General features: G+C 31.7%; 7 protein-coding genes across 12 annotated transcripts; 2 read left to right on the forward strand and 5 right to left on the reverse strand.

The window, feature by feature from the left end:
- Positions 1-280: 280 nt before the first annotated feature.
- LOC130442852 (uncharacterized) lies at positions 281-4,349 on the reverse strand. The gene is made up of 4 exons (XM_056777231.1): positions 4,251-4,349; positions 4,021-4,197; positions 564-678; positions 281-419 (listed from the first exon to the last, which is right to left on the reverse strand). The coding sequence occupies exons 1-4, from the start codon at positions 4,300-4,302 to the stop codon at positions 287-289; spliced, it is 477 nt and encodes a 158-aa protein (XP_056633209.1). The 5' UTR covers positions 4,303-4,349; the 3' UTR covers positions 281-286.
- A 122-nt stretch (positions 4,350-4,471) lies between these two features.
- On the forward strand, positions 4,472-5,244 carry LOC130442821 (28S ribosomal protein S24, mitochondrial). Its single transcript, XM_056777180.1, has 3 exons — positions 4,472-4,564; positions 4,616-4,802; positions 4,903-5,244. The coding sequence occupies exons 1-3, from the start codon at positions 4,547-4,549 to the stop codon at positions 5,190-5,192; spliced, it is 495 nt and encodes a 164-aa protein (XP_056633158.1). The 5' UTR covers positions 4,472-4,546; the 3' UTR covers positions 5,193-5,244.
- Positions 5,245-8,679: 3,435 nt separating this feature from the next.
- LOC130442379 (2-acylglycerol O-acyltransferase 2-like) lies at positions 8,680-17,272 on the forward strand. Of its 3 annotated transcripts, none has more exons than XM_056776433.1 (3): positions 8,680-8,802; positions 12,708-13,569; positions 16,738-17,272. In XM_056776433.1, exons 2-3 carry the CDS (start codon positions 12,708-12,710, stop codon positions 16,893-16,895), a joined length of 1,020 nt encoding a protein of 339 aa, XP_056632411.1. In that variant the 5' UTR covers positions 8,680-8,802; the 3' UTR covers positions 16,896-17,272. The 3 variants fall into 3 exon arrangements, with proteins under 3 accessions (XP_056632411.1, XP_056632413.1, XP_056632412.1); XM_056776435.1 differs by lacking the exon at positions 8,680-8,802 and adding an exon at positions 9,588-9,694; XM_056776434.1 differs by lacking the exon at positions 8,680-8,802 and adding an exon at positions 11,337-11,650.
- A 2,531-nt stretch (positions 17,273-19,803) lies between these two features.
- On the reverse strand, positions 19,804-28,656 carry LOC130442380 (kynurenine 3-monooxygenase). The gene is made up of 9 exons (XM_056776436.1): positions 28,546-28,656; positions 28,421-28,490; positions 27,611-27,801; positions 25,542-25,590; positions 25,395-25,482; positions 24,868-25,071; positions 22,284-22,576; positions 21,845-22,158; positions 19,804-19,903 (listed from the first exon to the last, which is right to left on the reverse strand). Exons 1-9 carry the CDS (start codon positions 28,591-28,593, stop codon positions 19,835-19,837), a joined length of 1,326 nt encoding a protein of 441 aa, XP_056632414.1. The 5' UTR covers positions 28,594-28,656; the 3' UTR covers positions 19,804-19,834.
- A 3,251-nt stretch (positions 28,657-31,907) lies between these two features.
- Positions 31,908-83,927, reverse strand: LOC130442335 (uncharacterized). 4 transcript variants are annotated; one of them, XM_056776354.1, is made up of 20 exons: positions 83,718-83,920; positions 70,272-70,454; positions 69,542-69,682; positions 64,881-64,916; positions 62,441-62,623; positions 62,222-62,365; positions 61,850-62,164; positions 61,471-61,785; positions 61,065-61,379; positions 60,353-60,997; positions 59,175-59,455; positions 56,933-57,155; positions 49,681-49,812; positions 47,384-47,707; positions 46,957-47,283; positions 45,814-45,918; positions 38,490-38,672; positions 37,976-38,431; positions 35,272-35,595; positions 31,908-35,163 (listed from the first exon to the last, which is right to left on the reverse strand). In XM_056776354.1, the coding sequence occupies exons 1-20, from the start codon at positions 83,863-83,865 to the stop codon at positions 34,790-34,792; spliced, it is 5,154 nt and encodes a 1,717-aa protein (XP_056632332.1). In that variant the 5' UTR covers positions 83,866-83,920; the 3' UTR covers positions 31,908-34,789. The 4 variants fall into 4 exon arrangements, with proteins under 4 accessions (XP_056632332.1, XP_056632334.1, XP_056632335.1 ...); XM_056776356.1 differs by lacking the exon at positions 64,881-64,916 and having other exon boundaries at positions 83,718-83,927; XM_056776357.1 differs by lacking the exon at positions 45,814-45,918.
- A 7,483-nt stretch (positions 83,928-91,410) lies between these two features.
- LOC130442345 (protein unc-13 homolog A) lies at positions 91,411-286,228 on the reverse strand. The gene is made up of 25 exons (XM_056776375.1): positions 285,942-286,228; positions 231,367-231,495; positions 220,033-224,893; positions 208,980-209,020; positions 200,119-200,212; positions 185,468-185,542; positions 178,276-178,495; positions 169,560-169,680; positions 164,702-164,808; positions 123,765-123,906; positions 119,237-119,363; positions 114,612-114,731; positions 113,430-113,629; positions 111,853-112,003; positions 111,013-111,465; positions 110,551-110,832; positions 110,232-110,453; positions 109,991-110,157; positions 108,908-109,196; positions 108,458-108,815; positions 105,776-105,910; positions 103,240-103,338; positions 101,935-102,097; positions 100,598-100,724; positions 91,411-99,757 (listed from the first exon to the last, which is right to left on the reverse strand). The coding sequence occupies exons 3-25, from the start codon at positions 224,623-224,625 to the stop codon at positions 99,593-99,595; spliced, it is 8,451 nt and encodes a 2,816-aa protein (XP_056632353.1). The 5' UTR covers positions 224,626-224,893; positions 231,367-231,495; positions 285,942-286,228; the 3' UTR covers positions 91,411-99,592.
- Positions 286,229-353,449: 67,221 nt separating this feature from the next.
- Positions 353,450-414,345, reverse strand: LOC130442346 (uncharacterized). The gene is made up of 18 exons (XM_056776376.1): positions 414,100-414,345; positions 384,220-384,249; positions 381,793-381,895; positions 381,613-381,730; positions 380,852-380,975; positions 380,307-380,429; positions 368,017-368,300; positions 367,279-367,430; positions 365,336-365,448; positions 362,228-362,315; positions 359,553-359,788; positions 358,125-358,481; positions 357,823-358,071; positions 357,315-357,529; positions 356,906-357,197; positions 355,482-355,711; positions 355,181-355,333; positions 353,450-353,776 (listed from the first exon to the last, which is right to left on the reverse strand). Exons 1-18 carry the CDS (start codon positions 414,122-414,124, stop codon positions 353,537-353,539), a joined length of 3,132 nt encoding a protein of 1,043 aa, XP_056632354.1. The 5' UTR covers positions 414,125-414,345; the 3' UTR covers positions 353,450-353,536.
- Between the last annotated feature and the right edge of the window lie 1,467 nt (positions 414,346-415,812).

Consider the following 415,812-nt stretch of genomic DNA (forward strand, 5'->3'; position numbering starts at 1 on the left):
TTGAGATGTAATATGAGTGAATTGGTTGAGTCTGACGAGAGTTAAGCACGGACATTCAACTTCACTTTCAAATTTTTCTGACAAGTGTTGAGCGTGGCGGATTTTTTGAATGTATCCCGATACTTTTTGATTGATTGATTTTACGACGAAGCTATAATTATCCATACAGTCATTGCTGCGGAGCAGCTCGGGTCCTTTCGTTGATTAATAAAAATATTATGGAGAGGAAATAAAGCATACATATTTGAATTTGAATATATAATTTTTTAAATTCAAGAATTTTCCTTTAAAATAAATTGGGCAGTACTTTCAGCATGGAAAACATGAATAGAAAACTTTGGATGGAATTACATTTGTCTTTAATTGAATTGTTGCACCCATCAACATCATCACAACTTTGAACACATCCACGTACATACCTGTAAAAGTTACAAAGGTATTACTTTTGTCTATTGCTCATATTTCATATCCAGCTTCATTGAAATTGAATCATTCAATTTATATCTTACCAGTTCAAATTGCCGTTGCCAAGAATTGTTTACAAAGTAGGATACCAAACTTACCTATTCTCGTAATAAAAGCTACCACAATGAGACATTCTAACAATTTCAGTATCTGTTGTCAATGTACCACTATCTAAAGCACACCCTCTAATTACAATAGTGTCTTCAGTATCATCTATAACCAAAATAAGCTTACATTACTTTCGATATAGATAATTTGCATTATCATAAAAAAGCCGTTTTTTTCTTAACCTCCGATAGACTATAATTAAAAGACAAGTTCATATAAAACAATAATTTGATTAAAAAAAGATTGGTAGACTTATGATTACTTTTCGAACAGATTGAGACAATTGTCATATCTGTGGACAACCTTTCCAATACCTTATTTAAAGAAAGTTGCCGCCAATGTAGCCTAACCGTTCAGTAACAATAAAGTACAAAGCCTTGAAACTTCTGGAAATTCCGCAGACAAAGCAGTAATGGTGAATCTGCGGTTTCCTTTAATCATTCTGTTAAATCGTTGAAGCAGGTCATCTGAAAGGACAAATTTGCGTCCTTGGCTCCCTTCACCATGCACATCATTACGACCTTTAAACTTTCGACACCCCATACACACGACTCATTCTCCGATATATTTCTGCAGCACTATGGCCTTCATTCTGAGGAGAACGAATCATACTTCGCAACTCAACAATTGGGAAGTTTGTAGTACGAGAGCGCCTATAGTATAAACCCGCTTTCTTCTGCCCGCATAGCGTCTGCACGGAGCGATCGGAGGTTGAAAAAAAAATGGCCCTCGTATATTAGAAATTCCAGCGTCAAATTTTTTTATTATGTTTTATACACTTTTATAAGAGGAAATATGATTTGTGAACTATAATGTACCAATATTTGGTGATTTATAAATGGATATTTGATATTCACGTTTGAAGATATTAAGCTTTTAATGTTGTCATTACCGTACCAAGACCGTTAAGCACATATGCCTTCTAATAGGCCCTTCGTTCCACACTTACAATGATCAAAGGCCGATCTGCTTTAAAAATCCTATCAGGCACCTTGGCTTGAACCTTTCAACGTCACTAGGCAAACTGTGAGATTTTCCCATATGTTTGAACCTCGCTCTCTCGCTCATGTGAGTACTGGGCACTCACAGATTACCTGGTCTGCAGTTTCTTCTTCCCCTATACACTGGGCCGCCCACAGGGGGGGGCAGATGGGGCACTTTGCCCCGGGCCCCCCATGCTGAGGGGCCCCCGAATCAAAGGAAAAATTATTATTATTTTTTTTTAGTCAATTTATTGGATGTTTATAATATAAATTTAAATTCTCTATTGTTTAACAGCTGATGATGCATATTTGAAGTTAATATTTAAAATATTACAATACTTTATATGTGGAGTGATAGAAAACTAATATTTTGTTGAATAACATTATATTATGTTCTGTTATAACGTATTTGTTGCTTTCACTCATCGTGACAAACTAGAGAAAATTTCGAAGATAAAGTAAAAAGGCTTAGGAGGTAATCATAACTCGGAAAATGAATGAAAGCATTCTAGGAAAAATGCGAATTATAGGGAAGCGGCCTAGTGCGATTTATTGAAGGTTCTCTCCCCCTCTAATTACGATAAGCATATGAAGTTATTGAAAGTATCAAACACGGCATTTTTTCGATTTACCAAAGCTACCAGATGAAGACATTGATTTATCAAAAATTTCAAATTATCGAAGTTCGAGTTATTGAGAGTCGGCTTTAACATAAAGAGCCTTTGGCTTCGGATTTTCACGGAACTTAGTTTCCGGTTTTCTGCATCCAGCTATCGAGCTCTCAGAATGTTATACAAAAAAATTTATGTTTTGGTCTGTATATGTTTCTTTAAAAATAAGCAGCTTTTAAATATTTACATACCTTAAAATTTTGTGATTGTTTTTCTCTAAGTTGTACTTTGCAATCTTTTTTAATAATTAAATTAAATATTGATTTCTCATTTAGAAGATATATATATATATATCAATAGAGTTGCTTTCTCAATGAAATGAAATAATCCTAGTCAGCGCTCGAGATATATAGAGACAAAAATGTAAATTTCAATAAAAACCTAGTAACTAATAAGGTACAAAAAAATAGGTGCTTATTAATAGCAACCTTTAAGTTAAAACATTATTTGAAATATGTTCGATTTTGATTATGATTCATTGGAGTAATGAAATTTCGATAATTATGCGACTAAAAAATTAAAAAATCAATTGGCAAAAAAATTACTTTTTCGCAGAATGATCCCCACCCCCTTCCCAGCACCATCAGACCCAAATGTAAACAGGGCCCACCGAGAGTCTCGGAGAGCCCGGGGCAAAAGCTGTCTCGGTCCGAGACAGCTTTTGCCCCGGGCCCCAGAAATCCTCCAGACGGGCCTGCCTATACATCGTCCGTGATGCCCATAAAATGGAGATGGAGTCTTAGGCGTGTTCGGTTAAAAGGTTAGTCCCAGTCAAATTTCGCGCCTTTTTGAGTCAGATATTTACGTTTAATTTATATACGCAATGTATATATGTAGTCCAGAAATCTGAGATATAAATTATATAATATTCCTAGAAATCAACTGCAGCGTCGGGCTAGTAGCCACTGCCAAAAGATCTTCACATATAACCAAGGTTCCAAACTAGGGGTCTTCCCCTCAGGTTTTTAGGAATAATTTTAGGGATTTTTATTTATTTTTTTGAATTTCCAATTAAGTAAAATACAAGTGTAATAGTATAGGCCCTGGGAAATAATTCAATGTCAATATGTATTTTTTAAAAAAAACAAAATCTGAAAAAAATAATTTAATACTTGAAGTTCGATAATTTATAAATAAAGAATTTAAAGAAATTATGTTGTTGAATAAACTTATTTATTATTGTTTGATATTTATTATTTGTGCAATGATATTTTTAATGTATTATTCATTTAAAAATTTTCATTTATTTATTTTATAGAAAACAAAAGTGTTTTAGAAGAAATCTATAGTAATTGTGGAGATTTTAGGGGGTTTTGATTGGGGTTTTGGGGAGATGAATTTTTGAGATTTGGCGACACTGCTTATAAAAGAACTATTTTACATCATGAGAAATTTAAGCTTAATAAGTTGATAAATTTTATTTTTTTCTGATTCTATCGAAATTCATTAGAAGGATATTACATCTTAAAGTTAATTTGAAAATAATAACCTAGATATTTAAGTTAATATAAACTTCATATAAAATTACTTAATCTAGTCCTTTAATATAGGTTTTTTTCACATGTTTATCTATTTTTTATCCAATAAGAAATCTTTACTTTAAAATGAAACTATTTTTTTAATTTTAATTACAAAAAATCATCTTCACCAATTTGATCATTTCGACCACTTTCACGTATATAGGCAACTAAAATTACACTTATAAGTGTATATACCTTAAAATGGTCTATAAAATAAATTTGTTCATATAATATAATAAATTATTAATTTAAATTCTATTCTGTAAATCTTACCGAACACTCCAGCAATTTTTATACAGGATGTGGCAGGAAATAGGCCGTTCCTTCCTTTTTTACCTCCCATACAAGGTGATTGATAAATATCATTAGTAAAATTGTGGTGAAAAGGGTCCTCACATGGTATGAAATCGTTATTTATTGATATGCATTTGAAACAGTCAATGGAATGAACTTAAAATAAATAATAATTGTGCTTAAAATATCATTATCATTTGACTACTTACCAAAATTAAGAGGGTTATATAGTGAATAAAAAACTAGAAATAACTTAAACATAGTTTACTGCGGAGGTGCAGTTTTATATTGTTGTTAGCAACTGCATAATATGTAGGTTATAGCTTTAAAGAAATAATCAATATTTTTTAAGGAAAATAGAAGAGGGATGTCCTACATATAAAGTTCAGTTCGCAAATTAGAAGAATTTTTCCTGACTGTTTATCAAAAAAGTATAGGCTCACTAACTAGAAGAATTCGTAAAATAACCTTACAAATAAATTTGTTTTTAAGAACTAGAAATAAAATGAGTTTATTAAGAAAAGTATTTAAATATCGTAAAAAATCGTCAAATAATTAATAGATTTTGTTCTAGGGTTTACTTCAATCTATAAAATCTCAAAGTAATATAGTCCGTGCCTTACAGACTAGTTCAGTTTGTCTTAAAACTCAATCAGGAAAATACAAGATAACAACAAAAAAAGATTTTCCACTTACGTATGAAATGGCAAATCCTCCGTTTCAAATAGCTCACAGAAAATCATGGAATTCCTGGAATACATGTTAGTTAAATATATTTTGTTTGCTATTAAACTGTTGAAAAGTGAAACTGGAAAGTATTTCTTCTTTTAGATCCATATTAAAATGACTTCTACCTTTTAGCAAACGTTGATGGAGGATTAAGACCGTCAGAAACTGCCGTAGAAGACATGTTCATTCGAAAATTTATGGTTGGTACTTGGCAAGGTTTATTTGCTAGCGAAGTCATTATTAAAAGGCAGCATAATATTATTCGTATAGCGGGTATTATAACAAGGAGTATACACCAAAGAAAAATGTACTTTTTAATCGGTTATACAGAAGAATTTCTAAGTTTTTGGTTACAGTGCCCGGTAAAACTAGAATTACAAACAATAGCTGACAAAAAAGAAATTGTTTTTAAATACGTATAAGTACCTTATACTGTTAATTTTCTTTGTTATGATAATAAATGTATGATAAATATTGTATTTTTATTATTATGGTTTTTATAGTAAAAACATATTTTTTAATTATATCTTTTGAAGGGTGGGATGTACCCAGTTCCTAATTAATTTTCTTCTTTTTATCCCCAGTTCCTTCATTGTTCAATCTATTTCTAGATATCTCTTGCAGTTTTAGTGCATTTCTTTGTAAATAGAATTAATTAATTAATTAAATTAATCAAAATGTGATCCCATTGGTCAAATGACTTAGATCGATGTTAATAGACATTTATAGCTTTTCTTTAGCAAATGATTTGATTTTTCCAAATTGATATCAGCTCACCTGTTCTCTCTGTTTTGATATGATGGGTCAAATGGAATGACAAACTGAGACATTCATTAAGTTCATTGTATTCTAACCCAAAATGCATTTATCAATAAATAAGTAAAATAGAAATCTCGAAACTTAATCACCAAGCTTACTAGGTACTAATAAAAAAATAAGTAAATACACCCTCACACTTTTCAATCACTCTCCAACTAACTGAACTGACTTATTTCTGTGAAAAAAGTTGGTGCTGCATCGATAACAGGGGATGTAAATATTCATCTGATTTGAGTAGAATTAAATAGGAAGTAGAATTGAATGAATTCAAATGATCTGAGATTTCATGCAAAAAGGACGCAACTATTGGTCAACGTTAAATGACCAAAGTCGTCAATTGGCTTCAATTCATTTCATTTGAGGTCACTTATTATTCCATAAACCAATTATAATGAGAATTTTCAAGATAAAATGAGGACAAAACTATTAAATAAATTAAATTTTGGATATTTTTCATGTAAAGTTCCTTGTCTAAATTAAGAATTATTTATCAACTCTCTCCTGGAAAAGCATGACCTATCCCACATTTTTTATAACTTCTTAAATAACTCTAATATTTACACTCTTCGCAGTTCTCTGAAGACTACGAATAGAATTTACGGTCCATTCTCAGTGCACGATATGGTCTTTAAATTTCCAAGCAGTAAAAATATAAAATTTGAATCAAAATTGAGTGCTTCAATTATCAAATTATAATCCTAAAATTTGGTCAGTATAAGTAAGTCTACAGTGTAAATAAAAATAAACCTGAACTATAAATAGATAGGACGTCGGATATTCACTAAAAAACAGGCTGAATACCTCTAGCCGCTGAGGTTTTCCCAACCTTAAGAAGAAGAAGAAACCTATTGTCATGAGAATTATAAAGAAATAATGAGAACAAAATTATTAAGTAGGCGAATTTATTGATATTTTTCTAGTTTTATTTTTCATGGAAACTTTTTATAAATTAAAATTTTTGTTAATATTTACTAATTGCCAACAGTAAAAAATGCGTTATTTCTCTCACTTTAAGAGTGCCACAAATTTTTTATACTTGTTTATATTATAGTTAAATAGTGTTTCCAGTTTCTATTTAATCTATCTGATGCTATGTCTACTAATTCATCTGTTTTTTTCTAATATGGATTCTTGTTTTATTTCGCTTTATACCCAAGTTCTCAATCTTTTTCGATATTCTTTCTAGATGCTACTTTACATTGTGTTTAGTTTTGTCTCATGCCTCGTAATTGTCCAATTTACTGCTGTCTAATAATGTTACAGCTATCGCATTTATATTTTCTGTCCCAGTTTTGTTTCATTCAATGTGTTTAAATTTTGTTGTATTTATTTACGCCAAACAGAAATTACAAATAGTTTGAAATACATTATTTGTTTATATACATTTACTTTAGAATGAAATTGATATTTTTTTCATTCAGCTAAAATTTTCAAAACTGAAATTAGATAGTTCCAAAACAGATTCAAGTAATCACAATAATCTATAAATCGAACAATTAAATTCATATATTGCCTCATTATCATGCTTCACTATGTTTTCAATGCAAAAATTATTTGCTAGAAATAAAAGAATTTACATTCAACTTATTGTATTTAAGTTGGTTATAGACTAATGCTGAATAATAAGAATGTCTTTTGTATGATAAACTCATATTGTAAGTTTAAAATCACGATTGACCTCCTACAAATACTAACTATTTTAATTAACATACAAAATCTTGTGAAATGAGACAAGATTGACCAGAATAGTGAAGTCATGTACATAATTTATCAACAAGTCCCAATTTACAATGCCGTTACAGTTGGAAGTGCAATCAATTTTGTTGAAAAACAACTATAAATTGCCAAAATTTCATTCTAAATAACTTTCAAATTAAGGCAAGCGGAGAATAGAAATACTGAACACAGTAGAATCAAGTTCTCATCGTCAGAGACTGAATTTTATCAATATGATTGTTGTGGTAGTATAAGTTCAGTATGAATATCAACAGCGGTTCCAAAAAAATCTATCTAGAATTAGAGTATCTAGAAGTTGTTGAGGAATTTAAAATTCATGAAATATCTATTCATTTGCGAAGTACTAAACAATAGGGCTTTCTGGAAACTACGACCCTGGATTAGATAGATCACTCATCTGCTGATTGCGGCTACTAGAGCACAGAATGAGATTTTGATCACAATTTCCGAACGTCCCATTCAATTTCGGTAGAAATTTCAAACTTACATACCCATAACAAACCTTTTTCGTGGGTTATTTTTCATAATATTTATTAAGTTGTTTAATAGATTCTAGATATTCAATAATTGTTATTATAAATAAGCTATTTTTATATTGAAATGCCCAAAAGTATAAAAACCGCAAGCTTAAGTAACCAATCAATTACGCTGTTTATAAGAACTAATCTTAGGCAACTATTTAAGAAGAATTAATTTTCAAAGTTCATAAAAAACATTGACACCTCGTCACCTGATCGCATTTACCTATTGATCCACCAGGGTAAAAACGGTCCGATCCTATGATTCTGGATTAACTCCAAAGTTCCCCTGGAACTATCTTTAGCTCTAACTAATAGACCTTATAGAAATTAGCTTAATGCTCATTTTCTTATAGTTCTGATTTAAGCTTCGTCGTGAAGGTTATATCTGGATAATATGAAGTACTATAATTCATATCAACTATTTTATATTTGGATATTCATTGTGTTTTAAATGTACCATAAACATTTTTTTTATAAGCTGTATTCTCGTTGTTTAGTTGCTTTTTGTTCCATAAACAAAAATATTCTAAAAGCATTCAACTTTTATGATTTTCAACCTTCCCTCGTAACATAAATTCACCTTTTGTCCTGGAGACCGCTAATCGATGTAAAGCGAGCAACAGCTGACTCTCTTTTCTGAGGCGGAATACAAAATATGACATTCTTCTGTTTTACGTGAGAATGTGATTTTTGGTTAGTTTATTACAATCGTCCACTTGATTGATAGAAAAACATATAGCACTAAATAGGCAAATATTCCACTGACTATCACGTTTGAATAGATTGGCTTGTGTTCTGAATCCCCCACTTTTCGATTTAAAAAACGAAAGCTGTAGGACGCGATGTAAATACAACTTAGATTTGAGTGTTGTTTTTAAATATTGTGATGTGAGAGAATCGTGACGTGATAGTTGCTAAATTGAATTATAAGGTTCAAAACACGTGTGTTTTATAGGTAAAGAAAAACTATTTTCGTGTTGAATGTAAATGTTTTGAAATTGAGCATGGTTTGTGGTCTACTTTTTGTGTAGATTTTTAATAAATACTTGCACATAGATTTGTAAATAACAGTTGTTAAGTGTTTTATATACATAATTACCATTAATATTTCGGATATATAATGTGTTGGACAAACGAAACTGATGCTTTAACAATGCATTTCAATTTGATCAACGTTTTTTGACGATTTAATAATAAAAATACCCAAAATATGTCTATTAAAGTTTCTTTAGTTAATGGTAAATGCAGCTATGCAATTTACAATCTAGCAAATGGATTTCTAATTACTAAACCAATAAAACATGTATACCTAATACTAATAAAAATCCAAATTTTGTTTAACTTGCGTTTTTATAGTCGTTACCTTACATTGTTAGATTAAGTTTGTGTTAAATTACAAACTTGCAGTACTAATTTTGGAACATTGTATTTTTAAATAATAGGGATTCCTAATATTTTAAGTATTTTGTTCATATAATTTCTCAATAATTTCATCTATACATTATTTCATATTCAGTATCATATAGTAATTTGATGTTTGAGTTTACAAATATACGTTACTAATCTAGCATTACTAAAGTCATGAAGTTGTGAAATAGATGATAAAAATTAACCTAAATTTGCATAGATGTCTACAACAATGGTATAAAATCCAATTGTTTGGTTGTTTTTGCTACACGTATTTTTCCATTATACATAAGTCACCGTTTGTTTTCAAAACCTGCATGAATAAAATCTTTGGAATTCACATAATTTCGACAAAAATTATGAAGTAATTCTATTTGATACATACACATACTAATAGTGTTGGTAAACTAAAGTATTGGGAAATATTTTGAAGCGCATAGGTAAATATTTTATTCACCAACTACCTTTGTAAATTTAATCATAATAAACTTATCTGGTCCACTTGATTCACTCTTCTAAGACTGGAAGTTATCATTGGTTTGCGTTGTAGTTAGTTTACTTTATAATAGAGGGCTGTATTATTATTTAAAAAAGAAGAAATTACATATTATACTGTAGGCCAAAAGTTTAAGATTACCTTAATTAAAGTGGGAAAATAAAATGCCAATAAAATATTGTTTTTAATCACACTGTTACATCATCCAATAAAATACCTTTTGACCATCAATATATTTGAAAAGCGTAGAGAAATATAAACAGTCTATGCTAAAAGGCTATAGTTAGCTAATAGATTTTTCATAAAATAATTCAACTTTTTATTCTATCACTTTTTTCACAAGTCTTGGTACAAAGACTACAATTAATGACGTTCCTATCAAGATTTTACCACAAAAGCTCAATAGGATTGGGATCCGGGCTCTGAAGAGGCTAAATCATGTTTAATAACACCCCTTATGCATTTGGAATTTGGAACTGCGTTGAATGTAATTTTTTCGTTTTGAAACGAATAGTTCAAATTTCATTAAAATCGTGTTCAGTCCAATTTCGATGGGCAAGTGCCCATTGTATCCCATTTTTCTTGTTTTGTGGCATTAGCAAAGGTTTTACAATGGCAACTCGACCATACAACTTGGCATCTCTCAGTCGACGTTCTACTGTATTCAATGATAAAGGTTTAACTCTGGTTTTGTTTATTTCATCGCGGTTTTTTGGTGTCGATGTCCACATGCAAGCTTCGTGAAGCAATGGTTAGTGCTACCCAAGTTCTTATAATGTGTCTGCGTCTAGGCCATACGTGACTTATTTGATGCCAAACCTGAAGCTAAATGTGACAACTGCAATTGCAAATTGACCTTAAAACACATAATCGCAGAGTGTCCATCTTTTAACGCAGAAAGATCATCATCAAATCTACCACGAACAATATTTGAAATTTTAGGACTAAATACAATATTACTAACCTCAAAAATTACCTCGATCATAAACTTAATTTAACAAATATCTGTAGATAAAATACTAACATTTAACTTGTATTGTTAAAAAAAATCGATAATAATCAGTATACGGTTGATGCGATTTTATAATAAAAAAAGGCATTTCATTGCTAATTTTGTGTGGTTTAATTTATGAAGGTAACTGTAACTAGCTACAATTAAAAAGTAACCATCCCAACTCTGTTTATAACGAAAATTTTTTTTGCTAACTAATTACACTTATCAATCATGAAGCTAATACGGCAATTTCATTATTAGATTTGTAGAAAAATTAACGATTTAGAAATTCTACTTTCTAAACATCGACAATTTGTTGCTAATTTTCATTATTTCATTCGGTTTATTAGCCCCATTTGGGAAACTGTATTTACACATGTTAATTAAAAAATACCTATTGAATTGAAAACCATTTAACATGTGTAATTTACACTAAAAATATTAATTATAGATATACAGTATTTTTCCATTATCTTTTTTTTAGAAGGAAAATATACATTGAATTTATCAACAGTAATGTGACAATATATGAGATAAATTATAACAAGATTAAACCCATGTCAATAATCTTTAATATAAAAATAGACGCGACTTTCGTAATCGTTTTATCTTGCAGTAACTATCGGAACTTCAGAGAATGAATAAGTCGTGAAGTTAGTTTGCGATTGTCACAATTTTGAAGGTTACAATCTTTCTATAATATATTTCCTAGTCTCTCCAATTAATAACATTTACATCAGATTTACAAAAAAAAATGGTTTGGTGCGAAGAAAGCTTCTTAAATAGTTATCCATATTTAATTATTCATAAAAAATGGCAACATTGTAAAAACTTGTTTGGTTAAATACTGTTTTTTTATTATCAAATAGCCATGCAATCGTTCTACAAGTGTTTGAAGATAAGCAGGTATATAGTATTTTTCTAATTTTAGTCAAACTAAAAATCATTATTTCAACCTGAGATTAGATACACGAAAAATCTAATAAATGCATATAAAATTTAGATATATAATTGATAATCTCCAAGAATTCAATATATAATAGCAAAATTTCAACATTATTTTCTTCCTTCCTCAGATTTCACGATTTATGTTACTAATAATTTGAATTGACCTTCATCTAACTGTTTTTTCCGCTGTCTCTCTCACACGTGTTCAAACTTCTACCTAACATACATATACGAGGGCTATTCCTTTTGTTACGCTCCTGCAAAGAATGGTTTATCTTTTAATATAGTCTCCATTGACGGTTCTTAGTAAAAACTGCGAACCATTGATTTACCGCATTTTCCGAAGAAGAACTTTTCATATCGAAATATTCTTTTAAGTTTTGAAAAAAAGCCTTGTGACAAAATCTGAAAAATGTTTAAACTGAGTTATTGCGGACATGTGACTATGGATGGCTGGGTTTCTTTTGTTACCTCACTTAATTTTGAAAATAAATTGGTATTATTGTGTCACCTATCTGCAGAAAATCATCAATTGAATTGTTAATTCTTTTCTTGATGGATACTTTTTTGGGTCGGCCACTGAATGGCTCTGTACCCACGACCGATTCGGTAGACATTTTTTATTTGTGGTATATTATGGAGCCACTGATTTGGATCAATAATGCCGCGCTGCGTTTCGCCCAGGCTATTCACGTGCTAATGACGCACTGATCATTGTATTGGTTTACTATTGTTCTTCGATAAATAGACCTTAACGTCAAATTTACACTATTAAAGTGATTAAATCAACGTTGTGCTGTTCGGTTATTAACTATTTCCCTTCGATTTTATATATTTTCCTTGCTGCCACGGCTAGGTTGCTTCAAATCGCACTCCAGATTATTTATTATAAAAACATACTGCGTCGTCAATAGCCTAAACATGTTTGAATTGAGGCGTAGGAATTTTCATTTACTTATAAGGCAGCCTTGGTATTTATTGTTTTCTTGACAAAAGTGTTTGTATTATTTTTCAGATGGAACTTCTGGGAATTCGTTTTGCTCCTCTACATGTTCCTTTAGAAAGGAGGCTTCAGACGTTGTCAGCAGCAATATGGTTTATAATAATGGCATTTGGTGGCTTAATAGGACTTCTACTAGCAATTTATTTGGTTCTATTCACTAAATTTTGGTGGTTAACACTATTATATCTAACCTACATTTGGACGATAGATAAGGATGTGAGTGAACGAGGTGGTAGACCGTCAAAATGGGTAAGGTCTTTTTTGATATGGAAGTACACCATGAATTATTTTCCGTTAAAATTGGAAAAAACGTCATCAGAGGAATTGGATCCAAAAAAAAATTATTTGTTTTGTTGCTTTCCTCACGGAATGCTTTGTACGGGGTCCTTTAACTTTGGAAACGAGTATAGTAAGTTTAGAAATCTGTTCCCGAATCACGAGCCTAGAGTAGTAACATTGACTCAACACTACCAAATGCCTTTCTTCAGGGAATTCGCTTTATCCTTAGGAGGAATATCAGCTTCTTTTGAATCTATACATAATGTTTTAAGTAGGCCGGAAGGAGGTTATATTTGTGTTCTTATGGTAGGAGGAGCCGCAGAGGCTTATTTATGCAAGCCTGGTAGCTATAGAGTGTTAGTTAAAAAACGAAAAGGCTTTATCAAATTAGCTTTAAAAAATGGTACTCCATTGGTTCCAGTTTTATCGTTTGGCGAAACTGATTTGTTTGATCAATTAGAAGGGTCGTGGTTAAGAATCATTCAAGAAAGAATACGAAAGTATATCGGAGTGGCACCTATATTACCTATAGGAAGGGGATTTTTCCAATACTCGTTTGGAATTATACCCAGAAGGCATCCAGTAACTACTGTTGGTGAGTATTCCAAATATTCAAAACTTTTATTATATTTTTTCTCCAATTAAATTTATATAGAATACGTGGAAATAAAAGTAGCTGGAAAAATCATGTATGAATTGTATATATGTTGAAAGTTTCAGACCTCTTACATGTTGTACAGGGTGTGTCATAAATTTTTGTAACCAATTTAGCGTAGGATCTGCGTGGAATGAGAGGTTGTGAATATTCTTGCTCAGTTCCTCGTTTATTGGAAATTTCGCGCGTTGTGTTTGAACAATGATTACTCACCGTCTGCTTCTATCGTATTACACAATACCAATCAATGTTCAATTTAATTGAAGTTAAAAACTTTGAAGCAATTGGTATAACTATTGATAAAAAAAGGAGTACATTGGAGCGGTAGGAGCGAAGAGACCGTGGCGCCAGTAAACGAGTCTGTGCGATCTAAGGTTGCAGAAGATTTGGCAACTTTGCGTCAAGATATTGAAGTTGGGCTTGAAACTGCATCTCTTCAAGATAGTTAGTACTAGAATTGAAAAAAAAAAATTAATTATAAGAAACATTTTTGTCTATGTGATGTTTGAACATTTTAAATAAACATGCATGTCAATAAACAAAATTGCAGAGTTTGGAGCAAACAAAAATAAATTAAAACATCACAAACCTTCACATTCTCTTAAAGTGACGATTGGGTTCTAAAGATGATCTAAAATACAAAAAGTAGTGGCTCTTTCCAAATCAACCACCATGTAGTACTGGGAAGGCGGGTTTACATCTCAAAAAATGGGGGGAGGGGGTAGATAATTTATTTGTTTGCATTCAATTAAAAAAAGCAAAATTACTTTCCGAAGCTTCCTCGTATTTATATAGTGGATGAAAATTAATCTATTTTCTCTTTGAATTTTTAAAGTTTCGAAAAACTCCTTTCGCATGATGCAACCGAGAAGCAAATGGTTAAAAAATATTGAAGTATAAGCGATATACAGGGTAACGATTCACTGAAGTGCCATTTTATTATAAATTGAAGGATTTCTTGGGCTCTCCATTTAGCAGCAACGTCCATACTCGTATCGTTTTACATGTCTGCTGTACCTTTTTATTTCTTGGAAAACTTGCTCCTTGTCAAATTCACCATAAATTTGTATCAATTGTTAATTGCTACAGCAAGAGCGTCATCTAAAGCTTCTAGCATAAACTTTGTTTCAGTAATTTGGACAATATTATTGATTTTTTTCATAGCTCCGGATCGTGACGACAAATCTTGCATAAATCGGTATATGCATTCATACATTGACCGACGTATTTCTTCTTGCATTGATAATCCAGTATCATGAGCTGATTCATCCGGCATCGTTCTTTTTATCTTCCTTCTTCTTCGTTTCTCGATGTCATGTCATTCCATTTTTATGCCATAAGTTACAGCATTGTCTACAATCGTGGTTTGTTCGGTCACTAAATATTCATTCAAGGCGTTTAGTTTGGTGATTCCTGTATCCAGGGTCATTTTTGGAAAGTGCAAATATTGTTAAAGTAAATTTACTTCCTTCAGTATAGAAAGCTGGAATTATATATATAGGTTAGAAAGGTAAAATCACAAACAGACGGCAGGAGCAGGCCTGTTCCTGATCTTGTATCCAGATGTACTTTTGTTGGATCTTGAAAATGTTCCAAACTACTCACAATTGTCTCGCGCGGCAATAAACTATTCTCATAAAAAAAAGGCTCTTGAACTTTTTTTCCGTGTTTTTACCCAAGGGGAAAAACACACGAAGGCATAATTTTGGTTTCTTTTCATTGCACCACCCATGAAGTCGTGTAGTTCATCTTAAGTTCTGAGAAGGAGTGAGGCTTGTGGGCCCTTCTATTTATTTTAAAACTTGATGGTACTAAGCACATTTCTAAAATCTTGTTTTTATGATTTGATCAGAGGAACGCGGAGGCATTTGGAGCCCCCCACTGCACCGATCACAAATTATCAATAAAAGAGTACATATACCAAAAATGGCAATCAATCTGGGAAGAAACCGAAACAGATTTAAAACAAATAATGCCCGAAATTAAAACCAAAAAACTGCCACTACCCAAAAAAAGAAAAGACTGAGTAATCCTTAATCGTCTAAGAATTGGATACACGTGCATAATACATCAATATCTTCTAAGAAAAGAAACGGCGTCTTTATGTTGAACATGCTAAACCAGACTCACAGTGAAGCATCTACTAATCGAATGTCCTCAAAATGAAGCACACAGAAGACACTACAAACTAGAAAAATATTTGAAATCAATTCTCTCTTCATTCGGAAACGGAATGCTATGTTATCTTAAAGACACAAATTTATTATAATTATACTACTAGTTTAAATAAACAAAAAAAACAATTTTTAAATGAAGCTTCTACTGCGGATGCTACCAAAGGGAACTCTGGAGGAAATGAAAATTAAGAGTCATAACAGATTCAATTAAAACGATTCAGAGAATCAGTGGTAGAATAGTAATACTATTGGTGATACTTCAAGTCGTAAACAGTTTTGTTTTATGTACTAATAAAAAATATTAAAAAATATATGGGAATATTTTCGCACATGACGAGTCCAAGTTAACCTTGTTTTGTTTTTATTGAATTGAATACAATTACTAATGAAGCATTCTGTTGATTAATGAATTTGCAAGTGAAATTTCGAAAGAATTAATGGCGTTTATTAACAAATAAATAAATATTTATGTAATCGCATATTAGTAATTATTATGCATAAATATTTTTCCCATCATCAGAGAAAGTTCAATTTGACTTCCTAGACTCCTAGGTGATAATATATCGGAGTAAGCAATAGTAGAAGTTCAAAATTCGTGATATATGATCTATATCGAATATGTATGGTGAAATTGTTAAATTACATCATATATACATCATACATATCACATTATAACATACATATCTAGTTCGAAGAAGAAACCAATACATTAGGGATTGTAGTAAATTTTGGACAATGAGACCTCAGGAATCAAAAACAAAACTCGGTACATCTCACTTTGTTCTGATTTTACAACAAAGTTTACTGTTTCCTGTACGAATTCTGTGAATTCAGACTAGAACATTTTCATACAATTTTTTTGAAAGATGTATTTTTAATTGAAAACAGTTGTACTCAATCACACTTTTCTTCTAAAAAATATTTGTTTTAGTTGGTCAACCTTTAGAAGTACCTAAAATTGATAATCCAACGACTGAACAGATAGAAGAGTACCATGAAAAATTCCTTAAACACCTGACTGCAATGTTCGAAGAACAAAAATATAAATACTTGGAAAATCCACAAGAAAAACAACTTATTGCAGAGTGAAAAGTAAAACTTCAAAGTAAACGTCGAATACCATCTTACAAGTGACGAAACTTGTATCCAAAAAATTTTTGGTTTGGATATATTAAATTATTATTAAATTATTTTTTTGTTGTATTAAACCAGAATATGTGCAACTGTGGAAAATTGATTATTAATAATGATTTTGTCATAGAATTCCTTTTAAGCTCAAATTCTTTAGCTCCCTCTTTTTGCATTTTCACTTTTATAGGTATTTACAAATGTAAATATCAACTTTTTTTCTAATTTTTAGGATTTTGGTTGGATATTTATTTTCCACAGTAACATATATACAATATACTGTTAAAGAATGTGATATTGTATAATTCTTTATAAAAAATTATACAGTTGTTTCTAAAGTTAATTTTTTTCCTCTAACTACTAATTCCTAATAATATTCAGTAGGGTTGAGCTTGATTCAAAAATATTAAGATCAATTAATCATTTTTATGAAAACAAAAATTGGTAATAAATAAAATTTTTAAATATTGTTAAGGTACGTGGTTGATCAAATAAATCACTCACAAAAATGCTTTATTACTTGTTAACGTTAACAGGAACAATAAAAAAGAAATATCTGTACAAAAGAACATCTTACATAAAACTGTGGCCTGTCAAGACACACGTCGTGTGCATAAGCTCTTCCACACATACAAGAGATCATGCATTCTGCGCTCAATATTTTTTAAATTATATAGCTCTGCTACCATGTTAAGGTACGTGGTTAATCAAACAAATAACTCGTAATAAAAAAAGGCTTTATTGCCTGTTAATAAGAACAATAAAAGATGTATCGTGTGCATGAGCTCTTCCACACATACAAGTGATCATGCGCTCTTGGCACAACGATACACATGCACACAAATATAAATGTATACTCTCAAATAATACAAATTTATCAACATCAACTCTATATTGAGAATAACTAGATTGACATGCGAGAAAGCAATGTTCTTATTCCACTTTCATCAAGATTTTGGTTGATAATGGAATGTGAAAACAATTCAAATAATCAGAATTTGATTTTATGCGAAAGAATAAACATTATTGATTCATATCCAAAAAAATAAACTATCGGAAAATGAAACATAGACCAAGTTGGTCCGTAATCTATAATCTTAAGACAAGGTCACTATCAGACTATGGAATGGTTTAGAAAGTGTTCAACTACTATAACCGATTTAGTATATTCTAGAAAGTTTTAAAAATTTCTGGAATGATTTGGAGAGTTCCAAAATAATTGCAATTTATTATGATTGATTTAGAATGTTAGAGGAAGTTCTAGAATGATCTAGAGAATTATAAAATGACCTCAATTTAATTATAAGCGAATTAAAATATTCTAGAGAGCTCTAGAATTTTTGGATTGATCTGAAAAGTTCAAAAAGGTGTAAGAGTGTTATTATTGATCTAAAAGAACCAAATCGAAGTGATGTACATCTAACTATTTCACAGTGGTCTGGTACTGAAAATTTTGGTGTCTAATGGTATATAAACCGAAATTCAGTGACTGTCAGTTCAATCTTGTTTACAGTCGAGTAAAGATAAATTGGAATCAATAGTTGGAAAAAAAAATTCATCTGATTTTCACCAGTGGTAAGTAACAAACTACTTGAAGGTTTTGGAATTTTCTAATACTAGGAAATACGGGGAAAAAGACTGAAACTATGTGAATGTTCTAGAGTTTTTTAATACTAGAAATTTCGGTGTGTGATGGTATATAAACCGAAATGCAGTGACTTTTCGTCAGTGTTATCAATAAGTATATATGTAAATAAAACATGAATTTTTCATTTACTAAACTTTTTCTCAAAATTATTCTAGTTCCTTAATTAGTTTACTCTATTAGATATACTCTTTATCATATGTATTGATATCTAGTTAGCCTAGACCAGTTCAATGCAAAAACAAAATATTGTGATCCAGAAACAAAGCAACAATGGATGGAATGACGACACTCTGGTTCTTCAAGACCTAAGAAGTTTCGTGTCCAAAAATCTGTTGGAAAAGTTCTTGCTTCAGTTTTTAGGGATTGCCATGGAGTAATCATGATTGATTTTTTGGATAAGGGTTGAACAATTACTGGAGATTACTATTTGACATAACTGACCACTCTAAGGGAAGTAATTAAATAGAAAACACGCGGAGAGCTATCCAAAGGTGTTTTGTTTTTGCAGGACAACGCCCCTGCATACAAATCTTATGTTGCGATGCAAAAAATTCGTGATTGAGGGTTTGAATTACTGGAACACTCCCCTTATTCACCAAATTTGGCACCGTCCGACTATCATCTCTTTCCTCAACTGAAAAAAGTTTAAAAGGTCATAAATTTTCTAAATGATATGTTATTAGGTAAGAAATAAAAGGTAAAACAAATTATTGACAAAAATCAAATAACATTGTAACAAGTAATTTTCCTCTGTTTCTTAAAACAGTTCAATGTCATTAATAATTTTAATTTTTGTATTAAATTCATTAAAAATATCTGCAGCTATATAAACTTTCTTGAGGTCATTGGTTTTGAGGATATTGGTAGGTACACTTTTTGCAGGGATTTATTTATTGTTGGAACCTATGGTAACCCATTTCCTATTTTTTTTAGTAGCAGATTAATTTATTGAAATATAATAAAGTTTTTCACTTTAACAAGTTTATTGAATTGAATTAATTGAACTCCATAATAGTTTAAATCCTGAATGAAGCTTGACAAATGGGAGGATTATGTATAAAGCAGGAAAACTTGATTAAATTGAAGCATGAAATTTAATTAAGGAACAGAATAATCACTATGTTTAAAACATACTGATTAAAAGAAGAAAGACAATAGATCTTTCAGGTTTCAGTGAATCATTGTATCTAGCATACATACAAAGTATAGAAATAAAAAGCATTATTTCGAGTAAATATATTTTCAAAAAAATTTAATATCTGGAAATCAACAAGGATATTATAATGAACAATCCAGTAATAATAAAAGCAGTTCGTAATACCTGAAAGAAAATGTCTATAAGTCTTATTTCGTAATTTTTGCCAAAGGTATTAGATTTTCATATAGGTTTAAGTAGGTGAATCATTTTTGGAAAGATTTTTGAGTAACCTAATTCATTACTATTTAAAATTAGTTTCATATTAAATAAAGAAGTTTGCCAATAATTAATTTAAGGTTCACGGACAACATTTCAAATATCGTTTTTACTTTTGTTATGAATCTTATTTAGATGTTCAGATTCATTTGTTTAAAACATTTATTCATAAAACTTTTCTTTAACACGTTTTTACTTTGAACATAGTAATACAATAAAAACTACGAGGTGTAAAATTTAAATTCAACGCTATAACCAGATCAGCTGTAATTTGATCTGCTTTTTTTTGAGACAGCTCATAGTATATCAAAATAGTAAAACCACCGCGAGTCCAGTGAATTCGGAACCAAATTTATTATATTTAAAAACAATGCTAAAAATGCGTACTGGTAAGTGGTGGTTAATAAGGCATGTACAAAAATTGTTAAAATGTCAATTGTCTTCTGTGTCTTATCGTTTCTAAAACTTAAGTTTTTTCATATAAAAATAGATTGCAACCCTTTGTACTAAATAACACCACCATTGGCGTCGTTGAATCTTAGTGCTTGTCGTAGACAATTATTTGAAATGGGAGTTACATATTGTCGATTTATCTAAAAAATTACGTTCTGTCTGATTTGCGATAAGATCAATTTCCATGGAACCAAACACATGAATCTCTATAAAAGTTCATTATGCTATAATTGAGTCGCACCTCCGATATGTCCTTCCCTTCTGGGGTAGGTTTGGCGCGCTTCACTTTGAACGAATCTTCAAACTAGAAAAGAGAATTATTAGATATTTCTCAAACTTAACAGCAGAGATTACTGCCTGGACTCCTTTAGAAGATTCAAAATATGAACGTTGCCGTGGCATGAACGTGGCCGAAAGTTTGAATTGCTATCTCATGCACGCTATTCGCCAGATTTAGCCACATCGGATTATTTTCTGTTGCCAGACTTGAAAAATGGCTGGGTAGTCAAATATTTTCCAACAATGAAGGAGTGATGTCGGCAGTTAATGGCTATTTTGAGGAGTTTGACAATTCTTATTATAAAAAAGGTATTGAACTTATTGAAAATGGGAAAAGTATATTAGGAAAGAGAGATTACGTTGAAAAATAAATATATTTTTTTAATTTCTTTCTTGGGCCAGGTACTTCTGGAATCACTTCGCACTAATATTTAATTCCGAGCATGCTACACACTGGTTTATTGTTGTTATTGAGTTTTAATACAAATTATTACCTATTTTAGAATTGCAGTATAATTATTTTTATTATCTGGTTTAATTTTGACAATGTATACATGTAATGTATATTGCATATGTACATGTACATTTTAAAATGTAATTTTTTTATTCAATGCAGTTTTCTTGTGTATACTTTATATTCAGACTTTATTTTATTTGTGTCTTTATTTAGTTATTTGGGTGTTTGGTTCTTAGTTTTTTACAAGCTTTTGTCTACAAATTTTTTGACAATATAGGGTTTATCTGTCCATCTCTTTCTCTCTCTTTCAATTCTAATTTTTATTTGCTTGTAATAACCCATTCAAAATTTCTAAAACTCGAAAAGTTAAGTTAAATATGAAGGAGTGTGATACTTAAACTGAATTTTGATTTACAATATATTAGTTTCAATAGTAACTTTTTGTGTAGTATGAATAGTTGGAAATATAACTTATATAAATTATAAAAAGTTCAATCTAAAGTTTGAAAATTTTAGTTCTATAAATGAAAGAACATATTTTGTATTCAAGAAGAAATCTGGATTCATTAAGTTGTCTTAAAAATGTATTTTTCTTGTAAGTCATTTCTAAGTGAGTGAAAAAAATAAGGGTAGGTGAAGTATAATATTATAAAACATACATTGTCCTGCCATTTTCTGTTTTCAATACACCTCTGGTAATCCATTGTAGAAAAACTGACAGAATTATATAATGGAATCCACAAATTTGGAAATAGTTTGAACAGTTGATTATCCAGTATTTTTCTCAAAGCAAATGAAGTAGTATTAACCAAATTTCTCATTTCAAGATAGTTATACATAGCCAAATCACAAATAGCTTGAGCATTTCTCACTCTTAATTGAGTGTATTCATCCAGTGTAACTACTATGTTATCATTGTTCTTATCGAGTAACTTATTCAATAGAAAACAATCTTCGAATCCAGCGTTCATACCTGCAATAAATTTTGTTCTATATCAAGGAATTATCAACTCACACTGTTATATGTGATTTAAAAAACATTCAATCATTTGGCAACAATATTTATCCTTTTCTATTAACTATCTTTGATATACAAACCTTGACCATAAAATGGAACCATGGCATGTGCTGCATCTCCAATAATTAAGAATTTTGATCCAGCATGATACGGCGAACATTTAACAGATATTAATTGCGAAGGGTGTGTATTCAAAAATACATCTACAATTTGCTCCTTTCCAATCAATTCTACGGCATCTGAAAAATAATCTTGAAAAAAACGTATCACCTCCTCTTTTTTTGTTAGTTGATAGAAAATTTTGAATGGCATAAACAAAGTAACCGTCCAGGAAGAATCTTGATTTGGTAGAGCTATCATCATAAATTCACATCTGAAATTATAGAAGATTGATTAATGCTGAGTCAAGTATCTCTTAAGCAACATCAGAACTGAAATTTAACTGATACAGTTCACCAGAAGTAGTTGATACATGTTAGGTTAATACTCTAATTTGACGGGTATTAATAATGGTAAATCTTTGAGCTTGTAACTTGCTATTCACCTTGATGTTGTCCGTTAAGTATCATTTTTTTAGTTGTTACTGTAGTTCATCATTTTCTCAATTTTCTACGTCAATTCGAATCTTTCTATGGTTCTATCTCTTCACTGCCCGACAAAATTGTAAATTCCATTGGTGGCGTCCAATTTAATATCAATTATCATTCTCATCCCAATATCAGTAGTATATAATTGACAGTTTAAAATCTCAGAAATCCTTCACTAGGATTGAAAAAAACTAATAGGGTCTTTTAAACAAAAATATCATCAGGGTAACTTTCTGCAATATACGAGGTCTTAGCACGAAACGCTGCACACTAACATCTGCAGTTGAAGAAATCTAATATTCTGTCTCTAGCAGAAGCAAAAGTGAAAACAACAACATATCCTGGAAACGAATTACACACTCGATTCAGGTATAACTTTGAACTCGCCGTCTTCGTTAGGAACGACATATCTTGCCAGCACTAAGAGAATCTCGAGACCTTAGAATTCGATGTTATGTGATTTAAAACAACGACTCAAAGAATCCTTTTGCTTCTTGAACAGACCTCCTTGCAATATCCATTACAGATAGTTATTCTTAAACCTTGCCAATCATCGATTAGCTACATTCAAACCATCCTAATTATTATTGCTGGTGGTTTCAATGTTCATTACGTTCGCTAGTTGAATTTTTCCAACAAAAAGAAACGATGAGGGGCTGAAAGCCAACAGTCACGGACTGACCCACTTATAAATGAACCAACCAGAGCCTTCGATCAAGATGGTAACTTTTATAGCCTCTTAGTCCAGTTTCTAAGAACAAACACTAATCTGTACAACGCGACCGTACATGCACCACTTGGAATATTAGATCAAAAACTAATTACAGCAACGAGTGAACTAGAAATCCAAACCCAGGATTCACCTAAACTACGTAAAGTTTGGCATTATAGATAGGCCAAATGGAAGCATCTAAAGGATTTCCTTTTTAACTTTCCTTGGAATGTTGTTTGCTTCAATTCCAATGACCCTTGCATGTATGGAAGCCTACATTTCTTCCTCCATCAAGAGCTCTACAGACAACAATCCATGGTTTGATGAAAACTACATTAGACATAGACACTTGTAAAAGTTCAACAGTTGACTGCGGACTTGTTGAGTCGCATATTCAACTTTTGATTCTCGGGAAAACAACACCCAGTTTTCCAGGAATTGATTCATGGATACCAGGAATAGAATCAATAACATCAATAAAACCATTGGCCCTGATGGAATACAACCAATAGTATTGAAACTCTGTTCCCTATTATGTTTCCTGCATATAACCAAGCATGCTCGATTTGAATAAACAAAAATGAAAAAAAAGACAGAGCTCGCCATAACTACCGTCCGACTGCTTGAGTTCCAGCCATTGCCAAGGTCATGGAAAAAATCGTTATCCAGCAAATCTTCTAATATCTTGAGCCTGCTAATATCAACTAACGTGTTATTGGCGAGGCAAAGAATGCCCAATGGCAAAGGACGACCACCGTTGTATCGAATCTTTGGTTCTTACATTTATATAATCAAAAGTTGATATAAACATCTTGAAACAGTCAAAAAACTTGTCCCCATCATTTCTCAAATCTTCAAAAAGTAAAAAGAGCGCCCCAACCTTTTCTTATGACTGAGTGAATGAATCTAAAGCATTTTGTTTTCTTCACTTTTTCAAACGCCTGTACAGTATCATCAACGCTAAAGCTTATTTCGATCCATCACTCAACGCGAACCTGTCCCGAATGAAGGTCTGGTATCGGTTAGTTGACAACCAACAGACAGCTTTATATGTAAAGATCCAACTTCCGTGTCGGAGTCCAGTCAGTTAGAAGTCATTTAAGCGAAGGTCTGCTAAGTGTGGAATTGGCCTTTGTGTTCATGGAAGAATTATTCCGATGGAAAGGTAAATACAATCACACTTGCTGCAGATACTCAGATAGATACAAGATGTTACTAGAATTTTTGTACTGTCTACCATTCTCTCCATCTTGTTATGGAAATTAAGTATAATTCCTCACGAGCTCATTATTCTCTCATTTCTAATATTTAGTCTCTTATAATCAGTTGTGAATGACCGGAAGTATTAGAGTAATGATAACTTACCTTGGCCATATATGTAGATGATTTGGTTGCATCTTACAACTTTTTTCAGGAGGAATATATAGTTCCAAATAACCATGTTCTATATATGTTTGTGTGTACTGAAATTGAGGCATCTGTTGCATATAAAGACGTAGTTTACTATGTGCTCCATCTGCTCCAATGATTAAGTCAGCTGTTTCCTGAATTTCCTCACAAGTTTTTAAACTATGACAAATATACTTTTTATTGCACAAATTACTGACTTTTTCAACAGAAAATTATATATAATATGCCTTCGTAGAATGATATATTCGAAACAAAATAATATGTTTACAATAAATGTTGCATCCACTGGGGGTGAGAAAACTAATTGTATGTAATAACTATTATTTTGATGAAATAAAAACATAATTTTGATCAATATACGAAGTTTACATTGAATTTTTTTTATCCAAAAACTTTGCGAGCGGCTATTTGGTAAGGAGGGTATACATATTGGAAACAGTTGGAAAATTTTTACTCAAAGCGCAAGGTGCGTGTTTACTTACTTAAGAAAGGTGATAGTTCCTTTGGACAGATCGCATTTGGTCAGCATATGCTCAAAATGGTGTTTAATATTCGAATATTTATTAGTTGCTGTAATAAATATCAAAACTTATTGAAATATATAAATGAAAATTAATATATCTCTTTACCTTCTAATAATTTTTTGTTCAAGTAATTTCTACCCAAGGAGTAGATACACTGAAAATTGTTATCAATTTTTAAAACATTTCTGTATTTACAATACTAACAAAAGAGGAAAACAATGGAAATATAAAGTTTCTACCAGAACAAGGCCAGATTTGAAACGATATGGAATGTGAAGTAAAGCCAGATTTACAAGCTTCGATAAATGATGTAATGGTTACAATATATACTGTTCATTTGCAACAATTTTTTAATAGTATAATACGTACCAAGAGTTGTAAGTAACCCTTCGTGCGTATTCGGCTTACAACTCGTGTAACGTACTATACATTTTATACGCCCATTCACTTAAGAAAACGTGTCAAATTTTTAAAGAAATTGCATAATGTGCTGCCTACATTTAGGGGCATCACTCTTTCAATCCTAAAATATCTCGCTAAAGCTAAAAGTTTTCATGTTTTTAATTGACTATATTTGTGTAAATAGACCAAACAAACGATATTAAATATCAAGTGTAATGCAATGAAACACTACAATGAATTTTTACGATTTATCGAAATGTGTACATCTGCCTTGATAGCCATGCATTTCGAGACCGAATTGTTTATAATTAAAACCTTATTGGGAGAGTAAAAGATATCAGTGTATCAAAAACTATCCCTTGTAAGAATGCGAATTAAGGTAGAGCTTTAGTAGCAAGTGGAAAGATTTAAAACTGCGCCAGACATTATAAGAGTAGGATAGTAAATTAAATTCCCATTTGAAAGTCATAACTATTTTAACAAAACTATTAATATAAAAATTCCTTCAAAAATTGTACGTAAAATATGTAACTGCTAAATTCACGTTATTTCCACTTGCTGCACTACCGATATTTTTGTCTTCGAACAATAATTTAATGTTGACAGATGGACACTTTTTCAACTTTTCTCCCATAAGAGATACTTCTTATATCCACCCTCCAGCCTTTTCAAAACCCATTGATGCTCATTCAAAAATGGTTACTATAGGGGCCAACAAATGGTTTTGGTATAAGTATTATTTGCTTTGTCATTTGTTAGTTTTTAGACCTCAATATTTTCAAATTCTTTTACTAAGAGCCTCCTTAGAGAGTTATTACTTTTCGACAATGCAGTGTTGTGCTTAGTATAGGTGAGTGGTAAATACAATCTTAAAAGCCAGTTTTAACACACGATTTTAAATTTTCTTGATAATCAGACGATAAGCGGTCACAGCTGCTTCCAGTACTCAAACCAATATAAGGCATTACTCTTATTTTGAATTCCAATCGAACCAATATAGTATAAAATATAAGTAACTTTAAAATCAAGTGAATTCTTGGATTTAATTATTCATTATGAGTTAAATTTTTTATTCTATTTAATTTCAATCTCATTGGAATTTGGTAACTTTAGTCATATTTACACAAGAATACACACCTCCCTTAGCGGGGCTCTTAAACTTCAGAACACAGCAATTGGTTGTAGGTTGTAGGTTTGGGTGTAGAAACTAGTTGTTAAAAGCAAGTATGCGACAATGTCTATATCGGTGGAAAATGAGCAGGATTCTGACTAAAGCTCTTTTCATCTAATGTAACAGTAACAGTAACAGTAACCTTACAAAGTGCCCATTTAAGTATGATAAACTCAATATCTTTAGTAGGATGCAACAATGAAAGGTAATGTCAACAAAAAATCAACATAAAAACAATACAATTTTCACTACCACAACATAAAATAAGAGCAGTTAATATGGGTACATAAAAGAAAATAGATTGTTTGCCCTACGGCTGCCATTTTGACGTACATCAAATGTTTTTTGAGGTTATATCATAGACCTGACATGGACTGTTTGTATTTTGTAGAATTCTTATTATTTTTCATCCTCAAACTTTTTTTGTACAATTTAACTTATACAAAATCAAAATTAGTGAAAGTAGATAAAATATTTTCACAATAGTATTAGTAGAGCTATTATTAGATTAGTAGTGTGAAAATATAAGATATCGTATTTTCTAAAGACGAGTAGTTTACAGTTTCACTAGTACTTTTTTTTAAAACTGAGGTTCACTCACATTTTTCAAGATTGGATCATATATAACAGATTTCAAACCCCCATTAATGCCATGCAGAAATCTTCCTTTAAGTGGTATGGCAGTTTTTAAGATATCTTCTTCCAACTCAACGTCTCTTAATGCGTTTCTACCCCGATGGGATAGAGCTAAATTTATTGATTTTCCTCTTACCTCCTTTCCAGTTCTTATATCTTTAACAACAATTTATATATCTATAAGTAGGTAGTAAAAGAAATGGGTTAAAATTGAAGCATAGAGGAAGTTGAGGGAAAATATACGGAAAATAACTTATTGGGAAAATAGGAGGCAATAAAGAATTGTTTAGGTAGAAGGATTTTATTGATAAAATAGATTCATCACAGTAATTTTTTAGTAGACATACCAATTAAAACAATAAGGTAAATATTGTTACGAAATCGTCTACTAGCATAGACCGTGAAGACGCACCTGTTTCAATTATGTTAAACTACGCTAAAACGATGCTAAATGCTGCGGTTATAAAGCGGCATTCGTTTGTATAGTTTTTATAGTCTGTTTACAATTTCTTGTGACTGTTTTTATAGACAATTTGTTAGTATCCAGAGTCAGTAAACAATCTGACGTTGTAGTGATCACATTAGAATAATAAAAAGTAAATGGTGTATTTAAATAAATTAGTATGTTTATAATTAGATAAGTGTTAGTGGGTAATTAATTGAATGGTGAACAGTTTAGTATATGATTAAATTTCTTAAGTAAGATACAATGTGGGTATAAATAAGAAAAACATTGAAATATTGAAAAGTAAATCAATTAGTTGCTGAATCTTACCTTGTCTTCTCTCATAAACGTTGACCTGATATCCTCTTTTTGCCATAAAACAGGCACATAGCGAACCTACCTATTAAAATGATTGGTATCAATTTCCTATTATTGTTATTGACTGAATTATTTACCAAACCAGTTCCAATGATAATCACACTTTTTTTGCTATTTTCGCTCATTTTTTCACACTTTAGTATCAATAACAGCAATATAAACTGTGAAAGTGTACTGGAAAGTTTTCTTATAATCTGCCACTTTTGTATCACTTACAAGTCTTGAGTTTCATGTAGTATATATTACGTTTGGGGTGAATGTAATATCAGGTATAATTTAATTAAGCCATATTCGTTTTCATTGATTTTACAGTAAGATCCTCAAAGTTTTCATTGAGTTTTTCAGAAAATTATCAATGTTACAGGCAATAGGAAAAATAATTCAGGGTAACTCGTCTGGAAAGTGCTGTACCATTAATTAATTGGAGAAGGAATGTTATCTTATTGAGTCAAGCGAAATTATTTGTATTCTGTGAAAAGTTTCATGAATAGCAACCAGTATAGTGTGTCTTAGCCTTGTTTATTATGTAGTTACTTGCTTTTGGACATTCAGGAATTTAGTGTTTCATATTTTATAACTAAAGAATCACTATAGTCTAAAGACTACTTGACTTGGAGCAAGAAAAGCTGCAATGCAAGATGATGGATATCTACATGCACTTTAACAGTTTATTGTATTAATGTTTATATTCTAGAGTAAAATCCAATTACTGTTGGTTGAAAAATTCAAGTAATCACTCCAAGTAACTGAATGATCGGAACACTTTCGTGAAATTAATATTTTCGTATCCTTTGGCAAATCAAAAGATCTTGTTGATTCAGGATTTGATCCGGACATTTATTTGTAGCCTTTTCTTTGTTTATGCCCAAGGAACAATGGACATAGTAACTTGTGGAAAGTTAGTAGCATAAGCGAAAATAGTTAATATGGACACTAAATACTCATAAGACAAGAAAAATCAGTCTCATCTAAATGATAGTGCTTACAAAAGGATACCGACACGACCTGGCGCTCGCAGTTATCGGTGTTTATACGAGGTTGTTGCAGATCTGTGACGATTGGAATAAATACATGTTCATTTACCCGGATTATTCAGAGCTTTGGGTACATTAAAAGACTGAAGGGGGAAATTTTTTAGTTGTTTATTTAGTGGACGCATATAAGACACATTTTATATAACTCTTAAAGTTTTACTACGACATTTCCTTGATAACTAAATTTATTAAAATTCTCTAGAAAGAGCATTTCTAATTGTCATGTTCTACGATATTACTTGAAGTTAAATTTAGATGTTTAAGAATCAGAATCTGCTTTATGCTCTAAAAAAATAGCGACTTCTTTTTTTAATGTATCTTCATCATTGAGCATTATACAGGTAGTACAAATGTAGAATATCAGGAGATATATTGAACACAACTGCATTAATATCTGTTATGCACTTGGCACTTTCATCCTAGTCAAAATATTTCGAAGTAAATAATTTTTTGGAGGCCCTAAAAATTTAATTGAAGTTGGATTTCTCGAATGTTCGGAACAATTTCTTGCCAATGCATAAAAAATTCTCCAATCAATCCTGGTTTAGGTCTTTTGTTAAGGAAAATTAATATTTTTTGCATTTCTATGAAGATAAAACAGAAGCCATCGTTATTTTCCAGCTATTTAAGGAAATCATGGTATTATTCATACATTTTTCCACATATACCTATCATTTTTCCATCGCTGTGTTTTACCTCCAACAACTTATTTACCATAAGTCATTCAACAAACATCTTATCTCTTCAAATTGGATTTGTTTCTCTGTGCCCATGAACATTAAAGTTGTAAGCTGAAGAACGGTCATGAGAAGATGTCGCCAACCATACCCAAACATTCGAGTTGAAAATTTTGTGTCTTTTGAAATACACTTCTGAATTTACTTCCTCGCCTTTCTGACAACAATAAGTCTTATTATTCACTCCCGTTAAAAGTAAAATATGACTCGTCGTCGATAATGATTCCAAAACCGAGCGAAAACTCGTTGTCACTGAGATTTGTGAAATGGAACAAAAATTTGTTCAATTTGTTGCTTCTCAGAATATTTGAGTGCCGATTTTTTTTATTTTTGAGCTACATTCTATTCCTTTAGAATGTTGTTTATATATTTCTTATAAATTTTGAATTTTCTGCCCAATTCTCGCAAACTCACCAGTTTTCCGTCAGACGGTATAATCAAAGCTTCACCCTTCTTTTTTGGCATCTTTTTAGCTTTTCTGCCTGATCCAGATTTTCTTTCAATCGAAATAACTGTCGCCACACGCCGACAGATTTCGTAAAATGTTTGTCTAGATATCAGCATTCTTAGAAGTGATCAACCTTAAACGTTTTCTTCAAATCATGATTTTGTTCACGAAAATTGGCGTCGATCTTTTTCTTTTAGATTTCCCTTACTGGAAACAACTTCTACTGAGACGTTATACTCAGGACATTTGACAACTGCCAAATTACGATAAACATTCTCATTTGTCTTACAATGAACTAATTTTTTGTCCTTACACCCTTAATTAAATTTTGATAAAATATCATTTGTACTGTTTATAAGGTTTGGTAGTTTGTGTACTCTTTCAAAGTTGTGTGGATTATTTCAAGATCTGTCTCTCAGGCAAATTTTTAATCCGAGCACTTACTTTATTGTTTTCTAACGTTCTTTGTGCTATCTCCCAACCAAGCCCTAGTAAAATTCTTAAGCACCACTATGTAACATATACATAATTTTTAATATTAAAATTATTCGATTAAACAACTCAATAGGTTTTCAAAAAAAATCACTAGGAAGTGGTTAATGAAACACATTAAGTAAATTTTCAAAACATATAGTGAAAAACTAAAATTCAAGATTTTAATTTAAAGCAAAATCTTCCTCTACCCCTTCAACTTTCTAAAAAATGATAACATTAAATTAATACGAAATCTAAGACTAAATATGCACGTAGATGTGAAAAAAGATATTCTCAACTCAATTGGTATCGGTCAGCTGACCCGTGATGTTTGAGAATGATCTTACCTTACAACGCCTCTTGTTTGATTTATTTGCGGACCACAGATTCTTTACGAGTCAATGAGTTAAGTCAACTTACCTTCTCCATAAATTGAAGTCCTTTGAGTCAGATGCGAACAACTGTGATGTTTGGCGAGATTGTTAAGCGTTCGGGGGTCCACGCGGAGCCTGCCGTCTGCCGCAGGGAGGTTAACTGGACGAGGCGAAAAACTTAGTTGATATTTTGTTTTTATTGGCCGCAATTATTAAGGAATTTATTTTATCTTATATAGGGTTAAACTCGTGTCAAGTCCATTTTCGAATTGCCCCCTTTTACTATCAAATTGCCTCTCTGTAGGGCAAGCGCTGTACGTTGGGGAGCAAGGAATTACTGTAAGGTTTACAGAATAAAACATTGTAGGTATCACTTACATTTACATATTTATTTACAAGATTTACATTCCTTTATTCACATATTTAAAACTGATTTACCTTTTTTGCCTATTTCGGGAATGATAGTACAATATGTACAGAGTAGACGTTAACATTATATTAAGATTTACAATGAACACTTTCTTAACGTTGAACGATTACGTAACTTATTGGTCCAGGATTCGAAAATCCGTTGAATAATTTTAACTCACGGGTGAAGGGTAACAGCGATTAAATGAATAAATAACTAAATTAAAAAATTAGAATATTCTATACAACATAATATCTACAACAAGTGGAGAAAACTGAACAAAAAAATCATATAGATCCAATTTTATTTTCAATTTATGAGTTACGTAACAAGGTACAAGAAATACTTTCAACAAACATATTCGAAGCTCCTGCCATTAGCTTTGCTCGCGGTAGACAATTTAAACACATTCCGAATATCTTCTGAACATGTCAAATGCACATGCATTGTTTTGAATATACACGAAGGATTTATGAACATCTAAAGTTTAAATTTGAATTCAAAACTAGAATAAAATGTATATAATATTTATTTTAATATATTATTAACTGGCCGAAGGTTTATTCTAGAAAATACCTAGGCTAGAGGTTGGTTCGTGATAAATGTCACAAAAATGAACACCTTCGGGGTATCTACGGCGAAAAAAATTAAGTCTAGTTTGCACTATAAATATGGTATACGTCTTTACTATTGGTATGATATTACAATGTTGCCAGACTATGAAAATAGTATGAAGCTCGGGGAAAAGTAAAATTTTTTCACTATGTAGGCATAACATATTTGTTATGTATATCAATGAATATATTGTGAAAATATTTGAAGTTTAGAAAAAATACGTCCGTTTATGAAATGCGTTTTATTTTGGATGTGTTTCACTTGAAGCACACAACGATGCCGACAATCTGCAAACGAAAGCTATAAGTTGAAAAAGTATCTTGAGCACTGTAGCTTTACGATATAATAGTTCAGGTTATGTACATAGGAGGGCGTTAGACGCCGCGTTGATCGTGCAGTAGGGAAAAGTGATACTGTAAACATACACATCCCACATACATTTCTGTTTTTGAATTCCATAAATAAATAGCTTTACATCATAACCCATGTTCAATTTTGAAAGTGTATTGATAGAAACTTGTTTTCAAAATATACAGCAGAGTATGAAAAGCAAGCGCTTGTCACTGGAAGCGCCATCAAAACGCATCGGTTGTACTGAAAACTACCAGCGTTGCGGTTGGTTAGCGCTTGTCCAAAGCGCGCGTTTGTATATGAATGGCTCCATTTGGTCTCTTTACTTTACTGCCTTTATTCCTTGAAAGCACATTTAAACTGGGTACTACAAAAGGTGTTACTATTGGCGTTAAGTACAAACTATAGAATAAAGCTTGAAAAAACATTTAAAAGCAATGAATTGATAATTATAATTCTAATTAGATTGAACATTGTGAAAGATGTGCTGAGGATATAATGAAAAAAGAAGAAGCTAATATCAGACAATTGAGGAACGATAATAGAGAAAAACGAGAGTGTAAATTCTTTTAATTAGCTAAAGAAGAATAGTGAAAATGGAGAGATAAATATATACAGGTGTAGATATTGAAGGGCTAATAAAGAAGAATATAGAGGGATATTTAATGGGAGAAATGGAATTTCTGATAGGAAACTATTATAATGATCGCAAAATTATTGCAATCAAATAAAATGGAAGATAAATGTCTGTTTCCAATATGTTGGACAATGATTATTACGTCAAAAATTGATAATGCTTGAAGGTCAAATGTTTATTGAAAGATTCTTGTATTTTTCGGTAATTATTACAAATAGATTTGTTTAAAAATCCTATATTTCATTCAAATTTATATATAACAGTTATCGTGATAATAGGCTCATCTTTGGATTAGTACCAACAAACAATTCTCTTGGGGATGCCTCCTTTTGTACCTCCGAAATTCACCAACTCAACAAAAAAATTCAGCTCTTGAAAACTCTGTCTAATTAAATAAGAATTAAATCCCCAAAACTCGTTTCAATAAATTCTTGAATTCGCATGTTTATCCTATGAGCTCTTATGATGCTGAAAGATGCGTTAGAAAACGAGACGATTTCCCTCATCTATCTGGTAACTCGAAAGGGCGAGCAGCCAGATAGAACTGGATAAACTATTATAAACCGATCTCCCAATCAATCAAAAATAGTGACCAGATTCATCTTATGAGCAAATGAGAAGTACGGAGGACAGGTAATCATAAACTTCGATCCCTTATCTTCATGAGGTACTCTCTGTTGTTACTTAGAAAGGATCAATAAAAACAAGGTTAGGTTAGTTAAATGCAATTTACAAGCATTTGAGATAAAATTTACTCGGTTCCTTGGATTTTCTCGGTGCTTATCGCTCTCGTTTCTACATTCATATCATAAAAACCGCTTTTTTATAAATACCTTCGAGCTCGGGGCTCAGAATCCCATTCTCCCGATGATAGAACCAGTTCAGAGCACCAGATCTCATTGTTTTTATATCTGTCTTTCCCCACTCCCCAATTTCTTTAGCATTACCCCATCATTCCATCCCAATACTTCACGGAGTTTTATAGAAATCAGATGTTGGTATTAATTCGAAGTTTGACCTTATATTGATATTGAAATATCAATGATTTTATCCATAAGCAGCACAAATGATAATAAAAAATTGTTCATCTTTTCAACTCAAATGGTGCATGGAAGAGTCCTCAAACAAATCGAGCTACGATCGATTCGACGGTATACGAGCAGCACTACAAGATCAAACCTACTCTAATCAAAAGTTGTTAAATAAAAAAAATGTAACCCTTCAAAGATGAAATAAAAACGTTTAACTTTGCTTCGTATGCACAACGACCGTTGTCGTGGGCGTAACTTTGAAACATTGTAGTAAAAATGCCGTGTAAATAAAAAATGCTACGATTATCGCCATAAGTGCATACATGAAGAGATTCAACTCGGGTTGCCTGAATCTGTTCTTTCGGAGCCATTCGAGGACATCCGCTTCGGAATGTAAATCTCCCCTATATATGCTCGGGAAGCGGCGTCTGAAATACACGATGGCAGGAAGGTTCGTCACCCCCCATTTTCTGGCGTATCGAGCGTCGGCCATCTTAACGAACGTTATGTCAAAATTGTCTGTTTCACTGTCGATGTTTTCCAATTTTTCTAATATTAATTTACTGTCTTCAGAGTTCAGCTCATCTGAAACAAATTAATAAATCTGCTATTCCAGATTGTAGTCAACTTATGTATACGTATTTTCTTAGTAAGCTTCGCTAAAAAACCTTGGCAAAGAAAAAATGTACTTACAAAAAAATACTGTAACGTATTCGTTCTCCTCCAGCAATTTCTCTAGCATCTTTTTATTGACTTCTTCGATTTCATTTTTAATTTCGAATACATCTTGTGATGTTAACCATTCTAATACGCGATCAGCTTGACTTAGATCACCGTCGTATACCATCGGTTTTTTCTTTCTGAAATACATCAATGCAGGAAGCGTATGGAGACCCTGCTCGGCTGCCGCTTGTGCACTGCAGATTTTTACGAAATCTATTCCAAACAGATCAGCTTCGTTATCGATTTCTTCCAAATGTTCCAGAATCATATCGCATTCTGGACAGTCTTCATCATCTGTGAATAAGTAACTTATCTTAATCTCTTAATTAACATCTGTGTCAGGCATTTAGACCGTAAAATAACATAAATTGCTACTTTAGCGAAAAATTGACAGAATCTTGGAGGACTAACCTCAAAGAGATCTTTCACGATTATGCACGTAATGCTTTCATACTGTGGCTCCATCAACCCATATTAAAAAAATAGGTTGAGAAATAAATAAACGAGAAATTCTTAAAATGAAATTAAGGAGCTGTTAAATGATCTCTGGGAGTTAATTTCTCAGAAATAACATAATTTAAATAATGATCTTCTTTACGACGGCAGTAATTCTGATGTAATTGCTACCACTTCACCACGGAAATTTTCTTTCGGCTGAACGATGTTTCTCGGATTATTATTGTAGACTTTATGTTTGAGGTGTTAAATATGGACAACGAGAAGGCCAAGGATCACCTCTTTTCGAAATCAGTCTGCCTGGAAACATCTGTTTCACAACCACCTGGAGTAATTTGATTTACTATTTTTGTAGTTTGTCCGTATTGTCATTCAGTTTGAGTTTGTTATTCTCATTGTTCCAGTAACCACAATTTTCAAGAATCACGTACCCATTGTTATGGAAATGGGTGTCATCAGAGAAAGTAGAGTATTGTCAAAATTGGAAAATCTATAAAGCATTTCATTAGGAAATACGAGCCTTTCTCTTAAGTTACATTCTTTCAATTCTTGTATTAATTGCAACTTGTATGAATGCAGTTTAAGATTAACATTTGAAATTCGTTGCAAACTTCGTCGTTATAACTGACAGATGATGTCGTGTGAGTAGACAATCATGGATCTTCTCTTACAGACTGCGTCACACTCTCAGTCTTATGTTCGGTCCTAAATGTTCTAGGACGACCTGTTATTTGTGGTTTGAACGCTGAACCAGTTTCTTTCCATAATTTAATTAACTTATCATTCGAAGCTTCACTAATTAACCGTAGTCCTTATTCATAATAATATTATTGCCTGGTAACAATGTTATGGATTAGCAATTTTCATAAAAATGTTTTTAGAAAGAACCATCATTCTATTTTAGACATTGCTTTATATCTTACAAGACCAGTAAACAAGTTCATTAAAGGTTGGAAAGAAGATTCAGCGAGCGGTATGAGCTACACATGAATTCAAATAAAACTAAATAAATGCACTTTTCGAGAATGCGAGGTAAGAATGCGTAGTTACAAATTGGAAATAACCACATTGAAAAAGTACAGAAATACAAATATCTAGGGACTTGATTAATTCGAGAAATGACAGCACTGGAGAGATAAAAGAAAGAATTGAAATTGCTCGCAGTTCATTTTATAAAATGAAAAACTTCTTGATGTAAAAACTTGAATAACGAATTGAAAACTAGAATGATGGAATGTTAAATATACACGATTTTTCTGTACGGAATGGAGGCAGTTACTTAAACAAAGCAATAATGAAAAAACTGGAAGCCTTTGAAATGTAGATATCGAGAAGAATACTACGAATATGATGGACAGATAGAATCACAAATGAAGAAGTTTTAAGCAAAATTGCGACATAAAGAAAATTATTGACTATCATAAAAGCCTGCAAATAAGAGTACTTCGGGGACAAGGGGACAACGATACGAATTCCAGAGATTGATTATACAGGGAAAGATATAGAGAAAGAGAGGTTTAGGACGAAGTTGTGAATAAAATACAAATAGTATTGATGGTCGTAAATCTCCGTCCGAAGATGGCACTTCAAGAAGGTCATAACAATATTATTTCTTCAAATTTAAATAAAAATATAAGGAAATTGAAATCTAAAAGAAACTGTATTTGATTATTTTAGAATGCTTTCATTGGCCATATGTGGGTCAAATAAATATAACTTCATAGTTATTGTAATGAAAAAGAACTAGTTTTGAAATTTGTAATTAATAATAAGTGCCTTTGTTCTGCTTCTGCTGAAGATCGTGTTGTTAAACTGCTTTAAGTTATTTAGTCGATTTTTCAAGCATCCTATGACTTTGCCATATATTTTTCATCATACATTGCAACCAGACTTTTTGGTAGCGATACTGAAGGAAGAAAGTATTCCACTGGCAAATTGGTTGGTGTAACTCCGAGCTCTTGAGAGTAGTTAATCAGTCCTACTTCTATTTGTGGTAGCAGTAAAGCACATCAAGGTAGAGATTGCTTTTTTTGTCTTTTTCATATCACTCATATACTTCGATATAAATAACGGAAAGTAACAAAACAAATCGCAATAAAGCAAAACACTCCACAATTTCACCCCGACCCACACCATTTCATATGCAAATTAACCAAAATGTACCGCTCCTAGCTCCTGTCATACGTCGTGTCATAACATGTGAGTTTTATGTACTTACAAAAGAAAACAGCCAGAAATGGAGATGTATTCAATAATCTGATTAGCATCCTCTCATTTACCAACTCGATTTGATCTTCCAGCTCTCTATTGTCATCATCTGTCAACCATTCTAAAACAGACTGTTCGTTTTGAAGATCTCCTTCAAACAATAACGGATTTCCGTTTCTGAAATAAACCAACGCAGGGAATGTTTTGATGCTGTATCTTTTAGCTAATTGGGGATCTTGAATTCTCACTAAATGAATACCGTATATGTCGCATTCGTCATCAATTTGTTCTAACTCTTCAAGGATTTCTTCACAGATATAACAGTTCTGTTTATAGAAATATACAGCTAAGTATTGCGTTTCTTCTACCATTTTTTCAAGCATCACCCTGGTTATTAATTCTATTCTATCTTCCGTCCTTTGTTGTATAAGCCACTGGAGAACTTCTTCTTCTTCCTCCACATCACCTTTAAGTTAAAAAGCTGTGATTATTACTCGCGTTTATTTTTTTTATTTCGTTTATACCTTCAAATACTCCACCGATTCCATTTTCAAAATACATCAAAACCGGATAGTCCGTGGCTCCGTACTGTTCGGCTATTCGAAGATCTTGTGTTTTAACAAACTTTATACCATGACGTTCACAATCATCGTCTATGTTTTCTAATTCTTCGAGAATCTTGTAACATTGTTCACACTCTTCGCTATCTGAGAAAAAATAAACATTAAACAGTAGATCTTATTCAGTTTGAAGCAAAATTCAGTTGAAATATTGTGAATAAACTACGAATATGTTTTCAGTTATTATTAAATTCTTATTAGAATGAATAACTTGCCTGTTTATAGTGATTCAATAAATTTTTATCGTATGTGAAAAATAGATAAAAAGTGATGGCAAACTTTAGGTTACCAGCAGGCGTGAAATATACTTTTGACTTTTATTATATACTCTAAATTGACAAGTTTTCATTATGGTTAGGCTTATACCAACAATATAAAGCACTTAGAAGTTCAGAAGAACCCCACCTTGATCACCAGAGAGCGGTGTATGTAAGAAGTCAATAGAATTTGGTAGCAGTTGCTACAATTAATCAGCCCGATCTTATCGAAGTAGATGACAAAAGTTCGTTGCAGTAATTTTATTGGCGGAGAAAGGGACATCTTTTTAGGATTATAGTTTACTTTAGGAATAACTTTGATATAGAAAAGTTTTCCAATGCAGAGATGGGGTTGGGGGGGTTTTTGGAATGTTTTCTTTTCGTGGACATTCGCTCACTATATGTGCGTTCGCGTTCCTGTAAGAGTAAAATACGACAAAACAAAATGAATCGACTAACCAATAAGCTTTTGAGGTATATTAAGCTAGTGGGTGAGCATAGAGTCGAGGTGGAGTTTAGAAATGGTTTCATCTAATTGCGTTAGGAGAAGTAGGAAAGCTCTTAGTAGACTATAGCTAGTAATAAGGAAAGGGTACGTATAGTAATAATCCAGGAAGGAAGAAGGTTTTTTTGGAAAGGACATTGCTTGATTCGATATTGCGAATCATATACCGGGCTTGTAGGTCATTTGAACTGGTCGAAATTGGCGGTATTGAAGTAAACGGTGTTGCTGGGTCAGAATCGTCATTTGTACTGGCAGAACTTGAGAATTTATTACTCACAAAACAAGACATTTTTGAGTTGGTGTTTGAGTACGGAGCAGTAGGCGTTTGCTCTATATGCAATGATGTATAGTAGATGGATGGGTTCCTTGATGAGACAGACTCGCCTCCGTACTGCATCAAGTAGAAATTACGTAGCAGAAGTGTCATGCTCAGGTTATTGTGATTGGTAAAGACGATGGTTTACGTTTTCCGAATATTGAGAATTGAGACAGGATATTTTGGGATCGTCCGTTTGGTAAAAGTATATCTGGGCGCAAACAATTACCACGGTATCGACAGCATATGATGTTATAAAAATGATATGAAGAAGTGGAGCTAATATGGGGCCTTGTGGAACGTAAATCGGATCAATGAAAGTTGAGATTAGCATATAAGTAGTGGAGATTCTTTGAAATACTGCTACCGTTCTCTGGTTATCAGGGTACTATAAATTTCAGGGATAATGTTCGATATTATAAAATATGAAGGTAACTTCCTTTTAAGCATAATTCATTACTTCAATAAATCTTGTATACTACTTAATACTTAAACTTCCTAATATCTGATTATTGGAATTTACGTTTTTATTAAGAATAACTTTTTTTCGTCTATGAAGCAAGACAATTATTCATTGACATTAATTCGTAGATTATTTTGAAAATAAAACTTTAACGAATTTAATATATTTTATTATATCTACACCAACAAATTGTTGCATGTTTAATTTCCCATAAAACAATTACTTATTTATTTGACGATACCATGATTTGAAAGTCGTGAAAAATATTTTTAAATGAATAAAGTAGTTTCACACTAATGAATGCTGAATTGAATGCTAATTTCATGATTGTTTTCCACGATTTAGTTCTGGAAATTTCGATGTTTAAAATAAAAAAAGTCTCGGTAAAATCGTTCGTTAACGGTTAATGATGAATTTCTTCAAAACTTTGATCTAGTTTGACTTATTTCATCTTGAGACATTGATACCGAACTAAAAGTAAACCATGACCCATTTACATGAAACTGAACACTATAAAATTTGACAGAGTCACTTTTGAAAAAAATTATAAAAAGCGAAGTGCATCACTTGCACTAATAAAAGACGTGAAGGAAATTCTGGAACCAGATCAAAATATCCAATGTAAGCAACTGATGTGATTGAAGGTGACGAAAGAAAACGCTAGTTGTTTGGCTGGAAAGTTTTGATGTATCCACCGTATAGCCGCGCTAAACTTTTTTAATGATGTAAAGAGTTAAATTTATAATCATCCCCCCCGCGAACAATAATTTTGAAAGTGCGCATGCGATCGGTCTCTAAACTGATTCGGGATCAAACCCGCGGACAAATTGTCTATTGTCTGTAATGTATATAAATAAGAAAAAAGTATCCATCGTTGAAGTTTCATTTTTTGCCAAATATAAGTTATTATTTAGTAGAAACTAGAACTATTGTAACTTAGGTTGATAGGGAAAAAGATACCAATATATGATACAGTTCGAATAAAGAAGTATGTCGTGCGAGTCCTACTTCGGTTATAGGTAATTTTTTTAATATAAACATGCGACAGTAATGATGACAAGTGATTTCACAATAATAAATAATCCAAATTTTTAAAGGCAAATATTGATAAACGATCCTTGCAAATACGTCTCTATTGTGGAAATGATTGGAAATCTTTTTAATAAAAAATATTGACTGGATTCGTAAAGATTTGGTAATTGAATATCGTTTGTTGCAATTATTGTTGGGGAAAAGATTAGAATGTCCTATAATTCAAATTTCAAGCACTCCTGACATTAGCAAGTACTTTCGATATTTAGTCATATTAGGTCTTACTTGTGATTTTGAACTAATAAGTATCACAAAATTTCTAATAATAGCTAATTTAAAAAACGTCCGATCACAGGTCAGCGACTTCCCTTTAAAACTTTATTTTCTTATGTTATGGAATATCATTTAAAAATTTCAAATAATACCATCACTAGTGCTTGATGATGATCTACTAAATGACCTTTTAGACGACCTTGAAACATTAACACATATTCTAACTATAACAAACATTTCCAGTACGTAAATTTATCGAAAATAAAAGCAACAGATTAAAAAAATGATATCAATATATTTAGTTATGACTTGTAAAGACAATTCTTAATGAAAAAAATGATAAATTACAATTTTTATGTAACAAGAATTGTTAAGAAGCAAGCATATTATAGATGAGCGGCAAACCCCCAAAAAGACGCTTAGAAACACGAAAAAGTGACCAGATTCGTACTAATAGATGAAAGTGGTATATCTTAATGTTTTTGTGGTTGCTAAATACGAATATGAAGTTTGTCATAACTTTTTGCGTCCAACTTTCAACAAGTTCTCGAAAAATCGATATTTCTTTATGAAAATTTAATAAAGTATTCTCTAACTATTTTGTAAAGTATCAAAAACTGTCCAAAATTTTCAAAACTCTTGCTTCTTATTATTTAAAAATTTATTCATAGACGTGTTATTTGTGTCCGTTACTCACTAAGGTACAATTTTATAACGATTTAAATAATTAGTTATAATAAAGAAATTTTTTACATGGAAAAAATGTTCTTAATCGTATTTGACAACTGCAAATATACAAAAAAAGCTCAAAGTCAAGTATCCTGCGAAGTTGAGTAAGCTTATTTTCTTATTTCTCCAACTAGATCTCGACAAACACGCGCGCTGAGTACTACACGAAACTTGAAAAATCGACATCTTTTTTTCTAATAAAGATTGAGAGATGGAATCTTCTGAAGGACTTCCTTAAGCTATGTAATTTTAGATTGTATATGTAGTGATAGATAATTAAAAACAATTATTCAACTTTTTCATAATACCATGATAAAACTTTTCCAAAATTTCCCACTCGGTCGAAAAAAGGTTTCGTACATCATTTCGTATTTTACAAAATATTTGAAGAATATACTATTAGATTTTCATAAAGAAATGTTAATTTTTCTTGTCGCGAGCTGAACACAAAAAACGATGACTCAATGTTTATCGAAAATTTTTCTTAAAATTCGATTTTGACAAGGTTCCTCCAAATTTAATTAGAAAGAAACTTTATATTCGGATTCAGCGACTTCCAAGACATATAGATTGACTATTATTAACCATTAGGACGAATCTGGTCACTGCTATGCATTTTTGGGGGTTATTGTCGCTCGCATATTATGTAAACGTATTTGCTAATGCCTCACCTCACCAGGTCAATAAATTGAGCTTTATGTTTAATTTCCCAAAAAATGACTAATCGTCTTGCAAAATGACTTGTCAAAGGGATGCACAGAGTAGCCAGTTACAAATCCTTGTAGAAAGTGATACAATAATAGATATACAATTGCTCAAAATTTTTATCTTTCAATTTCTCATCAATTTTGATTTTACACTATTACTTACTACAAGGTGTTTCAGAAACCAATTTTTCTAATAGTTTGTTAAATGAAATGGAATTAACAAAATGCAAATTGTTTAGAAAAATATGACCTAGCCTTTGATACAAAACTATGTACAATTATTGGTATCTAAAAGCAAATTAATGAATCATTTTGGTGTAAAATTAGGTGGGCAGAATTTTTAAAAATTTATATTTGAAAGGGTTAATAATCTACTTGGTAGTCAAATAATATATATTATAGCAAATAATCTCAACCCGATTTTGGACTAAATTGGCTATCATTACGTGCTTAAATGAATAACTTATAGTTTTAAAAAACTAAAAAACACGCTATTGGTAATAATGAAACTAAAAAAGAAAAAAGTATTCTTTCATATGAGTACAATTACTGAGAAACTTATATTATAAAAGCTGGGATGTTTTCTATGACATTATAAAACTAATTCAGTGAATTGTAGTGAGACTAGAAAAAAATTATAACTAGTGACATCTATATCATTATATTGAGCGAGTTAGGTAAATAAGAAAATGGAGCTTTGTTATAAATATATAAATTGTTCAACGTATAAAATCTTGAGTAGCTTTGTCAACTGATTTCTGTTTTTCTTTACATGTTTTTCGGTTCTGTGACTACTCGCCAAATGGAAAATTTGTTTACTCTATTTAATTCTGCAATTCTTATTATGATTGCATTATCAGATTGCTGAATATTTTCCTTTTTTAAATATTCGATAAATATTTAAAATAAATTGTTGTGTTTGTATATCTAAATCTCTATTATTAAATTCATACCTCTCTTTATTCTCACTATACTGTGCAATTTCATTGTCTTCATCGCCTATGGTCTAAAGAACGTCTATTTTTCTATTTATTTAAATAAATTTATTAATTAAATTAATCTTGCCAAGTGACGCCACTGCTTATTGTAGACTGTCTAGCAGGAATACTTCAAATAAATTGTGTACATACTGCTTCGGCCAATAGAAATGCATTTATATTTACGATTCGATATTTTCATTGGTAAACAGAATCCACGTGGACTGACGGTTTGCTAGATATTTACGGAATTCTGAGTAAACATTATTTTTCATTTCTTAATTTGGTATGAGTGCCGTGCGTCTTTATGAAATATTGATAGATCCTCGCATAACCGTCTCCTGGAAGCTATACCAAGATATACTACCGTTCATCTTACCGAAAGAAAGGAATAATGAAAAGGAAAGTCCTCAGTTATGAATTTCCAGAAATGAAAAAAATAATTCGGACTGGGAATTAGAATCATATCTATTGGTTACAAAAAAAAGTTGGTTTAAAAATACCATTCAAAGCACCCAAGACTATTATAGTATAATTTTTTTGATCAGATGTCTATCCACTTAAAAGTCCCCAAGTCTTGGGAATCGAACAAGTTGGCTGGCTCCGATTGGTTCACGTGTTTTTTGAAGAGACACCCAGCTTTGTCAATAAGAACTCCTGAAGCTACTAGCTTGGCTCGATACACGAGCTTTAACCCACATAATGTCAAAAGCTTTTTTGATAATCTAGAATCGGTAATTGAACGGTCTTATATTCAACCACAAGACATATGGAATATGGACGAAACTGGGATAACTACGGTGCAAAAACCGAACAAAGTTGTTGCTAGAAAAGGATTTAAGCAAGTACCTCGGCTGGAAGAGGCACATTAGTCACCTCAGCTACTGCTGTTTCGGCAGTTAGCAATTCAGTTCTACCATTTTTTGTTTTTTCTCGGGTTCATTTCATACGAGACGGAACAATTGGCTGCAAAGGTGGTAGCAATCCCTTAGGCTGGATGACAGAAGAGTTATTTGTTGCTTTTCTGCAACATTATCATAACCACGTAAGGTCAACTAAGGAAAATCCATATCTCTTGCATTGAGACAACCACAGCTCTCCTCTATCCATCGAAGGACTAAACTTTGAAAAAGAAAATGGCATAGTTATGCTATTTTTTCCACCGCATTCTACTCATCGCCTTCAACCCTTGGATAGGTCGGTTTATGGGCTCCTAAAGAAATATATCAATAACACAATAGATCAATGGATGCTATATCATCCAGGATAGAGTATGACAATTTACGATATCCCTGGAATCATTGCTCAGGCTTTCCCATTGGCATTTTAACAATCCAATATTGTCACAAGGTATAAAGCGTTCGGGATTTGTCCATTTAACAGAGACATATTTCAAGACCATTTTATGCCTTCATCCGTCACTGATAGACCACTAGTAACGGTCCCTGACGATGAAATTGTACCTAATGATGCCGTTCAATAAAGCAATAACCCTGTACTTAATCGTCCTTTAACGCCTGAAGCTGAAGATCATAACTTTAGGACCAATGAATCTGCTATGATCCTGACTGTTATTGACAACCCTTCACTGGCTCAAAATGTGTTATCAAAATATGTCAATATTAGTCTCATATGGAAAAACGAGAAGGAACTAAACAGATAGAAGATGAACCACGAAGGCTAAAATAATAAACAAAAGACACAAAATAGGAAATTGTTTTATTTTTCATGTACTAGTCACTATTTAATAATGGGAAAATGTTTTGTATGCTGAATAGTAAGTTCTGGTAAGTGAAAGAGAGGAAATTGCTTCAAAATGAAACCTGTGACCTCCATTTTCATTTATTGAAAATTTTTATTAGTATCATATTTTGTTTCTGATTAATTTATCGGAAACTAGAATTCTGTCCACCTAATTCAATTGAATCTAATGGCTACTCTGTTCGCTAAACTACAGGGTCAATAATACCGTTAATTTTTGACGCTGTTTGATTTTCTGAAGAACTTTTCTTCGAACTCTTCTTAGGCCGCTGTTCCATGGTTTCACCGCATATATCGCAAAGTGTCTTGTTCCCTAAATACACATATTATTTTTGCACTGTTAGGAATCACACCAAAAAACCGAGTGTTATGAGACAAATACGTTGATATTATTTTATCCATCTGTTTTCTTTTCATAGGTTTATATAGATAGATGGGATAGCAAAGTAACACAAGCAAAACCTTCGATCGCTTCGTGGCACAAAGGTTTGCTTTATAAAATGAAAGAGGCAGGATAGTCCAAATATATTATAAAACTCCGGAGTAGTTACCTCAAGGAAAGGAAGTTTCAAGAAAAGTTGGCGATCGATAAATCGGAAATCGAAGAGCGTGTAGGAGTTCCGTAGAGAACAGTATTATCACACTTGCTGTATAATATTTACACAAAGGATAACCCGAAAAAGTAGAACGTCATGATGGTGCTTTACGTTCGCACTGTCTGAGGTAAACAATGTCTGAAGTCGATAAGTTATCAAAAGGCAAGTCGGATGGTCTAAGTGTTGTTGTACTACAGGCCTTTGAGATCCATGACTTATTTCTCTTTTCTCATCGGTCTTCTCTGATTTCACAATTCTTCTTCACAGTTTGCGCTCCAATTCTGTTCTACTTCTCTAATATCCTTCAAAACTGCACCAAACATTTTTTTTGGTCTTTCCCTCCTTCTTGATCCTCCTCCTTCTTCTTCTTCAATGGCCATTTTTGCAAATATTTTTCCCGGCATACTTTTAGTACGTCCCAACTATATTATTCTTTGGTTAGTTTATAATATCAGTTCCAAGTTTTTTGTCAGGTAGTTGTAGTATATTTCAATGCTCAGTGGAGTATGATACAAAAGCCAGTTCAGTTGTTTTTGCTATCCAATTGAACTCTGAATAAATTATATAAACCCTTTTATCATCATATAAGTAGCATATCATCGCATTATTTTCCTAATCAAAATAAACCTTCAAGAAAACAGACGTTTGTAAATAAAATGACTTGAACTAATCGAGAAATTAGAAATTTGAACGATTAACCGCAATAGAAAAGCATAAATTGTAAGCACCTCGACAAAAAATCGAATTCTACTCACAAAAATACACAGCTAACGCTTCTTCATTATCTATCAATGTTAACAGTTCACTTCCATCATAAGCTTCAATAACGTCTCCAGACGGATCTTTTTGTGTTAACATCCATTGTAGAATCTGTTGTTCGTCGAATAAATCTCCTGCATAGATTACTGGTTCCTTAGAACCCATCTTGAAGAACAGAATAGCAGGTAGAGCGAAAACTCCTAATTCTTTCGCCATCTGTTTATCTTCTATTTTAACAAAGTTGATTCCGGCTCCATCGGCTTCATCGTCAATATGTTCGACTTCTGCAAGGACTCTTGGACACTGTTTGCAGTCGCTGCTATCTGAAACAGTTAACTTAAAGAAAGTTTATACTACTAAAGATTTTAATTTATAGCATGAATCTGGAAAAATTATTAACCAACAAAAATGCAAAAATCTTACATAAAAACACTGCTACATAATCTGATCTTTGTCTAATTTTTTCGAACATTTTTCTATTGACTCTCTCAATATGATCAGTCAATTCCATGTTTTCGGGGTCGTTTAACCAATCTAATATTTCTTCTTCATCGTCGATATCTCCATCGTAATTAATTGGTTTGCCTTTTCTGAAGTATGTTATGCCTGGAGGATTTCTGAATCCGTACTTTTTAGCCATAAGCCTGTCTTTCATTTTTACAATTTTTATACCGTACTCAGACGCTTCGTCATCTATTAGTTCGATGTGACGCAAAATTCGTGGACTGTCTGGATCTTCTTCTTTGTCTGAAATCGTACCAGTATGAGAAAAATAGTTCCATTAATAAGCTCTATGGTTCAATAAGAGTTAACTCTATTAGGAACGTTTTATTCATGTGTCATGTAAATCTACAAATTCACTAGTATAATCTCAGTTGTTTTACGGTATTGTTTGTATAAAGGTAAAACTTGGATATCGTATATCAATAAAATTTTTAGTTTTGAGGCAAATTAACGAATGAAAGTGTAAAAGAAACGTTGATCTTCAATTTGAATAGTTGGGTGTTGCGTTTCTAATCCTATATAAGGTCCATCCTTAAAATATTGCCCGCACATCTGGAGCTCAGCACCCAAGCATACCTCTGAGAATGCTTGATTTAATTCAAAAAAGAATAATTGGACAAATTAGAGTATAAAAGAAAGATACTACCACGACAAATGCTAATCCGAGTTGTCTAGCATAATCCACCCTAGAGCAAAATTTGCAAGATCTTCTCGACAGGCAGACGTGGCTCATGAACATCGAGTTCGTCTGTGGACGCAGAGAACGACAAATTATCTGGTATCCATCTTCTGGAGAAGTGCAAATGCACAATATCCACAGGTAATTCCACATTGCAGCTACCACTCGATGATTTACCCTCTTGTGTTTTCTTTTTCCATAGAAATCAGCAGAAAGATAAACTATCACTTTTAAAGTGGTCATATGATCCATATGGAGGATATTCAAAAAAAGATTAACTTGGAAAATATAGAAAATGTGCATGTAACATTTGGACCGTTTTAGAAATGATTGGAAGTATTTTGTTTGTTGTTTTATAACTGTAGATGACACTCGGAACTACGACCATGTTCCTGAATCAAAACCAGAAGTTTAGGAGTAATCATTTGAAAGAAATAGATGTGGAATATCAACAGATTTCGCCAAACTTGGCTCCCCAGAATTTCTGGCTGTTTATATCTCAAAAAATATATGCGCGTGAAGCGATTTCAATGAACGAAGAACCATGAATTGAATTTTCACTTTTGTTATGGAATCCACAAAGAAGAACATCACTAGAATGAATTTATTGAAGTTCAGGACGAATTTATTGAATAATAAAATCTATTTTTGACTATAGAGTCGTGTTTTTCTTTTCGTATGATGAATTATTAAACAACCAAAATAAGTTATGAAAAGTAATCTGGAATGATAAATATTACATCATAATAAGTCGTGTCACTTATATACAGATGGCGCTTCCATTGTCCAATCCATATGACGTTTATGAAGTACCAACTCAAAAGACTTAGTTATCCGTACTCTGCTGCTGAATTTAAACGTGGTCGTACAGACATCGATGGTCGTCCAATTGAATAAAAAAGTCTACAAATTGGTTATATCTATCGTAAATTTAAATTGCGTGAGATAGCTGAGGCCGTAAACATATCAGAAGGCAGTGTGTTTACAATTATCCATGAACATTTGACCATAAGAAAGCTCAGTATTTTGGGATGCGCTTGGACGACTAACTCCAAAAGGGATTTAGTTGTTGGATTGTTTGAATGCAAAAATGAAGAAAAAACGGCCTTATATGTCGAAAAAAGCACTGTTCTATCAATACAATGCACCGATTCACATGTTGATGGCAACGATGATTAATTTGAACGAATTACACTTCGAATTGCTTCTTCATCTACTGAATAGTCTAGATCTGGCCCCTCAGTGACTACTGGCTATTCGCTGATCTCAAAAAGATGCTCCCCGGTAAGAAATTCAGCTCAAATGAAGAAGGAATTGCTGAAACTGAAACCAATTTTGAGACAAAAGACGAATCCTTCTACAAGTACGGCATTGAGATGTTAGAGAAGCGTTGGAATGGTTGTATTGTTCTTGAAGGATTGATAAGCAAAATAGATTTTTGACAAAAAAAGGTAATTGTTAGTAAGTCCCACGAATTATTGAGTGAGGTTTACTACTCCTTAATATACTTTTATTATCACGTAATAAAAATACTTACAAAATATTACCGCTAGGAATTCCTTGGTGTCTATGTAGTTGAATAATTTTTCTCTGTTTATTTCTTCAATACTTTGATCATTTTTTTGATCTGTCATCCATTCAAGAACTTCTGTTTCGTCCAATAAATTTCCTATAGATATTGGAATTATTTTAACAATTACGAAAAGTTGAATGGTATTAAATACTTACACAGGAAAAACATTATTTTTAGTTAGTTTATGAAAAACAGTTAACCGAAGGAAATCTTTTTGAATATTTTAAACAATATTTCATTTAGTGCGCATCGTCAGTTGATATACAAATTAGGGTTTGGATTCGAGCAATCCGTTAAAGCTATTGTATTTACACGTATTCAGATAAAACGATTCCCGTTAAGCGATTTTTGATTCTAATTTATATTTTTTGAGGTTTAGTCATGTTTGACAAAATGCTAATTTTTAACATAATTTAAATTGTTTAGTGCAAATAATTTTAATTATAATAATAAATCACACATATTACCACTGGCTAAGCACTAATTAGTGATAATTAGATAAGTTGAAACCTCGGATTTAATGCTAGGCTCCCATATCTGCGCATTTTTTGGAATAGTCCCAAAGCTGCCTGTATTTGTTAATATACCTCTTTCGAATAATTTAATAGATTTTTCTTTTGTCTCATTATATGAAAACAGTGGAATAAACCAATATTTGTAGAATTGAATATGTGTTAAACTTATATTTAGCCACAGATAAACTGAAATTATGGATTCATTTATTATAATAGTACAAATAATGTTTGAAACTTATCAATGTTTGAGAATGATTCTGTTATGAAGCAAGTATTCACGGAAACAAATCACAATAAAATTATTAAAAATCATTTTTGAACCTATAGTATGTTTTGTACAAAATTTAGTACATTAATTGGTTTTTCATATCGCAGAATTTACGGTTATCTAGTTATAGTTGGGGCCGAAACTATTTGCGGTAGATCTAAACAAAAACAAAATAAAATATGTTATAGGAATTTTTTTTAAGATGGAAAGAAATGGTTGAAATTATTCTTAGATTAGAAATTAGTTCAATGTTGAGTAGGATATACCTATAAAACAATAAAAGATAAATTTCCTCAGTGATTTTTGATTTTTGTTAATATGATACGAATAGTAAAAATCTAGGAACTTTTTTAACACTCATTTTTATGCTTATCAAGTTGTTTCTGACTAAGTCTAGTAATGACTATTTTTAAATGTAGACATCCTCATAAAATTATTGTTTTTTAAGTAATTCAATATTCAGCCGATCAAAGTATAAATATAACCAACTATAATGGCTGACGCGAAGGCATTGTTATTCAAATTAATGTTAAGAACCCGGAAAGATAATCAAATAGGTTTGATTATTGTTTTATCCAAAAAACATTTTTGTTTTCCTCTGTGATAAACGGCTCATTAGAAAAACAAAAAATTATCCAGCGAATTGGAAATTTAGAGTTTTAGTGTCGACAGCGTAAACATATTTTATTCTATTTAAATTTTAATTTCAAGAAGTAGTTACTAATCACAATGTTAGATCGAGGTTGATCACTAGTTGGAAACATGTTTGGTATCAATCCGAAACCGACTAAGTTTTAACGTTAGCTTGCAAATTGTCATAGACTAGTGGGAACAACATTTTACTTTTATATAAAACTAAATTGCGTCTGAGTATCACAAAGTACCTCAGATAATTTTTCTGGCATTACATTGATTTCACTTCACGATTTACGGTTTAGAAAATGGATAGTAATAACCAGTTCACTGGTCTGGGTCAACTGGGTCTGCTCTTGGAAGAAATTTCTTTTTATGCTTCCGTTAATTCAATGAATTATTAGAAGAACCGTTTATTTTTATCATTACCAGTTGAATGTACTCAACGTTTCAACAAAATAAATCCATTTTATTTTAAAATAAATATTGTACATACCTGAATTTCGAGAAAAAAGTTTTGGAACTTCTTTTTCGTAGTGTATAATCCCTAATCTTACAGATGTCCTGAATATGCAGTATGAAATTAAACTATTTGAAAGAAATACTAACAACATGGATAAAAGGTAACAATAATTTATTTATAACCCAAAAAAAAACAAAAATGTACAAGTTGTGTTGTTTGAACATGCGAGGTGTGCGGCAGTGTTATCTCCCGAATGCAACTGAATCTGATAAAACATTTTTGATCTCAATATATTGTTTACTTGCAAACACGTAAAGCCATCTTTGATTTAGGAGAACTCGGGATTCATGATTAAGCCCAGATGAATTTTATTTACACGATTTTGTACATGTTTTACGCGGTGAGACAATTTTTTATATAGATGTATATCTAGAACAGTGCACAATATTTTATATCTATTGAAAGATATATCAACCTACACACAGTTTCACGATATTTATAATCAAAAAAGGACGAAAATTATAATTTCTACTAGACAAACATCGATGAGAAGGCCATCATATAGGGAAAAGAAGTTAATCTTTATAGAAATTGAATAAGCTTCGAGCGTAAATTACGTTATGGAGAAGGCTGCCAGACAAGGACGGTTGTGAATCAAGCAGAAGCAAAACAATTTACGCAAATAGCCATACAGACTTCTCTGAATTCGTTAAACTAAACTGAAATTTTGGTGGCTTCTTGGATACTATGAAATAAAAGTAAACTCTAGAACAGAGGCTTGCAAAAATGGAACGAGGGAGAGGACGCGGAAGAGACAGTTACAGTGCTACTACCGATTGAATTGTTGAAAGAGTCAAGCATCAGAATATATGGTCAAACAGAAGTTATTGAATAATATCTAAAGATAAGAAAATTCACGATAAACTCAATCTAGGAGACCATTGGAGTGATCCCTAGACATTCTGTTGTTAGCAAAAGACTCCAGAAATGGCGAGTTATAATGGACAAGACTTGCAAAGGATATAATGAAGAAGAAGAGATAATCGAGCATCTGCTTTACCGGTGCCCTCTCTTGACAAAAAAATGAGTTTGAATGCTGGGAGATAACCGATATACTGTGGAAAGAGTGGAAATGGAAATAAAAATCAACTCAACTCTGTGTTAAGAATGCTTGAAAATAAGCTGTAAAAGAAAAAAGATGGGAGGGTTGTTAGGTAGTTATCTGAATTTCCGTATTATGAAAAGGGTCTCAGGCCTCAGAGGGAATCTAGGTCTGTAACCTAGCTTAATCAATTTGTAGTGAAATATTCTTATATGACTTTCGTAATAAGAACAGAAGCTCGTTTAACTGAAATTAACAAAAATTGCAGCATACCAAACTTCCTCTAAGTTATATCTATTTCATAATTTTCATCCAAAAATGAATTATAGTTAAAAACAAACAAAATAAAATTAACAAAAGCAATAATGTCAAATATTAGTTTTTGCACTAACTAAATGTACAAAAAGTAATGCTTAATTGTCTCACCGAGTATATCGTTTAAAAAATTTAACAATGTAATAAACATTATGTACAAATTTAATAATCTAAAACAATAAAAAAGCTAAAAACCTAATTTGAAATCGAGCTTTCAAAATCAATCACGTTTGTCCACAAATTTTATAATAATTTTGAGCATGTGTTAAAAACAATCGTGATTGTTTTTTTCAAAGCATACAATTAACAGTTGAGTGCACTAAAAATTGGAAAGTCTTAAAACTGTTGCAAGAGATAATCTTGATGGATTCAGAATTTTTAAACACGTGTCTTCAGTGAGAACGAATACGAGCCGCCGTGGATACACCCGGCGAGCGTGACTGATAACGCTCGAGCAAAATGTAGGTTGCCTTATCCATAGAAAAATTATGATTACGTTTTAGAATCAATTAGAGACAAATTTTTCGAATATTGACAGCTTTTAATGAACTAACGATAACAAATAGAAGTAAGTTCAAGAATCACTTTCAGGTAAGAAACTGGTTTTTTAGAACTTGTATCATGATAAATTCGGTACGATAATAAACTTGATGGTAAAACTATTGATGATGAAGATGCATCAGAGATTGTAACTGCGATGCAGCAACTGAACCACGTTGTCTGAAAAAAGGCAAACGACTACGAAAAAATGTTTATCATTATAATCATCCAGTTGGTTAAGCAGATTTAGCTTTTGAATTTCTTATTATATCAAATTTTGAAATTTGTTATCTGGAAAAAGTTTTCTAGACGACGCTTTCTTTCATTTCTTCTATTTTTAACTGTACGTAAATCTGAAGACTGAAGACACAGTGCTATTAATGTGTTTAATAAATGTAATTTACTCACTTGGGATAAATTCTATTCTAATTCAAGTTTGGTTCATTTGAAATTTTTCGAAATTCGGAATGCGTGTAACCTATTTACATATTGCTTCCTATCTAAAAGATAGGAAAAGAATTTGGTTTTGTACTAGGATACCTTCAAGATTTTCTGTTGAAACAAGAAAAAAACTTGCCATACCAAAACTCTGCAGTCAAAAATATTTTTGTAAAAATCAATATTGAATGAAACCTAAATGAAAAAAAAGTTTATGTATGCCGTTCTTAAACCATAGCAACAGCTGTTTGGAGTCGTAGACTGGTCATTCGAAGATCATCTTCAACCAACGAGATCAATCTTGTCATGGAAAAGTTGACGATTAGTGTGATACCTACCACCACCAGATATATTTACCAGTGCCAAAAAATCCCTTCTTGGCTTTTCCCTTGCCTTCTTTTCCTCCATTCTTACTTCTTTCGTCTTTCAATTTTATGGGATGATTCGCTTTTGAAATTGGCTTCAATGGAGGCGAGTCTAGTTTCTCTCCTTTTTTGGACGGAGTTGATTTAGAAGCTACCTGCATAGGTTTCATGTCATATTGATTGACAAATAATTCTTAGGTATTTGAATTGAAAATTGATTATATATTGATAATTCAGTGTATCGTATAAGTGTCTACTAATAGATCGAAGAATAAATAAAAAGGTTCTTGATATAAAAACTAAAATAAATTTAGAAAAATTGGTTACTGTATCGAGTTGCACGAAATAGAAACCTAAGGGATTTAGCTCTGGTGATCCAGGATGCTAAACTTTCTACGATTGATAAGTTGCAATGTAAGATCGTTTAGCTTCAACCTAATTTTCACTATGAAATATCTAAACTCTGGAACTCACCTGCTTCGATGATGATTTGGAAGTCGTTTTTGCTTGCAATTTTGGTACCTTGCTTGGTTTTGTTGGAGGTTTCGGACAGCATTGGTACGGTTGGTACTGTGTAGGATTGGCGAAAGCAGTTTTACCACCCATGCCGATGTAGAAGCATCCATCTCCTGCAGCATGTAACAAACATAATGTCAGAATCCACTTCAATAAATAAATGATAAATAATTATAACAAATATAGCGTTACTGTTAGTAAAATCGTCAAACTTGGTAAGAATAGTGAGAGTCTGACACTACGCCTATTTCATGCAATGCGCGGAAAATTGCATGCATTTTCACAGGCAGGGCTCGCTAATCCAAAAGCTGGGTACTACCGTCCAGGACTGCCGGACTCTCGATTGAACTCAGGAATTTGATGGGAAGCACCGGAACTTTTATTGTGTCACTTTCGGAGACATTGCAATCAAATAATTTTATCGCAATATCATTTATATTTGGAATTTAGGATAACAGCAATACCATGGATACAGAGTCACGATCAATTTTCAGTTGAAAAATCATTCTTTTTTTAAAGTGAGAGTTAAATAAAACTACATTTAGTACTATGTTATTTTCGATTTATTGATATCTCCAAAAAAATCATTGGATAATTATAGAATCTTGAGATGTCTGTTTATAATTTCTAAAAGTCGTTCAAAGCTCCAATACCAGTATGTTATTTGAAATATTTGATACATATATTTAGTTTTTATATAATATAACAATGTTTGAGAAATCTCTGGCTGTGGAACATCACAACAATCAATACTTTTCTTATAATTTTATGCTTTATCTGATTCCAACTATTCCGAAAGTAACCTTAACGTAGGTGAACCTTATGAGTTCACTTTTACCTGTAGAAGATCCTTTCAAGATCTTTAGATTCGAGCTGTTATTATTATCATCATCGTCATCGTCGTCATCGTTATCATCATCACTATCATTGTCATCGTCATCATCTTCATTTTCCTTTGTAGAATCATCATCATCATCATCATCATCATCGTTATCGTCGTCGTCATCCTCGTTGTCACCTATAGAATTACAGCAACATGCAGCCGACACATGCAACACACCTCACTTTCCTCGCATGTTTAAATAAAGCTAATATCTTTTCAACATATTCAATTTTCAAGTGATTCTATTCTTAGAGTGAATTTTATTAATCGTGAAATGATAACTTTGCAAAGAAAGATTATTGAAATGTTTATATTCTTACTTTGTTGTTCTATCATCCATTCCAAAACTTTGTCCTCGTTCTTAAGGTTTCCTATAACATTTTTAAAATGTAAGTAGATTCATAACGTGGGCTTAGTTTAAAATGTAGACCTATATATCGAAAATTTATTTATTCTAATAATGTCTTCTATTCCGTACAAAGTTTTTACTACTATTTATTAATTTATTAGTTTGCTTTGGCATACTCTATTATTATTGCACGGTGTTTAAAAATCACAACTTAACGCTAATATTTCGATTTTTGTTAACACAACGAGAAGGTGAATAAAAGTTTTCAACAATTCAGTCGACTAGAAATGTACTCCAGTTACTCCACAATAGCTTATTAACGTATTTTTAAGCAGTTTCCACTAATAATTAATAGAAAACTATCACTTTTCAGCTTCAATTATTTTCAGCCATTTGAATATAACCTCAAAAATAATTCTTTGTCTAAATTTTTCAACGAGATACGCACTTGACTGAATTATTACAAATTGTGAGGAAAATAGGATTTGAATTCTTAATCGAAAACAAAAGTAGTAACTAAAACACCAGTTTAAATACATTATCTTTGATTGCTCAATTTATCTCACGTTTGATTGTAAATAGTATAAGCTTCACGCATATAAAGTCCATCGTTTTAATAATTATTTAAATTACAATAACAACAAATAAGTAATGTTCCATTTAGATTTAGTTCACATCTTCGAAATAATATTAACAATGTGAAATAACATTCTCATTTTTTCCGATGAGTGATGATTATTTGTAGCATCTCCAATTTTTCTAGCATCAATGTTTTTTAAAAGGAAGAGCATCTTTAGTTATATTACGTTAAAATGACAACCCTACTTACCATCATACATAATCGGAACTCCGGTTTCATAATACACAAGAGCAGGAAAACTGAAAATACCAATTTCTGCGGCTAATTTGGCATCCGTGGATTTAACAAACTGTATTCCGTGTTTGTCAGCGTCATCGTCGATATTTTCTAATTCTTCTAAGATTTCGCTACACTCTTCACAGACATCGTTATAGAAAAGAACGGCTAAATGTTCAATGTCGTTTATTAGTACCTAAAACGATGCAATTGATATCAATAAAATACTTATGATTGTCAAAACTGTAGTATCTACTACCTAATAACTATTTTTCATAAACAGAGCATTTCAATATTCCGGTTCTATAGGTTCATATTTTCAAAATTAACGATAATATTGACATGAGGATACTTTTATACTAAGGTATAACTCATAAGTTTTTGACATACTATTTACAGTTGCTCAATATGGCACTGCAAATGTCTACTCTAGCTGATACTCAAATCCGTTTCACACCTTGGTTAGCATATTTTGAGTAATGAATTCGGTGGTTGTTCTAATACCGTTTAATTAATATTGTTGAAGGGGAGGGTCTTCGGCAAACTCCCACAAAAAAATCGCAAACAGTAAGGTGCGGCGATCTTGGAGGCTAGTGATGTAACGCATATGTTCAGTACGATAATTTTATAGCATATCGAGTTATGTTAGCCTGTGACAAGGTTTAAGGAAACTCATTAAATTGCTTATACCATCTTCTTATGTTCTGGGCAAATTAACACTTTATGTGGTATGAAATTCACGTTGTAAGGAAATGATAGACTCGCATCTAACCATGGAAGAATCAAAGGAGGAAACGAGTACTTGAACCGTAGAGAAAAACTTGAAGTAAGGTTGACTTATGGTGTTGATGAAGTTTTTGTACAGATCTCTTGTGAAAAGACATATAACGTTCAGTTTCCGACTAAGAAAATGTTTAGTACATTTTTACTTAATTTGAGCAATTTTCTCCAACTTATGCTGATAACAATTGCTATAATAACGATTTTAATATTAGATTCAAAAAAGTATTATATGATAAACTTTATATTTTTCGTGTTAAGGTAAGCATATTTGGAATATATTTCAAATATTAAAAATACAAGTTGATATCTTGCCAGTATACCATAATTGAATGTACAGAAAATGCGAAGCTATCATCAGAGATTCTCAATTCGGTTTTAGAGGTGGAATGAAGACTAGATAAACTCTTATCGGTATCTGTGTGCTAGTCCAGAACTGCTAAGACGTACAAAAAATGTCTATCCGTTGTGTTGATTATTTTTGACAAAGCTCTGCATCACAAATTTATCAAAGTATTAAGAACAATGGATAAAGATGAATGGTATAGAAGTATGCAAAATTTGTACTGGCACCAAACTGCTCAGGTGACAACACTTAAATTGATAACATATGTCCAGGATGTATCCTATTTCAACTATCATATAGCCTCTATTCTAAAGCCATCTTTAATGAAGAACTTGAAAATGAAGATAGAGGAGCGAAAGTAAACGTAAATATAAAGAATATTAGATACTCAGATCTAATAGCAGACACTTATGAGGATTTACAGCACATGATCGACCTACTAAATTGTGCTGGTGTAAAGTCCGGATTAAAGATAAACAGTAGAAAGATAGAGTATACGATAATTAGCAGACTAAAGTGCCGTATACACATATGCAACTCTTTGTAGATGGTGCAGCATTGAAGCGGGTAAAACGGTACAAACACCTCGGAAGCTGGAGAGATATGATGGAAAAATATTGAAAATTTTAATCAAAAATTCTAGATCACACAAAAATATTGTAGGTGTTGAAATTGATATTAACTTCCATTATATTGAAAAACAAAGCAATTTTTAAGAAACAAAAAGACAGTTGTATAATAGAGAAAATCTTTTTAAAGGACAATGGAATTTGACAAGTTTATTTATTCAAATATATCAATATTTGTTTTCGATGGGAGGGAGGCGCTGATACCCCTATAAGTTCACTTATCCACGTTCCCTACATTTTCTATGACAATTACGGAGCTGGGCGTTTACATAATTTTATAATTGTTGAATCACGTTGGATTCATAAATTAATAGTTACTTTTCCTAAATAGAATGATTCTTTTTGAAACACCCTGTATCTAAAGCCCAATTTATGAAAAATATATAGAATGAATTGTAAAATTTCATCCTAATCCAAATTCTACATTAATAAGAAAATGAATTAACCAATACCTACCTACCTGTAAAGTTTTTCTATCTACGTTCTCAATAACATCAGGAGCTGAATCTCTTAATGTCAATATCCAGTCTAGTATCGCTTCTTCGTGCATTAAATCACCTGTATAGATTTCTCTAAATCTATTTCTGTAGAAAACGACAGCCGGTAGTGAGGGAAGATCGTATTCCTTTTGGATACCTTCATCGGATATTTTAACGAAATCTATATCTTTATCTTCGCATTCATCGTCGATATTTTCAAGTTCTTGTAGGATTTTATGAGATCGTTTATCTCCCTCTTTATCTAAAAACATTCCGATGTGGTAGAATAAGAATAAACATAGAATTGGTACGATTAGATAAATAAGACATCAAAATATTGTTGAAAGATATCAGGCTATATCAGAATTGCACCAGTCGTTGGATCTATTGTTTCCAACTGAGAAAAGATACAAACTACTTTCATATTCAATTATATTATTCAATTGTCAATAAATTTGAGCGATTGGAATGCCTTAAAGGCTAGATAAGACTCAAACATACAATTAACACCGAGTTCATTGACTGTTGCTTCAAGGAAATGAACAATAAGGCTTGTTAAATAGTCTGGAAATCGAATGCTCAAGGCGAGAAAAAATACCGAGACAGAAAGAATGAAAATAATATATCTTGAGTTAGAAAAAGTGGAAATTTTCAAACTTCACTTGACAATTTCAGCGCTTGAACTTCACGTTTTGTTGAAATTTTGCTAAAGGATCTTTTTTACGAAAATTCCTCTATTATGTTATGATTAAGAGATTTCTGCAGCACTCGAGTATATTTCTCGTGATATTGAAATTGGTACATGTTCACTTGAAGGCAATCTCTATACGGAAATTTCAGCTAAATTGTGACAGATTTGAAGTATAATTACAGACTTGTTTAAGCTGTATTGGTCCGAAGGAATGTCCTACGGACCGGAAACTGGCATTTTTGGAAAGTCCCTCTATGAATATAAAATATATATGGAGAGAAACTTCACACTTTATTAGGAAAGAGATTTTCATGGATGATGATAGCTAAACATTCTAGAAAAGCCATTTTCCCGGTATCCCGTAATTTTTTTGTGGTAGATATACGCAGTTTCGAAATAATTATTTTTGAAAATAGTTTTACAAAATAGATTTTGAACATTATAAAAACTCAATAAATATTTGCTTACAGAAATATACGACTACATGTTCGTTTTCACCAAGAATCTTGTCCAACATTTTGCTATTAACTTCTTCAATTCTGTCAGGAATTTCCAAAGTATTTTCATCTGTTAACCAAGCTAGAACTTCATCTTCGTCTTCAATATCTCCAGTATATACCAACGGTTCTTTGTTTCGGAAGAACACTAGTTTAGGGAAATTTTTGATGTTATATTTTTTAGCTATAACTATATCTTCGGTTGTAACAAATATGATACCATTTTCATCTAGTTCGTCATCGATATTTTCTAATTCTTTGAGAATATTATCGCATTCTTGACCTTCTTCACAGTTACCAGTGAAATAAACCACAACATACTCGTGTTCTTGAATGAGATCTTCCAATATTTCATCTGTTACTTCTTCAATAGTTGCTGTTTGTTTTTGTTCAATAAGCCATTTCAATACTTCATCTTCGTTCATTAGCTCTCCTTCGTAAATTGATGGTATTTTATCTTCGAAATACACTAACGTTGGTAAATGGTCGATACCATATTCTTTAGCTTCAGCGTCGTTATCTATCCTAACGATAACTATTCCCTCTCTCTCTAGATCATCATCGATGTTTTCCAGTTCGTTTAATACTCGTATATCTTGTTTGTCATCTTTATCATCTGAAACATGTATCAATACATTGGTAACTACTGAAATTCAATAATTTTATTATGTATATGGACTTACAAAACAAAACTGCCAAATACTTCTCAGAATTTATAAGTAGCTCCATCATTTCGTCGGTAACATCAGGTATCTCACTGTGTCTCTTCTGATGTAGCAACCAATCTAATAGTTCTTCTTCCTTTGTTAAATCTCCCTCATATAAATGAGGGATGCGTTTTTCAAACAGTACCAAACTGGGTATAACATCAATGCCGTACTCTTTGGCTTCTTCGGGGTTATCGATTTTTACAAAAGCAATGTTATTCTGATCACACTCGTCATCGATATTTTCTAGTTCTGTCAAGACTTTTTGGCTTTTCTTTTGGTTTTTGTCGTCTAATTCAGACGTAAAACAAAACAAAAATCAATACAATAAAAATAAAAACAGACATTAGAAAAGGTTTTCAAAATTAAGAAAAAAACTTACAAAAAAGTACGGCAACATGGGACTTTTTACTTATTAGAATATCCAACATTTCGTCAGTGACATCTTCAATTTCATCATGTTTAACTTGATGATCTAACCATTTCAACACTTTTTCTTCATCCTCTAGGTTACCTTCGTACAGAGTCGGTACTCCTCCTTCGAAGTAAACAAGGGAAGGTAGTTTTTCGATACCGTATTCCTTGGCTTCGTCATCGTTATCAATTTTTACAAAAACGATGCCGAGCTGGTCGCATTCGTCGTCGATGTTTTCTAATTCGTTGAGAACTTTTTGAGATTTTCTATCGTCATCGTCATCTGATAGATTACAAAATTATATTCAACTCACATCTTTTAATTTCAAAAGAAAACAAGTACTTACAGAATAGCACGGCCAAATATTTACTCTCTTGTATCAATTTGTCCAACATTTCATCGGTGACATCTTCTATTTCATCTTTTTCGAGTTGTTCTACTAACCATTGCAATATTTCTTCTTCTTGTTCTAAATCTCCGTCATAAACATTTGGAATTCCTTTCTCAAAATATACCACAGCCGGTAAGGAATCTAAACCGTATTCTTTCACCGCGTTGGCATCATCTATCTTCACAAACTGAATACCGTACTTATCACAATCGTCATCAATGTGCTCTAAATCATCCAGGACATCATTAGACTCATCTGAACCGTGATCATCTAAGAAGAAATTTATTTAGAATTTATTTAACTATCGATTTTTATTCTAATACTTACAAAAAAGTACAGCTAAGTGGTCTACACTGGTTACTAGAGTAGTGAGTGTTTTTAATGTAACATCTTCGATTGTATCATCTTCGTCTCCAGTACTTTTATGCTGAACTAACCATTCTAGCACATCTTCCTCCTTGGTTAATTCACCTAGAAGATGATATCATTGAACAAATCACGTTTGTGAAACTATGTAGGTCATCTATTTATATATCGGATAATTACCTTCATAAATAATGGGAGTCTGATGTCTATAATAAACAAGAGCAGGCAAGGTTCCCAAATTATATTCTTCGGCCAGATTTTCATCGTTAATTTTCACGAAACCAATACCCAGTTGATCAGCTTCGTCGTCAATATTTTCAAGTTCCATCAAAACTTTGGAGCATTTTTTACATTCTGGTTTATCTGTAAAAATAAGTTTATTTCCAGTTACGAAAATTAATCTTTCTATAGACTTTATTCACTTAGATAAATTTGTTATATTATTAAATACTGTATGAGGAAGCGCTATGGCAAGGCAAAAAGATTTATGCCAATTACTACTCAACCACAACTGAAAACTTCACTAATTACCTGCCAAGCTTGAAGGTTTTTGATTTAAAAATTTTTCATTTATAGTTGATACGGGAAAAGAAGGCAATAGTTTAGTTTTTAAGAGCCCCAAAGGTTTAGGAGAAATAAGTGGAAAAGTTATATGAAGCAGAGATGATGATAAAAGAGAAGAGAGGAAGGGCAACTGAGATTAATAGAACGAGAAATAATTAGTATAATTTTAGTGCCAATATAAGTTAATAAAAATGAATACAGGGCACGTCCATACTATGAAGAAGGTACAAATTATAATAAAAGGAATAAATTACATGTATGAAGAATAGAAAAGTGCATGGAATCGCTCTATGGATAGATAAACTAAAAAAAGTTATGAAGATTAAAATTGAATTAAATCTAGAAATTATTTAAGACAGCGCTATCCCACAGCTGGTCACTATATATTAATACTTGAAAATATGGTAGAGAGCGAAAGGATACAGGACATTTAAGCAGGGTAGGATTAAGATTTATAAGGCCCGGGGCTGAAGTAATGACGGGGCCCCCTTAAGGAATTCGGAAACCCGGAAAAATTCACCAAATAATATCAATACGTTAGATTTGTGGTATCAACACATCAAAAAATACAGAATGATTTCCAAATGATGGGGCCCTCTTGGACCTGGGGCCCGGGGTATAGCCCCCCAAGCCCCTAATTTAATCCGGCACTGCATTTAAGAAAAGCCAAGCCTATGGTTAAAATTGCGTTATATAAACATAAGAAAGAGAAAAATTTAATACCTCAAAGTGCAACTCTTAACTATGTAATATAAACACAATAAACGAATAAAGAGATAAAGAAATATTGGAAAGACTTGCTGGCGAAAACATTATAAGATTACAATGAATAGGACATATATGAGAAGAGCTGGTAAGTGAAATTACAGAGTGGATTGCAATCTGACTGAGACATAAAGATATACCAAGAAAAGATAGATTTATGCAATAGATATATAAGAAAATGAAGATAGAAAACTGGGATCTAAACAGTTGCTAAAGGTAACGAGATTAGGACTTACATCATATTGTGGAAAAATTGACTTGATGAAGAAATGAATGTATTAGCATCAATATTAAAATTAATTGGGATTGAACGAATTGTACTACGTGCTGTTAACAAAATTGAAGTAGTTCTGTTTGGTGGCAGTGATGCTTCTAGTAAAAACCACTTTCTGTTCGTTTGTACACTTTTTCCAATGTACTTTGCACATCTTCTGAAAGAATATTTTTGTTTTTAATTATAAAATTCCAGTTATCTCTGATAAAACGCAAGATTTGTTCTCCGGACTGTGTGATGTAGATCAGTTTATCATATAAATAAAATTATTATTTTCTTCTATATATACAAGGGTGGTATGAAAAGTTTTTGATCTCAACTTACAGACGTCAGCACTAAAATCATTTGCGCATGCTTTGAGAGATTTTCACTACAATTTCAGGGGAAGGTTAGTTTCTGTTCATCAATTGTATAAGTGAGTCATCATGAGGATTTTCTTAAAAATGGATAAAATTAATATTGTCATTTCAAATTTGCTTTTGAAAGAGAAGTGAGAGTACCTACATAGATTTTGCAGCGGCATTCACGACCGTAAAATTTTGGGCATTGGGAATTCAAACGTATAAGATTGAAAGCTCATCATATGGTATCGGTTTATCGTCGGATTGAGATTAGAGATATATGCAATATATTGGCAAAGACTTTTTCGAAAAAGTGACGGCGATCGTTTTTTGTGATAGTCATATTCAATAAAACAAGGTAAGTAAATATCAAGCATCATTGCTTGAAAATGTAAAGGAAAAATTACAAAAAACGACCGTATTTAAAAGACGAATATTTTGAAAAATAAACATGTCTTGTTTCTTTGCTAATTCGCCAACATTTGAGACAACCCTCGTATATATAGAATATTTGACTATATCGTCGAATTTTTAAATCAGAAACCTTCAATCGGTACAAAAATAAAATACTCTCAGCATATTAGTTGTGAATGTGTATGTCTACTTTTTATATACGTAACAAAAAATGTGACATGTTGATGTCAAAACTGATGTAAGATCAAGAGTGTTTACTTACTGCTTCCCGATTTTGTGCACGTGTCGGCGTCTGGACCTGTATATAGTAAGTGAGTGGTTAAATGTATTACGGACAAAATTAGAACATCGGTTTTAAGAATTGAAAATGCGTGTTTCGTTTTGTATCTCGAAGGGGTTTAAAATATTCTCGGAAAAAAACCAGTATCTGGCATATATACATTTGGATAGGTGAAGATGTATTATGTAAATAGAGTATTGAGGAATGTAGCCAATGATCCGAATATCCGCTTGTTAGTTTTATAAACACAAATATAGTTATTTGTATATTTATATAGTTAATAGTTGAAATTTTGTTTTAAGAAACGAAGATAAGGAAGAGCGGGTTAGTCAAACAAATATTTACACATCAATAACACTGGTAAACACCGAGTTTGTCACACGAACTTTGTGATGATTTTTATTTTTTTTATGTACCCTCGTCAAAAAAACTATTATTTTCTTTCAGTAACTTTCAGTTTTTTTGTGACACCTATATATTCTTTTCTTACCTCATTTACGTGTTTTTGTTTGAATAACTCAATTTAGGCGATATAACGATTGCATATAACTTAGTTACGTTTGTTATATTGTAAATATGCCCGACAGTTGTTGTTATGTGTGTGGAGAATTAACTTTTACATTTCAGCGTCGAACATTGACGCAATTAATTCAAAAGTGATAATTAGACTATTTTCGTTTTCCTTTGCGCCACCAAGATAAATCCTAGATTCGACATATATGTTGTGTGACGTCTGGACATTTGTCTTTTGGTGTACCAATGATTTGGACGGAACCAAAAGATCATGTAAGTGATTTTTATTTTTGTTTGATTCCAACAAAAAGCGTCGCAACCAAATCCTTACACAGTCGAGTACCCAAGCTTTCATCGGCCACAGACCAATCCTATATAGAGCCGAACTGCTTGTGCCAAAGTCTTCAAATCAAGTAGAAACTCACGATTCTGTTTCTAGTCCGAAATTTGTTCTTAGTCAACCCGATAAGGTATCTCAAGAGAGTCACCCAGGTTATGAACCGTCAATTTCAAAAGATCGCATTTATTGATACAAAGTAATTTAAACGATTTAGTATGTGATTTGATTTGTCTGTGAAAACAACCTGGGCTTTTGCGATCTAGATTAAACCACTGGAATTTACTTACTCCTGGTACGAAAATTTCTTATTTCTGACATGACGATGAAATGATATCTTACTTTTCTAAAGCACAAGATTTAGTCTATTGTAATAACATTCTTGTAGTGATGAATTTATTGAATATGATCCAAGTCACAACGATTGTTTATTGATTCCTCAAAAACTAGTGTTCCTATATAACGGAAACAAAGAGCCGGTTGCCAATGGTTCTGATATTAAAAAGACTTACGAAAACATGAAGTTCCTTCTTGAAAAAACTAAATACAATGAACATGTTTGAAAAATTGTGGAGATTTATAAGTATTTGGCTTGGGCTACAGCTTGGTTACAAAATACACTTGCAGAAATTATGGTCCAAGCGTGGATTACTTACTCCAGGGCAAAAGAATGTTTTCTTTAGGGAACCCTGACGACATATTTTTACCACGGTTGCATATAAAGCTCAGCCTGATGAAAATTTTTGTAAAAGCTATGCTTAACAATGGCAGTGGATTCTTATACCTGAAAGAGAAATGTCCAAAACTGAGCGAGGCAAAAATTGAAGACAGAATATATATCGATCCATAAATATGGGAATTAATTAAGTGTACAAACTTTGAAGGAAAGCTGAGTGATCTGGAAAAAGTCGCTTGGAAATGTTTTGTGAATGTTGCCCAAACTTCCTAGGAAACCATGAAGCGGAAAAGACTTGGTCATTGAGCTTATTATTGCATACAAAGCTTTGGGATGTAATATGTTTTCAAAAATACATATCCTGTATTATCATCTAGATTTCTTTCCCAAGAATTTGGATGCTGTGAGTGACGAGCAAGGCGAAAGATTTCATCAGGACATTTACTCAATAGAAAAACGCTATCAAGAGAAAATGTCCAGAAACGCTAGCAGATTACTGTAGGAAACTTAAAAGGGACCTACCAGAAGCCAAACATACATGAAAATCAGCTATATCTTGATGTCACAAAGAAGCCTGGTGTGTCAATTTTTTTCCATTGATATATTGTTGTTTGGTGACCATAGTACATTCAAAAGTTCAAAAAATTCTCCTTAATGAAGGGTTGTAATCAACATATCATTTATGAGTGGTAATAATTTACGCCATATAAATCGTGTATCTCATTGTATATACATATTGCAGTAATGTAGTTTCTACTACAATCATCCACTACAAGTTTAGTACACTAGGACATATCTATGTTTTCCTTTATGAAAAGTGAAAGTACGCCGAAAGCACGGTTTTTAAAACTGTAGCAGCAGTCTTTGTCTGACATCACGATTCGAAAACAAGGTGGCTTAAGACAGTGTTTCATCACCAAAAGTCGAAGTCACTTGATTGGCACAATCCAAGTCGAAAATCATCGCATGAAAATGTTCGCAGCTTAGTTCCATTTTACATATTCACATCAGTGTTGCAATATTTCAAAACTTAAGTAAAAATCCTCGAATGAAGCTTCTGTCTCTTAAGTTCTGATGAAACTTTAATTAAACGCGAATGTAAATGCAAATGCAATGGCGAATATTCACTACAGCCTGGTAAAAGTTTTGATAAAAGTAGGATTTTTAATTCTTTTTGAATTTAGTTTTCTAAGTCTTGAACTTTGTTAGCTTGTCTGCTAATTCAGAAGTTCAAAAATCACCTTTCCAGAATGATATATGATATAAACCCCAAATTTCAAAGTAAGAGCCATCGGCTTCAGTTACATAACATATAATTTTATTTTCTATCTTTGCGATTGGTCCTGAAAATACTATCTGAACATCATACATCTTTGCCATAGCACCACGAATTCGTCTAATAATGGCTTTTTCCAGTAAAAAAAATGCGAATATACATTTATGTACACTATTATTTTCATAAATTGTCCACACACGATCCTGTATAATGACATTGACTCCATAGTTCATAAGAGAAAATAAATATTTTTATATTCACAGTCTACACACATATAGTTGTGATATGTTTTTGAAAACTTAATATAGATGACCCATTTAAATAAGGTGTGCGCTATAATTGTGTCTGATATAAATTTGTGGTATTTTTGTACAATATAAACTGACGAAAATTACATAAAAACGATATTAAATAATTCAATAATTCTTAGAAATTCAAATCACTTTAACTATGAAAGAAAATGAAAATTGGAAAACAGTTTGTTAATTGAAAGCTCAAAACAACATAACACGGAAAGCTTGAGAATTTGCTTCTAAATAAAAGATAATCTAATTCGATAAATGCATGTGACTACTTATATTGAAAATAAAGATGTTAAAAAAATTTTTTTCTATGTCCGTTATAATATTCACTTTCTTTTTTCGTTCATTTTCATTCATAAGGAATAAGTTGCACACCAGACGATGTTGTTGAATCGGCAACTAAGAATCTTCTCCATGAGAATCCATAGTATTTGAAGGAATATAATTCTTTTATGGAGTGGCGTACTAAAAAAGGCATAAACAGCTTCACAGAAGTTTCTGTTGAAAGCTCTTGACGATCCTTATCTCATGCATAATGTATGACAGCAAAACATTTTAATGTAAGCTTAGATATAATTTGTAACATCTTTCAAGTTGCTTTAATATTCGGAATCGCAGGAGCTCTGCGGAGGGAGGAATTATATAAAATAAAGGGTAACGATATCAATAATACCGGAAATGTTTCAATTATCATAATAGTTGGTACAACAACTTAAGTTCAACGTCGATTTACTGTTATTTGTTAGATATCTGGCAATAGAATAAACTTGGTGATCATTTATAAAGAATATAAAAACCATCTACCCACAAATGTCAAAACAGATCAGTTCTTTCTGCAGTATAAGAATGGAAAATACAAAAACCAAGTTGTTTCAAAAATTCCCTCCCATATCGCAACATATTTAAATTTACCTAATTGAGAAAACTACGCTGGGCATACATTTTGACGCTCTTCGACGTGGATTCCGGTGACGATGTAATTCAACTAAAGAAGCACGGTGGGTCACGTAGACGATTCAATAAATAACAAATTGGATTCCGCAGTGACAATTTTAACGGAAACATCTAGTTAGACTTCAAGCAATATTATAAATGTTTACGATCCTACCAACAATTCTATAAGATGTTATCTATTTGAACTCGTTAAATGTTGCCAATTCAACTACCAATAGTAATGTCACTTCTTCTTCACTTGAAATTAATAAAATAATAAAAATAATAACTTTTAATATTACTATTACAAAATAACAATTGATAAAAGTTTTCTTAAGTCTGCGGACATAGAAAAAAGTTTGTATGAAAGTCGTGAGTAAAGTAACTTTTTTTCACTCGTAGAAATTGCCGTCCTATTCGTGAAAAAAGTATTACATTACTCACACGTTGCACAAATAACTAATCTATTCTTATTATAATTATCAAGCAACATTTAGCATTTCTAAATACGATTATTTTCAACGTATATACAATAATTGTAATTCTTAAGCTTCATTAATAAATATAGCAATTTAATATAATAAAAAAGCACTGAAATTAACTTACAGAACAAAACAGCAACGTAGTCGGTACTTTCAACTATTTTTTCCAAAATTTTCGCATTCACTTCTTCAATTCGGTCAGGTAAATCCACAGCTTCTAAGCTGGTGAGGAAATCTAACACTTGTTCTTCATCCATTAAGTCACCTGTTACAAATATTGAATGTTTGCAATATATATATATATATATATATATATATATATATATATATATATATATATATATAATTTGTTGGAAAATCAGTAGAAATACGATACTCTAAATTGTGATTCAATTAATTAATTAATGAGAATCTCAAAAAGGAGGAGCAACTTTTAATATCAAATCCCTTGAAGTCCAATAGCAACAGTTTTGTTTCCGCATGGAATCTTTAACGTGAAAATGATCTCAATTCAATATCTGTTTCATTAAACTTTAGCTCTAATTGATTTGATAAAAATACAGAATTCCGAAGTTCGTTGTAAAGTAAATCTAGAGTAGACGAACTTTTCATGAGCTCAAATTTTAAGATCCTTGCTTACAAATTCCGTATAAATACTTATGCGACAAAGAATCATTTTTATGGTAATAAGGTAATGAGGTAAAAAGCTCTCGAAATAGAACGTGCAGTACTATTAATTTGGTGTTATGACATCTTTTTAAGACGTTCAATTGTTGGTGGGACTATCGATTCATGGTTACCAAAACTATTACCCTTTAATTAAATTACCAATTAAAATCTATGAATATTCTTACCTTCGTATATAATCGGCTCTTTTTCTCTAAAGTACGTGAGAGCAGGGAACTTTGTGATGCCATATTGTTTGGCAAGTCGTTTATCGTTAATTTTGACAAAATCCACTCCAAACGAGTCGGTATCATCGTCGATTTGTTCTAATTCAAGCAGTACTTTATCGCATGTGGTGCAACTTCGGGCATCTAAAATTAAAATAATAACAAATTATGTTTCAAATTATTATACGTAATAACAAAAATCTCAATCAAAGATTATACATTTTATATGGAGAATCAAAATGTAGTTATTTCTTTGTTATTAATTCTTTTCCTCACCGGTTACCCGATCCCATTTTGCTACTAGATCAATGAATATATATATACTTACTTTAAAACTGATTCTAAATAATCAATAGATGGTATGAAAAAGTATATAAGTTCTATCATTTTTAAAAACAGCAATAACGAGGATCAAAACCAAATTTTACAATTCTTATTATGGTACATGTAAGATAGTACCAAGATATATAGTACCAAGCAAACATTGTTGCGGAATACATCTAAACAACTGTTATAAAACTTGTTTCCGTCTACAAGACATCAATCTACCTAGTTTCTGTAGGAGTTTGTCCAGTGATCGTATCAGCCAGCGTGAGCTTTCGTAGAAGACATTCCACTCAAGAGGTGTGCATTCTTATTTATAAAAATATCATAAAGAGGCCGTAGAGAGCGAAAGCGATGGCAAAGATATACTAACAATTTTCGCAAGATTTAAAAATGGAAGACAATATGAACTTCAACAATTATTAAGGATATAACTTCAACAATTATTGAGTACCAATATGTTTTAAGAAAATTTGATAATGAAACTTTTTTAGGGCAAGAAAAACTAATTTTAAATCAAAAGAGATCTAAAATCAAGAACATTTAGAAGCATATATATTATTATATTTTTTTCATATAATCATCAAGTTTATACATTTTCCTTCCAAGTTTCTGACAAAAACACTCATTACCAATATGGCGGTGTACTGACGTCAGAATATAGTAAGCTATAGTAAACAATGAATAGAATTCTTCAGTGTTCTTTGTTTTTGTGTTGCTTTCAAAGTTTAAAATTTATTAGTGATGTACACTAATGCTTTCTTGAAAACAAATGAAACACCATTTATTCACGTATCTAGACTAATGAAGGGACGAAAAAAAGAGGTTAAAGCTTGATGGAATAGGTCCAGGAACTTTATACTCTACAACTTAATTCTTTACCACTATCAAATTTCCCATTACCAAGCCCAGGTTAAGATGTTTTCTTTAGTTACGATAATACTTGTAGATGAGAACATTGGGGTCAAAGTAAAGAAAAACGTTGGGCAAAATAAAAAAAGATGCGAATATTATTTCATACACAATTGATATTGGCATAGTTGTAAAGTATTTGGAAATTCCGATATCGTGGATTTGCGAATTCTAAGTTACGTTTGAATCTTCAGTACAATTCATAAAATTATTTATTTTTATAGTTGTAAATAACAATTTGATGTTTGCCAAGTTCTGAATCAGCAACCAATTAATATGTTCAAAAATAGAAAACAAAGATTATAAGTTGTTGGCAATAGAATTTTATTTTATTGTGGAGCATATTTGAGAAAAATTGCAAATGTTATTTATATAATTAGCAGTTCCCAATATCATTAGATAATATTTAAATTAATTCAAAACTATGTGAATTGAACTTAGGAATACACCATTTTTAGTGTACTTTATTTTCGATTCACACTGATTATAAATAACTATTTCTTTACAACAATTTTCATACAATTTGGAATTTGGAAAATAGATGAGAAGAAAATTTGTGACAGTACGAAAATCAAGCAAGCGGAAAGAAATTTCAATTTTTTCACCACAGTTGGTGTTTAGTATGAATCCGTTTCATTAGAAAAACGAAAAGAGGATTTGTTTTAAGACTTTATAATAATACCTATTCATACATAAATTCACTAACAAAGTCTTTTAAAATAAGATGTAATAGGATGTAATATGATTTCAAATACTTTTCATGGTTACTCAAAAATGTAATTCTAAGTAAAGAATAGATTTAGAGCTCGTTCATTATTAATAAGTCTTATCTAAGAAACTCATTGTCCATTGAAAGCTTATGAGACGTTACTATAAACGGTTTGAAAAGACGACTCGGCATTCATCCTGGGTTAATAAAAATTGCACCTGAAATTGGTAAAATCACCCTCCTTATTATTACTAGAGTTCCACATGATTGCATAATAACCCCTTATATATACATAATTTATACGTGTGATCCTCTACCACCTCCACATCCCTTAGAAACGGTCTAATTATATGCGGATGAAAGCGTACTCATTGCTTCCACCTCAACAAACACTTACTCAACGTGCCATCCCAAAATTTTCTGATTTAATTAGCGGATTGGTGCAGGAGATTCGATTCTCAAAAAACCCAAGCTATCGTCTCTAACAATCCCAACACCCTGAGCGTAAGGCTTCTAGTACATAATGTCTGTTTAATGTTATGGGAAGAGCGTCTTTAAATCTGCAGCTAAGCTTCTTATTTGGAAGTGCGATCTAATCAAAATCTCAATTGGATAGAGTATGGAGGCTCTAAGAGACAAATTCAGATGAACTTATCCTTCTAATTTATTTTATAAATATGAAACGCAGCTTCGATCCATTATCGAATATGGGGCAAACTTCTACTGCACCCTACTCAACCATCTTTTCAAGAGGCTCTCGTTTTGCGAGTTGTTCATTGTTAGGTACTGATCATACAAGTGGTGTTTTAGCCCCAGCAACAGCGTTTATGTCAATAAAGACATAACCTCAAGACCAAGCGCTATATGTGACGCACTATTGAATCAAGCAACGCCTTTACGAAAACTTCACTCTACACTCTCTGGATTACTTCTAGACAACCCCTCTCTTAAAAACCGAAGGGAAATTTTCCTATTTCTCCTTTCGACCAATAGCGACAACCTGTGAAGAACTTTACCTAGCCATCCATGAAAATTTCTCCATTATCATCCTTCACCATGTAGTTCTTCGGTGTTACAGGTTTTTTTGAGGTTTCCCTATAATTTGGAGGTGAATTCGTTCATCAGCCAATTGGCCGACGATGGGGAATAATACAACCGCAGCTGTACCCGGACTTAAAAAAAATATTTATAACTCTCCAATGCTATAATGGCTTGTCAAGCCATTTCGATTTGACTAGAACACGGAATGTAACCTCTTAAAAAATTAAATTAAAAAATTAAAATAATCCATTGTACAATTCCAATTGTACAAGTCTCTTGTACAAGAGAAAGATCACGTTTAAAATCAGATATAACACAATGTAAAAATACCAAGGTACATGGACATACATTTTACTTTGAGTTTTTGTCGCTTTTTATACTTCTCCCTGAATGAAGGAAATAATACTAACGACGACAACACTGTTGGAACTCGTAGGTGTCGCGGTTACATTCACCGTGACAATTTTAGCGCAGCTCGACTCCCAAATTTTCTATTAACGGTTAGATAATACAAATAACAAATCATTTCGACTTGATATGATTTCATGCTTTCACTTTTAGATTAAATTTCGAAATCTGTTTTCCAAATTGTTTGTGTGTACGTTAATAAAAGAACAAATTCCATGGTGTAGATTTGAAAAAAAAAAAAAATAGAATTTGGGAATAGATAAAAATAAACCATTTTTGTTCATTGGTTTCACTTTTGTTTACTATTTTTCTTAGAAGTGTGCAATATTTGACTATTATTTTCGTCATCAGACATACATATATTATACAGTATGGTATAAATGAGAGGAATACATTAGTCATTTCGTAAGCGGGGACTGTAAGGAAAGATCCCGAGACCCGACGATTTTTATTTTTAATCAGGCTATTAATAAGGATACCTTTTTATTTTTGACGTCATCTATGAGAGTTTGATGACGTCATCGTGAAAATTTTTAAATAGGAATGTGGGTTTTGTAATACATTACGTGAAAGGTCTTAAAACAACTATACAGCCAAATCAATATGTGCAATCTCAATACTTATCCTTTCTTTCCTTTCTGAGGTCTATTTTGGTACCCTTTTCTTTTAAAATATCCCCATAAATAGAAATCAAGAGGAGTCTACAGCATAGTGTGTAGGTGCATGATCTTGTTGCATCCATAAATCATTCATTTTTCTAAAAAAAACGGCTTAAATCTGGAACAAGAGGTTTTACGAAAATTCTAAATATTGAGAACCCGTTAAGGTTTATTAGGAAAATTATGGTCCGATAATACTATTATTCCCGCCCAATTGTTAACTTTTTCTGGGTATTGAATGTGTAAATTTTCCGTAGCTCAGTACCGATAAGTTTGACGATTGACATAACTGTTAAGTACAAAATGTAGCTTCATCATTTTAAAAATCGGATCTCTGTTATTTTGTTCAATTATAATTTCACGGAATTCAATTCGTCTTTCAAAATCCTCTTCCATAAGCTCTTGTACTTAACTTAATTTGTAGGGATGCCCTTTTTCTTCTTTAACTTTCTAAGAACTATTGATTGGTCCATGTCATTATCTATACTAATTGTTGTAAACTGCTATTGAAATTATCATAAAAGGCTAATAGAACTTCTTTTTCATATATTAGTTTTCTACTACCTTGAGGGAGGTCTTTGACATGAAACGTTTCTCTTATTCCTTACATCTTACAAACACTATACTACATTTTATCCAGAAATCTGTTCAAATTTCATTAATAATATTTGTGACAATACGCAAATCAATAACTGTACATATTGATATGGCTGCATAGGTATTTAAAAAACGTTTCAAATAATGTGTTACTACACATTATTTGAAGTGATTTTAGTGGTGACGTCAACACGCTCATATAGATGACATCAAAAATAGAAAGGTATCCTTATTAATAGTCTATTTAAAAACGAAAATCATTTGCACCATACTGTATATCCACCCACATTGACAACTATGTGGTGCCCATAAGTTTATCATGTTGATATTTAATGCTGACTTAGGATATTCAATAAATACATAATAACATTTTTGAATGGCATATATAACATTTTTAAATAGACGTGTTTATTCCATTTAGTTGTTCTATACTTGATGTGGCCAATAAATACGTTCTAAATTTATCACAAAGATAAATTTAATAATGGTTGCTAGATGAAACATAAATAAATTAATCATTCATTGAATTTGGGTATAATCTAATGCTTAAATAATGGGATTACCTATAAATTTAGTGAACTCAAATGATAAGTACTTTATAATCCCTATATAGAGTGATTTTCCAAGTTAATTTTCATATTCATATAGTATCACCATCAATTACATAAGTTTAAAAATGGATAAAGAGACGAATATGTTAAATAATTAAAATGGTCATCACAGAAATTTGGCTATAAAACTGACACTATTAATGTGATGATTGTTCAAAAAGTTTCCAAACTCTCCCTTAGCACATCTATGTAATTTGGGAAATATTTTTGCGTATGCATTGAAATATTCTCATTAAAATTTCAGCCATTGGAACGTTTAGTTTCTGTTGGACAAACATATAAGTTGTTGTGAAGATTTTTCTGAAAATGTATTGGATTGAGTATAGAACTATCATTAAATATTTGTCTTGTAAATACAGTATGCCCATGCAAATGAAAGAGGAATTGGACACGATATTATCGAAAAGGTTTACCAAATGATATTGGATTAAGTTTAGAGAAATAGAAGAGACAATCGGTATACTAAAAGAATGCATTTGCAGCGTATTGGAATGAGCATTATCATGGTTTTATTGACACGGTTTAAGAAAAAGGGGTCGATAAATATAGATGAATAGTTCTCAATAATTTATAGTTAGTTGCAAACATCCATAGACAATAATTCTTTTGGCAAAATACAAGGTTTACAAGGTCTGGCTATTATATAACAAGACTGGTTACGAAAAAGGGTTTTATTATAAAAATTATTTTACATTCGAATGCTCCCCTTCAATATACTCTCCTTCCCTCGCCACACACCTTCCATACGTTTTTTCCATTGATCGAAGCAGTGCTAGAAGTGTTCTTTGGTGATGGCCTTTAGGAGCTTTGCCGTTTTTTGCTTTACCGCTTCCATCGACTCAAATTGGGTCCCTTTCCAAGCAGATTTTATCTTTATCTTACAAAAAAGAGTCGCACGATGCCAAATCTGGTAAGTACGGCAGGTGTTTGAGCATAGATAGCGAGTTATGGGCAGGTGCAAAATCCACGAGTTTTTATTCCACAACTCGGGCCGTTTTTTACGAACTTGTTCTCGCAGTTTTGCCTGACAAATAGTAAGTCTGGTTGATAGTTTGACCATCTGGAGACCATTCAGTTATCGCGAATTTTGATTTGCTCTCTCGGCCCTCACTAAAGCCCTTAAACCACTCATAAATATGGGTTCGAGATAGATAATTGTCCTCATAGGCCTCTTGCAACCATTTGTAGCATTCAGTTCCAAACCGCTCCTGCACAAATACTATAATAGTGACGAAAACGTATTTTGGGACGTGCATAGACAAGATATCTAGATATCTAACGCACTACTCGTTGTCTAGGGCGCCCTCTAGGCGCATAGTCTCGTTATTTAATAGCCAGACCTCGTATATCAACTATCAAAATTTCAAGTAAGTGAAAAATAAAAAAAGGGCGAAGCTGCATCTTTCCTAATTAAAAACAAATCTGAAACATCCTTTTATCTCATACGGGTAAATCAAAAGGAATAACCGAGTTTCCACTGTAACTACATCTCAGTCTATTCTTATATATTTTTGTGTTAGTAAGTTTGATTTTTGCCGAATTATTTTGGATCAGAACTGTCAAAAAATGAGTTCGCTCAAAGATATGTATAACTTTATTGTAGAGATTTGATTAGTTTCATAATTTTTTAGTACTTAATCAAATTGTAGTAACTTTGAAGCAGGCTGAGGAGCAATCGAAGCTCTATCTGTGAAAATCCTTTTAGGGATATCTGCTTGGATCAAGGAAAAGCTTTGGCAAAATTTCAGCAAAATCGAATTAATCTTTTTGGAACTTTATCTGTACTTTTGATATACGATGATGATTTTTGTAACAATTTATTTAGTATTTTGATGAAAGTTCATTTTTTTTAATATAAAAATTGGGTTAGTTTTCACACTTGACTTTCGTATTCACCACTTAAAATCATTTGGAAATTTCAATTTGTTTTTCATTAAATTATAAAAGGTCTTTTTGTACCAGAAACTAGTATAAAAGCCTACAATTATTCTCGAATCTAGTGACCTTTCAATTCAAAAGACGTGAAGACTTGAATAAGATATTTTATAAACATACTTATGATTGGGTCTACTAGAAATTTCATCAATTATAAGATATTCCACAGACCAAATATGATAAATTTATGCCATGTTGAAAGCAAATAGATAAAAAAGTAACAATCCCACGAATCGAATAAAGTCACGAAGTTGACGCAAACCATATTTTTATGACGTTCATTTGAATTACTATATTTCATAATCAGCTAATGTTCTTAAACTGTTTGCTAGAATTTGAAGCGAACAGCATCTGGATTTATTTTATACAAGAGTGAATGCTTAATTATTGTTCATTCATCATAAAAAAATACCGTTGATTCCATGCGTAGCTGACATTCACTGAAAGATCCGGAGCGGGACTAATGTACTCATTATGTGTTTGTTGAAATCCAAATATTTTCATTCAAATATATTAATCCGAGAATCTTTTTCAACAGGAAGCTAGGTTTCTGTTTACGTTATTTGATAAAGCTTGTGTTTCTACAGAAAAAGAAAACAGTTCTGCGGACTTATACGAGTAATTTGATGTCTAATTCATCTAAATTTCATAGGCTAACATAGACTTTATATTTCCTCACAGAAGCGATCAAGAGGACAAGATCAGATGATCTAGATGGTTATTCAGAAACCTTCTATCCTTAAGAACATAAGATGGTGGTGCAACATCTTATTAGAACCAAATACTGGGATACAAGTTCAATTGGAGGTCTTCCAAAATATGCGTTAAATACCGCACATGCTTCTTAGTGACTTAAAATCTATCGTTGTAGCCTACCATTATTAGAATTTCTATTATGTTTCGGTTAAAAGGGACTGACGCTAACATAAAGTTTTTTATTCAGAACAATAGAAAAAGTTATAAAAATATAAACAGATGTTCTTACTAGAAAATTCAAGATTTAATTCTTTTGATCAGGTAAAGATCAAGTTTTTCATGAATTCCCTCAGTTTTTTCGCTCTTACATATATTTACCATTCTTAAGAAGCAGCAACCCTTATTAGCGGACAGATTTAATTAAGCAGCCGTATATTACAATAAACTAAACAAAATTAGCTCCAATTTGATAAATAATAAACGAACGTTATGAACATGTAAATGTATGGAAGTCAAATCTGTAAAAAAGACGATATTCTATGCATAAAAAATTGTTTGTAATTTTTGTCCGAATAATCAATTAACATTAATTTAATTACAAATTTAAATACAATTGGTAGGCAAGTTGTGGCCGGTGCTACAGAAGAGGAAGACAATAGAACTGTTAGGAAGGTTCATAGCAGTGATTACCGGTCACTGCACAGTAGGCTCTAGACTCAGAAAAATGGGTATAAGAACCAACGATTTCTGTGCAGAATGCAGTGAAGAGGAAGAAACAATAAAACACCTAATGTGTCACTGCACAGCATTGGCGTCGAAACGACTACAATGCATGGGGAGTGAAACATTGGAATGTCTGGAAGAAGCAGAGGTGCTGGGTGTTAAGGACCTGAATCACTCCATTGCAAACTGGAAAAGCTTGGAAAGGGGGCAAGGACCTGGCAACGGAAGAGATAGGGATCTCGAGTGGATCTCGGCTGAAAAGTGGAGATCACTCTGATAACCTAACCTAATAGGCAACTTGGTAGATATCTATTCTCCTAATTATAAATATGAGCGTTGGGTGCATTAATTCTGCAACCGGATCTAAAGCTTGGTTTATGCAGCCTTAATTAAAACTCAATTAAAATTAACGCTAGATGATAAACTGGTAGGTGGTAATTTTTTTATTTATGCCTTGCATAGAAGTTACTTGTAAACCAATAGAAACTGGTGCTTTTTGTCATATAAATATGTAAAGCTCATGACTCCATCTTTCAGTGTTCCATCATCTGAAGGACATTGCTGACTTCCAGACATTGATTTTTCCTATTTGTCTGATATTAGTTTTAGAAATAAAGCACCATGGCGGAAATCGGCGCAATAACGCAAATAATATTTTCATAGTTAAAGAACGAGGATGTTGTAAACAAAACAATACCACGTAACGTGCTCATCACCTAAAAAAATTTTGATTTGAATTCACTGATAATTTTCTGCATGAGCTCCAAGTACCATGTTAGTGTCTTTGAACTTTTAATTAAATTTGTTAGTTTAATGTTTAATTTTGGCTACATTAACCAAGCTTTATACTATACGGAATTAACGAATAATATGTGATTGGTATATAAAATAGCTAGTGGGTATATTTTTTTGATAAAAATGCCATCATTAAAGTGAAGTTCTTTTAAGTTCAACGGAAAATTCCAAATGTCTTCTACTGACATTGGCAACTGCTTCTCAAAACGACATTGAAATATATACAAAAGCAAGGTATTTTTAGAAAACTCGTTATAGTTTATGTTTTAATTTGATATCAGTCTCCATTATTCACAATTTTCAAACGTGTCTACAAGGTAATCAGATTTTTTTTTTTTGATAATTCATTTTAAACAGATGAGGTTTCGATGCCGAGCAATTAATTATTAATTTTTGTATACAGTTACTGAGAGCGATGATACTGAAACTCACCTACATACTTTTATCTTTGGTTATAAATAAAAAATGTAAAATAAGAATGTCCAGCCTTGGCAGTGGGTGTAAGTTTCACGCGTGAAAAATTATTCACACGAGTGAGTTAATATATCGCTAGTTTTTTGAGTTCAATTTCGATATACAGGATGATTCACAAATTAAAACTGATGTAAAAATGGGCCTGTATTAATATGAGACTACGCAAGAAGTTCGCAATAAGCTGGAATTAATTAATTTACAATCCTGAGAAACTGTTCTGGTTTTGAATTTGAATTAAGCAAAGAATCATTTTTATTTATTCAGAAAATTTGTAGCTGTATTGTATTTTAATTTATAATTTTGGAGGTCGAAGGATATTTAACAATTTTGAATATGCAAACACATTCTTTCTTTCATTTCCTCATAAATAGGATCTCTATATCACAATAAAATTAGTATTGAATGTTTTTGCACTAACCATATTATCATCTGTGTTTTGCGTTAATCCATTTCTAATCAGTAAGCTATTATTGGTCAATTGTCAATGAAAAAATACGTTTTAAACAGTTGTAAAATTTAAAAATAGATGATGTGGGTATTGTGTTTAAATAAACTTCAAACAATTGCGGTAGCTAAGCTAGAATTTATGGTACCGTCAGTGATGTTCCTATTAAACACATTGTTTACTACTACTACACCTACACTCATACTTATTTACAATGTTTGATGTCAATCGCTAGCCTTCAGTATCTGAAGACTATAATTTGCGTCAAACTTTGTATTGATGTAAGAAGAAGCAATATTAATAAATTTCATTCACCAGGCTAAAAATATAGTTATGATTAAGTGGTGAGTTCCAAACTGACTTTTGTTTGTTTTCAACTACCCTTCCTTAAATACTTGATATTTCTTCATAGTACAATTGGAGAAATAATTTAGGCATATTTCATGAAGCAAGTATCTATAAAACACGAAAACTTAATTGACAAAAAATGATCACATCTGTTCTAAAGTTCTTCTTCGACATTTCTCTTTTTCTGCTTGAAGGTATTGGAGGCCTAACTGTAATTATTATTATTCAAATCTACCCTCTAGTGGTAGACATACAAACCATAATTTGCAAATTTCTCTCAAGGTCATTTTGGTGAGAAATTTTCCCTATAAATATATATGAATTAGAACGATTTTCATTGAAACTTCTGGTACAAATAACAAATACAAATTCTTACTATTTGTTTTCAGAATGAGTTTGAAAACATAGATTTTGATGGATTTTTTAGATCTGTCTGATTAAATTAACCTTCAATGTTAAAAATAATTAAAACAAGTTACTTGTTTAGTTTTGTGGTAGTTTTAGCCATCGAAAAAAGCAAAGAAACATCTTAAATCACAGTTAACGATTTGAATAATGACGATAGCAACGTATCTGGGAAAACATTTGCATTAAAATGTATGTGAATATTGTGAAGAATATTTAGTTACATATGAACAATGAGTTCCGGAGTCGATTAAGATCTGCAAAAACAAATTATCTGATTTGACAGATTGAATGACAGGTTGAATTCGATCAAAAAAGTATGAAAGAAATGCACTTGGATAGAAATACTTAAATAACATCCACGTTCTAAAAATGTTGAATTACAAGGTATTAATTACAAAAGTATGTAAATATTAATCAATTACTGCATAAAAAGAGAAGAGGTGACTTCATAGCCCCAACCAAAATAAAGAGAAATCAATCTAAAAGCTCTAAACTCGTAAACGAGCACCTTACAAATTGTTTCAAAATGTTATGAAGTAAAACAAAAGAAATACCTAAGTTGAAACATTACATGTTTATTTGGATTAGAAATTGTGGCCTGTTTATTCGAAAGGATGATAGAAGTTATGTGAAGAGACATTTTTCTGAAAGTGATTTCAATAAATTGTAATTATCTTTCAAGTTTCTTTAACCCATTTAATTTTAAGCGACCACGACGTTATATGCTTAACAGAGAATTGGCTAAAAAATGCAATTGCTTCGTTTTGAATGTTTTCTTTCGTTCTAGATGCGCTTTGGATGATCTAGTTCTAGAGGAGACAGAGAAGGAATCCTAGTTGGAATCTTAATAACTTTGACAGTGGCTAAATATTCCTTTCCAAATTTATTAAACTTAATATTTCTGTGTATATATTCCATCACTAAGAAAAATAGTGGAGTTGATGAGACTCGATAGAATAAAGAACGCTATAATTAGATGCGAATTAAACGTAGTGAGTGCAATCCAAATAACTGAACAACAATTGAGATGGTTTGAACAAATAGTGAGAATGAAGGAGGATAGGGCAATTAAAGTTATATGGGAAACCGAAACAAACAAAAAGAAGAGAAAATGCATGCCCATAAAGAAATAGAATGTAGAAATAGCAAAAAATCTGGAAGAAAGAGGAATGAACTGGAGACGAGCTAAACAGGAAGCGAAAGATAGAAGTAAACGGAGAAGAAATATAAATATGAATGAAAGTTTTGATATGTAATATATTTGAGATTACTGCAATTGGGTTATTCCCGTTTCTATTCCCTTTTATAATCAAAAATAATACATACTGACAGCTTTAGATACTATTGTCCACAATTCTGAACCTCCTTGTATAAATAATGGGATTCTAAGATGATATGCACGATCTTTCACTTCGATAATGCTATTAAAAAATTTCATACAATTTTCTTTTCTTTGTTATTCGATCTTTCATAACTGTTGTTATGTTATGTTAAGTGGAATGTTGATCGACGAGAAGCTCCGCTCAATCATAAAATGAAATCCACACATTAACTAACGATTTTCTTAAACAAATATCTGCTTTTAAAAATAAACCATTTGACAATACAATAAAAGCAACTTAGCTGTGATATCGCATACTTTTGAAATTTGGCAGAAGCGTTTGAAAACCAAAAATAAGTTTGTTAATCTGATTTATTGGTTTATTAATAAATAGTCTACATTGACAGTTTTTGTTCTGTATGCTGATAAATTCTAAATGTTCACAAATCTATTAAATAAAAAGAAAAAATGTGGTAATAAAAACTAAAAATAAATTGAAAATTGAGATTGTAACTTAAAGAAACCCGTACTGCAATATTAATAGAAAACGGGTTCGGTACTAGTTCACTTTCTATTTTCGATTAAAAAAAAATAGTTAAACTAATGCTGTCGTAAAACGAATAGCAAGACTAGGAGCCAATTATTTTTAAAACTTTGTCTTAAATCGTCCAGCAAAGGTCAGTAATAGCAAGATAAGACTTTAAAAACTATTTTTAAAGTCAAGAAGAGTGTTGCGAAGCGTACACATTTGATCTATTTTCGCTACTCAATATAAATGAACGCTCAGATTGAAATACGTTCATGGAATGCGATATGTTTTTAAGTTATGGTTGGTATGAGGGGTATGTTTTTATTCTTGTCAACAGATAAAGCAGTTGCATCACACTGCAGGTTTGTGTGCGGGAGTATTATTAAGCGAGCCAAATCTGGCTATGAGACACATAATACACTCACTAGCAACGTCGCGCACATCACACTCGTATAGTTTAACTGTTACTTACACCAGAAGACGGCGACGTAGTCCTTTTCTGAGAGGATGCGTTCTAGTTGCTTGGCAGTGACTTCTTCGATAACCGGTTCTTGAGTGGTCGTTGGCCGTTTTGCTTCGGCCGTCACTACGGTGACTAAGAGGAGCAGCCACCACCACATGCTGCTCTTCACTAAGTGAAGGAACCGGCGTCGAGACGCTCTCCCACCACCCCCACCACTCGACAATCGGCGTCGAGATAGTTTGTAGCACATTAACCGTCAGGTGGCTCCCGCATGATATGTTGACAGCGCTAGTTCATGACGTTCCCGTATTTTCTGGTTATATACATTTTAAAGAATATTGTGTTCTCTTTAATTATAGATTGATTTTCGTGTATATGACGAGGACTTATGTCGATTTTCTTAGGTATATTGATATTGAAACATATAAAACTTTTGAAGAATCAATTTGTTTTTCTGTAAAGTAGGGTGGAAACACTTTGGCAGTTTTGATAATTATCAATTTCTTATGTTAATGATTTTAGAAATTTGAATATATACTACAGTTAGTAGTGAATAATAACAATTTAATAATAATTTTAATATGTTTTTCCTAAGAATTAGATTAATAATAACCAGTCCGATTGTTCCAACTCTCGTCTATTGAAGGAAGACATTGGAAAAGTGACGGGAAGGTTTATCATGAAGAAAACCATCAGGAGACGAGTATAAGAGGATGGTTCCAGAAGTACCTGGTCCAATAAGAAAACACAGAAGTTTTTTGGGAAAAACTATAATTATTTTTCATCGTAAACTCCTTTTGGCTCCATTCACTTTCCTCAGCGATGTTCAATAAGTTCGGTACTCTTTTTATAAAAACAATCGTCAAGCTCCTCACTTAGTCATTAACTGCCGACATACTTCTTCATTGTTGGAAAATATTCGACCACCGAACCGTAATATGTGATGTACCGCATTTTTTGAAATGTCTACTGTGTCTGCTAGCTTGCGCAGTTTCAATCGGCGATCATCTGTATCGCTTAGTGGATTTTCTTCAACATTTCTGTCACCTCATTTGTCGACCACTGCGATGCTGGTCTTCGCAGGTTGTACGGCTTCGTTTAAACTCGGCTACTTAATAGTATTTCACTGTTGATAACGAAGAAGCAGTCTCGTCCACAGTAGAATCTAGCTCAGCATTTTTATTGGCTGGAGGCGCCTTTCAAATAAAAGAATTGCATAACGACCAATTTTTTCCATGATTACAAATTCACTATTGATGACTGCCAAACAAATAACGTGGCGTCTTCAAATTTGAAACATATGCTATACGACGAGTTAAAACTATCCGTATATGGCAAAAAATCATGAAAATTTTTACGTTTGGGTTTTCGGATACGATCTTTTTAACTTAAAATATTTTCACAGATGGCCGACTTTCAGTTCTACCGGAGGTCGACTATAACTTTGTTATTTTAAATAGATTGTTGAAATCTACGTAGAATTTAAGTATACTTTTTTCGAAAAATGCATAATTTCTGACATTAATTTTTTTGTAAAAATTTTGACCATTACAGACCCGTATAAATTATTTTTTTACAAGGATACCATCAAAGATACGAAAATGGTTTCTGTTCAGTTGCTTTAACAAGGTCAAACGTATTTGAATCTATGTTGAAAAATTTTCCATTTTATACAGGGTATGTATAAAAAGTGTTCAAAATTTAACTTAATAAATATCAAATTTCTTAATTTTTTCAAATAGAACCACCACTTTGTCACACCATGTATTAAAAGCAAATCTATATAATCTTTATTAAATTGAGAACGAGCCACTTTAACGATTTTCAAAAGTATCAAAAATTGACTAATGGATAATAAGATTAGTAAATACAATTTGATTTGATTATTTTTACACACCTTGACAAGATAAAGAAAAATACTTTTTCATTTCTTAGTGCTTGTATCAGCGGATCAAAATAAAATTTAGGCCACACCTGCATCTCTAAAAATTTACAGAAAACATTTTATATTTGGATAACGGTAAGGTTTAGGTATATGAAAGTATACATGAATTTTTCTTATTTTTCACCTCTGAATGCATTAAAATAGAAAAAAAACCGGATGGTTATATTAAAAAAAAATAAGGAAATATGACATTTATGAAGTTAAAATTTGAACACTTTTTATACACTCGCTGTATAGAAAGAAAAATTTTTCAACATAAATTCAAATACGTCTGACTTTGCTTAAAGCAATCGAATAGAAACCACTTACATATCTTTAAGGGTATCTTCGTAAAAAAATTATTTATAAGGGTCTGCAATGGTCAAATTTTTTACAAAAAGAATAATAATTCAGAAAGTATGCATTTTTCGAAAAAAGTTCTTAGTATACTAATATTTTACGTAGATATCAGAAATGAATTAATATATAGGTTGTTCTATTTAAAATAACAAAGTTACAGACCAGTTCTACCGGAAGTCGGCCAACTTTGAAAATTTTTTAGTTAGAAAACCCAAACTTAGACATTTTTATTATTTTATTATATTTATTTTGCCATACACAGATACTTAACTCGTCGTGGGACATCCTGTATAGATTGTGAACTTTTCAATACAGTGGTATTTTTCAAGCAATTGCCAGGTACTTCTGGGACCATCCTCGAATGGTTCATTTTAATGTTTTAATGAAGACACTTTTGATTAGTGTACAGTAAGTGTGCTAATATTAACGTTAAAAATAATATCTTTAGAACTTTATCAAGTTTCAATGATAGGACGAGAAAGTTCAAATAAAAATCTGCAAATTGCACAAAGGCTTGGTCATTCTTATTTACACTGAATCGATTTAAAATCACATGAGGTTTCAAAAAATTTACTCTATAGCCATTGTGAAACTTTCTAAGCACTTTGGCCATATGATTTCGGAACAGCTTTTTCGTAAACCTTGACTATAAGATAGTTTCCTTCAGAATCATGTTTCGAATTTGAAAAATTTGTTTTGCTCTTCTTAGCATATTTTTTATATTACAGATGCTACAACTCCTATTGACAGCTCGATTATACCCTGGATGTTCTTAAAAAGTCCAAGTATGTGGTTGAGTTTTACGCATCCCTATTTTCTACACTCTAACAAATTTCCAGGAGTTTCGCATGTGCGTTTTACTTGAAAAGTCTAGTTATCAATCTGCTAACAGGGATCTAACAAGGATTTTGAAATGAAAGCACTACATTAGCATAGGCTATAGTAGATAAGTTTCTCATCTGATTATCATAATAGCAGATTGTCTGATATGAACACTGATGGAAATTTTCCATATAATACCTAGAGGTAGGGCTTCTAAAAGATGTATGTCTATTTTGGGCAATCAAGAAGTTTTGAAGTAGTTTCTGCACGAAAGGTAAACAAAAACATATTTTCTTTGGTCAATTTTTATTATTCGTCAGTTCCCAAAGGCATCCAGTAATCTACAATTTACAGTTTAACAGATAACAGTTCATACTTTGTAATATTAGATCTTAGAAGAGAGCACTAAAATTAATATTCACATATTGATGAATATTTTACATCATTTGATATTAAAAAAGTAAAAGGGAATTTATTAACATCGAATTTTTTTGTATTTTGTTTGCATTATACTGAAGGGAAGTTACATTTAAAAGATGAATTGATACATCCATGAAATTCATTTAAATATACATATGGGAAAGTCGATCGTTACATAGAAAGTTTCTCACAAAAAATGTCTGTATACTGGGTGTTTATATTATAATTACAAAAACAGTTATAGCACCATTTAAGTAAACATTTAAACGCGGTATTAATACTAATAAACAAACGAAAATTGTTGTTAATAAACTTCATTACCTTATATAGAAAATAGAAAAATGGTTTTGAACTCTGTTCATTCAGAATCGTTCATTTTATTTTTATTGTTGAGTAACATATTTATATAATATGGATTAAGTTAATTTTGAAATCGAAGAATCTGCTTTTAAGAAAAAAAAAAACGAGAGGAAAATGATTAAAGGTGATAATGTTAAATGGACATGGAAGTGGATACGAAGTTAAGGAGTAAGTATAAAAAATTGTTGAAAAGTTTGATGCACAAAGCAAAATCAGTAATGATTAAAAATAGAAAATAGCAGAGAACTTTATCATTTGAAGCTCTTAAAAGGCTGTCATCTGTTTTGTCGTCCGTCCATACCAATTTTCAATACTATTATATGAAATTTAACTTTCTTCCGATTTATTCTATATAAAATGAGAGATGACGATTTTAGTTAAACAGATTTCAATGCACTTACATATATATTTATTTTCTTACAATAATGATAAGCTTATCACAAAAAATTCCAATCAATGTTTTTTAATAATAAAAAATCTAGTAATCGCTTATTAAAATAAAAATTTCTTTTATATCAGTAGCTAATGGATAGTTATCATTTTGTACAGTTTTAATGATAATAGCAAGAAATAGTGATATGTTTTCAGATCATGTAACTTTGAGTGAAGATGTAAAAAATTAGAATATCAAAATACAAAAATAATCTTTATTTTCATCTTATAATTATTGAATATTGGAAGTCAAATAAAAAAAACCGTTTTGACCATCATTCTGTGAATGCTATGATACAGTTGAAAGTTGAAAACTTCGAAACTAGGGAAGAGCGTTTAAAATCAACTCATTCAATTTTGTAATTGACTGCATAATTCAACAACAAGCGTACATTGCAGAATAATTTTAATTTTCTAGAACCAAAGTTTTTGTTTTTGTTTCCTATGAAGAACTAAAAGAAAAATGTAACAGACTTTGTCTGAGATACCCGAAGATTATCTCGGTTTGTTTTATAAACCAGTTTGTACAAATGGCAAACTTGATTAAGCCCGAAATTACGAAAAAATATGTTGGTTTGCAGCCTATTCTAAATGCCAATAGACAAGTATGGATTTATGGAAAGCGATTTTGTAGAAGTCTATACGGTATTTCTTCTCTTTTTTACCTTACCAGTAACGGTGGTTAATATTGAAAGAACGTTTAGTAAGTTGAAGATAATAAAACATTATTTAAGGGCAAATACAGGTAAAGAACGACTTTGCAGCCTGTCACTAGATTTAAAGGACATCAAAAATAGTTTTGCGAACTCAAAGGCTAAGAGGACACTTTTTTATTTAGTTTTTTTAGTTTATATATTTTTTAGAAAGTGATATTATTTGTTCCTATTTGCACATTAAGTTTATAAAGAGATTTGAAACGTAATAAATTTATTATTTTATTTTATTTCAATAATTTTTCCTAGAAGAATCATTTGGTATTTTTAAAACAATAATTAGATTATACTTTGACACTTACAGATGGGGCCCGAGAGGATCTCTGCACAAGGGTTCAAAATTTTTAGCTACGCCGTTGAGTTGAACACAATTTTTTTCACAGTGTAGTACAGATAAAAAGTATTTCGAGAAATCAGGATAGAAAACCACACATTAATTTGAAGTAAAAAGTTAGGGAACAATTAAAACACTGCGAGGAACATAAGTACAAAATGGAAATAACAGAAAACGGAAAGGAGATAACAGAAAAAGAGAGATAATGGGAGTCAGACACACATGAAGGGCTTTATCATACTAGCAGATTGCGAGCGTCTTCAAAGCGTATTGTGCGCTACAAACACGCGACGAAAACGTTGCATTTCTGCCACGCGGTCGTGACGTCCTCGCAGCGTAAGCGCGGCGTGTTCGCAACGCATTCGTTGCGCGCCCGATTTGCCTCGCAACCGCTCGCATGATAAGACTGTAAATCCTTAACTTAGATGCTCGAGTTAATTCGAGTGCCCTAAACTGGCCAATTGATTTTTTGCGCCTGTTTTTTCAGTAAAACTATACGTTAAGAGGTTAATCGATGACATCATCCCTAAACAACTAATCTGGTATAATATTGAATTTATTTTGAAACAAAAGTTTCAACTTAAATACATATACACCTTGAAAACAATGTACTAAAAATATCTATATTCTCTTCTAAATGACTTTCGTTTTGTTTGGATTCAGGGTATAACATTTTAAAATCATCATGTGAATTCACCACTAATGCGGCAAATAACAGAAAAAAAGATTTATCTTCATACGTGCACATTTGAAGATAGGAAATTGGACTAGAACTGCTTCAGATTTTTGAAGCATATAAATTATGACAAAATGAAATACTGGCTTGAAAATGTTCCAGTTATAACATTTTTGTTGTATCGCTTAACACAATATAGATAGCACATGTATTGCTTTCTATATTTTTCTATAGAGGGAGTACTCAAAGAGTGGGCTGATTCTCAGCTTGCGACTAGGATACAAATATTAGTTACATGACCTGAAAACTGAATATATGATATGTACATTCTGAAGTTTTAGCAAACAAATGAATGAATATTCAACTTTAATGATATAATAATAACATAGTTAATATATTTTACAAGGGGTTTACTAACAAAATGAAGGCTGGCCCCATTTCAACACGATATTTACAAAAAGTTTCCAAATAAACACACACTTAATTTTCTTTTATTGAATTTGGTGGAGATTTTACATTTTCAAATGACAGTTTCCAAATTTTAAACTTCCAATTGCAATATTAATAAGGTCATGTTTATGGTGACGATTGGTTGTTTTTAGAGTAAAACAATGCTACAGGAAAAAAATTGAACATATGAAGAAGTAATCGCTAGAATAGAAGTATATTTTGAATATAAATTATATAAAATCCTCAAACTGATTGTATCTCACATAAAACTATGAATATTTGTCTATAAAATAGGTTTTTGTTTACTAGAACGAGAGCTTTTTGATCAATATTTGTTTGAGCTGAGCATTTTATTTTTATGTTCAATTATATCAATATAACGTGGAAAAAAGATAGGTAGCACAAAATGGTAGATAGTCCATTCAATTAGGTCATAGATGGTATAAAAGTAGCTTTTTAATACTTACTACCATATAAAAAGATAACGAAAATGAATGTCCATGATATTATTATTTATAAACTCGGAAGTGACTGAAAAGCTGAGAATCTATTTTGTATAGTTTTGAAAGAATTATTTTTAGATCTTAAAATAGAAAACAAACTAACGATTGAATTACAAATTTAAAAGTTAAGTAACTGACCAGATTATTTGACAAGAAAATGTACCTCGACAAATAGTAACGAAGAAAGGAAATTTCCACTCCATAGTTGTTACGTGACAAATCACAATGTAACTACTGTCCATTCTTAGATTACGTTGGTGGTACCATTACAAAACGTTTTGGTGGGACAAACAGGCCTTAATCGGAATTATTTGATGGTTGTAGGTTGTTTTACACTTTTCGTCTTCAGAAAATATATGAAATAAAGGAACATAATATCAAAGTGTAGTTTCTCCACCAGATTCTTCCACTTTCAATAAAATTAATAACAACTACATTAACAATAGTTCATTTAGAGTAAAATAATATTAAAAAAAAAAACATTTTTTAGCTACAGCGTCTTTCAAAAATGTTATAGTAGAGTTTTGAAGAATTTTTCAAATTTACATTATGTCGAGTTAGACATTTAGCTACGTGATCCCATTGGTGTATTTGAGTAGTGGATATTAAAAAAGTTAAGGAGAAAAATGGATTTTCGATGCGAGGATATGAAGTATAAACTGTTACTTCGTACTAGAACGAATATAACATCAATCAAAGACGGCAACGGAGAAGTATCCTTCAATAAGGATCTTTTTACGCTAACTTAACTGATATAAGTTTTTATGACCACATGAACCCTAAGTTATAACTGAGAGATTTCATATTTTAATTACTGACAGTTTTAATATATTAATAAAGACTTGAAAAGTCGAAACGTCAAAATTTATCTTTCCTTTAAAAATTATCAAAAAAAAATAATTTTAAAACAGAAAAGACCTGAATTCCAGAACATTTAGATGCATTAATCAAATCTTTTATCAATAAATTTTTTTCAATATTTCAAGACAACGTACCTCTACGTTTTCTTCAATTAGTTTTCTTACGAGTACATTATGGTGAGTACCTATATTGGTACTATAACTTGAACTCTTATTCTTGGCTGCACCTCTAAGCGAAAGTCTCTTTCGATGATGGAATTGGGTATGTAACATAGTACAATACTTCTAAGAGCTTTATTCTGAAACATTTGGAGGATTTTAATATTATGACTTATTTAAGTTAGATTTGAATTTCTACTTGTTCAGGTTTCATTTAAACTCTCCTATAAATTTTTCCATGGGGTTTGAGGATTTGAATGCCTTGTAAGAATTGCTGTGCTATCCGCAAAAGTTGCTATTTCTGTTTTACTCCCGGCTTGCGTAACAAAAGTATAAATTAGAACGAGTATAGGTCCAAGTATAGTTCCTTGTGGTACCCTTGAGCTGACTGAGTGTGATCCCGTATGTTTATCTTGACATTTAACAAAAAAGTGTATATCCTTCAGATCTTATTATAATATGTAATAGGTGAAAGGGACATGGAAGTTCCAACCAAATGATTAATGTACCACTTTATTTATCAAACATACCCATGGGATAAGCTATAATGTAGACTATTCTAAAAAGAAAAGTATTGTCTTAAATCAATGGGACAAGTATGAAAAATATTACAATGTGAATACATTTTCAAGATTATACAATAAAATTGGTGACAGGAACTATGAATCAGAGAACAGTACTTTTCCATACATAAATTTTTTATACAATATTTACATAATTTATAATAAAAGAAAAGTTAAATCCATCAATAAATTAATTCGTTAAACAGGGTCAGGTATAATGGACGGAGCAACGGATTTGTGGATCAATTATAACTTTAATGAAAAACTGCATAAAAATGAATTTTTTCGAATATTTTTGTGTATGTAGATTTAGTAAAATGAAATACTTAATACAAAACTTATAATAAACGAGAGAAAATTCGACATTTATTTACAATGTTTGTTCAAAGTGAAAACCTTCAGCTGCCACACAGTATCCTAATCTGTCAACAAATGACCATAACAAATTTTGAAATATTTCACGCGCTATATTTTGTATCTTGATTTTGATTACTAGAGATTTTGGGGTAAATCTTCAATCTAAATTGAATTCAAATAGCTTTAAAGAAAAAATTACAGTGGAAATAGATCTAGTGATATTTACGGCTACACAATATAACCATCTCGTCCAACCCATATCTGCGGAAATACAGTTGTCACGTATTGTATAACTCTAGCAGCATAATGGAGTGGAGCAATATAGTTTTGAAACCAAATTTTTTTAAAACTGTAAATATACGGTTAGGAATGAATCCTGAATTTGTACAATTATTATTTTAACTAACCTAACTATTTCACACAAAACCATCAGTTTTTCTGAGTATTATATATGACCTTCTTTTTTATACTGTCAGTTGGACGAAATACAGTAGAAATTCGATTATCCCGCCCTCAGTTATACGGATTCGCGATTAACCGGACTATCAACCGAAATACAGTAGAAATTCGACTATCCGGCCCTCACTTATACGGATTCGACGTTATCCGGACTATCAACCGAAATACAGTAGAGATTCGATTATCCGGCCCTCAGTTATACGGATTCGCGATTATACGGACTATCAACTGCGACCAATTAAATAATTTAGTAATATTGAGATAAGTTACAAAATATAAGATATCAAACAGTGGGTCACTTGTGACAATAATGATCAAGGCTTTCAGATTTTGTCGGATGACGAAATCGTAGAAAACATATTGCAGATCAATGAACAGCAGGAAATACAAGATGAAACAGAAGAAAATCTAGACGTGGAAAATGATGTAGAACAAACAGAGAGTGATACTGATAGTTTACTACAGCTCAAACGAATTTGTGATATAGCAGCAATAAAGAGAATAAGTTGCTTACGTCAAATACCAATTACCAAATATTTTAAGCCAACTTAAACTTATTATCAAATTATTATTACTTTTGATTGATTATATTATTATTTATTATTGAGTATTACTATTATTAAACTTATTTTATTCCACAAAACCAGCTTTCCTCCATATATTCGATTATCCGGACTTTCGATTATCTGAATCCTTAACGACAACAATTAGTTCGGTTAATCGAGTTTCCACTGTATCCTTAAAAGTCGTTGTACGATACAGTGGCGTTGCGTGGATTTTTGCTTTAGGCACGCACTAAGGGGTAATAATAATATAGAAAAGCGCGAGCAAGCAGGAGGCGGACTTTTATTTCGACAGGGGGTGCAATTTTCGCCTAAAAATCGTTTAAAATTGATAAAAACAAACAGCCCTCTCTATAAAAATATTATTTATTTAAAATTAAAATCCACTCTTTCAGTTTTTTTCACAAAACTTAGCAATAACATGGTTATAAAACTCTTTCTTTTGTTTCAGTTAGAATAGTATGCTTTTTTCAATTGACATTAGTGTTAGTTCGGAAATCTCATTAGATTTGAAGATTTTAGTTTTATATACTACATTTAATTCTGACTTAAGGCAGACAAAATCAAAATGCTTTGGATAAACTAATTTCAGACCGTTTAGCAGATTGTCATGAAAACAATTACCAAAATTTTCAAATTTTGATAGTTCAAGAAGTTGTGAGAAATTTAATACCTTTAGGTATTGAAACTTGTCGTTTCAAGATCTAAAAAACTACCATTAAAAAACCTATTAGCTGTATCTGTTGTGATTGAATGCACATATACTCATGCTTGCAGTAATTTGAAATTAAGTATTTCCGTATTTTGATACCGATTATAGGATTATGTGGCGCATATGACCTATATGAATAGAAAATATTGATAATAAATAAATAGTAGATTTTTAACGTAATACATGTTATTCTTACTTATGCAGTGAATGCGTTGCATTTATGAAGAATTCGTCACTGGTACTAGAGACTTGGAAAAATGAGAAATTCTGTCAGAATTCGTATTATTTAAAAAAATCGCGGTTTCTTTGTGTCCTCAAATTCAACATTCTTCATTCTCTTACGTTCAGTAGATTTAGTATCACCATATTCAGTCAGAAAAAACTATAGATACAAAGTGATACATTTAAAATATTATTTGATAACGTATACAAAAATTTTTATTTGAGACAATTTTTCACAATTAAGCCACAAATTCGCTGCTGCGCTCATGTTTTCTGGCCATTTATGTGAATTTCCATTAATTTCGGAGACTATTAATTCCTATATTAAATATCGAATAATTTCAAACGAAAAAGTACTGTTCATATACTTGTATTCGACTATAGAAAAAGCTGTCATATCGCCGAATTATTTTTTTTTAATTATAATATAAGTACAACACAGATGACATGATATACACTGTACTACTATCACAGTGAAAATGCAACAGATATAGTTTTTCACCATTATTAGTAAAAGCGAAGATTTTTTTGTAAGAAATACGAATGGATAAGTATATAAGGCTCGATTTTAGATAAGTATTATTAAGACATATTAATGTGTAAATATATAATTTGTTAATGAATAAGATTCAGTAAAGAAGACATGAAAAGTTTTTTATACAATGGATTTTTTAATACGTACAGAAGCAGTTATAGTAGGAAACCAAATTAGTAGGTTGTTACAAAATCACTTTGATTTATAACAAATTTACAAAAAAATTCTTTTGTATTTTCCACAAGTTAACAGGTCTTTTTTTAAAATTTTTATATATCTTAGAAGCAATTAAGAGTTCAGAGCACTATGGAATACAGATAAATCAACACTGTCGTCAGTGGTTAAAGGGCAATTTTATGAGTAACGTTTAAGCCCTATCGACTTTTTTACATTTTATAGATGGCGTTTATCGAAAAATTTCGCTTTAAACATTATCAACGTTCTGGGGGTAATTTGAACTTTATTCTAGACACTGAAAATTCCAAACTAGTTATTTAGAGCAAATGAGAACATTCTGTGTAAATGAAGAGTCTCCATCGAAATATATCGTTATATAAGGGTGGCGCCATATTAGCATTCGGAGTAAATTTGAAAGGAAGCGCCAATTATTATTAATGAGAAAATACGAAATAAAATCATTGGTTCAAGTTTTCTCATAATTATTTTAGTTCATTCTAGTCAACTTATCAAAACATTCATCTACAATTGCTACATACATATCAAACCCTTTTTATACACTACCGCGAGTTTTTGAGCTGTTATTGATGTAATACACTAGAAATTTTCTAGTTTTTAATAAGAGATACTTCTTCTTCTCTTTACAGTCCATACCTTGATTAAATGATTTTGGTTTTGCTAACATGACTGAAGATGTTCACTTCATATTTCATAATGATGATGAAGAAATTGTCAACATTGTCGAACTTAATGACACTGTAGTATATGGAAATATAAAGTTTGAGATATATTTCGGCGAGGGTAAAAAACATGTGGGTTTAACTATGACCTGCATTGTTTAATTTTGGTTTAAACAAGAGTATAATCCAGAGTTTGAATTTTAGTTTAAACGCCTGTTTTACCGTAAGTTGTAGAGTTATGCCTAAAACGTCGTTATTAGCAGTAACGCCATTGATAAGAAGGGTCAAATCTTAGGCGTGATTATTGGTATTTTATAAAACAAAGACCAGAATTGTTTCTAATATGAGTGAGTGAAGAAAACGTTACAATTAAAATACCAGTAGAAAAAAAATTATCAAAAATGTGTTTGAGAAACGTTTCTAAAGCTAGTGTGTTCAGACTAATTATAATAATAGACGAGAAAAATGATATTAATACTTCGGAAATTGCTACAAGAGAAAGTTATAACCAAAAAGGTAATTCATCGTGCATTGCGTGAGCCATATTTTCCAATTTAAATAAATATATACACTTTATTATTTGAGAAAATAGCAAAGATGGTAAAACAATGTATTATTACTTCCATTTGTTGGTCCCAATTCTCTATTTCAGACGAGATTTACTTCGAATATTCTTTTATTTCGTCATGATTTGGAGTAGCAGATAACGGGGTTGAAGTGTTATTCAATGATAGAAGATTTACTGAATGTGAATTTCATGAAATAATTCATTTGTCTTCTTTACCAATATAGTTGTGAGAACAAAAAATACATTTATACTATTTCTGTGCATGAGAGCAAGATATTTGAATAGAGATGATAGAAATCAACTCAACATGCATGTGTTCGTGATAACCCATATTTTACTAAATGCATAAAAATATCTATGATGTAAACATACCTAACTATTTTTTCTTATACTATATTTGAATCACATTTCAAGTTTATACAGTGTCTCCAATCAAGTCAGAAATCTTTTATTTTTTGTTTTATGACAAAAAAAAATTTTTATTAAAACCTCTACACGGTCTAAAACTTGAAAACAATATTTTATATAAACAAGATTTGTGAATAATTACATTTTCCTCAGGAGTGAAGTATATTTTTGTGAATATTGATAAGTATTATTGTAGCTACTTATGCGATTAGGACCACTGCTTACTGTTGCACTGAAGGATATTCAATGTGCACAGGTGATCGATTAAGCCCACTTCTTTTAGGAAGTTCAGAATGTGAGATAGATATAGCTGCTTAACATCTATATTTAATATTTCATACGCCCCCAGGTGTAATACTAGCTTCGTATTCTTTCGTATTTTGAGAGAATGTGCACAAAGATCCATTGCAATGCTCCAAAAACACTACTGTTAGTATTTCTAAATTATTTTTACTCAGATCTTTTTTGCTTACAGTTTTCCAGTTTTTATGTACATCCTTTTCAAAAGGGATTAGGTCCTACGAAGGGTTTATCCTCACCTACTTTGGCAAGTTTGTCTGCGTTTTCATTTCTCTCCAGTCTAGTGTGTCCGAAAACCTATTGGACGGTAACATTTTTTTCTATCTCATTTAACTTGTCTATGTATTTTCAAAAAAGCTTATGACATCGGACTTGGAGCTCTACTAGCTGGTTTGCTACCAAATAAGATAATAATCTTCTTTTCGCCCTTTCTACGGTAAACTAAAAACAAGTGTTATTACAAATAATGATCATAAGAAAAACACTACTGTCAGATATCCAGTATTATCCATTTGCTATGGAAAAATAATGTATTAGTAAAGTTTCCGATAAACGATAAAAAATCGTCAATATTCTCAAAAATGAAGAGTTAAATTCAAATTTTTGAAAAATCTTATATACGCTATATATTTCAAATTTTAGACCATGCACCATTTTTAAAAACAATGACATTTTTATAAAAACTAAGAATTTAAAAAATTACTTAATTGGACACAGTGTATATATAAGTATATATTTGTAAGATGAATTGTTCACCAATAATCAACAGTATTATATAGAAATCAATATCAGTAAAAATAGGATTCAGCTCAAGCGATAACCTCTTCATCGACACGACATTTCTCTCCAACAAGTATCCTTTTGATGTCCAAGAAGAGAAACATGTTACGGGAGGTGAGATCTGTAGAATACAGTGGATCCGAAAGCAATTCGAAGCCCAATTCATAAAATGTTTGCCGTGATTTTTATAGATTGGTGACACGATGCATTCTCTTGTTGACTTTCTTCTTTATTTATGGTTTTTCTCTTTTTGAAATAATCACTTGCAGTCAACTGGGCTGACGTCGATTGGAGTATAATGTGAAATTAATCAGTTCCAAAAACTGTTTAGAATCATCAATTAGTTATTGATTTGGTCGATAGTGAGCTCGCGCGGCATCCAATTTTGAGCTTTCGCAAACCCAAATATTAATAATTCTCGATTTGTTTCTTGGATATCTTTAAGGTCCTAGCTATCTCAAACATCTTCAATTTACGGGTACCTGACATTGTTTTGTGAATTTTTTGGATGTTTTCGTTGGTGGCATTCTTTTATAGGCGTGCATCGTCCTCGGTGGTCATTTCGCTTCGAAAGTCATATGGATTTAATATCACGTGTCAACCGAACTTTTCAATCAAAATCAAAATTAAGCACATTGGAAATATATCAGGGATTAAGTTATCTTGAACATGCTAAAAAAATAGAAATTACTCAGCAGTTTTAAATAGTATAAGTTTTATACTTTTGAAAATATCTAATCTTAAAAATTATATATGGTTGTTTCTATTCAAATACACTAATATCCGATTTTCAACTGCTGAACTGTTGATTATTGATGACGATTCTTTAATGAGAAAAATGTCGAAATTATGCTCCTTATTGCGAACTTTTTACAATTTCTTAGTATGATAATGAAATAGGATGATACACGTTTATGTACTGGCTTAGATAAAGTTTGTTTTAATTATTGTTGAATGTACAAGTTGGGAGGCACATTGAATATTGTTAAATTAGAATGTAATTATAAGCATTTTCCAGTTTAGGCTTTTCGCACATACACGAATGTTATTAATAAGGATACTTTTTATACAAACCATTTTGTTTTTATATAACCACTGAAAAGTGTACAATGTTTTATTTTGTTTCGTGATAGAGTAATAAAAGAAAAATAAAATATGTTCACTTGAAAAAAATATTTTAATGAAGGGCACAACAGAGGCAATTGATTCTTCAAATCTATTTACGTTTAGACTTCTTCATATGATTTCCTATTTTAAAACTTGTGAATGCAGGAGAATTTTGGAACATTATGTGAATATTGCTTCAATTTATCCTTCAGCATTCAACCAGATGGATTGACTAGAAAAAGAAAATTTGATCCTCAAATTGTTTTTAATGGTTATTTTATAAAATATATCCTTATAAAACATCTAGAAATATCTGGAAAATAGCCTACACTGCGTGGAGTTCACTTAAGGACGGTCCATATATATTTCTATACACTTTTGGGTATGAACACACTGTTTTTAAACAAACACAGTTTTATCGGTGTTACTAAATTTTCAGTTTACTGGTTTGGAAGAGGATTTTCTTGTCGAATGTCTGATTTAAGTTTGACAAATTCTTTAGCTACTTCGTCGTTTGTGCGTTGAGATAAAATTCTTAAAATAGTCCAGCCGGTTTCATCCATTTGGATTCTTTTTCCCAATGACAGCCAACACGCACACGAGCCCTACAAAACCCAAACACTCGTTAAAACGTTTCTTTTAAGATAAAAATAATATTGAGATACGAAAATGTAAGTCCCTGGTCTAGAAACGAAAAAATGTTTTCAAGAAAATTTTGTTCAATTTATCAAAATTGTTTTCTTCTAGGCTATTCACATCCAAAGTTCTATGTGGGGACTAAATTTGGAGAAAATGGTGGGTGAGGACGCAATTCCAAGTTCAATTTATTAAATTTTATCATTTAGGACTGCGTTTGTTTCATTATATGTGGAAACGCCATTTGGATAGAAGTAAGAACTTCATATGATGTATTCTTGCTGCATACCATGACCCTCAGTTTCACTTTGTTCTCCATAACGATTTCCAGCACTTTTTTTTATGTTTTCTGGTTTCACGGCCTCATTTGGATGTCCTTATCATGGGAATTTGTACACTCATAATGAAACTCCACTCACCATAACATTTTTCAATCCATGCCTTTGCCCCAACGATCATTTTTCCGATAAAAAAACAATGCCTACTCAAACCATGAATTTTTTTCATTGTTCCAAAATTTACTATTTACTTGAAAAAATTTAACTTAATTATTGAAGAGGCTACAAATTCGAAAGCTGTTATTTGAAAGAAAAAGAAAAAGTTATTCGTGGTGACTCGTATCGTCAGACCGGGGACTTACTGCTATATTGTTACAAACAAAAAAAATTATTTTGCTTCATTGCTATAGGCAAAACATTCATTATGCTCTTATTGATATGAAGTTGAAATTTTAGTTATACAATGTGTCATAAATCTTGAATAATCTCGCACCAACTCTTTTTTATATCATTATTTGGAAGTATACATACTTTTTCTACAATGTCTTTGAGTTGCATAACAGCCACACCAACCAGTCTATCCTCTCTTGCGAAATAGTAGTCTTTAACACAAATATGCAATTCGAAGCAGTCCAACTGTTCTTCATTTCCAATGATACTAAGCAACAAATAAAATCAATCATCAAAGAAAAACTGGAATTAATATATTTTCAATTTTATCTGAGTAATTCCAATAAATTAAAGTGTGTTTAAATATTAATAGCCTAGTATTATAAGCATATAGTTAGAGCATTTGTGGATTCTAACATTCAATGTTGGTGATGGGAAACTCACAATAAAGTTGTATTGAAAAATGGTGGGATCATATTGTCAACACATAAAAGAAAGGTGGCCTTAAATAGAAGTGATTAATGAAACGATTCAAACAATTGACATATTACATCACTCAATAAGTCGTGTGACTGAAACACAGATGACTCTGCTATTGACAAATACCTTTGGCGTTTATGAAGTAACAACTTTCAAATGCTTTTGTTATTTTCAAAACAATGGATTCAAAACAATTTTGTGTTTTAATTTATCATTGCTTCTTGATGAAAAAAAAAATAGTGTACAGGCTCAGCAATGATTTCAAAAGTGTTATCCGTACTCTCACTCCATCGCAGGAGCCATTTGTTATTGATTTGTCATTTTAACGTATTTTTTGCATCTATTTGTGACAATGGATGAAACATGGATCTATCACGTCACTTTGCAATCAAAACGATCATCAACTGAGTGTACTGCAGTCGGTGAATCTCGTCGGAAGCGTCCAAAAGTATAACAGTCAGCTGGGAAGATTACGGCTTCAGTATTGTGAGATATTACTCATCGACAATCTCTAAAAGGGGTGATTCAATCAATAGTGAACACTACATAGAGTTGTTGGATCGTTTGATTTGATATATAGAATTGCATTTCAAATTGCTTCTTCATCTACTGTCCAGATCTGGCTCCCAGTGACCACCGGCTATTCGCGGATTTCGAAAAGTTGCTCACCGGTAAGAAATTCAGCTCATATGAAGAAACAATTGCTGAAACTGAAGCCTATTTTGAGGCAAAAGACAAATAGTTCTACAAGCACGGCGAGAAGTTAGATAAGCGTTGGAATTATTATATTGCTCTCGAAGGAGATTACATTAATGAATAAAATCGATTTCTGACAAAAATATGTATTTTTATTAGTAAGTCACACGACTTTTTCAATTATGTGTTACTTAAAATAAAACCAAACCAAAAATATGTTTTTCTTAGCTAGTCACACAGCTTATTCAATCATGTTTTATTCAAAATAAAACCTTGGAATGAAGGTCCGAATATTCACTTACAAATGGAAGGTTTCATTATATTTGGGTGACCAATTGTTAGCTTTAGATTTAGTCGCGTGTTTCCTCTTCTTGTCAGCTAAGTGTGGTCCTATAAGATTAATTTCGACAAACGGTCGGAACATACCAGATACAAGGTTCCATTTCAGATCGTTAGCAGCCACAACTGAAACAACAATAATAATAATTTTCACAACAGTATTGACTTTTTCCAAATATAATATGTGAAGAAATCTTGAAATTTTTTTTCTCATGAAATTTGATAAAAACTTTTTATGTTGCAAACACACTTATTCATTTGAAATGAATTATTAACTTTTTCGTTTAATTTTGAATTGATAACGAGAAACCACCCTAATTTGCAATCGATTCTTCCGTCAAAATATAAGCTTTTTCTAAAAAGTCTGTGAATTTTTTTTGTCGTTGAAAGAAAGGTAAAAAAAGCTCGCATCCAAAATTTTATCTTTAATTATTTATCTAATTTATTTATTTATAATTTATTTATCTAATACTGGAAAAACTTGAAATTCCATGTTACATCAAGAAACATAAGTAATAGAGGGTTTGAAATTTTGATAAATATCTTAAAATTGTACATAATGACAGAAGAAAAATTTCGGACTAAAGCTTTTTTTGGTTTCTTTGCCTCTTCTGAATAAATTTACCATATATTTTTACATCATCGGAGATTTCAACGAACAAAAGGCCCACTGACGTTTGAAAAAAGTCGAGAAAAAAATTTTTTCTCTAAAAGTTAAAAATGGAGCATCAAAAACATGGTTTTTTCAATTCTTCACATAAATTTTGAGGTTATATGAAAAAAGTGTAACTACAAAAGTTGTAGATCTTTTTATTACATACAACTTACTCATTCAATTTTTTTTCACAGGACTTTTAGTTTTCCTGGAAATCGAGAAAAACCGTTTGTTACCCCCTTCAACTTCCCGATCTCAGATTGTCCTAAATTGACCTAAATTATTTTCCGTTTGATTTTCATTATATTCTCTCTCTTTACCGGTGTGTTTCGTCATATATTTTTTTCACTTTTTACCAACTTTAAAAGCTTCAGCTGTGATCTATTAAGCTCATGTAAATTATAAAGATAGATAATAAATCTGTTTTAAATAACTTTATTTGAAGGTTAGTTTCTTATAAGCGATTTACTTGCTAACGGGTTTCTCTACCTGACAACATTATTAAATAGATATAATTCAAATAAACGATAATAAGCTTTCAAATATTTATTAATTTTTTTCAGACATTTCTTTCCACCCTATTGGCAATAGAATGTAGCTTTTTGTGACTTACCTTTAACTGTAACTTTATGCTCTCCAGTTCCAGGATGTGTGAAAAGATCCACTTGAATCGAAACTTCACCAACACTACTTTCTATACCATCGATATTATCTGTAAAATATTTGTTTTTGAAATATCAGTAAAATCATTTTTTGGTTGAAATTAAGCTGTAAAAATTGTAAAAATGCATGCTTACTAAAATTGTAAAGCAGAACTAAATTAACTTTGAATAATATCTTTTAAAGTAGTGTGCCCATAGAATAATGTTCAATAATGAATTCTACTAGTGCCGAAAGTTTGGAAAATGTGCTATCATAGAATTGTTGAGACTGCCAGAAATCTTATTTTTGGAGTTTCAATGTAATGTAATGTAATTATGGTGTTCGAACCACACATTTTTGAGGTTATTAGTAATGACAAGTAATTAATTGTGTAAGGCATTCGTGGTCGTCGTTTATCTTTTGAATGTTTCTTGGGCTATTACGTGAAAAGGTTTGGCCACATCCTGCGGTTAACATCGTCAGAAGTTGGTCACTACTTCAATTGATTCTGACTGTCAGTCATGCCAACCGCATGAATTAGCAAAACGTTATATAGTAATAGTTACTTTCGACGATGGCGTAATAGCCTTAAAAACATTCAAGAGCTGAAAATTTTGGTTATAAAAATAAGACAATATTTTAAATCAAATTAGGGTGGTTAACAAAATATTATGAACCTATTTTTTTTAATTCATAGTTTAAGTTAATAAATCAAAAAATATATAGTGTGATTCATTATGTATTTCCATTCTAGATGAATTACACTGTGAACGGACATATTTGATGGCGATTTCGATGTATTGAAAGTACTCCATCTAAATCGTTATCATTTGTTCCAATACGTAAATATTTTATACGAATTGAAATTTTGAAAAAAAAACTAGAAGAAATAAAACCACCATAATTTAACATTGTACTGCAATAATGGATAAAAAATCTAATTTTGAACTATCAGCTGATTTTTGAAACTTTCAAATTAAACAACCGATGTAAATAAACTATAATAAAAGTTGAACCAAATTTATGTACGAGTGCTGTTTTGTTTTCAACCTCCGAAAGACAATAAATAAAAGACAAGTTCATATAAAATAATAATTTTATTACCAAAATGTTGGTACACTTACGGTTACTTTTTGACATAATCACCGAATAGATTGAGACATTTGTCATATCTGTGGCCAACTTTTCAATACTCTCTTCAAAGAAAGTTACCGCCAATGAAGCCTAACCATTCAATAGAGGACAAAACAGACCTTGAAACTTCTGGAAATTCCGTAGACAAAGCAATAATGATGAATCTTTAACCAGGATTTTTAATCGTTGAACCAGGTCATCTGAAAGGACAGATTTGCGTCCTTGGCCATCTTTGAGCTTTCGACACCATTCACGCATATCATGACTTATGAAGTAGCACAACGCCGACTGACGCCTGAATGTCAACAAAGGCGGAGTGTGAAGTGCGAAAGCTCTGCGTCGCCTACAGCGCATGCCCGCTTTTTCTGTCAGCGTAAAATCTACACGGAGTGAGCGTAGGTTGAAAAAACAAACGGCCCTCGTACATTTATACTGTCCAAATTAAAATGTAGTTTTGTGATAACCATATGGGACTACACTTATTTGTTACATAGTAAAACCTACATTGTTATTTTAAAAAACCACAATTGTAAGAAATCATCAATTAATTGCATTAAATATCAAGCATATTAAAAAATGTACGTAAAAAGTGCTTTTCTATTATAATTAAGAAGTATGTCCTATGTATACAACACAATGTCTTTTTTTTTTCTAGATGGTTATAATTTTACCTATAAATGTCTAGTGAAGAGAATCTGAAACGATCTCATTATTATTATAATAATGATAATGAAAATAGAATAGTTTACCTTTTATTCACCTAATAATTAAATAAAATTTTTGCAGCAAGTAATTGTAAGAAAGGAAAAAAATAATAAAGAGAAAGCCAAATCAAGTAGGTGATAAAGGGTATCAAAAAGCAATATTTCAATAAGAAACAAAAATAAAATAAGTTACAATGGAAAAATATTAATATTATTAAATAATATGGTATGAATAGGACAATATTATATTTTCACTCTGTATATGTTCTTCAATTGGTTTATATACCACCCCAAATGCGAACCACGATATTTTAAAAACATTGATAAAACTATATGGAGAACAATTTCTAATTCTATTCACTACGAGCTAGTCCTTAGTGTGTTTCAATAAGCAAGCTATCCAATTTTAAAATTTCGCTACTGTTCAAATGTACAAAATGACAAAAACTTTTATCATAATTAGCTGTTTGCCTATTATTTCAATTTGCTTGTAGATTCTCATCTTCAATGCTGACAAATATTTTTATGACTTATATAAACCTAACACTAATAACGTTGGAACGTATTTATATATTGTAAACATTCAAGATGAATAATATCTAAAAAGTTGTTTGGCAAAAATGTTCGAAACTAGCAATTTGCTTAAATTTGTTTGCGTCAAACTTCTACCTTGCTGGTTTTCGCTTCCCTTTCTCTTTTTAGCTTTCAAAGGTTCCTCTAGTGCTTCTAGTCCAGATTCTGTTTCAGACTCGTCTCGTAAAGAGAGTTGTCTTTGCAGCATCGTGTGTTTATTGTTTAGCGGCACTTTGGTAAGGAAGGAAGAGTTAAGTATTTAGGTTAGACATAAAAAACACGATGAAAGCTGCTTATTTTTTATGATACTATTTTGTAAAATTGACACTAAAACTTCACTTAATTATTATTTCATCCTATGGATTGAGTTAATGTGTATATAGTGTGAAGGTATATAATAATTATAACAAATGCTTCAAACCCAGAAGACAGTTTGATTGGTTAGATAGACAACAGTATCATAAAATATATTGTTGTTAGTATAATGAATTTGAACATCAGTCCTTCTGTTTTGCGTAGAATACAATACTATAGGACAAATCTCAAAAATAGTTGATTTCATAGTCGTTCAAAATGGTTTCCTGCAAGTCAACATAGTGACCTCGACAGTCAAATTAGTAGCCCAATAAAAGACTCTATATCAAAAATTCCATACAAAATATACTCTGTAATTGTAAATGTAATCATAAAAATGTACAGAAATAGTTTTGATAACGATTTGTTCGTTTTTCGTCTGTGTACGCCGTACGGTTAGGTTAGGTTAGTACCTTATGTATCACCTTTGTTGATGATTATAGATAGTTTTTTTCTGGCCACTACAAGCGGAGCATTTGAGGACTTTCCTAATTCTTTTATTTTTCAAATTATTTCAAATGGTAACTTTCTTCTCATAGATTCAACTTTAGCTCCTATTAATTTCTTCTTTTCAGTCATTATCCTTTTTTTTAAATCTTTTTTCGTTCTTCCAAATTTAATTCATAGGCATTGTGTTCGTTGTGGAATCAATTGATTAAATCTGTGATAATGAGTACATTCCAACCGCTATTGTCATACTTGTATCGAAATCTTACGTATAAGTATCTGGCCCAACAAAGAAAACACAAAAAATGTGGAAAAAAATATATTTATTTTTCAACGTAATCTCCTTTTAGCTCTATACACTTTTCTCAGCGATCTACAATAAGTTTTATAATAAGAATCATCAAGTCAAGTTAAGTTCCTCAAAATAGCCAATAACTGTCTACATCACCTCTTCATTGTTGAAAATCTTGCAAGTCTGGGAGCCGAAAATGATCCGAGAGGGCCAAATCTGGCGAATGGGGTGTATGAGACAGCAATTCAAGCTTCAACACATTAATTTTGGCCATAGTAATAACGGATGTGTTAGCTGTTGTATTGTCTTGATAAAATAACACTTTCTTCTTGCCTCGCCTGCAGATGGAACGGTCATTGCCTTCTTTGGAGCCGGTTTTCCCTATTCAATCCACTGTTTTGATTGTTCTTTTGTTTCGAATGTAAAGTTATGGACCCACGTTTCATCCATAGTTACAAAAGGGCGCAAAATTCGGCTTTATTTTTGTCAAACCCTCGATTGAAACATCTTCATAACGCTGTTTTTGTTCCATTGTGAGCAAACGCGGCACCCATCTTTCGCACAGCTTTCTCATGTTCAAATTTTCAGTTAATATGCGGTGTACTGCACTCTACGATCACCCAGTACCGCTTTAAGGTCTTCGCAGTTGGTAAGACCTCATTTAAACTCTGCTACCCAATATTTTAATGTTGATAACGAAGGAGCAGTCTCACCCAGAGTAGAATCAAGCTCAGTTTTTATATAGGTTGAACGGATGCCTTTCAAATAAATGTATTGTATCACATAACGACGACCTATTTTTTTTTCATGTTTACAAATTCACTCATAACATTCACTATTGATGGCTGCTAAACAAATACTAAACAACGTGGCGTTGTGTACGTCTTAATACAGTGATATTTTTCAGGCATCTACCGTCATCCCTGTGAGTATTTGAGCAGGGGTAGAATTTCCTCATGTAACTAATTCTTTCTTCATAAGTATTTGTATGCTGCAACATAATGTTGCTTCCTCTGGAATTTGATTAGCTTTCTCATTCAACATAGGGGACGTTTTGATAAAAAATAGTCGCCGGTTTCATGAAAAGAGAAGCTTTCCAGTCACTTCAACATGAAAATAGTCGGTATAGTCGTCTGGTATCGATTTTATTAGTGTATATAACTTTTTTTAGTCGCCGCTGAGAATTCCTTAATCCTATTGAGTGAATCGCAAAACTTAAAAATACATAGAAAGTTTGAATTGATATTTTGTTTATAAAATCTATATTCGTTTATAATCCAATAGAACTTGGAGAATTTTTTGGGTAAGATGCTAGTAAAAACAATATCAATTTCTTTGATTCATTTTCTCTTGTACCCAATATAAATGTAATGGATAAAAATCTATATCAAGTAGATTTTTATCACATAGAAAGAAAGAATTTAAATTCAATATTAATATTTTAAATTTGATTCCTTTGTGAGAATGGTCGGTGTTTATTATTCATATAGAAATAATACCTCTTTTACTTTCTTTTCAAAACAATGAATATTTCATTTGTAATGATATAAAAACAAAGAAGAGAGTAATTGAAATTTTCTTTTCCGCTATACAACTAACTTTCATCGAGTTTTTTTTTAGTTGGAGTGTTCAAGTGATGGAAAATGTAATTCGTGATAGTGCAATTAATGCAGAACAGAACTCACCTTCATTAATTTGCGTAGTGACAAAGGTCTTGATAAGCGTATCAGTTGTTTGCGTATACAACGACAAAGCATACCGGAGACTTTGTAGCTCCGGACTCTTGTCTAAGAAGGCTTTTTTCAGTCCATTTCCACCAGCATGGAAGTATTGCTTAATAGTATCCAAGGCTACGTCAAGTACAGCACATTGCTTTGGAGATAAATTCTTTTCTACTTCTTTTGATATGTCCATGACTCCGCTGAGAGCATTTTTGACATCTTGCTTTCCAGTCATATGATTCTTGAAAAGTTTGGACATATCTTCGATCTTCGTGTTCGCCGCCAAATTCTTGGCATTGTCTGTTAAACTTTTGAACATCATCTAGAATACCAAACAGAAAATAGTCAAATTGAAAAATTATTACTATTTTTTGTACTAATTAAAATAACTATAATAAAAATATTTATACCTACCGTCTTATCCGTCATTGGAGGTAACACCACAGTCTTCTCCAATATTCTCATAACAATTTTCCACAACTCCTTCAGCAGCCTCTTAAGAACAGTTTTTTCACAGGATTGAGCGTATAATGATAGAGAACCATCTAATAAATCCATGAGAGGCCTCAAAACCTCGTCTGCTTCAACAGCAACTGCGTTTCTTTGTGCTGGTTGATTTAACTGACCAGGTTGTCCTCCACCTTTGATAGCGAGTAGAAGATCAGCCAGTTCCTTAACGCTTACTGTTATTCTGTGCTCTAAACTGAAAAAAATATAAACAATATTTTTCTACATTGTCCAAATATATTTGTCTTGTGTCTTAAATTTATTGAAGAAGTCAATAACAAAATTTTAGATATAATGATCATACTAGGGAAGAATGCTATGATGTCTAGTTTTTTTTATTCTATTTTTTGAGTACCTCTGCAGTCGCTAGACTACTATAAAGCTAGAGGTGGTAGTTGAGAGCTATGACCACTCAGCCATCTACAGAAAACTACCATTATCGTATCCCTAGCATACAGAAGTCTACAATTGAAAAACTACTGTTATGGTTTATTTTTTGATCGAGTATAAAAATGACGAGGCATTCGTAATCCACTTCTTTTAGTAGATAGTTAAAATATGAAGCTGTAACTTGAGTAGTTTCGTATGAAATAATATTTGTATAAATATTATGAATAAATCGGGTGTAGACTTATATTTGAAATTTTAGTTCTCCTGGAGCTTTACGTGATGTTAAAAACTGGTGGTGTCGTACTTCATATTAATTTTTCGCCCTATCTGAGTATCAATCCTATATACCACATCCTAAAGTTATTTACCACATCTTGAGATAGTGGTAGTATTCAGCTCCTTTCTATATGAAATTTGTGCAATTTACAATAAGTAAATAGTAATATGAAAATCAACTTGTGGGAAATCTTAGGAATAACGATATTGGGTACACACCATGGAGAATTTACAAAAATTCTAAGTACTTTTGCTTGAATTATTTCTAAAATTGCCTTGTTAAAGGCAATGCCCCATAGTTGACTACCAATGAAAATAACATACCTGCAAGCAAATTGTTGTGCTAATTCATCCAGACTCCCATTCAAAGTTTGCTGCAGCTCTTTAAGTATATTAGCAGCATCTTCTTCTAGTTTGTCACCACCCATAGATTCAAACATTTTTTCTAATTGTACCCTCAATTGTTGAATATTGTTCATTAAAATGCATGCCTAGAATGAGATATATTTTATAAAAATTATTCATTATTATTTAATAAATATGAATTATTCAGGTATATACTCACTATTCTTTCTTCTTTTAAATGTTCAGGGAACTCTTTCTTCACTATATCTGCGTACGCTATTAATACTTTTACTATTGTTTTCGCAAATCTCTTCATGTATCTCTTCCATATTTCCGGATCTGGACATTCTAATTTAGATACGACGTCGAAGCACTGTGTAAGTTGTGTGAAAACGTCTACTACCGAGTTTGAGAAGAGCGCATGTTCACTACTCTTCTGAAACTGAAAACGCAAGTTATTTTTAGATATTGTATGAACTAGGAAACATTTATACGAGGTAAAAATCAACTTTGTTCATTTGGTTCATTTGATAACTTACACAATCTTTTTTGTCTCTATTGAAGGCACCATGTAAATACTCTAAAGATACATCATCATTCTCATTTAACCACTGCATGACGAATGGTTCGAACCAAGCTGGATACTCCGGTACAGCACCTTTGTATGGCGGCACATCTTTCACATAATTTGAATACAACCATTTCACTTTGAAATGCAGATTCATATATGCTGAAGATTTACATAATCTATGTTGCTCGTGTTCTTCCAAAGCATATTTCATATCAACAGCGAAAAGACTCCACATTGTTGCGGCAGATAACTGGAAATAGAATTATTTCTTCACTTATACATAAACAATTTGTGATATAGAATAATATATAAATGATAATTGAGACCAACGAGAATAAAGAAAAAGCTCGTAAAAAAATCCTACTCAACAAAAAATATATTTTGTTATGGTGATTAAGAAATTTTACTTGAAATTTTAATAATATTTTACCTGTCCAATATTTAATTCTTGTGGAAACTGATTGAGCACAGGTCCATAACTATTTTTATCTTCTTCAATCACCGATACAATTAGTGCTATAAGCTTATGCCAAAAATCAACGCTTTCAAGTCGAGGTCCGTGATCATCTGGATCTCTTTTCGGTTCATTTGGATCTGCTTGGAATTCTCTATTGTATAGCTCATAAGTATTTTCAAATAAAAATTGATACGTCGATCGTAAACACGCTTTCACACAATCTTTTACTACTGTTGAAGCACGTGGTGGACAAGCTAATTCTTGTACTTTCATACGAAAAAATGTGATGCTGGTGAGAAGATCTACAGTTGATTTTAAATCTTTCAATTTGTCGACACTGGAAGCTGGGAAGTTGTTTCGGTACATCGAGAGATCTATACGTAACGAGTTGTGCAGTTGATCGAGCAATTTGACAAATTTTTCTTTCTGTAAGAAAACCGTACTTTTTGTAATATATTTCAGATATCCGATGATATAATAATACAAGAGATAACAAACAAAGTGAAGTATACCTAAGTTTTGATAATTTGTAAAGAGCCAAATCACTGTTTCTTAAATTATTCAAAATTAAAGAAGAAATTGAAAAATTTATATTCAAAACAATCATTATAGCAATATAGCGTTATTCCATAGATGTGGGTTTGTGTTGAGTTGAGGTACCTAATTTATGTTTAAAACAATTAAAGAACCATATTGTTGTCAGAACTTTCAACCTTCCACTTTAATTAACGTGGAATATTTTGTTCCATTAGTTAACTGAGAACAAATGGTAAGTGGAAATCACAGAAATGAAAAATAAAAAAAGAAACTTACGCCAAAATTGGATGCAGCGAACCTATCACTGGCTGATACAGCTGATAATGCTGTAGTGTGTGCGTAGTATGCATTGATATTTGCTAGTAAGGTACTCATGACAGCTGGTACTCCTGGGCATAAATATTTAGTAGAAAGGCAGTGGAAATGACTGAAAAAAATTAAATCATATTAAATATTATATAAATTTTTCTGATTTACTTCATATTTCTATAATAGTGTAAAGATAAAAACTAAAAAACTAATTAAGAGCACTCAACAGAACAAAATACTTCTCTTGCCTTAAATCTATTAAAATTTTTGAACGAAATTTCTCGAATTTGTCATTTTGTCACTATAATTTGTGAAACCCAATGAGAAAACATTTGCAAAGTAGGTAGGTAAGGGTAAAACCAATTACTGGAACAATCTACAGGGGTTTAGACAGACACAGATACTCCTGGGAAATTTAACCAATGACTACGAAAAATAACAGGAGTCTTGCCAGGTCACTGCCGTCTCAATGGACGCTGGGTTAAGTAGAGGATGCAACGTGCAGATTATGTTATGTAGAAGTCGAAGCCTCTATCGACAGACTCTTGAAGTGTAAGAGACTGCTAAACTTCAGAAAATTACATCTAGAAGCGTTTGAATTAGAGGACTACGAAGTCTAGCAACTGAAGCCATATAGTATACTGAACTTTCTAAAAGGAGTGAGATTAATTATCAGTTATAGATACTGAGGATCACCAGTGCCACATCAAGAAAAGGAGACCTTTGGGTCACAGTGTAAATGACACCCTGAACTACGTACATACCTTCAAGATGAAATCATTAGAAGAAATATATGAAATTTTATTTAATGATCACAATCTATGCAAGTTTTATAAATATTGGTGTCGAAACGCCAGCGACAAAAAATTAATTGACAACATGGTAGATTCTTTTAATAACGTCTCATACAAACGTTACACACAAACAAAAAAAAGAGGCCCAGAACTGGAGAGCTAGTTAGAAAATTTTACCCAAATTTCCGGATATATAATAATGTGAAAATATGTACTTTTTAGTAAATTTCGAAGTGTTATGTTTCCTAAATCTCGCCTAACACTGTCCTAAACCACCACAGGGTGGATAGTGTTCAGACACTTCACATACTGGAGAAAAATATCTCGAAATACTTTTATTTTTTAATTCAGAAATTTTTTAAAAGTACAATTATGAAGTGAAAGAATGGGTTTATCAATTGACATCATTTCCAAGATTACTGTCAAAACAAAAAAAATGATGAAGCAAAACATCCCTATCCAACATATTTGTTGAATGTACTTATTATATACTTGTATTATTTATTATACTTGACTAAATAATGGTTAATTTTCTATAAAATAATCAATGTTTATATACATTTTCATTATTTTCTTAAACTTCTTAATTCTTAGACCTATATAAAGTGACCTAAATTGAAGATAAATCATCACGAAAAACATTTCCATTCTTTGAGATATATGAAAATGTATCAAATTTAATAAAAACGTCTAATTCAATTATCGAGAACTCAGAAAATCTTAAAAACTAATATCTATAAAGGTACTCACGTCATAGCTTGATAAATTAGCTCTATTCCATATCGCATCGCGAACTCGTCGACAATTTCCTCGGCCGCATCGTGAAAATAAACTTTCCAAGCATCGTCTCCTTTATTTTCTGGCAAAGTGACTACTCCATTATTCTGTTCACACAAATAATGAAAGAGGTTTTCGTGAAGACAGGTGTACTGAACGTGATAAGGCGCCACCTACAATAGAAATATATTATTATTACATATGTAAATAGACAAGGTGTCGACAAATTGTAATGTCTTATTTGGGATTCATGAAATGCAGAATCGGTGCACGCAAATTTGATGTTAACGATTTAAAGCGTGTTTGGTCTTACTTTATCGCATTAGAATACATAACATAACTTTAAGGAGGAAAATTATTATTTTAATATAATTCCAAGATTACATGGCAATTTCAATCGACTAAATAGAGAAAATATATTACACCTTCGCTTACTTGAGAAATTTCAGTTCGACTGTAACAATTTTTTCTATCAGTATTTATCTAATGTTTTACTCATGGTATAACACTTATACGACCTTCGTTTTATGTCCAACTTTTGTCTTAGCTCCACATATCCATCAATAAAATGTAGGAGCCACCAGACTTGAACGATGGGGCTTAGCTTGGACCAACGCTGGGAAATCCGTCCTTGGCAAACCAATAATGGTCTAAGCCTGGTTCAAGTTTGGGTAACTTAGCTCCGGCTATTCTATAGTCAGCCGAGCCTGGCTTAGCTCTATGTAACCTCACCTCGGCCATCCCATATTCACCCAAGTCTGGCTGAGCTCTGGATAACCCGACCTCGGCCATCCTATAGTAAGCCAGGCTTGGTAGAATTCTGTGTAACCCGACCACGGCTATTCTATAGGCACCCAAGCCGTGATGGACTCTGGGTAACCCGGCTTCGGCTATCTTATAGTCAGCCAGGCTTTCTAGAATTCTGAGTAATGCGACCACGGCCATCCTTTAGTCAGCCAGGTTTGGTAGGTATTGCATAGTATTGCAAAGCAAGCAAGGAACATTGTTATCACTTTAGAGTCCCATCAAGTCTGGGCCAATAATGGCTTGCAAGCTATGGCCAGAGTTATACATACTTGGCCCAAATCTGGACCTATACTGGGCCCATCATAAAATGCTATATGGAAAGTTATAAAAATTTGATATAAAACCTACCTTTTCTTCTCCTTTTATCTCTACAGATATGTGAAGGCGAATAGCACCAGATACAGCCGATTTATCTGTTCGTTTCTCTAAATTGTACCATACATCCATTTCACCTGATAATGTGCGTACCTACAAAGTTATATACATCAATAATATCTTTCTCAAAAAGTACTTTTATACAGGGTTTTATAGTAGGCATAATGGCAGCATTGAATAATCAGAAACTAAATGTTCTTAGAGGAAAATATTTTTTCAATATTCATCTGCAATCTCTAATAATTCTTATGATGGGAAAATTGTGTAATAATAAAATTCATTTGGCATAATCTACATGAATCCAGTTAGATATAATTAATAAATAGATCAATTGGTTTGGTTTATTGGGATTACGCGATCATTTCTTTTAAGTCTACGCTGAGCTTTTGGTTGTAGTATGGGGTTAGATCCCACTCTATGTGGATGATATTCTAATATGTTTTTATAGCTTAAATTAAAATTTGGCACAATCCATGGAGCATCTACAACAATTTTTAAGACTTCCGATTGAAATTGTTTCAGAATTTTAATATTAGCATTGATCCTCACAGTGGGATATCTTATGTCGAAATTTGCTTGTGCCTTATTTATTCTAAAGCTGTAGTTTTATTTAATGCTACAATAAAATATTTTTCGTTGCTAATATGGCAGAATGTCTGCAAATATGGCTGCTAATACGTCATTGCTATAGCATGTTAGATCAGCCGCGAAGAAGAGATAAAGTAGCAGTCCCAAAACACTGCCTTGAAGAACGTCGGCGTTCATTTTGAACAGTGGTGTTTGTTCATCAGGGCTATAATTAGAAAATAGCGATCTTTAAGGTAGAAATGAAGGATTGGATATTAATAATTGATAGGTGAGGATGTTTTGATTTCAATTAAAAAGCGATTTTGTGAAACCTTGCCAGAGAAAAATATATGTTACAAGTATTCTAAAAAATTATCTAGTTTCGGCATAAAATTTGAGGTTGAGAACAAAACAGTGTATATTTTTGTTGCGATTATCTATTTCTAATTCATTCGATAAGTTTGAGCAATAGTCAGGGCCGATCCTAGCATATTAGCAGCTCATGTATCATCATGCAGTTTATCGATCGAGCAAAACGGCAATAGTTAATTGTTTTTCTTGTTTTTTTGCTTATCAAGGACATTGACGTCGATCTTGTCATGACAGGAGGCAACTATCGAATTCTTGTAAAAAATGTGTGGTAATGGACTTTTCCTTCAAGTCATAAGTATATTATTTATCATGAGATTAAAAGTTTATTCTTTTAATTTAATATAATGTTCACTAACTCGTATGTTCCTGTTTTAAATTCTAGTAAAAAGATTCACTTTATTATTTGAGCGCTATTCAATATTCTGCTTCTTCTACGAGTTTCATAATATTTCTAATAATAATTTTATGGAAGCCTGCTTAGCCTCAGATAAGGTACAGGTAGAAAAAAGTTAAAAAAGTTTCGTAAAAGATTAGGACTGATTTATATACTCTTTTTTGGGAGATTAAACTCAAAGTTCTTATTAAATTGTATACTGTGGTGTATTTCTAATTAAAGAATATCTATTTTTATTTCCAAAAGATTAAAAAGTAGTCTTTCGGTAAACAAATTTTTATTATTGTTCCACTTTGGGTTTTTAGAAGGGTAGTTGAGTTCATGTCATCATTAAGTATTAGAGAAAATATGAAACATTCTCAGGACGGCGGCAGATTAGGTTTTTACACGCGTGCGGCTAACTCCATAGTGTCTACCATATCTCTAATGTTCCGAAATTTCATTTCAGGAACTACATCATCAAGAACTTGAAGTTGGAATGAGAAAAGGAACATCTTAAACGTCTACTAACTCAAATCAAGTTTAATGTTCAAATATAATTCTACGAAATTAAACAGCCTGCCAGCTATTACACCTATACATTGTTCTAAACACTTTATGAAGTCACAGGATTTCACTAAACTTCTATGTTATTTCTGGTCCATAACCAGGTGAAACATAATTTACTGAAACTTATGGTGTACAATAAACAAGATACTATCATGTTGGATTTTACCACAAAAGAGCTCAATTCAATGCTTTTGAAGGCTTTTGTAAAGCTTCATATAATCTATTATATGGCTTCCTTTCTTATATGTATGCGTGAAAGTTATGTATGCGGTTTCTTCTTGGAAACGTGGCAAACAGTGGACTAACTTTAATATATTTTCCGATCTTTCGAATACTTATGTATTTAACGTCTGGGAAAAAATTAAGATTTTCAGTGGTTAGGTTGAATTGTATTAATTCTTGTAAAAAATTTTGAAATCATAGAATTCAAAATTCAATATTCAAAGTCACGTTGATAGAAATATTGATGAATTGAAATTAGAAGTTATTTTCTCCTTTAAAGAACGGCAAGTCAACATTTCAAATCATGAAATCATGAGTTTTTATCTGTTTTTGGAAAATTATTGAAAAAAATATAATTTCAAATCAAAAGAGAAGTAAAATTAAGACGGTTTAGATTGAAACATATCAAGAAGCATATCAAAAAATCTAAGAAATGAACAATTGAAGGAATTTATCTCAAAAAACCGATGCATATGTTTCTAAATGTAAATTTTTCAAAAAAATTATGAAAGAATCAAATTCTAAATCAGAAGAGACCTAATATATAATATATAATATTCCCAGCAAACGGCAGAATATATTTTCGAAATATTAAATTTCGAAATTATGTTATATGTTAGGAATCGTTCATTTTGATATATTTTACACACCCTATTTACCATCGGAATCTATATTATCAACTACTACGTTAAATGTCTCTCTGACCATTGGTCCGCAGTTGGAAGTGAGGATAGCGCCACTTAGCGTTCACTGAAGAATGTTTAACTACATGAACCAAAAATCGACGCTCTTTGAGGTTGTCTTCAGTTTGGGTCTCAAGCCTGAACGATGGTTGTTAAACCACTCTGATGAAACGTAATAACGTCGAAACTAGTCATTGGTTACAAAACTCTCCTTGCATCTGCACGCCATTTAGGATATTAATATCGACAAAAAGGTCGATTAACATCACGCTCTTTAGAGGAGATGTAATTCAATATTCGTCGAGGCATTAGCAAAGAATCAAATTATTTAAGTAGTATTTTTGAGAAGTACCAATACAAGAAAATGGATCTTCCAACATCAAGCTACAGTCAAATGATTATGTATATGTTACAGAAAAAGTTTAAGAAGTAAATATAACTGAATTATTGCTTTTTTTCAAATATTCATCTTAAAAAAATTATACTGGATATTAATTAGTTACCATTATCACAATAATTAATTTTGAATGGAGATAAAGGATGCAAATTCAGCTTTGACAATTTAATCTTATCTACCAATTTAATATTGGTTCAATTAGTTTTAATTCTGAGTATTCCAAGTATTTGTTGAACTCTTCAAGATGATACCAAATTGCAAAAACACTTCACTTAGGAACTTGGAGTTACCTTGTAAGAACATCACATTTTTATGAATTTCCTCAATTGCTTCAAGAAAACAATAATTTGTCAGTGTCAGTCTTAAATTAGTGTCAACGTAAACATCAAACTTATATTGATATACATATGTGACCAAATGAAAAATACAGAATTTTATCGAGCTCATTTTTGGTGGTTTGATAAATTCTCGGATTCTGCACCAAGACGTTGCAAATGAGAAGATGTCACTAACGAAATGCCAAGATCTTAATTTGAATCCAACAAAATTAGACGTTTATCCAAAAACCGATAGGACAACGGTATACCCAACATATTTAAGAATACTATGGATACTAAAACCCGTCGTAGATGTGTTGTTTGTTTGTGCAAAAACTGATGGACAGCATGTGCTAACCAAGGCACTCTAGTCGTTATTTAGAATACTTCAAAAACTATTGAGTCTATTTGTATTGTTACTTGTTTTTGAACGAGAAAGAATGTATTTTAATTTTGTAGAATTTTCATGAATATAAATAAATAATACTATCATCGTGTTTGTATTCCTCTGTGGAATATCAATTACTCATCATTCTCAGACCATGAGAATCGACACTCCATTTACTCAAGCACTGGTCAATTCTGGTGTCTGGTTCACACAGCCTTGTATTTTGAAGAAGTTGAGAAGCAAACGCTGATGTCCTATTTGGCTTTTAAAAGTTAACCTGCATAAGAATCAACTGTTGTTTCTCGTGGCTTTTATGCTGATTTTTCCAGGCAACACGTGACGATTCTAATAGCAGTCAACGTGTTAATTGTATAAATTTTTATATTTGTGTTGACGTGAATTATTGAAACTTGGTTATTCGAACTCGATGGCTTTGTCGTTTCATTTATTGTGTTTTCACAACTACTCTAGATAAAAGTATATGAACGATTCAGATTAAAAGTTGACAGAAGTCTTGAGCAATATACAAAAGACAAGTTAACAAATATAATTATGGTTATAATAAAATAATAAAGTGTAGGTAGAATGGCGATAAATGTTTCAATAAATTTTGTACAATGATAATTTTACTGAACTTAAATAAATACCGAATTCATAACTGTGAAGAATATTGATTATTTCAAGGACTAAATGATGGTTGTATACTTACTTCGATAATGGTTTGACCTAAGAAATCATCCGATTCTCTTGTTAGTTTTTGTCTTAACTTACTCTTCAAATCATTATCTTCATCCCAAACTCTGACTTTGATTCTATCAGAAGAATTGTGGCATTCACTGAAAAAAAAAATATAAATATGTATCTCGAATTTGTATTGAGAACACCAATAAAACATATTATAAATAGAGAAAATTCAAACAAAATTATTCAAAATATGTCTTCATATGTTTGAAGATGGTCGAATTATTAATAATAGTATTTAAGTAGTTTTATACTTTCAGTTTCTGGTATTTTAATGTTACCAAAACATAAACTTCAGGAATCTCAAGCAAAAAAATTAATCTTAACACATGAGAAATAATTTTTTATCTAAATTCAATTGTATGAATGTTTTATAATATAATATAAGAAAAATTGTTTACGATTTGAAATTTATAAATCTATTAAAAAATCATCTATACTAAATTCAATAAATGATGAACAATAAACATTTCAAATTATTAGAAGACATATCAGATATCAATAATTTTATCCCTTGTAGAATTTTCTTCTATAAAGTTTATCTCTCTTGTAGTTTGGATCCCAGAAGGTTTATATCTCGAGTAAATTGAATTAGTGTTATGTTTCTGTCTAATTGTTAATAGGGGCCCAATGCATTTCCATATCCTGGCATTATGTTGAGGTGTTTCACCGGGATACTTGACTTCAAAACAAAATTCCGAACTTGATCGATTTGTGATTTATTGTTCTATCAATTCCTCAGAGCGTTGGGATCATTTTCAGTGTAGGGCAAAATGGCGCATTCGTTTGCAAAATTTAATTTAATTTTAACAACGAAAAACTAGAAAAAATGCATTTTTTGCAAGCAATTGATTTTTTTCATAATCTATACAATATTTCGATAAAAAATATCCTTACACTCACTATTGTATATCGAACTCATTAATTGTTTTGATTTTTTATAAATTTAAGGTAGCCGAAAATTCTAATTTTCTTTAATTAAACAATATACCTAAAAATGCTTTGATTTTGAATTTTTTATAGAATATTTCAACTATATTAAGTTATATGAAATTAAAGTAATTAAAAGAATTTACTACTTTTGTTGCCTACTCCGCTATAAAATAGAAATCAGGTAAGCCAGTTACATAGAACCCACTTTATGTAGGTAGAAATTTCTCATAAATCTCAATAGGTATATTTGTTTTCTTTCATCTCATTGAAAAATGAATTAGAAAGGTTTATTTTCAAGAGAGATCCCGATAATGATTTATTTTAAGACATAATATTACTGTTAACTTCAATTACCGAAAACGTATTATTGCTGAAAAACAGCAAATAATTTTTTGAGCGCGTCATCGGCCTTTCTCATACTCGTCTTATACATCATATATGTAATATGAACAGGTTAAACGGGGAGGAATATCCCATTATTAAGGAACCGACAATATACTCGTTCCAGATACCTCGTTCAGGTTGCGCATCTTTGAGAATGCGTAGAACCAAGCTGGAACCTCGTAGGATGGAGAAAGCGTTATCATTCTGTCTTCCTTAGTCGGAATAGCTTCCACTAGAAAGGTTCCATATACAGGGTGTTTCTATATTCGTCCACAGAGAGATCTCAATAAATGATTCATTTTGATATGGGAATACGAACCCTTACGGGGCCTAGTTGCTGAGATATGTACAAAAATTTGCCATAAATCAAGAACGCCTTTTTTTCAAATTTGGTGACCAATATGCTCCTTAATAAAGTAATATTTTAACATAAACAAACTTTGGAAATATACAACTAATGGCGCGCTGTCTGGGTTAGTTGTCACTTTTATCCTTCTATTTTCCTCGCCACTTGAGCAAATTCTTTTTTAATTTTGTTTTAAATTGCCTGATTATTTTTAGTTAAAAAACTAATAAACTTTTATGGAGCTAAAATGAACGGTGTTGTAGAAATTTGTCTAAAAAAAAGTCTGCAAGCACGTAAGTAATTTACAAATTAATTAATTATTCATTTAATTTCAAATAATAATTAAGGGTAAGTAGTTCAAAACAAATAAAAATTATTCATAATTTAAATTTCACGTTTTTCAATGACAACTAACTTTGTCAATTTTGTTATTGTTGTGATACAGTGTTGTTTACATTTAATTTGTGCTATTATTATTTTTATTTTCATTGTTATTATTGTAACACATTTTTGGTTCAAACTGAGATCATTGAATTGAATGAATATTGAAATTGAATGAATAATTAATTAATTTGTAAATTACTTACGTGCTTACAGACTTTTGTTAAGAGGCATATTTCTAAAACACCGTTCATTTTAGCTCCATAAAAGGTTTGTGATTTTTAGTTAGAAACAATCAGGCAATTTAAAAACAAAATTAAAAAAAATCTGCTCCAGTAGCGTAAAAAATAGGGGGCCAGAAATGATAACTAACCCTGACAGCGCGTCATTGGTTCGATATTTCCAAAGTTTGTTTAAGTCAAAATATTACTTTATTAAGGAGCATATTGGTCACCAAATTTGAAAAAAAATTTTTAAGGCATTCTTAATTTATGGCAAATTTTTGTTTTAAATTTTGAACATCTTATATCTCAGCAACTAGGCCCCGTAAGGGTTCGTATTCCTATATCAAAACGAATCGTTTATTGAGATCTCTCTGTGGTAGAGCGTTGTCGGTCGAATATACAAACACCCTGTAGGAGTATTACATATATGTTCAGCATAGAGATGGGAGTGAGATAGAAAACATATTGTTATAATGTGAATAAAACATATAAAAAAACAAAAATTTTCAAATTTATTTAGGTTATTTTGCTTAATATTGTCGAAATATTCTATAAAGAATTCAAAATTATAGTATTTCGATTTTATAGGTATACTATTTAATTCAAGAAAATTAGGATTTTCGGCGATTTTCAATTTCCAAAAATACATAACAATTAATTGGTTGGAGATACGATAGTGAGTGTGAGGACTTTTTTTATTCAAAATATTGTATAGATTATGAAAAAAATCAATTTCTTGCAAAAAATGCATTTTTTCTGGTTTATTTAGTTTTATCAAGTGTCATATTACACTTTTATAATCGGGAACACCTCCCGGAATTTAAAAAAAAAATTACGAATAAACAATTTTGCAAACGAATAGCTCTGGTCTATTTGTAATATCATTCGATACGATAAGTAAACCACTAATCGGTTATCAATAACATGAGATAATGAGTAGACAATTTACAAAAAGTGGAACTCATATTTTTTTCAAATTAGATTTCTGACGTAACATGTATGTAAGAATGAAATAAGGAAGCTTAAAAATTGAGAGATATGTAGTCTCCAGCTTCATAAAAACAATAAAAATTGCTGTGCATAGAATCAATTCTGGTTAATATTTTTCAAGTTCTTATCAATGTGCAGATCTAGAAACTTGTTATATAGTCTAACGTAGTTTGTTATATTGTGTCAGTTGTAGACTAGAAAATGGTACGATGAGTCTACCCGCATCTCTAGTGCTATAATTGTGAACATCAGAATGAGTTGACTTATCTCGTACACCTCTATGAATACACAGAAGTTATTCAATTATATACATACAAGTCAATGATAGGATCTCATATTCCATAAAGAGTTCGCGGTAATGTACTCGAATCCTTGCATTGTGAATAATAGACAAAGCAGTGTTCTGGAGAGTGAAAATCCATTGCTAGACTTGCCCTATAGAGAGATACCATAAACCAGATTATTGTGGATCAAAGCAGAGTAAGTACAATCACTGCCAATGTAGGAGCGTAAAAAGCTATGATGAATTTTTGAGCATAGTGAATCTAAATGCTCTTCCAAATTGATACCGGGATCTAATGTGATTCCCAATAATTTCACAGATTCCCCTCTGGTATCGTTTTACACAGCTAAAAGTTATTTTTCCAGTTTTTGCTTCGTTTAAATTCAAATTGTTTGAATCAAACCAAGATTTAGTTACCTTTATATTCTTAATGCTGCCGCTTCCATTCCCTTTTGTGAGGAATGTAACATCGTCGGCGAATAAAATGATCGACATTTAAGAGATGCCGGTAAATTGTTTATATATAGCAGAAACAATAATGTTCTAAGTTTCGCTCTAATTTCTGAGTTCGCGAAGTCAAAGGGTTAAATACATAATGGATGCTATCAATAGAGTTTTAGATTGCCTGAATGGTGGATTTGTGCTTCTGAAACTCACATTGACATTCAATTTTCAAAGTTATTTTATTTTAAATAGGAGGTAAGTCTAATTTTTATCAGTATTTAAAATATTTTAGAGATCACATCTATGGGCCTATGGGTGTTGACGAGATGAAGTCGCCACTTTTCAACACTGGAATTATCTTTGATATCTCCAGTACCTGAGGCCAGTTTACCTTGTATTATTTATAACATAGAAAATTGGTTTCATTCCAGTAAGAAATTAGTCAGAAATAGAACATTATTACAGAAGTACAAATCTATATCAAAAATAATAAACTAAAATCAATACTTACAAATAAAACTTTTCATCCCAAACAGGATTTAGCTCTTGAGGCATAGTTCTTGTGCGTTTTTTCACTTTTCCTACTTGAACTGTGACGTATGGATCCGAAGTTCCACTTTTGTCTTTAGCTATCAACCCTTGTGCTGATTTAACTAAACCCCAAAATTAAATAGTTAATATTTCGGCATTAAATCAAAAGCTAAAGCGGTTCTCGTTAGAAAATCTTCGATTAAACCAGCACCAGATCATCTAAATAGATTTACTCGAGAAACGCCTTAGTTTCTCTCTGTAGACGTTATTAGTAGAAATACGTTACAGAGAAATTAATTTTGCGATAATATTGATATATACATTAATGCAACACATCACAACATTCAAGATACAACACTTTGACAGACGATTAGAAATCTTCTTTCATGCAATATGCTGGCAGAAGGCGAGAGATATAGAGAATACACAACAAAGCTAAATTGCTTCGTGTATTTCCTATTAGTATGTATGTTAAATAACAATATTCATAGTGTGTTTTCAGAGTGTGTTTATTGCTGTTTTACCTGCGTGTTGTCTGGCCATACTGTTCGATGAACCCTGTAAAAATTTAGGCAAACAGTTTTTAAGTATCAGACTCCCATTTAATCACTTCATTTGTATATATTTTGAATTGAGAATAATTAAAATTTTTTACAATCATTTCATGTAATGATAAAATATTACCTTGTCATACACTATATATCTAATACTGGGTAAGCGTTTTAGGATGGAAATTCAGAGGGTGTCTCATAAGTAATGTCGATTGTAATATGTGAAAATTTCGTAATATATCAAGATTGGTTTTTAATTCTATAAAGAATACATTGCTTCACGTTCTTTTGATTAAGACTTGTCGTCTTTAAACATACTTTGATTGAAAGAGGGGTTCATTGGTTTTTTTTTGGATAGGTTGAGGACATTTCTTATGTTAAGGAAGGGATTTATTGGGTTTGGCACTGATATAGTAATTACTCCTCTGTAGGGTTGAAGTTGTGGTGAATGTTGTGTGATCTGTGCTGAATTAGGCTGAAAAACAAGAAAAAAAAGCAACAATGGAAACGATGAGTGAAAAATAAAGAAACGCCCGATAAAAACAGATAAAACAGATATTGGAGATATATTTGTTTGAGCAGCCATGGCATCAAATTAAAGGAAAAAATACAGCTAATGAGCAAACGACATGGCGTTAGTTAAATCTCCCCTGGACCCTCTAAAAATACGACACATCGCCATTTGAAATTAGGTAATATATATGATATTTTCCAAGCGAGATTCAAGCGACACATCAAGTGTGTAAACAGCTCTCTGCTCTGTCAAAAGATGATCCTTTTATTAACTGCATTGTCACTTGCAATGAACCAGAACAATCCAAACATGGAGTGGTTGGACAAAGGAAAATTACCAGAGCCCGTTGAAAAGTGAGGTTGATTGAGTCGATTCTTGTTGCGTATCTGGTGTACTTTAAAATCCTTCCAGATGGTCAAGCTAAGCTTATAGTACACAACTGATACGAATCTGTGCGGTTTTATTGGAGAAATATCCAGGTTTATTTAACCCAAAGCGACTTCTCTCACAACAAGACAATGGTAAACCGCTTACTGCGAAGTTGCTCAGAATAAGATCGAAGAAATTGCTAGGATTGAACTCTACCATTGCCAGCATTTAGTCTGGACCCTGCACTATCAGATTAATATTTATTCAATTCATGGCGAATTTCTTATGTGGGAAGAATTTGAATCCAAAGGAGATAATGAAAATAGAGTGCGGCAATTTTTTGCATCTAAAGTGAATGAATGGTTTTATTAAGTTCTCAAAGAGGTTGCTGAACGTTGCGTTAAAGTCATAGAATACGATGGACTGTACTTTAAATATTGAGGCTTTCTTTGTATGATTATTTAGTAAGCAAAATGAACATTAGAAATCGATACAATTTATGAGACATCCTCCATATTTATAAATGCTGAGTTATAAGTTTTTCTCGTATCCTAACTAAGACAAAAATATAAACTTAAAATAATAACATTGCATAAATGAAATATTGGGATTTGAAAACAGAAGTAGTTATTTTAAAGTTATAAATTTCCACAAAATCTACTTAATTGCTCTTATGGTATTAGTTAAAATGTAATTTGAATAAATTATTGCGAAACTAGAAAATAGGGTTTATGTGCTAACCATTTAATGAAATGCAGTTCGTGATCATTCAGTTTTCTTAACGAAATTGAATAATTAGCTGAAATAATTTAGATTATCCTGCTCATATATTTTGAAATAATAAAAATAAATATTAGTTCCGAACCAAAATACGTGGAATGGCGAATATAAAAAGATAAAAATTTATAGCTACAATGTGTATTTCAATTGATTACATAATAGTTACATTTTTATAGCATCTTGGAAGTTTGTCATGGTAATTTTATAACGCTAACGATCAGTAGATTGCTTTTTATATAGAAAAGAAAACATTTATGACCTAGTGTATCATATAAAATTTCTACTATTAAAATGATTTACACATTTTTATAGCAGCAATTATGTTTCTAGATGAATAGTCACAGTGCTAAATTTACCGAAGAAGCTCCTAAAGCATTGAAGACGGTTTAGAAATCGTATGAGTAATTTGAAAGTCAAAATGAGTCAGTTAAGGACAAGGAGTTGTCTTTACATCACTAAAAACGAATAAATGCAAAAAGTTAATCCAATCATATTAGCGGGAGGAATCGGGATTGTAACCCAAAGATCCTACTGTAGATGTACATGGCAATTGTTAGACCAATCATCACATCGCAACAGCTACACTAGAAGTTTTTCTGAATCTCCCACCTCTGAGAATCTCAAATATCACTTAGAATGTTCAGATACGGAATCATCAAAGAAAAACCGTCCTTAAAAAATCTTGAACATGCTCCAGGATGAACTACTAAAAAAGTAAAAAAGTTTCACTTTGAGAGAAGTGAAAGGGATGATAACACCATAAAAAAAATAAACAGAAATGCAGCAGACTGAACTGAAAGCCTGGGCAACAGAATAAACATTTTTCAAGCAATTTATTAGTTGGGAATATCTGGGCAAGTTAAACGAGTTAGTCAAATAAATATAGTTACTCTGCAATGAATTTCTTGGAGGAGGGACACGAAGTAGCTGACATATTCGTTAAAGCAGGGATAGACAAACCCTTCAAAGGATCTGAACTCTTCTGTGGTATCAAGTACAGAGCAATAAAAAAAGCATGGGAAAACAATGTAGATAGGGGCAAAACCAATTACTGGGGCAAATTATAGAGGCCGAGAGAGATAAAGAATCTCATGGGAAACCAGAGAAGATTTGCTGCAAGTATCAGCCTAAGTGAGGACAACTTACGAATACTAAAAAACTAATGCTAGACTTAGCAGATAATGCAGCATGCAGATTCTGATGCGCAGAGGACGAAACTTCTATTCACACTCTGTCGAAGAGTGAAACATTACGGACCTTCCCAGCACTATACCTTGGAGTTTATGGCATAGAAGACGAGGATCTCTGGAACTTTCTAAGAGGAAAAGGATGAATAGATTAGCTGTAAACACTAGGATCCCCTGTATTGCAGTAAGAAAGGGGGACACAATAGGTTGTGGTGTATATGATATCCCAATATCTACATATAAACAACCCAAAGACCCAGGTATAAAGACCCAAGTGGTAGATGCTTGCAGCTAATTTAACATTTTTTATTGAGTTTTTTTCGTACAACGCTTATATAGAGCATTTTTATGTATATCTATTCAAAACAATGTTAACGAGAGTTTAATTTATAGTGAATAACCCGGTACTAGTTGTGCGAGAATTGTTTTAGTTCAGTAATTAAATTTCGTTATACAAGAAATTACTCCAACACAATTAATTAATCTTGATTCTTCTATATGCAGCCAGAAATTATAGATTATATACAGATGATATTGGAAGATTTTACACGCCAATACTTGAAATAACTTGTGGTAATTTGAATTTTTCTACTGCTTCTAATTTGCTATTATCTGATTAAAATTCTCTGTGTAATAATGAACCTCGTTGACCGAGCCCATTTCAAATTAATGACAGACTTCCCTTACCATAATTCCACGCCATCATAATCTGCAAAAGCGTAGTGCTGCCCTTACACTTTGCTTCTATTTTTATTCTAATCCTCTTCTTTTTCAGCCTCAATGCGTTTAATTGAAATAACAATGAAATGTTCTGTGTATACATATATATCTCAATTCAACTTGAAACGCTTTACTTAATCCAGTGTGCAAAAAGGCGCTTCCTCTCAATATAAAAGATTCATTCGCGGTCAGAATACAATAGATCCAATCCAACAGACGTTTTTTACCTTTCTGTGTTAATACGAGTGGAATTATTTTCTGTTTAGATGAATGTTTATTTAATATTTATAACAGTTTAGTCAACCACTTTTTCATAGTACCATCAATTCATAACTCTGTTGACAGTGAGTCAACTTTCTTCCACAATTTTCGTGTTGAAGACCATAATCTTCATGGTCAGAATAACTAAGTGAGTGGTACCTTTACATGACAAGGAAAAGTACTGAGGAATATCTATACATTTAAAAAAATAAAATCCAAATGTTTGCACGTGTTGATTAAGGCTATTGTTTTAAATTTCCAGATTTAGTATTTCCTACATGTTGTGGATTCAAGCACGTTAGATGTTGGCTTCTACAGATTTTTTGTTTGAAATGCTTCCAGCGGAGAACCACATTTAAAGTGGATGAACTAGACATTTTTCCCTCCTTTTCCGTTTACTCTTTCTTCATAGTTTATTCTCGGCACCTTCTAGAGTCAATCTCATAATCACGCAGCACTGTAAGACCTGTAAGGAAGCTGGTAAAAAGATATAGTTTGATTAAGAAGAGAAAGTCATATAATCTGGGGCAGCACCTTCAGAGTATTAGTTTTCCGATTTCCTTCTTGAACATGTCCTACAAAAAAAACATTTCGTGTTTGGGGTATCCTATATCTGATAGTGGATGAAAGAAAGAGAAGAGAAGAGAAAGTATGACGTCCGTCGATATAAACACTAGTCACTAGGTATTCATTTAAAAACGTACCACTCTCTACCTTAATTCTAGTGTTTGATCACTGAATATGATATACCTGATTTAAAGATGTAATAGTTTAAGTTATTTATATTTTTCTAATCATTTATTCTGTATTATTTATTGAAATATCACCTAAAACTTCTGTTCTCAGCTAACGGACTATGATATTGAGAAGTTAAAGGCATCAGTAAACCCCCCTTTCAAGATTTCAAGGTTAGAGGGTTGACATGATTTAGTTGAAAACCGTATCCCATTTACATGAGTGTGATGTGATGCGGAAAAGTTCTTTAAAAGGATCGAAATATAGTGGGTGGCACGTTTTCACGTAAAAAAACAAGAATTAAAACAATAATAGAAATATTTGAATATTAACTATGCTCTGGAATGAACAGATAATGAAAGCTCCGTTAAATTTTCTCATAAGTCTAGAAAAATGTGGAAAAAAGTCTCTAAATAGGTACAAACACCTGAGGACAAAAGCTGTTTGTCTTTTTTGGATTCAAAGAATGAGAAAACAGAAAAACTTCTGCTTTTGTGTTTCGACTGTAATATATCCTGAAATGTTTTCAGGCGATCAAACAATGGAAGCCGACAAACTTTTGGTTAGTTTAGTGATTTCAAAAATATGTAACCCTGAATGGTAGTATTTACTTTCATTGTTTTTTTGTGTATAAAGTCAGGAAAAAAACAAAAATATTGTTAAAAACGACAAACATAATCAAATACTTGATTAAAATATTCAGAAATTTTAGAAAAATTATAATTTTTCACTCTTCTCAAATATGCAGTGCTTAACAATTGCTTAAGATCATGAATATTTTGAAAATTTCTGTGTTTTACTTTCGTTCTATTGTAATAGGCTGATCATCTATTTCTACAGAATAGGTACAACTGAAATACGATTACATATTATGTGATAAAAGTTAAGTACTGTATGTTAAGTACTTATTATATAATTAGTTATCTTGTTGACCTATCCTTAGTACGAATGACACTTTTTACCCAATTATGCGTACTCTGGATCAAAAGAATTCATAACATTTTGAGATAAACTGTTAACTAATAGAGAGAATTAGTAGGGTCCTCGGGGATATTCAATTTTCCAGACATTGGAACCTAGAAATTATTTAAGCAGTTCAAGACTGCGGACCGGGCAGACCACTATATTCTGCTTGTAAATAGGAAAATAATTGCAACTCAAACTTTAATAGAATCTTCATCAAAAGCATTTATCGGTTCTCGGCTCATTGACGTCTCAATAACATATGATCTCTAGTGGATGCGCACTTCTTATCTTTAAATCAAACACATGTAACCGATTTGTGGCGTTTGAAATTATTGAGCCACTGGGGTTAAACAATGCCCTATTGATACGAGAAGTATAGTATGTTGGGTCCCCTCCACCTTGCATATATGGGGTTGCACTTTTCGTCATATAACAATTCCATGCTGAGTTTTTCAACGATGCGTTAGGACTTCGGTGATCCACAGTATAATTATAAAAACTGCAAGCTTCCAAGCTTGTTTCCAGTGTCTAGATACCTCAGTGTTTTAATGAGTGATAATACGTCCTTTATATGTTCTAAATTTTTCTTAATCTTTTCTCAAATAATTATTGTATGTTTTCTCATCTAATTGTATAGTCAAATTTATGTTTCGCCGTGAACTACCGTGAATTAGACCACCATCGCCTGGGTGCTATTTTCTGTCCAGCACACTCCAGAAGCAACGTAGCAGCAGATATAATCATTGTCAATACTCCACTGACCACTTTTTTCTTGTAATTGTAGTTTTGTTACTACCATATTTAAATACAAAATTTGTGATTAGGAATTTGTTTACTATTACATTTGAAGTTTTGATTAGTGGCAGCCATGAGCAAGAGACTTGTACAATGTCAAGTAACCTGAAATAGTCATCTATGCAAGTTATAGAAACAAAAAAAGGTTTATCATCATGTACAACTCACAAAAACGCTAACATACAACCATATAATGGAATTGACTTTGATCCCTATCAATTGTTGAGCAGTGTATATTGTGTGTATATTTTATTACAATTTTATGTTATAAAAATACCATTCGTATATTAATATCTTCATTATATCACATCCATTCCATAATGTAACGACTACAACAGCATTTCTTACAAAGTTCTTAAACACATAAATTCAATTTCTCATACTGGCAAAAATAATAAGTAAGGTTAAAGTGAGTGAAATAATTTCGAAATCAGTTTGAGAAATTGTCAAATATATCAATATTTCTGAACTACCTTTTATTGTTGACCTGAAAAAGAGATGTGTTGTATGTTAAGATATAGTTTTGAATGACGAGAAGTGTTGCATTTGTGAAATTAGTTTCGAAATCAACAAAGTAAGCGGTTTTAATAATAATGCAAGTTTTTAATTATTATCTACCTAGGCAGGCCTGTAGCTACATTTTACGGGCAAGCATAACGAAGAATAATTGAAGGACGCGACAGAGAAAGAGTAAAGTTCATTCTTCAACAAGTTATTTGATTTTGCATAAAAACTGCATAGATATATCAATTTCAAACGATAGATTGAAAAATGACAACACCTAGATGTGAATAATATTATAACCCTATTTGCATCTCAAACCAATAATTATTGTCGAGAGCATGAAACAACAATCAATTTTTAAATATATTGTATTCTTTAGACGATTGACGGATATCATGGTTGATCTTTTATTCATTCACGTATAGTGGAGAATGGAGACTCTTCACATTCTGAACTTCTTGAGAATCATTCACAAAAAATATAATCATAAATTCAATTCTAGATCTAAAGGCCATTGTCGAAGTTTGTTTTATGACTATTAGATACTGATACCTAGTAACTCATCCTTTAAATCTAATTATAAACCTTTCCATAGTGGAGAATAGATATTCTCCTCATTCCGTTCTTCTTATTTGAGAATCATTCACAAAAAAAATGTTCCGGTATTCATGATTACGGCCAAATTCAAATCTAGATCTAAGGGTCATTGTCAAAGTTTTTTATATGACTCTTAAATACTGATACCTATTAACTCTTCCCATAATTCTAATTATAAATTCTTCTATAGTGGAGAATTAAGACTCTTCACATTCTGAACTTCTTATTTCAGAATTATTCACAGAAAACATGATCCGATATTCATAATTAGGGCCAAATTCAATTCTAGATCTAAGGGCCATTTTTAAAGTTTGTTATATGAGTCTTGGATACTGATACCAATTAATTCTTCCTTTAATTTTAATTATGAACTCTTCTATTGACAATAAACTAATACCCCAAATCCTGTTGTACCAACTAAATAACATTTGATACAATAACTACTCCAATTTCCAATCATTGTTTCTGACTCAATTGTAATCTTTGAAGTAGATTGAGCTAATCTATAACCTCATTTCCCAAATCTCGTTACAAACTTTCAATTATCTCCCTGTAAAATGGTTGTCTTGTAGATAGAGATAAGTTGGTTCTATTGACAGCAATATTTCACTCCAAATGTGACAATATTAGAATCAATAATATGACTCATTCAAGAAACCATAGTTGTTTAAAAAATGAACAACAAATTATTCAATATTTGGTACATTGATAGTTATTGATTCCATGCATATTTTATTTTGCAGAACACATTCTCATTCCAAAACTGTTAATGCATGCTATATGCTTTCATAGGAATCGGTACCAGATCTACAAACTGATCAACTTTGGAGAGAAACTGACGAATTTGTTGGAAATAGATGTCTGACTAGTAGCTAGTATTTGATTGTTAATATTGTTCAAATGAAATATTTTGAGCCATATAAATATTTGGATACTGAGTCAGAATAGTACTCCTTTCTGATGTTTTTTGGCAGAAGCACAAACTGGATGTTGTCACTTATTCACTATCTACGTTCAGATTTTTTGCAAACATGCTTTTTCCTCGTGTCATTTTTGTGCAAGACAAGATCTGTAAGCTTCGACACTTTGCAGAAAAATTGTGTTTTTCAGTGGTAAAAGTGCATTAAGCAAAATTAAGAATTTGAAATTTGTAGATAGACAGTTTGAGAAAAGAGTTGTTTCTTTTATGGTTAGTAGAAATTTTGAAAAAAAGGAGTATTACAATAGATTGTATATTATCACTATATATCGGTAATGTACTGAACGATCACTAATGTTTTTTATATTCCAATGAATATTTGTATTTTGATCTCCATGGTTTTGAAATTACATTTTCCAAGATAGATTTTTTTATCATCGTGTGCACAAACTATAAAACCATTTTCCAAAAAGTATACTTACAGAATTATATAAGGCAGTTTGTCTTAGTTAAGGACCTTTCACATGCCTAGCTCATATTTCTTAGTTGAAAATAAGCCAATTTAAATAAATACGAAATCAGTCGCTTATTTTGGGTGTTGTGCGGTTAAAATTTTGATGCGATTTCAGTAAGATTTGTCAGGGTCGGTAATTATTATTGTAAGAATGTTTGGAGGAAATTTCAAAAGAATACTAATACCGAAACTGAATGAAACGCGTATGACTAATTTGAACATTAGTAAAAACATTTGTTTTTGTAGTAGAGAAATAATTTTTATGAATTTGGCGTTTGAAAACAAATTTTTCTCTATTATTAGGCTGAATTTTAATAGCGTCATATCTGAAATAACCAAGTTTTTAAGTGAATTTATCGTAATCATGGACTCGAAACACAATTCAAATGACACAATCTAATGATTATGGTATGCATCGTAAGGGTTACTGAAGTTGACGAAGAAATTTTAGAATGTGTTGAAAAAGATACAGAAATAAATTTGTAACAATGAGTGGGATACGTTATTCCGAAATGCACCTCTATTATTGTCGCTTTTTTAATGAGAAATGGAGAGGCAGATTTAAACTTTAGTAACACTATTCTGTTTATAGATAAATCTTGCGTTTTTAAGTAGATGCTCATCTTTGGACCATATCTATGATTTATACGAAAAAAAAAAAACTACACTAGTTTTAATGAAGACTAAAATTTATAATACAACTTATTCTCCTCATAACCAAGTAGTATTGTATATTTTTAATATTTAAAGCTAACGTTGAAAGGACATGAACTTCATTTTATATTTCAAAGAATAAATTGTTTTTTACTCAATTTTATGTTTAGACAGTATATTTTAGAAGTTGTTGATGTCTGTAGTAGTAATTTTTAACGGTCGAAAATAGATGTTATTATTATTTTTTTTTTGAAAATGTGAGTGAATAAAAGTTTCGAACAAGCCTTGTGTTAAACTGAAACTTTTATATATAATTTTGGCAATATATTGATATTATGGTTACTATTAGATTACGTGTCTTGAATTGTATTCGATATTGAAAATATTCTATAAAGGGTGAGTAGAAAGTTGAAAAAAAGGAATATTAATTAGAAATAGACAGGAAATACAAATGGAAATTGAAAGACATGGTTGTGTATTTATAATGTTTCTGTCTATTGATTAAGAGCACAGATGAGTGCGGGATGAGTGCTTATTCAGCTATTGATGCAGAAAATATTCACTAGATATCAAATAGGGGACATAATTGGAGTGACTCCAGTATTTTCACATGAACCATCGCAATAATTCTCGCGTTACTTCACCCTGACTTTTTCATGCAGTAAGATTACCCTTTCACTTAACATTGCATCGAAAAACCTTTTCATAATGGCAAAATAATAAACTGTGTTGATAATTTATCAGAATAATACGAAGCTCCAAATAAATATATCAAAATAATGAGTATCTAAATATGGTTGCTATAACTTTATCGACAGAGGATGTAGATGAAGTGCTGGTCGCTAGAAGTATAACAATGAAGAAATGTTGAATTACACAATTGTGAGGTTTTTTGACTATCTAAGCAGACACCCTGGCATATCCCAATACATCAGAAATGATGTCTTGTAAACGCATTTACCCAAGTCAGACAGAAATATTGACCTGAAAAGGTTTATGTTATTCAAGAGAAAATCTATGTATTTAAAACATATACAGGGTATTTTACAAAAAGGTGATCCCCCGTCTGGGATAGATAGAATACTGAAAAATATTTCAGGTTTGCTCAGTAAAAAAATTTCGTAACGCCATCCATATTCAAGATTTTTTACGATGTTGCCGCTGGCAACTTTATATTTATTTCTATACGAATAGGTTTTGGAAGTTAATAGAGGACGCTATTACCAAGTAGTATTGATCATAACTTTTTCAATATTAGATTTATTAAGCAAAATTTCAGGTAAATTTAAGCATCACTCAATTTTACACCAAAAAGGAACTCTTAATAAAACTCGATACTGTGTACGTTTTCATAATATGTTGATTTGAAAATCACAAGATGAAAATTTAAAAAAATGATAATAACACAAAATAGAATTCAATTAGAGTAGGTGTTCAAAATGTCTTCCGTTCTCACAAATAAACATGTCTATCCTTTTTTCCAAAGAATCCATTAATCTTCTAAACGGTTGGGAATCAGCTATGTCATTAAAGTGACGTTAAATTCTGTCTTTCAAGTCTTGAGATGACATTTACCTCTGTAGCATACACTTTTTGTATAAGACACAACCAAAGTGTGTAGTCCAAAGGAGTAAAATCGCATGACGCAGGAGTTCAATGAATAGGAGCTACTGCACTACCAATCCTTCGATTCGGAAAATGGTCACTCAAGCAATTACGACATTCTCTATCAACGTGCGGTGGAGCTCCATCGAGCATAAAAACGAATAAGTGATTAATTGAAAAATCAGGTACAAAACACTATTTAAATTTCCAGGTAGAATGTATGTGACAACCTATTAATTTCTTACCTAATGTTGCTGCCCAAATATTAACTCTACTCTAACCGGTAGATATACTGGTAAGAACTTTTGGACTTCTCTGTAATGATAAGAATGTAGCTGTTGCTCTTCAAGTACTTGAAGAAGACGTATTTTTTTGTCTTGCCACATTCCTTACGCTGTTGGATTTTGATAAACAAAAACAAAATTTAAATTTAAACTCATATTCTCTTTATTAATGGTTCTTGTTTTTATTGGCTTAACCAGAATTTATGTTTTTAGGTCTCACATTCCCAGTTTCTCGACAACGTTGTTCAATAGTTGTATTTTTAAACACTCAAACAACAGTTTGAGTCCCAGAACCGCAATACATAATCATCAAATTGTTGATTGTTTCATACTTAGGCCTACAATAGCTCAGTGCCCTTATTTATTTAACTTTGAAAAACAGGATCGTATACTAAAGAGACTGGATTTTACGCAACAGAAATTCTCAATTCACATAATGCTTACGAATCAATAATAACCTGAAATTTTGCTTAATAAATCTAATTTAGAAAAAGTTATGCTCAATACTATTTGGTACGAACCGTGTAACTAGCGTCTTCTACGAGAGTGAGGCATAAAAACAAATTCATTGGATCAATTGGATGTATCAGCTTCCAAAATCGTAAAAAATCTTAAATACGGATGGTGTTACAAAAATTTTTTATTAGGCAAACCCCAAATATTTTTTAGTTTTTTGTCTATCCTAGAGATTTTTTCGAATCACCCTCTATATTATTTCGGAATGTGATCTGAAATCGTGCTCAAAAATAAGTAGCGACATCAAGGATGATTGCTCGTCACCAAACCTATTGAAGATATAGCTGCGACAACCCCTAACGAATGACAGAAAACATGCTTTGAAAAGGGGAATAAAGGTTCTATAAAATTCTCTTTGCCGAATATCATTTTATACTTTATACGATGAAGACGACATCGTTACGTGATGAGAAAACTATTAGGGGCATTGGAAAACATCTATAAGTGAATGTTAACAAAACTGAATGCATTTCATAGAGATATTTGAAAAAGAGAATGTAAATAATAGAACGTGCTAAAAAATATAAATACTCATAAATTTTTACCGCATTATCACTCTGATTACTTAAATTAACAATCATTCTCTTATTGATCACCATAAAATTTAAGCTGTATTTGATTTTTAACTTGTATTTGAGGCTATAGAAAACATGATATAAGACGTAATAACACGTTAATAATTAGAGAGTGTTACAGTTCCTAATTTGAGAAATTTATAGACATCAATAATCGTTAATCTATATCATATTTATCGACCACACCTCTATCAAACCAGTGTAAATATGATAAAGTAGCAGGTTTTACTATAATTTGAGCGAACTAAGAAAAAGTATCATATCAAAGTTATACAAAAATAATTTCACGAAACGAAATATAAAACGACTGGACAGTACATTTACTTCGATATAGTTTTCACGAATTTTTCGTTAGTTTTCATTTTCTTGATCTCAAATATAACTTCACTGAATAAGTCGTGTAGATGATACACAGATCGCGCTGCCACTGTCAAATCCATATAACGTTTATGAAGTACCAACTTTCAAAAGACTATGTCTAAAATTTTATGACATTCCGATTGGTCAGAAAAAAGTGACAGCCATTTAAGTGAAGCTACTATTGTTATTTTCAAAACAATTTCGTATGTTAATTCATCATTGGTTCTTGATGAAAAAAAGTACTGTACCAGCTCAGGACTATCCAGGCTTTGTTCCATCGAAAATAACCATTTGTTATTGGTTTGCTGAATTTAAACGTGGTCGTATAATCACCGATTATGGGGAACATTCAGGTCGTCTAATTGAGGTTGTTACTCCAGAAAACATCAAAAAATTCCACAAATTGGTTACATCTAATCGTAAATTGGAATAGCGTAAGATATCAAAAGACAGTGTGTTTACAATTATGCATGAAAATTTGATTATGAGAAAGCTTTTTTCAGTGGATGCCGCATTTACTCACAGTCGATCAAAAACAACCACAAGTTGATGATTCAGAGCAGTGGTTTGCCATGTTTACAAGTAATAATCAAATTTTTTTCTTCGATATGTAACCGCGGAATCAAAACATCATCATCTGAGTGGACTACGCTCGGTGAACCACGTCCAAAGCGTCCAAAGACACAACAGTCAGCTGGGAATGTTACGGCTTATTATTATGGGATACACATGGAATATTGTTCATTGACCATCTCCAAAAGGGAGAGACAACCAATAGTGATAACAACATAGAGCTGTTGGATTGTTTGAATGCAATAATCGAGTAAAACGGTCCTTATATGTCGCAGAAATAACTACTGTTTCTCCAAAACAATGCACCGATTCACAAGTTGATGGCAACGATGGTTAAATTAAACGAATTACACGTCGAATTGCTTCCTTATCCACCGTATAGTACAGATCTCGCAGATCTTCTACAAGCATGGCATCGAGAAGTTAGAGAAGCATTGGAATGAAGATGTTTTGCTCTTAAAGGAGATTACATTGAATAATAAAATCGATTTTTGGCAAAAACTGTGCTTTTCTTATTTAGTCACACGACTTATTGAGTGATATCTTGTATTTGACCACCTGGCAAGCTTATTTAGTAGCTTGTACGAAGTCTAAAATCTATATATAAAACACGTGTGACAAGTGACTAGCAATGAAAACAAGAAAGTTATAAGACGATATATATATTGCATTGCATCTAGTTCTTTCATGTCCAAATAAGATTTAATGTTCAAATAGAAAAGTTTCGCGAAAACGTAACGTTCTTGAAATATAAAATTAAAAATTTGATTTTATTTTGAAGGCAAGTTAGTAAGTTGTAATGATGAGGACAATATGTTATTAGAATGCAACCATACAATTGATATTGGAAAAGAACCAGTATAGACCATACAAAATTACACATCTCCTCTCAGAAGACTAAAAGCGGAAACGCTTATGAATATGTAAGCATATGCTGTAAAAACTGGAAAACGTGAAGGGACGAATAATAATTTTTGTAAAGAGAAACGATATAAATTTTTAGGAAAGTGAAATTATTTATATAAAAAAATCTGTAAGAACAGCTGCCTTGGAAGTAAATCTCTAGCAACCACCGTCTAGGCGTTTGTTTCTGATTTTACTACCAATTTAAGTTTGAGGAGAATATAATCTGCTTATGTACATAACCAAATCCGCTGTACTCTCATTTATTCAGGATAACGATAGAGAATTTAAATGAGAAGGGTGTGAAATCTCAGCGAGACTTATTGCGTGGAATTGTAGCTAATAGAAAAAATACTGCCAGAGGTGGTTCAGTTTATGAAAAAATTGTTTCTGATAAAGAAATTGAGCAAATAATTTGAATATAGGGTTGAGTACCCTCGCGTTTTGAATATTTAAGTGACCAATGTGATAATTATTCTTACTTCTTTCATAGTCAATGATTTGATATCCTTGCGGCAAAATACTTACCAACATATTTAATCGATTATTGTTAAATGTTATGTATGTATATTCGGAATTAGGTGTGAGAGAACAGCCAAAAAAAGAGGGTCTCAAATGAGAAAATTAATTAGTTCGGTTTATATTACTTTTTATGAAACAAATTTAAAGAAATTCAGTTAATTTCAGGGAATCAATTTATAGCGACAGCTCCAGTACATTTTCTGTGAACCGATTGTAAATAGTAAACCTTTAATTTGATAGAATGTATACTAATCTATTGCAAATACTCCTTGAATTTGTTAAAAAAGAGTTTCTTCTAACTACGTAACAGAATTTTGTTCAGGATTACCATATATATTTCTAATTTGGTGACCAATAGAAATAAGGTCAACAGACGAGTGTAGCTAACTAAATTCATAAGACCATACCAAATATTTTATAACTTTTTCAGGAAAATAAGTTTTTTAATGGGCAGCTTATTATATTTCTGGACATAAAAAGTTTACACTCAATGGAAAAATTATGAAGAGTCGGATAAAAGTTTTTTTCTATAAATTTTTGTTTGTGAAACTTTCTGTTCGAAGATTTGAAAATGGGTTTACAAATATGAAAAGAATAATATGAAAAGATATAAAATTTGGAGGCAATCGCATACAGAAACAATCTTATAAGCAAAAAAAACAAAGTTCGGAACTTGAATTTAGAACCAATGTGAAAATGAATGAATGTAGATACTCAATAAAGTATACCGTATCAAACATTTTCTATAAATAGAAAAAACATTCAGTTCAGTCGTCTATAGTATAAATACATAGAAGGAAGTGCCTACAAAACGTATTAAGATGTCCGGAACAAGAAGCCAAGAGTGTATAGCCAACAGGCTAATCTCTTAACAAAAAGATAAGACATCCCAGAATCTCCCATAGAACTCAGGGGAGAGTCTACGCGAGAAACTGCTACGTGAATGAGGCTGAGGACCTGTCGAAATGACAGGAGGTTGGTGGAATGTCCTTCTTCGCACCCACTCGCGGATTTATGCGCGCGTGGATGCTTATAGGGCGCACGTGTGTCTGTGTGTGTCTACAAAACGTAAAAAATTATCAAAAATGATAATGGAAAGATTGTAAGCAAAAGTCCTAACCATAGTTAATATAACATTCGACGGAGTAATAAAAGAGGCTGCAAGGACCTTTGGTGAAGCACCCGTGTAATTAGTGGCTTATGCAGACGCTACAGCACTAGCTAGCGAAAATAAATGAAAATGTACTTCAAGAAGAAACACTCATATGAGAAGCAATAGAAAATTAGAAATAAATGACAGAAAGATCACATACATAATCTTATATTGAACCACCCCCCCAAAAAAAAATTAAGTTTTGAAAAAGTGGAGAGACACCATAGTAAATAAGTAAATAAAAGAAGAGATGAAGGCTTACACTGCAGAAACTAAGTATCTCACGAAAGAGAAAATCTTAGAATATTAGGGACAAATAAAAACTATGAAAATTAATATAGAAGGCTAGAGAATAAAGAATTGGCATAGATAATCCAAGAAGTTGCAATGTTAGACAGGAAAATCCATATTAAAAAATGAAGCCCATAGTTAATTCAGTCAATCTTGACACCATGGAAATTTTTCTATAGATATATAACTTAGTTGAGTCAAACATACCTATCATGACCAATAAAAAGTACTGTACCACTTCAAATAATGTTAAAAATATACTGTTCAATTGCCACATTTAGCTAGTGGTGGAATCTGAAAATAAACTATTAGTTCTTTCAGGTCACACTATGCGGTTCTCTTTATATGAAAATATGAGCACGGGAAGCAACAACACATGAAAAAAGTTGAAGATCCCTAATGATGTAATTGCAAGAATCAACGATGTCACACCAATCACATAATTTGAAACAAATTATAATTAAACACAAAGAAAATATTCAGTTTACACCTGACGTCACATATATACCTACAATATGGTCCCGCCACAATAAGACTTGCTAGAACCGGGTCCAAAGACATATTTAAAAACTGAACCAATGCAGAATGTTTAGTTGTTTCCTTTTTTCGCCCAAAAGACACTGCGATAACGTAGATTATATAAAAAGCCAAATGTCACCTAATTCAAGGAGTTGTATTTTTAATTTTTTCCTGCTTTAACGTTAAAGCATTGACTTCAAGCATATATAAGTTAGCTACCCTGCGCATACACAAATTAGAAATATTTTTTGAAGAGACATTCCTAAAAACTGGGTAGTTTATATAGATGTGAAAGAAATGTTAGAAGAATTTTTTTTCCGGAAATTTCAAAGTGCGACCCGATAGAATGCAGCTGCCAATACCTGTGATCGCAATCTTGCATGACCATTTCGATGTGCCTTCTATTGTCATTTGTTCCGCTTGCTCAATTGAATCAATGTGTGTGTCTGGGTCCACTGAAAATGTAGTTCTGCGATTGTCCATACCGGAAACAAAACATTTTCAAATACTATTAAACCAACAAAAATAAAATTAAACCCTTGAGTAGATTGGCCTATGATAATAAAATCTGTTAAACCATGTGTGATTAATTAAATTTGGTTCTAGTTTTCATAATAAATCGGGTGCTTTCAAATATACCTTCAATGACGCTGCATTTTCTACTTTATCACAGCGAGAGTAAATTTTTAATATATTTCGATTATGAGACTTATATCATTTGTAGAAACTTTTTTGGTTAGGTTAGCTAATACTGCTTTTATAGTATATAAATTTTCTTCAACAATCCTCAGTTTCCAAGCTACGAAGATTAAACTTCGCTATTATTAGTTGTTGAGATTTTCCTTTAGAAGTGATAACTTTTCAACTCTAAGTTTATTGAAAGAAAACAAAATGGCATGATGAGAAATGGAGTTTTGATGATCACACAACGTAATTAATTGCTATTGATAATGACCAGGGCGAATATCTTCATTAATCATTCTCAAGAAATTTTATATTATGCAAAGTTTATTTTGAATTAGAAGCATTTTGCTTACAATTTTATTTGGATGTTCTTTGGTTTTTTTATTCAATTTTCAAGACAAACTATGATATTTTCTGTAGTCAAAAATATGAAATTATTTGTAATATAAATAATTACGTTACTGGCTTTAGAATAGATTCTAAATATCTATCACCATCAAGTTAGAAATATTAGTAGGACTGATAAACATGAAAAGTAATGCAGTGATTAAATTAGGGATGTAGTGGTTTTGTTTTCAAAAATAATCAATCAAATGAAAATAAAAACAAACATAAGTGTACATATCTCGATTGAGAGGAATTAGAATATTCTCACACGACAACAAAACTAAACCACAATTGTAAAAATCTCATCATACAACAGTAGATGCTCTAGGTAATTGTGGGACGGAAGTGACGTATACGTCGTTGTATCTTTATCGTCATGTCGAACCGTAGATTGCGATAACCGCAATTAACGGTGTGTGTTAAAAAAAAGGCGATAATGACAAATTGATAAAGTGTGTTAAAAATAGTGGTAATGGTAAGCAGAATCAACTGTGTTTAGGTATTTTTTTAAATTTTACTTACTTTCAATACTATTTTTTCATTCTAAGCAGAATAGAATCGTCATAAATAAACACACAAACAACAAGATACAACCATTATATTTTAGTTGATTACTTTTCCTTTTGCAGGGACTGACTATTATGACAATGCAAGAGAAAAAGCCCATTATCAATTTTTTATTCATATTCGAGCGAGGAAAATTATAGCACCAAAGACAACGCCGCTCGAATTAACCCTATGTGGATAGTTTAGTTCCTATTATTCCACTTTATAGTCTTACACTAATTTTTAGCCATGATACTTTATAAAATAACAACTATACGTATACAGGGTGTCCCACGACGAGTTAAAACTATCTGTATATGGCAAAATACTTATAGTAAAATCATGACAATTTTTTTACGTCTTGGCTTTCAGATACGATCTTTTTAACTGAAATATTCTCAAAGATGGACAGGTAACTAGACAAATTACCGCAGGGGGTCGCGCAAGGATCTATACTGGGACCGGATCGATGGAGTAGTATATATGATAGTTTGCTTAGACTGGATTCGCCTATTGGTATGCTCTCGTTTCTTACGCCGATGATGTGATATTTGTGATCACCGAAAAATCTGCAGAATGAGCGCCATTTGAATTGAACCAGACAATGAGACGATCAGGGGTATGGATGACAGATCACGGACTTCAACTTGCTACGGAAAAAACTGAGCTGAGATTTTAATCAATACAGACAAGACTGCCCCTTGAGATCAGGAAATCGAGTCAAGATGCGAATTAAAGTATTTGGGAGTGACCTAAGATTCGAAGATGTCTTTCTGGCCCCATATCCGGAAGACTGCTCAAAAGGCGGCCCAGAGAAAAGCAGTTTTAAGCCGCTTAATGGCGAATATTAACGGACTGATGGCAACACTGTACAGGGCGGAGGTCTAATCAGACGCCCTGAGAATAAAGAAATACTGCAAAACGATTATCACAGTAGAGAAACAAGGTGCACTACTACTACATTACCCAGCTTTTGATGAGACATGACTACTTCCGACAGTATTTTCACAAAATGAAAAACATACGGATACTTGAGTGTACGTATTGTGAACACGACTCAGATGATTCCGAACACACGTTCTTCGTGTATAATTACTGGAGGGGTTTGAAAAAGGAAGTAGAGAAGACTGTCGGCAGCATCCCTTATCCCCTTATCGTCTAGGTGTTGCTGCACAAGGTACAATAGTGGCAACTGGTTACTACCTATACAGAATGAATTCTTAGGCAAAAGAATGTAGACGGCTGCCGATGACGATATCATAGAAACGTAACAATCGGAACAACATACGTGGAGAGACCCACCAATCAGGAGTCATATCACAATAGTTCCTGATTGGACGGAGATGGAAGAAGATGGCGGTTTAGTGGATATGCAACGGTAGTTCGACATATCTATCAGCATTCCTAGTGGAATTTATTACTTGGATGCTGCATCTTCTTTGAAAAAACATTGGTTGGAAATATTAGGTTTTATTATTTACTCAATTGCTAATAAATGTAATTCGGTTATTAAATATTGTTCTTACTCTAAATATTTTTTCATCGGTGATAATTTATTGTAAGAATTATTGAAAAATGAAGTATCATATTACTGATATACATTATTTTTGGACTTGTTGTTTATAATTTTTCTGGAATTTCAGTGACACTTTCTCAGTACAATTTTAAATGCAGTTACAAAGTTTTCATTACAAATAATTTAATATTTTTGACATCGTTGTATACATTGAAAATTGGAACAAATATTAGAAATGTTATGTTATTGCTTGCGCGTGTTCCTAATATTAATAAATCACGCTATATACCATGAAATTAGAAATAAACATTCAGTATATCATACCTTGTACTAAAAAAAGCACCAAAATGTGTTGTAGTTTTGAAATTCTATAATAAAATGTAGTCTTAACGTTACTGTCTGCAATAACACCATCGATATATTGTGAGTGTAAAATTCTCATATATTTACAAGATATTTGGCATCTACCTATCGTCTGAGAATATATTGTTGGTAAATGTGAAAACACCCAAATAGCAGGATTTCAGTGACAATAATTCAGAAAATGTATGGTACAAAGAATAGTAGGTAACATAAAACGTCACTGTTTTAGCTTCCATGTTTGATCTTACGAAAATCTTGATGATTTCGTATGGTTTTTGATCCGGAAATATTTTCTCGAATGAATTTTTTGATATTCTCCTTAAATCTTAGGTTTCATTTGCGAGGATCCATATTTCAATTCTAAATATTATATTTTATGCAAATTATTTATGACATTCCAACCTTACTTTGGTCTTTAACCTCATATTGAGAACTATATGAATTAATAGATCACCTACCACATGAAATAATTATGAAAAAGTATAAATGGAATATTTATATTTTATATTATCAAAATTTCTTCAAACAGAATCAAATACGAAGAAGAGAATTTTTAGAAATTGTTTCTCTTATGGGATAAAAATGTAAGACTTCCAGTACGACACTGGTGTAGACAAAGGGTATGCAAGCAGTTTATTTTTGAAAATTTGAACCACTGTAAAACATAATGTAATGAATATAAACTAAAAGTAATTCAACCTGATGCCCTGGCGCCAGGTATTTAACGCATTACGTCGTACATTTTCCGTATACACAGAGTATTCTCCCTCTACCCTCCATATTACATATAAATTAAAAATGTATCGATGACAGAGAAGACGTAAACAGTTTGAGCAAAAAATACCATTATATGAAACTGTAAGTTCCACTGAGTATGTCCCGATCAGCAAGTATGAAGTTTGGAATGTGGTTACTTATATAAGTAACAGTTAATACAGGTATCTAAAATACTACCTCAAATTAGTTAAGGTGAAGGGTTCAACTGTTTTAAATATTCTTAAAAACTTCGTACAATTGCAGCGTTCTTCCAGACACCAGAATAAAAAATGTCTGAACTGAACTGAAAGCAAAACTCAACGCAAAGTTTTTATAATTGAAAAAATATTTTAACGGATTTACAACTATCTGGCGTAACTAATTTGAAAGATATATGCGGCATAGCAGAACTCCTTTAGAATTGCTGAATATTGTGTTAAAGAAAGGTATGCCTGCAATAGAATCAAGAAGAGTTCTTTAAATTAATATAAAACAACTGACGCCTCAAGAAGAAGATACAAAAACCGTTTTTATTCCTATTTTTCCAATAGAAAGATATATAGATAACGTTATTCTTGATTTATTATTATTTCTATTGCAAATAACGATAATTATGATATAAACATCATTAGAATTATGACATTTCAAACTACCAATACTTTTCCATTTTCCCAGAAAAAATTTATGTCGTTAATCTAGGAATAATAATCACAATATATAGATTTTTGTTTTTCTATAGTTATCATCTAATGACAAATGATGTTATCTATAATCTTTGTACCTCATTTTAAAAGTTTCAACGTTTTAAAGTAACTCATCATAAAACTTCGTATGTAACTTTCTTCTTGGTTGGCCAGTCCAGTTTGCTCCTGCGGTTTCTTGAGGTTTTGTGTTATTAGTGCATGTAAATGGAGTATAAAATCAAAACTAAGAATAAAATTGTTATGGATGGTATATTTCACACATCTATGAGTGATTTGACGAGATAATTTTCATTGTTTATTATTTATTATTATTGTTTTCACAAACATGCATTTGTTGATCTGATTTGATTAAAATTTTGCATCATTGAAAGATCTAAATATGTGTAATATGAAGCCCATATTGCTTATTCATAACTATACTTTAATTTGAAATTAACCTATATAATTGATGGATACACGAGGTCGTAATTTGGAATAAATTCTTGAGTATTTTGTTGCCGTATTCCTAAGCAGGTTGATAGGTAGGGAGGCACCTGTTAAATGGTTCCCAAGAACCCTAGATATCAATTCTATGGACTCTTTGAAGGAGGGTATTTGATAAGCTAAGTTTTCATAAATCCCGAGTAAATTGGAACATCCTGTATACATTATTTTTGTATATCGCGATTGAATCTAAACGGTGGAGAGTTGAGCATTTAGAAAAATGTTAGTATAGAATTTATTCCAAACTAAAGACTTTGTGCAATAATTTCATCAACTTCTCTTTCGAATTCAATTTTTGTAACTAGCATATGCTGTTCAGCATCAAATTGTTTGACTCTTATTTTATTGTCATAATTCTAATTATTTTTAGATCTTAACAATTTAATGTATTCCTAGATTTTTTAGCACCAAATCCATACAGAATACAGAAATACAGAAAGATTAATACCTAAGCGAATTTTGTGAAAATCAATTCAGCTTCAAAAAATACCTGATAGGCAATAAATGTTTGCGACATTTCGATTTCAATTTAATTAATCATTTCATCAAAAGTTAATAAGTTAGTTAATAAATAATTTTTACCATCCATCAATTGAACTTATTGATTATAACAGAATAGAGGCCGAGAAAGCTATTCTAGGGTTGGCAAAATGTGGTTTTGCCAATTTAGCAGTCCTCGATCTAGGACAGGAAAGCCGATGTTCATACCTGGGGTGTTAATTCAAACGGCGGTTTACCTCCTCTGCCGTGTTTTGTTTCAAATTATCAAATTGTATTTACCTACTGTTTTCTAGGTATTTAATTCTTCTTGATCAACAAAGGTGGAGTCAATAATGAATAATTACAGTTGCATTAATAAATATGCCACAACTCATCGCTGTTACTAAATATTTTATTGTACATTGCGTTGCATTCTACAGGATTTTCTATTTAGAAAAAACTCTCTTTTACAGAGTGAGTTTTATGTATGGAACGCCTCAATTATCTCGAAAATGGCTTTTGCGATTTTTATAAATTTTTGTACGGCCGATATTATGATGGTATCTACATTGTTGCCAGATTTCAAATGGATCACCCTGTATATTTTCCACTTATTGAAATACTTAAGAAATACTTATTTTTTTTATCTAATGTTCCCTATACCCAAATGCCTAAATTTCGGAGTTATATAACTATATTTGACGTTTCAATAAAATATATAAAATATTTTTGTTGAAGTTTATTGAAAGTCACAAAGGATCTTTTATCTGAAAAAGAACGAACAACAAGTATACGTGTAATATCTTTAATAATTTATATCCTAACCGAAATCCCATAACAAGATCTACTGTCAGGAAATTAGTAAAAAAGTTTAAAGAAACTGGTTCAGTAAACGATTTATCCAAATCAGGCCGCAGAAAGACTGCATCAACTGAAAACAAATCTTTAGATGTTTGTGCCCTGTTAGAAGACGATCCATATTTCAGTACTAGACAAATATCCAGGAATCTTGATATTTTGCAAACATCCGTAATGAAAATTTTACGTGATAATAAATTCCATCCATACAAAGTAACGTTGGTTCAAGAGTTGTCAGAGGACGATTTTGATAGATGAGTTCGCAGATGTAATCATGGAAAAATGTTTTGCGATAAGTCAATTTTTGTATTAATGGAAACGTAAATTGGCATAATTGTAAATAATGGTCACGTAACAATCCTCATTGGATGTGTGAATCTCACACCCAATATCCCGAATAATTGAATATATGGGCTAGAATAATACGTGACAAAATAATTGGTCCCTTTTTCATTGAGGGTAACTTAAATGGTCCGGCGTATTTAGATTTATTGGACTATACCTGAGTTGGTTCGGACATTTCTAAATTTGAGTAAGTATTCTCAATTACATTCAAAAAAAATTTCATTATTAGAAATTTCGAGACAATAAGAATATCCCAATATTTGGCTACAACAAGATGGTGCCACATCTCACTACATGTGTGGCAAGGCAATACCTAAATAATGTGTTTCCTAGAAGAGGGATTGGAAGGCCTGTTTTTATCAAATGGTCCCCGCGATCACCCGACATGAATCCTTTAGACTATTTCCAGTGGGTCACTTAAGAAGGATCGTTTATAAAACAAAACACGTGAATATTCAGGCTTTAAAAAATTACTACAGAGATAAGAAGAATTGGGCAGTCAGGGATGTTGCAAAATGTATTGCAAAGTTTTAAAAATCGCATGGCTTGTTGTATTGAAGTAAATGAACAAAATTCTGCTGTAATCGCCTTTATTGTATGTTTTCTAAAATTTGTAATTTTTCCACTTCATAAATGTGGATCTACTTCTAACATGACACGGACATTTAAAGATTTGTTTTCAGTTAAAGCAGTTTTTCTGCGTCATGTTTTGGATAAATATTTTACTGCACCAGGTTCGTTAAACTTTTTACTAACTTAGTGACACTAGACCTTGTTACGAGATTTGTATTAGCACATAAATTATTGAATAATATTCAAATAAAACGAGTTTATTCAATCGTAATCCCTAAATGTACAATATTTATTGTAATTTTTCTGTAAATCTACTGTAAAGTATTAGATCACTTATGAAGTCAAAATACGTGTCAATAAAAACAAAAATAAGAATAAATATAACGGTAGTAAGACCCACCGCATCATATGCATATGAGACATTGATATTAAAAAAGGCAGATGAAGCCATGTTGGAAAGATTGGAGAGGAAGATACTAAGAGGAATCTATGGAGGAGTACACAGAAGAGGGCTGGAGGAGAGGAACTAATAAAGAATTGGAAGAACTTAATGGAGAAGATACAATATGCTTGTTTATTAAGGGACAGAGAGTGAGATGGTCGGGACATGTTGAGAGACTACATAGAGGTCGGCTGCTGAAATTAGTGCTGCAAAGAAGACCAATAGGGAAAAAGAGAAAGGGGGGACCAAGGAAGAGATGGTATGATTGTGTAATGGAGGACCTAAAAAATAATGTGCAGAATTGGAAAGAAAAAGCTGTGAACAGGAAGGAATGGAGAAATATTGTCTGGAAAATGCAAAATAGAGAACTTTTATATACTTAATATATAAAACTATGTAATATTGTCATTCTTGCCCTAGGCCTTCAAGGCCTGTAGAGCAAATTAATATACTGTAAATGTACCTATTACTCCGAAATTATGGCATTTAGATATAGAGAATATTAAATGAAAAAAAATCAATATTTCCTAAGGATTTCTAAAAACACAAAGTATATACATTCGAAACATTCATTATTTATTCATTCATTATTTTTCCGGAAAAGGGAAAGATCCGACAACAATGTAGATATGACTATAACACCGGAAGTATCACAAGATCCTTGCTCACAAAAATTTATGAAAATCTTACAAGCCGTTTTTGAGATAATTGAGGCGTTCCATCAGAACTCTGTATATTGTCCAGCGGAACTCTGTTCTTTATTTAAAAATATAAGCAAATACTGGTGTTCATTTGTTGCAAGATGCGGTGTTGACTCATTGCTAGGTCAAAAGAAAATAGAGAACTTGTTCAGATCTAAAAATAAATTATTCTATTTATATTTTCATCAATTACGAATTTATACGAAGCATACTGTATATTCATATATTACTTGCAATTGGAATTTTGTATATTTGAAATTTTCATGTATATTTTCCAAAATATCAACTGATTACAAATATATAAGAAATTGTGTTAAATATACCAGGTGCCTTAACTTTAAGAGCAGAAATCAAATCACCACATTTATCAAAAATTTCTTGGCAAGGAATTTATTATTCATAAATTGTTTTGTCTAATTTGATTTTAACTGAACTTAATAGCAAATTTTGTTTCAAGAATGAATTCAAAACTATATAGCTGCAAGGATAACGAACACCAAGATACGATTTAAAAAAAGAGTCATATTCGTCGCGGCGAATATAGGTTCATATTAAAGCCTTGAGTCGATAGATTTATAAATTATCCAGAACGGTTTTAGAGATAGAAAATAAATAAAGATTCCACCTCTTTTAACACTTATAGTTTTAGTAAGTGTAGGAGCTATTCCTTCAAAAATAAACATAGAAGCTTCTGGAAGCTATTGGAATTAATTTGAGTAAGATAGAAGCTGCTTATAATTAGACTAAGTAATAGTAGTAACTTGAACTGAAATGTGCTACAAACTAGTGTAATTGATTATAACAATTTTATTGCTGATTCGATTTCTGCTAAAGTTGTATTCAAATACCATTTTCAACTTGCAGACGTGTCACTTTTTATGTGTTTTAATTTTAATATCAAGACTCAATTATCATTATTTTATTTTCTTCAGAAAAAGAATACAAAGGGTTACTAATAAATTTAAAGCAATAATCAGAGTTGACAGGAAATAAAAACGTAGTTATATTATAACAATACAATACGTTTTTTTCCATCCATCATCTTCCAAATGGGGATTTCATTCCTTTTGTTCGTCCAGTTGAGTTATATGAAACATTTCTTTCAGATGTTGACAGTGAATCATTTCCTAATGACAAATATTATAGAATAATGTGCTTTGTTTTTACTTTATATCATAATCTTTGTCAATTATACTAAATTATTAAGCAATATTTCTTATTTGTTATTAACACAAAGTTGTAATGTCTGTTTCCGTGCTATTTTAGTTCCACACCACAAGTGCTTTAATAACCGCATACAGAAACCAACCAGTTGCACATATGCACATATTTGGCAAGCTTTCAAATTGTCAACGAGGTTAAACTATCATCAAGTTAGTTTCTACGGTTTTCTTCAGAATTTTGATCTAACAGACTTAAATTAGTTGAGAAAGTTACATTTGTACTGAACATGATATACCGTGATTTACTATTAATTCTTTGTATTTTATAGCATTCACCTATTATTAACAAAGGCAAGATTATTAGCATTTCGTGTGAGTTTGGAACAATGGAGTATCGCTTTCAAAACAGCTTGAAACTTAGTTTGTTCCTTCAACTGGAGATTAGAGGTGTATTATACTCAGTGTGATCCAAAAATATGAAAACTGTTTGCTGTATCTATTTCAACTACAATGTACCGTACATTTATGTAGTAAGAAAAATAGAAACCAGTTTAAGCTCGTCAGCCTACTACTACGAAGGTCGTCGGAAACGTTTCCAATCTTAACATAGAGTTTAGCCTTATCAAATAAGATGATAAAAATATTAAAGCATATATACCTATGGAACGTTGTGAAGATTTTTTTGCAAAATTGAGTATCAAGCTGTAATTTAATATTTGTTTTGGAAATGCAGTACACCTACGCAAATAATAGAGGAATTGGACATGTGTATACGGAGCATCTGAGCTATCAATTGCGATTGTGAAATTTAGGGGGGCCGGATTCGAGGGTGACTGACTGACTGACAAGGAAGGCTCGCGATGATCAAAGACTGCGACAATCATCAAAAAATTCACCAAATGGGAGTAGACTGCCGCCGAATTGAGATTACAGGGATAGAAGAGTCTATAAGCATACGAAAAGAACGCTTTTGCTATATAACGACAAAAAATTGTATGTGTAAGTTTCTACGCGTTTGATGACAATTTTTCTTACTAGATCCAGTGCGCATTTTCCAGGCCTAATTGACGCTGTTTGAGCACAATGTTTGCGTGAATTCATAACGCTAAATAGAATTTATCTATCACTACACTGCTGAAATGAAAATACTGACAAGACAGTGGATTACTTAGACGGGAAAAGTGATGGCGATCGGTTTTTGTGGTAGTATGGGATTCGAATATCTTTAAAAGGGTGAAACAATAAAGTAAAGATAGAAATTACAAAAAAGTTACAGCATCTGAAGAAAAGATTTTGTCATTTTGTCATTTTGTCACACTTCGGTTATTCGCCGTGGCTAATATTTGCATGATTTGCACATCGAATTTGTTGTCCACCCACCGTAATTTCACGATTTGGCTTTCAGAGACATTTTCTTTATTTTGACCTCAAATTAACGATTGCAGGAGACAGATATTCATTAGACGAGGACGTTTTCACATACGTGAATGCTTATTCGGAAGAGAAAGACGGTATCTAATATCTAAGGGCTAAAAAGTCTAGAGTATCGCAATTGTTGTTAGGCCCAGATAATAGATTATTTTAATTCGAGTTAAAAAGGTTTCCATCATTTTGAGGACACAGTTCATTTCAAAAGAAACAATTGTCAACTTATTCTATAAGTTGGTATTGGAACGACAAAGAGAGAAGCCTGAAAAATATGCCAACGGCTTCTCCATAAGAAAAACGCAGCTTGACACAATTTGTTTTTGCTTTTCGAGTTTTGGGCCTCTCGAATTCATTCTGTTTTTGTACATCCGAGTTATTTACAAGAATCAGCATCTTCTGGTTCTTTCCGAGAATAAAAAAAAATGTAGGTAACATTTTGGCCTATATTTTTGATATTGGAAATTTCATAATGTAACAAAAGAAAACTATTCTGAAAGGATCTCTCCAGAAAAACAGAAAATTCTGGTTTAAATGGTAGTATAAGTGCATTACTAGATTCTATAACAACGCTATCGTCTTCAGTGACTAAAGGTAGGCTATTAACCTTAGACCTATTAACTTGATCTACCCATTCGTACCCGATCTGCTGGAAAAAGTTCATTAAAGGGAAATTGTATAGATCAAATTAATAGGTTTTAGTTTACTTTCAGTCTCTGAAGACGATGACTTGGTTATCGAAACGCGCGTCAGACAATATAATTATTGATGTTATAGTGGTAGTGTAAACAATGTGTTCAGTACTTTTCTACTTTGTTAAATTATTAAGCGGGAGCGTTTGCATAAAGGTAAATTTTCTTGAGAAATATAGGAGTTTTTGAGTTACTCGTTATTGGTAGGAGAAACTGTGATAAAATTATTAGAAACTTATAGCGAAGAGATATTTGGAAGTTGCGAATAGGGAAATTGAAGCAAGTCTGTATAATGGGATAAATTTTGTAGCCGAGTTCAAGTATAATGAAGTTTCGAGAATCGACCTCAAGCGAAAGAAATTCTGAATTTGTATGGAAAGATGTTGAGCAATTATCTATTTTCTCTGGCAATAAACTGTACTTCTGTTTATATAAATAAAGATAATATTTTGAATCGCATATAAATGAATTTGTTTGTTATTTTAATATGCTTCTAGCTATTCAATATAATTAGAACCGTCTTTCTTTTAAGAGTTTCAGTTCCAATTGTAATAATCCCAAAGCTAATTTCATTTAATTAAATTCAAAAATAGCAATTTCAAGCTTATTTTTGAATATTTCTAAATTTCTTGTCAAGAATTTGAAGTATTATATTATGTCCTCATTCCAGTTTTTATGTCTAGCGGATGCCAAATTTCTTTCAATAAAAAACAATGTTGTTCAACATATCTGTGTAAATATGGACAAACAGAAATTCGTGTAGCACTATCAAATGAGTGTTTTCTTTGTGTATTTATAAATCAAAAATTAGAGTTTCCACGTGATAGATTTCTGCTAAATTAATTTCAAGACGTTATCATTTGTTTTTAATTGACATTGCCATGGAAATTTGAATTTACGAGGGTGGTCTATGAAGAAAAACAAACACTTTTACCTTTTTCAGAGCAGGTTTTCAATTAATTATGTTTATTGTTTTTTCGTTTTAAGAGATGTATTTGTGGGTCCAGGATTCATCTAAAGTTATAAAGCAATACAAAAAATCCGACTCATTTTGCTTAAACCTAGTCAATCAGGCCTGGGAAACGCGGCTCCAAACGGGTGGATAGATTAGGCATGTCTAATTTTCCATTCAGTTTATTACAAATATTTTTAACAAGTGAATTAGAAGGAAAATGTCCTGAAAATGAATTTTTTTCATATATTACTCTTGTCTTCACCAAATTACTTTCATATTTATTGTGGATATATAAAACTTCCAAATGCGAGTTTTCAACATTTTTTCAAGCGAGCAAATGGTCAATAGCAATGTATAAATTATCTTTTGGGAAGATTGCCTAGAGACAATTTCCTTTCACTTAAAAAAATATAGTTTGGTTGAGGACTAAAATCTGTCAGGATAATCTCACGGAAAATAACTTCGCTGGGTGAGAGGTCTCATTAGAGGTTGAACCAATGCGTTGGGATGAATTTCAGTGCGTGAGCATACTTCTTGAGATATTTCTTTTTTAACTGATTTAATTTGAAGGTCACATGCAATTACGTCGTTGGGTACATATCATGGAACATTTAAAAGAATTCTATACACTTGTTACTGAAATCTAGAATTCCTACAATTGGGTTGGATGCAGTAACCCATAGTTGAATACCATCTTGATCAGTATGTGTGTTGTCCAGGTTAGTCGTCGGTTCAGATAAATTCCAAGGTATTTTGCACATTATTTTTGCTGTAGACCTTTTCTATCTCCCTAATTTCATTTCGATGGCCGACGCAGTTTTTGGCCAAGCCGAACGCTCGTTGTCAGTCAGTCAAGTAATATGGTTACGTTTGAGTTTCGAAATCCAAATTTTATGATTATAAATGATGTTGCAGAGTGGCAGTACTTCCCTTTTATTTGCGTAGGTGAATTAACAATTTTCACTAACTTATACGATTATCATCTCTGTATTTTCATCAATGTTCATATTTCTATTGTAGAATAAACTATATTCGTGTTATCCAATTACATAAACAAAATATTGAGTGGAATAAAATAGTCTTTACATCAATAGCAAAGGGGCTTCTTAATATTAAAATTCGTTTAGGTACTAAACAAAATTGTCTTCGCATGGTAGTAAGTTGAAATGGTATTTGAGTAACAAGTTAGCGTGTTTTGTGTTAGCAAAAGCATATATATTGTGAAACATCCAACAAACAATATTATGAGAAATGACAATGAGATTTAGCAAATAATATTTTTCAGATGTTGAAATTATAACAAAAAGATTTTTGTATTTTACAAATAATAATAAGAAAGAAACCTTCGAGGATATGAACACAAGAAACATTGTAAATGCATAATAATATGTATACCCTGATTTTGATCAAATATTTAGTATTTATTTGATGATTAATTTTATAACAAAATTGAAAATGATAATAACTCTCCAGTTCCCCTAATGAAATTGTAATATTAAGTAAAATTTGTTTTTCACTATTTTTTTCTTAAATACCTTCGAGGTATTTGCTAGCAAAACTAGCTAGCAAATCAGTTTCCATTAATCCTTTTTAAAATGTGAAGAAAATTTGTATGTTTCATCAAATCACAAAATAATCGATAGTGGAACCTGATGATTTATATAGGCGCTGAACCGAAACGAGACTGTTTACAGAAGTTCGGTTGCTTTGAGACTAAGCTAGACTACTTTTGTCAGCCTGGATAATTTTTCTAATGATATCAAAAACAGAGACGACAATCATAATAATCAATTTATTGGAATAATAGTTTTACTGAAAAAGACCTTCTTTAACACAGAACTACAAAATGTCGGAATCAAAGAAGGAAGATGATTTTACAAGAAAAAAGTCTTGTAAAATGTATGCTTAGTGCTTTAGATGAGGGTGATTTAAAAACGAAAGCAAAGGATACATGAAAATGAAAACTACGAAGATATGGAAATAAAAGAAATGAGCTATCATAGTATTGTTGTGGTAATATAGTGCATAAACTTTGTAATGGTTTATGTTGTTGTACACAACTAGTTTAAATCTAATATATATATATATATATATATATATATATATATATATATATATATATAATATAATATATAATATATAATTATATTATATATATTATATTTATATAAATAAAATATGAGAATATATTATATTCTCATATTTTATTTATCTACCGTTATCTTCTTCCTATACAGAAGACGCTGAAAGTCATCCGTATAACATTTTTAATTATCGATCTCTCATTTTGCTACCCGCGTTAACCTTGTTGACGTTTTCTATGATTCTGTCTATCCCAGTATAAGCTGCACTTCTTTGATTATATTAATAACCAGCTGACCAGGCGAACTCGATTCTCTATTTTTTCATTTTTTTTTAATACTAATTCTGCTATTCGGGACTAATAAGATAAAAAAAGAAAGTTAATAAGTCAACAATTACATTATGTCAAAGGATAAAAATTATAACACATCTAAATTAGTCAATAAAATATTACAATTTTTATTGAAGTACTTAATAATACATGATATTTTTTGTTTGTTTGCCGGGCGAGTAAACAAACAGAGCCGATGGTTTTACAAGACGGGAACGGGCAACATACAATTGACCATGCGAGAAACATGGATTAATACCACAAACACTTAATCACTGCTCTTGGGATTTGTTTATAGTCATAGCGAATACTGAATACACTGTTTACTGCAACCACTACATCAACACTCACAATTACATTGTCTGACGCGCGTTTCGATACCCCAGTATCGTCTTCAGAGACTGAAGGTAAACTAAAAACGCCAACGGTTCCAAAAATTCCAACTTAGTCATAGCGAAGCAAGTCGTACTGGAAACTGCAGTCGTTTAAACTCAAATGGTAGGTACGTCAGTCGGAATCATTGGGATGCGGGGTATCAAAACATCTTCTCCATTATACTTTCCTTTCAATAGATTGCTTCTATAACGTTATTAAGTAATTTTTCGCTAATCGTGTGCCGTTAGGGTTGGTTAGGCTCTTCTGCCAAAATTTGTCCGCCGCCTTATACGAGGCATGTCGATTTCTCAAATTTTCCTTTCCGTAAGAACTATCCTCATACTTCAAGAAATATAAAAGAAGAATTAACCAAATCCGTTCGGCTGTTTTTGAGAGTTGCCCTTAGCAACACATTCATCGATATCTACACGTTATTACCACATTAAAATTTAAGACACGAACTGTATGTTGCTGTAATATTGTAGAGAATTCAATTCTCCATAACTTTTGTATTAATATTTTTTTATACCCGGACTGTTTTCGAGATAGAGAGCATAAAGCGCGCGGTCAGGAATTATCTGAGGTCAACTGGTAGTCCCGATCAAAAACTCGTTTTATTGAGGTTACATTGCTAAATGTTTAATTATCGTTTTTTTCAACTTTTAGATTGAATTCTTTTTTTTTTCGATAATTATCTATTTTTAATTAAGTGACAATTTATTTAATAGTACTTACCCGGCCATGTTATTAAGAAATTGTTGAGAAAATACTCAAATTGTATTTTAATAATTGTGATCTTATTTATTCTAATGACTTTCTATATAAATAAAGAAGAGAAGAAATAAAAGTTTTTTAAACGTGTCATTTTATAGATTTATTATTGTTAAAAATTGATAAAAATTTCGAGAACAAGTTCTCTGCTGCAGAATTTCAAATTTCCTCTTCATTGCCGTCTTCAACGACATTTGTCTCGAAGTAATTCATGATTTCTGGGTCAAAGTTTCGATAATAATTAATATTAGTCTGATATAGTACAGTATTCAGACAAGCCTGTCTATTACACTGGATGAAAGCTAAAGAGCACTGTAACCCCGCTTTCTCGCATCCACATCTTGAGTCACAGCCAATTTTGCAGTTACAGAATATTGTATTGAGTAATTCATCTGGTGCTGTTGCTAAAATAGTCATGATAGGTACCAGTAATTCGTTACGCATTGTCCAACCCTTTTCCAAGGATTCTAAATCTTGCCGTAACCAAGTTTGGGTTTGATAATACACGCTATTGAAATGTTGGTGAGCGGTTCTACTCGTTGGTGGAATATTTGATAACTGCACAGGCTTATTCGACTTTGACGACTAGAAGTATAGCGCATAAGGATATGATCGATAATATCCACAGATTTCGAAGCATTATAAATTGCTAATAAGGTTTGCATTCCACTCTCAAATAATCTCTGAACCGGACAGTTTTCTTCCTCAAATGCTGCAGCAAGTTCACGGATTTTAAATGAGATCTACTTAATTATTTTCTACTTCAAATGCTATCAGTGTAAATGAGAATATAATTACAATGTAATTAAAATATGTCCCTTAGTAATTTTTCATTTACCGAAAGAGATTATGAGTGCTATTGAAATTCAAAATTATTAGAACGAAAGATTGAATTTAATCTAAAAGATAATGAAAAATGATAATTATACATTAAGCAATAAATAACCTTAATATTACGAGTTTTTAATCGGGACTACCAGTTGACTTCAGATAATTTTCTGACTGCGCGCTCTACGTCCTCTATCGCGAAAATAGTTCAAGGTATAAAAAATTGTTAAATACAAAAGTTGTAGAGAATGAAAGTCTCTAAAATATTGATAATCAATATAAATAGCGTAAACCCCACATAAAACGAGATATTTGAAAAAAATTAAAAAAAAATTGATTTTTGTAAGCTTTGATCCCTAACTCAAAACTTTTGAGAATAATTTTATAAAGCCTAAATCCAAATTTTGACGTGGTAATATACTGGGTTTGTTGATTATCCTAGGTCAACCCCCTATAATAACAGGACTATATTATAATTAATAATTTATTTCTTGTGCACCTATATAAAACCACATAATCATAAATTATTTCAAAGAGTCGAGGTTTTTCCTTTAGTATTCTCTAACTTTACATTTCGTTTTAATATTTTATTGACAGTTTTATTCACATTTCACATTTTTGCAACACTCCATACTCCAAAAACTTTTTAACGGTCATGAAAATATCTGTTCACTATTCTCAACTTAAAATTCGATCCTGAAAGCTGAAACTACAAATATATAGCCTCATTTGTATTCTATACAAAGAGATGTTCGATACAGACCATCTGAAAAATATCCTGATTTTAACTTAAGCACGTGAAATATTCATACCTAATACGGCTTCAGAAAAATATAGGCAAAACTTTCTAATAAGTAAGATATTTATGACTTTTCACAATTTTAATGTAGATACTAACACATATCAAAATTCTTATAAATTACACAGTATTGCTTTCTTCTCTGAGACCAAAGTCTTGCAAATACTTAAACCAGCACTTATCCATTTCGATACAAAATATCTCTATGATCTGCTTTCAATTATAACAGAAACTGTTGAAATTGGCCATGAGATAATTAATTTTTTGTGATATCCAATATGTCTTTTCCAGTTGGACAGAATAACACTTCTTTGTGGATAATGCAAATGAAGAGTAAAAAAATATCGTATCCTATCTCTTCCAGTTTATTTTTACTCCTGCATGTTGCTACTATTACTATTCATTTCCACGGTATGTAGGTCATAGCAAATTTATCTGTAAAATCTTATCACAGACGTTGAAGTTTTTATCAACACCTCTGACAAATATGAAAAGCTGAGCAGTATCTGACACGTCCTCATTTTCATTAAGCGCAGAAGAGTACCACCAAAATTTACGTCTTTTGGAGACGTTAGTGCGCTGTGTATATAAGTTTCCTTTTTTGGTCTGGACACAACATTGGACATTTTTTCACAATCTTATTATTTCCTCTACTCTTACGTTGGGACGGGTACTCGATTCTTTTTTCTAAATAAAAACATCTCACACACGGCGTACCTCCGTGATAAGTTAATAATTTTATCTTTCTACGTTCATGGAATAGTGCAATAAACATTTATTGCATTCAACTATCATTTAGTGCTTTTTCGGTGAGATTGTGCTATTTTTCAAAGAATTGCGGATTTTATTTTATTATCAATGATATTTATTATGTACTAGATCTCGAAATTACTAGAAAATGGATTTTTCTCTAAAATAAAATATGATTACAATTTATAAACACAAACGTAAATGTCTCAAACATACGCGATCACAACTATCATGATTTGGATACTGCAGCTTTGCAGTTCTAGGAATGTGACTCAAAAATTATTTTTTTCTTCATGGACGTGGAAAAAATATTGGATGCAACTCGTGCAGATAGTGTTTATTGCACCGACGAGTCGTCAAACTCTGCCTGGCGGCCTCTTTAGACAAATTCACGTCGCGTGCACTTTTTACACTTGTTGCATAAACAATAATTATTAGGTGTATAGATATGTTGTGTAGGTAAATGTATAAATATATGTGATTTTTGAAATATATAGACAATTGTTGTGCTTCAAATAAATTTTTATTTTCAAATTTAATCATAAAACTTCCATTTACAAACCTGTCGCCGTTTGTACGAAGATTTGTCTAAATCTAAATCTAAAAACGGAATTTCTTGAAATTCGGAGCAAAGCCGAAGCAATAAAAATGAGTCATGTGACATCTTGTTACACTTCAAACTAAATAGCTGTATTATACTTAATGTTCAATTAACCCAACCGTTCATAAATAAATTATTGCCCTACAAAATCGCGTTCTTAAATGTAATTGAAACAGTAATAAAACTCTCGGAATTTTGAATTATGTTTATCCCTGGTTTAAACGTACCATCTTAATTAGAAGTTCCTTCTACAAAATATTATGTTCGATAAGATGTTACAAGGGCGGAACCAAGGGTCATAACAAAACGGATAGAATAATCCCTTGAGTAATGAAGGTAACACCGTCGTGAACAATAAAAAGAACGGAAAATCTCTTGAGTAACGCAAAACTATGAAATTCATTTTTAACATGAAATTCGTAGCTTATTTTCATTATAAATCACTGCATTATGTCAAAATTGTACGTACTATATATCAATCAACTTATTTTATGCAAGTTGACTGAATATAATCGATAGAAGGAAATTAAGTTGTATCAAGATTTTAATTTGACTTAAAATAGTGTGCTCAATCTGTGGATCAATTTTGTGAAGAGAAGTCTAAATAATCTACCATAAATTATAACAAATATAGTAAATAAACACTGTTCAAAAGCAATTAACATTCACAGATTTTTTTTGAAAAGCTTGCAATCGACTAAAAAAGAACTTGCTCTTTTCTCACTTCGATGTCTAAAAAGAGCACACACATTATAGATATTTTTCCTACTCATTTTCTTCTCCAAGACAACATGAAAATCCATAGAAAACGAGGGCCGTTCTAATTTCAATCTCCGATAGGATATAAATAAAAGTTCACATAAAACAATAATTTTATTACCAAAAGATTGGTACACTTATGATTAATTTTTGACATAATCGCCGAAAAGACAGATATTTGTTGCCAATGTAGCCTATCGCTTCTGTAACAATAGAATACAAAACAGACCTTGAAACTTCTGAAATTTCTGTAGATAAAGCAGTAATGGTGAATCTGCGGTTTTCTTTAACCGTTTTTTCAACTCGTTTAACCAGGTCATCCGAAACGACAGATTTGCGTCCTTGGCCCCATTCATCATGCACACCATTACGGCCATCTTTAAACTTTCGACACCATTCACGCACAACACCATCATTCATGAAGTTTTCCCCATACACACGACTTCTCCGTTGGATACCTTCAGCACTTAGGCTTTCAGCCTGTAGAAAACGAATACATTTCGCAATTCACACTTGGCGAGAGCATCAATAATGGCGGACATGTTTACCTAGTATAACGCCGACTGACGCCTAAATGTTAAAAATGTCGACCACAGCGCATGCCTGCTTTCTGCTGCCCGCATAGCGTCTACATGGAGCGTTCGGGGTAAAAAAAAAACTGCCTTCGTAGAACTTTGATATCTATACAGTGGAAGCTAAACTTCATGTTGGGACAAAAAGTTTAAATTCCTATATTATTCTGATGAAAATAGTAATGTTTCGAAGGAAATATAATGTTATAAGTTTACAGTCAAGATGAACTTTCTACAGAATGTTTATATATTCATCGAATAAAGAAATATAGTAAATATATGATGAGAAAACAAATAAAACACGAAAAAGAAAAAAAGACACATTTTTTACTAACAACGAAGGCAGTTCATCCTCAATAAGAATATAAATCTAATTATCAAAAGGTGTTTCCACGATACGTATCAAGTATGTTAAGGACTTGATTTGGATTCTACTTAGTATGGAATCTCTTTAGAGTAAATGTTGAACATTAACAGGCCCAAATGGCAACCTTGAGGAACTCCTGACACAACCTTATTAGGTTTTGTAAGTTTTTAATCGTTATATTGTGATCAATTATGACAGAAGCCTTGATAAAGTTAATATCCAAAAGGCAAGCTGTAATTGACTTATAAAATGTTTTAAAATATACATGGTATATCCAAACACGTTTGTATCAGTCGATCTTCTAATGAAATGATGTTGTGAATATCTAATATTGATATCATCCAATATAAAGAAAAATCTTTTGAACACTTTCGATTGTATACATGTTTCCTGTCCTTAAGACCTTCTTTCATGTTTGTGGAAAAATATTATTGGGCAATGATTTATTTTTTCTTTCTAGTTAATTAGTGTTTTTTGTGTGTTAAATTTTTAAAAAAATTTCCAATATTCATAGGATTTTGGATGAAGTCTCTCTGATAATTAAGATTATTATCATCATACAGATGGGTAAAAATCGCTATTGTGAACAGTTTTTGCAGCGATGGACAGAGAATAAAGAAGACTCTATAGCTCAGCTTCCAGGCATAATCTTTCAAGCAAAGATATTTGCAAATTGAGCCTGTGCTGAGCATTGAATGAACAGAAAGCACAAGAACAAATACATTTATATCTGTTGTTATAACCGACGAGCTCTTAAGGCACTCGACGCGATGGATATCATCTCTAAAGTGATATAATACTATAGCGATCAGCGTCAAAAGCTGTCAACGGAGAAGTGAGTGAAACTTTTGTAGATACCTGTATATTCTGGTGTTGAGAAGAATTGAAAGAGGAGACAGGTTAGTGAAAAGTACTACTAGCTTCCTCAATTCCATTATTCGAATCTATCATCCAAATCTAATGAACAAAAAAGCTAGGATGAGTTTTCTGAACTAGTGATTGGGAACCACCAGCATTCGACATACACAAATCCTTCTTCGACGGCCATCCAAGGTATTGGGGGACACCAATATTTAGCTCGAAACAGATCAAGAGGCTGATTGCTGGACACGGCAGATGTGTATCAGGGAAGCTGCTCAATGTGCAAGATAGAAATGCACTCCACGTGTTTCTCTACTGAGATTACTGGCAGTGTAATGAGGAAAATCATCTCAAGATGTTGGGCATTACACCATGATGGATAATATCGAAGATGCAAAGAAAGCAGGAAACTCCACTACACGTATTGTCCAAATGCGCTACTCTTCGCAATGATCCGGGAAACACGTCAAAATTAAGGAGACATGTATAGGTTTCTTTGCTTAGCACCCGTAAATTGTCTCCATAATCTGTACGTCAGCCCATGGATTTGTTATCATAGGCTTGGGCCCAATGACTGAATTGCTGAGCCCCCGGTCCTACTTAAAATTTGAATGTTAAGTAATCAATGGGGTTTTTGTATTTTTTCATATTTTATTATATTTATTCTTTTTCTGTACATGAAATGACGTGCAATTCGTCTTTATTAACTGGCGACATATAAGAATTATGACACTATCTATTGAAATTTTGAAAATAACGTGAAAAAATTGTCATTCAATAAATTTATACCTAAATAATTACTAGGATTTTAAGACTTAGTTAAATCTTCTATTGACCATTTGATATAAGCCAAATTGAACGTCAAGGTTATTGGTAATGTTAGTCAAATGTTTTCGGTGTCTAAGATCCAACAAATTTCAAAAAAATACTCATAACAAATACGTGTTAGTCTATGAGAAAATGAGAAGTAGGATTCAATGATACCTATAAGTTAATGGCATTATTGATTTAATGATAATAATAGTATGAGACTGTTTATATTGTGCGCTAATCATCAATACTCTAATTGAAAAAATATATATATAAATATCAGTTTACGAGTCCCGTAAATGATTTATTCCATTTTCATTGCTAATGTCTTGTGAACATATTTGAATGTAAATGGATATACAAAATATTGATTCAGTAGTTTTATCCTCAAAGGTTTCTAATATATTTTTGTAGCTACAAAATTCATTCCACATACGAAGAATGCAGAAACAGTAAAATTCAAACAGGATGTTTGAATATCGTGCAAATATTAAAAGAAGATGAGAATTTCACGTGAGTCAAACGATCCTGTAGAATTTTGATACAGATATTCGTTCCCTTTCCAACAAACCTGTAATGTTAATTTTTGCAGACCATTTTGACGTTCCATCCAAAACTGATTGATTGACGGCCTTCATGTGACCTGCGTGATTCTTTTCTTCCACACCAAATACGTCCCTATATAGTTATTTTAAAAATGTCATAGAAAAAAAATTTAATAACTACGATTAGGTCTTCTAAAAAAGCGATCTATAATTATTTCGTCTCCTCAGTGTATATGTAACTTATAAAGGAAGGTTACCGGCGATATTGAACTGAAATTCGGATAACAAGCGTAGGTAACAATGTATTTTAGATAGATAGATTTTAGATAGTTTATGTGTGAAAAAACCTTTTTTTAGTTAAATTTCTAAAATAAAAGATACAAACTTTGATCAATTGAAGTTACTACCTACTTGGTTTTTGTCAAATTCTTATTAACACTAGGATGAAAATCTTGAGATTTGACCTGGTGGAAGAATGTTCCATTAAAGCTAGGAACTCCCGACTCCGATTTAAGAGCTAGTATGAAATCGACTGCAAAGGAACTTCCTACGCAATTAGGATTCTTAATTTTAGAATTAAGATCATTTTGGTTTAACTAGGAATCAACTTACAACGGCAAATAAATTTCTGTACTTCATTTATCAAAAGGTATTTAATACACAATATATATATATATATATGTATATATATATATATATATATATATATATATATATATATATATATATATATAAGGGAAAGTAATTTGTTGTTTAAAGCAAATTTACTTTGGGAATGATCTAACATATTAATGGATTATGGATGGTATTTGAGCGTCTCCAAAATTAATTGTGGTGTTGAGAATCTAATAATATTTTGTGCTTTATCATTTTACTCCACAACATTGGGTCCAAAGGTCCAAAATCAATTTGATAGAGTACCTGACAAATCTATATGAAACACGAAGAAATTCTGCGATAAAATCTGATATTTTATATTCTATCGATGCAAAACACATAATTGAAAGAAACAAATTAACACAAAATATAATAATTTAATCAAAAGTAATTAGCCATTTTTCATACTGTATCCTAATATTCTAGAGAATGTAGTCGGGGTTCCTAAAAAATGTTTACCAAAGCAAATGATGAAGAAGTTATAAACATTGACGATACAAATTATTTTTCCGAAACTTCGTAAAATATAATAGTAACAAGTATAAAAAAAGCATCGTACGATACACTGAAGGTGAAATGTCATTGAAGGAATCATCTAGAAACTCTAAAATCAGCTCCTCGTCTAGGCAACTACTTATATCTATTCCGACTTAAAACTAGTATTTTTCAAATAAGAAGACAAATAATGAAATCCGACAGTTTTGATAGCTTATCAGGATACAGGGAAAGATAAAAAACAACGATATGCTGCTGATGAACAACCTCAGTACATATATCGTAATTACAAGTTTCTCAGGCTTATAGAAGAAGAAAATAAGTTCGCATACACAATCAGTGTATATCGCCGGTAATTATCTCATTATTAACATCCGGTACAATTTAAATAATTTTTTGTATGTAACAAATTTCTTATTGAAGATTTTATCACAAGATTCAATGCCATTATGACACATCGACATTTTTTATTCATGTAATAAATTAATGAGCAAATTGGTTGAAATTAAAAAAAAATATCTGTCTAATGACAATATTATTCGAATGTAATCAGAAGTTATTAATGATGAGTACAACAACCATATATGTCTATCATATCCCTATTTTCATCGTCTTTGTTTTCTACATTACAAGACTGGGCGCTGAATGGAGTTGAGTATGCAAAATGTGAATTTTGATTGTAATGTCAGGAGTCGTATTATTCCATCGATTTACGCCATTCCTTAGACATCTAGTAAATGTATTGAACATGCCTTGGTATCATCATAACGATTGTTTTAGTGAGAATATTTAATTTATTTTTATCGTTAAAGAGCTAGCCATTGTTTTACAATTTACACCTTGCTTTCATAGCCTAAAAAGGCGTAATCAATAGTTGAGCTTCGTCAGCATTCGCCTATACATATAATACTACTCAATAAGTCCTGTGACTGACACACAGATGGCACTACCATTGTCAAGTCCACATGACTTTTATGAAGTACCAACTTTTAAAAGACCATGTGTAAAATTTGACATTTGACATTTCGATTAGTAAAAAACACGTGACAGCCATTTGAGTGAAGCTTCTATTGTTTTTTGTTACAAAACAATTTTGTGTTAAATTATCATTGCTTCTTTATAAAAAAAATAGTGTACAAGCTCAGCACTTATTGAAAAAAGTGTTATGGTCGTCCACAAATTACTAATACCTAATCGTAAATTGAAGTTGCGTGAGATAGTTGACGCCGTAGAGATATTATGGTTGCTGTTTCTCACATTTTGCACTCTCAACTCCATCCAGTGCCTGGACTATACAAGAAAGTTCAATTTAGATCACAAGTGAACAAATATGTACACTTTTCATCGTTGATTTGAATAATTATGCTCTAGATACTGCAAATAGTAATAGTTTATGTATGTAATATAATTGAATCACTTAGAGAATCTAATTTAATCACTGGAGTCTCTATATTATTATGACTCGCTTAAGTTGAACCATAGTGTGAAAATTATATACTGAAAATGACAGTAGTATCAAAATTTCTGTGGAAATATAATTGAACGAATAATTAGAATGTTGGAACTATGAACGATATATATGTGCCTGTTGTGGAAATAAAGTCGAATTAACACTAATTGCTTTTTGGAAGTTATGATTATTGAATGATGAAAAATATATACCTTTTTTATTGAACGTAAGCTGATCTTTACTGAAAACAATATGTATAAAATCCTAATGTCTGTAGTTTAAATGTGTGTTTGATTCTATTTAATATTAGTTTAACTTGCTTTTTTTAATAGTAATAAACCAAATACAGCCATTTTAAAATAATGTTATTCACTTAATATTTGTAGAATTTGCATTTTTTCTAGTTGAATCAATATCAAATATTAAATATGGATGAAAAAAGTGGAACAGATCTTCATTTTATGAAATTAATAATAAAATAGAGTATAGAATGATTCCAATTGATTCCAAACAATGATCGACGTGATTAATATTTAAAATTTTCAGTTATACAGGGTGATGGAACCAACTGCTTTTCAAAATTTACACTTGGTGTAGTACGAGTTGAAAAATTGGAAATATTCTTGATGCTTTAAATATTATTGTAACTTTTTTCATGGATTATTTTGATCTTTACATGAAAGAATGCAAAGCTGCTTTGGATTTGCTATTTACCGTTATTCTGCAAAAATTATAATAAAACTTGAGTAATCTTTATATCATTATGATTCCAATGATGATTTTGAGTAATTTTGAAAAAAGTATTAAAAAATGTAATATAAATACTTGATTGCCTCTATATTCGAACTTTTCGCGATTATTGAGCTTGGTTTTATTTAGCATACCTCAAAAATATGAATCGTAAAGTATAAAGAGGGGTTTGTTACCTTTTTCTTCATTTATTTCGAATATTCTTTGTTCATGCATTGTGGCTCAGTATTAATTTATTATCGATCTCCCACTTCATTCGAGAAATTCAATAAAACCTCGGAATGTATTCGAAAACGTCCTCTACCTATCTAAACTCAAGTGTTTGGACCAAAGTAAATTTTAGTGAATTTTTGGTGACATTTTTCTCTATATTCGCTGTTCTACAGCTGCCAGGTTGAGAGTTTCAACCACAACTAACGATCCAACCAGTGCATCACAAGCAATAAATTCAACAACTCCAACATCTGGGAATCCAGTTGAAGGACGCAACCATCCCGAATTTCCATAGATAAGTCAGAGTCTTATCTTTAATATATATAAATCTCATTTGTTTTTAATTTATTACTGCTCTTTTGGATACGTAGTTGATGCGAATTTATTGTTGCTAAAACTTTTTTTATTGTTCACAGCAATAAATATTAATATGGATAATTGTGACCGAGAATAGTTTTATTTTGTTTGATTTTTATTATTTATTAAATTCATAAGCTGTTTCCATCTTGTCCACTTTTTTATTCACTTTTGACGTGGTTCATTACAAAGCTGTTGGTATCCATTTTAATATTAATTGTATCAGCTGTTTATATACTTCAACTGAGGCCGAATAAAATTTCCTAAGGAAGTGAGGTTATAAATGTATGTAAGAACTTTATAGGGTTTATATCAATTTATTTTATGGTGAACGAAATATCTGGTCAATATGAAGTTGAAATGATAGAAGAAAGATAATTTCGTGCATACACCAAAACAATATTCCCTTTGGATAACGGAAAATATCTAAAATTGGTCCCTATTAATCAACTCTGTAATAAACCAAGTATACATTGCAGATTTTAGTTGATTATGTTTAAAAACCCCTGTATCACTGTATCTTTATTTTAAATGATAGGACATACAATAAATAAACTTGCTGTTAAAGTTAATCATTAGACTGATATTCAGATGCCAATCTATATTTGTTTTGTTTGCTCATTTCTGTTAATAATTTGAAGAAAGAATTTCATAAATACCTTCTAATTGTTCTATGACAAGAACATGTCTGGGTCAAGGGATGAAAGAAATATGGAAGAGATTTAAGTAGAAGTGTTGCTTTGTTATTAACATGCAATAGTTGGAAAGTGACATGCTAAAAAACCGGTTAAGTAAAATATGTGTAATACCTGTGTTCTTGTATGAAATTGTTGATATTGTAGTTTTATTCAAAAAATAAATTATAATTTCATTGATTAGGTTGTTAACATCTACTTCTTTAGTGGTTTAGTAATGAATCGATGTTTTGCTTAGCTAATAGATTAAAATATTACAAAACATACCGAATCAGCTCGAAAATTTCTGGTTTTTCTCTCTCCCGCTGTTTCATTCTGTCTTTCATGGCTGTGATAATGCTGTTGGCTTTATCTTCCGCTCCGTGTTTCGAACTTTTCTCAGCGGCTCCTGAAACAGAAGAAAAATATTTAATTCAATTATATATCCCAAAAAATCAAAAAATTATTTCATATGCATATGTAAAAGGAAGAAACGATCGATCCTTTGAAAGACAAAACACTGGAAGGATCATAGAATTGAAAATGTTTTATTCATAATGATATGATATAGAGCACAAAAAGATACTAACTCATATTAATTTCAATGTTTATTCAAGTAAACTGGACTTTTGAGAAATCCCCATAAAAACGGCTAGAGACAGGTCAGGGTTGTGAGGACACCATGGAATATCTCCTTTGCGCCAGATTAATTTCATTAACCTATCCATGCTTTATTGTTTCAAATTTTAACATAATGTAGCTTGGGCAGCGAAAATCTCGTGGTTTATCATCTATTTTACAGAATTAACAGTTACTGAATGATCGCGTGAATTTTTTAAAAAAAGTATGGTTCAATTATGCCTTTAGAAGAACGTGACGATCTTTGGTATTTCAATTTAAGGTTTCATCTCCTCCAAAATCTTCAATTTCATTTGCCGGAATGCTCATTTAAGAAGAAAAAATGCCATTGAAGTTGGAAAACTTCTCGAGCAACGTATCGACAAAGATTTTTCTAGAAATAAATAATTTTCTTTCAATTCTTGCACAAACTGTATTGTCAAGAGATGTAATTCCAAATTCAACTTCAATATATGATGGGATATCGCTAAAACATCTTAACGCTTGTAAACAACCCAACAAACCGAGTATGTGCACAGACTCGTTTGCTTACGCCACGGTCTCTTCGTTTTTCCTGCTTTGCGACTGATCTGTTTGTCCTGCCATAATTTGATTAAATCAACACTAAGACGATAAATAATATTGTGTAATTGCTAAAATCGAAATTGAGGGTAAGAAATGTAGAAATTGTTTTTGTGAAATTGTGACTAAATTCTCAAAAAAAAACGGGATTAGCCGTGCTTCCTGGCCAGGCGCTGCTCTTATCTTATCAATGGATCTTCTATCAAAAGGAAATTAATTGAATTATGTTATTTACTATTAGTGTATTAATTCAAGTCATCTACTGATTTACTGCAAGTTTCTTTCAATGATAATAAGAAACAGATTGTGTCTTAGACATCTTGGAACTAACTAAAATTCTAATATAATCAAAAATTGAGACGATTAAGATCTGCAATTAATCGCAACGTTGATTCAGTTGTCAGTACTTATGGAAAGTATATTTCAATATGACTTCTATCTCTGCGATTATAGCCTCCTCAATTCCAGTGATAGTGACCAAACGTTTCCATTTTGCAATTTTTTTTATTTTTGGGAGAAGCTAAATATAATGTTGTCTGAATCTGATGAGTATGGCAGATGTGTAATAACCATAAGACATATATAGAAAATATGAACATCATCGCTATTGACCCATTTTTCAGACCTCTATCTTTGTATATCGTTTCGCAGACGTTCCAGCGAAATATTGAGTTCACAGTTATTCCTATTTTATTTCCCTATACCATTACACACATTTTTCATCGAAAATTATAAATAACTATAAATATTTGTCTTGAAGTCATATAGTCGATTGCAGTTAATTGTTCAATGCAAAGTGGATGGTAGTAAGAGCAAACCAGAGGGAAGACTGCATTCATGGTTGCACAACCTACGCCAGTTGTTTGGAGTGTCACTTGTTGATCTCTTTAGAAACACACTAAATAAGATAATAGCCTTGTTGATAGTCAACTTTCGCAACGGATAAAGCAATGGAAGAAGAAAGTTTTACAATAATCGTAAATTTCATCCTTGATAACAACAAAATCCTGATTTACATGAAAACAATCTATCAATTCCATTACAATGGATTGTTGCTATAAAAATTTGCTCGTGTTTTTTTATTACTTCTCGTATGCACGTAAACGGTGTATTGTTGATGCTTTAATTCATTTTGATTTATCGATGTTGTTATTCGGTGTATCAAATGGATGAACGAATTTTTTCACAGATTTGTCACTATTCCCTTTACGACAATTTACGTTTTCATCAGGTAGATTAGTCTTGCTATAGGGCACTGTGTTGCTATATCAACTATTATTATGTCCGAATTAACAAAAGGCACTCTGCAGGAATTCTGCAGATTTTCCAGATCGTGTACAAAAATTGAAGACTGAATACAATTCATATCAACATTCATGTCACACATTAATATTTCGGAGAACAGTATCGGATAAACTCTTATTTTTTCAAATACACAGGAAGCAATTTATTCGGAACCTCTGGTATCAATCGCTTCGTACTTAGTATCAATGGACGCACTACAGTTCCGAATGGTTAAATTATATATATATATATATATATATATATATATATATATATATATATATATATATATATATATATATATATATATATATATATATGTAATTCAAATACAAGTAAACTTGTGGTATGATCTTCTTTAGCCTCTGCTTTGTCTCCCCTTTTACTCTCGTAAGCTTCATGTGGCCTCTCCTACCTTTGTACCTAGTGATTACATACGACATAACATATTTTATTTTGCCAACTTTGGAAAAATACAATTTTAAAATATCTTATTATAGCTTCAAGGAATATCTCTTTATAGAAAATAGTGGGACAAATCTTTTTTCGCCATCTTACTACACAATTATAAATCATGACAACGTAATTTGAACAATGAGTGTTTCATTTGGCTGATTGAATGGAAAACTACAAATTGGAGTTTCCTAAATTGTATCAAATTTCATTTAAATACATAACAATGATTGGCACATCTATTCCATCTGAGAAATTACTGTATTTTACTATTAATGTATTTTTCAGTGAATAATTTTTACTACGATTTTACTATGAGATTATTATTATTACTAAGAATAGTTGATGCCTTTTAGATTCTGATTTCCTGCGTAACGCCTTTACCCCTTTGGTAGCCTTCTCGATAGCCCATCAACCTTCCCAAATTTGGAGCATCCTCCGGGCGTCATTCAATGGACATAAGACTATTCCACTTGGTTTAATCCTTCGAGTTCTAATAAAAGCATAATAGCTCCAAAGGATATGTTTCCTCCTCTACTTATAGCACTGGAATTTAGTCTTATCGGCACTCTCTTTCCCAGAGTTATAGAGTTTACAGTGTTTTCTATTTCGGAAATGAGGAGTTCCCATTGCGGGCCCTGTCAGCGGTTGAGTATTTCCAATTTCAGTAGACAATTTCATTACGTATGCGACCCTTATGTCAGATGTCATAGATGATATCGAAGTATTTTGTAAATGTTCATTACTATTAGTATATCAATGTCTATTTCTAAATGATTTACTTTCCATACCAGATTTCCCATATATTGTTATTAGTAAGTTTCAATACATTCATCAATTGAATTCCTCCATTAATTTTTGGAACACGTCTCTGAGGTGAATAGATCTCATATCACATATTTTCTAAATGAAACAATTACATCAAAACTATAACCCGCTATGACTAAAAATGTTAAAGATCTAAATTTACCATTTTTCAAATAACCATGTTATGAGCAAATATCTACATCTATATAAAATTCAACTGATGCAGAGCTGGAGGCCAAGTGACATTCATATACATAGGTTTTTCGATTCACGTATCCCAGATTAGACTCCGTGGCGCAACGCCATATTACTGGTTTAGTTGACACCTTGAAGCACAAGATTGTTCGAGTTACTCTTGGCATACTACCAGCAATGTTTTAAAAAGTGACCAAAAAATTCATCGTCCAAAATTCGCTTCATTCATCAGCTCGAAATCGTTCTCAAATACAAATGAATTAGGACATTTTTAGTTAAAATTCGATTTAAATCGTTATTTTCAAAAATTTAGTTTTATAGGGAATAAAAAACACATAATAGACTAATCAGTAAATTTATGAAAATGACCTGGTAATTGTTGCTCATGTTTTTCTACTTTCCAGAAACATCTTGTGTAAGTCCAACGGATGTCATCGACGTTTAATATTCAATTAGGTCGATTACCCAATCGGTAAACATTCTAGTTTCTCTATAATTACAAAATCAAACGCTCTGTATTCAGTACGTGTGTCATCCTCATTAATCTCTAATTTCCTTTTCTATACAGTCGACTGCATAAGCGTTCGATATGAGAGAATTACAACTTAATGAAGCTTTGGCAGTTTTTTTATGTTGATATATGTCAAGTGGTTTTAACTGAGCTAATTGTTTGTTGTTTTAATCTTGATAAATCAGGAGCTTAAACTGGAAATATTATTTGATATTTACTCTACGACACATCTTTATTTAGCCTTCATGTTCGTGTTTTGAGCACTATTCGCCATGGTTTCCAGTTTTTGAAAATCACATTTTCTATTCATTGAAATCCTATTCTTCTGAATGATTCGTCTTAATTATTCTACCCTTTTCGAGGTTTTCTACACTTTTAGTCATGTATTTAGTAGCATCTATGTCATTTGTACATATAATCCTTTACCCTTACATTACATTTCCCTTTCCATATCCATGATATAAAGATGTTTCAAAATAATTATTAACGCTGTAGGAGACTGCCACAACTTCGATGGTATTAGATTTAACTTTTCTGAAACAGTATTTCCTTAGACGATCTCATAGAAGGATATAAATTTTATATTGATGTGACTGGCATGTGATTGATTATACATCGTTATAATACTAAAGTTTAGTAATTGAAACAGAATCGTAAACTCTCTGGATCGATAAATACAAAATTTTATGCCATATTCACTGCTGATCTCTCTTCTCATTCAATTCTGTTAAAAACAACCTACTTTTTAGAAGTTTTTAAATAGTAGATGTGGTCGTTATAGCGTGTTACGTAGCTTTATCAACAGTTTTATGTCCTGTAAAAAGCAAATTAAATATGTATCTGCCTTCTACAATCGAGTATTTTCATAAAACCACGCGATTCAATTTCACTCCGACATTGAAAAAATAAAATTTGCTATGAATGCATTTGTCGCAACTATAATTAGAGTTTATTCACAAGTTCTAGTAAATAAAATATCTAACTAATTGTAACGGATCGATGAAATTTTGAGGTAAATGGAAATAGTAATGTGATTTGTTAAAGAATAAAAGAAAATGAATGTGTTTCACTTTCCAGAGAGAACTTTTTAATTTCATGTAATATGCAATTCATCATACGTCAGCTCGTAATATTGGTTGCAGATAATCAAAACCTCAATTGTTCTAATTATAGTGGGTAGAGGTAAGAACCATCTCGGTGTATCGAAACGAGTCTGTTGAAAGGAGGCAAATTAAGGTGGCGTTATAGTAGCAAGAGAATTTTAAAAAGAGCGCCACAATCTATTAGAGTAACATTGTTAATGAAATTCTTTTTTGAAAGTCATAACTAGTTCAAAGAAACTATTAATATACAAAATAAAATAAAGAACTGGACAATTTTTCAACTAATCCTCCATACAAGACGGTTCTTCTTACCTCTACAATCCATAGTTCTAATTTAAAAATATGTTGATGTCTAATGAAATGAGGAACTTAACAGTGCCATCTCTTTTTGTATGACACAACTCATCTAACGGCCTATTAATTTGCAGGAGCGAGGCAATAATTAAAACGGTACAGTTCTAGTTAACAAATGAAGTGACTAAACTCGGACAGAATTGTTAAAAAGCCGAAACATTTATATCGAAGCCGTAGAGAACTCGTTTTCAAATTTTTTTCATTACCACATTCTATATTGCTTCGTTAATTATTCCATTGTTCATTAGCTTAAAAAATCGACGGTTACATCGGAAAATAATGAAGCCGATGGTGAATGTATAGTTTAGTTAGGATTTGTATAGTGGACAATTAATTTTATTTTCCCATGAAATCCTGGTCTGCAAATTCATGCTAATCCCATGTGAATGAAAATCTACACGCTGCAATGTACAGTGTTTATCGTCGCAAATGAATTTGATAATTACTATGTTTGTAGTATTAATCAATCGGTCATTATTATGTTTGTTTAAAGTAGAGAATGCTAGAGTTTTGAGAGATTTTATAAGATTACTTGTTGTATTAAAAAAGACTCGCTGATACTTCGAGTGAATGATGGCGACAACGGTACGGAACAAATGATAGAGAATCATCCAAACTACAACTACAATAGGGGTTAAATAGTGAGCTGAATGGACACAGTATCAGTTTCAATAGTGATAAATGGTGCGATAAAAAAGATAAATAGAATAAGTAGCTTTCGAGTCAAAAGAAGGAAATAGACTATTGAAAATGAGTAACATAGTTATAGAGTATATGTGGAAAAACGAATTCAAAGGAACATGAAAATAAATAGAGAAAGAAATTATTATGAATATAGTGTTTTTTAAATAAACAGAACTGCGCTAATTATTCCTATATTTTATAATTTAGCTTATTAAATATTACTGAATCATTTATCAATCAGCGTTTACGATAATTTTGGAGAAATCAAGATATTTGGAACAATGAATAAGGAGTAACTTCTTCCCCTTTCAATAGGACCAGTTCCTGTTCAATCTTGTTCGTTTGGCTCTCTTCTTGGATCTTCTTCAGAAGATGAACTCCAGCTCTCGTACCACCTCTTTGGTGGTCTACCTACAGGTCTGCGTTTGTTCGGTCTCTGAGTTTTAGCCCACTTTGCACATCTGTCTTCTGGCATTCTCTCTACGTGATCCTTCCAGAATGTTTCGTAGGAGTTTTTGTAGGAGTAACTTGATTTATTTTATTTTCTAACTTTTCTAGATACTTGTCTTACCTCACGCAGCTGTTTCTTTTTCTTCTCAAATCTTTCAAATCTTGGAATTATAAACCAAATATCCTAGATGACACCCTAGGATGGAATATAGAGGCACTAAGTAAGTAGATTGTGGATTAATTACCCCACTACAAAGAAATTAAACATTTATGTGTTACTTTGGGAAAAGTTACGTGGTAAGGATCTCTATCATTGAAATTCAATAATAATGATCAATATTTTATAGTTAAACTACCTATTACTAGGGTACAATAATATTTTTTCCAAGAATACCAATCCCAAACGTTTACATTATATGTACTTATATATTTCAATATTTATCGCTTCAATAGGAACAATTTGACTTATGATTCAAGAAATATCATACACTCGTTGTGAAAATTTGCAATTGAAGCAACTGTTTTGATTTCGTTATTGTTTCATTAGACATTGCTACGTAGCATGCCACACTGGGAAGAGATTTGGAGATCTCTGGAACAAAATTGTATAAAATTTCTACATGCGTCGCTTCATCCAAAATATGGCGGTTATTCTGTTAATTTTTGTTTGTTAACAACGGATCCAGATCCATTAAAGTGACCAACCAAGTTTAGAGATTATGTCCACCTCCGCTGGAGGGTTGACATAATGTAGTCCAATCTACAAACTCGAAAATAAGTGGGACGTAGCTTTGTATTTCTTGAAATTTTTATAGAGGGTAGAATACAGAGGGTTATGCGTTCGAAAAGTGTATATTTTGAATTGAAAGTATCACATTTGATCGTTTTTTCAAATACCTAAGGAAATAAGAGTGGATATTCATAAAATATTATACCCCTACAAACATATGGCTTCGGAACATGAACGTCTACATCAAAAGATACAAATGAAGGAGAACCAAATAGCCAAAACAATAAGAAGCAGTTGTAGAGAAAGACCAAGAGAGATCTGGATGGACAAAATTAATAACCTACTAAGAATAAAGGAAAGAAACTATACTACTACTAATAAAGAACCGACGGAAATGCAGAGAATTTTGGAGAAAAAAGAATCGCAACCCCGCGGCTTGTCAATTTGAGACATAAGTAAATCTCTTTTAAAGAACTGGTTTTGTAATCCTTACTAATATTAAAATGTGAATGTAAGTTTGTTTGTTACGCATTCAAGCGGAAACTATGTAACCGATCATCATGAAACTTTGTACGCATATTCTTGCAGGTATTAGAAATAATATAAGATACTTTTAATGAAAACAAATATTCTTTTCACAAAAAAACTCTACTTCTTCGACACCATCTAGCATTCCAGTAAATCCAATTAACTCTAGTACTCTAGTTACCGTTTTTTGTATTTTTTCTATATTTATTGTTATTTGTTATTATCTGTCATTACATATATACTATAAAACTATTTGAATGTTTGAGGTAATTTGAGTGTCATTTTTGTGGTTAGATGTTATCCATGATGATTCCAATTATTCCCACAGACCTTCCATTTCAATTCAGGGTTCAGTTTCCCGTCAAGCTTAGTTTTGCTGTTAATATAAACAAAGCATTCTACAAAAGTATCCTAGATCAATATTCTGTATTTATATTTTTCTAAATTATTAAAATTCAAAATGATTTATTTAGTTAACAGAGAAACACATTTCAAATTTTGTTGTTGTAATAAAGTATATTTTAAGTTTCTGAAAGTACATAGTATGTAGTAATTTTTAAAAATTGATAATCCCGGTGAAGCAATAAAATATACTTATTATATTGATTCATTCCTGTTGTAACAATATCTGAGTGAAGCCGCGGGTAAAAGCTAGTGCTGAACTATTTATCTCATTGATCGTTTCCATCTAAAAATATCACTTACTTTGAAGGCAATCGGCATTTAATAAATCTTTGCATTTTTCGTGACATTTGACACCGCACTCCGTACATCTGACGCCTTGTCGCGCGATACCCCATAGAAGTCCTTCGCATTCGTAACAATAGGTCGGTGACGTCGCCGTCCATGGAACGAAATTATGGGGTGTCGTGCTGCTAATGGGGTAGATAAGAGCCTGGAGAGTTTTCTTGTAAACGTGCATTTTCTGAAATAATCAAATACAAAATAAGTTTTTTATTTAATAAAATATTATATCAACTTCATACATTGATAAAAATTTCCTTGGACATTTCTTTAGGATACAATGATAAGGCACTCATGTAAATTATTTCACCGATATATTTCATTGAATAATTACTAAGAACACGCACTTTAGGGTAATACAAAATGTATTCGCTTGACCATGAAAACGCTAAATGTAGGATTATACTGATAAATTAGAATAAAATTAAAGATAAAAACGAAAGTTAACTTTATGGATAATAATATGTGCTTCGAAGCAGCTTGTAACTAAAATAATAATTAAAAAAGTGACCAGGTTTTGTTTCTTTTTTTATCCGAAAACTCAAATGTTAATGTTGACAACCATCTTCATACACTAAAGATAACCTCTTGGACATTCATTGAGTATATATACTGAAAAACTAAAAGACAATGAACGTACAAACAAGTCAAAAAGTTTTTTGTTAGAAAAGAAAATTGATCTAACGACTTTAAACAATTCCTAATAGCATAATTCTCTTGATTATTTTTATCGTCCATATTTTTTGAATTTGCCTGTATAAACCCACTTAAAGTAATTTTTTTTTACCACGTAACCCTCAACTTTGATAATATCTGATAAACTGAACAATTAAATACTCATAAGCTCATAGGTTTTTTTCATACCTCTAAACTTTATTAACTACTATTATAGGTCATTTCGAGTAGTGTGAGTTGAGGCGTAAGCTATATAAATTGTTTTTTATAAAAAGTAATACCTTCTCTAGGATAGAAAGGAAATTGAAAAATAATTGATGTTTGTTTAGCAGTAAATTATCTTAACGCCATCCGTTTTCTAAATAATGGGTGTTGCATAAAAAACATCTATACACATTCTTATGATTTTGCCGAAACTACTGGCAACATGACATTTTATACAAATATGTCTTGGAAGCTGAGACATTCCATGAATTTGTTTTTATATGTGACTCTTATATTTTTTTAGTTAGATTTATCAATCAATATCTCAAATAAAATTAAACATCATGCAATTTTATACCAAAAATTTACAAACTTTTATCTCAAATACAAATGGCGAAAATTTTTTAGTAAGCAAACTCCAATTACTGAGCTACCTTTTGTGAAAAATCAGAAGAATTTCTTCATATATCTCATAAATCATATAAAATGTATAGGGTGGAAGTTCAATGACTACTACTAATATTTTAGAGATTAGAGATCCAACTTTATTTATTATTTCTGACGCTTCCTGCGTAATTTTACTCCGGATTAGTTTAAGCATATGTGGCACCCAACGAGTAATAATTTTTCTCACATGAAAATAATCATGTAAAATTATAGATCCAACACTAAGAGTTGCCTCAGTCGCTTTATAGTTGCATCTTGGTGGGAAAAGACATTTATTTTCGTTGCAAGTGAAATTTTTCTTATTTTTTAACAAAACATATTTATATATGAATCGTTTAGGTCTTCCTTTTAATAGACTTTACGAGAGGCGTTTTTTTCTTCTATTGATTAATCTGCGGTCTGGGTCCTCTTCTGTATATTTCAATGAAATTTATATAACGACATACTTTAAATTAACTCACCATACATAGCTTATTTCGAGCTTGTTCAAATATTCTTAAAATTTCCAGTGCATATTTATAAATTTATCTAAAATGCCCCGTTTCTCATTAATTTAACACTGCCCGTTCCCTTTTCCTGTTGAAAACCCATCAACTCGTTAGCATATTATATGGCAAAAACCATAATCAGCGACGGTAGTTTAAATCAGTACATCCATTAATAATTTCGCTTTAACGGTGCAGCAAAAACACACAAATTCAGCTTTCTCACTCTCATAGTCGCTGTCATCACCTTATTATAATGAAATCTTCATAATTTCCAATTTTCACGTGCTGTAGAACATTCGACTAAATAGGACAACCCTTCGTCTACTATCATAATAATGGAAAATGTTTAGGAATGTGAAAATTCCATTTTCTCTTCAAAACGTAATCAAATTTCATATTCTGTGTTTTGCATAATGACATTTCAGAATTAACTATATTAGTTATTCACAAATAATTTATAAATGAATGAAATAAAGTTGAGATTAGATAGTTTTAAAGTATTATTAGTTAACGAGGTTGGTCCAAGAAGTACCTGACCTGACCCAGAGATGACGTTAGTTGCTTAAAAATACATTTGTATCAGAAAGTACTCAATCTATTCTGCATATGTTTCAAGTTTGAAGACGCCACGTTGTTTAGTATTTGGTTGGTTAGTCTTCGCCCAACCAATATAAGAGCTGAACTAGATTCTACTTTGGGTGAGACTGCTCTTTCGTTATTAATAGTAAAATATGGGGTAGCAGAGTTTAAGCGAGGCCATAAGACCTGCGAAGACCAGCATCGCAATGGTCGACAAAATGAGGCGAGGACTCCAAAAATGTTGACGAGAATCCACAAAGCGGTACTGGATGATCGTCGTCTCAAAGTGCGACAGCTAGTAGACATAGTAGGCACTTAAAAATTTTGGATATTGCGTTTGCTCACAATGAAACTTCTTGAAAAAGATTTAATCGAGTGTTTGGCAATGTTTGGTTGAAAAAAAGCCGAATTTTCGTGCCGTTCCATTAACCATGACTTCATTCCGAAACCTTCCGAAACCAAAGAACAATCAAAAGAATAGAAAGAAACAGGCTTCAAAGAAGGCAAAGACCGTTCAATCTGTAGACAAGGGCATAGCGTCGATTTTTGGGATATGCGTGGGATAATTTTCATCGACTATCTTGAAAAAGGAGAAACTATCAACGCCGAGTATTATGAAAACTTATTGCAACGTTTTATCGAAGTAATCAAACAAAAATGGCCGCATTTGGCTTAAGAAATTGTTTTTTTATCAATGCACCAGATCATACATCCGTTTTTGTAATGGTCAAAATTAATGAATATGATAAAGTTTGAATTGCTATCTCACGCACCTTATTCGCCAGATTTGGCCCTCTCGGATTATTTTCTGTTCCTAAACATGAGAAAATGGCTTGGTGTTCAAAGATTTTCCAACAATGAAGAAGTGATGTCGGCAGTTAATGGCTATTATGTGGAGCTTGACGATTCTTATTATAAAAAGGGTATCGAACTTAATGAACATGTCTGGGAAAAGTGTATGGAGCAAAAAGGAGATTACGTTGGAAAATTGATATATTTTTCTGCAAAATTTGTAATGTTGATATCTCAATTGTTCCTCCTGCAGAATATTGTGGAATTGACTAGGAAAATTTAAACGAAGACGACCTCCAAGCCAAGAGTCACTTTCCAGTGATATTTCTGGCGGAGTTGGAGTTCGATAGCTACAGAAACCTAAGGATTCAGAGTACTAGAACAGTAGAAATCCAAGTCAAAATGGATGGATCAAAACGAAAATATGAATTTGAATGCTATTACGGGCACTATACTCAAAAGCGAGTTAGAAGTACGGTTGAGGTTTTTGAGAAAAATTTTTATGACGATGTTGTTAATGTAATTGAGGAAAGATCGAATCCCTAACAACAGACATAGAAGAACGATCATAATTTTCGTGTGTTTATGATTGATACCTGCAAATCTATACAAACGACAGGACAATCGCTATTCAGATTGTTTTTTATAGAATAAAGTTTTGACATGTAATATAATTGAAACAATATATCGTAGGCGTTAATCTTAAAGTTCTTGAGTATATCGATATTGCTTCGAAGTTTTCTAGTTAATATCAACAAACTCAAAAACTGCCACATCAGAATAACAAATAATCTCTTAAGTAAATTTCTATTTTGATTTAGTAAACTAATATTCCAATGGAGTACGCGTTATTAGATTGGATTTACAGGATAAATATCGTTGGGAAGGTGAATGATGGAAGCTAACAACAAAATCGCTTCCGCGAACCTCATCTTGCTATTATTTAGGATTATAAAATCGTGTTATGGAACACATCACCCACTAACTCTACAGCTCCACGAAGTATTTTCCACTTAAGTGAATAATTTTCGTTATACATTGTAATTCAGACTGTATGCACTATATACGAAAAACTATTTCACTATCCATTGGAAAGAAAATTATATTCTTGATAAAAAGTTATGCGAGAAGACGTACCTAAACAATCAAATTTCTTGAATTTTCAACAGAGGAGAATATAAAATGTCTGATTTACTGATACAACATATTTGAATAACATTGACCGATATTTTGAAATGTTCTTGGAGCATTCAGCTTTTCCTTAAAGTATCCTCATAGAAAGTAAGGGGTGCAGCAAATCTTACTAAAGATATCTTGAAGAGCCAATAAAATAACAATTTGTCATATATATCATCATCATATTATCATTTTTAGTGTTACTTTGAAGGTCATATGATTTTACGTAAATTATGGAATTGTGTACAAACCATGAAATTTGTGGTGATGGAAGAAGGACATGTAGAAACAATGACATGTCTGTTTTGGCGCAGTAGTTCAATATGTACATACATTAGGCTTCACTAACTAACTTACAGATTGTTATTTTCCAATTATTTTCCAATCTTTTGATCTATAATTATAGTTATTATCCATTTAACGATTATATTTAAACCAAACCCACTTTAACCCATTTCCATCAAACATTGTCTTCAAAGTACAACTAATTTATTTAATTTTTATTATATAGCGTAGACTGGGCCAATAAGAAGACGACTATATTTTTAATGATATTTTTAAAATATCTATTTACTTTTTAACAGTAATCGCATTTTTTATTTAAAATTCGTCAATTATAAGTGTAAAAAATTTTAACGATACGTATTCTTCTACAAAATTAAATTTCGTAAAAAAAGCTCTCTTAGTAAATTAATGTAAAAAAGCCGTTTCTTTGTAATCGTGCCTTGAACATTAATTTATTTATTCAATTATGTGTTTCGATTTTGAATTTTTGTAACTACCAGAAATATTAATAATTTCACAATTCAAAATTTGTAAAAGGAAACTTAATTCTCTACAGAAAAAGTTTATAAACATTTTCAATTAAATTCACTCCTCACAAAGTGATTCGACTTTGAAGTTAAATTCAAAAGTAATTTATTTAATTTCTTTGTCAAGGATGTTGCAGAACGTGGTGTATCAGTAATTGAGGATTACAAGTGTCTCACTATTTGTTTTTAGCTGTTAGAGAAAATCGGAAAAAATACCCAAATTGAATAATTATTTTCTATTTGATGATTTTTCATGATTTGTTAATATATAATTATAAGCTTTTATTTTGTAAAATGTAAATTATAAGTGAAGATAAAATTTCTTTTATTTCTTCTGTTTGTTTTGACTTATTATTCAATATTTTTCTGATGTCACTAGTCAAGTAAATAACTTATGATTAAGAAACCGAATTTTGTTTACTATTGGAGTTAGTTAAAAACAGTGAAAATGAATTTATGGCTATAAATAATACTTAAAAAGTAAAATATTACATTGATAAATTATTTTATGAAAAAATTCAGTTGTTCAGCTAAAAAAAGTTTTCGAATAACTTTAAAAGGAGTGAATCTAATTAAAAATGTTAAGAAACCTTTTTTGTAAAGTATTAAATTTACTTTGAAAATAAGAATCCTAAACCGTAAGAATATTGATATTTTTGCTGGTTACAAAAATTCAAAATCGAAACGTAAAATTGAAAAAAATCAATGTTTAACGCACGATTACAAGGAAACGGCTTTTTTTATATTAATTTACTTTTTTCTAGGAAATTTTATTTGTTATAAGAATACTCATGGCTAGAATTTTTTAGATTGAATTGAATAAAAAATGCCATTACCCCCAGAAAATCAATAGTCCTAACGATACACCCCTTAATATTATTATTAATCATCATCATTAATCATCATTCAAACTTTCACTATAATTGTTTGAATGTTTGAATGATATTTTCAAAGAATCGTTAAAAAATAGTCGTTTTCTTATTTTTCCAGCCTACGCTTTACAATAAACATTAAATAAATCAGTTGTACTTTGTAGACTATGTTTGATGGAAATGGGTTAAAGTGTGTTTGGTATAAATACAATCGTTGGATGAATAATAACTGTAATTACAGATCAATAGATTGGAAAATAATTCAAAAATAACAATCTGTAAGTTTGTAAAGTCTAATGTACATATTGAACTACTTCACTAAAACAGATACATCATTGTTTCTATATGTCCTTCTTCCTTCACCACAAATTTCATTGATTGTACTCAACAATTCCATAATTTACGTAAAATAATATGACCTTCAAAGTAACGCTAGTTACATATCTTTAGTGAAATAAATATTATTAAAAAATTAATATCACGAGGATATCTATAGATTTAGATTCTGCGCTTGGTATAAAGACCAACACACTTGGAACAAACGTCTGGTGTCAAATTTTCAAGATATCTTTAGTAAGATTCACTGAACACCTCACTTTCTATGAGGGTACTTTAAGGAAAAGCTGTATGCTCCAAGAACATTTCACAATGTTGGTAAATGTTATTCAAAAAAGTTGCATCAGTATATCAGATATTTTATTTTCACCTCTGTACACTGTTAAAAATTCACGAATTTTGATTGTTTAAGCACCATCATTTCGCATCAATTCTTTTTTGACCCAGTCTAAAAGAGAGTGTTGTTTAACTTTACATAAACTATTTTTTATTTCTTGATAATATCCAGATGAAATTCAGAATCTGAATTTCGATACAAGTTGAAACTTTTAGCACAAAAATTTTCTCATAACGAATTATCGTCCTACCGCTTCGGTAAGGAAACTTCAAATTTAGGAATTGAGTTTTAAACTTTGCGAATCTTAAAAAATTTAAATTAAATAATATGAAGCGAAACTTCCATAAATTCTGTATCGAAATTAAGATCAGAGTGCTAATGTGTGATATTATTTCAATGGATTTCTAAGCTATTCGATTACTTAAAAAAACTCACCAGTTCTTCGTCGTTCAAAGTAGCCCTCGGCACTGCAGACGTCAGTCCGGCGTTTCTTTTTGTAGCAGCCATAGTCTAAGGAAAAAGATCGAAAATGGAATTATCACTTCTGTATCAAATTAAAAGCACTCTTTGCAGCGAAGCTTTGAATGCGGCAAGCTTTTATAAATCACTTGTGTTGAAAATCTTACCTCATGTGAAATAACGATTATTTCTCATAATAGTGACGTACTAAGATAACATTCAAAGCAATAAAACAGAATATGAAATCAACTATGCACCATTTGAATTGAAAATAACTATTATTTCATTAATGATGATATTTAGTATACGTTTCTAGTGCTAATGAGAACCCGTGAAGTGGATTACAAAGGACATCGAAGAACTTGTTATTGCCGAATGGTTTGGTCTCTTATCTTTATTCGAATAATTCGTCCTACATCCATTCCGTATAATATATATTGTAACATTGTTCAGAAACTTTTGTCTCAGTTCATTGATCTAAGTATTAGATCACATGCTTTTATTTAACTGAAGATTTTTTTGTAACTAGTATTTAACAGCAAGAATGAAGTCGCAGTATTTTGTTATGGTACAAGAATTTTATATCAAATATATACAACTTTATCACCATTAAATTATGGTAGAAACTTCAATTAAAAATTGAAGCTTTTATAATTTATTTAATTCATCAAATTCAATTATCCTAGCTATAAAGAGAAGTCCAAAATATTTCACTGTAAGTAATTTTAAGAAAGTAAACTCAATGTTTCGTTTGGCTTTAGTAAAATTAAGATCTTCAGAGATTTCGTTTCTCTCGAGAAAATATTGATAAATGCCGTTCATAATACTTTGGAAGATTGGAAACAAAAGGGAGAAAGCGAGAATTCGAAAGTTATTATGCAAATTGAGCTTGGAGAGTTTATGGACAGGAAGTTGAGAAATTATGGACGAAATGGATGTTATTTGTTTGATCGCAAAGCTTTGGGAACAAGATAGTAGCAACTTTGTTTTAATTTTTCACTTTTGCAATTTTTATTAATCTAGGGATTGATCAAAATACGAAAAAAAAAATTTTGTTTAAAAACGTGCAGCTCAAAAAATTTTAAAAATCGCAGGGAGAAGTGACTGAAATACTTATATGGGTCCAGTGCAAGACCATTAAGGCAAATGAGAAGCAGAGGTTAATAATGAAATGAAGGCGAACATTTCTGCGTGTTAATGTTTGAGTTCAATATATAATAGTTGTGTGAAAAGTTTTCAACATCAGACTGAAGATATCAGCATTGATATATCAGCCATTTTGAACGCTTACTTTCTGTTTGAAACGAGTGAGTCGTAATGGAGATCATTCTGAAAATGAAGGAACTGAGTTTCGAGCTATCAGCTTTGTTCTTAAAAGGCAATATACCTACATAAATGAAAAACGAGTTAGACAATGAGAACGGAGACTCTAACACTTTGGGTTACTGAATTCAAACGTAGCTGTATTATCTTGATGGATGACTACCGTTCGGAGAAACGTTTCTGAAATAGTAGTGGTCGACCGTTGGATACTGACTGAATAATTATGCACCTGTGAGCTATCCTTTTATTATGTGCCACGTTTGCTCACTTTGGACGATAAACGCATTCGAATGAATATTTCCTATGCGTCTTTGGCGCTATTTAGGTAAAATAAGTCCTAAAATGGAAAATCATTATGAAACAAAACGTTTTTTTAGGTCGGAAGTTTTCCAATCAACCATCGTATATCCTGAATGAATATTAAACGCCGACACATTCCGTAGTGTGTTTTAGTAGTTTTAGCAATATTTCTCACGCAAACTCTTCTTTTCATGCCTAATTATTTGACTTTTACTCTTTTCGTTTATATTTCACAATTTTTATTAATGAATTTCCAGCCTAAGCGTTCAATCCGTCTATTAAGATATTCCTTATTTAAATATCATCTTCCTTCACTATAATATTGCGGAGAAGCATTATATTGTTAAAATATTATTCTCAAATTACTCAATTCGTTAGGATTATTTTTTAAAATTTCAAAATTTACACCTCCTAAGTAGGTATTTGAAAAACAAGACCCACTGATGTGTTTTACGAGGATTCCTTAATTTTTCTAGGTCACTGTGTATGTTTTCACTAAAAATGTGAGGATCTAGAACCCTCCAAATTTGTTTAGATCGTACTTTTGTCGCTGATGTTAATGACTTAAATAATGTTCCAAATTTTGATAGAAATCTTCGTTTATGAATTCATTTTAACGGGCGGAATATCTATTATTCAACACCCAATGTACAGTACTTCAATTTACTTCACTAGTAGATGTAACTTCAGTTAGGGAAGTAGCAGTAGTTAGACCTTTTATTTTTTTACAACTACTCAGAAATGGACTTTGAATTTTGAATTTGTTAAAAGTGTATTCGACTTTGACTATTTACTGATTTAATCTATCAAGCAAGTGTCGCTTGTAGCGGAATCTTATCAAAATTTATTGTTCACAATTTTTTTTTATAATCACACTTTTGTTGTCTGAACAATTTTTCTAATCTTAATTTCTCAAACTACCCAAAATCGTTGAAGAAACATTATTTTGAACGAATTTTGTGCAAACCTTTGTACAAGGATAAGAAAGAAGAATTGGAGCTTAATATTCAGTTTACCCCTACCATGCAAACTATTTTCTACTTCAAAATTTTAATATTTCACAACATAAAGTTAAACTGAAATCATCAGACTCAACGCATGCAAATAAGTTTCAGTTGATAAAATGAGAAAGGCACTTCATGCCGTTACTAAAAATTGAAAATAATTGTAAATACGTACGATGTTTGGATCTTTAAGAATAAGGGGTTGAAAAATGGTTAACAACAGATAAAAGAAAAGTGAATTTCTGCAAAATATAATGAAAATCATCAAATATCGGTATTAATTGTTTTTTGTGGCTCACTAAGTGTTTCAAAGAAGTCCAATTATATTTCCCCATGACCGCAAGACTGGACAAAATAAGAAGGTTTGTTACAACATGTTTTAGTGATGAGAAAGGTACTAACTCTAGATATGGAAGTCCAATATATTCGATTGAAATTTGATAAACTGCTAGAGAAGATGTGGGTACACATTCAAAAACAAAATACCAATGAGAAATCTTTGTTGGGAGCAATTATCTAACCGTCCCTGGTTTTGTTTTTTGTTGATAAATATCTTAAGCATCGGCCTAAAGGTCAATCCTTTCTTCTACAGAGGGTTCGAAGCACACCATGTGAAGACTGAAGTGTTGGATAAACGTAGAGCGAGAAAAGCCTGGTCCTGGCAAGTAGAGAACACTCAAGCGAATACACTAACACTTGGGCTCCTGGTCGGACATTGTATGGCATCACCAAGCCTTTCAGTATATTTCTAGTTTTCCTGAATCCGGTCAATACCCGGACCAGGTATTCGCCCAAACCATAGCTCTCCGTCGAAACATTGAAAATATAATATACCCTTAAATCCCACGTGATACTACACTAAATTGATATTAGATCTTAAATACAAGTAAATTTTTTTTATTCGAAGTTGTTTTCCTATTCAACGATTATCTTCAATGTAGTACCATCCATTTCAAATTCCCATAATTCACCCTACAATTTCTGTCAATAATTTAAATTAATCGAATTATGGACGCTAGTCTTGGTGCCAAGGAGGATAGTGAAGAGGTGGCACAATAAACGAACTTCGTTAACTTAAACGTACTAAATATACATCAACAGAACAATATACTTTGCTAGGATCTTGGCGTTCGAGTTTTGATCGCTTGGCTGTCGCAAGAGTAAATGAATTTCTCCTTGGTTCCAAAGGTCTCGCCTGAGTAAGTATGGAACCATGAGCAGGTAGTTATATTGGTTTTTCTTAAAAAGTGTATCAGGTATATTGTAAAGGATGTATAACTTTGTACGAGGCAAACTCGTCGCTCGCTCTGTATACCGAAGTTCCTGCTGCTGATGTTATTGAGCTGGTGCATTGTTCATTCCCGAGAAGTCCGTCTGCTGTGGTTGGTTATTGTTAGGCTGCTGTTTCGGATTTTGGGCTGCCACTGTTGCCTGTTGACTTCATAGTTCGATAGTCACGATATTGTCGTCTGATAGTGTCTCCTTCAACGTGTTGGATAATGAAAGTTTTCTCCCCTCGTTCAATCACTTCGTAAGGTATGCGCAATAAGTTCTTTACACCGCTGTGGCATAGAAAAGCCTGTGGCCACATCTTGAAAGACGAACGGTGTATGTGTGTCATATCGCTTGATAGGTATTGGTTCATTATTAGGGCTCGCCGGCTCGAAGAATTCCTCGGATAAACGCATGGGCTATTCGAATAGCATTTCGAAAGGTGAAATACCTATGTCTTCGCATTCTGTCGCTCGGATGCCCATGTCGACCGATAATATTGGTCATTTTTAAGGCAAAGTATCGCTGTTTTGAACCTCTTGTGGAATCGCTCTACCATTCCGGGTCCGTAAATCGGTTGAATGATCGCAGTAAATCCGATTCGAATTACTTTCCCTGATCCATTAACGTCAACGGCGCCCCATAGCTGCTGATCCAGCCTTTTCAGAAGGCGCGAGTAATCTTCTCGCCTTCCTGATTCATCATTGGAATAGCTACTGGCCAGCGATGAAAACGATCTACGCAGGACAAGCAGTATCCTTCTGACAGAGGCATGATGATAATATCGATGTGCACGTGCTCGAGTCTTGCTGAACGTGGGACAAAACTCACCTACTTACCAAAACCTAGAGGTATTGCAGCGATATTGAAGAGGATCAATCATGTTTTTCAGAGGACCTATATTTTTAAATGCAAGGGCACTTAGCGTACTCGCCACAGAGTCATTAGTTTCTTCTCTATCTACTATGGAATGAAATTTGTATAATTACAGATGAATAACAACATGATGAATGAACTTGAAAGTGTGATACTACAATCTCATAAATTAATTATTCATGAGGAAGATTATGATTAGCGGCTGGGGAATCTTAATTGCAAATCCATTAACAGTCAATTAGCTTTATAATTCCTAACAGACTTCGTTGCAATGCATAATAATATTAGAGAAAAATAGGGAATTGGGTGAGAAATGGTTACTTCTTACAGATGATCTACTTTTATTATTTATGGACATTCAAAACAACACCACATATCACAGAGATTCATATTAATATTATGAATGTGTTGTCATCATCAGCAATTTGTCTTAAATTCAACCCTACTGAAAATTATGTGGTATTATATTAAACAAGAAATATTAGTTCGTCATTTGACAATTACGATGAATTTCTGGAAAATATTCTATCACTTTGCTTTCCACGAAATAGAAAAAAGAAATTTAACAGAAAACTGTTGATTACTGACGAAGCAAGTTTTGTCAGGAATCGTATAATCAAGTCGTATAAATTACATTTGTGGGACCAAGCTAATCCGCATCGTATAATTCAGGAAAGGATCATTGTATATATTTGGGTTGGGATAATTGGTAACCAGTTATTTGGTCCCTTTATAAATAATTGATTGTCGTTTAAAAGGGCAGCCGTGCTTGGAGATTAAAGTTAATCCAGAGCATTTGTCTTTTGGTTAGATATTTAAGACAATCAATATCCGTATAAATAAATAATCATGTATTGTGGGAAATTTCCTAAGAAAAACTTAGCTTACCATGCTTATAGCAATAATCATTTGATGATACTATATTCAAAGAAAGAGATAGATCAACTCTGGATCACAAATTCAAATTCCAAATTCTTCACCTTGTCAATATACAGAAACTATGAATTAAGTTCAGCTGGAAAGATATATGCGAAGGAATCATAGATCTACAGTTTAGTGATTAAATTTTCGATTAAAATAAGTACAATGGAATTTCTTCTAGCTTGACTCGAAATATTTGTGCTGATTTAATTTTGATATGTAATAGAAATTCTGATAGTAATAACAAAGCTAGCAAATATACAACTTGGATTTAGTAAATATAGAATTGTATGTATGAACAAAAAACGATTTGGTGATGAGTACTTGATGACATACAATGTATTGCAACAATAAAACAAGCCAGTCGTTATTCATACAGCACAAACAAAAAAACTTCAACTACCAAATACAAGAGAAAAATTGAAAGAGTTTCCAGAAAAAAATTTTCAATACCACTATACAAAAATATTTTTCGACATTGTTCAATAAACGAAAATATATTCAGAAGATATGAACGAGCCACACCATAATAACTAATCACAATTCTGTACATGCCAAATCTGCCAATTGGTATCCAGCATTTTTGTAAAAATGAATTCATAATTTGAAAAATTTTTTCCATGGAAACGAAATAATTACTGACATTTATAAAGCAATAGCCTAAAACTACAAATTGCTAAATCCCGAATAAGACATAGCCCAAAAAAACAAATATATTGTTCGTCAAATAAAGAAAATATTACACGAATTCTTTTATAGAATAAATCCTCTTACATGTGACTTAAAACAGAAACAGAAGTGTTACTAATTGCCACCCAAGATCCCGTTAGTAATAGGAGAAACCATAAAAAACAAATTATACATAATCAAACATTGAAAATGATAACGAACAATCTGCTCATTTGAACAAATGGATGAAAAAGAATTTTGTACGTTTATAGAGTATTGCTTCTAGGAAAAAATACTATTAAAGCAATCGTCTGGTTTAATAAACATTACTTGGTCTTTGCTTTAGCAAAATCAACCGTTGAAAAGTGCTTTGCTAAATGTAAACGAGGCGAAATAAGCACTGAGGTCGGTGCACGAAATAGACGTCATGTTTAAAAGACGAAAAACGGCCTAAATTGACAAAAGAAAAAGTGCTGTTCCTTCAAGACAATGTATCGTATCCAAAATTGATAAAAACGATGACAAAATTACATAAAATGGGATTTGATTTGCTTCATTGTCTAGATCTGATCCCCCAGCGATTTTCTCCTGTTTTCAAATTTCAAGTGGATACTCGCTGGTTGTATTGATGAAGAGGCAATCGCCGATACCGAAGTCTATTTTGAGGCTAATGACAAATCATACTATAACAATTGTATCCAATAATTGTAGGAGCACTATAAAGGTTATGTCGCCCTTGAACACAACTGTATCAGATTATGGAATCGAAAAACCGTTATTTTTTCAAACAAACTTTTCAGTTCACCAACAATTCATTGCAAAAGATCAGACAAATTACTAGATGGTACTAGAATTTCTTACTTCAAAGTACCGAACAACGTGAACAAAGTAATATCTGAAAAAATAAGTGAATATTCTAACTTGAAAGACGAAATAGCCTGGGAACGAAACATATATTGCCACATGAACCAACGTAGTAGTCTCCAAGCTCATGGATTTGAATAAATAAATATTCATGACCCTATTGAAATATTACCACGAAATAACTACACAATAACCTTCATCACACTTGGCACAGGTTTTAGTAATGGCCAAAAGTCGAAGAAATCAAAAGAGAAAATTAGTAATATTAATTGGTTTTCTGACAATTACATTACAATCTCTCCCTGTACGTTGAAAAGAGCAACACTTTTTTTTGGAGAATTTTGCCTCTCGTTATTTTTCTATTACGAGTATGCTGAGTCCTTTGTGACTACCACGTCATTTTGATGTGGTAACTTTCAATTTACAGTTTATCGAATATTTTAATTGATTTAAAAAGCACCACGAAATAGCATTACCTATTAGCATGCTCAAGCTACGTATTACTTGCAAACACAAGCTAGTGAGAAGTCGATATTTAAGTTTATACAATTATCAGCCGTGTGTAGGAACATCTCTGTTTGAATAATGTTTATGCTGAATGCTCTCAATGATAATCCAGGCTTGAGAGTATCTCAGGCGAATACAAAACAATTTCACAATTTATTTCCATATAGCTTGATATCCATGAAAAGCGAAACTTAAAAATGATACTATCTAGGTTTACAATGACGTGCATTTAACGTAGCCATCGATAACAAAAAGACTAATCATCTACATCATCAAAATAAACAATATTTTTTTTATTACCATGTAGTCTAATGAGTTGATGGAAATAAATTGCTACTAAAACTTGATTTAATCAAATTATTACTTCACTCAATAAGTCGTGTGACTGACACACAGATCGCGCTGCCATTGTCAAATCCGTTTATGAAGTACCTACTTTCAAAAGACTATGTGTGAATGACATGACATTTAGATTAATTAGAAAAAAGTGACAGCGATCTAAGTGAAGCTACTTTCGTTATTTTCAAAATAATTTTGTGTGTTAATTTTTCATTGCTTCTTGATGAAAAAAAAATGTATACAAGCTCAGCAATGACTGTGTTATCCGGACTCTATTACATTCAAAAGAACCATTTGTTATTGGTTTACTTGGTTTAAGCGTGGTCGAATAGACATCTACTATGGTGAACGTTCTGGTCGTCCAAGGTGGTTACTTCAGAAAACACCAAAAAAGTCCACAAATTGATTATATCTAATCGTACATTGAAATTGCGTAAGACAGCTGAGGCCATAAAGATATCAGAAGGCAGTGTGTTTACAATTATGCATGAACATTTGACTATGTTTACAGGTAATAAATCATATTTGAAAATTAATGTGAGAATTAATCCATCCGGAATCAATTCGATCATCATCTGAGTGAATTGCAGCCGGTGAACCACGTCCGAAGCATCCAAAGGCACAGCAGTCAACTGGTAAGGTTGTGGCTTCAGTATTTTGGGATACATAATATTGTTCATCGACTATCTCCAAAAGGGAGAGACAATCAATAGCGAATACTACTTAGATCTGTTGGATCGTTTGTATGCAAATATCAAGGAAAAACGGTCTCATGTCGATGGCAACGATAGTTGAATTGAACGAATTACAGTTGGAATTGCTTTACATCCACCATATAGTCCAAATTTGGCCTCCAGTAACTACTGGGTATTCGCTGATCTCAAACAAATGCTAGCCGGTAAGAAATTTAGCTCAAATGAAAAAGCAATTGCTGATCCTTAAGCTTATTTTGAGACAAAAGACAAATTCTTCTACAAGTAGGGCATCGAATGAATGTATTGCTGTTGAAGAAGATTATACTGATGAATAAAATCGATTTTTGGCAAAACATATGTTTTCTTTTAACTAGTCACACGATTTATTCAGTGATGTTATAGTATTTAGTTTAGTTTTCCGTAATTCAATCATTTACACAATTATTTGGTATTAATAATAAAATGTAAGCGAAATTATTGCGAAAACATTCTTCTACGAGAGAATTGGACCAATACCTTGAGCACCTGGAGGATTCAAGCGGCGCAGGCGTGGGACACAACCATCAAAACAGAAAACAAACAACACAAAACAAGAGATTAGTCATAGTAGGAGAAACAATAGGAATAAGTATATTTTACAGAAAGTAACACATATAACAATTATTACAAATGGTAAGTTAATTATAGGGTAGCCACAGGATAGATTGAATGATAATCATGTTTTGAATTTCAAATTACCACTCAAAAAGCGAGCATAATCTCGCATGTGTTATCAATGTCATAGATATAAGCTTTTTTATTTCTAAAAAATGTAGTTTTTTCGAAAAAAGTTGAAGGAACAACCTACCTACATATGTATACATTTCCCCCCTAAAAAAGGGAACATTATGTGAAAAATTGGAAAACTCATATTTTCTGATAGGTAGGATCGTTAAGCTAGCTTCAAGCCTAAAAGGGTCTGTTTGGTATACAGATGGATCTAAGACACAATGATAGCAGGAGTAGTTTATGTAGCAACGAGCCAAAGAACCGCTCTCTTGGGCTCTGCTTCTTAGTCACAATCTATCAAGCAGATATATATGCAATTTGTGTCTATACTAGAAGCATAATCAATCAGAAACAGAAGAACAAACATAACTCTATCTACTGCGACAACTGACAAGCTCTCAATAGCCTCGAAGTAGTGGTTAATATTTCTAAGGAGGCAAAAAACTGTGTAGTGCAGTTTGAGAAGCTATCGATAAATAACAATGACAAATACGTATGGGTCTTTAGACCCGAAGGGCTTGAAAAGGTTGGAGAAAAGTGCTGTCAATTCTTGCATTTGATGGTTACAGTTATCAATTTAAAGCTGAGTATTGACTACGGCATAGCTCTTCAATATCATAGGTATCATAAAATATGTTGAATGTCCATTATGCAAATGCGCTTTTCGTTTTTTACCATTGCGTTCCCCTCCGGGGTATTCAAGAAACAATCCTGCAAATGAGCGCGGAAAAACACATCAATATCTAGCTTCTTTTCTTAACACATTAAACAGATCTCCACCGCATGAATTGTCGTGGGACAACATTTTAAAACTTAAATTTTTCAATAGTAACTTAGAATCAAATTCTATTTAAAAGTGAAACCTTGCCTTTCGAGTGGTAATTTGAATCATTTAATTATACTAGTTAAACATATATTATCTTAATGAAAAGTAGACACCCAATGTATAAATAATCCCTGATGCTACCACATTAATTAGGGAAACAACAATTGGTTAAGTGAAAGGTTCAACAAAGGTTTTTTACTTATAAATTTTCATTAAATATACACAAAAACTAGGACCACATAAATAAACAGAGGCAGTGAATTATTAATAGAAATTAGTTTTCTATTTTATTAGATTTCTTAGTTCGTGATATCAGTTGTGCTAGAGTAGCGTTTTTATTTTGTATAACATGCCAGTACCAGTTCTGTTTTTTATCGGTATCCATTCTATTGGGGCAGATTATGTTCTTCTTAATCTATAAATTCATTTATTGATTCACGTTTTTTAACTTAAAGAATGAGATTGTTTGAATTTTGAAATCACAAATAAGCTGGAATTTGTGAATCCGTTGAAAATGTTCATAACTTCTCGCGAAAAACAATTTCAATGTGAAAAAGTCACTTTATTCCTCAGCTTATAATCTAATGAATGAGCTGTGAGGAACAGGTCTTGGAACGTTCTTGGTAATACCTGATTCCTGGATACATATGAAATTGTTTAAAAATAAATAATACATTGATGGGTGCAGTTGGAATCAATAAGATTGTTAAATGTGAGAAAATATTAAATAGGAACAAAGAAGTTCATTGTTGGACGAATGTATGAAAAGGTAGGTAAAGTTGATAAGTGTTTATTTGTCTTAAGTTTCTGAGGACAATAACTTGGTTATCGAAACGCACACCAGCTAGTAGAGTGTTGGTGTAGTACAAACAGTGTTGTCAGTTTGAAATTACAGTAAAAAAACCAATCTGGGTAACAAAATATTTTAGATGCTTTACTTCATGGGTGATTTGATTTGGTTGTGTTAATATTTTTGTACTCAATTGAAAATCATACATGGATGTGAATGTCCGATTTAGAATATAAGAAAATTGTGGGTAAAAAAGTTTGATAATGAAAGATAGGATAAAATCTGTTCAACTGGACTATTCTACTATCTTTGAAATGTGGAAATTTCTCTATAAAACAACATGAATTGATTGAATTTCTTAATAGAAGGCATGGTTTGATTTTTACCAAAACTGATGTGTATATGATGTAATAATAATAATATTCTGACCATCTCATAGTTTATATAAAATTATTCCATATCATTCAATCATAAGTTATCTTTATAATCAACAGTATAGTTAACATGAAATTTTGTATTTTATGTTCACTGCCCCTATTTTAAGGTTGGTAAACGAACAATATACACATTGGGATAGGATAGGCGGCAAGGAAAAGAGAGAATGTTTGTATGAATTTACTCATATTTTTTCTATTCGCATCACGATTTAATCTTCATGCGTATTGAAAATACAACAAGGTGAGTTTGAATTCCCTATAGATTCTATCGTCACTTCTATAATGAGGAAAAGTGCGCAGTACATGTTTAATGACATTATTGTGTTTACATTCACCTACACATAAATGAAAACGAAACAACAAAACAAAGGGTAGTAGTTTCATGAATTCAGTTGATAATAGCTCTATTATTGTTATTTTTTTTTTATAAAATAATGAATAATTTCATTCCAATGCTGCAAAATGGATACAACTGAGACTTAGTATTTAATTGAAACAAGCAAATCTCTGTAAGAAACAGGCTCAAAGCGCCAATTGCAAAACCTTAACTAAAAAATTGTCTTCAAAGTTAATCTGGTTTTCTAGAGTACGAACCAAATAAAAAGATGATATCATATAACTAAATATCATTGGAATAGAGTCACCTCTTATCAATAAGATCGGTAAAAAAGCTTAAGTAGTCAAATTAAACAGCACACAGCTTGGAATGCTTTGAACTGGGTTAGAATTTTTGTCTACAGGAACCGAAAACTAATTTTGTATCTACTGCGTCAAGTTAACAGAAATCTGACAAGCCTAGAAAACAAATTTGGTAGTAGCTCTAGAATATACTCTTGAAGAATTTTGAAGTTTAGATAACAATCACACTTTTTAAAGTGATGGCGGATACTTTGTAGAATCTGTGAAATCGGCTAAAGGGCAATAAAGAAAGAGCATTACATGAAATAGAAGATTAAGTTCTTTGGCACCTAGACCTGTTCTACATTCTGAAGTTTCTGAAAGTTGTGAGATCAATATATTAGCTGTGAACACTGATCATCCACAGCAAGAAAAGGGAACACAATATATTATTTGTGTATTAATTTTATTTCATGTTCTAGTTGAAAAACATTATTTTGAATGAAATTTTCTGTAACGCTATCATACATACGAAAAATTTTGCGTAAATATCTTTTCGATTTAATTTATACATTGATACACGTGATTGGAAATTCATACAAGCATTTTTTAGACGTACCTACATAAATATGAATTGTATACTAATTGTCACACTGAAATATTCAGTTGAATGTGGATAATTTAATTTTATTAACCAAATTTTCATAGATTTTTTGTGGTAATATAAAAATTAGATTTTCTAGTTTCAATACGGTTTCAATTATAAGAGATCTTTGTATCAAAATGATATTAGGTCCATGAATAAAATTGGGAATCGAGACGATTCCTTGTTTTATATTTAAAACCATGGAAAGTCTCTTGGTATTATTTCATTTTCTCAGTTTTAAGTAAAAAAAATACTTTAAATTTAATATTTTCACATAAAATTCTCGATTGTTCCCACGCGTGCTTTCAACAAATATGACAATAAAGGTTTAGATGTATCTTGAAGCTGTTTTTCATGGATATAAACTATTTCATCGTGAATTTTATCATAAAACTCTTTACGATTGAGAAAGTGCAATGTATCAAATTATTGTGGAATTAAGTAGGAAGTCTGTTCGTTTATCTCAATAAACTTTTTTTATAATAATAATGTGAACTATAAAAATGCTCCTTATGTACTTTCAAGTATAACAAATGCCCAACAAATTTATCCTTAAATGACTACTTTTTATGAATTTAATTTGGAAGCACAGGAAATTGTTTTCAATATAATTAATATTCATGGTGGACCTATTCAACTAATGATATTTTTTGTTCAGATTCAAAGTAGCAAAAGAAAACTAAATGATCACTTCTTCCAGTATATCTAACATTTCTTCTATTATATAATACGGATCTGGAGCTCTTTGTATTCCTATTTTATACATATCTGATAAACTGATCAAATGTTCATGTTTTTGTAAACTATTTTAAATATTATTGAGTAACGATATTCGATGAGTATCATTAATTGTTTTTTCAAAACCATCAACATCTAAACCATTTAGTGATATTTTATAAAGAAGTAATGTAAAATGTTGATTCGTGGAATATTATGATAAAAAATTCAATAAACAAAGCAATTTTAATAATTTATTGTTTACACTTTTAGAAGTTATAAGCTCAAAGTTATGTTAAATAACCACATTGTGCAGTTGAGAACTCTTTGAATCACTTCCAAGGAAGTTTAATTGCAATTCTAATATTCAATTCATCATATTTCACATGTTTCGATGAAAATTGTGTCGACCAAGAACCTGAAGAATTATTCTCAGATTTCATATTATTTATATTGTTCATATTACACGTTTGAATGTAAAACAAATTATAGAACACGCTGCTATGAGTGAGAAATTTGGGTTGTATAAAAAAGTAATTTTACGTCTACATAAATCTACATCAAATCAATTCTCGTATGTTTCTCATGAAATTCCCTTTCGTTTCGCACATATTGCTAATTTTTGATTTATTGATTATATCAATTAATCAAAAATTAGGGATAACTTGTGTTATATTTCAAGATTTGAAATTATTTAGTAGAAATAAATGATTTGCCCACGCTCACTACTAAACTATTATTTCACCTGGAAATCAATATGGTAGAGTTGAAAACAATAAACTTAGTTCCGTTTCCGTCTTTTATATTTACATCTTTGAAATTTGAAATAATGATTGCGTTAGCTATTAATTTAAGTTTAAATAGTATAACTGTCAAAACTTATATTGCTTTATAAAGTTTAATCATCGTATGTTCTAGTATTAAGTCTAAATTTATATTATGGGATAAAACCGTATTTGAACTTTGAAACGACAATTAGTATACTTGATCACCGACATAAAATTAATATTCAGTTATTTATGAAAAAATTTTACGTTTCATACTGAATCACTTACCAAATCAGATACCAAGGGAATGGACTTTCTCCGAATTGGTCGAATGTCCGGCATACTGTCAATGTTGCTGTAAAACGGATTGTCACCAGGATGTCTGGAAATAAAAAAGACGGTTTTCGTTTTCATTGTAAATGAACAAATTAGTTATTATTGAGATTTTTCAAACTTCTCGTTTTTGTTACTTTCGTATGAACAAGAGCTTACAGCAAAAACTTCTCTCACGAATTATCTCACCACTCCTGATGGGAACCATTTAAGATCTTCTTATTTTATGCCCCATTTACCTAATTTTCAGTCTTATATTACTGTGACTGTGAAGAATAATAAATCTACCTACTTATTATTGTATTAGTTTTGTATTGTAAAATTTATTGTAGACTGACCGTTCTCAATGTATTCATAAGCGTTTCCACATGTGCCTTAGACACTTGAAGTTCCATTAACTTACCAAATCACTTTTTCTTAATATAACGTGACGACAATAAATATAATCAATTGTAGCCTTTCTATAGAAAAGAATCAGTATTTAAGAGGGAATAAACTGGCTTGCAGGGCCAGATATAATAGAAACATCCATCGAGAACGGTAGTCAAATTATTTGAAACCACTTTGTTTATTTATATTTTTTGTTAATAAATAGTTTTTCCAAAGTTGTGTATTAAGTTAAACAACTCACGTAACAACTCTTTTTGGACTATTCAGCAAATCATATAATCCGACCAAATTTGATATTTTAATTTCTGTACAACGTATTTACAATTAAAATTTATTTGTGGTTCATTTTTGACCATTTAAAATTAATTGTAGTAGTTATAGCCCGACTACAGGAGTCAATTCAAGTCAATTAATTTGAAAAATGGTGTTTGGAATGTTTATATTAAGACTTCAGTGGTTCACTCACTTAATGAGTGGCTTACGTTAATTTCTACAGGTTATTTTTTTAGACGACGCTATCTGAAAATTATTCGTTCTGTATTAATTTACATACCGAAATTTGTGTTTTTAGTGTTCCATGTAGTGAAAGTGACAGTTCCGTACTGCAAAACACTTTCGGGAGTCAATAACAAACAAGCTTGAAATTGCTAAGAGACAGAATACTTTCTTCCACTACAAATATGAAGCAATCAACAAATTTTATCGAAGACACAAACACATCTACAAATTGTATAGAAATCACAAACACATCTACAGAGATACCATCAACATCTAGTAGAAATATACATATTCCATCTGCATACAATTCAATAAATATTAATAATTGTCCTGGAGGTACAATCAACATTACTTTTTGAAAATAATTAATAAATTAATATTGACATTGCAAATATTATTAAGTACATTATATTGTTCAATAAATAAAATGTTTCAGTTCTTGGCATACAAATAACTATTCTTTCTCGCTTCTTCTGCAATTTATTATCGGAGGCGGGAGATACAAACTAAGACATCTGAACAGTCCTAAGAAAACCTTCTATGCGCTATGTGAGGTAGATATACTTTTTATAGATCAGTATTGTGAATATTAATATAGTTCTGGAATGCCAACGGTTTTCTCTGAATTCTGTGGAAACATGATTGAGATAAAGCTGGGTGTTTTTAAAACACTCTCAGGATTACAGAAACGTCCCATTTATCACTGGATTTCAGTTTGACGTAAACTGCTTATTGTTTTTTCTATTCCATTGTAAATTACAGACTTTCAGTCTTTAGCTATATTTATTTCATGACAATAAAAGTAAATCAAAGTGAGAAGATTTCATTTACATCAATCATTTGAATCTTCCAATTTTAGAGACAGTCTTAACACTGAAACCCTTGTGTAAGTTTTTAATTCTTGTCGAATCTTTACTGGCATTTTTTTGTTAACGCAAAGTTTGAAGAATAAACCTCTTCAGCTTCAGACTAGTTAAGATTTGTGATTGTGCCAACTTTCTTGAGCTTTATTTGCACTTTTTTCAACAACAACAAACATGATCTCACTAAGATGGTTATAGTAGCAGACCTATAAGCTAGAAAGGGTTCAAACTATTTACTGACTTTGTAACCGAAATTTAAAATAAGAAGAAGAAACTGAAACAACAGAAGAGATAGAAGACAGTCTAACGCAAGAGATAGAAAAAAAACATCACATAGAACAAGAAATATGAATGTGGAATATATGAAAAGTCGATAAGAAAACTCAAAAGTGGTTTGAAAATCTACGAATTGATGGTAGAAATGGAATAAAAAGAGCTGAATAACGCCATAAATAGGAATACAAATGTTGTTGAAAGGAAGTATAAGAAAACCTATTTTTATCAAATGACAATGACACCATAAAGAACTACTAAATATGTGAAATAATTTTCATTCATCCTTCACCTTCTCTTATTCAACTGTTTTGATATGATTTTTGGGGCGGTTAAATACGTTTATCTCAGTTTCGCTTGTGCGATCCATTTAAGACGAGTTCCTAACAAAGCGTTCGCTTCCAGATCCAAAATAAGATCTTATATCAATTCTCTATAATTCGCAAAACACCCTTTCACTTTCTTGCCAGATGCGTGTGAATTTATTCATTAAAATCTGCTTTAGTTCTTAGGTTTATAATTGGGGATGGATACGATAGACGAAGGTGACGATATATATTTTGAGATACAAGAAAAACTAAAAGTCTTTTCAGAATATTCATTTTATTTACGTACAAAGTAGTCACAATTTACATCAATGTAGTTTTGTAACCAAAGAATCCATAATAAAATGATGAATTGCTATCTCCGCTGTGAAACGTCGACCACGTAAATGTTTCTTTAGGTTAAAGAGCAACCTGAATATAGCATTGCCAAATGAGGCGAATAGGGTGGGTTTCCAATAACTGTTACATAAATTTTCCTAGCTGTGTAATATGTAATGATCGCCGCTCGATTATTGACTAATTCAAGAATTCCTGGTGAACATTTTGTGGTCTTCACCGCCAGGGCCATATAATCGCTAGTGGAATGTATTACCTTAAAACTGTTTTCTATTTCTTTTGTTTGCTTTAGATTTGAGATGGGGAAGATTTGCAAAAACTTGCGCAAGCATTGGTCTCAAGACCAACTTGAACAAGCAGTAGCAGCTGTCAGAAGTGGAGAATTTCAAAGAAATGTATGTTCTCGATTCGAGGTACCAAGACGCACGTTACGGCGATATTTAGTTCAAGGCTTGTTAGAAAAGAAACTGAGTCGTTCAAGCATATTAAATCAGGAACAGGAGAGAAATTTTGTGCAACGGATTAAGCGATACTCTCAAATTGGATTGCCTCTCACTCCCAAACTTGTGCGACATCAAATGTTTCGATATTGTGATATCAACCACATCCCCAATAAGTTTAATAAAGAAAAACAGCTTGCTGAAAAAGACTGGATTGCTTTGTTTTTAAAAAGAAACGGCGATTTGTCCGTTCGCAAAGTACAGCCTATGAATTCTGCCTTTGCTCAGAAACTTAACAAGGCAGTCGTGAGCGACTTCTTCACCAAGATAACCGAACTTATGACAACATTTAATATTAAGGATAAACTCCAAAATATATACAACATAGACGAGAAAGGCTGCCGCCTCACCATACACCATCAACAGTGCGTTCTGTCCGAGAGAGGAGTATGGCGGGTTCATATGATTGCGTCTGAACACGCCGAAAATGTAACAATCGTACTCTGGTAAAAATGGCACCTATAGGTTTTATGACGAAACAACTTTCTAAGACAATTTGCTCAGTATAAATCGAACGGGTCTACACTGCTTGTGTTTGATGGAGCTACAAGCCATTTAGATTTTACCATTGCTGAAACAGCAGAGTCTCTTGGTATCACTTTATTCTGTTTGCTTTCAAATACAACGCACGAGCTCAAGCCATTGGATAAGGCTGTATTTCGCTCTTTTGAAGCAAACTGGAATCAGGAACTTTTGAGGTACTGGGATACCCACAAAGAAGCCTGAACAAGAGTAGGTTCAACATAATATTTTCCCGTGTTTGGCCCAAGTGTATGAAGCAGGAAAATATTGTGAGCGGATTTGGAGCTACAGGATTGTTTCCTCTAAATCCTGACGCAATACCTGATGCCGCATTCGCACCTTCTTTATAAACACAAAGACCCTTGCCCCATGAAATAAATGAAAGTCTTTCGAGTTCAGACGATGAAAGTGTCCAACTGGCGACTTTAATTAGAAGAAGCAAACCAATTCCTCAACAATCTTCTCCAACTAAGACAATGTTGGAGAGACTAGGGTTTGGCGACAGGCGTTAAATTATAAAGCGCAGCAAGTAACAAAAAGCCTCTTCATGGAGGGACTTGTCCAAGCAACTAGACAATATCCAGCTTCGAAACTTTCAGTTCCGTCAACTTCCAAACAACGAAGTTCGATCCCACAGTCCACATGTAATCAAGCTACACAGGAGTCATGGTTATGTGCAGCTTGTGAAACAGAAGACCAACTTGATATGTGTTCAAAATATTTTACTTGGTATCACAAGAAATGCGTTGGTCTTGAGCTTAACGACAATGAAGAGTTCCAATGCTGTTGAATGTTTCCTTTCTATATTTTTATGAATTAGAATTAGTTTAATATGTTGTAATCTCATCTTAAATATATTAAAACGACATCAATATTTTTAAGATTTTTACTGTGGGCCATATAATCCGACCAGATGTGTAATATGGCCCAAGTGTAATACAATGAAGTATTGCATATAACTCTACTGTGAATCATTTCTTACCATTATATATATATATATATATATATATATATATATATATATATATATATTTATATCTACATACTGACATATTATATTGATAAAAATTGTCCGACCAAACATCATAGTTTTAATAAAAAAAATATATATTAAGGTGGGCCATATTTGCCTCCACTACCTCACATGTTCTCTTAACAAATTCAAGTCTCGCACATATAACATCAATCAATAAGTCGTGTAACCGACACTCAGATGACGCTGCCAGTGTCAAATGAAGTACTTTCAAAAGACTTTGTGTAAAATTTCATGACATTTGGATTAGTTCAGGAAAAATGACAGCCATTTAAGTAAAGCTACTTTTGTTTTTCTCAAAACAACGGATTTGAAACAATTTCGTGTGTTAATTTATCATTGCTTCTTGATGAAAAAAACTGTACAAGCTCATCAATGACTTCAAAAGTGTTATCTGGACTCTGTTCCATTAAAAAGACTCATTTGCTATTGGTTTACTGAATTTAAACGTGGTCGTAAAGATACCAATGATGGTGAACGTTCTGGTCGTCCAATTGAGGTGGTTACTCCAGAAAACATCAAGAAATTCCACAAATTGATTATATCTAATCGTAAATTGAAATTGCGTAAGACAGCTGAGGCCATAAAGATATCACAAGGCAGTGTGTTTACAATTATGCATGAACATTTGACAATGACAAAGCTTTTTTTAAAGTGGGTGCCGCGTTTACTCACAGCGGATCAAAAACAACAACGTGTTGATGATTCAGAGCAGTTTTTGACCATGTTTACACGTAAGAAATCAGATTTGAAAATTAATATGAAAATGAATCCATCACTTCACTCCGAAATCAATACGATCATCATCTGAGTGTACTGAAGCCGGTGAACCAAGTTCGAAGCGTCCAAAGGCACAACAGTCAACTGGGTAGGTTGTGGCTTCAGTATTTTGGGATACACATTGAATATTGTTCTCCGACTATCTCCAAACGGGAGAGACAATCAATAGCGAATACTACATAGAGCTGTTGGATCGTTTGTATGCAAATGTAAATATAAATTGAAAATTGTTGTCGTTGGTGGTCATATCGATGATCACATATGGCATTCAATCTAGGCCGACGTATTGCAGAAACAGGAATCACGAAAGTAGCTTCGGTTTATCGGTTGAGTGCCCTAAGAGTTACCAGCGCATTCCGCGCCGTGTTCGAGGACGCAATATGTCATTGCAAGAATGCTGACCATTGGACTGTTAGCAGAAGAAAGAAGATCCATTTATCGACAGAAAAGATCGACCATACTGAGCTCGACAAAGCTCAGGAGAAATGAGCGGAGAAATAGCATTGATTTCTGGCTAATCTTATGGGAAGCATCGATCAAGTCCAACCAACTTATCCCGCGGTTAGATATCTAGAATTCCACATGAGATGTGAAGAAATTTTGTAAATTTTTTGGATCCAAGTACCTCTCAATTAAAAACAAAATTTTTTAGAAAAAGTGATAGTTTATGGAAAGCAGAGCTGATATTTGCCATCCTCACTATTATTTCTGCCCAATTCAATATTTTGGGAAAATTATTTCGTCATTAGCTGATTATTACTGTAATCCGTCCGATTTCTGTTATAACTTTATCACATCTAAAATATTACATAAAACAGTTGCCATAACATTTTGTCTTATCCCAAATGCAACCTCCAGCTATTCGTTCTCCCCCTTTGATCATTCTATTTCTACGTTTTGGCTTCAGATCTTATTACTCCGACTCTCAATTGGAAAACATTATTACGCAATTAAGACGAAGTTCAAGTAGATTTATTGCTTCTGAATATATTCAAGTCTTACATTATTGAAATATTTGATTTATGTATTCTATTTGACTAGATAAAACCATACGAACGTAAAATATGCTGACAAAAGTTTTTATTTTATTGAGAAAAGAGCCTTCTTGTGTCAATTTTGGTAAAATAATAACTTTTTGTTTATTTTACCGAGCGTAGAAAATAGAAATTTTGTAAATAGTTTTGGATAACATTGTATGAATAAAACGTTCAAATGTTTGTGAGATTTGTGAGGTTTAAATTCAAAACCAAAATTTGTAATCAAAATTATTGTTAAAATTCCTATTTAAACAAGCGAAGTTATTCAATAAGTTTTCTGTATATTATAAATTTAATTTCATGATAATATCAAATTGCTTCATGGCATCGTTTGCATATAATGAGAATAAAGCACAAATTCAGGGAATGTAAGTTAGCTACATATTTTGAACAAACACAGTATGTGAAGTGAGCATCGAGAATTAAGTAATTCCAGAGATCCTGTTAACTTAAAATCGTACTCTACGTTAACTGTTGTGATGCTTCTATTACTGCATTTCTGAAATTACGTGAACGTATAAAGCAAACATTTCAAATAATTTCTGCGCTATTTTCAAGAAGCTTAGAAATGTTTGCCCATTTAAGTGATTATTGGCAATTATCACGTGATTCTTGACGATCTCAACGAACACATTTATGGTTCAACGATTTTGACTTGCTTGCTTGATTCCAGTTTCATAATAAAAGTTATAATTACTAAAATTCTAATTTGAAAACATTTCTTCCTCTGAGACTCGATCAAGGGCCCATGAGTAGCCTATTCTGTCGTCGCTGTTTACATACATTTGTATCTCTATATAATAAAGATGCATTAATTTATACCTGTATTCTGGCAGTTTTTCAGGTGCTTTACTCGGATTCTCAACTACTGACCTAACCTAACCTCAATTATTGACTGTCTTCGACGGTGGTATCTGTCATTGAATTCTTTTACTCCGTAGAAGCAGCACTAGATGTAGCATAAAGAGTTACAACACCGTTTCAAAGGTTATCGGATGATCTTCTTCAGGACATTTTTATGTAAAAAGAATATTGTTCCCTCTTTTAGAATGTCACTACGAAGTATTATCGTTAAAATAAAATTAATGACAGGTTTAAAGTAGCAAATCTCCAAATGATTGACAACAACAGACTTGATAAACACACTAATATTACAATACATTATTGTTAATCGACTGCAGAAAAACTCAATACGGTTAGAGATAGTATAGACAGCATATATACTTTGATGGAAATTTATTAGTGCTATTAAATCCATTTAAAATATACATGGTGTTTTATTTGAAGTAACCAAATAATTGATATTCGAATTTTGCCAAACTTACCTATTATAAAATAACGGAACTACAAACATCATGATTGATAATCCAAGGTATCTTATATCACTGTTATTAACTTCACTTGTTTAAATTTAATGGAATAATTAGGTTAAAAATGGGAAATGGATTATTAAAAGAGCGGCAAAACCTTCCTTTCAAAAAATTGTATGTTCTATTTGCTTAACTATTTTTGGAACATCATTCATGATTGTATGGTAGTCTCAATAATTTACAAAGGTAATTATATCTTACTCTAAAAATATATATCGGTTGAAATTCAAATTCTTAATTATCACCATTTCTACTTGGGACTATACCTACAGGATACAAAGTGTAAAAATTTATAGATATCTCGCCTGCAATTGCTACTACATACCTAAATATTATATGCCATCAAACTTCTGATGAACAACAAAATAAGTACGAAACAGATTAAGATATTTGTACTACGTATGTGATAAATATGTGTTTTATCATTATCGTTTTGTTTCAAGTTTTGGATATCATGTTTCAACTCAATGCATTCGTATGATATTGAATGAAAAAAGGTAAATTGGTCATTCCTTGTGGTAAATATCCCCTATATAATTCTGTTGATGCTTCAATTTAGAGTAAGAGAACAGTTAGAGAAGTTTGAGAAATCTTTGGATTGTCCATGCGTCGCTGTCTAAAGTGTTGATTTGTAACGGAAAAATCATTTTGGTTATACCTTAAGCACAAAATAATAATGCATAAAAAAATAACGCAAAAAGAATTCGTATTGTTACATTAACTGCAGAATTTTCTGCTCAAAGCATTTTTATTTTTCTACATTATTTACACGTCTCAGTATCAATGAATTTTTGATTCGATACTTCAAAGATGAAGAGCATGAAAAGCGTTTTATATCTAAAGGATCATAGTCACGTAATCAATTTATTATGTCTTATAAAAACTTACCCATTTGCACGCGATTGATCTCCTCTGATTCCAGACTCCTTCTGAAAATTAAATTAACAATTTAATATATAAAGTTTTAGACCTCAAAAGTAGATTTATAAGAAATTATGTAAATGATGATAATTCAGAGGTTATTAGCTTGTCATTTGAATAAAAATTGTAACGAATTTCATTCATTGTTAGATCTACCTTTACAACTGAAAATGACGAGTTTATATGTTTTATCACAATAGACTGTGAAAGTTTTTTATCGAGGCGAGTTCATTATCTCTGGAAAAAAAATGGAGGATTCTGAACAAGATTTCAGTAGAATCAAATTTTGGATTTTCTCTTGGATCTATTGAACATCAAACAATATTTAATGAATACGATATTATTTTGTCAATAAAAGAGAAATTAAATGTTTTTCTGCGGAAAAATATTTATCTCTATTATCAATATAAAAATTTGTTATGTATGTTTATCTATGATTGGTGAAATTCTACTATATAATTGAATGTTTGAATACTGAAATCTTATACAGCGTGCGCCCTGAATTTCAGTATTACTAGAAAACGTATTGAATTTGAACAATTATATAATAATCGGGTGTATCTCCCTTTTCTTGACAAATGTCTTTTAATTATGCTTTGTTCAATCACGTAGACTAGACTGTTAATAAAGAAAAAATACGGTAAGTTTGGGCTGCGGAGAAGCTATGTATTATCACTTCTGGGAGATATCAATTTGTTTGAAGCATATCTTTAACCATCGGTGATCTATGTGAAGTGAAGTGAAGAACATCGGTGAAGTATGATATCTCTCTGTACCCATGTTCTACTGTTGTGATTTTCAGAATCATTTAACTGTGTGTGTTGTGAAAAATATCTTAGTATTATAACATATTCGGCAGAGTTTATTCTTCCATATTAAGTAATAATAAAAATCAGGTAAAAATTATGTAGTCATGAGACTAATAGAATTTTAATCTCACAACATTATTTGAATAGAAAAATATTTTTTATTAAATTGAAATATCCACAATTCATTTTTACAAATGTCTTGTCAAAAAAATCATCTATTAATATTATTGTTTTTATCTGCAAGAAAAATGATCTAAACTTCATCTTCGCCTTTATTCTAAGCCGTTTCAGGCACTAGCACAAATTATGTCACGAAATATATTATACCAAAAAACCACATAAGTAATGATAATAAACTGCCAGATATGAAGTGAAAAATTTAAATTGCCATGTCTCTACCATTTATAAAACGTCTAAAAATGTATGAGAATTGAGAAAAAATCGCAGATTTAGAGTATTGTTGATAATATTTGAATTACGAACCTTATGTATTCAATTACTGTAATTTTGTTTTTAAATTGAACTAAGTATTTAAATTATAAGTAATTTAGAAAACTCCTGTTGGTTCGTCCTCTGACTGAGCAATAGTGAATACCTTACATAAATTTAACAATGGAATGTAGATTTGGATAAAATTATTTCAGGGATTGTTCATGAGATAATCAGATTCAAATACTTCACTTAATATAAGACGAGGAAATATTTATAATTTTATCTACATTTGAAAATATTTTCAAAGAATGATATTGTCCTGAAGAAGGTGTGATGAGTATAGTTGATACAGAAAAATTTGTCTTCTTCCAACAAGAGACGAAGAATATAAGTAAACAAAAATTTGAATATAAATTCTAGCTTCATTGTAATAACATTTATTCTACCAGAAATTATGAAAATAATGATTTTCTATCAAACTGTCGATTCCCAATCTAATATGAAATATTATGACGAATTAAAAATGGAACTAGGTCAGTTAAACGTGAAATGATCGGAGCGTCTTTCGACATAAAAAAAAACATGAAAATGTGCGAGTATTGGCCATTGGAATCAGCATCTCGTGAAATTTGGATCTTTCTGAAAATGAAAAATTTGCTTTAAAGGGAAAGTTTGAAACCATTCTCAATATTGAAATAAATGAAAGACATTCTGGAAAACATTCCAATAAAGGTTCCAGTCAATTATAAACTTTATAACAAGTACACCAACATCCAAAAGCAATACCTTGGAGGATATTAACTCAAATTGCATGTCATTTTTTTATTAAATATTTAACAGTATTCTTCTATTACACCTTATATTCTAAGTAGAAATTGTTACTATTCAGTTATACGGATTATATTATAATTACGCAAATCTTTGCAGAGAAGTGGTAAACATTATGAAAAGTCTTTCAATTTAATCAGCATTTCTCGTCAATTTTGGTAACTTTCCACTTTTTTCATTATCTCCGAATGTGAATTGTAGCCTCAACTCGACAAATGCTAACTAAAATTCATAATCTGATTAGACACGACAAATGAAGTATTTCTAATGAGAAAAGAGACGCAAAAGTTCCAAGAATTTAATTGGAGTATTGTGTTAATTAGTGAAAACGGAGTTTTTAAGTCAAACTGTGTAATTCTTATCTTATTTCATTAGAAAAAATAATGAGTTGTCTATCATTTCCAAGCTTCTATAATAAGATTACAAATATAGTAATTTAATTGTTGAATGATAAATTTGTAACTGTGATCATTGACAGATCTGATAAATTGTTGTCAAGTGCTTATGCAGAAATGTTTGAGTCCTACTTCAATCTACATGTGATTCGTTCACGATACCTTCTTACTTAATTCTGCAAAATTTTATTTTCAAACAGAATATAAGTTGTTATCATTACCTTGTATTTGTTCCATTTATCAACTGGCAATTCTGTTACTATTATAAAATAGAGCCTACAAAACGTAACTGCATAAATCGAAGGGGATTTGATTTATTAAATTTTAATAATTATTATTTCCCAATTAATTAAAATATGAAATTTATTCTTGTTATTCTTTTTTTTGAAGCTGTATTATCATACTCTGTTCTGTTTTCATCAAATTGTAAAGTTGATATTGTAAAGTTTCGCAGCTGAGTCGCGTCAAGTTAATAAACTAACATTTGAATCATTATTCTAACAGAATTATCACACTAATGATAACACTATCAACAATTTCGTTTCAAAAAATATACTTTATACCTCATGAATTGTCTCCTATCGCTGGCCACGTATATCTGATATTCAATCCAAATTCTGTGATCTCCTGCTTCATATTTACCTTTGGATATTCCAGAACATGGTAGAAGTATAGAAGTACCTTGCAAAGAATATAGTAATAGCCAATTGCTTCCAGAAACATCTCTTTCACTGTGCCATTTGTAGTTATTGGAATATTGAAGATCAATTATTGTTAATATTAATTACGTTGACGACATATTCACCGCTTTGTTGTAATCAACCAAATAGGTATTTTTAAATAGGCAAATAATCAAAATTCAAGATACACAAACTGGAAGAGAATAGAAGTGCTAGCATTGTTAATAATAGAAACAGTATAGTAATCAACAAGAAGAATTATTCCAAAATCTAAAAAAGACGTTGTTGCGATTTTCTTCCAACCAAACCACATTTATAGTAGAACCAAATAAGGCTCATAAAGGTTTTGTTTGTCCCGTTTCCTCAAAAAAATCAGGAATGTAAGGAGTGATGGTTGTCTCAATACTATAAAAAGTATAAACAAAAAAATTGTTCTAACAGCCCCATAAGGGTCAAATATTAAACACTATGAACCAATGTACGAGAAGAATCATTGAAAATACTCTTTATTGAAACTAATACATTTGGTTGACATCTTCTGTTCGAATAAGTTATTCGCTGTCTTGTCATTTTCAGCCAAAAACTGTTAAACGGAGATGGCTGTGCTAAGATGGAACAACCTGTCTTCTGTCTGCCACAATTTGGGTGTGTGTATTTATCAATAAATTGTCAATTGTATGTGGGCACAATATCTCGAGCTTTTTTAACTTTAACTTTTTTAACTCAAATTCAAAAGTTACACTGGAATACATTTATATCCAATATATCCAGAAGCTGGATTAAAAACTAAAGTGTCATTTTTTTATAATACTCTGTTCACTAATGTATAACAACTTTACTGTGTTACCAAGAAAATATTTTTGGCCTAAAATCAATATTGTATTATTTAGAATATTGAAGAGTTCATTTGTGTGTGAACCTGAAAATAAGATAAAAATAAATATAGAAACATCTTTTGGAAGTAAGAATGGACGAGAAAGGAGTGAAATGAATGAAAATTTACCCGCTTTTATTCGAAGAGAATAATGATACGTTTATTATGACAACGTTTGAATTAACTGTATCAAACATGCAACCTTCTTAGAAATCGATAAAATTTGAGGGAGAACTCGATAATTTAGCGTGAACCCAAAGCTATTATGTTTACGTTATAACTTTATGTTACTATTTTAGAAATTTGCTTACTATTAAATTATTAAATCTGCGTTTAGAAGAACAATAAAGCTACATTTTTGATAAGCACATAATTAACAGTATATTAATACTGCTGAAATTATGGAATTTAGAGAACGATGGTATTACGGTTAAAACGATGACGATTAGATAGTATACGAGTGTCACCCAAATGTCTTAAAATTGTTGTCGCCTAGTTTCTGTTTGACAATCGTCTAAGTCAATTGTTGGAAATATTTCACTGAAAATGAGAAAAATGAGTATTTAGCTGTTATTAAATATTTGTTTTTGACAATAAAAGAAGAGTTATGCATTGTATATGAGGACTCTGGAACATTTTTTCCTACCGTTAGATTTAAAACAACCAGAAACTTCGACAACCTACGATATTATCGAAAAAGATCACCAAAACCGTCAAATTCAAGTTAAAGAGATATTTTATTCATCCATTATCTTCAAAAAAGTAAAACAAAGACAGGAGAGCATCATTTCTTAATAAAATAAAAGGAAGAATTGCGAAAAACTGACCACATTTGAGAAAAAATATATAACTTCATGTAATGATCAGGACAACTGAACTTCAAATTGATTGACTACATATCCAGATCAGCGGGTAAAAGGTTATAGCATTAGTGAAGTGTTTAACCTTAAAAGGAGACTATGCTGAATAAAAATGATCGTGGAAGGTAGGAAGCTTTTCATATTGGTCGACCTACATCAATCAACAGTATCTAATAAATAATTGCCATTCAAAACTATTGAAGATGTTTACTGTCATCACTTTAGCAGACGACTATATTGTGTAAATATAACTATAATTATCATCTAATAATCTATAATATGAAATATTACAAAACTTACACTACCTTAAATCAATCGAGTAGTTTCACCAAATTTTCATATTATATAATCGTCAAGTTTGTCTCCAATTGGAATTCTCAAAGAATTACTATGTATTTCTTTCTAAACATACTACTGTATACAAACTCTTAATATTCAATGATAGAAAGTTTCCTTCCAAAAACCACCATCCATAAATCTTTGTTGCTATACATGTAAGAAAGACATCAACGATATGAATACCAACTGTGTTTTGATACGCATGAGATTGTTAACAATGGGTTTGTCAATCTCTAACGTTCCGAGTTTAGTCAGGGTTTCACATTTATCTCCTCATATATATCATTAGTCATTCTGTATAGCCAGACTCCTTAAAACGTCGAACTGATGATGAGTAAACAGAGATTAAAAAAGAAACGGGCAGAACAACAGGACACTAAGACGATTTATTAGACAAGGTGTAAAGTGTGGAGACCTCAGAACAGAAGGACTTGCTCAAAAATCTAATTAAAGAAATGCGTAATGGTAAGTGTTATGTCAATGTAAACAACTTAAGATTGACAGAAAAGTTTGGAAATTATATTTGAATTTATTTATTAATAGGATATTGAAAAATTGCTTTCCGTGAAATTTTAATAATGATGTTCTTGTGATAGCTGTAAAATTATGAATGATACTCTAATAATTAGAACCATTGTACTCGCAATTTTCTTGTTAATATCGATCGTACTCAAAAATATTTGTGGCTGTAGCTTCTTATTTGTATATACGAACTTTGTTTTCATAATTTCATTTTCCAACGTTTTTAAAGATATATCTGTTGAATCTAACAAGGTCGAAATAGTATCGTAAGTCTCTAGAGATTGTTTATTTATGTTTGGAATGATTATTTTGTATAGTTAGATAGATAAATGAGGTCAAAAACTTGTTAAAAGGAGGTGACTAATTGAGAAATAAACTCTGATTTCCGTTTTTTTATTAGGTTTTTGAATATCGTGTTGATTGTAAAAGAAAAGGTTTGATTTGCAGGGGTAAAATACATTGAAAATAAAGGATGAATTTTTTCAGGGCGATTTGACGGAAGTGACTTTTTAATGGAAAAAACAAGGTTTTTAGTTTCTTGAAGCAACGTTGCTCGGATAAAGTCCATTATGTCAACTGTATTTTTATTTCTGGAGAATAATAGTGCATCCAAGTTTTATCTATTTCGGTCGAAAAATTTACTTTGATATTTTTTGTCAATCACTAAAGACTTGTCATATGTAATCTCTCATGCAAAATATACCCCATCAGTTGCAATATTTACTTCATTAGCCATAGAAAGGCCGGATAAAGTGATTCTAATATTTGGTAATCTTGGGGATATGTATTTTTATAAGTAGAAGATTGATTACACATCGTAAGAATATTGGTAATTTTTCTAGTATTACTAATTTTTGAAAGTTTGTTAATAATGGTGTCACGTTCCGGCTCTGGCGACACCGCTAAAATCACAAGTCACTGACAAAAAAACTGATCACAAAATTGTATTTTTCTTAGTAAAATATTAAAGCTTGTTTCTTGCTCTAACAGTCCAACGATATGTTATGACCGGTAACCATCCTTTTATGGTTGTTTACAATAGTGTTAATTAGGGGTAACTATCCCCTTTAAAAAGTTATCTACTTGACCCATTACTATCAGTTAGCCATCAATGGATACACATCTCCGTTAACAACAAAGAAGAGGAAGAATTCTATCTGAAAATAGACACAAGTGATAATGATGCACAAGCGGTGACCCTATGACGACAAGGCCAGAGTCAGCGAGAAGTGGCCAGTACGGCGAATATGAGTCAGTATATGGTTTTCAGAGTTCACGGTCCTTACAAGGAGACTGGTAACTTTCATTGAAGGCGCGGTTCAGGAAGAAAAAGTTTCACATCCGAATGAGATGATCAAATAATTGTCAGCAAATCGCTGAGAAAACAGGCTCAGAGAAACGCGAGTAGTGGCTGTGAGTAGCTGGACAATCGATAGGAAACTTAATGTAGCTAGCCTTTAGATGTAATGATCAGCTTCTGGCTCCAAATTTACCTTAGCTCACCGAGTAACCCGTCTTCAATTTGCTAGAGAATACGTTAATTATACTGACCAACAATAGGGCTCCATTCTGTTTTCAGACGAAAGCATACATGGTAGCTACATAGAAGGACGAGTCTACAGAGGATCTGGAAAAATATTCGCACAGTGTTGTATAAAAGAAAACGTGGCTTTTGGGGGAAATTCCCAGAAGCCAAAACCGGTTGCTTGGTTTTTATTGGAATATATAATAAATTTTAAGGGGTCACGTTGTTTCGTACGTTCGTTTCATCGGCGATAACATCATCCTGATGTAGAATTATGTCTGTCCAGATACCGCAGGTTCCGTCTGCAGTATTTACAGGATGCTGATATAGCCGTTATGGATTGGCCAACTCGTAGCTCGGCGTTAAATCCTATCCAGCATTTATGGGAAAAACTTTAGAGAATAGTCCAGGCTAGAAATCTTGCACCAGCAATGAAATCGGACCTCAAAACTGCGCTCACTAAAGAATAGGATAGCATCGAAGACGATCGAGTGAAAAATTTTTTTCGATCCATGGTAAACTGATTGGAAGCTGTTTTTAGGGCCAGGGAGAACAATAAATATTGATAGGGAACTTGTAATTTTTAAGATTCCTTTTTTAATAACATTGATCAATTCACATTTTATTTGCATATCAATTATTAAAGGTAACTGACGATGGTATTTTAAGAATAATTAATGAACACTTATTTGAGCTAGTTATAGTATATATATATATATATATATATATATATATATATATATATATATATATATATATATATATATATATATAGTATTGCCTGGCCATTCCCTATCTGACGTACTTTCATTTTACAATTTTGAAATTCAACGTTGAGAATTTTATGGACCATTTCTGAATTAATTACAGTAAATGACAGTTCCGGACATTCGGTGTATCGATATTCCTTCAACCAATTATAAAAGTAGAGACCACTTACTCCCTATTCTATATTTACCGGAAAACGGAAGCAGTGACCATTATATGAGTATTAAATCTAATTGTCAGATTTATGTAACGCCTTCGATTACTCGTTTATATTTTTTGTTAATCTTTAACATGTCGGCATGTTTTTCCTCAAACATTATAAGTATTCTTTTGTTCACGTATTGTGGCACAGTAGTCACTTCTGATTTATTTATTTCAAAATTCGAGTTTTTGATGAAATTAATTTGTTATCGTCCTCACAATCCATCGAATAATACAATAAAACTCCAGTTTCGTCCTCTATATACGAAGATGTATTGACATCTAGTTAGCCTAGACTAGTTCCATGCATAAACAAAATATTGCGTTACAATAGCAACAAACAATAACTTATTAGAAGTGTGAGTGTTAAGTTTGACGTCAAAAAAGTGAACCAGAGCTACGCAATAAATTAAAAGAAGAGTTGTCCACCGAAATTGTGAAAATCGAAAAATTGGAGTATCGAGCAGATTTACGAAGATATGCTTAATACCCTTAATGATCAATGTCCTTCGTATGCGACCGCGAAAAATTGGACTGCAAGCTTCAAAAGAGGTAAATTTTTCATTGAAGATGATTACCGATCGGGAAGGCCAGTTTCTGTGTCAGTCCCCAAAAATATCGATGCAGTTCATGACATGATTTGGGTTCATGATATCGAATTGGGCTAAAACGGATATCTGAAGCACTGAATATCTCATACGAACACGTTCATCATATAGCCACGTCAATTTGGACATGAGGAAAATTGCTGCAAAATGGATCCCAGAATGTTTGAATGTTAACCAAAAGCATGCAAGGGTAGAAGCGTTCAATATGTCCTCGATTTTAAAACGATGTAGACTCAAACCGAATTGTTACTATGTATGAGACTTGGGTAAATTCCTACGATCCAGAAAGGAAGCAACAATCGATTGATTGGCGACACTCTGGCTCTCCAAGACCTAAGAAGTTTCGTGTCCAAAAATCTGCTGGAAAAGTTCTTGCTTCAGTTTTTTGGGATTGCTATGGAGTAATCATGATTGATTGTTTGGATAACTGGATTAGTATTCGACATTACTGACCACGTCTACGGGAAAAAATTAGAGAGAAAAGGCGCGGAAAGCTGTTTTGTTTTTTCAGGACTACGCCACTGCACACAAATCTCATGTTACCATACAAAAAATTCGTAATTTAGGGTTTGAATTACTGGAACATCCCCCTTATTCACCAGATTTGGTTCCATCCGACTATAATCTCTTTCCTCAACTGAAAAAAGCTTAAAAGTTCTAGAGACGTTGTAGCTTCGCTGTGATAAATGTATCCAATTAAGAGGAGAATATGTTGAGTCCAATTCTATTTATTAATTTCATTTTTTTTCAAACAAATTTTATATAATAGTTTCCGTGTAAATTCCTTTTTTCTATTTATTTGGGGACCAGAACGAATAGAATGCGACAGATTCCTGTTTGGTTATATTCTAGAAAAATATAAATTCAGTTTTATATGTTAGAACTCCTTCTTATTTAAATCTGTTCTATCTACTCGTTCCTTCTTTAGTAATTCCTATTTGTATTCCCGTTCCCTTTCTTATGTTTTTCCGCAGTTCTACAGCTGCCAGGTTTGAGTTCAACCTCACAAAGGACTCAACCGGTACACCACCATCTCATTAAATTCAACTCTAACAACTGGAAAGTTGAGAGCTGCAACAATCCTTACTTTCCAAAGATAAGTCCCAGTCTTATATTTAATATATAGAAATGTAAGTTGTTTTTAATTTATAACTTCTTTTATTAGTTGTGTTCTTTTGGATACACAATTGATGCGAATTTATTATATATGTTTTTTAATAAATCTATTTGTAGCTGGAACTTCTTTTATTGTTCACAGAAATAAATATTAATTTGAAGAATCGTATTCAGAGGGATAGTTTGCTTAGTTTTTATTAATTCAATTCATAAGGTGTTTCCACTTTTTTCTATTATTTTAACTTCATTCGTTATAAAGCTGGTTGCGTCCAATTTAATATTAATTATTCACCCCATCTAAATACCAGTTATTTATATACTTTAACTGATGCCGAATATCACTTCCTGAGGAAGAGTCTTCAGCCAGGGAAGTAAGGTTACAAATTATAGAAATTTACAGTCCTTTCAAAGCTAAAAAGGAATCTAAATAAGTTTGCATAGACTTTCCTAGACTGAGATAAAACAAAAAGTTTTACTCAAAATTGGGTTTTAACCAAATATTTCAAAATTTATTTGAATAAAATGATATGTGAATATAGCAAACAATAATCAACGAACCTACACAAATCGAATTGTTTAGCTTAACATACAATGATAAATACACAAATTGTTACAATGAATTTGAAGTGATGAAATGACTGACCCGATTGAAATCCAATGCTAAATGAACACTAAACATGGAATTGTTTTAATCATAGGAAAATGTAGCCTATGCTGAGACTTCGATTATTATGATGATAAAATTCTTTTGGAAATCCAAAATAACATACGAGCTTAACTATTATCAAACCACAAGACGAATACTATAAATTAGATAGCAAACAGCATTAAAGCTCAAAATACCTTCCAAATTTATTCTATTTTCACCCTACACCTTTGAATTCTCTAGAGTCAACAAGGCAAATTTGTCGGAATGCTCGCGACACTAGCAGGTTTTCAAGAAATAGTTGTACAAATTGTAGAGATGGGAGAAATAACATCGCCGTTATTTGATTTCAATATTGTGATTGTTACTTACGTTATATAGTTTTTATACATATCCATGAAAATAAAATTAACTTACTTTGATTTCAACTGAGGGTTGTGTTGGAGACTTGCCTTGATGATTCTTTTCCTCCGCTTTTCTTTCTTTTAACGTCTTCAATAGTTTCCATCTGCTTCCCATTTGGACACCTTCTTTATCTTCCTTAGCAGGAGTGCAGCTGTCCAATTTAATCGAAGGTACAGCAGTTGAGTCTTCTTTAAGTTGTTCACTTCCAATTAATTCCAATTTTTTATTTTCATCTTCTTGTTTCTCTTTGTTGACATGGCACAAAGCAAATTCGTCATTAATAGCCATCTCTGCTTCATCATACTCGTCGGTGCTATGAGGACTATCAGGTCCGGAGGTAGCACCAGAGGAATGATCGTCTTTTTCATGTGGGCTTTGTACTTCTAATCTGTCCAATTTTCTCTCAATACGAAGTTCTTCCTCTTCGTGATGGTAGTTTTTAATTTTTTCGAATAAAGATGCAGCATTGTCTAGTTGGAAAGAAGATCGTTTTTCTTGATTTTCTTTCTTTTTGAACTTTTGTAAAGTGAGTAAATTATTCTCTTTTTCATTCAATACACCTTCTGCTACTTTTGCCGTCATTCGCAGCTCTCTCAGTACAAAGTTCATTTTCTCTTTGACTTCTTCATCTGGTTCTAATTGATCATCATCACTTGGTTCCGGTTCTTCGATCAATGTAGTACCCATTTCGATTTCTAAATGATTCTGTCGTTCAAGTTCTTCTAGTTTTCGTAGTTCATAGCAGTACCATTCATCTTCACTGTCTATACTATCTTCAGTGCTTTGTCTCCGTGAGGATACTCTAGATGTGCTTCTCCACGAATGCGTACTTTTCGCGTCGTCATCGTCTCTGCAGCCTGGTATCTCGAGACTTTGTGGTTGCTTCGGTAAAAAACGATTAGTATGAGATTTAATACTGATCGTTGATGGACTATCTTCTGATACAGGTTCTTCTGACAAATCAATAACGGTCGGTTTATTATTATCTGAACTTGTTTGACTATCTGTCGATTTCTGCTCCGGAAGTATTTTATCCATTTGAGGAATGGATTCCGATTGATTATCAGTCTCTTCAGTTATATCTTCAATAATAATTTCATCTTCTTCATTGATCACGGGATCATCAGAAAATGAATTCGACTGTCTCTGTCTATATCTTCCTAGAGCCCTAGAAACTGCAAATTCCATAGAAGCGGTGCCTCCTCCTACTACAACAATCATCTTGCTTTCTTTTACAATGAGATCTTCATTTTCAGCGGATGTAGAATTATTTCTGGGCACATATGACACGGAAGTGTTGTTATTAAAATTACCTTCATTATCTTCTGCGATATTTTTCATCTTACTGTCGTCACTTCCGGGAGTATCAGTTTCAAATAAAGGCTGTAGGGTGAATTCTACGGAATGTTGATTGTATTTCCTCGATTTACCATTTTCATTGCTATTGGGAAAATCATTGTCAGTATCAACATTACTATCATTGAAAACACTAGCACCATCTTCACTTTTTTCATCCTCCGAACATAGGGATCTTGATTTATCTGTGGACCATTCATTCTCCGACTGTTCACTATCTGAATAGGAAGAATATTGTTGTGATAAACTACTCCTACGTTTTGCCTTTTGGATGATATCAGAAACAGTCGACACGATCCCGCTTTTCTTTTTCTTTTTGTTCAAAGAGGTTCTAATGGTATCTCGTTTTATACCAGGTAGGGAATGGGATCTACTCCGTTTGCTAACGTTCAGATTTGGTAACCATTGGGTAACTGAGCTCATTGCAGACTTGAATGTGTTCGCTCTTTTAACTTTTTTGGTAGTCTCTGTCACATGTGGTCTTGTATCTGTGCCGGAAGAAATTGTAATGTATCCTGATTGTGTCATAATTATCCCACTGGTATCGTAGAACAAATTTTGTCCGTGTTGTGTTTGAACTACGTATTCAGGTAAATTTTTATTTCTTAGATCTAAATCCAGGAAAGGTATTTCTTGTCTCTGATTCCACTGTTTCTGCTGTTCGCGTAGTTGAAGCTCATAGGCTGTAGGTTGAGATTGATATGAGCGATTTCTATCTAAATTCGGAGAATGTGTAGTATCGGTAGTATCTCGTATATCATTTTGATCATATCCCATCCATACTTCCTGATCTTCATATTGGTTATCTGTTCTTGATGATGTTGGGTAGTAAGATAAGGCATCTGTAATATTACCAGAAGGAAACATAGTTCTGTACATAGCGGTTTTATATCCCTCATGATTTGAGAAATCCTCAGTGTCTCTCCCCGTAGATGATTTATGTCTTGGTGAATTAACATTAGCTTCAGAATAAGGCATATACGATACTGGAGGATGATAATTTTTTGTGGGATTGAAAAATTCGTTGTTTTCATAAGGCTCGACCAGATCTGGATAGTTTGTTTGGCAACTGTAATCACCACTATTACCTGTATATACAGAAGTATACGAGTCACGATTACTACCAGCCACGGAATAAATAGCAGGTTGATCATATCGATACATAGAGACGGTGGAAACTCTTTCTTCGCTAGTTATAGCGCACACTTTATCTTTTTTCCTATTGGGGCTTACATTTATATCCGAAGCAGGAGCCGGAGCTGGAACGAAGTTTCCATAACCATCTGCGCTATCTAGACCTGAAGGTGACTTAACAGTAGTGAATGCAGAGAGATGATGACCTCCAGGTAAAAAATTCGAAGAATCTGGCAATTTACTATCCAAGGATGATTCGGTGTAGTGCTTAGAACCACTAGGTATTGGACCATATTGATTATAAACAGGAGAAATCATTCTACAATTACCATGTTTTCCTTCGGCGTAAGAATTAGATCTCGAATTTTTTGGTGATCCAGGTGATTTCTCCAAACTAGACCAACCACTCATTGATGATAATCCTGAATCAGATTTCGCAGCAGCTAGTGAATGTGATTTATTCCTTCTAGGTGAAGATTTTGTAGATTTTGGGGAGTGAGGAGGTTTTGGACTGAGTCTCTCATTTGGATTAATCAGGGCAGTAGATGCTTCAAGAAAAACGTTTGAAGAGCTTGCTGCTTTCTTCAAATTTAGAAAATCTTCCGTGACGTCCGGTGCTGGAGGAGGTGGGGGACTGTGATTTTGAGTAACAGTAGAAGACTCATTTGGTTCTACGTAACCGTCTTGTCTTGTCCTGATGCTACATACGGAAAGTGTGGGAGATGTAGTTTTTTCCGATCTGACATTATACACATTCGGTGTTGATGATACAGTTTCATATGTTGCAGGCAACAATGAATTCAAGGCTGGGCTCATACAACAAAATGGATTCTTGGGATTTTGAGCTGCTATAGCGGCAGCTACTGCTGCTTCTATTTGTTCTGCATGTTGCACAGCAGCACTGTACGCTAATCTCCCAGTAACTGTAATGAAAGGATCGCTAGTTGTGCTGGCATCTAATTGCCTCCTTCTGGGTGACGTGGGACTTCTTGATTCAGTTCCCAATGTTTCAGCTACCTCCTTATCGGCATCTGATAAAGAAAACCTTGAACTAGATTTAGATGGGTATGAAACGTTTGCGAGTAGAGTGGGTAAGTCAGATTTTGCTAGCAAAAGAAACTCATTTTTATCTTTCGCTCCACTTGAGAAACTCCATTGATCATCCGGATACATTTGCTGAAGTGCTTCATCAATATTGGATAAATCCTCTGCTTCTTTAACATCGATTTGTTCTTCTTCAATTTCATTAATTGAAATTGGTGATTCCATTAGCTTTTTTCTCAATTGTTTAATATTAACAGAATCTTGATGTAACTTACTGCTAAGGCGATCCAATTCATCTAATTTTTCAATAGCCAGATGATCTATTGAGTCTATTTTAGTTAATTGAGCTAGGTCCTGTTCACTTATGCAAGGAGAATTGCCTCTGTAGTCTTTATAATCCAGTGCCGAATAAATTTCTTCATTCTCATCTAGCCTGTTTGAGGTATTTATTGGTTTCCTGTCACCATTTTCACTGCTATCTTCTCTTTCTTCCCAAATCATTCCCAATTGACTGATTCTATAAGTGGGGTCGTCACCTACCAAATCTTCCCGATAGGCTTGGTTGAGGCTTTTATAAAAAGCTTCGTCAGGTACGTGCATTTCGTCTATTCCAGTATCCATATCCATATCCGATTGTTGACCGTGAGATCTTGTAACATCAAGTCCTTCTTCTAATCCATCTTCTACAGCACCGTTACCCAAAATTTCACGAATTACCTCTAATTCTCCTAGTTTTCCTTCTAAAGATGCGGCAGCTGTCTGAACTGTTGAAATTCCACCCGAAGTATAAAAATCTAATAACTGTGATATGACGCTTTGTTGTTCATAAAGTAAACTTTCCAATTTTTCTAAACGTTCCCACATTTTCAAATACTCCTGTGATAGAAGATCTAGAGCTCTCCAAGCATATTTTAGCTCAGTTTCTAGAATATTAAGACGAGTTCCTAGTCTTTCCATATATTCGTTGATAACATAATCTACATTAGCATCATATTTTTGTGGAATTACGGCAGGAGCCATCGCATCAGGATTATTGCTCATGACTCCACAAGCTTCCTCCATATTTTCCATCGGTCACATGCCAGATTCGATTCACTGAGAGAATGTTTTTCCATTGATAACTGTAATAGAGAGTTTTCGTTGTGTAAATATAGTATCTCGGAATTGATAGCCATGTCGAAGAATCGTTTTGACGGAAGTCATTGCTGATTTATTACATATATAAAATTGAGAAGTGAAAACAGCGGTAGCATGAGGATTTTGCACTAAACTTAGTGTTCACTCGGATGGAGATGAGGTTATGATATATTTTCATTTCTGTTCCTGTTCCATGAAGCATCTGAAAAAAAAAAAAATAAACTGAAAGAAAATATTTTAAATCGATGTTACTTAAAATATGTATATTCCTATTGCTTTATGACAAAATATTCGCAAACATGGCTGCAGTCATTCTATAGTTAACGTTTTCGAGGTACGATAAAAACAGAATCACGAAGCGTGATAAAATAATTACAAAACTAAATTCACCATGAAGTGATGAAAAATCCAAATGTTTTTCTGTTTTTCATAAAATTAGTTTTCTCTAAAAAGAAGCGTCTCTGTCTTTTAAAAATTTGTATTGAAAAATGGATACTGAAAGGTTGTGCAGCAAGCGTAGAGAAAGTCATTAAAGAGTACAGAGAAATATGTGATATGATTCGTGAAGCTGATAGTGCAAGTTTAACAAGAGAATGAACACACGTTTTGAAATGAGGTACCAATTCAATAGAAAATAAAACTCCAACTGAGAAACAATTAGTCTACTATATCATTAGGAACCTAACCTAACCAATGATAAATAATTTGAAAATTATTCTCCAAAGATTTATCAATAGATTAGACTGTATAGAGATTTAGGCTGGCTTTGATGAAGTCACATCTTGGCTTCTATTGTATGTTAACTTTCCTTAATGAAAAGTTCCAGTGAAAAGTCTTTCTGCTTCTTTCATGATAAGTATATCATCGTCCTCATTATCCATGACTCCTAAGTAACCGGGACCCAAACTAAAAAGATTAGTATTGCCTTGAGTTTCTTACTGTACTCAGCTTTATATCGATGACGTGGAAATTCATGTTTTGTTCCCAGCGAGTTTGGATCAAATTTTTTGAAGTCCTTCCTTATTTTTGCAAGTATCTTCATGACAAGAATTAATACCTGAATGGCGCTCATATAGAAGAGGTAGTGACCATCTTGTGCCAGTCGGAATACTGTACAGCTTGAACTTTCTGTATACCATTTGATCATATTTTTCTTGAAATTTGTAGTGGTGGTTTTCCATAACATCGTCAGAAAGCCTCGTCCATATTGACTCACCAATTAGTAATATGTTAATTATCATCTCTACTGTCTTGAATCGTTCTCATATATCCAGTGATACACACACAAAGAAAAAATTTTGTCATATTGTACACCCAGCGCAATATTTAGAATTACTGCCTCTATAATCTTGTACTAGTTAAGTTTCAGCACGTTATCAATGTATTTGGTTCATTAGGAGTAATTTTTTTTCAGAAAAGCTTATTGTATATTCCCAGATATTGGACCGATATAAGTGAGTCGTTTTTTGAAAATGGGGAAAATTAAGTATCGAGCTGTTATAAATATTTGTCGGCAATGAAAGAGGAGTTAGCCTCTGAATTCAAATGTGAGTAAAAAGGTGAGAGCGTCGGTGGACTAAGCTTATATAGTTAGGAGACTATGTTAAACTAGTGAGTAAATAGAAAAATTAATGAAACTTCAAAGTTTCAATTGTAATTGAATTAAATGTTTGAAGTAGTTTCCACAATTTCCTCTAACAAAGCTTTATAACGAAGTCAACTTCACATTCCTAAAACAATTCCAGCTTACTGAAACTATGTTTTCAATTTGATTATTGTGTTTTCCACTGTAATCCTCAGTAAAATTCTCGACCATACCTGTGGTATCTTTACCACATAAACTAACAAACAAGTTTACAAGTTCACCATGGGACATCGTATCTTTAGGACGAATCAAAATAAAAGGGATAATGTTGAAACAGAATATTCATTTTTGAATATTTCAAGACAATTTACAAAAAATGCGTTTATATTTTTAACCTTGGGAATACTCACTACCTCTCACTAATATTTCCGGAGTAAACTTCACATTCACATATTATTACGAGTGTGGCAACAGTGACTATGGAGCATCGTAAAATCATCAATTCTAAATGACATTTTTTCACGAGAATTCATTAGAGAAATTGGGAAAACAGATCGCTTCGTAAATAAGTGAATATTTAACCTACCCCAGTTGTTGGTTTACGCACCATACACCTCTTCTTTGGCTTTATCTTTGCTCAGCATAAAAAATTATCAATGATAAATGACAGAAGAATCCTTGTTCCGTTCAAAACGCATATTTTGGAGTTAAATTGAAGGAAAAAATATTCGGTAAATTGATTAGAACATTATAGAAATTAGTAAAATTCGTTTCAGTGAGCTTGTTGCTGTTTTTTTACATTGGGCAGAAAGCTGATCTGACCCATGAACCCTCCTCCTTTTACCGGGTTTGAGAACGGTTGCGCAACAATGTATCAAAAAAGCTAAGGCTTATCTAAAATACATGACAACAAAAACGCCAGAAGACTGCTGTGACTATAAAAGGGTAAGAAATGACACCAATACATTAGTAAGGCAAAAAAGAACAGTATTTAGAAGCATTTAAAAAAAATTGAAAATGACTTTTATGGCCTCTAAAAACAGATGTGGAGATTCATCAGAACTCAGAGAAAAGAAGCAAGTAAATATATTAGCTCTAACTGCATAACAAAGGAAACTTGGTTCCAATATTTTGAAGAATTGTATAAAAAAGAAGATACAGTAAGCATACCGTACACTCCAGAATTCACAACTAACGAAGTAGCTAAAATAGAAGAAAGATATATAAAAACCGCATTAATGAACAGAAAAAGTCCAGGCCCAGACGGTATTCCAAATGAACTTCTTAAATAAGGCGGGAGAGGCCTGAAATAACATGTAACAGCTTTAACTTGCAAAATCCTATTACATCAAAAAATGTTATTGTTCAAAAAAGGAGAAAAAAAGATACCCGCAAACTACCGAGGCATAAACCTTCTAAATATAACCTTGAAGCTAGTATCAAAGATCATGACAAACAAAATAAATGAACTCACGACATTGAGCGATGAACAGCAAGAATTCAGATCAGGACGATCTTGTAAAGATACGATATTTGTCCTGCCATAAATAACTGAACAATCCATCGAGTATAACAAACCGGCGGCGATGTGTTTTCTAGACCTGGAAAAAGGGTTTGACCGAATACAACTGGAGGACGTGGTACACCTTCTATACAACAGGCAAATCCCATATAACATCATAAAAATCATAGAAAACATTTACCAGAGAAATAAAATACTTGTCAAAATCAATGGCATGACTCCCGAAGAAATTCCTGTAAACAATGGTTTTCTACAAGGAGATTTTCTTAGCTCCGTATTGTTCAGCATCGTTATGGACGAAGTAATAAAAAGCACTCATAACCTGAAAGGGTATAAAATGGGGAATAAAGACGTCAAGATCCTATGCCAATCTGATGATGCTGTTCTGATTGCAGAAACCGAAGATGACCTACAGAGATTACTATTCAAATTCAACAAAACGGCAAAGAGTTCAAAAATGAAGACATTTGCAGCAAAAACGAAATGCATGACCATCTCAAAATACCTATTGGATGCAAACTGGTTGTAGATGATGAAATTATACAACAAAAGTTGACATTTAAATATGTAGGCCTAGAAGTACCAGGATATTGAAGCGGAGGTAAGAAACCAAGCGGCAAAAGCAGCACGAACCTCAGTTTATCTCAACGATACAATCTTCCGAAACAAATATATCGGAATAGAGGACATTATAAGAACATGTAAGATTGACAACCTAAATGAAAGGATATTGGGAAGAAAGAGAGAGTGGAACAAACACATATATCGAATAAATGATGACAGAATGGTCAAAATAGCTAGAGACAAGTCGCACTTGAGTCGCCGAAGCATTGGAAGATCACGCAAGAAATGGAGCAACAACCTCTCTAATTAGACGGCAGAGGATACGAGGAAAAACAAGCATTTTACTTACATTAAATAAAGAAGAAGAAGAAGATTAAAGAAAGTGATATGAAGCTAACATATGAAAATTAAGGTACGTTTCTTTACAATAGTCATTGTATATAACCTACAAAATTTAGTAAGCCAAAATATTGATAAAATACTCAAGATTTCGCTGCTAACTGATCCATATTCTCGATACAGCAATGGAAATTCATAATTTTTTCAGAAATTATAAACAAATTTCATTTCATTCTCACTGTTATTAATTTAAAGAATAAGGTACATTTTCATGTTCCTATTGAAGTGTATCTGTTGAATTTTCTTTTTCTCCTTTTGTTTCTCCATATTTAATAATATTCTTCGTCGGTTTATTTTCTGTGATAATTTTTCTTCAAATAACAGCTGCAATCTTCCATTTTTTATTACGTCTTATAGAATTTGAAAATAGGCATGATTCATATCTAGAGGAAAAAACTAGAAAAACAATTATGTCACATTTTGCTATCGGTTTTTGAAATATCGGCATTAACTGAACACTGTTTTGGGTGTATCATATAATGTTTACTTGAATTGAGTACGAAATTCTGCAACCTTATATTTTTTATAGAGCTCGCTAGCTATAAATTTAAGGTCGATAAGAGAATACGCCAGAATTAAGGAGCTTATATCGATTTATGTTGAGCTTATTTCAAAATTTCTACAAAAAAATGAAAAGAAACATATATTTACTTGGAGGATAGTTTAAAAAAATCTGAAAATACTTTACGTTACTTATGTAATTAGCAAAAATAATTCGACAAACCTTGTTCCTGGCTTAATAATTTCTAATATTTCCGAGATTTGTGTTGCTGCCTGTTACTGTTAAGTTGAATACTACGTCGAGTAGAATCTTTAAAGGTATTACACGAAAATGTCAACACCGTAAAACATTCCACTTGGGAAAATGTATTATACGATGTCATAGGTGCTTTACGCAGAAACATGCTGTTACTATCGGGTTTTTTTCCGATCCTTCTTGGAAAATTGTATTATCATCTTTTGAGTTAACTGATTTTATTCTAAAAAGATTACTATCAAAAACAGTAATTTATTTATATCTATTTTCAATGAATGTTCATTATTTGGACGAAGAAAATATTACTTCGGAATAGTATTGATTATATCTCGTTTTATTGCTATTATTTATTTTCGATTATATCTTGTATCAATGAAGGTAATGGTTCTAATTCTAATTTATCCTTCTGTCAACTATAATAACTATTAGTCAAACATCGAAAGAAAAACCATTAAGACAACGATGAACTCAAATTGTTCATCATGATTAAATTATGTTTCTGATGAAATCAACATTAATTCTATTTCACCTAATAGTAGAATTTTTCACAAAAAGTGAGGAAAGAATAATGGATTCAGAAAAAATGTTCAAGTCATAGAAAGTCAATACAAAAAACAGAAATCATTTTTCTTATTAAATAATGTTGAAATATTTTGTCATAACATACTAATAAAGTTCAACTATTGCAAAAGGTACGCAAATAATAATTATTTGTTTTATTGTTGTTTTACAAAATTATTGATAATACATGATTTGATGATGAATTAAATGTAATGAATAAATATCGAATTCTAATTTGGTTGTTTATTAATCGTCGATTAAATAATACAGTTTCGAAATTTCACAGGAAATATTGTTGAGTTGGAAAAACATTCAAATTGATTGGGAAAATAGGAAAATTTGTTACAGTCTAGATGGACTCCACAAAGTGGCATATACAAATCAATTCTTAGAAAGGTATCCCACACAAACTAGGCGACAAATAATAATAATAATAATATTTTTTCGGATTGGTACAAATGCCACTAATATATGTTCATGATATTTGGAATGTCGGTGTATCAATTGGACCGTTTTTCGTTTTTTTTTAGGTGCATCGAAATAAATTTAACAAAAATTCATACAAGTAAGCTTCAAGTTCAATAATAGTTACGATCATTAAATCTACTTTTGTTCAATTTTGAAGTTTTGCAATTAAAAAGTGAGATACTGAGTGGACTACAAAAATAAATTAAATAAGAAACAAAACATATACTATCAATATTTTACAGAGCCATTTCGTAAGTATTGATTTTAGTTTTGAATCTCCGTTTATCTGGTTTTTCCACTCTTACTGGTGGTCCCTAGTTACTTCATTTACCATGTTGTCTCTCTCTCTCTCTACCTCATTTCTATACTAGTTGTCCTAGTTCCTGAGTTTCTTCGGGTCTTCCTCTCTTCTTTTCTTATGTCTCTTTGCTTCTATCAATTTATGTGATCTACTTTTTGTATGTCCATACCAATTTAAACATTTCTTAACAACTTTTCCATTGGCTTATTTTCTATAATTATCTCTTATCTTGTCGTATCTACACACATTTTTCCAACTTATTCATCTTATTCAGAACATAGTATATTTAAATGACTTTTCTTACTCGCAAATAGTTCCTTATCAATTTTGGAACCACCGGAATGTGTGATAAAACAGTAGAAAAAATTTGTGGAATTGGATGTATATCAGGTGAGGTGAAAAAATGATAAGATCATTAAAAAATCTGTCAAATAGAAATTTTGTATCAAATTTTTAACTTTTGCGTAACTTTGCAATAATTTTAATAATTAAATAGAAAAGCTGATTAGTCTACTTACCCATGTCAATATATTGAGCTGCAGTCAATATGAGAAAGTAATCCATTTAATCCACGTCCATTTGGCCGGCGTTAATATCACTTCACATGTTTTTAATGTCGATGTTATTCACTCGTTGTTTTAAGGTCTCTGTCGATAACCAAAAATGAGAAATTCGCATACAACGCGCTTAGAGTGTGAATATCAATAATTTGAGTAACTTTCAATAAACTGTTCGTAAAATATATTAGGTGATAATTGAAATTAAATGGAACTTTGATAGATTTATATTCAATCGAATACCAGGACCCGATTCTATAACATGGTTGAAGTGTGTATAAAGAACAATTTCCATTTTCTTCACAGTCGTATTTAAATTGAGATTTCAATTATCTATCATCTACATTAAATCCTATTTTTAAAAACTATTGAATAACTTCTAGTCTCCTGTTTATTGAAAGTCATTATTTTAAAATTTTACAAAAGTAACTCAAATTGTTGATACATAGATGTTAATTATCATGCAGTTAGTATAAAGTCTGTTCTTCTAAGAGACTAACTGGTATAAATTTTAACTAATTGCTTAACCAAACTGTTAATTTGGCGATGATTTTCAAGATGCATGCAATTTTTTGTTGATTTAGGTTGATAATAGAGTAGACGAAATAGGTGAAGAGAATTGCATGCAGTGATGTTCGTAGAAAAGGGTGAAAGTTTGTAATTAGTGAATATTAAGTGCATGTAATAGAGTATATGGTTGACGTCTAGAAAAATCATATCTACCGACTCTTTTGATCGAACATAGATAATTAAAACAAAATTTCAACGGTTTTCACAATGAAAAAACCACCACTATACTTTTTGGTTTGTCACAGTCTGAAGTAATTTCTTTGATTAACAATTGATTTCATCCTCCAGGATTGTTTATTTTGGTGGATATCCTTTTTGTTAAGTCTGAATAGTTAACTTGAATGTTTTAGAAGATTTAGTACAATATAATCTCAGATTATGAAATATCTTTTAGGAAACTATGATCGGTTTGGTACGTTAGAAAACTGATCGGGTCGTAGTCATATTATATGATTCTTTATACCCTCGTAGATTAGTGGGTGAATGCGATAAGCTGTTGTGTCATTTATCTACTTTTTCTTTAAACTTAAATTATTATTTCCTTTTAAATGGCCTTACACATGTCATCATGAAAATAGAAAATACTGAACTTTAGTGTAAAATATCATATGAAAGTTAAAACACAAAAAAGTAACAGATATCAAAAGTTCTTGTGGATCATGTTTAAAATAAGAAATTATTACCGAAAATTGAACACGATGTTCGGAAACTGTGATCAAAATCTTGTTCGGATCCACAATCAGCTGATAGATGATCTACTAGACCTCAGATCACAGTTTCCGAAAAGTCCTACCAAAATGTGCGACTTTCATATAAGTTTTATAGAAAAATATAGAGTAAACTTTTAGTTTGGTATGTGGTTTCGGAAACATATGTATCAACGGCTGAAGCAGATTGCAGACTCACACTCGAAGATGCTTATTGGAGATTATTTATTGAGTACCTTTTTGGCAAAATAAAGTGATATACGTTTTAAAATATATTTTAATCCAATCAAAACGCGTTTGTATTTCTCATATTGCTAATTCTCTTCAAAAACAACAAGATATATACCATGAACATTGCGAAAACCTGTTATTCTACTTTAATAAGTTTTTATACCAATAGGTCCCTAGTGTGAGATTGAAAAATTTTTTTCTCAGTTGTGTGTGGTAACACGATTTCAAGGTTCATTTATTTGATGGATTAGTTCGTTTATGGTACCCTTTAGAGTCCAATTCTCATCTTTAAATTTATTATTATTGGACGAAGTAAAATAAAGTTCCTAAACAAAACCCTGAATGTATTTCATTTTGATGTAAGAGGGCTATTATTGTAACTTATCTAAAAAATGACGCTTTATAGTCATTAGAGAGTTTTTATTCCCTTTATTTTCACATGTACGTTAGCTTATTCTACATATGCGCAATATTAGAAGTTGGAGACCTTAACCTCAATAAGGATAACGGACTGCACTAAAAAAAAGGTTGAAACATCAATTTTTATCTATTTTAAAAACTATTTTTCAATAAGAATAGTCCTAAAATCAACACTATTTAACAAAAAAAACACAAAATCATAAAATATGGAATTGCTTTTGAAATTTTTTAAGAACTGTCTATTTTATTTATGTACTGTCAGGATTATTAGTCACATTAAGGTAAGTAACTACAAATGATGATGCTACATCCTCTAAAAGTGGAAATTATATCTTAAGTCTCTTAACTACTTAACAAAGTTGATCGCACAGTTTCAAACTCAAAAAATAAGAAAGAATATCAATATTGAAGTTTATAATTGACGTTGTTTGTATATTGGGATATAATTAATGTACAAGTCAAACTCAATTCGAATGAAAAATTGATTATTATCCGCTCGTAAGCGAATAAAACCGTTTAAACTTTCTCTATAAACAGAATAAAGAAACAGAAGTTTCAATAAACATACTAAACTTGTTAATTGAATTTTATCCCACAAGTTGGGTGATCAATTTAAAGATTGAAAAATAAATTACGAAACTCGCCGGAAGCAAATTTTATTCACTACATCTTGATTTTTTTTATATTACTTTAGTAGTCACTGCAGGCACACTTTTCCTATCTATCCTGATATCACTACCTAGACTCTTTATAATGATTTTTTCTGAATCGATTTTGATTTCAACTATATTCTCTGTGTATCTCTCATAGCGACATTTCTGTTATTACCTTCATTCAAACAAGTGGTTTCAAAACAGGAAAATACGGGGAGAATTTCTTATGAAAAGCGTTTTTGTTGATTCGCCGACAACTGACAATCTCTTGTTCTTTTTGAATTAGAATACTTTTTTCTACCTTCACAAATACTTTTAATAGTAGTTTTACTACTATACTATAGATTTGTTACAAGAGGAATAAATTTGAATAAACCAATTATGGTTTACACGATTTCTTTTAGATTTTTTAATTTACCAAGTTCAATACTATAGTAATAACATATTATCATACTGAAATGTCGACTATAATAAATCAATTTCCAATAAGAAGAACAGAAATTGAAATATTTTTCATAGTATTCTGTATATTCATAATTTGAGATTTGAATTTTCATATAATTAGATTTCCTAGTTGATATAATACAAATAACAATGATTGTGAAACATGTGTTAATTATATGAAATCTCGTATATATGCCGCAAATACAGCAAACCGAAATTATTGAATGCTCAGGTTTATAGGCGAGAAAATTGAAAACAAATATATAAAAAACCGATTAATTTATTGTTTGATTGATCAGTTGTTATTGATAATAGTATTCAACAGTGGTATTAAAAATAAACTTCGTTCAATAGATCAATTTTCATATAGATATCAAAAAGATATGTCATCTTAACCTGACTAATATTTTTCAAATTAATTTTCACGTTTCGATACATTTTTTCAACGTGCTGTAAATTTAACATTTCCTTCGAGTTGAATTTAGTCAAATTCTCATCTTGCAATTTCAGCAACTCCTGAATGTTGATTCTTTCCGAATCTACCTCTTTTTATTCAATTCGCGAATTATTTTTGTTTGCAGCTAAAGTTTGATTTTGCACACATTTTCTGTAGTCAGAGAAGGCCACCGTTCCTCGTAGAATTATTTCAATTTGGATTCAGTTCTTCCAATGATTCTTCCAACTGTTTACGATTCATTTTACCTCATCAAATTTGTTCCAGCTTTCCTTAACATTCATACCAAGATCACACTCCACAGTATTCAATTTTTTTCTCTTATTCAATAGAGCTTCAAGATCTGAATAATTTTTTTGTCTATAGGTTGAAGCAAAGCCGTCATAAAAATGTCACTTTAATTGTATGACTAGACCATACACTGCTTTGAACCTTTGTTTCAATACGCCATTGTAAACCTCGCTTTCTTATTATTCACCAAAACACAGTCATTTCGTCCATGTTTTTATTTTTTGGTCCACAATGATCCAAATATCCGTTAAGCATCCGTAGCAGTGTATCGTTATTCTTATCTCGTCATGATCAAATTTCCTTCAGAAGCGATATCGGTTACAAAGGTAATGGGATGAAGCGAAATAAAACAGCTGACAAGCGTATAAGCCCTTCACAAGACCAAAACGTTTTCATGGAATCGACTACAAGACATCGATTGTTTTGATGACTCTGGTTCATTTCGCCAATCATTCTTAATTTTGGCGAGAGAAAGATATTGAATAGACTACCTGATGGTACGTCTCCCGGCACTCAAAAAACCTCTACTTCAAATGGATTGACTTCAGGAAAGATATTTATTGTTTAGACTCACCCCCGATAAAAAAATTTCTTCTATGGGACAATCGTGAGAGCCATAATTAAAATCGAGCTTTAAAATTACGTTAATAAGAGCAACTTCGTAGTTTTGCGTATTCTTAGTAAAAAATATTTGTTCATACAAGAGTCATAGTTTAGGGAGATTAAACACCAAGAAGGGAAGGGTGTAAATATGTTTGATTTACTTTTGCTACCACATAACAAAGGGTTAGATACATTTGTCTCTGAAATAAATCTAGTTTTCCAAGTTTGTATCAACAGTGGTTATAGAGAATGTTCCCAGAGCAATTCTACAGGCATAGTATCGAATAAGGTACGACCCTTTTTCAATTAGAAATAAACTTCATTCTTCGATTATTCTTTGTATCAATGTATCGATGTATCAATTTGATGGAAATGTACTAATCCACTAACAATTAATGAGAGAGTAATTCCAAGACAAACAAAAATAATAAAACTTTTCTATGAATTAGCAGCAATTCCGAAATCCTTTTGTTGAAAAAGGAAAAAGATCAGTGCAGATAATTGGGTCAGTAAATTTCCTCTGGCGTTTCAAACATCAAGAGAACATTAGAAGAGAATCGAAGATTGAACACGTAATTGAAATTTTTTCGTGAAAGCACTAGCATTTTCGTAGTTCATTAAAAGAAAAAAATACATTGGCAATTAATCACAAAGAATTGATTTCCTATTATGCCAAACTAAGATAAACTAAATTTAACACAAAGTAAATGAATTAGATCTACGAGAGTTGTCTGAAAAGATTCCCACCTCAAACTTAAGATGTCACTACTCATTAGTAAAGTTAAAGTCCCTGTATAACAGAATCTGGACACCAGCTATAATGCCCATGGGTATAGGAGATAACTCTTCTTCTGCTCTCTTTCCCAGAAATTAATGGCGCCCGCACTTGCGCGCAGCGCGCTTCCTCCTGTCATGTGGTCTCACCAATTCGTAATATAACAACAATATATTGATCAATTACTTAAACATTGTCATTTGACTCGTCTCTTTTTATAATTTCTTCACTTATGTCTATAAATGTTATTTCCTTCGTGAAACTTTTGTTTTTTTTTTAAATATATCCCAATATACGAGGGCCGTTTTTTTTCAACCTTCGATAGGTTATAAATAAAAGATTGGTACACTTACTTTTCGACATAATCACCGGAGCGATTGAGACATAATTACGGACATCTATAAACTTTCGACACCATTCACGCACAATACTATCACTCATGAAGTTTTCCCCGTACCCACGACTCATTCCCCGATGGATTTCTACAGCACTATGACCTTCAGACTGTAGAAAACGAATCATACTTGGCAGGAGCATCAATAATGGCGGACATGTTTACGGCTTTAGCACAACGCCGACTGACGCCTAAATGTCAAACATGGCGGAGTGTGTAGGGCGAAAGCTTCGTAGTTGCCTACAGTGCATGCTCGATTTTTTCTGCCCGCGTAACGTCCACATGGAGGTTGAAAACAAAAATTACTCATTTGAACAGACCTCTGTTTTGCGCGCTTCTCTTATTGGAGACGCCATTGATTTCGTAGTACGAGACCAATCAATCCTATACTGAAACTTCAATATAAGTTATGAAGGTGAAGCTAGACATTATGTTTAGAAACTTTGTTCCATCATTTACTACCTTCAATCTTTGGGGAGCTGAATTAAAACGTATCAGCTTGATTAACGACGAGTGTATGGAATGGAAAAGATTAAGAAAATCATTGATAGAGTCGAAAACGTTAACTAAATGGTATTAGACGACCGTCAGATGTAAGTTAGAGAGATAGAAATGGATATCGTCATATCCAAAGAGCGCAATTGCCTTATACTGACTGAAGAATTATGTAAACGTAAGCTATCCGCTCGTTGGGTGCCGTGTTTGCTCAGAGGCATATTTTCCAGTCCAGAATGAGTCGTATATATAACCGTAGATAAAACCTGAATTCACAATTACAATAAATAAATAAAATAGGTCGAAAAATGTTCAGGCGCGAATCCTACTGAACGCAAATATATTTTCTTGGAAGTTATTGAAAAATTATCATAATATTATATTTTGCATCGTCACGAAATTACATAATCATGAAAGCCTCAAATTTGTAATAGAGCATTAAGAATATCAAAATTTCAACAAGTGCGTTGGTTTTCCAAGTAAACTATTAAACTATGGACAAGGTCATAAATACAAATCAGTGAAGGAATAATGAAGAGTATTCGAAAAGTGTCGAGAAATGAAAAAGTATACGAAATTATAAATTGGGTAATTTTGTAATTTCATTGAAGTTTGTAAATTGATTATCAATAAGAAATCATCATCACATCGATTTGTTGGTTGTAGTGTATAATGAATACATCTATTGAGTAAGTAGGTCTCCTAAATGTAACGGAACTCCTAGCGGGCAGAATAGAGGAACATATCAATAGACAGACAGAAAATAGCACTGGAAACTGATGACTTCAATCCATTAACATTTTATTTAAAGATACTTCCACTTTAATCTCATCAATTACTAATATGTACGAAAAGATTTCATCTGTGAAGTACGATATTTCTTCCAATATGAACAAGTTTTATACCGATATCTCATCAATATGAAATGATATTGCCGCTGTTGCCGACAATGAAATTTAGATTCTAAAATTGTATAATAAGAATTGTGATGGAAATCAGATAAATGAGAAAATCAAGGAGATAAATATGCAGATTTTAAAAGACATTCAAATAGCAAAAAAAAATATTGAGTAAATCTCAAAATCTCCGAGGGGCAGCGAGACTATCTGATAAAATTTAAAGTGAAAAAAACTAGCTATGTCCAAGATAGAGAGCATCCAGTTCGATAGGCTACATATTGCCATGCAGCTGGTCTTCTTATTCTTAGTACGTGATGTAAACAGTACCTTGTTACTTCTATTCAATAGAAAAGTGTAGGAATAGAGCCATTTGCCACTATAAACATGAATTATTGACTTCACAGGAGTCTCATAAGAAACTTTATATTGAAAAGAAAACAAGAAAGATCTTCCTGAGAAGGAAGATTCTGTATAAGCTTTATTGTGCCAGATGATTCCGGAACTGGACCACTTGGATGAATTTATTCCGATTTCTAATGTCATGTCAGCTTAGCAATATCTGGCTCTTAGCATAAATATGCTACAGCTCCACACTGGCTATCTCAAAGGACTATGCGCGCTCAGGATGTACCTAATGAAACTGGATCTAACAGAAATTGTGTGCAAAAGAGGAAGAAACAGAGAAGATGCTTTATACAAGCAATTTGTGAGAAAGAAAATTCAACTTTCTTGAACTGGTGATGAAGATGTAAATAAACTGCTCTGATGGCGCAGGCTTTTGTAAGTAAGCCGAATGTTTTAGATTGAACTTCACACTATAAATACTGAAAGTTGGAGAGTTGACATTCATTATAGTCATCACAATAAGATTGAACTAATCAAACGGAAAAAATGAGAGCTCGGATCGCCGGCCATAATATAGTTTAGTAAATAGTATGTTCATAACATGGATTAGGTAATTTAAGTTTTAATTGGGCCGTGTAAATCAACCAGACATAAAGAATATTCTTCGTGTTTTAAGTTTATGCTTAGATGAGCTATAAATCAGAAAACTTCACAATACCATAACAAAAAGTTATATTGCACACCTGCCTCTATTATCATCTCAATTGTTCTTTTACTTATATCTACAAATATGAGAAGCATATAAATCATAATCAATTCCACGGTGCTATTTTCATTTTATATTTGTTTCCAATATAAATTTGTAATAATAAAAATCCCTCAGGTAGTCCTTTAGATTCTACTATTCTCTGTAAATTACAAGCTTGCGTTCTTTTCAAAATTCAGGTCGCTTGGCACTCCTAGGATATGAAATTTGAATAAAAACAATTCCGGTTTTAGATTACGATAAACCAAAGGAAAATTGATAGTCCAATAAAAACACTTGTTGAAAATAAGGTTATCATCTATTTTTTCAAGCCAAAAACCAAAGCAGTTTATTTTTCGTGAACTGCGTGGAGTACTGAGAAAAGAATTTTATCGTTCAAGCAGTAGTAGTGACATTTATGAATGTTTCAAAGTTAAGTATGAATAACCAAGAAGAAGCGAATATGTAAGGTTAGATATTTTATAGAAGAAAACCCTCACGCAACTATATAGAAAGTGCCTTACAACAAAATGTTAGTTAGCCTCTTGCAGTAAAATTTTTGAAGAAATAACATTTGCACCCATAAGACGTTCAACTTGTTAATAATATCTCAGGAGATGATCTGTACAGACGTGTGAAATGAGAAAAAATTTTAATTTTCCTAATAGTGTAATATTTTTAGACGAACAATGTTTCGTTGAAGTGGTACAGTAAATCGATACAATTGTCGCTACTGGGCTCGGGAGAATGCTCACTGGACATAGACAAAACACACCCAGCACCCCTAAAAAATTAATATTCGAGTAGAGATCGTTAGGGGAAGATTTATTAGTCTTTATTCATTTCGCGGGAATTCTACAGCTCAGGGATATTTGGAACATCTTTGTATGGCAGTGCTTTCGGTCCCAATTGTGGTATTTCTGGATCCGAATAAGTGAAACTATGATCCTAGTATTTGGTTCCAACAAGATGGTATACTACCATTTTATGGTAAGAATGTTTGAGAGTTTCTGGATAACCAGTTCGTAGGAAGGTAGATAGGAAGAGGTGAATAAATTGAGTGGCCACTTAGGTCACCTAATCATACTCTCCTAACAGATTTAGAATAGAATTGATAATATTTAAACAAACAAATTAGATATGAAATGACTCGTATAACACTGCAGATGATAAAAACAGATCAGTTCTACCATCATCTAGTCCCATATCAGATAGTGAACGTGAACGGGACATAATTTGAAAAATGTGAGATATAATTTTGTTTCAATATAATTCAATAAATCCCTCGCCTTTATTTCTCAAATGACCCATTTTTAAATCATTGTTTTACTATCAAATAATGTAAAAAACCTAGCATTCTATTAGAACAAATAGTTATCAAGTCATATTTTGCCACATTTGAAGTCAAAAGACGCGGAATAATACTATCTATAACTTATTCCATAGGCAAATAATATATTGGTTAATTTTTCTAATCGCGAATTAATACAAGCAATAATAATATATACTGATTGTCTCACTTTAGAGATATAATTACATTTGACAACGGCCAGCATTATTATTTTGATTACTATTTGTAGAAAATGTGGAAGTTTGTTCTAAACTGTCCCGTATCAAATTCTGATCAGTTACAATATAATAAATAATAACAAGAAACAAGTAAACGAATCACACTCATTTCTTATTTGTTTGTCTTTTCAACATTTGTCGGTTTAGTCTAAGAAATTTTGCTTTTCGATGACCTGAAGATGAAGAAGTCCAAAATAGTAAGATCTGGAAATCTATTCATACAATCCAGATTTATTAGAGATGGTGAAAAATGTCTTGAGCTATGACCTTGAAAATAGATGCCCAGAACTAAACGATGCAAGTAACTATTAAAGTCCGCTTGATGGTACCATAAAATGGGTTTACATCTTATAACCGAGGAGGAGTAGGTAAAAAATTACATTGTAATTTTATTGAAAAATTGAATTTAAAACATTGATTTATTAACCAAGAAGCATTAAAACCTTATTACATTACATTAAGTAAAGGAGAACGCGATTCAAATTAAAGTGCCTTAAATTGTTAAGATAGGTAGTAGGATCTCAAACGAATAATTGTGTTTTCCGTTTAGTAGAACTCTACTCGATTTCCAATACCTATAAATATTATTGTATGCCAGAAATCACGTTTAAAGATCTAATCGAAGAGCCCAAGTACTTTTCAAAAAAAAATTAGTGAACTATTCCATGTATTCCAAAACACATACTCATTTTGTATATACGTGATAATATTCTAATCTCGTTCATTTCGTCGAATATTAGAAACTTCGATTGCAGAGCTGTAACCCAAGTTCTATCCTATTTCATAATCCAGGCAATAAATTACGTAAACAGTTCCAGAAATACGCACGATTTATCTTCATAATCTCAGTAATTACATCAAACCTCTAATCAACCAACACATGTCGTCTGAATACCGAATTTTAATGGTGCAAATTTTGATCGATGCTCATAGATCATTTAATTGCACTCAGAAAACGTTTCATTTCTATTCAATTCGAATAGTTTCTAAATAGTTTTTGGTTTTCGAACAATTATAATCATCATACAATCGTTGAAAATGATGCTTTATTCTAGGCGCCTTATTTTTCAAACAGCTCTGAATAGGTAATTGCTGAAATACACGCTAGCATAACGCAACAGGATAATGATGGATTTCATATTGAAACTATGAACGCGGATTTTTTAAAACCTTATTTGCTGAAAGAGCAGATCAGGTAATCATAGATTTCATTCAACGTCGAACAATGAATCAAGATACTAAGTACAAGTTGGCTATGTGGGTTTGAGCTTAAAGTAGCTGCAGAGTAAATCATAGTAGGTATGCAACGCGTGCACCGCACGCGGGCGACCAGAACAATGGTTAGCTACAGAATATAATTTTATCGATCAAGTAAATTTTTTATTTGCAACCATATATGCATTGCTGGTCATTACTATCCATTGAAGTTTAGTACACACCTCTACTTATCGCCCTCATTTCCCGACCTCTAAAATATTGAGATCGTTAAAATTTTTCTCATCTATTCTAGATGAATATTTTTTTATATATAAAAATATATCACATTGACAAACTATTTAATGGCATTTTGATAATTGTTTTCTTCCTCTTTCACTGTTATTTGTAACTCAAATAGAGTAGTGTGTAATTTAATAATTAAACTTCTATTATTCTGACAGTGGGCCTAAATTATTGGGAATAACAGGGAAAAATCACGCAGTTCCTAGATCCTGTGGCTTAGGTAGTGTGAGAATCACAAAGTATAAAATCGAAATCAGCGCTTTCGGAAATCCAATTTTTTCCACCGTGCGCACTGCTGATGCGGAATATCTTCCCTCTCTACTAGCCCTCTTTCACCAATTGCGAAAACATTCGGTAGCAGTTGTTAAATAATTGGACTAACATTAGTATCTAAAATAAAAAATTTTTAGACATTATCACATAAATAAATTTTGATGGAGTTTCCACACCGTTTCCAATATTCGACAACAATGTACCAAATGTAGTAAGGGCTGAATAATATCGTCGGAGACAGAAACCGGACGTATTAAAACATAATAAAATACAGCTGTAGAAATCCAATGGAAATGTATCATCATTACAAACGCTTTTCAATCACGTTTCCTTCTAGTACGTGTCGCCGGCAGCCTACTTGTGATTGATTAGTATAACCACACCCACCAAAAGAGCCACTTAAAGTACAGAGACGGATTGAGTACCAGAGGGCATAACTCGACAAATAATATAAACGACAAAAACACATAGTAATATCATGACATTACTTACATACTTTTTAGGTAAGGTATCATGCTGTACAAATTTGCTACAGGAATGGAAGAAAAATGTATTTCACTTGTTTCCTGATATTATACACTCAGAATAATTCAGTGAAGGAGCCCATATTATAAGTGGCTTTGAGATCGATCGTTTTTGATAAAATATTTCTGAACCGGTCCTGGATTAAATGCGGACGTAATTTAAGAGTAATTATATAGAAAACAAGGGAGAAAATGGAAAAGTACTTCAATACAGCTAATTACTTTTATTATCATCCATTGAAATAAAGTCCAATGAATTTATTAATGAAAGTATCACAAACAAAACTGTTAATGATGTTGTTCATAGATATTATCGATAAATAGAGCGATAAATACTGTTATACTGATCATAATACATCGAGACAAGAGAAATTAATTGTTCTTGAGATTTTGTTCAACATCATTGTGTGAAGTTTTATTTTTAGCAAACCTAGAATATTACCTACAGTTTTTTAATCTAACTTATTTCACGAATTGCATTACTAACGACGACACAAACAGGAATCCTGTTCGAAATCTATTTCAAACTTATAAAGTTCTACACTCGATTTGAATAAACTTGCAAAATCCGATTCGTAATTGTCAAAATACTACTTCAGAAAGTAAGAATCCCAACTTCAATTTGGATTATGAATGGATGCTATACTAAAACCATTATAGTAATGAAAAAATATTTGTAGGAATTCATTCTATCTTCGAATTTATACGCTAATTTTGCCTTCACTTGAATATGAATAAATTTGAAAAGAGATTTCACAAATTTTATTTTAATTTAAAGTGTAATTACATTCATTCGAAGTGAGCATTGATCAATGCCAAAGAGTACACTAGCCTCTAATCTGAAAACTATTATATTGTTTTTTAAATGTATCAAGTTTTCTTTATTACAGCCCACAATTATATTTTCTTTAGATCGTTCAGAATATGCCAGTTTTTCAGAAGTGAGATTCATCTAACAGTGAAAATGATTTGAAAAAGTGTATGCCTGGGAAAAATGAGAAACCATTGGATATCGTTATAAAATCAGTATTTTTCAGAAATTCGAAAACAAAAACATGTTTTGATTACAAATATTCTTGTTCTATAGCCATTCTCCGAGGTAATTGGTTTGGTTGCGTTATCTGTGATCTTTTTTACAACATCCTCACTATTGTGTTCGTCAGTTATTTATTGATTCGTTCTTATCCTGTATCCCCCTTCACTATTACCGGACCAATTAGTAACTGATTATTTTTCTTTCCGTTCTTCTTAATATTTGTCTATCGTTTCTTGTTACTGTCATTATTTCAGCTGAGTAAACCATAAATTTATTCTCGCCAACGTCAACCTTTCCACTTCTTTCGTTAATAATGAACTCACCAGATTCTCCTTTAGGATCTTATTTCGCTCATAGACACCTCGATTAATCTTCGCTATTTTTCATCTACACTTTCTTCTTTTAGTGCTGTTGTTAGGTAGTTTCTTTTGATTGAGTCAAAGGCCTGCTGAAAATCGATGAAGAGCATTTCTGTATCTATTTGGTGCTCATGGCTGTTTCCATTTTGTTTGATTGTATGTACTTGACCTACCTCGTGGTAAGCCGCATTGCTATTGTCCTAATATATCTTGAGTGCTATTGAACACCTATAGTTACTTCATTGGTGTTGATTACCTTCCTTTTGCATAGTAATAATTTGTCCAATTTCCCATTCTTCTGGCATCCTTTCCTCAAACCATATTTTCGAATCCTGCATAATTTATCAACTCTATACTCATTTCATATTTACCGGGTGATTTTTCATTTCTTATTTTATTTATGATTTCCTTAATTTCTTCTATTGTTATTTCTTTTGATAATGTCCCTTGGTCATTCTCCTCCTGTTTCTGGTTCTCTTCTTCATCCTTTATTTCCTTGACATTACTTCTGTTTGTTTTAATATATGTAAAATGTATTACCAGGTTTTGATTCCATCAAACATGAGTTAAATGGAAAGCGCAACACCAAATTCAAAGATACTTTTGAACGTAAGTAAGCTAAACCCAAGACAAGCAGCACAGAATTGGATTGTTAATGGCCTAACTATATAACAACGTGACTTCAACCTCAAAAACTATCATTTCGTTTATCAACAGTATTTTTTTATATTAAAATCCACATTTGTATTTTGGTTGTACTGACACAATGAAATGTAAATAAATAATTGAAATCATCCAATCAAACATTGTTAAAATACAAGATTTTTATAATAAAATTCCATTTTAAATTCACAATATAGTTTTTGTTAATTAAACAGAAGAGAAGAACTTTTTTTGTAACTTTAACATCCGTAAAATAGTCAGGCGTCTCAGTAGAGCTTTCAACGGCTCGTTGAGAAATGCCGTTGAATTTGTAATTAAAAAATTTGCACATTCGTATTCAGGTCAAAATTGAAGTATGAACCGACAGTGGGGCGCCAATAAAAGATGAAAAGGGAATGATGTTGTTTATAGCTTAAATGAAGGAACGTGGAAGAATCTGTTGACCCAGTTTTTTTAGTTTTATGTTTAATGAAGAATTTATTTGACGTAAGCTTCTGAGAATTATAAGTAGATAATAATAATTCAAACCCTTGAGCAACCATTTTCATTAGTATTGGATATTTTCCTTCCAAAATTTAGTTTAATTGTCTGTACTCAATACGAATTATTTCAATTTAAGAGCTGACCACCCTCAATACCTTTAAATATATGAAAAATCAATCATTTTTTTTTCATGGGACATAAATTAAATAATTACTATAGTTCTTCCAATATTAATTGTTGAAGAGAGTTATGCGAGGAACAATCAATATTTCATAAACACGCACGGCACTCATATCAAATTAAGAAATGAAAAGTAATGTTCACTTCTCGTATAAAATTCGGTAAACATTTAACAAACCGTCAATGGACGTGGACTCAACATCGAATCGTAAATATAAATGCATTTATATTGGCCAAAGATCTCGGAAGGCGTATGTAGACAATTTCTTTGTAATCTAGACAGTCTGGGATAAGCAGTGATGTGGCTTGGTGAGATTTATTTAATTCATAAAGTTCTTTGAATAACTAGAAATATGGCGTTCTTTAGACTGAGGGCAAATGAAGGCAATGAAATTGCACATTTATCGAGCAGTTATGGAAGAGGTTGCTGTGGATCATTCACAGAGCCGAAAAACGTGTAAAGAAAAACTGATATCAGACAACAAAGCTACTCAAGGTTTTATACGTAGGACAATTTATAATTTATGTAAGGAGACCAGAGTTGCGACATTAGAAGTAACACAGCTAAAGGTATCAAATTATCCAAAATACAATTATACCAGTTTATAAACATTGCATCAAGCTTTGTCAGCATGTGGCTTTAAACGCAAAAAACTGAATAAACGGATGGCAATAACCGAATCGTCGGATTGTTTGATGGAGACAAGATAAAAGACTACCAAAGTTCTAATAGACGATTGGAGTACAAAAAAGGGCTCAGTTCCCGTCTGGTACCCTATTTAAACCAAACTCCCTTACAGGCAGGTACATTTTACTCGTCTATTTACGTTTTATAATTTAATATTTAGTTGTACCAACTTAAGGAAGTAAAATAATATTTTTTTTCAAGTAAGATTACAATTAAGTACATTTGTCTAGATAACGGCGTATAATGCCGTCCAATTTATACGATTCGATTGCCCGTTAACGAATACTTTCCCGCATAAGATATACATATTTTTAGAAGTATTTATAGAAATAATAAATTAATAAAATGAGGTATCTATGCCTATGGTAGATCAAACAAAATTGTCGGCAAGGGTTTTTATAAACTGCAAATGATATTAGAAGAACTATAATAGCATGCGTTGTTTAATTTTCTATGAGTTCTATTATCAATTATGCCCTAAAATTCTTGATAAGAAATTTTCAACGTTCTAAATTGAAGTGTCAAGACACAGTATTGTATTGGCTCTTTGAATAGAAAAGGTTAAAAAAATAGGTAGCGAATCGACCAACTCTGTACTATCTTTCAACAATTTTGTTGAATTGAATAGACTTTTTGTATTCTGTTTTTATCGTTGTTTAGGCTGAGCTAATTTTTTTGTTATTATCACTTATGATTTCAAACGTGGTTTTCCTTTCTATTATCCTCTTTATTCGTGCACTGTTTTACCATTGATACAGAATAGTGCTCCGACTGGATCATCATTCAGAAAAAATTTGAAAAGGGACTTTCCGGCACGCTGTAACTTATTTTAGGGTTAAATATAAAGATATAAATGCGCGTTTGACTATAATGGAAACACCACGGATTGTTGTTCAATTCGGTATAAGAGAGAAGAGGATTTCAAGGCCCGTAATCTAAAGGTAAGCTTATAATAATAGTGATTGCAGGTAGAGGCAATGTTCCGGATGCGAAGATGGTGATGAAAAATTACTTATTCGATTACAATGAGGAGGTTACTGCTCAATTATTTAAGAAGTGGTTCTCTTATCAACTCCTACATAATGTACATACTAATTCAGTCGTTGTTATGGATAATGCATAATAATAACCAACCAAAAAGGCTTCAAGACTTTCAAAAATTCAGATATATGTCCAAAAGCGACAAAATTGAATAATTTAGTTTCAAAAACGATATATAGGGAAAAATAAAGCACACAGTTCATATTTACTCTTGAACAAAATATATAATAGGAACATGTCAAACAGTTTATTTAATTCCCCGTGTTTTAACGTATAAATAGTAAATTATAACGTCCTCAACATAGTTTTTTGTTATAAATTGAAAATCACGTATTTTATTTTGTTGTTTAATAAGTTTTTTTTATGTGACGTAAATTTTTTTTCAAAAAGAACGTTGAACATTTTATGAATTTCGTGCGTTAAACTTCATAATAACTGTGTATAATAAGTTTTGAGTATCATAATTTGTATCATAATCACCATGTTTGCATTTTTTCTTGAGCAATCAATCCTGAGATACTAATACAATTTCGTAAAGTGACGGTTTTATCTCATTTTTATTATCTTATTTACATATTTTAGTAATTTGTAATATGCATTTTTACTGCACTATAAGACATCAAATATATTTTTCAATAGAGGTTAAAGTTGAGCCATTTGAGCACACATTTGAGAGCATAAAAATTGTAATAGTATTGACAGAAGTCCAAAATTGTTGAATCAAAATAGATTCATAGTAATAAGGAACTAATTCGGATAAAATTTCTAGATTTTTTTGTAGTAGATAACATGAATTAATACAACTAAAAGGATGATTGATGTCACAAACAATATCGTCAATAATCTATAAATAAATTCAAACGTCTGAATCTCATTTATATCATCGATAACTGCATTAGAGATTTAGTAAACTAAAAAGTTAAAATCGGCCAATAGCCTATCGATCGCGTCGTTATAATCGGGGCAAATTTTAAATAATTGATACTATTCTCGACCGGCATGATCACATTCTGATCACACCAACAGCCATGAAGTGGTTTCCAATTGCTTTTTCCACTTTCAACGAATTCCTCTATATTTCGAGGGTTTTTCTCTTGACGAGATTTTTCCGTAGACATAGCCGTGGGTCTGAAAAATTATTCAATAAACATGTTTTCAAAATATGATAAACAGAAAATTAATAATGGAAGAAAAATCAAAAGTGGTAAAATTCGTTATTTGAGAAATAATATGAAGAAACATAGTTATAATGCTAGTGGTTAGAGTTATTATATTTTTATCATTAGGAACATATATTGCTTAGATGGATAAAACAGTAGAATAAAACGTATATGCACTTTTGTAAAGTCGTTTAGGTTGAATAATTATCAGGTAAAAATAAATAGAAACAAGCTTTGAAGATACTATCTTCTTTTATGTACGACGTAACTCAACAAGAAGATTACGATGGGAAAGACCATTTTTAATCTTCTCTATTTTTAAAATTAATATAAAATCTATGGTATATGATAATAAATTTTCCAATTGATTTATTTCTTAACAAAAAGATATTCTTTATTTAACTTTTTAAAATTTATGGCATAGGAGATATCTAGATTTTTAGATCGTTGTACAAGCCGTTCGCAATGAGTGTATTAAAACACAATCAAACATTTCTAGGAGTGTTAATGAAGAAATAAATAAACATTTGTACTATATACAATCGAAGATCATATTAATGGCATAAGGACAAACTTAAAAGAGATGATAATTAAAATATAAAAAAAAATTTTCCTAATAGGTGGATTGGTCGAGGAGGTCCATTGGTATGGAGACCACGTTCACCCGAATTAGTACAATGGAATCCTTTTTTTGGAGATATCTTAAAAGGTTTTTATATGCAGCACTGGTGAATACATGATCGATAGAATAATATTTAATTGTGACATTATAAGGCAGAGTTTTGGATTGCTCTTCCAATTTCAAAGAAATATCCTCCATAGACTCCAGAAGTATGTAGAAGTAACAGGTGCCCACTTCGATTATTTTTTAAAGTTTTTTTGTTTGTATTTGAGTTGTAGGCTAACCAAATATATTTTTCTACATTTTTTTCTTATGTGAGTAGCACGTTGCTCGACAGTCTGCAATTCAATTAGAAAAATGATGATATAAAAACGTAAATATCTCCTATACCATGAATTTTCTCGAGTTAAACAAAGAGTAATTTTTTGTTAAGAAATCAATTGAAAAATTCATTTATGCTATCTTTAGTTTGTACAGATTGTCCCTGACTTTCAGATAGTAGTATACAATTATTTATTTCGTCAAACACACTAACACGGACATATGTAATTATCCATAAAAAATTCATAATGTTCGAATGTATAATTTAGGATATATACTTAAATATGAGTTCTGATTTTGCACCTTTAAAGGCCATAACTCAGAAACGGTTAGTAATAGCATTGTTATTACTTACTTCCGAAGTTTTTACATCATGTCCCGGAACACCCTATATATTATAGAACGATGACCTTTATGTGAAAGTTGTCTGCTCTTTCGAGCTTTGAGGAGCCTTTTCCGGGGAAGACTCAATCCCAATCTTCTTACACTTTTAGCTTATTTTACTACTCCATTTCTACCTATCCATAACCAAGTGATTCTAGTTTTTATCTACAAATCTTTGCAAATCCATCTGAACCGACCATCTCGATTTGTCTTTATATATGCCACCAGAGTCTATGAATAGAATCACTACTTTTTAGCTTTATCGATTCTAAAATCCTTAGGCGAATCGTTAGATTTCCCGTTTTCAATTTTCCTGTATGGCTAGCCTGTAGACACCACTAAACGCCTATTTTTTCACCATAAGTTGAAGTTTAGTAGCGTCGCAGTGAAACAAGTTGATACGGTCGTTGTTATATCCCTTGATTATTGTTTAGTTTACTGTAAAAAGTAACAAATACTTCTCTTGCAAATATCAATCAAATATATATTCGCTACATGCTTTACTAAATAACCAATGAATATAATGCTTAGTTTCCCTGAAAACATAAAAATTTTATTGAAACCTTCACATTACGGGTTACCCTTCGAGTCGTAACTTTGTGGTATTTAAGCAAGACGAATCGGAGGGTAGTTTTTAACCACTGTCACGGACAGTAGAACGTGAATTTTATAGCCAAGCGACTAGGAAACAATCGACATTTATCTGTTTTCTATGTTCCATCCATCTGTAAAATAAAGTTTTCAGTATAATTTTACACAAATTGAATGAGAATTATTCATTTTTGAATGGATTTATTTCATTTCTTATCGATTCGCTTACTTTTGAATTGATTTTTTATGTTCAAAGAAAGTAATTCTTAAGAAGAATTTCATATTGATGATGCTAAAAAATTCTAGTAAAAAAGTAACTAGATCCTTAATAAAAATTTTTAGTGGCAGTAATATCTGGAAAAACAAAGATTGTTCTAGATAGCAGTAACAGGAGAAACATTAAGATGAAACAAAAGGACTGAAGAAACTGAGAAAATTGATACATCAGAAATGACAAATTAGTAATAGATGGATGTATGTCACTAAAAAGAATAGAATTTTTGCAAAACGAAGTTGGAAATAAAAGGAAGGTAAACGAATGCAAAAAACTTGGAGAGAAGATATAGAAAGATACAGAGAGATCAAAGAGAATTGATTCAAATACATCAATGAAGAAGCCAAATAATTTTTGGAAGATTTATTAAAGAACGAATAAAGGAACTGTTGACTAAAAGAGAAAAAAACACTTTGGGGGAATTGAAGAAGATAGTAAAAGAAACAAGACAGCTCACAAAAAGCATCATTCGTCTCAAAAGGTATAAGAAATAAAAAGATCAAAAAGAAATTAGGACAAGGAGCTCTTTCAAAGTCGTACATTCACCAAATTGCAGATTTCACTACTAACTACTAAGCATTATTTAAATAATATTATTTCGAATAAATCAAAGTAAAATTCAATAGTATATGGTTATGAACTCGTCCCCGATATGAAGCCGGTTCTGTCCGGTTAAAACAGAATTCTAGAATTCTGCAAAGACGCGGCATGTTTGATGTTTTATCTATGTTTTGATCAGAGCGGGCGTTGTTTTCATTCATCTCCTGAACTAATTTCTAGGAAAGTCTCTTTATTTGTTTGTTCTGTTTCTTCATTTTTCATAATTTTTTAGAACTTCTATATAAATCGAACATTTTTAGCAGAGTTTATAATATATAGACATAGTGAAGGAAACGGAATAGAAAATTAACTGTAGAATTAGAATGATTTAGTTAAATATGATTGATAAGATAATTTTTATATAAGTAAGTTAAGTTTAGTGTGAAGTGTTTAAATTAATTAAGTGAGTAAAGGACAGTGTTTATAAATTCACCCCAACGATAGTAATAGTGTAATTAAATAAGAAAAATATCACAACATATTCAAATTCAACAATTTAGTTTATTGATAGAAAAGTTTTGTATTCATTCAATTCATACTTTTTCCTCTCACGGATAAATTGTACATCATGGTACGTTTTAAGCCCGAGGCTTAACTCGAAAATCACATAATTTAGAGTATCCTTATTCCGTTCCTAAATTTAATTAACTATTATTTATGTTAATACGGGTTAGGTGGAGTAATGACAAATAATTGAGTAAAACAAAGGACTGAATTTTTCATTGACAGGTATCATCGGAATACTTGAATTTTCAGTACCTGCGAATGGATTCAAGGTTTACAATATCTTGAACACAGTGATGCATTTACGCCTAGGCACGCGAGCCCGATCCTAGGGCGGCATGATTTAAGGGGCGGTAAAATTTTTGACACGTCAAAATTTTAGAGACGTGGAGTATACCACGAGCATCAAAAAGACAATTCGTCATGATTTTAATGCCCAAAAATCTACTTTCCCGCTGATTCATCCCAAGTAACCCAAATGTTTTTACTGCTATTGGGTCTCTGACATGTTGTGGTGAATCCACGTTTTGTCTACGATGCAAAAATTATCTACATTGATGATGATGAGAGAATTTGAGGTTGTTACTGTTTGTTTCTGCCCCACAAACGTGAGCTCACCGTTTAATATATAAAATTGTTAAAAATGTTTTAAGATTGCATTTTCTTAAGCCCCAAACCAAGTAAATATCACAAATTTTGATAAAATTTCATCTTGAAGTGGTGTTCAAGCTATTAACAAATGAACTTATAACAATTTTTCATAGATGTTTTTAGCTAAGTAACTTTAACTAGACTAAGGAACGGAAAAAGTTATTGGGCCTAGGGGCGTCAAAATGATAAATCCGGCACTGCTAGAACAGATTTATGAATTAATATTAATTTGACTTTAGTCAAACGCTAAAAATAGAATTTTTCGAACGAATTGATCATTCGGGAAGTTTACTGAAAAATTCTGATGGAAATATTTAATTCATTGTCCTAAATATACCTGGAAATGAAAGAATTGAACTGAATTTCAATGGTATCAATAAAACCGCTAAAAGGAAAAGGTGCTATTTCCATTCTGTAACACCAGGAACAAAAACGAGGACTTCAATCAATAGCTTTTACAAAGAAATATTGCAGCTATTAAAGATATTGTAACCCATAATATGGAAATTAAATGATGGATTACAACTCAATTCTAATTTTCGTCAACTAACTGATTATATCTACTAATATTTCATAAATGACGTGAGGTTAAAAATTGAAAAAATCAACCGATCATCTTATTCATTCATCAAATCAGCTTCACTTTTATGAAAGTATCGATTTAAAGTAATATTTGGCCTCGATTTTTGAGCAGTTCACCTATTCAATTGGACTAATTACGGAAAATTGATTTTTATAGAATTTTGTACAAGTATTCTTGTCACTTCACATCCCTTCAAATGATTTGAACATTTCTTTCAGGAGACGTGACCTGATAAACGAGTCTACTATCTCGTTAGAGTATATAAAATGAATATTTATGCCAAAAGATAGATGATAAATTAATAAGAAACATTTATCGATTAAGAATTGTTATTATGAGTTAGACATAGCCGTCCATAAGACGCCAGACTGTTAATCATCAAAAAGTGATAATAATGAAAATAATGTATTTCAAAGAGAAATCAAGATCATCATTTTGATCATCAAATTGAGATGAGCAGAATGTGAGGCAACTAGGCAATCATCCTAGTATTATGGAGCCAATCAAAAATCTAACTAATTCATTTTCCTATTTTCTAACGTGATTTACAGAATTCCTTGATACCAACCGAATGGATTCATCTATTGCAGCTGTAAGCAAACACTCCACGTGAACAATTTCGAATATTTTTTGACTCTCACATAAGTGATTGATTATAGATGTAGATAGTTAACTACTTGTTGTAGTATCATTATATTTAGTAACCTTTTTATGGATGATGGTGAATCTTATAATTCAATTGAATAATTACGAGTTTGAATTGTTTTCGGTTTAGTTTAAAAAACAAATCATTCATTGTGACAGACATTTTTGAGAGAAAATGGAATGACTCTCATTATTCATTTAATGATTCTAAAATAACCAATATCCCTGAAATTTGAAGGAGCAGCTCGAAATAGTTATATTTGTGTTGTTTTAATAGCATTTGCGCCAAGAACGCAGGTCGAGGCTAACAATTCTTTCGAATGTCCCATGAAAACACGAATTTTATACACGAAGTACAAACAAGATTTTTTGTACAATGTGATTATTTTAAAAATAAAAAATTCCAATATGTCTTGACGTGGTCTTTCGTAACGAGAATTTATCGCTTTTAAACGACTGTTTGGATATTACCCCAATTCAAAAGAGAGTAATTTTTCAGAATAAACTCTGATAAGGTAAATTAAGCTCTTCCCAAAGGTCAATAGATTTTGTTTTAGAAAAATCAGATTGCGTAAACAATGAGATTAACATCTTGGTTACAGTTTTGGAATGAGTCAAACGTAAACAAAAGGGAAATAAATAGAGGTTATACGAAAATCGCATTAGAGAAAAGGGTTAATGTTAACAAATTACCGAGAGGAAATGAAATCTTGTCCGCTGCTAGCTGTTCACACAACTGAACTATCAGAAAAATTTATATGCTTATTAACTTTGGTTTGGAAATTGAATTATCTAAGAAACCAAATCTAATATATTCTATGATATCAACGAAAAAAAATAAGAAAGAAATTAAATTAGTCAATATTCATTGTATTGAGAGGATTAGATAAACATGTTGGAAAGAATAATCTTCAATCAAAAATCTTTCGGTGGGATAGTAACAAATAATTTTCTCAAAACTTGAATTGAACCATAATAAAACTTCGAATGGCGTTCCTTTCATTGGTTTTGAAATTTCCTTTGTACTTTTCACGTTTTAATCATCTCATCGGCACCAACATTATTCTGGATTTGAATATCCTTTTTCTTATATTATTCATTATAATTGAAGTAAAAGCACAGTTGTTTGTTTATAAACATAATCCTCAGCAACGTCGACCTCAAACAGACTCATTACAGTTACGCTTCACTTCAAGGAAAAGACCTAAGGCAAGAAGAGATAAAAATCTCTCAGTGATGACATTTGAAAAAGTATTTTATTATTTTACATAAGTAGGTCAGGCAAATTAATAAAATTGACCAATATCAAACAAGAGTTTACTGTTTGGTGGAATGCGATTCTATTCTTTCTTTCTCCAAGGAATGCAATAAAAGGCACGAATGTCAAGGGAAGAATATTGATAAAATTTAACGAGGGGCTTCCAGTTTCACTAAATGAATTCGAAATTTTTGGGTGTTTGTAGTAATATCTGAAATAAACTGTGCTTTGTGAGAAGAACACAAATTTACAGCCAATATTTCTATTCTTTCTATGTGTTCTTATCTCTTTAATGAATAAATGTGCGAACGTGGCTTGAAAATGACTACGTTTGACTATTAGCGGTACTTTTATTGGCTTTACTACCGTTGTTGTTTGCCATAACGTTGCTTATTTGTAGAAATTTTGTCTATAGAATGGTTAGAAATAGTGCACCTGAAGCCTTGCAGACAGGAATAGTTGACTCAAATAAAAGTCGATATATGACGGAATGTGTTGTAAACTGCTGCAAGTTGGACCTCAAATCGGTATATAGAGACGGAATCTGCAGCGTAGATATACAGGGAAGGCAAGAAAGAGCCACAATTTATGTTCAAGATCGTTAAATAGTCTTGACTGCGAGAAGAACCAGAATGTATACTGCGACAATGGTTGATAACATTTTCAGGTAAGCTAGTGCTAGTCAAACTTTCAGAAGACAGGTTTACTATTTTATCGATCCAAGATAATAGCAGCTTTCCCGTTATAATTTAGAGTGTAATGCAACAATTACAGATGCCTCAATAAACCTTCACCAAAAAACGATTCAAAACAATAATAATCATCGTCATATAGGTGTTTCAGCAGCTGTATTAAAACGAAAAATTATCTGCCGTCATGCGCCGTTTCGTGGGTTCCGCCCAATTTTGTTGTCGATAGCACTTCATTTCCTTCTGCTTTTGGCTATGTCTGCAGCCTGTTCACATGATAAACAAAACTATTCTGCCTTTTTTTCTTTTGTTTGCTGTATGATAGCTTAATGCTTGTCTAATTATGTAAAAAAATTGCTCCACTCGTAGGAAACTGTTGATAAACGAATTTTTTGTTCGGATCCATATAACAAAGAAAGTTCTATGTTGGTCGCAAATAGTATTAGTTTCGTTGCTTTTGAAATACTTATTGTGGAACATATTTTATCCAGTGACAGTAAGAAATAAGATCTTAAATCTGATCCCACAAATCAGGAAAGTATTTATTCGATTCATTAATGTCCAAATTGTCCCCTATAGATAAAAAAGAGCTTGATTCAAGTTGCAAAATATGTATGTTCACCTCTCTTGAGCAGTTTTTAGTCACTTTTTGCCAAAAACAATTTAAAATTCTGTGGGCGATACAATTATCTTATTCAGAAATTATATGCAGTGAAGCAAAATCAACGATCTAGAATAAATAACAACTTCCTTTTAAAACGAATACGAAATTAGATTTTGTTTGTTTATTCAGTGAATAAACTCACCCTCTTATCATAAAAATATGAGAATCTGAAAAGAAACTGCCAACAGACTTCAAGACTACTGGAAAAATTAGTCGAGAAAAGAAAATGTATGTTTTATGAAAATTTGTGAAGTATTATCCTTCGCATCACCATCATTACTCAAAATTATATCCACATTTTTCACAAATACTCCAGTAACAAAAGATACTGTTGGGTAGATCGAATATAAGTTTCCCACAAGCATGAACTCATCTTTCAAGAACTCTGTTAAGATGTTATGAATCGATTGTTTTGATAATACAGATTTCATGATTTATTACAGAGAATATTATAATTAAACGATGCATAGTTTGTTTCTCATTAACTATGAAGTATAAGATTATGAATTATTGCTTTTGGATTTATTACAGTAATAAAATTAAAAAAAAAATCTATATCAAAACCGTTTCTAAAAGGATGATATGATATTTCAGAATTAGTCATGCCTTGTTATACGAATCGTATGTCTAGAAACTTCACACGAAGCAAAATGAAAGAGAATCTGGGAAAGTGGTATAAAGATAGTCAGCAAATTTTCGACAGATATAATAAAACAAAATCCGTTTTTCAATTCACTCTCTTTCCAACAACACAACATTCCAAAAGTTGTTTGTCCATTTTACTATGGTGAATTTATGATTTGTGTTAATGAAATATGTTTTACATTAATATAATATCAATATTCACAGTAAAATTTTTGGGAAATAATTCTATGTACTATTTAAACAAGAAATCTATGAACGGAATGAGATAGTGTTTACTAACAAATCCCTTTTTATTTTATCCTTTTTTGTAATATTCTAAAAGTATGATGCAAAACAATATACAAGAAATTGCATGCAATTACTTGCCAGATCAAAATATTACATAAATGAATATTGCACGTCGTTTGACATTATTAAAGTCTCTCACCATTGTATCATGGTTGTCACTAATCATAATTCCAAAAGTAAAAGTAAATAATTTCCTAATTTCCTTTATTTATTATTTTGTGGAAATTTTAAAAATGAAAATAACAAAGCTAAGTTAAGTAAAAAATTGATCGGTACATCAATGGCAATAATTATATCTGCTCCAGCGTTGCTTTTGTAGTCCAATGGACAGTTCAGCTAGAGAATTGGATGAGAAAACAGAAAAATTAGTTTCGAATGGTTGAAGAAACATTTGAATAACTCCTCAGGAAAATAAAATGTAATATCAACAGATTAGAAACTCATTTCTCTCTAAAATTGCAACTTACACGTAATCAAAATGGCACCAAATCGATAAAATTCCAAGTACGTGATCTTGCATCAAGCAAATCAGCTGAGCTTCGTCTGCATATGCTTTTGATCAAGAAATATTTTTTCTTGCATTGCATTGCACCTTGTCTTGCATCACGCTTAATCAGAATGATTCAATCGTTATAATGAATTGCTACGATTCATCTTCACGTGTAAACTCAGCTTGACAAAAAATAAATTGAATCAGTATCATTATTAAGACGTGCTTTTCAGATAAAAGTATCCACCTTTAATAACTTTTGTAATACTGGTATTTAGTAAAAATCCAAAAACATCTCAATTTATGTTGGAAGGGGCAAGCATTATGGCTTATTTAAACTTACTGGAAAAGCCACCCCCTCACCCCTAGCAGCATCCCCTTTATTTTTTTAAATTACTTTTCATATTTTTTATGTAAAATTTGGATACTCCTCTTTGAGCTGATTTCAAAAATGTATAATACTTGTAGGTTAAAGTGGTTAGTTTATGAGATAAACAATTTTTCTTTTAAGAGCACAAATTTTACTTATTATTTACTTTCACCTTATTTGCCTGTACTAAAATGGGTTGAACAACAGTTCAAACTCTTTAATCTTTTTAACTGTGCTATTTATTATGAAGTTACAATAAGTGTTCAAAATGAGTACCATTCACTTCCATACAATGGTATAATCTATTTTGAAATGCCTCTCTGACATTGCTTAATACGGCTGGATTTAATTGTCGACATTCATTTTCTCCTCTCTCGTAAATCATCCAGAGATTCTGGTTGGGTAGCATAAACTTTTGTTTTTAAAAACCCCCATAAAAAGAAGTCTAGGGGTGTTAAATCCGGTGACCTAGGTGGCCACTCCATCATCGGCCCCTTTCTACCTATCCAACGAGCGGGGAATGTTTCGTTTAAAAATTGTCGGACAGGCATAGCATAGTGTGGGGGAGCTCCGTCTTGTTGAAATACCAGTAAATCTTCGGAAAGGTTATCATCATTTTCTATTATTGTTGTAATACGTGGGTCAACCCCTTCCCTGAGTAACTCAAGATATGATTCACCATTTAAATTTCCGTTGATGAAGAAAGGTCCAACCATATGGTCACCTAGGATACCACATCAAACGTTTAACTTTTGGGGATGTTGTCTATGGAATTCACGCATAATATGTGGATCACTTTCAGCCCAATATCTACAATTATGCCTACTTACTAAGCCATTTAATGACCATGAACATTAGTCAGAAAAGCAAATATTGTTTAACAATTGTGGTTGTTATTGATAATTTGCGTCATTGATTCGCGGAACTCTAGACGACGATCAAAATCATCTTCATTCAACTCGTACACCAACTTAACTTTGTATGGGTGGTACTTGAATTTATGTAGAACTCGGAAAACTGTAGAAGATGAAACACCGATCGCTCTACTTATTGTTGACAACGATTGGGGTTGTTGAGCCTCTAAGCCGACTTGCCCTAAAATTGCCACTTGGATTGCTTCGTTATTTACGAGTCCCTCTCGCTTATGCACTTTATTGCAAACAGACCCTGTTGTGGTAAATTTCTCCATCAGTTGAATTACATACTTATGAGTTGCATGTCTTCCGTCATGTAATTCGTTAAATATTCTAGCAGCAGCTCTTTCACAATTATTATTTTGGTAGTATAAACCTACAATTTCAATTCTTTCTTGCAAAGAGTAAACCATTTCAGAGAAACAAAATAAATAATGTATCAAATTACACTATCAATAGTGACTACAAATTCTAGTTGACAATGTTAAACTTTAATAAAAAGTAGAGTTTTTTGTTGTTTGGATTTTTTAAGTAGAATAAATAGCACAGTTAAAAAGATTAAAGAGTTTGAACTGTTGTACAACCCATTTTAGTACAGGCAAATAAGGTGAAAGTAAATAATAAGTAAAATTTGTGCTCTTAAAAGAAAAATTGTTTATCTCATAAACTAACCACTTTAACCTACAAGTATTATACATTTTTGAAATCAGCTCAAAGAGGTGTATCCAAATTTTACATAAAAAATATGAAAAGTAATTTAAAAAAATAAAGGGTATGATGCTAGGGGTGAGGGGGTGGCTTTTCCAGTAAGTTTAAATAAGCCATAATGTTTGCCCCTTCCAACATAAATTGACGTGTTTTTGGATTTTTTCTAAATACCACTATTACAAAAGTTATTAAAGGTGGATACTTTTATCTGAAAAGCACTGTATACTGTTGAGATCTTGAGATTTTTAAAAGTGTTATTACCATTTCTATTAAGGGTAGTTGAAATGGCATGTAGAATGATTAGTTTAAATTGCAATAGGGCTTATTTATTCTAGTTAATCAGATATCTAATTCCTATTTTTACTAAAATCGATATAATGATCTCTATTTGAAAAATACCAGATGGATAAATGAAGAAAAAAATTTTTTCCTATCACAAAATGAATGTTTCATCATTATTAAACGGACTTTTTTGCTACAGTGTGTCACTGCACATATGTAAAAACTCTTATAAGAGTAAAAAACTAAATTCTGATTAGTTTAAGCTCAACCTCGCTTTTCAAATATTTAATTCCTAACGAAATTTAAGTTTTGATATACAAGAATGCTTCTGAATTTTTCAAAAAAATCTATTTTGTATAGAGTACAGTGTTTTTTATGAGACAAATTTGAAAAAAGTAATCGAGATCAGTTGTTGCATACATTTCAACGTCAAAAATGGCAAGTCATGCATGCCGCATATGCAAAATTTCTCCTGACAAAATTTGTCATATTTTTGGGAGTTTATAGTGCAGTCACAAGCCAGATCATTTTCTGCAAATGTGAAAAATGTATTTCAGATTTGCTAGATCAGAAATCAAGATAAATAGTATATTCTCATGTGTACCTTGTTATCAGGAGTGGGTCATTGGTTTAATGTATGGAAAGGAAGAGAAAAAGAATGCCTTTTGTAGTTCAAATGGTATAATGAAAGCTCATCAACCATTTTAATGATTGCTATTTTGATATGACCAAGACTGAAGGTTATTTCAAAACAAAATATCGAATATCCAAGTTTGCAGACATTTCTCAAATCACAGACTTATCAGGTATAACCATTTCAATCAATATTTAATTTTCCATTATATCAATAAACTAATTGATTAGGATCAAACCCTTAGTCTGTTTTGTTGTGGGTGAAAGATTCATTAATTCAATTTTTCTAGACCAAGTTTAACTCGAACCAAAATTTATCAAACTTATTTAGCAGAATCTAACGATATCTAAAATGAACAGTCATGAGTAGGCAATCAGCTATAACGAAACCCCTAAAGTTTACAAATGAGTTAATTCCGAAAATTGATTAATTCTTAAATCAGTATTCTGGACCGTAGTATGTGCAGTATTGACTGTAGTATCGAATAATTCTATTTGGGGCCGTAATAATGATTTAACAATTCAATGTGTTTGCAGTGTGTAAACAATTGAAAAAACCGGAAAATAATATAATTCCAATAACAAGCGCGTGTATGTTTTTATAATCACGCGAGTGATAAAAATCCATATATTCGTTTCCATCACGTACTTTCAATATAAACTCAATGCGTCGAACACGTATAAAATATGGATGGTAACGTAGTGACACATTTCACGCAAAATAATGCAAAATTTTCATTTCCATTCTTTCTACTATCCGACTATAACCTCTGTCAAGTTTTAACATTGGAGAGACAGTTTTTGTCGACATATGCCACTTATAAGAGGCATGTAGGTGTCCTTGGCATTTACAACTATTAGCTACAGAGTAGGATTCTCCAACGTACAAATTTCTTTTAAAAGAGATTTATCACATTGTACATCAGTGTCTATGAATTTAACTTAGTCAATAACGGAATCTTCTGATAAATATCAGATAGTAGTAAGTTCTGTATAACTAATTTTCTATTGCATTCCTGTACCTATATGCTCACAATATATTCTTTCAACTTCAAATCAGTCTTAAAGACCAATTATATCAAGATGTACAGCAAAATTTCATGTCTCATTCCAATCAGTGTGTAATGTGAAGTTTTTTATAAACTTTTATGCAAACGTTTAAATCTACTAACCATCAGATTGCAACCCAAATTCACAAACTGTTGTACTAGTGTTCATTTGGCAAAAAGCTGTTCCATCAGCTAAGACTGTGTAAACTGCTCTAGTTTTGACAACTACAATAACTTTGCTATATACACTTATTCACTGCATTGCGGTGGCAATTTTCTGGGCAATTCTTCAAGTTTTCGTCACCTAAAACGATTTGTAGCTCCAATAAATCCAAAAAAAATGTTAATTCAATTAAACATATCTCAGAATACCAATGAATACAAAATAGATCATTCATATGAAAACTAAAAAAATTGTGTCACAAGATATCAAATATTCCACGAAGTTTTTTTTTTCTACCAATTTATCAAAAGAGAGAAAGTATGCGATAGCTCAAGTAAATAAGTCGAGGCTGTAACCAGAATTTGAGTTAGGGAAGCTCCTGTTTCATTAGCTAAGACTGCATAAACTGTTCTATTTTTAACATCATCTAGAATATTCTCCTTCACAATTTCGCCACATAAACTTATTCACTCGTTTTGAATATAAACGGCATTGCGGAAACATTGTTCTAGGTAATTCTTCGATTCGTAACTTCACTAAATCCAAAACACTCTTTTATCTGCTTGTTTTTCACTTAGCGGCATATCATGACTGCAGTGAGCTGAGTCTCCGAGCGTTTTTTATACGCGTCAGCACTATGGGCAATGCAGCGTTTGGTCGCGATCCTTCCACCAAATTTTGAATACCTTTATGTACCTAGCACTGTCTTTATGATTCACTTTTGCGCAGACCAAAATGTATGATTCCATCTAAGGTAACTGGTTGATGAAGTCAGAATTTGATTAGAAAATTGCATCTAGACAAACAAACTAACACAGTAAGTTTAATAATATGTGGGAATAAAAAGTGACTAATTGAAATGAATATTTTAAGCGATACAGAAATTCAATATAGCTAGAAGTAATCGTAAATATTTAGAAAAAGGATGTATAAATGACTGAAAACAAATATCAAAAAGAATCGAGCTCAAATATTTGCTAGAATGAATTTTTAAAGCCATTCAAAGAGCTTGTCAATAAAACCTCTAGAAATAATCGTAGTTGTTCTCTATATATTTATTCATGTTTTCGCTTCTGTAAAGCCTATTTGTTATTGTTTCTAGATAGTTTCATCATCTCTTATTTAATTGATCTAAAATATCACGAAATTGAAACATAATTTGTAGCAAATCTGAAAGTATGAATCCGTATAAATATAATATCTAAAAATAGATGCAACGGACCGACAAAAAGTATTTGGAAGCAACTCATGAGTAGAATTTCTCATTTCGATATGGATAACTGCCAAACCGTAAAAGCGAGTAAAATCTGGAACACACTTGTTGGAAGTAGAGTGACCTGACTGGATTTATAGATTAACTTTCCCGCAAATTCTGTAATTACCTTCAGCAAATCGAAATTCAATGTTTTATTGGTCTTTGTAATAGAATCGGCAAATCTGCAGAAAAGTCCTATTGATTTTTATTGCAATGACGATTTTTCGTTATGCTTTCCCCTCGATTCACTAGTTTTGTGGATTTTCACGGTTCATTCCATGAAAGTTTATAATACAGATATAATGCTGTTTACATAGGACAGAAAAATCATTATTTATAAAATAGGTTAAGAAGTCATCGATACGATAAAAAATGAAACTGCATTAATAAATCATAATAAGTAGACAAAATATATATAATTCTGTCTCTGGCTGATTAATACCTTGGTTATTATTATTAAGTGTGAAGTTAGAGCTTCGTTCGTAATAGATGATTTGGACACATATCGAATGTATTCCAAATATCCTGTGGACGTGTCAAATGCACTTGCTTTGTTCACGAACATCTAAAATTATAATTTGGATTCAAAACTGGCTAGAAGAATAGAATGTATATAATTAACTGGCCGAAGGTTTATTTGTGATATTTGTGAGTATAAAGTCAAATACCGCATTTTTTAAATACAATTATATAGAAAATTATATAAGTTAGAGGTTATGTCGTGGTAAATATGAAAAAAAAGTATGAATGCACCTACATTGCATATACATGGTTTATTAACACCGCTAACATACAATTTCAAACTGCGCATGAATCTGGTGACATGTTCAGGATATTTACAGCGAACAAAGCTTATATCTTTATGAAGACCAGAATTATGTCGACAAGTCAAGAAAATGTATAAATAGAAACCTAATATTCAGAATATAAGATTTAAAATAAGTAGATATTGATAACCTCGACCTGCTTGTTTCGTGAACATTTAATAAATCTTTATATGAAGCTCTCAATCTTTGGATTTGGTTAGGTTAGGTTAGGTTAGGTTAAGTTAGGTTAGGTTAGGTTAGGTTAGGTTAGGTTAGGTTAGGTTAGGTTAGGTTAGGTTAGGTTAGGTTAGGTTAGGTTAGGTTGGTTTTTATTCGCAAGATGAACTATCGACTCACATTTGTATAAATTATAAAAAGATAAAAATTAGAAAAGAGGTTCGTTTTAGAATTTTTATCAACAAATTTGTTGTTGCGAAAATTATCGAAGCCTTTATAGTCGTTGAGTTCGTCACAATTATTCGTACATGGTAAGTGAGGAGTAGTAACACGTATCTTATATTTAAATATGAGAGAATCAAAAGGAATATGAATTTAAACTAGACGGTAAAATGGAAATACTGACATGATAACTTGAAATTCACTTTGTTTATGAAGAGAATATTAACAAGTTTTGAAATTTTTATTATTGTCAATAGAATAAAACGAGGAAATAATATTATTCGATCGTCATGTCAAAAGTCATGTTATATTTAAATATTACGCATTATTTTGGCGCTTGTATAAGATGCGAGGCTGCTTTAGAAATAACATTGTTATAACAAACAATAGTTTTGTCATTTTGTTAATTTTTATATTGAGTTTTGTTTCATTCACGTGCAAGATGAATACTACGATAGGTACAAATGCTTTTATTGAAATATAATAGTACTCCTAATATATTGGAGTTAGCCGTAAGCACAAGAAAAAATCTGCTACCTGCAATTTCAAATGAAAAGTATAATGCCACATTTTGCTAAATTAAAGAAGAAGTACGAGTCGTCTTCACTATGGACTTTACAATCGATGCTAAAAAGTACACTGAATACTCGCCATAAAATTCATAAGATAAATTGTATGAAGTTACATCGGTGGAACTAAATAAATTTCTAAAAGAAGTACCAGATCGTTAATTTATTTTGGCCAAAGTAATTAGGATCGATATATTTCATTGGGGCGTTGCACATGTTGTATTAATCATGTGTTAAACGGGATCCTACCCACGAACGAATTACGTTCCAAATACATTGAAGATATAGAAAATTACAACGAAGTACCTATAATCAATACACCTGTCACTAGAACTTAGGCATCTAGATCGTTTATTGTACTCATTTTACTAAGTTTATGGTGAATATTTTTTCAACTTACCAGGTATATGCACATATAGAAAGTTGGCTTAAATAAGTTAACTGCTTTGATCAAACCAATTAGTATGTTTGTAAAACTAAAAGATCTTGAAATTTATACGTATCATTCATGTCGTCGTTCATCGGTAAAAAATGTACATGAGCGGGAGAAACCTTAGGAGGATGGAAATAAACCACAATAGCCAAAGCTTGCATCGACGATAACATGAATAACAAATTAGAAAGAGGAAGAAAAATTGTAGAATCAGTTAACAAGAAAAACTGTGCAATACAAATTGTTAATAATGTTATAAGTACCACTACCACAGAAAGTACTACTAATTAATTTATGTTGAAAATTACATTAAAACAGACTTCTCCATCCATGTCGACTCGCATACCAAATAGGCAAATCTAAATAGGCTGCATTGGTACAATTGACAACTGGAATTCAGGACGCTCTGATGAACGAAGAAAACGTAGTATGTGCCTTCTTAGACATAAAAGGCGGCTTTGACAATACTCTACATGACGTTGTGAAAAGAGCATTAGATGCGAGAGTAGATAGGATAATCTCCAGACGAATGACACAAGTACTATCTACTAGAACTTCAGAAATGAAAATAAACCGAGACACCATTTCAATAACTGCAAACAGGGAAAGCTTACAAGAGGGAATTGCGTCTCCACTCTTGTGGACCTTAGCAGTAGACGAAATCTTAAGCGGGGTAACTGAACTTAGCATACCCTGGAAGGGATATGCGGACGATAAAGTCATCTACGCAAAAGGATACTTTGAGAGTATACTCTGTGACATAGTTCAAAGAGGAATCAACTATAGAAAAAGGTGGTGTCGATCAGTGGCACTAAACGCCAATGCGAACATGACCTACCTGAATTTCCTTCGCTATAAAGAAAAAACTCAATCTCAAGCCCATAAAACTAGACGGGCAAGTCATCGAGTGTAAAACAGAGGGGACTCACAGAAGATAGTGAACTTTTCTGGAACAAACATGAAAAAGAGATAATAACCAAAGCCACAATAGTTCTAATCCTAAGGTGGATGTACATGGCAATTGTGAGATCAATCATCACATATGGGATAGTGGTTTGGGTTACTAGAACTAGTCTGAATACCACGAGAAACAATCTCTCTAAGGTACAAAGACTGGCTTGCTTATGTGCAACTGGGGCTATGAAATCTTGCTCAACAGCTGCACTAAAAGTGATTCTAATTCTTCCACCTCTCCACATAGTACTGGAAAGCGTGGCAGAAAAAACATCACTTAGAATATTCCGAGACGGAATCATCAAATAAACCCCGTTCTTAAATAACAACCAATCCTGGGACACGCCTCAGGACGTTACATCGAAAAAAAGTTTAGCTCTGAGAGAAACTTTACCGCAATAATAAACTATAAAAGCAAGTGGTATCAAAACACAAAGAAGATCCTTATACATACATCCACATATATACATAAATTTCTTTAATTTCGTATTTCTTAGACCCTTTCTTATATTAATGCTTCTAAATGTTCTTGATTTAATGTCTCTTCTGTAAAATTGCTTTTTTTAATAATTTTTGACTGGCTATGTACAATTGAAACCATAAAATCTTGCCCAACTGCACTAGAAGTGACTCTAAATTTTTCCAAGATTATTAAAAAAACTAGTTTCAAAATAGAAGAGACCTAAAATCAAGAACATTTAGAAGCATTTATACATACATATATACATAAACTTCATTTTTCTAATTTTGGTAAATCAGAACAATACTGTGAAAGTGTAAATGTAATATTGTGAAATATGATAAATTGCTAATTATATTTGAATGGAAGCTCACTTTTATTTATTCATACTCTAAATTAAAATTAACATACGGCTTCTTCTGTATATTACAATTAATTGGATATAATTAATAGTATTACATTCGCAAATAATGACTAATACTCAATCGGGAAAGTTACACCATTTTCTACGCCGTTAGTGTTAAAATCATCCTCAGGAATAAACATTATCATTACTAGCTCATTGAATAATATACTATTACTAGATTACTCATGTGTATAAGTCTATAATTTTAAAAAATAAAGGGATAATTAAGACATTTTTAATTTATGCGCTTGAATACTGTACAAGACAAAGGGGTTACTTTCTCGTGATACGGTATTTTTTCTGATAAAATTAATTTTAAGTGTTATTTCAAACATCGAAAGATCTCAGTGTTAATAGATAAACGAATAACTTTTCTCTATTTAAAATTTATCCTGAAAAGAAACTCCTGATGATTAGAGCCTGCGAAGATTTAATACAATATATAATTTCAAAATGAGAATTTTTATATTGATATATATTTTTCTTACACATATTTTCATATTCAATAAATAATTGAACCCTCTTCATTCAACCATACGAGTATCAATGGAGCTTATTATATATCCATTTCTACTGTGATACGATACCGAGAAAAATAAATTTATAGTGAGTTTCCATGATACACTGTATTCAAAGATTACTCATTTTCCTATCATAATTGAGCTTAATTAACTTCATTTCTGATCAAAATGATTTGTTTCCCGATTCCGATACTTAATGAAACATATATTTTGTTAATATTGTTATCGTACGGAAATATTTTTGATCATTTTTTTGGACCTCTATTTGCAGGAAACCCAACCGTCACAACAATTTTGGAAATGATTGATGAAAGAACTAAAACCGTTCATTTTGGGAATTTATTCTAGGTAGATTACTGTGAACTGAGTTTCGTGATTACATATTCAAATATATGAATAATAAAGAGAATAAACATTTTATCGATTCTTATTTATTTATATATTAGTAATTCAACTGATTTGGAGCTATTATCTTTATAAACATAACAAACAACATGATTAATTATAATAAGACACTACTGCAACTGACTAAAATAAACTAGAAAATATTCTAGGAATATTTTATGAACCGAATATGATTATTTTTATTATTAACACTTTAATAGTTTTGATAATTTCAAATTGATTTTGTACTGAAAAAGATGAATTTAGATAGTGAAACAGTATATTTATAAACTAAAATATACATATATTTTTTGGTCCTCGATATGTTTGAACTTTAATTCATGTCATCCTATGTCACAAAAAGATCAGTGATAATAAGATTGGCTGATAGATCTATTCAACTATCACATCCTGGAGCTTAGCTAATCAAAAGCAAAAACTGCATAAAAAAATAATTATCAAGAAAAAGTTATAAGCAACACACTCAAGAAAAGGATAAACAGATGTTATAATCAATTAAGAAACAAAACAGAAACTAACCATAAAAATATAAAACATTTATCCTTATCATATGTACAAGGACTTTTCCAGCACTTATCGAATTATTTCAATAAATACGATATTAGTTTAAATCATAAAAGACATAATACATTATCTAAGTTTTCCAATTAACTAAAATCTCAAATACCCAAAAAATATAAGAAGTAATAACGTATATTAAATACCTTGTAATTATTGTGACGCTATCTACGTAGGGCAGATATCTCGGTATTTAGAAAATAGACTAGAAGGTCACCAATACGATGAAAAGAATGAAACTGAATTATCGAACCTCGAAATATCAAAAAACCTAAATTCAATTATAAAGATTCAAAAATTCTCGAAACAGAATACACGAAAAAAAGAATTTTTAGAAATAGTTCACATTCATAGGAACGAGAAAGGCTTAAATAATTTAAGTGAAATTTATTACAGCTGTATTCCGTAAATTTTAATACAACTATGAATAATTTAACTTATACATATTTTTGAGATGTAAGAACTGATGAAACATTGATTTTTCAGGTTAAAACAGATTTGTATTTTGATTTTATTTTATTTTGAGATGATGTTTAGTAAACTATCGATTAATACCGCAACAGGTCGAAACGTCAAATTTTCATCTGCAATTAAAAATTATAAAAAAATTAATTTTAAATCAGCAGAGACTTAAAATCAATTCGATTTATAGACATAAATATATGAAGAGAACTAAGAAATAAGTTAATTTCACTATTTAGCTAATTTCGTATAAGTTTCCAGTCCTCTCCATTTTGCGTTTCCTTTTATTCTAAAGGTAACGCTAATATTACTAACAATACGAACAAATTATCAAATAAACCTTGTAACAAATTTAACAATAAACAACTAAGATAACTAACTACATAATTAGTGGCGCCCTAGATGTTCAAAATGTTGTCCATCATTTTCTATACATGAAATCAATTGCTGACGGGTGGATAGGACATTAGTTTCAATTTCTATCATTGATATACTTCGTATTGCCTAATTTCAGGTTGTTCCAAAGGTAACCAACATGCTCGATACAGGAACGGAAATTATAATGAGTGGAATCAAAAAATTAGTAACAAATTAGTAGTGGAAGCTTTTTTCAAATAAACCGCACTTAAAGAATGAAGTGGAAATGATCGGGTCATGTTTTTCCACTAGAACTAACTAAATTTAGTTCATTGCATTGATTGAAATTTTAAAAGCATTCAGCCTGTTTATTTAGTAGCGTGATTTAAAAAGTCATAACAATTTTGTGCAGTTCTAGTGCAAATCTGAGTAAATTTGTTCGAAAATATTGATAAACAAACAGGAGAACACTCACCAAGGTGTCGAATAACTAGAAGATTGATAGCTATTACTGTGCACAATCGATAACTAATGCGATTCTTATTTGTAGGAAAATTCAGTACAGTACTGACAAAAATATTAACGAAAAAAATGAAATAATCAGAACAAGATACAAATGTAGAGAAAAGTGAAAGTTTCTTTGAAATCAAACATGGAGAAAAAGAAAAAATAGATCTAAATGATCAGTCTGGAACATATTGGGATATATAGATGAAATAAGATAGGATTTAATGTTAAATGAGGATTAGGAGAAAAAAAGAGAAATATTAGGAGAATACACATAAGAAATTAGAATAGAATTAGAACAGAAGTGATTTAAAGAGATGAAATTTTGGCGCATTTCTCAAATAATAATATAAATTATGTAATTTTAAGTGAGGATTGATCTCTGAACCCATATATACTTCTCTCATCCATATAATTAACGGTTGCTTGTAATAAAATTCATAAGATTAAATAAACAATTCATTAATGCCTGTAGCTATTGGTTTATGTTACTCTCGATGAATGTTCGTAATTGTGTAAATATTTGGTTACGTGTATCTGTCTAATCAAAATATTTCCTTTGTTTTACGAAACCTTGTTCGTTAATTGATATAATTTGGAAAAACATTTTATAGTTATTCAATGTAAATGTTTTCTTGGCCGAAATTCACTCAGAACACAATTTTATCTGAATTCGTTCAATGTGAAAAATCATTATTAGAGTGGTGGAACGAAATTCGTTATCAAAATTAATACACTAGGGGATGAATATAAATTTAATAAAGGAAACCAATTGAATTTTACAATTTATATGAGTTTAATAACCACGGAATTTGGCGAATATTTAATTTACTTGAAAAAGTGTGGGAAATGAAGACAAATATGTTATAAAAATAGAGAGAAAATTTGTTTATACTCTTAGGAACACGATTCTTATTTCGTGATGTGAAAATAAATCAATATTTTTATGTGTCTTTATGAATAAATAATTTTGATTTCAGGTCTTCTTCAATTGAAAATTGGTTTTGAAACAGATTATAATCTTGACGCTCATATATTTTGGTCTTTATCGAAATATTAATTTATAAAAATTACCTTTTCTGGTATTGGACAAGAATTCTTCACCTTTATATGGTTTGTTATTGCAGTTTTATTTTTTAAAGTATTAATGAATTTTTGATCTATTTTCCAGACATTGAGATATCTGCTTTATGTGAAAAGTGTCATGATTATTAATATCAAGTTTCTTGATATATAAAATAGAATCTGGAACACGAAAACAAAAGAATGATATCATAAATCAAATAACTTGTATTGATGTCAATGCAGTTCACATAGGACAGACATCTCAACATTCATAATATAGATTAACAAGTCATCAATACATTAATAAGTATACTTGAAATATTATATTAAAAAGTTTATGAATGATTGACATACACAGGGACGAGAAAACTATTTATATTATTTAGTGTAATCAAAAATACATTCTATAAATTTCCAATTATATTTAGAAGAAGGCTAAAAGATTGAGATTTTCATCTGTTTTAGAATCAATTTTCAATTAAACCAAAGTAAAAAATTTTAAAAAGTAAGAAATTGAGGAAATTTATGTACGCTTATATATGTTGTCTGTTTGCAGAGCCGACCAAGTCCTCAAACTCAACTCAAACTCGCTATTGTAATGTAAAATAAAGTCCTCTACTAAAATTCTCGCCTAATGACAACAAGAAACTGAACCAAAATATGGTGCGGAATAGGTGACATCCACTCGCCAGCGTTTTTTAAAATCGGTCTGGAGAACGTGCGTGTGGTGGTTTCATCTGCAAATTAGCAAAAGAGGGGTAGAAGATTCCAATTATATTGAAAAGCAACTGGGAGAAGTTTTAAAATATTTACACAACTACATTTTGCTAGATTAGAAATCATATAATTTCCTACTATGGTATTGGAAGTAGAAAATGTATTGGCGGAAGATAATGTTGATAAAATTTTTTGCATAGCTTCTTATCGTTTTTTAAACTGCTTGATACTGGTACTGCCATACTGGGGGTATTCATCTGACACTTACCAATGCAAATCTATTAAGGTTAGTTATATAAGTTTCCCATTATTGGACATGTATTCATCCCACATTAGAGATTTTGAAAAAATTAGGAAGAGGTTGAGAAGAACAGAAATTCTCCTCAAATCTATAGCTCATGGAATTGGAAGGCCGGCTCTACCAAATCACCTGCAAAATTTCATTTCAAATTCGCATCGACGGAAAGGTTTTTTATAACAAAAAACTAGATTAAACCGTTAGTTCAATAGAAGGTTTTGTAAAAAAATGGGGCTGAAGTCAGAAAGTAAAGAGTGAAAGGGATATTATGTAGAGCATGCACTATGACGCAACTGATGAAACACTATAGACTAGAATGGGACAAAGACGATGGATTAATTTTTAACCAAAACATTTTTGGTAGTAGTAAACAGGAAGAGATACAAAATGTTTGGAGGATAAAATGAATTTCAGTTACAAAAAAACATCTAAATTTAAGCCTTAATTTATTGCAAAATCGACGAAATCGAGCAAACAAATTTTAAGTTCTCACCTTCTCACACTTCACTCCAAATTATTAACATCTACTAAACGTAAGTTACATATACTAGATGTGGTTTTATGTCCATCTTACATGATTTTCCTCTATATAAAAGCTTCTCCAAAGCTTGCATCGTTAAGTCAGTTTCTTAAGTATACAAAGATAGATTGAAATTGAAGGTTTTTCAATGCTTAACGACGACACTTCTCCTCCAGTCCATCGATTTCCATACATAGCAATAAGAAAATGAAAATATTTGACTAAAATTAGTGAGTCAACCAACATAAATGGTTCCGTATCGTTGGGGCAAAGTTGTTAAATCAAAATAATCCTGTTCAGTTAATTTATCAGAGAAAGTTCTTGAAACACAAGATGCTTGGAACCCATTCTCTTTTTTTTTTCAAGTTGTGACAGAAAACGAGACATATATTAGTAGTGTAAATTTAATGGTATTGGACAAAGATGAATGGCTCATAGTTTTCCTTGGTGTGTATGATCAACAAAATCAATCAAATACTTCCGAATTTAAGGATCATTTTAGAGTTGAACGTCAAGTGGGGATGATTGATAAGAAACTTTTGTTCTATACTTGTCAATTTGATTAATTACTGTGATTTTCGAATCTGTTCATATATTATTATGAAAATTCGAAACATACAATTGAAGTTTTTGTAATATTTTCAACAACCGAGAATTTCAACTACTAAGAAACTTGTAGCGATGATAGTAAAAATGGAATAGAAAATGGGCGAGTGAAATATAAGCTGTCCGCATTGAGAGGAATAATTCTTGACATTGGCTTTCTGACTACTTCATGAATATACCTAAAAAACGCTATTATCGATTGGAGTCTAGACTAGACCTCTTACTTTGCGATTACTTTATATCTGCCTTCAAGCTTCTGATTTTCCTTCATACTACAAACTATTGAAATGGTATTGTTCCAAGAAGCTAGCATTGATTTGTTGCCATGTATATGTAAACGACCAGGTTCAATTGTATGTAGAATATGTCTAAAATATATTAACCACTACAGGTTCTAAGGCGGTTAATCCACGAGTTAAATTTGCTTGGAACAAGGTGCTACAAGCAGACATCGAAATTTTACTTACAGATATTTCGAAATTATATACTTCTGTTCTAGGACTTGATGCAAAAAATTCGGGAGTGAGTAGATGACGTGAAAATAATGCTTCAGCATGAAAAAAATTCTCGTACGACCCCTCGTTTATGAGTTATATAAATTATACACTCGTATATTACAAATTTTAACCTTTTCCCTGCTAGTATTACTTTTTAAATGATTTCTAAATTCCATTAGAATGCGTTTATGGGACTATTTTAATCAGCTGCAGCAGTCAGATGATGAAAATCTTGCGCCCGACTTTAGGGATTGTCTGAAGGCACAGAACATTCATCTAGACTTATTAAAATGGGTTTCACTTGTCCGGCTATAGAAGGGCGTCGCAGTGAAAAGGTTAAATGAATCATTACGGATGTCCATGTTGTGTTTTTGTCGGAATACAAGATTTTACACTAATATCTGAAGACCAGGGGCGGCTTTTGCCCAATGGTTAACAATCCGTAACTTTTACAGGGACAACCTATACAATTGATTAATAGCAAAAATGACTTTTTCAATCGATTTTTCAAAAACAATTCCTGAATTAAATACAATGGACTCTTTACTTTACGTAATCATCAAGTAAAAATTCATAATGTTCGATGTATGATTTATTTTCACGTCATCTACTTACTCCCTATTTTTTTGCATCAAGTCCTGGAACACCTTGTATATATTCAGCTAAGGGGTTACTTTTCACTTTATTTTTTTTTTCTCTTCCGCAGAAATTTCTTGAAAATGTTTTCATTTCATTTCTAATATAAAGCTATCAAAAAATCAGGTCAATATATTATCATATAAATAACTGTAGGATAAACTGAGTAATGTATTCAAATTTTACCTTTAATGCAATAACCTGTAAAAAAAGAGAAATGGACAACAGGGAATTGCAATATGTGCCGACGTGAGGATTATACAGCCTTTGGGCGTAATGCTTTGAGCATGAAAATTCTGCGTTGTACTATATTTTTGTTCGAAATAGTGTATGGTGTACCAAATTCGAGCTTATCATTACCATAACGGCATATGGAAGTGGTGTTTGCTTTTGGCAATCAATACCGTCAATTAATAGAAAAAGAATGAAGTTACAAAATAACTTTGAGAACATGAGATTGATTAAATAGAGGCTTCTTTCAAAGAAGTATTTTAGTGATAATATTTCGGTTAGTTAGGATGAATGACAAATATTTGGGAATTGATTGGAAACTGTAATGAATTCTGAACCATGACCATATTAAGTTAATTTCATTTAATTTCAGTGATGCTGTCGATAATAGTAAATTCCTCAGATGCGAATTGGATATCTTCAATTTAGATACAGTTAAACAATGGACAATAAATCTTTATCTTTTTATTTAAAATAAAATTTTTCTACTGTGTCAATGAATAATTCAGGTGAGAAAATTGAATGAAGGTGGTATAGAATGCTGAATTTAGAATACTGAAAACTAGCGTCAGAACACACTCTCTCCAAAACTACCGAATAGTTACCAAAAAGGTAGATTCGTATCTTAATTTTCCAGAAGTTACGACCTACCTTTATGAATAAATTTTCTCTTAATTTCGTTTGCTTCTTTTGGGGAAGCGTATATGAATTTCAGTTAGTAAACGAATTTATGAAAAATCCCGAAGCACGTCAAATTTGAATAATAAATTAACATTCATAACGTGAAAATTTGATCCATACCTTAATCCCCTTCGAATGACAAATTACACCCTACAATATTTTAAATGGAAAATATATGCTTGTGATATATCATTTAGGTTTCTAAATTCTCTATTCAAAAAAGTTTTACTTTCAAGTTTTTCTTACTATTAAGATAGAATGAAATAAAAATGATTTCAAAAATTCACTACAAACGACCAAAAACTGAAATATGATGGAAAATCTAATAAAATGTGAAGTGTGAATGATGGATGTCGATAAAGTAAGCGTTATTCATTGTTTTAAGTCATGTAAATCAAAAAGTTCAATTGTCTATGCAACGCATTGATCTCCGTACATAAAAATCTAATAATGTAAGATTATGTGATCCTAGCAATGGATTTTCGTCTCGCTAATTACAGGAAATATTGCTCTGACGTACTATAACGTGGTCAAACTATATTGCATTTACTGAAACTGGAGGGTTTTCAGGATCAAGATATCAATTTGCCAATGTTAAAATGACATAATTTTGAAGTTTGATATGGTTTCCAACAATCCCTTCGCAAACGTTAGCCTTTTAAGGGAAATGCGTGTGTTGTTTTCACATCCAATGAGGATTTTTTTATTGGCAAGTAGCGACAATTTTGGTGTTTGGTATGACCATTGAGTAAAAAAAAGAACTTATCAGAAAACATACTGTCTTCTAATTGGATAAATTCATAATCGATGTACTGCTAAAATTGAATGTAGTAAAGTTTACTCGATATATGTGGCTTTTCTCACAACTCAAGTATATATATCTAATTTGATTTTCATCTCTCAATCCATTGAGAGCCGCTTTTATATCTTTCTAACATGACCAAACTCCTGAAACTGCTTTTCTAGTTTCCAAATTGTATCTTGGGATATATGCGGAAACTCACATGAAATGGGCAAATTACTTGGTGCTGTATTTAAGTTTTATCTCCGTAGCCATTATTTGTAAAATAGGTATTTTATAGATTACCGTTAATAAAACTAGTTTACAGTACTGAAATCAGCTAATTTCAAACTAAAATTATAATACTGAGAATTTATATTTGAAAAAAGAATTTACTGGGACGTTTTAAACAAACTAACGTTACCACGGAAACTCTTTAAAGCAATTAATTTTTATTTCATCTTTTGTTTTCGGAAATGCGAAGACTGAACTTAAGAATTCGGGTGGTTAATTAGATGAATGAAAAGCCATTGCACAATAGAGAAAATATACAACTTGCATTCAAGGTTAGTGTAAAGTCGTTATGTGTACGGCAAGGCAGAAATAAATTATTACTTGCATTGCAGTTATTCTATTCAGTTACTCATTTTTTTTTCACAGTACAGAGTATTCTGAAGCTTTAATTCAATTAATAGCATTTTATCATAGTTGTGTTATTATTTATTTTGAATTCGGTACATTATATATTCAACGTATATTATTGATATTTCAAAACCTTCGTTTTCAATGGACTTAAAAATAGAATATACTTTGACCATTGAAGCACAAGACCTAGAAACTTTACCAAACTGTTACGACAAACTCCACCCATCATTTGATTTTATGGTATCTTACTGTTAATATCGTGAAAATTATATACCTCCAACTTTTTTTAACAATTTTAGGGTGATTAGATTTCACTTCCAAATATTAAGATCATGATAAACTTTGGAGTGACCACTGTTAAGAGCTAATAAATCATTTAATGGAACCAATTGAGAGAGATAATTATTAGAATTTCTTTAGCGCAATCTAAAAATAACATTTATGTCTACACTACCTAATTATATTTAGCAAATTAGTATGAGTAAAATTTCTTATCGTGATTCTGAGATGGTTATTTTGCAGTCGCATATCAATTAGATAATCCCCTCATCGAGATTCACAGACCAATTACTTGAGTTTTGGGGGAAAAAAGATTTGAAATATTCAGGGGCATGTTTCTAGTATTTCTTATTATTGTTGAAATGTGATTAAAAGGTGTTAACTAGTAACAATTGACAACAATAGCTGGAAACCATAGAAATAATTACAATCAATGGATACAGTTAATTATATTTCACTAAATGTATGTAGTACCGATGTGAAGAGAAAGGTCTTTGGATTTATTATTGTAGAGTTCTAGTATTTCCTATTTTTCTTCCTCTTAATAAGTTCATCTCTTAAAAATGAAATCAAGCTTCTTATTCGATCAATATCAAACAAACATTGTATTCCTTCATTTTTATATATTCTCTTGTTTTGATTTATCTATTCCGTTCTAATAAACTCAAACGAACTCATGAAAATATCCGAGTCGGTCCATTAATTCTTATAATAAATTAAAATGCAACTAAACGATTCAAATATATTTTTCGCTGTGTATTGGAGATAAATACCAAGTTGGGGTAGTATATAGAGACATGTATCCATGAATTGGCACTGAATGAAATTTTAAATGAGCGTCATATTTCCAGCTCGATTTTCTGATACGGACAAAGTATCAATGGCTTTTAAAAAATCTCATTTATCATTCTATTTTGCAAGTCTGTTTTATTAAAATGAATAATGAAAATAACTCGGAAATAGGTCCCAATATACCTAACCAAGAATAAGACATTCATGTTCCCGGAAAGAACTAGTTCACAACAAACAAAAAATGAGATATTACAATGAAAGTAGGGTACGTACCTTTTTAATTTAAAAACTGAACAGACTATTATCATCTACTAGAATTTCCAACCTAACAAAGAAACAAGATTTTTTTCGTCCGAAATAATAGTCATTACATATGAGGCTAATGAAGATCTCTGTTCCGCAAGTTAAACATTACGGTTAGGAAATAGGAAAAGATCGCTGGAAGTCAAATCTGGTGTATATGGTGGTGGACCAAATGAAAATGCAATTCTGGGATTTCAATCCGGGCGGTCACCAAAGATTGTTGTCCTCATGGAAAAGTACTTTCTTTTTTGCAATTTCTTCCTTTACTGTACCAATTTGTGATTTATAATCATAATATTATAATTAAATCATAATAAAAGTGAGCTTTTTAATATTTTTTATAATAGAGTTAATGAACATAACCGCAAAAAACGCAGGGATACCCTTTTCAATCCACTGTCTTGACTATTTTTGCCTTTCAGACATGTAGTGGTGGATCCGGGATTCATCTGCAGTTATGATCGATGCAAAAATCAATCTCATTTTGCTTAAGCGGCATCAATAACACCTGGGAAATGTACCATTTGGGGGAACGTTTCCTGTGATATAACTGGTTGTTGTAGTTTTTTGGCTGCGCCTAACGCTGGTATTCAGTCAAGCGAATAGGATTAAGTTAGAATTCAACTACCTAAAAATTTTCGGACGTAAATGATAGTACAAAGTCTCTGTACCTAGCTCCTCTTCCGTTTCCATAGGCTTATTGCCTTACAAAAACAAGTATTTAATGCCAATTCGATACCCAATTTTATCGATGCTGATAGTGACAACTCTTGTAACTGTTTTCCGTGGTTTTTATCGCGCGGTTTTGTGTAATACTCAGAAACGATGACATGAAAATTATATATTTGTATTATACGTATCCATTAAACCAGTATATGAATTCATAATTCAGAAAAGTATTTTTATATAAAAAATTAATGCTGAGTAAGTAAGAAAAATATAGCGTCCTATTTTACCCCCATTAATAATGACTATTAACTGTTTGAATTTTGAAATTGCTATTACCAATTAAAACGTCTAGCCTCCCATTGTGCACCCTTGCAGGAATTGAATTTTCCAAAATTCCTTCACTCATTTAAGTAATTCAAAGAAAAAGTACTAAAAGAACGACGTGAATGGTTTCTAGGAAACTAAATGCGTTGCGTAGTTGAATTTTTTTAATCTTTAGCCTAAACTTGAAAGTGAGAGTATCTAAACTCATTAATTTTCATTTCCAGCACCTATTCAACTCCCTTAGGGATGTAAAAAACCAAATATTTTTTTAGTAGAAAGTAACTTTGTAAGAGGAACCTAAAGTCACAATTTAGACAAATATAGAGATTTTTTTGATACTAGAAAGGATATTGAATTCTAATCCTTGCTACCATGGAAAAATTTATTGTAAAGCTGTATAAAAGCTATGAAAATCCATTGATAAGCATATTTATAAAGTATAGTGAAGTCGGGGGAAGCTGGAAATCAAAATTGATTACGATAGAATTGAAAAAGGAAAATTGAATACGTTTGATTTATCTGTATTGATACAAAGATATAGTAATTAATCTATTAATGGTCATCCAAATAAAGTAAGTTTGTAAAAAAATGTTTATTGAGACTTATGGACCACTGCATATCATTAGTGCAAAAACTGTAATTAATGTTTTACTAGGCTACAATAAAAAACCCGTTTCAGGGCAAAAGAGGTAACAAAGCACATAATTTATGTGATGTAATTTAACTAATGGGACATGAGAAAGTTTTTACTTCATATGGAAGTAATGATACTAATCTAAACTTCTTGTTCCCTAAGCAACGTTAAAACGTGAAACATATAATTCATGAATATACATTGTCTGGTGAATTATTTTATTCATAAAAATATTATGATAATTATTGATTACTTCCTTTTCAATTGGATCTGATACACTCCTAAAGCTGTATACACCGCATAGATTTTTACAAAAAGCGATTAACTATCACTCCACATGAAACAGGTTTTCAGAATTTTCATTTTATTTTCTGGATAGATTTCCAATAGATTCGTTCCATAGAAACCAGTAAACAGATAGTAGTTGAACAAAATTATTCTTTTATCAAGTAGTGAAATTTTAGTCACCAGAAGTATTTTTAGATCAACACTAATTTTCATTCACAATTTCAGATAAATAAAGATTTCAGGAACTCCGTGATGCATGTTTTTTGGTGTGTGTGAGAAGATCGGAGATTTGTATTTGCACTCCAACCTGGAAGATTTGTTGTGTCTCTCCTTTGCATTTAAGAGTATTCTGCACTTTCTTAGACCTCCTTTATTTGCTATTGTTATTATTAACCGTCTCTCCACTTCATTGGCATTTTTCTTTCCAAATATTTTCTCTCCTCGTTTCCTCTACACTGCATACTTTTCATATAGTCTTGGTACTTTCTAATTTTTGAGCTTTTGAACCGCTTCCATGATCTCTACTATATTGGTACTTCATCATTTTATTCTCTTCTTCATTCTTGTTTCTACTCATTGTCGCTTTGCGTTCTCATTCTATTGAAATATTTTTTTCTTCATTGTTTTCTCCTTCTTTATCTCTTTCATATTTTTTCAACTCTTTGCATTTCACTTGATCTTCTTGTTTTCTATTTTGTTGTCATTGTTTTTTTATTTGCTACTCTTTCCTTTTGGACCCATTTTTACACGATTTACTATTTTTCTTCTTATTCCAGCTTACTACATACTGTAGCACTCTTTTATGTTTGTCCACAATTCTCCCATACCTAGGGCACAGCTTCTCTTAGTCAGTTCTTTTTCTACTGCCTCTTCATATTCTTCTCTTGCTACGTCTTTTTCAAATTTTTATCATTTCCTCTTGTTTTTTACTTATTTTGTCTTCGTTCTGTATTATTATTTGTTCTATTTTTGCTACTACAAGGAAATTGTGCTACTATGTTCGCACTCTTTCAGAGTAGTAATGCTTCAAGGAGATTACTATTTAGTTTTCCCACATTCAACCACGGTCTCACCGATTATTCAGACATATTTAGGTGCATGAAAAAATAATGTGCTCCTGAATTTTCCCTTCTTCTTCGCCCATCCTTCAGTAGCCTTCGTTTTTTATTTTGATTCTTTCAAGCTAATGACAATGTACCGTCATTATAAGAATACGTTATTTCTTATGCCCAAATAATAATCTCGAGTGTCTAAAACCGGATATAGACTCCCTAATTTATTGCTCAGTTAACCCACATTAGAGTAACTAAATTTGAAAAAACGAAATATTTCGCGATAGATATAGGCGATAGGATAAAATGTCAATGACATATTGGATTGAGTTCAACAAAAGACTTTTTACATTTGTTGGCAATTCATAGTTGCTAAACTACAAACTGTGTTTGAGTTCAACGTAAAACGAAATGAATTTCATGCCTGTAAACTGTTGCATTAAACTCGAGACCCATATATTTCCTCTAACCACATTTTTTTTGTTTCAAAATAATTCTGGTACGAATCATTCATATTACCTAAATTAATGTCACAGACGCTATTTAAACGAGGTTCGTTCGAGACACATATCTTCTGTTGTTATGTACAGTCACTCCTCTGGGAACTTATTCAGGAAATTAAAGATCACCGGTTACTAAATTTAAACAAAAAACCTATTATGGCATAATTCACGAGTGAATTACTCCAAATGCGAATATAAAAACAATTTGAATTGACTTTTGAATTAGTCATCTTGGTTTTTCAGTTTCAATCTTCTTTAGGTTCTACGTATAATTCATCCAAACCGATTCTGTTAATATTTCAACAATAGGAAAATATCGGATCTTCGATCCATATTAAACACTTCAAATACAGCTCACACATTAATAAAAAAATTACAGGATACAATGAAAGAGATTTCCTTCGGGATAAGGAATTTATAACTGCAGTGTGAGCTCAAATCACTTGACAGCTATAACGAATATGTGATGTTACCGAACTCACTTCTCTATTTTCTCTGAAAAGTGATTTTTGGGTTAGAAAGACAATATAATATACTAAAGGTAATCATTTATCATTTTGAACATTGGAAATAGTATGACAATTTTTGAGCAGTATTGAACGTAAAATATGTACTAGTTTTTTTTGGTAGCGTCTGACTTAATCAAGATTTTTATGATTATGAAGAAATCAGTCAATGTTTCAATTAAACTTTCATGACAGATTTATCGAAAGTTGTCTACCGTGCGCATCCGATACAACAAATATAATAAATTTGTTTTCTATATAGAAAAGATCCCATATAATATAGCAGGGTTAATTACACTAGATTTTTCTAAACTGTATGATTGAATATAACCGAAAACATCATACTGGAATTTATCGTATTACATATTTGCCAGCTTAGACTTTCATCCAAACAAATTGCGCGAGGATCAACAAATCGAGGAGTAAAATTTCTATTGAAAGAAATATGAACTTCCATCACTAATACTGGAAATAAATGAATAATGAACAAATAAACTCCATTTCTATCAAAGTTTTTCCCGTACCAACAAAATCGAGGCCGTCATCTCCCAAAGGAGCATAAAAGTTCTGAGAAAAAAGATTAAGAGAAAAAAGAAATGTGAAAATAGTGAAATACCCACTAACACTCCTTTTTTTAGAGATATCTTGGAATAAAAAGAGATATGAGATGAAGAAGCCAACGTCGAAATATGAAATATCTTAAAAAGAAAATTGGAATTTGTAGGGTATAAAAGTGAAGGAAGGGAAAAATGAAGATGATAGTAATGATGAATAATGTATCTAATTAGTATTTATTAGTCTACCACGAAAAAAATTATGAAACTGCACTCATTTTTGAAACAAAGATCAAAAAACATATTCTAAATCAAAAATTTCTAACATATGCACCTGATGAAATGTATTTTCTGGTAAAGTTAAATTTAAAAAAATATTACGGACGTGTGTGTTTCTAGTTCTGCTTCATATATTGGTCTTACAGGAACAAACTGTTCAGGTAGGCTTCGAAAATTAAGAAGATTTCAATTCGACTTTGTGAAAAATCATCTGATATTTATATGAAAAAAATTCGCAAATCCTCAACCACACACGGGCGAGATAGGCTTTGTTTTAATTACCAAAATGGCAAACATACAAAATCAACGCTGGGAATGAATGAATTTGATAAATATCAGAAGTGAAATTACCTGATTTATCAGGTCATTCCCGACTGCTTCAGCTAATGCAGGAGAAAATTTTTTAACTGTAAAAGGCTATCAGTGTTGGAAACTTCAGTAAGTTTGCTGTGTCGATAATTATATGGTTAGCATTAATATATCAGGAAATGTAATAAAATCAACTTGGTCTTTAACGTCATTAGAACGTGAATGCTATGGAAGCTCAGTACGTTTCTTTTCCAACTTCGACCTCGGCTAATATTTCAATTACCGAAGATATATTGAAGCGAAACGATGCACCAGGAATTAATTCCCAAATTAAATCGGATATAACACTCAATTAATTTGCGCTTTAGAGAAATATGTAATGCCTCTTACTTGTGGTACAATATATGATATTATTTTTTCTTAAACCTTATAATACCATACCAATAAACAGATCGCAGAGTAACATTTATGGCTAGATACAAAGTTCTCGTGAAAGCTGTTCCACTTTCTACATATTTTAGGAATTTATCTCTGATATATGTATCACACAAACGACAGTTGAGTACTTTATCTGAATATTTTGTATTATTTTTACCATGCGGAGTTTTGAATTTAGTCTATAAATCACAGCGTGAGTTTTCTGTATATTGTTAAAGAAGATTGACAAATATAACTTGAATAATAAATCAAAATGTTCGTGTTCTAGACATTTTCGGTTAGAAAAGTAGAATGTTGACATTGATTGTTGACTTTAAACTTTTCTCATATAATCATGACGTACCATTATCCAAACATATTAGTTTATATGAAACAGATTTTGCTTTTTACCAAAAAACTCCTACCTTTCTTTTGACCCTATTCTTATACTGGTTGAGTAGCTGTTTTCCACTACAATAATTCTTATATGATATTCAAGAAATCTACAGGAACAAATATTGATACAACTCTACAAATTTACTTAGAACCTTATCAAATATTGTACGAAGAAAACTTTAGACTAGGAGTAAATATACAAGATATTGAATTATAATTTCTGAGGTTTGATGTCTTAAGTAATTACCACGGCATAATAGAGAGAAATTAACTTTATTGATTATTGCGTTATGAAAATAATTACATTATTCGTGGCATTTACTTTCTACTTCGATTTTTGGCGAGAGCGCGAAATGCGCTTTGATAATCGAGTTGGATAAAACCATTTTAATGAATGAAAAAGAAGAACTCATAGATTCGACAAATAATCCACCCGATCTCCTGAAATTTAATAGTTGTTTCTGGAGACCAAGACTTGTTGCACCAATGATTCTCTCATTTTCTCAAAAATACGTCTTAATAGTCTAGAATGAACCAATTAAATGCCACAGATTTTCTAAAACTTGAGAATTAATTATTTACTTTTTTTTTTCAGTAAAAATTAGTATACCAGAATATTTTACCACCCTAAGGATTTCTCACTCTAAACTTATAATGAAATATTTATTGTGCTATTGATTGATTGCGTTACATTTTTCAAAAAATCATTAGGCAGATAACAGTGTGAAAATAATTCAATTGATAATAATCTCCACATAAATAATTCAAGCTACTAGATTGTTTCGAAAATCAATATAAATAATAATAAATCGTATTTTTTTTCTGTCAGGATTCATTCGATATTTTGGAATGATTTTTTATATATTATGGTTTCAAAAAATGTTTCTTGTTACTTTTATTCTATACTGAAATACTGGAATCGGAGTATCAAGAATTTCATTCAGTACCTCAAAAGCAGTGCTCCAAAATCTGCGAAATAAATATTAATCCATTGGGAATTCAAAGGAAATTCCCTATTCTCTTTCGTGAGAAACCTATATTAGATATCTTAATACTTTGAAATGAATATATTTCAATGTAGATTGATCTTTCTAGAGTTTTAAAATGAGTATTCTTTTGGTGAATAAGTAGCATTTTAGAATTTTCATCAGTTAATGTGCAATAAATAATAATTTCTAAATTAATTTTTCAACAATTGCTGTTATACTATTTTCTCGATCTCGTTAATGAAATTTTCAAAAAGGTATTAGATATACTATTAAAAATATTTTTGTTAATAACTATAAACCTCATTATCTTGATTATTTTAATGATGTAATGATGTAAAAATACTTTATAGAAGTATAAAACTATTCACTATCTGTATGTTTATTTTTGTATAGCATTCGAAATATATTTTGATTTAAAATGTGCCTTATAAATGGATAATATAAAGTTAAATAGTTGCATGCCAATATAATGAAATTAAAAGTTGCAAAACAAGCAAATAAAAAGATGTTTATTTGTATGATATACAAGAACATTTACCACTGTGGTGAGATATTTTTAAAAATGGTGAAAATGTGAAATGTGTGTTGTTAGATAGCATGCTTGAACGACTAAATGAAAAAGTCGAAATGAATTAATTCAGACCACTCGGTAGTCAATCCTTTCAGTAAGAAGTAAAATGTTGTAGAATCACTAAACGAGTTAAACAATTTTTTGGCACTGTTTAAATAACACACGTGGTTTCGTGAAAATTGTACAGACTGTTTAACTGATATTATTATTTTTTGTATTGGTTTTAATTCATATAATTCATTTTTGGAGCGTTTATCTCGAGAAAGACGGACTTCGAACACGTTCGATACAATCACATGAGTGAATAGTTTTTCGATAGTTGGTAGCCGTGCAAAAAGATAGCAGGACGTAGGCAAACTGGTGTTCCAAGAGCTAACTGGGAGCCTCAGACTTGCGCTTGTAAGGCCGTCCCTCATATTGATTTCTTCTGATACCCCGCGCGCGCTTTTTACACACGTCGGGGTATGCTACCCTTCTTTGCTTCACTCCTCTTTAAGCCAGCCGTGTGTTGCTTAATTCTAATATACAAACTTGTAGCGTTTGCTATATTCGGTAAACATAACTTAAACTCAATTCGATTGATTCTATTTTTCCTATTTTATTATAAATAAAATCATTGTTGGAGAAACAAGTTTCGTGAATATAGAAACTGGAAAGTTTGAAATTAAATAGAAGTATGAAGATTAGATATTTTGCATCTCTCAGATGAAAGTTAAGAATAAAAATACTTTTCATATTCCGTACTAATTTTTGTGTTAAGTAAAATATAAATTTGACATTGACAATTCTGGAAAATGTTTTTTTGCATTGTACCCTGTTTCCTTTCTATATTTCAGGATTTGGGAATATATTTTTATTTTCTAACGATTTGATGATTGCACAATCTATTTTCTAAATATTGAGATGATGGTCCTATATGAAATGCAATACGAGGGTGCTTAGATAAGAAAGAAGAGAGATTTATTATTCAATATTCTCGCCGTTCTCTCGATATCTGCCTCTATGCTGTCGATCCTCTCAAATTTCTGCTAGGGGAGTTTAAAAATAAAAAAAGTCGCACGGTGCAAAATCTAGTTAACAGTATAGAACAATCGGCTCAATGATTCTGTACACTATAACCATGTGACCGTTTACAGTTAATCGATGTAAACCTTGTCAATTCCAAAAAACGGTGGCCGTTACCTTGCGACAACCCTTTTGGGTACGCTTGAACAGCGTAAAATACTGGTGTGAAGTAGCCTCATGGTTGCACGTTTTTTTCGGGGTTGGTATATGACAGCTACCTCGCACATCTACAATCGGCGATCTTCCCATACGAGACCGTTTACTTTTAATTCGTTATCATCCGTGGCAGCCGTTTTCGAGTCACTTAGTCGTGAATAATCAAGAACCAAAGTGAGAGAACATTGAACCTCTCTAAATTTTTGATGATTGCAATCGAAGAAGGAAAGTCTCCATGCACAACTTCCAAAATCCCTTTGATTTCGTTGCGCAATTTTACTTTCAAAAACATTTGATATATACCATAGAAATCTTTGTACATTTATGGTGATTTACATTTTCATAATGTTGATTGACTATAATATTTGTTAATCCTTATTTAACAGTGTAAACTGCAGTTTTTGCTTTCTCATTAAAAGTTGCTTAAACCAATAAACATTCATCTTATACAAGAGAGAGAATGGCTTAAACTGGATATCTTCAGGATCAATCTGATATTGTGGTGTCAATGTATGTAATCAAATATTGGGTATTTAATTTCAATTTTTTTATTATGACAGATTTCCTAATATCTTCCATCACACATACGCATTAACATTCAATATTATTGTCCCCATCGTACAATCATCCACATATTTTATTCTGAATCAGAGTAAGTTGAAACTAATAACTATGTCTAAGGAATTTGTGTGTATTTTTTAATTTAATCCTCGACAAATGCGCGATGTTTCTCATAATGCAAACTTAGAAATTGCCTTTCAATTCTGGTGAACTCAGTTCAGTGTCAATAAAATAATTTAACGAGTTCAGAAAATTTGAGCTCGAATCATGAGAAGTGGATGTAAATTATAGTTGTAAGTGTGTGTTTCATAGGTTGGAAGAATGATCATTTGATGGGGTAGTCATGGGATTGTGTACATCAACTATCTTTAAAAAGGTAGAATAATAACATATAAGTAGTAGGCATAATTGCTTAATGATGTATTGCAAAAAAGTGACCGCATTCGAGATAAAAGAAAGTGCTTTTCCGTTAGGAAAACGCACCTTCTCACAGTTCGATCATCACCATGGATAAAATTCACAAATTGGTTGACCACCCACCTTATTTATCATATCTGGCCTCTAGCAACTTTTTTCTGTTGCCCAACCTTGTAATTTTATTTGAAAGAGAGAATTATCATTAGATGATAACGTTATCGCATACCTGAACGCTGGTGTTGAGGAGAAAGACGACAACTATTATTTTGAAGGGCTTGGGTCGGAAACTTTGAAAATAACCTTCGTATATAAAAAAATGAAATACAATCAAAATATCAGACGACATGAGTGCTGGAGCGGACTTTATTCAAAATTGTAAGATAAAAAAGTTACGAAATTTAGCTGACAACCATACGTGAATAGTGTGGTACCAAATGATGTCCGAGATTATTTGAAAATAACACTTTCATAATATTTGAAAGTTGAGTTTACGTACATCAAATGAATTTTTGAAATACTTTTTAGAAGAAAATTAGTTTTTTATGTATCTTATTCAAAATATTCTCTTCATAATTCTGATAAATTGAATAATTTATAGAATATACTATCAATAACATCTGAAGGCTAAGAAAAACTATCAGGAAGCTGTAACTTCAACCATTAGATTGTCATGTACATGTATTCAACTGTTATCAAATTTGTGATTACATGGAATACCGAAATATCGCATTATATATTTCTCAAAATATTACGACCGTTCGGCAACATCGCTTCAATTGCTGCATCTGTTGTTGAGGTCAAATTATCATCCACAAGGATAACGAACAATTAATTCTCATAGATGTCCAATTGGGACTGACGCTAGAGCTATAATAATATTAACTACCCTCTTAACATTGATCGAGGAGTTTGAACATTCAGTTTTCGAGGTTATAAAAAAATACAGAACTCACACTTATACTAAAATTATATGGAAAACTCTTTTGTTTTTATTTACTACCTCAATAAATTATACTGAGAGTTTTTTTTGTTTCCAATGAAATTAATTAATCTAAAGTCATCTGATGGAAGACCACCAATCAGTACAACATTATAATAAAAACAGTTCCTAAAGGCTGTTTTCACTTTATGACGTTGCTATGGACACAAATTGAGTTATTTCAATTTTGACGTTTCAAAAATTTAATATTTCAAAATTTCTGAAAAGTCACCTAATTTTTTTTAATGGTATCTTTAAATAAATTGTTTTTGATCTGTATTTTTTCTTTAATTAGCAATGAATTTTCTATCCGAATAACACTAAAACATTAATAAATGCTCTAAAATTTATAACAACCGCCTGAAGTTTGTTGCTTGTTGCTTGTTTCAAGCAACAAGCTCTCGAAATATGTTATAGAATTTTTTCTAACAATTGGGTTATTACTACCGAGTATTTTTCATTTAAAATCATGTTTCATGAACTTTTCTGCTTATCAATTTCAATGGAAAACATTTTACGAATTTAAATTTTGAACGTTTGATGCATGAATTTGTTTGATTTATCTTCCCGTTTATTAATATTTACACATAATTTCGTAATTTGAATACGTGATAACTGCGTGATTATAATAAAAAATCAATGCCTATAAAAATAGTGATTTATACATGATCAGAAATATGTAAATCAAAGTGAACAAAGTCGAATTTTCATTATCAATATTTTGACATTGTTGCCATTAAGATTCATAGAAAATAATTATCTGAGTGTACTTAGAAGTGACATTGTCAAAATTCACGTTGCAACCAAACTTTTAGATGCATATATAAGTTTTGTTTTGAGTGTCTTTGGTTAAAACCACACAATCAAAGAAATTTCTGATACAACTTTCGATTATAAAGTTTGGATTCATATTAAACTACCAACGACATGATGACATAGTTCCACTTGAAGACGTGACGCATCATAAGAGTTCAAGTGATCAAATCAGTTCATTCAACAAGTAGGTATTCTTTTATGATAGAAAAGTATTTCATCAGTCGTCGAATTTTTCTAATGTTGCTTCAACTTTTAAACTAAAGATCGATATAAAATTTCCACAGCTACTTTTTGTAGGCTACTCCTTCTCAATTTATAGAGCTGTCCGCCTGTCAAACAGAGAACTTATCAGCCGAGAGGGGAAGATATATACGAGTTACAGTTTAGGATTCCTTGACGCCATTAACTGATACATACTACCGTTAAATATTAGGGTCAAGATAGACATATAGAAAAACTCTATTAATGTTTTGTTTTACGAAATTGTAGCAATATTATGAACAGAATACAACCAGGGTTTAGTGAGCATAATGCTTCTCGAATTAAATAGCTTTATATACAAGATAATTGTATATATTGTAGCAAATGTACCATACTACGTATTCCAACTAATTGGATTCTTATCCATGTGTATAAAGATGAATAGTTTTTATCCATTTTGACTTACTTGTACGTGGACTATTTTAACTTAAATGAGATCGACCACATCTTGAACAACATTGACATTAAGGGAAATAACTCATGAACGATCGAACGCCTTTCGACCCGAATAATAGATTGGAATGTGTGAATTTGATCTTTTCTTCCATACGGGCTATTGACTATTCGAGTTTTATTACAAGTTGTAAAAAAAAGATCGCAAAATTTGCTAATGGGTGATTTGAAAGGGGAAATGACTCATGACTCATGGAAACGTCTTTCAACCCAAATAACAGATTAAAATGTGTGAAAATTTCATCTTTTTTCCATACTATTCGAGTTTTATTTCAAGCTGTAGAAAAAATTTGGCTAAATTTGTTAATGGGTGGTATGAGTGATTTGAGAGTGGTAATGACTCATGAACGATCGAAACAACTTACGATCCAAATAATAAATTAGAATGTGTGAAAATTTGATCATATTTTTTCTATACAGACTATTGACTATTCGAGAGCTTCCTAGAATATTTCCGAAGCTATTTGTTAAGAAAAACTCAAAACACACTTCAATGACCGCGGAGTTCAACACGAAAATACGCCTTTGTATAATTTACGTTTCACGAGTTTTTGTACGCTGAAGTATTACGCCCGTCCACAATTCTACTCACTAGATTTAACACCATATGTTTTCCATCTCTTTCCGAAGATAAAATATACAAAAAGGAAAAAAAAACAAAAATTCAACTTTGAGATGAGTATTGCTAGCCAGGAGTAGTACTTTGCAGAAGGTTCATTTAAATTTTGTAAAGTACTTTTCTTTATACTGTACTATAAAGTCGACTTCACAGTACTAATTTGAGTCCGGAAAATTGCACTTTACGGTATTATACTTCACAGCACTCTTAAATTCTCCCAATCTCTTTTGAAATAAAATAAATTTATTCTTTTAAAACCGAAAACAGTATGAAAAAAACATATTACGATATACATCCGTGAAGTTATTATTACCGGACTCGATTAGATATTGTTGACTCGGCTCTTTCGTCGCCTCGTCCATAAACATCTATCTCGCACCGTATTAAATCACTTCCGGGATTTATAACGTAAATAACTATTTGATTATAATATCTGGTATTGTGTGTATTTAAAAACGACCGAATTATACAAATACGTACGAAGTGACGTAAACATATTTTTTTATATTATATACTAATCGATTACAATATTTTATATTTTAAACCAATTTCACTCGAATAGAATGTAAATATTGAACATTATGTAGAAAATTCCGTTTATCTCAATAAATTCCGTAATAATAAGGAATTTTTTAAATTCCGTACGGAATTTAAAAAGTCTTTTGTAACTATTTAGATACATTATAATGCTTAGAACATGTAATCTTTGTAAGGAAGCGAATATTACATCATAATTGTTAACCATCTCGATTTTCTAGACAATTTTGGTACCCTGCGGCTGGGTAATAAATTCTAAAGCGAACCTTCGATTAACACACACTATATATCAGGAAAATAAATAAATAAGTATGCCTTTGTTATAAAACGAATGAAAATGCTTTTGTGTTGGGTTTTGATTGTGTTTCCAACGAGCTAGTGCTTGATTTAGATTTTCCATAAAAATATTAGGGAAATGTGAGAAGATTTATGTTGTTCTGTTCAGTTGTATTATTGATAATAAAATTATACTACAAGTAGAGTATTTAAAACACTTTTCATTTCCATTTATAAAATAAAGACATTTGAGTCGGTAACTAAAATTTTGCTTCCATTTTTTTTATAAAATTTCAGTAATGAAGATTTTCATCTGCCAATAAATGTGAATTATGGGAATTATTAAAACCGTCGTGTGAAACCAGCTTCGTCAGTAAACATTTAAACATCCTCCGTAGGTTTCGGAAATGTGTAAAAGCACCAGGTGTCCATTTCGAATATTTATTATAGTTTTTTGTTTGTTTTTAATTCATAAATTGTAAGCTAATCAATTCAATTTTTCTACATTTCAATTTTTTTTCTTGTGTAAGTAAGTTTAATTACAATTCATGATAATTTTCTTCAGAATGTCTCCTTATGGCGAACGGTTTCCTCAGCATGTACAACGATCTAGAAATCTACATATCCCCAAAACTAAAATAATATCGAGTGAATCAAAGTGTACCTTCTTGTTGAAAAATCTATAGAAAAATCAATTTTTACTATTTTTAGATTGTAGAGGTTGTCCCTGTAAGTTACGGATTATTAACTATTTGCCACGAGCCGCTCCTGACCTCAGATAGATGTAGAATTATTTATTCAAACAAACTACATGGACATACGTAATCAGCTATTGAAAATTCATAATGTGCGAATGTATAATTTAGAAAATATTCTGATTTTGCATCTTTGAATGCCTATAATTCAGAAGAGAGAAGTCGTATGAGAATATTTTTTCCATGTCACAGCATTATTTTCACGTCATCTATTCACTCCTGTATATATTTAGAGCTGAAAGAGTTAATGCGAAGAGCAGATATAAAAAAATATAATAAAGGATGAATAAAATGGTTTGATTCGGTATCAGAAGTTGTGAAAACGATAAAAATGGACACAGAAAGACAAAACAAGATTGGAACGTTTTTAAGATTACAGTGAAACTTTTTCACAAAATGGTTACTAAATGGTAGCTTAAGATTTTGTCAAACAAAATAAATTGATTACATGAAGCAGTGGGAAGGCAATTTGATATTCGAAATCTTATTAAATAAAATATTCATAAACAAATTAAATTTTGAATAAACTATATAAACTGAACAAAAGATAGAAAATAATTTGGGGATTTTGAATGAAAAGAGGAAAAAAATTGTTAACAAGGTTAGAGTTCGTATAAAGGAGAAGCGATCCTGAACTCATTGAAAAATAAAACCGGGCAGAATTGGAATATGAGCAGCAGGGATATTTTAAATTCATTTATGTAAAATAAAAGATCTTTAAGTGAGTTTTTAATATACAATGTTTCTCATAACTGAGGTTTATGTTCTTTCATGAACAATATTAAATTTTTCATGTTTTGTTCCATTTCTTATTTGTATTAATAATTTCAAAATTGAGTTCTTCATGGCTTTCACATATTTTTTTTCAACTTCAAAGATAATTAGCGACATGTCAGTTATTCACAATTTATGGTTGAGTATCTTTTAGATATTTGATTAAGTTTCCGTATTACAATTATTATTAAGTACAAAAATTATGGTGTTTGGAAAGTTGTTAGTTAGTCTTTCGTTTTTCTACTTTTGACAGTTCAACAATAAGTGTTTCACGTTTAGATTCTCGTTACAAGTTTCACATATTGGTGGGTTTTCTCGGTTAAATAGATATGAGTGTGTCACTTTAGTATGCTCTAGCCTTAAACCATCGATTTTTATTTGGTCCATACGATTTTTCAAACTATTTTTCCATGGTTGGACCGATGGTTCCATAGATTTTAATATCGCCTACGATCTGTTCCACTCACTTGAACTTTTTTTTATTGTCCCTTTATAGTCGTTTGCTACCACTTCGCGAACAATTGATATTCTGATGTTATCTGCTGCTTCTTTGGCAAATTTGTCTGCCTTTTCGTTTCCTGTGTGTGATTGGATGGATTGGTGGATAAGGTGTAATTGGGTTTTAATAAGGATACCCATTGGGTATTTGGAAAAAAGTTGTAGAATGGTTTGTATTGCGACTGTAATATGGTATAGAGTTCTCCAGTATGGACGCTATTATGTAGAGAGTGTTTAAATAAATAAATTTCATTTTGCAGTACTACTGCAGTTCCTAGGCCATTAGGTGTTTTGGATGCGTCGGAACGATTGTGTTCAAGGAAGGGGGATATTTATATTAATTGGAAAGAAATCTGGTAATTCAAGTGCTACGGTATTTGTATATTGGCGAATTCTTTCATAGAACGGAATAGTTGTTTGTTTGTTTTCAAATAGGTGTTTGAAGCGATCTGTGTTAATTTTTTTATTAACAGGGTTATTTTTATTTGACACGACTGATGTTGCACAGTTCATACTTAGTTGGATTCTTCGGAATTGGAGGGGTGATAATCTGGTGAAACAATAAAGACTTTCAATCGGTGTTGTTCCAAATGCACCAATAGCAATTCTTTAGTGCAGTGCTTTATAATGTGTCTAGTTGTTTAATATATGTTTTCTCACATGATGATGCATAGTAGATACAGCCGTAGTCTTATCTTGATCTTACGACTGTCTTATATATATTTATCAGTCACGAAGAATCAACGCCCCATTTATGGCTGGCAATTGTTTTTAATAAATTAATGCCGTTCAGGCAGACTTTCTTGAGGTGGTAATATGTTGTTCCCATGTAATTTTTTATCGAAGATAATTCGCAAAAACTGATTACTTTCCACAAATTCTAAATTTTGACCTTTCAAAGTTAGTACGAATATTTCTTGTATGTATTTCCTGGAAAACTTAATGCACTTTGTTTTGGTTCGGAGAATTTCAATCCATTGGTGCTTAATTGGTCTAGTGGAGTTTGTATATGCGTTTGAGTAGTAGTCATGGTTTTACCTTTTTGGAAACAGTATCATCGGCGTACAATCATCTATTGACTAACGGAGAGCATTTGTCTAGGATATCGAATATTGCGATGAGAAAGAGGGTTGAGCTTATTGTAGACCCTTGAGGAATCCCATTCCTCTGTATTTTGTTAACAGAGAGGTTTTTATCTATTCTTACTTGGAAGTATCTGTCTGTAAGAAAATTTTTAATAAAGTATAAAATATTTCCTCTTAGGCCTTAATGATGAGATTATGTTTGGTCTCCAGACCATGTCGTATGCCTTAGAGATATTAATGAATACTGCTATGCATTCTTGTTTGTTGGCCAATCCTTCACTCATTTTAGATTCGAAGTGTATCAGATTATCGGTTTTGCATCTGTTTTGGCGAAATCCACTTTGTTCTGCTGTCAAAAAATTATTTTGTTATAGTACCAAGGGCCGCCTACGATTGATCATTTTTTCCATGATTTTGTACAGTTAAAGATTTTGGTCAATATGAGTTTCACATATTTAATAGCTTAGCCTTCATTTTCATTGAATCGTCCCACCATTTATAAATACCGATCAAATAGTTTTTGTGGAAGTGAATTATACCATTTTTTTACATCATTAAATAACTTACATACTAATTTGTAGTTCATTTGTTAATCATACATTTCTTAATTTGGATATTGAAATTATTTTTATGGCTTCATATTAAGACTTTTACATTTGAAATTTCACATGAATCGTATATTTATAATCAATATCACTTAGATACTTTTTTTACGTATCCTTGAACAGTAATTCTATTTGTACAACGGCTAGAATTACTCTGTTTAATAAAACAGATTCATCAATAAATTTTCTAATAAAGTGGAAGGCGAATTAAATTCATTCAACTGACGTATTGTGAGCAAAGAAAGTTTGAAAATATATTCATATGTGGTATTATTATATACGATTACGGTATGGTATTTGATTGAATAATAGATATATTGATATTGAACAAATTAAAACTCACATTTTAGAAACCAATAATTTTCTTGGGCAGTTTTCTCAAATATGTATTCATCACAGCAGATTCATTCAAATACCTCAAAGAGAATGAGAACCGATAAATCAACTTTTGTTGCATTTCTACACACTCAATATGAATATACGTGATTCGAGATATGCATATAGAAATATATGAAATAAATTTTCTCAAAGGTAGACAAGTCATTTTTGAAGTTAGTGAGGTATAACTTTCGCCTCAGGAAAAGTTTCGAAACAGATGTTTGACAAAAGGGATAGTCGTGTCTCTTAAAACCGGGAAGAGGTGACATGACGAAAACGAGAGCTGAAGCTAAGAACGCCACGATAAAGTTGAAACTATCCTCTGCTTTTGTGTGAACTTTAATTGACTTTTAGCCGTTAACTTGAAATGAGGGACGTGAACCCTCATGAATAAATGTAGTAGGGAAAAAAAGGTATAAATTGGTCATTATTCAACGGATGGAATGGGTGTTTTTGTGTTTTTTTCGGGAAATGAAAATTAGTTTCACATTAAACGATTAGTTTTTTTATTGAAGGAGAATAAGTTTCCAAATAGCGGCTCCTGAATATGTAAGAGGAAATAGCACATTTTCTGATATTAAGGCTTCACAAAATAAAATATCAGTTTAAACTTCCCTTAAATAAACTACTAAAATAACATTGTATATTCTCGGTACTGCTGTTACTCTGGCAGGCAGAAACACTGCATAAATTATGAAACTCTAGAGAAATATGGAAATTCTTAGTAGCAAACGAATGAACATTTCTATTGTTTGTAAAAAAAGTCCTTCATAATTTCTTCATTGTCGGAGACAACTCTTGATTACCCCTGCAAATGTTCGAATCATTTTCATGCGCTTGTTAATTTGAAGTTTAGAAAGTCAGAGAAAATTAATATGACCTTATTATATAGGCCGTGTTAAATATTCTTTCACTAGTTATGAAAATGTTTATTACAAATAAAGAGTATTTTCATATTCAGAATAGATAAAACTATAAACTGTTTTATTGCCATCAATCGACACACTTATCCACATTGCAAAGTAATTTATAAAGAAACTTGTTTATCTAAATCTTTGGAAGCAACTGACTGTTCCTTAATAAGAAAATCTAGCTTATGATAGGTTTACACGTGAGCTGCGATCGTGCTTTTTTATAAAACGTGGCTCACGGTTTGTGTAGATAGTATTATTACGTAATCATTTCGTGAAAACTCTTCCGTATATGATCAAATCTTGTCAGTTATTCCAAATATGAACGATTAATAGTAGATTTTTGTTCCATTTGGGATTATTTATTTTTATAATCAATGTGTAAATAATCCTAAACTATAATAAAACACACATTTTATGAATTAGCATAAAAACTTACAAGCTTTATGTGAGAGAAGGTTATGTAACATTTCAAATAAAATTAATACCTTTCATTGCACATTGAGCACATGAATGACTACAATCAAGACCGTAATATGTAACACGTCACATTTGACACGATCGTGGCTCTCGTCTCACGTAAGCCTACCATTATATATATTTATCACCAGTTTTAGTTTCCTTGATGTTTAATGTTTAAAAATGAAGAGGAAGACCAAGTGAGAAACTGATAATTGAAGCAGCCGAAGGCAGAAAAATGAAAGATGTAGAGGACTTGAGACAGGTAATAAAAACAGATTAGTGGGCCCCAGGTCGATTTTAGCCCTGGGCCTCAGTACTTCTTGATCCAACACTGTGTGTGAGCCTTCGCCTTCTCATGTCTCAGTCCACCGCATGAGTTTTGTAGATCTGCATTTTAGCAATGCGGTTCAGAAGTTATTTCCTTAAAGGTTTTGTTTACTATTGCCAGGTCTACTGTATTGAACGTTTTATCCGCTGAAGCGATCAAATACTGCGTTTTACTTTCAACGATTATGAGTCCCACTTCTGTAGCTTTCTCTTCTATGTCTTCGAATAACACCAGCAGTCTATTTTTTCCTGCTCTCAGTACATATCATAGGCACATAGTTGTGTTAATTTGTAGCAATTAGAATTCATTCCAAAATAGAGCACGACTAGAGTGGAGTTTTTATGTTATGAGATCAATTCCTGAAGGTCGTAACGCAAAATACGAGCTTAAAACATCTCACAGATTCAAAACATCTCACAGATTCTGTGAAGCCGACCACGAATATTTTGACAATACTGTTCAGCCTCAAAATCAACCACGAGCTCCACACAATATGCTACTTGTAGTTTTAGTGAAATGTGTTTGGAAGACCAGCAATTTTTAATCAAGAGGTGAATCGAATATAATAGATATCGATTTTCGTTTCTATATTTTAGGTTCATACAAATGTGAAAAAATGTGTGTATGAAATTTGTAATACCAAGGATCTGGCGAGAACCAAAAGCCTATCTTAATGACTGCTAAAGTTGCAATGTGAAAAATGTGGAAGTTGAAATGCGAAATTTATCCGAAATTATGGCCCAGTATCTTTTTCTGCTTCAGTTTCACACGACTAATATATGAGACATGATGTCTAGTCTGCGGATCAGCAGACTAGACATAACAATTTATAAACGGTTTTCGTAAAAGAACATCGGCTTTGTTTTTGCATTGACATAAACTCATTGTCAATTATTGACAGCTCTACAAAAAGCTTAAAAGCTTTTTTATTTCACAAGGAAAATAAATCTTTATTTCCAATCGCTAACTTAATACATCTTCAACGGAAATTATGACATCTTGAATGAATGAGACTACACAGCGGATATACAAGGTATCCATGTTTTTTTGTGTTTAGTACTTTATTCAATGGTCATGGCTTGTAAGAACAGATCAAAACGTGAAACTTGAGCTGATTTTTGAGGCAGAAAATGTAATCATGGCACATATATGTACATTGAAGTTTAAAAAACAAATTAAGGAAAATCCTACTTTTCGGAAGCAGAAGTTGAAGCTGAAATTTTTGTTGGCACTAGAGACATATTTTTGCCGATGAAAAATTCCTAACGTCACTAAATCGTACTCAGAAAAAGCCGAAGACTATGAGGAGTTTGTTAGATATGCTAAACAGTTTTAAGATCATGAGCTGCAGAATATTATTGAATGTACTTAGGCAGCATGCTCATTTGGATAAATTTGAAAACAATAAGAAAGCATACTCAGAGGAGCAGTTATTATTAGTATATTTGGGCTTCAAACAACGTTTTTAAGGCTAATACAATGAAACAACAAGTAAAAGCATGCACTTTTAAATTACTTCCACTTTTTAGTGAGTTATTTAGATAGAAAAACTTGATAAAAATATTAAATATATTTATTTGAATTGGTCATATATTTTTTCTGTTCAATTATGACCTATAATGTCGTAATTATATTTCAAAGTCAAATTTTGTATTGATCCCCGATATCCAGTACTTATTTAGTATGGGAAAACAATACAAATCAATATAATCAAATAAAGTGAAAGGTTGTTCAAAACATGCATTGTCTACCAACAAATTGATTAATGTGGAAATACTGAATAAAATATAAATTCTTTTACCATCAGGACTGACAACATAAAATGGTATTGAACCTTTAATTGACCGCTATTATTACACGCCCATTTCCTCCGTCAAATTTGACATATTTCGTTTGCATAATTTATGTATTTAATCAGATAACAGTGGATATCAAATTAGGAAAATATAGAAAATGAATTTCTACATTTCTGTTACAATACAAGAAAAGACTCAAAAATATTAATTCAAGCAGTAAATGCAGAAATTATCAATCACTCAAAGGCAGCCACGAACACGCAATTTCAAAGAGGAAATCTCTTTGAGGTATGTTCAGAATTGTAAGACAGAGTCGACTTTGAACACAAATACGAATAATTTTCTTCATAACTTTCACGCAGGTCTTAATAAAATTATAGAAATTCTTGAATAATAATATGTTCAGATTACACAAAAATATATAATAAAAATAAGTCATTGTTGAAATTTTAGACAAAACAAGTTTATTTTTATAATAAAAACATATAAAAATGAATTTTTATTTATTATTTTTTTCTAATACGCATTCACAATCGTTAGGACATTTTGTGTTATTGAACAGAATCCTCGTCATAGTACAGTACAGAATTACTGATCAAGAAATTAATCTTCTTCCCGAACCAAAATATCTGTTAATAAGTATGCAATTCTCCTCCTCCTCTTTCCATTATCCTCCAAAAGATGAAGTGACACCATTTATATATTGATGCAGCAGTTGTACCCATTTAGTAGGTTCAATTATTCATGATTTCGCTAAATGTCCCAGATACTGCAGATGCATGCGGTTTATTCTGGTTAGCAGCCTTATACGTGGACCAATTTCTTGTAATAGGGATACGTTCAATCCTTGATACCTGTAAGAGTAGTCTACAAACCCACTTTTCGAAAGCATCAACTAGACGGAGTTTCGTTGTTTTCGTGATAGATTTGTCTTTCACATTTTATTTAACTTGGTAGTCGCTGATTTTGTCATAGTCAATCGACTGCGTATTTCGCTTTCACATTTCCCAATGTTGGTAATTGAGGAACCAAGATAGTTAAAATTGTTAACCACTTCGTAGCCTGCAATTTCAGATGTTTGTGGAGAATTGTTGTCTTGTCTATATAAAAATTATGAGACTTCTTCGTTATTGATACCTTCCAAAAAATCTAGCCAAAGTACTTTGAAGAGATCAGTACCTTCAATATGGGTTGGCCAAGCGCTAAGCGAACGTTTTTATTCACTACAAAAGTGAATTAATAATGACTGAAAATATTTCATTTGATTATAGGACTGACAGCATTCCCACAGTCGGATATGGGAAAGCTCCATTGTATACTATTATCTTGGAAAATGAAACAAATTCAGTACAAAAAGAAGGAATCTAAGTGAAATTTATCACCAACCTATAGTATACATTGATTGCCAAATGTGAAAGACTCAATTTCATGCCTCAAAAAGATGTATTTGTGAAAATATTCACTTCTACGTGAAAATTATAATGCTTATCACAATGAATTGCTATAGCTTAGGTGATTTTTTTAATCGAAATGTGATGTTGGGAACATTCATTAGATAAATAAGTTAGAAAAGGATTTGAAATGCTTCAGTACCACAAAATCAAAACAAAATTTTGTAGGGACATTGCGTATTCACTTGCAAACTTAGTGGAAAAAATTTATATCAAAATTCTATTTAATTATATTCGATTCCCATTTTAAAAGAAACAGAATTATTCTTTATTTCTTTTTTTTTTATTTATGAGTAGGCTTTCTCATAGAAAGCTACGTGCGACAGGTTTATAATTAATATTGTTGTGGAAATGTTTAGAAATTAATCAATAATTTTTATTATACTTCTTCATGTTTCGGTCCGGTACTGTAAACACAATTTACACGCTTTCCAAGCCAACCCTTATCTGAATTCAAAGTATACAAATTAAACGCGTCGGCCATTATGATTATGTATGTGACCTAAAATGCCAGGCATTGAGTTATGAACGATAAAAACTTGAAAAATACACAAAGTGGTGTTTCCATAAGCTTCGAATTAACTTGTAAATACCAATGGAAACATATTCCGATTGTAGTTTATCATAAATTTTGGTTCCTATGTTATCATGGAAAAACTACTTTTTCGGTTCGACGTCATTGGAAAGCGCCAAAGCTTTTTATGAATTGAATATGATCAAATTGTGACTACTTATCTCACCATCAACTGAAATTTTTCCAGCATATCCTCATGTAACAATTTAAAACCGTTTCATTTCATTATACTTTTGATTTTGACGAAGTTGAGTTTAATTCAAAATTATAATAAGCGCCAAATGAAGATAAATCTTTCAGCCGCTCTCACTGATTTTATAAATGTCAGATGGTATTTGACAAATAAGTTGAATCATTAACAATTAATTATTAGCTGAATTCCATTTAAATTTAAGTGAAGTGAGACTCTCAGCTATGTGAGTATCTTATACTCAGATAATTACTTCGGTGAATAGAAGGAGCGCTTAATGTGAGTTCTCAATAATCTCATAAAATTGACTATTATCATTGACGATCAAACAGTCTGTTAGTCACAGCAATAGAAACGACGTAACTAAAATAATATTATTGATAAGTTTATTTACATCTGCAATGACTGCAATAATTTAGTATTGTGTACTTCCTTGCTTATTTTGATTAGAAGATCTGAAAAATTGATATCCTTAGCCTCACTTTGAATCTCAGCTCACAAGACTCACTAAAGCACACGGTCTCAAACTTGTGTGAGAACCAACTGGTGAAAACTCAGTTTTAAGTTATAAGTGTCAGTTTTTTTGTAAATGGAAAGCAGCTTTTGTTGTGAGGTAATTGTTTCGAATTTCGATTTCAATACTAAAATAGTGAGTAACTAAAAAACTGTTACTATGTGAGCCGAAATATAGGGCGGACCATAAATTTTTGCAGTTTGATTGATTCATCGATACATAGCGCCAAGTATGTTACCCATTTCTCTCCTAATGATCTTTTGAGAAAACCTCGTTAAAATGAAACCTCGTTAAAATAAGCTAGTGATACATCTGGGCTACGGAGATACTCGTTGATGGTATGACATGCTGAATTCATCGTGCTGCATCCATATAATATTGTTATATTTCGTAAGAAGTTGAATTTAGTCGCAAAAAATCTTGTGGCATTTTCACATCTCCTGCAGAGTGAAGAAATACGGAATCGGACAGGGCAATCTAAAAAGTTGAAGATTTTGCTGTCCAAACTATTATTTTTGGAGAATGTAAATGTCTCTGATGTTTTAATTTAGGGTTTTCGCTACACAAAAATCTGCAATTTTGTTTATGGCTTTGCCTATTCGATTGGAACAGAAAATGTTATTAGAGTTGGTGAAACGATCGAACAAGGTATCAACAAAATTTTTCTTGGAATTAAATAATTTTTTTCTTACTTTGGCACTAACTGGATCTTGAATAAATGCAGTTCAACTTCATTATACGAGGTAAATTTGTTTCGGGTATCCCCAAAGGATCAAAATGCTTGCGCGAAGACAATCTTACCTTCCCGCACGTCTACCTGGGCCACGGTCTCTGGCTTCTCCTGCTACATAGCCGTTTAATCTTTATTGATAATTATACAAATCTCTATCTGTATTAAAAACATTTTGAATAAAATCATTAGTGATATTTTCTGTTATCCTTGGTAATAATTCTTAAAAATTGATATGGGATTTTGAAATGGAAAGAGCTCGTCTAGAAACAGAAATAATGATGTGAATTAACACGTCGTCTATCAAATATCTTTTTGCAAAATTATTAATAACTTACACATTTGCTATGTAGTGTTATATTAAAAGAGAATAAGAGAAAATTTACGATATTGTTTCAATAATAATAAATTCAATGATAAAATGCATAGTGTATAGTGTGCATATTATTAGTTAGAGGGACAATGTTTCAGTATATCAGACTCTGTCTGTAATCAACGTAACATCCATATTTCATAATAATTCTACCAGCAACTGATGGTAAACGAATTATTAATAACACCTGCACATACTGTCACTCCTTTTCAGTACAGGGAAAACCACGGTGAACTGAATTGAAATATATCCTGGATAACAATAATAATATTGTTCTGAAAAATTGTCTGAGGAAAGTTTTCAACTCAGTGTTTCAGTTGTTTACTATATAATATTGTTTTTGAACAATTTTCACTGCACTTTGAGATTTAAATTTCCAATAGAACTTTATTCAATACTCAATATTATGTCGAAACGATTCTAGTTGCTGCTGACTCCAAATTGCCTCGAAAATTACAAAACAACACGAAAATATTTGAAGATAGTAAATTTAGGCATCAAAAACTGCACCTCTTTTTATATAAAAACAGGAAGGTTTGGAGATATTGCAATATTTTGTTACAAAGAGCTGCATTCTATGTAGAACATGTGAAAAAATCAAAATTTAATTAAAAAATCATAGACCCAGTTTGGGACTATCAGTAATTTTCAATCATAATGATAAACGATTAAAAACTGTGTGCAGCTAGGGAATTTTAACAAAAAATTATGTGTGAACAGTTCTAAATTCAAGAGACGTGTCATAACATACGAAGGATTAGAAAGGATATAATGGATAATAGACATCAACATTGGGCAGTCGTAATATTGATCCTGTGCTACAATACTTTTTTTTATAGAAGGCCACCCATTTATTTTTTGGTATATGCCATTGGGTATATGATCATCAGCTTAAAGCAGTTATTAAAAATGACTTTTGTGGCTTATGTCTTGGATTTGGGTAACGTATTCCCTTCAATTTTATTATGAAAGACCGTAAGACTTGTATTGATAAAAAAATTTCGTGAATGTAAAGTTCAAGTATTTACTTTTTTGTTTTCTCATAGCAGCTGACTTATGTGCATCTATTTTTAAGAAACTTTGTAACAAAAAATTAAGAAGGTTTTTGTTGCCATTCAAGTTATTGCAGTTTCTTCAAATGCCGTATTCAAAAAAATGTCAATATTGCCATTAGTGCTGTGATTTAATTTTGAAAGGATACAGTCAGTATAATAAGATAATATACAATCGAAATTCAAGCTTTTCAATTGAAGTCTCAAAAGACTTTATCGCTTTATCTTTCCCAGGTTGCTTGGTTGTAGAAAGCTTTTAACCACCTAGTATTAACTTTTCACAGTACAAAATCACATAAATGTCATAGAAAACTAAGCTACTTCGACAATTTTCCAATGAAATTATCGTTGCTGCTGATATTCTAAGCATTCCGTTTTTTTTCAACAAAGTGCAGTTTTTTCAATGTTACTCTATATCTTCAAAATAAATTTTTTTTCAAGTTAAAAAAAAATGCAGTTCATTATACTTGATTTTATTAAAAATGTAATAGATTTTCTTATATTTACACATTTTTTATTTTTCTTTTATAATTATATATTTATAATTTTGAGTCAAGTATTCATTTATTTGAATTTTCACAGCTGCAGTTTCACAAACGACAGACTGAATTTTGTAATAGGAAATTTCCTTATTGTTGACAATGAACCATTTAAACGAATGAAAAAGATTAACTATTTGGGAACAACTATTAATGACAAATGGGATCACTCAACAGAAATTAAATGTCGCATTGAGAAAACTACAGCAGCATTCATTAGACTAAAAAACATCTTGTGTAGTCATGATCTGAGTTAACAGCTTCGAGTCAGAGTATTAAGATGTTACGTGTTTTCTATTCTTTTGTATGGTGTGAAAGCATGAACTCTGACGGAAGCAACTCTTAAAAAGCTCGAAGCTTTTGAAATGTGGACATATAGGCATATGCTCCGATTCAGTTGGCAGGATAAAGAGAGTAACGACGACGTTATGGTGCAAATGAGAAAGGAGACAGAGAGAGAGATTGTAAGATCTGTTAAGACCAGAAAATTATCTCACTTCTCACATGTAATACGCAATCTTAACACGTATAGTATATTGCATCTTATCATCTAGAGAAAAATAGAGACAAAACGGAGCCCTGGAAGAAGAAAATTTACGTCAATGGTTCGGTCAGACAAACTAGTTCACTCTTCCGAGCTGCAGTGAACAAAATTATCATAGCAACATGATCGACAACGATAACGGACTCGGCACTATAAGAAGGAGAATAATTCAGGATCACTCTGTATAGGATATAAATTTTATTTCATTGTTCGTAGTTTTTCATCGGCAATATATCTTTTTAACATATTCTAAGGTATGTCGGGTAAAGGTTCGAGGAAAAAATTTGTCACGTTAAGACTTAAAACTTAATTGCAGTACAATTATTAAACTAATTATACGAAACTAATATGAATTTAGTAACTATCAAATCACTTTGCAATATTCCAGAGCATGGTAGAATCCTTTTCACCTATCAACAGTTGACTTTTCGAGAAACATCATGCACATGGTCTAATATTTATAGTTTTTATGTGTCCCCATCACAATATATTTTTCTTTATTTAGATAATAGCAGTTTGAATTGTTACTGAAATAAAATATGATAATAACCCATGCCTTTTATCCAGGTCATAATCCATAAATAATACAAATCTGGCTCTTGTTGATAGTATTTACATCTCTAATAATTTTCAAAAATAGAAAAAATTGGAATAAAAATATTATCAGGTTAAGTAGAAAATTTGAATCACAGTTTTAATACAACTGCACCGTGGTTCGTAGTATTTTAGAAATATTAACTAAAAACTAATTTGCTAACAATAATTCGTTCCATTTTTGTTTCAACTTTGATTATCTCCACAAAGTTGTAGAATTAACTCGTTTGATGCTGATCAATTCTAAGCAGATTAAACTAAACTACCAACATGGTGTACTAAGCAGATCGAATCGAACCTATGGACGATAAATTGCTTTTAGTTGCTCTACTGGAATCAATTTATATTCGAATCTTGTTGTACAATGAAAAGATTACAGATCAAGTTGTAACGTGAATCAAAATATTTCGAAAAATAGTTCAATTTCATTACAGTTTTCTACTTTGAAGTTAACATACGAAACGTAGATGTTTATTTCCTGTTAGAGGAAATGCGACACTTTGTGAGAGAATTGCGTGACATTTTATTGCTTGAAGTGCTTTCTTACAACACGATAATGATATTGTGTCGTTTTCTGTACCTCTGCTTCCGAGCATTAATTTTTTTCTAAAGTGGACACACGAAATGCCAGTGAAATATTTAAAAGCTTAATCATAATGAAAAACTTTATTATCGTCACATTCTGAGCCGAATTTTAATGAAAAAAAATTTGTTAATCTGTACCTAATATGTCACAGGGAATCTGAATCTAATAATTCAAAATTCATGTCAACTGGGTAACATGAACAATAATAGCCCATAAAAATGTATTTAGAAGGCAAGAATGAATAAAGAAAAACCAAATAATTGACAAAATGCTGATGATGTCTTAGTAATGATGATGCAGACCTAGAAAAGTTGTTATGGGATTTAAACAGAGAGAGGTTATCACATTCTACCTAGAAATTTATATGGTGATATTTACCTGGATTTTTTAAGCAATCACTTATTCGAAATATTAGAAGATTTAACGCTAATCGAGTGAAGATCTCCATTTTTTTATACACGATGGAGCTCCACCGCTCTTTGATAGAAGGTGTCGTAATTGTTTTAGTAACCATTTTCCGAATCGATGGACGATTACACAGTCTGGTCTCTTCTTAAAGGAAAATATTATGCTACAGAGGTAAGTTCACCTCAAGAATTGAAAGACAGAATTTAATGTCAGTTTAATGACCTCATATCCGACTCCCAACCGTTTAGAAGATTAATGGATTTTTTAGAAAAAAAGGATAGACTTGTGTATTCATTAGAACGGAGGACATTTTGAACACATACTCTAATTGAATTCTATTTTATGTTATTAAATTTTCATCTTGTAATTTTTTGTTTAATTAATACATTTAACAATACTTTGTACCAGTACCGGTTATTACTTCATAATTTTCAATCAACATATTTCGAAAACAGTACACAGTATCGAGTTTTATCAGGAGTAACTTTTTGATATAAAATTTCAATACAATGTTGCCAGTAGTTGCGTAGTTGTGGCAAAATTGTAAAAAATAAGTTTTTTTCTTCGACTCCCTTTATCTTGAATACGGATGGCGTTACGAAAATTTTTTACTAGGCAAACCCCAAACATTTTTCAGTTTTCTATCTATTGTAAAGACGGAATCACTTCTTTTCGAAACACCTGTATAATTTGGAATAAATTTTATAATTTATATTCTTAATTTTTTAAATGCTTAGACTCATCGATTAATATTTCAATTACGGTTCATCACATGTAATAATAATAATGCATTATAATGATACGACTCATAAGAAACTAAAGATTACATATATTTATTGATAAAATGATGTATAATCGCATAATATTCCAATAATTTCATTGAGTTGGGCATAATGATACAATACACTAAATATTGAGCTGTTTTTATTCATTCATACTTCCTAGATAGATATAATAAATTTGTTATAAAATTATACAATATTCATACCATAACCTTAAAAACTTGATCTTGCCCTGCCTTACACAAAATTTCTTTATAGAAGAAATGACGGCATCATTTTTATCGCTTCAAAAGAAATCATTTAAAAAGAGCTGATTTTAATGAAGTTAAGTTCAATATGTAAAAATATGAATAAGAAGAAATCGAATTCAGGTTCTAGAGATTTCATTAGAATGAATATGACAAAAACATTTTTTTTTGTCTATTGCTAGACAACTACAGACAGTAATTCTAAATCTCCAGAAATTAAGAGCAAATTACCTCAAAACCAAAAACGTTACTTAATCAAAATCAAGAACTGGGTTAGAAAGAATTTATATATGTTCATTATAGTTTATTTCCTTACAATTGGATTTTTATCGATACCGACATCAAATATGTATTTTGTGAGAAATCCTAAAACTTCCAATAAGGAATTTAAGCAGAGAAAGGAAACACGAACTTATTATCAGTGAAATGGAGGTCATGATATAGTCACGAATTTCTTTTTTAAATGAATCTAAACAAAATCACTTTCAACTGATAAAATGGGCCTAATAAATTTTGAATGAGTACATGCAGTAAGTTGTTAGACAATGAATAACTTTTTTATATGATTTTGCTACAAACTACACATCAATTAATCACCGATTCAATAGAGTTCTCCACAAATCACATTTCCATATTTTTTCCTTGGAGTAACATCATTCAAACGATAGCAGTCAAATTTTGAACTCATTCCTTCCAATAGTTCGTTAACGAGAATTATTCAAATTGAATAACCTCTGAGTTGATAATAAATGGCTGTGAAACATTGGCACGAAATTTAGCAATAGATTTTGTCATATTTTGATAATAGGCTATAACGTGATCATGACAATTTTTTGTACTATCTCGCAAACACAAGGAAGTTATTATTGGATTTTATGAATACGACATGCATAATGAGCAAGAAAATCACTAATAATTATTCGATCATCTCATTCATTTCCATCTCTAGAACATCTTCCATTACGCGCTCTAAAAACATTTCACCTTACTATTATGAATTATTCAATGAAGCCTCCAGAATGCCTTTCATACTTGTTTATCCTACAAGTGGTGTTTGTAGAGCCTGAATAATTATTCAAATTCGCTGTAAATATCATTCAAATTTGCATACCAGTTTGCTTCTGTCATTTCTTAACTTAGCAATAAATGTCTTCAAAGAACCTTCAACGTTATTATGAGAAAAAATCTATGGAAATTAATTAACTGCAAGTCATCAAAATTTCTTTGGTATAATAAAATAAGGAAGTTTACAGGTCGTTAGATTGAAATAAAAAATGTATACATACCAGATTACAATTAACATTTTTTACTCTTCTGTGTTGTGCTAACAGTTTCGATAATCTTAGAGTTCGTTGTTCGGAAGTTAAGCAATCATCAGAAACCGTTAAGATACCATTTGTACCATTAGTACATTCTTCTTCCTCTCTAAACGAGCCTCTTGGTGTAACTGTAGATAGAGGGACAGTAAGGGCAACCAAAGTTTCACTACGAACGCTCCAAGAGCTGCTGCCGAACTGTTTCATATTCATTAGATCTCCAAAGCTGCCTAAATAATATTGGGTTTTCTTCTCTAACTCTTGATAATTTTATATCTGCAAATTTTGACTACTACTTCTTAAAAACATTTGAAGAAAATTTATCACTTGCTGTATTATAGGTCTACTAAGCTAAAGATAAAAATAAATGACTCAATGTTACTAGTTTGCCACACTTATATGATAATTTGCCATCAAATTCATCATTATTTTGCTTAGCTCTTAAAAACTAAACTATGAAAACCGTTTATTTAGTTTATCAGTTCACTAAGCTTCCTCACTTCCTTTCTTATGATCTTGAAAAATTCACCTCACATGTTTTTCCAATATTTGTGCTTTCCTAGTCATTTACGAGAATTGCTACTTAAGCTTTGAGATATGACAACCCTAATGTGAATATGTTATATTTGAATCGTCATCATAAAGTTTGAAATGGTGAACGTATCAGGAAGCGTCATATGAGTACCATTTGGATTGTCTACAGATACTTGAAACTTTAATCAAAAAATGGAATTAGAATGAAACATTTTTGTACGATTATTTTCTATGACTTTCGAAGTGGATTAAACTAACAGCAGTATGCCGATTAACTGGCTTCAACTTTTGGTGACGAAGAATCATCTGAAGCCACCGTGTTTCGCTGGTTTTCTAATCGTGGTTGCACTTTGCTAAAGGATGAATTTCGTGTAGGTCGTCCAAAATCGACTGTTGTGCCAGAAAACATCAATGCTATGCGTGAACTGATATTGTAAGACTAAGATATGTCCTATGACATACCGGGAGATTGAGGCATACTTGGGCATTAGTCTCACTCGCATACATTCAATATTGCATTTTCATTTGGCTGTCAAAAAGATTTGTACGCATTAGATACCGCATAATTTAACAATCTGAAATAAATCAATCGCGGTGCTTCAAAAGACGTCAATAAATCATGGATCTATACTTATTAATCCGAAACTAAAAAATAATCGACTGTATAGATCTTCAAAAACGAGACAAATTCAGCAAAAGTTGGTCGCGCACGAAGTATTTCGAGGCAAATTTTTCCCTATTTTTTTTTAACGTGGAACCGTCAATTCTGAATGGCGCATCCATCAGAATTTGTTTGCCAAAAATGTTCTAAAAAATCAGAAGACGAATCAATCTCCAACATAGCAATGCGAACTCTCACACATCAGTTCAAACAAAAACATTGAATTGAAGACAATTTGGCACCCAATAATTCCTTCTTATTCCCGCAGTTAGAAAATAAACTGCGAGGTCAACCTGAAGGAGCAGTTGATGCATTCAGATCACATGTTTTGGAGGTACCTCAATCGGAATGCAAAAGTATATTGATCTTAATGGAGAAGATTTTGGAAAGCAATAAGGCAAAATCCAATTAGGAATATTCATTTCTATTTGTCTACTTGAGTAACAACCATCGTATTCGTCTGGATCATTCTTCTTATGTTTTCTTTTAATTTCATATTTTTATATCTAAGTTTTTCACCTCTTCTTCTCAGATTTAGTTTTGCACCTCCGCCATCACTTCAAGATCTAGAATTTGCGGTAATTTTCAAACTGTTTCAATAACATCCTATAAGTTGATAATGATCAAACTCATCGGATATGTGTGTCATCTATCTAGTCGTAGTGCGTAATCTATTTCAACTTATACTGAATCGTATACACAAAAAATCTGTTCTATTTGATTGTACCCTAATTTTTAAAATGAATAGAGTCAAAATTGAGCTAAATTGGGTCCAATTTATCCACGGTTCTTAACAAAGTACCTTCTTGATTTGTAAAACTTAGATACTGTATAAAAAAGGAATCAAAGAGATTTAGAACATTGACCGGTAATTTAGAAAATAAATTGGGAAGCTAAGAAATTTGATTACAAAAAATATGAAAATAAATGGAATTGGATGAGATTATGACTTACTCTAAAAAACTATGATAGAAACTTTACTACGGGTTTTCATCGAGCAAACGACTTTACTTTGAGGTCAATAGTATGGTATTTTAGTATATTTTTGAATAATGATTAGAATTGCAGAATAAATTTCTACAATGTGTGTTTGTTTGTTATTACCTACTTTATTACTTAATGCGATGCATTTGAATTTCGTAATAATTTTTTTAGTTTCTTAATGGAGTGAATCCTTTTAATTTCGCTTTTCAGGCATGTTTTTTTCCTCACTTTGATGAACTTGTTGTAGAATAGAGTAGATTGCGCTCAATATAAATTTAAAATAATCATTCCGCTCCACCTTTAATTCATTAAGAAAATGTAACGCGCTTTTCTGGTTTCTGTATCAAAAACTGCATGCATCGAGTAATATTGATCGAGTTTCTGATATTGTAAATAAAATTTTACGATTTGTTTTACTCGGTTTCGAGACCCCTATAGTTGTGCCTCGTAACTTGGATGTAATGTAAACTCTTTTACAACTAAAACTAATCGAATAGGTAAATACAATGAAGAAGAATCCATCCCATTTAAAACATTTTTTGATTACGACGCCTTTCTGAAGCATTGTCTTCATACATAGTGTGTGATATCATTTGTGTTAATTGTGCAAGTGCTAGTGAACTTCGAAGATGCATTCATATCACAATATTTAGAAAATTGAATTTAAAATGTAGTAGTAGTCAAAATTTACTTTTCTCCCTATTTTATACATACCACCTTTCTCGCTCATAGCATTACTGCTAGCTCTCAGTGATCTCGACAAATTTGGACTTGTCTGAAGGTAATCATCAGAGCTAACGAAAAGTTGTTGATCTGTCGTCGTGCACCTCACTAAATCTGGTAAACTTTTTAATATTTCGTTTAAGTTAGTAAGACTCGAACCGCGACGCATTTCAGTCGATGTTTCTTGCTGATTTTTTTTCGAGTTCTTCTTTTTCATACGAGAAAATCGCGGAAAATGTTTAGGATCCATTTTAAATATCATAAACTTATATCACTGGATGGTCAATTCACAACACTAATTTAGATCCATTGCAATAATCATGTTTTAAACTCAAAATTTTATCTTCTTTTTTCAGTTATATCTATTAATTTTTTTTTTAATTAATTTGAAAATATGAATAAATGTTCGATAAAATATTTTATTTTCAATTCTCTCACACACTTAACACTCAAACAATCATTCACATTCTAAAAGAAAATGTAATGTCGAAACTTTTACAGAATGTTTATTTTTGGGTTCACTGAAACAAGAATTGCATGAAATTTTTATATTCGGTATTAGAATGGTTATTATAAAGTGCAAGATAAACCACTTATTTGAATTATTACTATTTGCAAACAGGATTTAACACTATGTAGAACAAATATGCCAATATGGAACTCATATGATTAAAAATTGTGGCAACCAAATATTTTAATATAATGGAAACAAATTTTAGGAAGAAATAATTTTATTGATTGTTAACAACCATCCTAGTATAAGATTACAACGAATACAACTAAAATAAATATCTAGCGTGGTTAAAAGGACTCAATCAATGAAGTAGAATGGAGCTTGATTGGTGATAGGTATAAATAAAAGAAATAAAAATGTTCACATAATACGAAAATGGAAATAATAAATAAATAAATAATTTTTCATAGTTTTAAATATGATTATCTTCTTCAATTTCCCACTTCTTAGTGTTTGTTGATAATATATTGATTTTGATGCATTCCTACTTGAAATTTGATTTTAAAACACATAAAATAAGTGAGATTTTGATCTATTTCGTTCTTTATTAGAAAAAAATTCGAAATAAACAATTTGTATGATATTAATCACCTATAACATAAATTTCAAAGTAAAAACCTGTTTTAATCACACGTAATGAATTTAAACCAATCAATGGCTAGTCCTTTTCACCCTAACGATAACAAATAGTTAAAGCTAGCATTTCATTTAGAGAAGCTTTTAATTTTATTGTAAGATTTAAAAAGAATAAAATCATTTTCAACGAAATACATATTATCAACTCAACAAACGAAACAAAATTGAAACATTCTTTAAATTCCATAAATAAGTATTAGGATGGTCCCAGTACCTGGCTTGACCAAGAGAAAGTACACAATCCATACAAGATATGTTTCAAGTTTGAAGACGCTACGTTATTAAGTATTTGTTTGGCAGCCATCAATAGGGTTTTCATTGAATTTGTAAATATGGAAACAATTGAAAATATTATACAATACCTTAATTTGAAAACTCTTAGCCCAACCAATATAAAAACTGAACTAGATTCTACTATAGGTGAGATTGCTTCTTCGTTATTAACAGTGAAATATGGGATAACAGCTCCGAGGCCCCAAGACATTACAACTGTTCAGACAATGCATTGTTACGGCATTCACGTCACGGCATTAGGTGTCACAACATAAAATGTCATTGTCTGAACGAGCCTATAAATTTTTAAATACTTAGGTACCATGGTACCCAAATTGAATGAAAATAGTTCCCCAAACTAATATAATACCAACTTCCAAAGAAAAATAGACACAAGAAATGAAACTGAGGTAATATAGACAGGTCCAAAAGGTTTGATCGGGTGAATTGAATGTATATTAACAAGCTGTAATTCGGAGCGAACCTTAAAGATTAGTTGGATATAAAAAAATGAATACTGGAACATTCCATAAAATGTACAAATGAAATTATCCAGTACAATTATAGAGAATTTTCGAACATATCAATTGAACATATTAAATATAGGTAATTAAAAGAACTATTTAAATTATTTGTAACAGTTGTAACTTCCAAATAAGTACAAACCCGTTCCAACTTTCTCCATTTTCTTAGCAGAACTTTACGCATTATACGTGGCAATATCGTATATGTAGACCTCAAATTGTCTATAATTTATTATCCTTCTCGATTCTCACAGCTCAACAAACACATGAAACCAAATATTTACTAGTATTCCGTTGATAGAGGAAACGTAGGGGTGAGTATATAAGAACAAAGAGCGCTGAATATTGTGTTCATATGGATTGCCTCACACGTTAAAATACGGTGCTATGAAGAAGTCGAAAAAGGAATCAAATATGCTCCGTTTACTTCGATATCAAATAAAAATTGGTGGAAAGGAACAGAAAAATACAATTTTAGGTAATATATATGAGCTTTCTATGGTATTTTAACTTTTATTCAGATTTTTGTTTATTTGATCTAATTTCTACATTCGTACAGCAGAAATAATTTTGTAACTTGATATACGAGGTGTCTCTACAATGTTCTATTACTGTTTGTATCAGGAGCAGCACTGCAATCGCAGTTCCCAGCATACTCGGCAGTTACTCTGATTTGCGCAGAAGAAAAGTATACTAATTTTAGATCGCTGCCACCAACGTGTTTTTTTTTTGGTGCTTTAATTACATTACATACTCCGCCGTTTGTGAAATCAGATCTGTAATTTGTTTTTTGAATGAGAAAATTAAACTTATGGGTAAATCTGCGAAGTTTACGGACAAAAGTGTACAATCAAGAAAAATGTGGAATATTCACACAAGAAGCTGAAATCACGCATGTGTTTATCGCTTTCCAGTGTGTTATGTATAATACCTTTTCCACTATACCAACAATGCAATAAAATTTTATTTACATATTTCCAATTAACAATAATTTATTATATGTTATTCGTTTACCTATCGTGATTCTTTTTATTTGTAATGGTTAAAAAATAATTAATCATCATCTAAAGTGATATCGTCGATATCCACATTTGAATAGAATATATAGCCCTTCAAAACTCGAGTATAATTCACTAGGTATCTATTAATATTAGGTATTTATCAACTTATTGCAGTTTTGGAATTGCAAAACAAAACAAACAAATATGCTAGACAATTTAATTTTTAGAATTTTCTATTGCGACGCGAGGCAGCCTCCAATAGGTCTGAAATCGTCGTGTTTAAATTTTTATATGATTTAGCACGCCGTAAAACAAATTATGCAATATGCACGTCTCTAGCACTCATATTAAAGCTGTTATAAATTTCCAAAAGTATATTATTTCCACTCCTGTTCTCATTTCTTCTTGAAATGCGCCAATCGCTTGCTTACGTCACCAGCGCTGATCGAGCTTCGCCCGACAAGGTACAGCAGCATCCACGCCACGTTATTCTGTTTTACTATCCGATCGCGTCGTATTAGTTATATTCTTTGTAAGGATGTCGAAGCCTGGATTGACAATTGGTTCTTTATAAATATTAAATTTTACATACACATTAAGAGGTTCCGCGCACATAAAATCTTATTTTTGCTTTCGAATATGTCATCCTATGTATCTGTCTATTCATCTGGTTCATCCAGCGAATTTCAACTGTCATAAAATCGTTAATTGTGGTAAAATAAGTAGCCATTGCAAGTGAATCTATTTGGGGCAAGTTGTCTGAAAACCTAAGGAAGAAAACTCCATTTTTATTAAAAAATCAACTCCTTGCCATCAAAATAGCGACAAGTCTCTGTAGCCAGTAGCATTTTGGCCGGTCGTTCTCCTACACAATCGGCACTACCTATTTGAAACGGATCTCGAACGGTGTAAGATATATCCAGACTTCTAAACTTTGTAAGTTTGAAATAAATGGAATAGCTGTATGTTCTGAACCGTCAACTTTCGTAGATAGTAGATTGAATGGATAGATTATTTTCTTATAGGATCGGAGGAAAAAATATTATGTGTACGAGATAAAACACTCTTTATAATTTGCTACAATTTTTCACATAATTCTTTTTGTGTAAATCTTATTAAGATATTCTCAACATTACTTCAATAACTCTACTAGAAACAATTTCTCAATTAAACCAATCTATAAGTGCTACTATGTAATAGATTGTAGTTTTCAAATGTTTTAATTTGTTTTCTATAAAAGACTTTCCAGAAATAGTGGGAATGTGGTTAGCAGCTACTTCGGCGTGCATGTGAGGGTCACTATTTCTCATCAATTCTGAGTTTTCCTATTTTCTGAGGCTTCTTTAGACACGTTTCTACGTTCTTTTGTTAGAAAACTAATTGCTGGTTCCCGACGGACAGACGAGGAAGAGGAGGAGTTTTTACCAGAAGCGTAGACAAGCAATTTACTAACTTTTCGATAAAGATATATATCTTTGCGTCCCTTCAAATATAACTACAAAATGGGATTAAGTTTACAGTATATCTGCTAGAGAAGATAACTTTGTAAATCTTTTTAATGATTGAGCTCATTATATAGGTTGTAATCACTGCAATAGACTAACAAACTCTCAATATTAAGATAAGTATTAAGTACGATGTTATTCAATATTTAAAGATTAAATAATATTAGAGACTATCAAAACTATACATTAGATATCCGTTGCTTATTACATCAGTTGATTAAACAACAAAAGCTCTCGAGACATGAAAAGCTTTTTCATAAGGTGTAAAATGAAATATGAATATTGAGAAAAGCGTAATAGATATAGATGCAAGTCAAAAAGACTTTTCGCATAAAGTGGTTCGAAGGAATTAATTTATTGACAGAATAAACATGGAACAATAACAAAGAAACAAATTTGTGAAGTAAAAATAAAAATGGATAATAAAATAACACTATAAGCAATGAATTAAGTTTTATTTTATGTTATTATTGTTTGTCGTAAAATATTTTTTTCGTGGTCAAAACGTGGTAGTGAAATTTAACAGAAAAGTATCTAAGTAAAATTCATCCTAAGCATATGATATATGTCAAATGTAAAAGGCTTGATATCAAGCCTCAAAAGCAGGTTTTTGTGAGAAAATATTCAATTTTATTTTTACGTGGAAAGTAAAATGGAATATAAATATCCATTTTAAACAAGTGTTTTAAGTTTGGGATTCACTCAGAAACAAACAACGATGCAATTTATCTGTTTCTTTCTTGAAATTTTCATTTTTTTCCATTATATTATGTCTAATTATAACACTGGGGATGAATTTGCAACTAATATGTGATAGATTAATTTCTTAATGTCACACACACACACACACACACACACACACACACACACACACACACACACACACACACACACACACACACACACACACACACAAACACAAATGTCAATATTTCTCGTCAAAGAAGTTTTGAGTATTAGAAAATGGAACGGAATATAATCCAATTATTGATGTGATGATAATTGTATTGTCTTATTGTTTTATTTTTTCATTGAATGCCTATCCAAATTATGTCTAAATAAATAGGTTTTTGATGGTTATTACATATACTGTTTTCTCCATGATTTTCTATCTATTTTTTGATCTTCTTTTTATCCCCTTTGTCTCAGTAGCTTCATCCACAACTTTCTTGGTGTTACTATATAATTTTCTCCTGCTATTTTGATTTGAACGTTGTTTTTGGCATTTTATGTGTCGGTAGCATCTTAATTGTGCTCCATATATCTTATCTTTAACTGGTTCAATCTTTAGTATTTCTTTATATGTTCCATTTGTCTTTCTATCTTTTATTTTTTTATTTCCTATTTTCCTGAGGAATCTCATTTCCGTTGCATTTATATGGGTTATTTGATTTTTATTCAATGCTGTACGGCATAAGCGACCTCAATACTTCTCACTTTGATGTGTTTTAGTGCCCCTTTTCCCTAAAGAATGATACTTCGGATTAAATAAATCACCAGCTTTTCCCAGCTTTCCATCTATTTCCTCTCAAGTAGGTCATTACTTTCTATTATTGTTCCTAAATTTTGTAGCTTCCTACTTGTTCATTTAGTTTTCGAGTGTTTCAATATTACGAACCTGATTTCTTTTACCATTATTTTACCAAAAGCTTTATTGCAGTTAGTTCCACATTCGTTTTATTCACGTTTCTACATTCAATACTCCCAGATTATGTAGTAGATCAGTTTTATATGTGTTGATTCTATCCTTCAAGCCTATTTATTGAATATTTTCTTCTAATTCTTTGCTATTTTTATTGTTTAGTACATATCCTTGTTTATCACCTATTTTTGAGGTAATTTCATTATACTCTTCGTCGTTCTACATTTCAATCATTTTTGTATATTACTGTTATTATTGCTATCGTCTCCAGATCTATTTCACGGTTTTTGAAAATTTTAAATATATCCTTCCTCTTTATTTGCTTAAAGTCATTATGAGTCCTCTAAGAAGATTTCTATCTTATTTATTATCCTTTCCTCCTTTATTGTAGTCATTATTTTAGCTTCTATGCTGTAATCAAAAAATATGTGCAAGTAACCATTATAATTATGTTTTTTCATATAATTTAAAAATAAAATGTGCATATAAAGTTTTAATGCTTTACGTATCAAAGCTCAAAAGCCAACGCGTCGAGCATTACTGCAGTTACATATTAAAATGGGAACTCATGCATGGGTGCGAAGGTTTGAAAATTGAATTTAACGAAAAATTAGGAGATATTAGCATTTTCCGTGAAATTGCGCTATGATATGTAACTGCACCAACACCAACTGTTTAAATTTAGAATTAATTCAATGTAAAAGATAGGGTTTTCACTGAAACTCTTTTCATTCTGCAACTTGTGCGAAAATTGTATATTTTCTATTTATATGATCACGTTCTACTTTCAATTTAGCTTGACATGATAATTTCAAGAATACAATTTATACATAGCCTAAAGTTTTTATTCTAAATTTAAATATTGTTTTCTACTCACAAACATTTTGAGCGACAAAAAGAGCAGAAAAGTTCATTATCTATTATTTCATTATTATTATTATTCAGTTTTAGACGTAATACAATAAAATAGGATGCTTATCAATCACTAAATTCACCAGGTGTTATATGAGGTTGACAACTAAGTACTTTCGCTTTTTACTGAGAGCCTTGTCCTATTTTTTGAATAACTTATGTTAGTGCTATACTTTGCCGTTTGTCACCTGGTACTGTTCAGATTATCGCAACTTTAGCTGTGGGTTAATTTAAAATAGAGTGCAGAAACGAACATTTTCGGTATATTTTACTTTTCTATTTCCGTGAAGGAAAGAACGCTACCGAGGTTCACAAAGAAATATGTCAAGTTTATTGTGCTAATTGCACGTGTCAGAATTGGTATAAAAAATGCTGCTTTAGAGATTTTTCCCTCAAAGGTGAACAACGTTCTGGTCGGCCTGAACTGAACTGAAGTTAAGACAAAATCAAAGTCATAATTGAAGAAAATCGTTATATAACTGTTCTAGATGCTGCGAAGTGGCTACATGTATCGCACACGACAATTGAAAACCATTTAAAATGTCTTGGACTAATTAAGAAGCTTGATATTTGGGTAACACATGAATTGAAAGGAATTCATTTAACACAATGAATCAAAATTTGAGATATGCACCTTAAACGGAATGAAACAGCCACTTTCTTGAAGAGAATCTTCACTGGTGATAAAAATGGGTCCTGTACAGTATCATAATTCGAAAACGATCATGAAGCAAACTCGATGAATAAGCACAAACCACATTGAAAGCTGAAAAACAACAAAATAAGCTCATGCTGTGAGTTTGATGGGATTACAAAGCGGTTGTATTTTTTGAGCTGCTTCCAAGGAACCAATTCTAATGTTCACTGTCAACAATTAATGAAACTGGATGAAGCAATCAAAGAAAGACGAAAAAAGGTTTAGTGCCCCATCATGATAATGCAAGACCTCACACATCTTTGGCAACTCGTAGGAAACTATGGGAGCTTGGCTGGGAAGTGATGCCACATCCCCCATACAGCCCTGATCTGGCACCACCTGATTACTATATATTATAAGTTTGTAGAATTCCTTGGATGTTCAAACTTTCACAAATCAATCAATCGCACCTGGTTCAGCTTTTTGTTGATAAGGAGCAGAAATTTTATGAACGCGGAATCATAAAGCTGAAAGAAAGATGGCAAAAGGTCATTGAGAAAAATGGAAAATATATAATTGATTAAAAACTATTCTTCGTTATTTTTTCTGTTTTGTTTAATACTACAAAATCGATATCACTTAGAGTTAAAGATGCCTCAAATAACACACAGCTTATTTTTTATCACCAAAATGTTTTATAAATAACATGTAATTGCTGTGTGAAGAATGTTTGAAACAAGTACCGTTTTTTGCATTGTGTATTCACAGTAACTGCTTTCTGTTTAAGGGATCTATAAGAAGAGATATATTCGCACCTACAACTATTTTTATAATCAAAATATTCTATGGGAATAGATGAAATAACGTAACTAACGTAGTTAGTAGTTTGTTAATATAACTTTTAAACTTTATTATATTTGCCTTTCTTGATTTCAATCCATGTTTTCCTTGGTGTTTTCCTATTTTGGATTCGAATGTTCTTTTTGGTATTCTGTTTTCGGACATATGTCCAAACTATCTCAATTTTGTTCCATATAACTATTTCTAATTGGTTTTATTGTTAGTTTTTCTAGTTTTCATTCCATTTTTTTTTGTCCTTGAGAATTTCATTTCCATAGCGTTCATACGATCTACTTGATTTTAATTATATGTACATGTCTAACAGCTGAGCAGTGGCCTCATTACTTCTTTCAAGACTTTAGAGAAGGAAAAGTTCAATTCATATCAATCTATTAAAATATTTGTTTTGGTGTTTTAGCAGCTGAGTCTCTCTTTCTCTCTCTGTCTCTCTTGTTTCACAGTGTATTCATTTGCCAATTTCAATAATAATATCTCTCAATGCATAACCGTTGAATTTTACTCCTTACACTTTAAAAAATATATAATAGAAATTATTATTGTCATTTCTTCAGACAGAAGTTTTAGGTGAAGGCTGCAAACGATATATCGGATGTCCGAGAGCAACAGGTAGGAATACCGGAATGAGCGGTGTGTTGTATAACATATACACAGCGGACATTCTAAAAACGAGGAACACCATGACAGCGCTATGCAGTCGATACCGCAATAGCAACGAGGTGCGTGAAGGTGAAAAACATCGCCAAAAGACTCCAAAACGCTGCAAACAAGGCGTCCTGCACAAGAAAAGAAGGAGCCACATCCTGCAGTGGATAAAAAGGCCTAATACCTGGAGTAAAGTTTGACAAATCTCACTTTCAACGAACATGTTGAAAATACTGTCGACAAAGCAGAACAAGCAAGAGAAAGACTATGCGGATTAATCGGTCGAAACAGCAGAAGACGAAAACAAAACCCAGATTTATGAGAAGTATAAATAATATCGATTATGACTTTAGCCTCGTTTTCACGGGGTCACACATGCAATCGAACAGAACAAAACTACAGACTCAACAAAACATAACGCTGAGACAAGCACTGAATGTCTACTGGATAACAAGAAGCGAGGAACTGTACGGAAAAACAGGACCGTAAAAATATTGAAATTAAGGACGATAAGGCAGAAAAGCAGAAATACGGGAAGCCGTAAAGATAAGTTGATTGAAGGCGAAGGACAACTCGGATTAGATCTTGTCTTGTCGAAGAAGGTGGAACAGGGTTTACCTAAGGCAGCGAAAACACACACACACACACATTGAGACGTCCAGACAACCAAGAAGTTAAGGATGTCTAACCAACAGGCTAACTCTTAACAAAAAGATAGAACTCTGCTTAGATGAAGGAATCTACGCGCGAAACTGCGACGCGAACGAGGATGAGGACCTGTCGAAATAACAGGGGGTGTTGGAGTCTCCTTCTTCGCATTTATTCGCGGATTCATTCGGAGTAGATACTTAGAGAGACGGGCTTTGGAACGCGTGTGTATGTGTGTCCTGAAAACCTGCCAGTTTCCGAAGATGATGACCACGACAAAAAACTAAAAATTTAGGTCCAAGTATGGGACCTTCAAGAAAAGCGCATAATTCCTAGGCCAATGCTGAAGAATGAGTAACGTATATCAACGTGGGACGACGTTACTCAAATTAAATCAAAACAACAAGTGAATTGGCGAATGTACCATATTCAACCATGCATAGTATAATGCATAACCTCAATTTCGACAGTATAAAAATAATCGATTTATGATGCCCTAGAAATGGAAATGAAAAACACCATATACGACACAAACAAACAAAATATAGTTTCTATTGTACAATCAAAAAACTTCGAAAGAAAGAGATAAACTTCAATTATCTGAAAAAACGGCGAAATAAATGATTTACTATACCATATAGCGTATTAGAATGACAAACGAACTATAGATACTAATATTAAGATCTCTAATTAGTTTCTCTAATATCTTTCTCAAAATTTTCCTTTCTTGATATTCAACACTATATTATGATCGGATGAAGACAAAGAAATATCATTATCCATTTGCAGATCAATGTACCATCAATCAATGATAATGAGAAAATAATATTAATCATAAAATAGTAATTCTATATCATCTTTTGTGATTTGTAAATGAGACTTCAGCCGTTTACTGCATCGAATTGTAACTTCAAGCGTCGTGTATCGATTGTCTTGTTTATACAGGAAAATTGTGTTTGATCAATATATTGTTCTTCATATTGAATGTAAAATGGAGAGTGAATGGAGTGACTTTACCAGTTGCTTTCAAAACCACGTTTACAAACCATTGTTAAAGAACGTTTGTTATATAACTGATCAAATGTATCCAACATCTTTGCACTTGTAGTGATGAATTACAGATCATAGTTTTTTGCATTACGAAAGCAAATTTTGATGAACAAAACATTAATAAACGAACAAAGTATTATTACTCCTTCTCCTTATTATCTACAGAGGGTGTAAGTTAATATTAGTCTCTTATTCTGTAAAATGTAAAGCCACTTCGCTTTCTTCCAATTACTCTTTGTTTGTTGACGAAGATTTTATAATTAATACTAAAGATTGGGATAAATATGAAATGTGTGTATTTTCAGGACATTATTGGGAACAAAAGTTCGAAGCAGTCGCAGCAAGGAAAATATGTGAAATTGAAGAGGAAGACACAGTTATGATCCAACGGCACACTGTTGGTACAATCGTTTTAATAGTGGAAATTTGACGTTAGCGCTTAGGTCGTCTACCTGTTTTTAGTTACTAAAAAAAAGGAGTACTTGTCGGTTTTCGGAATCACTTCGACCTTCTAAAAACACGGTACATCGCCAATTAAAGGTGTGTAAGCAGCTCCTTGCCCTGTTGAAGAAGGTATATTATGAATCTGTATATATTTGCATTCGTTTTTGCAAAAACAGCTTTTAGCGAGCCAATAAGTGATAAAAAACATTTTCATCCTGAAACATAGAGAAAAGGCACGTAATATGCGTTAGCACCTATTATGAGACACACTATTTTCTCTCTAACTTCTAATGGGAGGTGCCCCTACTGGAGCAATATGGGTCAGCCATCCACCTGGATGGATTAAGATCGATATTTTTACAACCAACCAAAGACGATCCAATTTTGTTATTGCTGGATTGTCACTATTCCCACATTTAATTGTGTGCTTATCACTACATGATACCCATAAGATGCAGCCATTTGATGTAGGTTTCATGGCACCATTAAAAACCTACTACGATCAGTTGTGACACAAAAACAATATTTACTCTCTATTTGAAGAAGCTTTTAATCAGGCTGCAATAATGAAATCTTCAATCCCTTAGGAAAACAGGTCTCTTTCCTTGCAACAAAAATATCTTTAGGTATACCGACTTTTTGAAAGAAGAACAAAACCCCCCTTTACAGGAGAGAACTAATAATGAAAATAAGTGGTAATTAAGATTTGGCTAGTGTAAGTAATGTTGTAAGAAATCTGTAGAAATTTCCGCGGCATCATCAGATGCTACCAAGATCAAGTCTGATAAAGGTTTGTCCAATACTATCAACCTCTTCAAATTAAGGTGCAAATTCTAATAAAACGAAAGGCAAAGCTAGTTTAATAATATCTACTCCATATAAGATAACCTTGGAAGAATCAATCACATAGAAACTTAAAAAAAAATAAAATTATTTTGGTTCCTCTACGATTTTATAGGTTTCCTGATATGAGCAAGTATTTTATTAGAAACCCACACTATATTATATTAAGAGATCAATTTTGAAAATAACCAAGACTAACTTTTTTTATTGCTTCAAAGAAATAATTATTATTTCAAATGAACTTCCAAATTAAGCATTCTATCGTTTTTATATGAAACTATTTGAAAAAATTTAATTATCACCCCTTTCTTCAACAAAAATAAAAAGGTATTCCATATTACACGCCATTTTTTCACATTTTTATATTGAAAACTATTCAAAAAACAAAACAGTTATGATATCAAGAACATAAACTAGGAATGAAATATTTGTTCACAATTTTTTAGTTGTTTATCAATCTATTCTTCTTGTTTTCATTGGAATATATATTAAAAATATTGTTCCTACACTGAATCGAATTTTTGGACAAAAAATACGCATTCCAGTGTAACTGGAGCGTGAATAATTTACCTGAATTTAAACCAGAAAGTGATTTTCTTTCAGAACAAAATCCCTTTCTCGCAGCTGGATTATACTTGTTGTACAATAGATTCCACTTCAAATGGAATTTTTCTTTCCTCTACAATAACTATTTGGAGGAAAAAAGTGATTAAAACTAAATCTAGAGACCAATCAGACCAGAAATTCGTAGATGAGATACTGCTTTTTTCAAGAACTTGACACAAGTCCGAAAAATAACATCCTGGAACAGGACAGAGGAGAATTATGAGAAATATTTGAGCTGGAAATATGAGTATTTCATCCTATTTTTGTTTCACCAGAATCTTATGTTCGTTTGAGAGATCTAATCATGAAATCAGTTGTGTGTTATAAAAGGAAATTACATCATTACTCTATGACTATTCAACCATCGGATATTCTGGAAGAAGAAATTTTGTCCGATTTTTGCGAGGGTTCTTTCAATATTCAATAGAAAAAGATATGCCTATACGTACACAACATTTATTGAAGAAGCCTAAGTAAATAAACAATCACCTTAAATCAATCCCAGTAAGCTCTAAAAATAAATCGATAGATAGCTGCTACATATTTTAATTTTTCTTATTAAAACAAATTTTTATTTTGATATTTATGTTATAGGTTATCTATTGATTAATATAAATACGCAAAGTCTCATTGTCAGGTCAGAGCCCTTAAACTTCTTTTAGTAAAAGCGCAGCTAAGCAAAAGCCTATTGATAGCCTGCTAACTTAACTGAGCAGAAATAACAGTCGTTTTCCTCACATGAGTTCAAAGAATTGTTTTCATTCTTATCGAAAAAGTTCATAACATATTATACAAATCAGTATAATCTAGAAATCATATTTTTTAGTACTACATGTAGTTGTCGGTTTAAGTAAACTATGAAACCAGGATGAAGACCAAATATAGCACAATTTGTTAAAGTGCAAGCAATGTTCTGCTATAGAGTAGCTTAGTCATTCTTATAAAAAGTTGTTAAACGTAGTAAAAGTTTTAGAAGCTGGTTTTTAGACCTCGACCGTTCCCACAATCAGTGCGCCTTCATGTCAAACTTTGAGACATATTATAAATCTTTGCGTCTTACATCTCACATTAGTTGTAAGCTAAATCTCAACGAAAATAATTCAATGGAAATTATGAAATATTTGATCATTGATTTGTCTCATAATACTCTATTATAATTAACAGTATTTCATTGTTCATTGTCAATGATATTATTCATAAATCATTTTGGATAGTTTCTAAAAGATCTAATAAATAGAACTCTATTTTATTGTCGCTTTGTGTAGACTGTTTCATATAAATATCTAGATACTATTATGTCTTTAATTAATATATATTTAACCTGTTGAATATGTACAAACGAATCGTATTTTAATTAGAAGCAATTTGAATGTATTAGGCGTTATATTTATACAGAGTGAGTTTTATGTGTAGAACGCCTAAATTATCTCTGAAACGGCTTGTACTATTTCTATGAATTTTTATACGCAAGAGTCTTGTGATACGGCTGGTACTATGTTGTCAGATCTTTCCTTTTTCCGGAAAAATAATGAACTTTGTTATTTCAAATGGATCAACCTATAAATTTTGTGTGTAAATTTTAGAAATCCTTAAAAAACACTCATTATTTTTCATATTCTCTACAACTAAATGTATAATTTCGGAGTTATAGCTACATTTACAGTATCTCCACCAAAGTTACAACGAAGATACACGCGAACGAAGATAAATATTTAGTACTGCTCCAAAATAATGTCAAGTCAACTTTAACAAACTCATATCCATCAAACCCGCAAGTTCCTGCGAATACAATATAGTTTTATCAATATGGAGTACCGCCCTTTTACCAAATCAATGACTGGCAGTACCCAAATCAATTTTTTCCAAATCGGTGGGTTCGATAGAATGGCCAGCACGATCTTCTGAACTCATCTTTTTGTGAGGATATGTCAGAAGCATTGACAAGACTAAGATCACTTAAAAAGACATTTCACGTTTGCTATTAGATCAGTCACGACTGAGATATTGAGTAAGGTTAGAAGACATTTCTATATCAAATTAACATGTTGCCAAGACGTTCGTGGCGAGTCTTTTGAACATCTACATTAATTAATTAATTAATTTTGTTTTTTACATTATTAAAAACTACTCACTATTACTTATCAGGTTCTTAGAATAATGTAATCAATTTATCAAATAAAATAATTTTCTATTGTCAATGTTAATTTTTGTAATAAATGTGACAACACTTAGTATTTCCGAAAAAGTTGAAGAAATTTATAGGATAGTAATATAGGCAGTTGCATTTAAAATAATAAAGTTGTTATTGGCCACTATCACATGACACACCCTCTATAATTTTATTGAAACAAATGCGCATTTGAAAATACAATTGAAGATGACCGAGCGTTTTTATCAACACGCCCTCTTTCATTAATTCACGATTTTTCGTTTAGCTGTTCACAACGTATAAAGGCAAAACCTTTTCATATAGTATTATAAAACATTCAGAACTAAAACCATTCCCTGAAAAATATGTTAAACGGCATGAAGGATTGATTCTCTCGTTTTTCAATTTCATATTCCAAATCAACTCAATAATTTAAGTGGGTCATATTTTGATAACGTATGTTTCCGACGTTCCGTATGCGTAGCTCTTGGGTTTTTCAATCTGAAAAAATATCGCCAAATTTCCTGTAGTTTATGGTAAGCTAACTATTTAGTCAGATAACTCCAGTTGGAGCCAGCACATGAATATAGTGTTGATGTACATTTGGCTTCGAAAAACATTTCCTAACCTCACAGAAATCACTCGAAAATATCTTTTGGCACATGGTACAGATATGGTGTCGTGGTCGACGAACAACAAAACTATACAGTAAGGACAAAAAGACGTAAAGGTTCCACTCAATTTTTAGAAATGAACGCATTGATCGTACACAGAATGATTGATTGAATTTTCATCTCTACAAAAACGATACAACAACAATGAAAATTGAATACAAAAAAAGAAATTTTTCTGATATTTAAAACTGTGTGGCTTTAACTGGAGAAAGGAATTATGAGAGTGGAGTTCTAAGAAACCAGTTTTGAAGAATATTTCAAATCTGTTGACCTCAATTACCACGACGAAACTGACTCAATACAATACCCCGGGCTATTCCCCACATTCGAATGGCGATGAAGAAAATAAGTATTTCCAAATGTAAAGATCTCCTAACATGCATAGTATGGCTTCCAGTCAATGGTTCTTGACTTTCTTGAGTAGCAAACTTCCACGAGAATTGTTCTATATTGATGAGAATTAAAAGTTTCGTTCTAATGGTATTTGAAAATAGAAAGTTGAAGGCAACAGGTAGTATTTATGTAAATATGTAGAATAAATCTTTATCAACTACAAATGATGAATTTTCATTCTGAGACGCAATACCGTAAATCCAGTGTTCTCAAATTTTTCAAGGAAATTAAAGAAAGTGAGTTGTAATGGAATTTTCTGTAGAGTTGATTTACGTTCCTCTCAAGTACAAAGTTCAAAACTACAATTTGGAAGAAATTCAATTATTCAAATATTAATTGATTCCAAATGCTTGGACTCGTCAATTATGTTATAACATTTTTTTATATATAATAATGTGATGTATACAGAGTGCTCTAATTTAGAACTTAATGGATAATTGTATAAAGTTTTTGAATATCAAATCATCAATCCTCAATAATTACAATATAATGAAACGTGGAACCATTAATGATGGATTTGGACTAAATTAATATGAAAACATTCCCATGTGTGCTTCAAACTCTTCCTAGTTTATTTTTGTGCTTAAAAACTTTGCTTTTCAAGTACTTCAATAGAAGAATTCCAAATTATTAAGATCTAGAGGTATAGATGTACATTCATTAGGTCCCCTTCCATCTCTCCATCTGGCTGAAATACAGACAAATACAGACCAAACGGACCATTTTATTACTCCATTGAGAGTTTATCAAATAATATTGTTTCTCACAATACCTTATCAATTACTCACTTTTCCTGGTCGTTGAGCATGAATTCAATACCAAGAAGTTTGTTGACTTACCTCACCAAATAAAAAAAATATAAGATTGTTATAAAAAAGAATGTTTTCTACTATGATGTGATTTTTCTTCAGTTAATCTATTATTGGTACACAAAACTTTAGTCTTCAGGATAAATTTCCAGTAAATCCTGGAGAATCGTGAGTTTTTGATGTAGTATAATGTATAAGCTGCAAATATATTTCTTAGAAAGAGATGAATGCAAAACGTAACTAATAAGTTTTCTGTCAGAGCAAGACAACAAATTTTGCAAAGTACTCCATTCTCTTTATATAGGGCAAAAAGTAGTTATGAAATAAACCAGCAGACTTTTTGGTATTCATTTACTGAAAAATGATACCTCCAAAAACAGTAATGCATCACTCGTCCATAATTCGTTCATTTGAGGAAAATAAATTTTTGACAGGTTTCTCGTAAAACTTAATAATTCCAACAAACGGTTTTTAGCAGCATTCTATCCAGAGATTGTTTTCATCTGTCTCAAACAATCGAAAACTGTTGCCGCTAATAAACCAGTTAGTCCAATCCATGAAAATAAATTCCAACTTTACTTAATAGCGGACTCTTTATCTAATTATTAGAAAGTACTAGTTCCTAAATTAACAACTTTCCTTTGAATTTCTATATCTACAGATTCATAATATACGTTTTCCTCTTTATCTTCATCTATTATTTGAATTATTTTAGACTAGCCTTACCAAAAAATCGTCAAATGTCTAAATTTTATTTTTTAATACATTTCAAATAAAATATTTTTTTTAGAAAAAACTATGAATCATTTGTTTACTTATTAGATTAATGTTTTTTCATAAGTATACAAACTTTCTAAACAATGCATTTCCAATATCTATTTTTTTTATAATTGATAATGGATGAAATTTTATATTTGGCAGTTTATACAACTTTGGACACCATCAAAATGACAATGTTATTATTTATTGACCAAAAAAAAAGAATATTTCTATAATTGGACACCCATTATATATCGTTTAAAAAATAACAATTAGAAATTTCGGTCTAGGCTTTCTGGACGTTTCTATTTACTGCAATTTACCATCACACATTGCTTAAATCATATTGTTATTCAATAATCACTAACAAAAAGATAATAAATAGTCCAGAATTCACTGAAATATTTTACGAACCGAACTAAACCGAACAAAAAATTATATTCTGACTACGATCCGAGCTACACTAAAATAATACTAAGTCTAAATAATAACAAAAATAATTTGCCTACCAGCAGGGTCTCCGCAAAGGTAGTGATAAGGATAAGGATACAAAATTGAGGTTATGGTCTCCTTGAATGTAAAAATATTTAACGAAATGATGTTCTCGACGATATCGTACATACATGTTATGAATGAATAAAAAGGTGTATGAAAAACTATATAGATAAATCGTTCTCCTGTACTAGCGAGAATTTTCAGAAAGCTTCAGTAAGTTCTTTTTCTGAGAATATTTTAGAAAAATATATGTCGTATTTTGTGGATCTCAAAACCATAAAATATATATGATTATTATAATAGAAATTTTCCTCGAAAATTCATTAACTTAAATGAAAAGTATCGTCAATACAATAAAGCCTCATTTCCTTATCTGACAGCTAAATGAATTAGTATGAAATATTTAAGAAACAATGTTTTAATTCTGATTATATAACGAAAAATATCGGTTTTTTCGTCAGTATTAAAGTTTATCAAACCCCTCAATCAACTTGATATAGTTGGTGTATTTTCCAGTATTATAATCCCAAAACGTATAGAAACTGTATCTAAAAATTCGTTGAACCTACACATAACGATCCAAAAACCCGTTGATACTCGAACGTAGTCAATTGTAGTGTCACTGTGTAATATATCCATGAAGGCACAAGTATGTACGGAATGAAAGCTGTAGAAATAAAATGGGTTTTCAACTGGTTCAAACGGCTAAGCAATGGCAAGGAAGCGACTGAGGATAAGGCATAGTCGGATCGGTGAACAAGCAGAATACCAGACATTATTTAGTGAGTATAAAACCTGCTGGTAAGAGATTGAAGATTGAATAAATTAAACGGATGGAATCCGCTGGGCATTTCATTAACATGAGTGTTGCAGACTTTCTGTGAAACCATCGTCACAAAGAACAAGTTCGATCCGGATTCCAAGCAGCTATCGATTGAATGGTGTTTACCGTCTTCCTCGCGTCCAAGATAAAAAATAATATTCATAGCTTTCTTTCAATTTCCAATATCAATTTCCGAACTCATCGCTACTAAATCGTTTAGCAGTGTGGAAGCCATACCAGAAATTCTTCTGTTGCCGACGCGCCGCGTTCTGGACGACACGAATGCTGAAGCACATAAACTATCTAATTTACCGACCGCGTCTCCCCACACACTTCCCGAGGATTATTTCAATTGCTGATTGGAATTTTGTGGTACCTTAAGCCGAACGGTACTGTCAATCGGCATAGCTGCGGTGTACTACAACGACCAAAATCCTCACGTCTTCATTGAAGAAGAATTAAACCTGCCTGGGGTCACGTGATGGGCCAAAGTTATCTGGAAATGCTCGAAGATGTACGTGGGGCAATGGATAACGATCTAACACTCGTGAACATTCGTTATCTTATACAGGATAGAACTTCGTCGCACTACGCGTTATGTGTGCGCGAGGACGAAGATTCGTTAAATGGACCGCACGGTTATGTGACCTGTCACTTTATGATTTCTTCCCTTCAAAAGGAATGAGTCCTTGCAATTGGACCACGCATTCTCCCGAACTGCAATTGAAGAACAATTTGAAACTCTTCGAGGACAACTTGAGATGCTTCGGCGGACCTGCCTCTTCGTTGAGAAACGTTGCCTTAAATGCATTGATCAAGATGAGCATTAATATGAACACTTACAGTAACCTTTTTTAGGATCTCTTTTGTAATTTCTTTTAATAAACTCATTTTGACGCTGCATTTTTTTCTATCAAGACAAATTTGTTGGCTGAATTATACCGAACTCTCTATTTAATTGAGTAATTGATAAATTTATTTCACAGAATTGCCAAACTCAATACTATTGTGTGTATGAATATAATATCAATAAGTTACATACAAATATATGGATGATTTCCTCTATTTTTTTTTTAATCTAGTTATGGTAATTTTCTATGAAGTAAATGATTTATTTGTCATGAAATTGTTCACGTTTTTCATTGAATCAATAGAAAAATAGAAACCTCAAATAAATGGATACATACTAGGTCAAATTGAACGTGTCAAATATATTATTGGTGTTGCAATAAATCTCTCCAAATGTTAATAATTCATAATAATAATTCATAATAATTCATAATAGATCGTGAAAGATATGAAACTAAGTGAAGAGCTATACAATGACTATCCAATGTGCTGGAGCAAATTTTTAGTCAAACAATAATACAGATCAATAATCAAGTCCAAAATCTAAAGCTACTTCTACGAGGGCCGTTTATTTTTCAACCTCCGATCGCTCCTTGCAGACGCTACGTGAATGAGCCGTGTGTATGAGGAAAACTTCATGGGTGATGATGTTATGAGTGAATGGTGTCGAAAGATAGCCTTAATGAAGTGAATGATGAAGGGGCCCAAGGACAGAGATCTGTCGTTTCAGATGACCTGGTTCAAGGAATTGATAGAATGGTTAAAGATTCGCCATTACTGCTTTGTCTACGAAATTTCCAGAATTTCCAAGATCTGTTTTGTATACTATTGTTACTGAACATTGGCAGCAACTTTCTTTGGAGAAGAAATTGGAAAGCTTCGGTGATTATGTCGAAAAGTAATCGTGAGTGTACTAATCTTTTGTTGATAAAATTATTGTTTTATATGAACTTGTCTGTTATTTATAGCCTTGGAGGTTAAGAAAAAAACGGCACTCGTACTTTTCATAGATTAAAAGAACGCTTATGATACAACACAAAGTTGTATGTGATTTGGCCTCGGTTACCGTATAAACGTAGCATATTAGTTCATTAATTGTACCAATTTTCAAGGATTATAATGAAAAAAATACACGACATTTGGACACTGCCTATTTTCTGCTTTCACCAAACAACTTCACACGGGACTCAATTTTATGAAACCACATTATCATATCATTACTTTGTGATGAAAATCACAATCAAACTCATCATTTTGAACAACACTTTAGAACGAAAAGAACCATTGTATAGAAGATGAAGGCAGTAATAGTAATATTCTGTTGATTCTCAGGTGAATTATTTATTTTTTAAAAAATATGAAACAAGTAGTCGATATAAAGTCGTATTATTCAAAGCTTGTTTGTTTTTTCCTGTATTTTTTGATTGATTGTACAATTCATCAATTGTAGATTGACTGATAACATTAAAATGGTAGAAACTAGGGCAATTATTTTTATTGAAATCGTTTATATATCCATGAAAAACAGAAAAATATTGAACTATTTTTGCTCGTTAAAGTTAATAAAATTTCTTTGACGTATTTTTAACTGATAAGAATGCTTGAATTATCGATTTTATTTTGTTACCTCTATATAACTACATGCCAATCTATATGTTCATTGAAAAATGTGAGAGAAAATGTGATATACAGTACCAATATTGAAATCAATCAATTGAATTTTCAAAATATACTTAAAAGTATTCAGATAACACAATATTTTAGAAGTTTCAGTTATTTATGTATCAAGGATATTAAGTAGATAATTATGCCCTAAGGGCGATACTTGCTGTCCAGAGGCTGTGAGTCGCCCTACACGCGCTGCAAACAAACTTATGTCGTATTAGCGTATAAATATATGTGTTTTCAATTTAATTTCATTCACCAATTTCCCATTTTCATCTGTGACATTACATTAACATTATTATTGTCTACTTTTTGTTGCTGAAGAGTTATAAGATATACGCTGTACTATACAATCGGTTTAAAACAAAAACATTTGGGAGATTTATCTATATTTTTGCGAAGTATTTGGATTCGAACAACACCGTAAATTAAACTTTTTATTGTTTACGTTCAACGTCGGCAACTTTTTGGCGAAAACAAGTATAACAATGCTAAAGCGTCATGGAGGATGGAAGAGTACCACAGTTGCTGAATGATAATTAGAGTACAGCATATCCTATCCTAAAACAAATCAGTTTTAAGGATGTTGCCAGGATTCATCTGGATTACGTATTTCCTTACAGAAAGTAGATATCCAGATGAACTATGAGTCAAACGATGCTGCAGCTTCGCTATCAGCTGAATCTTTGAAAATTGCCAATTCTATGTAAGTACAACCAAATAATATACAAACAATATGCCATCACGAGCGTAAAGTAATACATTATATAGATGATGAAAAGACTATAATGTTGTGGTATGACATAATTCAAATTATATAAGGTCAATTGAAAATATATATTTCGGTTTATAAAGCTACAAAATAGCTGTGATTAGAGAAGTACTCATGCTTTGAACATATTATATTAATTTATAGTTAACCAAACTCCAGTAATGTGCCTCAGTCAATGTTACTCTTATTTGGATATCATTTAAAGCAATGGTGAATTCAGTTTTCAGTGAATTTGTGAACATGGAGAAAATTGGTTATCGGTATGCTATACAATCACAAAATACAATATACAAGCCCAACTAATATAAAAGCTGAACCAGATTCTACTCTGGATGAGACTACTCCTCCGTTATCTACTGTAAAATATTGGGTACCAGAGTTTAAACGACCTACGAAGACCAGCATCGCAGTGGTCGACCAAATGAGGTGACGTCTCAGAAATGTTAGGGAAAATCCACAAAGCGATACTAGATGATCGTCAACTGAAAGTGCGCGAACTAGCAGACATAGTAGACATTTAAAAAGTCCGGTATATCGCGTATTAACTGAAAATTTAGACATGAGAATGCTGTGCGCTATATGGGTTAGCGTCGTGAAGATGTTTTCATCGAGTGTTTGGCAATGTTTCACAAAAATATAGCCGAAATTTTGTGCCGTTTCATAACCATTGGTGAAACTTTACACCCGAAACAAAAGAACAATCAAAACAATGGATTTAAAAAGGAGAACCTGCTCCAAAGAATGCAAACAACGTTCTATCCGCAGGCAAGGTCATTGCATCGATTTTTTGGGATCCGAGTGGGATAATTTTCATTCGATATATTTAACAAGGAAAAATTATTAACGGCGAGTATTATTGCTACCTCATGCACCCTATTCGCCAAATTTAGTCCCCTAAGATAATTTTCTGATAACAAACTTGAATAAATGCCTCGGTTATCAAAGATTTTCCAATAATGAAGAGGCGATATCGGCAGTTAATGGCTAATTTGAGGAGCTTGCCGATTCTTATTGTAAAAAGGGTATCGAACTTATTGAACTTCGCTAGAAAAAGTCTATGGAGCTAAAAAGAGATTAATGAATATATTTGTTCCAAAGTTTTATTTGTTAGGCCAGGTACTTCTGCAACCATTCTCGAGAACATCGAAAATTGTCTCCATATCTATAATTTCGATTGTTTTGTATTCATTTTTATATTTACAACAATACTTTGAATGATGTCTGTTTGAAATCTTACCAAAGGAACTCATTTTGAAATCTCCAACATATCCGACTCCATTGTTACGCAAATTCTAATTAACAGGTTGCTGGTTAATGACATCAACTGTTTTTGTTTTGCGATCGGTCACATAGATGTATGGCAAATTTATAACTTCCATCTTCTTGAATGAATATAAATATGATATACTTTACGATAAACAATAAATAGGAGAGAATCAACAGTATGGCGACAAACTAATAACATCCTAAATTGTGATTTATAGCATAACCAAACGAAATTCATTAATTCCGCTACAGCCGCACGTAGCGAATGAAGTAAGTGGAAACATTAGGTCAATTACCAGACAAATTGTTATGGTTCCTTTTAATTAACAGTAAAATATTGATGTTTTCATAATTTAGAGCTCAATTTTCTTGAATATCATCTTTATTAAACCACTTCTACACTACAAATTACTTAGAACAAATAATTGTATCATACCAATGTCACATTCAAGCACTTTTAGACCACATATTTCATTCTTTTATGCAGGAATTAAGCAAATTTTCATTGAGATAACAGTCAAACGATCTAGTGAAGAACGAATCGAATGTTTCCCAAGCACAAAGACGCCAAACAGTAGTTGGAGAACGTCGAACTGGGAATACGACCATGAACTAGAAATTGGGACAAACAAACAACATAATATCTCTAATAAATTTTAAAGTGAGTGATATAAATATTAATGTATTGATCCAAAAAAATCAGACAGGCTGCAAACAAACTGATCGAAATGAAATAAGATAAAAAGGAAAGATATCCAATTTGAGACCGGCTCATTGAGAGGTTTTCAGTTCGCAAGTACCTTAAGAAAACAGTCTATCCATTGAGGATGAGTTCAGCGTCTTCTATTTTGTGTTTAGATGTGGGTTTATATGATTAAAATTCGATTTCGTTACTTGAAGGAGAGCTTGTAAAAACTTGAGAACAAACAAAAATAACTAACTAAAGATACAAAATTATAGGTAATCGTAACTAAATACTATTAGTTTACAGAGTAGGAGGTACTTTTCCAGTAAATATGACCACAAATTATTGCGGAATGCGGGAAAAGATGATATCGATTTGATTTAAATTGGCATTTTTTTGCATTGTAAAATATTTAGCCCTTAACTAATTCTGAACGTGGAGTAGGTAGGTAAAGATCGTAATCCACGTTCCTAAGTGGTCAGCAGTGCAACGATCTTTCTGAAATTGGAGAAGCGTGCTTACGAATTAGGAAAACTAAACCAGAGATTCAAATTGAGTCGCATCACATGTACCCCAGAAGAGACGGGCATGTCGAATATGCGATTCAATAAGGGCATAATAAACTGTTAAGGAGGTGGATAAATTCAGCTCTTTAGAAACTGATTTCAGCAAACAGGAGGAACATCATTTTTTATATGAGGCGGCAATATTTTCAAGGAATTGTCCACAACAAGCCATAAGGATTTTATAGATTCAACGACGACAATAGTGGTGTTTTTTAATAAAAAAGGCAGCAATGTATTTTTATATAATAAAACTTTAGTTTTAGAAACGTTGATGCGGAGAAGATTAGAATCGCACCATGATTCAAGGGTGATTATGTCATTAAATATGGTCCCATGAAGTGCCGTGAGATCAGGGTTGCTCCAAGAGAAACTAGAAGCCTTATTTCTTATACCATGATTCTTTAGAAACATTACGAACATTGGCAAGACTCTGATTATAAAAAATATATTTGGCAGCTTTTATTGTTTTATTCGTCCACATCACCAGAAAGCATATTCCAGTCAGTTTTTTTCCGAAAAGATACTGCATAATTTGCGAGAAGTATTTTAAGTATTGGATTTTACCGTAAATTTTGTTAACAGTGCTTGAGAGACCTGAATTACAGACGGTGTATTCTGCATCATACGATGGCACGACATAGTTATAGTACTAAAACTGGTCTGGTTGGTGCCGTTATATGCATGACCATACCAGAAGAATCAAAAATTGACTGAAGACATTCTTGAGATCGCCACATAGAATTAGTTTGCTTTTTAGAGGTAAGGACTCCATTAAAATCAGTAGTATGTGACAGAAAGTCAGTGTCAGGTGCTCTGTAAATACAAAAAATATAGAAGTCATAAGTCTTGTGGTAGACTATAGACAATTCTTTCTCAGTTTTCTCTCCTAGTTCCAAGAAAATTCAATAAGCTTCAATAAGCTCAATATAAATAGTCATAATAATAAATTTTATCTTTTGTCAATGTAGGGAAAAAATTATAGTTGATGCGTGATCATGTGAAGAGAATTCTATGTCCCTGTAAATGTCTTGGCAGAGAAAGGCCAAAACTAAATTCATCGCTGGAGACTTCGATTTATTGAGCATTAGATATGAGCTCTACTGATTCAAACAAGTATTTGAAAGTCACAACCAAATTAAAGAAGAAAAACGTTTTTAGGCTATAATAGTACAAATTGCATGAATTATATAAAAATGTATAGTCTTTTTTGATTAGAAAAATAGTCTGATGTATATTAATATCATAGGATTTGGCAAAATTATGTTCTTTCTAGGATGTAGAAAGTTAATCTAACGGTATAATGAAAATAAAAGTAGAAAATCTACTCAAGTAATAATATTAAGTTTTTTAATCGAAAATGATATGTACGATTGGATGATTCGAACAAATCTTATCTTATTTCATGGGAAATACTCCTAGAAATATATCTAAAATGCCGTTAAAATCATTAGAACTATTTAAAATCAACTTCAAATTTCAATTACAGTATTTGATATGCTCGAGAATAAATGATGTCTTTTAATATATTTATTACTTATTTTCAGTCTATCAAAATTATTTTGATACTATGTTTTTATCTGTAAAAAAACAGATAAAACTTGGATTTTCTGTCGCATTCTTTTTCTTCTATTTTTGTGAGTGAATCCTCAGTCAAAATAAAATTTTGATTTGAATTCTCAGCTACTTGGACAAATTAAAACCTTTTGAAACAAAAATCACTTAATTTAAATGGATACATTTTTCATTTCTAATATTCTATTTTGATTAAAAAAGATCTTTTCATCCAAAATAATTAATTAAAACAAGCACTTCAATTTCCACGTAAAAATGAATATTTTTTCTACAAATACATACTTTTGAAATTTGAGCCTATTATGGACCTTGACATTCGATATATTTCATCTGTTAAGGAACAATTCTAGTTTGAATCTCTGGTCCACGAAATTTAGTTAATTAGTTTTCATTTTATCTAAAATATACTCCGATATTCAATTGATTATAATATAAAAGATTCAGACATCAGAACTGATGAAATCAGATAATTTGAGAAATGATGACAATAAGAATGAAGAAGAAGGTGAAAGAGGTGAAGCAATTTGAAAATAATAATAATAAGGTACAACTATAAGATAAATTCGAAATTATTTTCATTGTTTCAAATGTTGATTATGTTATTAAACTTTTCTGTAATAAAATACAGAGTTATGATTAAAAAATAATGTAATTATTTATAAACTATGTAATTAAAACAATTAAAACTGAGAATTACCTATTCAAAACATCTATTTTTATAATTTTTTATCATGTACTGTGCAGAATTGTTGTGAAATTTATTGAAACGGAAAGCAAGAGAGTTGTTCCAAAATCTGGAGGACTGGGAATAAGCAACGATACAATCTTAAAAATTTTTCTATTATTAGGAGACAACCCTCACGCAACTACAACAAAAATATTATTAATGTAAAGTTATTCGAGAAAGAAAAACTTTTTCAATACAAATTTCAACTTGTTCACTAACCCTCAGGAGATGATCCAGATAGAGATTTGGAATTTTATGAGGCACTGTGATAAAAAGCCAAACATTTTTGATAGTGTAATATTTTCACGGGAGGTAACGTTATATTAAAATATTACAGTAAATCGACAAAAATTTTGCTACTGGGCTCGGGAAAATCCTCACTTGATCCAGGCAAAACCCAACCAGTGTCCCTTAAAAAGTAATGTTTGGGTAGGAAACGTCAGGAGAAAATTAATTGCTCTTCATTTATTTCACAGCATTTCACAGCTGAGGGAAATTTAGAATTTATTCGTATGGTAGTGCTTCCGAATTTAATTGCGACATTGCAAGTGTCTGGATAATTAGTTTGAATTAGAAGATGTGGATCAATAGAGTGGCCACTTATGTTAACTGATCTTCCCCCTTTGATTTTTACAGTGGGGACACATGAATCACGGGACTACGTTAAACAACCAGAAAATTTAGAAGACTCTGAAACAAATTATGCATTAAATGACTATATAATTCCATATATGATCGAAAATTCTCTAATTCTGCCTATATCAGGCAGTGAACGGGACATAATTTCTGTAAGAAAAAATTTTGGTTTAATGAAATGTTTAGTTAACTCAAATTTTTACTAAAATTAAAGATATTTGATATAACTAGTTTTGGAGATGTAGAAGACGAAGTAAGAGGATAAGTAGCTAGAGCAAATAAGGCCACGAGATGTCTTCACAACGTAGTAAGGCGGAGCAAACCCCTAAAACAAGAGGCAAAGACACGAATTCATAAAGCGATAATCAGAAACATCAAAAGCAAAAAACTCTTGGAGACCACAAAAATGAAGATTCTCAGACAGATCTCGGATAACATCTTCCTCTCCCCAAGTTTTTATATTCCAAAAAAATAAGCTTTATCAAATAATGTAAAGAATCGTTACCACTTTGACAAAATTGACGGTTTTTCTTAAATTTTGTTCGAAAATCAATATTGTGCGTTTAATGAACTTGCATTATTTTATCATAACCCTATATATACCTCAAATGCATAATATGTAGGTTAATATCAAAACAATTCACTCAATGTATCGATCAATTTCACACTACTGTGTTTACTATTAAGCCAACATTTCGTTACCACTTAACAGGTTTAATGTTTGTCGCAATCTAGCATAGTAATGTTATATAGGCACTAAAACGACAACCAACGCGACACACCGAAAGCTCCAAAATGCCGAACTGATATACACATCCATACCTCGCTGAGGACGGAGTATTACAGAAATATTTATCCGCAAAAGTGAAAAAAATAACATCTAACGAAGGTTGTGGATGTGGTAGAGACAAAGACCTCACGAGATCGTTCCTCTCCTCATTGATTTATCCACTCAGTTGGAAACTAATGTACAGCAGGGCGACCATGGGTAAAGTCCATTGGTATCAAGCAAGGCTGTAAATGAAGGTAAAACGAAGGATGGATAGTCTGTGGCGGAACAATTTTTAATAGTAATTATAAAGAAATTTTAGTCAAAAAATCATATATTATATATAACTATCAAATTTCTTAGTAAATGAAATATACGAGTACAATGATTATAAAGTGTTAACACAAAGCGGTGTAGTGAATTTTTGTAAAATACAAAACAAAACAAATGTAAATAAATTGAGAAAATATTAATATTAAAAATCTTCTTCTTCTTCTGATGACACATATTTCGTAAAAAACTATATGGTCAAAGTGGCCAAATATACTGAATACTAATTTTTCAGTAGATGATTTTTAATTTCTTTTGGAACAAAAGCAGAAAAGGAAATAAGCATTAGAGATGATGGGAACAATACAGAAAATGTACACGAAAGACATGTCGGAGACATGGAAGAAGTATAAGTGAAATAGGAAAAGCTAATGGAAGCAGGAATGATAAAATATTTAGAGCCAGCAGGAAAGGAATTAATATAACAAATAAAACAGGTAGAGACTTTTGAGAAACTCGAATGATACCTTTAAGTGATAAAGAAGCTACCTCAATGTGAAAACTACACGGCAAAATCTTGATCCTTAGTTGGTTTGAAACCAATTCGGAAATCATATAGACAAAGGGAATACAATGATGTAGAAATGGAGGAGGAAAAAAGTGCATATAGAAAAACAAAACAAAGAATAGATATGTACATATTAAGGAAGTTAATAGAAAGGAAAATAGAATACGAGGAAAAATTACATATTACATGTATCAGTTTAAAAGCTTCATTTGACTGAATATACATAAAAATTGTATAGAGTGTGGAAATAGGATTATAAAGGGATGGTTTGATCAAACAAAAGAGAAAAGAAAACAAGGAGAAAGTCTCAGTCCTCTCCTGTTGATACTAGTTAAGGATAGGATGATGCAAACGATAAAAGAAAATAACTAGTTATTATACATAGTATATGCAGACGATAAAGTAGATATATTTTTCGTTCCTGGAATGTGGTGATAGATCCAAGTTGATTGCAGCACCTAACGTATTCATAATTTTTCAGTCAGAATATCGCAAACGCGTCTTTTTGATACGACTCTTCTATCTCGCTAACCTTAATCTGACGGAAAAACAGTACCATTTAGTAATCATTTTCGTTAATACCACTGGTTCTCTCAGTTTGTGGTCATCCCGAGCTCTCGTAGTTAGTCAAGCTAATATGAATTGAATTCAACTACCCAGGATCATAAAGACATTAATGATAGTGCAGAGTCTCCGTACACAGTATCTAACGACTCATTTGCGTGAAGATTTTGCCTTTCAAAAAAAATATCTACTCGATATCCAGTTTTTTCCATTACTAGATAAATATTCACAAGATCACATTTATACGCTGAAATTTTAGTGAAAATCTCTCAACGTATGCGCATATACATACATATATTTCCTAACTTACATTGATAAGTACTTAACATTCTACTTAAAATTATACAGGTCAGAATGTACCATGAATGTGAAACCAATTCAATTTGGAATTCGCGAAGGTCTAGGAACAAGGGAAGCACTAGCCAGATTATTAGTATTCTTACAGAAATGTCGAGACATGAGGAAGAATGTCTATGTCTGTTTTATAGACTACGGGAAAACCTTCGATCGACTTAATCATACCGTCCTTCTGACATTACTGAAAAGGGGTTGGACAAACAAGACATCGAATTTATCACACAACTTTATTGTAACCAAGACGCAACGGTTAGATATGGACAAACGACATCAGAGCCTTGTGTATAAACAGGTTGTGTTTTGTCGTCAATACTGTTAAATATGTACTCTAAGCACATATTTACCAAAGCAATAGGCGATGACGAGTATGGAATAAAAATTAACGGAAGGATATTAAACAACATACGTTATGCAGCAGACGACACGGTTATCATTGCAGACCATCCACAAGCCCTTCAACGCCTTATCAACAAAGTTGTAAAAGTGGGAGATGAAAATTAATGTAACAAAAACAAAAGTAATGGCAATAACACAACTGAACATGAACATCTATGACATCGCAATAGAGAGAGCTAGAGCTAGAGCGTAAAGAACAAACTAGAGCTATATTCCTAAAGGTGAAAAACCTATTATGTAATGCAACCTTGAAATTGAACTAAAGATACAGTTTTGTAAACTCAGTTCTCAGTTCTCTTATAAAGGAGCAGAAACATGGGTATTTAAAGTTTTAGAGTGGATACCATGTACAGACACGCGGCTTTTGAAATATGGATCTTCGGTAAACTACTAAAAGTATCATGGACTCAACACATACGTTAAGAAAGAGAGTTACTTGCAATAATAAAGAGAAGAGAGACCGCTTATCTGGGTCACATATACCGTAACAGCAAGTATTATATACTGAAATTAATAATAGAAGGAAAAATCGAAAGTAAACGTGCACCTGGTCGCAGCCAATATTCATGGTTAAAAAACATACGCGATTGGACTAGTATGAACACATCATCTTTAATTTGCAACACTCAGGATCTTCCTTTAAATAGAGATGGCACCTGAAGAAGAAGATATTGATAGTTTGGGGTAGGAAACTTTTCAGTCAACCCTAGCTAGAATTAATTTTTTAAATATGTGTGTGAGAGTGAGAAAGCGACTCTTTGGGTTTACTTTTGAGAGGAATGGGACCTATTTATGTCGGATAATGTTAATTTAGTGATAGTGGAAAATTAATGGACATAAGTTAGAAACAACATATTTTTCCATATAAATTGAATGAATTACTAATATACTATTAATTTATTTGTAGATTAATTCAACTGATATATGTATTGTCAACAGGAGTAGGTACGTGATCATGCAAAATGTCCAGCCAAAATAATAATTGGAATTAGTGTGATATTGATTTCAAAATTTCTGATCCAACAGACAGAGCGATATGAATAAGGTGTGGTTGTTATTTTGGAAATAAATTCTTACTTTTTCAAATCAAAACTATTTTGATACAGTGTATTCGAAGTCTTTGAACTCGTTTATTTCGATGTCTGTTGTTGAAGTTGTTCCAAACAATTCAAGCAATCTATAAAAGTTCATTGGAAGTATATAGGGTAGAACATAGCTCCAAATTAACTTATAACATTATTATTTATAGTACTTTAACTTTACGATTACTTTGTATATTTTTTCTTTCACATAAAATATTAGATAAAATAAATCCTGATAGAAAGTTTTATGACTGTCGCTGAAATTATCAGTGGGACGTATTGGAAAAGTGTATGTTATTGAGTAAGTGCTTGACTACATGACCCCCAATAACAGTAAGGAAAAACAAAACAAACTGTACATGTTAAATTTTTCAACAATATGAAATGTATACAAGTAGTAACTCTTTAGTAAATAATTTTTGATATATTTTTTTCTTCTTAAAATATCTGTAAAAGACATTTAACAAAAGAAGATAATTGCAGTGCGCCTTCAATGATTTGTATGGTGTATATGTGAATGTCCAATATTAGTGAATGTTAAGATGCACCAGTGTATGTCGACAATCGCCATTTTCGATGGTGTAACTCGAAAACTGTTCTTAATTTATACTTGAATCGAACATACACCGGTGAATTTGTGATTCGGCGATTTACAATTTGTGTGAATGTTAACAAACGCCAGTGTTTGTTCGAAAAGCGAGAACGTAATATATACTGTTCTCTCTGCGTAATATATACGCTGCTTCACTCACTGACCACAGTCGAAAATGCGTCGTTGCGCTATTTTGTTTTAACACATGTAACGAAGAGGTTATGTTTGTTTAACATAACCTAACCTAACCTAACCTAACTTACCTACCTATACCTAGTACAGGTAGGTTGTTTTAATAATTTCGATTAATAATCGATTTGCATCTATTTATGATTCTATTTATTGTAACAATTTGTGACTTAATTAGTCATATACTGGCCCAGAACTTCTATTTCCACACATCATTATTTCTCTATATGAATCAAGCAAGCATCATAATTTCGGTCATAATGAACATTGACAAGTTGTCGTGGTCTATGATAACAGTCACCGGTGAATGATCGAAATCATCTTGAAAAGGATAAATAACGGTCATTCTCCAACTACCTTGGTGGCTGTTAACAGGCACCAGAGTATCTTAACATATACTGCATTTCGGACATTCACCATTTGCAAATCGAAATTGATTCTTGCAATAAGGCAAAGTTTGTTACCGTATACTTTCGAAATTAGTCCGCATAAACCTCCAATTCAATAAAACACGTGATTAAACATGAGATAATATGGAAATAAACTTCTAAAATGTTGAAATACAGTTCATGAGGACAGCTTTTATATGAAATTTTCTAAATTGGCAAAGCTATTTACTAATTAGAGTTTATTCAAGAAAAAGCGGTTCCTAAGTATATGCAACCAAAATCACACCTAAACTTGCATGGATTTTTCTCTCTAGTTTTCCAAATCATTTAGTGGAATTTGATGCAAGTGCAAGTCCAAATATATATCATCACCCTCGTCACTTCTCAATAAAAGGACAATATCTATCTAATGAAAATAAAGAAAACAAAGTATCAATTGCAGACACAACATTTCAACTTACTAATACATTTGCAGTACCTTTACCTATTAAATATTAGCTCTACAAAAAATAAATATTCAATCAATAACATACCCAAAAAACTTTTTTTCTTAGAAAAATTATTTTATATTTAAAATATTCATTTTTCCATTACGGATGACTTGTGCATGAATAAATCAATTTCGTCGAAAACACAATAATGCAAGATAATGAAGAAATAAGAAATGTTGTTTAATTTGAAATTACGAGCATTCTTGGTCTTTCAATTTATAACTGTTACGCTTTCCAGCAAGAAACTCAGAAATATGTGAATTCTTTCAAGCCTAATTAAACGTCTTCGAAGAATGTAATATTTTTCGGCTGTACGCATATTCTTTATCCGAGTATGTTCAACTCTAAATTACTTCTCACAGAGTAAACTTCTTTTAAAGGTCCATTCGTTTCATTCATACTAGACGTTTATATTTAATGTCCTGTTTATTTTTTATTCCGAATGGCCTGTTTCTAAATGGAGCGGTGCTTGTAAATGTAACAAATATGTTTTAGAGAATACAATGAAATGTTGGTCAACAAATTGTCGACAACTAGAGATAAAACTTGAAAGTATGCTAACTGAATAAAAATCTAAATTAAGAAGAAGAATTACGCTACTTGATGATGATTATTAGATTCCAAATTATATATTTACACTGATTAGGGCGACAGCCAATCGTCATTTGTTCAATTTTAGATTTAATAACAATCAATGAAATGTACTTGATGAAAAATTATTAATATTCCTCACTATTTAGCACTCATACCTATATGTTCACTTATTATAACAACCTGAGGACAACATGAGGTAGTGAAGAAACTGATCATGATATCAATATTGTTAGAATGGAACTTCGATAACTAGAACTGAGTATAACCAACCGAAATGATGATGATAACTAGAAGACACTTGATCAAAAATAAGAATATGAAAAGGAAGATGTTCTAGATATTAGAAAAAGTAGATATTGATCGGTTTAAGGATAGACCAGAGATTCCTAAAGTGGTTAAGGGGAACTCCCAAAGAATTACGAGGCTCGACAAGGATCTACACAAATTCCCATCGTTCTATCAGTGAATCTTAAAGTGATCCAGATGACCTCGCTGAGATAAGATCCAATTTGCATTTTTAAGCATTTGTTGATTTTTTTGGGAAAGTTGGTTAGTCCAGGTGTATAGGATAAGATATTGAATTATAACCCCTCTGAGCGTGATGCAAATCAACCCTTTTGTCTATATTTACAACCCCAATGGCACGCAATTGCATGGAGATGTTGCAATTAATGACTAGTTTCAACGTTATTAAGTCTCATCAGAGCAGTTTAACAGCTCTTGTTCGTGCTTGAGACCCGAACTGAAGACAACGTCAAAGAGCTTCGTTATTTGGTCCATGTAGTTAAACATTCCCCATCGAACGGTCACTGGCGCTATCTTCACTTCCAACTGCGAACCACTGGTCAGGTAGAAATCTAACGTAGTCGCCAATAATATAGATTTCGATGGTAAATGAGGTGTGTACAATGTATCAAAATAAAGGACTTCTCACCTCTGAAATAATTTCGAAATTCAATATTTCGAAAATGTATCCTGCCGTTCTTCGAAAGAGAAAACAACTACTTTCCTAGCTAATGACTCGACGAATATACAATATGAACATCCCCAATGGCTCGCAATTGCAAGGAGAGTTTGTAACTACTGACTAGTTTCGATGTAATTACGTCTCATCAGAGCTGTTTAATAACCCTCGTTCAAATACATGAACCAAATAGTGACGCTCTTTTACGTTGTCTTCAGTTCGGGTCTCAAGCCCGAACGAGGATTGTTAAACTACTCTGATGAGACGTAATAACGTCAAAACTAATTAGTAGTTACAGCCTCTCCTTGCAATTGCGAGCCATGTTGATATCGATAAAAAAAGTCGTAGATGTATGTAGTAAAAAGATGAAATTTTGTGTACTAAGTTTTCCTCCTGAATATGAACGGTATAAAAAATATCGTAACCGAGCAATTTATAGACCTTCGGTTTAACCTTTATAACAATTTCACATTCACCCAATTAATATAAAAGAGAAATTTAGAATGTGCGGTAACGATTACTGGCTAGAGTTATTTCAGTCGCCTGCATATTTGAATCCGTAATTAATAAACTGGAAAGCTGGAAATATTGATCTTTGTTGGCTATAAACCTAATCTAAATTCCTCTAATCAGATTAAGCAGCTTGCACGAACCATAATCGATAATAAAAAAAAGTATGCAACCCAGTTTGTCATCGACGAAAACTTTTAAACAATCAATTAACACAGGTGTTTTGTTTTAATTAAAATTTGGAACCAAATAAAATTGTAAAATTTTTTTGCTTAAATTTTTATGAACTCCAAAATCGATTATGTTATCAATTTTTCACTATCTCAGATTTTAGATTGATTTCGCGAGAAGAAGAATGTTGTTAATAATTTGAAAGCAGTTGCCTTTAGGTGTGACGTTATATTTCTCGGAACTTTTGTCATTTGATAGTGTAAAAACTAAATTACTTAATAATGAAGACCTGAATAATAGAAGGAATTCGTGCACTTACCTTCGAGTAGTTTATTGTTGAGTAACTACATGCAGTAGTATCCAGTCTCCGGAGATACTGAATTCTAAATTGGTTGAATTTTTCAATGAATTAAAGGTAAGAGATTACATAAAATAGGAAAAACATGTATTCGACAAATTTGAATTACTTTTCAGACATATTTCAACTGAAAAAAGTTTCGAATTCTCAATTTAGTTAGAACTTATCTCATTCATCGATTTAGAGTCCGTAATAGAATGCTCTGACTATATTTTATTCTATTCCACCATTATTCAGTTGTCTGAAATCATTTTTCCCAACATTTATTTATCAATAAAACGCTTAGATTCGTTTGTTCCTTTGATACAAATTTTAAAACAGTAACTCTAAGTTTTTATTGCTTTCAAATCTACTCTTACGAGGATTGCTACTTGAGTTTTAAGATAGAAATATGAAAACAATAATTAAATTAAATTAAAATATTTTTTACAGTCCGATTGAGAACCCTTCAATAAACATGTGATTTGAACGCACCAACCGCTTCTTCAGGTGTAGAATAACGTTGACCTCGCAGTTTATTTTTGATCTGCTAGAATAAAAAGAAATCATTGGGTGCCAAGCAAGGACTGTACGCCAGATGATCTATCAATTCGATTTTTTGACTGTTCAATGTTTTTGTTTGAACTGATGTGTGAGAGTTCCCATTGTCTTAATGAAGAATGATTCGTCTTCTGGGATTGATTCTCCTGTTTTTTGTGAAAACTTCTAGCAGAAGTGAACGTTCTACATTGCTCTAATGAGACGATGGCGACATGTCCAGTTATTCCGTAAAAACAGGCGACCATTTGCTGCGAAGTTCGTATATAGGAGGAAATAAATCGCTTGTTGTTTAGTTTCGCTGGTACAACAGCGATTTTGGTTGATATTCACAAAATTCAGCTAGTAGCGACCGTAATTGAATTCGAAAAACTAGCGAAACATGGTGGCTCGAGGTGGTGCTTCATCACCAAAAGTCGAAACGAGTTGATTGGCACATTTCTGTTGGTTTAATCCACTTTGAGAGTGCTTGAAAATCATCGCACGACAATGATTGCTATTTAATTCTATGATTTACCAAGATGATGATTTCAAGTAAATGTAATCAACTCAAATAGCACTCATATAACAACACGTTCTGATTACGTTCACCATTAAAAATATCATATATGTAATACTCCTATATGGACAGTTGGTATGAGAAAAAACGTCCCTGCGTTACGGTGCCGACAATATTCATTTTCTCTCTCGTTCGAGACAGTTTATCTATACTGCGCTTGCTTTAGAATGCGCAGAACCGAGCTGGAACCTCGAAGGATAGAGAAATCGTTGGCATTCTGTCTTCCTTAATCGGAACAGCTTACACTTATAGAAACTGTCCATGAAGAAGTATTACAAATATGAAATATCAAACTTTATGATAACAATGTCAGATTTGACATATTTACATATCTCAAAACTTAAGTAGCAGCTCTAGTATGCCTATTTTTTTGACTATTGTCGGAAATCAATAAATAATAACCCAGATATTCACAATTATGAATAATTGTCTTCTTTCCACCATTTTCATGATTATATCTGCTTTCGTCACAAAGATGCATAATCGCAAATTAAATTTCGTCATATATTTTAAGTTCTAAATAAGTTGTAACTGCCATTTTCCCAAGCAGTCTCCAATAAGCTTGTGAACTAATGTGTTAATGATAAAGCTACCAATTCTAATGAAATAATTTATCAAACGTAATACCTTGTCGTTAGTTTGGATGCAGCTTTATAATCAAGGTTTGATAAGATCAAGCTAAAATCAATGGAGTGGCTACAAACTATTAACAAGTAATGGAGAGTTTGAGATATTTGTCACAATAATCTATTCAACAGTTATTTCATCTGTGATTAATGTACGTTCAAGCAACATAAATTGGAAGGGGTTAATAGAAAAGATAACAAGGAAATGAATGTAATAACAAATAAGTAGAATATCGAAGATCATCGACAATGAATTTCATAGAAAAATACAAGAATTGGAGTAAATGAAGAAAAGAACCATAACGCTAGAATTATGAACGTAGAAAAGCCTTTGATTAAGATCAAAAGAAAGACACAGAATTATAAATGACTATCTCATTGTGATGATATCCATATACCAATTTTCCCTATTAGATGTTCATTCAACGTACGAGTGCAACTTCTCGTATTCGATACTACTGATGCAAGTTTTTGTTGTGTTTAAATTAATGAGCAACCATATCTATACCGAATGCTGATTGAGCTTCTACTCCTCGATCTGTAATCATAGGATTAACAGAGATTATTCTATTTCCGCACACGATATGAGAGCTTATCAAAAAACATTTATCAATTTGAAAGATTGATAATGACTTGGGTATTTTTTACTAAAAATATTGATAATGTTTGTTTAATTGAAGAACCTCCAAGTTATGATCTTTTTATTTTAATATTAATCGCTGAATTCGTTTAAGCTATCTATTAGAAAGTTGTACCCTGAGTATCTGCAATGTGCAACAGGTATGCGTTCAAACGTATATATTTTAAATTCCACTAGCTTCACTGAACTATAATGCATATACGAGAGTATATTGAAAAGTTTTCGAACTTACGAATAAATAAGACTTTTTTTAATATAGTTTTCTTTGAAGTCCAGCCTTTCAAATCATTCCAAGTAATAGTAGTCGTCTCCTCGCCAGGTGGAACTTTAATGCTAGGATACAAAAAAAAGTCAAAGGAGACCTGATTTGGTAGTTTTAAAACATGAGATTAAAACAATTTCATGACTATTTCACCATATTTTCCAAGGTCATCGTTAGCTGCTACCAAGTACTATACATGATGTTGGCACGATTGCTTGGAACTTAATATGGGGATTTTTTTCGCTTGTTTACTCCATCGGGATCTTCTGTCTGGGTTCCATTCCATAGCCGAAGCGGGCGGTTTTATGACGCCGCAGACTCGCCATCCGCTCTCTGGCTTTGGAGACGGAATTGTCGGTAGCTATGTTTTAATTTGGTCGAGGTTTATCTCGTATTTTACGATTTTATCTAGGCGGTATTCTTGAATCCACCAGAACTCTACCAGCCGTTTTGAGTTGTTTCTTAGTTTCACTCCTCTTCACTCGTTCTTGCGGCTCGATAGAGGATAAAGTTACTGATCCACTTGGTTCCGGACGTTGAAATCTTTGCCTTTTTTGAAGCAAGTTAGTCCTTTGTTACCACGTTATTAATCGTTGCAAAAATCTGACATATTCAATTAACTTACATGAGTAAGGCCTAGGACATGCTCAATAAACACAATAAACCTGCCTTAAAAATTGTATTTATAATGTAGTAATCGACACAAAATTATAATTAGAAAGACTCATAAGAGTTGTTTGCTTTTGTTTGAGCTTTTATAGCCTCCTAACTTGTGGGGGAGAGCCCACATAAACGATTTATTAAAAGTTTTTTGCATATTCAAAAATTGTTCTCCATCTATCTTGAATCTGTTTGTCTTACTGCGTACTATTAAACTTATACCCTCTACAACACATTTACTTCTGGGCGTGAAAACTAAATTCTGATTTGCTTTATAATGTGCGTAGTAAAATCGTGGAAATAACCCAATAACCCATTAACCAAAGAAAGCAAGCAATTTGACATTAAATGTTTGTCACTAATAAATTTTATGAAAACTACTACTCAGTATTATGTCGAAAATATGTTTTTGATTTATATAATCTCTTTTCCATAAAATACCTACTCATTTTTGGTTTATTTGCATTATTGTCATTCATATTAGTTATCATTTGAGAAATATAGATTTTTGTAATTAGTAATTTAATATATTGGATATAATAGCTAATAACCTCTGAAAGTTCAATTAATATAGAAATCGAGAACATTTTTAACGATCCGTCACAACTCTAATGTTTATAATACATTTTCTTTTATAAACTCATCTATCTCCATTTGCACAAAAATATTAAGGTTCATATTTAACTTGACATAATATTCAACCTGAGAGTGTAATACAGATATGAATAATTTATAATTTGATATGTTTGTTAAAATTGAATAAAAATAATATGACAAATCGTTATTGTGAGATTTGTATCAAATGTGATTATTTAAGATCTAAATTAAAATGAATATAATGATTAGGTCTCATAAGTTAAAAATACTTCAGTCACATATACAACGATCAATAAGTACCCGTTCTAACGGATAAACATGACCACAAATTACATTTTTTCCTCCCCATATTGTAAACAACGCATTCAAGTTTGAAGTAAGTGAGTAACAATTACCAAAAGGGTATCGATTGCCCTTGACGACGAATTGCAAGCTAACTTACTTGGTTTGTAATTATTTGTGCTATATTACCTATATTCATTCAGTGTCAAACGCAAAAATGAAAAATACCTTCAATTTTTTATCGCTCGGGAGCTAAATCCACTAATAAATGTCACATATATTCCTTGTAGTGAAATAACTATCTCATATCCCGTAAGGACTTTCCTATGATCCTAGATCAAATAAATCATTGTTGAGAATTGATCAAATTTTGTTTTTTATAGAGTTAAAGTTGGTAATCATGTTCATGTTAATTTTCAATTTAGTTAAGTTAGCAGACGATAAGCACTTTTTTGATATATTCACGCGACAGCGAAAAAGCAAAATTAAATGGCGACAGGCAAACGTGCTCCAATTTGTAATCTCAAGAATTGTTAAGTATTGAGTAACAATCCGACCATTGTTTAGCAAGAATTTTGTTAATCAAAACAAGTATTGTCAAACAATTCAAAAAGTATGTACATTTCGAATCAAATTGAGCTTTATTTTTGTATTCAAATCTTGTCGCCACAAGCCAACACTTTGTTCTTTCTTTTACAGAATTGTAAACAAACAAATAAGTTGCTTTTATATAAAGTCCTGTATATTTTTCTTATTAAAATTGTAAAAGTTAGATACTGATTTTTGTCTACACTGACAGGTACCTTTTGAAACTCTGTTCAATAAACTGAACATTTGTCAACTTTGGACTTCATCATTTCTCAACAAAGAACCCAAATCCACTGAAAAGAACAACAATTATCTATTAACTAATTGCGGGTCTCGGCCCGGAAAATTCAGCCTACACAAATAAACTTTTATGGACAATATTATGGAAAATAACAAAGAGAGAACCAGCAACGCCAGAAAACAACCATAAATTAAAACAGAAAGAGATATAACCCCAGCATCACGCTCTAACGTCATACGTCAAAATGGATTGATTGGCTCTTTTCTATAGCTACGAAAGTTTTTCATAATCATAGTACCTATAAAATGTATATTTTCAAAAGTAGACTGATTTCTCGAAAATATTTCGTATAGAATTTTATACGCTCATTGAAAATGTTCTCGAATATTAATATTTTAATAATAGTACTCACGTCCAGCTGCATTATGATTTTGTTGTAGGCCCATAACCATCTCTGTTGAGCGGTAATTTGAGGTCTTTGCTCTTTCAATTCTTCTTCATGTATCTCTGGAACAACTAAGCTCGTCTCTTCAGTTATCTGTGAAACGAAATTATACACATTTGCATATAAAACAGTCTACATCATGTTAAAAGCAAATAGAAATCATGTGTTCGTAAACAACACATTGTGCATTACATTACTCAATAAGTAGTATGACTAAGAAAAACGCATTCATACCAACGCTTTTCTAACTTCTCGATGCAGTGCTTAAAGAGGGATTTGTCTTTTGCCTGAAAATAGGTTTCAGTTTCAGTTTCAGCATTGCTTCTTCATTTGAGCTAAATTTCTTACCGACGAGCATTTTTTGAGGTCAGCGAATAGCCAGTAGTCACTGAGGCCTCGATCTGGACTATACGGTGGATGAGGTCGGATAATACTTTTACAGTATTTTTTTTCGTCAATCTTATATATTAAAAAAATTGATGATTTCCATTTCGAGTCCATTCAGGGGTTCTACTCAACCAATTTGCTTAATTTTTTTTTTAATGAAAGGTATTGATGCACAAATCAGCCATCAACCATCGGATTTCATCTAATTTTCACCATTCTCAAATTATACTCAAAAGCGATTTCCCCCTGTACATTACTTATGGGAGTTTTTCACATACACACGTTTTATCCTCAATATCTCAGATTCTATTCAATATAGAGACTTCTTTTTGGTTTATTAACACTCGCTGAAAAACCTTCTTTCTTTTGAGTTTTTGAACACTTAAATCGGTTGAGTTGGAGAGGAACTAGGCGCGGACATTCAATGTGGAGTTATGGATTTATGTAGGTTTTTGGCAATTTTTCTACATTCATAGATCTATATCTCAGGTTCTGATATAGCTACAGAGTTCGTTTTGGTTTAAGAACACTCACTGAAACACCTTCTTTCTTTGAGTTTTTGAACACTTAAATCGGTTGAGTTGGAGAGGTGCTAGGCGCGGACATTCAATGTGGAGTTATGGATTTTTGTAGGTTTTTGGCAATTTTTCTACATTCATAGATCTATATCTCAGGTTCTAATATAGCTACAGAGTTCATTCTTCTTTTCTATTATAATGATTTCTGATACTTATTTAATGGATTCGATGCGAGCGAAGCCGCGGGTAAAAGCTAGTAAGCAATGAAAATTAAGACTAAAAATTGTTTCGAATCCATTGTTTTGAAAATAAAAAAAATAGCTTCATTAAAATGTCACTTTTTCTGACTAATCGAAATGTCATCAAATTTTACTCATAGTTTTCTGAAAGTTGGTATTTCTTGAACGTAATATGGATTTGACAATGGCAGCGACATCTGTGTGTCAGTCACACGACTTATTAATTGATGTATTACTACTTGAATATAAATTTGTTTTTTCATTATGCATACAATACACAGATGGGAAAAGGGCTTAAATAACTTCCATATGAAGAATCGCGCAAATTCTATATTTGTAATGATTTCATTTACCTCCTTCTGTACATCTTGTAAGTGTTCCTCGTCTAATACGTCTTCAAGTTGCTCTTGAGCAGTGGGTGACCGTCTCACAGATAAACGACGGCTAGGAATACTGGGTTCAGTTCCATTTTTACGTTGATAGTTCAAGTACGGATCGTCGTAAGTCTACAAAGAATTTAACAAAATTGAAGGAAAGAATAGTAAAATTTGTCAAAAATTAGAAAGAATAATTGTTTTTAGCTGAATAAGAAATCAAGGAAAATAACATTTTCAAAGATACGAAAATCATATGATTAGTAAATATGCGAATTACTTGGTAAGACTGCTCAGCAGAAGACCTCCTGGATCCAGTACCAGCTTGTTGTGCCCTTTGCATCGCGGCCAGTGCCGCTGGATGATACGGATCCATAATAACACTAGCTTGTGATGGTTCTCTACTGCGCATAATATGTGTTTCACTACTGTCATTCTCTTCTCGATTTTCTACGTGTATCACAGACAATGGGGAATCGAGTTTTATTGCTTGATTTACTGCATTTTGACCTAAAAATAATTAAATACATTAAATTCTAAAAGTTTTCTTCACACATTGCTTTGATGCTGAAGCTGATCTAACCAGATCTTCCAGAACTATTTATAATCAGTAAACAGTGGTATTCAAAACTTTCGTATGCTTAGGATCATTATGATCAATACTTAACGTAGGTATTGGAAAAACGTATTTTATGACAGTTATAATATATACTAGTCAGCAGTAAATTTTATGTACGCATTCAAAAAATTATTGGATTGGATACATACAATGACAATCTGTAGATAAAAAATATGAATATAAACGAATACAAGACTTAGACGATGATAATAATGAACAAAAAACATGAGATAAAATTAGAAGAATCAAATATAGAGCAACGTTAAAGAACAGTATTAAACACATTCTCATGATACTAGCACAAGACACAGTTTATAGCCAGAAAATAAAACAAAAATGGAAACAGAAATAAATAAAAAAAAAGCATTTGGATCAGATTCATAGATATACCACAAGAACAAAAAGCAAAATATAGAGTACAGGAAAGATATTTCTAAAAAAATAAAGAATAAAACAGATATAATAAAATGAGCTGGACAGAAGAAATAAGGCCGGGGAAAACGAAGGAACGAAGGATAAGTTAGAACGAATCAAGAGTTAGGAAATAATTGAAACGGAGTCAACAATGACGCAACTCTAACAAACCTTACACTTGAAAAGGTAGAAAGGCATCAGGATTAAATAAGAAAAAAATTCATAGCAAAAATAATTATAGATTCTTCTCCTTCTACAACCCAAGTTCCATCATCCATCAATTCAGTGATGCACAACAAAGCGTTGTGCAAAAAAATCATCAATATAAAATGGTTCATAAACTCTCAAAGAACAATACAGAATGAAGAATGGAATTTCCCTTATATAGCATTGTGTTTGGTGAGACAGAAACTCATCTAGTACAACCATATCGGAAATTAAATAACAGAATATCAGTTAGCTAACCTTGAGAATGAAAAGAAATCTTTAGTGATCATATTACCCTAAATTCTAAATTAATTCATGGAACCCATTAATTCACTGCTTGACAAAATAAAGATTGACTTAAAGTTTGATATGAATCTTCGTCCTTTTTAATGCTGATAAAGTTATGAAATGATTGTGTAAGTAAAAGAATTTGAGAATATATGAAGACCGAACCGCATACTTACCGTAACTAATACTACCTTCAGTCTCTTCTTCAATATACTCCTCTATGGGTTCTTCGGTTTCTAAATAACTATCATCCTGTAATTCTTTATCATTTTCCAGTTGATTCAACTGATTCATTTGATTGCTACCATAATAATTTGTATCAACACAATTTGGTTGCTTCAAAATCGTTTTGCCATTGACTGAATTATTTCCCATACTACTGTGATTGTGCACTTGAGCAGCTACGGTGATACTAGGAAGCGCTGTTGTGTTTTCTATTGCTCTGAATGGCGTCTGCTGTTGTTGTTGCTGAAAAAATGCGATACATATATTTACAAGTTTTATAAAATGTTTCAAGAAGGCTCTTTTCACAAATATAGTGAAATCGCACGGACACTGATTAGAAATAAAGTATATTGAACTCACCTGATGGTCCCCAAGAATCGGTATACTGTTCAGGATATTCTTTTGTGCTATGTCTAAATTGTGTGTTGTATTTGTGAGGACTGTATCCACGACTGATCCGACATAAAGTGATTTCTTTGATGATACAACCGTATCAAACGAATCTTTAAGTTCATCGTCTCGGGATTCTAAACTATCTGTGTTTTGTTGGATCAAGTGATTTGTATTCATATCACCTAGAAAAAAGAACAAACTGAATGTAAACGAGAACCCAGAGAAGATAGTAAACGTTTATACACATTGGAAATTTATTATATCTTGGAAAAAAATTGTAAGGCTACACGCAAAACAGTCTTCATTGGAATCTACGGAAAAGAATTAGGGTTTCCAACACAGCATTGTTGAAATCCTCCTATCTCCTAACATCAAAATTTGGTAATCGAATTGATTGAGATAGTTAAAGGACATACAATAATCAATGTAATAAGGATATTTTTAATACAATTCCTTATAATTCCGGAATACTTACTCAATCCTTGTTTCCTATAAACATCATCATTGTAATAAGTTTGATTGTAATCGCAATTTTGAGCAGTCGTATAATAAAAATCGTTTTGAAATGTCGTACTAGTTGGAACTTGGGGATAAGCTACACTCTTATCATTGGCTACGTATGGTAATGTATAAACATCTATGTCCTGTGCTACTGGCAAGTTATCTGTACTTTGATATGCATAATTGTAGTCTTCATTATAATTTTCTGTGGCACTTATAGCTCCTATAAATTCTTAAATTAGCTATAAACATATTATAAATATAAAAATGGAATACCAAATCTAACATAAGTATTGTCTATTTGAGATTCCCCATAATCATCAGCGGAGCTGGTCCTTTTCAGTTGCTTGTTCCTCTTTCCCTTAAGGTTAGGGGTAGGAAGTTTGCGTCCGGGAGTCATGGCTCTTGTAGGCTCTAATGCTTGCGTAAGTCTTGCCATTATCCGGGAATTTTTTGTTGGCGTTGGAGGAAGACTGGCTCCTCGATGAGTATAGGATTCTGGAGATTTGCAGCCTTCTTCTTGACTTTGCTGGGAGAATTGCCTCCAAGAATTTATTTTGGTCGGTATCTGAGGCATTTTTCTACGGCCGGTGGACATTGGTCTCGAGGATTCATCATATAAGGAATAGGTATCTATAAAAAATTGAATAGATTGTTACATCTAATCAAGATATGATAAATGATTCATAATTAAATCTATAGGCCGATCAAAATTGACCCGGAATGATGCATTTAAACTGTGCTGGTTATATTGACCATAACGACTACGGAATAGTTGAAAATGTAGTATTTTGAACTACACTATCTCGAACGCAAGTAGTTGAGTAACACAAAACACAAAGTGAGGGTCGTAACTTTGTCAAAAGCTTGCCTCTTGCGAATCGCCCATCAACCTATAGAGGATAAGATCACAAAGTTCAAGAAATGGAGCTCAAAATTCGCCCTGTTAGTATCCGAGAGATAGCAGAGTCACCCAAAATCACTTATGGATAGACTTAACATATTTTGATTGTTTTGGGTACGAGACGGGTCACTGCTTATAGCTGAGGTGGTATATGAGACGTAATTTTATGAAACTACTCAATAATCTAGCGAATAGAACTCTAAAAATTAGTCGAAACTATAAACACCAAATCAAAGTCTATCGAAAATCAAGACAATGCTTATCGTGTTTTCCAATTATCGTGGTGTGGTTAACCATGAATCTGTTACAGAAGGCGTATGCATAAAAAATTAGTTATAAATAACTGAATTACTTAACGATCTGAATTTTGAGAGTATCTAAGACCAAATTTCTTCATACAATGTTCCATAAAGTCAGACAATAGCAATTTCTGTTGCTGAGACTCCAACGAATTAATTTATTTGTCAGGAACGTGGTCTGGAAAATATTTATTGTTATTCGTACCACATACCCAAGAATGATTGTGTACGCCATAAATTGAACAAAAAACATTGAACAATTTGCAAGCATTTTTCTGATGTGAGCCTATTCATAATAAAATTTCTAACCAAACTGAACAAAAATCATCTATGAATTGTTATGTGGGTCGCCAAATGAGGCAGAGTGTGAACCTTGTATAAGTATGTTAGTAGTAGAAATGAATTATTTTTAATCTTACTTTAAAATGTTAACATATGTGTATGGAAAACTATTTTCTACGCAATATCTATTTACAGTATTTTTTTTTCTTCAACAATCACCTGTATTTTGTAAATTTTGTATAGAAGGTAGTTGCTTATTAGTTATATTTTGCAGTTGGGCTGGTATAGTAGGTAATTTCTTAGACGTTCTTGGTTTTGGAAGGACGTACATATTGTACCCTCCACTATCCCATTGACGGTCTTCATCTTCTTGTCCGAATCGTTCGTCTTGAGTTGGATAGGGCAGCGAATCATAGTATTCCTCCACACTTTTATTTTGTTGAAATGATGAATACCTTAAAAAAATAATAATTTCTTAAAACATATATGAAGTATTGTTATTTAATAACGAGACTGACGATACAAGGGCAAACTGTTACTGTAAAACCTCTGTTACGAATGTCACTCGCTGTTGTAAACAAATCATCATAGCCGAAGTCTTAGTTCGAGTTGAAAAAATAATAGATGCAACTTATAATTTATCAAAATAAACATATGTTCATCGTGTGAATTTGGATTTGATTGGTTGAAATGTTGCCAATAAGGCCGAGAAAACGTTATAGATGATTTTCGCCCAGGTTTCATTTCCACGTCAAAAATTGGTGAAAAAAATCTATAACATCATAAGATATTGCCCTCGTGGCGTCAGTTAAGTATTCCTGTAATGACAAAAATTGTAGAAATTGTTTAGTTTACATAACAATTTCTCAAGCCTTTGCGTAGTTTTTGGCTTCAAAAATATACCTAGAGGTAAGTGGAATTTCCAATGAATTAGTAGTTTGAAATATTTTATCTTTCAAAATTTACGTATCCCACAAAACATTTTATACCAAAAGTATTCAATCGGTCACAATGGAAATTGACTAAAAACCGGTATAAGAACATAAATGCATAAATTTCATCTAGCAGCAGGCGAAGACTTCTGTGCAGACTTCCACGCAATCTAAAGCTCATGAGGAGGTGATGTAAATCAAATAATTTATTAAGTTTAGACACGAAATTTTCTAATAAAATCTTGTAATAAAAGTTTGTTTGTTAACATAATTCTTTTGTTTATATCTGATGACAGATTATTTATTATACCTGTTAGTAAGGGTGAATTTATTAATATAATATTTTATTGAAACACGGATTTTCCAGTAATCGTTAGATTGATAGGTCATTGTACAGTTTTTTCAAATTTACATACATTTATGAGGGTCATTCAAAGCTCTCTCTGTAATAACCAAGGAACGAGGAATATCGATCGAGAACATCTTTGAGAACATCATAGCCATATTATCATATGATAAGATCCTTTAAAATACTGGCTGAATTCCGTTATATGCCCATAACTTTCAGAATTTATTTATAAACAAGTATCTTGAATTGAATTATTATATATGATATACGAGGATGTATTGATATCTAGTTAGCCTAGACCAGTTCGTGATTTAGGGTTTGAATTACTAGAACACCCCTCTTATTCACTAGATTTGGCTCCGTCCGACTATCATCTCTTTCTCATCTGAAAAAAATTGTGAATTTTTTCTGTGGAAGTCTGGTTTGCAGAGCAAGGAGAAACATTTTTTTTTGAGAGGTCTAGAGACGTTGCAGATTCGCTGTAATAAATGTATCCAATTAAGAGGGGAATCTGTTGAGTAATATAATATTTAGCCTTAGTAAGCTAAGAATTTTTCAATATATCCGCGTATACTTTTCAACAACAATCAATAAGAAAAATGTATCCCTAATCAAAAGGTAACATGGAATTCTTAGAATGTGAAAATAGCTCCTGTGATATCATTTTTTAACTGTTGTGTGATTGAAAATCTTATCGACATTTTTTTCTTTGTGATTATGTAGCACACATATTTCATAAAAAATAGCAATACAAGCCTATTATGGTAAGGGAAGAATTGTAGACACATAAAAGATTATGATCGAAATGTGATTATCTCACAGGTTGTTTTTTATTCATTTTTTGAACTTAATCTCTCATCCACATTCTCATCTTTTGCTGGTTGCTTTCTAAAAAAGACGCTGGTTTTTTATAGTTCTCACTGTTCAGTGTGAAAAGCCAAAAGTTTCATTTTAGCCAAGAATGTACAGTACCTCGAAATGCCAGAAATGATTCAGTTTAAAATTAATATTCAAAGATTTATATTTCTAGAACATTGCCTACCAAAGCTGTATATCGGAAAAAACTGACAAAACATATGTGATAAGAATTTTATAGAGGTGAATAAACAAAAAATTTTGGTTAGATTTTCAGAGTTTTCAAAGAAGGCTACAAAAAAACGAGTCAAAATCCTACTTCTAGGTGGATCGACTGTCAAATCATCTGTCTTCCTCTCTTTCCTTCAAACAAATAGGAATGTATAAGTTAGCGGCAAGAAGTGAAAAGGATTAAAAGCGTACATTGTTACATTTGTTTAATTTCTATGAGTAGCATAACTGACAGATATCTGAGCAATTTTTGTACTCTTTTGTGCTATTCTACAAAAATAGCCTATAGGTTTAACGAGTTGTGGAAAAATACATATTTATATGTTAGTAATAATTATTTAAATATCTCAAATTTATGATACTCAATTGAGGTATATCACTGCAAAACAAATATAAATTAACGCACATCATAATAAAATTAGAAAGTTTTTGTAGAAGTTTCGAATTTGAAATTTTCACCAAAAATGAAACGCAACGTTCACTCGTTTGGTTTAGAATCTTAGCATTAATAATATATTATATCTCACCTGCTGACAGTGCTTGTAGAATACCCAGCATAGTCGTAACTAGCATCATCGTACAATGTAGTTTGCCTCTCTAAACTGGGTCGTCGTCCTGAAAATCCATATTATTTTATCAACTTGTCAACAACTAAACAATCCTTGGAACTTTTATTATTGGGTATGCTTAAATATTTCCAAAAAAATATTTCAAATATATGCAAATATATTTCTTTCGCTTTGTAATTCAAAGAAAGTACATCGGTTCTTCAAACTGAACTAAAGATTATATGACATAATCCGTAAATACAATATTTGACACCATGCTAATTTTTTACGTTAAACTACAAACGGCTAATTAATTGAAAACAATTTATATTTTTAAAGAAGCTACAACGAATAAAAATCAAGTTTTATGATATATGTACTTTACATGTAAACGAATATGGTCGCAGAAGTACCTGACCCAAAAAATAAAGCACAAAAATTTCGGTAAAAAAATATATTTATTGCTCAACTACATTGCTCCATACAGTTTTCCCAGTGATGTTCAATAAGTTCGATACCCTTTTTTATAATAAGAATCGTCAAGCTCCTCAAAATAGCCATTAACTACCGACATCACCTCTACATTGGTGGAGAATCTTTGACCACCGAGCCATTTTTTGGAAACCTCGGTGACTAAATCTGGAGAATAGGGTGCGTGTTGAGCAAATTCAAACTTTATTTCAATAAGTTTGGCCATTGCAATAACCTAACCTAACGGATGTGTGAGTTGGTGCATTACCTTGATAAAACAACACTTTCTTCTTAGCTAAATGCGACCATTTTCAAGTGATTTCTTCATTCAATAAATTCGTATAATACTCACCGTTGATGGTTTTCATATTTCAAGATTGTCAAAGAAAAAAACCCCTCACGCAACCCAAAGAACGGACGCCATCACCTTGCCTGCAGATGGAAGGGTATTTGCCTTCTTTAGAGCGGGTTCTCCCTTTTGAGTCCATTGTTTCGATTGTTTTTTTGTTTCGACTGTGAAATAACGGACCCACATTTCATCCATGGTTATGAAGCGGCGGAAAAATTCACCTTTATTTCTGTGAAACATTGCCAAACACCCCATGAAAACATCTTCAAGAGGATGTTTTTATTATATTGTTTATATTGTGAGCAAACATGGCACCTTTCTTGCGTACAATTTTTTCATTTCCAAATTTTCAGTTAATATGCGATATACCGCACTTATTGTAATGCCTACTATGTCTGCTAGCTCGCACCGTAATACGGCCTCGCTTAAACTCTGCTACGATAACGAAGGAGCAGTCTCATCCAGTGTAGAATCTAGTTCATCCTTCATGTTGGATGCGCTAACGCCTTTTAAATAAAAGTATTGTATCTCACATAACGATGACCAATTTTTTCTATATTTACAAATTTACAGGAAACATAAAAACAATACTAAATAACGTGGCTGTATAGATTGTGTACTTTCTAATACAGTGATATTTTTCAAGCAACTACCGTCATCTCTTGGTCATGCCAGGTACTTCTGGGACCATTCTCTTAGAATGTTTTACATTCTTTTAGTTTAGTTTCAATCCTCCAAAATGAGGATTCAAATTACAATTCAAAAGGTAAACCCGCATTTATCAATATCATTGATTATAATATTCATTCAATGAATCGATGTGGAATTTATTTGGGGGACAGAAAATAATGAAAAACTACCCCACAAAAAACATTTTTGGAAATATCCCAAATATGAGATAAAGGTCAAAACAAAAAATGTACTTAGGTAAAATTTGCTACCAAGTCAATATTCACATCAGTCACATTTGACGTATTTGTAATAAATAATAAAAATGTATTCCATAGTCGTGAGGATTAATCAAAAATTTACAAAATATCGAAGAATCTCAGTCTTTAAACTTTTTGGTTTACACCTAAAAAGTCAACAAATGATCTCAGAAATGTGAATCTCGGGTGAATTATTACTTTTAAGGAGATACAAATGCCTAGATCTGAGACCATTTATTAGACTTGGTAGATATGATGTAAAATCAAAAGTATGGAAATGCTGCCAGAGTAGTTTGGAAAACAGTATAACAAATTTAAAAAATGATAGAAATTCTTTCATTTATAAAATACACACATCGCAAAACTGTTGAACCATCCAAGTTTGTCTAAATGAGACTCTATTATGATAAGTCAAGAAGTGTATTTACAAAGTACATTTAATTTGATCATGTATCTAAAGCAAATTGGTTGAATTCTACTCATTAAAGAAAAATACTGACAATAGGGCATCGTGAAATGATTACTAGAATTTGAGAATCTCGTGCTTGAAAACAATAAGGCCGTTAATGGTAATTCATCGGCATGCTGTTTCTTTCTTCGTTGTTCATCCTACCAAATCTCATTTCTGGCGATTTTGCTGACCACGGTAATATTCTGACTTCTTCTTCTGCGTAGAGCCTAGTATTGTCTTCTAGAAAAATTTGCTCCAATTTCATTTCGGAGAGGAATGAGAATACGATAATTATGCATTATACCTTCAAGAAACATAGTCGCTTCAAACTGTAAGTTTCCGACTGTCACTAACTGTAAACTGTAAACTGTAAACTGTAAACTTCTGTAAACAAGACATAACGCCACTGAGATAAAAGGTAGCATCTGTGTTCCTCTATACAAGCGGCTGACTTGACTACTCTTAAGGGTCTCCTAGATCGGTAATTGGTTCCAGCAAGACTCTGCTATATTGTGATACAATGAATTGATCTCGGACAGCTGATAATGTTGTGATTCGATTTTGACGTATATAGCCTGCTACACACCGATATTCTCTCGTATTAGTTACTCCTATGACGCTTAGTTTCACGTTTCCCTTTAACACTGTTAGTTTGCTGGTACAAGTTCGTCCAAAGTATCTCGCCAATATCCTTAATCTATTGAACATCTACTGCCAGGCATAAGTACTAATTGAAATTTAATAATCACTTTTTAAACAATGATATCTAAAATATTGGAATAGTGATCAAATGTTCGAAAAAGAGCAATCATTAATTTTAAAATTTACGTGGGCGAGTATGAATTTCGGCAATGTGTCTATTTTATATTCTTTTTGTTCAGTTTTACCTTTGGAATATTGTGTCATCAAAGTTTCATTGGCGTCTGCGTAGTAAGTAGCATCAAAACTGTCATTACTTTGATTGTAACTCATACTTTCACAACTCATCCAATTTTCACGACTGAAAAATATTTCCAAAATTAAATTCTAAATGAAATGTTTATCAAACAAAGAAAAAATTTCAATTATATATATATATATATATATATATATATATATATATATATATATATATACGTATTCAAAATTAATATTCTAAGTACTTGGATATCCAATGTGATTTATTCTGTGGCTTATTCAGTTTACAATTATTTACTTTTAATATTATTTATTTGGCAGCTTCTTGAACTTCAAGCTTTTTCCTTGTTTTATTATACTTTAAAAATTTTATTCATACTGAGATAAAATGAACTCCAGAGTGAAAGTTGTTAGTTCTAGTTATAAATTTTCTAGCAGCGACAGCTCACGATATAGTTAAAATAAACAAACAAGGTTATAAAAGCACGGAACGGTAAAAAACGGTAAAATAAAGGAAGAATCTTGTCGTTTCCTAAATCTATTTAAAACATAATTAAATTATTTTCTTCTTTTTACAGAAAATCATGAAATATTTCTAATTCTATCATGTCAAATGTAAATATGGTCAAAATGTACGAGAGATGAATTTTCGACACATTCGAACTACATGTTGTAGTGGAACTTTCCTAGAGTAAAGACAGATGGCATTATGTAGACCAGCGAGTCGTAATTCGAATTTTAGAAGAAAATAAGATGCCCGCATTTGTCATTCATAGTAAAATCTTTGAAGTATATGGTGGAGAAGTAATAATCAAACAACATAGCATGGTGCCGCTTTTTCAATTATGCAGTACAAGATATTTCTTCAACGACAGAAAATAACACGACACGTGTTGGGGGAAAAATGATACTAGCATAACTCGTAATGGAATCGAAGAAACATATCGATGGAAGACACACACCACTTATGGTGTGTGCCTACCTCCAATATAACACAACACATTCCACGCACATGAAGTCTTGAATGATTGCCTTGAATAAGACGGTAATTTGGGTGACAGCATGTAAAAATCGATGCATATATATACTCAATAAGTGGAATGATTGCGCTTCCTTCCATCATCCCATCTACTGCTGCTACTGTTAAGAGAAGGAAACAGCAAGACGACAGGAAACATATATGCACCACCAACATTGTTTCTACGTTCCATCACCCTTGCACCAAAGGAGATGATCGTGTCCTCTCTACGTACCTGAATATAAAAATGAGCTTATGACCTTTCCCGATGTGGCGTATTCTCTTGAGAACGGAGGCTCCTTTACGTAAAACGAAAGTTACGTAGTTAATAACCTCTGTAGACATTCTTTTGACCAAGACACTGCTCATTTGTTGGTGTCTCAAACTTACCTGCACCTTACATACCAGAAAATCTGTACCTAGGTTACAGCAAACACGGCTGTTCTAGCTGCTCAATACTAGACCCTCATATAAATAGTGTACTCTAAGTAACGAAATATGAACTAGAAGTAAAATTTGAGGTAAAAGTCTCTACCAGTGAAGTTACGTCTATAATATTCTAGGATTAATTTGGTGTAATCGAGATCAATTATCTGAAACATAGCCAGACTAACAATGCAGATCGTTATTGTGTTACTTTAAGAAAGTTACTCGAAGCTACTGCTAATTTAACGCAGGACTTTGCCGGTTCAAGTGGGATTATTCAATGTTTTCGAGATTAGAAAAACCCTTATCCAACTCCTATTATCTTCAGATGGCAATAATAGTAATAGTGGTAAGAACAGATGACTCTTAATACCTTTCAGTACTTTCTATATTTTATTAAAAAATATTTTTTCATACGACTCACCAAACATAACAAATCATTATCCATGCAAATAAATCGGAAAATTTATCAAACTAATATACACACACCTTGAATAGTTTGACTGACTAAGTTTCTGATTATGGGGCCGGCTATTATAAAAAAGTGGTTCAGTATCAGTACTACTTTCCTGAAGTTGGTTAGAATTTTGACTACGTTGATTGTTCTTGTAAGTCGCACAATTATCCGTAGAAGAAGGATGCTGCTGAAACAGAAATATATATATTGAACAAAAAACATTTTCAAGATGGAAGTAAAGAAAAATATGTATTATAACAATTTTCATAGTTACTTTTGAACTTCCCTCCTCTTTCAAGCGATGCAGGAAATGAAATTTAAAAGAAGAATTCTGACAGCTCATCATTTTTCTCATCACTCTCTGAAGAGTAGGTTAACAAACTTCACTACCAACTAAAACACTTTTTTATATCTACTAAAAAAATGATTCATTCGAACAATAACCTAATAATTAAAAGCCCACAACATAGTAATCTGCTAAAATAAATGAATCGCCTTCATAAAATTGCTCCTAGAGCATAAAGAACTAATCCCATAACGACCCTCTTGACATTCCGTCTCATTTTAAGCTAAATAATATCAAAATGTATCCTATTTTCCAATATTCTTCGCAACGACCTTTTCTTCTATGTTGTGTTCAAGACAGCATCTTCTGAAATGGACTTTCTCACTTCATCAACCAAAATCATTTGAAATAGTTTAAATACTTAGTTGTTTCAGCAAAACAACATCACTGGAACTGGATTCTAAAGTCCTATATGAAAACTTACCTGGTAATGACGTCTATGAACATCAGGACTAAGATGCTGCTGGTTTTGTGAAACACCCAACATTTGCTGGTGATTATACGCGTTAGGAGTATCAGCCCGTTCCGATGAGTTTTCTCTGGAGGTCTCCAGAGATCTCTGTGGAGTATTGATTTGATAAGCGGCCGATCTAAATTGAGAAGCTGAGGAATTAGGGTGTTGCCCTACGGGGTAGTTTAGGTCTGAAGTGTAGTCGCTATCTTCACTGTACCCCGCTGAAATGTCATTTTCAAATTGATTATCATGAGCTGGAAAAAAAATAAGGGGAACTATAAAGAAGCATGCTGGCAAGGTGAATGAAAAGTTTTCAGTAGTGTGCTTGGTGTCACTTTGTATGGTATGGGTACGTGCAAATCTGAAAATTGAAAAGTTTCATTTTATATAAGTATATCAATTTCAGAGTACCTTTAGACAGGACAAGTAGAATAGTTCACAAAAATAGCTAAAAGAAAGTGATTAAAAAACAAATTGAAGAAGTAAAAATTATAATAAAAGAAAAGATTTGGGAAGACGATAGAGCATTCGATGGTTACATATAATTATATACTAGATGAGATCAAAGAATATGGTGAATTACCCTTTTACAAAAAAAGTGAAAAGTGACATAAAAATTGACGATTTTCCATTTTTGGCTACCAGTACACTTATCCCAATTTTGAATATATGACAAGAAGCAGATCTGGAAGGCTATTCTCAGCAATGGTGTCAAAATGTTTCCCTTTCAACACAATTTTTATTGTGGGAAAGTGCCAGAAGACAGAACTGACTGTGGATATAGGTGGACAGGAAGTGCTTTAGTAGCTACAAACTCACGAATCACTTGTGGCAAATCGCGTTGTCATGGTAAACAAAAAACCCATGGCTCGTTTTTCACAAACATTCTATTATTCTAGTTTTGTACAATTTCGTCCTTTTTGGAGATCAATGAACATCTGTCGTCTTTAATTTGGTTTATTTCCACTTCCAAGATGCTTATACAACATGTAAACAGTCTCCAATCATATATACCAATATACCAATATTGCTTGAGCCACGTTTGCACTAAAACTACCAATAAGTTGTTCAAGATCCATGTTTCCCGACAACAACTACAAACACAATCCTGCCACAATTTCTGTAGTAGCCTCGAAAAACATTCAAACTTGTCACAATTTGTTTTAAGATACAACATAAGTAATTGCCATAAAAATCAATTCACCTTATTTTTTGATGATATCTCGTATTTATTTGTTGATCAAATTTTCATAGTAATTGGTTTGGGAAGACATATATAAATTGAATTTGAAGACAATAGTGTTTGTGAAATCAATGAGGCACATCTCAAAGAATTTCTCTCCTAATGAATATTTCTTCTGTATGAGTGAACATTACAGACGTTGAAAATGATAATTAAATCATTTAGTTGTTGAAGCATTTATTATAGTGCAAATGCACCTAAAATAATAATAAATTTATGTATAAACACACGTTTGAACTTCCAATTTATTTTTTAACTTCAATAGTGTGTTTATAATGAATATATTTATTCAGAGGGGTAGTTGAAAGTTTAGAAACATTGGTACAGATTTGTTATATTATATTATTCAATATATATATATATATATATATATATATATATATATATATATATATATATATATATATATATACAGTGCTTTTCAGATAAAAGTATCCACCTTTAATAACTTTTGTAATACTGGTATTTAGAAAAAATCCAAAAACACGTCAATTTATGTTGGAAGGGGCAAGCATTATGGCTTATTTAAACTTACTGGAAAAGCCACCCCCTCACCCCTAGCAGCATCCCCTTTATTTTTTTAAATTACTTGTCATATTTTTTATGTAAAATTTGGATACTCCTCTTTGAGCTGATTTCAAAAATGTATAATACTTGTAGGTTAAAGTGGTTAGTTTATGAGATAAACAATTTTTCTTTTAAGAGCACAAATTTTACTTATTATTTACTTTCACCTTATTTGCCTGTACTAAAATGGGTTGTACAACAGTTCAAACTCTTTAATCTTTTTAACTGAGCTATTGATTATGAAGTTACAATAAGTGTTCAAAATGAGTACCATTCACTTCCATACAATGGTATAATCTATTTTGAAATGCCTCTCTGACATTGCTTAATACGGCTGGATTTAATTGTCGACATTCATTTTCTATCCTCTCTCGTAAATCATCCAGAGATTCTGGTTGGGTAGCATAAACTTTTGTTTTTAAATACCCCCATAAAAAGAAGTCTAGGGGTGTTAAATCCGGTGACCTAGGTGGCCACTCCATCATCTGCCCCCTTCTACCTATCCAACGAGCGGGGAATGTTTCGTTTAAAAATTGTCGGACAGGCATAACATAGTGTGGGGGAGCTCCGTCTTGTTGAAATACCAGTAAATCTTCGGAAAGGTTATCATCATTTTCTATTATTGTTGTAATACGTGGGTCAACCCCTTCCCTGAGTAACTCAAGATATGATTCACCATTTAAATTTCCGTTGATGAAGAAAGGTCCGACAATGTGGTCACCTAGGATACCACACCAAACGTTTAACTTTTGGGGATGTTGTGTATGGAATTCACACATAATATGTGGATCACTTTCAGCCCAATATCTACAATTATGCCTACTTACTAAGCCATTTAATGACCATGAACATTCATCAGAAAAGCAAATATTGTTTAACAATTGTGGTTGTTATTAATAATTTGCGTCATTGATTCGCGGAACTCTAGACGACGATCAAAATCATCTTCATTCAACTCGTGCACCAACTTAACTTTGTATGGGTGGTACTTGAATTTATGTAGAACTCTGAAAACTGTAGAAGATGAAACATCGATCGCTCTACTTATTGTTGACAACGATTGGGGTTGTTGAGCCTCTAAGCTGACTTGCCCTAAAATTGCCACTTGGATTGCTTCGTTATTTACCCTCTCGCTTATGCACTTTATTGCAAACAGACCCTGTTGTGGTAAATTTCTCCATCAGTTGAATTACATACTTATTAGTTGCATGTCTTCCGTCATGTAATTCGTTAAATATTCTAGCAGCAGCTCTTGCACAATTATTATTTTGGTAGTATAAACCTACAATTTCAATTCTTTCTTGCAAAGAGTAAACCATTTCAGAGAAACAAAATAAATAATGTATCAAATTACACTATCAATAGTGACTACAAATTCTAGTTGACAATGTCAAACTTTAATAAAAAGTAGAGTTTTTTGTTGTTTGGATTTTTCAAGTAGAATAAATAGCACAGTTAAAAAGATTAAAGAGTTTGAACTGTTGTACAACCCATTTTAGTACAGGCAAATAAGGTGAAAGTAAATAATAAGTAAAATTTGTGCTCTTAAAAGAAAAATTGTTTATCTCATAAACTACCACTTTAACCTACAAGTATTATACATTTTTGAAATCAGCTCAAAGAGGAGTATCCAAATTTTACATAAAAAATATGACAAGTAATTTAAAAAAATAAAGGGGATGCTGCTAGGGGTGAGGGGGTGGCTTTTCCAGTAAGTTTAAATAAGCCATAATGCTTGCCCCTCCCAACATAAATTGACGTGTTTTTGGATGTTTTCTAAATACCAGTATTACAAAAGTTATTAAAGGTGGATACTTTTATGTGAAAAGCACTGTATATATATATATATATATATATATATATATATATATATATATATATATATATATAGGTGCTTCACGCAGGCCTTTTAGGCCCATAGCATGAAAGTGATTCCTTTCCACTCTATCCTATTTTCTGCTTTCATTTTCCAGTCCTGAATTCCTCCCTCTCTCTTAGGTCTTCCATCACTACTGCGAACCATCTTTTCCTTGGTCACTCTATTCTTTTGGATCTTACTATTTTGCTTTTCAGCCATAAAACTTCCTCCTTTTTACCGTCTAGTATCCTTCTAAGTAATTTTCTTTCCCATATATCTAACTTCTCTTCCTCCACGTTTCGCTTCCGTAGCTCACTGTTGATCTTATTATCTTGTATAGATGTAGCTGCGTCTTTCTGGAGATTCTTTGACATGTTATTATCGCGTTCATCGCTCCCAACTGTTTACTTACCCTCGTCATCCTCGCTTCCAGATTTTCTCTCTCGTCAACGTCGTCCTTGATAGCCATCCCAAGATAAACATAACTTTAAACTTGTTCTAAGCTTATTCCCTTTTCTTCGTTCGGTTGTATTGACAAACTTCTCATTGCTCTGTTCCTTTTTTGTGTATATTATTTAATAATAAACGTCCATTTAAATTTTGTTATTGTTCCGTTCAAATTATCCATTATTATTATATCTTTACTATTTTTGATTGAATCGTCATACAGTATGAAGGATATAAAGAAGAGAATAGTAAGAAAATATGTTCTCATAAATCACTTCTAGTATACTAGTATATATGTAGAATCTGTGTAGGATTTTTCGTTATTCGGTTCAGTGGCTACGGCCCTGGAAAGGAGCAGATACACGGATCGTACGCCGGCCTGTTCCAAAAACCGCTGACCATTGTATTGGTAACCCTAAATCTAACTACTATATGAAGCTTTTGTAACTTAGACCACAAGTTATAAGGATTTATCCAAAGAAGAATTGTGGGTCGCTCAATGCGTTAATCTGGAATTTTGCTCCACGTTTCGCGCTGTCACAATCTTCAAGGAAGAATTCGAATCTATCCTGAAGACCTTGGAAACCATGGGAGTGGAAATCGGCCCAAAGAATATGTTTAATAGCGTGAAAGCTCTCGGATCTATAATTCAGAAAAGCGCAAGAGTGATGTTGTAAAACACGTTCGAATATAGAAAAATGAAGACGGAGCAGCTCTGCGTGACTTCCAAGAAGAAGAGGACGGCCTATTTTATAGTTTGGGCATAGTAGATTGACGGTGATAAGAAATTTCTAGCATAAATCATATGTGTCAACTTTCAGACGCGATTTTCTCGAAATATCATTTTTCGAAACGGTAACCACAATATTTCAGAAACTGCTGGACCGATCTTATTCAAATTAAAACAGCAATTTGCCATTTATAGCCAGCGATAGAATTAAGATTATCATGATTGCTTCGATATCTTTTTCTACGAGCGAAAAAGGACTCCCCTAAAGGAAGGATATTTTTCAACTACACCAGCGCCATTCTAGAAGGTTTTTGACCTTTTATTAATAGTACACAGCTGAACATTTTGTAAACTTCCTCTTTACTCTCCATAATGTCATAATACTGCAATAAATTTTATGGAATCTTCCAATCTAGCAGTGTAAGTTTCAGTAAAACGTCGCGATAACAGTTCACTGTACCAAAGAATTATCAGTCAGCTTTTTGATTACCTTACCTATTAGAATCAATAGTAGCAAAACAAAAGTAGAAAGGTAGGCGTCAAGAGCTGCCCAAAATACTTTCAAACGAAAAATTTGCTCAAACACCACGTGAAATGAAATGATTACTACAGATCGATTCAGTTCGTATATGTTTTGCTAAAATTCCAATTTTAGTAAGCAGAATACTTGGAAAATGGAGTACAAATAAAAGATCAGACTTTATTTCAGTTGTGTGGCAACAATATGATAACAAATATTCTAAAAATAAGGCACGCATAATATTTGAACCAATTTATTTCTGACAAACAAACAAGTAAATGAAATTATAGTGCACATATATCAAATAAACCTCAAGAACATAATGGGACATCGACTTCGTTTCTTAGAAATCTCTGTATGTGTTCTTCTTGTAACTCTTGCAGTACTAAAACTCATGCAAAATAACTTATTAGGTTAAGTTCCGTATTTTTGATTCGCTAAGCTGCTCGTTAGCTTGAACTGAAAATGGCAATAGCGAATATTTCAAAAGCCGCTGTCAAAGCTCTCCAAGATAAATATCTTTCCTGTCTAAGTGGAAACTTAATTTGATTGGCAATATCTTTTCCCAGATCTTTTTCCTCTATTTTGTTTGAGGACATAGAGTTCGGATATTTAGCTATTAAGTTCCATTGTCGTGGTCATATTAAAACGAATTTCATTTCCTAAATTTGTATTGAATAAAAACGTTTAAAACAAGTAGATGAATATGCCATGAAATTATGAGAAAACTAACATATGAAAAGGCACTTATTAACTTAAAACAAGCAAAGAATTAAGTAATTATATATATTCGGTCCATAATTCTCACATATTTTACCATAACTAAATATTTGGGAATTACTTCAGTACCTACCCGGTTTCAAATCAAAGTTGTCGGCTATCGAATAAATTACAAATACGGGTGTAATTCAATACACAAAATTATTATAATGATATCGTATAGAAAAAGAAAAGAAGCCAACCCATCCATTCGAATGTTTGTTTTCATTTCACAAATCTCTTTCTGGTTTCAATTACATTACATTTGAGGTACTTAATTCAGATACTAACTTGAGCTGAAACTTTTCAGTAAACGTTATTCTACTACATTTTCTTGCAATTTTTTAGATCATTAATAATGTTAAGCGTGTTATGAATGTTTGTTCTGGTAAAGTAATAGTGACAATCCTTTCCCTGGATAATACCGTCATCTATCAGCAGTTGGAATTGTAACCTTATAAACTGTTTACCTTTTGTCTGAATGCAAAATGCGTATTGAGGGTATGATTCTCAATGTTTGTGTAGTGGTACCAGTAAGTTTAGAATCTAGTACTTATTTCATAAAATTTAAAGAATTAAGATTTGAATTCGTGATAATTTCAAAAATTCTCAAGTGGTTTTGTCGATATTTAGTTCTTTATTTATCCTTCTATTGTTTCTTCCAATCGATTCTATCCATTTTCTATCAGCACGAGTGAAAAATATCACTCGTATGTTTGTGATCTTCATACACTCACTTATTCGCAACTTTTTCTACAATAGGTGTGGAGGTCATATCTCTTCTCAATTTCGTTCCCAATTTAGCCTGTTTCCTGTTCAATCTTCATCTTTCCAAGTTATTTGCATTTCCTTTTAGGTTTACTGCTTCTCCTTTTTTTGGCCATTTCGGTTTCCATGTCCATCCTCCTCATTCTCACTTTGTGTCTAAACCATTTCAACTGTTGTTTGACTTCTGCACAACACTCACTACATTTAATTCATGTTTAATTGTATCGTTCCTTACTTTATCCCGCTATTTTTGTCAGTATTTTCATTTTGCATGTTGTTAATTTTTTGCTCAATTTGTTGGTTAGCTCCAAGGATTTGCAATCGTAGATCCGCGATGGTAGTGGTTCTCATAGCTTGTGAACGCTCATCATTTCCTATTCTTGTACTTGCACAGCTATTTTTTTTTTGATAAATTTTATATGTTGTATGTTCATCTCTATTGTTTCATTTTATTACATTATTACTCTATTCTGTTTTGTAGCTATTCCTTTGTCACAGTCTATTGTATCCTATATTTTTCTTCTTTTTTTTCTCTAAACCAACTGTTGCAGCATACCATTGAATGTTATATTTATATTATTTATCTTAAAAGGAATATTCAATCTTGCGTTGATCTGTTGGATATAAACGCTGCCTGTGTATCGTTTAATATGTTGATGTAGCTTCAATTATATTACATCACTCTATAAGTCGTGTGACTGACACACAGGTGGTGCTTCCATTGTCAAATCGATATGACGTTTATGAAGTACCAGACTATGTATACATTTTCATGACATTTTGATCAGTGACAGCCATTTATGTGAAGCTACTTTTGTTATTTTCAGAACAATTGATTCAAAACAATTTTGTGTGTTAATTATATTATTGCTTCTTGATGAAAAAAATACTGTACAAGGTCAACCATGGCTTCACAAGTGTTTTCCGGTCTCTACTCAATCGAAAATTGGTTTACTGAATTTAAACGTTGTCGTATAGACACCGATGATGGTTAACGTTCTGATCGTCCATTTGAGGTGGTTACTCCAGAAAACATCAAAAACGTCCACAAATTGGTTAAATATTATCGTGAATTGAAATTGCGTGAGATAGTTGAGGCCGTAAAGATATCAGATATCATATCATTTATATGTGAAAACTTTTTTCAAAATGGGTCTCGCGTTTGCTGACAATCGATCAAAAATAACAGCGCTTTGATGATTCAGAGCAGTGTTTGACTATGTTTACACGTAATAAATCAGATTTTTTTCGCTAATTGTGACAATGGATGAAGTATGAGTCCATCACGGCACTCCGGAATAAAAATGATCATTATCTGGGTGGACTGCAACAGGTGAACTACGACCGAAGCGACCAAAGGCACAACAGTCAGCTGAGAAGATTATGGCTTCAGTATTTTGGGATGCGCATGGTATATTGTTCCAAAAGAGAGAGACAATCAATAGCGATAACTACATAGCTGTTGGATTGTTTGAATGCAAAAATCGAAGAAAAATAGCCTTATCTTTCGAAGAAATAACGACTGTTGTTTCACCAAGACAATGCACCGATTCACAAATCGACGGCAACGATAGTTAATTTGAACGAATTATACCTCGAATGGCTTCCTCATCCACCGTGTAGTGAAGATGTGGCCCTCAGTGACTATTGGCTTTTTGCTGATCTCAAAAAAAGGCTCGCTGGTAAGAAATTCAGCTCAAATGAAGAAACAATTGCCGGAACTAAAGCCTATTTTGAGGCAAAAGATAAAAGCATTGGAATGATTATATTGCTCTTGAAGGAGATCACATTGATGAATTAAATTGATTTTAGGGGAAAAAATGTGTTTTACTTAGCTAGTCCCACAGCTTACTAAAGGATGTGTTTCGTTCAAATAACTTTTATATAGTACAATCGTTATAACTTTATTTTTTGTGGATATTACTATTTTCTACTCCTCTGGATTTTTTTTTATTCCAGACTATAAATATAGTTATAAGTAAGTTTCGTTATTATGTTGTCTTAGGATATAGAATTGATTAGAATAGATTAGATAGATTCACTAACAAGAAAGAGACTTCTCGTCAATTATGTAGCTAGCTCGTATTCGAATATAAAGTTAAAATAGACAAAATCTTGTTTTGTTATATCAAAGTGAGATTCAGAACAAGGAGACGCCGTGTCTTGTTCCAAAACTTTGTATATTTCATTTCATATTTTCTATAGTCGAAATATTTTATTTTGTACCTTATTGCACTATTGATTTAAGTTGAGTTTATAATGAGAAAATAAAACTAAAATTATCATCTCTATTGAAAACATTTAATGTAAACTGTAATTTTTCATTCAAATAGAAACATTTAAATATCTAGGTACGCTCATTTGTGTACCACACTCCACGATAGAATACCCAACACAGATACCTTAAGAGAACTGGGAGTACAAGATGTCGTTAGATGGGTAAGAGCAAGACGCCGACAATGGAGAGACCATGTAGAACGAATGGCTCCAGAACGGATTGCCAAATGGGCTAAAACACAGAAACCAGAAACAAGACGCCCAATCGGTAGGCCCCCAAAACGCTGGTACGATAGCTGGACATCGGCGTCACAAGAGGGCAGATGACAGACCTGACAGGACCTCGTCCTACTACAAGAAGAAGAAGAAGAAGAAGCTCATTTGTGTCAATAATTTTTTCAATGCAATCTATTCATATAAGAAAGACTAGTTGTATTTCAAGATATTTCAATATTATGCCACTTTTTCGTTTTCCTAAATTATTTAATCTACAAGAATTATAGATTCAAAATGGAAAAGAAAATTGGGTGCTAAATCAATTCAGTATCGGTTAACAAATAAACATTTGTTAATATAAAGCATTCAAATAGCATTCAGATAAAATTTCTGATGAAAAAGAAACCAATCCCTACTGGAAATTCATTCAAATTTAAGTCAGCACATTGATTCAATCCAATCAATCAAATATAGGAACATAAGCCTCTCTTACATCTCACCTTATCTTAGTTAGGTCACTTATAAGCCCGTTTTAGCAGTCACTTCACTCTTTCGCTATAAGACACGAGATTATATATTCATTCATTTCATTTATGTATATTTACTTCTGTACAAAGCAGCTGTCGACTCGACAGAAATGTTTAACGGCTTTATAATGAAACCTAGATATAAGGAATCCAAAGGGTCCATGTGTTTTGATGCCACATTTTCTTACATTCAGGATTTATCAGTAGAAAATGCCTTATATAGAGATGATTATGTTGTTCACGAGAACAAATTTCTTATTGAATTGCTTTAGGAAGAAGTAAGAAACTGCATATAAAGAAAAAAACTAATGTTCCTTTCACAGAGAAAAACTCCGGTTAACCAAAATTACTTATTATAGGTAAAGAAATTTATTACATACAGTTATGGGGCGCCAAGAAATTGTATTCCCCACATAGAAGATTTTTTTTAAAATATTTTTCATATATAGATGTCTTATATTTAAGTTTGAAGTGATTTAATATAGAAAATGTATCACCACTCAAGTTATCAGTATTAGCTTTCCCACGTATCCGAAAAATGATTACTCATTAGTTATATAAGAAATGCTCATCTTTTAAATATTAGGTCCTGCTTGCTAAGTTCAACGGTTACAGTAAATACAGTGAATATTACTGTATAATCTTCAGACCAATAGAGAAAAAAATCACAAGGAAATGATTCAATATTTATAACAAACGATAGTATATTTCGATAACTAAATTTAGAATTGCTTTTACAATCACTATATTATCCAGATTTGACCTCCAGGGACTACTAGTTGTTTTTAGATCCAAAAACATGGTCAAGATAAGAAATTTGGGTAATTATACACTTTCACGGTCACCTGGTTTTTTGGTACTAGAAAATCGAAAAATGGATGAATTTTAATGATCTTGGTCTCAAAATGTTCCATTTTACGGCGGATTTATAAAAAAATTAGTAGAAATAGCTGGAATGAAAATTTCTCATAGTTTTACTGTTTTAAATCGTAAAAAAACGGTTTTGCAAAATTATCTCATTATCAGATAAAGTTCTTATATTTTTTTTGTATTCTACATAAATTAATAAACAAAAAAATCTAAAAAGAATAATTTTTTCAGTTTTTATAGCTTAAAATGAAATCGATGAAAAACAATTAATTTTCGTGAATAGTTTCGTACTATATTCTTCAATGTTAATAGTTTTTGGACCATTAAAAATCGAAAAATAGATAAATTTTATAATTTTGGTCTCAAAATGTTCCATTTTACGACGAATTTATGAAAAGCACGGGGGTAGTGGCTGAATTTGCGGTTTTTAATAGTTTTAAACCTTAAATAGTAGAAAAACTTTTTTTTTCAAAATATTCATTTTTTTATGTAAATTGCGAAAAAAAATATACGAACTTGATTCCACGACGTTAGAAACAGTTACGAAGGATTATATGTAGAAAGTCATTTTTTTGCATTTAAAGTCATGAAACTGTAAAAAATATTTATTTTTTATAGTTTTCGTATTTTTTTTTATAAATCTGCCTATCCTAACCTAACCAAAAAACCAGGTGACCTCGAAAGTGTATAATTACCATAATTTTTTGTAAAGGATTATTTTGCAAAACCGTTTTTTTTTACGATTTAAAACAGTAAAACTATGAGAAATTTTCATTCCAGCTATTTCTACTAATTTTTTTTATAAATCCGCCGTAAAATGGAACATTTTGAGACCAAGATCATTAAAATCCATCCATTTTTCGATTTTCTAGAGCCAGAAAACCTGGTGACCGTGAAGTGTATAATTACCGAAATTTGAATCGTCATCGTTGGAACTGAAGTCTGGAAAAACATAAGAATGATTATATATTTCAATGAGACAATAAGAAACCGATTATTCTAATTTCTCATAATTTGAAATACATCATAAACAGAATACAAAATAATTCATTTGTATTTTTTAGTTTTGTTCATTCAATAAAAAAATGTAAGATTCTGAAGTGTCACAACAATCGTAATCAATTTTGTGAATAACCTACATCGAATTACATTCACTAATATCAACACTTTTTTATTGTTTTGCGTCAATCATGTATTGAAATTCATTGCATTATTGATTTTGATATGAATGATACTTGTAGTTAGAAAAACTTGTTTCGAGAATGATTTTTGACGAAGTGGTTTACTCGATGAATTTTTAAAAATGGAGAATTGAGACCTAAGCCCATTTATTAATATAAAGCTTTATGAGTTTATATGAATTAAATTATGTATTTTAAAATGCTTATTAGCTGTGGAAGCATTAAAATGCAAATATCAAGCGATAATAGTGATTTTGAAAAAGATCAATTGTTAAAATTAATATCAAAGCTACTCACAGTGTCCAAGATATATCATTTGCCTGCGGAAATTATCCAGCCTGCCTTCTTGATCCATGCTCATGCTATTGTTGAGCATTTCAAGTTTTCGTTGAAGATCCATAGCTTCTATATTCTCGGCATCTTTGAAAATAAAGGAATATTATATGAAGAAACAAATACTGAAAAGTTATAAAAATTGTTTAAATGTCTCAAATAATAATAGGGTCTACAGTTTGAAAAATCTTTTTAAAAGAATACAACAGGTTATGCTCGTATTTTTTGGACGCTTAATAAAGTTCTCTAGTTGTTCGGATATATTTTGAGACGTTTCTGTACGAAGCTGCAATATTTGTCTTAGTAAAAACCAAAAAACATTTGAATAGTATAAACAATACTCAATTTGATGTTAATGCAGGCATGTGATTCTCGAAATTATAGTTTCTCACTGGCACTGCATCTGATTGACAATTAAAAATATTTTACAATTGGTCAACTACTCTCTCGACACCTTCACTAATATAAGAATAAATGATTATCTTAATGAGAGTTGCAAAATTAATTACCGAAAGGAAGTTCGAATCGGCAATCTAGAAGAAGAGAGTGACCAGTTGGCATTTTAGTACCAATGACTTCACCATCTCTCATAACCAGTTCGGCTTCCAATGATCTCCATTGACCATTTCCTTCCTGTATCAAAAAATAAAAGAGCGTTCAAAAGATTAAATTGATAGATTATGAAAATTAGATTGATATGTGAGCAATTACATATTCATTTGTCAAAATTTCATATTCTAAAATAGACATTGGAATATCATTTATTATGTTATGGGAACAATAAATACAATAACTAGAAGGTTGTTACATTGGTGTTTAATCAATATTGTATATAAATTGACTAGACCCTAGACATAATCTTGTCATAAGATGAATTTTTTTGGCAGAATTATTTAAAAGATAAATTTGAAAAATCACTAATAATATCTGCACTCAATCCAGTTGCTTCAATGATTGATTATTTGTTACTCTTTGCACTTTTAGTCGCTGTATCAACATGTTTGCTTCAAAATTATCTTACTTTCTAAGACTTCTATACGCTACTCTAAATTTAATAAGATTGAATGAATACGAATTGATAATTAAACTCATGTTAATATCCCAATCCAAGAAAAGTACAATCAAAAAATGATCATTTTGGCTCAACTTGCAACGTTTGGTTGAATGAGAACTGCTAGAAGATAATTTACACCTGCAAGGGTTTGGCATTAAGTAAGAAAGTGGGAGAAAATGTCAGAAGCAAAAATATAGAATCAATAATCCATGTTACCTCATTAGAATATTGTATTGTTTGCAATGGTATCCAATGGTATCCTATCGCTCTATCCCAGATCATTCCTTTACTCCAGACTTCTATAAGTAGACCAGTATCCAAATTATTGGTCTCGCTGTAAAAAAATACGAATCACATCAACATACAGTAAATAAGTGAATATGTTTAACCACTCACAATAAAAAATCTTGCTCCCAGCATGGTGTTGCTCCTTTCACCGTTACCGTTGTAGATTTAACGTTTTGTAATTTGAGTGTTACGTAGGTATTGAATTGTTGTGCTGTAAAATAAAACTAATTTTGTAAATTGATTGAAGACATTATATAATTGATCAATACAAAATAACATTTTCATTACAAGTTGAAAATTACGAACGCTTTTCGTTCTACAACTATGTTAGACTGACATAGAACACGGCTGCTTACGGATAAGTTGAATGGACAAGTCTGTGGACACATATGCGAAAGTGAGTCACGATAGTGACGATTGTAGTCTAGTGACCATAGCAAAAAAATGTCAGCTTCGCTATCAGATTGCACCAGAGATGCAGAATATCGTAAGAGGTACAGATATTTGTCAGCCAATGAGCTAAAATAGTCTTGGAGATCTTTCTAGATGAAGGGAAGTAATTTTCCAGTCAAGCTACCCCACCGTCTCTCCCCACACCTCCGTCGCTGTCCATTGCAAAGTCATAGCTGTGCTTTTAATGTGTGTTTAAAATGTCTTAGGACAATGATAAAAAAAGTGTTTACTTTTTATTTTAAACTAAAGAAATTGAAGCATTTTGTGGAACTCCAAGCCATCGTAAGCATTATAATAAAATTTTGAGTTACGATGTGTGGAATAAGATAGCAACCAGCATTAGACTGTGTGCATAGATAATTGCAGGATGAAACTGACGAGTTTATTGGCTTCTTCACATTGATTAGTAAGTAAGCACAAAATAAATAGAAGAAGCAGAAACGTAAGTCATTTACAAAGCCTATAATTATTTGGAAATCTCATTGAAATAACCCTCACCAATACAAGCAATGGACTTTTAATAATACACCAATCATTGAATGAATTTGTAGTGGCACCATGATAAAAATATTTTCTCTCTTTGAACTTTTGCAATATTATATTAGAAATAGTAATAAGAGAAAGTAAGACACACACAACAGTCTAGGGTAGGTTAGATTCATACGCCGAAAACATAGAATGATTAACAAATTTGAAGAGAAAAGATTTTTAGTAAATTTGTTGTAAAAAATTTGATATACAAATGAGTGAAGAGACAACAAATTACTTGAGAATGCATACTGAAGACAGAGATGAAAGTAAATATATTAAATAGATAACAAGAGAAAAATAATATATTACGGAAAGTTAATCAATTAGGAGTAACCATAAAATCTAAAAATTTCAAAGGAAAAGGGATGATTGAGAGAATTCTTAAAAGAATACAAAACCTTTCAAAGGCAGTCAAAATTAGAGCATATGAAAGAATTGTAGGACCAGCATCAGAAACATGGACAATGTCAGAGACAGATTAGAATAAACTGGAAAAGTGGGGAAGAAAAATCTTCCGAAACTATATGACAGTATCAAAATGATACAAACATAGAACTAATGATGACATACATTGTCTCAGTGACTTTTTCGGGACGAACGAATATCTACTAGAGCGTTCACATTTGCTTCGTTTTGTTCTTTGTTCGACAAATTTTAAAATGACTCCATATTATGTTACAAGTAAATGGTTAAGTCTATTAACACCTTTAGAAACGATCCTCTCTTTAGAGCACACGCTGATTTGGCTCAAATATGGACGTTCGAGAAATGGTGCAAAATTAGTTTCTAAATCAATCTAAAATCTTGTATTAGGCAAGCATTTGAGAGTTTTACCTAGTGCATCACTAAAAATTGAGACTATATATAAAATAATGTAGTTATTGTACATATAAAGTTGTAGAACGAAAAGAATGAGTAATTTTTATGTTTCCTCGTATAATAAATAACACATCTCTTTATAGAACCAGAATTAAATTTAATTTACTAATAAAATCGTGTAGAGTTCTAATCGTCAATTTTTTAGGTGCAGAGTGAATATAGCAGAGGACATTCGATTTGTGGATCCCTAAGGCGTGATTATTTTCTAATCAATATTCATTTAGTAGCTATTTTGAAAAACCTAGAAGTGTAGATACTTACTCTACTGTCGACTATTGGCTTCTGATTAACAAATCTGTTCCCGAGTAGTGCTAGAAGAACAATAACAAGGTCTACACACAAGTTAAATAACCTCAGCAAACTATACCAATGGGGCGAATATTTAGGGATGCTGTTTTATTCAGAATATTTGTTATTATGTTAGAAGAAAATACAATATATGCAGAATTGCCAAGGGTATTTCATGTTTGCTCTAACCGATAAAACGAAAATGGGGAGAAACAACTTGTGTGAGATTATATTCGTTCGTTATATTCAGTTTTATATTGATTAGTTTGAATGCGTTTGTTGTGAAAAATGGATATTTAAATCGAAAAATGTTAAATTTACGAGTTTGTATAATTGATCACTAGTGATCAGTCATTAATTGAAAGGACTGAAAAATATATTTACCTTGAATTCCAACGAAACGAGCTTTCTTTACTGAAACAAAAAAAAACATTTGAGCATATGGATTTTTATTACTTATTATTGTTATTAAAAATTTGATTTTCTAATCAATGTTTTTGATTCTTATCATATCGTATCGTGTTGTGTCAACCGAGAGTATATCTATTAGTACTCTTGGTAGAAACAAACTTTTATATCAAATCTGATCATTTCAAATAATGGACATTGTTTATATTTATATTTGATTTATCGATTTTTCATTTTTATCTGTGATATCACCACTATTATTGTCTACGTTTTTATTGCTAGGGAAATGAGTATCAAAATCAAAAATAGAACAAGATTTTGAAATTTCTCAAGAGAGTATTCGAACAAGCTAAAATAACAAGGCAAAACCTCTATGACGAGGAATATTTTCCTCGACCTAAATATTCGATGATAAAGAAGATGAAAACGGAAAAAGTTGTTTCCAAAATTATTAACGAAGCGCCAAATGTTTTTATTTTTATCATTAAACATTTTAATGAACAATGCTGTATTATTATTTGGTGTATTTGTTGATTTATCGGACTCCCTTGGACCTTTTAAAAGTACCATACATCACCATTTAGGTAAAATAGGTACAATCTATGAAAGTTGCCGAATGGCTCCTCATGAATTAACCGAACACCTTACGCTGCCGAAAGATGATCGTTCTATAAGACTCCTTGTTACTTGCGATGAAAAATGAATTCTTGAAAACAACCCGAACATGGAAAATCAGTAGTTAGATATGGCGAGATATATAGGGAACAGGTGATGAGAATGTATAAGGTTTTACGGAGAAATATCTAGATTTAGTTAACCAAAAACGGATTCTCTTACAAAGCTGCGAAAATTACGGGAAAAAATATCGAACAACTTGGAGGTACCGAACGCTTACCACATACAGCATTTAGTCCGGAACTTACACCATCAGATACATTACTATTTATTCAGATACATGGCTAGATTATTGTGAGGGAAGAAATTTGATTCACAAGGATATATTGAGAATGCGGTGGGACAATTTTTTGTTTCTAAGCTCTAATAATCGTTACACCAATGTTTCAAAGGTTTTACTTTTGTTTAATTATTAAATAAATAAAGTTAACATTTGAAAAAAACATTACTCATAAGATACCCTCAATATAACTCCAACTTGACCATAATAAAGAAACAAACAATTATGTGAATATATATAATTCAACATGTATGAATCTAATGACACGACACTTTTAATTGTCTTTCGACCTATTATAATTAAATTCAATAAAAATATAGTTTATCAAAAAAAGATTTCAAACCAAAACCAACTGATAATACTAGGGAAAAGCTTACTTTATCAAAATCCCAATGGAAAATTTAATAAAATATAATTTATGATTGAACCAGAATAACCCGCTAACTTTTATGTTTAGGAAAAAGTCCGAAAACGGTAATGGTTTCAGTTTTGTATATATACTCCGTGAGAAATCAAATTCAAAGGTACATGCTGCTTATATTATATATGTTTTCAGGAATTCTTTTAATACAATATCATATCCTAATGCTTTTTTGACAGACAATCATTCTTTATTTTGTTGCCATTTTTCCCTTTCTGCTCAAGTTACTTTAAAAGCATTTTTTGAATGAGTACGTTTCTAAAAATTATTACTCATGTTCTACGTTGTTCCACGATTCGAAAGAGTAACAGGCACAAGTTTTATATTCATACTATACATGCATGAAATTAACATTTTTCAAGGAATGAAAAGCTAAAAGTTGCGATCAATAAAAGCTTTTAAGGTTTATTTTTGTTATTTCCAAAGATATTTAAATATAATCCATTTATAAAATCCCTTCCGAGGTCGAGATTTTCTATGAATATTCGAAAGTAGTATTTGGCACATTTTGTATAGATTAGATTATATTTTGAATACATAAAGGTGTCGTAATGTAATAAGCTTTCGTAATATTGTAACCAAAATTATTTTATAGGCTTTATTGATTTTGTTTGTGAATAATTAGTTACATCAATAACGAATTTCTGTAAAAAATAAACCCTATTTACAGGAATGCTTTGTTGCTCAAATGATGAATAACGTCAGAACAGTTGAAATATGCTTTTAAAATGTATTATCAATTAAAGTGTGATATGCTACAGGGGCCATTCTTCATATTTTGAGATGCTACGAAACTAGAGGAGTTACAGCTGGCAACACTACATTTTCAAAAATCCCTATTCTGAAGTACTAAGATCTGACTACATTCGAATTAATTTACAATCGAATTGAGTCCCTCACGCTGGTATAGCAAATTTGAAAGAGATCAGAAATCGCTTGGTGATTAGGCACTTGGAAGCATTAAAGAAGCATAATGAAACGATTTGAAACAACTCTTGGTGTTGGGTGCGAAACAATAACAATCGGTAAACAGAAGCTGACCGTTTAAAATATTAGATAACGGTGGACATAACCTTTCTTAAATAGTGAAAATTCAATGAACACACATACTATTTTATGCTATTCCTAGCCACCAGGTGTAGATTCACAAAAATTAACTAGCACCAAGGAAATGCCTTTCAAGAAAGTTATATCGCAGTCGTTTCCTAGTATACAATTAGTGAAAGCTATTAAGCTTGAAGCTCAACGTACCAAACTGGTACACCACCAAATGTTTACCTGCCGTTCTGAAATCAATCACTATTCGAGATCTGATGTCGCATCACAATAATGTATAATCTCACAAGCACTGCACACAGTTGAATTTAACTATAGAAATAATGTAGTAGTCATTGTACATCAACCCTTGTCGCCTGATTTGGCCATGGGTTATTTCCGAGTATTCTATAACCTAAGAAACATTTACGTGGTCGACAATGGAAGATAAGATAAAGGAACTCATTCGTCAGTTATTTAAGAGCAATCCAAAAGATGACTACAAAGTTTGAGGTGTTGTATTGATTTGGATTGTGATTACTTTGATCATAAATAAATCAAAATATATAACGGGACGTATGTATATATGGCGTTAGTTTTCTTGTTAATAAAATCTAAACATCTGCTTCATAAAGACCTAACCATTTCAATGCCTGGATTGTATTAGTAAAAAATCGCAAATATTTTAGAAAAGCAATCAGTGAACAATCATACCAACTTGAAAAATCGCCGCAGAAACTTATTCAATATGTAAAGAAATCTACAGAAATTAATATTAATCCCAAACACAAGTTTTTGAATGGTTTAAATAAGGACGTGAAACGGTAAAAATCCGGGAAAGCAGTTACATCAAAAGTGACGAAAAAAATAATAAATTCGTTGATTAAGTATGGTCTTACGTTAGTGTGATAAAATGCAAGTTCCCATCATGCCTTATCTTCGTCATGTGTTCTTTCCAAAATATGGTACCACCATGTTGCATTTACTATACTTGCCCTATGTGACTGTTTCTGTTTTCCACCTTCAATTCGGCGCTAAAACAGCCAAGATTTGAAAATATGGAGGAGTTAAAGGAAAACACGGGGAGTTCCTCAACTTACTTCCAGTGCTTCTTCCCACAACAAAAACGTCATATAAATAATACAATTAGTATTATAATTCCATTGATTTATGATTGAGACTCTGTAAATATGAGCCAATTAAAATTTATCTGTTGAGACATATTTAAACCTGTAAAAGAAATGAACTATGAATTTTGTTTTATATTTGCACCCAGTATCGTTTTATCCTGCTTAAACAGTCGCTGGTATTTTCCTAATTCCTTTTATCAGACTTTATTTTAGGATTATCCGCACAATTCATAAACATCCACAAGCTCACCATATCATTTAATTCTTCATACAATATTCATACCGAGTTTAGTCCAACTCTGTGTGATATTTACATACACAGATTTTATCACGTTATCTACGCCATAAAGGCAAACCTATAACCCAACAACAAGTGAAAATTATGTCCAACTTCCAAGCAATATCCCTCACAACGAAAATTGAATTCATAAAATGTCACTTAGTGGATTATAACCTTGCAAATTATCACCATCTGTCACTACCAAGCTGTAAAATCGTATAATACGAAACAACACCGTTTATCGATTGGTGGTAGTTCATTTTGATTTATAACAAAAGTTTACGGGATTGTTTTACTTCCGTATTCAAGTATGTACTTACATAACGTCGCGTATTTTGGGACAACCGATACAATATCTTTTTATCTAATAATCAATCTTTGTTATCCGGTGCAACGTTTCATTTTCAAATGTGTATCATACTAATATCGAAGAATAGCTATATATTTTATACCCAAACTAATAGTTTAATTAAGAACTGTTAGGTTTGTGTTACGTTAAGACATATTTCAAAATTTTTACTGATCATTTACTATTAAATAATCATCATATCGTGTATCGTGGTATAGTTCTTTAAACAGGGTACCAGACGTGAACTGAGCCCTTTTTTGTACCCCATTCATCTATTAGAACTTGGTTAGTCATTTAACTTCTTCTTCATCGTACGTTAGGACTTAGTCCCGTGTTTGCATCAATGGTTGCCTAGCTGCAGCTGGGATGATGAACACCAGCTTTCATACCATCTTGTAGGTGGTCGTCCTGGTGGTTGGGATGTATCCGGTTTGTCTTTCTTTGCAATCTTTGACAACCTGTCAACTGACATTCTGTCCACGTGGTCTCTTCATTCTCTTCGCCTATTTCTCGCCCATCTCACTACATCTTGGATGTCACATATATCCTTTATTTCATCACTTCTCTTGTGGTTAAATGATGTGCTCCGCTATTCATCTCAGCGTTCGCATTTCAGTAGTTCTTAAAAGCCGCTTAGGTAGGGTGTTCTCTGCTCTGGTCTCTATCGCGTATGTCATTACTGGTCTCACAGGTGTATTTTAACTTTGCTCCTGGTAGTCTAGTTTCACTTCATTCTTTAGATTTCTATTACTCGTCATGTTTGCTCCTATTCTGATCGTATATTGCGAGTTCTCAGTTCTCTAGATGCTGTAAAATTTTTGGTTTTCTTTAGGAATATTTGAATGTTAGAAGCATTCGCTGTTCGTTCAAACCTATACAGTGAACTTTGTAAGTTATTTTCGACTTCTGCGTTGATCATTGCATCATCACTATAACAAACTATTTTTATTTGTTTCTATCCCATCCGGTATCCTCTTCCAGCTTGCTTTACGTCGTTTATAATCTCATCCTTGTCTGATACCCACTGTCACACGTATTCTACCGCTCAGTTTATTGTAAATTCTGATATATATATATATATATATATATATATATATATATATATATATATATATATATATATATTGAAATTATTTATTTCTACCTCCAGTATTGTATTTATTTTTCTATTGTTGTCGCTAGCACGTTATTTGCCGGGCATGAAACTCATTCTCTCTTTGAGTTCTGGCATAAATAAATAACTTATGGATGTTTTTCCTTTTAACAAAACAATAAAAGTTTTATGTTAAAAGTTAATTGTATTATTTTTAATTCAAATAAAGTTTAATAAAATGTAGTTGAGTACGCCTATGAGTCTAACCTGAAGTTAGCCGTTCCTCTAATTTGATAATTCTACACAGTTCTCTGTTATAAATCGACTCAGATGAATATTCTATTATTTAGATGTACAATATAAGGAAAATATAAAAAAAATTATGTCAATTTTATATGATATAATCAAGAAGTTCTATTTCTGTGGAAGGATTACATATGATACATTGAACAAAAATTTAATTATACTACACAATTCATATTATTTCTACGGAAAAGGAATCTTAACCTCACAAATAAGGAATTTTATCCATTGTCAACGTAAGTATAGGTAATATTCCTTTTTTTTATAAATTATTTTATATTATTACTATTATTATTATTATTATTATTATTATTATTGGCCAATAATACGTGAAGGAACTGACCTGAGAAGATAATATCTTGCAATATCAGATCTAAAACTTGTATTTACTTCTGTGAATTGTCAGTAACAAATCTTCCACTCATTGGATTAGTAACAAATCTTCAACTCGTTAGATTTTCTTCAGTACAGATATTTATCTTCCATTCATCTTTAATAATTCGCAATTATTTTGTATTTTGATTCAAATTTAACTTCTATTTCTTATAACTTTGCACTCCCCATTCTCTTTTCTGCTGATACTACTTTTTTTTCTAAATAAATAATGATCCTCTTTTTTTTTATCTCCTTAGCAACCATATCATACGACTCACTAGACTTTTGCTCTTGTCTCCTCACAATGTCACAATGACAAACACTTGTCAAACAAACACTTGTCAGATCTTATATTTATGTTTTTAAATAAACTTTTATTTCATTAATAGTTTATGAATTTTCACTATTATGGGTCCTTTTGGCAACAGTTTCATATATTTTTTTAAAAAAATCAATCTTCCAAGTTTTATATTAATTTATAATTAATAACATTATTCTATGATACAAATTATGATTTGTACATATGCAATCCTTTAAAATATATCATTTTTAATAAATAATTCCTTATATATAAAATAACTATAATTAATTAACTTGCAAATATCAATTCAATTTCTTTTATTTTTTTATCGATTTTTTGCCTTTAGTTTAATTATCTTTAGTAAAACTAATCTCAATAAATTATAAATTTTCATTATGTACCTACTTGCTTTTAGATTTCTGATCATTTCAATATATATATATATATATATATATATATATATATATATATATATATATATATATATGTAATTATCGGTGTTAAGGTCTTTGATTACTTTATTATGTTGGGGTGAATCTTCTTTTCAATGGAGTTGTTACATCCTTCAATCGTACCCTATCAAATGTTTGGGTAAGATCTATGAAGCACATACAGGCTTTCTTTTTGAATTCTATAGCCTTTTACGTTATTATTTCTGAATTCCTTCTGTTTCTCAGATATACCAGACGCCATCACTTCTTCCGCTAAAAATTTAGTGAAAAGTTTTTATACTGCATTCATCAAGCTAACACCTCAATCATTTTGTGGATATTTCGTTTGACCTTTTTTGAAAATTGGAATATAAATACTTTGTTTCCATTATGATGATGTACTCTTGATGTCAAGTATTTTATAGAAAATAGTTCTTAGTTCTTCGTGTATCGTGGTACCTCCATACTTGATCATTTTGTTTGATATTTGGTCAATACCTTGAGCTTTTCTGTTTTTCAGTTTAGTAACCATTTTTTATATTTTCTCCAAAGCTATGGTATATATCTCAATTTGTTCCTCATCTTGATGTAAGTTCTGTGTTGATGTACTTGTTGTTGTTGAATCGTAGAGTTCTCTAAAATACCTCTCCAATTTTTCCATAGTGATTTTTGTGTTCTGTATTTACTCATTTATTGGCTTTTTTCTATTTCTGAGTAGTTCTCACATTTTCTTTTGTCCCCCGTACAGATCTTTTTGGATTTTCCGAATATTTTCTTTGACCCCTACAGGTTTATATTTTTTTTTATCTGACACAAATAATCTTGTCGCCATCGAACTATCCTTGACGATTTGGTTATTGCCATCTGTTTATACAGTTTTTTGTGTTTAAAATCACATACTGACAAAACTTGACACAATGTTTCTAAGCTGGTATAATTTTATTCTGGATAATTTGCTACCTTTTGATGTATTAATTATAATGTCGCAGCTCTGTTCTCCTTATATAAACTATAAATTGTCCTACATATAAAATGTAGTAGCTTTGTCAACTGATTTCAGTTTTTCTTTACATGTTTTTCGGTTCTGTGAATAATCGGCAGCAACTCCTTTCGTGACTACTCGAAAAATGGCAAATTTATTTACTTTAGTTAATTCAGCAATTCTTATTATGATTGCATTATCAGATTGCTGGATATTTTCCTTTTTTAAATATTCTAATATATTATATAAAATAACTTGCTGTGCTTGTATATCTACATCTTTATTATTAAATTCATACCTGATTTTATTTTCACTATGCAATTTCATTGTCTTCATTTACCCATGGTCTAAAGAACGCCATATTTCTATTTATTTAAAGAAATTTATTAATTAAATAAATCTGACCAAATAGAAAAAGAATTTTTAATAACTACTTGTGTTGTTGAAGTACAGTTGGTAAAATTTTATTTAAAATATTGATTTCACCCACACAGTTCACGATAATAAAGTTATCTATGCCCACGTTGTTCTAATAAATTCAACCGTCACTCTTTGTGTTATGATATATGTCTATGCTTCTCACATCTCACGCCAACGCAGTCAAGAAAACGACAAATTCATCGCCACAAAAAACATTTTTTCTATTTCTGTTTTGACATTTGTGCAGACTTTGTATTCAGCGGAGTGCGTATTTATAAAACGGAAAAAATATGTAAATATGTCGAAGGATATTACACATTATCTTTTATACGCGTTTTATCGAGCAGGGTCAGTAGTTAATCAAACAAATTACCACGAAGTATAGATATAAGGAGTCCGAACAGCATCACTTTCGACAAGCCGTCACTGGTTATTTCTCAAGAGCACTACTTGTGTTTTCCTCTAATATTTTTTAACTAACTTTGCACATCTGTCTTTCATACTCATACCTAGTTTTGCGATCTAAAGAATTCAATTTTATTTTTGTATCTCACAGTTAATTTACCTTCATTCATAAGATCGATTCCCTAATACGGAAAAATAGAAAGTCCGTCTAATAATTAAAGAGGACAACTTTATAAAATGTTTTTATGATCGATATCCTGAGGGATATGAATAAAATGTATTTTCTGGTTACTTCTGATTATCTAATAAAGATCCATCATATCCCTAGATAGCTCATAATGAACGATGAATATTGGTCCCTGTACAATTCCCTACTGAGTTCTGAAGTATGAGATATTGTACTGTCGGCAATTTACTGTTGTTTCAGTTTTTATTAGACACGGCTTGAAAAGGAGAATGGGGTTTACTTCGAAATGAAAAGAAACAGTCACGAACTCAGTGAAGTTAGTTTATTTAAACATCTTGCTGCTGCTCTAGAGTTCTAATTGTATTTCAAATTCTTACTGTGATTGGAATAAATGAACAATTTTGAACGAGAATTAGTTACGTTTAATTGCGATTAATGGAACATTTACACAGGAGTGAAATAAAAACGGTTTCATACATATTCACGGAGACGAATTGTCACTAATAATTATAATAATAATTCTGATTACTAAGTCATTGAATGAATCAATATCAAAAACAACATTTTGAAAACTCAAAACATCGACTTTTTTTTAAATCTATTGCACAGAGTGGCGTACGCGTACGAGAAAAGCGACTGTATTATTCACAAGTCCTTTCTTTGTTCCAGCAAAGGTACAACTTTCCAACAATAAAAGCTTGTATGAAACTAGAAGAACGATACGCGAATGAATAGTTAAATTGTGAGATCGACGCTTGATATAAGGATGCTTAGAATGTATACAAAATGAAATATTTCAACTACAAAAATTAAATAGAGAAAAAATTACAAACCCACAGTACGTTTATCCTAGCTACAATTTGGATATATTCTCTGATTTTGTGAAATAGTTACAAGTTTCTTAAACAAGAATATACGATTTAATTAATTTTTGTTGTTTAAGTATGATTTAGTTAATTAGTTAGCAGCTGTTATGTTAAACGAACCACTTGTGGTGAAGTACTGACCATAGTCTTTAAAAGCGAATATTTTTCGTAGCAGTAATTTTTATGTATGAGACACCCCCACAGTATTTAAAGTAGTAGTATTTTATTTTGTTGATTCACATCTTAAATAAAATTAAAGGATGAAAAGATTGGAGTTTGAGATGTTGTGTGATGAGAGCGTACTATTAAAAACAATAGATCTAAATTAAACTTATTCTCCGTAACAATTTTTTGGAAATTCGGGTCGAGTTATGCTAAGACCAATATTTTGTATTAAAAGTGGGTAACCGACGTTAAACGACTCGAATTTTTATTTCTTAAACATAACAACGTTGTGTTCTTCTACCCAACGTTGGTATGTCGTTCTATATCTGGACAGAAATCAGAGGGAGGCGAGTAATTTATAATTCTTCCAATACAATTGTAGAAGACAGTTATGCGAGGAATAATAATTATTTCATAAATACCCACCGCACTCATACCAAATTAAGAAATGAAAAATAATGTTTACTCCCCGTATAAAATTCGGTAAACATCTAACAAACCGTCAGTCCACGAGGACTCATCATTTCCACTATTTACCAATGAAAACATAAATGCATTTCTATTGGCCAAGCTGTCGGAAAGCGTATGTACACAATTTCTTCAAAATATTCCAGCGAAATTTCCATCTCAAAGAGAATTTTATTGGGTATTATTTAATTGGGATTTATACATACCAAATACCAAAATGTTATGTGTATGATATCATAATATCTAGTCTGAAAATTTTATAATGGATTTATATATATTAACATCTTACCAATAGGAAGTGTTTTCGGACTTCAAAAATCATTTTGATCAGAAATTGATAAGAACACATACACCAAATAATCCTTGTGAACTGTAATCAATGATTAAATGAAAAGATTCTGATGGCTTTTCCTAAGATATACCACAAGTTGTTTTATCTTTTCATTTTTCATTTTCATAACATAATCGAGACAAACCAAAGTAGTCAAAATCATTGTTGACTCTCGAATTACAGTTGTAAACCCATTGTTTGAAATTAGAGTTGACAGTGAAATAAAATAAAGTATAACTGATAACTTGAAGCATTTAGTGTTACTAACCCATGAGAAAAGGTTGACTATATGACATCAAGTTTAAGGAACAAAGACATTCCCACATTAATCAACATAGTTTTTGTCCGTATTTTAGATAAATAAAACTGTTTGTGTACGGAATACAGGAACAAAGTCACAAGATTATTTAACAAAAATTTAAAAAAAAACTCACAGTTTGATATATATTAAAATAATTATAGTATATGTTGTTTTTGATATACCATTATGAAAAAACTAAGCTTGAGTTTACGTATCACATGCATAATGTAATGATCTACAATACTGACAAAGCCTAATATTTAGATAGATAAGCAAGAAAGTCACATACTCAAATGAAAATTCAATATCTATATTCTTCTTATTCATTACGTTCCACTAATAGCCTCCATCTTTGCCCATCATGGAAAAAATCTATTAGACCTGAAATATGGTGGGGGTCATCAATTATATCTCAATATTCTTGCACTCCTTGTGACTACCTCTAACTAACCATGATACATCTTAGTTTGTTTTCCTTCCAATATTCCTCCTATATTCTTAGTCTTCTATGTGAAATTCGTAACCGTAAAGTACTATTGGTCTAACTTTCTATTTATATGTTTCCGATTTCTATAAATTTCTAAAAGTTTCTACTGCTTTGCTTCCTCTAAAAATCCTTTAATCTATTTCGTAATTATCATTCTTAACTGTGACTCCTTGGTAGTCAAAACTGTTGTCTTTTTTGAGTGTTAGTATCTGGAGAATATATTTTGTTTCATATTCATTTATTCTGATTTCTTTATACACCCTATACTTTGGGTATTTCCTAATTTTTGAGCTTCCTTTTCGATCTAGTAGGATCATTCCACGCCATATGCAATTAATTGATTTTTACAAAAGTATATCATTTAGTACAATGTTCAGATAAAAATTGTAGATACGGGATCTTCCTGTTTCAGCTGTTGTCTTGTAACAAAACTTCAGAAAAATATCTCGGTTGAACATTTTATCAACGAAATTCAATTTTGATTCAATTTTTTCTGTCTTCATTGATTGAATACCAGTCCTACGCTTCGACTCTATAAGAATTATAAACCAAAAATTGACTTGGCAAATAAAATTTTCGCAAAACATAGTTTCACACTGAGATCAATATTATGTAAAATGTCAACCTCGTTTCTTAGTAATTCTTCTTTAATCGTGTTAAGAGAAACCTCTCAAAAATACAACGCAACGGCAACTTACTTAAGATGAATGTTATGTGACAAAGTATACCTACTTTGAAGGAGAAATTACATAATCGATCAATATGTTTTTGAAAGGGAGCGTGACGAGACCGATGATGAATTGCTACAAGTCTGTCTATTTCCATAATATCGATACTATTTCACTAACAGAAGATATCGGATATATAAATGATGATATTTGAAACTTCTCATACGGGATAAACATACATATTAGATTGTATGATGAATTTCACAATTTAACAACTAAATTACGAGGATTTATTGAAAAATTCTTAGCCTACTTTAGAACCAAACAAAATTTGAATGTCAGAATATTTTATTACTAAACATATTCTCCTCTTTTGGATGCATTTATTACAGCGAACCTGCAACGTCTCTAGACCTTTCAAAAATAATGTTTCTTCTTGCTCTGCAAACCAGACCTCCACAGCTTCTATTACCTCCTCGTTTGAAGAAAATTTACGACCTTTTAAACTTTTTTCCAGTTCAGGAAAGAAATGATAATCGGAAAGAGCCAGATCTGGTGAATAAGGGTGGTGTTCTAGTAATTCAAACCCTAAATCACGAATTTTGCATGGCAACATGAGATTTGTGTGCAGGGGCGTTGTACTGAAAAAACAAAACACCTTTGGATGGCTTTCCATGTCTTTTCTCTTTAATGTTTTCCCATAGAGTGGTCAGTAATGTCGAATAGTAATCTCCAGTCATTGTTATATCCTTATTCAAAAAATCAATCTTGATTACTCCATGGCAATCCCAAAAAACTGAAGCAAGAACATTTCCAGCAGATTTTTAGACACGAAACTTCATAAGTCTTGGAGAACCAAAGTGTCATCATTCCATCGATTGTTGTTTGTTTCTGGATCGTAGAAATGTATCCTAGTCTCATCCATAGTAACAATTCGACGATGCTTCTACTGTTTTAGTCCAATTCGACGGTTTGATAAAATCATGTCATGAACGATATTTTCGGGGACTGACACAGAAACTGGCCTTGCCGATCGGTCATCATCTTCAATGGAAAATGTATAGTGTGCAATATTGATTTTGTATCGATCTTATACACAAACAAGTAAAAAGTCGTCGCACTCTAGGCACGAGCGCATTTTTTACCCTTGGCAATCAGTAAATATTAACAAAAATCTCAATTTAAAAGCGGAAGTTTCTTTAAAAAATAAAACAAGTGAGATATCAATAACATTTATTTAATAATTTTGTCGTCATTATTTCTTGGCAATCCTCATAATAATTGATTTATGAAATTAAAAATATGATTTATAAATAAAAGTTTAAATTTTGTGAGCACAATTTTGCAAAGAATCTATCATCGCTTGTTGTATCTGCGTTTGTTGTACCTTCTCTTGAAGATACTAAATCGATATTATATGTAGCTTTAAAAAAAAATTATGATGAAAATCTCTACAAAGTATAACATTATCGTGATTTAACAAATTTTTGTCTTGATCCATATCAAGTTTGAATGAAAGTTTGTACTACTAATTGCAAAAAAACTAGAGCTCGCTACATGCTTCCAGTGCTTCCGTTGCTAAAGACGGACGGATGGGCAAAACGCTAATAATCGTGCAATTTTTTGTAAAGAATAATAAGATAATAAGAATAAATGCAACTAAAACTAAAAATCTGTAGTACTGCAGACTCATCAGATCAATAATATGTGGTTCAGCTTGTTGTAGCATGTATCAGTAACTTATGTTTACGATAGTTACTCAAAGCTGTAGCTCCTCTCTCAGTTTCATTGAACAGAACAGTTCTCGTTTGTCTAAATTACAGATTTTTCAGATGTGCCGCTTACTATAAACTATATTCCTCACATTTTTCGATTGAGACGTAATATCTTTTGATATTATGACCCCATTTTCTGTCTCACAGCCTCCTGATTTTAATACATTTCACGAAATCCCGCAATTGAGTTTTACTAACCTTGGAGGCTATTACATGCCGATTTACTGGTGACATATGTACAATCACAACAACCCTGGCTCAAAGTACTTAAAATACCCCTGAAACCATTTCAAAATAAATAAACGCGATAAACATTTAAATCCATACATTTATTTCAATTATCGCTTCAGCTGCGGTTTTTCCAAATTTCACGTGAAATTTCGTTTTACACCCCTGCCTACCTACAATGGAATTTCAAAATTCGAATTCGATATTCGATTCGATCAGATGTAAGCTTGTGGTGGATAACAAAATAATACACCGGGAAATGAAATTTAAATATCTGGGAATCGAAATATCTGGACATGGGGAAGTAAGAAACAAAGCTACAAGAGCCTCAAAAGCAGCAGCATACCTAAATGACACAATCTGGCGAAATAAATACATTCGAACTGAAGCAAAAGCCCGCATATACAAGACCGCAATCAGACCTATATTATCCTATGCAGCAGAGACCCTACCCGAGACCTCTGAAACTAAATGGATATTGGAGACTACAGAAATGAAAATAGTTCGAAGAATAGCGGGAAGAACACTAATGGATAGAGAAAAAGTGAAAACATAAGACGAACATGCGGGATAGATAGGAAGACCTAGGAAAAGATGGAGTGACAACCTCCCAGGTGACTGAGCAGAGGCAATGATGTGAAGAAAAACAGGTAATGATGCCTATACACAGCATGAAGAAGAAAAAGAAAAATTCGACGCACCTTTGATGTTTCCTTTTAGAATTTGTTATTAGCAGGTGGTTTATTGACAGTATTTCTTTTGAATAATTTCTAGGAAGCTCTATTTATTTATTTGTTTCTTTTGTTCTAGAAGTTTGTATGATGCTATTAAGGATATGTAAGGAGTTATGTAGGCGCTGTGTGAATTATTATAAATGGTGCATAGTGTGTAAATACATTAAGAACGTGAGAGTCAGTGTTTATAATTCACCCCACGAATAAAAAGAGTGTAAATAAATTAGAATAATAAAATGCCTAACAGTATTTGTCTCTCTTATCGCAAAATATTCAAAAAGAATTGAGTTGATTTTCCTAAAGTTTTTACCAAAAGATAGTGTGATTTAGGAGGAAGGTTTCAATTTGTTTATCAAAATTGTGTGTGAATTGTTTGGAATATGACGATAATTGTTTAAATAATTATTGGAAGGAAAAGTCAAACAGCTTTCATATAAATTACTACCTTCTTATTCTCTATGGCTACAACAAAATAGTTATTACTTCCCAGTCGCCTTCTTATTGGAAACGTGGCAATAAAACACCAAAGTAGACTAACTTTAATATATTTCTGAGCTTTCGAATACTTATGTTTTCATCTTCTGGGAAATTTTTAATTGGGATCGGTGATAGCTTTAAGTTGTATGAAATCTTATGAAAATTTTTATTTTATAGGACTCAAAATTCAATATTCAAGTGACATTTATAGAAATATTGATTAATTGAAAAATTGAATATTTCGAAAGCTCGGAAAATATCTACTTCCTTATATATATATATATATATATATATATATATATATATATATATATATATATTCTAAATCTTCTCGATTTTGGGTCTCTTTCGTTTCAATCAGTTTCTTTAATAATTTTTGAAAAATAGATAGACGTTTCGACTTTTCTTCAAGTCTTTATGAAAATATGATATTGACACCGACAATTTGCGTATTTATATTGATCAATAGATCACCTTCATCATGAATATCAAAATAAGAATAAAATCAAACTAGAACTTTGCTCTATTTTGTAAATTGTAATAAAACTACAAATAATTTAATTGACTACTGCTATATATTTGAGATGTAAGGATTAGGGAAAAATTAATTTTTCTAATTATCACTGAGGTATGTCTTATCCAAATTATTACTTCTTTATATATTTCTCTTTCGATTTGTTTTGATGTCTCAATAGCATCGAATAATCTTCCTCGTTTATGTTTTATTTCAATTTTCCATCTTGTGTTAATGTCATGACCTGCTCTATTTTTGTGCCCGGCTTTTTCGGTATTAGTCTTGTGATTGCTTATTTTCATACTCTAATTTTATTGGGGTACAATATCAAATATTATCAATTCAAAGCGCCAGTTACTTTGAGCACGGAAGAGTATGATTTAGGAAACCATTTTATTGAAAAATCCCTTCATCATCTGATGATTCCATAAATGGCTTTATATGAGTGTAAGTGCAAATAAATAACAATATCAATGCTCGAACAAAAGTTTTTTTATCAATTTTTAAACCAGAGGTACGATTCATTTTAAGTCATAACACTGTAGAAAATTATTTAAAATAATTTTTATTCAATCAATTCATTTTTGTGTTGATTTAGCCCAAAGTAAAACGTAATTTATAGAAATCTACAGCAACAGTTCCGCAGGTTCAAATTTTTCTACTACAGAGGACAATCGAATCACAAGAACTGAGTTGCTGAGGATCCTCTTGAGGAATCTAAAAGGCATACAGAAACTTTTTCAAATGGAGTTGAATCAGGCACTTATAGTGAATTAAGTTCCCAGTGTTAATTTATCATTCAAAGCTTAATAAGGAAAGAGTTGAAGAAAACTGGGAATGGAAGAGAATAATCAATAAAAATAGTTGGAACCAAAACTAAATTTAGTAATTCGTGAATATTTTTCATATATTTTCTCAAAAAATAGATGAAGCAAGAATATTTTTTAAAGCGATTTGACGTTGAGGATCTCAAATTTAACGAATTTTCTACATTTAATCCAAACAAAACACGTTCTCTACATATATTTTTAAAATTTCCCTTGAGACATTTTAAAAAATATGGTATTGTAACAGCTTCATCTTCCAATTTTTATAAAATGTATCAATAAATAGATAGATAAATATGAAAAGTTCATGAATCTAATTTGAGCAATGATACCTTTTTTAAACTTTATATTTCCCTTGAGAGACGTTACTAGAATGCGAATAAATATCAGGCAATTTCGGGATTTTGTTCATAAATTTTGACCATCCATATATGGATTTACTACTCTTGAGTAACAGAGTTTCAGTCTGGCAACCTTTATTAGAAAATAATGAGATGAAATATATAAGACTGCATCGAGTTATTGGAAAAAATAAACAGTTTTCTGCTTTAACGAACTAAAATTGAAAAGCAGAGGTAAACATTTTAATATAGTATCATGCTAGTATGAGCTCTAATTACTTCATAATTAGTAGCCTGCAGCATTGCGTATGTTTGATTAGAACAATATTCTGATTAAATCTGAATTTGCCATAACTAGAGAAGATAGGAGAGGAGGAAATCGATTTCAAGATCGTACCATTCACAAAATTGATCATTTAATCATCGAAGACAAACTTATCTTTTTCAATACACCTATCTCAATTTTTCACAAAAAAAATAGGGTATTTACTCATAATATTTCTGAAGTTTTGATTCTCATTTAATTCTATTTTTAATTCTGGACAACTAATTCACAAGCCCCTTCTATTAAAACTAGTTTTCAATAGTCAAAATTAGAATTAACTACATTTATGCCAGAGCTTCATTACCTATTTAAATTTGAGTAGGATATTCAATATCAAAGTATGTCTCAAATAATAGATGAAAGACTGTTTCTTTCGAGCCCCGATACAGTTCCAAAGTAAACCTGTAAGAATCTATATATAAATAGCTCTCATTTTGTAGGATCCCGTTCAAATTGAGAGAATTCATAAACCAAAGAAAAATTCAATCAGAAGGTTTTACTGCTATTTTCTTTTTAGAAGCTTTACATTCCCTGTGATATTTATTTCGCGAATATTTAACTGCATTTAGTTAATGATCTATTTCCATCAATTCATAGATGAGTCGGTTCCTAATTTCTTCTTTATTTCTAATTTTTACTTCAATTATGGTGGTGTCAAGTATGTCTCGATATCAAACCAAATTTAGAATAGCGAAATTCAATCTTCAAAGTAGTTTTATTTTCACAGGCGAAAGAGTATATTCACATTCATATTTTTTCATGAAAAGCTAATGGTGATGTATTTATGTTTATAATAATCAATTAGACGCAATATTTTTCATACCTAACCTACTTTATAAAACTAAAATTCATTCCAACAGTCTTTTGATGTCGAAAATAATTTTTGCATACAAATATTGTGACGCTAAGTTACAAAGGCTGCTACTTGAGTTTTCAGATAGAAAACTAAAACCAATTATTCATAATTGGACATGGCTTCATTGTCGAAGCATTTTTTCTCTTACGATTGAGGTACCTCCGAAACATATGATTTGAACTCATCAAACGCTTCTCAGGTGCTTTGATCTGCGGAAGTAAAAAGAAATCATTGGGTACCGATGATGTACGCCGATTGACCCATTAATGCGATGTTTTGACTGTTCAAAAACGTTTTTGTCTGAACTGATATGTGTGCTCGCACTGTCGGGGTGGAAAATAATTGGTCTTCTTCGATTGATTTTCCCGATTTTTTCGAACACTTCTGACAAATAAATTCTGTTGTTAAGAATTGACCGTTCTACGTTGCTCTAATGGAACAGTGGCGACATGTCCAGTTATTCTGAAAAAACAGGCGGCAATTTGCTTCGAAGTACTGCGCGAACATCTTTTGTTGGATTTAGATCGTCTTGAAAGATTCGCGCCTGTTAAGATTTATAGACATCTTGTAAAGTTCCGCGCATGAATTATTTCAACATTTCTTTTCACCGACACGAGCTTTTTTTGAGCGATTGTCAAATTATTCGTTATCCAACGCGAACAAATCTTTTTGACAGCCAAATGAATATGCAATATTGATTTCATGCCAGTGGTACTAATGCCCAAGTATGCCTCAATCTCACGGTATGAAACACGACGATCTTGCAATAACCAATCTTAAAAGACCTTTACGAATTCATCCTGTAGCGAGATGCGACCGCGATTGAATTCGGAAAACCAGCGAAACACCAATAGTTGAAGCGAGTTAATCTGAACACTGCTGTTGCTTTAATCCACTTCAAAAGTAATAGAAAATCAGCGCACCAAAAAGTTTTTACGATTTAATTCCATATTTTGACCAAGATGAATGTCTCAGATAACTGTAAACAACTCAAATAGCACTCGTATAACAACACATTCTGAGGACGTTCACCATTAAATATGTCAAACTTGATGGGAGTGTCAGATTTTGCATATTCACATCAGCGTTGCGATATCTCAAAACTTAAGTAGCAACCTCCGTATTAAAACTATTTACTCACTAATGTGATGTATCAACAATTATTAAACCACTACTTGATTTAAAAATGTACTACTAACAGGTTTTTCACTACGTAAACTACTATTGAGCTAAACAATCCAAATCTATTTAAATTTGGACCCTTACTAGTTGTTTTGTTCTCGAAGTCTTTAAAACTTGTTCTTGTTTATCAACCTCTCGTAATCTTGTGTTTTAAGCAGTTCTTTGCACATTCTTCTGAAATTTAGAAGTATATTTACCTAAAATATAATTATTGGTTCGGTCTAAATAATAATCTCTTCTTATTGTTAACAGTGAAATAGTTCTATGATAGAAAATTGATTGATAAATAATTATGACAATTATTGTATACTGGTGAGAACAATATCCTGATAAGCACTTAGCCTCGCTATCCGATTGCCCCAGTATCATGAAATTATGGTACATTCACGTAGACGGCGAAATTTCAGCACATAGGAGTCTGCAATCACAATCAGTGATCCGATTTTTATTTTATGAAGGTAAACCAAAGAGTATTTGGATATTGTATATGGTGACTCTTCCCTTAGATAGCGACTGCCGCAAATTCATTCACCAAGTTCCAATTCGGTTATTGGTCAGATTTTGATGAATCACGTCCAGGTACCTCGGAAACAACTACAGCGAAGGATATTGGCAGATCCCCAATTGAATGTACGAGAGATAGTTGTCATATTCGACTCCATTTGGCAAAGAAAAAAGTATTAGGGCTACGAAATTCTGCAGTAGTAGTAATTTTCGCACTATCATCCCAATATTAAACTTACTTCAATTTAATATATTTTATATGCGTGGCAGGAAAAACATCACTTAGAGTGTTCAGAGACGGAGTAACCAAAGAAAAATCCTCCCTAAATAATGGCCAAATCCAGGACATGCCTCAGAAAGATGTATCGAGAAAGTTTACCTCAATACTAAGCTGTAGAAGTAAGTGTAATCAAAACACCATAAAAGTAGTGAATAGAAATGCTATTAAATGGTATATGGATGGATCTAAAGCAGCAAGCAGGATTAATGGATGGAATAGGAGTGTACGGGCGTAGAATTAAACACTCTAGAAGCCTGAGCAACACACCTAACCTTTTTAAGAAGAAATTTATGCAATTGAAAAATGTGTCCACTTCAATGTAGAGAGCAACTATCGCAAACAGGAGATCATCATCCTGTCCGATAGCCAAGTAGTCAATTAGAGCTTTAAGCTCCAATATCATAAAATCCAAACTCGTTTGGCAAGAAAAGTAAAGTTACCCTATAATGGATTTAGGAACACCCCGGAGGTAAAGGAAAATGAAATAGATCATTATCTCGCTAAAGTAGGGATAGACAAGCCCTTCATTGGACCTGAGCTCTTCTGTGGTATCAGCCACAGAACAATGGAAAAAACATTGGAAAAGAAGGTATATAGGGTCAAAATCAATTACTGTGACAACCTACAGGAGCTGAGATTAACAGAAAATTAAGATACTTATCCTAAAAAATTTTACAAAAAATTTGATGGAACAATTAATAACATTATGGAAACCATAAATTTCAGTGGAAACGATAAAAAAATCCTTCACTATTATCAGAATAGCACAAATTATTCAAAGTATTATATTAAAAAACTTAACTGCCGTTATAGTCTCCAAACATATTGGAAATTCAACCAAGATTCATATAACTTTCCGACGACAGATGGCCACAATTTGTGGTCCCATCGATATGCCAAACAAACTCTACGCAAAAATACAAGGGTGACGTGTATTTAGGACGTTGCATACCCATTCGTTTTGATTGGTTGGAATATCTACTATTTTTCCATTCGACTATCGCTAAGTACAATAACACATATTTTATTAACCATTTCTGGAGTAATTGCAGTAAATAATGTTCCCTTTCAACGTCATACGTGTTTATATGGCTACTTTTGAATAAGGGAATAAAATGTAGCTCTAGTGATATTAATATGAAAAGTGATATTAATAAGGTCATTTTCTGATCTATTTTTTATGTAGTAGTAGATTCATGCAAACATTAACGATACTTGCATCGTTAATGTTTGCATCAATCCTATTGCATGTAATGATCAATTACTAATTACTTCTTGATAGATTTTCTGAAGTCTTGTCTTGCTAACCACAATCAAAATCGTTCAGATTCGAAGTAACCACTGCTGATTGGAATCGAAAAATCGGGCTATAAAATTTTATCCAGGCACAACTCAGTCTTTACATGTGTTGGTGCAGTGGGAAGCATTTGCGTTTGCCGTTAAGGTCTTCTTAGGCTTAGAAAAACTGTAAGTGCATCGAAACTAAAAACTGGAGTCGGTCCATTATATCACTGGAAAACTTTGAGATAATGAGAGGTTCAATTTTGTGATCACCACGGGCGTCGCCCTTACAAAAATGAGTATACTCCAAGGGTAGACGCGATCTTCATATCGGGGAATGCTATGAAGAACTACACTTTCATCCATACAAGATGGCAATTGTGTAGAAACTGTCTGAACGTGACTAAAATTCTCAGAAGAGCACCTATGAAGTTATTCTGGATTTCGTTCCTGAGGATGCTTTGTTTTTTGTAGTAATGAAGCCTATTTCTATTTGTGTAGGTCTGTGAATGAACAAAACATGAGCTACTGGTTTGATACGAATCCTCCAAAATTGCATGAAAAACAATTTTAGTCAAAGTGTTGTATGTAATTTTCTCAACTGCAATTATTGGTTCCTAGTTTGAGAAAAATGTGAATTTGGACCGGTATGTTACAAGATTTTTTTTAAAGAGCTAGATGAGCTGGACGTTTGTTCCAATGAAGACAGTGCAACGATACGTATCGCTGGAGCATCGATGGTTATTTTGGAACACTTCCCTGAACGCCTCATCTCAATAAAGAGCGATTTACAGTAAACTGCTATACAGATTTGACCTCATTTGATTGTTTTGAAATCCCGTGTTCGTGTGGACCGTCCAAGGATCTTTCATGGTTTATATAACAACATCCAGAAAAAAATTGCAAACATAACCTACATAAGTGATTCCCAAAGTGATCGAGGTGAACTCTCAAGTGCCCATGGGAGATTCGACAATAAGTAAATTTTGATCACTACAGCTGATATTCATATTTTTTATTAAAAATAGAAAATATTGTAAAACAACATCAGCAACAGGTCTACTCAAAGCTGTAATTGGTCTACAAAACTTTCTGATTCATACAAAGCGTTCTATTAAGCTTTGCAATGCTTTTCGAATAATCAAAATAATGCTCCTCTTAATAAGTTATTATGTTCTATAAATTTTGAACAAAGTATAATTTTTATTGCAAAATATGATTGACACTAATGAAACGAACAACAAATGTATACAATAATGAAGGTTATTTCCAACGACTCAATATTAAAACAACTATTTAAATTATATAATCATTAAAAAACAAAATAATTTATTCCCAATAGGTGAATTATTATCTGAAATGATCTGATAACAGATTTGAATGACCTTAACCTTACTACCTACACATCGTAGGATTCTTAAAAATTCCAAAAATATACATTACATGGGACAATTTTACGTTCCAATAAAATTAGTTTATTACACAATATGTCGCAACAATCCTTTTATGTTTAGTAGTACTAAAAGATTTTGATTTGTCTGAATATTAGGATACTTTCGAATTTCAAATCAAAGATTTTGAATTGGATAATATTAATCTTGAACAATTTGTAATGTTTGATCACTGTGTAATAAAATTTATGTTGAATTTTACAGATAGATTATCAAAAATATATAGTGTATGAATCAAGGGGTGCAAATTTCAAACATATATTCCATATACAGGGCGGTACACGCAATTCCATACTCGATATTTCCATTATGAGTCACATCTAGTAAAATTTGGCACGTTTCAAGTAGGTGATAGTATTTATTTTAAATTAATAAAGATATAAAATTTGTAATTAATGATACAGTATAATAGAGAAACTTCTTGATGATGAACATCTCACATTACTACTGAGAATCTTAAACAAAATTTACGAGACAGGTAATATTCCAGAAGAATGGCTTGGTTCGACTTTTATCACCCTACCCAGTCAAGTCAAATGCAAAACGTTGTAATGAATACCGCCTTTTAAATCTAATGTCTAGATCAACAGACAACCGTAATAGCTTGCTTCATAGATAACAAGAGGGCTTTTGACAATGTGAATCATGATATCGTGATTAACTTATTAATAAACTGAGACTCTATAGTAGCGACATCACTATAATTAAACAGATAAAGTGCGATAACCGTCTCTCGGAATAACTTAAAATTATGAAAGGTGTAAGACAGGGTTGCGTTTTTCCCCGCTCCTGTTTAATATATATTCAGAGTCAATTTTCCATTGACTCTGACATTGAAATTGGGGAAATCTTAAACAATATTAGGTATGCAGATGACACTGTAATACTAGCCCACACCATTCGAGATAATCAACAACTATTAAACAAAGTAAATACTATCAGTGAAAATCACGGACTTAAAATGAACTACAGTAAAACGAAATTCATGGTAATATCGAAAACTAGTATTAATAATGTTCCGCTGTCAATTAATAACCAACCTATAGAGAGAGTACACCGTTTTAAGTATTTGGGAAGCTGGCTGAATGACGAGTGGAACCCAGATGAGGAAATTAAGACAAGAATAGAGATAGCCAGGAGCACGTTTTTTAAATTAAAGTCGCTTCTCACAAGTAATGACCTTAACCTGAGAACACAATGGAAAATAACACAATGCTATGTTTTGACTACCCTACTTTATGGTGTTGAGAGCAGGAGTTTAAAGGTCTCCAGCATGCGTAAGGTGGAAACTTTTGAAATGTGGCTCTTTAGACGGATCCTTAAAATACCATAGACGGATCGGGTAAGCAACGACGAGGTGCTAAGACCAATGAATAGAAAACGAGAACTATTAACCATTGTAAAGAGAAGGAAAGCTTCCTACTTTGGTCACATTTTTAGAAATTAAAAATATGCCTTGTTACAGCTGATCATGGAAGGGAAGATAGAAGGCAGGCGTGGCCTGGTTTATGGTTGAAAAACCTTCGAGATAGACTTATTTCCTTATATAAATAAATCATATCTACAGTTCTCCATCTACTACACATAAAAATTGAACTAAAGAAGTCAGGTGATTGAATTTTATTTTTTTATTTTGGTTTAATTGTAGCTATTAAGATTAACTAATTTTTTATGATTGACACCGATAGCAAAAAACTATCTATAGAAATCATTAATATACTAAAAATTCTAGCAAAAATGATAGTGAAATATTCAACTTCAACCCTCCTAACTGAAATTTCAATGATGATTGATTGAGACAATTCTGTTCGCCAAAACTATGAACATAAGTCCAATTTTCTCCTGATTCTTGCTTATTTTTTCTAACTCTATAAAGCCATACGAATGTAAAATTAAATTTCGAAATATAATAATGATTATAAGAATAAGCGAGAGGCATTTAAAAATAAAGAATAGGTTATATCTTATACTTTCATGGATCTCCCTTGTATTATATTCTTTCAGACCCTTGCACAATTCTATCTAAAGGTTATTCTGCATTTATTGATCACTAATAGACATTAATCCTCGAAAATAAATATTGATGGGGTGAACACTGGATTATATTGTTTATAGTTTTTTTCTTTAATTAAACTTTGATGTTGATTGTTTACGATCATGATACACCACTGGCAGTATTGTGATCTCAATTAGGAATACCCCAAATTATTTAGTCGTCAAACAATACGTCTACATAGCTTTGATCTTAGTATATAAATTGCAACCAATAATTGAATAAAATATTGAATATTTGAATCAGAACTACACAAAGCTTGAAAAAATAACAAGAAGAGAATAAAATAAGATAAACAGGAAGCAATAATATCAATAAGAAGGTCAATAGAACATAATTGAAAAAACACTGATATATAATTATTAATTGAAAAGCAATTTATTGTTACGAACTTGTCCACGACATGGACCGTGAAGACGGTTCTGTTATGTTATGATAGAAGAGTCTAAAGTCTTCCGGATACAAAGGCTGTTTACATGTTTTTTATAAGCAATGGCGAATTGTTTATATTTTTTTAGAACTAATTTTTAGTCCGGGCTTTTCATTTATTGATCATCTAGAATTATTGAGAAATTTTTTTTGGGTATAAATACTAGTTAGTTTATGAGCTACGCAGCAGTGTATAATTAAAAGCGACGAAATAGTATAAAGTAACCGGTGAATTCAAATAAATTAAGGAAGAAGTAATAAATGTAGTGAATAGTTAATTATATAAGTAGAAATAAGGTAGTTATAGCGTCTAGTATTAGTATGTAAATAAATTATGTAAGTAAAATACAGTGTGTACAAATTCACCCGTTAGATATAGTTTGAATAAATAAGAAAAACAATACAATAAATTACACAAAATATATTCACTATAATACAATATTTATAACAATTCAGCTACAAACAATGAAAAATAATACTGAAGAAAATTAACTGTTCCACTGGATTTCCACCCGCTTTTTACCAAATGTAGTGGGAATGTGTTAGTGATGATTTGCCTTCGGCTCACGTTTGCTTTCACTCATCAGCCGGGATAAAATTAAGTTCATAAAACCTAAATTATCGCGACGTTTACACTATCGAACAATTCCATTAATATTTTTGTGTGTAGCGAAATATGTTCCAATGCCATACAAGAACTGAACGGTACAGAGATGAACAGAACCTTCCCAAAAGTTAAGAATATTTCTAAATCTCTTCATTGAAAACTAAATCGATCTGTTTACGAGTACTAATGTATTTTTCGTATCTGTGATAAGTAGTCTAAGTTCAGGTTTGATTATTTTTATTTGTATAAAAATATTGAGGTGCGCAAAATTTTTCGTTAGTTTTAATAATGCTAAAAAGAAAATTAAGAAGAATTTATTGGATTAGTCCAAGCGTGCTTAATTGATGAATGTCGCGAATCCCCTAAATGTGTCTCAAAGTGTCGTTTCGAAAATTCTTATTTAATTTCAGGAGACTGAAAATGTTGCCGAAAAACGAGGAATCGATGGAACCACCGCCATTGATGATCATTACCTGACTCGTAGACATCCTCGTAATACCTGCAAAAATCTGTGAAGAGAACTTTTTAATATTAGAGGAGTTTCTGTATCGATCTCAACAATGAGAATAATGTGGTGCGAATTCAAGATCCAGAGACTTGTAGGAACAATACCATTGATACATACTCATAAACAATACATGATTACCTTGGATGTTCGAAAACCAAATCTGGCGTAATGAATGAAGACACGCAATATTCACAGATGAGTTCCGTCCTCGAATAAGAACATTATAAAAATCGTTAAAGCTCTTGCATCAACAGCAAGCAATGAAATTCACCTATTTTGAGGAGGTGCAATTCTGGCCATAGTTATAATGGCTGCAATGAGTCATTTTTATTGATAATAATACGAGACTACATCGAACTGCAATAGTTTTAGAAGTCGCCTGATCTGAATCCCATAGATGATGCTTGGGATCAGCTACCAAAAGCCATTGACGTCCATAATCCGCAACCAAAAACCTTACAAGAGCTTAGAAATCTTCTTCCACAACTTCAAGCAAAATTTATCGGGAAACTTGGTAGTAAGCATGCAAGGAAATGTGTTCTTTTTCTTCTTTTTTATTAATTTCCTTAATAAATTCTCTTGTTTTATTATTCTATATTAGCACTTCATCTAATTTTAAGTATTCTAAGATAAGAAAGAAATTTTTGATTCAATTTTGGTATTCAACGGCTTATAAAATGAGTACTATAATCAATATCCTTAACTTTGTGCTGTTTTTATCCTACTTAGAGATGATGATATACAAGATGTCTCAAAAGAAAATTCACCATTGTATTGCTTATTGCGTGAGCGCAGCTATTCGGAGAAACGCTGAAGGTATGTCAATCGGTAGGCTGGCTCTTGGGTATTTAGTCGGTAAAAAGCATTTTTCGGGAGCGGACTGTACTGCAATATCCGTTACTTAAATAAATGGCCAGGCACTCGATTGTTTGGAAAATGGGTCGAAAAAAGACACCGGATCAACACTGTATAAGCCAAAATCCGGCCGTCCAATGTCTAGAACGGTTAAAAACGTAGACAGTGTTAATCATCATTATTTTGTATTTTACATTAAGATTTGGGACTGTACCCTCACTAAACTCAGTGCAAGCATTGAAATCTCGGGATTATGAACACAGGCTTGACTTCGTAAAACAGATGATTGGGCGCTTTCCAACGTTTACCAAAATCTTGTTTTTAGATGAAGCTCATGTCTATCTCAATAGACACGACAACAAGCAAAATTGCCGCTACTAGACTGCAACAAACTCAAAACACAAACATCAGAAACCCCTATATTCGACTAATGTGAGATTATGGGCTGCGATGTCAGCGCAAAGTCCTTACTTTTTTGAAGAGGAAAGGGGACGCAAAGTTATAGTGAATTCAGAGCGTTATGTATCGATGTTAGACGATTTCTTCGAGTGTGAGCCGCAAAACTTTGATGGTTATAACTAAAAGATATGGTTCCAGCAGAAAGAAGTGATTTCACACAGGTCCAACAGATGTCTACCACGAGTTCCTGAACATTTTTTGGACAATTGATCTCCAGGAGAGGTTACATAAGTTGGACTACGCGCAGTCCCGATTTAACGTTTATAAACTGTTTACTTTGAGGTTATGTTGAATGTAAAGTTTACGTTGGCACAATTAAAAAAAAATATCCGTCACAAAATGACAGCCATCACGTAGAATCCCTATCGAGCCGTCATAGGCAATTTTAGTGCTGAAATAAACGATTGCCGTGGGCGCAACGGTTGATAGTTTTTCAATATGTAACAATAATTTTTCCAATAAACTCTTCATTTTTCTTAAAATTGTTTTTTTTTAAAGTGAACTTTCTTTTGAGACACCTTGTATGTTTTTTATTGCTCAAGATATAAAACTGTAGTCAAGTCAAAAGTATGGTCAAGCAAATTTCTAGTACATTTCACTAGAGTCAATGTAAATTCGTCTTTTTTTTCAAAACTGCCACTGGGCTCGCAAATCAGTGAAATATTTTTGTCAACTTTCCTCCAAGATGATAGATGAATTAGCAACATCCAGCATTACCGTATCCAGTTGAAATTAGTAACAACATACAAACACACTTGTTTCATAATTACTTATTCCTCTCGCGAAACAATTAGTACCGAATGAATATAAAAATGGATGAAATCCTACTTATACAAACAAATTTATATAATGAATTCATTATATTCATTAAACAACGAAGAATTATAGGAAAAACTTTTAAAACCGTCTCTATGTTTTCTTCTTCGTCTATCTTCTGACGGCTTTTTTAATTTTTGAATAGTCTCAAATTGGAGATCTCTATGTAGGTCGGTGTTTCGAATATACCAATTACCTGCACCTGCAATATTCCTCAGTCGGTTTTGAAGCGTTTCTAGCTGTTTGTAGTTGTTTTAAAAGTTTCAATAACTGCAGGTTGATTGTAATGTCTCCTATAGCTGCTCTTATATTTTCACGTTTTCTCGATTCCGGACACTACATGTAAATAAGAGATAAAGTGTCCGTCCGAGAACAGTGCTTTGGAGTACTCCAGTATTTATTGGTTCAAGCTCCAATAACTCCATTTCAACTATAATGTTAACTGGATTAAATAAGACATCAATTCTTCAAACCTGTAGTTATAAATTATTTACTATAAACCTTCGTTACTTGTGTATCAATTTTTTTGAATAAATTCAGTACCTAGCTATTTTAAAGAAAAATATTGAATTAATCATTATGAATAATTGTGTGAAAACCGGTTTGATAAATTTGAATAATATTCCCTCACATTTATTTATCATTATTTTATATTATAATTAATCCTTTTGTACATTACCTCTTTAAAACGTTTGAATGCAATAGCTTTTTTTATTTTATAATATTGATAAAAGATCTTTCAATACTTTATTTAACGAAAATTCTTTCAAATATTCCTTGTTTGAATCACATTTCCAATAAATCAATTTATATAAGTAACTATGAAATTGCCAGAAACTATTAAATTGCACTTGCACCCTTCTAAAAAAGTAATCTTACAAGCTTGCCCACGTTTATTTATTTAATCAATTGAAAATTATAAATAGAAATAGAGAAAAAAACGTAATAAAACAACAGGCATGAAGTAATTAAAAATCATCAACCGCAATTCGGCGATTTATATATTCGAATCCAGCATTAATTCCGCAAGGGGTAAAAAATCATGAAACCAATAAATCCAGGTACCTACATCAGGTAATGTTCTATAAATAACATTCGCGAGACGGAGGTCGCTAACCTAGGCCATTCGGAAAATTGACATTTGCTGTCATCAACCTCGATATTTTCACAAAAAAAGAGATTATCTTAAAAATGAATTTGTAATGTCTTCAAATGATATTTTAGTTTAGATACAAAAGCAAAAAATCTTAAATGATATTGATCCAGCATCAAAGAAAAAAACTCCTACAAGAAAACTACTCCAAAAGGTTATATCAGAAGGAAAAATACATTTCTAAAATGCGTTTAACTTTTATTTAATAGTATTTCGAGTACGAGTTAACTGTATTGTTATAAAATTACCTGTAACACTTAGCAGCGACATCATGCGGTACTTGATTCTTGAAGGATGTGGTTTTAACCCTTTCCACTGTCACTATCCAATCACAAATCAAATCCTTCAAGCTTTTCGACCACTCATGTTCATATTCCACGGGTAAATTATTACGAAAATCGGTATTCTTGATAGGGGCTCTTATCGGAACGAAGCTCTACTAGTTACTACTTCGGCTTTTTTGGACCCGGTGTTGACGCCATAACTTTGATAACGTTATCCTGCGGACGTGCGCAGGACCTCTTGTACTGCCAGTCGCCGCCACCGATAGTTGACGACGGAAAACAACGTTGCCATCGGGAAAATCAGAAAATCGCGAAAAGCTTACTCTATAAATCATTCCAACATTTGAATTACAACTAGTTCCTACAAAATTACTCCAATTTTTATGTTGTGACTGCGGTTTATCGAGACAGTTATGTTAATTACAAAACATGTGATTTTATTTTTCTTTTCAATGGATAAACAAGCCGCTCTCAATAGCCTATTAAAAACAGCAGAAAATTATCCTTAGCAAAAATTAAAAATTGATGGAGAAATTCTCTCATTTGATTTTGTGAATTTTTTTCCAACTTTCCAGTAGCTTATTGTTAATAAAAATTAATTATCTTTTTTTAATTGGTTGTCTGTTATGAATTCTGTCACTGTTATAAGCAGCGTAATTGATAGATTACTGAGGTTTGCGGTTTTTATATATTCGGCATTTCAACATAAAAATAGCTTACTGGTATAAAAATCGTTGATAACTGCTCATAAACAATAAGCATCTAGAATTCATTGTATAACTAAATAAAGATTACAGAAGAAAAGTTATAATTAAAAGCATTTGTAGATCATGTTTTAAATTTGAAATTTTCCCTAAAATTTAGCGCAACGTTTGGAAACTGTCATCTAAATCTCGTCCTGGGTTAGGTTCCACAATCAGCTGATTCCGGGTTATAGTCTCCAAAAAACCTTTATAAGGCCTAGCGCAAACCTTAAATATCGAAGATTGGAACATAATGCTAGCTTAAAATGAGAAACAAAAAAAGAATTATCGAATTGGATTACAGTTGAAGATGTCTACAATTCACAAGAGTCCACAAAATAAAAATTACAGAAATAGGCAACGAATAGTAATAGCAATAGCAAAGAAACTAAAACGCAAAGAACTGCAATGGTATTGTCACATTCAAAGAATACCAAAACTAACTACCAGTGACTAAAACAAATACTTTAAGGGGAGCCTCCTTGAAGAAAACATAGAAGACGACCAACTGGATGCGATGATGCAATGATAAGTAGATACCTGAAAATAGGGGACTGGAATGAGAAGTGATTGTAGACAACAAAAATGTCGAATTTGTAGAGGAAAATGCTGGTGAAGAAAAAATAATAGAAATATCGCAGAAGAGCCATAATCATTTTGGAAATCTGACGAGGCAAATATAAGTTTCTGTAATAAATCGCAATTGACATAAGCGTATCAAGGTGGAAACCAACGCCTAAGCGAACTTGCTTAACCATACAAAATTCTATATTTGCTTGTCTGCTGTTAATAGCTTCAAAAGAGTCGAAAAACGTTTCAAATTATAGTTCTGAACGCCAGATTTTAAGAAAGAAATATTGAATCCTTTATTTAGGTTATCAGTCATTATCATATGAAATTTCGCCCTCAAAATCTCATAATCATTCGAAACTGT

This window comes from Diorhabda sublineata, chromosome 4, assembly GCF_026230105.1.
Source record: "Diorhabda sublineata isolate icDioSubl1.1 chromosome 4, icDioSubl1.1, whole genome shotgun sequence".
Taxonomy (NCBI): Eukaryota; Metazoa; Arthropoda; class Insecta; order Coleoptera; family Chrysomelidae; genus Diorhabda; species Diorhabda sublineata.

Bases quoted from the DNA above. Each gene is read 5' to 3' on its own strand.
- LOC130442852 (XM_056777231.1), bottom strand. From the start codon at position 4,302: ATGTTTAAGTTATTTCTAGTTTTTTATTCACTATATAACCCTCTTAAT. The intron at 4,198-4,250 runs GTAAGTAGTCAA...ATTTATTTTAAG, and splicing joins ATATAACCCTCTTAATTTTG to TTCATTCCATTGACTGTTTC. The intron at 679-4,020 runs GTAAGATTTACA...TTTTGGTTATAG, and splicing joins AAAAATTGCTGGAGTGTTCG to ATGATACTGAAGACACTATT.
- LOC130442821 (XM_056777180.1), top strand. The intron at 4,803-4,902 runs GTTAGTTAAATA...TCTACCTTTTAG, and splicing joins ATGGAATTCCTGGAATACAT to CAAACGTTGATGGAGGATTA.
- LOC130442379 (XM_056776433.1), top strand. From the start codon at position 12,708: ATGGAACTTCTGGGAATTCGTTTTGCTCCTCTACATGTTCCTTTAGAA. The intron at 13,570-16,737 runs GTGAGTATTCCA...TATTTGTTTTAG, and splicing joins GCATCCAGTAACTACTGTTG to TTGGTCAACCTTTAGAAGTA.
- LOC130442380 (XM_056776436.1), bottom strand. From the start codon at position 28,593: ATGAGCGAAAATAGCAAAAAAAGTGTGATTATCATTGGAACTGGTTTG. The intron at 28,491-28,545 runs GTAAATAATTCA...TCATTTTAATAG, and splicing joins TTATCATTGGAACTGGTTTG to GTAGGTTCGCTATGTGCCTG. The intron at 27,802-28,420 runs GTAAGATTCAGC...TTGTTGTTAAAG, and splicing joins CGTTTATGAGAGAAGACAAG to ATATAAGAACTGGAAAGGAG.
- LOC130442335 (XM_056776354.1), bottom strand. From the start codon at position 83,865: ATGTGGTGGTGGCTGCTCCTCTTAGTCACCGTAGTGACGGCCGAAGCA. The intron at 62,165-62,221 runs GTAAGTATTAGA...ATTTCTTCTTAG, and splicing joins CCACTTAGCTGTACTTTTTT to ATGATCACGGTTCAGATGAG. The intron at 60,998-61,064 runs GTAAGTCCATAT...TACATGTTTCAG, and splicing joins GTATTTGGCAGTTTTGTTTT to ATGATAAAGATGACAAACAA.
- LOC130442345 (XM_056776375.1), bottom strand. From the start codon at position 224,625: ATGGAAAATATGGAGGAAGCTTGTGGAGTCATGAGCAATAATCCTGAT. The intron at 119,364-123,764 runs GTAAGTATTGAT...TTTTTTTTTCAG, and splicing joins TGGGATGAAAAGTTTTATTT to TGAATGCCACAATTCTTCTG. The intron at 99,758-100,597 runs GTATGTATACTT...TGGGTTTTGTAG, and splicing joins TCAAAGACATTGTAGAAAAA to GGCTCGTGTGCGTGTTGGCT.
- LOC130442346 (XM_056776376.1), bottom strand. From the start codon at position 414,124: ATGATGTCGCTGCTAAGTGTTACAG. The intron at 381,731-381,792 runs GTGAGTGGTTAA...ATTTTTTTACAG, and splicing joins TGGGAGCAAGATTTTTTATT to CGAGACCAATAATTTGGATA. The intron at 355,712-356,905 runs GTAAGTATGCGG...AATTATTTTTAG, and splicing joins TGAAGGTAGTATTAGTTACG to GTCAAAATGCAGTAAATCAA.